Below are 538,780 nucleotides of genomic sequence, written 5' to 3' on the forward strand. Positions count from 1 at the left end.
GAGAGGAGGGAAGGAGGCAGAGGAACTATTTAGGAAAAGAATGGGCTTCCAGAGGAGGTGGAAGGATGAAGATCTGGAACAGTGTGCACCTTACCTCTCCTGTCCCTCAGCCCCCCATGCCCACCAGCCATGCTGCCCACAGCGGAGAGAGCATGAGTACTGCTCAGCTGGTTTGGAATGGCTAGGTTGCTTCAGACAGAACTGTAGGCTCCCAGTCCTGGAGACAGACTGAGGCTCATGAGATTTGTCTGAAGATGTCAGCGGTGAGTCCCGTCACACAGGCAGCCAGGCGGGGCCGGGCACCCAGGCCTTCTGTCTTCCGGCCTTGGATGGTCCTCCTCAGCAGGGAAGGCCACCTTCCTGTTTCTCAGGATATGGCCAAGTGGGTTAGGGGCTGTGCGGCCACACTTGGTGAACAGCCCCTGGGAGTTAGTGTCTCTTTTCCTTTTTTTTTTTTTTTCCTCTTCCTTTTTACAGCTGCACCTGTGGCATATGGAAGTTCCTGGGTCAGGGGCCAAATTGGAGCTGCAGCTACAGGCCTGTGCCACAGCCATGGCAACACTGGATCCTAGCCACATTTGCGACCTATGCCACAGCTTGTGACAATGCTGGATATCCATCCCATCGAACGAGGCCAAGGATTGAACCCGCATCCTCACAGACACTATGTTGGGTTCCTAACCTGCTGAGCTGTAGCGGGAACTCCTAGTGTCTCCTTTGTAATGTTTATTTTTATTTCAGTGGAAATCTGCCTTGCCTACCCCAGGAGGCCAGCTGTCTTGAAGATATACATGGAGGGCACTGTGAGGGCTGTGGTCCAAGGAAGCTGGGGGTTCAGGGTCATTTATTGTCACTGCTGGGGACAAAACAAGACCCAGCCTCATAGAGGGGGTGCTGCCCTGGATGGGCCCAGGGGGCTGGGTCTGCTGGGCAGGGGCAGGGACCTGTGACCCCAGTGTTGCCATGCCTTGAAAATGTGTCAAAAGTGACACCTCCCCAGCCAACCTCCCAGCTTCAAGTGGAGGTTTAACACTGGATCAAGAAAGAAACATGGTTTTAGTTTTAGTTAAGATGTAGACAGGGCTGAGTGGGGAGGGAAGGCAGAGTGAGAGTTATGGCCGAGTTTCAGAGCAGGGAAAGCTGGCTGTTAGGAGAAATAGGGACATCAGCAGGGTTTGTGGGCTTCGCTGTCCCCTGGAATTAAATGTTGAAGTCCTCAGATCAGTCACCTTAGGATGTGCCTGTATTTGGTTGTAGGGCCTTTAGAGAGGTAATTAGGTTAAGCTGAGGTCATATGGGGGACTCTAATGCAACCTGACAAGTGTGCTTATGAGAACAGGAGGTTAGGACACAGACATGCAGAGGGACAGCCGTGTGAGGACACAGCGAGATGTCTGTCCACAGGCCCAGAAGAGAGGCCTCAGAAGGAACCCCCCTGACGATTCCTTGATCTTTGACTCTTGCCCTCCATACTGAGACTTAAGTGTCTGTTATTTAAACAGCCAGCCTGTACTGCTTTGTTTCAGTGGCCCGGGGACACTAACACGGGGCAGGGGTGCGCTGTGGGCAGCCCTCCTCATGATGAGCGCCTTCTCCAGGGTCAGCTGGATCTGGAGGGAGGCAGCTGCTATTCTGCTATTGCCCTGGTCAGACAGAGGGGCTTGGAGCTGTGAGTCTCGCTGCTGGTGGTGACTGGCCTTTGTGGTTGGGGACATGAACAGGTGTGTTTGTACAGGACCGTGTGCACAGAAGCTGATGGATAAGGTAGCACCGCGAGGTCTCTGGGAGGAAGTATGGAAATGAAGCCATAATGTAAAAGTGTCTTCTTTGGGGAAGATCTTAAAACAGAAAATGAAATGAAAAATAAGGATGAATTCAAAGACATAAACAACTTAGGTTCTAAGAGGCCTGCGATCCACCTGCCTTTTCTTTCCGTCTGTCATTCATTCCTCTGCCTCCTTTGGGCAGCTTACAAGTCGTATCGCTAACACACACCCTGTCCTGTAGGATTATGTGCTGTTACATGGGTGTTGGAAGTCATGCAGTAGCAAGCACCCTGTGGGGGCTGTATCACAGGCGACCACGTGTCCCTCAGCCCTCTGTGTATGTGAGTTTTCATTGATGGGTGGGAGGGCTGTGCTTGGTTTCTAGAGGACATCGGGTCATGTCCCAGTGCACCTGATGTTGTTTCAGCCACCCCACGGTGGTCTCCTCAGTTCGCAGAATCACAATAGAAAACTTGTAAGTAAATGAGGTGATGGACATTAACTAAACCTATTGTAGTAATTGTTTCGTTATATATACATATATTAGATCATTATGTTGTACACCTTAAACCAGTAAAGTATGTCAATTATACCTCAGTAGAGTTAGAAGAAAAAAAGTTTATGGAAATAGTAAAGGTCTGAGTTTTCCATTAAGGCACTTGGTAGATTGCAAACTTTAATAATAAAAGCCATTCAGAGTTATTCAGTGGGGTGTTCTTTGTGACCATGTTAGTTATTGTGATTATTTAATGGCTGTACCCTTAAAATGTATATCCTCATGGCAGCCCACCTACTCAGCAGAGCGTGGGAGGGCTCTGTACTAGGTTCTATCTGGCTTAGACCAAACTCTTCAATTGTGCCTTCAACCTGGGGATGCGACAAACCAAAGGACAGGCTGATGTGTCAGATGGAAGAATCAACACAGAAGATGACCAGTTGGATTAAATTTAACAGGAGTGAGTGAAACCTCCAAGCCCCGCATGTTCTGACTTATATGCACAGAAATGGTGTGGACAAAACTGGCTGGAAGTGAGGCAGCGTGTGTTGTAGTGACTCTTAGGATGTCTTAGAGGAAACCCCTTGTCTGAAGAGGGAGAATTCTGTGTCCTCTCTGCCATCTGACTGCTGTGGGGCTGGAGCCAGGACTTGTGCAAAATTCCACGAGATTCAGCTGGATGATGACCATAGCAGATTGCAGGTCCACATGGAGAGGAAGGTTTACCAGCAGTGCAGGTTCTCCCTGATGGGAGGCTGCTGTGGGAGGAAGGGAGCGGCTTGCCATGGTAGTGCCCAGGCAGAGAGGAAGCTCGTCTGGGCTACTGTAAAAGAGGTTCCCTCTAGAGGGACAGGCTGGATCAGATGATGGTCAGTACCTGCCTTCTCTGAAGCTTGTCTGATTTCATTATTAATCCCCCTGGAGTGGGTTGAATAATGTCCCCAAATTCATGCCTACCTAACGCCTCAGAATGAGACTTTATTTGGAAATAGCGTCTTTGCAGATGCAGTTAAAATGAGGTCATGTGGATTAGGGTGGGCCCTCAATCCATTGGCTGGGGTTCTTATAAGAAAGGGAAGAGGACACATGGATAAGGCCATGTGGAGACAGAGGCAGAGATTGGAGTGATGTGGGCATAAGCCAAGGATGCCAGGGGCTGTTGGCCCCAACCAGAAGCCAGGAGGGAGGCCTGGCAGGGTTTCTCCCTAGAGCCTTCAAGGCAGCATGCTGACACCTTGATTTCTGACTTCTGACCTTCAGGACTGTGAGAGAATACATTTCTGTTGATTAAAGCCCCTGGTTTCATGTTACTTTGTGAGCCCCTGGAAGCTAATACACCCCTTTGCCTTGGCCCTGGAGGTCTCTGTGCAGCATCATAAAAGGAAAAAGCTCTCTTGGTTTTACTCTTGTTTTAAAGACCTTCAAGTCAGATGGAAAATTCTTGCTATTTTTCATGATGCTACATCCCTTGCCTTTTCCTTTTAAAAGTATTTTACGCTCATAGCCAATGTTGTAACATCCACAAACATCTTAATGTGTTTACTGTTTGGATAGCTGTAAAAAGAAAGCATGTGCTTCCATTGTGGCCTTGGGAGCACAAAGCTGAGCATGGCAGTGCCTGGGTGCCTCCCAGCTCTGCTTCCTCCCTGCTACTCCACCTGGCTCTAGCCATGCACCCATCTTGCCGTTCTCCTCCTCCTCTCTCTCTAGCCTCCGAATGCGCTTACATTCTCCTCTGGCTAAAGGAGATGAAGACAATGGGATGAGAAAATCAGTTAAAATTCATGCATTTTGCCTATGCAGTTCTAAACACCTGGATCTTGGGAATCATGGAGAAACCAGATCAATTTTCCAGCATGCATCCAGATGTCTCTCATCCTCTGGACACCCCCAGCATCTGCTCTGCCCTCTGGAAAATCTGTTTGTCCAGGCGGACGGGCACATCTTCAGCTCAGGCAGTCTGCATCATCCCTCTGTTCATGACCTTGCTCAGATTCGGCTGAGCACATCCACACAACAGGGACAAGAGTGCTACTTCTGTGGAACAAGCTTAGCACAGACCTTCCCACAGGATCGCCTGGGGTTGCCTAGCAATCTGACAGCACTCTGCCTCAGCAGACACATGCCTCGGATGGATTTTTCCTATTTTTAATTTGTTTTCTGGGTGGGTATTATTGTGCAATCACAGGGAGAGCTCAAAGACATGGCGTGAGTCCCACTCAAAGAAAGGAGATCTGAGAAGATGGGGAAGGACCCAGCTGCCCCTTGAGCAGACTGTGGCATCTGTTCAGGGAGACTCTTGGCTCTGGCTGTTGCCCCTGGTTATAAAAGTTGGCCAGTGCCCGGGAACCTTCTGCTGGCTCTCCTCACACATTTCCCAGGCCTTCTTGGCTCTCGCAGATGTGAGCACTGTGGGCATGGGACCCTGAGCTGCCTGGATCTCCCTCTGACATTTCCCAGCCACGTGGAAAGAGAGATGGGACTATTTGCAAGTGGTTCACCCTCCTCTGGAGAAGATAAATGTCAGAACTGAAAGCAACTTGGTACTGATATAGAGCTGCATGCTCTTAAATAAAATATCAAGTCTGGAAGTGTGTGTGTGTGTGTGTGTGTGTGTGTGTGTGTGTGTGTGTGTGACATTGCAGATGCACCTACTGCTCCCCTGCATGTGAAAGAAGAGGGAGCATGGCGGGGGTGGGGGAAGCACTGCTGGCAGAGCCAAAGGCTGGGTTCAAGGCCTGGAGCTGCTCTCCGTGTGCTGGGAGACCCTGGCAGGGCACCTGGACACGCTGGCCTCAGTTTTCTCATCTCTCTGGAGTTGCCTCCAGCTCTGAAATGCTGTGATGACATCTGTGACAGTGAGACCAGCAGAGGGGATGAGATCTGTGAGGAAACTAATATGAAGGGACTGGTGATGGAGCCTTGAGGAAGGCTGGCATTGAGGGAGAAGCAAGGGGACCAAATGGAGGTGTGGAGGGAGCTGCCTCCGAAGGAAAGAGCAGAGAGAGTGTGCTGTCATTGGAGGATAAGGGAGAAGGTTCTAGAAAGGGAGTGGAGAGTGGACCTTGAACAATCCGGTGCACCAAGGAGGGGGCACAGTCTAGTTGGTTGGTGACTCCCATCCCTGGTGACTCCAGTGGGACCATTTCTGTGGGGTGTTAGGGAGGAGGTAGGGCCTGTTTGTGATAAAGGGAAGGGGATGGCAGGAGAGCAGCGCTCGGATGGTTGGATCTGAAAGGATAATGAGGACGCAGCATGCTTTTGGGTTGGTGGCCTAGGATCTCTCAGAACAGGGAAGGTGGAGGAAGAGGAGGCCTGAGGGGGCTAGACTCGGGCAGGATTTGAAAGGAAAGGGAACAGATAGAGGAGGTGAACACGTACGGAAGGTGTGAGGGAGGAAAGCTGCTTAAATCTCAGCCTTCTCTTTCTCCTTGAAAAAGTGCTGTCAGGGACTTCCTGTCATAGAAGTGAAAGTGAATCTGACTAGCATCCATGAGGACACAGATTTGATCCCTGGCCTCACTCAGTGGGTTAAGGATCTGGCGTTGCCGTGAGCTGCAGTGTAAGTCTTAGATGCGGCTCGGATCCCGCGTTGCTGTGGCTGTGGCGTAGACCATCAGTTACAGCTCTAACTCGACCCCTAGCCTGGGAACCTCCATATACTGTGGGTGCCACCCTAAAAAGACAAAAAAAAAAAAAAAAAAAAAAAAGGTTCTGTCACTTGGTCTGCTGGGAATCGGAGTCAGGAGGACCAGAGGTGGGGACAGTTTGGGAGGTTGCTCGGGTGTGAAGGAAGACTGTGAAGCTGGTCCGGACTCCCCAGCTGCTACGGAGGCTGGGTGCCCCCCTACCAGCTGTGAGCAGAGGCCAGGGCCTGAACCGGCTGGGCCTCCATGCTGTCACTCATTAAGTTTGTGGGTTGGTGCCTCTGACCTTCAAAGGTTTCCTTGTGACCCATACTTCACAAGGTCTGGAGAGATACAATCCCTAGATCCCTGCGGAATTGAAGCTTTTGTATAGCTGCCCTGCATTTTGTGTGCAAGAATGTTAATGAGTGTTTGAATAATAGGTTCCTGCAGGCCCTGTGGGTCTGTCCCTATGTGAAAGTCATTAAGATAAGGAGCACTTCTCTGCAGTGTCCTACCATGGCCCAGACTACAGCCAAATGTCCACCAGTGGTGGTGGCGAAGTGGAAATATTTATGTATTTATACATAACATAAATATTGGTGTGTATGTGCTTGTGTGTGTGTGTGTTTGTGTGTGTATGTCTGTGTATAGAAAGAGAGACAGAGCCAGAAAGGTCCATCCTTACCAAGGAGGTTATGGCTGTGTTGTTACCTTATAATTTACTCTGATAGATTAAAAGACCAAACAAGGAAGCCCAGTAATGGGTGTGAAGTACTTGCTCCAGCAGCCCACTAGCTGGTCAGGAAAGACTGACAAGGCCAAAGAAGTCCCCTTAGATCATGTTTTCCTCCAACGTTTTATTGTTGTATCATCCTCTGCTTATGTGCAGAGTGATCAATACTGCGAACTCGCCATGGTATCCTTTCTGTCTGTGGCTGCTCTGAGTTGCTACTCAGATGGAGGAGCCTGGTAGAAGATAAGAGGAGTAATCTTTGGGTCACAGACTGGGCTCACCTGCCAAAGAATTGATTAGAACCCTTTTTAGGGAGTCAGTGGAGCCACTGAATGGAGCGTGACATCTCTTCCAGGAGTCTCCAGACAAGGCCGTGAGGACTTCCTGGGGAACTGAGGGCTAGCCCCAGCTGAGATGTCTGGCAGGTTGTTGGGGCTGAGGGAATAGGCTGATCTGAATTTTCTGTTTCTTAGCTCACCATGGCCATCTTCTTGTTTCTCAGAAGACAAGGTAGGACACTTCTGATGAGGGAAATGAGTATCTTCAACTTATACAGGTTCCAGTACAAGCAGAGGAGAGCTAGAACTCCATCAGGACCTGGCCCTAGCAGGCCAAGTACAGATAAGAACTTGGGCCAGGAGCATCGGGCATTAAACGGGCATTTTGCTGCCAGGAGGTATTTTAGCGACAGTAACCCTCAGCAGGTCTGTGTACTGGCCAGTTGGACACATCACCACTCTACACTAATCTGGACAGCTGTGCTCCTTTCTTCTCCCTTCTTTCACATTCTGTGGACTCTCCTCCTCTTTCCCTCTCTTACTGGATGCACTGTTTCATCAATCCCTTGTCATCCTCTTTCATGTTTTACTCCCTTGTTTTGTTGGAGCATGTCCTCTAGTAGCGTCTTGAGAAATGGAGCGTGGGAGGTGAATGTGTTTGAGACTTTGCACATGCAAATATCTTTATCTTAATCTCACATTAGCTTGTTCATGTGGCTAAGTAATGGATTTTAGGCCTGAAAATATTTTCCTTTAGTACTTTGAAGGCACTGCTCTATTATCTATTCGTTTCTTCTGTTGTTGAGACTTGTGAAGCATATTCTTTTTCCTGCTCTTTCTTTTATGGATCCTGGGAACTTGTGGAAACTTTTCTTTGTCTTTAGTATTTGCTTTTCATGATAATATGCCTTGATGTGGGTCAGTTTCCATCCATTGTGCTGAGAACTTGGAAACTCATTTCTGGGAAAATTTCTTGAATTAAATAATTCTCTCTCTTAGACAGGGTGGGATGGAAGGGAGGATTCCTTTTGTGTGGATGCGGGGCCTCCTGAACTGGTCATCTAATTCTTTCATCCTTTCTCTCTTACTTTTCTCCTCTTTATCTTTTTGCTTAGCATTCTGAGACATCCCATCCCTCCTATCTTACAACCTGTCTGTTGAGGTTTTTGTTTCTGTTCTCACATGTTTAATTTTCCAGCCGTTTTTGTTCCCTAAATGTTCTCCTTAAAATAGCATCCTGCTCTTAGTTCATAGATGCAATATATTCTCTCCTGTCTTTGAGGATGTTAAAAGTGGTTATTTCTCCTCTCTGCCTAATATCTGTTTCCTCAAAATTGCCTCCCCCCACCCCATTCCCCTGCTGCTCCCCACCTGGCTGTTGGGTGGCTCTTTCTCTTAAAGGCTTTCCTCAGATGCCTAGTAATCTTGGGTTATCTACTCTCATTTAGGGGAGGGGACTGCAAAGCTGACTGAAAGGTCTGAGGATTGGATGGGCTTATTCACTGGGGCTTCACTCTAGGGAGATTGGCTTAGTTCTCTGCTGGGAAACAGCAAAATTATATCTTTAGGTTTCTCCTAAAATCTACAGTGTTGGCGGGGGGTGGGGGGTGGGGTGGGGAGAATTTTCTAGCCTCTTGCCTGGAGGAGGTTGGTACTGTGGGGGCTGAGTGGGGCTCTCAGCCTTCAGAGTGCAAGATACCCTCCTGTCACTGTGCCTGAAGTCCCCCAGGCCACAGACCTCCTGCTTCACCCTCCTCAGGGAATACCCTTCCATGGTGGCCAGCCATCCAGTGATCTGGAGTGGGCAGCCTTCCAGGATCTGCAGGCTCCTTAAGCAGATCTCACCTATTCCTAGCTGCCTTCCTTGCCTCACAGATACCTGCTCCACAGTTCTGAGCCTTTGGAGGTTCTATTTCTCAGCTTTCCCCATGGTGGGTTTAGGACTCACCTCTGCAAGGCCAAGCACACTTGTCTGTTTGCCTTCCTGCTGTCCACATTTTGTTGGTGGTTTTCTTTTCTCTGTTCTCCAGCTCATTGGGGTTTATATCTTCAAAAAAATCTCTTCTGGTAGTTTTAGTGGGGTTTTCAGAGGGAGTAAAATTAGCTACGTGTGTTCAGTTGTCATTTTAGGCCCTGAGATAAATCGCCTTTTGTTTCTTTCCTAATTATTATTGCAAAGGACAGTTCCTGGTTCTTCCTCCATGGCCTTACTTTTTTTTTTTTTTTAAATGAAGTTTCCAAATCAGAGGTTTGTAAAATTCTCTTCAGTGATATCCTGAGATAGGAACCCCCCCCCCCTCCCCGGCTGGTCCTGATATGAGGACATACAGATTGGTCTTGACACCCCTTTCTGGCCAGATCCCCATTCCACAGCAGTTTGAGCTGGACAGACAAATTCCCTGGGGCTTGTAATGAGGCTATCCTTGCCAAGGCCTATTCCTGATGGGGATCCCAATGTGTAGGTCCTGTGACTGATCCTGCCATAGATGCCAAGTTCAATCTGCTGGCACGAGTATCTGAGCAGACCTAGGTGTGGTGTGCTAAGCACTGGCTGGGTCTGGAGAAGGTTGGGAACAAGATTTAGTACTGTCTTCAGAGAGCTCTTCTGGAATAATCCAGAGGAGCTTCTTATAGTGATCTCGCCTGTGAAGCAAAAGGCCTGCCTATAGGGAAATAGGTAGGTGATGGGGAGTGGGTGGGCCCAGCCAAGAGTTGGAGGCCTGGACCATGGATAGCAGAGGACAGAGACAGCCAGCTAGGTCTTTTGAGCAGGGATGTGCCATTTCAAATATGTGAGCTGGGAAAGTTCAGTCAGCCAAGCAGCTGATAGACAAGGCATCTGTCAGGTTGGTGTTTAGCTGTGGGGCTGAGAAGCTAACTCGAAATCGTATAGCATGATTCCCACTGACCAAGACAGATCAATGATCCAGAAGGCTGGAGGGTCAGCAATTAAAAGCATTAAGCTCATAAGTGGAGCTTAGCCACTTGTCTTGGACACCATCTGTCCTTACTCTTCAGGAAAGGTGGTGGGCAGCGCAGAGCCCCAGGCACGGAGGAGCTAAGTTTATGTCCCTCCTTTCACTGTCTCTGAATTCTCCAGGCCCATAACAAATCCCAGATCCCATGACATGCTTTTTGCCTCACAAAGAAAAGCAGGACAGTCAAATACAGGAGGAAACTTATTGTTCCAGATGCAGCATCCAGAAGCAAAAGTAACCCAGGACAGGTTTTTCATTTGCTTTTAGGTTGAAAATCTCTTTGAGGGTGCAACTCACTTCCATCCCAGCTCTTACCCTTCTCAGTGGCCCTCCAGACACTGCATCCACCTGTCTTTTGTGTTAAACAGGAACAAGGGTTTGCACAATGCTGCGGTTCTGTTTGGGACAGTCAAGGCCTTTCTGCCTGTCTTGGGTGCTGACCACACTGCTCTCCATGGGTCTCATCCTGCAATCGCAGATGGTCCCCACTCCACTGGCCTTTAGCCTCTGCTTTCATTCTTCTCCCCCCCCCCCCCACCAAGGCGAGATACTCTCTCAAACACCACCAGGGTCCCTTCCCTTAGGATGGGGGAACTGGGAGTGGGCACAGGGACTACTTACTCTTCTAATTTTAAGCAAATTCTAAGCTGATCTCCTACAGTGACAGCTCCTCTTCTCCAGCCAAGGTGGAAATGTTTGAATTGGTTGGGTTGGTCACTTTGGACAAACATCCCAGCGATGACCCTGTGGTTACTCACTCTGGGATTCCCAGGAAGGCGAGGTACCGATTTCAAGCCCTAGTAAGGGGTCGGGGTTGGTGGACAAACTAGAAGAGGAGGCCAGGCAGTGGAGTGGCAGAGGATGGGGAGAGGGGCAGACATTCACCCTTGCTGGTTGCGTGAGTCTCATTTCTGGGGGTCCCCAGTGTTGTCTTTCTGGGCCAGGGCCAGGGTGGCAGGAGGGTCCTGTTAGGGGCTGCCTGGCCTCAGATCGCCTGGAGGGAGGGAGAGGAGGCGGAGCGGGGACCGGAGGGCGGCGCTCTCGGGGACCAGGGCAGCTCTGGGTTCTGGGGTCCTCTGCGCCTCGCCCACCTCTCTCTCGGGTCAGCTGTCCTCCGGGCGGGCGCGCAGCTGGCCTCAAGGGTGCGTCCGGCTTGCGCTGGCGGGGCTGTGGCCCTCCCCTCCTCGCCTCCCTTCCTGGCGGTGCGGCTGCCGGAGCCCCCTCCCTTGCTGCGCGCTCCGCCCGGGCCGCCGCCGCCGCCGCCGCGTGTTCCTGCTGTCTCCTCGCTCCAGCCGAGCGAGCCAGAGGAGCCAGGGAGAGGGGGAGAGAGAGAGAAAGGGGGAGGAGAGAGGCGAGAGGGAGGGAGGGGGAGAAAGAGAGAGAGAGAGGGAGAGAGAGAGAGGGAGAGAGAGAGAGAGAGGGAGAGAGGAGGCGGCGAGAGAAGAGCAAGTGCGGAGCCGCGGGGCTGCTCCGGAGCCGGCAGAGCCTCCTCGGACAGCATACCCCGGCCCTGGCCCCAGCTGCTCGCGTGGTCAGAGGAAACGCGGCGGCGGCCGCCGGAGCTCGGTCCCGCGCGCCCCTCGCCGCCGGCTTACCGGTGCCCACGCAGCCCCGGGACGCCGCTACCCTCTCGGCGGCCGGGATGCAGCCGGGGCATGGCCGCCGGGCCCCTGTCACCTGCCACGGGGAGCGCTGAGCCCGTGAGTAGCCCGGCCCTCGCTGCCAGCGCTTCGCCCTGCAGCGGTCATTACCTTCGCGTTGAGCTGCCTGGGCGCGGGGGTGGAGATGGACACAGCCCGGGGAGGGGCGCACGGGACCCCGCAGGGGGAGGCGGGGCTGACGGGGGCGCGAGGTTGCGGAGAGCGGCTAGGTACCGACCCGAGGGTGCACAGGGAGGGGTGGCGCCCTCGGGGTCAGGGGTCTCCGCGTGAGGTCGGGGCTCTCCGGGTCCCTCCTGGGCCGGGATCGGGCACGTGGTCCAGCTGGCTGCCGGAGGGGCGATTTTGTGAATGGGAAGGCCCCCGGGTCGGGCTCCATGGAGACGCCGGGGAGTCCCGCGCGCTGCGTGGCTGTGGTGGCGGCGGCGACGGCGGCACAATGCCCGGCTCGGGGAACTCCCTGGCGGGGGGAGGCAGAGCACGAGGAGATCCCAGCCTCGCGGGGCGCGTCCGGGTACGCGGCTGGAGCTCGAGCGGGTGGGAGCGGGTGCTCAGCGACCCCCCCCATCCCCCGCGGGGTGCAATGCGCTTCTCTTCCGGCACCTAGGCCCCAGGAGCCCTGCCCAGGTCCCCGAGGAGAAGGGTTCACTGGAGGCGCTGATGACCTATAGGAGTTGTGGGGAGGAGGGGTCTCCTACGGGTCCCTAGAGAGGCTCCGGGCCCGCAGCGTGGCGCCCTGTGTGCTCGAGGGTAGAGCGGTAGGGGGCAAGCCGCGCGCAGGGCCCTCCAGGGGACGGGCTCGAGGCGCTCCCCGCGGAGTCTCCGGAGCGGCGACCGAGAGGCTCGGGCGAGAACCTAGGCTGTTTCTTTGAGCTTCAGTAGCCCCAGCGGCAGGCACAGCCGGGCCGGGGAAGATGGCCTCAAGGCGGCTGGGCACACCCCGGCCCAAACTTTGTGCCCCGGCGGCCTCAGAAGCTGCGAGCTCTCTGGGGTCCTCCTTGGGAGGGCTGTCCCTCGCGGCACCCCCCAGGATGCCGCGAGAGACAGACCTCGTGAGACCCGCCGCGCGACCAGCCGGCGGTCGTAGCCTCCCCAGACGTGCATGCCCGCAGTGCCCAGGCCGCTGGGGGCCCTCACTCAGTGCGCACTAGGGCGCCGAGCCGGGTGTGGACAGACATTAATACCCTACCCTGTCCCAGAGCGGCCCCAGAATCCGGGGTCTCACATGCGGACGGGGTGGGGGTAGGGGAGCTGTATGGTCCTGGGAGTCCGGGACTCCATCCCTGCTCTGGGTCCAGCCGTGTGAGGAGAAGCTCCTTCCTGAAGGAGCTCTCCAGCTTTTGGGAGGGACTAGATTTATTTTTTTAAAGGACCACTGCAGAGCCACTCACGCTGATGCTGGAGATAGCCTTGGTGGGGGCAAAGGACAGGGACAGGATGCACCCAGCCCTCCACCACAGGTAGAGGTGAAGTCCCTCCCTCCGGTGACCAATTGCTAATTTTCTACTGAAATATCCCCTCTGCTGGGGGATGCCCTGGGCTTGCACCCAGGAACCTGGGACACTTAGCACCAAGCAGGTGCGAGGCTGGAGTGGGGTTGCCTGTAGTGAGGTTTTTCAACTGGAAGCCCACCAGGTTTTACTGGTCTGCAAATAACCACAACCACCACCACCACCACAACAATAATAATAAAAACATTGTAGCAAACCCTGCTCCTTAAGTGTGCATCGTTGATTTGGGTGGATGTCTTAATTAGGCTGTGTTAATGGGGATATTACTCTCCTTAAAGCCAGACCCTCCAGGTGAGTGAAAATTGAAGGGAGAGAGGGAAGAAAGTTGCCGTGAAAGTGCCACCTGATGAAAGCAGGATGTGGGCAGGTGGGGGCCTCCCTCAGGCTGTACGAGCTAGGAGAGTGGGCTTCCAGGGAGGCAGACGGGGTGGAGGGGTGTCTTATGAGCACCAGGCCAGCACCCCTCTCCCTCCTTGCCTCCGTCTTCGAACCTGGAGCTCCTTTTCGAGCTGAGGACCAAGGCTACACCCTTGTTCCTCCTGGAGACTGGAGGCCTCCCTGGATGGGCACTGGGCACACTCCTGGAAGCAGTGCTTAATGCCACATTTCTCAGCTGGGAGCTTCTGAGAGGGTATGGCAGACCCCCAGAGGGTAAGGTGAGAAACTCTGAGGGGTTAGGGAGCAGAAACAGAGTTGAGGGGTGCTCTGGGTCTGGTAAGGCAGCTGCATGCAAAGGGGAGGGTTTGCCACGGCTGTTTGGGCTGTTTGTATTGGAGCTGCTGGGGTTTTCTGGCACGAGTCGCCCATTTCCAACAGCAATCCCCTCCCCTATTAAAAGAGGACTTAAATGATTTATCTGATCCCCCACCCCCCCGCAACAGGGGCCTGGGCCTTGGAAAGACTGTTCTCAGATAGCCTCAGGTCTTCTGGAGAAGGTAGAGTCCAGGAAAGTCCCTGTAGGCCAGGCCCTGACTCTCTTGGGCCTTCGTTGCAAATGCCCTTTGTCCAGTGCCCTGGGACAGGAGCTGCAGCTGGGCCGGTTGTGTTTATGGCCCTTGCCCAGGAACTAGAGGCGGAGCTGGAGGGAAGGCTGCCACCTGCGCAGACCCTACCTCTGGGGAGCTGCGGGTGCTTGTAGCTGGTGCAGAGCCAAGGACAGGGCCAGGGCATGCAGGCTGCCCTCTTGCCCTCCTCCCTTTGATGTTGTCCCGGGGCCACTGGGGGCACTGCAGGTGTACCTCTTCACCCCGCCGCCGGGAGAGGAGTTAGCTTGTGGACAGCAAAGAGGCAGATTTAGGAAGGAGACAGATGGGAGAACTCTTGGGTACCACCCCAGAGTGGGTCCTCTGTTGTGTTCCTGCCAGTTACTCGACTTTGAGCATTACTGATGGCTCATCAGAGAAATGGGGAGAAATTATGGAGCTCTTTGGTATCTGGGGAAGAACTAGGCATGGTGGTGGCCAGAGAAAATGCCATTCCCAGTTCTGGATCCTTTCCAGCCTGGTCCAGCTTGGGCACTGCCTTTACCCTACAGTTTTCTTTACAGGCCCCCTCCCCCATTCATCCGTGGCCCAAGACACCTTTGTTGTGTGATGAGTAGAAGCTGGAGGCACTTTGCTCGTAGGGCAAGAGATACTGGTTGATTTATTCCCACCTCCTGTACATGTACTGTTATTTAATGCATGCTTGTGGATTTAGGAGTGAAAGAATATACAGGAGAAGGAAGCTTCTGTCCCACCCAGAAATGTTGGAGTGGCGGTGTTGTGGGGGGCAGTATAATGGACCTGGAGGAACCACGCAGGGGGGAACATCTCCCTGAGCATGGAGTGACAGTGCTGGACCTGAAATTGAAATGTTATTTTTCAGCGGTTGTAGTGTGGGGTTTACCTCCTCTAGCCCATCCGTGTGCCTGCAGTTTTTGGTCGGTTGTCTCTGTGTTTATTTATTTCCACATTCCTGCTTGATACTCTGTTATAAAGACAAATGGAACCTGACTCGCAGCTGACATTTGGTGAGGAATTTTTTATTTTTAAACAAGTGAAGGGGAAAAACCATCCTGAAACTTCCCCCCTTGAATAGAGATGCTGTGCTCCTCCGTGGGCACCTGGCTTTCTCTAAATCCCCGCCTGCAGCAGGCCTTTTCTTCCACCCAAGGTACTGGCTTTATAAACACATCCCATTTGCACCTACATCTTTTTGATTAGCTGCAATATCTCCCCACGTTCTTTTATAAAGCAGCGCATTATTTTCACAGGTTCATGAAACATTCAGACAGCCTAAACATCTTATTTTTTGCTGCCTCTCTGAAGTAGGTTTCTCCCTGAGCCATCACTGTCTCCTTTTTATTTATAATGTTCTAGTTCCATCTCCCTCTTTCTCCCTCCTGACTGTCTTTCTCCTCCCCTTTCATGTCTTTTCTCCACCTATACTTTCTGAGTGATACGGGCACTTGATATATGACTTTCTCCTTGAATTACGTATGAGAGTTGAGAATAGCTCCTTTACTAGTTGGATGGGTGAGTACATAGTGAGGTCTGTTTTTTTGTGGGGGATCGCAGGCAGAAAAATGAGTATCCTCATTTAAAGAAATACCTCGTGACATGGACTGATTTGGTTTGTAAAATGTGCATTTTAAGTGCAATGTGCTTAGTAAATTAATTTTCTGTCACAGTTTCTCCAACACATGAGCTAACACCAGAACAGGCCCTAGAAGGTGGCTTGAGATAATAAAGAGCATAAAATCTGTTACTTCCTTTGAAAGCGTTTTTCTTTAGTAGCCAGGGGAAAGCTCACAGTATACAAATTGCATTTTGGAAAGTGTTGCCAGGATCCAGGTTGAGCAGAACTGAATGCTCTGGTTCAGGAGCTAGGGTTGCTGCACAAGGGAGGCCAGCCAGCAGGGCCCTCAGGGGCCTGGGAAAGGACCACCAATTTTATTGTAAATTCAGGGACCCGAAGATGTGTTCGCTATGACAGGGTCCTGTCCTTTGGATCTAGTTTCTGAGCTTTCTCAGAGCTCAGAGTAGGGCTGAGTCCTGCTGATTCTACCTGGGGAGTGGGTTGTAACTTGTTGGCATCAGTTTGTCTTGGATGAGGTGGGTGTATGGTTTCCTCTGAGGACCAAGAGCAAAGCAGTTTTGTGGCAAGGTTTTTTTTCTTTCTTTCTTTTTTTTTTTTTTTTTTAAAGATTGTTTCAAATCAGAGCATATTCCCAGCAGAAGAAAAGAGGGAGAATATATGTATTTTGAGCAGAATTTTACCACATATTGCTTTGGTCAGTGGCTCTCTGAGAGCTTCCTCCCAAGGTTCTAGAACAGAGGCATGGGTGAAGAACTATCCTGTATCAAGCCATGCCAGCTGCCTCCCAGACCCATTCCCGGTCATCAGCTCTGTGTCCCAGGTGTCTGCTGTTGCTCAGGGAGGTGGGTCAACCCTTCTGGTGTCGGGAGCCCTGGGCTGTTGCTGGAAACCAGGAGGAGAGGCGGGTGGTCAGGTATGTCTGTTTTGGCCTTTTGAAAAAATAGTTCTACTCGCAGATAAGGAAGCTGCTTGGGGGCAGACACATGCTACCAGCCAGATTCCAGATTCTGCACAGTTTCATCAGCCTCCTTTTGGAGGGCCAGGTGAACTGATAACACCTATCTTTTTCTATGGAGGAGAAAAGAATTTCATGGGCCTCTACTTCTCTAAGGTATTTCATCTTAGTACAAAATTCTCCCTCCATCAAATCAAACAAGCAAAAAAGTAACCCAAACCTCCCCTCTCCCCCAGAGATCCTCTCTCACGTGGCCGCCATTACAGTTGTGTGGGCAGTACACTGCACAAACTTAGGGACTGTTCAGAGCTCTGTCTCTGAATAGGTGGAACACTGTAGCCCTCTTCAGTATCTCCTTGTCTCTGATACCAAATGAGACTGAGGGATGGAGGTGGCAGGAAAGGTGGCCCTCTGGAGTCTGAGTCCCTTCCTTGCACCCCTGAAGTTTGTGTCTTTGAGCACCAGGCTAAGTATCACATCTTGGGATAGTTTTCTTTTAGGCATGGATAATGAAAAGCACGCTGTTCTTGTTGGTGAAAACTTTTTATGTAAAAATGGGAAGCCCTGTTGAAGCCAAAGAACATAAACACAAACCCCACCTTTAAAAAGGTGGGTACAACTTGGAGAAAGATTTAAAGAGGCACAAACACCTAGGTACATTTAGAAATAATTTCTCACTAAACTTTAATAGTTCAAAGTCTTTCCTGAATCTAAATGAGAGGTATCTCTACAGGATTAAATAGAAAATAACTCCTGATTTTTCTGGCACTTTTCTTTTAAGGACGGGGTGCAGGGCAGAGCTCCAGGGTCTGTACATAAGAGCTTCTGGGTTCCTTGAAATCAAAGCTCCTGCTGATGACTTCTCCCCCACCCCCACACTTCTTTTGGCTCTTTAACCTTCTGTTTTCAGCAAGAAGTGTTAGGATGAATTTCTAATACTTCAGTGAGATCACCACATATGCCATGGTTTCCCTATGTTTCCCATCACCATGAGATCCAAGAAAAAGGAAAACCAGAATCATGCCTCAGACTGGGTCTACACACAGGCTTCTGTTGGCTCCACTCTTTCCCAATTCACTGTCCTGTCCTCTCTTCTCCCTGGAGGTCTAGTCTGAGTCTTCATTTCGTTAGTCTCTGTGTTAACAGGTGCTTCCCCGAGATTGCATATCTTGGCCATTCCTCCCATCAGCTGATTATTATAAGAACCACTCTTTACCCCAGGGACACACACATTTAGATGCACATTTAAATGGAATGCAATTTCTGAACAAAGCTGTGAGTTAATTACCCTACTCGAGATCTCAAGCTCCTTAGGGGTGCAGGGAGCAGATTCCACACATGCCTGAGCTGCTCCAGGAGGCTGTGTGCTGGGGACCTGAGGTATGAGGGCAGGCGCTGACTTCCAGGGCAGTGGTGTTGACTGCAGCATGCTGTAGAGGAGGGCATGCTGACTTGCCCACCCTGCGACCTGGGGGCAAGCTCTTGAACCCTAGATTACTCAGCTGAGAATAGGGACGATAACACATGTTAAGGAGCTGGCACATAGTAGGCACACAACAACTGGTGGTGACTGTGAACCTTCTTGGTGCCATCTGCCTGTTGGAGGAATGAGGATCTTGTCAGAGTTAAGGAAATGGATTCTGCACTGTTTTCTGCAGCCACAGGAGATGATGCTGTTTTAAAGTGGTTCCAGATAAAGTCTCAGGTGCCAAGATGAAAACAAGTCTTAGCATTTCTCTATAGGTGAGAAGATCCTTACTTGCCTGGAGGCCCCCCCCCAAGGGAAACCTGGCAGCTCCTGTTCTCAGGAACACCTACAGCCAGGCAGAAGGATGTGAGTGAGGTCCTGTCTGTGGGGCTGTGGACCCAGGGGATGCCAGGGCATTAGGAGAGTGGAGGGGCTTCTGTCTGTCCATGGTGAACCCCCTCAATGGGCCACTGCCCCCTCCCCATGCCTCCACTTCTATTGGAATGTCAAGAGACACAGAAAGAGATGGGGAACACTGTAGCTGGGCTCTTTGCTTTTGCAGGAGTGGATTTGGATTCTAAGAGACGGAAGCCCTAGGTCATTGCCAGCTAGATTTTCCATGAGGAGGAGGAAGAGAAGTTTCGTGACACCCTCCCCCCCGCTGGGACTCCTCTGAACCTGTAGGTTGCCACCATGGCACTTAACTCTCAGACGGAATGATTCTGTCCCACCCCTGCCTTTAGCAGGGAGATGTCTTTTGTTCTCAGGACTCAGTGTATGACAAACTGAAACACAGTTTTGCGAAAACCATTAGAAATAAACATCAAATGTGCATGTCTTTCTGGAATATTGACTCTCCTGCATTGAAGGAATTGCTGTGATGCCAGTAGCTGTGGCTGGGGCCCTACTGCAGAGGCAGGCAAGGTGGAACCAGGGCCCAAGGGGCTTCTTACCCAGGCTCCTTTCAGCCTGGGGATGGGAGCTGTGATTCACTGGCTTCCCTGCTGCATCCCCCAAGCAGCTCATAAAGGGACTGATAGGGCCTGCTGCCTACCTCTTAGGGATGCTATCCACGGGTACATTAGCCAAGTATTTTGAAATGTTCACAGAAAAGAGAAGTGCTGGAGGAATTTCAGGTGAGAATGATTGTTTTCAGTGGTGTAATATGATCATCACCCTCAACACTGTGTTGAGTTTTATTGTATCAGAAATCTATTTGATATGTTGTCTGTCAGCTGTGAACCTTTAACTGATGACCAAAGGGAGGGAGAAAAGAGCTGGATGATGATCTTTGTTTGTTGGGGGACCCCATTACCCTTGTCCCAACCTTGAATGCCCTGGGGTTGGTGTCTGGGGCAACTCTACAGCACAACGAAAAGCAATTTACCAGTGTATACTTTCTTCTTTCTCATCGACAGACGTCTAGGACGGCTGAGAAGAGTGCACACAGAATCTGCATTCTTTTGACTCGTCCAGCATCCTCTGGCTGTGATGGGGATTTCTCCCCAAGGTTGCCCTTGTGTTGGAAAACGTGTGTCAGTTGACAGCATTACAGTGATTAGCACTTGCTATCCTGATCTGTCTGTGCTTAAGTTTGTGAAATGAATGGGAGATGGAAATCCCATCTCAGAAGTAGAATTGTCTGGATGGAACAGATGGGCAAAACCAAAACCAGGTCATCGATATTAGTGCTGACATGTTAAAAATGCAACCTGCAGTCCTGCCCTTCCGCATGCAGACATTATTCTTTCCCTGTCAGGAGTCACCACGGAGACTGACTTAGGGAGGGCTCTTCCACCTGTCCCCCTTCCCATCATGGACACAATAATATGTTTTGCTCAGATCCTAAGGAAGACTCACAAGTCTAGAAAATTTTGGCCCCCAAGGATGATTTTTCAGAAAGTAATGAGCACTAGAAAATGAGGGCTGTAAAGGAAGACTTCAGGCAATAATCGTAACTCTGATGTTCACCACTTTGAAATGCATTCATATATACTAAAATTGTAGAAAGTGTTAGGTCTGCTGGAGGAGTTCCCATCATGGCTCAGTGGCAGTGAACCCAACTGGTATCCATGAGGATGTGGGTTTGATCCCTGGGCCTTGCTCAGTGGGTTAAGGATCTGGCATTGCCATGAACTGTGGTGCAGGTTGCAGACACTGCTCGGATCTGGCTTTGCTGTGGCTGGTGGCGTAGGCTGGCACTTCTAATTCAACCCCTAGCCTGGAAACCCCCAAATGCTATGCGTATGGCCCTAAAAAGACAAAAAGAATTAAGTCTGCTGGAGAGGGAAGGATGCCTGCTTTAGAGCCTGAGATCAACCTTCTGTGTGCCTATGGCCTACCCCCCCATTATGGAGGGGTCCCTCTGCCCCCAGCTGGGGACCAGTCACACACACGAGGGTTGGATGGGGAATAATTTCCTCCCCAGTGGGCTCCTTTCAGGGCTGTGCTGTTTTCCAGCAAGGCAAGGGAATGCCAGCACTGTCCCAGGTTCTGGCCCACTTCATTAGGGTCAAGCTGCTTGAGAGCTGGGCCCTGTGAGGCAGGTGTTTAGACGTTGGTCTGGGAGGGTGTGGCCCAGGGCACCCCATGCACACTGTACCTATGGCCGCCTCCCCCACAAGCTGCAGTGAGCACTCCTCTGCAGTGCCCTGGGTTAGGAGCAGACAGAGCACGTGGCCATGCACCATCCCTCTATCCCCCTCCCCAACCCCACCAGCCTCTTTCTCCTGCTCCTGCCCCACCCCACCCCCACTTCTCCACTCCCCTTCTTCACCTTCAAAGCCCACAGACTGCTCCAGTGGGATGCAGGCAAGGGGCTGGCAACAGCAGGTCAAGCGGCGCTGAGCTCGGAGCAGCCGGGAAGCAAGATTTACAGTTCCTCCCTGCCCTGCTGGATGGACAATTAAAGCCGTGCACGGCTGGAGGAGAGCGTGTCATTAAGAGCCAGGACGGTCAGAATAAATCAGTCACCTCCACTTAGACGGCTGAGCCAAGCTGCTTCCTGGGGCCTTTATGGCAGGAGCCCCCTTGGGTGTGGGTTTAAAGGCTCTGGAATGGGCTGTGAAAAGATCTGATATACTCTAAGCTCCAGCTGAGTTGGGGCCTGAAGATCCCAAGGTCTCCTCAAAGATGGGGGCTGTGCTGTAGGGTCTTCTGGGGAAGTTTTGAACAACACATCTGTGTTTTGTCTCTTTAGCACCTGGCAGGTGGGAGAGCCACAAACTGGAATGTTTGTGGGTCAGGATAGTGGACCCTATTTTGCCAGTAGAGTGTGCACATGGGTGGGTGTATATGCGCATGTGTGCACACGTTTATATGTGCTCACACTTGTGCACACACGTGTGTGTTGTGTGTGCTCACCTCCTGGACACTTCCAAGCTCCAGTGTGTGTCTAGACCCACACACTCCTCTGCCAGGCTTCCCCGGGTGGGTTTTGGAGCACCTGCCAAGCTCAGCCGTCATCCCTCTTCATTTGTTCTCTGTCTGACTTCAGTGCCTTGGAGACTCTGGTAGTTTCCTCAAGGAAACTTTGTCTTTGTGGAAATGAGATGCCAAGCGCTCCTTGGCCCTCCTACTGGCTAATTGATGATGTGATCCCGTGTGGGGGCCTTGTCATTCCTGGAAACGCTCTTTATTTCCTGTGTTTCCCCACCTCCTTCCCCACCCCCTCCTGCCTCCCCACTGGGGTCTGCTTTCCACGACGGCGGCGGCGGCGGTGGAGCCGCTCCACGTGAGCTGCAGGCTGCGGCATTAGTGGTATTCAGCCAGCCAGCACGCCAGGCCTTTCATTAACTCGGATACTACAATTATGTACGCCGAAAGGCTGAAAGGGCCATTTAGGATTTTTCTGCTTTAAAAAAAAGTATTCCTTTTTTCACAGCCATCTGCCCAGCCCTTTGGCGCCACAGCTGTGACATGGAACGGCGCATGGCCGTCAAGCGCTCCTGGGTCCTTCTGACTCTGACCCTAATAAATGATTTGGCACGGTGGGCAGCGGGGTGGGCGGGCCCCACCATTGTTCTGCCCAGAGGTGCTTTACAGACAATTGGGGCAGTAATCCTGGAGGACTGTGCTGCCTGCTGCAGTGACTTAACTGCTGGCACATCCAGGGCCACTGAACCATTGGCAGTGTGCGTGGTCTCTGCATCCCATTGACACATGAGCATGTCCCTTACCATAGAGATTCTGCTCCTGCTGCCTTTGCAGAAAAGTGTCAGTACTCAGGACCATGGCTCCTATTGGTATCCATCAAGGCTATCTGTGCCATCTGGGGCACACGGGGAACTTCTGAGTGTGGGTGGGTTGTCATTTTGAAGGGAATGTAGTTTACACGATGCATGCTAGCATGCATATGTGTGAGCTCTGCGTGTGGAGATTAGGATCTTTCGGGATATGGCCTGACCCGCTCCCCAAATTGGGAGATGTGTGAGTGATGCCATGGGACCTTGTTGGGATCCACAGGGGTCTGGACGACAATCTCAGGAGTCCTGGGAGGGGAGGTGCTGAGACAGGGCACTAAGACATTCATAGGAGGTGCAGTGGCTCAAGGTAACCTCACAGAGAACAGCTGCCTAGGGCCAGAACTTGGGCTTGTGTGAGATGTGCCTACTCCGTGGAAGGTAATTAGAAGTCTAGAGGCAGCTGCTGCCTTGTACTCTGTACCCTAAAAACTCATAAGTGTGTTATTCAGGGACCTTGTTATCTTAAAACAGAAGGAAAGAACCCAAGCACCAAATAACAACCAGAAACTCATAAACTAATTTTTTTAAACTTCCCTGAAGTTGCCATGGTTACCCGCATGCGTGGTTCCCAGCTCTCTTGCACTAAGTGGAACAGCTTGGAGCGGGCATTAAACCCTTGGAGCAGGGCCTCTGTGGTGTGTCCGCCCATCTGGGGACTCCATTTGTGCCCCGGTGTGGAAGGAGAGAGCCGGGCTACTGTAGAGATTTTGCAGGACCATGGAATGTGATATTCTAAAGTAGCACTTCTGGAATACTGGAGATAGAATTTGTCTCCTACGCTAAAATAATTATAGCCAGGAGAACAGAGACGACATCATTCCAGGTCCTTAACAGTGAGTGTGTGCGTGTGCGTGTGCACGCGTGCACTCACGCTCGTACATACCTCATTCCCTGGCTGCTTTGAGGAGCACTTGCCATATGTGTAAGGGCAACCAGAACCTGCAGAGCATGTGCTCAGGCCATGATATGGGACGTTAATTTCCGCATGGGCTTTGGGGGAGAAAGAAGCCAGACCAAAATTCCTTCTGGCCAGAGTCCTCTCTGCTTAGAGAACACAGCACTCAGAATCGGTAGAGGCATCATTCTGTAACCTGCTGGGCTCCAAGAGCTCCCGGGGTACCCATGGTCTAGACTCAGTCTTTGTCGCCAAAACGCCAGCTAAAAAGAGAAGAGATCAGGTTGCAGGCCAACTTCCCCATCACTGCCTATCTTGGGGTCTGACCGCTTTTCTCCCATGAGTGTCTGGCTGTCTTTGTGTTGGGGGCCCTGAGGCCCCAGTGAATGTCGGGTGTCTGCTCCCTGCAGACTGTAGGGTAAAGCTGTTTTCCTTCTCCAGAAAGACAGAAGCCAACTTGGATTATGTTGGGGGCATGCAGCAAAGTGGCAGTGGAGGCAGTAAATTCCAGTTGGGACAGGTAAAGGCCTTGGTGTAGGACTACGTAGCCAAGGATGGGCAGGAGGGACCCAGAGGACCCATTTTTGGCTAGGGCTCTGTTTTCCTTCCCTTGAGCCCCACTGAGAGCAAGACGCCCTCTGCATCTCCATGGGAGGGCCACACCTCTCTCCTTCTCTCTGGTGGCCAGTCTTCGCTCATTGGCTGGAGCTGATTCCAGGCCTTCACGGCAGTCTCACTTTTCCACAGATTAGAGGTGATCTCAGACTCTGGTGTTGCGTTTTTGCACAATTCATAAGCCCGTGGTTTAAGGGCAGGTGTTTTCTTGAGGAACTGGGAGCTCTAGGGTCTCCTAATGAAATCCTCCTGTAGGTGAGGTAAGCAGTGGGATGCTGAGGCAGGGGTGACCCCCATTTCTCCTAGAAAATCTTGAGTGGTCGGCTAGTGTGTAGATGGTGAAGACAGATGGGGATGCTCTAGATCCTTGCACATACATGGGGAAGGACTTCATCTGTGGCCAAATCTAAGGCGAGTGGGCAACTGGAATGTACTTACACACCTCACACAAAGGATATGAGAAACTGTCCTTAGAGGCCCCTCCTCCTGGCTCCCTCCTGGCCTGAAAGGCAGCACCCTGTCTTTCTCAGCACTTTCTGGGAGCGGTAATTAGCACTCATGAAGAAGAATGAAAAATGATAGATCCTGGTAGGTGTTTGCACACCTGTCTCCTGTATCGGATTGTGAAGACTTTGAAGGCAGGGACCCTGTTTTCCCCCAGAGCATGTAGGATGCTTCTCTAGTCACAGTAAGTTCTCAGTCGCTGTGGGGATTCTGGCAGTTGGCTGGGGTGGGGTGGAAGCAAGCCCTGTGTTTTGTTAGCCCCCCATCATAGCTCAGCTGGCTGGTGAGGGGCCTGGTGAGTTCCTGTGCCCTGGTTCTTTCTGTTGCTCGCAGCCTTGCCGAGTCCTGGTGGTGGGCAGGTTTGCAGGAGGCCTGGTTTTCTTCCTGGGCCTGTCGTGGGCACAGTGTGTGCCCTGGGGCCTGGAGTTGGGGTGCTGCCAGAGGGATGAGGAACCAGTTGGTCCATAGGAAAGCCATGTGGTTTCTGGCCTGGAGAGGAGATGGGGCCCAGATTCTGCCCTTGGGGTTGGCAGCAGTGAGGAGGTGCCCTGTGGGCTTAGTTGGGCTTTGCATCAAGCCATACCAACTTCCTTCCCTTCAGCCTTGAAGTGAACCTTGGACTGTGTGCCACTGTTTTCCTAGAACCAGGGTCAGCTGCCAAAGAGAGCAGAATGCCTCCAAAAGGGGGACATTTCAGATGTGTCTTTGAGCCCCCCTCTTTGCTGGGCTGGGAGTGAGAAGTAGATAAAAGGGAAGGAACATTTATAGGAAGGTGCTGGATTCTTCTAGAAGGTGTCAGACTATTCTGGAAGAGAGCCTGAGACTCCTTAGATTCGTGACCCTGGGCTGGGTGCATCCTTAGGAGGGCAATGTAGCCCATCTACTGGGGAGTCAACTCGTGATTATTGATGCCAATGGAGAACAGAAGTGAAATGGATAATTCAAGACGGCAGATGAATCAATATTATTTATATTTAGCTTGTGAATTCACTGCATATTTCTCCACTGGTAGATTGGCCTTCACAATTATATTTCGCGGAATCCAAGAATCTGCTGTCAGCAGGCCAAGGGCTGCCACCTTACTCTCCCTCCAGGAGAGTTGTTGGAATGCATGTGAACCCCTTGTGACTTGGCGCCAGCGCGGAGGGAAGCGCCAGGCCGTCTTTACTGGCGTCCGCCCTCTCCCCACCTCTCAAAGGTCCCCCACTGCTAACACCCCCCCTGCAGTGGAGGATTGTTTAAAAAACAGTTAGAAAGAATGGTCTATTCAAACAGTGGGTTTTATACAGCTGTTTCAGATGATGTGGAAGGAAATCCACAATATGGTATAATTGGAAAGGGAATTTGGCAGAACAGTCTGTGTTATTTTAATGTGGAAACACATGCATATATTGTCTTGTCTTCATCTTGTAATCTCAGGGCACACAGTAGGTGCTCAACACGCATTTACTGGGTGAGCGGCGGGGGGCTCAGTTAGGGGAATGGGTCCCTGTGCAGGTAGACACCTCTTCTGGGAGCCTCTGTGTCTTTGCCCTGTGACATCTCACATCTTCAGTGGAAGATGTGTGACTCCCCTGTCTCCCTACCTCAGCATCTCAATCTGTACACCAGTGCTCTTAGGCACCCAAGTTTAAAAAATAACCTTTGCTTTCTAAGGTGCCTTACATTAGACATTGCATTGATGTAAATTTTTATATTAAACATTTGGCTGAGCTCACACTCTCTTCTCAGAAGAGCACTGTGGAGTCACATGGACTCAGGACAGGACCAGGAACCAGGGACAGGGAGGCTTGCTGGTTATGCAAGGTGTGTCTTCTCAGAGTTTGGGGGCCAGGTGGTCACAGGCCTGGGGTGGTCTGTGTGTCTGTCTGTGCTTGTCTGGGGTTCTGTGGTGCTTGATTTAAGTACCCAACTGGAATGACGGCTCTCAAGTCCACTTGTTAAAGGGGAGAAGAAAAACAGGGCTTGGAGTGGGGCTGGTTGATGGTGAGGAAAAGATGCCTCCAAAGAATGTCTCGCGATCTGGAGACAACGGTCTAGTTCCCTCTCTGTTTTTCCTGTGGCCCGGGTGCTTCTGGAGGACCCTGCTCTTTGAAAGTCTCACTCCTGGACTCACATTCTCTCTCTCAGAAAGCTCCTGTGGGTTTTAAGGAGAATCTGGCACCGTCTCAGCTCTTAGCTCTTGAACTCTTCTGCTTCCAGTGACGAGCAATAGAGGAAAGGGGCACCGCCTCTCAGCTTCCTGGCACACAGCAGGTACTTCCCGTTACAAGAATGCGTGAGAGGAGGGTTATCCTTTTGTCCTCAGAATGCAGAATGACAGCTTCATTTTCCTCAGTAACATCTCTCCCTCCACATCCCCCCTAAATCTTTTTTTTTTTTTTTTTTTTTTTTTTTTTTTTTTGTCTTTTGCCTTTTCTAGGGCCGCTCCAGCAGCATATGGACGTTCCCAGGCTAGGGGTCTAATCGGACCTGTAGCCACCGGCCTGCGCCACAGCCACAGCAACGTGGGATCCGAGCCGCGTCTGCAACCTACACCACAGCTCACGGCAACGCCGGATCCTTAACCCACTGAGCGAGGCCAGGGATCAAACCTGTAACCTCAGGGTTCCTAGTTGGAATCGTTTCCACTGTGCCACAATGGGAACTCCCCCTCTAAATCTTAAAACAACTAACTGAGGAAGAGAGAGGAAGGAGGAAGGAAGGAGGAGGGGGAGTGCGATTGACAGATTCCCCAGGTGTCCAGATCCACCTGTGCGCCTCTCCTCTGAGCAGGTTTTGGTTTCTGTCCTGGAGCCTGCTGGTCCCATTCTTCTCTATTTCCTCTGCTGGCCCTCAGGCCTGGAGCAAACTGGCAGGGGAACACACGGTAGGCCAGGGCAAATGACCTTCTGTCCAGGGCTGGGACCTGAATTTGTGCCCAGCATGACCATTGGGTTCTGTTGCTTCCCTTCTCCCTCCAGTCATTTTAAAAATCAAGACACAAAAGGAAAACCAACATTGGTAGGAGACACAATCATATCACAGAGTTATCTAAAGCTATCAGGCCGCTCTAGTTCCCAGAAATTAGATTATTTTAGAATTCCATCAAATTAAGGGAGGATTCCTCTCTCCAGTCTCATCTCCCTGTCCCTTCCTCTTGCTGTCCCTCTCTCTTCTCACCCACCCCTCCCTGCCGATGAAAGATTTTCTGGCAGTGTCAAGGCAATGTGACCTGGTTCTGTAATAAAGAGGAGGCTTATTAGAATTAAGGCCTAACAGCGTTAAAAAAGCAATCTTTGCAAGATTGAGGCCACAGGGGAATTGTAAATTCTCAGCAAAGACCTCATTTAAGGATTGGAATAAAAACTTGACACGCATGTGCGCGTGTGCACACATGAAGTGATCCTTGCAAAACAAAAGAAGCTTAGTTAAAAGAAAAAAGAGAGCAAAGAGGAGGGGAAGGATTGGGGTCAGGCTGGGAGAACGGTGGTGACTCTGTCCTTGGTCCGTTGCCAGGATCTCCTGGGTGGCGTTTGCCTGGTGTGAGTGGGCTCTCCTCCTGTGCAGGTCTCCTCTCTCCGCACATGTGCCTCTCCGGGAGCAGCTGCCCACCCACCTCTGTCACCCGAGGGCCTGCGTACCATCCCCAACCCATGTGTGTGGAGTTGCCATTCTAGACTGAGTGGCTGGGGTCCCTCCTCTCTCTGCCAGTCCCCAAGCAGTCACTTTTCTTATCTGGTTGTTACTGTGGTTTGGGGCCTGCTGGGGCTGGTGGGGTGTGTCTGGCTCCCTCCAGGCAGAGAGGAGGTGGAGGGCAGGGACAGCGCTGTCAGTGGAGGAGATGATCCGGATGTGCCAAGGCCGAGGTCCGTTTACCTGCTGCCTTTGTCCTTTGGGGCTGCTCTCACAGAACAGCACAGGCTGCGTGGCTGATAAAACACCACTCAAGTCTTTCTCTCAGCTTTGGAAGCTGGAGTCCAAGATCAAGGCACTGGCAGATTTGGTGTCTGATTAGGACCCATTTCCTGGTTTATTGCTTGAGTCTTCTTGCTGTGTCTACACAGGTGGGAAGGGGAGAGGGAGCTCTCTGGGGTCTCTTTTACAAATGAGGGTTTGACCCTAACCACCTAATTACCTCCCTAAGGCCTCTCCCCTGGTAATACCAACACACTGGGGTGGATTTTAACATATGAATTTGGAGGGACACAAACATCTATCAAGGGTCACCTCTTGCAATGACCAGTCTTATGGTGGGGGAGGTGAGAAAAGTAGCTTTCAAGGGACAGGCTGGGGGTAGGGGTGGGTGGAGGCACATACTCCCTGGAAATAGACAACTGCCTTGGTTTGGGCCTCCTGGCACCACTGAGGGGGAATGTGTCCCTTGGGGACCTCTGGGCTCGGCCCTCATTCCCTGTAGCTGTGGCCATGGTGGTCAGCTCCTGTGCACGCTGAGGGCTCCTGCCTCAATACCCACGCTTCTCTCCCCTAAACTTTCTCTGGAGGGAAGGGGGCTTGTTCAGGCCGCTGACAGGCAGCCCTCCACCCAGGTGGATGGGGGTGGTGGAAATTCCTCCCCAGCCTCCTTGCCTCCCCCGGGGCAGGAGGCAATCTGTGTGTTTCCCCAGAGGGTCACCATGGATCAAGCCCAGCTCCCCACAGGGAGTCCAGTTTGATGATTATATAAAAATAAATAAACAAATTCTCTCTCTCTCTCTCTCTCTCACACACACACACACCCCACATGGCTGTTTTTCCATCCCTCACTCAGCCTCCCAGCCTTTCACTCCAGCTTGCTGGGCACGCTCCCTAACAAGTAATCTGTACCTACACCTTGTCTCAGGCTGTATCTTAGGTTAATCCAACAAGCCTACAGGAAACCTGAATTCAGGAGGAGGATGGGGTGGAATGTGGGAGCTTTGTGGTGACTGTGCTGCTTTTATTACCTGGCACGCAGAAGGTACTCAGTGAACTTTGTAGACTGATGAGTCTGGACACAGTGTCCTTGCCTCTCTTGGTGGTGGAACCTGGCTGGGGGCTCTTCCTCTTGGTGCCAGAATTGATCATGGGGAAGGAGTTACCCCAGCCCCAGGGATTCTAGAAGCACAAAGTGGTTGTGAGAGAACTCTGAGCTGCAGGCAGGGTGCAGCCCCTGGAGCAGGTGGGCTTAGTCTAGCAGGGTCTCCCAAAGCCTTGGCCTCAGGCAGTCCAGCCTGAGGTGGTTGCATCTCGATGGATGCCAGCCCCCAGGATCTCTGGGCAGATGCTCAGGGGGTCTCACTTGGTGCACCTCTCATGGTTGGACTCTTCATTCTCCATCCTGGAACTGTGTGCCAAGACAGCAAGGTGGCGTGGGTACAGACAGGCCTGTGCTGAAAACACGCTAGTGAATTTTCAGGACAGGGGACAGCTCCCTCCTTCCAGGCCCAGCAGTGCCTTCAGAAGTGGTTGTCTTCGGAAGCCTTCTCAAAAGCCTTGTGCTCCTGGGAAGTGGGACCCCTGGGATTTCTGGCAAGTCTGCCCCAGTCTTGAGCCCCTCTTCTCTTAAGAGGTTCATGGTAGATTTCTCTGAGCTTTGGGTGGGTCCGCACTAGAACTCTTCCTTGACTTGTCTGAGAACATTTCTCCCAGGGCTGCGTGGATGTCTCTGTGTCCCTCTGCCCCTTCTGCTAAGAAAGGGGCTGTCTGGATACTAGGGAATGGAGGAAGAACCTCCAGGTGGGCTGGGAGAACAGGTTTCATTACCTGCCTCACGGTCAGTGCGACATGGCCAAAATGACTTTCGTTAGTATCCTTGACCTTCAACTTTCTTTCCTGAGGGAGCCATCTCCTTTCCCAAGGTCCAGGTGAGATGGACTTCCTGAGACCAATGTTCTGTCCTTAAAGGGCCACGAGGAAAGGCAATTTGCATTTCAGGCCATTAGAAAAAAATCTGACGGAGTTGGGAAGGAGATAACAGTCCCAAACTTGGCAACAAGTAGATTGCAATTTTTGGAGGCTTATCTGTGTTGAAGATTGAGTTTTCAGCTCTGCAGGAATATTCATTTGCCTCTTAAACAGAGGGCAATTATATGCAGTCCTTCTCAGCTTTTGTTGGCTTCCCCAAAAGGATCTGGAGTTGGTCCCTCCACCCTAGTACCCACCCTCTTAAAATGATAGGATGGGAAACTCTCAGGATGGTTGTTTGTAATTTATAGCATCTTGGTGTGTGTCTGTCATCCACTAGAGCTTGGTCATCTGGGGTCTTTATTCTGGATGATGCCAAATTAAGACATTAAATGAGGAGTAGGGGGCAGTGCAGGGGGAGAGGAATTAGATAAGAGGGGGAAGGTTGGGGCAAAGGTGAGACAAATTGAGGTGAAGAGGAAGCAGCCCCAAATGTGTGAGTTTCTCTCTGGGGGTCCCACAGCCTTAGGAGCTCCCTTGCCCCTCACCCCTTCAGGAAATGCATGAGGAGGGGAGGGGAGGGAGCCCAAGGCTTCTCTTTGTCCTCCTCCTCCTCTTTCCTTTTCCCTTTTAATCCCAGGGCTTCATTCTCTAGAAGCTGTCATTTTACATAAATCTCTCACCAAGGCACATCCATTCTCACTGCCGAAGTCTCTGTATCAAACACTGGCATCTACTATGGAACTGACAGACCTCTCCACCCAGGCAGAGGGACCATAAGAGGCCAGAAGGACAGACACACTCATGCGGGGTGATGCAGGGCAGTCTGAGCTGGGTGACCCATGTGTGCCTCCAGTCCAAACTCATGTCTGTGTTCAAATTTCCCCTTTTGTAAGGACACCAGTGCTAGTGGATTAGACTCTTATTTTAGATATATATATATATATATATTTTTTTTAATTTTCCCACTGTACAGAAAGGGGATCAAGTTATCCTTACATGTATACATTACAATTACATTTTTCCCCCACCCTTTGTTCTTGCAACATGAGTATCTAGACAAAGTTCTCATTGCTACTCAGCAGGATCTCCTTGTAAATCTATTCTAAGCTGTGTCTGATAAGCCCAAGCTCCCGATCCCTCCCACTCCCTCCCCCTCCCATCAAGTAGCCACAAGTCTTTTTTCCAAGTCCGTGATTTTCTTTTCTAAGGAGATGTTCTGCAAGGAATCAGTTCCTGTTGTCTTGAGCAATCCAGGGTGTGGTCCTTTGATAGTCTGCTCCGAGACACTCACACAGCCACCTGCGAGGCATGCCCAAGCTTAGGACTGGGCTTCTGGGCTGGCAGTCCTGGCAAGCTGTTTACCTCTCAAGAAATGAATGGTAACGTTGGGCTCTTGGGCTGGGGTCTAGCTTCCTAGTCCAAATAGTAACCCAGCTTGCAGATTCCTTCCTAATAGGCTTGTCAATCAACCCATTAACTAGTATTTGTTTTCCTGGCTGGGGAAGGCCCTGTGCTGAGCACCTGGAGCATCCCAAGGACGCCAGGCTGTCCTCAGAAAGGCGTCAGTCCAAGCATCAAAATGAAGTCCAGGAGGTTTTGCAGCAGGAGTTCCCAGGAGAAGTAAAAGATCAGTTGCCAAGTAGAAGAGAGCACACATGAGAAAGTGCTCAGGGTGAGGCCTGGCCCATGTTAAAGCTCAAAAGTATTTGTTTATGAATATTGCTGTGGGCTTGAGAGCCAGATCTGGATGGCCCACCCCTTGATCCCAGTACCTGGAAACTCCTACTCATGCTTTAGGACCCAACTCAGATGTTCCTTTCTCCTATGAAGTAGTCCAGCCTTGATTCCTTCAGGGGATCCCATAGCATCTCCCCTGCCACCAGGTGAGACCAGGACTGGGGCATCCTATAATTTCCTTGGTAGCGTATCCTATTTTTTGTCTGGATGCAGCTCCTTTCTATGGCTGCATTTCCCAAGGTGTGGTCCCTGGAACCCCAACAGAAAATGTAGGTCACCAGGGCAGACCCCTACCCCTGGCCAACATAGCAGTAAGCAGTTCCACCAAGAGATCTGGAAGGATGTTGTGTGTTGAGACTGGAGAGCGGGGTGAGGTGGCATCCAGGTAGGTTTCTGAGGTGTTGTGCTTGGTCGGTGCTTGTGGGAGAGACTTTCTTGGTCGTTTGCTCAGCTGGGTGACTTCTGCAGTCCTAGGCTGGGGGACCTGGCTGGTCAACCCTGTGGGTTGGTTGGTGAGACTGGTGTTCTCCTGGTCATGACACTGTGGTTACTTTTTTCCCTATCCCCCCAGCCTCTACTCCCGAGCAGAAGAAGTGGCCCATATGTGGTTGGAGCATCAGAGGGCTCTACGTTATGATTAAAACAGCAGAACCCCTGCAGGTGCCTCTTGCAAAGAACTGCAAAGTGGAGGTTTGGGGGATCAGGCTGTCCCTGACTGTTTGCTGGCTCTGCGCCCCTCACAAGAATGATGTGAGGACCACACGTGACAGTGTGTGCAGGGCTGCCAGCTGTAGAGTGACCTTTGATGTCCCCAGTGTTCTTCTCTTCTCACAGCATCTGCTCATTCTGGGGGATGGAGGGGGTCTTGTGGAATTAGTGCACCAAAGGGTGGGTGTTCTGGGTCTCTCCTATTCATCTTCCTGCCTTGTACACAACTGCCACATAATTTTTGGGGATGGCCAGTTGTAGAGTCAATTTCAAATGGCCTTGCCACAACCAGTTTCTCCATGTGCAGCAGCAAAAGGAAAAAATTATTTTAAACCTCCAGCATGGAATTTTCCCAGTTATTTTAAATAAGTTTCATTTATTTGTGCTTGGCATTCAGATAAGAATTACCAGCCTTGCACAGATGCAAATTCATAGTCGTAAAAGGAATATTGACAGCACTTGCAACCACATCACCATCTCTCCTGTGATCAAATGCCCTGGCTGCCGTCAGAGGAAAATGTAGCATTTGAAAAGCTGCAAGAGAACACACTCTCCTACAAACACAACAAGCCTCTCTGGAGAAACACAGGAAAGCATGCTTCTAAGAACTCTGTAGGGACATTCCAATCAGCCCCTTACATTTCTGATTGAAAATATATTAAAAGAAAAATTTAAACCAAGTAAATCAATTATAAACCTTACCAGACTGAATTTAGTTATGTGTCTCTGTTGGGTTCTACCTAATAGTGAGAAGCAGGATGAAGTTGGGAGAAAAGTGAATCAATTAGCCACTGCTGTATAACAAATAAGCCCCCAAACTCAGAAGCTTGAAACAATTATTATTCTTTCTCATGAGTCCACAGGTCGGCTGGTTACTTCTGTTGATCTGGGCCATGTTTGGCTCATCTCAGCTGGGCTCACTCATTTGGTGGGAGAGCTTGAGGACTGGTTCCTGTTTCATGTGGTTTGCCCTTCTCCGGAAGGTTACCCAGGCTGTGTTCCAAGGAAGGAAATGGAAGTGAGCAGGGCCTGTTGAGGTTCAGGCCTAGAGCTGGCTCACCATTTGCAGGGTCTCTTTAGGTCCATGTGTCAGGAGGCCAGCCCTTATTCCAGGTGTGAAGAATAGACCTACCTCTTTGTTGCAGGGTGGGGCCCCGTGGTGGGGGGACCATTGCAATGGAGTGTTTACATGGAGGTGGGAACAATTAGGGGGCATTTTTGAAATGAGTCTACCCAGGGTGGAAGCCCTGATGCTTAGGAGCTAATCCAGTCTTGAAGGCATGGCTTGGGCAATGGGAAGGCTGGTCTGCAGGCACTTGAGTTTGGCCAGCGTTGGGGGAGAGGTCAGTACTCCCAAGACACATGGAGACTTCGTCAGTGGAGGTCATGTCCAAGCTCAACCACCTGTCCAGTCCCAGCTCCCTTCTCAGCCCTCCTCCAAGCCTGTCCTAACATCAGCTCTCCCTTCTCAGGGCTTGTGCTCACCTGTCCATGGCATGTTCACCTCCTAGGCTTATCCTCCTTGTTGGCCCTTTGCTAGTGGTTCCTGATGACTAGAGCCTCTCTCTGCTTTCTGCTGTGGATCTCCCAGCCCTGACTCTCTTCCTGCATGTATCTCCGTCTCCCCTGGGCCTGTTCACAGGCATCCTCTTCAGACTCAACAGTTCCAAATCTGGTCCAAACCTCAGATCTGGTCCTCTCCATTTCAACACATAGCACGCTGTCCCCCCGCCCCGGCTTGTATGAGCCAGAGATCTGGGACTCCTCCCATCGTCTCCATCTCACTCCAGTTCTGTTTGTTTCTCTCCTTTCCCACGCATGCCACCTTCTCTAGTCTTTTCTGTGTCAATAGCCTCCCACCTGCCTGGACGGGCCTAGGAAGTGGATTTGGGGTGGGGTGGCCAGAGCGTCTTTGAAAAATGCAAATCTGATCAAAACGCTTTAATGGTTTTAATGTTCTCAGGATAAAGACAGAAATCCTGAGGGGCTTCTTCTAGCCAACCTCAGTAGCCACCCCGGAGCCATCCTGCATCCTGGCCTTTCATTTCCTTAGACAGGCTGCCTTTCCCAGAGCGTCAGGGCCTTTGCACAGGCTTTCTTTCTGCTAGGAGTGTTTATTCTTCCTCTTTCCTGTTTCTTTGTCATTAATTCCATTAGTCTTCAGAGCTCAGTTCCCTAGTCACTTCTCCAAGGAAGCCTTCTTTGACTGCCCTCCCACCCAGAGGTCACAGCTAGCTTTTCCTACTCCTCCTGCAGGTCTCCCTATAGCTCTGACTACAGCCACAGTAGTCACTGTGCACCCTAACATACGTCTGCCTTCTGCAGGGCTAGAGGCCATTTGGTCTTGAGTCATCATTGTGTCTCCAGAATGTGCCATGGTGCCTGCTCCTGAAAAGCCCAGCACATGGTTGAGATCAGTGGATGAACCTGCGGGGTGACCACACACAAAAATCCATGAGGTCCTGAAAACAACTTAGTGAAATGGGCATCCTTGGCTTTGTTTTACTGAGGAAAAAACTGAGGCAGAGGAGGTCAAGGGCCATAGGGTGGAGGCCAGGGTCATGGGGAGAAGAAGTGTCAGAGCCACACTACCTCAGTCTGGAGGGTGCCCCTCTTTGCAGCATCCATGCTGACTTGCTATAGTTCAATTGTTTGGTTTTTATGGGTTTGATTCTTTAGTCTCTGATGATGGCCCTTAGGTATGGGGCCTTCCCTGTCTCCAGCCTTACCCGTGACATCCCATCCCTGGGAACGAGGTCTCGGTAGCAGGCCATTGGGCTGTCGGTGGTCCATGGCTCTGGTTGGGGCAGGACTGAAAATGACTGCTTCCTCATAAACTACCTCTAACCATATTCCACGTGGCATTCACACAGTGGGGCTGCTAGTGACTCATTTCCTTCCAGGAAATGGATCTTGAGCTACATTTTATTGAAAAGAAAAATCTTGTCTACCATCCCCAAGTCATTCAGTGAAGGACAAAGGGAGGATATGCGGGTGAATGCCCACTTCTCCAAGGCCAGATACACCCCCCTTCCCCATGCATACACACTCACAATACATGTGCGCACATCCATGCACACACCCCTGTGCACACATATGCACGCTCACACATGCACAGAGGGGCTGCCTTGCCTCAGGGTCAGTACCATTTATTAAGAGAAGGTTCTCCAAAGTGGCCCTGGTTCCATGGCAGCATCCACGGAAACCAAGCCAAATCCCTCCTGAGTCCAGCTTCCCAGCTCCTTGGAACAGCAAGCAGTCTCCCTTGCCAGGTCCGGGGCAGGTGGCACCTGTTCCCCAGGCTGTTTGGGCCCAGGAACCATCCTTCTTCTCTCTCTATGGGAAAATCAGATGGAAATCTTGTTCTGCATCTCATGTAGTAGAGAAAGCATCAGTGACCTGGGGCTCAGGTGGGCCAGAGAGCATCTCTAAGACCCATATCCTTGAAAAGGTGTTTTCTTACTTTGGTGGACACATGTGCCGAGGTTGAACAGGTGAGCTGTTTGGTGACTCTCTGATTGTCCCTCCTATTCAGTTTCGTTTATTCTCTTTTACCAGAGGCTCGTTAGTGTGTCAGCACCAGGATTTCAGCTGGCCCTGCCTCCCATTAATTGGGGTCAGCAGAAATGTGTGTAAAACAGGGACAGGGTGACCACAGGAAGAATGGCCAGATAAATCCAAGCCTGGCTGTAAGTCTTCCTTCTTGTCTCTGGAAGCCCATCAGCACCTAAGATGTCCTAGTGCACTAATGGTTTACAGTCTTGGGTCAGCATTGTTGAGACAGACTCATTTTGGTCACAAATATTTGGCACTTCCCTCCGCATACCCATGGAATTCCAATGTGACTGTAAAGACCTTCTTTGGTTGATGACTAGAAGTCATGCTTGTCGCTACCATCACCACCTAGGAATGTTCCAGATGAGGTCACATCCTCAGCCTGGGTGTGAGCAGCTCAATGGACTGGTGATGGAAATGTAGCATGAGCAAGTATGTTCTTTGCTGTTAAAAGTGGCTTGTCATCTTTGTTATGGCAGCAGAACTTCTACCTGCCCCAGCCAACACGAGACCCCTCCCAAAGTCTCCCAGCCCAGCACGGGTGCCAGCACCTTAGCCTTGCTGTTGGATTCAGTGGGTACCTACTGAACCGTCGTGGTTGGTGGCCAGAGTGGTGGGGGCCGTTAGAATGGCTTTGGGTTCAGTCTTTGGAGTATTGATTGTCTGATTGAAGGATGAACTTTAAAAATCTATGAAACAGGAAGTGGTTCAGGGTGGACTGAAGGAGCCCTTGGCAGATGGATGGAGTCTGGATCTCAAGAAAGGAGGAGGAGAAAGAAGAGGAAGAGGAGAGGATGGTGGGCTGGGGCTGGGAATGGGTAGTAGAAGTGGAGACTGGAAAATTCCAAGTAGGATGACTAAGCAAAGATGTTGAGAGAGAATTGAGGATGCAGGCCTGGAGGACATCAGATGACCGGGCTGCAGTGTACCATGCTGGCACATTTGGGGAGCTAAGATCTGGAGGTTACCCTTGAGACCAATAGTCCTGTGACCCCAGTCCCCCTTTAGAGATGAGGAATGGCAGTGAATGGCCATCCAGCACAGCTCTGGAGGTCAGTGGACACCCAAGGCCATGGAGTCTGTGCACTGGATCAACCAGGTTCTGCCATGTTTCCCAGTGGCCCATTCAGCCTCAAGGTCCCATCCACTGGTGCAGAGAGCCAACCTGCTCCCTGGAGCCCCATCTCCTCTGTTTGTTGGAGGAGAAAACCAGCCTGGAGCTTAGCCCTCCTCTTCTCCCTCCCCTCCCTCAACTCCACCCAGTGGATCTCCCCCTTGGTTCAGCATCTGGGGCCCCTCCTGCTCCCCTACCCCCAACTGGCCCTGTCTAGAGCAGAGCCAAAAGCCAGGTGTTGTGGAAATCACCTGCAGAAAAGTGTCTTCCTGTGGAAATCCAAAAATGACAGGTGACTATCAAGGCCAGACAAGGAGGGGTATTCTTGGTTCTGGGGAGCTTAAAGTAAATGAGCTGACTTTCTTATGCAGGCTTTTCTAGGCGGGGTGATGGGCCAGCTGCTGGGCCTGAACATGTGTCTTATGAGGGCAGGTGTCCTGGGCTGGGAACAGAGAGCCCTGACAGGTCTGTGCCTTCACCATGTGGCAGGACCAGATGAGGTCTTGAAGGGCCCAGGGAAACAATTAAGCCAAGGCAGGCTTGGGAAGCATAGCAGGACAAGAGGGAAACGGAAGGGTGAAGGCCTGTGCCATTCAGAAAGGAAGAGGAGACCTGACAGAGGTGTGTGGGAACAGTGTCTTGGAGCAGACACTCGGGATTGCAGAGAGAACAGGGACATTTGGAGGCTGAGTCCAAAATGCAGCCAATGCCCAACTAGACCACTGCTTTTTGGAGGATGTAATAAATCTGGGAGTTTGCCGCCAGTGTAGCCACAGCTGTGCAATCCAGGGTATGTGGTGATGCTGTGAGCCCTGCTGTCAGAGGTCTGCAGTTTCTGAGCTGGGAGAATGGTGAAATTCTGGAATGATCCACCATTTGCTCAAAACCTCCAAATGCCAGGCAGACCCTGTAGTAGCTGCTTGTGCCTCTAGCTTTCTAAAGGAAAACTGCGTATAGGTTTAAATTTTTACGCTATTTTAGTATTTTATTATTTAGAGCTAGGCCAGGGAATTCCTTGCCCATAGATGTTGTGAATTCAAATGACATCTTTCTAGTCTCTGTTGGGGACGTGGGAAAGGCACATCAATATGCAGGTTTCTTGGCCCAAAGGGGGTTCCAGGAGGATGGCCAGCAGGTCCTATCTTTCTCCTTGTGTTGCTAGGGAAGGAGGCAGTTTGGTGTGCAGCCCTCCACAGCCCCCTCCTTAACTGTGGCCATACAGACAAGGAAATCAGGTACCTGCTGCCCAAAGGTCCTTCGGCTGTGGAAGCCGACCTCACTCAGCCTCCACCTCCACTCATACTTGGCTCTGTACCTTCCTTCTGCCTGCTTTGCAATCAGGCAGGAGTTATTTGAGGATAGGACTTGTGTCTCTGTGCTCCCAGAGCTGTATGATTACCAGGCTTCTGATTTCTCTGGATTTCATGGTTGCCCTTGGCATTGCTGAAACTCCTCGTGAGTGAGGGAGATGAGAAGGAAGCACTGCAAGTGGTCCTTTTGGTTGAACACGTTTTGCCCCCCCCCCCCATCCGCCTCCTGCCCATCAGCCAGCCAGCTCTCAGTCCCGGAAAGGAGGACACTCTGGGGCCAGGTGGAGGGGCAGCAGGATCCTGAGCTGAGCGGATGCTTATTTTTAGGAGCTCGTGGGCACTGCTGCCCATGCTGGGTCTACACAGCAGTCTCTGCAGATCCTTCCCCTGTGGCACTGGTCCAGAGCCACCTTTGTGCCAGGGGATCCAGGCTGGCCACCGATCAGAGCTTTCTTTAGCCCAATGTGACTTTGGTCCAGAGAACATAGTATCAGTCTCCCTGGTGCTGGTCTCCCCTTGCCCCTCCCCAGTTCCCATCTCCCCTTCTCTGGGTTTTCCAGGGAAGAAGTGGGTTGACCAGCTGCTGCAAGAGCTGGAGCCAATTCTGAAACTGGCAGAAATGAGAAGCCACAAGATGTGTATGTGCCAGTGTGGGGATTTTAACTGGCAAAGCATTTGCCTATCACCTTTTTTTTTTCTGTCTTTTTAGAGCCGCACCTGCGGTGTATGGAAGTTCCCAGGCTAGGGGTCGAATCGGAGCTGTAGGACACCACAGCCACAGTAACGTGGGATCTGAGCCACATCTGTGACCTACACCACAGCTCACAGCAACCCTGGATCCTTAACCCACTGAGCGAGGCCAGGGATCGAACCCATGTCCTCACGGATACTAATTGGGTTTGTTAACTGCTGAGCCATGACAGGAACTCCTCCATTGCTTTTAATACTGGACTGTTGGAAACTTGCTTCTTATCAAGGGAATTTGGCACTGGAAATATTTTAAATGTAATATTAAAATATTTATTTATTTATTTATTTATTTTTAGGACCGCACCCGAGGCATGTGGAGATTCCCAGGCTAGTGGTCAAATTAGAGCTACAGCTACCAGCCTATACAACAGCCACACCAATGCCAGATCCGAGTGGTGTCTGCGACCTACACCACAGCTCAGGGCAATGCCAGCTCCTTAACCATTGAGGGAGGCCAGGGATTGAACCCGCAACCTCATGGTTCCTAGTTGGATTCATTTCCTCTGCACCACGACGGGAACTCCTAAAATAGTTCTTAATCAAGTTTGGTGAGTTTTTAAATCATCAAACTCAGGAACATTTTTGGATGAAACTCCTTTTCCATGTGGGGCATCTTCTTGTCCGGCTGAGTCCACTTGGGTAATGTAAAGACCCATTACCCTCTGTCTTTGCGGCTGTGCAGCTTTGCTGCTGAGGGGGCCAGCATGCCCCCTTTGTCATACTGCGTTCCTTTGGCAGCCCTACACTCCATAAAGCTCTCTAATGTTTTTCTTACTCCTTGCTTTTCTGTTCTATCCAGAATTGTTGGGAAATCTAATTTTCAGGGAGTTTAAATCTTGAGAATTGGAAGGCAAGTTTTTTGTGCTAGTTCTTTCCATCTTCTTCAAAGCAAAGATCATTTCTCAGGTTTTGAATGAGAATCTAATGGGGGTTCTGGTGTGAGGCGTTTCCCGTCAGTCAGCAGGCAAATGGTGCTTCCCAGGAATCCACCACCAGCTGGATTCCACAGGTTTGGGGGACCTGCTCCATCCTAATCAGGCCTGTGGAGGCTGGGCTGAGACTTCCATAGACCCCACTTTAATGACAGAGAGGTAGATGCTGGGATAGAGCTCACCGTGACCAGGTGAGAAGGGATTAGAGGCCCCTGGAGCCAGAGCTGTATGTCTCTGTATCAGGTGTTCCTGAGCAATAGGACCCCTAGGATAACTCTGTGTATTTCCATTTCTGTCTCCGTCCCCATCCATATCTGTATCACCTTATCTCAATCTCTATTTCTATCTCTCTTCTCTGTCTCTATCTCTACCATTATCTATATCAAGAGATTTATTTTAAGGAATTTGCTCACTTGGTTACAGGGCCTGGCAAGTCCAAAATTCCTACAGCAGGCTGGCAGGCTAGAAACTCAGGCAGGATTTATGCTGCAGTCTTGAGGCAGAATTTCGTCTTCTCTGGTAAAACCTCAGTGTTTACTCTTAAGGCCTTCGATGGATTGGATGAGGCCCAGTCACTCATGTTGTTCAAAGTTTCCTTTGAACTTAAAGTCAGCTGAATATAGATGGGAGACATACCTGGACAATCCCTTCACAGCCTCACCTAGCCCAGTGCTGAATTGAATCACTGGGAACCACAGCCATGTGGACACCTAAAACTGACCATCACCACTGTCTTTCCAGGCTCCCAACAGGACCATGTGACCTCCCCTTGGGAGCCAGGCTCTGACTGGTGGTTTTAGTCTGATGGGGATGGGACGTCAGCTCAGATCACAGGAAAACCTGGAAATAATTTTCAGACCTCTGAGGAGGGGACCAGACTGAAAACAGAGCATGTTGAGCTGTCTGGTAAATCTGCTCCAGCAGGTGTTTCTTGGGCAGGGCCTTATTTCTTTTCCAGAAGTTGGAAGTGACCCGACCCGTTCTTGGCATGGAGACAGAGGTGCCCTAATTCTCAGGCTTTTAGCCTCATTTTGATTTCTTTTTCAAAGGTGAGTGATGGAGATCCAAACAGCTCTTTTCTTTCTTTTTCTGGTGTTACCTCTCACCCATTTCTGTAAGCTGAAGTGGGTCAGCAGGGTCTCACTTGCCCAGTCCTCCTCTGTCTTTATTGGTGGCCTTTGTCTCTCTCTCCTTTTCATCTGTCTCAGGCACTGAGAAGTATTACTGGTGCCCCTGCTTCATCTTCTAGAGCTTCTTACAAAGCTCTGGGAAGGAGGGCAAATTCTAGAGTGGCCGGGGTGGCCCTTGCCTTCAGTGGAGAGGGTAGTAAAGAGGAGGTGGCAGTGACCAAGGGACAAGGGAAAAAGAGGTCAAGAGCCACGGGGCAAAGGGTTGTCTCTCAGATTTCAGATAAACAATGATTGTTTAGAATGAGTATATCCCCAATGTTGTATGGAATATACTTATACTAAAGGCTTTCGTTGTCTATCTAGAGTGCAAATTTAACTGGCTCTGCTGTATTTGACAACCCTACTCAGGGGTGGGAAGGGTGCTGAGATGGCGCCCTTGGGAGGGAGGGGCACCGATGGTAAGCCTTCTGCTGTCTTGCATTTTGGTCCTTAGTCTAGGCCTTAGAGCCCCGTTGTTGAGTTTACCCAGGCCTCTGCTCTTTGTCTGCTGAGATGGATGCCCAAAATATGCACATGTGGGAACTTTATGGGCAAGAGAGTGAAAGGACAAGCTGATTCCTTACCTGCTGTTGATACTTTAGAAATGAGCACACACGGGCGATGGGCAGCCACTATGGACCACTGAGGAAATGGCCCCAGCTCGAGGGGTCTTTGGGCTTGACTTGGCCCCCACTCCTGCCGGACCCTACCACTCCCTAACTCCCACCCCACTGATATGGCCAAATGCCTCCAGGGCCCCTCAGGAAAGGTAGTGGCTTGCCCCTGCTGAGGGCCCCATGTGGATGGCATTGTGGTGAAATTGGCCCCTGTGCCCCAGGAGATATTTGTTAACTAAGGATTTAAGCAAGAGGCTGACATGATGAGATTTGCCTTTTCAAAATGCGCTCTTTGGAGAGAGGAGACTGGGTCGGGGACCTGAAGGTGGATGGGAATGTCGTCATCAACGCAAGATCGTTTGCCCAGCTCATCTAGTCGCTTGGTAAATATGTTTTGGAGGAATGAGCTGTAGTCATTAGGATGCTAGCTGCTCCTTGGGGTGGGGGTGCCGCAGAGTGGTGCAGGCCCTGGGGCTTCTTTGGTTCTCTGGGAGATGGGGGGTGTGGGTTTTCCACTCTCTCTGGGCGGGCCTCTGTGAGTTTTGGTTCCTCTTGGGGCAGAATGGGGCCAGGCAGACTCTGGAGGGGGCCAGGTGAAAGGTCCTTGTGCCAGACACTCTGAGAGGCAGGAGGAGGAAGCCTGGCTCTGTACAAGTATGCATGAATAGCCGACCTTGGCCCATGCTGTCTGCACCCTGCTTAAGCAACAGCCCTCACTGGATAAGAGGCAGAGCAACAGAATGAGATCCTGGTTGGAGACTTAAAACTGAATTGAAATTATGTATCACACATTTAACTCCAGGCTTAATACAACCTGATGCAATTATTCGGATATATTTCAGTTTCAATCAGAGTTTCTGGGAATGAAAAGAAAGTGGGGAGGCCCAAGACTGGGTGAAAAACACCTGCTATGTAGATATGAAGGCATTCAGCCTGTGAGGAAGACCACACACTTCAGCGATAGGCAGAGAAGGGAGGGAGGCAGGGATCATGGCCCATTCTCAGCTGGGTTTGATGGAACAAAGTCAGGGCTTCACTTGGGCCAGTTTTATATCCAGGACCATGATTTGCATTTTGTTCTGAGACAAGGGCATGGTCTGTTGTCTCCCCTGTTCAGGATGTGTATTTGGAAACCATGATGCCAACTTCTCTAGAGAACGCAGAGATGCAGGAAACCCTGGGGTTCCTTAAGAATCCCAGACCTGATGCCACCAGATCATCAGTCCAAAGGATGAAATTGCAGTAACGAGAAACATCCTTTTCAGCTAGTTAATGACAGCTAGGACAGGACAGGGGATGTGGAGCCAGCATTACAATAATTACCTAATAGATTAACTTCCTCACAGCTCTTCTGGCTCCCATTCTCTCCTCCCTGCCTCTCTGTTTCATAGAAAGTTCCTTCCCCCAGGGCATCTTGCAGTCAGTTTCTTATCTGTGATTTACAGGTTTCTCCATCCTTCCTAAGACACGACATTCTATTTCTTAAAAGCTACCCACACTGCTATAGCCTGCAGAGCAGCGGGGCCCTCAGGCCCACTCCTGGAGAGTTAGGCCTACACCAGGGGTTCCAAGTCCTGGCTGATCCTCTGAGCCTGGGAGAAATACTGACTACCGGGCTCCAGTCTTGCTTGTTGGGTCAGTCTTGGGTGGGCCTGTAAAGTATCACTTTGAAAGTACTGTCCAGAGAAACAGACTCACACACATGGAGTTGTGGTTGCCAAGGAGGAGGAGAGAAGAAGTGGGATGGATGGGGATTTGGGGGTTAGTGGTGCAAACTGTTAAATTTAGAATGGGTAAGCAATGAGGTCCTACTTACAGATAATGAAACTATATCTTATCTCTTGGGATAGAATACAATGGAAGATAGTATGAGAAAAAAGTATGTGTGTATATATATGTATGTATATGTATATATATGTGTATGTATATGTATATATATATATATGTATGAGTGGATCACTTTGCTGTAGAGCAGAAATTGGCAAAAAATTGTAAATCAACTCTAATAAAAATAAATAAAATAAAATAGGACACAAATCAACATATCTATAAAACAAAAACAGACTTACAGGTATAGAGAACAGATTTGTGGTTGACAAGGGGAAGGAGGGATGGATTGGGATGGGGGATTAGAAGATGCATACTATTCTAGATAGGATGGAGAAACCATAAGGTCCTACTGTGTAGAGCAGGTAACTATGCTCAGTATCCTGTGATAAACCATAATGGAAAAGAATATGAAAAGAAAAATATATAAATTACTTTGCTATATAGCCAAAATTAACACATTGTATATCAACTCTACTTTAATAAAATTTTAAAGTAGGGCAGGAAGGCTTGGGAGCCAGTGGCAGCCATCACTCCTGATGGGAAACATCACTTACACACAACTTTTGAGATGCAGGAAGACTTGTCCACTTAGAAATTCTTCTTTTTTTTTTTTTTGTCTTTTTTTTTTTTGTTGTTGTTGTTTTTTTTTGTCTTTTTTTTTTGTTGTTGTTGTTGTTGCTATTTCTTGGGCCGCTCCCGCGGCATATGGAGGTTCCCAGGCTAGGGGTTGAATCGGAGCTGTAGCCACTGGCCTACGCCAGAGCCACAGCAACGCGGGATCCGAGCCGGGTCTGCAACCTACACCACAGCTCACGGCAACGCCGGATCGTTAACCCACTGAGCAAGGGCAGGGACCGAACCCGCAACCTCATGGTTCCTAGTCGGATTCGTTAACCACTGCGCCACGACGGGAACTCCAGAAATTCTTAAATGCTATTGTACCAGTCAGTAGGGGGAGGAGAGGGTGGAGGAGGGGGGGTGGTGGGGTGTCTATTCATTTTTCCATCCATCCATCTATTCATCCATCCACTTATCCATCTATCCATCTATCCGTCTGTCCATCAATCAGCTGTCTATCCATCATCCATCAGTCCATCCATCCATTCAAGCATCCTCACAAGTTCATCTTGGCCACTGGAATATCTTGCACCTGGTGCCAGTGTTTGCAGCAAGCCTCTCTAGGCAACAGCAAATGGAATAAACACAGGTTGATGGATTAAAGAGATAACCTACTGGCATAGACCCAAAAGAATTGAAAACAGGGTCTCAAAGAGATACTTGCAGACCTCTGTTCATAGCATCATTATTCACAATAGTCAAGGGTAGAAACAACCCAAGTCCATCCACAGATGAATAGATAAACCAAATATAGTGTATTCACACAATGGAATAGTATTTAGCCATGAAAGGGAGTGAAATTTTGTACATGCTATGATGTGGATGAACCTCGAAGACATTATGTTAAGCGAAAGAAGCCAAACACACAAAGACAAATATTGTATGATTTCATTGATAGGAAGTGTCCAGAATGGGAAAATCCATAGAGACTGAAAGTAGACTAGTGGTTGTCAGAGCCTGGAGGGAATGGGGAGAATTAGTGCTTAATGGCTACAGAGTTTCTGTTTGGATCCATGAAAGTTTTGGAAATGGTTGGTAGTTTTGGTCACACAACAGTGTGCCTGTACTTACTTTTATTTTTATTTATTTATTTGTTTGTTTGTTTGTTTATTTGTCTTTTTGCCTTTTCTTGAGCCGCTCCTGTGGCGTATGGAGGTTCCCAGGCTAGGGGTCGAATCGGAGCTGTAGCTACCGGCTTGTACCACAACCACAGCAACGCCAGATCCAAGCCGCATCTGTGACCTACACCACAGCTCATGGCGACACCAGATTCTTAACCCACTGAGCAAGGCCAGGGATCAAACCCGCAACCTCACGGTTCCTAGTTGGATTCATTAACCACTGCACCACAACGGGAACTCCAAGTGTGCATGTACTTAATGGCACCGTATTGTTCATGTCAAAATAGTTAAATGGCATATTTTATGTTACATATATTTTACCACAATAACAAGGTGAGATGTGTGGCTAGGGGGTGGGCTGAGAAGCCCCACTGCTTCCTTGGCAGGAGCCTACCCATATCTGAGAATCTGGGAGGTAGGAACAACAGGGGTTTCATAGTTCAGCTGCTCCCAGGGAGCAGGATTTGGGGGGTACTGGCAGGTTTTCCCTGGGTGGTGGTTTATGGGGAAGAATCACTAGTTCTGAATATGAGGAGCTTGATAGGGTCAGGGAGCCATGGGCATGGGGAGACTTGGAGAAAAGAGGCCTTAACCCCAACTTTTGCTGTAGTAGAGGGTGGGGAAGGCCAGCAAAATATGTTTTTGTTGTTGTTTGTTTGCTTTTTAGGGCTGTATTTGTAGCATATGGATGTTCCCAGGCTAGGGGTTGAACCATAGCTTTGGCTGCCAGCTTATACCACAGCCACAGCAGGATCCGAGCTGAGTCTGAGACCTACACCTCAGCTCACAGCAATGCCGGATCCCTAATACACTGAGTGAGGCCAGGGATCAAACCTGCATCCTCATGGATACTAGTTGGGCCTGCAACCCACTGAGCCACATCCCAAAAATGTGGTTGTTGGAGTACATACTTATTTGAAGTGTCAGAATTGAGATCCTAGTGCTGCATTATGGTGCTGAGACCAGATGTGGCCCTCATGTTCCCTGTTTGTGATTCCATGTTGGGTCCTGGCTTCCAAGAGGCCTGGTTGTTCCAGGAACATCCAGCCAGCCTTCTGGGGGCTTTTGTGTTATTGGTTTTGTCTGCAAACCATCTCTTTTAGTAGAGAGTTCAGAGCCAGAGGTCAGGCAAATTCTTATATGTGAATTTCAAATAGATTTTCAAATTCTGAATTTGTTGAATTGGAAGAAAAGAGTTTTCTCAAATGACTCGGCACGCCCAGCCCTGCCTTGAAGTGATAGAGAGCTCGGAAAGCCCAGAAGGGATACTTGTCATCAACACAGGTGATGGCTTCCTCCGCCAGAGACTTGGGAATCCTTAAAGCAGTGGCCTTGTTTTATAAAGAAGGAAATGGAGGAAGAGACAAGTCAGATACTTTGCCTAAGATGCTAAGCACACTGCAGAAAGCTCTTTCAGTGCAGGGCAGAAACTTGAACCTGTTTGATAGGCTTCAAGGCACAAGCCATTAACCCGACAACGAGCTGCCAGGTGTCCCATCGTGTCTGGAGCAACTCTCCTGATGGTACTCGGAGATCCATGGAATGGATGAGCCATGGTCACTGTGTCTAAAAGGATGACAAGTAAGGCTTCTGCTGCTAGGGTTGAGGGCAGCCCCAGGTCCTTTAGACCTGAAGGCACATCAGCGTCTTAGCTAGGGTGGCCTGGAAGCCCAGCACAGCTCTACCTATATTGGTGTATTCTGTCCATATAGAAAGAGATGCCCCCTTGGTGTGGTTTTCAAGTAGCATTATGGCTTAAAGTGTGACCTGGAAGGTCTGGAGTTCTGGGTTTGGCTTTGGGATCTGCTGTAAATCTCAGCCTTTCTCCCATCTGAGGACCCAAAGTGCATGGCACATGGATAGAAGGGGCCCACGCTGGTCCTTCCCAGTTCCCCTGCACACACTTGAGAGTACGATTGGAGAGAAGGGCCATGGTGGAGGAGGGAGCTACAGGGAAAGACTCTTTGGCTCTAGCCACTTCTTTTAGTGGACAAGTGGGAAATCCCAGACACAGCATACAAGGCTCAAATGTGGACCATGACGACCTTTTCAAATACCTTTGTTCAAAGTGTTCATTATTGGTTCAACAAGAAAAGGGGGTTGATTAACAAGCAGATAAAGTGTGGAGGGAGGTTTCTAGAGATGTCCCATAAGGCTCTATCATCATGCTCTTCCAGCTCTTCATGATGGTTGATGACTCATATGGGGACAGGTGGCAGAGTTATTAAATTTGAGGATGACATGAAACTTGGAGCAATGGTGAGTGCATTTCATAGACAGACTCAGGGTTTAAGTATATCTCAGCCGTCAGAATGATAAGTTGAATCTAGCAGGATACTATTTAGTAGGGATAAACTGAAAGTAGTTTATTTGGGTCCACATAGCCAAACTCTTCAAGCATGTGGTGGGTGAGACAGGGCTATGTGGTGGCAAATATATACTAGTAAGCCGCAGTGTGAGCTAACAGTGTGATAGGGTAACATAAAAAATCCAGAGGGGTCTTAGGTTGCATTAATAGAAGTATTATTTCCAGAAGAAAGGAGGAGACCCTGCTCTATCCTTTCTCAGATAGAACTCTGCTGGGGTCCTGTCTTGAGATCTCTGTGCCTCACTTTAAAAAAGGACTTTGAAGAGCCAAATAAGCTTCCAAAATGAATTCCGCAGAGAAAAAATGATGTGCTAAATTATTCTTTAATGATGTGCTATTTAGAAGTATTTGTTATTATATTAAATATTTTATCTTTGTAAAAAATGGAGAAGGTACAGCAAAGTGTAATGATGGGAACAAAAATTAGCCATAATCTTAATCTTCCCACCCAGAGATAACTATCTGAACATTGAAAGTAAAAGTTAAAAAATGCATTGAAAAATGAGATTAGGATGATGGTTATATGTAGTCTGCGTCCTGTTTTCATTCAGAACTATATGGTGAGCATCATTCCATGTTTTAAAGCATCCATCAAAACTACAGTCATTAGTGATTGCTGACTAGGCTGCTGCAAGGATATCCCAAAAATTCATAACTCGTTTCTTCCTTCCTTGCCTGTTGGCAGGTTGGGTTGTTTCCAGTTTTTTTTCCATGTTATAAATAATCCTGTGATTAACTTCCTTGTACATAAATCTTGCTCTGTGCCTCTGATTATTTCTGTGAGATCAGTTCCTAGAAGCAGAATTCTGGGTTCAAGGAACACAAACCTTTGTAAGGCTCCTGAAACATTTTGCTAAGGGGACCCCAGGAAGTTCGTACCCTCATTAACACGTGCCCCATCAGCCCGTGCTGGCGCCAGTGAGTGCACGTGTGCAAGCTGGCCAACACAGCCGTTATGCTTAGAAGTGATCTTCCCCAGTTTAGTGGGTGGAAATGTTATTGCTCCCAGCTTTCATGTGCCTTTCCCTGATTGTTGTGAGAGGCTGAATTACCTTTTGGTCGCCCTCCCTCCCTCCCATTTGGTGAGCTCTGGTGGACTGACAGCTCCCCCCGCACTATCAGATGCCCTCCTCCCAGCACAGTGAACACGTTTTAGGGCTTCCTGACAGTGGGGACTATGTCTCTTTCATTTGGCCCTAGTGCACCGGAAAGGACTGCTGGAGGAAAGAGAGAAAGTAAAGTTGGGGCCACCCAGCCAGGAGCCAGGAAGGTCTGGACTGCACAAGTGTAGGTGTGGGCCAGTGCAAGAGCAAGAGCCAGGCTGCCTGGGTTACATGCTCATCATCACCCCCTTACCTGGTGACCTTGGGCAAGTGACCTCAAGGAAACTCTCTGCACTGGGGCTGAGCATTTTGCTGGTGGGGGTGCAGAGAGACGAGACACGTGAGATGTTAAGGGGGGGCTGGGCACAGTGTTAGTTCTCACTTAACCTTAGATTTTTTTTTTCCTGAGTATAATTATTCCAATTTCCTCTCTCTACATGAAGACTGCTTCTGCGAACCATGACAGAACTTGCTTCCTCAATTCCATCTTCTGTTTCACCCAACAGATATTTATTAGGTGCCTACTCTGTGATGGAGAGTGTGCACTGGACAAGCAAAAAGAGAAAAGACACACTCTGTGACCTAAATTCCAGGCCAGTGGGGGATTCAGAGGCCGTTGAAGAACACGTTGGTTTAACTCCAAAGGAAAAAAGTGCCAAAAAAGAGCATACTTTGCAAAAGAGGGCATATCCTTTTCCTTTTCTATGTCAAAGAAAACGAATTGTAATAGTAATCCAACCCATACCACTGTAAACAATGTACTCTGCTTTTCCCATGTCACAATAGCAAAGAGTTAAAAAATGCTAATGTGCAGTGCTGGCGAGATTATGGTGAAACTTCTTTAAATCATGCCATGAAATCAGGTGTCCTTTGTAGGTCAAAGAGATAAATATGCTGAGACGTGGCTGTCTTCATTTTTAAATAAACGAGAGAGCTGATGGCAGTGGGGGTGTAGGAATCCTGACCTCTGCTTGCTGACAGAAGTATGGCTTTCGTTTCCTGCCTCCCTGGCCACAGGTTCTGATGGAGGTAGTCTCTGCTGAGCACGTGAGTCAGCCGTTGGAATGTTCATCTTCTTCCTTCTTACCGAACATTTCTTGGAGATTTTGATTTTTTCCAAAGACCCTCTGACGACCTTCCCGCATTCTAGCGCATCTTTGTGTTGTGGTGGTTTTGTGGGCTATTGACCCTGTCGGCTTGTTTTCTGAGACCCGCCTCATTTCAAATGTTGCTAAAGGGAACTTCAGGACAAGCAAGGGACTCCTTGCTCCCCTTCATCACCACCCTGTGCTGCTGTGTTTGGGCCCCCGCGGAGGCAGTGGGTGTGTGCTGGTTGGCACAGGGCCTCATCTTCAGGTTCTAATCCGAGCTGTGATTTCCCCAGGCAGGTGGGGAGGCTGGCATCCAGCAGAGCCTTGCTCTGCAGAGGGGAAAATGTGCAGCTCTACTGAGTCTTTCCTGCCGGAATACTGGGGTGGGGATAAGCTCCTTGCCTGTTGATGTCACTGGGTCCCTGATCCTTTTGTCCAGTGACTGGGAGGAGAAGAGTTGTGAATGGAACTCAATGGCGTTCTGGCCTGTCCCCAGTTCCCTTTTCTCCAGCCACCTGGGACTTTATCTGGTGCCCCCAGACTCCAAGACAGCTACAACAGCCCGGTCAGTGCTTCTTGCTTGACGAGTATTTTCAGAAGCTGTGGGGGATGTCATGTGTGTAAAATTAGTATTGCCTTGTTGGGCCCTTACAGACTAATTTGGAGTGAAATGTTTTAGCAATGGTGGGCTGATTCTATCAGGAGAACAAGAACTAATTAAATTCCCTCTGACCATCAAGCAGTAAATTATTTATATCCAGACAGATACAATCTAATCTCCAGCATCCAGCTCAACCCAGCATGCATCCTACTTAATTTTTCTTTTTTTGCTTTTCAGGCCCACACCTGCGACATATGGAAGTTCCCAGGCCAGGGGTTAAATTGGAGCTGCAGCTGCTGGCCTACACCACAGCCACAGCAACATGGGATCCAAGCCGAATCTGTGACCTACACCACAGCCACAGCAACATGGGATCCAAGCCAAATCTGTGACCTACACCACAGCTCACAGCAACGCTGGATCCCTGACCCACTGAGCGAGGTCAAGGTTTGAACCTGGATCATGGATACTTGTTGGGTTCGTACCACTGAGCCACAATGGGAACTTCCCTACTTGGTTTTTCAAGGGGAGAGGAAGGAAAGAGAAAAGACTCAAGCACTTGAGAGAGGAGACAGATGTTAGGGAGACCCGTGGGTCCTGGCCTGAGGGCCTTACATCCTCTCCTGATAGGGAGACTGAGGATGTGGGTGAGGACTCGAGGGTTCCCATCTCAGTTTGCAGGAGCCGGGGCCTCCATGCCATTCCTTGCACATAGAAATGAAAAAAAAAAAAAAAGGAATCAACAAACCATTTTTTAATATGATCTCAGCTGTTTGGGGGGAGGAGTAATTTTACTAATAAGTTTGCTAATGCCTGTCACAAAGACTTACTGATCTTGGCCTTTGAGTGGCCTTTGGTAGCCTCTGAGTGGCTGCCAGCTTGCATTTGGGGATGGAGTGATTAGCTTGGCCTCACATGGTAGGCTGTGCTGCCCACTGCCCATCTTCTGTGTCCTCACCTGTGATGGGAGTGTGTCTAGGAGACAACTTGGGTTTTGTGGAACTGGCACCGGAAACCCAGTGCCCCTACCTCGCCACACAGGGGACAGTGATTTTGCATGAGAGCTGCTGGGTACAGGTGGGGATGGGAGATGGGGCCCATCCTGGGCCCGAGTCTCCACCAGCGTGTGCCCGTCTCTGGAGAGGAGGTGGGGCCTGCCTCTGTGGCACCGGTTGTTGGTCTGTGTCATGGGCCTGGATGCAGAGAAGACTCCTTTTGCAGGACTCCTTTGGCCTGAGTTGGTCAAGTGCAGGGGCATCCGCTTCATGACCAGCTGGGCTGTGCTGGCTGAACCCCAGGCTGTGGGGTGCTAGGTGCTGTCACACACACATGACACTTTTCAGCTTTGGCGGAAAGGTACTATCATAGCTGCCTCACGGGACTGGGGGCTGAGGTCAGCCTCTTTAGCTGTCTTAAGATGCCTTGAGTGGTCCCCTTGTCTGTTTTCATGTGAATCAGTGGTAGCTGGCTCTGCTCTTCTCAGTTTTGGGGGCGTCCGAGGCAGAGGGGGGTCTGAGGTTTTGGGATCCAAGGGGAAAGCTCTTCCCTAGGAGTCAGTGCTTGACCACTCTGCCCTGGAGAGACTGGGCTCTCCTCCCAGCAGCTCCTTGCATGGCCCTATCATGTAGCCCTAAAGCTTTTGTGTCCCTGAGCACAGTGGTGAACCTGAGGCCCAAGGAGGAATGTGGAAAATGGCCAAAAGGCCCCTTTCAGAGTAGTTACCTCTGGGGGTTCTAAACTTAGGCCCCAAATCCCCAAAGCATTTTGAGACACCTCTTTGGGAGTTATAGTCACGGCCCAAGGTATGGTTAATTACGGGAACATGATCGTTTGAGGGTGGAGAGATTTGGGGAATAGCTGAGAGCCACCAGGCTCTGTGTGGGGTGGGCTCTGGTGCATAAGAGTCAGGATCAGTCCAAGTGTCAGACTTACCTTGGTCAGTATGTGACCTTGAGAGAGTTACTTAATCCCTTTGAGCCTCAGTTTCCCCATCTGTGAAATGGGTTCAACCATTCTCCTTCGTAGGGCAGTTGGGTGGAGAAAAAAATGAGCTGATGTGGTAAAGCCCTTAGCACAGGTCTAAGCTTGGTAAAGACTTCACAGTGGTCAGCGAGCGGGCAGTGCCATTGTGGATGGGAAAGTGGGGGGTGGGGGTCTCAAATTAAGATGCCTGAGCAGCTTGTACCAGGCATGGCTGGCTCTGGTGGCTGATGCTGCTGTGGGCAGATACTGGCTGGCATTTTATATGTGGAGATTGGTGTTAAAGCGTGAGCCACCATGTGTTATGGCCGTTTGATATCCCTGGACACAGCAGGGGCCAGGTGGTCAGTAGCCGCTCATTAGCTGCCTACAATCCCTTGTGAACACAATGATGTGCTCACGGTGTTCTGCCCTCATCCTGGGGCTATAGTCAGGAGAAAGTAGCTGTCCTCTCAAAGCTTCCCCCCAGAGGAGAGGGAGGGTGCTTCATTCTTTGCAGGATGGAGAATAAAGCATGAATAGTTCACATGTGGTCACTGCTCTGCAGTTTATAAATTACCTCTATGTATATTCTTTTTCTTTTTCTTTTTTTGGTCTCTTGTTGTCTTTTTAGGGCCACACCCGTGGCATATGGGGGTTCCCAGGCCAGGGGGTCAATCGGAGCTGTAGCTGCCGGCCTACACCACAGCTCACAGCAATGCTGGATCCTTAACCCACTGAGTGAGGCTGGATATTGAACCTGTGTCCTTGTGGATGCTAGTCAGATTCGTTTCTGCTGAGCTACAATGGGAACTCCCTGTACATTATTTTTCATCTAATCCTCACAAGAGCTGGGTCTTCTTAGCCTTTGGGTCTTCTTCAGCATCTCCTGTGCTTTGCTTAGGCTCAGAGGTCCTCCAGCAACCCTTTCAGCCCCAGTCCCTTCTTCACTGGGTCTCCCGAGGCTGAGATGGGGAGTGATGGTGAGGGCACAGTCACCTGGACTGATATGCAAGGAATTGCTGAAGATGCAGCAGGGGTGGGGGGGCACTCCATCTATCCATTCACCTGTCCCCTTACTTCTATCCAGCATCTACCCACCCACCCAACCTCCGTTCATTCATCCCCCATCCATCTTTCATCCATCCATCTCTCCATCCACCATTCACCATCTACCCACCCACCCATCCATCCATCCCTTCATTCATCCATCTTGCAAATAATTATTAGGCATCTAATATATACTGGGTAGTGTTTTAGGCACCAGAGCAACAGCAGTGAAGAAAACAAAACAGACAACTCCCCTGTTCTCAAGGAGGTCACTTCCCGTAAGAACACAAGCAGTTTGTTGGAGTAGAGGTCACCTGAGCACTGCTGCCCATTTGAGACTTGGAGCAAACTCTTGGCTCCTAGGCCTGAGACTGGTCTGCTGGTTCTCCTGGAATCTCATGCTAAGAGGCCCCTGAGCAGTCCAGCTGCTCTGTACCACCCCCTAGGAGATGCCCCCTGAGTGGGGCCCAGGCGCATTTAGGGTCCATGCCTGTGTAGACCCCGGCTCAGCCTCCTGGCCTCGGTGACCCTGCTCTATGGAAGCTGCCCCTTCATGCCCCTTACCACCCCTGCACCTTGTCCTGTGTCCCCTGACTGCCACTCACCCTGCTCTCTGCTGGTCCTCTGCCGCTGCCTTCCTACATAGGGCCTAGCCCCAGCCTACGCACCCCTCCTGCACTGCCCTCTCCCCCCATCCCAGCAGGCCCATGCAGCCTCCACATGCAGGGGCCGCGGGAATGGGTGGTTAACTGGATGACTAGCCCAGTCCCCACAAGTCAGCGTGAAACGGCCGATCCAGTAAATTTCCAAATGTGTCCAGGGCTGACGACTTGTTTTCCTCCCAAGCAATGAACGGGCTGAGCCAGGAGGCCTGCCACTGTTAAGGTGGACAAATCAGGCTTCTAGACACGTTCCAACTGCAGCACCTCAGCTCGGAGCGAGCAGGCAGAGGGGCGGGTGGCTGGGCCTGTCGAGATTCCTCTTAGGAAGCATCTACCCTGCCGCAGCCCCGCCCTTCCATCCCAACTCCCCAGCGGCCCTGGTCTGTGTTCACCCTTCCCAACCTTCCAGATTGTTCCCTCCTCTGGGTCAGCCCGGCAGCTGAGTGGCAGGTGTTTCATGGGTTTTGTGCACAGCTGGTTCTCTTGTTCCCTGAATCGGATCTCCACTTGCTGCTGTGGCGAAGGCCCCTTGTGGCCTCGTGGGACATCCCCTCGCTGAACGATGTTCTTCCCCTCCTCCCAGGGACTTTCTTTCCTCCTGCAAACAGCTGAAAACACAAGTCATGCCCCCTAATTGTGGCCGGGCTTCTCTAGGACTGGACCCCCGTCCTCTGATGTGGCATTGCCCTTCCTTCCCAGGTTTCTTCTGCACAGCAAATAGCTGTTTCAGGCTGGGGTTTTTTGGTTTGTTTGTTTTTGTGTTTTTCTTCCTCTGTCAGACTTGAGCGTTCACAGTTTTCCTGCAAGCTGAACCTTAGTGCACTTGGGAGCCACTTACCTTCCTTCCAGGTCGTTTGTGCCACCTCCCTGTCCCGGCACAAACTGTAGTGCCTGCCTGCCCCTCTCCCCAGCCGATCTTGCTTCTGACCTGTTTGCTGTCTTCTAGACCATTGGCTTGGACAGTTAACAAGACTGGCCTTGCTTGGCCCAGGGGACCGCTCATGAGACCTCCTGCCCCATATGCTGGCCTCTCCCTGGGTCTTTGTTTATGGTTTGCATACTGCCCTTCAGCTTGTGACTGTGTTTATACTAGAGCCAACCTAGTTTAATTTCTCAAAGACAGTTTCTTCAGACTCCTTTGGAAATGCTGCCCTCACACCAGTGGCCGCTGGTTTGGTGCGCTTGTGATAGTGTACTGGTGGCTGGTAGCCTAGACTCATTCCGGAGCCTTCTGCTCCCATAGCCCCTTGGTGCGGTCGCATAAGGAATGCAGAGGGACTGAGGACATGGATGGCCAGCCTCCTGTCTCCTCTGTGTTTGGAGGGCGGCCTCAGTCAGCATTTTCTTAGCACTGAGAGGGGAGAACAGACCGCATAGTGGCTGAGGGTTTGGACAATGGGGCCACACTGCCTGGGTCTGAATGCCAGCCCCGCTGCTCACTCTCTGGTCTTAGTAACCTAGGTGGGTTCTCTGAGGAGACCGGCATATGGCAAACCTTGGCTCTGGGCTTGGCAAAGTGCCTTAGTGTGCTGCAGCCCCTGAGGAGGAGAGGCCTTGGTTCCATCCCCTTTAGCATCCAGCTGCTCTGGTTGACTCTGTGCCTGGAGAAGGAAACGAATTTCCAAGGGAATTGCCACCTCAAGGCATTTATTTATGTGCTACACAGTTTTCAAATATTTTCTTATTTTGCCTTTTGTCGGTAAATATTTTGCCAGTCTTTTCTTTCTAGTTCATATTTTTTCATGCTTACAAAGATGTTAAATTAGCATGTGTTTTAAAAGTAGCCATTAATTTCATATCCTCCCTAATTTGTATACTTAATTTCCTCTCTCCACCCCCTCTGGATGTGTTTACAGCTCCTACTCCTGTCACTCACTTTCGTTAAACTAGTCTTGTGCTGCTCCTGGCATTCCCCACAGGCCTCACGTCGGTCAGCCCGTGCTGTGCTCCCTCCTGCCAAGTTCCCATCCAGCCTGGTCTTGCCTCCCCCCCAGACCCTGAGATCAGTGCTCTGCGAAGCCAAGTGCGGCGGCTCCTCCCTCCTCTTGGCACTGAGTGGAATTACTATCTGTTGTGCTTTGTGTGATGAGGTCCCTCCCGTACGCATCTCCTTGGGCTCTAGACCTGGGCCTCACAAAGGGTGAGTGCTCAGCTGGCGTTTAAGGGCATAGGAAGAGCTGGATCTCGTCTCAGCCTGGCTGTAAAAAGGACAAACTGCTTTCCCTCTTCTGGTTCTTGCTTTCCCCATCCGTAAAATAGTTTAGTTGTGGATGGTCTTAAGAATCTTTTCCTGGGAGTTCCCACTGTGGTGCAGTGGGTTAAGATCTAAAATTAGGTTGTGGAGTTCCTGTCGTGGCGCAGTGGTTAACGAATCCAACTAGGAACCATGAGGTTGTGGGTTCGATCCCTTGCTCAGTGGGTTAACTATCCGGCGTTGCCGTGAGCTGTGGTGTAGGTTGCAGACGCGGCTCAGATCCCGCGTTGCTATAGCTCTGGTGTAGGCTGGTGGCTGCAGCTCTGATTCGACCCCTAGCCTGGGAACCTCCATATGCCGCGGGAACGGCCCAAGAAATGGCAAAAAGACCAAAAAATAAATAAATAAATAAAATTAGGTTGTGATGATGGTTGTACAAGTATAAATAGAATAAAATTCATTGAATCGTTGAAAAAAAAAAGAATCCAACTGCAGGAGTTCCCACTGTGGCTCACTGTGTTAAGGACCTGATGTTATCTCTGTGAGGATGCAGGTTTCATTCCTGGCCTTGCTCAGTGGGTTAAGAATCCAGTGTTGGAGTTCCCGTCGTGGCTCAGTGGTTAACGAATCCGACTAGGAACCATGGGGGTTTCGGGTTCGATCCCTGGCCTTGCTCAGTGGGTTAAGGATCTCCGGCGTTGCCGTGAGCTGTGGTGTAGGTCAAAGATTAGGCTTGGATCTCACGTTGCTGTGCCTGTGGTGTAGGCCAGCAGCTACAGCTGCGATTCGACCCCTAGCCTGGGAACCTCCACATGCCGTGGGAGCGGCCATAGAAAAGGCGAAAAGACAAAAAAAAAAAAAAAAAAAAAGAACCCAGTGTTGCTGCAAATTGCAGCAAAGGTTGCAGATGTGGCTTGGATCCATTGTTGCCTTGGCTGTGGCATAGGCTGCAGCTGCAGCTCTGATTCAACCCCTACTCTGGGAATTACCATATGCCGCAGGTGTGGCCGCAAAAAGAAAAAAAAAGAATCTGACTGCAGCAGCTTGGTGCCTATGGAGGTGCAGGTTTGACCCCAGCCCTGTGCACTGTATTAAAGGACCTAGAGTCACTGCAGCTGCAGTGTAGATCACAGTGGCTTGGATTCAATCCCAGGAACTTCCATATGCTGTGGGTGCAGCCATGAAAGAAAAATAAAAGAGAAGACTCTTTCCCTGTTCTGAAATGTTATGGTTTTTCTATTCCTTCAACTCTGGGCACTTATTTGTCTTCCTAATGGGGCCTGTTTCCACCATATGATGTTGGTGGGTTTTTTTGGCCGTCCGGGGGCATATGGAATTCCAGCACCAGGGATCAGATCCAAGGCATAGTTGCGACCTGAGCCGAAGCTGCCTCAGTGCCGGATCCCTAGCTGGACTGTGGATCGAACTTCTGTCCCAGGGCTCCCAAGAGGCTGCCCATGCTGTTGCACCCAGTGGGAACTGCTTGGGTTTTGGTGGTGGTGTGGTATTGGAGTTCTGGCTGATGTAATTATTGTCGCTGTCATCACTACCATCGCCACCACCATCGTTACAGCTGTCACCATTGGTACGACCACTGCTACCGTCACTGCCGCGACCACTGCCATCTGCACCGTCACCATCGGCGTCATCGCCACTGTCTTCTGAGTGCTTACCACAGGCCAGGCAGTGTGCTGGGTGTTTCTGTCTGTCATCCCATCTAATTTTTACAGCAGTCCTGTTGGAATATGGGTATTTCTCTCCTTTAGAAATGAAACTACTGAGGCACAGAGAAGTTTAATTATTTGCCTTGACTCCCACACTAGTAGTGGCTGATCTGGATCCACACCTAAGCCTCTGCTCTACCTGCAGAGCCACGTGGGCTCTGACTGCTCCAGATGGGCTGATGTCCTTTGCTTTTGGTGATAAGCACTTCGTTGTGGGCACAGGCTTTGGGTTCATGAGTTCTGAGCCGTGAGGTGTGGCGAGTCCCTGACTTCTCTGAGCCCTGGTTTCCTACACTGTGAAAGGGGGAGAGCAGAACCCACCTCATGGGGTTGCCTGAGGATCAGAGAAGCTGACGTCTGTCAGGCATTTTGCATTGCGCCTGGCATAGAATAAATACTCAAGGAGTTCCCGTCGTGGCACAGTGGTTAACGAATACGACTAGGAACCATGAGGTTGCGGGTTCGATCCCTGCCCTTGCTCAGTGGGTTAACGATCTCCGGCGTTGCCGTGAGCTGTGGTGTAGGCTGCAGACACAGCTCCGATCCCACGTTGCTGTGGCTCTGACGTAGGCCGGCAACTACAGCTTCGATTAGACCCCTAGCCTGGGAACCTCCATATGCCGGGGCAGCAGCCCTAGAAATGACAAAAAAAAAAAAAAAAAAAAAAAAAGAATAAATACCCAAGTGTGGGTTTTACAGTTATCATGATGAAATTATTTGCCACTACATAATGTTTTCCACAAACATTTACTGCAACCTTTGCTGGGTCAGATGTTGTGTTAGGTGCTAGCTGTCCAGAGCTGAAGAAGACTCTGACTTTGAAGAACCCAGTCTGGTGGGGGGGGACGACACACTGTCAGCAAACAACACTAGAGGATCAGGCTCCCAGAAGGCTATACAGAGCACCCGCAGATGCAGGGCCAGCTATGCTTGGCGGGGGTGAGGGTGAGGCGGATAGAGAAAATTCATAGCCTTAAAACTCAGTCAATAAAAGAGACTTAGAGATAAATGGATTAAGTGTATGACCTAATAGTTAGAAAAATAGTTAGAAAAAGGACAAAGGAATGAAAAACTGAAGGAAAGCAGAAAGAAGGCATTAATAAAGTTAGTAATGAATATGAGTCACAAAGTAGACTCAGTCACAAAGTAGACTCAAAGTGAGCTTGTTCTTAAAAAAGCAAATAGCTGAGCCACAATAATGGTTAAAAGAAATAAGGAGTAAGAAACACAACGTAGGAAATAAGAGTGGAGTTCCCTGGTGGCTCAGGAGGTTAAGGATCTGGCCTTGTCACTGCAGCAGCTTGGGTTGCTGCTACGGTGTAGGTTTGATCCCTGGCCTGGGAACTAATGTATGCCACAGGAGTAGCCAAAAAAAAGAAAATAGGAAAAAAAGAGAGAAATGTAATTTATCAAAACTGGCCAATTAGCATGGAAGATAGAAAGAAGGAGGTCTCGAGGTTCTATGGGGGAAATTTATTTATTTTTATTTATTTATTTATTTTTATTTTCCCACTGTACAGCAAGGGGGTCAGGTTATCCTTACATGTATACATTACAGTTACATTTTTTCCCCCACCCTTCTGTTGCAACATGAGTATCTAGACATAGTTCTCAATGCTATTCAGCAGGATCTCCTTGTAAATCTATTCTAGGTTGTGTCTGATAAGCCCAAGCTCCCGATACCTCCCACTCCCTCCCCCTCCCATCAGGCAGCCGCAAGTCTCTTCTCCAAGTCCATGATTTTCTTTTCTGAGGAGATGTTCATTTGTGCTGGATATTAGATTCCAGTTATAAGTGATATCATATGGTATTTGGAAATTTAAATTAAACTTTTAAAGACCAGGTACTTCCCATGCTAATTAGCTGTTCCACAGCAAACAAAAAGAAGAAAAACATCCACATAGTTTTTTAAAAAAGAGAATAACAGTATTTTTTTTTATGGTCACACCCATGGCATACGGAAGATCTTCAGACTGGGGATAAAACCCTCACCCCTGCAGCAACCCAAGCTGCTGCAGTTGGATTCATAACCCACTGTGCCACACAGGGAACTCCAGCAATATTTAAAAAATTTTTTCTCAGGTTTTTTTTTTTTTTTTTCATTTTTATTCTTTTTGGCTGCACTCACGGCATGCCAGAGTTCTCAGGCCAGTGATTCAAACCTGAGCCACAGCAATGACAAGGCCCAGATATTTAACCCACTGAGCCCACCAGGGAGCTCCCACATAGCTTGATTGCATTTCTTTCTTTTTTTAATGGCCACACCATGGCATATGGAGTTCCCAGGCCAGGGATCAAATCAGAACCATAGCTGTGACCTGTCACAGCTGAGGCAATGCTGGATCTTCAACCCACTGTGCCGGACTGGGAATTGAACCTGTGACCCAGTGCTTCCAAGATGTCATGGATCCCATTGCACCACAGCAGGAACTCCTGAAGTCAGATTCATAACCCTCTGTGCCACAGCAGGAACTCCCAATATTTTTTAATCTGACAAAGATTGTACAAAAATAAAACTACAGAGCACTCTCACTTATGAATATCGATGCAAAATTTTAAATAAAATATTATGAAATAGGATTCAAGTATTACGTTAAAATAATAATACCCTATGTCTGTTTGGAGTTTACTCTAGGAATGCAAGAATGGTTCAATATTAAGAAACTTGTTTATATAATCCATTATATTAATCAATATGAAAAGAATTATCACATGATTATCTTTTTTGATATGAAAAGGCATCTGACAAAAGTCAATATCCATTCTTGATAAACACTCAATAAAAATAGGAATTGATAGATACTTCCTTAGCATGACCATGTGTACTGTATCCAAAATCCATTCTTTTTCTTAGTGTGGAAACACTAAAGTTATAACAAAGCAAGGATGCCTATTATTACTACTACTATTACATACTGAACAGAAGCATCAGGCAATGCAGTCAGACAAGAGAAATAAATGAGAAGAGTGGATATTAGAAAGCAGGGGATAAAAATATTACTCTTTTGTAGAAGATACAATTGTATAGTAGGAAAATCTAAGAGAATCAATGAAAAACTACTCCAGTCAGTCAAATTTCAGAACCTGCATTTTAACAAGATGTTTGGGTGCTTCGTATGGACCTTAAAGTTCCCATATTATTCAGCAGAAAACAGGTCTAGAGGAAAATGGAACTGCCCTGCTTGTGTTGGTATCTATTTCTCTCGAAAAGCTACCCTTACCAGTTATCCTTAGTTAGCCCATATTCTAGACAGCCACCCAGGGAGGATCAGCATATGCAAAAGTGTGCTGGAAAACTCTAGAATGGAGCTCTCCAATATGATAGCCATGAGCTGCAGGTAACTGTTTAAATAAAAGTAACTATTCAGTTGCTTAGTTGCACTTGCCACATTTCAAGTGCTCAGTAGCCATGTGTGGCTAGTGGCTATCATATTGGAGGGCACAGGTATAGAATATTCCCCTCCTCCCGGAAAGTTTTAGTGGACAGCACTGATCTAGCAAATACCAAGTGCTCAGTTCTGAGAACTTTTGTGTTGCAGCGTCATCTTCTCAGTACTCTGGGTTCTGGCTCCATCTGCTTCCTTTTAAGTCCACAGAGTGTCATCCACCCACCTCTCCAAGGATCCGGCCATCCATCCACATAGTCTTTCAGTCACTTCTCAGATGAGATTGGCCTGTGGTGCTGCTCCAATAAAAATCTGTTGAATACGTGATGGCGTGAAGGCTCTGCCACGAGCTGGCTGCTGGACGTACATGTCCATGCTTCCCTGTCATATGCATGTGGACTTCCATTTGGAACTTTCTCCCCTGCTCTCTGGGATCCTGTTCTAATGTATTAGTTTAGCATAACTTGCACCATATCCACTCAGTTCCATCAATCCTCCCTTCCATGCTGGTTCATGAGCTGACTCCTGTGGAAGAGGTCTGGCTCCATGCACCTGCCCTTTTTATGAGAGTTTGTCCTACTGCTTAAGCTTTCATGGTGATGTTTCTGGGTGTAGGAGTGCCCTTTGACCCTCTTGTTTTCCTGGACCCAGACATTTCATTCCAGGCCCCCTGTGCCTGACCTCTCACACATGTGGGATATTCAGTTTCATAAGCCTGATCAGGCCCTGGATGGGGGTGGCTTGTCTCTGACCCATTTTTCCAGTGTAGATTTTTCCTAGTATAGACCCAAGAAGGTAGAAAAAGAAGGATTTGAGACGGGAGACAGGAGAGCTCTCATCAGGTGCCCAGCAGGGATGGTCTATGTGCCTATGCTGCCCTGGAGGTTGGTTTTCCACAGTTTGGGGAGTTTTTTCTTTCTTTCTTTCTCTCTCTCTCTCTCTTTCTTTCTTCCTTCCTTCCTTCCTTCCTTTCTTTTGTATGTGTCTTCTTCCCAGAACACTGGGCCTTTTTAGATAAACTGCTTCATCTGTCATGTCTCTGAGCCTGGAGAATTCTTACTTTTTATGATGATTCAACTCTTCTTGTTTTAAAGTTAGCTCTGCCAGGCAGAGGCTTGTGCCCACAGCTGTGGGGCCTTCTCAGCTGTGATCTGGGGCCACATGGTGGAAGAATGTTCATGTTGTCCCTCTCCTTTCCTCTCCCTCCTGAGGTACAGGCATGTGAAGTGAGGGGAGGAATCTTCTCTCCTTTCTCTGTCCCATCCTCTCCTGGGAGCTCCCTTCCCCCAGCGCCATAGAAAAGAACTGCTGGGCCCTCTTCATTTCCTTGGGGTGCCCCCCTCAAAGCCTCCCTCTGGGTTGGAGGCCAGAGTCACTGCCCTGTCTCAACACAGACACAAGCGTTCCATGATCTCCTTAAAGAGTCTTCTGGTTAACCTGACTCTGGTGTCAAATAGATCATTCGCCAGTCTCCGCAGAAACCCGAGCTCTGCCTGCCTCGGAGCTGCAGTTGGCTGTAACTTTATCAAGCTGCACCCCTGCCTGTCTCTGGAGGAAAAGGAGGGACCATCTGCTCTTTCCTGGAGGTGGCAAGGCTCCTTCAGTCTTGGAGGAGTGGGCACCAGCCAGCTCAGTGGCTGTGCTTCTCTATCGCTGGCTCCCACCTGAAGGCCAAGCCCTGTCCCCTCTCATGTCTTTCCAGAGCCTCCATTATGACTTTAATTAACTGATTAATTGGTTTATTTATATATTTATTTTGGGCCGCACCCATGGCTTATGGAAGTTCCCAGGCCAGGGACTGAATCAGAGCCTCAGCTGTGACTTATGCTGCAGTTATGACAACACCAGATCCTTTAACCCACTGCACTGGGCTGGGGATTGAACCCTCGCCTCTGCAGTGACCCAAGCTGCTGCAGTTGTATTCTTAACCCCCTGGGTCATAATGAGAACTCCCAGGACTTTTAAAATGAGTTCCTGTCTGGTAGAACCTAGAGACCCTGATGAAGTCCTGAGATGTTTGTTTTCTCTTGCTCCCCTGCAGCCTTTCCCTAGCCCCCGTGGAAGGCAGGCATCTGTTCTGATCTGGGCCAAGGGACCTCAGTCAGTGGCATCTCCCCATTCTGAGCCTCAGTTTCTCCATCTGTGAAACAGCAGTACTAGTTGCACCACGTCATGCCTGGAGGAAAGGAAGAAATGAGATAATGCAGAGGGAGAGCTCCTATAGTCACCTGTCATTCCTGCAGCAATGGTGATTGTCCCCTGTAGACTAATGAGAGCTCATGCTAGCTCACAGGGTTTTTATGAGGATAAAATGAAATGCCACGAGGAAGCATTCCTATATTCATTTCACAATATTTATCGAGCACCTACTGCGTGGCGTAGGCACAGGGGCTGAAGAGATGCTCAAAGATGTATGAAAATTACAGATGTGAGCAGGCTGTATCCTTAGGCCTAGAGGGGTTCTGTGGAGGGACAGTGGGGTTCCACGCCAAAGAAGCTGGGTGTCCCCTACTTCACAAAGGAGGGTGGAGGTCCAGGGAGGTGAAGGGCCTTGTCAGGGCCCCATAAGCCTGGGGTGGGGGGCAGGTCCTAGCAGGCTCTTCTCCAGGAGCTGGTGCTGCTTAACGGGTGCATTTCTTTTGGATGGTCTGACCACCATCCTGGACATATCTGTGGCCCGAGGGGTGGTGACAGAGCCATGTCACAGGGCTTCATCAGCCCTTCAGAGGGGGAGGGGTATCATCATTGTCCCCCACCAGGCAAGATGCTTGCTTGGATTTCTGAGATCCAGTATTCTCAGATGCAAGCTGGTCCCTCTTCTCTGGGAGAGTGTGGGAGAGAGAGAGGGGAGCAGTAGATGAAGGCAGGCCTAAGGTATGTCCTTGGGAGTGAGCAGCCTCAGGCCCAGGACCCAGCAATATGGCTGCATCTGGACTGCCGAGGGAATGACACCTGCTTTGAGCCAGCCTCGATCTTCTGGGGCAGATTCCTGGGGCTCAGTGGGAGCTGGGAGCACCCCGTGTGCTCTCCTTCCTGTGCAGCAGCCATGGCCCGCTCCATCATGCACCTTGGTTTCAGTTCAGCTGCCAGCCCTGCACAAGACTCTGCCTGGGAATTTGATTTTTCCATATGATTTGAACATAGGCAAAGGGATGCCCTGAGTAGCTTAGGCCGTTTAGACCAGAGTGAGTGAGGGGGAAGCTGATTTTCCTCCAGGGTCATGGGAGGCAGCTACCCCATGGTCGGGTCTCCAGGAATGAATTGTCGGCCAAGAGGAGTTTCAGAAAAGATCAGGGTCCTCCACAGCACGTCAGGGGTCGTCGGGTGCTTGGAACTGATGCGCGTGAGTGTGCTGGGTGCGGCCAAGCACTGAGGCCTGCTTTATGGGGGCTCCATGGTAGTCCTCCCCCCCCCCCAGCCTCCCGGGAGCCTCCTGTCCCATCTCTCCTTTGCCTTCCTCTGAGGGCCTCATGCACACAGTCTGTGCTAGACAAGCAGCTGCTGGCTGAATCAAAGGACATCTCTCTCTTTCACCGGGTGGAAGTTTTCTGAAAATGCAGCGTATGCATTTCCTGCCTATGCCCCAGGTTTGTTTGGGCAAGAGGATCCCCATTCTGAGGAGAGGGGATGAGAGAGCTTGTCTGGAGACTTGCTCCCGGGGGTCCCACGCCTGGTCCTCCCCTAGCTGCCTCCTCCCAACAGCAGATTTTTAGTAGAAAAGAGAAAAGGAGTGACATGAGCCCTTGAGATATTTTAACCTTTGAGCCACTGGGCAGCAGGAATGCTTCCTGTTCCACCGTCGTTCTGTGCTGTTCTCTATCACGGCAGCAGTTTGCCTGTAAGGGTCTCCCTGGTGGGAGGACAGCGCCTAGAATCCAGCTTCCACCCTCAGCCCTGAGTGGGATGCCTGCCATGGAGACCTCAACCATGAGGACAGGGCGGCCGGGAGTGCCAGCAGGTGGGAGGGATTTGAGGGATGCCCTGATTTTGGTGCATCTGCGTGGATAAGCCATTAGTCATCCCTCTTTGGAAAGCTTGTTCTTTGGGTGCTGGGAAAGGCTTGGAGCAAAGATGGGAGGAGCTCAGAGTGCAGACAGACTATACTAGCAGTTGTGGGACCCTGGTGACAACGTTTCACCTGATGGAGCCTGTTTGTTCATAGGTGTGGCTGCAAAGGGGAGACACCGTAAGACACTCAGTAGGTCCTCTGTAAACATGCTTTCTCAGGGCTGAGTCCCTCTGCTTTGGGGAAAGCAGCCTGGGGTTAGGGCTTTTTCTTGCCTTCCTTAGAACTCTCAGCGATGGGTTCACATGCTCGTGGCTCAGCAGTGGAGGCAGGTGGGAATGTAGGTCTGGGAAGATAAGGACCCCCTGAGATCCAGACCACAGCTGTGACCTTCCTGGACTCACTTGTGGCCTCTGGAAGATGATTTGCCTTAAATATGTCGTTATGCACATTTGTAAATTGTAACCCACTCATTTGGGATTTATCTAAGCTGTAACATGATGGGTTGGCATGTAGTGTACCCTCAGGTGCACACACACAGCTGTGCGGGAATAATCAAGGGGGAGCCCTCCCCACCCACGAAGACCCTCCAAAGACAGCTCAGTACACTGGGGGAGGGGGGCCCGAGCGCCTGTGGCGGGACGGAATGGACTCTCAGCGACAGCTGGGTGTGGGTGTCTGGACCAGGGCGGTGAGGACACAGGGCAGCTGAGCACACACGGAAGACAGAGGAGACAGAACCGCAGTCTCAACGTTGAGGCTGAATTGGATAATGAAAGTGGATTAGACAGTGTCTCCTGGGGAAAATTATGGATTTCCTTCTTGCTTTCCTGGGAGCGTTTGGAAGGGAAGGCAGGCATTGAGCCTTCTAGCGCTTGGCTGGCTGGAAGGACATGGGAGCCCTGATTCCCTCTGTGGCCTAGAGGCTGAGGTGGTGGGAGTGGGGAGAAGAGCAAAGGGTAGGCTGCAGTCTCAGGATGGCTCCTGGCGCTGGCTTGGCCCTTCTGGGGGCTGGACTCCTTTGTCCTTCCCATCACGGCCAGGTTCCAGTGGTGCGGCTCTTGGCCTCCTGGCCCAAACCCAAACATGACCCTTCTGCTTGTTCCATTAGATGTGCTGCTTTGCAGGGAGAAGAGCGAGGATGAGGGCAGGGGAAACTGGGACCGCAGATGCTGCTTCCTGGCGCTGAATTCTGATACCTTCTCCCCACATGAACGCTATGGGAGCACTGGGAGCCTATGCTCGCACCTCTGTGGACTTTCTTGCTTTCTTTTTAAAAATAAGAAATATCAAAGATGATTTCAGCAGTGGAGATGAGAAGGCAGAGCAGCCCTCATCCGCTCCCTCCCTGCGTTCCCACCCCCCAGGACTCGTTACTGTTTTTCTAGAACAAGAAGGAAAGAGTTTTATTTGTAGGAGACTTTTTTTTTTGCCCTTAATGATGTGGTGGGTGGCAGTGGTAGCATGTTTTTATTTTATGTTATTTTTTTATCCCTTGCTGCTTTGGGGGAGGGTGACAGTGTTTGAGTTTGGGGTGCAGTGTGTGGGGGAAGGCGTTCTCTTGGAGAGGAGCAGTGTGAGCAGATGTTACACCCCCGTGTCTAGAAGGTGGGGGGACTTGGAGGACGGCGTTGCTTGTGGGTGGAGAAGGACCCGATTATGTAAGAGCATCGAGGGGGTGGCTCGGGGACACAGAGCCTGAGGATGAAGGCAGACACCCGTCCTTGGGCCCTAAAGGAAAGTGGCTAGGGGCCTGGGCCATGTTGGGGCGGGCGTGGTGCTCACAGATGATTTTCAGGGTGCCAGGTCGGCAGGGCAGGCGAGGGGCCTGGAGGGTGGAGGAACTCCAGCAGGAGGAGCAAACTTCTTGGAGCTTGGAGAGGACCGGTTCTTTCTCTGCTCTTTGCCTCCTCTTCTCGTCTCTTTGTTCCTGCTCCTCTTTCTCCACATCAGTTTCCTGGCGACTGAGGAGACAAACCTCCTCATTTCCCACATTTCCTCGAGGCCTCCTTCCCCTGGCACCATCTTCAGCACATGAGGACAGAGCAGAACATGGCCTAAGCCCTACAGCATCCCAAGGACTGAGGCTGTCCTTTTCTCTTATACAGGTAGGGCCCTGTCTGACCCATGAGGAAGGACAAAAATCTGAGGAGGTGATGTTGGAAGAGTGAGCAGCCAGGGTTGGGTCCAGCCACGGGCGTGGCTTCCTTAAACCTGCTCATGGGGCTACTCACTGTGAGGATGACAACCAGGCCCTTGTGGACCCGACTTCAACCTTAGCAGGTAGGAAGGAGCACCTCCCATCGATGCTGTGGGTGGAGGTCAGGGCTTGGACCCCCCGTTTGAGTCCCTCTGTCCCAGTGTCCTCAGCAACTTCTCGGTGCTCCAGCTACCCTTGCTCCTCCCTTCTGCAAACACTGACCGTGTCTCTGCTGGTCGGCCAGTTGCTCTGCATTTTCACTGCGCAGGAGCCAGGATTCACGCCGTGCCCTGCAACTCCAGCTCTCTGCTCTGATGAGCCGACGGGCTTGGCACCTAAGACCGTGAGGCTGGCATGAACTTGGCATGCCTCATCTTCGCAGCACGTTTTATCTTGGTTGGTTGGTATTTATCTGTTTGCTTGGTTTTTAACCCCCTTGGAACCCCTGGGAAAAAAGGTAATGTGGAGATGCGAGGGTCTTGGTTTTTGCCTCATACTGAGGAGCCGGAGGTGGCCCAAAGCAAGAAATAGGGGAGTCCGGCACCTGTTTGGTTCTGAACGGATTCTCTTTGTCAGGAGGGGAAATTCTGCCCTCAGAGGTTGATAAATGTTGACGTTTCGTCTCCTTGATGGTTGTTGACTCACTGTGTGATTTTGCAGCAGTCCTGACGAAGCCTCTGTTCTCGATGGGAAGTCGCAATGATGACAGGGCTTGCTTCTCAGAGCTATGCAGAGAATGCAGCAATGTGTCACTCGCAAAATTCTTTGCGCCTGACACAGAATATGCTTGAGGAGTCTTGCAGGGTGGTGATTTTTCATTATGGTCTCATGGCGGTTTTGGAAAATCGCTAATTGTGAAGGTTGTAAGTGTGACTGTCTGAGCACTGGGCATATTTCCCTGCACCACTCGGTAGCCACATGATGCTCCACGGTTGCCTTTTAGGCTTGGGTAGTTTATAAGTGGGACGGTTGTGACATGAAGGACCTCTGTGCCTGCCTTGCCCGAGAGGAAGGTCATCAGCCAGTGGCTGGTCCAGGTGGAAATGGGCTGTGGGCGTAAAATGCACACCGATTTCAAAGACACAGCACACTGACAGAGCAGGTGAACCATCTCATTAGTAATTTCTCACCTGGATTACATACTGACATGATAATATTTTGGATATATTGGGTTACATAAAATATATTATTAAAATCATTTCACTTGGTTTAAAAGAAAGTTTTTTTTTTTTTTTTTTTTTTTTTTTTTTTTTTTTTTTGGCTGCCCGGTGGCATATGGAGTTACCAGGCCAGGGATCAGATCCAAGCTGCAGTTCCAACCTATATCACAGCTGCGGCAGCTCCAGATCTTTAACCCACAGTGCTTGGCTGGGGATCGAACCTGCATCCTGGCACTAGAGATGCTGCTGAGTCTGTTGTGCCACAGTGCGAACTCCTTTTTTTCGAAGTTTTAATGTGGCTGCTAGAAGATGTGATGACCCATGTGGCTGGCATGATATTTCTGCGGGGTAGGCTGGTGTAAGCCTTGCTCCTGCGAGGATGAGCCGGATCCCTTCTGATCTTTTGGAGCCTTGGTATCCTTATTTCTGAAGGAGAGTCCCCTGGAAGATGCCCTAGGACTGACATTCCTGGGGTTGATGACCTCATCCTGACCCTTGTTGACAGCACCAGGGAGCCCTTCACAAATCTGAAAAGGGCACCTCAGGGAATCAGAAGCACTGCCTTTGAGAGAGGTCCGGAGTCTGGCTAACTCCAAGTTTGTCCCAGCTACGCACCACTGGAGTTTTCGGGAAACACCCTCCAGCTTTGTAAATATGCATTAAAAAAATAAAAATAAATCTATTATTCTGTCAACCTTCACAACAACCGAGCTTACACAACGCCTCTCATGTTGAGGTCCTGGAGCTTTGCGTGGTAAACAATGCGCCAGGGAAAAAAGTCTTCACACGCGGAGAGTTTGGAGGCAGCAGAGAATATGCTTTCCTCTCTGGAAAAAGAAATGCTAAGGTGAAGGCCAGGCAGCCAGTGCGTGGGGAGCCTAGAGGAGACCCTGTGGGCATGGAGGTGCCACTTCTGCCCCCAGAGCTGGGGCTGTGCAAGCATCGCGTAACCCTGATGTGGGAGCAGAAGAGCCAAGAGGAACTTCTGGAAAGGAGGGAAGGAAGGTTAGTGATGAGAACCAGAAGGGCTAAGACAACCTGGAGCTTTTCTGCTGAAGCTACTGCACTGAGGTCATCTCTGGAGCTCTGAAGAACTGGCCCCTGGGCCGGGGGCTCTGGGGCAGACGTCGTGCTGACTGTGTGTAGAACTGCAGCGTCTTCCAGTCTCGGGGAAAACCCGCTTCCCTCCAACCTTCCAGGCCTTGGTCACCCAGGACACCAAGAGCAGAGCTGTTGCCTGCAGGGGCCGTGCGGACCCGGAGTCTGTGAGCCCCGTGCACTCAGAGCGGGAGGCTTGTCGGACGTCCCTCTTATTTTTATTTTCCATTTTTGACATTGTCCTTCAGTTCCTCCTCCACACTACCCGTTAAGCTGTTAAATCACTCCATTTATTTAGTGCGAGTGTTTCTGAGAGCTCATTTTTATCTTGGTGAAAACCAGGCTTGCTCATGGGCACATAATGAAATTGCATAAATATACCCTTAGCTTGGAATCTAATTTATTTTTCCTGTTCATTATGGGGTAGAAGGCCATTATGAAATGTATAACTTTTTTTTTTTCCAGTGCTGGAATTGAAAGGCTGGGGCTTAGGCTCTTTTTATTCTGATGATTTCGTCCTGATTCAATTTAAAGCTGGTTAGAGCTCAAATACTGGAGCGTAATTGACAAAGATCAGTGTGGGTTGTAATGCTAATGTCGCGTCTGGGCTTCCGCAGCAACTACACACGACGGACAGCGGGTTAAGCAGTGATTCTAGCAGAGGATACCTGATCCTGCAGAACCACGTGGGCCTCATAGAGAGGGCAAGGATTTCCCCATGGCTGGTGGTCACATTCTCCGGCTTTGGGCAAGGATGGGTGAATGACACACTTGAATAGGAAGGCTGAGGACACGCCTGACCTTAAACTCAGAAAGGCTTAGAAATCCCTTCAAGAGCATCCAGCCAACCTCTGCTTGTACAGGTGCAGAGTTTGAGCAGCCTGCAACCTGGCCAGGGTTGCCCTGGCTCCAAACTCCTTATCCTCAGTCCTGGGTCTCCTTACTGTAACAGCAAGTGAATAATGTGGAGTAAGAAGCAAATATAGCTTGGGAAGCAATTCTGTATGAGGTTTGTGCATTGTGTTCAGCTCTGGGAAAGAGGCGGGTGGAAGGCACACCTGGCAGCTGCCCGAAATGCCCACCATGGCTAAGAAATTGGGGGTGATCCTGCAGAGCTATGGCCCTGAAACTGGACAGCACATGCCTTAAAGATGGGGCACCATCTTCCCTCCAGGGCGTACCACGTCCTCCATCAGTTGGTCTCCCCCAGTTTGCTGACTGCCTTCCTGGCACTGCCAGACTAGGGCACAAAGTGGGAAAGGCCTGGATGCTGCTCTAGGAGCTTCGATGTGAAATCCTGACTCTCAAATAGCAACCGTGCCCAACATCAGCTTGTGTGAGTCAGAGCTGGGCCAAGTCAGAGAATGTTCTCCTGGAGGTGACATGTGATGATCAAAACATGTGAGTGTGGGGTTCCCATTGTTGTGGTGCAGTGGAGTAATGATCTGGCTTGTCTCTCTGGAGATGCCAGCTCAATCCCCAGCCCTGAGCAGTGGGTTAAGGACCCAGTGTTGCTTCAGCTGAAGCATAGGTTGCAGCGCCAGCTCGGATTCGATCCCTGGCCCAGGAACTTCCGAAAGCCACAGCTGCGGCCAAAAAAGGAAAAGGCCAAAACCAAAACCAAAACAACCACAAAGAAAACCCTAAACATGTGAATGTGCATGAATGTGATTGCTGGGAGAAAAAAGTGTCATCATGACTGTTTTGGGTTTCCATGGGGAGCTGGAGGAAGCAGATTTTTTTTTTGCTTCACAAGCCACCTTTTTATTTTCCTTTTTACAATTGATAAACCAGTATTGATACATTCTTTTTAACTAAAGTCCACAGTTTGCATTAGAGTTCATTCTTTGTGTTTTTCAGTCTGTAGGCTTTGACAAATGCATAATGTCATGTATTCACCATTATAATATCATAAAGAATAAATTCCCCCCCCCAAAAGTCCCCATGCTTCATCCATTTGTCCTTCCCTCCTCTCCAGCCCCTGTCAACCAATGGTCTTTTTACTCTCTCCAGTTTGCCTTTTCCAGAATATCACGTAGGTGGAAACGTATAGTTGGAGGAAACAGATTTAAATTGAAGTTACAGAGATCTTCCTTTTCCCTCCCCCTGTAACTAGGGTTGTCAGATAAAACCTGGGATGTTCAGTTAAATTTGAATTTCAGATGAACAACAAAGAATTTTTTTTGCTTAAGTACGTGCCAAATATTGCACGGGATATACTTATTTTTTTAGATGTTGTTTATCTGAAATTCAGACTTAATATGGGTGTCCTTTGTTTTTATTTGCTAAATCTGGTGACTCCGCCTGTAATAGCAGGGGAGGTAGAAAGGCTTCATTTCAAAATCATTTCCTTAATCACTTAAAATACGTAGTCGCACGAATTATTAAAAGAACCTCTTATTGTATTAGTTCTTCTAAGACAGAAGCATCTAAGTGAAATGATTAGTCTCCTTTGCTCCTTCCTAAATCCAGCTCTGGGATGACCTCAGATTTCTACTAATAGTTGGAAGTGTCCCCTCTCCAAATCGCCCCTTTGTTCATACTGACCCACTCATGTGCATATGCACATATGTAGTTTTTACGTGATGTGCTACTTTCTGCTTTTTTGGAGAAAGTCACGAAAGTAGAATTATTGGGGCCAAGGGTATGTATATCTTAAATTTTAATAACTACAGCTGGATTGCTTTACAATGTTGGAAGTATTTACAGATCTCTTCATACCACGTGGGAATCCTTTATCCTACTGGTATCAGTAATATTATTTCTTAAAATATTTGCAAGTCTAAGGGTACAAAATATCACTTTAATTTACATTTCCTCAGTTCTAGGAAGGTTGAGTGTCTTTTTCTGTGTTTACTGTTCATTTTCATTTGATTTCTGTGAACTATCTGCTCATGTACTTTGTCTATATTTCCATGCAATCTTTTAAAAATTTATTTCAGGGTGCTCTTTACATATGGGCCATTCTCAGACTTTGCCTACTACATGCAGTCTTGGCATTGCCGCTGGATTGGCTCTTATCAAGCCATCCCCTGATCATGAAGCCTTAGACCCGAACTTCTCATAGTGGTGACCTTCTGGGTCTAATGGCCATTGTAGACCTCCAGCCCTACATGGATGCCTGGGGCCTGCCAATCCTGCCTGAAATTCCTTCCTTTAAGGCAACCGCATGTGGTTCAAGAGCCTCAGTTAGCGCTTTGCTGCCTTGGTGCTGCCCCAAAGACAAGGACTGGCCTGAAGGGCTTTTGGAACCCCACCCACCTTTGTTATCCTACTTTCTCTGCACCTGCAGAAAATCTGCTCCAGAGGAGGGAACTGGGCCTGGGGGGAGTTAGCAGCACTGCACAGCAGGAGGAGAGACGAAGAGTCTCCAGCTCCCCAACTCCACTTCAGCCATTCACTCATTCATTTCTTCCTCAAGACTTTGTCAAGCTCCAGGCACACACAGAGACCTGGCCCTGCTGGGAGCTGTCAGCCTCTGAGAGAGGAGCCATCACACGATCACACAGATTTTGACCATAGACCTAGCTGGGACCAGCTCTTCTTCCATCTGTCTCCCATGTCGGGGGCGGGGGGTGGGGGGTGGGCTTGTGTTTTTAGACTAGGGGAATCGCAGCCCCCATAGTCCGACTCAGGGTAAGGGCCTGTCCCCTTCCCACCCACCTCCTCAGCCAGGATCCAGAGTCCCAAGCACAGAGGCCTTGCTGTGAGCCTACCCTCTCCAGCACCCCCAGTTTTGTGCCTGCAGCACCCCATGCATGTTTGGGAGAAGCATCTCCTTGGGGGCTGTTGGTTTCCTTGGGGCACTTGTGGTCAGTTCTGTGTCTTGCTTTAGGAGAGACAGTGGCCACTGGGGCTGGCTCAGCTGGGGGGTGCAGGGGTACACACCCATGACACAGGTGGGCTCTTGAGGCCACCAGGAGCCTTGGAAGGCCAGGCTGGGTGGGGGTGAGCCTGCTGCCATGTTCTACTTATTCATGGGCCTGTCGTGTGGAGGAGGAAGTAGGTTTGTCCCTTTGTGTTCAATGGCAGAAAAAGGGTACGTGGGTGCAGGCTCTAGGGAGACAGAATCTGGTTCTGAGGGATGTGAGCATGAGCAGGACTCAGAAGGCTGTGAGGACACCGTCCTGGGACCTGGAGCAGAGGCTGGGTGGCATGCGGGCAATGAGTAGGTGTGAGGAGAGGCCCCTGCACTGGTGTGGTGATTAGTATGATGGGGGTTCTGGGGTCAAATTGCCAGGCCAGGGGGATGATATGTTTTCCTCCCTGGCCCCCTGAGGGGCTGCTTAATCCTAGCCATGAATCAAAAGAGGGAGGGTGAGGAGAGAGGGTCCCTTGGTGTGTAGGGAGCTGTGGAGGGAGGCACCATGCAGGTGGACCCACAGTGGCTACCGCTCGTGGGCAGAGGGTGTTGGGGTCTTTGAGTGGCCTGCATGGGGGAAATCGGCTCCTTCCCCAGAAGCTGGCTTGTGACAGGGGGGTCAACTTCTCCTCATAGAAGTAGGGTCCCTCCCACTACCTGGCGGACCAATCCAGGTAGTGGACTCTTAGAATCCTTTGGACTCTTTCAATCCCACTTCTTGGAGGAAACAGCAACCAGTGGCCCCCAAATGCAGATGGCTGACCCCTCAGGCCTCCTGGGCCCCAGCATAGGACATTCCTATGTCAGAATGGTCATGCCCCACCCAGGTGACTTTGTCCTTGGGAGCTGGCCATGAAGCTGACCTATAAGCCCAGGAACCCCAGAGGGGAATCTGGGCAGCTTTCTGCCCTCTGGGTCACCTGTGGACCTGGCATGTTGGGTGTGGCCTAAGGCTATGGGCAGAGGGTAAAGGTATGGTGAGAGTGGAGGCAGCATCTTGGGGTGATGTTTCCAGATGGCAGGCAGGGCAGAGCTCTGCTGGGGAGAGGGCTGCGCTGGAGACTGGCAATCAGGGTCTCCCTGCCCTCCCCCTTCTTCCCATTGACGGAGGCTTGGTGCATGTGCCAACCCTCCCACCCCCTCCAGCAAGGCTGGAAAGAGTGAGGCCCAGCCTGACCCCAGGCTGAGCGCTTGGACCGTGGGAGACCCTGTGCTCTTAGCTGTGACCAGTTGTGGTTGATGAGACAAAGGGATTATCTTCCAGTGGGGAGGGTCAGCTTCTTAGTGAATAGCTCTTAGCTTCTAAGAGAGGCTTCAGGACATTGCTACGGATATACTGCAGCCATTCTGCTCCCAGCCCGATGGGAGTGTACAGAGCAGGCAGGGGGCAAACCCTGTGTCCTTGTGACACAGAGAGGTGCTGACTCACCCAGCCCTGCAACCAGCCCTGGCCTGGACTTCCCATCACGTGGGATACTTCAGGTACCAAGAGGCCCCTGAAGCTGTATCTCCTGGGACCAGCACCCTGAGTTCTGAGCGCAGTTCTCCCTGGGTCCAGCCTCTGAGGCCCTTGTTACAGTGACTCCCACCTGGGCAGAGATCCTCCATCTTTATTTCATATATGGCAGGTTGGCATTTCCCTAAAGGAGCATCCTTAAAGTGCACAGAAAGGTAAATAATAAACTAGAAGCCCCCATGATGCTTTACAAGTGCAGATTTTTGCTCCCAAGGACATTGCTGTAGGGTAACAGTGGGTCAGCCAGTTGCCCTTGGTTCTGCTCTAGGACAGTCTTGTCCTTGGATTTTCAACCAAGCTGTGGGGACCAACGGTAGAAACAGCCGCTGGCTGGTTTCTAAGCTGGACCTGGGGTGGGGGGTTCTCAGCCTTTCTAGCACCCGAGCTTGTCCTGCTCTGGAGAGAGCCTGAGTCTCTGTGGAGCTGTTCTCAGGACCTCAGGCTCTGATCCTCCAGGAGGAACCCCGTGCTCTTTGCCCCATGACTTTTCTGGGTCTTCTCTGACCCTGTAGAAGCCTCTTTGCCCTTCTTGGATTGGCCCATGCAAGCCCCCCATGTTCTCAGTTCATTCCCCCTGTTCTGCTGGGCAGGAAAAGAAGGCTGCAGATGTGGTGAAGCCATTGTGGGAGGGAGCTTGGGAGCTCTGCCCAAGCCTTGTCCCATTAGCAGCCCTGTGGGGATGTTCTCAAGCTCTTTGCACTTCATCTGTCATCACGTGAAACAGTAGACCCCAGCCTGAGCTCCCATTTCTTATTTGAGGGACGTGCCGCCTTCTTGGCAGAGCAGGTGTGAATCTTGCGCCACTCTCCCTGGATTCAGATCCCTCACTCCTCCCACCTCCATATGTGCCCCCGTGGGTCTCTCCTTGGGGAAATGGCTTGCCAAAGTCCAAATGACTGCAGTCTTACCGTCCTGAACTACCCTAGTCATCTTACTTGAGGTCTTCGTCGGCTTTGGCTGCCACAAAAGACCACAGACAGGGTGGCTTCAGCAGCAGCAATTTATTTCTCAGAATTCTGGAGGCTGGAAATCCAGTATCAAGGTGCTGGTGTGGTCAGGTTCTGGCGAGGCCCTCTTTCCAGCATGCAGACTGCTACCTTCTTGCTGCGTCCTCACGTGGTGGGGAGAGGGCTCTGGTATCCCTTCTTATTAGGGAACTAATCCCACGGGGGTGGGGCCCTTGTGACCTCATCTAACCCTGATCACCTCCCAGAGACTCCACCTCCAGATAGCATCACATTGAGGGCTAGGAGTCAACATATGAATTTTGAGGGGATACAACATTCAGTCCATGACATCTGCAGTGAGAGGACATCACGTCACCTCTTCGGAGCTATGACGTTTCCTTCTGAAGATGTCACCAGCCGAGGGGAGTCCTCTCTCTCTTTTTGAGTTGAGATCAAGTGTGGAAGTCTTCATAGTTAGAGTTATAAAGGTCACCAGTAAAACCTTTGCATTATTGCTTGGAACTGATCACCTTTCACAGGCACACCTCCACCCCAGTCTCCTTCATCCACTAACAAGTCCTTCGTCGTCCACCGTAGCCTTTGCCCACACGCACGTGCACACTCACAGACATGACCACATATTGCTGGAAATTACTCTATACTGTTGCTGCTCAGAACTACGGGGATCATGCATTAGGCAGACCAGAGGTCTTTGGATGCTCAGACCTGGCTGTTTTCAGTAAGAGAAGATCTTGGCGAAAGGGGCTCTCTTTTGAGTGTCTTGTCTTCAATTCTATATGGTAGAATTTGGACTAAAGAAAAAATTTTTAAAAATCACATTTTTCTGTAATTCACATAACTGATTTGTTGACAAAGGATGTTTTTCTATTAATGCTTAACTGTAATGTCCTGTAGTGTGAAACTTTCTTCTCCTGTTTTCAGTTGTCCTGTTAGTAGTCTTTGGCTAGTTCTGCCATTAAAAAATGATGTTGTGGAAGAATACTTCGAGATTTGGTATGAGACGTAGTTAAATGGAAACAAAGTTATGAAATGGAATGTACAGTATGATCCCACTTAGGACCAAAAATACATATTCTATGCATAGGAAAGTCTGGGAGGGTATGCATGCTCAAAATGTTAACAGGAGTTATTTCGGGGCAGTGGGATTGTGGGTTATTTTTAATTTTCTTCTTTTTGCATATGTGTAGTTTCTAAATTTTCTGCAGTGAATATGTATTACTTTTATAATAAGGACAAAATTATAACCACAGATCTTGCCAAAGGTTGCTCAGACTCCATGACCAGAGGGGGCCCAGGTCCCCCTTCCTGCGCCGTACAGCTTCCATGGTCAGCCCAGGGTCCCCAGGGGCCACACACCAAAATCTTCCCTCCCACACCCCTGGGGCCCTGGATTGGGCAGAGATGCAGTTTTTCCTTAATATTGAAGTGACCTGGAGACCCCTCTTTGACAGATGGATTTATCACCACCCACCTTGACCGGCCTTTGGTCCTCTTTTCTATCCGTGAGCCAGTGAGTGTGCTGGGGGCATGGCCAGGCAAGTCCAGGGGCATGGTCAGGGTGTGGCCTGGGAGGATTTCTGAGGCTTGGAGTCTGCTGCTGGAGAAGGGCTTGGATCCCAGTGCCCACTTGGAGCTGGAGAGAATGGAGAGCTCAGCCTGCCCCTTCCTGGGGTGGTCCTAGGAGAGAGACAAAGGGCAGAGGCTTTGTGGTAGAGAAGGTCAAACCCCAGCTCCCCTGCCACCTAGCTCTTAGTCAACTCTCTGAGCCTCCGCTTCCTTCATCAACAAAGTAAGGCTGATGTTGTGAAAATGAGATGAGGTAGCAGGGTCAAGTACTTTGGGTGGAGCTGGAAATAAGGCGGGTACCAAGCCCACACCCACACTCCTTCTCTCCTTTAAGGAGTGTGTAATCCAGTTAGAGACGCCCTGCCCTGGTGTAAGCCGGCAGTGTCCACTGGGGACTTCTGCAGGTCAGTGGCCATTCAGCTCCAGACTGCCCAGAGCTATTTCAGTAGGAATCACTTGTTCCTTAAACACATGTGTGTGCCCACACACACACCTTTTTCATGGCCACCTAACAAAAGAGAGCCATGGAGTAGGAATTGGTTCCAGTGGCCTTGTGTCCTTGGAATCTGCTGTGCAAGTGATTCAACAATAGCTACTCCCGGACAGGGCCACAAGGTCATGGCCATGTGCCCTGAACACCCTCTCCAGCACTGTCAAGGCAGAGGACAGAGGCCAGAGCCTGACGATTGATTACCCCTGGCTTCTCTGTCCTGGAGAGTGGCTGCAGGAACAGGGGAGGCTCCCTACTCTGAAGGCGTGAGCCTGCATCACTAGCCCAGGTCCCCTTCCTCTCGTCTGACCTCCCACATGTAGTGTACTGCCCAGCAGGTTGGCCTTGGACTTTGGATCTCTTCACTTCTCCCTGCCTCCTCAGGCACCAGCATCACTGTCAGCCTCCCTGCCTGCAGTCTTGATGCTTCTGTCCGGCAGTGAGAGACATCTTCCCACACTGCAGGGCTGCTCAAGCTGGCCCCTGCCTCACCCACTCTTTGCCAGCCAAGGGCTCTGCACAGTCCAGCCTGGCTTTGCTGAAGGCCGCACCACGCTGCCTTCAGGGCCAGCTCTTGGTGGAAGTTACAGTCTACCTCCCCCACTCCCTTCCCCTCCTGTGCAGTGCTCACTCAGATCTGTCACGTGGCAGAGGCCCCCTTATGATGTCCTGGGGAAGCAAGGGAGAGGTGTGAGGGTGGTTCTGGGGACACCTCCCTGAAAGAGGTCAAGTGAGGTCTAAAGAGACGCTGAGGTATGTGCCATCTGCCCCACTTCCTGGGGACCTGAGCTGACACAGCAAAATCTGGACACGAGCATTCCGATCGCAGGAGGACCCCCTCTGGTTGCGGCCCCCTCTTGAATTGGTATTTGCTCAAGCCCATCACTGGCTGTCGTTGTTTGTGTGCGTGGAGGGATCTGGTCCGGCGAGCAGCTGGCCAGGAGGGAAGTGTTTCTGAGATGGTGGTGAATCACTGTGAACATGATTGGATTTACAAAAATTGGTTTGACACAAATTTTCAGGAATCCATCTGGGCTCCATGAGAGGTAGAGCTATTCCCTTTTCTAGATTCCCAGGAAGCTTATGTTCTGGGGAAACTGGGTGTATTTGCTGCCAAAAGGGGTTTTATTTTTAGCCAAATGTGAGAAGGGGAAGGGGGGCCCTGAGGTGGGGGCTGAGGTGCCCTGCGTGGGGATGTGCTGGTGGGAATAGTGGTGAGGGGGCAGCCCTCAGGGTGAGAGTTGGGACCTGGCCTCAGAGGCTCTGCTACCTTTTTCCTTTTGGAAAAGACATTCCCTTCTGCAAGTGCCTCCGTGGGCTGGGATGTGATGGTGTGGCCATGAATAGATTTTTCTGCCTCCTCCCCCCACTCTGTGCGCTAAGATGAATACCAAAAGCTACCAGCCATCACGAGTTCTAAATTTACAGGGTGCTTGTCCTTCACTGGTTGCTTAAAAGTGAAGCTGCCTCAGATGATGAGGATGCTAAAGCTGGAGGAGCATGGCAGCCGCCAGCTTCCCAGGCCCCACCTGCTGGTCTGTGCCAACCTCTTCTGCACACGGTGGCCTCCTCGCCCCACCTGGGGCCTCCTTGGCAGGGCAGTGAGCAGAGGTTGCAGGGAAGGGTGGGCTTGCAGCAGGAGCCTTCTCCCCTGCATGCAGGCATAGTCTGTGTAGGATCTGGGGACTTGGCAAGGACAGTGATGCTTCTCTGTGCTGCGCCTTCCAGGAGGGAGCCTGAGCCAGCCTCACCTCCAGAGCCAGCCAAATCTTGGGCCTGGTGGAGCCCCTGGACTGCATGGGCAATGCCCAGGAGTGCCTGGAGGGCATAAGCAGGCACCAGCCTGTCACCCCTGCCGCATACAACTCAAAGAGCTCCACTAGCAAACCTTGAGCTGCTTGAAATCCACTGCTGAAAATGGACCCTTTAAAAATGCAAATGCCCTTTGGAGGAGGTGTGTGCCCCACCCTCCTGCCCCCTACCGAGTTCCCAGAGGTCCATCCTCTGTGCGCCCTCAGCATTCGGCACATACCTCCCAGTTCAGTAACGATGATCAGATGATCCGTATGGGCTTTATCACGGTTCTCCTCGCCCTGCTGTGGCGCCACGAAGGCTGGGACAGTCTCACTGGCTCCGAAGCCCCTCGGCCTATACCAGCCCACACCCATGGGTGGATTGAGTGAATGAACCAGGGGCAGACCACCATCCACCCTGGTTTCTCCTGGACTGGCTTGCAGGGCTGGCTTGCCTCCTGGTGCTGAATTTCTCTGATGGATTTCAGCATAACTTCAAAATAAAATACTGTCAACTCAGCCCCAGGTGAGTAATTGCTGGGCATGGGCTGAGGCACGATGATGGAGATGGCATGATTCTGGCCCATAGTATCTCACACACTCGTGGGGCGTGGATAAGTGCGGTGGTGGGAGGGGCGTGTTCATCCACAGAGAGCTGAGGTCCAGGGCAGTGAGAGAAGGTGAGGAACATGACATTTCGCATAAGCTACCCACTCGCCATCCCTGAAACACAGGTGCAAAGACTCGTCCCAACCCTCCTTGCAGATGGGCGGGTCGATGGAGGTGCATGTGGGCAGGAGAATGATGTGGGATTCAGCGAATAGACCTAGGCAGGCTCGGTGGATGGGGCCATTGGACCCCCGGCCAAGAAGCCCTTGGAGCAGGGTCCCTGGGCTTGGCGTGGATCAGTCACCCTGGTGAGCCTGCTGGACAATCAACTGCAGAAGAAAGCTTCTCCTTAGGTTTGATTTTGCCCCCAAATATTCTGGTCACTTGGATTTTTAACTTTACTCTGGGATCCTCTTAGTTTGGGCCTCCTGTCCTGAATCACATCAGAAATACTCTGCCCCTTCATGGCATGTTCCGTTCTCTGAAAGCACAGCTTTAAGACCAAGTAACAGTGCAAGTGCCTCACCCTAGCTTGGCCTCCCCAAAGCTCACAGAGTGCCTTCGCTTTGCCAACATCGAGCTTCTCCCCCAGGGCAGGTAGGGGGAGAGCGCTGTTGGAGGTTCCTCCATGGGGAGTACACTCAGTGTCTGTGCATCCCATTAAAAATCCGCCATCCACGCTTTGTGTTAATTCAAACCAGCTCCCATAGAGTTGAATGTTCTGGACTAGGGCTCCGCAAACTTGTCCTGTCCATGGCCAGGTAGTTAGTATTTTAGGGCTAGGCAGTCTTAGTCACAACGACTTAATTTGGCTGTCAGCTTGATAGCCACCAAAGATAATACACAAATGAGTGCATTGGGCTCTGTTCCAATAACTTCGTAATCAGTGAGCTGGGTTTGGCCCCAGACTTGGTTTGCTGACCTGTGGAGAGCTTCCCAGGATGCCTGGAAGCTTTCAGGCCCATCTTTCTCCCTTTGGAGGACGAAAGGCTCTTCTTCCTTTTCTCCCTCCTACCTCCATGCTTGCCCTGAGCTCCCTTGACTGGCAACGCCCCGGATGTTTCCCAGTGTCACCTCCTGTGCCATGCCTGCAGGTCTAGCCCACTGCCTTTAGAGGGTCCCTTCTCTTGCACAGACTTGCATCTGCTACCCGGCTCTGCTGCTGGTTGCTTCCCCATGACCCCTCCACCAGCCTCTGCACTTCAGGACTGGCCAGCTCCCACGCTGGGTGCCTTTTGGTCGCCAGCTGCCCCACCTCAACTTCAGCTCCCCCCTTCTTTGTATGAACCCCACTAGGTACCCTTCTCTCTGGGACACGTGGAGCTGGTTTTGGGGGTGTTTAAAAAAAAAAACAAAAAAAACACCATAGGTTCTAAGTGACTACCGTCTTCCCTGAATGCCTGGCTTCACAACTCTTACTGAAAGTCAGACTTTGCTTCCTGACTGTCAGGCCCCAAGCCCACCTGTGAGCCTGGTAATGGATGTGGTGGCGGGGGAGGGAGTGGAGAAGGAAGGGTGAGCCTTTGTTGGGCTTTGCAGCATCTTGTCAAAGCAAAAAGAGAATGAGCTTTTTTTCCCCCTAACCTTTTTTTGGGAAGTAACTGTAGACTCGCAGGAAGTTAAAAAATCAGTGCAAAGTCCTAGGTACCCTTCACTGGGGTGAAAGTGCGGTTTTGATGGTAAGAGAATCCTTTGGGCACTGAAAGAGGCCTTGGAATAAATCGTATGGAGTTGGTGCTGAGGGATGTTTTCCTGCCCCACCTGTACCCCTCACTGAGTTCCCTGGGGGGCAGTTTCTTAGCCCTCCTGCCTTCTTTCTCTCAGGTCGTTTTTGAGCATCTACCCCAAGGCCCTGAAGCAGGGGCTGGGGCACAGCAGGCAGTGTAAATAAACACTGCCACTGCCTCAGTTACGCCCGCACCCGGGAAGTCGAAGGTGGGAAGGAGAGGCACTTGGAAGGGCTGTGATGGGGCGGCGTCGGCAGGGCCCTGCTCCTCCGCGACCTCGGGGGGGGGGGGGGATCTTTCCTGGCCTCTTCTGGCTTCTGGTGGAGGGAGCAGCCCTCCTCCTTTCTCAGCTTGTAGCTGCATCGCTCCAGCCTCTGCCTTCGTCACCGCATGGCCTTCTCCCTTTCTGTGTCCTCTCGCTTCGTCTAAGGACACTCACGATATTGGTTAAATGCCTACCCTACTCCAGTATGACCTCATCTTAACTTACATCTCATTACAGCTGCAAAGACCCTGTTTTCAAATAAGCTCACGCTGAGAGGTCCCAGGGGTTAGGACTTCAACAGCTGTTTTGAAGAGGGGGATGCAGTTCAACCCACGGCAAACACTGACCGAACAGAAAGAAAGAGAGGCCAGTGTTCCACATGCTGCTCTGCTGGGACCCTGCTGGCCCGTCTCCCTTCTTCTCAGAGCCCCTCCTGGCTTGTTTTAATGAGGTGCTGCCTGACAGCAGATTCACCGAGAGGCAGTAACAGGCGCACTCTTCTATTATTGTGGCTGCCAGCACTCCAGGACCAACTGGGTTTACAAAAATAAAGTTGTATCATCTGCTGCATATACTGCATCCCCTAAAACAGGTTATTAAGGGGAAGTGGGGAATATCGGAAGCAGATGGAGGAGTCTTTGATTTGCATAAGGTGCCATTTGCATGGCTCAGAAGCCTCCATGGAGAGAATAATGTATAGAAATACACATACGTAAGCCCTTACGTTTCCCTGGTTGGGAAACAGAGGCACACTGATCATCCACAAAAATAGATGTGAGCAAGACTGGGCTGGAGGGAGGGGGAGGCGGGGGGAGAGCTTAACAAGCAAACCTAGTGCCCAGCACAGAACTCCTGGCACAGCTGTGGGGCTGCCCTCCTTCCAGCTTCTTTTCCAGTGCTGCGATTTCAGAGCTGATGGATTTTATACGTGCAAAGGCAGGATGCCGTTTCTGAAAGACCTGGCTTTTTTCCTCTCTCCCAGAAGGGCACTTGGTTACAAAAAAAGAAAGACAAGAAAAAGAAGAGCACAGTTGCCAGCAAGCTGGCTTGACGATCCCTGCAGACAGGAGGTGGTGCGAGCTTTCGGAGTCCCCGGTGCTGAAGAGGGGTAGTCCTGTGCCCAGAAAACAGCCAAGAGTGAGGGGAGCAGAGAGTGGTCTCGCCAGGAGAGGAGAGGGTAGGCTCAGGGTGGCGATACCTGATCTTGGGATCAGCTACTGGTTGGGGGGGAGCTGGCAGGTACCCTGTGGGTTTGCCACCTGTGGGATCCTTCTGTGTCCTTGCCCCTCTCCATCCTCAGCCTCGCCGGCTGCAGAGCTAAGAGGAGGAGGGGCTGAGCTGGTGTCACACGGTGGTTTTGTTTTACACCCTCTCAAGTGCTTGGTTCTCTCCCCGATGAAGGAGTCAGAGGAAGATGGGAGATGGTTCCCTGTCTGCACAGGACCCCCTACAGAGAACAAGACAGGCCTAGTTCATCTGTGCCATCATCCTTTAATTGCATGTGCCAGGGCCACAGAATTGAGGGCCAGTGTCCATTTCATGTCCAGCCACCAGGACGTGGTTTAACCAGAACTGCCCCTACGTCCCACTCGCCTTTGACTTGTCAGTCTGACCGTTCTGAACTTTCTGCCCATCAGACATCTCTTGTTTTATGAGCTGCTTCACTGGTGGGGCTGGAAGCCACTCCTTGGCTGGGCATGTAGGCCACTCTTCTGCCATCACTCTCTGTTAGTGCCTGTTGATGAGGGAGGTGGTGCCTTGACTAACTCCCTGGTGCTTAAGACTGTGGCAAAGGTGACAAAAGGTATGGCTAATGGTCAGGGTCACTTCTCCTTTGGGAAGGAAACCACTTGGCTCAATGCCACAGTCCAGTTGCATAGACGAGGCCAGCCTCTTCACAGGCTGTGTGAGTGCTGCCCACTGGTCCATTGACTGAGGCAGTGGCTGTGGGGCTGTGCCCGTAGTGGTGTTGCTGTTGCTGGGAAGATGCTGCCCAGTGCCCTCGCTTCTGGGCACTCCCTGGGTCTGTGAGTGCAAGTGACACCTGCCTCTTCCTGGCAAGAGGGTGAGCCCTGGCGGGCAGTCTCTTTCCTGGCTCTCATCCCTCCTCCCTCGGCTGTGGCTAAGACACCAGGGTGACTATGGAGCCCTGACTTGGAAACAGCTGTGGCCCCGTGTCCCTGCGTGGAGGCTGGGCTTTGAGTTGAGGCTGCCTGAGGGGTGCTGGGGTGTAAGGGCATGTGTGCAGCAGTTGGCTTGTCCTGGTGAGTCCAGCCACTTTCCCTGTGCTTTTCTGTCAGGCTGGAGGCCAGCCACTTCCATTCTGGGTGGGTGACATCCCTGGCATTTTGCCAGTTATTCCGAGATTGTGTCCAATTTATAAATAAAAATGAATTTTCGTGCCTTTTGACTTGAAATTTATACAATGGGGTATATACTCAAACAAGGAGAGAGATTCCATTACAAAAATCCAAGCTTAGAAAAATAGGTGATCGTGAGTGATCTTGTAACATGCTTCCCGAAGAATCCCAGCCAAGTGCCTTCAGATGTCACAACCTGGCAATGCGGATGAACTTCAGTTCGATTCACCGTGTGTGATTAGAGGTGCGGATGGCCCTCCCTCACTGCGGTGGCAGTGGGAGTAAGAGAGAGACCAGTGGTGAGAAAGTGACAGGACACAGACCCTCTGGAAAGACCTGGGCTCACTTTCTTGGGAATGAGGACAGTGGGCTTTCTCTCTTCTTGGGAAACTCATCTGGAACTTGGTGACTCCAAGCTGAGGGGCCTGCTGGGTGCTCTGGAGGTCTTTGCCTTCTGACTCGCCTGGTCTGTGGCAGACTAGTGATTCTTGCCACCTGATGTACCCGCGGTCCTTGAAATTATAGTAGCATTGCCCCCGAGGACCTTTGGCCGTGTCTGAGAGATCTTTGATTGTCACGGTGTCAGGGGCAGTGGTGGTGCTCTGGCATCTAGAGGGCGGAAACCACAGATGCTGCTCAACACCTTACTGTGCCCAGGACACCCCACCTGGCAATGGCACTGAGGTTGAGAAACCCTGATTCACAGGGGCACCTGGCAAGGTGGGAGGTGCCGTAGGGCCCTTTCATGCTAGAGCCATGAAGACAATATTCTTTAAGCACATGGTGGGCGCTTGTTGGACGGTGAAGTGGGTGCCAGAATCCTTGTTACCCAGTTGTGGGACAGGATAGATCCTAAGCACCTGGTGCCTGGGGAGACTCTGGGAGGGACGGCTTCTCTGTCTCCCAAGGCACGAGGCAGAGCAGCGCTACCTTTACAGTTGCTTTTGCGTCCAGTTGCCACACCCTGTGCTCGGTCCAGACTCAGTGCTCTGCTGGTGGTGGCGGCCTTGGACCCAGTGTTCTGCCCTTTGCTTCGGGGCGTGGCTTCACCACTTGAAGCTGACAACCCTGGGGAGGAGGACTCTCTGATATTCAGGAATGCTGTTTTGCAATGAAACCCCAGGGCGGACATGCTGGGCAGGAGAGAGAGAGACTGTTGTTTCTCCTCTTTAAAACCACTGAAAGGCTGAAGCAGAGCTCTGCCGCCTCCACCAAGCCGGGTGGGTGGAGGAGAGGCTGCATGAGATGCGCAGGAAGGCGCTTGCCCACGTTAATGCTGAGACTGTTTGTAAATATTGGTTCTAGGGAACTAGCTCTAACCTGCCGTTTGTCTGCCGTGTGTTGGTAAACCTGCCGGAACATCACTCTCTGTAATTCCCTTCTGTCAAACTCATTTTTTATCCAAATGGGGAATGGAATTATTTTATTAGCTCAGAACTCTCCAGAATCCTAGGCTTCCTGGAGGAAGAGTGGAAGGCCCGCATCATAGAATGGGGGAAGCAGATCATTTAACCCAGCTCTGTGGTTTAACAATGGGGAAACGGAGGCCCGGAAAGGAAAAGCAATAAGATGGTCACAGTACAGGATGGAAATCCCAGCTTTTCATCTCCTAGGACAAAGCCTGCTCCCCCCGGGGGAGGTGAAACCCCATGAACCCTTAGGGGTGCCTGGAGACTCATCTTGGTGGCACTGAGGCTGGAAGGGGAGTGTGAGGTCCAGGACACAGAGACTGTGGGAGGTAAAACATTGGGATGCTGGATAGCCTGATATTGGCAAGTTTGAAAGCTTTGACTTTGATTAGTTTTGCATTTCGTCAAATTGCGTTTAGTTTGTGTGTTTGCCAGTCTTTCTCTCTCCTGTTGGGCAGGCAGCTGTCTTACCCCTGGTCGTACTCCTGGCATCTGGGCATTTGCCTGACGCCTGGGGGCTTGGGCTCAGTAACTCCTGTTGAATGAACCAATAGATTCCTTGATCACTTCTCTTTGATCAACTCATGGGGACATTGAACTTGAAAGGGAGAAACTCATTCACAAGAACTTTGGTCTTTTCACCATAATGTCGTAGACTGAATGTTTGCGACCTCCCAATGTTCTTGTTTAAACTGTGGTGGTATTAGGAGATGAGGGCCTTTGGGAGGTGATTAGGTCATGCAGGTGGAGCCCCCCTGAATGGGGTTAGTGCCTTGTGAAAGAGACCCCAGAGAGCTCCCTCACCCCTTCCTCCAGGTGAGGACACGAGGAGAAGAGGGATAGACTTCTGTGAACCAGGAAGAGAGCCCTCCCCAGACTCTGAATCTGCTGGTACCTTGATCTTGGGCTTGGAGTCTCCAGAATTGTGAGAAATACATGTCTGTTGTTTAAGCCACCTGGTCGGTGGCATTTTTGCTGTCGCAGCTGGAACTGACTGAGACACGGCTTGTGAGAAGCCATGGAAGCACCAGGGCCAGCGTTTCGGGAATGATTCTGAGAGCACAGGACCACCCTTCCCTCCTCCCAACCCATTTCCAGGAACCCAGACACGCAGAACCTCCGTGGGGTTTGGTGCTTGGTGACATTTAGGCAACTTTAATTCTGTTAGACTTGAAAACATTTAAACTTTAAAAAATTGTGATAAAATACATGGAACAAAAATTTACCATCTTAAACATTTTTATGTCCTGTTCAGTAGCCTTAAGTACAATCGTATTTTTGTGCATCCATCACCACCATCCATCCCCAGGACGTTTTTTCCTTTTGCCAAACAGAAACTCTGCCCCCATGGACACTAACTCCCCATTCCTGCTCCCCCAGCTCCTGGCAAATACCATTCTACTTTCTGTTTCTTTGAATTTGACTACTTCTAGGTATTTCACGTAAGTGAAATCATACAGTATTTGTCCTTTCGTGACTGCCTTATTTAACTCAGCATAATGTCCTCATGGTCCATCCATGTTATAACCTGTGTCAGAATTCCATTCCTTTTAAAAGCTGAATAATAATGTTCCATTGCATGGATGGACCGCATTTGGTTTATCCGTTCATGTATCTGTGGACACTTGAGTTGCTTCCACCTTTTGGTTATTTCAAATAATGCTGCTGTGAACCTGGGTGTACAAATATCTCTTTTATGTCCTACCTTCAGTTCTTTGGGATATATATATCCAGTTGTGGAAATTCTGGATAAAACATGTAAACTTTCCATTATAATCTTTTATTTACGTGTCTGGAAATTGGTTAATTCATGTGGGAGATACAGCTGTTTGAACTCCTGGTTCAAATATTTACTAAGCACCTTGTATAAGTCAAGTCGCTTTCCTGGGGGCTGTGGGGATGCAGCCATGTGTAAGAGACGGTGCCTGGCCTCAAACACTCAATGTTTAATAAGAGAGACAAGACTGTGCCCAACAAGGTGAATGCCGGGGAGGACATTGATAGGAGCTAGACTGCTCAGAAGTGAACGTGGAGGGCTTCCTGGGTGAGCTGGCGTTTCACATGGCTTCTGAAATGAGGCAGCATTCAGACACGTGAGGCTGAATTGTCAGAGATCCTTCCCAAGACCCAGCTTCCCTCAAGAAACTCTTTACGTAGCGTATCCTCCCTTTTGGATAAACACCAGCATGATGACCTCTCTTCTCTACTGGAGATGAGCGCCAGCACCCCAGAGGGGAAGCCCTAACCTCCCTGGGGGAGGGTGGTGGTGTGTGTGTTTGTCCAGCTTTGCTTAAAGATGACACTGCCTCAATAAGACAGAAGTTCTCTTAAGACACCTAGAATAGGCATTGGGAGCAGATGGCTAAAAGATAGCCCGGCAGGGGAGGGGCTGTCTCCGTCAGCTCTGGGGCTCTACCAAGAATCCTATAGACTGGGTGACTTAAACAACAAACATTTGCTCTCACAGTTCTGGGAAGTCTGAGCTCGAGGCACCAGCAGATTCTGTGTCTGCTGAAGACTGTCTTTCTGGCTCGCAGATTTCTCGCTGTGTCCTTACGTGGCAGAGAGAGAGACCAGTCTCTTCTTCTAGGGGCACTAGTCCCATTGTGAGGGCTCCACCCTCAAGACTGCCTCACCTCCCAAAGACTCCACCCTCCAGATACCACTGCACTGGGGCTCCGTGCCCTTCACGTGTGAATGCAGGGGGACATGCACATTCAGTCCACAAGGTGGGGTGACCCCGTGGGGCTCCTGGCCCTGGTGTCAGCAGGAGAGTTTCTGTGTCTGGAGACAGAGCTGGGAATTCATAGCTACTGAGGAATGGTTTTTGAGGAGGAAGAGACTCTTTAGACTCTCGGACTTGGGGCACAGAGATGCCTTCCGCGTGACCTCTCTGCACAGGGCCTCTGCAGTCCAAGTGGTTCTGAGAACCAAGGTGCCTGGAGATTGTGGGTCCTGTTGGGTACCTAGTGCCTCCCAAACACCATCGCCCAGCCTTGGAGGCATACGCACTTTTAAGGCACATTTCCAGGGCCTCCCCTCTCTCGTGGCCTTTGTTGGTCCCTATCTCCCCTTGTGGCTGAGATTGGCTGCTCCCATGGTGGAGGGAATAACAGGGGGGCTCCCTTTCTGGGTTCTGAAGCAATGACGTCATCAAAAACTCCATGTCTGCTTCACCCTCAGTGGGAATTTGTCAGGCTATACATTAAATGTTAAACTACATAGGATTTTTAATGACCTGAAATAACTCACCTATTTATATTAGCAAAAAAAAAGTGAATTGAGAACATATAGAGTCCCAGTAGGACTGAATAAAAACACTCATTCCTCGAGGCATCCTTCCTGCAGTGGGTTCTGCCGGTATGTAATGAATTATAGAGTGGATAATGCCCAGCGATCCTCTAACCCCATTTCAGGACACACGGAGCCCAGAAGTTGCTAAAAAGGCCATGACGTACTTGTGCAAGGATGCTTATATTTGCACTAACAGTGGGAAGTAGTTAACAAAACTGTTAATACTTTGTTGTCATCAAGAATGACAGGTATGCTGATCATATATTTACATAGAAGAACCTGTTGAAATATCAAATTAAAGCCACATCATATAAAACAAATTCCTGACAGTTACGAATATGGGCCAATGATGGGAAAACTGGGCCCTCTTCTCTTTGTCTGGTGGTTTCCATCGGAGCGGCTGCCACGATCCAGGCCCTGTGAGGCTGGGACGGTGAGCCCAGAGGCAGGTCCCTGCTGTGAAGGGCCCACTGACTCGCAGTTGGCAGCGTCAGCTAAGTCAACAGCTGGAATCCCAGGGAGCGACGAGGGCTGCAGGCATCCCCAGGAAAGCTCACAGCACTGTTCTGGTGCTCCTTTCTGGAGAGTGGATGGCTGGCTATGGGAAGAGCGAGTGTGTGCGTGAGGGTGGGACATGGGGTGCGCACAAAGGCCCAGGCGGGATGTAGGAGAATGCATGGCACCATGAGGGACCCGCCTGGGGTTTGTGTGGCAGAGCACAGAGCAGTAGGTGGCAGTGAGAGGTGGAGACAGAGGTAGGCTGCTCACCCAGACTAGCAGTGGGCTCCTGCTGCTTCTGTATGACTTAGGTTGACTATTGCAAGACTTTTCTTTTTTTTTTTTGATAACAGCTTTAACAAGATACAACTCACACCCCATACAATTCACTCATTTAAAGTGTGGCATTCAGTGGTTTTAAGTGTCTTCAGAGTTGTGCAGCCATCACCGCAGTCCATTTTAGAACACCTTATCATCTCCCCCCAAGCCCCATCCATGCCCTGTAGCTGTCCAGTCTTCCAGCCCCCCAGTCCCTGGCAATCACTAAACCACTTTATGTCTCTGCAGATTTGCCTGCTCTGGACTTTTCATGTAAATGGAATCATATGACTGACTTACTTCCATAATGTTTTTATGTGTTAATTTTTAATTGACACTAAAATCCAATTTGGTACTAAAGTACTCTTAAGAGAAAAATAATATGAGTCCTTTCTGGCTAGGAAAAGGAAATTCAGCTTCCTTCAGTTAAAAAAAAAATGTAGCCATGTATCAGACCAAGAGGCTTGGTGGAGACCGCAGTTGAAGATCCAGAGACTGGATTTTCTGCCTTCGTCAGTGTCTCAAAACCAGAGCCCCCGGGCCTGTGGCAGGGAGAGATGGGGTGTGTGGCGGGAAGGCTGGCTCAGGTCCTGGGAAGTCCCAAGTGGGGAAGGGATGTGGCTTCCTGAGTGAGGGAGCCACCCGGCTGCCCTTCTTCCCCACCGTTCCTAGCTCTCACCCCAGCTCTCTGGCCTCTGGGTCCGAGAACCAGCATTGTCTATGGTGAGGCTCCCACCTGCTCAGCCCTGGGGCGGGAACAAGGGTGGATTCCAGAGCAGAGGCTGTCTGGGCATTCATGAAACACAGACCACCGAGCACCCTGTCACCGTGGGCCGTGGATGGTTGTTTGTTTTTTTAATTTCCTTCTTTCCACTCTCCCCTGTGCCCCCTCTTGTGCCTGTACTGGCAAGAGCTTGCTCCAGAGTTTGTGGGTTGCTCACCCTGCCGATGCCTTTTCTTTATCCAGCCATCCGCTCCTCCTGGTTCCAGGAGGAAGAGTCTAGCTGTAGCCCATTTCACAGTCCTGGCATCTGAGGTACAGAGAGGGGAAGTTACCTGCTCAGGGCTTGAAGCTTCTGAATTACAGCCCCACAACTGGAAACGAGCCTCTCTGGCCTGCAGTCCCTGGGGCCTTATAGTTACCCTGCTCCCATCTTGGCCTCGATGGAACTTTTATCCCCATCCCATTTTAGGATACCTGCATGAAAAATGAAGCCCTTATTCTCCCCCCCCCCTTTTTAGGGCCACACCTGTGGCACATGGAAGTTTCTCAGATTGAATCAGAACTGCAGCTGCCAGCTTGCACCACAGCCACAGCAACACAGGATCCGAGCCGTGTCTGCAGCCTACACCACAGTTCATGCCTATGCCGGATCCTTAACCATTTGAGTGAGACCAGGGATCCAACCCACATCCTCATCGATACTAGTTGGGTTCATTACTGCTAAGCCACAACAGGAGCTCCCAAAGCCCTTATTCTTATATTGTTTTTCCTATTATGACATTAGTAGATGCTTATTGTAGAAAAGTGGAACAATACCAAACATCAGAAAGAATTCATCCATCATCCTGCTGCCTAGAAACATAAAAATGGCTCTCTCTGTATTTATGCAGATTTCAAATGTGCCTGTGCACTTTCTCTGTGACTACAGAGTCTTTTTCCTGCTCTGGTGATACTTTCTGGCTTTATTTCTGGCCCTGTATTTCAGGAAGAGCCTGTGACATGGCCTCGATGTCATAAATTGAAAAGCAACATTCTTCCTTAGTGTCTTAATATTTACTGAGCTCCTACTGAACCTCTGGTGGTGTTCTAGGTGCTGGGGAGACAGAGGTGAGTGAATCATGGGGGCCTGGCTCACCGGCTGGGAGCTGCAGCCACTGGCAGCGGTGGGCTCACGTTTGTGTGAGCTCCAGGTGCCAACATCCCCCACGTCTCGGGTCCTGGGTCCGGTCCTCTCCTGCCTGGTCTCATGGACAGTAGGTTCTACCACACAGGTCCTCTGACCATTGGGCATCTGTGCGTTGCAAGCAGCACCCTCTACTTCCTCACAGGGTCTGGAGGCAGGGGCTGTTTTACATTCTGTAATCACAGCAATTAATTACATGGCACCGTGACCTGACGTCTACTCATCCAGAACTCTTGCTATACTCCAAGCACTCGAGTGCGCTTAGGGACCCAGGAGGTGATTTTTTTGTTCTTTGTGTGTTTTTTTTTTAATTTTATTAAAGTATAGGTAATTTACAGTATTGTGTTTGTTTGAGGTGTATGGCATGGTGATTCAGGGATTTTTTTTTTTTTTTTTGCAGATTACTTTCCATTATAGGTTCTTACAAAATATTGAATATAATTCCCCCGTGCTATACAGTATCTTCTTGTTACTTATCTATTTTAGGTACAGTAGTTAACCCCATACTGCTAATTTGTCTCTCCTCCCCTCCCTCTAGAAGGTGGTTTTTTGTTTTGGTTTTGGTTTTTGGCTGCCCTGAGGCATTTGGAGTTCCCAGGCCAGGGATCAGACCTGAGCCACATATGTGACCTAAGCTGCAGCTGTGGCAATGCCAGATCCTTAACCCACTGTACTGGGCCAGGGATTGAACCTGCTTCCCAACACTCCCAAGACGCCATAGTGGGAACTCCTAGGAGGTGGTTTTTAAGCATCTGCTGCAGGAAGCCAATGCGTTCAGTGTTTGCATGTGGTGTCCCCAGTGGTCGGGGCACAGGCTTGGAAAGCCTTGCTCAGTCCAGCCACTCCCCAGCTCCATCACCCCCCGGGCACCCACAGGCCCTCTCCGAGCACCTTGGAAGCATGCCAGGCTCTAGAACCAAAACACACGGCACAACTGTGAGGTCCTTGCTCTTATAGAGTCGTGGGTCAAGGCTAGTAGTGCAGACCTGCCAGGAGAGGAACCTCCTGGGGGTGTGGGGGTTGGGAATCCAGGCAGCTTCTTAGCCTCTCTTAGCCTCTGGTTCCTTCCCCATCTCTAATGGATGGAGTCAGACTACCTGGTCCGGTACATTCCAGCTCTGGGATCTTGGGTTCTGGGCCGGAGAGCTCAGCTCATCTGCTTATCCACCTTTTGGGGAGTTGTCCCTCTGGGTTTTCCCTGGGACAGCTGCTCCTCGATGTCAGCTGTGCTGTCATTTCAGCCAACCTTTACCTGGGCTCAGTGTCTCCCAAGTGTCAGAGGGAGGCTCTGAGAGGCTCTGACAGTGGGAACAGGACCAGCTGCGCAGCCGCACAGGGACCCAAACTCAGAAGGGCTGGTGCTTGATTTGAAGCTCTGCTGTCACTGTCCTGAAATCTGAGCAAGGGCCTCCTGTTTTCATTTCGTGCTGAGGCCTGTGACTCATGTGGCTGGTCCTAGTAGAAACCCCTCCACCACAGGGTGACATGTCAAGTAGAAGCCCCATCTGGAAGAGGCCCCACCGTGCTCTTTCCTGCAGCCCTGGAGGGGAGCCCAGTGCTAATCCTGCCCTCATGCCTGGCCAGCCGAGGCAGAGTGGCAGGTGCTGGCCTCTTGGTGGCGTGATGCTACTGTCCCCAGGCCTAGGTTCCAGGCTCAAATGGCAGAGGATATTAATCACTCTCAGGCCTGTGTCCTTTTGCTTTGGGTGGGACAGAGGGAAGCTGGCTGCTGGGCTGGCATCCGGGGGTTGGGGAGGGCAATGTGGAGGGTGCGGGTCTGCACAGCAGCATGTGCTGGCGTTTTAATTAGCACCCCTGGCTTCTGTCCTTGGGACCTCAGTGTGCATCGGGGAGGCCAGCCTGGTTTGCTGCATCTCCAGGCTGTTCCCAGTCTTGGCCCAACATTCTTCTCCTCTTCCCCACTGCCGACCCCCAGGACAGAAGACCTTGGCAGCCGCTCTGCTCCTCCTCTGTTGTCGGTGTGCCCCACTCACCCAGCTGACACACTGCCCAGTGAGCCTTTCCTTGGGGGAGGCAATAAGGATGAAGGCTGGCAGAGGGGAGGCCTTGTTCCAGGGCAGGGGCACTGATCCCAGCCCACCTCCCATGGTCTTGCACAACCTCGGGCAAGTCTCTTAACTCCGGCCTCGTTTTCCTCAATTGCATGGCCAGACTTGGAGCCCATGACTCCTAATGTGCCTTGTGAACCGCTGCAGCTCAGGGGCCCCCACGACCACCCCGTGGGTCCAGGGATCCCCTGGAAGAACTTAGCAAAGCTGTTGCACTCCCGTGAGTACAGCCTCTCACAGGGAAAGGACACAGATAGAGGTCAGCAGTGGGAAGAGGGGCCCGGGCAGCGTCCAGGCAGGACCAGGCGTGAACCTCCAGGTTTCTCTCTCAGTGGGGTTGTGCGGATGGCCCCCCATCCTCCCAGCACTCACCAAACACACCCAATCAGGAATGCTCACCCTGGCTTTAGGCGTCCCGAGTTTTCACTGGGAGTTGATCGCATAGACATCACTGACCCCTACATGTGGGCGTTAGTCTGCAGCCTCCCCCAATCCAAGCAGATGCCAAGCAGCCCGTGGTCCCCACCCCAGATCACATTGTTAACACAGAAGTACAAAGCCCCCAGGTAAACATGGACACTCATCATGCAGGCCCTTCAGGCTCAGAGGTGACCTCCCAGTAACCAGGGGCAAGGGTCAAACCTTTATTTTGGCAAAGCTAACCCGTTACTGCACGAGCTCCAAGATGATTCTGGCAGTGCAGACAGGAGACGTAAAAGGGAAGGTGATCCGGGGAGAGAGGCAGACCCCTATTCTTAGCACAGGAGACAAATGCAAGGATGGTGGGGTGGCAGGAGGAGGGGCTCGGCTCCAGGGGGACTGCCCTGCCCCGTCCCTGCTCCACGCAGACTTGAACCTAACTCTGGGCGGCTGGGCTGTGTAGTCAGGGCTGTTCTTGAGTGAGAGGACTTAGGAGACAGCAGTACATGCCTTTTCTCACCCGTCACCTGCCTCATCTCTCTTGCCTTGCCTTCCCCTTCTAGCTGTCCCCTGGCACCTGCTTGAGAGCGTGGCAGCCAGCCTGGGTTCATTGAGCGAGCCCGGGGGCAGCAGTGGGGTGTGAGCGCTCCCAGGGGCAGCCCCATCTGCCGAGAGGGCTGTTTGCCCTTCAGGAGAGCAGCAGAGTGGAGGTGGCCTTTGTCGCTTCCTTTTTTATGCCAAGTTCAAAGCTCAGCCTTCCCAATGCCCCAGCTCCTCCATTTGCCTTCTGAGTACCTGTTTTGGGGGCCTGGTGCCCCGGGGCCTCTAGGGGACCCTCCAGCCCCAGGTCTTCTCCAGGGACTTCTGGGCTCGGCATCCTGAAGATGCCTCTCCCGGGCCAGCCTCCTCCTTCCCAACACTGTTGCCCTCTCTGTCCCGGCAGCCCTGGCCCCCCTTCATAAGAGGAAATGTTCCACTTATGCCATCTCCACCCTTCACATGATGGGAAAACAATTTTCAAAATTGTTTCTCTTGAAAGCAGGAAACCAGGAACATAGCTCCCTGGGCCTGGAGCCAGCCGCTCAGCGTCTCCGCGCTCCATACTGCTCGGAGGCTTTCCTGCCCACTTGCTCATTTCATCCTCTCGTGGTTCTGGGAGGGGGAGGCGAGGCAGGCAGCATCACCCCCAGTTTGTAAACGGGGGCCCTGAGGCCTGGCTGATTCTTCCTGGGGCTTATCCTCAAAGCCCCACCGTTCTGTGTTGAGGGAAACAGTGAGAATCAGGCAGACTCTCCCTCAGACCCTCGTTCGCCTTGGGGGACTCTTCTCATGCTTTCCCCCTGTGGGTGTGAGCCTCGCGACAGGGACGTCTTGAACACGCAGTGCGACTCAGATGCAGACCCCGTTCCAGCACAGTCAGAGGGGAGGAAGCAGGTCCTCGGCCCAGCCATCACTCAGGCCTCAGCGAGACGCCCCCCCTCTTTCTCTGGCCTCTCCCTTCTCCCAAACAGCATCACCTCTGCATTTTCCAGCTGCTGTCATAGATTTTATACAGTTGGTGGGTGCACTTTAGCGAGTGATAGATCACTTTCATTGCTTTGCTTCGTGATTAATTTCCCATAATAGTCCTCTCTAACACCAAGGCGAAAGAGGAGGGAGAGAAAAAACCTACATGATCCACTTTGTGCTCAGAGTATAAATGAATTAGATTTAATTTCTGTTTAATTGTTTCCATAGCTCAACCTCTGCTGACTTCACAGGATAATTTATTTTGCAGTCTTGGGGAAAAGGGAGGGGGGCAGGGGACAGAGGCTGTAGCCGAGTGGTCTCCCTGTGGACACTGTTTAATTACACTTGATAGTCTTATCTCCTTGCAATTATTGGAGGCTCGTAGGGCTTCTCGGGCAACCTCCTGTCTGCACCAAGGATCGATTCCTGGTCAGACCTTGGGCCAGCTGCTTTCAAGAAGGCCAGTCATCTGCAGGGAGCGTGGTGTAGAGTCGAGAACAGCAGAGGGGATTCTTCAGGTTGCTGGTGGGGGGCAGGATGGAGGGTAATGTGTCTTTGGAAGTGGAAATTTCCTGATGTTACTGTTGATGTTACAAAAATGATGACACCCTGCACCCCCCCCCTCGCCCAGCACATCAACACAGCTGGTTTTTCCCCCAATCCTCCTGCTTTAGAGCCAGTGAAAGGCCTGGGTGGGCAAGAGGGGTTTCTACTGCCTCTCTCCTGACTACGGCGGTTAGAGTTGTGCTGACAGTTGCTGGCCCTCCCTGCCTAGTAACTGAAGGACCGGGTTCACAGGGTGGGCGTCCCTTCTGCATCCCATTCTTCTCCTACAGGGTCCAGCCATGCTGCATTCTCTTTTTTGAGATTCACTGTGGCAAAATATATATGACATAAAATTTACCACTTTAGCCATTTTCAAATGTACACATAGTGGCATCAGCTGTATTCACATTGCTGTACAACCATCACCACTATGCCGCTCCAGAACTCTTTCATCTTCCGCAGTGAAACTCTGCTGTTAACCAATAACTCCCCCTCCCCCTCCCCCAGCCCCTGGTAGACCTCTGTTCTGCTTTCTGTCTCTGTGGATTTGTCAATTCTAGGGACTTCATACAAGTGGGATCATACAGTATCCTTTTGTGTCTGGCTTGTTTCACTTAGTGTTATGTTTTCAAGGTTCATCTATGTTGTAGCCTGTGTCAATACTTCACTCCTTTCTTTTTCTTTTTTTTTGGTCTTTTTTTTTTTTTTTTTTTTTTGTCTTTTTAGGGCCGAACCTGTGGCATATGGAGGTTCCAAGGCTTGAGATCGAATGGGAGCTGTAGCTGCTGGCCTATACCACAGCTCAAGCAATACCAGATCCTTAACCCACTGAGCAAGGTCAGGGATTGAACCTAAATCCTCATGGATCCTAGTCAGGTTCGTTAACCACTGAGCCACAACGGGAACTCCCTTCACTCCTTTCTAAGGCTGAATATATGCCATTGTGTGGTTGGAACATACTTGGTTCATCCTTTCATGAGCGATGGGCATGGTTGTTCTAGTGGGACAACCCCATCCCCACCCCAGAGTCCACAACCCCGTCTGGCTGGTCTAAACCTCTCGTCCCCATTACCTAGCATCCCCCCTTACCTCGCCGCCTCAGCTCCACCAGTCAGGCAAGAAGGCTCCCTCGGCCTCCTCTGTGGATGACCTCTGACTTAGGGCTCCAGCAGAGCCTTGAGCTAGTGGGCCTTCTGGCCCAGGGAATGAATATCCATGAAGCAGCTCTTCCCAGGCCATCTTCTTTTAATCCTTAAAATAGATCCATAAAGAGAAGATGGTACTTCATTTACAGATGGGGCAAGGGAGGTCAAAGGACATCTGGGGGTCTGGCCAAAGTCCCTCTGGAAGGGTCAGCATCAAGTCCCAAAACCACATTTTCTGGATTGCAAAGCCCGTTGTGTTGTTCTGTTAACTGGCACTGCCTGGTTACTCACCTTCCCACTCCACCCTCACCAGATGGAATCAAGACGCCCACTGTGCTCGGAAACTTCTGTCTATAGCTGTGAAAACTGTTGTGCAAGGCCCCATCTCCTCTGCCTCCTCGAGAATCCCGCTGGGGTCGTGATGCTTGCTGTTAGTGGCTCGGGGGTGGGGGGTGGCAGGGGGGCAAGCCACAGTCTAGTCGTTCCCAGCTCAATGCGACGGTGTGTCCAGCCTTGGTCAGGGTTCACAGTGGTGGGGGGCAGGGGAGGGACCTGAAAAAGGACCAGTCATTCCAATAACAGGTCAGTGCCTTCTGTGATTCAGCGTCTTTGTACTTGGTGAAAGTTCAGGCTTGTTGGGGACATAAAACTTTCATTTGTACTTGGGGCCCTAGCACACAGGAGAAGCCCAAGAAGTGCTGAGACAGGACGGAGATGGAAGGCGTGCGTCCTCAGGTGGAGTCCATTTAGGATAGGAGCCAAGGTGGTTGGGGCTCTAGATCCGTCTACCCGGCTCCACGCTTTCAGGAGCCTGCAGGGCAGAGGTGGGGCCACCAGAGGAAAAGGCAGGTTTGTGCTGCCCTGAGACGCCTGCCTGCCATCCAGAGTGAAGGCGGTGCATCCCTCAGGGATGGCTTCTATTCGATGCCCCCTGCAGGCTGCTCGTCCTCCAAGCACAGACCCGTGGACACTCCTCACGTTTGACCAGCACCTTCTTCTGCCTCTTTCCCGCTGTGTGCTGCCAAGGGGATCTCTCCAGGTCAGCCTTCTGGCCTTGTGCTTGGGGAGCAGGACAGACACACACAGGGAAAGGGTGAGAGGGGTGCCTCCAGGGAAGGTGGTGGGGCTGAGGGAGGGGAGGCGATGCCAAGGGAGAGGTGGCATGGCTGGCGGGCAGGCCTCTCTTCAGTTCAGTGCCTGTCCCTTCTTTGCATCGTAAACCCTGTGGGGATGGGAGTATTTTGGGCAATGGAAATAGTTCATTTTCTTCATCTGTTGGGTTGAGCGTTATGCTCGGGGAATGCTGGCTGACATGGCAGCAGCTGACCCTCCTGGCGGGGCCAGAGCTCGCTCTAGTTCTCTCTCTCTCGTCCTGGGGAAATGCTCCTGGCTGTGGGCACGCGGAATCTTGGGTTCAAGGCTAGTCCAGGGGAGAAGACCTTGGTTAGGTCCTGGAGGTGAGCACTCAGCAGAACCCAGAAGGAAAGGAGGTGCAGCGTGGACCTGGCCGGTTCAGGGCACCTGAGAGTGTGTGCAGTGGGGTGAAAGGGGTCTCCTGGTCTGAGAATCAAGGTGGTTCTGGAACCTACCACCTGGGTCTGTGTGGGGGCACAGTGAGGTAACAGGTGTACAGTGGTGAGAGCAGGGCCCCGCACATGCCAGTGGTTGTCCGGACGATTGCTGAGTGTACTGTGTGTGCCAGTCCTGAATCTCCTGGGCACAAGTGTCAGGTGCCCGCCTCTGCTGGCTCATGTGGTTGGGAGTGCTGGGGTGGGCCTGGCCCCTGGGTGCCTGGATGTGGGGACTCAGTGAGGGAAGAGGGCTCCTGCGTGTTGACCACATCCCGACCACTTCCCTGCCAGTTCAGGTTGGAGTGGAGGAAGCACACCCTCAGCAGGCCTGGGTGCCCTTCGTGTAGGTCAGCAACTCTGGGGTGGGGTGAGGACCTCTCCGCACTGCCCGTCCATAAGTAAAAACACCAGGAAGGACCGGGAGAGTCTGGCTGAGGTCACAGGTGCACTGTGGACCGATAACGTGCCATGAGGATGGGCAGGGCATTTTGGCCAGAACAGAGGAAGCAGTGAGTCGCCAACAGCAGGGCTGATCTGGTTACCAGACAGAGTCAGGGTAGACCCGCCCAGAGATCCACTAGGGTATGTGCCGGGATAGATAGCAAGGGACACACCCAAAGGGGAGGTGCTGCAGGCACTGGCCCCGCGGGAGCTTGTGCGTAGGCACGTGTACTGTGTCCTTTTCCGAGGCAGGAACTCCAGTCATTCGTGTGGACAGTGGAGGAGACCGAAGCTCAGGGAGAGCCCGAGCCCACACGGCTAGTATGTGGCTGCACAGGGACGGGAACGCGAGCCGTGCCGCCCTTTCACCAAGAGGGTGGGGTCCAGGCGAGGTCAGGTGCGTGGCATTGCAGCTGTGTCCTTTATGATATGTACCTGGCATCTGTTCCCTGATGGATAAATGCCCAGCTGACTGCCCAGTTCATCTTGGCATTGCCTCTCTATCTCGCCCTTCTTGCTCCTGCCCGCATCCCACAGGGCAGACCCGTGACGCCCTTGGGCTCCCTGTGCAGGCCTCATCCTCAGAGCCCCCAGGTTTACCAAGTTTCCACGAACATCTTCTCTGCAAGATCAAGAGCCTCTTGGGCAGGACTTGGTCCCTAAATGTCTGTGTCCCAGCACGTCACCTGGGGACAGGGGTGGTCTAACCCTGAAAGAATAGGTAACATGTTGCACTGCAAGTCAGCGTAACACCCACATGCATCTGCACACACGTGCGCGTGCACACACACATGCACACACACAACTGTGTGTGATTTCACCCGAATGGGTGTCAGAACATCCACACAGCTACAACATTCAGTGCCCTGGGGATGGGGGTTGGGGTTCTTCCCCCTCTCCTTTCCCCTTCCTCCTCGGGAGGTGTCCCTCTGCCAGCCGAGCAGGTGTTCTGCTTGCCCTGGGTACCCTTGCTTGGATGGCGACTGTCCTGGCAGGAGCCTCCTGTTAGCCGAGCTCTGAGTATTGCCTTGGGGACAGGGGAGGTGGGCAGAGACCACGGATTTCACACAGTTTGGTGCAGGGGCAGTCTTTTCAGGTTCCTGGGGTATGCGGGCCCTGTGGACCTGGCCTTCCTCCACCTCCCCGTCTTTGGGAAGCCACTGCTCAGGGGTCTCTTCAACCAGAGGGAGGCCTCGTGAGGGCTGCCCCTCCCATGGGGCTCCAGGCACTCTGCCGCAAGTCCTGGCTGCCCTCCCTTCTCTCTGCACCTGGCCAGCACGGTGACCGCCAAGAGGAAACAACTCGGTAACGGGTGCCAGGGAAATGTCCCCACTCTCATCCCCTCCATTAATCACCAGCTACCAGGGCCCTGGGGCCCCTGTTTAAGACGCGCCAGTGGCTCTGAGGCAAGCACAGGCGCTCCCAACCTCGCTGTGAACCTGTTCCCTCTGAGACAGGCTACCTCGGCCTGTTAATCACTTGCTGTAATTACAGTCCCGACTTTGCGCAGGGACTGTTAATTGGCTTGTTGGATAGAGGGGCTGTGCACGCATGGCGTCCTTTTCCCGTGGCCCCCAAATGCCAAGGTCATGGGATTTGGGGGAGCTGACAGTGCGTAGAAGGGAGCATGTCATTGAGGGTGGGTTGGCTGGCTGCCAGCAGTGGCCGTGCTCCTCGCCCTTCCTGGTGTCCCACATGCTTGCCAGGCCAGGCAGTGTGTGGGAGGTGGGCCACCGTGGAGAGTGAGGGCCAGAGTTTGGGAGGCTGGCATTCCCTCCGGCCAGGTTTGGAGCCGGGCTCCCAGGAGGCCCACCAGCCTGCCCGTGGTATGATCACTGTCATCCTGCCTGCAATGTGGGCTCAGTGGCTTTTCTGTGGTACCTCTGCCCAGGCCAAGCAATTCAGCTGCTTTGTCCCCTGTAGGAAATTTGGCTAGCTGACCAGCAGGGCTGGCTTCTGGCTGTTCCCTGAGCTGTGTGAGGCCTTTTATGCCACCACTCGGGGCCCAGACGTAATTTTATGACCTTCCCTGTCACTTACTCCTGTCAAGAAGTTTGTTTTCCTTCAATTATAAAACTAGTATATGCTCCTTAGAAAATATCTGTCAATGCCTCCTTTTTCTGGGCGTTTGTGCCCACCAGTAGGATGGAAGGGGTTCTGCTGATTACCTAGTGCGGGTCTGCCCTGACAGTTGGGAAACCAAGGCCCAGAGAGGGAGGGAGTGGCCAGCCCAGAGGCCCTGGGGTAGTAGGAGCACAGACTGAGACCCAGGTTCCTGCTTCTGATCAGGATCGTCCCCGCACTGCCTGGAGCTCCCAGCCCCCTCGGCCCTAACCTTGGGCTCTGGCCTAGGTGTGCCTAGAGGGGCCAGAGCGATGTGTGGAATGACGGAGGCCTAGAGGGAAAAGAAGGGGCCGGTCCCTGGACTTCTGCTGACGGTGTGGCAGAGATGAGGCCCTGTCAGGCCGCTTGTGGTTCTTGATGCCCATTCTGCCCTTGGGACCCGAAGGCAATGGGGGCAGGGAGCCAGCGTTGCAGTGAACAGAAACATCCGGGTAACCCGAGCATGGCCTACTGGGGACTGCGGGGTGTGGGCCCTCGGAGCAGGCGGGGGAGGGGCGGGGGGAGGAGCGGGAGGGCCCTGAGGGCCCTTCTCTTGCCCTCGGATCTGTCTCATCTCCGCAGGTCCTACGCGTTCTGGCGAGGGCCACCCACACCATGATACGAGGTGCCGAGTCCTCCTCTTCACCTCCGAGTGGACATCTGGCTGTCCTCATGCCCCGTCTCTTTGGGGCCCCTTGCAAAGAAGACCCTTCTGTGGCTTTATGGCTGTTGTTGATTAGACATCAGTACCGGCCATTTGGGCCTCACCTGAGAGTCAGCCGAAGAGCTTTAAGAAATAGCGCCTCCTTCCATGGCATGAGGAGGGCCTGGGCATCAGCAGTTTCCAAGTGCCCCAGGTGTTTGCAAGGAGCAGGCAGGGCAGAGCACAGGGTCTGGACGGAGGGGCTGTGATCCTGGGCAGCTGTTGAGTTTTGTGTCTGTGATGCTGAGGGGAAGTCTAGGCTTGGGTGTGCTCTGCAGCAGTGGAGGGACTCAGAGTGGGGACTGCTGCCCAGGGCCCCCATGCTCTGAGCTGGGTGAGGGGCTGTGCAGCTGCAGTCTGGTGGGGAGGATGGGGCTGGCAGGCCAGGGTGGGGGCTCCTGCCTCAGCTCCAGTGGAGTCGTTAAAAAACCCCAGTCAAGTTTGGCAGAGCCCGAGTGGGGAGGCCCTGGGCACTGCTGCGGGGTGACTGGGGGCTGGGGGAGAGGGCCCAGGGAGGTAAGGGAGGGCGCTGAGGAGAAGGACAGAAAGGAGCTGGTGGCCGAGGGGCTGCGGAGGGCAGAGTGACCCTCCCGTTCCATAGGGGCCACAAGGAGGAAGCAGCAGAGGAAGTCTGGGTCCAGTGCAGGAGGTCCCCAAGCCCCAGTAGGGGCTCCAAGCCAGGGAAAGGGGTGACAAGCCAGTGGAATCAACTCAGTGGCAATGTCCCCTGCCTGCCCAGCCAGGTGATCACCCATTGAGGGCCCCTCTTACACCACACACGCTCTCGTTACTGACCCCAGTTATCAGTCTGTGGGGGCCTTTTCAAGCAAAATGAATAAATGAGAAGTAAAGTCCACCACCAACCCAGAAGGCTCCCAGCTTGCTTCAGGGATGTCCCCTTGGGGGTAATGACATCTGCCTTCTGCAGTGCCCCTGTCTGGAAGTTCTCCTGTCTGGCTCCCTCTTCTTGTCCACATACCCCGCCTTCACCGTGGCCTCTGAAGTCTGCCGGCATCCTTGTTACCAGCCAGTTTGAAAGCCGGTTCCATGAAGCTCCAGTCGTGTGGTTTAAATCCAGGTGCGATGATGTCCTTTCCCGGAGAGAACTAGAGGAAAGCTGTTTGGTGGGTGTCTGGAGTCTGAGGCTTTCTCACTTGGTCTTGTCCCAGTGATGGGATTCCGGGTGGGGCCCGGGTGGGGCAGGAGCAGGCTGAGTCTGCCTTTCAGGGGGATGGGGAGTTTTCCTGGCCTGCTTTATGGGGCTGTGCTGACAGCAGGCCTGGCCTCCCCTTTTTCATCTGTAAAGGAAAGAGAGTATTGTCCCCTCTGTGGAGTGGCAGTTAAAGAAGTCTCTGGAACCTTCTGGAAAGCTCTCATCAGCATCGAAGATATTCCATGAACGTCTCTTCCGGGGGCTGTAGGATGCAGCCAGCTTACGAGCAGCAGTGATGAAGTTTGTCCACATGGAGGGTCTCGACTGCACCCGGACATGGAATTGATGGCACACTATGGTCCTTGTAGGAAGCAGCTCTTTCGAGCACACTGTGATCTTGAGTTGCCTGCGTGGGCAGTGGAGCCATCAGAGGCATGGGGGGTGGAGGTCCCTTCGGCCTGGGACTGGGTGGATGGACCATCTGTTTGCCTGAATCCGTTTTGACCACTGGACTGTACTGGACAACCAAGGGGTGGCAGGACTGTCCCCTGCACCCTAGTTCAAAGCTGAGAACAGGCCTGTGCCAACTCCCCCGCGTGACGTGCTGGTCAGGACTGCCAGGCCAGAGTCCCATCATGGTGGCCCCTGAGGACTGGCCTAAGGTCATTGTCACCTGCATCAGAAGTATGAACCCCAACCTGCTCCTCCTGTACTGCTGGAAGGGGCCCGGAAGACATCAGAGGGAAGCTGCCACTTTCCCGTCTGGAGGTCCCGCGAGTGGCTGGCGGTGTGGGCGTGCGTCAGGCCTCTGACAGCAGGGGGCTGGAAAAGTCTAGCACCTGTGCCCCTGGCCTGTGTTGTTTGGGGGGCACTTTGAGAGAAGAGGTCTATCCAGGGTGGGAGAACAGGGGTGGGTCTGATAGGGCTGGCTCGTCTGAAGTAAGAGCTGAAACCCTAGAAGTAACAGTGTCTGACTCCAAACGTGGGGCAAGAAGCAGGCAGGGCAGAGACGTCATCTCCACAGGCCCCAGGCCACTCCCCAGTCACCTGCCTCCTCCTGGCTGTGCAGATGTGGGGTCCTGGGGCTGCAGCCCCACCCTGGCCTCTGCTGCAGTAGCCAGGAGCTCAGGGCCAGGCTCCTCTGCTCTCCCCTCCTTCAGATTCCAGAAGTAGGATGCTGATCACTTCCTGAGGGAATGGGTCATTTCTTTTTCTTTTTTTTGTCTTTTTGCTGCTTCTTGAGTCGCTGCTGCAGCATATGGAAGTTCCCCAGCTAGGGGTCTAATCGGAGCTATAGCCACCGGCTTGCGCCACAACCACAGCAATGCCAGATCCGAGCCCTGTCTGCGATCTACACCACAGCTCACGGCAACTTCAGATCCTTAACCCACTGAGCAAGGGCAGGGATCGAACCCGCAACCTCATGGTTCCTAGTCGGATTGGTTAACCACTGCGCCACGACGGGAACTCTGAATGGGTCATTTCTTTAACTTTTCAGGCAGCTGCTTGACAGCCAGTGCCGGCCCAGGACGCCAACCACAGGCCCAGCCATTTACTGCAGTGGCTAGTGGAAAAGCCTAGAAACTTTAGATCCTCTCCATCTTGGGGCCTTAGCTGGACAGTGCTGGGAGTGGTCATCACGGGGAATGGTCGATATGCTCCTTCATCCTCCCTTCCTGGTCCACTCCTCTGTGGCCTGATGCTTTCCTCCTGCCAAGACGCCATCCCAGCCCCACCCCACCTTCCCAACTGTGACAAACAGAATGGAGCCAGGGGCAGGTCCGGCTCAGCACGTCTGTCCTTGCCGCCTACGACATGGCCTTTCTTTGAGCATCTGGGCTTTGGTCTCTGGTTACTGGGCTGAAATGCTCTGTAGGTTGGGGCAGCGCTGCCAGAGCATGGGGCTGCCTGGGTCCCGGCTTGAGAAGTTTGACAGCACTTGGACCTAAGGATGGGCAGGTTGTGGAGGTCACCCAAGCCAGCTTCCTGCCCAGCAAGCACCTGCTTCCCAGTGCCCCATGACAGATGGTCACAGAGTGGCTCCGCCAACGTTCCCGTGATTTGTGATTTAGTGATGCCGGTGGCCAAGTGACAGCTGAGAGTCCTCATCCCTTCTCCATGTCCTCAGAAGGGTCCTACAGTCCAGCTGGGCAGGATACTGGCGTCCTCAGGTCCCTCCCACTGCTCCTGACCCTCCTCCTGCCACTTCCTCCCTCCTGCTCCCGCTCTGCTCTGATGGAAGGCAGCTTCCATGTGGAGACCCCCGCGGTCGCTCTTTTTTCTGCACAGGGTCTGCGGGAACTCAGGGTCCTTATTTCCTCGTGTCTCATCTGGGTTTCTCTTTTCTTCCTCACATGCCCACTTTCTTTGGCCGTCTTCATCCATAGCCTGGGAACTTCGCAAAGTCAGCGGAAGCACTCACATTTGGGTTTGGGTGCGAGTGGGGGATGGGGAGCACCTGGGCTCAAGTCTCCCCTCGGCTTCTCGCTGTGGCGAGGCCTTGGCCAGAATGTGCTCTCAGCCTTGGTTCCCTCAGCCATAAAATGTGGCAACCGCAGGCCCTCTTGGTAAAGCAGTCAGCACATCTCCTGGTGTTCAGGAGGCAGGTAACGATGGATGGTGTCGATGCATTGTCAGAGTGCTCCTCGAAAACCCCTCAGGTCATCCTCGCAGTCACCTCCTTGGGTCCACTTCTTCCCACATGCCTCCAGGCTGGCCCGCCTCTGCTTCTGGGCTGGGCAGTACACCGCCGGGTATTCTGACAGTGCCCATGTCTCTGTTTGGGGGCTCCTCAGAGCAGACCTTGAGATGAGGGGTCAGTCCACAACCTTGAGGGCAGCTGGAGCCTGTCACGCTGGAACTCTGGGGGCCAGTGTGAACATGCACCCCAGGGCTCTCCTGCTACCGGGCGGGGGTTGGGGTATGTGTACACCCACCTCTGCCATTCCTTCCTGAGGCTGCTGAGAGGGCGTGATGCCTGGACTTCAGGCCTTCAGGCCCTGGCAGACAAAGAGCCCCAGGTAGGGGTTGGTAGTTCTTTCAGGGACTCACCTGTGCCTCTTCCTCGCAGGCTGTTATCAGCCTGGGGGTGAGGGCAGGAGATCCCCTTCCTTGGGGTCTCTTCTAGCTCAGGCCTAGAAATAATGGTGGGCCCTCATGTCTGTTGATCTCCTGTTTCTAGAGTTCTCCTTACCTCTCTTTAGCCAACCCTCTTTTGTCTTAATTCCCTATGACAGTTAACAATTCTTTATATTAAGTATCCTCTGCAGTTTTGAGACAAAATGAATACGTGGTTTTGCCCCCTGATTGAACTGATTGATAAAGAATTGGTACAGGGATTGGTCCTAGACCGTCTGAGCACTGATATGCTATGGGTTAGGGGACATGGCAGAGCCTGGACAGTGCCTTCTGCAGACCCTCAAGTGAAGTGGTGATGTTGATAATGCCGATGGCTGATGACACAGAGCCCTGTGGTGGTCTCCCCGTGGAGTGATGGACCTCACTGCCCAGCCTAGTCTCAGAGCCTGAGCTGGGGACACTCAGCAGCAGCTGCCCTGCTGGACAGCCCTTCCCCTTGCTGGGCATTGGCTTTCATCAGGCAAAGTTGGCACCTCCCCAAGAACAATTTCCTGTGGCAAGTGGCCAGCTTTGTCACCAGGGAACAGAATCCATCTAATCTAATCTAATCTAATCTAATCTAATCTAATCTAATCTAATCTAACCTGATCCCCACTTGTATATGCATATTGATATATGGTTTTGGTGTTATGTGGTATCTGTGGTTGGCTGAATAATGGGCCCCTGAAAGATTCTCATGCCTTAATCCTTAGAATCCATGAATTCTACTTTAAATGTCAAAAATAGACTGTGCAGATGTGGTTAAGGATCCTGTGATGGGGAGATTAATCTGTTATCCAGGTGGGCCACAAATGCAGCCCCAGATGCCCTTATAAGAGGGGGGCAGAGAGAGATTTGACACAAACAGAGGAGAAGGCCTGTGACAGAAAGGGCAGAGACTGGAGGGGTGTGGCCACAAGCTAAGGAGTACTTAGGCCCACCCGAAGCTAGAAAAGCAGGTTATAGGTTTTCCTCTAGGGCCTCTGGGGGAGCACAGCTTTGCCACACCTTGATTTCAGTCCTGTGGACTTCTGGGTTCCTCTCTGAAAAACAGACTTCTGTTTTATTTCACCCAGTTTGTGGTCATTTATGGCTGTAAAAACTCACACGATGTCATAACAAGATGCACCACAGTGGCAGCAAGTGAGTTACGCTAGGTATGTGGGCATCCTCTCTGATGGCCTCCCTCCTCTGCCTTGGGAAGGCTGAAGGCTTGGTTTTTAAACACATGCTCTGGGGGACTCTGTTGTGGATGCTTCCCTCTTGTTTCCTCTGCCACCGTGTTCTGACCGGGGGGCATGTTGTGCCAAGAAAGCTTTAGTGACGAGCGCTTACCACAAAAGCCCCAGTCCTTGGAGCCCTGCCGAGGAAGGGCACTCAGGAGTTCAGGGTGTGGGATCCCTTCCCCCCTCCCCCAGATGTCCTTTCCTCTCTTTGTCTGATGTCACTAAGATGGGTGCGCATGAGGACTTGAGGTGAGCACAGGTCAGCTGGGTTGTAGCTCGGAATGAAGGGTTTTGTGCCCTGTCCTGGCCCAGGAGCCCCTGTTGAACCCTGTACCCCTCTGGATCCCACAGGCTCCACGCCTTCCTTCACAGTGTGCATTCTGATGGCTGGCTGTGGAGGAGCCAGGCAGAGGACACATCTTGCCGGGACTGGGTGACCCTGTTCCCTCTCATCTGAGTTTCCTGGTGGACCACAGCAAACACAGTGGGTCTTCTCCTTGGTCGTGGGGCCACGGGACATGGAGGAAGCCTGAGTGGCACCATACAGTATGGTGGCAACAACCACATGTGGCCGTCAGGCACAGAAGAGTGGTCAGTTTGGGCTGAGATGTGTGTGTGGAAAATGCGTGCTGCATCTCAAAGACCCAGGGCGGGACAGAGAGTTCTTACGGATCATTTTTATGTGGATGTTGAAATGATACTCTCTTGAATAGATTGTGTTAACTTTAAAAGTCACTTTTGTTGTTTCTTTCTTTCTTTTCTTTTCTTTTCTTTTTTTTGTCTTTTTGAGGGCTGCACCCGTGGCATATGGAGGTTCCCAGGCTAGGGGTCGAATCAGAGCCATAGCTGCCAGCTTACGCCAGAGCCATAGCAACGCCAGGTCCCACCTGCATCTGCAACCTACACCACAGCTCACGGCAATACGTTTCTTAACCTACTGAGTGAAGCCAGGGATTGAACCCGCAACCTCGTGGTTCCTAGTCGGATTCGTTTCCACTGCACCAGGAGGGGAACTCCTCTTGTTTCTTTGTGATGATTGTTTTTGGTTTATTTTTGGCCGTGCCCATGGCATGCAGAAGTTCCCAGGTCAGGGATCAAATCTGAGCCACAGCAGTGACGATGCCAAAACCTTAACTGCTAGGCCACCAAGGAACTCCTGCTAATTGTTTTGAAATGTGGTTACTAGAAAAACATAAAATTATACAGAAGGGTCACATGATACTTCGTTGGACCACACAGTACAGAGGCTCTCATTGCCCCATACCTGCTTCTAGGCAAAGAGGCACTAGTTTGTTTGCTCCTTATCAGAAGGGACTTTCTAAGGAGTCCCTGTAACATCAGGAGGGGTTGACCAGGTGGTGGGGGCAGTGTCTCCTTTCTTGAAGGCAGCATTGACCCAAGTGGATGGGGAGTCGGGAGGACTGGCCTCCCCTCAGTCTGTGTTCCTTCCTTGGGAGGATGAGCAGTCAGGGGGAAGACCTGAACAGGCTCGAGGAACAGAACCATGTTTTTTTCCAGTTCAAAGGCAAAATTTGAGCTCTTGGAGCAGCAGAGACTTCACTGCCCAAACAGGTGTTGATTTTGAGGGTGGAAGCATGAGACAGAAAGTTCATAAAAGACTACTTTCTTCTTTGGCCTACAGGTGAAACATTATAACATCACCTCACATTTTTATAACAATCAAACTTAAAACAATTTTATTCTGATAAAATATGCATAACGTAAAATGTACCCTTTTGACCGTTTCTAAGTGTACCGTTCAGCGGCATTGAAGCCCTTCACATTGTTGTGCAGCCATCACCACCATCCACCTACAGAGCCTCTCCATCTGCCCCAAATAAAACTCTCTCCCCATCCAGCACTAACTCCCCACATGCCCTCCTCCAGCCCTTGGCAACCACCATCCGACTTTCTGTCTCTATGGATTTGCCTGTTCTAGGTGCTTCATATAAATGGAGTGAAACAGTATTTGTCCTTTTGTGACTGACTCATTCACTCAGCATGATGTCCTCAAGGTTCAGCCATGTTGCAGCAGGTGTCCGAGTATAGTTTAATGTTTTTAAAGCCCTTTAACGTAGCCAGTCTCACTTCATTCTCCCCATCCTGTGCATAGGTTATATCAGCCCCATTTGGCAGATGAAGTCACGGAGGCTCGTCATGGAGTCTCGCTGAGACATGCCTGGAGGTCACATGCCCTGTCAATGGGGGCAATGACGTAGGTTTTCTGACCTCCCCCACACCCCGGGCACTGCCCACTTCACTCTTGCCAGATGACGCTGGCGTGTCCACAACTTTGCCGATACACCCCACCCACCATTCTAGTAATAATGTCCCATAACCAGAAAATCAAATCAACTCTGGACGAAGACCTTCTCCCTCTCAGCGTCTCCCGTGTTTTTCCCTCCCCCTCCCTTGAGATGAGGCAGGATGGTTTCTAAGAATAACTCCAAGTGATGGGACAGGTCAGTTTATAAATACTTTATAACCTGAGATGATGAGTCCAATTTGAAGCCTGTTGACAGTGTGGCTTTGAAGAGTGGGCTCCAGGCGGGGTGTGTGCACGCGCATGGAATACAAATCAATAATTTATAAGGAGAAGGGCATGTTATGCAAATTCAAGGTATTGGCATTGTGTCTGTGACAGATAAATGCTAGGATCCTGTAGAGGAAAGGGCTGGGCTAGAGCAAATCCTCAGCCCCTGGGCTCCCATGGGTTCGAATGTGGCTGTGGGTGGGGGATGACCAGGAGAGGTTGGCATGAGAGGAGACTTGGACCTGAGAGAGGCCTGTCCCCAGGGGTTCCAATTTCCTGGGGCCCTTGGATGTCCCCTTTCCGTGGTAGCTGGGAGGGTTCCAGAGTGCTTCACACATCCAGTCTCCGTGGCACGAGAGTCTTCTGGTGTCAGTGAGGTGAAGAGCCCAGGACCCGTCATCTTCAGGTGGAGGTGTGGCAGGGTGGCCAGAGCCACCCACTTACCTGGCTAATCTGTCTTCCAGCCAATTCACACTGGCCGACGTATATTGCTTAACCAACCTCATTACTCGTGTGCATTTAGCTGCTTGGAGGAAGATAATACCTTTCAGGTTTGACCCAATTTTAGTTTTTGTTGTCATAACCATAGAAAATGGACCTTTGGCCCCTCAGCAGCAAGCCTGAATGGGAAGTGATTTGCAGTGAGCATGCCGTGCGGAATTCCTAATGCGCTTCAGGAGAGAGCCACACTCTTTCTGTCACAGCCCTAATCTCCGCTGAGCAGCAATTTCCATGACAAATTCTCATTCTTCCTGCTACCTGAGAGCCCAGCTCCCTGGAGATTCTGAAAATTGCATTACCTTGACTTCAGAGTAGCCAGGTAGATAGACAGACAGACAAATCCCTCACACTGGCGTCTGCATTTCCAGGCCCTGGACAACCTTGCTGAACTTCTCTCGATGGTCACTGCTCTGCCTTGGCTGTGAGCTGCGATGTCACTTCCTGTTTCCAGTGAGGAAGCAGGGATCCTAGGCAGGGAATTGAGGCTTCCTCTGATCCATTTGCAGAAGTCTTACCTTTTCTGGCTTTGTAGGAGAGACATAACTAGAAGTTACACGATGTATTTGATACAGAGAAAGGAGAAGAGGGATTGGGAAATTGAAAGGGAAAAGGTGTATCAGTTGGCTATTGCTACATAACGAACTATCTCCAAATTCAGTTGCTTAAAACAAGAATCATTTCTTTTCGTTGCTCACAAGTCCTGGGGTCTCCTGGGGGGTCAGCTGATCTTGTATGAACTTCCTTGTGGGTCTACAGATTGACTCAGTGACTCTTCTCCAGGCTGAGATGAGCTAGGGCAGCCCTGCTTCATGTGTCTTTCATCCGTGTCCTAGGACCAGGGGCCTAACCATGACAATGGCAGAAGCACAAGAGGACAGTGGAAACATACAAGGTTGCTTCTAGCCTCGGCTTAGAAAAGACTCACCATCTCTTCTGCCTCGTTCTATTGACCAAACAACTCACACGGCTGAACCTAGATTCATAGAGGGTGGGAAAAGAGAACCCACCTTTTCAGCAGGAAAACCTGCAAAGTCATGTCATTTATTTAGAAAAAATAAAATAAAAATAAAAAGGGAGTTCCCATTTTGGCACAGTAGAAATGAATCCGACTAGGATCCATGAGGTTGTGGGTTCGTTTGATCCCTGGCCTCGCTCATTGGGTTGAGGATCTGGTGTTGCTGTGGCTGTGGTGTATGCTGGCAGCTACAGGTCCGATTAGACCGCTAGTCTGGGAACCTCCTTATGCCGTGGGTGTGGCCCTAAGAAGCCCCCCCTCCCCAGCAAAAAAAAATTTGTGCTTACCATGCACCAGTCAGTAATCTAATCATTCTGTATGCATGATCTTGTTTGTTCTCTATAGTAACCCAATAAGAGAGTTATTATTACCCCATTTTAGAGGTGAGCCAACGGAGGCTAAAAAAGGTTAGTGACAGGGGAGCCAGGATTTTGATCCAAGTTCATTTGACTTCCAAGGCTGGACTCTTGGGTACCCCTCCTTTAAGTCTTGTGGCACTGCCCTCCACCCTCCCTCTGTTCTGGACCTTCTCTTCTCCTCACTGGGATGATTTCATGTATGGCTGGCTGAAGAGTTGAGTGAGTAGATTGGTTGATGGACGAGTGGATGGGTGAATGGATGGATGGACGGACGGACAGATGGATGGATGGGCAGATTGTTGGGTAGGCAAATGGAATAGCTGTTTTTAATCTTAACCTCTTTCTGATGTGTATTCCTGGTTTCACCAGGCCATGCTGCTTCTGGGGAGGTCTTCCTTTCCTCATGGAGCGCTGCACGAGCTAAAAGTCATCGGCTGGGTGGTAGGAATGCTGTTCAAAGGAACTCAGAAGGAAAGCGAGGCCCTGGGAAGGCAGGTGTGGTGGCCAGGATCATTCAGGGAGAGCAGACTGAAGGCCGTAGTAGGGTCCAAGCTGATCTGGGCTCGTGTGGAGAGGGCCCCTCCCTGCCAGATTTCGGGCTGTGTTTCACACCCAGAAGGTAGGACCGGAGGTGGGCAGGAGAGCCTCTTACCAAGGAAGCAAAGGAGGGGAGAGGAAGCTACTTGTGGTGGCCCTTGCTTCCCCGGCCAGCGTCTCTCTGGTCTGCTCCCATCTGCTCCCCAGCTGTTCCGACCAGACCTGCCTTGAGTCCCTGCACATCATCAGCCTCACCAGGGAGGCCTGGCTGAGACCAGGGCCCTGTGGCTTCCAAAGGGAGAGGGAAGGCCTCTGCAGTCCTGCAGCCTCCTCTCTTGACCCGAAGAGGGCTTGGACAGGCTCGGCGTTTGCCTGGTGATGATGGGGGCTTCTGGGCTCCACAGGGGAAGGGGAGCAGCTGAGGGCGTGTCCCACCTGCTCTGAAAGGGGGCACCTTTCAATGGCCCCAGTCCTATGTATGGTGTGTCTGTCCCTACCTGGGACTCACCAGAGGAGGCCAGACGTGGATTCCAGTTCCTGCTCCGAGCACACAAGACGGCTGGGGAGGGGTAAGGACACTTCCTGTGTTGTCATGTTCCCCCCATTTCTTCTCACTGCTAGAGAGCCGATGAACAGAGGGCAGGCTGAGGCTTTGGGTGACGGCATACTGATGGCTATGGCCCTCCTGCCACTGTGGTTGGAAGCCCTCTGGGGCAAGTCTCTCAGCCCGAGTGTGGGACACCCACGGTATCATCACACTGATTATTGCTTCTTCCCAGACGTATTGATCGGGCTCCTGTCGCTGATGCTGGTGAGTCAAAGGGCTTTGCAGCCTCAGGGACCTGGAAGAGAGGCTGTGACTCAGGATCTATTGTCAGCCCAGGAGGTGGCTTTTTTTTTTTAATTTAAAAATTGAGAGTCATTTACATACTATGAATGTATAGGTCTTAGTACAGACCAAGCAGTTTCGACAAACATATGCACCTGTATAACCATGATCTAGACTGAGATATGGAACTTCCCTATCTCTCCAGAAATTTCCTTGGATGGGCAGGGATGCTGAAATGCCTGGGTGGGGTGATGCCTGCAGGCAGGCAGGCGAATCCAGGATGTGAGTTCTTGCCTTAGCGGGACGCTCACAATAACCTCAACCAATACAGGCCCACGAGAGCCCAGCTCCTTTGGGCTTACAGTCTGGCTCGCGGGGGACAGCAAAGGGGCAGACAGCCAGGAGAAGGGTCCGTGGCAGGAAAGATATCATCCCCCACCCCCACAGGGCACACTCAGGTCACCCAGGCAGACGTCCATGTTCTTCTGTGTGGTAGCTGCTGTCCTCACGAGCTCCCAGTTTGTGAGGGCAGATGGGCATTTGGTGTTCAAATGACAGTCTTGTGAACACCTGAAACCTTTCACGGGAGGCTTAGAGGGGGGCAGCACTTTGCCCTGCGTTGTCAAGAAAAGGGACGTGTGACACCATGTCCTTGCCATGTCCTGCCCTGAAATCCTTCTGTGCGTCATTTCTGCCTCAGATCCCCCTTGCTGCATCTGCCTGTTTGCCTCCTGTGCTTCGGGGAGGTGGGAATGGCCGAGGACTGGTGCCCCCACTAGGACCAGGGCAGCTTTCTCTGGGCGGCTGAATTATCCCACGACAGTGCCCTGGGGATTCTTGGAATGTTTGTCTAAAGGATATGTGGTTCCACTAGCTGGCTATGTGTGTGTGTGTGTGTGTGTGTATATATATATATATATATATTTTTTTTTTTTTTTTTTTTCTTTTTCTTTTTATGGCTACACCTGTGACATATGGAAGTGTCTGCGCTAAGGGCTGAATCAAAGTTGCAACTGCAACTGGGGCCTACACCACAGCCACCACAACACCAGATCAAAGCTGTGACCTACAATGCAACTTGTGGCAACTCTGGATCCTTAACCCACTGAGTGGGGAGGCCACATCCTCACAGAGACGGCCTTGGGTCCTTAATCTGCTGAGCCACAACAGGAACACCTGGCAATATATGTTTTTTAAAGCATGTTGCTATTTTAAGTTATTTCCCTGATTCTCAGGGTGGAGCTGTGTTCTCTGTGTCCAGGGAGGGAGGTGTGGCCTAATATGAGGAGCACTTAAAAAATCTTTCGGGAGATACAGTCAGGCTCGGGCAACCCCGAGAACAACAGAACGGAGGGCTCAGGGCCATGCCTGGGGGAGGCGGTGGTTCCGGTTCCTGCAGCTCAAGGCCAAAGAATGAGTCTTCAGCCTGGCACACTGGCTTTTGTGACCCATAGGGCTCCACACCCCCTCTGAGGTCCCCAGCCCTCCTCTCACGGGTGCCCCCAAATGTCAGTCCACAGGCACTGAGGTGCCCTTGGGAGAGGGAACCCTAGGAGCCCCCATTCCTCTCTATTTCCAAAAGTTAGAATCTTGTTAAGGTTGCTGTCCCCTCCTTTTGTGATGTAAAGCTGGTCTGGAGTAAATGTCAGCTGTGCGACCTCAAAATCCTATTACCAGATGCCCTGTTTCTGCCACGCAGCTACCGAGAGTCTCCCAGATAAATGCCAAAGAGCTTCGGATCACAGCTGGCTCTGTGCTATCTGCCTGGCCCAGCTGTGTGTGTGTGGGGGGGGGAGCAACAGTGGACAATCTTATTTGCCCCCCCAAGCCCCTAGCCCCCCACCTCAGCCGTCCCCAGTCTCCCTGACTCCTTCCACCCAGTCCTTGCCTTCTGCGCCCCTCCCCCACCCCCTGCATCCCACCCCCCTCCCTCTTCCCCATTCTTCCTGGTCCCGCTCCTCCTCTGCTTGCTGCCCTCCCTCCCTGGCGTCTGCACCCCCACAACCCTACTCACCTGCCTGCACCCCTGTCCTCACCCAGTGCGCCCAGTCTTCAGATGTCTCAGTGCCCTGTGTCGCTCCCACATCTCCTTGAGCCCTGTGCCAGCCCTCTGTACCCTCTCCCTTCCCACACCTCCAACCCCTCCACCAACGCTATGCTTCCCTTTGTCCCCGTATCCCTCGATTCTTGAAGTCCTTGGTTCCCAGGGCCTCCTTGCCAGCTGGTGTTCCTGGCCCCTCCCATCAGGCCCTCTGGGTAGCTTTGCCAACGCCTCACTATGCCAGCAGAAAAAAACCAACCACACAACCCATACTGAGGTAACTCCCCTATCCCTGTGTTGATTCTGTACTGGGCATGGGTTGTGGGTAATGCCCAGGGAAGCAGTGTAACAATTAACAGTGGGGAACGGGCTGCCCCCCCAACCCTGGCCCAACGTGCAGAGATAGGGCCTGAAGATGGGGCTGGCGAGGCCAGCTCTAGGCTCTCCCCATGCCCACCCATCTCCCTAGTTCTGATGAAGATCGCTGACTCCAGCTCTGTGACCCTGGGGTGAACTCCCCCCCAGGTGTGTCTGTCGGACGGACTGTCGTTGTGATACATGCCACTGGCGGAAGGACTCCCCGGCAGACAGGATTGGGCTAGCTCTTCAGTGGGCCCTGAGGGGCCTTCAGCCCCAGCTGCCCTATCACTCTTGTCACCTGCCCTGTGTTCAGGCTCCTCACCTTAGCCGGTGAGGCTCCCCTGCCTGACCTCCCTCCTGCATCTCTGCTCCACTCTTTCTGCCCCCTCAGGCCTCCACTCTGCTGTTACTTCCTTTAGAAAGCTGGTCAACACCGCAGCCCACTCGCACTCTTCCGTGTCCACAGTGCTCGTGTGCGGCATCCATCAGAGTGTGTTGTAATTTCCTATGGAAATCATGGCAGTACGCACTGGCTCCCACCCAGGCCCCAGTGCTTTGCGGGTGAGGAGCAAAAGGTGGTGCTACACCTCCTGTGTGGTGGGAGTAGCTGCTCATGGATGAGCTGCTGAAGGAAGGAGAGGGTCTCCCAGGTAGAAGTGACGAGGTGGGGGACACTCAGTCTCCCAGCCTCGCCCCTTAGACACCCCTGTGTCTGAGTGCCTGCTTCCCCACTAGACTGGGAACTGCTGGGGGCCATGTGGGTGCACCCTTGGTTCCCACCATGCAGCATGATGTGGGACAGGCTCTCGGTGTTGGTTGAATACCTTCAGGAGGTGTGGGGCCACTAGGGCTTCCTCCAGGCTCATCCCCGACCTTAGAAGGGTGGGAGGAGCCTGTCGGGGTCACCTTCAGAGCCTTCTCTCTGCCTCACCTCTGTTCCTGTCCAGCTCAGTGTCCCTTCACAGCCAAGGGGCCCTGTTGTCTGGGAGGAGGTGCGGGGAGGTGGAGGAGGTGAAGAGGGAAGGAATGCTTTGTCCACCAGTTAACTTGGGCCGCTAGCTGAGAACCAGGGTTTTGGTCTTTCCATTCATTTGTTCATTCATTATTTGTTCATCCAGTAAATACGAAGAATCTAGAATATGTCAGGTATTGGGCTTACAGTGGTGGACAAAACAGATATTTCCCAGCCCTCAGAGGCTACAGTTGAATAAAGAAATAAATCAAAATTTAATTCGTTTGCAACAAGTGCCAAGAAGGAGAATGACCAAGAACCGAGGTGGGTGGTCAGGGAAGGCCTCTCATCAGAGATGTGATTTCTGCTTGAGGATGAGAGATGAGATGGAGCCAGCATCTCACAAGGAAGCAGCGAGTGAGAAGGTCTCACAGGGCTTTGGGGCACAAAAGGGGTCCTTAGAAGTCCAGTCCTGCTGGACCTCTGAAGCATCAGATGCCCTCTTAACAGAAATGCTCCTTCCCTGGGCTTTTGAGATGCACACAGTCTTGTCATCCTTCTCTTTGGGGCCCCTTCTTGTTCCTCCTTTCTTTTCCACCAACTCCTGGGGTCTCCCAGGTGTGCCCTCTCATCACCTGTTCTGTATGCCCATCCCAGCATCTCACTTAGGGTTCTCATCCAAGCCCATGGCTTCATTTTGGTGGTCTCCGGGTTAGTTATCTATTGGTCTGTCATAGGTTATACTAAATGTAGTGGCCTCCCACAACGGTCATTTGTTAGCTCCTGGTTTCTGGAGTTCAGGAATCTGGGCGTGGCTGAGCTGGGTGCTTTTAGCTCAGTCTTTCATGAACTTGCATTCAGCACATTGGCTGTTGGTGGGAGGCCTCAGTTCCTCGTATGTGAATCTCTCCATATGGCCACTTCAGTGTCCTCATGATATGGGAGCCAACTTCCCCCAGCATAAGAGAGCAAGATGGAGATAAGATGTCCTTTTTTTTTTGGCTTTTTAGGGCTGTACTTGCAGCATATGGAAGTTCCCAGGCTAGGGGTCAGATCAGAGCTGCAGCTGCTGACCTACAGCACAGCCACAGCCACAGCCACAGCCACAGCCACATGGGATTTGGGCCACGTCTGCAACCTACATCACAGCTTGCGGCAACGTGGGATGCTTTAACTCTCTGAGTGAGGCCAGGGATCGGACCTGAAGCCTCATGGATACTAGTTGGGTTCATTACCCCTGAGCCACAATAGGATGTCCTATGATGTCTTCTACGACCTGATCTCAGCATCCAGGCACCGTGACTTCTGCCGTGTTCTAGGGTTACACAGACCAGCCCTGGTCTGACATGGGAAGGGGGCTACACAAGAGACAGCAGATGAGGATCTTAGAGGTCATCTTGGAGGCGGGCTGCCATCCCCAAAGCAGACAAGGCTGTTTCCTAAGCCTTAGATCCTAGCACCCAACCATCTACCAGATCTTTCCCCGGACATACCAGAGGCTCTTTGAACACACGTCCAAATCCGAACTTGTGGAAAAATTGTTTTATGTAAAATTATTAACATAATACAGAGGTGTAAAGAATAACTTATAAACTACATTAGGAACCCAGCCCAAGTCCCCTCGTTGTAGGCTTCCCAAGGTCCTGTCCATCATGCCAATCTCCATCTGCCCTTTCCTAAATCTCGGTTTGTCACTTGATCCCAGGTAGCGGGCTTCTGATTAAGATTCCTGCCTTGGTTTTTACCCCCTCCATCCTGTCCACAATGGCATGAGAGCGAGCTTCCTAAGACATATCTGCATCCTTTCCTGCTTAAATTGTTCAGGTGGGTTTTTAAAGTCCTTGGCATGACCTTTAAGGTGCTTCATAGTCTAGCTCCTGACATATTGGCCAGTGTCATCTGTCAGTACCCCAGTCCCACACCACCTGCTCCTCCTTGCTCTACACCCGCTGTCGTCTCCCCCGCCCCAACCTTGAGTCTCTAACTCACTCCAGGGTCTGCACCTCCTCTGGGAAGCAAGGTGAACCAGGTGCCTATGCTCAGGGCTCCACACATCCTCTGCCCATCTCTCTCACTGGCATTTCATCCCTTCATTTGGTTGCTCAAACATATGCATTTAGCACTTGCTACGTGCCAGGCACTGTTCCAGATGCTGGGAATGTGGCACTGAGCAAAACTAAGTTCTGTCCTATGGAGATTGCCGTCCCTGAGCCCTGATCCCACCTCTGCTAGGACTTGTGGTTTACTCGTCTCTCCCTCTGCAGTGCAGGGCCCTGGGGGACAGGTCAATGTGGTGTCTATTATCTGTGTCCCCAGCATCTAGTGTAGGAGGGACTTGATGGACATTTGCTGCAGGAATGGTGCTTTCTGGAAGGGCCAGAATGTGGGAACTGGCTGGCCTGAAGTCTCATGAATGTCTGGAGCAGGTCTAGTTAACCATTCTGGGGTCTTAGTCATTGATTCCTAGCCTCAGGAACCCCGGTTTGGTGAGGGAGGCAGGGAACTGGGCAGCAGATCCTGAGAACCTTTGGATCACCTCCTTGGCAGTGCCATCTCATCAAAAGTTGCTCAAAACACAAGCAGCCTAGCAATCCAGCAGTAGCTGGGCTGGAGCTCTCCTGTATTGGGGGAACGTTTCTGGTTTGGGGCCCAGAGTCCCTTAGCCACTGGTTTCAGCCCAGTATCAGGGGTTCTGAGCCCCCGGCTTGAGCCTCCCACTCAGGTCACTCAGCCTCCAGCTGTTCTTCTAGAAACTGCCTTCCCCAACCTTGGGGAAAATTGCTTCCCAAATGACACCGCTCCAGTTCACAAGCTTTAAACACAGCACCGAGGACACATAAATTACACAAGGCCTTTCCCATTCCCGTTGGATACATTGAATAATGAACATTTCAACAATACCTAAAGGTACACTATTATTAAAACACACTGGTATTTAAAAAAGAAGAAACAGCAGCAGCACAGCTACAGTAAAATTGTCACAGACTCCCACTAGATGCCAGGATAATAAAAACCCAAATTATTTTTGCTGGTGACAGGATTCATAAGGCATGGGGGGAGTCAGGAGTGAAGCTGGTTTCACAAGAGTGGTTTAAAAATGGGAGGAGGAGATTAATCTAGTCAGAATATTACATATCCCTATAATCTTTACTACAGAAATGAGATGCTTCGTGATCTTCTCTTGGTTAAGGAAATAGCAAGTTTTGCTTTCTTAGCTTCAGTCCCGTTTTAAGCCCTTAGGTTGGTTATTAGCTCACGTTCGTGGTGACGCAGAGCCCAAGGAGGGATCGAGGTGATGAAAAATTGAGGGGAGTGCCGCCAGCACCCCTGAAAGATGCCTCGAGAGGGATTGAAGCAAGAAGACGGGAGAGGGGATGCTGGCGCCAGGGAGGAGGGGGTTTCAGAGAGACGAGAGGGAGGAAAGCAGTGCCTTGCGGAGCTGCAAAGCAAGCAGGTTAACCAGGACTCCACATCCTAACAGAGGGGCCATTAGCAGGATAAGCAGCCGTTTGGTTTGGAATTTGGATGGTTTCTAAAAACGCATATTGAATCCCAGCCGTTACTCTGAATTTCCCCCTAGTTTTGTTGAGATATAATTGACATATAACTTTGTCAGTTAGTTTAAGATGTACGACATAATGATTTGGTATTTGTACTTATTGCAAAATGATCACCATAATCAGCTTCGTTAACGTCCAACATCCATCACCTCACGTAGTTACAGTTTTTTCCTGGGGATGAGAACTTTTTTTTGGCCAGCCCACAGCACATGGAGTTCCTGGGCCAGGGTTCAGATCCCAGCTGTAGTTGCGACCTAAGCCGCAACTGTGGCAACACCAAATCCTTAACTCACGGTGCCAGGCTGGGGATAGAACCTGTGTCCCAGAGCTCCCAAGATGCTGCAGATCGCGTTGTGCCAAAGCGGGAACTCTGAGAACTTTGAAGTCTACACTGTAGCGCTGTTGGCTACAGTCGCCTTGCTGCGCCTCACCCCCTAGGACTTATTTGTCTTATAACTGGAAGCTCGTCCCTGCTGCCCACCTTCACCATTCTCCCCACCTACCCCCACCCCCAATTCCAGTAACTACCCGTCTACTCTCTGTTTCTATGGCAAATCCACGCCATTACTCCAAATTTCCTTTACTTCCTGCCAGACAGAACTGGAGGACTAAAAAGCTCCCCGGTGTGCAATGAAACGCAGCAGAAAAGGTGTGGTTTGGGAAGAAAGCCCCATTTCTAAGATGTATGTGTTGAGTCCCCTGGGATTTTGCAGGTGCCATTTCCAGTGTCCCTTTGGGAAGCCACCTAAGAATGTAGGTATGTCTCTGGCAATATTAGTATCTTCATTAAAACAAAGTACCAAATCCCCAGGCTTGATTTCTGAAGCTTTCAGGGTCCTTTGGTAATATCTTCACCATAAGCAGTGGCGTCCCCCAGACTCCATCTTGCCCTGCCCCCTTAGGCTGCTCCAGGGGTCCATAGCTGACCTTTATGAAAAGGTCTGTGGCTCTAGGTCATTTGGCTCCTTGAGGCATTAGGAGAAAAGGTGTCTGTTTTAATGCAAAGCCTTCTGAATGCCTGATCCTGGTGCCTCTGCGGGGAGCAGGCCTGGTGACATTCCAGACGCTGCACCTCATAGAGCTCGGTATCTGCACACAGTCGGCTCTTCATATGAATCCATGGAGCAAAGGGTCAGGGACGTTCAGCTTGTCCCAAGTCACACAGCACGACCAAGATGGGGCTGGAAGAGAACGTGCTTCAAGCTCTTCCTGCCCAGATGCCCCCAAATGTCCAAGGAAGTCCCCCAGGCTGTCAAGGAGGGCAGGTGGCTCTGGGCCTTTTTCAAAGGAGGAGATGAAGGGCTCCCAGATTCAAGACGTGCACTTGCAGGGCCGCATCTGCCCAGAGGGGGTGCCGTTGTCTAACCCCCGAATGTGCCCTGTGCTGGCAGGAGGCCCAGGGAGGGCAAGTCCAGGGGGTGCTCCGTGTTAGCCCTCGTGTTAGTCTCTGCTTCCCTGTGTTGCCTCTACCCGAGTCCTGTACGCAAAGCCACCTCCTCGGGTGACCCTTACTTTAGAAAGGACTGTTGTCATCCCCAGCCTAACCTTGGGCCCTGAAGCCCAAGGGCACCTCTCTCTTTGGAGATCTGGAAACAAATCCAGAATGTCCGCGCTTGGCCACTGGGCCTCTCTCTATCTGAGAACCTGTGAGCGTGAGGGCCTTTGGTGGGCTCGGTTTCCTGGCTTCGCTGTGCGGAACGTGAAGCCCACCCTGCCCTGGGCGTCAGAGACCAACCTGCCGACAAACTCACATTAAGAACAGTTAATTCCTTCAGTGTTGGTTTTCAAGTTGGCCGGGAATTTTAATAAGAAACGTTATAGCACTGCAGCCGCTCCCCTGGTCCTGCCTTCTTTCTCCTTTGTTCGATGTTCACTAAACAAACATTCGCTGAGCACCTACTGTGTGCAGCACTGGGCCGGAGCACTGTGATGAGCAAAGACCCTCAGATCTGCCCTCGTGGAACCAAGTTAAGTCCTTTTCAGTGATGAAGATTTGACCAGGTCCCCCCTCCCCTCCTCCATCTCTCTCCCTGTTCCTCTCTCTCCCCCCCTTCCTCCCCATCTCTCTCCCTGTTCTTCACTCTTCCCCCTTCCTCCCCATCTCTCTTCCCATTCCTCTCTCCCCCCCTTCCTCCCCATCTCTCTCCCCATTCCTCACTCTCTCCCGCCTCTTCCCTCCCCCTTCCTCTTGGATCAACACCTCTGCTCAGCCCCTCAGGACAGAATCCAGCCTCATGGTGGGCGTAGAGAGGATTGAAGGACCAACTGTCCGGTCCCTGGCAGAGCTGGAGGCCGTGCAACTGCTCTTCAGGAGGCTGGGGTTGGGGAGTGGCCAGAGGGCCTCGTCCTCCATGCAGATCTCTTCTAGAAGGAGCCTCCTCTGGGGCCCGTGCCCTTGTTTTGTGTTGGCTTGTTTTTTGCAGAATATACTTTATGAAAGTCCAGGTGTTTCTTTTTCCATCTTCTCTCCCCACTGGCAAGAATCCAACAGGATGTTTTTGGGGGCCAGAGCACCAAAGACAGCCCCCAGCCTCTTGACAGCTTGGGAACAAAGCCGGGAGCTAGGCTGGCTCTGCAGCCACCATGGGCTGGGAGATGTGGGGGAGCAGGCAGCGGGAATGGGTTCTTTATGGTTCTTCTCTGGGACTGAGCCTGCTCTCGGGCCCAGGCTACCTGCCCTCACCCTTTCCAGATCTGGGGCCTTCTCTAGTATCATGTGTCCAGCCTTCCTGGGAAACTTAAGTCTCTTCCACCCCAAAGTATTTTGAGAGCTCCCACGACTAATACCAGAGGGCTGGATCCCGAAGAAGCAGGTGGAGGGGGCAGGGAAGAGTCCTTGCCAGCAGCGAACCCTTGTGCTCCAGAGACCCTGGAGTTCTGGAGCGGGTGTGGGGCAGGGTGGGGGATAGATCCTCAGAGTCCCCCCACCCCCACATCCCTGCACTGGGCAGGGCGAGGAGGCAGGTTGCAAAGCAGTGGTTGGAGGCCCCTGCCTGCTTCCTGTGCTGCTATGCTCTGGCAAAGGCTGGAACCGAGGGTGCCTGGCAGTGAGCTTGACATGCGATAGGCCACAAAAAATGTCATTCCCAGAATGAGGAAGACACCGATCCCTCCTCTAGCCTATCCAGCCCTTTCACCCCATCCTGGGCAGGCTTGGAGTGTCTATTTTTCCCCCCTTATCAACCAAGCCAGTCTTGTGGGGCTGGAGTGTGGTGTCCTGGTGCCTTCACCACTTGCCTCCACGGGTTGGGTGGGACCGGTCCCTTCCCCTGCAGCCTAGGGGCCGGGTGCCCCACCCGGATGAGCCCTGCAGGCCCCACAGCTGGGGGCCCGAGTTGTGCACTGTGGGCGATGGGCGGCGTTTCCTACTGCAGGATGCGGGAAAATGTGCCCCTGCGATCAGGGAGGAGCTGCTAGATAATCTCCCATTCGGCTCGAGTCAAGGAAAGCAAAGGAAGCGGGCTCCCCACCACCACCCCCTCTGCCCTTGGGCACTTCTCTTTGGGCACTTCTTGCAGCAGCCAGGCCACTTCCCCCAGGAGTTGGGGCTGCTCAACCACAACCCATCCCAGTCTCCAGCCCCCCTCCCAGAGTGAGGGAGCCAGTGGGCAGGCTGGGCACCACCAGCAAAGTGTAACAACCACTCTCAAAGCCACAAGCCAGGCTCCTGGGGCAGAGTAGAGGCACCATGTGTGCGTGCAGCGCCACCGTGAGTGGGGACAGGAAGGCATTTCCCCCTGGGGAAGGTGGCCTGGCTTTGAGGATGATAGGAAACAATTGGGTTGCTGGGGACCAGAAGAGTTTGGGGGCATCTCTTGGGTTCTTGAATTGCCCTCTCCCCCCTGTCTTTGCATCCTTTCCTTTGTCATTTTCCTCCCTGGGTTTAGGTACCAGGAGTGCAGGGTACAGTGCCTGGCTGGGCAGCATCCATAGCTCCATGCTGCTCCTGTTCCAGCAGGGCTGGTGGAAAATGAACCTCAGCCCTTGCCTTTTCTGCTGGCTTCTGAGAATTAAGCGTTTACTTTTAAGAGAAGTGACCCCACCTGCCTTCTAGCCCTACCCGCTGGGGTCACCACCTGGAGCTGCTTCCACCTGAGCCCCTCGGTCTCCCCCAGCCCCTCCCCCAGCCGTCCATCTCATCGCATTTAGACCTCTGACCTGGGAGAATCAGATGACAAGGGGCCTCATGGAGCTCAGGGCCATTCCCAGCCTCTCCAGTGCCCAGCTCCTGGCTGTGTGCGTGGCACAAGTGGTCGCTGGAAAGGCATTGCTGTAGTTAGCAGTGCTCTGTGAGGCTGGCCCTGCCATTTGGGATGTGGTAGTTCTCCCTTAAGTGACCGGCTTTCAGGAAAAGAAAGAAACTGGTAGTTTTTTTAAAAGTTATTTTTTAATGCTCTGTTGTGAGATTTCTGGGCGCCAGAAATAGGAACCTTTCTGCCGGGGGTGGGGTGGGGCAGAGCTCAGCCAGATATTCCCTGGTCAGCATGATCTTACAACCCTGCCCCAAAGCCTGTCTCTCTGGGCTGATCAGAACAGATCTCCTAAGTGGTTTTTGTGTCCTGTCTGCTTGATGGCACACACACTAGATTGGAATAAATTAAGCAAAGAAAAGCTTCCAGGGCCCAGGTGTCTCCTACCCCTATAAACAAACCAGCCACCACCACAAAACGAACAGAAACCAGCCCCTTTCTGTTTCCTGGGCACTCCTGTTCTAAAGACTGCTGATGGGGCACTATTCTAAGTAAACCTCAGAGTATGAAACAGGAGAATAAAACTTCATTCATTGACAAATACGGAGTGAGCTCCAACTGTGTACCAGGTGTGTTCTAGACACTGGAGATAGAGTATTGAATAAAACAGATCAAGGAGTTCCCTGGTGGCTCATTGGGTTAAGGATCCGTGTTCATTGGGTTAAGGATCGTGTTGTTACTACTGCGTATTGGGTTGCTGCTGTGGCACAAGTTCTGTCCCCGGCCTGGGAACTTCCGTATGCCATGGGAGTGGCCAAAGAAAAATACAGATCAAGTGTCTGCCCTCAAGATGCTGGCATTCTGGGGTAGGGGAGGGTGCAAAGAAAGACCACAGGAAACAAATGTATCTGTGTGACAGCAGATTTGATCATTTGCGGGAAAAGTCACATGAAGGGGGACTGTGGAGGATCAGTGGTTATTTTCGATAAGGTGTTTTACTTCCAGTCGGCCTCACTGGAAAAGTGTCACACAACAGTTGGGGGTGGGGAGGGTAACCCCCAGTCACGTAGCGGAGTGCAGTCCATGTATCAGCTGGTGCAAAGGCATGATGCAGGGGCAGGTGAGCCTGAGTGTGGAGCTGCAGCCAGGAGGTCCCGGCACTGCGGGGGGTGGGGCGTGGGGGAGGAGGGGCCAGTGGTGCAGCAGGAAGCCAGACTGCCAAGGGGCCCCGGGTAGAGGAGGATTTACTGTGACGTTCTGAGCCCACAGGCCCTGGGTGAGACCCTGCATCCTACTTTTGCGTCCCCATTTTTTTTTTTTTTTTGCCTTTTCTAGGGCCTCTCCAGCAGCATATGGAGGTTCCCAGGCTAGGGGTCTAATCGGAGCCGTAGCCACTGGCCTACACCAGAGCCACAGCTACGTGGGATCCGAGCCGTGTCTGCGACCTACACCACAGCTCACGTCAATGCCAAATCCTTAACCCACTGAGCAAGGCCAGGGATTGAACCCACAACCCCCATGGTTCCTAGTCAGATTCGTTAACCACTGAGCCACGACGGGAACTCGTGTGTCCCCATTTTGATTTAACTTCTTAGGCAGCCTGCAAATCATGTAAGCTTCGGAGTCCTCAAACCTGGATTGACTCAGCTTCCAGGCCATTGTAGCAAGTCTGGGTATTTCCTCCCCATGAAACAGGACACCGCTAGAGGGCTGCTTCAGGAGAGTGACCTTGCCCAAGGAGTCTGTTAAAAAGAGAGGGACAAGGGAGTTGCCAGAGAGGTGGCAGCGATGGGTCCTGGACCCTGAACTGGGTGAGGTGGGAAGTGAGGGCAGGAGGGTGTGTGAGACAAGGTGGGGTGGTGGGACCAGCACAGTGGGTCAAAGAACGACAGGGGAGCAGGGCTAACACCAGAAGACGTGGCACCCGCGGGCAGCAGTCAGGCCCTAAAGATTTGTTCCCCTGGAGCCTGATCCCTGGCAGCAACCAGTGGGCCTTGGCTCTGCCCTCTCTTCTCTTGTTTATTACCATCCGTGCTTGTTTTATATCAAAATATGGATGTTTACTTCAAAGGCATTTAATTGTTTTTCCTTTCCTTCAGATTGGAAACCTGTCTCTGAGGCCCTGAAGCTTTTCCTAGTCTTCCCTGGCAACTCTCCATCCCAAGGAAGTTCCAGAAAGAACCCCAGGGGGGCCTCCCTCCTACGGCAAAGCAGACCTCCCCTTCCACTTCCAGGTAAGGCGGCTGCCCGCGCTCCCGTCCTTCCTCAGAGTTGGCGTTTGTGATGGAAAAACATCTTTGCGCGTCAATTTTCTTTTGCACGAGGGAACTGCAGGGACGTTCTGCTGGCTCTAGTTTGCAGATTGAGGTGTCTGTTGTGACTTCAGGGAGTAGGACTGGGAGAATCCACAGATCCCCAGAAATCACCTTGAGCAGGATTTCGTAAGCCGTGGCCGCTGAAATCCCTCAGTCTGGCCACCGAGCTTTTATCCCCGGAAGGAGCGTGGTCAGGGTGCACATAGCATCCACTGTCTGGTGTCAGCATGAGATACCATAGCGGCCAAGGCTGGGGGCTGACCCACCCATACTGGATCTGTGTCCTACAGCCCACATCGCTCTGTAGCCCAGTAATGGGCTCTGATGCCTTCATCTGGCTCTAGAGGGAACCTGCTGATTGCCCCGTTCCTATCTCTAGGGGCTAGAGTGTACTTCAACCCAGCCACTAGCCGCCTGGAGTTACCAGCAGACCCCACAGGCTTCTGGCCCATCCCCCACAAGACTACCCTGTTTCAGATGCCAGCTGCCAGTCTCGTGGCCAGTGGCATTTCCGACCAACGGGCTACAAATTCAAGGATTCCCGCACCCCCCTCAGCTTCACCGTTTTGCTAGAACACCTTACAAAACTTAAGAAAGTGCTACGCTTACAATTTGCAGTTTGATTATAAAGGATGCACATAGGTGAGCTTGGAGAGGGTCCCGGATGGACTTGGAGCTTGATGCCCTCCCCCTGTATAGAGTTAGGGCCCTCTCAGCACATCCACGTGTTCATCGGCCACCCAGCTCCCAAGCTTTGGGTGTGTGTCCAGAGTTTTACTGGGGTCTTATGACACCACTGGCCACATGATTGAACTCAGTCTCCAGCAAGTCTTCCCTCCCCTGAGGTAGGAAGTGAAAATTCCAAACCTCCACTCAGTACCCTTTCCCTGAAACTCTCTGAGGGTCCTCCCTGCGCTGCGTGGTGAGCATGGAGTCAGTGGGATGAGCTCCCGAGGGACTTGGTAGGAAGAACACTCTCAGCCTTTAGAAATTCCAGAGGTTTTAGAGGTTACCTCCGGAAACCAGGCACAGAAACCAGACAAGTTCTTTATTATACCACCTTGGAGCTCGTGCAGCCCTGCTCTCTGCTGAGAAACCACACAGAACTGGTGGGTCCGTGTCGTCCAGGGCAGGAAAGACCAGAGCCCCCACACCCTACAGTCAGAACGATGCCAACAAGAATCCTGGGCAAAGAGACCAGGACACAGGTCGGTCTCTCCAAGACTCCTTGACAGATGCCCATTTTAGAATCCATGGCATTGGATTCCACACACGACACGGGTGTAGCTCCAGGAGGGCACCGCCTCTAATCTTCGCATGGTGGAAATCAGTCCTCTCCCCTACTCAGGGCCTGTGGGGGCCTCTTCTGCAGTGGGCTGAGGGGGCCGCTGACGGGTCTGCGTTCAGTCATCCCGCCATTCCTGAGTCCTCCAGGGGCTGAGCTGGAGATGCAGCGGTGATGCACCAAGTCCTTGCCCACGTTTGTCTTCTACGGGTAGGGCGACAAGGGTGTATTTGAGCAAATCAGGCAGCGATAAGGCCATGAAGAAAATGGGGAGAGGAGGTAATCAAGAAGGCTGCCGTTCCCCCGGGAGGCCTGGGCAGGCCCTGGGCGCCGACGGGAGCAGAGACTGAAGGAGGCGGCTGGCAGGCCCTGAGGACGGGCAGAGGAGCCGTGAGTGCGGAGGCCCCAAGGCCGCGATGCACAGGCACGTTGGAGAAGCGGCGCAGAGCTTGGTCTTCCGGGGGGGGTGGGGAGGTGAGCAGGTGTGGAAGGAGGTGACAGCTACAGTCAGAAGCATTTTGGACCCTGGTTAAAGATTCTGGGTTTTGTCTGAAGGATGGAGGGAGCTACTAAAGGGCGCTGAGCTAGGGACTGAATGACCCAGTTTGAGTCGTATGAAGTTGCTTTCTGGGTGGAGAATAGATGGAGCAGGGAGGTCAGCGTAGAAGCAGGGGCTGTGCCAGCAGGCCGCGGCTTGTCCCAGGGAGGGGTGGCTGTGCCTCGGACCCAGGATGAGAAAGGTGGTGGATCTGGGGATGCGTTGGAGCTGAGTACTTAAACAGCCTCTCTTCTACCCTGAAATCCTGCTGTCATCCCATCCTCTAAACCACCGGGCACCCTGGCGAGCCTGGAAAGGAAGACCATACACCCCAGACCGCACTGGGACAGAGGAGCAAGGCCCCGGGACCGTTCAGAAGGTCTCAATCCCCTGGGACCTTCTGAAGCCTCCCCTTCAGGGCTCCCCCAGCATTACCATAAAACCAGTGCCAGGGCACTGTCCTCAGCCTCCCCTTTTCACCACAGGCACCAAGACACCAGCCTTGCCAGCTCCCTGATGCTCTCGCTTGACGTGAGGTTTGGGCGTGGTCTCAGTGCAGGCCAGGTGACCCCTAGGGGCTTGCACTGGGCTTCTGGTCCTAAGTAAGTGCACCTGGCTCTGCCCGTGGAGAAAGGGCATCAGAGTGCCCACCCCCTGTGCGCTAGGGACTGTCGGTCATCTCCGTGACCCCGTGGAAGATGCTTCTCCTGGTTGCTTTCTTGAAGGGGATTTCAGGGCCCAGCTTCACCTTCCTTAGGTCTGAGAGTCAGCTTTCTCCTAAAATGATAAATCCTTAGTGTTAGAAGCCAAAGGCATCAGATAGGCCAGGCCCGATGGTGGGTCTGGGAACTCAGGGCTCAGGGGGGTTGCTATGCTGGCTCTTCCCTGCCCCCCAGAGCTGCTTCGGGGAGCACATGCCTTTTCTGGTCCCTCATGGCTTCCAAGCCTGTGCTCAAAGTTGTGAAACGGACTGTGCATCAAGGGCCTTCTCCCTTCTAGTGGGGCAAAGTCTGGAGGAGAGAAGCATCAAAGCGAAAACCCTCATGTCCCATTTGCCCAGGGCAGCATGAAGCCTGCAGAGGGAGCCTGGCTCTGTGTATTGCCTTCTGATCACCTTTAGGCGAGGGGTGGGTCTCTGAAGGGAGAAGGCCACCCACAGTGATCAGCTGCTGGCCACGGACTCCCTGCAGACACCCTCTCACCCTGCAGTGGTGCCCCGCTCTTTTGATGGGATCCAGATGTGGGCTTTGGAGGGGGCTGCCAAACCCACCCCTGGGCTCCAGCGTGCATGGAGGGGTGAGGTCTGGAAAGAAAATGAGAGGGGAGAGGTCGGGGCAGCAGGCAGCCCAGCTGGCTTCCCTTCATCCATGGATGAATCATGAGCAGTGGGAGCAGGCCCTTGGGAAAAAGCCGACCTGGGGGGTGAAGGCTTGGGGGGTGATGATGCAGGGGAGAGGAGCCCACACGGGCTTATGGAGCCTCTGCACTGTGCGTCTTCCACGCCCTCTCGCAGTGGGAGGTTGTCTGGAGAAAGTGCTCTCTAGGTGCTCCGGGATCAGTGATGGGGAAACTTCAGGGAGGAACCTGCAGGAGCTTCTGCTCTGGCGCGCCGGGCTGTTCCACTCCCTGTGGAGTGCGGCCCGCACAGCGTCGCGCCCCATCCCTGCAGATGTGTCCTCGATGAGGCCTGGGGCTCAGAGGAGGGAATGGAAGGAAGCTGGCTCCATCTCTTTGCCTTGGAAAGGGCCCCACATATTATATCCCATTCCGAGGCTCATCCTTTAAATATGGATTTGATCTGGATTGTACTGTATAGTAAATTCTGAGTCCTTAGTAAAAACATGGGTGGAAATTAATCTGTAAAATGAGACTTGTCTCTTACATGTAGTGGCAGAGGCCAGGGGCAGACGGGTGCTCCAGGTCAATGGTGAGGGGACCTGCCTCTAGCATCTGGACCAGAAACTCACTGCGAACAACACCCGCTCTTCTGTCCCCCACCCTCCCCTTCCTCTCTGCCCTCCCTGTCACCACCCTGACTGGACGTTCTGACTCCTCCCAAACCATGGTTCGGTACCTTGGGGTCACTCAGATAAAGCAGAGGGCACAGCTGGCTGTTCCTTCTCCAGATGTTTTTTCGGGGTCAGGGAGCACTTTCGCTCTGGAGCAGAGAGATGAACAAAGTCTCTGGCCCTGACCTCTGGCCCCTCAGAGGGAACTGCTAAAACCCGCAGGGGAAGGGGGAAAGTCCACCCTACGGCTGACTCTTCTGGCCCAAGAAGAATGGCTCTGGGCTGGACCAGTGGCATTTTTTCAAGTACAGGGGACAGCATGTTACCGAGCAGAGGCTGCCATACTTGTGTTGGCTCAGGCTTGAGTGTGTCATGGCTGGCAGCTGGCACACTTCCAGCTGTTGTCCCCCCTCCCCCACAACATTAGAACTGGTCTGTCTACCCGGGCTCCTGCCCTCCAGGATGGACCCCTGAGCGGCCACATGCGACTTCCCATAAATCATTCCCGAATGAGCGTGCTTCCTGCCTCATCCATCATGCCTGTCTCTTGTCTGCTTGTTTTTAAAAGCTGTTAAACTGGAATCCATCACATGGCACCCTCGGGGGGCCAAGCCGCAGCAAAGGCTGCCCGCATCAGCAATATTAATGCACACAGAGCTTTCTAGAGCATCGAGGTAAACGTCTCCCCAGTGGTGGGGAGAGGGAGAGCGGGACTTTATCTAGTTATACCAGAAGCTAATGGGATGTTTCTCTGACACTTGCAGTTAATACATTGCCGCCACGCATGAGGAAGTCCTGGTGGCTGCTGGGTGGACCAGGTAATGCCCACCTCAACAGTGAGGCTGGGGTTTCTCCCTTCTCACAGAGCATCTTATTTGCTTCTCATGCCTGATATTTTAATTTGAAGACTAGTTTGAGCCAGATTTTGGAAAGATGGGTCCTTCTAGAAACACCTGTGCTTGCTCTTCTGTTACCACATGTATTCGGAAACGAAGATTTGGTGCTGAGAGCAGCTTCACTCCCTCCTTCTGAACATTTACCACCAGTGCAAGTTCTGGGATGTGTCCATGAGGAAGGGGAACGAGCCTGAACCCCTCCTGTTATACTCATATTCTCTCTCCCCCTCCTCCTTCTCCTTTCCTCTGATTGTGTGAGGAAGGCCTGGACCCTGTTTCTCTGTGGCTGGAATCTTCCAGGCTCTTTAACATTCACCTAATTGACTGGTGCCGGATTTGCCTCCAAGAACCCTCCTGTCTGTCCCAGACAGATGTCACAAACCTCAGTGGCAGTAGTGATATTTTGTCCCATCTGCTTTTGGCTTCTCTGCTATCCTTTTCTTTGCCTCATATTTGTTGGTTGAAGGATAAAACTGCTTGTTGGCACTGGTGTGACATTTAAAAAAAAGAAATAGGAGAATGGGCCAGGATTTTTTGTTGGTGACCTGTGAGCTCGGGAATGAGCAGCCCAGGAGGCTGGGCTGGTGGCAGAGGGCGCTGTCAGCACCCCCACCCCTCCACACTGGAGCTGTCCAATTAGAGCCCATTAGTCACTCAGTGTGTTAAAGCATTAAGAACAATTAAGGGTGAGAAGAGTTTCCAGATGTAGCTTCGGCTCTGGGGTTGGAAGGGGCTGGCTGTTCCCCAGATGGAAGGAGTCTGAGAAGAGTGGCAGGAATCAGCGTCCGTCTCATCAGAGCTCAGGGCTTTGAGAGGGGGAACCCGTGGGGGTGGAGGTGGGGCTCCAGATTCAGATGCTCGGTGGGAGGGTCCTGGGGCTGCTGCAACAAAGGATCACAGAAGCGGGGCTTGAAACAACAGACACTTATTCTCTCAGCTGTGGGGGCTAGACTCTGCAATCAGGGTGCCAGCAAGGCCCCGTTCTCTCTCTGGATTGTGTGGTCGCTGGCAGGCCTTGGCCTTCCTTGGCAGCTGGACATATCATTCTAGAATCTGCTTCTACCACCACATGTCTTCTCCCCTCTGTGCCTGTCTGTCCCCTGGTCTTCACATGGCATGTCACATGTGTCTGTATGTGTCCAAGTTTCCCTCGCCTTGTAAAGACGCTGATTGTGGAGTTCTCGCTGTGGCACAGTGGATTAAGGATCCAGCTTTGCTGAAGCTGTGGCATAGGTAGCAGCCACAGCTCAGATTCAGTCCCTGGGCCAGGAATTTCTATGCGCTGTGGGTGTGGTCAAAAAAAAAAAAAAAAAAAAAAAAAAGACACTGGCTGTGGATTAGGGCCCCTACTCCAGGAGGACTTCATCTTAATGTGATCACACCTGCAAAGACCCTAAGTCCAAATAAGGTCACAGTCACAGGAACTTGGGGTTAGGATTTCAGCATATCCTTCCAGAGGACGCAGTTCTGCTTACTGTATCCTCCGAGGCTGCTGGGGAGGAAGGTGAGCCCAGGCACCATGACCTCTACATGTCCCCCTGCCCAGGACAGGTACCATTTTAAGGTCAATGGTAAAAATTGGCCTAGGTACCTATAGGCCAATGAGGAAGTGAAGGCCAGAACTCCAAGCTGTAAGAGTGGGCGTCTTGGAAACCCCAACCCATGAGTCCCTTATAATCCAAGAGGTGGCGAGCAGCACTGGGCGCCAACTGGCTGAGATTCTTTCTCTCCGCTTCCCATCAGCCCACTGTTGAGATCTGTTTTAAGAGCAACGTAAGCATGAAAAAGCCAGACCCCAAATCTAAACCTAAAAGGAAACAGCTCATGCCCCATGAGGAAGTCAGAGCAGGGCCCGGGAAGGAGAGGGAGAGGCCTCAGGGGAAGGAGGCGGGCAGGCACGTGGCAGTGCTGGGGTGGAGATGGGGAGGCTCCGAAGGCCAAGGGGGCCGCCGGGCTGCAGGAGGATGACGTGCAGGAGTGAGGCTCAGGACCCGGGGAGGCTCGCCAGGCTGGTTGAGGGAGGAGCAGAGGTACCAGGGGACAAGGAGGAGCTGAGGCTGAGAACAGCCTGGTACCAGCTGCACTGAAGCCTACGGATACAACGTCTGCGGCGGGGCGAGGAGGCCTTCCGGGAGAGCGCCGTTCCCAGTCCTCTGCATGTACACGCGGGCCATCTCCTGTGAGGTTATAGGCCATCGGGATCAGGGCCAAGTTGTCCCGTCCGAGCTGTAAATGAGTATCACCATCAACAGCAGCAGACAGGTGCATGGAGGGAGGGACAGGCTTTGTGCTTCAGCAGGCTGTGGAGCTTGTGACTTGAAGGTGTCCTCGTCGGAGGCAGGGGCACGTTCTACATGGATTTGTACACGGATTCAAAATGGCTTGTCAGTAAGGGGCCCTGAGGGTTTGTGAGCCAGCCTCACCTCGAGGCTGACGAGTGTTCGCTGGTCCCATCGCCAGCTCGTCCCCGGACTAACGCCCCTGCACCTGATTCCTTAGAACCCTTACTTTGTCCTTCTACATCAGCACACAGAGGCTGGCAGTGACCTCCACTCAAAGGGCAAACAGACGAGCTAGGATTTTTATAGATTGGGAGAAAATTATTTTTTTATCCGATTTGCAAGGGTACATTAAGTATTCCTAGGCCTGGTGCTTTCAAAGACATCTGTGTTCTGAGGGGCAAAGAACAGAAAGGGAGTGTCAGCAAATGCCTCAGGAAGAGAAATTAATTTAGAAGTAGAGGTCGAGGCACGCTTACCTTTAGTGGGGTGTGTGTGTGTGTGTGTGTGTGTGTGTGTGTGTGTAGAAGAGAAAAACATGGAGGCAGAGCAGAATCGTTTTTCTCTTTTTCTTTGGGGTGGCCGAGGAGGAGGCATGTGTGTAGACAGATGGTGTTTTTCAGTGACCTTGTGTCTCCGAGTGTGGCTGAGTAACGGCTGGAGCTGCAGGAAGCTCATAGGGTGTGGCCACCTGCAGCTGCCAGTGGGGGCTCGTCAGGATGCCAGCATTCCGGAAGGACCTGGAAGCAATCAGGAGATAAGCCCAAGTTCAACAAAGATCAAACAACACACTCATAAGACGGCCTCATCTGGCAGACCCGTGGGCCTGAAGTCTCTGAAGCAGTACTTAGGGCTTGGAGATTGGTCCAGCTGACATCCCAGGGTGGCACGTGTTTACGAGTATCTTATTCAAGGTCCTTGTCTCAAGATCGACACATATCTCTGTTAATGCTCCCAACAGCCCTCTGAGCTGGGTTTCCTGGGGAAACTGAGGCAGAGAAGAATGGTTAGCACAAGGCCATCCAGAATTTGAACCCACAGCTGCTCCCTGGTGGCACACTGGCTAAGGACATGTATCTCCGTGATCCAAATCGGAGCTACTTGAAGTGAGATCCAAGCACCAGTGTCTGCCTGTGAGCCTCTGTCCTGGTTCCTGTAAGATGAGGAGGGAACTCAGAGGTATTCATTTAGAACCTTTTATAGCCAATGTGAAAGAGCAATTTTCTGTTTAATTTTGTGTTTGTTGACTCTAATAATAAGAAGTTGGGCTTTGTATTTTGTATGTCTTTTTATTCCATTTTCCCAGTATCATTTTTATAGCTTAAAAACCCAAAATACAGATCTGCAATAAATTGGAAATAAAACAGTGTGGCCTTGGAGTTCCCACTGTGGCTTAGTGGGTTAAGGACCCATTGTTGTCTCTGTGAGGATGTGAATTGGATCCCTGACTTTACTCAGTGGGTTAATGATCTGGTGTTGTCTCAGGCTGTGGCATAGATGCAGATGTGGCTCTGATCTGGCGTTGCTGTGGCTGTGGTGTAGCCAGCAGCTGCAGCTCCGATTCAACCCCTAGCCTGGGAACTTCCATATGCCACAGGTGCAGCCATTAAAACAATAGCCAAGACATGGAAACAACCCAAATGTCCATTAACAGATGACTGGATTAGGAAGATGTGGTATATTTACACAATGGAATACTACTCAGCCATAAAAAAGAATGCAATAATGCCATTTGCAGCAACATGGATGGAACTAGAGACTCTCAGACTGAGTGAAATAAGTCAGAAAGAGAAAGACAAATACCATATGATATCATCCATATCTGGTATCTAATATACAGCACAAATGAACCTTTCCACAGAAAAGAAAATCATGGACTTGGAGAATAGTCTTGTGGTTGCCTGAGGGGAGGGAGTGGGAGCTTGAGGTTAACGGATGCAAGCTATTGCTCTTGGAATGGATTTACAATGAGATCCTGCTGTGTAGCACTGAGAACTATGTCTAGATACTTAAAACGCAGCACGACAATGGGAGAAGAAATTATGTATACATGTATGTGTAACTGGGTCCTCATGCTGTGCAGTGGGGAAAAAAAAGTGTGGTGGGGGAAATAACAATAAAATATAAATTAAAAACAAAACAAAACAAAACAAACAAACCAGTGACGCTTTGCCCCAGATATTTGAGAAGCACAGATAGAGAGGATGCACAAGTCAGATGGCAAAACTAGCGAGGTTTGAATCAGCTCTGTGGGTGACTGGTGCACCCGGAGCAGCGTCCTGGCTTGGGAGTGTGGTCCTGCGTGAGGGTGCGTCGGTTGACCTGGGCTTCCATGGCAGAGGGCTCAGACTGGTGGTAAACACACTGATTTTCTCACAGTTCTGGAGGCTGGACGTCCAGGATCAAGGTGTGGGCAAGGTTGATTTCTTTGAGGCCTCGCTCTTGGCTTTTCGAGGGCCTCTTCTCCCTGTGTCCTCACGTGTTCCTCCCCCTCTCTGTGTCCTACCCACCTCTTCTCATAAAGACGCAGATTAGATTAGGGCCAACCCACACGACCTCATTTAAACTTAATTACCTCTTTAAAGACCCTCCAAATACAGTCACACTCTGACGTACTAGGGGTTAGGGCTTCAACATGTAAATTTGGAGGGAACACAATTCAGCCCAGGACAGAAGGGCGCATGAGAATTCTCTGTACTACTTTCCCAATTTCTTTGAGTCTTAAATTATTTCAAAATAAAAACTTTTCTTTAAGGATGATACCACCTCCCCCCAAACAGCATGACCACTGTGGTTTGCTTGGAGCTTCTCAGCAGGCGTGCCCATCATTGTAGTTTTGGGGAATGATTCCTGAATGGATGCCTAGTTGGCATGGGCCAGGCCCTGCCCTCTCCATTTTCTGTCCTCAGCTTCCATCCCTCCAGGTCCACAGGGTCCCTGTCCCCTCTCTCTGCCTGTCTCCTTTCCTCTCTTGGGTTTCTTAAGGGCTCAGACTTCTGCTGCTTCACTGTTCTTCCCACTGCCCTGCACACGGTAGGTTTCCGTAAAAGACCTCCCATAGAAAGTATCAGTGTTCCAGGTATTGTTGTCTCTCTTGAAATGCTCTGCCTTCACCCCAGGAAGAGTTGAATCACGGGTCTCCTGCGGTCCCCTGGATGTGATATAGGGGTGTCTGCTCGGTCGCAGACGGTGTCTGGGGCATGGGAGCACAGTACTCAATCAGCGGTACGCGCAGGGCAAGGAGAGCAGGGTGCTGTGCAAAGAACTTTCAGACCTTGACGGCCCTTTAAATACTGCACGCAGTTGAGAGGTTATAGGTGTGTGTGTCTTAGTTTCTGTTGTGCTGTTTGCAGCTGAGGAAGCAGATACGTGCACCTCCAAGTTCTAGGTGCCTCCTGGACAACCAGAACAAATGTCACCTGCACCAGGTGTGACCAGAGGTGGCCTTTGAAAGTTGTCTCCTGTTTGTGAGCCAGAATGTCATCCAGTCAGCCACTCTTCTAGACTATTCTGCTGCTTAGAAAGTTCCCAAGCAAGAACATAATGATTTTTAAATTATTTCATATTTCACTTAGCCTTGTACACTCTTTGCAAAAATGCCTTTCTCTTGGCCCCTGGCATGTACCTGGAGCATTGCACCCTGACCCCACTTTCCAGGGGCTCGGATACATGTCACCTTTCCTATGGAAGACCACTCACCCTTCCCAGCCTCCAGAGCAACGCATGCCTGGGCCCACGACCTGCCTCCACGCGGCAGCTGGGAAGGCTGAGGCATTTTTGCTGAGGCAGGTACAAGCCTTTTTTTTTTTTTTTAATCTTCTATGAATAAATTAATTTGCGTGAGTCTTTCTCCTTTTCTGAGTCTAAAGGAAGGATTGGTTATAATTTTTAGTGTGCTGGCACATCGCAGAGGAAGAATATGCGCCTGTACGCAGTAGGGTGTGCTCAGGCAGAGGGAGGTTAAATGGCTCGTCTTGGATGATAGAGGGCAACGGCCTTTCCCTGGAGGTATGAAGTTTCCTCTGAAGCCTCCGAAAGGGCAGGAATGCTAAGCCTGCACCCCTGAAAGACTGGGCATCTGTTGCCAGAAGGGGTCCGAGGAAACCTGACATTTCTTTGACATCTTATTTGTTATCCTAAAAATTCATGCAGCTCTTACATCCCATCCACAACATGCTCGTGCTGGTTGTAGCCTAACAGTACTATTTCCCTAAAAGGCTTCAGCTGAAACGCTTCAGAAATGCTGCGTGTGCTTAGCTCAGCTACCCTCATCTCATCACTGTGTTTTCTTGAGGGGCTTAAGGGGGTCGGTGGAGGTGGGTTCCCTGGTTTGAGAAGCACTTGGTGGGAATGGGAAGAAGGGATTCTAACAAGAGATGAGCATGTGTGTTAGGAGGTAGATTGGACTGGATGAATTTTAACGCCATCGCATGTGAAATTTATAAGAGACTCTTTATATAATGCTATGACTTTTCATATAGGGGGCCCAGTATCCTAGAGATGAGCTATTAAGTGAAATATCCCACCCCCAACCACCACCCCACTCCCTTCAGCCTGCCAGATTTGCCAATAACAATCTCTACTCTTTCCCCTCTGTGTAGGTGGGGTGATGTCTCAGGTATATCCATGTTGGCTACTGCAGGTGGGGTGACGTCTCGGGTACCTGTGTTGGCCACTGCAGGTGGGGCGATGTTTCAGGTACCCATATTGGCCAGTGTGGGTAGGGCAACATCTCAGGTACCCATGTTGGCCACTGAGGGTGGGGTGACATCTCGGGTACCCATGCTGGCCACTGCAGGGGGGGTGATGTCTCAGGTACCCATGTTGGCCAGTGTGGGTAGGGCAATATCTCAGGTACCCATGTTGGCCACTGAGGGTGGGGTGACGTCTCGGGTACCCATGCTGGCCACTGCAGCGGGGGTGATGTCTCAGGTACCTTTGTTGGCAGTTGGGGGCAGGGCGATGTTTCAGGCTGGTGACATCCGTTGTTAGGATAAAATCCAAGCATTTGGTGTTCACCCTCCAACATTTATGGAGCACATCAAGGGCAGGAAACGGCCTGGTGCTGAGTGTCCTGAAGTAAGCATAGGCTGGTACAGAGATCGATAAAATGCAGCCTGTGGTCTCTGGAGAACCCACACATTTGGGTGTCTGGCAACAGACACACACTCTCACGCTGGGCTCTTATTTAATCCTCAGAGCACACTGTGAGGTGTGTATTTCTGCAGGAGGAGCCCAGGTGTGGAGTAAGCAGAGAACCTTGTATCTGTCTTCCCCCCTTCACACATGTTCTCCTGCATCTGGCCCAGCAAGCTGCCCTCCCCCTGACAGGTAACATGCCTCGGCCCGTCATCCCTTCCTGCGGGGAGTAGGGGGCACCCACCTGGAGGGCCTGGGATGTAGAAAGGAATCTGCTTCCCCTGGTCACAGATCCAGCTGTGTCCAGCTGTGGGTGGAAGAAGTCCAGTGTGGCAGGCTCTATGCAGCCCCTGAAGGGTAGTCAGTGTGCCTGGGGGAGGATCAGATCCAGAGACCAGCGTGTACAGCGGAGATCTGGGGAGGGCAAGCAGCAGCCTGGCCCTACTTCTAGGAGGTCTGAGAGCAGGTGGCCAGGTCCTCATAGACAGGACACCGAGACAGGGATGTGGGCATAGTTATCCAGCCTAGGACATGACAGGGAGGGTGGACACTCCAGTCCAAGCTCGTCTCAGCTCAGGGCTGGTCTCAGGGCCTGGAAGGGCTTTGGAGGACAGCAAGGGAAGGTTCTGGAGTCTTGGTGCTGCCATCAGATGAGCGGAGCCCTGGCCTGGATGGACCCTACCTCACACAGATCCAGACCACCTCACTTCTCCCCAGTGAGAATGAGAATTAGTCCGGGCTTGGACCCTTGGCTTCTCAGCCAACACTCAGCATTGGGGCCCTGTGCCAGACTTTCTGGAATGAACCCCGAGTGAAGATACAGAGAAAAAAGGAAATTTTTTTGCTGTCCATCTGTCTATTGTCATCATCATCTATCCATTCATGCATCTGTCTGTATGTGCATTGTGTACATGTGTGAGTGTGTCTATCGATCATGTACCTTTCTATCTATCCGCCCATCCATCCATGTATCTGGCATCATCTATGTATGTGTGTATCCATCCATCGCCTATCGTCATCCTTCTCTCTCCCTTTCAGTCATGGCTATTTTCACTGCTTATTATTAGTATCGCGAAGCTTATTTTTAAACTTCATCTTCTTTTGTATTATTTATTTATTTAGTCTTTTGTCTTTTTAGGGCTGCACCTGAGGCAAATGGAGGTTCCCAGGCTAGGGGTCGATCAGAGCCGTAGCTGCCAGCCTACATCACAGCCACAGCAATGCGGGAGCTGAGCCTCATCTGTGACCTACACCACAGCTCATGGCAACACCGGATCCTTAACCCATTGAGAAAGGCCAGGGATCAAACCTGCATCCTCATGGATAGTAGTTAAGTTCATTTCTGCTGAGCCATGATGGGAACTCCTATTTTATTTTATTTATTTAAGATTTTTATTTTTGGAGTTCCTGTCATGGCGCAGTGGAAATGAATCCGACTAGGAACCATGAGGTTGCAGGTTCAATCCCTGGCCTCACTCAGTGGGTTAAGGATCCGGCGTTGCTGTGAGCTGTGGTGTAGGTCGCAGATACGGCTCGGATCCTCCGTTGCTATGGCTGTGGTGTAGGCTGGCAGCTGTAGCTCTGATTGGACCACTAGACTGGGAACCTCCATTTGCTGTGGGTGTGGCCTTAAAAAGCAAAAAAAAAAGAAGATTTTTTTTCTATTGTAGTTTATTTATAATGTTCTGTCAATTTCTGCTGTACAGCAAAGTAAACCCAGTCATACATATATACATATATTTCTTACATTATCCTCCATCATGTTATGTCACAAGTGACTAGATATAATTCCCTGTACTATTCAGCAAGATCTCATTGCTTATCCACTCCAAATGCAGTAGTTTGCATCTACTAACCCTAAACTCCCAGTCCATCCCACTCCCTCCCTCTCCCCCTTGGCAACCACAAGTCTGCTCTCCAAGTCCATGAGTTTGTTTCTTTTCTGTAGAAAGGTTCATTTGTGGTGTATATTAGATTCCAGATGTAAGTGATACTATATCATATTTGTCTTTCTCTTTCTGACTTACTTCACTTAGTATGAAAGTTTCTAGTTCCATCCATGTTGCTGCAAATGGCGTTAATTTGTTCTTGTTATGGCTGGGTAGTATTCCATTGTGTAAATGTACCACGTGTTCTTAATCCATTCATCTGTGGATGGACATCTAGGTTGTTTCCATGTCTGGGCTATTGCAGATGCCTCTCCTTTGATCATGAGTTGATCATTCAGACCAGTTCCCAGGGCCAACTGCCGCCCAGGAGGAAAAGTAGTGAAATTGCTTGCTTTCCTTGGGGCGTGTGTTGGGGGGGTGGGGTGGGGAGAGATTCTCAGGAAAATGCTCATGTCTCATTATATAACAGGCTGGTATTCCAAGGCCACTTTCTGGAAGCACCAGGGCCCTCAGATTGTACACTCTGGCTGAGGGTCACCTGCTGTCCCTGTCTTGGGTCACTGCAGACAGCCCTCCGTGGCGGGAGTAGCCTGGCTCTGTACTCCTTTGGGAGGACAAGGCTTCATGGTGGGAAGCACAGTGCCCCCCGCCCTCAGGACGACCCCTGATCACTGGGGTCTGGGGGATGTCAACCAAACTGTGGTCCAGGGACCTAGGCTGGGGGATGGAGGCTGGCCCCCAGGCATGGTGCCCCTGACACCTGAGGTCAGGAGAAGCTGGCACCAGTGGATGGGACCACACTCAGAGGAGGTGGCCTCAGGGCTGTGGACAGCGCTGCACATCGTCTCCCCATGAGGGTGTCAGGCGGCAACCTTCTGGACCACCCTCCAGATCTGGATGTGGGGCCATCCTCTGGCTGAGAGAGCTGGCCAGGTTATGCCTGGGAGATGCGGGGACACCCAGAACCTTTGCTCAGAGAGAGGGCACCAATGCAGATGCCCCATCCAGATGGAGGAGACTCAAAGGGACATCTGGTCTCGGCAGGCATTCTGTCCAGGTGCCCTCACTCCCACTGAGAAGAGCCAGTGACCCCGTGTCCACCTCGGCCTGGGTGGGCAGATGCGAGTCATGGGGAGGAGGGCTGAGCCCAGCCGTCCCCTGAGGGACTCCTTAACCTCCTTCCTTGCTCTGGGTCCAGCGACAGGTCCTGGAGAGGCTGTGCAGCCCAGGTGGAGCCTTCCGGGAGGCGCTGGCTTCCATGTGGCAAAGGCACTGACCGCCTAGTTATCATGCAGGGAGTGTTGCACTTGGAGAAATTTAGATGTAATTTTTTTTTTTTGCATGTGTGCTTGCATGTAAATGTGGGTAGGTGCTGTCCTGATTGATGGCAATTAGCATTTTCTAACGGGAACAGATGTTTGGACTGCCAGGAGGCTGGTACCTAGCGCCCACGCTGCCATCTGCTCGCCGGGCGGGCAGGGCCAGAGGAAGCACCCGGCCCGCGGCCCTGCGGTCCTTGTGGTGTGCACTGGGCAGGATCGTGCGAGATGGTTTCTGGAGGGAAGAAAATAATAATAAAGATGTTTTCGGGGTTATAAATAGTTCATGCTGTTTATTATGGGATGGAGCTTTCTCTCCAACTAGAAGCTCCAATGTCTCCGTGGGCAGAATAAAGGGAGGAGGGAAGGGAGGCCACGGTGTTGGCTCTGGTGTTTTGGGGGGAACGGGGGGTGGGGTGGGCTTGGGAGGCCTTGGCTGGTTGTGCTGCAGTGAGGCAGTGCTTGGTTTGGAGTGTGGGAAAGGGGAATCGGGGAATCAGGGAGGGTTCCTCGCCAGGCTTGCTCGGGAATGAGACCCTCAGGCGCCCAGGACAGCACAGCGGGCAGGCTTGGGGCTGTGCCACACTCTGCTCTCCCTCTCACTGACGGGTGGCCTCGCCAACTGGCTCAGCCTTGGGCTCTTCACCTGGGAAATTGGGGTAGCGATCCCCCGACTCCTGGGCTTCTGTGAGCCCTGGGGTGAGTCATGCATAGTGGGGGCTGGGGGCCAACTGGCACTGACCTGACTTGTGCTCAGCTGTCCTGGGAACTGGGGCAGACCCAGCCTCAGCGTGCCTGGCTCCTAACCCTCCTCCTCTCTGACCCTAAGCCACATGGCTCTTACTACCCTTCAGAGACATTCTCTTTGTTTCTTTCTTCTTTTCTTTTTCCCTTTTTGGCTTCTTCAAGCAAAACAGTTTGTTTGCTTGCTATAAAAAGAGTTGCCTCTCTCCTTCCAGCCCTCCCTCTCCCCGCACCCCCCAGCACCCAGCACAGTAACCAGCTTGGTGCACCCCCCCTCCCTGGCCAGCGTCTGCATCGCAGCAGCTCCTCCTGCAGGCAGATGTCTGCTGGGGAGGGGAGTCTGTTGCCTGTTCTCCAGCCACCTGGACAGAAGTACGAGCTTTAATGGGGGGGCCGGGCGCCAGGCGGCCGCCCTTGAGGGCTGAGGTCTCCAGTCTGCCAGGCTTATGTGCGCTTCTCCTCTTGTACCCATTCTTGGTCTTGGTGGGCATCTTTTGCAAACCTGCAGGCTGGGGGAGTGACACAGCGGGCAGACCCACTCCCTTCTCTCTTCGCTAGCATTTCCCTGGCAATTTACCTACTGCTTTGGAAATGCTCTGGAGGAGAGGAAAGATAATCACTCACTTCCGTGGTGGCGACGGGATTGTGAAAGGTTTCATGATGTGTCACCGTCGCAGAGACCCCCTTCAGAGTAGAGGGACAGCGGACTTCCTGCACATCCTTCTCCGAATTTCCTGGTCACAGTCCGGTGAAGCTGCAGTAAAGTGCCCAGGGTTAAACCCAGGAGGAGCTTGGCTTTGAAGAGGAACCCTGTGAAAGTAAAATTCAGTTTCGCGATGGTGGTGGGGATGGCGGTGGTGAGACAAGTAGCAAAACGATAAGAGAGGCCTTTCCCTGCCTTTTTCCTCCACCTGGAGTGGGCGAGCTGAGTGCCTCCCGAAGAATAGAGGTTAGACAGCCCCGGCACTTGGGCTGGAGGAATTCTGTGGGAGATTTCAAAATGGAAACAGGTGGAGCAGGTCTCAGCCTCGCCTTGGAAACCTGGCCTCCTGCCATCCTCCCCCCACTCCACGTTTACTGCCGTGTCTGAGCGGTCCCTCTGCACTGACGTCCTGCTTCTTCCACTCCAGAAACCGTTTCGGACCTGACACCAGGGTCTCTCAACCTGGGCACTCTTGACATGAGGGGCGAGATAAACTCCTTGTGGCGGGGGCTGTGCAGGGCACTACCAGAGGGTGGGCAGCCTCCCTCCCCCAACCCTCCACCCACTAGGTACCTTAGTGCCCCTCCCACTGGGTGTGACAAAGATACGCTCTCTAGATGTGGCCCTTGAGGTGGGGGCACAATTGTCCTGGTTGAGAACCACTGTTAATCTCCTTTCAAGTGACTCCATTTCTGACTGTGAGGCTTACTCTGCACCAGACACTTTATAAGCCTTTCAAAGCATTTTCTCCTCGTAACAGCACCAGAGGCAGGGGTTGTGACTATTTGCACCCTACAGAAGAGGAGCCTGAGGCTTACCGAGGTCTGGGAACTGGTGGGTAACTGGTGGAGCTGGGGTTCGGGCTCAGGCGTTGAGACACTCAGGTGAGTTTCTTCACTGCATCATCTGTTCATCGAAGATTATTGATCTATCTCTACATGCCGGGCATCCTTCTAGGAGTGTGGGGCCCACCGGTAGATAAACTGGCAGAAATCTCTGCCCTTGTAGAACATACATCCTGGAAAGGGGAGATAAATAATAAACATAATCAGTAGATTGTTAGCAAGTGTTTTAATTTCCTGGGGTTGAGCATTAGAAATCTCCACTAAATGGTGGCTTAACACAACAGAAATGTCTTTTCTCACAGCTCTGGAGGCCGGAAGGTAGAGATCAAGGTGTTGCTGGGGTTGGTTGCTCCTGGAGGCTCTGAGGGAGGGTCTGCTCCAGGCCTCTGTCCCAGCTTCTGGTGGCTCTGGATGTTCCTTGGCTTGCAGCTGTATCACTCCCACCTCTGCCCCCTCCCTGTGCCCAAACCTTCCTCTCCTTTCTCTTATGAAGACCCCCCAGCCATTGCGTTTAGGCCCTACCCTCAACCAAGGAGCTTTCATCTCAGGCCCCTTAACTAATTACATGGACATAGACCTCATTAGCAAATCAGGCTGCATTCTGAGGTTTGGACATGAGTGGACATGAGTTTGGAGGGACCTGAGTTTGGGGGGATGCTATTCGTGGGGATTGTCATGGGGAAACAGTGGAGCAGGGAGGACCCAGGCCCAGAAGGACAGGGGAGCCCTTCTTGGGGGGTGGAGGGTATAAACATAGACATGGTCAGTAATTCTTTTTAATTTTTTATTATAGTTGATTTACAATTTTGTGTCAGTTTCCAGTGTCTATAATTCTTAAACAGTGTAACTCCACCCAGAGATGCTGTCGGGGTTCAGAGAAGGAATAACTAGTGGGGGAGGCCACCTCCCCATCTTCATTCTCCCCTTGCTGACTTGGCTCACTGTCCTGGGAAATTGGAGGGCTGGGATGGTGGTGTTTTGGAGCTGGACAGAGAGAATCTGAATGAGAAAAGACTGTTTCCTTGGGAGAGTCAGAGGTCCTCATGGGCCGCGTTGTCCTGCTTTATTCATTCTTCATTGACTCCTGGGCCTCCTGTGGTATGTGTGGAATGAAAGGATGTTGGCCATCTTGCTACATCCTGGGGGTGTGTCCCCTCCCCTGGAGCAGACAGAATATCCATCCCTCACAGTGAAAGCAGAGCTGTACAGAAGCAGAACAGACTCTTTGGGAGCCTGGTGGATGGGCTTTTGAGCTGGGTCTTGAAGGATGCATAGGAGTTTTCTTGGAAGAAAGAGTGGACAGAGAACTGCAAATAGAGCAAAGTCATGGAGGTAAGAAAGGACCCAGTTCGTTTAGGAGGAGTGGCAGAGGCTGGAGTTGGCTGGAGTGTGGGCAGTGAGGCTGGGTGGGTGGAGGTGTGGTGTGATGGTCCTGGGTACCCTGTGGAGGGAGGGGCAGCTAGACTTGACCAGGCTGGGTTCTGGGGGGCATGTAGTAGTGTGGTAAAGGGCTGACTAGGGTCCTTTCGGAAGCTGCTGCTGGAGTTGAGATGGGGACGATGAAGCTCTGGACTTAGGGGAGCAGGAGAGGCAGAGAGGGGTTGGTTTTTTAAAAATCGAGGTAAAATTTACATGACATAAACATAACCCTAATTATTTCAAAGTTTATGGCTCGGTGGCATTTTGTGCATTCACAGCGTCGTGCAAACGCTGCCTCTACCCTCTTTCAGAACATTTTCATCATCCCAAAGAGGAACCTTGTACCCGTCGGCAGTCACTCTCCATCCCTGTGTGCTCAGCCCCTGGCAAACTTTACTCCACTCTGTCTCTGCGGATTTGCCTGTTCTGGGCACTCCACATAAATGGAATCAAATCTGGCCTTTTGTAGCACGTATTCACACTTCATTCCTCTTCGTCACTGGCTGGCTGGACTACATTGTGTTTCTCCATTTGTCTGTTGATGGACAGGTGGCTGTTTTGAAGGCACAACTTTCTGAGGGAGGTTTCTAGCACTCATAATGTGTTATTTGAACCAGGAAATGAAACCGCGAAGGTGAATCCCATAACCCTCACCTTTAAGTCCCCTCTACCCCTCTAACCTATCCCCTACCAAAGGCTCAGTGTTCTACCTTCACAGAACAAGTGTTTCAATACCTGCCATGTGTGGAGGAGCCTTATTCTCAGGCTTCAGGAATGTGGCCACCACGGGGGGAGTCTGGATGTCTCTAGAATTTGTGGGGATCAGGCAGCAGATACGACCTCCCCAGGAACACAGATCACACACCCCCCCACATCCTCCTGGCAAGACCACCATCTGCTTCGTGGGACCCTGTCCTCCCTAGGGGGGCACCGCCCATGTCACCAACCCCCTGACCACAGTGGGATCCCCAGGACCCCCCGTTTCTTGGAGAAACACCAAGTCTGGCACCAGTGGGTGGGTGGGGGCAGAGTCCTGATGCCCAGCACAGCTGCTCCTCTTCCAGCTGTCCCCACATCCCACTCACCTGAGACAAGCTGGAGGGAGAACACCAGCCCTTCCCCGTTCCACAGCCAGCCTCAGAACACTGGGCTCCAGGGAGGTGACGCCACTGTTCTCCAGAGCCTTGTGGGCCAGCCGGACCTGTGGACTGCACTGAGAGAGGGCCCCGAGGACCCGAACCCCAGGCTTTGGCTATGGAACTGGCTCGGTCCAGGGTCTGTAGAGACATACTTGTGGGAGATGGAAGGGGGAAGGGGAGCAGAGAGTGGCTGAGTTCTCTGCCACCCGGCACTGTGGCTGTGCTCTGACTTCCCCTGAGTGGGAGATCCTGAGAGCCATGTGTAGTGGATGCCGGTGACCCGTGGGTGCTGCCATCCCAAGAAGAGCCAGTGGAGTGTTGGAACAGACATGATGGTACCTTAGAAGGAGTTATCAGCCACATGCCTTAGCTGGGTGATTTTACAGATCTCTGGAAGTCGGTGACACTGCAGAGATGAGAAAGGCCGTCCTCTTGCTCATGAGCCATATTAAGACCACCTCCCCGCCCCGACACTCCAGCAAGGGGACAGCTCCCAGGTGCTGGGGCCGCATGAGCCATGCGGGTGACGGCTGTCAATTGGCATCTCTGCCTCCACTGGCACCCTTTCCTCACTGCCAGGCAAAGCTCTGCAGGCCTCATCCACTTGTCCATGCAGAAAGCATAGCCAGGGCCCAGTGCGCGCCAGGCACAGAGCTGGGGGTGGTGCGCTGGGGAGCAGAAAGCCAGCATCGACTGTGACTGAGGGGCTGATCATCTGATGGGGAGGGTGGGTCACCTCAAGGAGTCCGTGTCTCTGTCATCTCTTGTCTGTCTTCAGACCATTGTCATCAAGGCCGATGTCTGTGTCTGCGTCGTCTGTATCCAACACCTGTAACGATACCTTCTCAAGCAGCTGTAAGGGCCCTAAAGGAAGCAGACAGGTTGTCGTCCCTAAAGACAACGGGGGGAAGAGCATTGAGGGCGAGGGAGGCTGGGAAGGGTGTGCAGGGGGTAGTTCAGGCTGAAGGACCAACCTGTGCCAGACTTCACAGGCCAGCCGCTCGCGCTGGGGTGGCTGGGAGAGGTCGTGATGTGGACCGGGAGGACACTGGCCCAGGCGTGGCTGGACTCAGGCTGTGAAGGCCATGGGGGGTGCAGTGAGAGAGGGTTACATCTGTAAGTGCAGTGGGGCCTCAGCAGAGGCCATTCGCATGGGAACAGCTGCTCTGGCTTGTACAAGCCCAGACATTGCCACTCGTCCCCGGAGTCAAGCTCAGCACCTCTCACCTGGATACCTGGACACTGCCAGACGTTCTTGGCTGATCACCTTGCCTTGGATCCTCTTCCTCCCAATTCTCTTAAGGCGTTAATAAGTGAATTCGGAGATGCCATTATTATATCAAGACGTAAACCTCATCCAGGAATCAAAGCTAAATGTAAGGATGCCTTGGCCCAGCCCAGGGCATCCTCCACGTCTTCACAGTCAGTACTCTGCGATGGCTGCTTTCAGGATCGGGTGTGGGAGCTCTCCTTGCCCTTGGGGGACAGCAGGTCCTGGGAGCCTTGGATGGGGCCGAGTATCTGCTGCCGATGAGCTGTGTGACCTTGGAAAGATCACTTGCCCTCTCTGGGCCTCTGATTCCTTACCTCACTCCCATTTCCCCCTGTGTGGTGAGGCACAGGTCAGACTGTTCCAGAATTTTTCTCTTGACTTCCTTCCTTGGGCCAGGAATGAATGGGCTCTTTCCGATTGCAGCCATCTAGGTAGCAGTGTACGAGGAGTCAGGGACATGCGGGTAGAGTGGAGCCTGGAATAAGAGTGAGTGAGTGGAAGGGTGGGAGGCCGGGCAGGGGAGGGACAGTGTGCTCAGCTCCCAGGAGACAGCCGGAAGGAGGGAGGACTGGGAGGCAGGGGCAGAAGGGGCCAGGTGGAAGGTGCAGGGGCGCTGCTGCCCCGGGCTCAAGGCAGAACAGACCCTGTCTCTGCCCAGATACAGCTGGTTTTCGGGGGATGTGCTGGGGAGAAAGGCCTTGAGGAGAGGGCGTGGCCAGGAGGATGAAACCCCCTGGGGCTTGTGGTGAACAGGTCCTAGGGCGAGGGTGATGGTAAGAGAACCAGGGTTGAGGGTCAGAGGGCACACAGGGGCTGAGAGGTTTAAGACTGATGCTGGGGGCAGGGGGCGAGCAGAAGCTACTGCTCCCAGCTCTGGGCTGGGCTGGGGGCCCGTGAGAAATGCCCTCCTGGCTGGTGGGTCAGGAGGGCATTTCCTGCACTGGATGCTGCCCCCCAAGATCAGATCACAGCCTGCTACCTGCCCAGGGCCCTCGTGAAGGTGGAACCAAGCCCCTGGGGACTAAACTGGTCTCTCATTCCTGCTCTCTGTCAGCCAAACTGTTGCGTCCCCTGTCACAGCCATTCATTAAGCTGCCCCACACACGTCCACACATCTGCACTCAGCTTCAAGCACCTTCATACATCTGTGCACACCTGCACGCTTCTGCCATCTCACCTTCTCTCCATGACCTCAGCACAGGTGCAGGCTCCCCAGGGTCTTGGGGTCATTAGCAAGCAGTCTTCCAACTCTTCTATGTTGTTTGCTGAGCTTGTTTCAATATTCCTGCCTCCAACTTCCCTTAGAACACCCTCTGATGGGGACAAAGCACCTTTTCCTGGCACTGTAAGCAGCCAAGATGCGGGGAGTGGTCCAGCTCAGATACCTCCAGCCCCTGCACTCATCCTGCCACAATGAGATGAGGCCACTGCCCGAGGATGCCCCAGATGACCTCTATTCCCGGCCTCACTGTGACTTGGCATATGGGCAGTAGGGCAGGGGGGCTCAGCCAAAGCCAGTCTGCCTTTTTGAGTCCTAGCAACACGTCTAAGAGATGCCTCCTCTGCTAGCTTGTCACACTAACTTTATGCAAATCTAGTACGTAGCACTGCCCCGAGCATGGCCTGGGGACTGTTGCAGAAACTCACCTGTTGGATCCTCAAAGTAATCCCACCAGGCAGGTGTGACTATCACGCCATTTCACAGACAGCACAGCTAACACTCTGGGAGATGAAGCAACATGCTCAGAGCTGCACATCTCTTGCATGGGCTTTGCAGGTGGGATGTGGCCCAGGGAGACTAGGTGGGAGGCTAGGTGCTGCGAGGGACAAGGAAACACCTCCCCGAAGCAGACAGGGCCCTGGCCCGTGCTCAAACCCACATCTGTTGCCAAGCAGCCATCTGTCCTGACATGGCTGGGTGACAATGGCTGGCCGGACCCAGCCTTCTGGGCCCTGCACTGGTGTGCTTCCTTTCCTGATGTCACTGCCTGGCCCAGACCCTCTCTCTTTCTCCCACCTGGACCACTGTGCTCCCTTTCAGCAAAGGATGAAGGCAGAGCACGTCCTCTTGCCCATCCACACCCACAGTCTTGCCCAGAAAATGCTGAGTTTCTGCCTCTTGGGAGACCCTGCCTCAAATTTGTCTGCACCCTAATTTCCTTCTTCCTCCACGAACGGCCCCTGCTCCTGCCAAAGCAGCCGTTTGCCAAGTCCCACCTCTGTGGCTTCTACTCACCCATTCCTTCTGCCCACACCTTCTCCTGAATTCTGACCAGTCAGAATCCTCTCGTCCTTCCAGGCTTGGCTCACAGCTCTCCTCCTCCACGGGAAGCCACTCCCAATTCCACGGGGGATGCTGCAGAAATCCCGCTCCAAGAGTGTCAGCCCCATGTCACCCCATAGACTGTGTAGACAGTATGGTCCCTATTGGTTGAGGAGGGCCCCCCGGGCCTGTCGGAAATAGTCCCATGGAAGCAACTCCACTTATTAAGCTCTCACGCAGGCTTACACATCAACACTTACTGTCACTTAATCCTCACGACAGTCTGATGGTGCCGGTGCCATTCTTTCCATCGTTTTCCCGGGTGATGGAGAGGAAGATTTGAGGAGATAAATGACTTGGATAGGGTCTCACGAGCACTAAGCAGGGAGCTGGGACTTGAACTCGGGGGCCCCACGACACCTCTTTTACTTTGCTGTACCTGTGGCATACAGAAATTCGCAGGCCGGTGTTGAACCCGGGTCACAGCAGTAACTGAACCACAGCAGTGACAATGCCAAGTCCCTAACGGCTAGGCCACTAGGGAGCTACCCCTAGGGACCTCTCTGGAATGGAGTGTGACTTACAGTGATGGCTCCCGTGTCCCCCCTGGGCAGCTGGCTGATGGTCTCTCTCTTGCCAATTTGATCCAAGGGCGTGTTACCCCGGGATTCAGGTCGAACGGTTGAGTTGCAGTCAAGGTGAGTGGGTTTGTCCCCTGGGAGGATTTGAACACACATTTTGCCAGCTTCCTCCCTGTCCTCAAGATGATGCTTCTGCGAGGCTGGCGTGGCTGTCTTCTGGCCTCAGCGAACAGCAACATGACAACTTTTCCCCAGCCTGTCTCTGCCCGCGATTGTCACCCACACTGACAGTCCCTGGGGTTCAGGGTTGACTACACTCGACTGAGCTGAATAAATTAGCATAAACACTTAAAACCAAATTTCCTAATGTCTTTTTCTCTCCTTTACTGCCCAGGTGTTTAGATTTAATTTCTTGCAAATGATACACCTGACCATCGTTACGTCCCCTCATAATTGTGCATTTTGATAGCACGTAGCCCTAATGGATCGAGGCAGGCGGCAGGAAGGGTTTAGCATATCTGTGGGTGGCAGCTTCTTGGAAGAAAACATGGCTTTGGGTGAGCAGTCGGAGCTCTTTGTACTGAGGGGTTGAGGGGGAGTGGTGCGCTTTGAAGAAGGCCGCCGGCCCTCATTTAGTAAAGCCTGGTTTGTGCTTTTCTAAAAGTAGGTTTTACTTCTTGAATTTGTTTCTTTTAGCAAAGGTTCTGCTTGTTCTTGCCTCTTAGGATCTTTTTGGACATAGGCATTTGGGACTCGTGTTGGTGACATAAAAATAACACCTTGTCCAAAGCTGTTCCTCCAGTGCATCTCCCAGAGCTCTGCCACTTTGTGATGAAAAAGGGCTGCTTTTCTTTCTGGGGTGACGCCGGGGTTGTGGAGAGTGCCGGTAGCTTTTCCCCGTAGATTTGGGTGAACTGGGAATTCCTCTTGGAATTTGCGGGTGACTCACATCCCAGGTGGGCTCCTGTGGGCACATCTGCATCCGTATCTGGGGGCTGTCCTCTCCCTGGCTGTAGAGGAACGGTTCCCGTGAGCTCCCCCTACTCTTCCTGTACCTGGGGCTCAGGCCCCAAGTCACAGCCTGGGAGGGGAGCTGATTGGAATTGAGAGGGCAAAGGGCCTGCAGGAGGGAGGGGAGAGGGTAGCTGCTCACTGAGGCTTTGACCCCGGGAGGGCCCCTGCCCAGCCATTTCCGTTTGATTGTGAGAGCCCACCATGGTTCTAGAAACTTCCCGTCATCCCACTTTCTCTCCTTTTGCCTTCCTGCAGCCCCATTAGTTGCATTTTGGGTTTGGCATTCCACTGTGCTAACACCTCCCCCGCCCCAGTGGGAGACGAGATAGCTGTGATTAGCCTAATGAGTGATTAATTAACAAGCGGGTGGCTGGTAACGGAAATGTGCTGACCCTGCTGCACGGCGGCAAGGACGGCGCAACCCACCGTGACTTTAACCCCTGAGTCCACTCCTGCCAGCCCGCGGCCTTCCTTGTGCTCGGCTGCGTGTGCACACGTGGGCGGGGCCTGCTGCTCACACAGCATCCAGACGACGACGACGACGTCCGCCAAGGGAAACGCTCCGTGGGGTCTCCAGGTGGCCAGATCCACAAAGCGTGTGTGCGCGTGGGGGTGTGTGTGCGCGTGTTGCTGATCAGCACATAGGAATCTTTCTCCATAATTGAATGATGAAAACTGATCTTAATTGGCAGTTATGCAAAATGCTGAAATGGCTCTGGATGGAAGATGTCGGAGTCTTCTGAACGTTTTCGTTTTGTTTTTTCTACCAGTTGGGCTAGAGCAACTGAGGTGGGGTGGGGGGGGGGGCCTGAGGAGTTCTTGCTGACTCACCTTGGCGTGGGTTGTGTGTCACCAGTGACGAGGGCGGGGTGGGGCCTGGCATGGAGAAGCCAGGGGGTGGCATGGCTCTGGGGAGGTGGGGTGGGAAGGAGGGAGAGTAGAAGGGACATGGGAGGTGAGTGACGAGTCCCCACAGCCTTCACCAGGATACGTTCTGCTCCATTCCCACTGTAATTAGATGTTCGTTTTCTTCAGGGAAACCAAAGGGAGCACAGTGCCAGAAACTGACCCCGGGCCTCCTCCCCCGCCTCCCAGCGTGGGAGGTTTGCCCTCCTCCTGCTCACTGGGAGGGGACCTCTGGGAAGGCCGGGAGAGGGCCCTGGGCTCCTGGGTACCCACCCCTACCCTCTGGCAAAGCGGCCTTCATGCAGTGGCTAAGGCAGGAGGACATGAGAGTGACTGGCAAAATCACCCGGCCAGTGCCCAGAGCGCCAACTCCAGCCAGAGTAACCCCAGAGGCCCATCACACTGGGCCTTTCTCTCGTCAGGGAGCCCCCTTGAGGGGCTCTTGGTGGCTGTTCTCCCGTAGGCTGGGGCCACCAACCAGCCAGGGAGGGTGGGCGTGTCTGTCCTCCGGCTCATGGCAAGACCAGGCTCCTGGTTCTGACCCTGCCCTGGGAACGGGTTTAAGTGGAAGCCCCTCAGCCCGGTCCTCAAATGTGTCTGCGTGGGTGTCCTGGGGCTGCCGTGTCAACAAAGACCATAAACTGGGGTCTTAGAAGAGCAGCAGTTTCTTCTCTCACAGTCCTGCAGGCTGCAAGTCTGAGATCAAGGTGCGAGCAGGGCTGTGCTCCCTCTGAAGGCTCTGGGGGAGGATCTGGCTTGCCTTTTCCAGCTTTTGGAGACCCCGACGTCCTTGACTTGTGGCCATGTCACTCTCGCCTCCGCCTCTGCATCATCTGACCTTCTGTGTATATCTTCCTCCTCTTCTGTTTCTTATGAAGACGCTTGTCGTTGGTTTGGGGCCAACCCCAATCTGGAATGATTTTATCTTGAGGTCCCTACCTTAGATACATCTTAAATACATGTGCAAAGACCCTTATTCCAAAATGAGGTCATGGCCTGAGATTCCGGGGCTAGCACTTAGTTATACCCTTTTGGGGGACACAAGTCAACCTACTACAAAGTCCCAAGTTTCAGTTTTGGTTCTTCCGCACCAATTGTGCCCTCACCTTCCAGCATTCCCACCGCTTTCTAGCTCCAGCTGACCCAAGGTAGGGCCCATGCCCACTGGCCCCAGGCCTGGCCACAGGTGCTTTGCTAAGCAGCAGGTGGCCCAGAGTCCAGTGGACAGCAGAAACCCCTCACTACTGCTCTCCTGCCTGCAACAAAATCCCCTTAGAGGTGGGGAACCAGGACACTGGCTGAGCTAGACTTGGGGAGTGCAGTCCTGGGTTTGAGCCCCTCAACCTGCTGACTCTCCTGCAGCTTCCCTACTTCTCTGCCCCTCAGGGGTCCTTCTGTCAAATGGGGCTATGCATCGGTGCCGGCCTTGTCCCGGCAGATGGGAGGGCTAACAGTGCTGGCTGCCTGCAGGGCAGTGGGGAGGTAATTTGTAGAACTTTGCTTGGGCAGCAGGCTGAGGCTGTAAGTTTAATTTCCCTGTGGCTCTGAGATTGAGCCCTGAGATTTGCTCAAGGGCCTCTCAGAAGTTGACTGGGGCCGGAGCTGCATCCACTTACAGAGGCTCTGATAGATCGAGAAAAGGTGACATGCCCAAAGCAGGCTATAAAAATTGAGCTGTTTTAAGTGTTTACTGCTAATGGAGTCACATGCCTGCTGCACACCCAGAAGGGAGTGACCCCACTTCCAGGCTGGTTCTGGGAGATATCAGAGTGGGGGAGGCATCTGATGGGTTGGCCCAGGCCAAGGTCCCCTGCCCTCACCCCACATGGGCTTTGGCCTTGGACATGAGGACGCGGGGCGTTCGTGTGGGACCCAGGCTGGGCCACACCAGCCCTCTCCTCCTGCCCCCCACAGGCCCTGGCCAAGGATCTGTCACTCTGCTGCCTGGAGCAGAAGCAGAAAGAGACTTGTGCTGGGCTTGGAACGGGGAGAGGAGCTTCTGGGACTTTCCAGAAGTATGGCAATCTGTGTCCTTGGAGTCCTGGGACAGCTGAAGCAGCATTGTCTTAACCCCACAGGGGCGAGGGTGGCCAGGCAGCCAGGCACTCAGGGCCTTGTAGGAGCTGTCACCTCCAGGCAAGTTTTCTAGACCTGGCGTAGTCGACACTTGGAGCCCGAGGGTCTTCCCCTGGGGGCCTTTCCTGTGGGATGTTGAGCAGCATTCCTGGCCTCTACCCACTGGATGTCAATGGTGTCTCCCAGTGGTGACCGCCAGAAATGTCTCCAGGCCTCGCCAGGTGTCCTGGGGGTAAAACCAGACTTGGAATGCGCCATGCGAGGTGGCCTTCAGACCTGCGACGTGGCCCCGGCCGGGACACAGCCTGCACCTAGGAAGCAGGGTGGGCTGAGCCAGGTGATACACTGGGTGGGCCCGGGCGTGTGTAGGCGGGAAGGGGAGTCTTGGGAGGAAGCCTGTGGGGCGAGGCGATCCTGACGGGAGGGCTGCCAGTGCTGGCGCCTCTCTGAGGTGCTCAGGGAGACAGGGCGGCCTCCCGGGCCTGTGGCCAAGGTTTAATAGAGAAATGCGTCTGTGAGCTCTGGGTGCCTCTCGAAAGGCCAAGGAGCATCGATCCTTCTCTGAGGCCACTTCCATTTAGAAAATTCATTTTGGATCCTTTGCTCCCAGGTCCTGAGCTTCATTTGGCTTTGCCTCTGGGCAGTGGGGACCTCTTTACAAGAAAACGCACTCCCTAATAGAGCCAAGAGCGACGAAACAGACCACGTACCCTCACGCTCACAGCAGCACTATCCAGTTGCCAAAAAGTGGGAACAGCCCGACGTCCATCAGTAGATGGACAGGTCACCCTTATGTGATGTCTCCATCCAGTGGGCTGGGATTCGGCTGTCAAGAGCCGTAAAGTCCCGACACACGCTACCACACGGGTGGCCCTTGAAGCGTGATGCTCCGTGAAAAAAGCCTGTCGTGAAGGGCCACAAAGTGTCGATTCCGTTGATGCGAAATGCCCAGAACAGGCCATCCCTTAGAGACAGGGAGCCGTTAGGGGTCGCCGGGGGCCGGGGGCCGGGAGAGTGGGAGTGGCTGTTACCGGGCTTGGGATTTCTCTGTGGGGTGACGAGGCTGATCCCGGGGACTCTTTGTATGGTTCAGATGCTCTACAGTGTCTGTAGAGACCATGGGTTTGGGAGCAAATACAAGTTGGTACAAGACAAATGCGGGGATCCCAGGGCTTGTGAAGGGCCAGAAGGAAGGTAGGTCACTTCAAGGGACACTGGGGGGCCCTGGGGGGTCTTGGGCACCCAAGGAGAGGCGGGAAGAAGGCTGGTGAGGGTTTGAGGGCAGGCCCAGAGGGCTTGGTCGTGCGGCTCAGAGCTGACTGCACTGAGGCAGTCGGGGGGCTCTGTGCTGACCCGGGACGTCACGGGGTACTGAGCTCAGCCCATTCGCACCGCGAGTGTAGATTTCTTGTCAGGAGAGAAGTGAGTTCACAGCTGGTGACACGTGTCCAGCCATTCCCCAGCCTCGCTGAGCTCAGAAAGTGTCCTGCAAACGGGTGTGAACTGGACGGAGCTGCTGGGTGTTGAGTGATGAGGGTGAACAGGCTGTGTGGGGAGGTGACAGTGTGGGCGTGTCCTGGCTGGTCCCCAACCCACATGGGACCCTGATCCTTCTGCTGAGGTCACAGAAATTAATGGCCGAAGGTGCAGGCCCATCTCCTTCCCTCTCTGCCGTCCCAGTCTTCCCCGAGGCCCTCTCTCCCTCCCTGCCTCCCCCAAGTCCCTGGCCGAGATGCAGCCCCGTGCCCGCGTCTGGGGCCCTGGAGGTGAGCCGGGGTCGCGGGGGCTGAGTGGGGCCTGACGGAGCGGCCTCCATCTATTTCCTTCTCTGTGAGACGGGGAGGGTGACCGCCAGCGTGTCTCACACGGAGGCCGTCAATGAGTGCTCACAACGGGCCTGGAAGCAGCGACGGCCCTGGGAGTGCTCCTGCTCTCGGGCTCCTGCGCCCGAGCCCCGGGCGCAGCCAGACAGCCAGCCCAGGCAGCGGGGACGTGGTGCCGTTGCGTGTCTCACCCCGTATCCACCCCGGAGCCCATTACAGCTGGGGCCTTCTTTTCTCGGAAGAGAACACTGTTTGGGCGCCTGGGGCTGCTGTAGGAGATCACACAAACTGGGCACCTTAAGACAAGACGTGTATCCCCTCAAAGTTCAGGAGACCCCCAGGTCTGAAATTGGGGTGAGCGCAAGCTTGGTTCTTCTGGAGACTGGAAGGAGAGTCTCCTCTAGGCCTCCTCCAGCTTCGGAGCTGCTGGCAGTGTGTGTTGTCCCTTGGCCCGTGGACACATCACGTGGCCCTCTCCTCCGTGTGTGTTTCTGTCTCTCACTGGGCACGCTCATTGGATTTGGGGCCTGTCTGGGATGATTTCAACTGAACGCTTATGCTCATCACATCTGCAAAGATTTTTTCCTAACTAAGGTCTCATTCGGAGCTTCTGGGTAGACACGACTTTGGCGGGGGCGGGGGGAGGGTGCTGTCCAGCCCACTGCAGACCTGGAGGCCCCGAGAGGGAGGAGACCCAGCGGGAACCACTGGGCTCTGGCCGGATGCAGGCCCTGGTCGGAGCCTGGTCCAGCCGCCCCCGCCCCCGCCCCCGCCAGCCTGTTCCTTCTGGGTGTGATCCTGCCCCACTCCTGCAGCCCCTTCCCAGATGAGTCTCTCCCTCCACAGATCTTTGCTCGACATCCTTTCCTGCAGGCCTGGTCCCTTTGCCCCTCCCTGTGTCCCTGGTGTGTGTGACCTCCGAGAAGCTGACTTGGGGCCGAAGCTGGCTGTGGGGACATTCCCAGCCTTTGCCCAACTGCAGCCCACTGGGCACTAGAATCCCATCTCAGCTCCCTTTGCAGGGGCTGGGCCTGAAAAGAGGTTTTAAGGCTCCTTTTGAGAAGAGGAGGCTTCTGAGGGGACAAACTCTTGACTGAAGGGAGGCCATGAATGGAAACAGGGATTTGGATGCTGATAGTGGAGGTGGGCTTGGCTTGCCCTGCTGGCCACAGGGGTGGGGTCCAAGGTGAAGAGGCTCCAGTTTCATGTTGTGCTGGGGGCGCCGGAGCAGCAGGCAGAGGCCAGCTTCCAGCCATGAGATGCCAGTGGGCGGGCAGCACGGTCCAGGGCTCCAAGGTGAGTTAGCTGCAGCTTCTGGGTTTAGAGTGAAGTCCACTGGGGAGGCCTTAATGAAACATGAGGAGGAGCTGCTCTGGGAGAGGTTGGTGAAGGTGTCACAGAGGTTCCTACTCTGCCCTGAGCTTGGGGATCTCAGGTGGACAGCTGCAGAGGTGGCCAGGAGGTCAGGCAGGGAGTGAGGCCTGCCCTGAGCAAGTCCCCACTTCTCAGGCCACTTGTTTATGTAATGCGGACGATGGCACTTGTCTCAGGGGATAGGAAATGTGCCACCCAAAGGTGACCCCATTTGTGAAAATGCTCCGAAATGCAGTGCCAGGCTCATCCTCAGCACGCTGCTGTTCCTGCAGGCTGGATGGATGCTGCGAACTCATGGTAACAAGTAAACAGAGCTTCAACTGCATTCAGTAATTCCGGCCAAACTGGGAGGCCTGATGTGGCTGCGGGTGCTGGTGTGGCCAGTGGGTAGTGTCGTTGCTGCCACACGGGTTCAGCCCATGGCTCAAGAGGACCCCTCCTGAGTGTGCAAGGCTCAGGCTCCTCGTGATCTGGGGGAGCCCACGCCTCACCCCCATTCCTCTAGGCCCACGTCCCATTCCTTTGTCCTCTTTTTTGCCGTTGCTCCTGTTTTCCTCACACACCTGCCTTTTCCCACTCCCGGAACATTTAGCTTATTCAAGTCAGACTCAAGGTCATCAGAGACTAAAGAGTTGGGTTGGGAGGAGAGCTCAGGCTTTGTTTGTCCCTCCTCACCGGCTAGTCAGGCACATGTTCCTCTATGTGTATGTGTGCACGTGTGTGCATGTGCACGTATGCATGGGTGTGTATGTGTATGTCTGTGTACGAGCACATGTGTGCGCACTGTACAGAGTATATGTGTTTGGCCTGTGTGCGAGTGCTCACATGCACAGATGTGTTCATGCGTGTGCATGTGTGCACATAGGTGCACTGTGTGCTTGTGCATGCATGTGTGACAAAGGAGAGCTCAGACCCCCTGGAAACCTCTCAGAACCTAGGGCCTGCCCCCTGCCAGGCACCAGTCATCACCACTGCTCCTTGGATGAAGCCCTTGGGGGAAGTTACTGGACATCTGGGCAAAGGAGAGGAGAAATGAAATAACTGCCAGATTTGCAGCATGTTACCTGTTTTTATTAAAAATCAATGATACAATAGAGCGATTCCACTCTATCTTACTTAAACAATATCCACTGCCTGAGAACCAGGAGGGAGGAGGGGTCCTGGGGCTAGAGAGGGAGGGGGCTCCTCGGGGAGGCCCCCTGGCTCTGTGAGCTCTGCTTCCAGCCGAGCTCCCTCCATAAAATAACCAGCTCATCTCGGGCCCCATCAGAGCTGGGATTTACGGCTGGGCCGCGATTGCCTGCCTCATGCCTCTCTCGGTTTTATTCCTGCTATTTATCACGCCAGGCCCTGCCTCGGCACCAGAGGGGCAGTTAATCAAGGCAGACTTTCTACCTTGTCATCCCGGGATTCTGCTGGGAGAAAATGTGAACCGTAAAAGTAAAATCATCAAAACTTGGGAATTTGTAAAGAAGCTGGCAGTTTGGAGAGGAGGGAGAATGAGGTTTCCCCAGCTCTCTGCTCCTGACCCACACGCCCAAATGCTGAGCAGCAGGGATTGCACACCCCGAATTCATTCCCTCTTCCTGCTGCAGATGCAGCAGGGCCTTTCAGCCCCCCCCCGCCCCCGACCATGCCTTGCACCCACCTCTCCCTCTGTGTCCCCACTTCCCCGGCCCCTCTCCCACCAGATCCCTCCCTACTGGAGGAACAGGAGGTGGCGTCTCGGGATCCATGGCAAGGTCTGACTTGGAGTCTGAGACAAGCAGCCTTCCCTGGCACCTGGTGGTCCTGGCCAGGCTCAGGGAGGGGGAAGGTGCGGGGCGATTTTCCAGCTGTTCTCGAAGCTCCAGGTGAAGGAGATTAGCATTTAGAGCTGGGGAAGCATCGGCCTCAGCCAGGCACAGGAGAGGGAGCTCATCATTTGCTCTTGGAGAGCAGGGGAATGGATTGCCTCCAGATCCTTCTAGGCTCCTCTATGAAAAACGAGAGTGGGGGGATCTTATTTCATGTTTAATCTCATTCTGTGGAGGAGCCGGTTGGGGCTGGACAACGGGGAAGAGGGAGATAGGGCGTGAAACCCAGTGACTGCAGACTTGTGGGCCTGTGGGGTTTGGACCCATTTCAGGGGGTGGCACAGCAGGAGCTCCACAGACACACCCCATCCAGCAGCCCTAGAAGCAGGTGTGGGGGGGTGTTTTTTGTTTTTTAGTCTTTATTTTAATTATTGTTGATTTACCATGTCGTGCCAGTTTCTGCTATACAGCAAAGTGACCCATGCATGTACACATACAGCCCCTTTCTTGTGTTGTCTTCCATGACGGTCCAGTCCGAGAGACTGGATAGAATTCCCTGTGCTGTACGGGAGGAGGTTGTTTTGTTTTTAAACTTGCTATATCCTGTGGAGCCCTGTCTGTGTACGCACGTGTATGCGTGTGTCTCCAGGTCTGCTCACTGCAGAAGGATGGGTCTACTGGGTACTGGGTCAGACGGTTTCCCAGATCCCCAAAGGACAAGGCAGCCAGGCCAGACGCCTCCTCAAGGCCATGTGTCTGGAGACTCGGGCTTCGGAGATGTAGCTGGGTGACTGCTGTGTGTGGAAGGGGTGTCTAGGGAGCCTGGTGTTTTGGGAATGAGGTCTCCTGACTCTGGACTACCCTCCCTCTGTGACCCCAGAGCCTGGTGTCAGGCAGCGTGACTGGGTGACAGCGATCAGCAACTTCAGCTCAGAGGTGCTGTGGGCTTTCCCACTACAGAGCTGCCTCCTGTGCTCTTTATTTATTTAATCATCTTTTTATGATTCTGGAGAAAGGGAACTGCAGGAGGGGGTGGGAAGCGCGCCCCTGTCCCCTGGAGCTTTGAATGAACAATATCTTGCATGGGCTGCTGTCAGTCGAGGCATCTCCCTCCAAGACCTCCGGGACCAACTGAGGTCACAACAGACCTCTTCCCAGACCAGGGATGGCCCCAGAGCTCAGGGAGGTCAGCAGAGGTAGGGGCAGCATGGGCAGCATGGTGAAGCCAGACAGGACAGTGGGGGTGGGGCAGGAGGAGGGTGGTGGCAGGGGCTCAGATACCCTGAACTTCCCAGGGTTCCTGTGAAGAAGGGGAGCCAGCGCCACCTGGGGGTTGAAGTCACAGGTAAGCTAGGCACAGAAATGAGAACCCTATCTCAATTAGACTCGCTGGCTGGGCACCTCTGTTTCTAAGGGGGTTCCTTCCAGGGGAAAGGGGAAGGCTCCAGCAAGGCCCCTCCCTTCTCCTGCTTACACCTTGCCCCGGCAAAAGCATCACTCGGGCCCTGGTTGGGAGGGGCAGGCAGCAAAGGGAGGTGGTGTACTTGAACTTCACAAATGGACCAGGGCTCCAAATGGGACAGGTGTTGGACTTTGAAGGTACCCTCTGCCAGTAGGCATCTGTACCTCTGCCTGCCTCCCCCCTGTACTGCCCCCCACAGCTCTACTCTTCCTTTCAGCAGACCCAAGGCCACACCCTTTGGAGTTTCAGAATCAGCCCTCCCTCTCCCATCTGTCCTGCATGCAGGGCTGCTATACGACCTTGGGGCAGCTGCTAATGGATCTGCCTACCCAGCAGAGCTGGTGGTTCTTGGGTAGCACGTGCCCCGTGCAGCTCTGCCCTGCTGGCATGGGGCAGATGGCCAGCAGCTGTCTGCTGAGTGAGTGGTCACTGCCATTTCTAGAAGAATCCACCGTCTGTGTGTAGCCACCTGACATGGAGACGTCCATGTTGGCCCCAGGCAAGCTAGGAGCCAGTTCTACTCTTGTGCAGGCTGCTGGGGAGGGCGCAGGAGCAGGGGGGAAGACAGCTGGGGGGGAATACGGCCCTGGATTTTGTGATGTGGAGCATCTGAGCCCCCAGGATGTCCCCCATGGCGTTTCCCTGGATTTGGAGTATAGTATGTGATTTGGCTGTTGTTATAGATTTACCTTCCTAATTAAGTTGGGCTTAGAACAGTGTTAAAATTGTTTTGCGTTCCGCAAGTACACAGAGCAGGGCTGCGGGAGGAGCTGACCGGGGTGTGAGAGGTGGCCGAGAGAGGTGGCTGCGCGGGCTTTAAAGGCTGCCAGGGACAAGCCACACGCCGGTAGTAATTTAAAGAACTGCCTGTGCAGAGAGGACCTGTAAGCGAGCAGTCGCAAGTTAGTGTGGGCCTGACACCGGCAGAGCGGCGGGGACCTGGAAGCAGGCGTGGAGGGCCCAGGGGCTGAGCCCCGTGGCAACTGTTTATTCACGCCTACTCTATGCCCGGCTCTGCTCTAAACCCTTTCCTTGCATTGCCTCACTTAACCTCACGACCACCCTGATTAAGTGGGTGCTGCTGTCCTTCTCCTTTTATAGATAAAGTGAGGCATAGAGAGGGCAAGCCACTAGCCTGGGGTCACACAGCTTGTGGGTGGCCAAGCTGTGATCCTGATCCCAGAGCCCAAGTTCAAATCCTCTATGATGTGCCATCTTCGGCAAGACAGAGGTTCTAAACCAAGAGCCGATTTCTTGAGGCGGGCATAGAAGGCCAGAGGCACAGAGCACATCTTGGTTTTTTGTTTGTTTGTTTTATCTTTTGTCCTTTTTTTAGGGCCTCACTTGGGGCACATGGAGGGTCCCAGGCTAGGGGTCGAATCGGAGCTGTAGCCGCCGGCCTACGCCACAGCCACAGCAATGCCAGATCCGAGCCGCATCTGTGACCTACACACAGCTCACAGCCACGCTGGATCCTTAACCCACTGAGCAAGGCCAGGGATCAAACCGGCAACCTCGTGGTTCCTAGCTGGATTCATTTCCACTGCGCCACGATGGGAACTCCCATAGGGCACATCTTACCCCTGGGAGGGCCCTAGAAAAGCTTGTCTCCTTCCCCCTCTCTGCCTGGCCCTGGGAAACAGGGAATGTGCCCCTTGCAAAACCAGTTATTTCAAGAACTCACTCTTACCCCTTGCTGGGCAGGAAGTACTCGTACACTTGGAGCACCGTGGGGCCAGCTTTGGGGATCCCAGGTCAGATAAAACCTGGGGGAGCTTTGGGATCATGAAGGGCACGTCCTTTCATTTTACAGAGAAAAACTCTGCAGAGGTGGCTTGCAGAGGTGCCACCTTCTTTGGCCTCTTCGTACATAGAGGCATGTGTTTTTGACTTAGAACTGCATTCCTGACTTGCTTGGACTCCAGTCAGCTTGCAATGGGCATAGTTACTCTTTGAGCGTTCAGTGCTTCCCCAAGGATTCCAGCCTGCTCCACGGATACCTGACCCCACGGCTCCCAAGCCTGTCTCTGAAGAAGCAGCTCTGTCCCCACCTGTGTACCTAAGCAAGATCCAGCTCTCCCTAAAGTTCAGACTAATAGGGATCTGAAGCAACATGACTTTAATCCACTCTTTCCCAAGTAAGATACAGAAGGTATCTGGGCCTCCTTTGCCCTCCCAGCTGATCCCCTAAAAACATCAGACAGAACCACGGGTGCCAAAGACAGCCGAGACCATTCACAATATTCCCCTTTTCAGGAGCTCCGGGTGTCCTGAGGGGCGTAAGGCAAGACGAGCTGCTCGTCTTTGGCCGGCCTGCCTTCCGTCTCCTCGCTCTGACAGGGTTTGTGATTTCCGAGTAGACGGGACTGCTCATCCCCCTTTCGATTCCACATCATCCAAAATGAACATGACCTTCACCGTCAGCCTTTCTCAGTGTCTCTCAGCACGGAAGTGTCTGCATTTTGCAGGCAGAGCTGTCCTGCGGTAGTAAGCAGCTCGGCCCAGCTGCCTTTAAGAGGCCCTGGCTGGCATGCTGGTATTTCCCCCCCACTCCCGACACCTCAAATCCTAAAGCCCACACACGGTACCCTAGCCGATGAGTAGAAGGCAGCGGCCAAGATGCTTCTCTCAAATTGTTGTCAAGGCAACACCAAGGATGTTGAGACCCCTTGGGGACAGGAGCCCACTTTCTACCTTCTCCACCTGGGCTTAGATCCACTGGGGGCCATGGACAGATGTGATGCAGCAGCAACATGGAGAGTCAGGGAGAGGTGTGTTGCCTGAAAGAGGGCTGTGGGCTTTTGTTTCCCACTCTGACATCTGTGCAGGGATTGCCACCCTGGTTTGTTTTAGAGTCTTCGGCTTGTCCCAGGTCGTTTAACAGGTCCGGGTTTTCCAGTCTTGGAAGCTGAGGGTGTGGATCCCGGGTCATCATCACATGGAGCAGTCAATTCTTGACACCTGACCAACTGCCCCATAAATCAGTGGCCTTGAACGATAATAATTTACAGTCAACCCTCATTATTTGCGGATTCCGTATTTGCAAATTTGCCTCCTTGCTAATAACATTTCTTTGTAACCCCTTAATCAATACAAATGGCATTTCCATGATCCTTTGCAGATGTGTGCAGAAGAGCATTGAAAAATTTGAGTCTCTGCCGCAGGTGTTCCTGGCTGAGGCTGAACAGGTGAGGCTCTGCTTTCTTGTAGCTGTCATGTGGAAACAGTTTCGTACCACACTTTTTGTATCTTTGCGCTTTTCGTTGGTGATTTCGCTGCTGGAATCGCCCTGAGCATAGTGCTGGGGTGTGTCCGCTGTCCCTAAGTGCCAGGAGGCTGCGATGCACCCTGCAGAGAAAACACCGCATTGGATAAGCTCCATTCAGGCACATGCTATGTATGGTGCTGTTGGCTGTGAGCACAATGGAATGAATTAACAGTGTGTATTAAAAAAGGCATTTTAAACAGAGACACACACAAAATAGGTTTATTTATTGATAGGTTGTTGGAAATGTGATCAGGGTTCTGTATTTCCCCTAGAAGCAAGGGTTAGCCTTGAATTTCTAGAGCCGCCTGTATTCTTGTGGTGTGTCTGCAAGTCGCCTGGGTGCCGGCTGATCCGGGCTGAGCTGGGCCGGATGCTTCTGCTCAAGCTTCGGGCTCCCTGCTCTGGTGTGGGCTCAGGCCTGCCCCTGTGGCTCCATGCTGGGCAGCCACTCCGGGGGAGTTCGGCCAGGCATGGCAAAGGCAGGACCCCCAACACACTTTGTCGCCTCTGCTTGCTTCACATCGGCTTACCTCCCACTGGTCACGCGGCCAAGCCCAATGTCCAGGGGTGGGAAGTACACTCTGCTTCCGCAGAAGGCTCTGAAAAGTCACATGATGAGAGGCGTGAACAGGCGGGGCCACCCCTGGACACTACCCAGGGACGTTGTCCAGGTCAACTGGCCTGAGTCCTGGGTCGCTGGGGTGAAGGTGCGGATGCGGCGAAGGGGTCCTGGCCCAGAGGCAAGGCTCAGAAGGGCAAGGTGGGACCGTGTCGGGGGTCCCTGTGTGCGACCGCCTGTCTGCTGTCTCTCTGCAGAAGCGCTCCTCCAACAGGCGAGCTCGCTGCTCTTGCCAATGCCTGCCAGTCGAATGTGCCTGTGCCCCGTGGGGTGACCTGGAGCGCACTCCTCAAGTGCTGGGGGCTGGCGGGCACGGGGCTGGGTCATCGGTGCGGTGGGGCGGGGGGGACCAAGAGGAAATCCCAAAAGCTACGTGTGCTGGGTGTTTTACCCACGCACTCCTTTTGGGCACTTCCCAAGTTGGACGTAGAGCACAGACCGGGAGGGAGCCAGCCTTGCAGATGCTGGGGCTTGTCCCACAGACCTACTCGTCTCTGAGAAGAGGAGCCAGTGGAGCTTCTAGGATTATTCCAATTAGGTCTCCTTTTGAAACCGTGTACCTCGTTTGCTTTTTAATTTTTTTCCTTCCCCTGCCTCAGGGCATCTCCCTGGTTCCTCATCAGTAAACGAATTTGTTCCCTTCACATCTGGGACGTGGGGCCTTTGATACCAGTGTGTGTGGAAAGGAGGGAAGAATAATTAACAAATTAATTAATTGTCCTTTGTTTCCACTTGAAACAAATAAGGTAATAGTTCTAGCCGAACAGGTTGTGTGTGAATAAAGAGCCATTCGTGACCCTTTAAGAGTGAACGTGGGCCTCTGGTGAACAGATACAGGCTCCCCACCATCCTGGAAACCTGGTCTCCCCGCTGCAAGCCAAGCTGGCTTCTGTGGCCTGGCCCAAAACGTGACGCTCTATGTGGATGTTTATTTCTATGAAAAACAAACAAAAAATAAAGAGCACTCTACCAGCAATCCCACTTCTTCGAAAGAATTGAAAGCACGGTCTTGAAGAGTTATTTCCGCACCTGTATTCAATGCAGCAGCATCACTCAGTCACCAAAAGGTAGAAGCAACCCACGTGTCCATGGATGGATGAATAATCAAAATGTGGCCCATCCACACGATGGACTATTATTCCGCCTTAAAAAGGAAAGAAATTCTGGCATCTGCTGCAACATGCAGGAACCTTGAGGACATTATTCTGAGTGAAATCACAAAAGGACAGATATTCTGATCCCCATTCATGTGAGGCACTAGAGGAGTCTGATTCATGGAGACAGGCGGTAGAAGGGCAAGTCCCAGGGGCTCAGGGAAGGGAGGGCGACTTAGTGATTAATGAGCATAGTTTCACTTGTGCAAGATGAAAATAGGTCTGGAGTTGGGTGGTGGTGATGGTTGCACACGAATGTCAGTGCCCTCAGCGCCCCTGAACTGTGCACTTAAAGCGGTTGAGATGGTCATGGATTGATGGGGTTGACAAAGTTGTCGTGGCCACAGGCTCCCAGGAGCTAACCCGGTGGTTGATTCAGTGTTGGTGGCGACTTGATAGAACATCAGTCCGTGAATAGTGAGAATTGCCCGTGTGTTTACGCAGGTTCTATTTCACACTCTGTGTTTGTCGGGCCCCAGATGCCTCCATCATTTTCGAAAGCTAACACCTATGAGCGTGGTCTCAGGCCTGACTTAAAGCTTTATGCTTGGCAGAAAAGAGCGATTCTCTGATTTGATTTTGGAAATTCCAGGCTGTCCTTCTGACTGCAGATTCCAATTAACTTCCACTCTTTGACCCTTCCTGCTATGTTCCTAGCAAACGTATGTCGATAGGCTGATGTCTGCAGGCAGCATCAGAATTCAGTGCTTGGTGCATGTGCGGCTCGTCGGCCCTGACCTCGTGCCCCGTGCTCTTACAAGGGAGTCTGTTGGCAGATGAGAAATAATATTTGTTGAGCATAGTATAGGGTAAATCATATTTATACTTTACTCTAGGAACAAAAGTACTTTCAAAAGCATATTTGATTTTGAAATCACCTTTCTGATTAAGAGTCTCTTAAAAAGGACAGTTAAATAAACTGTGGGTTGGAGAGACTCCTTAAGTGTAGGCATGGTTTTCCACTTATTGGTATGTTGGAGCGTTTTAGGCATAGGTTTGAATCCTTATTTTCCACTTTTTTCTTATGTGTTTTTTTCCCTTCGAAGATGTTTCAGGTAGGCTCAGTCTCCTAAGATTCTCATCAGCCAGTGGCTCTCTGAGTGACTGGGCTATTGTTGGGATCAAACACCTCCAAAGCCAGCGGCTGCCCCTGCTGTCCTGGTACAATGCTAGGGAAAGCAGCATGTCTCCACGGGGGCCGGTTAAGTGCCAGAATCCCATCACCAGGCACCTCCTGTGTGCAGCATCTGCTGGGGCTTGGGGTACTGGAGGCCCATGTCCTTGTGTCCCCTGCCCCCCTTCCACTGCCCTCCCTTCACAGAGCCCAGCTGTCAGGTCAAGAACAGAACCTGGGTTGAGCAGAAGCATGGGTACCTAGATGAAAGACTGTGTTTAATTTTTTAAACTCTCCCTTTCCTCCTGAAACTAAAAAAGAAGAAGAAGTGCAGGGATCACGGGCTCTGGAACCCAAGAGAGTGGGAGTTAAATCCTGGCTCCCACTCATGAAGGGTGTGACCCCAGCGAGACACCAACTCGCGCTTTTGTCACCTATAAAGCGGAGCTCCTGGTTCTGTGGGGCAGGGTATTGGAATGAGAGTCAGCTTTCTACCCGACTCAGAACAGGTGCCTGGGAAGGAAGCTGCCATTCAGAGCCCAGATAACAATGATGTTGCGGGGGGGGGGGGCGCGGGCGGTGAGCAGGGGAGGCCATCTGCTCACTGGTCCAGGCCAGCAACTCGGGCCCTGCTTCTGGGGCCCAGCCTGCAGCCCCAGGCACCTGCACCCTCTGTGCTTCTTAGTGTTGCCGGCAGGACCAGACGAGTCGTGACAATCGATACAAAATCTGGCCGGTTCCGTAGTGTGGTCTTCATCCTCCAGTCCCCAGATGTTCATCACATCAGGTGCGCTGTGGCTGATCGCGCCCCTGAATGCAGAGGAGATGGTGTCCCCGAGCACGAAGGCCGCCACAGAAGTTTTTGTGAGCAGGTCTTTTTTTTAAAGAAGGGAGACTTAGATAAATGGAAGCAAGTGGGCCGGCCTCTTGGCAGGAGAAAGGGCGTGGGAGGGGGTGGGGAGCCCCGTGTGAGGGACAGGTGGCTGGGTGAGACCAGCTCAAGAGGCTCCGGACAGCTGGATGTGAGAGGAGGGGGGTGGGCGGCTGCAGGCCCGGAGGCAGGCCGGGGGCGGGAGTCTCTGAAGGGGCACTGGTCCCCGAGGCTGCAGCATGGCACACACCCCTCCCTCACCGCAGCTGGGATGAGTGTCCCGCAGGTAGCCCCTCCAGGTGGCAGGGGCTCCAGCACAAACATGGCTCCCTGGTGCAACTGTGGGGATGGGATTGTTTGTGGGGTGCCACCCTGGGACTTTGAGGGGGACCGGGCACCTGCAGGGGCTGGGAGGGAGGGAGGGAGAGAGAGAGAGAAATAGTTCAGGCAGCAGGTGGATGTGGGGGTAGCCACCCTGTGGCTGCCTTTGTTAAGGCTGAGTGGGAGAGCTGGCCTGGACTCACTCTCGGAGGAAGGGGAGGCTGGGATGGCTGGCCATCAGAGGCCTTGCAGGTGCAGTGTTTTAATGGTGGCCACATCAGATGAAGTGTCAGCCATGGCCAGAAAGCCACATATACCATGTCCTGAGTCATGTGGCCCTGCCACTGGCTGCCTTTGTGAAAATAGTGGTTGGGGTGGGGGGCAGAGTAGCCTCAAGGAAGAGTGTGCCTCTGTGTGTGTGTGTGTGCGCGCGCGCGTGCGTGTGTGTGTAGGCGTGAATGTGTCCTTTGTCTTCTGTGCGTGTGTAGTATGCTAGAGCACTCTCTGCTGTGCTTTGTTTTTTGACTTTTCAGGGCCACAACCACAGCATATGGAGGTTCCCAGGCTAGGGGTCGAATCGGAGCTACAGCCACGGGCCTACACCACAGCTACAGCAATGTGGGGTCTGAGCCGCATCTGCAACTTACACCACAGCTCATGGCAACACCGAATCCTTAACCCAGTGAGCAAGGCCCGGGATCAAACCCGTGTCCTCATGGGTACTAGTCGGTGTGCTTTGTTACCACTGAGCCATAACAGGAACGCCTGCTGTCTGTTCTTATAAGGACACTAATCCTATCAGAACAAGTCGTGCTCCCACCGCCCCGCCGTCTTATGACCTTATTTCACCTTCGCTGCCTCCTTAAAGTCCCATCTCCAAATAGTCCCATTGAGGATTGGACGCCAACATATTGATCTTGAGGGGGCACAATTCACGGCAGATGGTGATGCAGGGAGAGGAGCCAGGGAGAGCCCCAGGTTTCCCACTTGGGCACCCAGACAGGTGGGGGCCAGCAGGGGCATGTGTGCAATTCCGAAACAGGCCAAGACTCCAGCAGCGCCCCGCCTGGCCCAGCCCGCTCTGACTCTGGAGGGCGCTGGGGACCTTTCCCAGGGTGGCATTGCTATGCAGCAGCTACACGGGAACGAGAGGTGTCTGAGGAAAGGGGCAAGGGGGGTCAGCCTGGACAGGAAACCCTGGCGGGCACCAGGCCAGAGCAGTGGCACAGAGCCGTCCGCAGGAGCTCTGGGCAGGAGTTGGGGTGGGGGTGTGAACCACCGCGTGTGAAGGCTGCCCCTCTGCACACTTGGCAGGGAGGGGCCGTGCGCACAGATACAGGCAGAGGTGGTGTGACGACGGGTCGGGCGTGTCCGGGTGGTGGGGATGCCGAGGAAGGCCAGGTACATTTTAGGGAAAGCGTGGGTCTGCAGCCACTGCTGAGCAGCCCTCCGGCTGCGTGCACCCAGCCTGCTCCCAGCTGCTGGGCACACGGCTTCCCTCTTCCCGCCCCACCACCTCTCCAGGACGGCTGCTTGCAGGGGGCTTCTCCTGACCTCTCTCTCCTCTCCCTCCAGGCCCACTCCTTTCTCCAGGGGGCTCCCCCAGCTCTAAGTCCTGCCTTGGCCCAGAACCTAGCATGTGCTAAAAGTGCAAGCGAGGCCCCTCATGCCTCCTCCCCCCCTCCCCCCGGGCGCCCCATCCCCAGGCACCACAGCCCGATGCAGCCCCTCAGGACTGGTGGTTGTTTACCATGGAAGCCAGCGGCCAGTACGCTTCCCTGCTAGTCTCAGCCAGGCGGGATTTAATAAAGCCCTCGGCACAGCTGGTTCCATACATCACTCAGCCCCCGAAGGCGGCCTTTGATGGATACGCGAAAACGGAACCTTGGGCAGAAATGGCATCTCCACCGCATGTCCCCCTGCCCCCCAAAGCCTCTGGGGAGCAGGGAGCCTCGGAAGGGAGGCCGGGCCTCCAAGGAGAGCCCCTCTACCTGGAGCCCCGGGGAGCAAGCCCTAATGAAACGAGACGACATAGTTTGGACTTGGACACATTGATTTGAAAAATGGGGCATTTTTCCTCCGCTTTCTTTCCTTTTTCATTATTCTAGACCTGCCTGAGGGGTGGGAAAGAGGCTCCTGTGATTCTGAGAGAAAAGCTGAAATCGTGTGAGAGGAGCGTGTACAGATATGGGTGGATGCCGCGGGCAAGTGGGCTGGGGCGATGCAGAAACTCGGAAAGCTGGCCTGGTTCCCTCCACCCTCAGTCCACCTTCCGGGCCATCCTCACTGGAGTCCCCCCAGCTTCCTCTCCCTTGGTCGTCTCACTTCCGGCTCTCGCCACACCCTCCTCTGGCCTCAAGGAGACCCCTGCTCCAGGACGGGAGGAAGCATCGCTGCCTGGGGCCGTGTTGTCTTGCTTGGTCACCTGGGGTCCGTGTCAGATGCACAGGGTTAGAAGTCCTTGGGGCCCTCGTGCTAGGGCCCGGAGCCCACATTCCCAGGGCCGTTGACCTTTACGGCCTCCCTGCTCGGTCCCCAGTGCCAGCCACTCAGGGTTTGTGCCTTGGGCTTCACGTCCATGTGATGTGTACGCACCTCTCCTGTTGTGGACTGTTTACCTCATGCTTTCCTCATGGAGGGGCTGTCACGTGATGGGTGTGGCCTGTGGACTGGGCTGGGTCCCTAATGCTTAGCCAGCAGAGTGGCATCTTGCCCATGAGCCCCCAGTCCCTGTCTGCAGGAGCTGAGGGCTCCATCCTGTTAGAAGCAGCACCCACACTTCTGACACCAACTTCAAGTTCAGGGCTTCTGAAACCATCCTCAGATTCAGTAATTTCCTAGAAAGACTCACAGGGCTCAGGTTATACCCACAGTTATGGCTTATTGCAGCCAAAACATACCAATGAAAATCAGCCACTAGAAGGGGCACAGGGGGCCAAGGCCTGGAAAGTAAGGACTGGGGGGCTTCAGCTTTGCTGTCTCAGCTGATAACCGCCTTGCCTTCGGAGAGCCCCCAAACCTTCATGAGAGCCTGGGCCTTGCTCCCGGGGTGCGGGCAGGCAGGCGCACATCACCTTTTCCAGAGAGGCCGGAGAGGGCCTGGACGGGGGCCGGGAGCAAGACGTCAGGGGGGCTGCTGCACCTGCCAGCAGAGCCCCGCCACAGCCCACTTTCCTCCCGCAGCTCCAGCTGGGTAGGGGCGTCCTGATCGGGAGGCCCTGACCCAGTGCTGCACATCAGCTCTGAGGCACCTCGAGGTCAGCAGGTATTTTCAAAATAGCAGTGTATTTAGAGTGTGCTTGGGACGGATCCATTTCCACACGAAGAGAACCTTTTGTGAAGTGAATCATCAGCCAGTTTGTGTTTTTGAAACATCAGATTTGTCTCAAAGGAGACACACCTGTTCATCTTATATCTCTAATGATTCCAGGCGAGGGAGGCACGGGGGCTGCCCGGGGCTTCCCGGACGTGCACGGAATAACCGCGCCTTCGAACTCCGTGGTGCTTTCCAAGGCGCTTCCACACGCGGCGTCGGGTCTGAACCCTGGCAGTCACTCCCGAGGGGGCTTCCTGGTGGGAGGGAGGTAAGTCTCTTTCCCCCGTGGAGACGAGATGAAGACACTCAGGGTCAGAGATTGAGGTGCTTCTCCAAGATCATGTTGTTTAAAAGGCCGCGTTGCGTGCATTGTGTGCTGAGAGGCCCTGGGTGCCTCTGCATTTTACACACCCCCGCACACACACAGGCGTATGCACACACACAAACATCCATTGTTAGTAGCTGGTGAACCCCTGTTGCTTGCTGTGCACTTTCTGAAGTTCTGGTTTGACCTCCTACATGCGCATGAAACCTGCGGGTACCCAGGTCTTGGTCGTGGTGGGGCTCTGGCGTGCCCTCAGCTGTCTGCGCTTCCCTCTGAGGGCCATTGGCACATGGCAGAGAGGAAGATTAGTGGTTGGAGTTCTGTGTTCCTGGGGATGTACACAGCGCCTGCTCTCACTGTGGACGGTTCAGAGTGTAGACAGAGCTGCATTCTGACCCAGGGAGAGGCCTCCCAAGGGGAAAAATAAATCTTAATGAGCAGAGGAGGCATTCACAGCAGCATGTGCATGAAACACAGGATTGCATGTCCATGCACACGTGCACACACTTGGCAGAGCAGCCCCCAGACGCAGAGAGGTGGGGCGAGGGAAAATGAAAGCGCAGGTAATGGCTCAGCTGCCGTGGGAATGTTCCTAGGAGTCCATGGTGTTCAGAAGGTGCTGCTCTTCCTCTCAAGCTTGGGTGACCCAGTCTCCCAAGACCAGTAGCCGTCTCACCCACCCTGAACCCAGGGCTCCTGAAGTCTGTCCAGCAGAATGTGAGTAGAATTGCTGTAAAGAAGGATGCATTTATAGCTGGGTCTGAGTTAGCACAGAGAAAGGTTCCACTGCCTTTGAACCTACCACCCTGACCCAGCTAAAGCTCTTGCCCCCAAGGCCGACCTGCGTCCCGAATGAACCAGGTCTCACCCTGCTGCACAGTCGCCTCGTTCACTCTGTTGGGTGGGAAGCCCTCTCCCAAGTCTCTTGCTCAGGTGGTCTTAGCGGAGTGGGACACTGTGGGCCCTTGGCATAGCTCCTGCCATCTCCCTGCTTCTTGGTCCTGGTCTGTCCCCCTAGTGCCCATCTGTCCCCCATATCCTCCTCTGAGGTTCCGGCTTGATCTTCCTTGCTAAGAAGCCTCCCGGAGCTGCCTGATGTGCTTGGGGGCCTGTGGGCATGTCCTTCTTGCTTTCGGCCACAAGAAGCAGGCACTGGGCTGACACACACGGTGTCACTTGATCGGACTGGGAAGCAGCAACGAGCAGCTTTCCCACTGGACCTTGCCTCCTCACCTAAGATCAGTAGGCATAGTTTGGATCCTTTTTTGCAAAATTGCTTTAGGGGACCATCTGATGGAGAAAATGGGGAGGCAGGTACTTTCTTTTGTTGGAAAAAGACCTTGACTGACTTTTAGCTTGGGAAACACATGTGTGCGTGCACGTGGGTGGGTGGGTGGGTGTAAGGGGGAGTCTGCAGCTGGAGGAAGCCCGGGACATCCGAGAGACTTTTTTTTTTAACTTCAAACATTGTGGTAGAACATGCAGAACACCAGATTCACCCGTTTAACCAGTTTTAGCAAGGACATAATCCCGTGGCATTAAGGAGATTCACATTCCTGTGCAGCCGTCAGCACCACCTTCTCCGGAGCTTTTCACCTTCCCAAAGCTGAAACTCTGTCCCCCTAGACACTAGCCCCCCGCCTCCTCTGCCAGCCCCTGCACCCCCGTCCTGTTTCTGTCTCTATGAATTTGACCATCCCAGACACCTAATGTAAACGGAAGCATGCAGGATCGGCCTTTTGTGATGGGCGCATTTCATGTACCATGAGGTCCTCAGGGTCTGCCTGTGCTGCAGCCTGGTCAGAACTTCCTTCCTTTTTAAGGCTGGATGGGCTGCACAGTGTGGATGGGCCGCATTCTGTTTGCTCCCTTCCGTCCACGGACGCTTGGGCTGCTTCTGCCTTTTGACTGCCGTGAATAGTGCTGCTGTAAATACGAGTGTACGCGTATCTATTCAGGTCCCTTCTCTCGCTTTTTGGGGTTATGTACCCAGAAGAAGAATCTTGGATCAGTAGTTCTAAGTTTACTTTCTCAAGGGGTTGCCAGATTGTTTTCTGCAGTGGCGGCACTTTTCAGCGTTCCCACCAGCAGTGCACAGGAGTTCCCACTTGTCCACATCCTCGCCAGCTCTTGTTCTTCTCTGTACTTCGATAACAGTCACCCTGAGGGTGTAGAGTGGTCCATTTGGCCTTTGAGCCTGGATTTCCCTGGCTGAGTTTGATTCATAAGAAAGGCCGCAGGGACGCTTACTTTCAACACCCGGGGACAGGCCAGGCTCCTGCTGGTCCCTGAAGGGGATGGTGATGGGCCCAGGGTGTCCTCTCTGAAGTCCTCAGGAAAGACTGCAGAGCCCGCCTCTGACCAGGGGTACTGGCCAGGGAGGCGGGGGTGGGGGTGGCACTGAAGACTTTGCTGCTGGTGGTGGTTTAATTCGGCAACGAGGAGCACCTCACCTCGGTCAGGACCCACCCCCCCCACCCCAAGCTGTGTGGGTGACACCTGCAGGTTGTTCATGGTGCTTCTCTCCTCTCCTGCCTCCCTAGCTGCTCCGTCACCAGATGAGAGATGCTCACCTTCTGCAGAGGTGAGGGGGTGAGCAGGGCAGGGCTACCCTCTCCCTTCCTGGGCATGGGAACCATGCCAAACCATGTCCAGGGATCCCAAGAAGAAGGGAGGTTATGCCCGACCTGCCAGCCAGGTGTGAGATGCCCAGCCAGACATCTGCGAGGTCACCTGCCAGCTGTGATCAGCACAAAGGGAAGCCACGTCCCTGAAACAGGATGTTCCCTGGTCCACAGGTGGCCTCTCCAGACTTTCGCTTCTAGGGGCTTTTGCTTGTGTTGCTTCAGATTCTAAAGGTCACAAAAGAGCCAGCTCCACTGCCAGGCTAAGGGGTCAGCATCCAGACAGACAGGCCCCAGGGCTTCTGAAATGTGAGCGGCGGCCTCTTCTAAGCCCAGGCTAGTCTTCTCCTAGGATTGTCGCCAGGGCCCACCTCCAGTCAAGTGGCAGGGTGGGTCTCCTCTCACTGTAGGTACACCTGTGGGCCCACAACTGAAGCCTTGGGTCCTATGGTCATCTCAGGTTCTGAACCCAGTGGCGTTCTTCCTGAGTGGGAGACAGTGGGACGGAGACCCTTTGACACTATGGTGAGGGAGGGAGGGGGCTGTGGGCTGGGCGGTGGGCCGAGCAGGACAGGGCTTGGCAGGGGCTCCCACCGAGGCACGGCTGGCCAGGGACCACCCCAGGTTCAGTTCCTGATCCAAGAGCTGCCGATGTGGGCAGCTGCTTGTGGGCGGGGCCCTGCCACCCCTCAGCCCTCCTGCTTGTGCTGTGACCCATCCTTGGTCTTGGTGGGCACCTGGGGGCAGCCCAGCCCTGCCAGGAGAGGTCTGGCAGGACTCTGTTGCTGGCGTCCTGTGGGTCCCAGAGAGCAGGGCGAGGAGGAGGAGGGGGTGGAAGGAGGTACAGGCCCCTCTGAGAGCCATGGGGAGCAGAGATCCTTAGGGGTCAGGGGCATCTGCATTTGGGGGATGGAAGGAATTGGCTCCAGCATGAGCAGATTTCTCCTGGGGTCTTGAGCATGCTCAGAGATACCCCCCCCATGGCCCCCCTGCTTCCCCAGCACACACAGACTCTCCTACAGGGAGACCCCCTTGGTCATCCCTGCCAGGCTCTGCATGCTGCCCAACCCCGGGTAGGATTCTGCTTGCCAGGGGTTTGCCTCTTTGAAACCCATTTGGGCTTTAAAATAACACGAAAGTTCTGTCCCGCTTTGCAGGGCTTCGGCCCAGGGACCCCAGCTCCGCAGTCCTCGCAGGTGGCATGGTGTGGCCTTGAACTTGAATGGTGTCAGAAGTCACTTGAGTGCCCCAGACCCAGATCTGTGCAGTTGAAATTGCAGCCTGACAGCTGTGATTGTAGCGTGGTTTGTATTCCTTCACCCAGGTGGCATTGGGCCGCAGTGGCTTCCTGTATGTTAGCAGCAGGGGAAATCAGTGGTTTGGGAGACTTCTGGGGACAGAGGGTGGGACTGTGCCAGCCTCCCCTGCAGCCGTGGCTCCATCCCAGTGCCCCTGCCAGGCATTGCAGTCATGGGTATTTAAGAGCTGCCTGGGCAAAATGGGCAGATGTCGCCTCCATCATTGCACTTGTGACCGGAGCCTGCTGTTCTTCAGCAGAGAACCTGGGCTGTGTGGGCCTTTCCCTGACACACCTCTTCTGTGGTGCCTGACTGCTCCCTCTCGGGGTCTGCTTCCTCCAGCAGCCGTCCCTGAGCCCAGCCAGGCTTCTCCTGGACCTGCCTTGGCATCCTCAGAATCCACGGCGTGACCCTGGAGCAGACAGGCAGGCAGAGACAGATGGGGAGACCAGGTGGGACAGAGGGGTGAACTGTGACATAACTCATTTGCATATTGAAATGCATCCTAAAAGGGGGCTTCGTTTGGAAAGGCCTGTGCCTTAATCTGTCTTTCTATGGACAGGAGGAAATTATTCATCATTACAAAGTAATCATAATGCGGAGTGCAGGAACTCAGCTGTACGTTATTCTCGGAAGGCAGGCGGGACGGTGGGTGGGCTGTTTTGAATGGTCTCCATGGTGGCAGAGATTTTGTTTATAATGGTTTTTTCCCTCTTGCTCTTCAGCGAGGCAATTGCTGATTTGCATTTAATAGAAAGTACGGCTGGCAGGTCTCTGATTGCGAGTGGGACATTGAGAGGCTTGGGATGGAGCCTGGGCTTTCCCGGTACACCAGGCCCGGGAAGAACTGCATGGCTAAGGCCGGCAGGGCCTGTAGGGTGCTTCCTTCTAGCTACTCAGACTCAGCCTGCGTTCCCCTCTGTACCCTGTCCTGGGCCATCCCTTCAGAGGTCACTGCCTCGCCCACCCCACCCCTGTTGCACAGCTTCCCAGCTCCCCTCCATGCCCACCTCACCCCTCCCCAGAACCCCCGCCTACCTGTTCAAGGTAGCCGGGTGGGTCCCAGTATCTCCACCTCCGGCGCATGTGAGGCTGGCAAGGGCCGCTCACCAAGGGCACAGGGCCCAGGGCTGCCGGCTGTGCTGCAGATGGCATGGCAGCTGTGTGCCCTGTGGAAGCCAACATGAGTGGCCTCTGGCCAGGCCCCAGAAGAGAGTGCAGGCTGGCCATGCAGGTGCCAGTGCTTCCTGGGCCGGGGGCCCGAGTGGGCTCACTGACAGCAGCCCAGCGGCCTCAGGCTTCCCACCCACCGCCAGGGGTGGACCTGGAAAGGGGAAGGAAGTGGGTCTTCAGTCTCTGGTCATGACTCTGCCGTCATTGAGAGCCTTCTTTCCTTATTCCACGTGAAAACCTGCTTGCCACATGCCACCTGGTTGTTCGGAAAGGATGGGGCTTGCTGTCCTTACCTGTGGCTGGAAGACGGGGCATTTGGTAACTTCCTACACTTTCCTGTCTGTGGACCCTCCCCACACCCCATCACCCCAAGACTTTTGAGTGACGTGGGGACCCACAATGCCTTTGGAATTCTTAAGGGATGGCCAGATCCACGGCTAGTCTTCCACCCAGAGACTCACTCAGCACCCTTCCTTTTGGGGAACTTGGGTTCTAGGTCAGGGGAATTGAGAGAACACAGTCTCCAGTCCTAAGCTTGGGTAAGAGGCCGCCCTGCGTGACACTGTCTTGCTGAGGATCACACAGCCCTTCCCTCACCAGGAGAGTCTGGCGGTCTAGGTTTGCTTTGGTTCTTGTTTTGGTATCTCTCCTTGTTGTATTCCATCTGCAAGTGACATTTTTCAGGCAGCTCCCTCTCTTCCATTGTTTTTTTTTATTATTATTATTATTATTTTTTTTTTTTACTTTTGCTATTTCTTTGGGCCGCTCCCGCGGCACATGGAGGTTCCCAGGCTAGGGGTTGAATCAGAGCTGTAGCCACCGGCCTACGCCAGAGCCACAGCAACTCGGGATCTGAGCCGCGTCTGCAACCTACACCACAGCTCACGGCAACACCGGATCCTTAACCCACTGAGCAAGGGTAGGGACCGAACCCGCAACCTCATGGTTCCTAGCCGGATTCGTTAACCACTGCGCCACAACGGAAACTCCTGTTTTTTTGTTTTGTTTTGTTTTGTTTTTTTAAATCAGAAGAGCCTTTAGGGAAAATACCCAATTTCCCCTTTCTTGGGAATGGAAGAAGGACAGGACAGCGGTAGCTTGTTTCTCTGGCTGCAGCGAGACAGTGAAAATCTTGACTCTGGGGGAGACCAGGGGTTGGGGGGCCTATTGGCAGGAATTATACTACAGACATGTTCATACTCACATATAGGTATAAACACACACCACACACTCACACACACATGCAAACACATGCATCCATACACAAACACATACCATATACACCATTACATCACATACATACACACTCGGCGATACCCACACGACACACCACACATGTTCACATGTGCACACAAACACACACTTTTCATTTAATTGGCCCCACTCTGAGTGTTCATGCAGGGCAATTGTTCACCAACAGCCCCTAAGTGCTCTCCCAGGGCTCTGCGAGCCTAGGGTTTGCCTTATTCGTGGGTCTAGCTCATAGTAGGTGCTCAGAAACTTCTCCTTGCCTGGATGGATGGATGGATGGATGGATGGATGGATGGATGGATGGATGGATGGATAGATGGATGCTCCATGTCAGGCCCCACAGGAGACTGGAGATACACAGAGACTCTGACTCTGGTCCTGCTGACATTGATGTACAGCTTCATGGGGTAGGTGGGATATGGGGAAAATAGGCAATGATTACAGAGCAGAGGAAGAGGGGCCAGGTGGGGGGAAGTCTGGGTTGGGGGTGGGCCTGAAGGAGGGATACCTCATCCAGACCTGGGAGGAAAGTCAGACACCTTGGCCCTGGGACCTGCAGGCTGAGTTGGCCTTAATTATATCTGCAAAATCCCCTCGCAGAGGCCCTTCTCCTGTTTGGTTCACTACTTTGGAGGAGATTTGAGGATTCTAGGGGCACAGACTCTTGGGGGCCTTTGGGAAAGCTGCCAGGGCACAGAGGCAGAGGTGAGTGTGCAGTGTTCCCAGTGGGCAGGCAGACGCAGCTGGCCTGGGGCAGCCTGAGACTGTAGGAAGAGGGTGGACCCACACCTTGGAGGGCCTTGACCCAGAGGCAGCCTGGCCCCAGAGGGCCCGGTGTTCAGGCGCTGCTTTCATCTGGCATCCCCACTGCAAGTGGGGCTGGAACAGAAAGGCAGCAGACAGAGGGACACACGAGGCAGGTGGCGTGCCAGCCTCCCTAGTGCACCTGCCCCAGGCTGACACCATGAGGTTGCTGTCCAGGGCCTGCCTGTCCAGTCTGGGGAGAATGCTAAACCCCACTGCCAGGTCTTGGGCCTGCCTGCTCTGGGGTATAGGACACCCCCTCCCAGCTGTCTGCCCTTGCTCTTCACGTCTTGCTAAGAATTTTCCATGTGGGCAGGAGGCATCATGCCAGCTACCCCCTGCATATCACTTATGAATTTCAGAAGGTCAAGTAGTAAAGAATCAATTGGCGGGCACTTTATGTGCCACTAGAATAAAGGCAAACAAACAGATAATCCTCGGGGTGGAGAAATTGAAAGCTTCATCCATGGCCGGTGGGAGTGTAAAGTGGCGCATGCATGGAGGACAACACGCCAGTTCCTCAAAAGGTTAAACACAGGAACAGCGGATGACCCAGCAATCCCACTCCTGGACACACCTCCGTCCAAACTGAAACACGGGGCTTTGTGGGAGCACCATCCATAAATGCTGAAAGGTGGAAACAACCCAAGTGTCTATGGACAGATGAACAAACAAACAAATTGCGGTTATACAGTGGAATGTGATTCAGCCGTGAAAAGAATAAAGTTCTAGCTGCAACATAGACAAACCTTGAAATCTTGACACTAAACAAAAGAAGCCAGGTGCAGAAGCCTCATGTGTATGATTCCCTTGCTTTGAAATGTCCAGAATAGGCAAGTCCATAGACAGAAAGGAGATGAGTTGTTTCCAGGAGGTGGGGCTGGGGACGGGAGGTAACGGGGAGAGACTGCAGGAAGGGAAGGGGGTTTCTCTGCAGTGATGGAGACCTTTTAGAAGAAGGTGGTAATTACTAAATTCCACCAAATCGCTCACTTTAAAATGGTTAGTTTTGCTTTGGGTGAATTTCCCCTCAATAAGTAAAATAAAAAGAATTACTCCACAGGAGCGGCCATTGATAGCCACTGCCCCTGAGCTCGCCCAGCCCAGGCACCTGCTTGGCATGCAGGAGGCCTCAGAGTTAAGCCCCGCAGTGGCCCCGGGAGGCCGGTGATCCCACCACCCCACTTACATGTGGACAACGGAGACCTTGAGAACATACCCCCTTGCCAAGGGCAGGAGCTGGTAGGAGCACACTGGCGGCTGGAGCCCGGGCCATAGGCAGACCAATAGCTGCATCTCCCACTAGCCAACTCCCTGGAGGAGGAACTGTCTTTTTCCCATTGCATTCCGACCCCCCAGCCCAGTGCCTGGCACATAGTAGGTGTTCATATAGTGTCAACGAATGGAGGAATGGCTCCCTGTTGCCTCAGTTCTTAGCAAGGAAGACCCTGCACCCGGGGCTCCTTCTACAAAAACCCTCCTGGCGGTCTCCCATCCCAGGGAATTCTCCTTCTCCTTCCTTCTTTGTGATTCTGTGAAGTCCTTCCTCCTCCACGGCCTCCAATCCCAGAGGAGATTATCCTTCCTCCAAACCACTTGTGCCTTCTGGTTTGAATCTAAGCCAGACCCATGTCTTGAGTTGTGATGATTGTGTGTGTTTTCATCTCATCTCTCCTGCGAAATTCACACTTCTTTGAAAGAAGGTAGGGCGCGCTCAGGGACCATTTCGGCAATACAGATGCACATCACGCAAAGAGGGAAAGCCCTGCTCCCTCCCAGCCTCCCCTCGGGAGGAGCCTCTTTGAACAGGGCGGACTCTCTGACCTTTATCACAAGGTTGACTGATTCACTTGTTCACTCAAGAGGTGTGTGCTGTTACTTTCCCTAAATAGGGCAGACGCACGTGGGCATAGGTGAGTGCGATGGAGCTGTAACTTCTGTCACTCCACAGTGGCTCCTGCACCGCCTCGCTTCTGGTTAGCACAGTGGCTTCTGGAAAACACTCTCCGTCTCATGTTTCTTTTCATTCCCCACAATTCTTAAACTATTGCCCTGCACGTAGTAGGTCCTTAATAAACATTCACATTTGTTCGGTTGTCTTTAGACAGCACGGGCTGCTTTCACAAACCACCACAGAGGGGTGGCTTAAACAGCACACATTTCTTTCTCACAGCTCTGGAAGCTGGGAGTCCAGGATCAAGGCACGGGCTGATTTGGTTTCTGGAGAGAGCGTCTTCCTGCCTCTAAACTGCTGCCCTCTTGCTGTGTCTTCACAAGGTCGAGAGCTCTGGCGTCTCTTGAGTCAGGACACTGATCTCATCGCAGAGACCCCACCCTCATGACCTAATCTAAAGACCCCACCTCCAGACACCATCACATAGGGGTTAGGGTTTCAACATAGAAATGGGGAGGGGGGAGACACAAAGTTGGGTCGTGGTTCGGGAGATGTGCAGCTGGAGGTTCGCCGTGGTGGGTTATCACGGTTCGCTGGTGGGTGTGAAAGTCAGAGAGGGAGCCGTCCTCACCTAGACCTGACCTCCCCTTTCCACAGTCCCCGCAACCGGGAGTCAAGGGGAGGGTTTGCCCGTGGGAGAAACAGGTCAATTGAGAGGCTGCCCAGGCCTCACTGGCCCCAGGGAGAAGAGGGAGGCTGTCCCCCCGCACACACGAAGGAGGGTGAGGCGGCAGGAGCGGTAGAGCCAGCCATCCCTGGGCCGTGGAGAGGGCTGTGGGCCAGAGTCAGACCCCGCGGGGAGAGAGCTGCGGCCTGGGGGCTTGGGGGCTCAGCCTGTTCCTAGAGCCATCGGCAGCCAGGGAACAAGCAGGGGGTGCTGGCTTTCTCCACCTGGGCTACTCCACTAAAGAAACAGGTGGCAAGGAAGGGGTAAGACAAGAAATTCTCAAGGGAAAAAAAAGGTAATTAAGGTTGTTCACAGCACCTCTCTTTATAAGAGTGCAGACTCGGAAACGTGTCCACCATAGGGACATAAATCCACCAATGGTGGGACCTTCATTCAGGGGACATTTTGCAGCCGTGAAGAAGGGGCATGTGACTCTTAAGACACATAAAGACACAGATGAGGCTAAAAAACATTTTATAGAATGAAAGGAGCCAGACACGAAAGAATGTGGTTCCATTTATAGGACATTCTAGAACAGGCTAAACTGATCCAGGGGGGAAACAGTTAAAACAGCGTTCTCCTCTGGAGGGGCGGTGACTGAAGGGGGAGGGCGTCTTTCTGGAGGGAGGGGGTCACGGTCAGCGTCTCGGCAGGTGAGGGTGGCACAGGTGTGTGCATTGGCAAACTCACCCTGGGACTGAACTGAACGTGGGTCTGCTCCTCTGCTTGCAGAGAAGCCAATCCGTTGACACCGAGGCCCTGGTGAAGGAGAGTACAGAGCTTATTGCAGGTGCCAAGCAGGGGTTCCGAGCAGCTAGTGCTTAGAAGGCCTGAGCTCCTCCATGGCTTTCAGGGAGAGGTTTTTAAGGATGTGCGTGCGGGGTGGGGAGGGTTGTAGGGACGTGATCAGCTCACGAACACTCTTCTGATTGGTTGGCGGTGAGGTAATAGGCAGTCGGCCTTCTGATGGGGTCTGGGGTCCATGTGCTTTGGGGCAACATTCCAGTTATGTTCTTCCACCTGGGTTTCAGTGTCTGCAAAACTGCTCAAAGGGCATGGCTCAAAATATTATTTATAGCCCTTGCGGAGGAACTAAAGCTCCTTGACTTTGTTTAAAGTATTATTATTTTGCCTTAACTGTTTTCCTTTGCTTCTGCATTCCCTCACTTCTCTGATCAAATTTATGCCTTGGAATTCGGGGAAGGCCTAGGAAGCTAAAGTTTTTCTACAAACAAGAGGCAGGCTGAGGACCTTGGGGCAGGGCTCTGTCCCAGGAGGCCCCATAGGGTCCTGCTTGGTTACAATCCTGTGGGACACTGAAGATTTGTGCATTTCGTTGTATGTAGATTTTAATCTCAAAAGAAAAAAGGAATTGTAAACAAATTGAACTGTAGTTATGATAAACATGTCGAAACATGGGGGAGCGCAGAGATGTCTGCAGCTTACTTTCCGAAGCATCAAATGCCATAAAATAGGTTGATGGGTGTCAGAGGGGTGGGGAGATGGACAGATACGCAATCGAGTGCGTGTAGACTCACACAAGGGTGGGGGGTACCCAGGTGTTCTCTGCAGACTCTTCAGCTCTTCCCTATATTTGAAGGCATTTACGATAAAATGTTGGAAAAAATCAATTGTAAAGTAATTGATAATAAACTTCTCTATTTTTGGAGAAGTCCAGAGGGATTTGCTTTGCAGCGGCCAGCGGGAGGGCATGAGCACTTGGATGCCTGGGGGTTTCTGTCACCCCGGCACTGTGCTGGGTACCGTGGGTGGATGATGCTTGCAGATCTGCAAGTTTCTGAGACAAGTGCTGCTTGTAAGTCTCTGGGTCTAGATCAGGTGTCAGGTCCTGATGTGGAGGCTGAGATTTCCCCATGATTCTTGAGTTCCCATGATTCTTGTCTCTGGGGATTTTGCAGACTAGGCAGGAGGTCAAAATACCCGTACAAGGAAGAGCTAATTGCCCCAGGCGTGGTGTTTTGTAGGAATGTCGCCTGGGCTCTGGAGGTGGGAAAGTGAATAGGGGCTGGGCCAGCCAGCCGAGGCTGCCGGAAGCTGTAGGATGGGAAGGCCAGGGGAGGGTGTCCCTGCACAGGAACTGCAGGGCCAGGGCCAGTGTGGGATGTGTGGGGAGACCAAGGGCCAGGCTGGATCAAATAGAGGTGGGAACTAGGGGTTCCATGGGTTGGAGGTAGATTTGAAAAGGCTCTGAAAGTCAGGGCTGAGGGCAGTCTCAAAATATCAGGCCACAGGGAGCCATGGATGGTTCTTGAGCAGGAGAGGCCTGGGGGTGGTGCAGGGCTGGGCACAGGGTATGGTTAGAGGAACCAGAAGATGAGCAGTGGGAGAGGAAGAAGGTGGCCTCTGAGGAAGGAGCCCTAGTGGCCCAGCTGGGGGTGGAGGACCAAGAGGAGCCAGGGCTTAGGTCTGGACCCACGTGGATTCCTTCCTGGCCCCTAAGAGGCTGGCCTTCAGCTGCCTCTGTGCCATTCTTGGGCCAGCTGTGTGCCTGGGCACAGGGTGCAGTGCTGCAAGCAGGGGAGGGGATGGAGCCTGATGACGTTTGTCTTCAGTGAAGCCGCTAAAGCCTCCAGCTCTCAAGCGGAGGCTCCACCCAGAGCGGAGTCTCCCTGGGCTGGAGGAGTGGTGGGGGGGTCCCGCTTCCATGTCCCCACCCAGCCAACTGCCAGCGGTGGACCCAGCCTCAGCTCTGAGGCTTCCTTCTCTCCCCTCGCCCCTTAAGTCTCCTGTGGTCCTTCATCTGCGAGGGTATTGGCGGGGGTGGGGCTCATCCAGTGTAGGATTGTTAGAAAGATGAGAGGATTCTGGGAAATTAGCATAACCTGATTTGTACTCAGGGGCAGTGCTGGAAGGAAAGGGATTTGGGCAGCTTCTGCCCCTAAATGATGCCAGGGGGTGGGAGATAGGGGGAGGGGGGCAAAGACGGCCAAGCCCTGCCCAGAAGTCAAGAAAGAGAGCAGCCCTTACCTATTAAAGTTCATGCCAAGCTGTCTCCACCACAGCCAGACAAGCCTCTCATGGGCTGGGGACAGAGATGGGGTGCGGGGGTAAGCGGCTGGAGGTCAGCGGGCAGGTTGGACCCGGGCACCTCGGAGTCAGATGCTGGGCACTCCCTGGGGATCCCCCCCATCAGTGCTTGTCAGCCACCCCTCTCTTGCACCTGTCCAGCCTCCCGTTTTACAGCCCAGGGAACTGAGAGCCAAAGGCGCTGACCATGCTTGGCCCAAACACCCCTGGAGTCAATGTCCAGGCCCTTTGGACTATGCTTTCCTGTGCAGCTCACCTGAGGTCCCCGTGGCCCGTGAGGCTCCTCCGTCTGTGTCCCCCACGCCTACTCCTGCAGGAGCCCTCAGAGCCTCTCCAGGAATCGTTAATACCCGTCAGCAGCAAGCAAACAAACTCCCCGCTTCATTTATTTCACAAGTCTCCCGATTTAATTAGGTTTTCCAGTTTTCTGCCTGTCCTGGGCCAATCACTCCTTAAAACAGTGGAGAATTCATTTGCACCTGCTGTCAGAAAGCGGCTCTCCCCAGTTAGAAAAATAATTAAGCCATCATCACACATCAGGGGTAATGAATCACCATTTCTCACTCAGTTCGCAGGTCGTTTGTTTCCCCTGCATTGGGAGGGAGGTGCAGACTAAATTTGAGCAGCTGCCAGTGGATCCCTCTCTCCTTGCCACCCTTCCCTCTCACCTCTCCCCAGAGACCCCTCTTTCTCCTTGAGCCGTGTGGCTGGCTCGGCCACCTCCAAGGACACAAGGCCCTCCTAGGGTCTCTACCCTGGACTCCAGTTGGCAGGCCACGAAGTCACCTGTTTCTCCCTTTTCTCAGACACTTGGCTCCCAGGTGGCTAGCTATCTAGGTAACCTGGAAGGTGTCATTTGGATGAGACCTGTATGAATTTCCTGTGGCTGCCATAACCAATGACCCCAAACTAGGTGGCATAAAGCAACAGAACTATATCATCTTACAGTTCTGGAGGCCGGCAACCTGAAATCAGGGTGTCAGCCAAGCCACACTCCCTCCGAAGGTCTGGGGGAGGATCCTCCCAGCCTCTTCCAGCCGCTGGGGTCGCTGGCCATCCGTGGCGTTCTTTAGCTGGTAGACCCATCACTCCATCTCTCCCTGTGTCATCACGTGGTCCTCTCCCGGTCTCAAGTGTCCCTTTCCTTTTCCTCTTCCTGGTGTCTAGGGTCTCTGTCCCTGTCATTGGGCTTATGGTCCACCCTAATCCAGGATGATCTCAGCTGGAGGTCCTCACCTTAATTACATCTGCAGGCTCTGCTTCCGCATGAGATCCCCTTTACAGGTCTTAGAGCTTAGAACATGGACATATTGTTTGGGGGTGGGGGGTGTAGGAGACACACTTCAACCCACCATGGGTTCAACTCCTGAAGCTTGTGTTCCGTAGATGCTCGCACACCTGGACACCTCCAGCCTCCCAGGAGACTCTTCATCTGTCACACCCAGCAACCTGGCCCCCTTTTTCAGACAAACTCCATCTCAGGACAGGCAGCCCAGCCATTTGGGGGCCTGGGGCAGGCGTGTCAAGCCACCACATTTGGGTCTGGCTTTCAGTCCCACAGTGATATCTGAGTGGACACTGCCCCTAACTCACTAGGCAGGTGCCCCAGGGCTCATAGACAGGCCCCCACTCTGGAAGCTCCCAGTCATGGAGCCGGGTCGGCAGTGCCTGGACACCGGCACTGGGATCAAAGGCAGGATGAAGATGGGCTGAGGCGCTGGGGATCGTATGGGGTGTCCTCTGCTTTAAAAGTGACAGAAAAAGAATCCAGGTCCCCTCTTGCTGTTGCAGAAACCATGGCAGCAGAAAGAGACAAACGGCACTTGGAGATGCGGAATAGCCAGGTTTATTCAGCACCAGTGTGGGCTCAGCGGAGTCACCTCCAGAGTCTGAGCACCAGGTCTTTGTTCTGGGTAACTTTTATACAATACAGACCTCTGGGTCTTAAGGTTTTCCGGCTCAAGCAGTCCTGGCCCTCCCCACCCCTTTCCCAGGCAGACAGAGTTCCTGCCTAAGAAGCTGAGCAAGCAAGATTACAGAAGCGAAACTGGTTAGCAGTGCTTGGAGCATGGTTAGCAGGGCTGCTAGCAAGGACACGAGGCCCGGAATTGCTACAAGGTCACAAGAAGCGTGGTATGTGGCGAGCAGAGCTGCTGACAGGCACGTAGCTGCCTTTTCAGCGGGGGGTTGTTGCTCTAGTTAAAACTCTTACTTCGTTCCTATTTTCGCCCCCTCCCTCTGCCCCCAAACACAGGGTCTCAGATGGGAACACACATAGGGTGCTCCAGAGGCCCTTCTGGGGGGTGGCTAAGAGCCGGGGAACCTCCAGAGATGAGAGGCCATGCCTGGTGGCCCAAGCCTCACTCCCTAAAGAAGGCAGGCCAGCAGGAGACTCTAGGCCACCGCAAGGAAGAGGGTATGTGAGCGTGCCCCTTGCAGGCTCAGAGCCCCCAATCTCGTTTAATAAACTCGGAAAATCCTTTGCATTTTGTTGACCCTCCAAAGGTGGTGTTCTTGACTGACGGACGGATTGCATGTGCTCCCGTGGTTCTCGAAGGAGTCTTTCCTGTGGCACTGACTAGTTTTCTTGCTTTTTCTTACCTTTCTCCCTATTTTGGTTGAGGTAACCACCTGTTCAAGGTGGTAGTACCCATGTCCCGCCACTTGGTGGCGCAGGCTAGCCACCAGCTAGGAGACCTCATTCCCAAGGTTTTAGCTTCTTCCTCTTTGAACACTGGGTATGAATTCATCAGCCCGCTGAATCCTTGTCATTCTAGAACCAGGCCCTGGGGTGAGCCCGATCGGGCTGACAATTGTGGAAGCAGCGTTCAAGAGACGTTAAGGCTGCAAATGTAAGAAAGCGCACCTGGTTTCCCCTGTTTTGGAAGTAGTTTTTTTAAATGTGTTTTTGTTTTATTTTGTCTGAAGGAGGTTTTCTTGGCATCAAGGAGACTTCCCCCCTCCCCCTGCATGGGGGCGACTTTCAGGGATCAAGCCCAGCTCAGGAGAGTGGACAGTGGGCTTCAGTTTTGGCTTCCGAGGTGGCTTGGCTCTGAGGCAGAGACCCTCCCAGGGCAGGGCGGTCAGGAGCTGGGAGAGGTCCTGGGAGAAGCCCTGCCCCAGTCGACAGGGGTTTGTGCAGCAGCTGCTACAGGCAGGGACCCACTACCTGTGAGACGGTCCCGGGGGTCACTCTTGTACCCAGGAGGGAGCTGGGAGCGTGGGGGCGTCCCACTTACCAAAATATCCACCTAGGACCACTGGGCACACCCCACAGTTGGTGCTTCTGTATCTGCGGGTTCCACATCTGTGGATTCAACCAACTTCCGAACAAAAAATATTTGGGAAAAAAATTCAGGAAAGTTCCAGAGGGCACAACTTGGATTTACCTCACCTTGGCAACTGTTACAGAGCATTGCATCATGTTCAGTATTCTAAGTAACCTAGAGGTGATCTGAGGTAGGCGGGAGGATTGCGGGGGTCAAATGGGAATACCACGCCATTCTCTGAGTATCCGTGGCTGTTGGTGTCCACGGGGGTCCTAGAACCAGTCCCCCAAGGATACCGAGGGACGCCGGTACTGCCGGCGGTCTGTCTGTGCCCCCTGGCATCCTTCGTTCCGCCGTCTGTCCTGGTGCCATCCACTTGCCTCCGTCTGCACTCTGGGAGCCCTGAAGTCAGTGAGCCTGGGTTTGGGAGGCCCTCGGTTCACCTCTTCACTGTCAGACTTTCCCCCACTCCACACCCCATCCCCAGGGACGCCATCCCGATCCCACCAGTGATGCCGAGCCTGGCTGGAGGCCTGGAAAGCACGGCCGTTCCCGCCACTTCTCTGACAAACATCTGCGGGTCAGGCTGCGGGGCGGTGGGTCCAGTGAACTCTCTGCGCTCCAGGAGCTGGACTTGGACTGTCCCGCCTTCGAGAAGGAAAACTTCTCCAAGTCTGTTCGCCAGCTGGGCCAGTCGTGGTCCAGGAGGGGCCCCGGCTTGTGCGTAACCTGAGAAGCTGAGGCAGCTGCTGAGGAGCGTCAGGGGCGGGTTTCTTCCCGCAAAGTTAAGGGGAGATTTCTTTCTTTCCCCTTTCTGTCTGCTGGGTACTTGCCCGGCCACCATGTGGGATTTTTGCCCCATTTAATGACCCTTGATGGTTCAGGGCTCTCCCTGCACCACTGCCATGAAAAGGTAAAACCAGGAGTTCTCGTTGTGGCTCAGTGGTTAACGAACCTGACTAGTACCCATGAGGATTCGGGTTCCATCCCTGGCCTCGCTCAGCGGGTTAAGGATCTGGCATCGCCGTGAGCTGTGGTCTAGGTCACAGACGTGGCTCGGATCTGGTGTTGCTGTGGCTGTGGTGTAGGCCGGCAGCTGTAGCTCCGATTCAGCCCCTAGCCTGGGAACTTCCATATGCCGCATGTGCAGCCCTAAAAAGACAGGAAAAAAAAAAAAAAGATAAAAACCAACACAACCCTTCAAACAAATCCTTCACAGCCATATCATGAACCACTGCCCCCCCAAAAGCCAAATGCAAACCCTCATGTTCTGATCAGAAAGGTGAGCAGTCAGAGAGGCAAAGGGGGGCGCTCTCCCTGAGGGAGCGTGGGAAGTACCCTGAATCTCCCTGCGTCCCTGCCTCCCCTCGCGTAGGATGGAGGGAGGTTTGCCCACTGCACTAGTGTCCCAGGGCTGCCTTCACCAAGTCCCACCAACTGGGGCACTTGGATAACAAAAATTTATTCTCTCATGGCCTGGAGGCCAGAAGTCTGAAATCAAGGCGTCGCGAGGCCCTGCTCCCTCTGAAACTGGGTAGTCACCTCCCAGTTGCGCGGGCCGTGGCTGCCGGCGGTCCTGCGCCGGTGGGTGCGGCACTCCAGTCACTGCTCTGTCGCCAGCGGCCGTCTTCTGCCTTCACATGGCATTTTCCTTCTCCTTTTAAGGTCACCGGGGGGTCTGGTTGCCCTGTCCTGCTGATGCTGGCCCGGATGCTGGAGCAGGAAGCCTGGGGCTGGCAAAGCTCCTGGCACCTCTTTAGTGCACGGTGCCCCCAAAGCTGGTGGTGCTGGGGTGTCTGCGCTGCTGAGCCCCCAGCTGGCAGGATCGTAGCCCTTGCAGTTCAGGGCAGCACCCCCACAGCCAGAAGAGGGGAATCTTACACTTCCCTCTTCCACCTCAGAGGGGCACCGTCTCCTGCCATCCCATCCCGGCTCCACCACTTACTGCTCTTGACCTTGGGCAAAGGCCTCCTGCCCCGTGCCTCAGGGGCCCCTCTGTGAAATGGGAGAACAGTGGCCCCATCCCTTTGGGGTTTGGGGAGGTAACCTACTGGCCGCACTTGGGCCCGCGCCCAGGACAACTGATGGTGACGTAAGTGTCAGCTGCCACTGTCAGCTGTGATGGGCCCTGTTGTCCCCTGTGAATGGGGCTGGGCTCTTGCTCGAGCACCCAGGCTGGCTCAAGACACTGGATCCCAGAACGAAGCTCACCTGTGAAATGGGTGCGTGAATCGCTCACGGTGGAGGCCTGAGCGGGATGGAGGCGCAGGGCAGGTTCCCAGGAGATGGGAATGCTTCCTGTCATCAGTGGCCATCTTGGGTTGGTTGGCTTGTCTTGTTCCTTCGGGGCATGGAATGACCTGTCCCTCAGAAGTTAGTGGCCCTGTAAGGCCAGGAACCAAGTGGTTTCCCCAGTATGGAGGCCGCTGCATGCTCACCCCAGCCAGACGTCACCGGCACTCTCTGGGCCGGTCCCCTCCGTGCCAGCCCATGGCAGTGTCCTGTGTCTGCCTGTGAGGATTGGAAATCAAACAAACCGAAACCCTAGTCCTTCTCCATGGATGGTCTGCACAGCCTGGGTGTCCTGCGTGTGGTGACGTGGGGGTCGAGAAAGACTTGGCTCGAGAGCTCTGTGAATGGTGGCCGAGATGCTCCAGGGACGGCTTAGCCCTCGTTAGGGATGTGCCAGGATGCTGTGCTCAGGCTCGTCCTCTTCAGGACCTTCGGAATCTTCTCCTCTGCCCACCCACCCTCCACATGCCCCTGGCCCCGTGGCCCCACTCGTGGCTCTTCCCCTTCCCCTCCCTCCATTGGCTGCTCGTTCAGTGAGCAGTGCCTTGTGCCTGGGGCTCCTCGGCATCAGGCGTTTGGGGGGATGTGGCTGCCACTGCAGGGAGCCTGCATCTAATTGAGGAGCTAGGGGCTCTGTTGTTTTGGAACCACGGTGTGCCAGTGACTTGGAGAAAGAAGACCCGTCTGACCCGGGCCTTCAGGCAAAAGGTCATGTGTTTATGCCGTGGACATGGTTCCACTTGTCTCCTCCCTGGGCGTCCTGGAGTGGACGGCAGAGGATGGGCCTGTGCTGCCGGCCCCTCCCTTCTCAGTCCAGCACCTAGCTGAGAGTCTGGGGGCTTCACAGCAGCTCTGTTCCAGGTGGCCACGTGAACCCCACTTGCACTCGGCAGACCTGTGAGCCCCCCATCCCAGTAGGGGACATGCCGGCCCAGGCTTCAGCCTCAGGGTCCCCTCTGCATTGCAGTGTCCAGGTGACCCCCAGCAGAGGCCAAGTCATGCCCTCCTCTCCGTCTCGGGCTCCCGGGCTGGTGCTGTCCTCAGGACACCTCCTGGTTCTCCATCCCGGCTCTTTCGTCCTTTCCCCTTGGGTGTCTGGGGGGCCACGTACCCAGGAGTCAGGTGTATGTGACCGTCTTGTGCAGCGCCCTTTGGTCCTGACAGGAACAGATGGCTTTTGGCTTCAGGCAGTGCTGGAAAGCGCCACTAGGTGGCGGCAGGGACCATGGCAAACAGAGCGCATCCTTGGGAAGACTTACCTGCCGCGTTCACTCAGCTTCTCCCTCCTGCTAGGTTGTAGCCGCCGACCATTTTGTCTTCACATAAACAAGTTAGGTGGGGGGAGAGGGGCTTTTGGTGGAAGAGGTGCCCCTAGGCCTTTGCCTCTGCTGTTGGCAGAGGGTTTCATAAGTGGGTGCCAGCTCTGAATTGTGAAGCCCCAAACCAGCCTCCATAAATGTTTTTGGCCTTTTCAGAACAAAACACTGTGGAACTCTGTTTTGTTTCATCTCTTGCTCATGTTCAGGATGTACTTTGCATTGCAAGTTTTACTGGTACTATTGCTTGGTATGCTAAGCTTCGGGGAAAGGAAATGTGTCGTATTTAACAACCCTATCTTAAGGTAAATGAGAGGGAGTCATTTCTTCTCAGAAGCTCTGGACAGATAATCATAATGAGTCAGTTGACACAAGCTGGGTTATGCTTAGTAGCAAACAATGCAGATCAAAGTTTGGGCACAGATACGAGCTATTTCCAATTCACACTGCACTGCGGGTCAGCCGGGTGGTTCCACATTGGTGGCACCCGATCCCAGGACCCAGACTCACACAGTGACCGCTTGCTAGTTGCTGGAAAAGCAAGCGTGGGGTGGCATATGTTGGTCCTGAATGCTGCTGCCAGAAGCGACCCCCTCCACTCTTGTTTCCCTGGCAGGCAAGTTGCGTGGTGGGGTGGGGCAGGCAGCCTGACCCTGGGTCCACAGGAGAGGGGCCAGGAGATTGCAAACAGCTCCAGGGACCACCGAGAAATGCCACACCGCTAACTTCACATGCACCTGTGGTCAGGCAGGCCCTGTTCTCAGCAGTTCATGAGAACTAACTCATGAACCCTAAGAGCTCCATGACACACAGAGATAAAGGAGTTTGCTCCAATAGTGACCCAAGTGGCTTTTTGTGTGTTACCTCATTTCACACTCAAAACAGCCCTACAGGGATGCACCATTATTAGCTCCACTTCCCAGACAAAGACGCTGAGGCTACAGGAGAGTACGAGTATGCATTTCCAGGTATGAAGTTCCAGGCAGCGTTGGAAGCTTGGTGCTTGTCATCAAGTATTGCCAAGGCTGGGAGCAATGGCGAGGGAGCCCTGGTGGGAGCAGCATTGCCCAAGTTTCTTCCACCAGGTGGCAGCACGTGTCCTCTCGCAGATCGCACCTGGGAACCTGGAAGGGGGCAACCCAGGGGTCTTCCATCTGGTTCTTTCTTTTACAAAGAAACTGAGGTCCAGAAAGGAGGTCTGCTGTCCCAAACACGTGAACACCGGTTGTTATGCGGGGCCCCGTGGCCGTGGTGTCCCCATTTCCCCCCCAATCTAACACACACACAAGGCATGCCTCGCCATCTGGGCCCACCCCTGTGCGGTTCACGCTGAGCCCAGGCAAGCCAGGCACTTGACATTTTAAGTGCTAGCACAGGGGAGGTGTTACTAGAATGCCCACTATTAAGATGAGGAAGCTGAGGCTCCGCAGAGTCAGGGGCTCTGTCCCAGTTCTCCCTCGGGTGCTGCTTGTCCTTGGTGTCAGGTGCTGGAAGTGGAGCTGGGGGGATGTGATGCCAACCCTGGAGACTGGCCTGAGGAGTTGGAGTTTCCTCCGGGAGCGGTGGGGAAGCCACCAAAGGCAGAGCAGAGGGGGGTGATGTGATGACAGGGACAGTTTTAGGGAAATGAATCAGGGCATGTCTGAGAAAAGAGAGCCAGGCTTGGTGTCCTGCCTGGAAAGGGTCACAGACCCCAGGACGCGAGTGTGAGGGCTCTGACGGGACTGGGATTTCCTGGGGGAGAGGGTTTGAAGAGAAAGCAAGAGGGACTTTCAAAGAAGGTCCTCTAGGACTTGGGGGCTGTGGAGACAGGAGGGGGCAGGGAAAGGGAGGAAGCAGGGACAGCCTGGTGTCCCAGAAGATTCAGAGGCCTCCCCCTACACCTGGCCCTGGAATAAGAGGCTTATTCGGGGGTGTCCCAGGAGATGCCTTCAGGTAAAGGGCGAGCCCGCCTCAGCAATCCACCACCTGGACCCCCCCGCCCGGAACCAGCCTTCAGGCGAGTTAGAACGGACCGCCACTAAGAGTACTGGTCCAACCTGCCTGGACCCTGCCTTGCATCTTCCTGCAGCCTGAATGAGTGGGAGCCCTTCGATTCTCTGGCTGAGCCCCAGACAAGATTCAGCCCATTTCCTGGTCTTGGCTTGGTACTCGCGGTGAGAGCAATGGCCTGGGAGATGTTTTGTGGCAAAACCAAGTGAAATGCAGCACTTAAATAAATCCACCTGGGATGCTGGTGTTGACGTGTCCCTGGAGAGCAGGGTGGGGGAGCAGAGAGACTCCGCAGCAGAGGGACTTCTGGGTCTAGAGATGGCACAGGATCCTGCAGGCTGGATGAGCCTTAGAACATTCTAGAGTCCTTCTTCCTAATGATGGGTCTCCCTTCCAGCAGCCAGATCCTTGGTGGGTTCTGGGGGGGCGGGGGCTGGGAACTTGTTGTTTGTGGCAGCCGATCAGTAGAGGATGGGCTCCACCTGTTTCAAGACCACTTTCTCTCAAGCGGAAAGCGGCTCTGCTTTGGAAACACAGAAGAATGGGTCTTTCCAGCCCTGCGGTAATTTGACGATGGCCTCCAGCCCCTGTGTCTCCTCTCCTTCAGAGACCTTTGCTTTTGTGCCACCGAGTAAATGAGTCCACACTGATGGGTTTGAACAGCGGTTCCCAAAGTGCGGTCCGCAGACCAGCAGCATCAGCCCCACCAGGAACTTCTTGAAACGCAAACCTGCTGCCCCTCCAGGCCTGCAGGACGGGACCTGCTGGGAGCGGGCCCGGCGAGCGCCCCTGCATCCTGACAGCCCTCCTGTGATGCTCATGATGGTTCCTTGTGGGACCCACAGCGTCAGAGGCAGGGTGTGAGCGTGAAGGTTGAGCAGCAGGCTCTTCCGGAGGGAAAAAAGAGCAACCGGACTTGCCGCCTTGCCAGGCCCCACGGCGCGGACACTCCCACTGTCACTGCTTGGTTTCGGGCTAGGCGCTTGCTGTCGACTGGCTCACATGGTTCAGAAAAGCATGAACCAGATTCAGCACGTGGGATGGGGGAGATGAAAGGAAACCGCCAAAGACCATCAGGAGGAGAATGTGGGCCCCTTGCAATCTGGGGAGTGGGCTTGAGGGACTGGGTCCTGGAGGAGACCCAGCCACTGCGTGTCGCCGCGCCCAGTTTCTCCATCTGTCATGTGCCCACTGACCCTCACTGGACAGCCTCCCCCCCACTGGAGTGACCCGACGACCTCTCTCCTGGAGGAGCAATGGAGGGGAAGGAAGGGGACCCTGACCTTCCAAAGCTAATTCTTCCCTTTGGCGCCCACCCTGCCTTTCCCTCTGCATCTGGGTTCTCGGAGAGTGGCCAGGATGTGTGTGGAGTGGACTTGGCAGAGACGGCAGAGCTGAGACTCAGCCCCCAAAGAGCACAGGAAGGCAGTTCTGGTTAGAATCCAGGAGACTCCCACCCCCCTTAACTGGGCCACCTCATCCCTCCTCAGAGTGAACTTCAGGGGAAAAGCTTGAGGGTGGCACATAGGTGGCTCTCAGTTGAAAATTTTGGGCTGTGACAAGGGAAGAGCCCAGATGTCAGGGGCAGGAGCGGGGCGGCCACACGTGGCAGTGGTGTGGGCAAGTCCCAGGGTGGTCTCGCTGGCTCTTGTTCCACCTGCTTATCTCTTGGCTCCCAGGACTCTAGGCCTGCTCTCCTCCCGGAGGCACAGTGCTGCCCTTCTCTTACCCCCAAACAGCAGCCCCGATTTCTCACAAGTGACACAGAGAGAGAAAGGGAGACATTCCTACAAACTGTGCTCTCCTCCCAGGGAGGAGCCCGGGGGACGGGGACAGCCAAATGTGGAGGCGCTTTCCCACTGGGCATCCGGCTTGCAGTTCAGATGGGCCGGATGGGGAGGGGGGAACCACCCTGGAACCCACAGCGGGAAGGGCTTAGCTGCCAGGACCTGCAGAGGGTCATGGACTGTGCCCTCCACCCCCAGGGATGCTTGTTGCCAGGTGGGGGGCCTCCCCCACTCTGGGCATCCTGACCGCCTCCCTGGAGGAGGCTCGGAACCCGGCGCCCTGCTGAGGGCCGTCCCTCGCTCCCCTCCTCTGCAGGCATGGGGCACACTTCACACACACTTCACACGCGCAACACAGCCACAGGCTGGGGGCTCCCTCTGAAATGCGTATTGCCAAAGGCTCAGGGCAGGGAGGCCCCTGTGCTAAAGGGGTTCGAGGATGTGGTCAGGGAGAGTGAGGGAGCTCGGAGAAGGGGATCGGGGCCGGAGATGGCAGCTGGTGGTGGGGGGCGTAGGAGGGATTAGAGACTGCCTGCCTATGAGGCTCAGAGGCCTGGGGTCGGGGCTGCAACAGGAGGGGACGTGTGAGCCCGTTGGAGACCCATGGAGAGCTGCCACCCGCCTCCCTGCTGGGGACGTGGCGGGCTGGTTGAGGCCACCGGGGCAGTGCAGCTGTGGTGGGAGCCCTTAATCCCTCACCCAGCTTCCTGATCTTCTCTTTGAAAAACGCCTGGCCTGGGTGAGGAAGGAAGGAGCCTGCGCGTGGAGGCATCTGGACACGGCTGAAACTCCTTTCAGTGTTTCTGAAGACATAGAAGCAAGCTCTGAGCTGGGAGGTGTCCTTCCCTGAAGGTCTCGCTCTAGCCTCATTCCTCCTCCACCAAGGCAGCACCTGAACACATTGAGGCCCCCATTCCTGGGCCCTCAAGCCACTCGGGCCTGGACTTGGCTTCCCACACACCCAGCCCGGGACAGAGCCCTGGTCGTAGAGACCTGAGGTTGGGTAATAAGGCCTCCAGGCCCTTCTGTGAGCCTCCCCAGGCTGGCGTGCGCGGCCCCAAGGACAGAGGAGCAGGTGGTGCTGTGCCCCTGGGCCCTGCAGCTGACCAAGGCTCTGAGCACACGTCAGATTCTAAACCCCAAGTTCCAGTCCTTTCCTGGTGGGGCGCCCAGGAGGTCCCCAGGAGCCCCCAGGCCATTCCTGCTCTGATTCCACACGGAGCACTTTTTACAGGTTAGGGCAGGAAGCAGCCATCTGGGTGGGATTCCTCCAGGGAAGTGTGTTCTTCAGCGATGAAATTTCATCAGCAGCAATTAATTCTCTGTCAAGGGAGCCTATGAATTTGTGCCAGAAGGGGAAGAAAAAGCGACTGAATCTTTGATCAAACAAGTCTGTGTGCTGGAGGCCGGGTGCAGTTAACTACTTTTTACTGGCACATGGCTGCCGGCCAGGGTGGGAAGCAGGGGTGCCCTCACTCCTTCCAAACCACTTGGGAGGGCAGCGGCTACATGGCCAGAGACTTGAGGCCTTCTAGGCCAATGCTGTCCTGGGGAGGAAGTTGAGGACTGGGCTCTAGGGAGAGGATGGGTGAAGGAGGGAGTGGGAGGCTCCTGGGTGGCCCTGGGACCTAGGACCTCTGCCCTACTCCCCACACATGGCCCATTCTCTGTCCTCTCCTGTGCGGTGGCCTCAGGAATGAGCAGTCATCAGATGCTGGAGCCCAGGATGCTAGTGAAGACGGATGCTGCTTTGGTAGTCCGGGCGTGCGAGTCTGAGAGGGAGAGAGTGACCAATTTAGAAGTGTGCCCACACAGCCCCCCACATTTGGTCCTAACAGTCCCAGTTAATCGCCAAGATAATTTATATAATTAATGTTTTATTAAAGTATAGTTGATTTACAATGTTGTGCCAAATTCTGCTACACAGCAAAGCGACCCGGTTTTACACGCACACACACACACACACACACACACTCCTTTTCTTGTATTATCTTCTATCATTGTCTGTCTCAAGAGATTGGATATGTAGTTAAGATAATTTAAACCAGCCATTCCGATTAGCCATCCTGGTCTGTGCACCTTCGAATCTCCATACCAGCTCAGAAAGTCTTGGAAACCACCTCACCCAGGCTCCCCTGCTCCCTCCAACCTGGAGTCTACCAACAAGTGTTCAAGGAGCTGGTGGCAGGATTCAGGTCTTCCAGCTCCCTTGGTTTCATGTCTTAAGGAGCCCAGGGGAGACGCCTGTGGCAGGGCTTGGCCACCAGGTCTGCTTTGGTTGAATGGCTTTGGAAGCCGTTTGCAAGGGTGCCAGCTCTGAAGCCTCAGAAATGCACACACGATTGTGATTTGGGGCCAGTTTGGAAAGGGCTCTGGTGAGGAGAAAAGGATGCTGGGGGCTACACGGGGTTTGGTTGCCCAGCAAGCTAGGGTGGAATCAGGCAAACCCAAGTGAGTTTGTGTGGCCCTGAGAAAGCACAACTTTTTTTGCCACTATTTCTTGGCAAGATTCAGGCTGTTCTGGAACACGATTGGTGGGACACAGGCAGGAAAGGCTGAGCCGCTAGTCTTATGTGGTCTAAACCCCCATTCCCTAAGGACACCAGCAGGTCTGGAGCAGGCAGGCTGTTATCCGGACAAGTGCCTTCCAGCAGCAGGTATTGAGGGCCTGTTGCACAGGATCTGCCCCATCACCCCCGTCACTGGCAGCACAAAAGCCTTCGGAGAAACAAGAGGCCCAGGGAATATATTCACACCCCAGCAAGCGCTCGTGTCTTGTTGGGTCCCAGTGTGTGCGCGTGTGGCACGGAGATCTTTCTGGATCTAGGGGATGCCTCGGAGGATGCCCTGGATGTTGCCACTTGCTGGGGAGAAGTGATCTGTGCTCAGAGGCAGGCTAAGTGCTGACGGTGAAATGGGGGGCTCCTTTCCTGGGCACACTCTCAGGCACCTTGGGAGCCTTGCTCCTTTCCTCATTTGCATTTTCCAATAAGCTCCTCTTGGTGCTGTGGAGTCTAGGAAAGGAGAAGCGAATGTGGGTCTCCCCTGAGCCGAGAGACCTGGCCTGGGAGGCTTTTGGCTGCTGAGGGGGCCCCCAGAGTTTGAAAAATGGGAAAGGAGGGGAGCAATTCCCCAGATGGGGAGTCCTGCCCGCGCCCAGCCCTGCTTTAGTCACAGGCCGGGTCTGGGGGGAACGTTCATTTATTCTTGCGCCAAGCATTCATGGAGCACCGCTGGGCGCCAAGCCCTGTGCCTGTTGATGAGAAAGAATATGGAAACCACGGGACACCCCCCGACTCACCTTCCAGGAGGCTCAGGGGAAGTGGCCAGTAGGGCAGCACAGTGTGGCTGTCGGGTACCCCACGTGCAGCTGGTGGGCATCTAGAGAGCCGTGAGTGGGAAGACAGGCCAGATCGTAAAGGCTTGGTGAAGAGGATGCAGGCCTCCTCATCAGTCGGTTTTATGCTGCTTACATGTTGAAATCATGTTTAGGATGTAATGAGTTGAACGAAATAGATTACTAACATTAATTTCACCTGTTTCTTTTTACCTTTTCATTGTGACTCCTAGAACACGTAAAATTATATATGTAATTCGTGTTGTGTTTCCACTGGGGCGCACTGGTCCACAGGCAGCAGCAAACAGGACTGTTGATGGTTGTAGATCGTCGTAGAATGATACGGAAAGACTCAAGTGTTAGTCGAGGTGGACAGAATTTGTGGCAGGTGCAGGGGCGCCTGGAGGGCGTGTGGGCAAAACTGGGCATCCTGGTTCTCTCACAAGCTGCTGGACAACCATGGTCCATCACCAGGGTCATGTGCCTGCAGTTCCCAGCTCAGCTAATCCCAGCCTCCTTCCCCTGGGGGCTGGCCTGCCTGGTTCTCTCCCATTTCTCACTTGGAGCATCTCTCCCCCCGCCCCCCAGCTCAGAGCAGCCTGAGAATCTCAGGCTGGGTGGCACTGCAAGGTTTGGGGTGGTCCAGGAGGCTCCGCGCAGCCCCAGGGGCCATCTGGCTCTGTCCTGGGTGGGGAGGGAGGCAGCTTGGGGCCACGATCGGCATGTCCAGGTGAGGGTCCTCATTGCGAATGCACAGCGTGTCAGCGCCATCCCGGGAGCCTTGGATAAAGTGCGCCCGTGAAGAAGATAATTGAAAATCAAAAAAGACTTTGTTAATTTGATTAGGCAGAGCCGTCGTTGAATTGTTCTTCATCAAAAGAGATTTAATTTTGACATGCAATTAAATTCTTCTGCTGTAAGATCTGCCCCATGTGAGGGAGATGGGCTTGGCAGCTGGGGGAGGGGCGTGGAGAAAGGCGGGGGAGGGGGTTGCTAAGATCGTTTCATGGGGGGAGCTAGCTGGGGCGGGGGGTTACTGGTGCTGAGGGTTTGGAAGAAGGACAGAAATGGCGGCGATGGGGTCCTGGGAGGAAGGGGAGAGCTGCAACCAGCGGAGGGAGGGAGCCGAGATGGCAGAGGGCCTCAGAGGGCCAGGGAGGGAGTTGAGAGGAGGAGCAGTGACGGAGCTGGGGGCGCTTCTGACGGAGCTGGGGGCGCTTCACCAAGAGGCAGGAGGGGCGGCCAGGATGTGCACCCAGAGAACTATTCCATAGTGAGTAGTGGGCGACAAGGAGGAGCCTGGTCATGAATGGGAACCGGGAGGCACCTTGTTGGCCCGAAGTCAAGGTGGACCTGTCTGGAAATCTGTCTTCGAGGGAAGCAAGCAGGTTCCCTGGGGACCTGAGAGTCTGAGCCGTGTGGCCTCCAGCCCCCTCAGGGCAGCGATGGAAACAGGCCCAACCCCTGACCCCCCCACCCCAGACAGAGGCCCCTGCTCACACATCCACGTTGTTATTCCCCATCCCAAAGCTGGGGTGTTATTTTCTCCAACTAAAATGATAGTGGCATTTGCTTTAAAGAGTCACCCATGCCTCTTGCAGAAAATCTGGAAACTTGAGAAGAGTGTGAATAAAGACAAGAAGCTGCAAAGCTCCCTTAGTGGCCTGTGAGGTTTGCAGGGCACAGGAAGCATAAAAGAGGAATTAGAACTCGCACCTCTCTGGGCGTTTCCATTTCTGACTTCTTGTGAGGTCTGGGGAGCAGGCTGCTCCCCGCAAGAGAGTCCGGAGGCCAAGAATGAAGACAGTAGCCCTGGCTGCAGCCCAACAGCCGGTGCTGGGCACCAGGAACACATCCTGGAGCAGAACAGACCCTCCCCACCCCCAGGGGTTGAAGGCCACAAGCCAAGTGATGAATGCGGCCCTGGGGCAGTTGTCACACAAGCCAGACCCAGGGCCAGGGCAGGTCAGGACCAGAGCAAGATCTTTCTGAGACGGGCAGCCTGGGGGCAGGGAGCTGAGACCAACAGCCTAGGAGGGTGAGTGGACTCCCCCTGGTGGATGAGCTTCTGTGGGAGGGATCAGGGCTCCTCCGCCCACCCAGGGTTACCTCCAGCAAGAATCGATACATTGTAATTGGCAAATGTCATCCATTAGGCCGGCTCTGAGAAACTTGGGGTGATTGTGTAAAAAGCTGCATTAACACAGCACCACCGCCTACAGGGGGAGGGGCTGGTGGAGGGGGTTGTAGGAGAGAGGCCTGGCTTCTGGGTTCCCTCCTCCCCACTGGTCCCCCCGGCAGCAGTCCCTGGAGGAAGCTTGGTCCAAGGCTGTCAATCCCCCAAGCATGAAAAATGCTAGTTCAAGGCCCAACCAACCCAGATGGGTGGCTGAAGGTTGTGTCTCAGCCAGTCCAGTGCCTTTGCAAATGCGGTATTTTTAAAAATTCTCTCCGTCATATTATTTTAATATCTCCTCCAACAGTTCTTAGGAGAAAAATTATAGTCTGGGGCAGGGCTCTGTCCGACTCATGAATTACCAAAGTGAAATCTCCTCCTTGGATCATTCGCCTGCTTCTCTCGTTCTGGAAACACTCTGGGAAGGGAGCCAACCTCTCCAACCCCGGAGCCCCCCTTGGGCCCCACTCTTATCTCCGTGGGCCTGTGGGATGGAGTCCAGTCTCTGTGTTCTGGGGTGATGAAAGCTGAGCCCCTGGGGCAGGCATGATGGTCCCCAGGGCCCTGGCCAGGGGACGCCGGAGGGGGCCCCAGGCACGCTTGCTCTTGCGCATGTGCTCCCTGAGCACTACGTTGGGACCCTGGACGCTCCTGCCTTCTTGGACTCTTTCCTCCATAAAAAAATATTAAAAGTGATATTTTATGACTGCGTTGGTGGAAGATGAATATGTTAATATTATATGTTAAAACAGTGTCCTCAATCTAAAGTTCATTTATTTCTTCTGGTTTTAAAAGAAATGAAAACGTTTTGTAGGCCCTGACGCGGTGCCTCCTGGGGCCCTGCTCGCCCAGCTCTCCCTAGGGGGCGCTGGAGATTAGCACAGCCCAGCGCCATGGAATTTCCAAGTGGCTGTGCAACAGCCACCGTCCACCAGGGCGGTGGCCATGGGTCCAGCGGGAAGCTCTGGAGAGCAAGTTTTCAGGCTCAGGGTGGAAGGGTTGGCCTCCAGTGCTTTTGCCAAGCCACGCACACCCCAGGGGGCCCTTGAGCTTCTCCTGCAGAGTTCCCCAGGGAGTGGAGAGCAGCTGGACAGATGCAGGAACCCCACAAGGCCAAGAGCCCTCCCATTTCAGTGCAGACACACAGCAGCTTGATGTCCTCCCTCTTACCCTCCTCCCAATTACTGTCCAGCTTGGAGCTTCCCGCTCAGGCTGGAGCAGGTGAAAGGCCTGAATCTAAGGGGACAGTCCCGCCTCTCAAGTCCAGCTCTGCCTCTTAAGTTACAGCTTGGCCTTTCTGAGCTTTGGCTTTCTTTTCTTCTTTTTGCTTTTTAGGGCCCCACCCATGACAAATGGAAGTTCCCAGGCTAGGGGTAGAATCAGAGCTACGGCTGCCGGCCTACACCACAGCCACAGCAACGTGGGATCTGATCCACATGCTGGATCCCCGACCCACGGAGCGAGGCCAGGGATCGAACCTGCATCCTCATGGACACTAGTCAGATTTGTTTCCGCAGCACCATGATGGGAACACCCTCTGAGCCTTAGCTTTTTACTGGTAAAATGAAAGTGATAGAGCCTTGGCGAGGACGTCACTCAGAGAGGCCGTCAGGAGCACAGCACGTGTGTGTGCAGGGCAGGGATGCAGGGCACAGTGGCTATGACTGTCCTAGCTTGAGTCTTAACATCTTTGAGAAAAAAAATAGTGATTTCCAAGGTCAGGATTTTCCAGCATTCTTCCTGGTGAGTCACACTGTCAATGACAGGGGATTTCGTTGCCACTTAATATCAAGACAGAGGCCATGACTTGGCATGTGTGTCCATGTGTGTATGTGTATGTGTGTGTGTGTGTGTCTGTGTATCCATGGTTATCTGTGCATGTCTCTGTGTGCCTGTGTCTGTTTATCTCCAGGTATGTGTGTGTCCCTGTACGCACACAGGCAGGACCAGCCAGGTGCTGGAGGTCTGGGGCATCGTCACAGAAATAGCCTCATTAGGGAAATGTGTTTGTAGAAGGAGGGGAATATTTTGTGCTTGATCAGGGATATTTTTTTCCCCTGCAGTTTCTTTAAAACTGTTAGGAAGACAACACAAAATGCTTTAAACTCGACCCACAACCTGGTGGAAGGTGCTGTGAGCTTCTCCACCATAGAAGCCTACGAGAAGGCAGGTGCCTAGGCTCGAGGTATGGGGATGGGGCCGGGCCAGAGAAAAGAGGACATGAGGTGCCAGGGTGCTGTGTTCACAAGAAAGCTCCCTGCCTAAGGGGCTCCTGGGGCGTGGCAGTGGACCTGTGGGCAAACGTGCACAGGAGCAAACGGCTTTGTGGTCTCTGTGCGGGGGCTGACCGGTGGGGAGGGCAGCAGAGGAACAGAACAGGGAGGGCATGTCCATGGCCCCGTTCGGCGGCCCCCGACCCCCAGCTGCTGAAGGCCAGGTCCTCGCCCGTCAGCCGCTCCCTCCACAGCAGCCCCTCTCCCGCCTCTGGCCTGGCTCCCTGCGCTCACTCCGGGAGATGATGGAGCAAACACGCAGTAGGCTGGGCCAGTGAGGCCACTGGTAATTTAATCGAGCCGATTCGTTCACAGTGGACTATCACTTCTCTTACAATATTGTGAAAAGGAATCCAGCGGAACGCTTGGCTCTCTGTGTGCGTTGGGGAGGGCGGGTTCCTGCCTGAGAGGGTCCTGCTGGTCCTGGCTGGCCCCTGCCACCCCCACCCCTCCACCTCCTTGCCGGTTCCATTGAAATCCTCACCTCACTGGCTTGCTGGTGCTGCAGTGGCTAGAAAGGCAGCTTCAGGAATGGAAACTTGATCGTTCCTCCCCAGATGAAAAGTGGAGGCCGGGCATCCTATTCTAGCCAGGACTGGTGGCCGGGAACAGAGCCAGGGAAGGGGTGAGAGGAAAGAAGGCAGGCGTGTCTGCCCAGCTGAGGAAGGTCACCCTGCGTCGGGCCAGGGCTGAGCTGTGGGGCGTTTGGACGCCACGTCTAGGAATAGGCAGGCTGACGCTTGCGTTAACATGGACTGAACACTCACCGTGCTCTGGCCACAGTCCTGAGGGTTTACGCGGAGTAACTCACTAAATCGTCGTCTCCGCGGTGAGGGCCACGTCACCGTTAGCCCGTTTATAAGGGAGGAAACAAAGCCCCAGAGATGGTAAGGAACTTGTCCAAGGTCACACAGCTGCTACAGGGCAGGATCAGGGTTGGAACCCAGGCATCTGGCTGCAGAGTCTGGGTTCAAGCCCTTGAGAGACACCCCGTGTTCCCAAAGTGCTATGGCCTCCCCGGGGGCTGGGGACACAGCCCTCCAAGACCCAGTCATTTGGTCAAGAGCCCACCCCTCCACCCTGTGAGCACTTTACCCACTGGCCCAGCCAGCAGGAGACAGCAGTGTGTGTGTGTGTGTGTGTGTGTGTGTGAGAGAGAGAGAGAGAGAGAGAGAGAGAGAGAGAGAGAGAGAGCATTCTCTGTCTCCGCATCTGACCCAGGAGCTTCTCAGAGGCAGGGACCGAGTCTCCTCCTTCCGTCCCTCCCTCCCCCATCCCTCCACAAGACTCTACAGAGTGGGTTGATCCATAATCAGTGCCTGGGAAATGATTTTCCTCCACCATCTTCGTAAATCTCCCGGGGAAGCCTTGTCTTGACCAAATGACTGGGGCCTGGGGGCTGAGTGCACAGCCCCCACCGATGCCACTTACTCTGGGAACACAGGGTATCTCTCAATGGTGCAGAGCTGGTGCAAGGGCTCAGGGGGAGCCCCCGGGGGCTGGGGGCTTGGCTGGGAGAGGAGGTGGTGCTTGGAGAGAACAGAGGGGGACAGCAGCTGGCAGAGCTGCAGGGGCCTGAGATGGGAACCGAGGGAGGGGAACCAGGGAGAGCAGGGGCAGGCAGAGGGTGGAGGAGCCGCAGCTTGGAGCTCTTCAGAGAAGGAAGCCCCGGGCTGAGGGGGCGGGTGGCTCTCCAAGAAGGCGGCGCGAGAGCTATGGGATGTTGTATGTAAATAGAGTTCCTTTAAATCAAATCTTATTTCCAATGCACTGGGGGAGGCTCAGTCTGTAAAGAAACCTCGCCAGAAGTCTTTTCCAAAAAACAATGCTTTTGCTCGATGCAAAGCATCATTTTTTATTTAATTCATGTGTTTTCATACAGAGTGTTCTTAAAGCAGGACGCACCTAGACGGGAAAAAAACCGAAAAATCTTGCAGATGTGGAAAAGGCTGTGTGCGTGTGAGCGTGTGTGTGTGTGCCAGTGTGTGTGCAAACCCTGGCTCGCACGTACCTGTCTGTAGCCAACACGGGCATTTTCTCTGCTCAGTGCAATTTATATTAAAGCAAATGTTTAAAAGCCCTTCCTTCCAGTTTTTATTTGCTGGCCTAAGTCTTCTGCAGCAGCTAATTAGCTTAATGAGTTTCTGAGTTCCCGGCTGTCAGAAAACCATGTTTCCGCATAGAAGCCAGTCCTTTCCAGAGAAGGATTTGCCGCTTTCTACCTGGATGCAGAGCCCCTGTCCCCTCCTGCCCCGCATGCCTGCCCCTCCCCACTCACCCTCCCCCCAGCTCAAGAGCAGGTGGCGCCCCGTGTCAGGAGGCCTGACGCGCTCTGCTTCCTCTCTGTCACCTGCCCAGAGCCCCTCACACTGCCTTTCCAGAGCACTGTCTCTTCCCGGGACCTGCCTGGTGTGAGGGAGGCAGCCCACCGCGAGCTTCAAACCCTTCACAGAGCTGCAGAGAGGAACTGGTTCGCCTGCAGGGAGCAGGGGCTGCTGGGCCGTTGTCCCAGTTGCCTCCTTCCAGGCTCTCTGTGGGCCTCATTCTGTGGCGGTGGGTGGGGGTCACCAGTCCCAGTGCAGGTCCTCCTGTTCAGGGTGGGGAACAGCCCGGGGCAGGTCAGGCCAGCCCTGCGATGTCAAGTCCTCCAGAGGAGTATTTGCTCGGCCCCCAGGTTTGTGTGAACAAGCACCCTTTTGGTCCCTAGGCCCATCTTGCAGAAACTAGGAAGAAACTATTTCAAGAGCTCCGCATGCGGCAAGGTGGGGCTGCAGCTGGCTCTCTGCTGCCTGTCGTTCCAAGGCTTTGGGCAAATTTTTTCCTCCTTGGGTACTCCTGCATGCCCACGGTTGGCTGGGTCCTTGGCCAGTCCTCTCCTCCCTCTGGGTTTTTTCCACGTGGAAGTGGGGGTTGGCTAGCTTTCGCAGTGCCGCTTGTGAGAGTGTGGGGACCATGGAAGTTGTGGCTGGAGAACGTGGAGGGGCTGTGAGTGGATGTGGGATGTACCTGGATGGGCCAGCGCGTGGGTCAATAACACAGGGAAGTGAGGTTCGAGCCCTGCTGGGCCCCTACCCCCAGAAACCAGGAATCTTTGAGCTTGGGAGATAGGCCTCTGACCTGCCTGACAAAAGTCACATACAGCTCACCCTTCAAACGAGCAAATAGAAGTAAGTGCAGGTGAGCCTGCCCCGTCCAGTGCAGGGGCTGAGCTCCCGCTGAGGCCTAGGGGCTCCACACCCCGCCAGCCCCTTGATCTTCTGCACCCCTTGAGCTCCACCTCTGTAGCTGGCACCCGCACACCTCCTCTACCCTGAGTCTCTGTGTCACTGATTAACTCTCATGTCCAACTTCCCACATTCTGACTGGAATAAAACGTAGGAACAGACTCATGTTAACATCAGGTAGCTTCCTGTCTTGGTCTATTCAGGCTGGGATGATAAAGTGTCGCTGCGTTGGGGGCTTACAGACAACAGACATTTACTGCTCATGGTTCTGGGGGCTGGAGTCCGAGACCAGGATGCCGGCAGGGCTGGGGGAAGGCTTCTGTCCCCGGAGGCCCTCCTCACGTGGCAGAGGGGCCCGGGGCTCCTATGGCCTCCTTTCTGAGGGCGCTGAGCCCATTTCTCTTAAGCACCTCCCAAAGGCCCCATGCCCTGATACCATGGCCTTGGAGGTTGGGTCTCAGCATATGAATTTGTGGGGGCAAACCCTCGGACCATCACATCTGCTCTCGCTGTGCCTATGGCTGGTCTGCTGCCCACACTCAGATCTACTCTGTCCCTCCTGGCACCTGCTGCCTGCCGAGGGTGGGCGAATGCCCTTGCCCAGCACTCCTTTTCCCTGGATCGGGGAGGGATTTGAACCAGGGTGGCTGGCTCCGCCGCACCTTCCCTGCCCCGTGGGTAGAAGCATACCCTCAAGAAAAAGTGCCTGGGCCTGAGCCGCGGGGCCGCTCCTGCAGGAGTTCATCCTGACTGACGGATGGGCTGGAGGACCTCAAGGGAGCTCAGGCCGAGCCGGGCCTAGGGAGCAGCCATCGCCTAGAGGCAAAGCCATAGGACTGGGAGAAGCCGGAGGACCTGAGTCGGGGGCTAGGCCCTGGGGAGAGCCAGAGGGTCTGTGCTGGGGGGACCAACAAACAGGATCTGTGAGAAAGTGGCATGTCTGGAGGGGGGCGAGGATGGCGAATCAGCCTTTCCCAACACAGGGAAGAGTGCTTGCTAAGAGGGAAGAAGAAGAAGAATGATGGGCCCTGGCATTTGGCTAACTCTGTGCCAGCACCCGGCGAGGGTCTTGAGGAGCTCTCCCCGAACCTGTGGGTTTTGCTTGGCTCACTTAAGATTGTCAATTATTTTATCATTGTTTCTGTATTACTCAGAAAATGCCTTTTTTTTTTTTTTTCCTCTGGGGCAGCAAACCCCCCAGATCTTGGTGGCATAATTCAATAGAAGTTTATTGCTCACATGAAGCCCCCTTAGAGGACGTTCCTGACCAGGGGGCCTCTGCTCCCAACAGGGATTCTGAATCTCAGTTCCTTTTATTTTGTGGAAGCTGGCACGCCATCCTCATGTGTGAGAAGAGGAAGAGCACAAGGGGTCCCTCGGGCTGGCCTGGACAACCCCCCCAGCCCTGAGGGCCGGGGCGGGGGCGGGGGCACTCAGGAGGGTGAGGTGGGTGGGCTCTGCTGTCTCCATGGCCCCTGGTGTATCGCGCATCTCGTGCCAGCAAGGGGCGCCCTCCAGAATCAAACACTTAATTGACCTGCTAGGGGACGAGGCGGACAGGAGGTGCAGGCCGCTCTGGCTCTGCGTCGCGTCTCACCAGGAGGCTGCGGCCCTGTGCTGAGGAACACGGAGGCCCTGGGTTCCCCGGGGAGGGAAATCAGAGGGAGGTGCCCTCATTTCCCTCGAAGCCACAGGGAGATCCTCCCAGGAGGTCCTCGGCACACGGGAAGAGGAGTGTCAGTGTGATTTGCCTTCATCCCCTACTGAGATGGGGAAGGCTGGGGGCAGAAGTTCTCCTTGCCGCTGTCCTGTGATGCAGTGTCTCTCCTTCCGGGTGTCAGCAGCACCGCAGCGTCTGGGGTGGGGACCAGGAAGCCAGCCCACTTTGGACAGTTTGGCCTGTTCTCCAGCCCCCTTTCCCAACGGGGAGGGGCTGGGGGGGCGGTGTCTACTCATGGGGCACCTGCCACATGCCCCTCCTCCTGGGAGGATTTTAGAAGCCCGTGCACCCGCACTGCTGTGTGTCTCGGGCTGGAGTTAAATCCCTTCCCTGGGGCACACAGAGCCGTGCCTGGCGTGTCGCAGATGTGGGAGGCAGAGGACATCCGCAGCAAACGTCTGCCTGTGGACCATCTCCGTGCCCATTTCCAGCACGATGGTTAACGGGTTTCAAGCCTTGGGCCTCCTGTGGATAGCGCTGGTTCATCTTCTGTGGCCTGCAGAGCCCCTGCCCGCCTGCCTTGGCACCACCGGCCAGCCCTCCCTCTGTCTGTCTTCCATGCCAGTGCACGGTGTCTCCGTCCCTTTCTCCTGGGAGTCTCGTGCAAGGCTGCTGGAAGGATGGTTCCGAGTTTGTCTCTCGGGTTCGTCTTACCTATGCCGCCTGAGCTCTGGGCCAGGGAGGGGCTTCCTACTATTCTTCTCCTCGCATCTCCCTCCCTGCACCTGCAGCCCAGGGCTCACATTTTGGGATCAGTAGTGCTGGGTGACACACGCAGGGATCTGGCCAACATGACTAGGATTTTGTGTGAGAATCAGGCAGTGGGCGAAGGTCAGGGTTCCAGAGGAGGGAGGAGGGAAGGGGGAGGACGAAGAGGTGAAGGAAGAGGAGGTTCCCACTAGGGAGGACCAGTGTGGACAGTCAGCCTGGGCTGGCCCAGTCCCAGCCCGTGCCTGGGGACAGAAACCTCCCTGGTCCGTGTACATGGTCTCTGCGAGCCAGTGCGTCCCGCACCTGTCCTCCTCGCATTGGGCAGATGCTGGGCCGGTAGCGAAGCAGGCCGGCATCGACTGTATGTGACGGAGGCATCAATAAAGCACTGCGTGTTCGGAGGCCAGCTCGCACGCTGGCAGACGGCGGGAGCTGGAGAGTGGCACTCTATTCATGATGTTTTGATTTCTCGGGCTCTGGGGACACCGACTTTGATAGATTGAGATGTGGCACCGGCACAATATACCATAAAATAACAGCTCACTCTAGAGCGGGCATAAGCCGTTGGAGCCCACCCATTCCTTTAAAATTAAATATTTTAAGGAAAAAATAAAGCTCGGGGAAGATAGAGCTATAACCACGATGCCAATGGTCGGTAGTGCTGTTGGTTTCACAGGAAGTATCGGCTTTCCTGGCCACGGTGGCCAGCCCGCCAGTGAGAGAGGCCAGCACAGTGCCTGGTCACTGCTTGAACTGCAGGCTGGTCTTGGGGCTGCCCCACCAGCCGTCTAGTTAGCCCTGCTGGTGGCTGGGCGGTTTCGTCCCTGCAAACCCACACCGCCTTGCTTTCCATGATGCCGCTTTCAGCACCGGATCCCAATCTGCAGGCGGCTCCTCTGCGGTGCAGGCCAGCCAGCAGTTCTGGGGAGCCCCTCTTGTGTATGTCACAGTGAGCGGGAGAGGCCCTGAGTGTTGTCCTTCTTGTCTTATGGGTCCTGAGCAGAGCTGTGCTGTGGCGGAGCTTCTGCAGTTGATACTCACAGCCTCTGTGTTGCAAAGGGTGGTATCCAGGAGAGGACGTGTCTCCAAGGTTACGGACCATGCAGAGGTGTGGCCGCTGTGTTCTGGCGAGCCCCTCCGTCCTGTGGCCCCTGCTGGCTTCTGATCATTCCCTCCTTACCCAGACGGTTTCCCGAGCTCTAAATCAGATAGTAGCTGTAAGTATAGAATACGGGGCAAAACTGTTTAATCTGTGTTGTCAAGGGGGGAAAGATATATTCCCTCGGTTTTATTTTTTCCGAAGGTGTTATCAAATGTGCTGGTGATTCATGTACAGGCATATATTCCGTTACAGCATTTTTCAGCTGCCGGGAGCTGGCTTCGGCAGGCCCTCATTGTCTCCTGCCTGCTGTAATCCATTTATCTGGCATTTGTGGGGGAGCGCGGGGGGCTGCTGGCACCCCATTGGAATTAAGTATGAATTAAATGTACCATTAAAATAAAGTGTTATCACGGGCACTTAATGAGTTTTATTCTTTAACCGTTTCATTTTGCTATTTTTGATGCCCAGGCAGCTTCCTGTTTTATTTTCTTTCAGTGGATTTTTGGTTAGGAGTTTGTTGCATTACTTAGCGTCAGAGGGGGTGCTATATTTTCCTCACAGTTTCAGTTGTCCCTCTCTGTTTTGTTGGAGTGAATATTTTGTCCAGAGGAAAGTGAAACTGGAAAAAGCCAAAGTGATTCTTTAAGAAGAGTTAAAAAGAGCAAGGAGCTAAGGTTTTGTTCCCCAGAAATACTGTGTGTGTGCACATTGTCTCCAGCAGAAATTAAAGCTTCATCTGGGCTCAGTGCAAACAAGGGACACGCCTCCCCGTCCCCCAAGTCTATCAAATGCAGCCCAGACTGGCGGAATCTCATCTTGTCTTGTTTTATGTTTATAGCTTTCTTTCCACTCCCTGTCCCTCCACACCTTCCCCAGCCCTCACTCTGGCTCCAAGAGCCCCAGCCATCCCTGTTGGGGGTGCAGGGAATGCCCGTCCCCCAGCCCCGGGCAGGCTTTCTGAGCTTTGGGCCTGCAGCAGCCCAGACAGAAAGTGGAGAGTTTGGCCTTACTCATCGCATCCACCAGGAGGCACCGTTGCTGGTTTTGTGCAGGCCTGCCGAGCAGGGAGTGAGCAGGGAAGGCTACAGCTATCCTCCCAGAGCTAACCTCTAGACACCCGGCCATTTAAACAGACAAGTGGAGGACTGCAGAGACCGCATGCTGCCCCGGGGATCCGGGGTGGGGGTGGGGGCTGGGACCACTGCCTAGGGGATGGGCTCCCTGAGGCTGTGACATCTGAGCCAGGGCCTCGGGGAGGGGGAGAGGCTGCATGAAGGCTGGTTAAACGCACAGTAGGGCAGCAGAAGCAACCAGGGCAGAGGCTGTGAGTGGTATGCAGAGCAGCCTAAGCGGAGTGGGCCCCGGGGGCTCTGAGGGGAGGTCAGGGCCACCAGGGCCACTGTGATGGGAGCGGATTACCTTTCTAAAGTGGACTCAGGCTGCTGGGGGGATACTGGCTGAAGAAGGTGGGGTGGCCAGGTCCAGGGGCTCTGAAATAACCTGATAGCACCAAGAAAATCAAGATTCCAGGTTTGGGCTTGAGCCGCTGGGTGAGTGAGGGTACTGTTTCTGGGCCCCCCACGGGAGCCTGGGCAGAAACAGGGGAGGGGAGATGGAGTCTTATTCTGAACACGTTGTGTTTAAGATTCCTGTGGGGTTTCCAGGAGATGCCAAGAAGGTAGCCAGACAGAAGAGTTTGGAAGACAGGGCTTGGAGCAGGTGGAGTCGTGGCGTCATGGCTGGGAACACCGTTTCAGAGGTCCCAGCATCTGGAGAGCCTGGGCGAGGTCACCTCATAAGGTCACTGGCAAAGCAGACAGACCACATGGCCTGGATGTCAGAGGAATCCCTTGCCTATCCTTGGGTATTCTGGGAGTCACGCATCCACAAGGCATCTGCCTTTTCACAAGTCCCCCAGTTCTCAGCATATGGAACCAAACATCCCTTGGTCACTCTCCGAAGGACAAGACGCCTCCTCGGCTCTGCCGCTCACCCCGCAGCCTGTATGAGCTTCACTTTTCTGCATTTGTAATTCCATGCAGTTCTCAATTTCCTCTGAGTGCAGGGATTCTCTGCCTTGTGAGATGCCCACCGTGCACGGCCCTTTCTAGTGGGGCCCCTGTGCTGTTGTGGGGTCTCAGATGGTAGAAGACTTTTTCCACCACAGGCAGGTGCCGAGGCTTCTCTGATGCTTCTGTGTTCGACAGAGGCGTCTCCTCTGAGCTAATGGGACGTGAAAAGGGGCTAAAATTTAGGCCCCTGTCCCAAACACTGGGACAACAAACACCAGTTCAGTGGACCTGCAGGTGGCAGAGCTTCTCAGAGCCTCCTTTCCTTCATGTCCGAGCTGGCAGAGGGGGATGTGGTCCCAGCAGCTGGCTCACTCACAGGGAGCAATCACCCAGCAGGCTGGCTCTGATATTCCAGGCATATCAGGTATTTCAAGCCTTGAAAGGAGGCCTCTGGGCACCTCTGCATGCAAGGCATAAAAGGCTCCTGTTCCCCCTCGAACATCCAGCTGGCATAGGCATGCTCACCCACAGCCTGGCACCGTTCGTGCAGCCCAGCTCCAGGCCCAGTGCAGGTGGCTGCCCACCCCTGTCTCTCCCCATTCCCCGGCGGCCATCCTCTCCCTGCGCTGGGAGCTCGGGGCCTGTTTGGCTCTCAGAGACACTGCCTTCCGTGGGGCCCCGTCAGACTCAGGGCTGGGAATCTCAGCCAAGTCCTGGAGCGCCTTGTTTAAAGTGGCAATGAGCTGACAATTCCAGCTTCAGAGAACTGCACAGGGTGAGGTGTGTTTTCCTGAAGTTGAGAGGATACCTGAGAACCAGAGAAAGTTCTCTGGGCTGTCCCGCCTTAGGCCGAAAGACCCCATGTGTGGCAGGATTCAACCTCTCTTAGCCATTGCCTGACCGGACCGAGCAGCAAGCGAGTGATGGAGCAGGTCCTCGGGAAGGGGGTGTCAGTTGCTCTGATGACTGGGTACTCAGGAGGCAGGCGCGCTGGTCCACAGCAGCTGTATTATTTACAGAGAGGCTTGGGGACTCTCGGAGGAGCACAGACACTGCATGCATATTAAAATGGAAATGGCAATTAACTTCCAAAATAAGACATTTTTATAACATTTTTATTGAAGTTTTAATGAACAAATAAAGAAACAGAAATCTGCATGTGCCTTGTGAGCCATATAAAAATGACTAAATCAAGATGAAATGGCAAGAACCAGCAACACCTCAACTTCCTCTGCTTCTCAAAATAAAGAAGCCGAGGCACACAGCCTCAGCCTCCTAGGAGCACACATAGCGGCCTTAGCCCGGAGACCTACAAATGAGGGAAGGGGTGAAAGGCTGCGGCCCGAGGGGGCAGCACGGAAGGGGCAGGAGATAGCGAGGAGGAGGCGAGGAAGGAAGCCCCCCGGCCAGAAGCCCCTGCAGCGGGGATGTTCACTTCAGCCCTGCACCAGGGCCCAGAGGTGCGTGGGCTCTGGGGGCCGTGGGGCTTGGAGGAGCTGCGAACCTCCATGGCTCCACTGGCCAAGGGGTGCTCTGAGGGGGAGTCTCCTAATTACCGTGGCAAAGAGGTGGCACTTCCTGTGCATGGAAGGCGGGAGCGGAGTTGGCCTGTGTGAGCCGATGGAGCCCACCTGCTACCGTCGTGGGTCACCCTGTTGGCAGGAGAGTCAGCGTAGAAACCAACAGAAAGTGTCACTGGGGACAGGAAGGGGATGACAAACTGTGTGGGCAAGATTGCTGTCCATGGGGGTGGGGCTGCATGGGAGGTTGGGCAGTGGCTGTCAGTCACTCTCTTCCAAAACTTCGGGGCCAGATGTGGGTCTTAGGATTCGTCGCTTTACCCGTTGCCTTTCCTTCCCTGAGAAATGAGCCTCTGTTGCCACAAGCTGACGCTTCCCCATGTTCAACGGGAATAACCCAGACAAGCCTCCTGCTCCCAATAGCTGCTCCCAACACACACGTCAGTTTACAGTCGTACCTCGATTCGATCACAACTGATTTAAAACTCATGTTGCCACTCCCCCCCACACACATAATGCACTTTATTTCTTAAAAGAAAAACCACACACACACGGAATTTGATCCAGAGCCGTTTTTCTCAATTAAAATTTGCGATTACATTTCTGAGTTTCTATAGCAGAGTTCTGAGTGGGGCTGTGGTAGAACTTAACTTCTCCTAAATCACTGATACCAATAACCCTGTAAATTAACAGATGGTGGAAGGAAATCTCCTGGCCTCTTCCTTTTGATTTGGTAATGGTTTGATTTTGTAATAGGGATTTTGAGTCCAGGCCAGGAACCCCTCCTCTGGCAGCGGTGAAAGCTTTTCCCATTTCATCATCTCTGAAGCTGGTTGCCTGGATTTTTGTTCAGTGTGGTTACAGGATCAAGAGAACCATTTGCATCCTGATTTGGCGTGGACACCTTGCAGAACCTGGCTGAGGGGGGATCCCCAGGGCCTGGCACTGGACTGGGCTGGGGAGCTTTGAGTGTCTGTCTGACCCATGCTCCCAGCAGAGTTCAGGGCTCCCCATGGGTAGAGGCTGACTAGCCGTTCTCTTAGCTTCCAAGCAAACTGCTGATATCCTTGTTTTGCTTTTGTTGGGTTGTTTTAATATCTACAAAGTTCTTTGGGCTTTTGAAAGTGTGTCTACATGCCCCTTTGAAACTCTCAATATCCAGATATATTTTGCTTCTTTAGCTCCGTGTGCTTAAAATGGTTTACTAAGTTAAGGTGTGTTAAGATCAGAAAGCCAAGTTGCCTAGACACGGGCTGCCACTGTGAGAAGAAAACAAAGGAATAAAAACGACCCAAAGAACCAGATGCAGTAAATGGTCAGACCTGGCAGAGGCAGCCCTGCCTCACCCCAATCTTGTTGTGCCTCCCTCGTCTGGATAGAGAGGTGGTTTTTTTTTTTCTTTGTGTCAGAAAGTGTTGGTCAGTCTGTTCAAATATAACTGCCTTGACTGTATAGAGTTCAGGAGCCAGCAATGAGATCCACTTCATCCTATGAGGGTTAACGCCTCATCTTCAACAAAAATATGCTCTTTGCAGTTAAGGAGGGGGATGGGAAAAGTAGGTCCTAGAGAAAATGCAGGACACCTAGTTGAGTTTGAATTTCAGATAAAAAACAAATAATTTTTAGTGTCATGTACTACCTGGGATATACTTATGCTAAAATAATTACTTGCTGTTCATTTGAAATGGAAACATAATTAGACCTCCTGCACCTCTGTTTGCTGGCCTTTCAGCCCTCGCAGGGCGACAGTCAGCCAGCCAAGTCACCCCTCCCCTCTGCCCTGAGCCTTGTGGGATCCTTTAAGAGGCCAAGTTAGGGTAAATGTAAGTCCACCTAAGCCATTGGAATCCTGACTTCCTCTCTCGTATAGTAAAGTTGATGAGGGGATTCGATGATGTGTAAATGGATGCGCCCATCCTGGCCCCCGCCCCCGACAAAGCCAAACTGTTTCAGGTGTTTATGGCCTGCTTGCGTTTGTGTTTTAGGAAATGTGCACGCATGTTTCCAGGGCAGCAGCTACAGCGCCTGGGAGGGTGGTTTGTGACCAGCGGGTGTGGAAGTGGCTGGGGCCGGGGCTGAGCTGGCACTGGTCCGGAGCAGCAATGTGATTTGGGGGAGCACCTGCTCCCGAGATGGAATGGCCAAGGCTCTGCTCTGAGCGCTCAGGCAAACACTGTAGAAAATCGCTTCTTCAGCAAGAGGCAAGTAGCTGAGGGGTCACCTCTCTGAACAGCTGGGAGCCCCCTAGCCAGACAGGAGATAGCTGGGGGTAGCGGGGCAGGCGGAAATGGACGCGGGGCTGCCCTTGTAACGCTTTGTAACTGGGAAATGAGGACTGACTTTTCACTGTGGTTCCCAACCAAGCCTTTTTTTTTCCTTTGTCTTTTTAGGGCCACACCCAAAGTTACATGGAAGTTCCCAGGCTAGGGATCAAACTGCAGCTGCAGCTGCCAGCCTACCCCAAGCTACGGCAACGCAGGATCTGAGCCTCATCTGTGACCTACACCACAGCTCATGGCCATGCTGGATCCTTAACCCACTGAGCAAGGTCAGGGATCAAACCTGCATCCTCATGGATACTAGTCAGGTTGATTACCGTGGAGCCATGACAGGAATTCCCCAACCGAGTCTTACTTTTGATCTTTTTTCTCATCTTCATCTCCGATCACATTGCAGGGAATATACATTTATTTATTTATTTATTTTTGAATAGTTGTTCAAACCTGCCACTGTATCCTGTCTCTACATGGTGGCATAAAAATAACCCAAAGTTTCTCGTTTCAAAGTGGACCAGCAGTGTCCAGGTGGGGCCCCCATGGCACTTGTCTCTTTCCCCCTCAGTCTGTGGGTCTGCTAGTGTTTGCTCTTCCTGGAAGAGCACAGATCTCTTAGTTTCACAGAAAGAAGCACTTGGACCACAGATAGGACAGGTCTCTTGTTCAAGTTTCTTGCAGAAAGTCAAGGACTGAGCATGCTTGTGTTTATTCATATAATTTTTTATGATTTTTGTTTTTTCCATTATAGTTGATTTACAGTGTTGTCGATTTCTACTGTACAGCAAAGCGACCCAGTCATACCTATATATGTTCTTTTTCTCACATTCTCCTCCATCATTTCCATCGCAAGTGACTAGATCTACTTCCCTGTGCTATTCGGCAGGAATGAGTCTAGACTTCAGTTTAGGTGAAATGTCCCAAAGCTGTATCCCCCAGTTCACACTCAAGTTCAAGGAGGGAGGGAGGAGTTTATAAAGACCCAGTAATATTTGGAGTTGGGAGCAAGCCAGGATGTCACACTATAGGAAATCACCTAGATTACATATTACACAATTTTCTTCTGACTCCTGTCAGAGACTTAGCAGGGATGGAATTTTTCATGCACTTACAAGAAATTTAATTAATTAATTTAATTTTAAAAATCCATCCACGAACTTGGAGCATATTCAGCTTTTTAGTTTCCATCATGCATTGAAATCAGTGGTCCAGGGGCCACTGACCTCCTCTGCAGTCACCGGGGTCCCTGGGTTTCTATCAGAGCACAGAACAAGGGGATAGGCACCCCAAGCAGAGAGGAAATGCTTGCCGGGTGAAGTCAATGGGAGCCTGCCTGGGGCCCTGCAAGCTGAACTCAGCCCACCTGGCAGATCTCTTGGAAGGGCTCGATGCATCTGAAGAATTGCACCCATCGCTCAGCGTCCAGCTCCTCACATCTTCCCTCGAGGGGCCTCCTCATTACTGGCAAGCGTTGCCTCCAAACCAGGGGCCCTTCCCGGCCCCGCCCTGTGTTTCCTGAGTCTGTATGTTTCCATCTGAAAAATACGTCACGTCTCTTAGGGGCTCCTGTTCTAAACCGTGTGAAAGTGTGTGAGGAGGAGGAATCCTTGAAGCCAAGTGACCTCATTTGGGGACACAAAGAGGCAAGGCTGGCGGGAAGAGCCCTCATCAAAGGGGAGGGCTGTTAGCAGTAACACCCATTAATAACTGCGCAGCAGGGGAGGGGAGCAGGCTGTGCGGGACCGCGAGCCTGGTGCAAATCTCTATTAAACGAGCTAATTATGTCCTTTCATTTTACTTTCGAAGGATCACGGATACCTTGCAAAAATGCAGTGCATGTCAAGCTACTTTCTGTGCCATGGAACTGAAATAATTACACTAACGATTAGCAATGCGGTGCGGAAGTTCCCTCCGTGCGGGGCGGGGGTGGGGGGCAGGGGCGGGAGGCTCCTAAGTGCCTTACGCACCTGGGAGGATGCGTCCTGGAGGAGTCCTCTGGCCACAGGCCCAAAGCGGAGGTGACAGAATGTCCCTTGCTGGGAATTCGCTGTCCACTCTGCTGCCTTTATGTCTGTCAGCTCTGCACACCGGTCTGTTTCCTCCATCCCCGTCCTGTGCGTCTGCCAAGAAGTCATAAATAAGGCTCCCTCGAAGGAGAACTTTCAAAACACCAGGAGGGAAAAGGCAAAACTGTGGGGACAGTGCGAAGGATCAGCATTTGCCAGGGCTTGGCAGGGAGGGAGGGAGGGACCGTGGAGCACAGAGGATTCTAGGGCCGTGAGGCTGCTCTGTAGGTGCTGGGGCGATGGACACGTGATGTGACACACTTGTCAGCCCCGTAGACTGTACGACACCAGGAGTGACCCTGATATACACTGCGGACTCTGGTTGAGGCCTGTGCATCAGCATAGGTTTGTCGACTGTACCAAATGCCCCGTTCTGGTGGGGGGCCTTCAGGATGGGAGAGGCCATGTATGGGGCAGGGGCAGGAGCTATGTGGGAAGTCTCTGTACCCTCTGCTCAGGTTTGTCATGAACTTAAAACAGCTCTAAAAAATGAAGTCTGCTAGAACATACACAGTGAGGGAACACCTCAAACCCCAGGACTGCAGAGGCAGTGGGCAGAGGGTCACTGGAGCCAGTAGCTCCTCAGAAGTACCGAGCAGGAGGGGTTGCATGGTGGAGCTGGGGTGGGAGGGCATGGCTGCCAGAGGAGTGCCACCGAAAGAGGCTGACACCCTGTCTCCCTCCAGCTCCCCAGGCTGTCCTCCACTGGCCCCTCCATCAGGAAGCTAGAGGCCAAAGTTCCCAGCTTGTGTGGTTCCCCCTAGACTGAGGATGGAGCCGACACAGGTCCCCCGGGGATAGGTAGTGACTTCACCTGGGCCTGGGGCAGAAGGCCACTCTGTCCTGATTGTCTCAGCCTCCCCACACAGCACAGCCCAGACGGACGTGGACAGCGCTGTGCCAAATACGGCCCAGCAGCGAGAAAAACAATAAGCTGTCTTCAGGCAGCACCTAGTCTGGTGGGATGGGCAGACATCAGCACAATGGCCACCCAGATAAATAGACACCCCACAGACTGGTGAACATGGTTGAGGAGGGGTACAGGCACTCGGGGGTGTCATGGAGATGTACCCGGTTTGGGAGTCAGAGGTGGCTCTTCTGAGAAAGGGAAGTTTCGGTAGGGACCTGACAGATGGGTAGAAGTTGGGGGAGGTGGGGGACAGGACAGGAAGAGGAAGTAGAAACTGGCCCCAGGGTGGCAGGGAGCTCAGCAGTTAGGGGGACTAAAGGCCTGTGTGGCTGGGTAGACAGGGAGGAGGGAGTTGCCAGACAGGCAGCGGGGGATGTGGGTGGGGCCATGCCTCACCCTGCAGCCCCCTGTGCCATGGAAGGCTTGTGCAGGGGCTGAGCAGGGAGTGGCAGGGCTGGGTCTGTGCTTTAAAAGGTCAGCCTGGCCACCTCGTGAGCATCCATTGGAAGAGGCAAGGGAGGAAGCTGGGATTGCAGTCAGGAAACATGCAACGGTCAGGGCAGGAAAGGACCAAGCCGCAGGTGCTGGAGTGATGATGGAGCATGTGGTGGGACATTTTGGAGGTGGAAGCTACCAGACTTGCTGGCGAAATGGATGCAGGGGAAGAGGGAAAGGGTAGGACATTTCCACGGACCAGCCGGACACCTGGAGGGGCTGCTGACCTGCACGAGGACACCAGAGAGGAGCAGAAGTTCTTGGATAGCAGGGAGGTCAAGGGTTCTTCCTTGGACAAGAAAACTTGAAGCCTTGGGTTGGTTCCGATGCTTAACTAGCAAGACCACTGGCTCCTTGTGCTTAAATCACATGCTTGGGAACATAGGAGGGAAGCCAATGAAATGGAGGTTGTATGGGTTTCAAATGCGTGGGCTGGGAGAGGGAGGTGGCTGAGCGCCGCCGTAGGAGAGTGCAGAGTGAAGGGGACTTGCAAATCTGCCCCGGCTCATCCCAGCTCCTGCCACCATTGCCTTGGGACAATCAAGGCCTGCCCCACACCGGCGGCCCTGAAGAATTCAGGTGCATGTGGTCTGACGTGAGAGCAGCAGAGAGCTGTGTGCTTACGGGGAGCCAGGCAAAGCAGGTGTGGACCACCTGGCCTCAGCAGACACTTCCCACATTCTGCCTGTAGACTACCTGGGGCTCACGCTAGTGCAAGTTCAGGTGGCAGCAGGGGTGGAAAGGAGCTCCTCCTGAGAATGCTTCTCTCTGGAGGGGGAAGGTGGAGCTCTGACCAAAGGAGGGACCTGCTGGAGTGAAGGGTGATTGATATGACCTTCTGAAGCCTCTCCAGTGATGGTGCATTCACCCTCCACCTCTGAGGTCACATGGGCTCCCTGGGCTGGCCTTCTTCTAGATGCGCGGAAGGGCAGAGTAGCAGATTTCCACAGGAGGGAGATGAGCTCACAGGCAAAAAGACAAGACGTTTGAGAAGCATATGCATTTTAAAAAAAGGGCAGCAAACGGTGTTATAGATGATTCCCGATTCCATCAGAAGCAGAAATACTAGAACAGAGAGACCAGTTTTAAAAATCAGCTTAATAAACGTGCAAAAGAGATAAAGGAGGTTCTAAGCAAAGTGAAATAAGAACAAGAAAATACACAAAATAACCAAGCAGAAAGTTAAGTATTGAAATGTGCTAGTTAAAATAAAGAGCAATGCAGGGGATAAATACAGCTGAAGAATGAATTAGTGAATTAAAGGACCAGCTTGATGTATCTTCCTGGGGGGAAAAAAAAAAAAAGCACAAAGAAAAAAATGTTTAAAGCTATAACCCAGGAAAGAAAGAAGTTAAAGCAATAACTTCTGAGTAATAAAAATCCCACAAAAAAAAGAAAGAAAAATATGAGAGGATATATTTGAAGCAAATGTGAAGATAAAATCTCTGGGATTAAAAACAATAGATGAATGGTCCCAGATTTAAAAGGTCTTAGATTGCCAAAAAGGAAAGATAAGGGGGGGTGGGGGAGGGAATCAAACCTACACACTAAAATGAAATTTAAGAACAAAAAATATAAAATTCTGAAACTTTCCCGAGAGGAAGGAAAGATCACATGCAAAGAACCAGAATCATAGGGGTTTCAGGATTTTCAACAGTGACGCCAGATGCAGGAAGGCAATTGTGTGATATTTTCAAAGTACAAAAGAAAAAGAACTTAGAACATAGAATTTTATATGCAACCAAATTGTCATTCAAATGTGAAGTCATAACAAAATTTCCCATTATGCATTGTCCTAGACAGTGCAATAAAAAAGGAAAAAAAGAAACCCTAGAGATATAATAATTGGAAAAGAAGGAGGGAGTTCCTGTTGTGGCGCAGCAGAAGCAAATCCGTCTAGGAACCATGAGGTTTCAGGTTCGATCCCTGGCCTTGCTCAGTGAGCTAAGGATCCGGCGTTGCTGTGAGCTGAAGTATAGGTTGCAGACACAGCTCGGATCTGGCGTTGCTGTGGCTGTGGTGTAGGCTGGCAGCTGTAGCTCCGATCTGACCCCTAGCCTGGGAACCTCCATATGCTGCAGGTGCGGCCCTAAAAAGCAAAAAAAAAAAAAAGGAAAAATTGTTAATTATTTTCAGATGATATGGTCATTTACATAGAAAATCCCAAAGAATCCTCAGAAAATCATTTAGAAACTAGAGAGTTTAGTAAATTGACTGAGACAAGATTAATATGTACAAGTCAGTTCTTTTGTACATACCAGGAGTAACAAACAAACAAACAAAAAATAGGACACACAATTAATGAAAAGATACCATTTATGGTACTATCACAGTGTCAAGTACATTTTTAAATAAAATAAATTTATTTTATGTTAAAAAATAAAATTTTAACCTCAATATATGACAACTGCTAATAGCCATAAAAAGAGAAATTGACAATAATGCAATAATCCGTGGGGGATTTAACACCCCCCTTAGAGCAGTGGCCAGACCATCCAGACAGAAAGTCCACAAGGAAACACAGGCCTTCAATGAGGGAAAAATAGATATTTATAGAATATTCCATTCCAAAGCAGCAGAATATACATTCTTCTCAAGAATGTTCCATGGAAAATTCTCTAGGATGGATCTCATTCTGGGCCACAAATCAAGCCTTGTTAAATTTAAGAAAATTGAAATCACATCAAACATCTTTTCTGACTGCAACATAATAAGACTAGAAATCAACTACAGAAAGAACAGCAAAAAATAAAATTGCAAGTGTTTAAGACTTGGGATTCCCTGTTGGCTCAGTGGGTTAAGGATCTGGCATTGTCACTGCTGTGACGTGGGTTCAGTCTCTGGCCTGGAAACTTCCACATGTTGTGGGCATGGCCAAAGAAAGAGAAAAGAAGAAATTCATAAACGTTTAAGACTTATACAGACAAAATTATAAACCTTTATTAAGTATAAGTAAAGGAGTTCTGATAAAGGAAAGGAAGATTTTATATATTAAAATATCATTTTCCCCATATTGATCTATATTAACTACAGCCAATGAAGTTATGGTCAACATCCAAACACAGCTTTTCATGGAACTTGGCGAGTTGACTATACAGTAAAGGAAGGGACCAAGAGTAGCCAGTACCCTTCTAAAGAGAAGGACATAGCACGGGTACTTTTCCTGCCACCTATCAAGGCTCATCACAGAGTTATAGGAATTAAGACTATGTGGTGTTGTCACAAAGATTGCCCAGTTCTCCAAAATCTCAGAAACAGATGCATGTATTTATAGAACATTGGTCTATGATGGAGGTAGCATTTCAAATCACTACTAAAAGGAAAGGGATGATAATGCTATAAAATTGGGGAAGATTGTTGTACACCTATAAATGTAATAAAATTCATTAAGTGACAAAAGAAAGGTTGTTTAATAAAATGAGTTAGAAAAGATAGTGTCATTACGCTATAAAAGTATGATGCTGGATCCCTATCTCACATCATAATTTGAAAATCAACTCAGGTGAATGACAAAGTTAAATGTCAAAAATCTCCCAAAGGAAAATAGAGGTGGATCTCGGGTTAGGGAAAAAGGTCTTAAACAAGACGTACGTAGTGAGTATTTAAAAAGATTGACAGACCTGAGCATGTTAAAAATAAGGAAAAATTAAGAGCTTTTAAAAAATCAATGTATTGAATTGTTTTTTAAAAGTAAAAAATACCAATTACAAACTAGAAGGAAATATTAGCAGTCTGTACAACTGACAAAGGATGAGTAGCAAGAACATTGAAAGAACCAATATAAATCAAGAAGAAAAGTACAAAACATCCCAGGAGAGAAAAAGGCAGAAGGCAGGACTTTTATACAAAAGGAATGATATGACCAATAAACCTAAAAAGAGATGTCCAGCCTCATGAAGGAGCTGGGAGATGTCAGTCAAGACCTCAGCGAGGGGAGTTCCCTTTGCGGCTCAGCAGTAACAAACTAGCATCCTTGAGGACACAGGTTTGACCCCTGGCCCTGCTCAGTGGGTTAAAGATCCGGTGTTGCCGTGAGCTGTGGTGTAGGTCGCAGATGCAGTCGTGGCTCAGATCTGGTGTGACTGGCCATGGTGTAGACTGGAAGCTGCAGCTCCAATTCAACCCCTAGCCAGGGAACTCCATATACTGCAGGTGTGGCCCTAAAAGAAAAAAAAAGACCTTAATGAGAAGCATTTAACCCCCATTTGACTGGCAAAAATTAAAAAGCCTGACGAATCCAAGTGTCGAAGACTATGAGGATGGTTACAGCTTTTATTCATTGCAAGGGAGTGTGAGTTGGTTCAAGCCCTTTGGAAGCCCATTATCTTCCTCCCTTGAACATTCCCATCCCCGCAACTCGGCAGTCCTGCTCTTCCATCTGTACTCACGAGAAACGTTTGCATGTATCTACCAATAAGAGACATGTGTAGGAGTGTTCATAGAACTACTGTTCATAATAACAAAACCTGGAAACAACCAAAATGCCCATCAGTTAGAGAGCGACGGGTTGCAGTGGTCATTTCGTTCAGTGAAGTACTATGCAGAAGCCAAGACAACCGTCTTGTTATTGTGCAGCGTTTCTCTTTGTCCCTGGTAACTTTCTTTACTCTGAGGCCCATTTTATGTGGTGAGAATATTGCCACTGCTGTGTTTTAAGATTAGTGTTTGCATCTTCCCCTATCTGTTTACTTTCAACCTACCTCTGTTATTATATTTGAAGTGCATTTCTTTTAGCTGCGTGCAGTTGGGCCATTTTAAAAATCCACTCTTCAAATATGTCTTCTAAAAATTCTTATTTTGAATTTTATAAAAGTAGTATGATGCTCAAAGTATTATTTGGGGGCTTATTGTTTTGTTTTTATCATTATGCAGCTAAGATTCGTTCATATCGCTGCATGTTGCACAATAATAAAATGGTCAATACATTGAAAATATGAAGATATGACAATCCCAAATGTATGTGCACTAAGGAACAGAGCTTCAAAATGCATGAAGCAAAACAGGACAAATGTGTAAGGAGAACTAGCCAGATTTAGAGTTACAGTTACAGTTAAAGACTTCAATACCCCCCTCCCTTTTTTAAGGGCTGCACCTGAGGCATATGGACGTTCCCAGGCTAAAGGTTGAATCAGAGCTGAAGCTGCTGGCCTACACCACAGTCACAGCAACAGCAACGGTATCTGAGCCGTGTCTGCAACCTCACCACAGCTCACAGCAACGCCAGATCCTTAACCCACTGAGTGGGGCCAGGGATTAAACCCACGTCCCCAAGGATACTAGTTGGGTTCCTTACCACTGAGCCATAATGGGAACTCCAGTACCCCTCTCTTAGCAATTGATCAAACTATTAGATAGCAAATATGCTAGAATAGAAAGGAACCAAACCAGTACCATCAACCAACAGATCTATTAGTTGTTTATAAAACCCTTATTCCCAACAACAGTAGAACACAAATTCTTTTCAAATGGAAATATTCACTATAGCAGACTATATCCTGGGTCAGAAAACAAACCTCAACAAACATAAGAAAACTGAAATCACACAGAATATGTTCTCTGTGTTTAGTGTAATCCGACTGGAAATCAATAACAGAAAGATGACAGGGAAATCTCCAAACATTTGGAAACTTTTTGAAGGCGCTTATAAATTCATGGGCCAAAGAGAATTCCCAAAGGAAAACTAAAGGATATGTAAAATTGAATGAAAATGAAAATACAGCATATCAAAATTTGCGGAATGTAGTTAAAGTAGTGCTGGGAGGGAAATTTATAGCACCAAGTGCTTCTATTAGGAAAAAATGTCTCAAACCAATAATCTGAGCTCCTACCTCAAGAAACTAGAAAAAGAAAAGCAAAATAAATCCAAAGCAAGCAGAAGAAAGGAAATAATAAAGAGAAGAAATCGATGAAATTAGAAAAGAAAAGCAATAGAGAAAAATCAATGAAACAAAAAGATAATTCTTTGAGCAGAGCCATAAAATGGATAAACCTCTAGCAAGACTGGCAAAGATTAAAAGAGAAAAGATACAAATTGGTAGTATCAGGTTTGAAACAGGAGTTATCACTACAGACCCTGCAGCCATTAAAAGGATAATCTGGGAATACTGCAAACAACTCTACGCATGTAAATCTCACAGCTTAGATGGAATAGACTGACTTCTCAGAAAACGCAAGGTGGACAGGATGAGGTCCCAGAGAAACAGTGTGGTTAAAGAAGGGAAGGCAGAGTGGAGCCCTGATGGACTTTAGCATTTAGAATTAGGCAGAAAAAGGAAAGAAGGATCGGCCCTAGAAGCAAAGTACAATCAATATCATGTCGCAAAACCCCAAAAAAGAAATCTTTCCCAGAAAGAGAGTGGAGCGGTCAAATCGGGTCTGAGGACGGGCGTGTGACCATGATATTTCACCATCAGGACGTCAAGGTGGCTTTGACAAGAGTGTTTTGATGGAGTGAGTGGTGAGAACAGAAGCCAGATTGGAATGCGTGGAAGAGTTGAATAGAAGGTGACAAAGTGGATAAATGCTGTGTAGACAAGCTCCCAAGACACTGGGTTAGGAAGGAGTACAGAGAGAGGGCAGCCACTCTGGCAGATGAATGGAGTTGACAGACTCTTGGTTGTCCTTGTTTTACTGAGGCCTTGAAACAAGAGTCACTGGAGTTTGTTTGAAAGTTGCTGGGAGTGGTGAGTCCTTCTAAGGATGTACCCGCTGGCACTTGGGAAGCTTTTCACTTACCCAGACTCGATAGTGCCTATCTCGTGGGGTCGTGGGGATGGTTACTACCCAGTGGGTGGTATACACCCCACACATGGCAGCCTTTATTATCCTGTGCACCCATCTGGGTGACCCTGAACCCGGCAGAGGAACCAAGGAGGGAAGCAGGTTTCCTGGGTCTAATGGTGACCCTGCCCAAGAAGCTAAGGCATGGTTTCTTCCTCTCACTTTGAAGAGCCACTGAGCTTGCGTGCTGTTGGTGACGATGCCCAGAGTCTGGTCTCACTTAATTAAGGGATGGATGGTCGGGCCAGGCCTCTGCCAAAAGACAAGCCATAGGGAATCACCAGCATCTGGCTGGGTTTTATTGATCGAGGCCTTCTAAGCCCCTTTCTTTATTTCTGGAAAGAAAGAGAAGGGAAACTTGGCCCTCTGCACTGCCTTGCCAGCTTCTTCCTTCCTGCCTTCTTCCCCCCGACCCCGTTCTCTTCCCTTCCTTTCTTCCTCCCTCCCTCCCGCTTTCCTTCCTCCCTCTCTCTCTCTCCTCCCCCTTCCTGCCTCCCTTCTTTTCTCTTAAGGAAACTTAAAAGGTCATGTGAAGTAATTCACACCCTAAATGCACTTAGAAGAATTGCTGGACAACTACTATGACGGTCTTCTCGAAATACTTCATAGATTGTCATCAGTCTTGTTGTAAGGTGAATCTTTTCACCTTCGTTGACTTAATTGTACATGTGGATTTTCTTATGGGGAGTTTGCTTAATGCCAGCTTCCTTTTTTCTGTTTTCTTTGTGACTCTCATTGGGACTTTGGAGTCCACACCCCTGCCCCCAGTGCCTTCCACATGAAGCTGGGTCAACAGCCCCTGTGGTTCCTCCGGGTCGGGTTCAGGCCTTTTATCCACACCACTCAGGTCCCTCACTCATCGACCAGCATGTGCTTCAGGGGAGCGTCAGCCTGCTGAGGAGGCGCATTTCTCAGGGGGATTCTCCTCCAGCCCGAGGCTTCAGCCCCCCCCTCCCCCGGCCCCACTCAGCCTATTGCCTTTCTCAGCAAGTGAAGGTTCCAGCATTTCATCAGAAGAAAAAAGAACCCGACTCTGACCAACATCCACCAGCCAAAAGGAGAAAAGAACAACAAACGCCCAACAAAATACAAATAAATTTCTCTAAAAGTGCAGTCGTTGGGAAAAAGAAAAGGCAGTTCGTCAGCTTGACATCAGAGGAGCTGCAGTCACCCTGACAAGCCGCAAAGGCTAATGTTTTATTCACCAGGCCTGAAAAATAACTTCCCAACGAGGGCCCCATAAATAAGCCAGTGTGATGAATATTACACGAAATAAAAACTGATAAAGCAAGAGCCCTAAACACGAGCCGCACGAATGGGTTAGAAGTGTGTGGTTCTCACCGCCTCTAATGCCGGTTGACAGGTTTGGCAAAGCCCCTGCTCACTGGGACCCGGGGTGGGGGGCGCCGCCACCCAGGACTCCCTCTCGCCCCAGCTCCTGGGGCCAAAGGCGAAATTTTCCAAATGGATTCCATTTCTTTCATCTCTTTTCGTTTTAGGATGTCACCTGGACCCACTGATAGAGATATTTCCATACATTAGGAGCCACCAGCTGCAAATCGTTTTTCCCACAGCCCTGGCTAGGGATGTTCGCAAGAGCAGACAGGCCCTCCACTCCTCTCTTATTAAGGCTGTTATGTGCAGAGCCTGGAACCGGGAGAGGGATCAAGGAGGAGGCTGCATCCTGGGCTCTGTCCTCAGGCGCTGAGGGGCCGGAGCTGCTTCTCGGGTGGAGAGATGGATCCCTGATGCTCTGTGTGCACGGCGGCGGGGGTGGGGTGTGGCAGGCGGGCAGGCAAGGGCCGGGGCAGAGGTGACTGTCCACACCCAACTCCCAGCTCCTTTGCCTGACTCTTTGCCCCAGTCGCCGGATGCCCAGGGACCATCCCCCCTAAGTCACATTAGTCACACCAAGGAGGGCAGAACTGGGAGACAGCGAAGGCATGGAGGGGGTGTTGATGCTGAAAAACATAGGAGGTTGGAAAAAAGAAAGCTGCCCCGGAAAGTTGGCTGCCAATAGGTGAACGATTTTATTCGGACATTTCTGTGCGTGTACATACACACTCACACACACCCACAGACTTGAATCCCTGTGTGTGGAATTGTGTACATGCCCACAGATGCACATGTACACGTGCCTGTGAGCTTGAGTCTACACACACACACAGACACACAGGCTTGTGTAAATGGCTGTGCATATCCAGCCACACGTGTGCACACTTGCCTTTCCATATGCGTGAATGCAAACCCCCAAACATGAGGTGCATTTAACCCTTTCTTCAGATGACATTTTTGAGGAACCAGCTGCCAAAACCCAGAGGCTGTAATTGTGCCAGTGTGAGTCCTGAGCTTGACTCACAGGTTTAACCCTGTGGCTCCGACCTAGAACTGAACTCAGTGCCTGGTCATCTTGGAAGAGTTTAAAACAGGAAGCTGTGGCGTTGGGGCAGTTTTTTCCACTTAAATGTTGTTGTTGGTTATAAATACACCCTTTCCAGGCCCTCTCTTCCGCATGCTGACTCTGAGGAATTTGCTTTCATGGTTAGCAGTGGAATCCAGATGTTTGTTTACAGATGTTTGCATCTTTTTCTTTTCCTTATTTTTTTCATTCACCTCATAAATTCAAGCCGTTCTGGGAAACTGCAGGCTTTTCCGTGTCCTGGTTTCTGAGTGCAGGCCTGTGTCAGGAAGCACCAGTAATTTACAGCCTCCTCAAACATGTGCATTCCCTCTGCTCGCCCAGATCGCATCACGTTTCAGAGGTGCTGGGTTGGGCTGTGACCTCGCCCAGCCCTATGAGGCTAGGGAGAGGTGAAGGGAGACACATGCCATCTTCACACTGACTCTAAAAATCAGGGTGTCAAGGGCAGCTCCAGACCCGGGCTGCTGAGGCCCACCCCATGCGGAAAGAAACCCGCGGGAGATTTAATTTCTGGGAGGCTGGGCTTGTGGAGGGCAGCTGCTGGCTTCCTGGGTCCCGATGCACATTCTGCTGTGTTCAGGCTTCGCATCAGCGGGGGAAGGTGAGGGACGTAAAGCAGCCTCCACTCCCCCCACAGGATCTGTCCCGGGTCCTTGCTGCATTTCAGCAGCGCCTAGAGCTGTGGAATGTGGGGGCCGAAAGGACACTCCACTCATCCAACCCAATCCGCTCATTTCACACATGAAAAATTGTGACTCAAGAGGGAAAGACATTTGAGTGACTGGTCTGAGGTCACACAGGTATTAGGGTCAAACTGGGACCAAGACCCCAACTTTCAGGCTAACATGTACTCTGCTGTCATAGGCTCTATATGACCCCTGCATCAGTGCTTCTTCTCCTCTGCTGCCCAGACCAGCAGCATTAGAACCACCTGGAAACTTGTTAAAAATGCACATTGTCGACCCCACCCCAGACCTTTGAATCAGAAATCCGGGAGTGGCCCAGCGTCTGCCATTTGCACTTCCTTCTGGGTGATGCTGATGCAGCTCGAGTCTGAACAGCAGGATGCAAGCATGCATCTCCCACAGGTTCCCCAGTGATGCTGCTGCTGCTGGTCCAGAGAACTCACTTTAAGAACCACTGCCCTAGACCAGTGGTTTTCTAAGTGTTCCTGAAGCCAAAAACTTATGATAGCCCGTAGGTAAGGGAGAGGAGGAGCCAAGTCAGTCCTGGCTAGCTCCTTGGTGGTATCCAGGACTCTCAGGGAAGCAGCAGTCACACAGCCAGTTAAACGCACCTCGTTCTCCTTTTCTCTCTGGGGTATTGAAACGCTTGGGGGTCCGTGTAGCAATTGTAATTCCCCAAAAGGACGGTGAAGTCTATACTTATGAATTCGGCTCTGAGATGGCGTATTTCCGCCTCTCGTGAGTATAGTCTGCTGACGACGGATGCAGATGGAGCACCTTTTATATCAGTGAAGTTCTCAGGGGAATATAGTAGGGCTGGAGTGGGCTGAGTTACGATGGCTCCAAATGCAAGGCTGGAAAAGCTGTTGGTGGGAACTCTTCTCCATCTCACCTCAATCCCTGGAAATCCACAGAAGGAGAGAAATTTCACAAACTACGGTAATAGAAGTGTCACAGTCCTCTCCCTGTCTAATAAATATTCTCTGCTTGCTGCGGTGGCACCAAGGAGAGCTACAAAAACCACCTTCCTAGACCTTGCTCCTGTCGTTGTAGGGGGATGACTGGGCTGCTCAAGACGAAACCCGCTTCCTTCCGCTCCATTTCGGGCCACCCGGAGGGGCGGGCCAACACCCCCCCGAGAGAGTGGGAATGTGGAGCAAGGAGGCAGACACTTTTCCCGGTTTCTGTGCTTTTCAGAGGCAGGCTATGGGTAAGAAGAGAGAGAGAGAGAGAGAGTGTGTGTGTGTGTGTGTGTGTGTGTGTGTGTGTGTGTGTGTGTGTGAAAGAGCGAGAGAGAGAGAGAGAGAGAGAGAGAGAGAGAGAGAGAGAGGAAGAGAGACAGACAGACAAACAGACACACAGAGACAGAGAATATGTACAGCGAATTCAAGTGCATTTTCCTAATCTGACTTATGAACTTGTTTTTCTTGAACATGTGTATGCACTCAGGAGCATGTGCAGCCTTGCATGCAGTTCAAGTGCAAGGGTATAGGTGTAGATCAGGCCTAGCCCCCCCACTGGTGGACTCTTTAGGGTCTTGAGGCCTGAGCAGGGGTTCTGGAAATGCCGGTGGTAGCAGGGATATGAAGGGACACTTGTTAGCACCTGTGGCTCTGTTCCAGCTGTGACTGATACTTTTGCCAAGGAAGCAAGTCTTTCCTTGGAAAAGTTCTAGCCCTGAGCCTGAGCTTAGGAGGCACTGGGATGGCACAGCTCTTCCCTGCAGCGTGAGAGTCAGGACTGTTACAATAGGAGCATTTCACTTTTTTATTGCACCTTTTAATTGCCTCCTGAAGGCCACAGCCACCAATAAGCCTCAAAGCCCAGGAGAATTCTCCAGTGTTACTCATTACGCTCATTCGGAGCCCTGTCCCCGTGGAGGTCCCGGTGAATGAGCTGCCTCTCAGGGGAGCCCGTGTCTGGCCGCCGGGCTGGGAGGCAGAGGCGCAGGGTACGCCCAAAGGCCAGACTGTTCTGTATGCCAGGGTGTGGTTGAGGGACTGACTCGGGGAGAGAGGGTGGGGCTGGAGGATCAGCCTCACAGAAGGGGTTCTGCCCTGTGAGCCCGGATGCAGGAGCATGAGGCCCCTGCACGGCTCTTCTGTTTCCATGCGCCGCTGGGCAGGGGCATCAGCCTCTGGAACGTCTGGTGTCCTATCTGAGAAACTGGGATTTAAAAGAACAGAGGGCCATGATGCAGGGCAAAAGGAAGGAATGCAGGCGACGCTGTCCGCGCTCACGGTGAGAGGGATGGGAGGAAATGCAGGCAGATCTGCAGGTGTGAGAAGCGAGTCGGGGGTCTTTTCTATAAGAGCTGATTGAATGGCACAACGAAAACCAACGCCGGCAGGAAAAGAGCTCCAGGTCCAGGCTGCAGGCCGAGTGGAGCTCAGGGGAGGAGAGATGGCGCAAGGAAGGCTCCAAGGGTCTGAGACCTGGAGGAAGAGCAGACGGGAGCCAACAAGAAGGAGGGGCTTCCAGCAGGGCCGTGGTGCTGGTGAGCATGAGCACAGGCGAGGGGCCCGGCGAGGAGCAACAGCAGAGTGGGAAGCAGGTGCCAGGCCTGGGAGACTGGGATGCTGTGCCCAGGAGTGCGGATGGGGGCCCATGCACACGGACAGTGCCGGGGAGTCTGGTGTCAGGGACACAAGACTGGGTGGTGTTTAACCTCTCAGGGGTCCAGTCTCCTCCACGGTGAGATGAGCTTGATGACAGCATCTGCTGATGGGGTTGGAGTGAGGATCAAATGAGATAATATAAGTGCAGTGCTCGGTCCTGGGCCTGGCACATGTTAAGGTGAATAATGACAATAAACCATGCATCCGAAAACACGCACAAACCCCAGTTTATATCTAGGCCCGGAGGTGAAAGAGTGAAGTCGTGGGCAGTGGTCCCCCAGACTCTTTCCTAGGCATCTCCCCTTGGTCACGAACAGAAGTCTCCATGCTTTGTGTTCATAAATGAAGCATACTGACCACCTGCCCTGTACTGGGCCCTGGGCACCAGGGAGTGAGAACCAGGATGCAGCTGTCCCATCATCTCGGAGCCCAGTCTACTGCACACAGCCCCCAGTACAGGTCCCAGACACGGGCAGATGCAGTACGGCACCAGTCACTCTAGGAGACTTGAGGAGGGGCTGGCCGACAGCCTCGGAGGCCAGGAAGGCATCAGAAAGAGGTGACGTCTGAGCTGGGCTGTGGAGGACGGGTGTGCGTTCTCTGGCAGAGCACATTCTAAGCAGACAGGATGGACTGTCCAGGTTCACTGGGTCAGAGGAGCCTCGCCCATTGAGGAACAGCAGCGTGTCTGTGTAGGTGGGTTGGCATGATCGGTAAGGAACCAGACCTTGGCTCGATGGGGGCACAGCTCTACAAGGTTTACACACATGCAGCTTCAAGCTCACACACATCCTCTGAGGGGAGTCTGTGACTGCTCTCATTTTGCAGTTGAGGAAACTGAGGCTGGGAAGATGTGTTGGGGCCAGACTGTCATGGTCCTGGATGTCTCCCTAGAGAGCCATCTCAGTCCTGCAGACCTGGGCTCTTAAACTGAGGGAGTCACAGCTGGGTTTCCGTTGACCCGGAGTCTCCCGAAGTGGTTGCAAACTTGGTGTCTGTGTACACATGTGCCTTTTTCTGAAAAGAGGTCTCGTAATGGTCCCCCAAAGGTTAACAGGCTCATCCCTAGGTGATGGGCTGGCGCTGAAGATGTCCACGCTGTGGAGACAGGATCTAACCACTGAAGATACCCTTCCGAGACACCAGGCACGGTGCCAGAAGCAGCAAGGGGGTCCCAATGGCGACAGGTGGAGAGTAGAGAGGCGGTGGCTCCAGCAATCCCGGGGACCATGGAGCCTGAAGCGCACGAGAGAAGGTGGAGGTTAAAGTGGCTCAAGCTTGGAGTCTGGCTGCCATGGCAGGTCGTGATGCCACTGCTGGGTCAGTGATGTGGGCAGGATTGGGGGCTGGTGAGGTTGACTCTGGCACGTCTCCAAGTGGAAATGTCTCCTGGGCAACTGACAACACCAGTCTCCGGAGAGAAAAGAGGGGTCCAGGGTAAAGATGATGATTTAGGAAGTCATCGGAGGTGAGGAAAATGGGAGGAGCACCCAGAAAAAGGGTGACCTGTAGAAACAGCATGACACATTGGAAGAGACCACTTCAAGGACTGAGTGACGACGTGAAAACAAAGGACGATGGGGCGGGACTGGAGCTGGGTCACAGGGCGTGGCCGTGGAGAGATGCTGGCAAGCAGGGTTTGGGAGGTGCCCAAGGAGAGAGAGCAGGGAAAGGAGCAGGATTCCAGTTGGGAGGAGGATGGCGTGGAGGTGGGAGGGGAAGGAGGAGACGCCGGTGTGGCAGTGAGGGAGGGAAGGATCCAGGGACCCGGGAGAGGAGGAGGGACGGGGAGGCAGGAGAGAGGTCAGAGAAGGCGTGGAGGGCTTGGTCCTGGGAGAACTCGCGTCCCTGCAGGCTGCTGGCCGGCGAGGTCTCTGGGGAGAAGTCCACTGCTATCAGATATAATCCCTTCTGGGGTCATGGCACGTTCTTGTCGCAAGGAGCTTTCCTTTTCCATTCTGCCTCCACCTCGGGACACTTTTTTCCCGGAGCCAGTCAGGCGATGCTGAGGTGGTGGGGTTCGGAGCAGGACTTTTGCTTCCAGCCTCCTAGGCAGTGGTTTTTGTCTCCTCTTTAGATTGTGCTCGGTCTCCATTTTTTTCTGGTGCAAAAATAATGGCTTTGGATGACATGACATCAGGTATTGATTTAAGGGATGAGAATTAAACAGTTCTGTGTCTCTGGAACAAAAGAAAGTGAAACCATTGCAGCTCACAATACCCAGGGAGGCCAGCACAGGCTTCCTGATGAGAAGAGCCAGGATGGCAACTTCTTAAGCAATGAAAATACTTTCAGAGAAGAGAAAACGTTCTTCCCAGCTCCTCGATGGCGCTCCCTGCCCTTACTGAGGCTGTGGAAGGATCAACCGCGTCGTCGCAGGGCTTCGGAGGGTCACTCCCCTCCGGGACAAGGTCGGCAGCTGCCGTCCCCGTCTCTGTCCCTGTCCCTGTCTTTCTCTGTGTCCCCCGTCTCTGTCTCTGTCTCTCTGTCCCTGTGTCCCCCCATCATCTCTTTCTCCCTGTTTCCCTCTCTTTCTGTCTGTCTCTCCCTCTGCTCTGTCCTTCTCTGTCTCTCCATATATCTCTGTCCTTCTGACTTTCCTTTCTCTCCCTCTGAGTTTCTGTCTCTCCCTCCCTCTGTCTCTGTCTCTCTTCCCCCTCCCTCCCCCTCCCCCTCATTTTAACCTATGGGCGCAGGTGCTGGCATCGGAGCCGTACTTCCTGTGCCAGGCCTTCCTCCCCAGTGCCCTCGGCTCCCTGTTCATTCCCGTTCCTCTCCACCCGGGCTCTGTATTGATTTATCACAAAACACCTCCTGACAGCTGTGCTCAACCTGATCCCTGCTTTGCTCAGCAGTGTAAAAAAATAAAAGAACTACAAATGGCTCCTTCCCCTCCTAAGGCTCCAATTCCAGTCCGAATGGCTGGAGCAATTTCCAATTTGGCGACAGAACTCAAACGTAGACAGCAGCAGACCAGGATGAGGAGGTGGCCCGGGGGGTGGAGAGGGGTGGCGGGACGGGCTGCTGAGGTGCTGGTTCTCGCCTGCTCTGGGCTTCAGGGGACCGTCCACTCCCTTGCCTTCTAAGGCCAAGTGTCGGGGCTGACTTGCCCAGAAGCCCTGGGTCTGGCTCCCAGAGCTGCCTGTCAAGAGAGAGGGCGGGGGCCTCTCGTGAAGCCCCCAGCCCTGTGTGGGCCCGGGATCGCTCAGACCTGAGATGGAACTAGACACAGGATAGTCCGAGATGGCAGGGAGTGACAGCCAGGCTGGGGTGGGCGTCACTGCTGAGGGGACCAGGCTGGGGGAGACCAGGCTGAGGAGGACCAGCCCGGGAGCCCCCTGGGACTCTTGACACTGCTTTTTGGACCCACCTCCTTCCCGTGGGCTTTAGCAACTACAGTCCAAGTGAGATGGGATTCTGCAATGCCCCTGCAGTGCCCACCAAGGAGCCCAGCTACAATGCATGTGGCCTCCAGCACGTGGACACAGGGGAAGCTGGGAATGGCCAGCAGGCAGCAGCACAGGCTCGGTTCAGAAAGTCTGTGACCCCACGCTGCCTTCTGGGAGCTTCCAGTCTCTTTGGAGATTGCGAGTCTGCCGCTTGTGAAAATGTCCAGCCATAAACCGAGAGGGCATGTGGTGAATCCTCAAGTTGCAGACATGTGGGGAGGGACGGGGGAGACGTTCTCCTGGGCCGATGGGGCCACTGCGGGGATGAGGTGGGGGGCGCTTGAAGCCACCCTCTGACTCAAAGCACTGAGGCCCTAAAGGCTCTGGGACAAGGAGGGCTTGCAGACGCAGGACGATGGGGACAGAACGGTGAGGACAGAGGTGCAACCTCTACGGAGACCAGGGTCCCACTGTGAGGAAGGCGGTGGAATTGAAGAGGAAAGTAAAAAGGCAAAGAAAAGACCTGTAGGCTGAACCCAGGAGGAGGCGGTGCATCGTTGGCAGAAACGGGGACTCTGCACACAGCTCCTGCCTTTGGCGCGTGATGAATTGCATCCCCTGGGATGGGGGACCAGAAGCCACCGGGTGGACACACCCATAGATATTCATAAATAGAAGCTCAGGGCCTGGGGACTACAGATGTGAGCTTTAAAAATGTTTTTAAAGAGTTTTGTTTTTAAGAAGTGGACAAGTTAGTTAATGAGACAAGATCATGGGAACAAACAAACCAAATACTAGATTGAATAGTGCAGGGACCCAAGAGATAGCACGAGTGAGGACAGGACAGGGTGACCAGCAACAGCCCCAGCTGTGAGGCCGTAGGGTCAGAGAGGAGCCAGAGTGGGCAGGGGCACCGGCAGGACCTTCAGGGCCAGAGAAGACTCCCCGGGCACAAACGCACCACCCAGCCTCATGACCCCAAACCTGCACTGCAACCACATCCTTCTCTGTGGGCTGGGTTTTCCCTGTCTGAGAGCCAGGAACTGGTGAAAATCAGGGGGCTGCAGAGAGGCCCGACCCCTCCTTCCACCCTGAAAATTCTGCCTGTGAAAGACGGAGAAGGGCGTCAAAGCTGAGCAGCCCCTGACCAGTATCCCTTCCCCCACCTGCCGTCTGTTTAAAGAATCGATGAGGATGAGCCAAGCTTCTGCAGAGTTGAAAGGACACGACGGAGGGGGTTTTGGCAGCGACAGTTGGGGTCTGTGTGGGGAAAACTGGGCAGAGCCAAGGGGCTTTCCATGTGGTCTTAGGGCAGGTCTAGAACCATCCCAGACAAGGGTGAAACCCAGCCGAGCAGCAAAGCCAGCCTGACACCCTAAACTCTCTCCTTTTGCTTAAGTGAGGATCATCCAACTGGGCCCTGTACTGGGGACCGAGGGCAGGTGAGGGGGAGATGGCAGAGGGAAGCCATTGGTCCATCCCAAGGTGAAACTCGCTTCCGCTGGGGGGACAGTGAACACACATGCACGTATATGTACACAGCCAGTGTCTGGGGTTCATCTGATGGCCGATTTTCCAGAACAGCTGAGCTCCTTAGCTACAAATGGAGAGGAGAGTCAGAGACCCTCACTCCTCCAGGTGGGCACAGGAGCTGGGGGTGGTCTTCTGGCTCTGACTTCGGGGTCTGGGCAGAGATGCTGGTAACACCCCTGCACTTCTTTAATGGGGCCAAGTGAAGAGGCTTGGGGGTGGGGGGCTTTAGATGGAGCTTTCTGGGAAGAGCAAGGGGTAGATCTGGAGCAGAAGTGGCCAAGGTCACGGGCACTTGAGTGTTCATGCTGAGTCTCTGCACTTCCCAAAGATGCAGCCGGGGGCAGCCATTGGGCCAGGGTGGCCTGCAGCTTCCAGGCTTTGTGAGTGAGGACCAGAGGCCCTCTTTAGAGCCCCCGTGGGGTCTGCAAACCTCCTCGAATGGAGGAGGAGGACAGGACGCCAGGTCTGGAGTAACTGCCGGATTATATAGTGGGGGCTGTAATGAAGGAAGTTTTCAGAGGTGATTTGAGTTTATGGTGTGACCGTATAATATCGTTGGCAGTAATTTTTACTGTGTGAGAAGAGGCACAGGGGATGAAGCATCTCGTTGCTTCCCATCCCCTCCCCACCACCCCCAGGAGGACAGGATTGCCTGCAGGAGTTTGGCTCTGGTGGGAGGTGGGTTTGGGGAAACTGTCCCTTCTAGGAGTCGCTGCGATGGCCCTAATGGACACGCATCCCATCAGGCACTAATGAAGATAATAATAATAATAATGACACAGGAGGGGAATTGGTTTCCATGGAGAGCAGAGATGGGTGGAAATAACAGGGGCCCATAAATTCTGCTGTGTGTGAGGTAGGAGGAGCTGGTGGGAAGGTCAGAGCTGGTGTGAATGTGCCCTAGAGAGACCCTTTCCTGCAGCAACCGTGCCCCGGAGGCCAGGGTCTGGGTTAGGATGGATGGGCGCGCTTACTGTGTTCCCTCCCTGCTGCTGGCTCTTTTCTTGACTCCTTCCCTGGTCCTCTTCAGCCGTTGCCTGGGGGCACCTGCTGAGGCAGCTGTCTGCCTGCCTTGCCCTCCCCCACCCTCCTGTGGCAGCTGCTAGGACCAGGATCCTGAGCCCTTTGCTGCCTAGTGCCCTGATGCCCTGATGCCCTGTCCCTGGGCAGCATGGGCAGCATCCCCATGCTTCTCAGTCCAAGCTGAGAATTTAATTTCACAAAGTGCAGGCACTGGCCATTCATCAAGAGGATGCTGTTTTCACAGGTGAAGCAGAATGTCTTAGGCTGGAGAGCGATACACCCCCTCTTACAGCTCAGGCTCCGAAGCTTTCAAACACGAGGGTCTTGGCCACACCTGCTTCTTGCCAGCACCCGGTGGGGTCAGGCAGCGTGAGACCCTGAGGCTGTCTGGGCAGTTCACCCTTCAGAGCTAGGCTATTTAAAATGGTGGCCATTTAAACTTAAATGAATTAAAATGAAATAGTTTAAAATTGAGGCCCTCGGGCACACCGGCTTCCTTTCAAATGCTCAAAACCCACACGTGCTAGTGGCTATAAAGCCAGAAGGCTCAGCCCCGGAGCATCGCCGGCTTGGCACCGTCTACCAGACACACAAATCCGGAGGCAGACCCACTGTGACAGACAGGGTGGCCTGCATGGGGGCAACCCTGGGCCCCGCATGCTCAGCAGAGAGTGGCTTACTCTGCAGGGCAAGAGGCCTATGAGAAGATTTTATTTTTAAAAAGGAGGTGCTCACCAGTCCAACCTTATTTCCCCCCCACCCCCGCCATGCTCCTCACTCGGATGGCTTGCTGTGCCCCCACCCCCGCCGTCTGCATCTACAAGACAGAGCCCTCCCCCCTTTCCTCACCTGACGGACCGTCGAGGCCCTTTAAGATCCAGGTCAGTTCACATTCACCTCCTGCAAAATGCTTCTCCTGACCGCCCAGTGCGAGGCCGGGTCCTGCCCTCACTGTCTGCACGCACGGGTGAGTGATGGAATAAAGGGGTGACCGGAACAGGGGGTTTGGCAGGAACAGAGGCTTCTTCCAGGTGAAAAGGCCACAGGTGAGCTCCCAGGGTGAGGCAGGTGGAACTGTAGCTTTATATATAAAAATAAATAAAAGCAACAAAAGAGCAAGCTGAACTTTTGCTGTTCTCAGCTGCAGCCTGATCTTGTCCCAGTTAAGACCTGACTCCAGAACACTCGGCAACCAGTCATACTGCTGAGCTGGGCATCATCGCGTGGGTCCCTGCTCTGCCCTCCGGGGGATGGCGGGGTCTGGCAGGAGCAGGGTACTTCCTGATATTCAGGGTCTTTGGTTAGCGTCTCAGAGCCCATACCCAAGGTGAGTTCTCAAAGGCTCTGCCAGTGATCTGGGTGACTTAACCTTCCCCGAGGGGGTAGGATCAGGGAGCACAGATGAGAAGTTACACGGGGAGGGCCTGGCAGAAGGCAGGTCCCCATGGAGGGAAGTTCTCAAGCATGGTCATGTTCAGAGCAGCCTCCCAAAGGGCAGGCAGTGAGGCCACATGGGGCCTGGGCACAGAACAGGAGACAAGGGCTTGATTCTGGCTTGACTGCTGGTTAGTCGTGTGGTCTCAAAAAAGTCACTTAGCCTCTCTGGACCCTAGCTGCCTCATCTTTAAAGTGGGGATAAAACCCCCTGTTTTATCTAATGCAGCAGGCTGTGGTCAGACTTGATAAGTGCAAAAGTGCTTTGTGAAATCTGAGGTATTGCAGAAATGCGGGTGCTGTTTGTGTGTAAGGAGTTTGGGAGCTAGGGCTCCAACAGTCAGACTCTTGGGTTCAGAAAGCAGTCTGGAGAAGGGAGGATGGACCTGGACTGGAAACCTGGCCCTGTCACGCACCCGTAGTTCTCTCCCCTGTAAAACAGCAATAAGATGACTGCATCCATGTACAGAAGGCATCCAGCTCGGTGCCTGGCCCGGGCTTCCACTGAGGTACTCTGTTGCTTTCCCCGTGCTCAAAAATATCAAACTGCATAGCCTCCCAGGGAGAGCCAGATATTTTGCTGCCTCCCTCTGCATGATTCCTGGTTGTCAGTAAATCTCAGCTAGTCTGTGCAGGGGCTGAGAGGGGAGAGACATACTGGCTTCTTTTATCTTCTCAACATCAGTTTCAAGAAACTGGGACCTGAGGTGAGGCAGGGAGCCCTAGGAAATGTGATGGGGACCCTGCTTTGCCAGGCGCGGGGTCCCTCCCCCAGCAGCCCCCTCCATCACCGGCCTCCTGATGTCCTTGCCCCCAGCGCCTTTGACAGCCTTGCTCTGGGGAAGAACCACCCCAGAAATATGGAATTGTTTTCGCCTCTTGCCAGTTCTTAACCTGGGCTTTTCGGCAGGAGGAAAGGATGCCTGATTAGAATATCTCTGAAGAGGGCAGTGAGTTATAGTAATGGACACTCTTCTAGCTGTCTCTCCCACTCATAAATCTATCCCCCTCCGAAAGTGCAGATGGGCCATAATCGTCCATCACGCCGGAGTTCAGCACCGGACAGCTCCCGGGTGGGTTTTTCCTGGGAGACTCCTTTTTCTGCAAGCTAAACGGAACTGCAGCTCCTCGCAGCCTCTCCCCATGATGGAGTGCGAGCAGTCCAGCCGTCAGGAATGATTTAGGGGGAACGAACATAAGTATCTGAGAGGTTGGAGCTTGGAGCAGGGAGGCAAAGAAGGTGCTGCTGTAGCTGTACTTACATGTCTGTTGTTCTTTTCATTTATTTTTTATCTTTTTTCATTTTAGAGGGCCAGCAGGTGGTAACATCCTGGGAAGGGGATGGTCCTGTGTGGCCTTTCTAAGGAGCTCCCTCTCTGCCCCCATCCCAAGGATGTGTGGAGAACGGAGGTCGGGGGGCCGTTCGGTTGCGGGGAAATGTAAATGGCTGGTAGTTGACATTTGGGGATAAGTCGATTCTCTGAAATCTGACTGGGCTCACTGATAAGCCCCTCCAAGTTGACAGTTGTATCTTTTGATGAGATGACCCAAGTTGCTCCCGAAATTCCTACCACACATCGGCCCAGGAAGGCCCCGCCTGGCAGGCTGCCTGGCCCCAGCTGCGGAACTCCCAGTGATGAGCCCAGCATTCTGTCTCCAGCATTCTGTCCCCCCCTCTGGGGGGGGGGGGACTTAGGTGAGAACAGCTCACCTGAGCAGTTCTCATTTAGCGTCTTCCACCTACGCCTGCCCTGTGCTGGGGCTCACACTGCAGGAATGGGCAGGGGTGCTGTTGCGCGTTGCCCAGGACAGGGGATCGGCTCAGGCCTCAGCATTCCTGAAAGGCTCGGACATGGTCTAAGCACAGGACTTGTGGCTGGTGTGTTAAACGTGTCAGCTTCACGCCCTGCAGAACGTCCTCCTTTGGTGCCCGGGAGCCTTTACCGTGGGGCTTGTCCTCTCTGCACACAGAGGACAGTACCTGGGACTGTGACCCTGCGTTGGCCTGTGGGCAGCATTTCACAGCTGCCCAGCAATCCCCCACCCCACCTCTTCCCTCCCTGCCCAGAGGCAGAGGAGCCATGGCTGGGCTGCAAGGGTGATGAATGAGCGTCTGCCTCCTACAGGTGCTGGCTTTGCTCTGCCAGGTGGTGCCTCATAGCTGCATGGCAGTGGGAAGGCTGCCCACTCTCCCCCCTCCACAACCTCCACCCAGGAACCAGAGCCTCTGAACTCCAGGTGTGGGAGGCTTTCAGCACACAGAGCTGGGGGCACAAGCCAGACACCTGCAGGTTCATTGGCAGAAACTTGCCAGCATCAGCTGCCTGCCCACCACCAGAGGGGCTGCCCCCCGGAGGCAGAAGGTGAGCCATGTGCCTTTCTCCCAAGAAAGGGGAGTTGCCAAGGGAGGGCCTGGTGTCAACTGTGCCGCCTCACTAACCTTTGGGCACGGAGTTCCCCTCTGAGGCTTCCTTGGGTCCCTGGGGTCCCTCCAGCCCCGATAGTGCAGTGCTTTCCCAGAAAGCTGGGAGGCATCACTCTGCTCCTTCACCAGAGTCAGCCTGTCCAGGGCCGCCACCACCAGCTCACGGTGGAAGTGCTTCTCTGGGCTCCCTCCTGGGTGTGACAGCCACCCGAGCCTCCAAAGCCAGTTCCTCTGAGCCCCCTGAGGGGAGGTCTAGAGAGGGTGGCAGGAATGCCCCCCAATGCCTGTCCATCCCCAGGCCTCGCCCACATGCTTGGATGGTGTGGCTGGCGGAAGAGGCAGTGGAGGGGCCAGCCATGTGACCGGAGCAAGCAGCATCCCCCTGCAAGTGGCTCAGCAAGAGGGGGGCCTCCCTCCTTGTAGCCTTTTCAGAGACACTTAATGATTCACCTCCTCCTGGAACTGGGCACCTGAAATTTGAAAATAGCCTGAAATGCAAGATCCTGAGCTCTCACCCTGCCTCACCAGCTCAGCAGCAAACTGTGTTTCCAAACAGTTGGCTTCCCTTCGCCGTTTGCATCTGTGCACTAACCAAGCCTGGCCTGAGCTCGCAATGGGGCACAGCTCCAGGCACCACCAGCCACGAGCAGCAGGCACCTCTCTCGCCAGCTCTCAGCAAGCAGTCACCTCTGGCTGGGCAGTGGATCACTGAGTAGGGGCACTGCTTCCTCTGCAGTCCTGGCAGCATCAAGAGCAGGAAGCCTGCGAGGTGGACCTCCAGGATGGGGAGGCTTGGAGAGGGGCTCCAGATGGGCAGGCAGGCGCGGCCACAGGGTGCCAGTGTCTGTTGGTGGCCTTGCAGCTGCCATTACAGGCTCTTTTCTTGGCTGAAAAAATGAGCTGCCCTCACTATCACCCAACGTGCTGGACTAGGGAAAAGTCTTAAAACCTCAATTCTCAATACGACTAATGCCTAGCAACCAGCTCTTGTGTCTCCACCCCAGGGAAACCTGCCCCAGGGGCCACAGTGATGATGGGAGAGGGGCCCACGTCCCAAGTATGTGCTGCAGCAATGACTTAACACAAGCACTAAGAGACGCCGGCTCCTGGGATCACGCTGCACACCTGTGGAACTCTATGGGGAGTCCTGGTCCAACAGCACACCTACTGTTACACACCAGTGCGCTGTGCACTTCACCCACGTTCTTTCCAACTCCAATGACCGTGGTCCCCAGCCCCGCCGGAACCGAGGTTTAGGGAGCCTGGCAGCTTTGCCCAAGCCCCACCCAGCAAAGGCAGGGCAGGCAAAGGACCTCAGCCCCACTTCCCTCCCTCCTGCCCGCTCCCATCCCCCCACCCCGCACTGAGTTGCTTACTCTCAAACTAATGGCCAGTCATCTACACCCAGTGCCAGTCAATCCCATGTGCTTCCCTGAGTGCTTTGCAGTTGGGCTGTGTATACAGTTGTCACTAGAGCTGAGAAGGGGGCTTCTGGGCAAAGGACTTTGGAAACACAGCACCGCTAGTTAACTCACAAAGCATCTCAGTCCCTCTCAGGACCCAGAGACTACCCTGGATCCTCTCCAGAAGATGCCATGTGTGTACACAGGTACAGACCCAGGGACCCTGCTTAGGAAGGCCTGTCTGGGAGGCTGGAGAGCTGAGCACGTCTCCTTTCCGTCCCAACCCTCGGGCGTTGCCTTCGGACATTGTGAGACCTGCGTTTCATCGTTCCCGGAATGCAGGTTTCACTTCATGCCAGGTCCCTAGCTTTTCCAGCCACTGTCCTCATCCGTTACGCTCCGCGCGGGGAAGCAAACTAACTTTTATTAAGAGCTTGCTGGGTGCCAGGCTCTGTGCTGGGAACTGTGCCTGGGCACACTGCCTGTGCCATCTCATCGAAGGGTTGGCACGTTCCCCCAGCCCTTCTGCGTTACAGCCTCGGCGAGACCATAACCTCCCTGCCTTGGCTCCACGGCCGGTCGCTCTGCAGAACCTCGTTCCCGCTCCTGCTCCCGTTCTGCTCAGGGCGCTCCCTCTTCTCCTGCCCCCGTATTTACCACTACGAGGAGGCACAGATAGGAGCCAGCACATCCCTGGGTATCTCCCGATCCACGCCCACCGCTTCTTTCCTTACACTGACATTCTTCTGTGTCACCTGTCACGTTTTTTAAAATAACCATAGACATGCATGCAGAGTTGAGGACTAGTCATGAAGGTGGGTTCGAGCTCCTGAGACACAACGTAGCTGCCTAAAGCCTTTGGCATCGCTAGTCCCCACCCTGCAGATCCTCTGCGCCCAATAAACACTCGGTGAGTCTGTTCTCCCTTCTCGCCGCTGTCTCTCCCGCCCTCGGCTCCGTGTGTCTTTGTGAGGCGGGGCCACGGGAGCGCCCACCACAAGGTGTTTCTGGTGAGAACTTCCTCGCCTCCTCCTCATGGGAAGATGAGGTGTGGGGGGCTCCACGTTGTGCCTTCAGGCGCCTCCCTGTCTCGGCTCGGCCGAGAGAGTGTCTCAGGACGGGGCCCAGAGGACGCGGGGGCCCGGACGTTGGCTCAGGGGCCGTGACCTCCCCGAGACCTGCTGCAGGAGCAGGAGAGTGTCCTGGCTTTGTTCGGTTTTGTTTTCTTTCCCTGACACTGCGGAGCGCCGTGTCACAGGGAGGGCACGAGGTGGGCCCCCAAGGCCCCGGACCTTCGTGGATGCGGATGTGCCTTTAGAAGAGGACGACTTCCATCCGGGCCCCGGGCCCAGCCCTCACCTGAGCCCAGTACACGCTAAGCCCACCTGTTTTCTCAGCGCCTTTGAATCTGAAAACCAAAGGCCGTGAGTCAAATCAGTGAGGGGTGTTTCATGGCACGTGGATCGTGGCGGTGAGCGCTGCTGGCCTGTGGGGGCTTCCTCGCTGGGGACCCTCGTACGTCTGTGGATGGCCTCCCCCAGCTGAGTCTCCAGTTACGTTCGGGACCTGATACTGCTGTAATGGGGGCTCCTGGCACAACATGGCAAGTTCTCAAATGTGTTGAGAAGGTGGCTTCTCAGGGGCGTGAGGAATGCGTTTTCTGCTCACCTGTTAGTGCTGGTGAGAGCCAGGCTATGACACAGAGAAGTAGGGCGGCCGCTCAGAGCCGTTCCTGCTGCAGACAGTGGCAGTTCTGCTCCAGGAGCTTAGGGGGAAAGGCAGATCTGCTCAGAACAGGCAGGCAGGGCTCACAGCTGCGAGCTACACTAGTTTTGTGTCGGAGGCTCTATTGGCGACACAGTGGAGGGCGGCAGGCAGCTGTTCTCCAAACCCACCGGGAGCAGGACGTGAGGAGTGACCTCAGAGTTTGTCGTACAGGATTTGGGGCAGTTGAGAGGAGGCCTTTTGCTGGCAGCAGGGTTGCCTTACCAAGGGAGGCAGGGCATGGGAGCTCCTTGCTGAGAAGCATTTCCGAATTGTGCCATCCTCATGACAAACACAGTCAAAGAGGGTCTAGCTGAAGGAGCATTGTCAAGTCTAGTCTTCAAGCAGGAAGGTCTAGGGTTCTGCTGGACAGCCAGGGCGTACAGGGCCCTGCTTCTGCCACCGGTCCTGGTGACGACTGGTCTGTCAGCAGTGCCTCCTTGTCCTGTGGCTTGGGATCGGAGTCAGCACACATCTCAGGACCATAGGCCCCCCAAATGGCCCAGCACCACAGGACACACCAGCCAGCCCTGGCCGCTCCTGGCGGTAATTGCTCAGGGCCTCTGGCGAGCTGATCTTCAGCTTTCCTCCCAGAAACCGGGCAGAGGCCTCCCAGGCCAGCGCCGCTTGGGCCAGCCAGGGCTTTTGTACAGGGAGGGACAGTGTTTCTTCATCGCAGTGGGGTAGAGCTCCCCCTGCCGCTCTTTCTCCTCCACCCATCTCTCTCACTTGCCTCTTCCCTTCCACTGAAGCCTGCTTTTAGGGTGTGACACAGGTGTGACTGTTCTTCCTTCCTGGCTCCAATATGTCAAAACTTTGTGGCAGAAAAGAAATGCAGAGAAAACCATCTGGGAAGTAGGTCACTTAAAAAAAACCAACCACAACAACCTGCCTGTAATTAAACCAGCTCCTTACAGGGGGCTATCTCCGGAAGGACCCAAATCCAGCAGCAGCTTCCTCCCCCACCCTCCATGCCTTCCCTCATTGTGTGGGAAATCTCAAAATGCAACTCCGGGCCCCCAATTTTCCCTTGAAACCCCATCAGGCAAATAGCAAAAACATCGTATTAGTACTCAGACTGCCCCTTGACTGCATTATCGAGAGAGGAAACTGGAAGCTGTTAAGGTGCTGATTGTGGAAATAAAAGCAGGGGCATTGGCTGTACTTTTCATGCAGCCGCGCTCCCTGACTTGTCTGCCCGGCAGTTTGGTTCTTCTGGATTTTAACATGGGATTGGTGGCATCCTCTGGGTTCAAGCTTTGGAAGATCCATGGTGGCCTCCTCCTCTTCCTTGTGGCCTCCTCAGCCCTATCCTGGATTTCTTCTTGGCCACTAGGTAGGCATCCAGATCTTCAGGCCCAGGATGCTTTCATTTCACTCATGACAGGAATTAGTCCTTGAGGGCCCAGCTGACGGCCCTCAGATGGGAGCTTCTGCCTGCTCGTAAGCAGTCCAGGGGGCAGGGGTGGGGCTGGAGGAATGGACTGACTAACGATGTGCTAGAGGTTTTTCCGATCTGTGGGGTGGTTGTTTTAAAAGAGGAGGGGGGGAAAAGACATTTCTAGATATGACAAAGTGGTAGCACTTAGCTGCCATTCCCCGAAAAATCTTCATGAAGCCAGCTGATTAAGACCTGGGGTGTGATAACTGTCTCGCTGATGTGAAGGGCAAAGTTCATCAGCCAGATCTCCTCTGTCCCTGCCAAGAGGATGGCCCAGGTGGATGATGAGACATCCCACCCTGTGACTCACCTTGGCCTCATCAAAGATGGCCATCCCTTCTTTAAAAAAAAAAAAAAGTTTGCAATTCTAACCACATTGCAAGGTTCTAAACCACCTACTGGTTACCTGGGAAGCAGCTAGTTGATAAGGGGAAGTCGGGGGACTCAGGGCTCAATTTTCAGACAACCTCAGGTCTACCTTTTCAACCCAGGAAGATGCAAGTTCTGTCCCCTCCTCAGTGTCTGGGGAGAAATCCCCTTTTCTAGAATACCGATGCTGCCTTCCATGCTTGCTCGGGACTCGATTGCCAGCAGAGCTCCGGGTGGACCCAAACCAACAACCCTCTGAACGGAAGCCAGGTGTGCTCACCCACACCCCAGCCGGGTGAGCCCCCGCACCAGGGCCTCCTTGTCCTGGAAGGGCAGCTTTGTTCAGAGCTTGGTGTGGGCCTGAGCCAAGGCTTCAAGCACTGTCCATTGACTTGACTGCAGAATCAATAACAACTTCCTTATGGCCATTTTGTTTGGAAATAAACATCTAAAATTTGATGCATTGGGTCTGGTTTGGTGGAAAGAGTGCAGACTTTGGAATGCGAATGACCTGGGTCTGCAGTTTCTGCCAGGCTGCATGCTGACCGTGCGGCCTTGGACAAGTGACAGTCCGGCCTCCCAGTCTCTGTCTGAGTGATGGGGCAGCTGTGGGGGTGACACAAGGGAGGCTCAAGGAGAGAACAGAAGGGCGCACCAGGCAGGGAGTTGATCTTAGTAAGCTTTATTTAACTCCTTTTCTTTGAAGGATGGGTGTGTACATGTGTACGTATGCGTGTTTAGGCTGTGTAGTAAGACAGCCGGAAGCTAGCGCTGCCAGGTAAAGATACCAGGTGCCTGGTTAAATTCTAACGTCAGATGAACAATGAATAATTTTTAGTATAAGTATGTCCCCAATATTTCATGATACATACTTATGCTTGAAAAAAAAAAGGGTAACACATTATTTGTTGTTCATCTGATATTTCAAATTTATCTAGTCATTCAGTAATTTAATTTGCTAAATCTGGCAACCTTAGCTGGCATAAGGTTTGTTATTTCAGTTGTAAACTTTGACTGACAGAAGCAGGTGTGCAGCGGCCCACGGTGACCTTGGTGGGGGCGGCTGCAAGAGGAAGGGCCGGGCTGTGCGGTCCAGCTCACCCAGCCCAGACTCCTTGAGTGTGTTTGGCCTGGTGACTTCTTTTCCTTTTCTCGTTTTTGGAGGTCCTTCAGTTGCGTCGGGCAGGACTGTGGGCCGCAGACAGTCCTGGCTGGGAGCAAAGCTAGCAGCCACAGCCCCAGCCCTCCCTCTGGTTACCCCCACTTGGGGTCGACCCGAGTTTACACTGAATTACACAACACCAGCTCGGGCTGCTCGCCAGGCTCCTTCTACTTGCTGACTTGGGTGCTGGGCAGTGTTCTCTGGAACCTTATCCTTATGTTTCATGGCTGACGTTTGATCTTCCCGAAACAGGACCCAACAGAACTCAGAACAGCTGCCAGACAGCTGTGAGCCCCCACACGGCCAAGTCCTCAGCAAAGCCCTTCCCCCTTCTCAGCCCCAAGACAGTCCCCCAACCCTCCACCTTCTCAAAGCCACTGCCTGCTCAGTACCCCTGCCCCACCCCCCGCAAATTACACCCAGTTCTCCCAGCCTGCTCAGTGGGCACTGTCGTCCTGGCAGATTCTGGTGCTGGCAGCAGGGGGCACATGCGCATGCAAAGGGGAGCTAATGGGAAATAAAATAGCTTTCCTCCCCTGAAGACCCCTCCCAGCTCTGCCAGTAGACCCATCCCTTGCGGGGCGAATTGTTTTCAATCCAATCTCGTTTTATTGAAGTTTCCTCTAGGGTTAGCTCAGGAGACTTCTCCCCCAGCCTCGTCGCGTGGCCTTATTTACCAGAATCCCCTCGGCGTGGCCTTTAAGCGTCTCCATTAACATTTCGTGCATCTTGCTCATTGCGAGCATGGGCCCTCCGAGACCTCCGGGGTGACGGGCACGGCAGCAGCCCGCAGAAACGCCAGGCTTGTTTTAATTGGTTTGAAACTGTTGCCGGCAACCACAGAGGGGTCCCATTCCTTGAGTAATGACCTGGAATTTGATCATGCAGCTTTTATTAGCTTGTACCACTGAAAGTGGAACCGTGTAAGATCAGAGCCAGAGTCGGGGGCACGTCTGCCGGCCCTGGCACACTCGAGAGGTGTACTAGTCCTGGGGGCCCCGGCAAGGGTGCATGAGCAGCCCAGTGGATGACAGGTGGCAGCTCTTGGGGGAATGGGTTTCTGGCTGTGGAGCGCCCTGTCTCCAGGACCTGCTGGAAAGCTCCTAGCCCTTGGCCTCTCCTCAGAGACCAGCCCCCTGCAGAGCGCCCGGGGTCGCTCTGGCTGCCTGGTCTGTGTGAAGATGTTTGCTTGCCACAGAGCGGGAGAAGCCCTCTGAGCGTCTGGGACCTCCTGGCGCCTCTTGTGTGGGGAGGCTCTGCTCAGGAAACAGTCGGTGGGTCCCCAGGCCCTGCAAGCCTTCCCTTGCCTCTCTCGGGGGGAGGAATGTGAGAGCCCAGGTCTTGGAAACATGGCTGGTCCAGACTCCAGGGCGTTTGAGGATGCGCTTCCGTCCCCATGCCTGGGACCCTCGTTTGAAATGCAGCAGCCTCTGCTTGCCGTCTGCTCAGGCTGGTGCTTTCCGAGGAAAAACCTCAGTGGGCAGTTGAAGAAACGATTCTAGACTAGTGTATTGTCCTTTAAATGGAGGGTGAGTGGAAAGGGCACAGCTGACTCTTTTTCCCAGTGTTCCCGCCATATACGTCATTCATCTATTCAGCCACCCAGGCCACCGGCTGGTGAGATTCTACTGAGTCACTGAAGGGGCAAAATACTGCGCCACCGGCTGAGTAACCACGCGTGTCGTCAGGGTCTCACCCCCTCAAGGGGCTTACAGTCTAACCAAGTTCATCTCAAAAACTTTTTGGAGAATGATGAAGGTTAAGGTAAAATATAATAAATATCTGTTCAGCAGCAGTTAACATTGAGTTACATTGCATTGGTTTTTTGAAAGAAAGAAAGGAAGGGAGGGAGAGAGGAGAGAGGGAGAAAAGCAAGGAGGAAGGAAAGAATTACAGATGGAGGCCAAGTCCCCTCGGCACCCCAGCCTCATGCCCATGGACACCCCCACTCCCAGAAGCAACTCTGAGCGACGGCTTGGTGTCCATCGTTTTTGTCCCTTGAGAACACACTTGCACACAAGTGACCGTCAGTAGATCATCTTTCTCTGCTTAAGGTGCACACGAGTGACATCTTTCTTCTTTCGTGACTCGTTTCTTTCAGTTTGGTGTTTTTGCAGCTCCTCCGTGCCGAGGTCTATTTCCGATCCATTCCTTTTATCTGCAATGGAGAAATCTGTCTTAGGAACCCAGGCTTTGTCTTTATCCGCTCTGTCCCCGATGGCCATTCCAGTTGTTTGGAAAGGTGCTATCTCGGAGGACGCCAGGGCGCAGCCAATGAAATCTTAAATACATGAACCCCAGAGGCCTCTGGGATCTTCGTCCTTGGAGGAGCCAGAGGGTTTCCAGGTCTGAGAGTCGCAGGCTGCATGGGTTGGTGTGGGGGCTAAGGGGGTGTGTTCCAATCCCAGAAAGGGTCCTGTCACCCTCCATGTCTCCCTTAGCCCCAAGTCAGGGTGCAGCTTGCCCCCTCTTGTTCTCTGTGTTAGAGTCGAGATCGCCAGTTCCTCTCTTTTTGAAAATGTGCTTTTTCTTGTCTCCTTCCTTGCTTTCTTTCCCGCTTGCTTTCTTTGTCTCTTGGAACTTCTCCTTGTGTGCCTAATTCCTGGGGGCCGCAGTGGCCTCGGGGACGTGGCCCCACCTCGCCTTGCACACGCAACCCTGTGAATCAATTCCAAAAACGATTAGTTACAGTACCAGTAGTGCTGCTAACTGTGGCATTTTGCTTTGCAGTTATTGATACATCATCAGAATTGAGAAGCCATCGTCGGGGGGGGGGGGGAGAGGGCCGGCTGGGCGGGTACGCAGAGGAGGGAGGCATGGAGAGGGCTGCCCTGCAAATGCAGGGAGCCTGGCGGGGCGGATTTTGAGGCCTCAGCAGAAGTGGGGGCTGGGGCATCACTTCAGAGTCTCATGAGGGCCTGGTCATTCCTGGCTCTTTCCGAGCAGGTGACTGGCCCCTCGCTGCTTCCTTTTCCCTCCTGCTTCCATGCCATTCTGGGGTGCAGCTCCTTCCCTGGAAGTGGGAATGCGTGGGGGGCAGAGTCTGGGGGTGGGGGTGGGGGCGGGGGCACTGCTGGTTCTGTGAATGGACGGGATCGGTCTCTTGGAGTGCAAGCTGGGGTGATGCTCGGGGCCCTGAGTCAGACAGGGGTCCCCAGAGAAACAGAATCACTACGATCTATGTATGGATGCATCTGTGTGTATCTCTCTGTCTGTCTCCACACGTGTGTGTGCATCTGTCTCTCTGCAGCTCTAGGTGGCAATCGCGTAGAGGTGGCCCTATAGATACACAGGTGGATTGATTGGGTTTTAAGGAACAGCTCCCACAGCGGGTTATGGTGCACCGTACAGATTTTGAGAGAGGCTCAATGTCTAGGTGAACTGCAAGATCAGCCCCAATCACAGCCCCTGGTAGCCCTGTGCCCCTGGAATCTAGCCAGGTGCTGGGGAACCCCAGCCAGTAATGGGTTGTTGCTGAAGATTTATCCCCAGCCCAGCTCTGTTGACTTGAGTGAAGACTTGGGGCCTGTGTTGGGAATGGGTGACACGAGCCATCCCACCCTCCATGGCCATTGCCAGTCGGACCCCGTGGCCCATTGACCCCATCACCTTGGATCTCAGGGACCAGGCTGATATTATGGGTCTCACCACAGGGGAGTGGCAGAGCCGGGAGCGCGTGCTGCCGTGAGGTGGTGAGCTGGGACGCCTTGTCATCACTCGCTCCAGCCTAATGTGTTCTCACTGCAGCGTTCAAAGGATGCCGTTCCCATGACACTCTGTCCTGTGATATTTTTAATCAAGAGTGCGGGAGAGTGTGCGTTTGATGCATTCCAGATATTCAGAGGTTGAAAATGGTTTTCTTCTCATGGTTTCTCTTTTCAGTGCAGCGCTAAGTCAGAACTGCCCAAGGAAGATTCTGCCCACGTTTATCTCAAACTGGTCTGCAGGCCCTCGGGCTGGGACCCGTCCCAGGAGCTGCCCATCTGCAAAGAGGTGCGTGCCACTTCCTGCGGGCCCCTTCCTGCAGGCTTCTTCCTGGCGGGCCCCTTCTGGGGGCACCGGCTACTCCACATGACTCGGATCTCAAACCTGGGGCTGCTCAGGGGGCATGGAGTTGGGGGCATAGCTGGGGGCGGTGGTGTGGCCGGGGGTGAGGTGTGGCAGCTGGGGAGCCGCGGTTGGTAGAGACGGGGGTCCACACCTGCCCCTGCCGCTGGGTTCCCAGATGCCTCTGTGTTTTTCACCTGCCCTCACCCCGTCCCTCCAGTGAAATGCAAATCAGCAAGTACATAATAGATAATTAATAGACTGATCAGCCGGCAGGGAGGTAAGTAGATAAATAATTTTAATTATCTTTGGGTTGCCCATAAATTCCCGCACTGCCTTTTCATTAAACTCTGTTTACAGGCGTCGTCTATACTGCATATCATTTTGTGGATGCCTCCCCCACTTCCTTAGTGGCTCCCACCAGATCTGACCTGGGGGGGGATGTGTGGGTCGTGGCGGGTTCTTTCCTCAGGGCCGGGCTCTGGCACAGGTGGCAGAAAGCTCTGCCTGGGGAGCGGGGCTGGGTGGCAGCAGGCAGACCACGCTCAGTGCCCCGACGCAGCCACAGCCTATATTTAGGCAACTCGGGAAGCTTTATTATGCTTGGCACCTGCGCTGAAGGTCTGAGCTCATTGTCCTCCCCAGGGACGGCTTCGGCCTATTAATAGCCTTGGCTGAGGTTTCCTTATTGCTCCGAAGGCCAAGAGAGAAAGTGGGTTAATAAATATAAAAGAAAACTCTCTCAAGAGGGCCTGGGGCCAAACTCTCTCCCAGACTCTCCAAGAGCGGCGGCTGCTGAGCCCGGACGGGGCATGGGGTTCCCTCCTCCCCCGCAGGGGCCCAGTGCCCGGCTGGCAGGTCTGAGGACCAACGTGGAGAAGTGCTCCCAGGTTTCCATGGAGCTGGGATGGAGGGGGAGCTGGTGGGAAAGGCGCCCGTCCCCATGCGGCAGAGGAGGGGACTCAGGTGTGGCCCTTGGCTGCCCTGCCTCCCTTCCTACCTGCACCCCTTAACCCATCATTTGGCTTCTGACCTTCCCCGCCTAGAGCAGAGAAAGAGGAGGAGGCTTTCGGGCTGGTCTCTGAGCAAGGTCCCTCCCTCCTGACCTAGGCCCCACCTCCTGGGGTCTTCGGCAAGAATGGTTCAGCCTGAGTTAGGAACACTTGTACCGAGAGAGTGGGCGCCCAGGGAGCAGAGCATGGGGGACGCAGGGAAGTCTCCCTGAGGACGGGCGTGCCAGGGTCTGCTCGCAGCTGAATTTTAAGAGCATCCTGCGCATGCTGGCCCCTGGCGTTCTGGGCTGAGAGTTATCAGCTACTACTGCTGAGGACCTGGGGCTGGGAAGGGTTCAGTCCAGGCCTTGTTTATTCTTGCCATGGTGCCGTGCGGATGCTCCTGGAATCTGTCCTCTTTCGGGTGGGGAGGGGGTGCAGGGAGCTCACTGATACCAGCTCACAACTGTCGGAGCCAAGGCTCAAACCTGAGCGTGTGGCCACCACAGCCCGCGGCCTACAGGAAGGTCGGCCACAGAGCCTTGGGCCCTGTCGTTCCACTCTTCTGGGTCTCACCAGGTGGAAATGAAGTCGTCCTGTGGGTGCTGCTGCTTCTGGGCAGAGGGACTGCCAAGCGAGACGCTAGCATCCCCAGCAGGCCTCCTGACGGTCAGCAGGGCTTCTTCCGGCCGGTCGTCTCCCCTCTTTGGAGGGTGGTGTTTGCCCAGGGCAGAGAGGAAATAGGGGCTGAGCAAGTGGAAGGCATTTTCAGTTCCACTCAGTGGAATTAAAGTCTGAAAAATGGCCCAGTGGAGGCTCCCTGCCCTTTGAGGAGTTGGTTTAGCTCAGAGCTGGGCCACCCGCCCTGCTGCCTGCCCAGCCCACATGGGCTGAGTGGGAAGAAGATGGGCCGGGAAGAGGCAGAAAGAGCTGACAGGCGGCTTTTTCAAATGCGTCCTCCCTCTGGCAGCTCAGGGGCCTCCTGGAGGGGTGGCCACCCGGCCAGATTCAATTATGTTTTGCCGGAATGCGCAGACCGAGGGCCTTTCATTAGCAGACAGAGGTGCTGGGAAAGCACATCTTTCTTTCGTTTCTTCCTCCTTCCTTCCTTCCTCCCTCCCTCCCTTCCTTCCTTTCTTTCTGTTTCTTTTTAGGGCCGCACCTGTGGCAGATGGAAGTTCCCAGGCTAGGGGTTGAATCAGAGCTACAGCTGCTGGCCTACACCACAGCCACAGCCACAGCAACGCCAGATCCGAGCCGCATTTGCCACCTACACCACAGCTCACGGCAGTGCTGGATCCTTAACCCACTGAGCAGGGCCAGGGATCGAACCCGCATCCTCATGGATACTAGTCGGGTTCGTTACCACTGAGGCACTATGGGAACTCCAAAGCACGTCTTTCTGTAACCAGAGAGTATCCCTGTCCGAACGGCTCAGCATCTTCTTGGCTTTTCTGGTTTTTTTTTTGTTTTTTTTTTTTTGTGGATGTTTTTAGGGTTTTATTTTGGAGGAATCGGGGGCTAGTAGAGAAGGGAAAAAATGTTAAATTGGAGACAGGATCACACTGATGGGCCCTGGTCCCTTCGTCCCGCGATAGACCTCACCGCAGGGCTGGGCCAGGCCTTCTCGCCAGCAGGCCGTGCTCTGGGACCCGGGGTGCCGTCAAAGGCCAGCAGGGGCCGGTGCCAGTGAGAAGGAGCCTGGTAGGGAGGGGGTGCGCCACCTCCCCTGCAAGGCCAGGTCAGAACATCGAGCTGGTAAGTCCTGCGACTCTGCGGCGGTTACATTGGCTGCCATGCTTGAGCCGGCCAGAACCATGACCCCCCAGGCCCTTGAGGACCCTGGAGGCTGGTGGTGAGGGGCCGGGACTGGGGCTCACACCTTCTGGTCCCTGACTCCGCGGGTGCCGTGCAGACACGCTTTGTCTGGGAACGGCCTCGGGAGGAACAATGTCTGGCTGGCTGTGGGCGTGGCCTCCTTGGGCAGGAATTGGTGCAGGACCAAGACTAGAGCCCCCCCAGTAGGACCCCGGGCTGAGGAAGGGCGTCGTCACTGGAGGAGGCTCTGCCCTTGATTTGGAGTCGGCGCTGGAGGCCTTTCATGGGGTTGAGCTGTTGCATGGTGTGTGTGTGAGGGGGTGGGGGTGGGGGGCGCCTGCACACCCGTGCAGGAGAGAGACATTCCAAGCTAGGATTTTCCTTCTGAAAAATCTCTTCCTAATCCTGAAATATGCAGGAAATAGGAAGAGGGTGTTGCTGTGGTCCAGTGGCTGTCAAAGTAGAGTGTCATATGCTCCGTCACAGCTTGATGCCCGCACTCATAGACTGTCCCAGTGGGGAGGGACCCAGCTGGGGATCTGCTTGTCCAACTCCCTCCTCTTTTGACCACGAAGGAGATTGGGCTCCATCTGAAAGGCCTACCACTTTCCCAGGACCCTCAGCCAAGCGTGGAGACAGCTTGGCTGCTCAGGACCTTTGGGAGACCGCATCAGTGTTTCACTTGCACTGAGTAAAAATGGCACTTTCAATCACTGTGCACCCGGCCTACCTACTGGGGCAGGTGTCAGTTAATTTCACGAGGTCTCTGTGCTCCTGGAGATGAGTGGACTCAGTAAGGGGCCAAGTGCCTTATCTCCAAGAACTGAGCCACCATTGGGGTGGGGGGGTGTTGACGATTGATCAGAAAAAGCCAGAGCAGTGCGTTCTGCCCTGACTGCGCCTTGGGTCCCTGGTTGGAGGTGGGGGTGGGGGCTGCTGAATCAGCGTCAGCTGAGGGCGGGGGCCACGTTGGGCCAACACCTGGCCCCCAAGACAGGGCACATGTTCAATGTTCGGTCAAAAGAAATGATGTGAGACAGGAGCCAAATGAAAGAGTGAGGGATTTGGTTCTCCCCCAGACACGAGCGAGTTTGTGAGCACATCCTGCTCCCAAAACATCATTCTCGATTTCAGGGTGACCTTGTTGTTGCAGCCCAAGAGCCACCAGCACCTTCAGAGATTGGCAGTCAGAGCCAAGAGTACTGGCCCTTTGCTTGTCTCCCTCCTCTTTGCTTCCAGAAGCCCTCTCACTTCCTCCCCTGGAGCTGGCAGGGTATAAAGACCTTCAGAGGGATTCCCCCTTTTTTTCTTTGCAAATAAAACAAACTCTTACCACCTTTTTGTTGTTACACAAGCAGTAGATGCTCATTGTAGAAAATTAAGACAAAAAAGGAAGGAGGAACTCACACTCACAATCCAACTGTTGGAAGTTTGTCAGCTTCCAGATAGTTTTCTACACAGAAGAGTTTGCAAATTTATTTCACACTGTAGTCATTGTTTTGTAACCTGGGTTTTTGTTGTTGCTTAACAGTATTTTCAAGAACATATTTCTAGGCTGATATTCACCTCGTTTTTAATGATTGCATATTATTTCACTGCATAGAAGTACCATAATTTCCTTAACCAATCCCCTCGGGTTAAGGACTAAATAGGCCTTAGCCGCTGACCCTCTTTCCAAAACCCTATGCCACACTTTAAGAAAGCAGAAGATTAATGTTCCAAACAGGAATTAAGAGATGATTGTTCACATTGTAAAAGCATCTGCAAACGTACCCTCCAAAGAGCATCATTGAGAAATAGGCTTCTCCAGGGTATTAATGCAGCTGCAACGTATAAAAATCTCAACTCACATCCCACTGCACAGAAGGTGCCACGCCTGGCCTCATGTGCCTGCACCTTCTTTCATGGAGGACCTTTAACAGGTCCACAGAATGTGTGTGCAGGTGTGACACACACTAGCAGTGCGTGTGCACATGCACACACATACTCATACACACATGCACATGTGTGCATATGCACACCACATATGTGCACTCATGCACATGCATCCATGCAGGTACACATAATAACTAGAAGCTTTTCCCCACTGTTGGCTGAACGGTGATGTTAATTTAATTCATTATTAACCACATCTATTTATCAGGTGGCCTGCTCCCAGCAACCATTACAGGGAATAAATGATCACTTCCCTCTAAAAGATAAAGGAAAATGGATGTTGATGAGGTGAGGCAGGTCAGTGCTCCCAGCCCACGTGAGTTATCATTTAATGAGACAGACAAGCCTCTGAAGAGAAATTGCTTAGGGACTTTTAATAAAACCAGGTTTGAAAACCCCAAATCACCAGCTTGTGGGCTATTGTCCACAGGCTCAGCACAGGCAGTAAGTACATGGTGGTGTCACCATCCATGAGGTGGCATTATAAGGTCCCCTGAGAGCATCTTTGCCCTGACAGGTCCAGCTGCAGGCTCCCCCGACCCCAGGCCCACTGCTCCCTCCAGACCACTCAGAGGAGAGCAAAGCCTGACCACAGGAGAATGTCCCCCACAGGGAGTGGCTGTGTGATTATTCAACCATATAGCAAATGAACCATCAATAAATGGACTTCTGGGAGTTCCCTCATGGCTCAACAGGTTAAAGATCAAGCATTGTCACTGCTGTGGCGCAGGTCGCTGCTATGGCACAGGTTTAATCCCTGGTTCAGGAACTTAGCCATGCCACGGGTGTGGCCAAAAAAATTTGTGAAAATTGTTTTTACAAAAACTTCTGGTATATGTGTATTCAATTTCAGGATATATTCTTATACATGTATTTTTAAAATAATATATTAGGCTGAAATTCACGCAACATAGAATTAACCATTTTAAAGTAAACAGTTTAGTGTCTCATAGGACATTCACAGTATAGTGCAACTCTCACCTCTGTTTAGGTCCAAAACATTTCCATTCACCCAAAGTAAAACCCCTCTCTGAGGTACGTTTTTATTAATATTTACAGTTTTAGATATGCGCATGCAAAAACTTATAGGAAAAGATCAGCGTAATTTAGCTGTAGTCACACAAAATTAAGGTTTTGCCACTGCTTACATGACTAGGGATTAATTACCATCCTCCCATAGACTTAATTTCCACATATCTTTTTTTAAAAATTTATTATAGTTGATTTCTAATATTCTGATACTTTCTGCTGTACAGTCATACATATGTATACATTCTTTTTTCTCATATTATCTTCCATCACGTTCTATCACAAGTGACTGGATATAGTTCCCTGTGCTATAGAGCAGGACCTCATTGCTTATCCATTCTAAATGTGATAGTTTGCATCTATGAACCCCAAACTCCATGTCCACCCCAATCCCCCCTCCCCCTCCCCATTGGCAACCTCAAGTCTGCTCCCCATGTCTGTGAATTTGTTTCGTTCTATAGGTAGGCTCATTTGTGCCATATTTCAGATTTCATATATAAGTGATATTGTATGGTATTTGTCTTTCTCTTTCCGACTTACTTCACTTAGTATGAGAATCTCTAGTTCCATCCATGTTGCCGCAAATGACATCATTTTGTTCTTTTTTACGGCTGAGTAGTATTCCATTGTGTATATGTAGCATATCTTCTTAATCCATTCAGCTGTTGATGGACATTTAGGTTGCTTCCATGTCTTGGCTACTGTGAATAGTGCTGCAGTGAGTGTAGGGGTGCATGTATCTCTTTGAATTGTAGTTTTGTCCAGACATATGCCCAAGAGTGGGGTTGCTGGATCATGGTAGTTCTACATTTAGTTTTCTGAGAAACCTCCACACTGTTTTCCCTAGTGGTTGTACCAGTTTACATTCCCATCAACAGTGTAGGAGGGTTCCCTTTTCTCCACACCCCCTCCCACACTGGTTATTTGTAGGCTTATTAAGGATGGCCGTTCTGACCGGCGTGAAGTGGTGCCTCATTGTAGTTTTGATTTTCATTCTCTAGTAATTAGCGATGTGGAGCGTTTATTCATGGGCCTGTTGGCCATCCATATGTATTCTTTAGAGAAGTGTCTATTTAGATCTTCTGCCCATTTTTTCAGTTGGGTTGTTTGGTTTTTTGCTGTTGGGTTGTATGAGTTGTTTGTATATTTTGGAGATTAAGCCCTTCTCTGCTGCATCATTTGCAACAATTTTCTCCCATTCTGGATGCTGTCTTTTTGTTTTTGTTTCTTCCAATCCAGGAGCATGGGATATCTTTCCATTCCTTTGAATTCTCTTTAATTTTCTCGATTAATGTTTTGTAGTTCTCAGCATATATCTTTCACCTCCTTGGTCAGGTTTATTCCTAGATATTTAATTTTTTGCGATTTAATTTTTTATGCTTTTAAAAGGTATTTTTATATTCCTTTTCGAATATCTCATTGTTAGTATACAGAAATGCAACTGATTTCTGAATTGTTATTCTTGTATCCTGCTACTTTGCTGAATTCATTGATCAGTTTGAATTTCTGCTTATCTTAAGCGCAGGAAATTTAAAAAAAAACAAAATAAAACTTCATGAGCTTAATCTGATGATGAAATTAGGTCACATGTACAGGTAGCTTAGCTCTATAGCACAGTACTTAGCATGTAGTAAGTTAAATGAATGATCCCTCTTATTGTTATAAATACGTGTTAGGGGTTATTTTGTTGGGCTCCAACTACCAACAGCCCTCTATATCCCCCACCGCCCCCCACCCACCCACTAAAAACAAAAACTTGAAAAACCAGGGCAAATTCAACAGCGTAACAGCCTAGGATTTAACACCATTCATTCATTCATTCATTTATTCATTCCCTCACTCTTTCAGCACCTGTTTACTGGGTGCCTGCCAGGTACTAGGAATAACCTGTTTGAATCCTGGGTCTAACTCTTCTTAGCAAGTGATCTTAGGTAATTTGTTTAATTTCTACACCTCAGTTACTTATATAAAATAGGATACTAACATCTTTCTTGAAGGACTGTTGACAGGATGAAAGATGTATTTACTGTATAGGAAGAGCCTGGTGCATGGTGAGAGCTCCGTGGATGTACAAATCCTTTTTAAGTTTATTTTTAGGAGTTCTCGCGTGACACAATGGCTAAGGATCTGGCATCGTCACTGTAGCAGCTTGGGTGGATGCTGTGGCGTGGATTTGATCCCTGGTCTGGAAACTTCCACTTTTTTGGCCATGGCCATGGCCAAAAAAAAATTATTTCTAATTGTAGTAAAATGCACAGAATGAAATTTACCATTTTGACCATTTTTACATGACCAGTTTGGTGGCATTAAGTGCATTCACATTGTCGTGCAACCATCACCACCATTTATCTCCAGAACTTTTCCATCTTGTACGACTGAACTTCTGCATTAACCACGAACTCCCATTCCCAGACCACAGCCCCTGGCCCACCATCCGCCTTTCGGTCTCTGGGAGTTTGACTCCTCTGTGGACTCATATGAGTGGAATAATCCCACATTTGACCTTTTGTGCCTGGCTCCTCTCACTGCGCACAATGTCCTCAAGGGTCATCCACGTTGTAGCCTGAGTCAGAATGTCCTTTTGGAGGCGGAATAAGACCCCATTGTGTTTATGCGCATTGTGTTTATCTGCCCATCCATCCACGGATGGACAGGGGCTCGTTCCCACCTCTTGGCCGCTGAGTCCTGCCACTCTGTGTCAGGTGCACATCTGCTCACCTGAGGGCCTGCTGGAAACGTGGGGGGCGTGGAAACCCACTTCCCAGAGAGACTTTCCTCTCCCTCCCTTCTCATGCGTAAATGCAAACACACGCACACGCACGTGCACACGTGCGTGTGAAATCAGTCTGTAGGAGATAGGCCTTTCGATGGCGGGGCTCAGCCTCGTTGGGGAGACTGTCTGCATCCGACTGTTTGGGGTGCATGTTGAGGCTTGGTTTTGAAAAAAGGATCCCATTGGAGGCAGTTCCCTGCCCCTAACTTTGGATGAGGTTTATGGGGCCATGTCACCCTAGGACACGTTGTCGTCTGTTAACAACTCACTCAGATAGGTTCCAAGCCCGGGTACAGCCCCAACGAATGAGTATGGGAACCAGAGGGGCCAGAATGATTGAAAGGCTTTGAGCACATCCGTGGGTCCTGACATCATGCAAACTGGATCGTGGGGCTGGGACCAGAGGCCTCCCTCGAGGGCTCTCCCAGGCTCCACCCTGGAGGGAGGGTGCCTTCTAGCCAGAACCCACGGGCTGAGGGATGCGTTCCAACTACCGGTGGGCGGGGGCTGGGAAGGGGAGGGCTGCTGGCTGTGGGATCTCAGGAGCTAATGGTGAAGAAGAAAGGCACTTGGTCCCCACACAGGAGCTGCAGGAAATAGGGGCCCAGTTTCATCCCGACGTGCATGAGCCTTCTGTTTGTGATTTTTGTCTGTAAATGTGGTCACATAAGGTGGAACTTTCTCAACTGTCAGTTCCTTCTCTCCTGAGGCCTAGTGGTCTTTTTTGGAAACAAAAAACTAATATCAGTTTCCACTTAAATCACCAAGGTCTCTGGTTTTGAGTAAGAGGTGGTTCCTGGTGTTTCCCTCAGAGCCTAAAAATATTGGTTTGGAGACTCAGATACCTTGAGAGGTTAATCACCCTCACGCAAAAGAGTAATAATAACAGCGACGATAATAGTATAAGCTTTGTCTGAAGTGCTTTGTCCGAAGTGCTTTCTCAGTGGATTCAGGCTGAGCGTGCTGGCTGCCACTGTCTGGGCTGCTCATCCTTACATGACTCTGTTCAGTAGATCTTTCTGTGTCCGTGTCGTTAGTCTCATTATACCCACGTGTGGCTTCCCCCAACCCCAGGATTTTCACTCAACGTGTAAATGTAGCTCCTTTCACTTTTTTTTAAACAAATGAAGTTGGTTTTTTGTTTTTTTTTTAAATCAGAGCTCCAGTTTAGCAGGATCCTATCTCCCCTTTTGGAGTGATGTCACCCACTTTTCTTTCTGGTTCCCCTCTCTACTGGATTCTTGGTGCTCCCAGGGCAGTAAGGAGCTGAGGGGGCCTGTATCAGCCAGCTGGGGCTGCCATAGCCAAGTATCACAGACGGGCAACTTCAGCCACAGACATCTGCTTCCTCTTAGGTCTGGAGGCTGGACATCTGCAGGCTTGGACGTCTTATCTCTGTTCATGGCTGTGTCCTAATCCCTTCATGTAAGGACACCACTTGTGTTGGATTAAGGCCCACCCTGATGGCTTAACCACCTCCCTAAAGACCCTCTCTCCAAATACAGTTGAATTTTCAGGAGCCAAGGGTTAGGCCTTCAATGTATGAAGTCGAGGGACATAATTCAGCCCATAACAGGGCCTGACCCTGTCTGGCATCGCACCCAGGTGAGCCGTTGCACCGTCCTGCTGAGTTTGCACGAGAGAGTGGCCCTCCGTGAGTCAGCCTGCTCTCTTGGGCACCTCTGTGTGGCAGCCACCTGGACCCCACACCCGGCCTCTTGTTTATTAGCTCATTTCCCATGTCCAGCCCGTCTCCGCAAGTCCAGCTGCGTCTGCTGCTGGGCGCACTTGGACGATGCTGAATCCCAGCAAAGCTCTCTGGTTACCGACGTCGCCCTCCTGCCTCTGAGCCTGGCCGTCAGCAGATGCCGGCGCTCAAATGCAGCCTCTGATTGATCGGCACCGCCGGGACAGGCTCTTTTCGCCTGTCTCTCCTGCCACCAAGGTCAGCAGCACGTTGCCTCAGAGGATGTGGTGCTGTAGCCCCCTCAGGAGACCTCCACCCTCTTCCACGCTGACCCCCAAGTTCCCGCACACCTTGTCCTCGGGGTGTGTGAGTGTGCGTGGAAATGAGAAGCAGCGGTCTCCACGCCTTCCAAGCTCGCCCCACTCGTACCACCGTCTCTACGGGCTGACTTGGCGATGACGGGATCTTCTCAGCGATGGCTGTCAGATGAAGCGTAGCTTTGCTGTGCCTTTGCCTGGAGTGCCCTTCTCTCCCTAGAAGGCCCGGCGGCCCCTGATAGGGAACCCAAACAGCACCTCCTCCATGAAGCCGTCCTGGCTCTCCCCCTCCCTCCTCCCTGCTTTACAGGCTCCACGCTCACCAGTGGGGAAGCAGCACGGTGACTCCTGATCTGTCTTCTCCCCCTGGGCGGGGGTGGGGGGGCGGGTGGGAAGGCGCAACTAGACGCAGATTTTGTTCAGACTCATCTTTGCCCCCCGCCACATGCTCCCAGTCCCCAGCATGCTTTTGGTGCTCGATAGACTACCAGTGAAACGCACACGTAGTTCTTTTTCTCCACGGTGTCGCTTGACGGTGTGCCGCCAAAGCGGCTCATCCTAGGATCTTTTTTCTGCTCCTAGAAGACATTTTCCGTGTCCCCAGACTGCCTTAGGCAGCCTACGTCTTCCTCCTACTGTCGGTTTGCTCTCATGCTGCTGCCTCAAGTGACCTAACCCAAATGCATCTTATATCTGCTTGCGGTGAGCTCGCCACCAGGAGAAGCTGCCCGAATGGGACACTAACACCCATTACACCTGCCCGGACACATGCTCTGTTTTGTAATTCTTCTGCTTATTGGTTGTTTGGGCTTTTTCCAGTGTGACCATTCAGATATAGTAGGACAAATGGGCTTTTCTCCTCTACTGCCCAGAGCAGTTCTAAGGTGTGGGCGTGAAGGCGCCTGCCACCGAGTCACCCTGCCAGACTCTGTGGTCCCTGTTCCCAAGGCTCAGCTTTTTGAAGACTGCCTTGGACAGGCCAGAATCTATACACAAGTCAGTGTGGCCAGTCCTGTCTGCTGTGAATGCAAAATATGACGCAGACCTAATCGCCTGTCCTAGAAAGAACGCATTCCACCATGTCCTGCGGCTGCTCTGATCTGTGATCAGGGCCGTGCTGGATTTCCCTGTGTCTGCCCTACATCAATTACTGTTTCTCACGGAGGCCAGAGCCCAGCTGCTGCCAAGAACCCCCTGGGGTTGCCAGAGATGGTTAAGAAGGGTCTCAGTGGTATGGCGGGGATGGCCCCAGGAGGTCAGATGGCCCAGGAGAAATGGATTCCACCTCCCCTTTCCCTCCAAGGGGCCAGTTCCTTGATGAGTGGAGGGCACCCTGGCTACGGATGAGCCAGCCGTGGGAGGTGCAGCCACTGAATCCCTGAGAGAGAGTCCAGGGTGTTGGAGGTGGGCGGGGAGCCATTCTCATTTGGCTCTGGGGTGACTCCCGTCCTCCAGCACGGGGGCCTTGGACTCAGGCGTGGCTGCTCAGGGGAGAAGAGGGAACTCTGCAGAGCTCCAGAGGAGCAAGGCGGTAGGTCTCAGAGGACCCTTGAAGAAAATGAACAAATGCAGAGAAAGAGAGACCCTGGCCAAGATCAGGAGAAAAGAAGGATGGGGGAGAGGGAGAGGAGGAAGAGGGGGAGGAGGAGGGCCCTGGCAGGGTGGCTGCAGGGGAAGCACACACTCAGGGCGGGCCTGGGGTCTTCCACCAGGCAGCTCCCTGGGGAGGGGGCGGACCGAAGGCCACTCTCCTCCAGGTCCAGGGACTGTGCCCTTTCTTCAGTGCACCCCAACATTCTCATTACACTGAGCATTTGGGGTATCTATCTAATATAAAGTTGGCTATAAAGTAATGAAACACGGCATGACTCTGGCAGATGATGTGATTATTACATAACGAGACTAAGTGCCCTAAACCAAACTGGGTAGATTGTGTGTGCCTGTGCGCACGTGTGTTGATATTGGTACCTTTTTATGGGGGAGGTATAAATTTAAAAAAATTTTTTTGCTGATGGCATATCATTTTTTGAAAAGCTCTTTTGTAGAGAGCCCCATAAATTCTGAGCTGTGGAATATGGCTGTGTCAGCAGTCTGTAAAATGAATTGATATTACATGCAACAAGAGTCCCTCAAATTCCCCTCGATTCTGCCTCTGACCTCCTCCAACTGCCTCACCCCAGACCTTCCAACCCCCAACAAGCTGGAACTGAAAGGTGGGAGAATAGAGACGGCCGTCACTACTGGGAAGGCTGCTGGCTCATCTGTTATGTGAACCCTCATTAATTAAGTGCTCTTGGCAAATAGCTGCACTTTCTCGCTGCCCTGCCACAGACAGACAGATGCCCCCAAACAAGCCCATGCACCCCACACTTCCCAGCACTCTCAAAAAGCACTGTCACCCAGTCTCACGTGGACATGCTAGCCGTTCTCACACACTCTCCATCACTCTTGGCCAAGATGGGCAGGGACACCAGACCACTCCCTGAGCCATGCCCTGGCTAGCTGCTTCACCCACGTGTCCGCCATGGGGTGGACATAGCGTGGAGTTCAGTGGGGAGGCTGGTAAGATGGCTGCAAACTCAGGGAAGAGCAAATAACACAAAATGTAAACCAACAACTTCTGATCCTTCACTCAGTGCCTTACCTTACTGAGACTTTGCAGTTCTGAGCTTGAAGTCAGGGTTTATCCCAGATTGCCCGTGGAAGCCCCTCCCCTTCCTCAAGCTGGAAGTCACTTGCTGGAAAATAATTGGCTCCCACTCGACCGGTGCAAAGAGGCCAAGACAGCAGGCCTCCCTCCCTCCCCCACCTTGCCAGGTTTTGCATTAATTTTTTCCTCCTGCTCTCCCCACACAACGAATCTTGATTTAAGAAATCAGATCTGGCAGCTGTATCTTGTCCTTAATGTGCTCCAATTGCCAGGATCTGGAAAATCTGCTGTGGGCAGGCAGGATTGCCTCCAGAAGCATTTCTAGCGTGGTGGATTTAGTGAGCACACACACGCGGCAGAATTTATCTGCATGCTGCACGTCTCAAGGCCCCCAGCCGCTGGTGCCAGATAAAACCATAGCCTCCAGAAAGATCCCCAAACCTGAGAACGTCCCTCGGTGGCCATTCTCTCTCACGTGGAGCCTCTGACGCGGACTGAGGTCGGAAAGGTGAACTGGGCTCTGAGCAAAGCTTGCACACATCATTATCTGATAGAAAATCAGGCTGTTTGAACTGGGCATTGATCTCTCCCATAGCAAATCTTAGTCTTACCCACCTCCAGGGAAGCATTTCTTTCTCCTGGTGGACCAGACTTAGGAAGTTATTCAAATAGTGGGTTGGTGGGGAAATGAATTAAAACAAGTGACAAGCAAGCATTTTGGATTTGATGAGGGCAGATCAGTGGTGACATAAGCCTTTATAAGACTGGCTGCTGCTTTCAGGTGATAAATGAGTGCCATGTGCTGCTTCTAGGCATCAGACAGAGATGAACAGAGGCCATGTCATCAGCCCGGAGCCTGATAGCTCAGGAGGCGGCTGGCAGCACAAGGCCCCCCTGGATCGCTGTCCGTGGTGCTGAACTCTTGCTCCACACGCAGTCTTTTTCCCTGCTTTTCTAAGGAGGGAAGGCATCTCCCTAATTAGGGTACAACTACTTGATGCTAAGATTTGATGACAGGTGTGCCCTCCAGTCCAAGATTCTGCCAAGAGGTCAAGTGTGGACAAACGCAAGAAAAAGCAGTGACTTACTGAAGTGGGGAGTAGGAAGCTGGTTCAGTTGGCTCTGCTTTTCTAATTCTAAGAGGCTGCCATGAAGCAACAGTTGGAGGCACTAGGGGCCTGCAGTATAGTTACCTGTTCACGTAGTAGAATGGGTGGCCATATGTGAGGCTGTGTCACTGCTTCCCAAGCTCTGGCCAATCCCATGCCAGCTGATCTCATCCCTGGTCACTTCACCCCCTCTTATAACAGTGGTGGGGCCAAAATCCTAACCAGGATGCATCCCTAACTGTCCATGTGTCTCAGCTCCTCCTCTGGCTCATTCGGGGACCACACCGTTGCTATTGGGTACCCCTCTGACTTATTTGTCATCCCCCCAAAGCAGCAGATTAATGGAAGAAAGAGTGACTTGGTGTGAGCAGTAGATAAGAATCTGGGACAACTCCTGCTGACCCTGTATGACCTCGGGCAAGTCACCATCTCCCCAAGTTCTCAGTGTCCTTACCTGTAGATGGAGATGGTGAGACCTGCTGTGTTGACCGTATGGCGTTGTTGGAAGGATTAAATGAGGCAATAGGTTTAAGTGGCTTTGGAAAACCATGGAATATAATGTAAATGTAAGGCATTAATAATAGCAGGATTGTAAAAGAGAAGAGGCTTCTGAGACCTCTGTCTCTGGTGTCCTAGGCAGGCAAGGGCTTCGGGGGCCTCTTTTCAGAGGGGGTAGATAGAGGGCAGGGGCGAATATAAGCCCCCTAAAGCCAAAGCAAGGCCTTCGGGGAGGGATTATCTTTTATACCAACTCCCCAAAGAAAGGCCAGATTCCAAAATGAAGTCTGTTTGTTTCTTACTTTCCTAATAGAAACGGAACAGGTGATTCCTACCCCCTCCCCAAATACAGCTTCACACTGGTGAAATCGGAATACATAGTCAGAGGTCTCTGGTGGCAGAACTGAGTGGAAGAAAGAAAGCAAAATGATCTGTTCTAAGCATTCAGCACACTGCTTTTCTTTCATATCCAGCTAGAGAAGCCCAGGGTTACCCTCTGAAGCATTGAACCCCTCTAGGGGCCAGTACACTGTGTGTGTGGGGGGGGAGTGCCAAGTGTTAGTGTGAACATAAATATATTATCATTACAGACTAGCATTCTAACTCCTTGCTTCAGTGCTTATTGAGCACCTTCAATGTGCCGGTGCTGCTGGCACAGTTCAGGGCCACACTTGGACACTCTGGTTGCTTTCGGGGTGGTGGGGCACGGACAATCAAGATAGAGTGTGGTAAATGCTGCAGTGCAGGTGTGGGCAGTCCCACCACCTTTCCTGGCTCTGTGACAGGTACGAACGGATCTCATCTTGCCTCTCCCAGTCGCCTCCTGGAGAGGTTCATTAGGTCCTGTCCTCCTACGTGTCCTGGCGCCCTTGGATTTCACATCTTCCTTTGACTCAAACCCCTCTTACTTTGGCTTGATTACTGAAGAGTCATAATAGTTTAGAGTAATCCCCAAACACTGACCATCTGTGAAATGAGGGGCAGGGGAAGTTGGTGATGGGGCTCCAGGGTCCCGCTTTGGGGTTTCTTTTTCGTCTTTTTTTTGTCTTTTTAGGGCCACTCCTGCGGCACATGGAGGTTCCCAGGCTAGGAGCTGAACCAGAGCTGTAGCTGCCAGCCTCTGCCACAGCCACAGCTACAGCTCACAACTCACGCTACACCACAGCTCACAGCAGCGCCAGATCCTTAACCCACTAAGTGAGGCCAGGGATCGAACCCGCATCCTCATGGGTACTAGTTGAGTTCTTAACCCACTGAGCTACAACAGGAACTCCTGGCTTTGGAGTTTCTAAGTTGTAGCGTCTCATTAGATTGTGTGAGCTGGGTATGGTCAAATCCGTGTCTCTGGCCCAGGAGTGGATTGAGTACTATGAAATGCAAGGTTTTGCTCCATGGTGGATTCTGCATCAGACTAACTGTCACACACAGCCCAGTTTCCCATAGCCAGCCTGCAAAGACAGTTCCCTCTCTCCCACTGAACTTGGAGGAGCCACGTGGGGCCATCCAGCAAGTCTCTGGGAGTGGTCGGGGAAAGGGCTGTGCTCCTTCTGTGCTCCATGGGCACAGAGACTCCCCGACACTGCTGCCTGTCCCTGAGAGCAGAGATCAAGGGAGAGATCAGAGAAAATGCAGTATCGGGTCCTGCTTCCCAGGTAGTGAGCCGCTCTGGAACACCGCAGGGCCTATCACTGCTGCAATAAGAGACTGCTGGGTTTGAAGGGTTGTGCTAATGATGCAGGCCTCTGGGATATGCCCTCAACCCCATTCCTTCTGCCCAGAGGTGGAACATCCCCAACCAAAAGCGTTTGCAAGGTACTTCAGTAGATTCCCACACTTGAAACAGAATGCCACAAATACCTCCTCTATTTAATTCCAAGTCCATGGCGACGAGCTAACCAAATACAACTTCACAGCACCTTTCCTATCTCTCACACGCCCACTCAACTGATGAAGTTACCCCAGAATCCAAAATGCAGCCCTGTGGAGAGTTATAGGTCTTCCCACACACCCAGGGCACGCACAAGACAGAAAATAACCTCACAAAGAGCACTCAGTGAGCCTGTGCTTTAATGCCCTGGCCGTCAGAGCTGACGTTTATGCTATTAATTTTAAAACACATTATTTCATCTCTATGAACTTAAACGTGTTTGGGGCCAGCTAAAGAGCTCTCTTTCCTAACAACAGGCTGGCATTTGCTCGTCGTCCTTCATCCCCCCAGCCTTTCCCACCTCACCTTTAATTTGTGTTTCTTCTCCCGAAGTTGCAGGAGGGGGCGGGAAGCATGAGGAGAGGTTAGGCCACTGAAGCCTTCTGGAAAGGCAAGAGGCTGCACGTGCTAGAGCTGAAGCCAAAGACCCTACCCCCCCAGCATAGATTCCTATTCAGGCACCCTGGCTGCTTCTGGGAGAAGCCAGCCAGCATTGTCAAGGGCAGAGTGACCAGAGCGTGCAAGAATTGATGTTGCATGCAGGGTGGAGCCTGTCCATCGGGCAGTCATCAAACCCGGAGAAACCTCTGGAGGTAAATGAGATGCACTTAATCTATATGCTTGCCCATCTGCCTTGACAAAAACTACAACCTCTCTGATTTGGGTAACCCTCAATCCTAAACACCATTTATTTCCCTTGGGCCTGACCTCCAAAGGCTCTTAGTGAGGGTCATTTGTGTCAGATGCTCCTTGCTAACTGCTTACGCCTGGAACCCCTCCCTTGACTGTATCAAGAATAAGCATTGCAACCATGAGGATGTATGGAATTGCTCCCTGTGTGCCAGGCAGGAGGCTCAGAGCTACACATGGCCATGTCATTGTGTCCCCATAAGAAACTGCGGTGCTGGCAAAGCAAGAGGAATCAGGAATCTCCACTTTCCAGGTGTGAAAACTGAAGCTCATCTTCTGCCGGACCCCAAGGCACCCCCTTAGAAGGTCCTGCCTACCCCCTCCTGCCACCCCTCGCCCTGGCACCCACTTGGCATTTGCTTCTCCCTCTTCTGGCTGAATGCCGCCAGGCCCTCACCTGTTGGAGGAGCCTGTGTTCAGAGGCAAGAGGCCGCTTACTTGCATCCCTTTCAGAGGCGGGGTTGGAGCAGTCCCTGGTCACCCCTAGCCCCGTGTTATTAGTTATTTTTAGCAATCAATGTTATTGATGCCGTGTTCACTCGAGAAAGCCACGAGAGAGCTGTTCTTCCAACTCATTACATTTAGAGTTGAACTATCCCCTTTTTATATAAATCCTGACACATAAAGATAAAATACACCACTTTCTGGGGAAGCTCTGAACCAGAGGCTAAGAGCTGGGAGGCAGCTCTGAGTGCTAGAAGCAGCTTTAAAGATGACTCCAAAGGGGGGCGGGTCCTGGAGGCCTGTCCTTCAAGCCAGGAGGCTGGCCCGGGGCTAAAACTGCACGTGGGGAGTTCCCGTCGTGGCGCGGTGGTTAACGAATCCGACTAGGAACCATGAGGTTGCAGGTTCGATCCCTGGCCTTGCTCAGTGGTGAAGGATCCACCGTTGCCGTGAGCTGTGGTGTAGGTTGCAGACGCGGCTCGGATCCCGAGTTGCTGTGGCTCTGGCATAGGCCGGCAGCTACAGCTCCAATTCGACCCCTAGCCTGGGAACATCCATCTGCTGTGGGAGCGGCCCAAGAAATGGCAAAAAGACAAAAAGACAAAAAAAAAAAAAAGAAAAGAATATGAGATAAAGAATGTCTAAAAAAAAAACTGCACGTGGGAAAGAACAGCCCCTTGGCTGTCACCAGCCCTGAAAGAAAGAAGGCGGAAAGCTGGGGGTTCAACAGAACAGACAGGCATGCTTTGGGTGCCTCGCTTTGGATGGCTGAGGGTAAAGGAGAGAGTTGTTACTGGGGCGCTGAGGGTTTGACTTCTTAGGGGGCTGCTGAGGGTGGGCAAGGCCAGTAGGTCTTATCAAAACTGGTCATGGCATCTCCACTAATCCCCAGGGGAGAGGCAAGACCTTTTTGTTAGAAGGCTGTATACCCCTTTCCACCCTTTTGCCTTCAGCTGCTCAGCCTCGAAGGGATGAAGACGGGCCAACCAAGGAGCCCCAGGGTGGCTCCTCCACACACTGAAAGCCAGCAATTTGGGCTTGAGACTGCAGAGTGGGTGGAGAGCTGTGCCAGATCCATCAGAGAAGCCTGGTGCCTGTTTCTGCCTCTAGAGGGGGTTTCTTTGGGGGTATAATGGGTGGCAGAAGGCCAGAAATTACAGGTTCTAGTAGCATAATTTCCCAGATGTGCAAGTAATAGGAAGATGCCTATGATTGATTTCACCTGCTTGCCGTGGAGGCACCATCCTCCCGGCATCTCCCCCTGGCCCAGCCCTATTGTTCACCCATCAGTCCTCCCCCCAGGGCCTGGGGGCACCTGAAGGGCAGCAACTGCCTTTTTCATTTTCCTTTCAATCATCCAGCTGTTCGGTGAGAGTTGACTGGTTTCCAAATGTGTCAGGCACCCTTCGGGTGCTGAGGGTTCAGAGGTGAAAAAGACACATCAAAGTGCCACCCCAGGAGCTCCCAGGGACTGAGGGAGGGGGTAGAGGAGGGCTTGGAGGCTGAGTAAGGAGGCAAGCAGGCCTCACAGAGGAGGTGACATCTGAGCCAAGATCCGGTTGTAGAACAGGAAGGAGGACGTGCTGGAATAGGTCGGGTGGGGCTTTCTGAGGATGTTGGCTTTGCTTTGGGTGAAATGGGGGGTGTCGGAGGGGTTTCCAGACAAGCTGCGGCACCGTGCACTTACTCGGAAATACATCACACTGGCTGCCATGCTGCTGATGGACGGTGCGTCCGGGGCCGGAGGGAAGCAGTCGGCCAGGCGAAAAGTTTAGGCCAGCTACAGTGGAGGTGGCCAGCCGTGGAATTCCAGCTCTGTTGCAGGAGTGAACCTCCGGGGACTTGCTAATGGATCAGACATGGGGCATGAGAAAAGACACAAGTCTCAGATGCTCCCAGGGTCTGTGGTCTGAGCAAGTGGAGGTCACTCAAGGAAACAGGGTCAGACTGGCTCTCGGGATGTGGTTTTGGAGGGGTTAACTGTGGGACACCTCCAGGTGTGGGGCAGGAGAGTGTTGGGGTTCTTTGACAAGTGGGCACACCCGCCCAGGGAAAGAGGTTCATCCCTGGTGCCCAGCCAGGGCTTGATGTGTGCTTTGGAGTGAATGCGTGTTTAGCCATCGAATACATGAAAGCTCCCGCTCCACAGGCCTCTCTTGTTTCTCTGTCTCCCCTGCCCCTGCCCCTGCCCCTGGTCTGCAAGCTTAGCCTCACAAATGGCCCAGGATACTGGAGAGTAGGATGGAGACCAGTCTGATTCTCCAAGTCTTGGGAAACGCAGCTGAGTTTCCATTGCCTGCTGGCACTGTGGGACAAATAATGCATTTGTTCCAACCGAGACAAACATTCTGAGCAAGTTAAGACAGGACAATGACAGCACACTGTTTTACAGCTCCCCCGTGTCAGCCTTGCTGGGCCTCCGCACACTCACCCCTCCATCCCCGTCACAGCCCAGAGCCCAGGACGTGGGCAGGGACAGGGTCCGAGACAGGATGTGGGGGCAAAACCTTTGCCTGCATCTTGGTCGCGCTGGCTTTGAAATCTTCCTACTGTTAGCACGTTGTGGTGAAGACACCTGCCCATGGAAACATAAATGTGTGTAGATGGATCTAGAGTTTCCTTTTTTCTTAGAACCAAGGATAGTGCAGAGTGCAGGTGACAAGTGGATGCACGTCCAAATTACTGAAACCCTGCAAGCAGGGAAAGGGGAGGGGAAACTATCAAAGGCAAAAGAAAATGCCAGTTATCCTATCATTTCCGATGACCAGGGAAAAAATAAGAATGTTAAAGAGTTGGAAAAATGCAAGGCAGTTGACCCAGCTCTGAATCCCAGTATAGTTAGTTCCCTTGTTTCTAGAGTGTTCTTTTTTTTAATTTATTTTTTTCAAAAAGCTGAAGAAGTAAAATTCGTATAACATAAAACTACCCATTTGAAGAGTGGCTAGAGGGGGTTAGGGCATTGTCTATGCAGTGGTTCAGGTTGCTGCCATGGTGCAGTTTCAGTCCCTAGCCCGGGAATTTCTACATGCCGTGGGTGCAGCCAGAAAAAATTATCCATTTTATTTCTTTTTTGTCTTTACTTTTTTTTTAATTGAGGAGTTCCTTGATGGCTCATTGGGTTAAGTATCCGGCATTGTCACTGTTGTGGCTCTGGGTACAGCTGTAGTGCAAGTTCCATCCCTGGCCTGGGAACTTCTGCACGCCACAGGCATGACCAGAAAACTCAAAAACTAAAATAAAATTGAGATATAGTTCATTTACAACACGCTGTTAGTTTCAGATGTACAACATAATGATTCAACTCTTTTTTTATAGATTATGCTCCATTTATGGTTATTATAAAATATTGGCTATACTCCCCGGGCTATACAATATATCCTTATAGCTTATTTCTTGTATACTCAGTAGTCTGTACCTCTTATAAAATTCTCCTTTTGAAAGTGAACGATTCAGTAGTATTTCACCATCTAGCGCCAAGATATGTTCGTCACCCTAACAAGAAACTCTGTACCCACTAGGCAGCCACTCCCCAGGCTCCCCCTCCTCCAGTCCCTGTCAAGCACCAATCTGTGTTTTGTCCCAATCCAGTTCTCCGGTCTGTCTTTCCATATAAAAGGGAACAATCCATACGGGGTCTTCCATGTCTGGTCCCTTCCGTCGGCATGATGTTTCCAAGGGGATGCTGTAGCAGTGTCAGGGCCTCCCTCCTGCTTTTTGCCAAGGAATCTTCCATTACCCGGCCACACCCCGTCTTGTTTATCCACGCCCCTGCGAATGGGCACGTGGGCTGCTCCCAGCCTGGGCCCTTGTTCCCAGCTGCTGCGAGCGAGTGCGCAGGAGCCCTCCCCTTAAAGACGCCCTTGACACCTGTGTGCGCTTCTCTTGTCCTCAGCCGCTCCCAATGCCAGAAGCTCATGGCTGGAGGTAGCCGCAGTCAGCCCGGCCCTGCACACCAGGCCCCTTTGGGGAAGAGCGTTATGGAACCTGCCCCTCCAGCCAAGGCGGCCCCTTCTTTCTCCTGTGCTTCCCCACCCCACCCTCGGAGCCCTGATGCGAATCGCGGATTCTCCTAGGGACCCCGGAGTGACCTGGCCTGTCCAGGGTCCTGGCTGGGGCTCCCACTTGCGGATTTTGCCAAGCCCGAGAGCAGAGGAGGAGAATGCCAAGCTGGAAAGAAAGGGTGGCCCAGGCGTCCACCTTGATCCACCTCTCGCCCTCACCCCTACTCAGTGCAAACCTAATCTACAGGGAAAATCAATCGATGGAAACCCAGTTTCTACCCCTCTCTGCACAGATGCTCCACCTCCAGGCTCTCTGGGGGTTGGGGAAAAGGCCGTTGGGTGGTGGGAGCTTGATGCTTTCCAGGTGGCAGTGTCACCTGATAGTCCTCCTCATCCCCTGTGGCCAACAGGTGGGAACCGCGCCCCCTTGGCACAGGCAGGACCCTGGGGACCAGGGGAACAGGGGCCATCAGTCACGTGATGGAAAGCGTCCCTTGCTCTACAGCAGGTGCTGTCAGCGTCTCCCAACACTGAGCCGTCCTCTCGCGTGTAAGTCAACCCTGCCTACGCCGAGCCTGCTCCAGAGCCAGGAGCCGCGTCAGGGCTCCTTGGGTGGAGGGGAGCTTACACCCAGCTCCTTAGGGGACTCATGGGGGACACCGTCTCCACAATGGCTGAGCCTCTTGACCAGGCTTCTGCCAACGCTGGCTGGGGGTTGGGGGGACGAGGACCTCAGGGGGCGTCCCCTGGCTGGGCCCCTCGACTCCCACGCAAGCTGGTCAGGAAGCCTGGGCCTCGCACTCCAGCTTCCATGTTAACACACAGCCTGGATTCATCCTCTTGGCTCCCCACCCCTTCCTTGTCTCAGCACCACAGGATCGGCCCCGCGGGGGGTTAGCGAAAGGCCGTGGAGCTGTGCTCTCCTGGGGTGGCTGGCAAGGCCGGAGGCAGCCGGGTATTAGGCTCCGTCACATATCAGGAAGAAACCAGCCTGGGGATGTGCAGACACTCCCTGCGCCGCTCCTAAGCATCAGGCGCAGAGCAGGAAGTACCCCCCTTGCAGCTTGTTCTGTTCCATGGGCTTTGCCAGCCTTGGGGAATAAGCTGCGGAAGGAGGGGAGACCTGAGGAGCTGAGATGGGGACAGCAGGAGGGGAGTCGCTCTCTCCCTTCAGGGCAAGACCGCAGGTGGCAGCTGGGGGCACGGGGAACGTTGCTGCAGGATGGGGTCAGGGCCCCACTCAGTCTATCAGAGAAGCCAGGGACTTCCAGGCTGTCGTAGAAGAAGGAGGTTCTAAAAATTCCAAGTGACAACTATGGCCCAGGAGCCAATCAGTGTAACTGACTGGTGACATCATAGGGTCCCTGCAAGCATTCAGAGGGGTAAGACAGCCATTTATCGGCAGCCGTCACAGACTTCTGCTCAGGACCAGCTTCCAGGAGGTCGCCTTGCGGAGGCCCAGCAGAGGCACGTTTTGGAGCTGTCTCCTGCTTGTTGGCATCCATGTAGGATTTGAACAGAACCCAGTGCCCAGAGATGCAGGCTTTCCAAAGCGGCCACAGGAACGGGTGGTTTGAGGGCACTATGATGGGTCTTCGGGAAACCACAGGACCCACGGCAGGGTTCTTGTAGAACAGAGCTTCTCTGCTGCATTTAAATATTTGTTTACAGAGTATCACCTGCTTGGTGGAAAGGCTTTGGGGCAGAAACAACTTTACACTAGAGTATGTGGACGCACTGCTTGTGGGAGACGGTCAGAAATGGGGGTAGCCCATCATGTGAACCAGCATGACTCTGAACTTGCACCATTCTGTCCACACGGACCAGGAAAGGGCACCGGGAATCTGTGGGCATGTTCCTTGTGTCCTGGCTCTCCGCTTGTCTGGGACAGAAAAAGAGGCACCAGCTCTTCTGTGGAGCTGGGAGAGGGTCTCAGCCCCAGAGGAGGGTTTGGCTACTCTTTGCCGGGGGGCTGCCTTGTCAAGCATCACTTCCCTATTCCTCAGCACCCTGCGGGGCAGGTGCCACCACTCCCATTTTGCAGACGAGAAACCTGAGACTCAGCAAGTGAAACCATTTTCCGAGTGGCCGTCACACAGGCAGCAATATCTGGGCAGGGTTTCAAATCCACGATTCTACAAAGCTCGGTTCTGTCTGGGCTGCTCCTCTTCCCTCTGAACACACCAGTGCTGGGCGAGGCGGCACCAGTCCACGGACAGGCCCCAGTGCCAGCCATCTCCTCGTGATTGCTCTAGGTCTTCAGCTCCAAAGAGGGTCCCAACTCGATCGCCATACGCCCCCATTTTCTTATGATTCCCTTGTTATTGCCCTTGCTTTTTTAACAAGGCATTTGAATGATGAATTTCAGAATAACGAACAAAACATTTAAGAAAATTAATAAATATCATAACTTAGGCTTTACCTAAAGATTGTCTAAACCTCAGACAGCACTCACTTTCTACCCATGCTCCAGAACAACCCTATATTGGAGACCAGACTGTCCACACCAGGCTCAGGCCCGCAGAACGTGGAACGGGTTAAAAATTGGCTTTCAGAATACATTTCCATGACTAAGTACAGAAGCGGAAATAAAGGAACAGGACGATTCCATAAACAAATACTTTCCTTGTACTTCAGTTTGAAACAATCTTAAGTTCCAGGAGCTGGATCCAGTGTTCGAGGCCACGGCTAACCTTGTGCTGGGCACCCTGCTGCCCGACCAGCCACGGTTTCCACTCTGCTACCAGGAAGGGCTCTCCACCCCGCGTGCGTCAGGAGGCAGGCCGGGGGCGGGTCCCCTCTCCAGGTCCCATGCAGGCGACCCAACGCATCTTGATCTGGTGTGCTTCCAAACCCAGGCCACACTCGCAGTGGAAAAACAGAAACGTTATCTTAGCACGAGGAAGCTTGCATCCACCTCTGTCCTTTATTCTAGAAGCTAGAAAACACGGAACAATGAAAGAAAGCAGAAACGACCACCCGTGGCTCTGCCTTCCTGGGCCATGTGGCAAGATATTCGCGACTTTAGCCTGAGTCTTCTTCCCGCCCCCTCCTTGATGTCTTTCCTGAAGATGGGAACTCCCCGCAGCTGCTTTGAAAGCAGAGCCAGTGGGGTCGCATAAGGTGCTGGCGTCTCCTCTCTTCCCCTTCCTTCTACTTCTCGTGCAGTTACAGTGAGAACCGTTGGCGGGGCTCCTGGAACTTCAAAGATGTTGGTGCTCGCTAGCGCCAGGTAGAGCCGAGGCCGGGCTGGCTTTCCAGAGGGCCGGCTTCCTATTCCTCTAGCCTCCCCCCAAGGCCAGGAGCCTGCTCAGCCCTCCAGCACGCTGGCCTCCCTCGCTCTTCGGGCCCTCGCTTATACAGTCGACCGCTGGGCTTGGAGGAGGTGCCGGTGACAGTCCTGACCAGGGTCCTGGGGATGCTCAGAGCATGAGGACAGCCTGCCACATGCAGGTGCATCCTGAGGGGTCCAGGGAGCCCAGAGGGGGCGATACGAGCCCCCAGCAGAGGTGACCACCTTTCCCAGCCCCTCAAGGGCCCAACTGAATCAGCAGCCTGCCGGCTCCGACACACCCATGCAGTGACCCTCCCCACCCGCCCCATGCCCCTCTCTCCTCTGCTTTGGCACAGGGAACTACTTCCCACCCAGGCTTTCAGCTAAACAAACATGAAGTGCATTGAGCTAGCAGCTCAGACTGGGTCCAAGCCACTCGTCCAATTCACTCTCGTCATTTCTCATTCCGAAGGAAATTAAGCTCCCGAGAGCAGAAAAGAACCCTTTTCTAAAAAGGAAATGCATCAGCGAATCCCTTAGGGGAAAAACATTTTGACATGGAAGTTTTCCTGTGCTCTATTCAGCCAGCGCAACGGCTCGCTCCCCTCCCAGCCCCGCCGCCTCACTCTTCTTTTCCATCAAGCTTCTCCTTGATTGGTATTTGCAGGAAAGTCCCTCTCATTCCCTGTGTCCCAGACCCCGTCCCTTTGCGCTCCCAAACCCACCAGAACTGCCTGGTCAGTAATAAGCGGGAGGGCGTTTGGTCAGCACAATCTCAAGAAGCAAATAAAACTGCAACCCAATACAACAACCTCTGAATTAATGTCATTCTCCTGCCCTCCCCTCCCCACCCCCACGCCCAGATACATTCGTCTCAGCAAAGTCCATGGCCCAGCTCCACCATGATCGAATTAATGGGTTGTGCCTCTGTGGATGTGTCCGTTTTCAGTCTAATGGCTCTTAATTTCCCTGATGACTGTTTTGTTCATTGGGATCTCTGGGCACCCAAAGCCAGCACCGGGCCGGCTCGACCAAGGGAAAGATTATGCATATGTGTACTTACCAACAAAACCCTCAAGGCCACTTATTGATGGGAACACCTTTTGCTGTGTTAAAAGCCCTCGAGGATGGCAGTTCAATCCATACGCCATCAGGTGTGAACTTCAGCAAGATCCCCCAGCGTGGTCGCTGGCAGGACCGGAGCTGAGCCAGGCTTTCTGGCCATGCAGGGACCTGGGGGCCAATGCAACATCCAAAGGGCAGCCAGGTCATCCGACCATGACCACACGCCAATGCCCAGCCTCTCCACGCCATGGGCACCTAGACAATTCCCACCACAGGACCTCATCTCTCCCCCAGTTCTGCAAGGCTTGTCTTATTTCAGATATAGACGCTCAGACTCAAAGATGATAGGGAGTCCCTAAGGCCACACAGTTGGTCTGTGCCAGGGACTGGAGCCCAGGTCTCTCTGGCTCTGAAGCTGCTGCTAAATTGGTTGTCCCACCTGCCAGTGGAGGTGATACATGTGATCTGGGAATGACAGGGAACCATCTTTCACGCCGCCCTTGCTCCTGCTCATCTGCTTGCTTCACTGCATCTTCCACCCTTGATTTATGGAAGGCTTTGCCCAGGATGTTTTCAGTGAGACTTGATGGGCAGCAGAGCTATGCCCTGCATGGCCACACCTTTTCTGTGACGGAAAAGTGAGGACCCCACCCACAGACTGCCTGGCCTGGTGTGCTGCTCTGTCCCTAGTCTCGGGATGGCATGTATGCAGGGGGATGTGGGAGTGTACAAAGTAAGCTGGGTGTTTTGATTTATCTGTTCTGCTCTGATATAGGTGGGCACACAGCTTGGCATCTGATTCTACCTTCCAAAGACCCTCGGCCCATGCCTTCCTTCAACCCATTTATGTAACTACAACCTTAACTCAAATCCACTTCTTAATAAAGTCACCCATTGAAACAGTATGTTCTTTCCAAAGGTGTCGCTAATCTGATGCCAAAGGAGCAAACACTACTCACGGAAGATGGGTGCGAGGCCCCCTTTGGAAGGGCTTGTAGAGCTGGTTTGGAAGGTGCCTTCAGAAAGCATGGCAGACCTGAGGTTCCTGGACTGTGTGTGTGTGTGTGTGTGTGTGTGTGTGTGTGTGTGTGTGTGTGTGTGTGTGTGTGTCTCCTGTGCCCAAGCAGCTGGTGGGTTTCTGAGCCACCACACCTTCATCTCTTCTTCAGTGTGTCACACATCATACCCGACAGGACCGCAGGCTTCCTTTTTAGATGGATTTGTGGTTTCCATAGAGAATTGTGTGTGCACATGTGTGTGCACTGTGTATTGGCTTCTGACGTAGGATTTGTGGTTTCCATAGAGAATTGTGTGTGCACATGTGTGTGCACTGTGTATTGGCTTCTGACGTCTGTCTACACCTGTAGCTGTAGCTGGTCTTCCTTTCCCCTGGACTACCCACTGCCACTCTGGGTTATTCTGGGAAGGGCACCCCGCCACACACACACACACACACACACACACACACACACACTGCTCTAACTCCCAAGATGTTCCCACAAGTTCCGAGGGGGCTGGCGGGTGGTGGCAGAGGAGAGAAGAACATGGCGCCAGGGTCCCTTTCTTCACCTGCCCAGCTCACAACAGAGATGCAAGAGCCTCCTGAGGAAGTGCACCCTGCAGCTGGCGGACAGGCTTCCTGGGCCAGCCCTGGGCACCTGGAAGCCAGCATCCTAGGCCGCAGGCAGCCACCACCTGGGCCTGAGTCTTCGTGTATGGGATCTAAGATGTGCAGCCACGTAGCACAGATGGAATGCAATTCTCAAATCTCAGCAGCAGAATCACTCGCTTTACTTTCCACCACACTTGTAGACGGAAATGTTCACATTCCCACCATCATCCCCGTGTTCCAAGCCCAACCCCCTCATCCTCTGATGCTGCCCGGCCTCGGTATTAGCCTGCGGAGCTGCCACAACATAATCCCAGGGGCTAGGCAGCTTAGACCACAGATGTCTCGTTCTTGCAGTTCTGGAGGCTGGAAAGTTCGAGGTCAGGGTGACTGTGGGGTGGTTTCTGGTCAGGGCTCTCTGAGGCCTTCCCACTGTGACCTTATGTGGCCTTTCTTTCGTGCGCATGTGGGGTAGAGAGAGAGGATGCCTTTGTGTCTCTTCCTCTACAAGGCACTCACCCTGTCGGATCAGCGCCCCACCCCGATGACCTCCATCCACCCTAATTATCCCCTGAGAGGCCCCATCTCCAAATACAGACACACTGGGGGTTAGGGCTTCAGCATATGAACTTGTGGGACCCGATTCAGTCCCTAGGGGTCACTTTTCTGGATCACTCCACCATCATCACCACCCTAGTGCCCTTCAGCCCCGCAACACACACACCTATTAGCCGAGCTCTTCTGGACCCGTCTTTCATCTCTTGCTCACTGAGAGCTCCATTTGTTCCCCCCGGATGACACTGACCCTTTCCCCTAACTTTCTGGGTGACAGACACCCGTCTGCGCCTCTCTTTCAGGGAAGGTGGTCTCCTGCCAGAGTGGGTGGACAGAGCCCAGAGTTCCCAGTTGATAGGTTTTGTACCTCTCCGAAGCAGTGCCTCCTCGCTAGTCGTGGGGAGCCCCGGCGGCATCTCCGTGTGCCGTTGTTGAGCAGATACCAGCTGGACAGAGAGGGTGGCAAGGAGAGCTGGCCAGAAGTGCCGCCCGGGAGTTACTTGGACTGTGTCACAGGGTCTTTCATTCAGTCAGACCCCAGCGCCTGCCAAGCACCCCTCCCTGCCAAGCTCTGGGCCCCTGCAGCCCAGGGCTGTTGCTGCAGAGCACTCGCTCCACTCGCCTGAATCCTGGCTTAGTTAGAGGCCCCAGAACACAAAGAGTTCAAAGAGGGACTATTACAAACCTCGGAGATGTACAGACCAAGTCGGTAAATACCGGGTACCTTCTGCGGGCCTGCCCTAGAGAGGGAGAGACAGACACACGTCCTGCCAGTCTGCTGCCACGCTTTTTCCTGCTGGTCTCCGAGAACCTGGGGCTACCCCCCCCCCACCTCACCCCATCTCCAGCCCCGCCCCCGCCCTTTCCCCCCCTCCTCCTCCCCATCGCAATGTGGGGCTTCAGTCCCAGCTCTGCCACTTAATGACTGGGTGTCCAAAGCTCTCTAAGCCTCCGTTTCCTCCTCTATAAAATGGGCAGGTGCTTCATCCTGCTGTGGAGAGGCGTGTGTGAGAAGGTGGAGGAGACGATGATACAGAGGCAGCTGGCGCCACACAGGCACTTGGTTGAAACCTGTTGTTGGTGTCACTTCCTCAGGGAAGTGACAGTGCCCAGAGCCAATCCAGATGCTGGCCCTGTGCTTACTGGCAGTGTGACCTGGGCAAGCCCTGGCTCCCAGCCCTCTGGACAGGCAGCTTCCTGGCGGGGTCCTGCTGGGTGGGAGCTCCTGTCGGCCTGAAGTAGCCGAGAGATAGGGTCAGGGAGAGCACACCTGCAGCTCCCACCTCCTGGGGACAGGTGTCATGTGGCGGCATGCGTGCCCTCCCCCAATACGGGGGTGATGCTCACAGCTCAGCACCCAGAGCCTTTCCCCTCAGCAGGGGTGCCCGCGGCTGGGGCACTGGCTTTTCTGAGGAGGGGAACCTTGTTCCTCTGATGCTGATTTTGCTGTCAGGGGCCCTGATGCTGCCCACCTTCCGGGGCTGGAGAGGGAAGCCCGGGGATCAGGACCAGGGAAGGAGACGATGCCCTCTGACTATAGCCAAGCCACGTCTTGGGTCTTCTGGAATGATCCCAATTCCAGATACGGTGCCTCGCTACTGCTCTACACCCCTGAAAGTGGGATTTCCTGTGTAATTGCCATCTAAGCTTCCCTTCCTGGCTCCCTCTTATGCTGATCGAAAATCTTTGGCCAGACTATTGGCCCTGCTGCCCAACCTGTGAAGCTCTCAGGCTTTTGCTTGGGCCCCAGAGCCCGTGTGGTTTGCTGTACCCAGAGCACTGCTGAGACCACGTCTGGCCTCCTCGAGTGCCCTGTCCAAGGTGAGCAGGGCCTGGAGGCTACCAAGGAGGGGCCGTTCTGAGGATTTTTTATTTCTGCACAGCATCCCCTGAGCCCACAGAATTTTCCAGTAGGCCTGCCCACCCTCCTCTGCTTTCCTCTGCCAGCAACTCATTTCTCCGTCTCCAACACACCCTGCCTAAGTCAGCTGTCTCCCAAGATGCAACCCTCAACGCTGACATTGGCCCTTGACCTGCGGGGCTTCCCAGGCCCACTGCGGGCGGCCCGCCAGCGCCCCCGCCCAGGCAGGCAGGAGCTTGGGGCGGCTTGGGCAAAGGCCCTCCACAGCCGGTCCTCTCCTTGGCGTATCCCAGTGGTTCTAACTGCAGAGATGGGGCTGCAGGTTAATTTATGGTGTTTCGGGGAGCTGAATATGGGAATGTCTTCTGGTCTTTAAATTAGTCATGAAGTCAGATCCCACCAGCACAATTAGAACCCTCAGCTAATGATTATTTATGGAGTTTGGAATGCGTATTAACCCGATGATATTAAATATTAAACTAAATTGTAATACTTACATCTGTATTTACAGTACAAGGTGCAGGCTGAGCTACAGTCCCCACCCCACCCCACCATGGAGCCCTGGGAGGCCTCAGGGCAGGCAGGGCAGTGTGCAGCAGGGAGAACCAGGCCTAAGCCCAGGGCCGTCCCAGTGGGGGCAGCCAGGGAGCAGGTGAGCTGTGCCTGGGAGGGCAAGGCAGCCTGGCCGCACTCTTGGCTTGCTCTGGTCCCTGGTGGAATAGGATGCCATCTGCCCAGGGTGCCCCCTCTTGCTGCTGCCCACGCCGTGCTACAGACAAGGCTTGAGCTGGCAGCACCACTGCTCTCATCTCAACCTAATGGACAGTCCCGATGCCCAGAGCGTCTGCAAGGCGATGCCTGACCTCATCGCTGGCTTGCCTTGCACTGGTGGAGGAAAGAGTGGTGGCTGAGTGTGCAGGGTCTAAAGCCACACACTCCTGCATGCGAGCCCTGGGCAAGTGCACTTCCAAGCCTCAGTTTCCCCATCTGTAAGAGAGGCTCAGCTGCCCCCACGGCATGGGGTATGGTGAGCAGTGTGCACTGAGGCACAGGTGTGCTCAGCATCTGCCTGGCAGGTGAGCAGGTTCTGGAAACACCACCTCTTTGAAATAACAGCATTATTGAGATATAATTCACATAACATACAATGTATCCATTTAAAGGGCATGAGGCTCTGAAAATAAAAATATCTTAAATCTCCCCCCAAATTAAGTGTACAATACAAGGAGTTTCTGTGTATTCACAGGGTTGTACAGCTGTCACCACGATTAATTCCAGAACACGTCCATCATCCCCAGAAGAAATCCCACATCCGTCTGCAAGTGATGCCCTATTTCCCCGTGCCAGCCCTGGGCAGCCTCTCATCTTTCTGTCTCTGTGGATTTGCCTCTTCTAGACGTTTCGCGTCAGTGGGAGCATACAGTGTGAGGCTTTGTGTCTGGCTGATTTCACTCAGCTGACTGTTTTCTGGGTTCATCCGTGTCACAGCCGGCGTCAGCGTTTCTCTTCTGTTTGTGGCCGAGTGATATTCCATTGTGTGGACAGACCGCATTGTGTGCATCTGTTCACCTGCTGGTAGCTCTTGGGTTGTTGCCGCCTTTCGGCTCCTGCAGACAGTGCTGCGGGGAACATGTGTGCATGGGTACGTGTTTGTACCTGTTCTTGTTTCTCTCGGTTGGCACGCGGGGCAGGGCACCGGGTCCTGTGGTGACTCCGTGTTTAAAGGAAACGTTTACTCTCCCATTCTAGGTCCAGGCTGGGCCGGGGCCCCTTCCTTCACGGCCATCCCACCGCCCATCCCACACTCATCACTTTTTTTTTTTCAAGCAAGCGAAGTTTTTATTAAAGGAAAGCAGATAGCTCCCAGGGTTACTGGGAGCGGGGAGAAGAGCCCCCCTTTCTCTATTGTCCTATAAGGGTTTTTATTCCTTAAAGTTGGGGGGGTACCAACGTGGGGTCCCGAGAGGTGAGGTCTTCTCCCGTTGGCCTTTTTCAGTGACCTACATCAGTCCTTGTCCAGTAGGGTCCGAGGCGTAGAAATGTCCCGTAATTCTCATAGTTTCTTTGACCTTTGCTTCCTATAAACGGAGTCACGGGATTAGGGATGAATGTCCATCTGGGCGCAGGCACCCTCCCTACAGTCACCAAGGCCTGTGGGGATGTTACTCCCTGGAGCCCTTAAACCACAAATGTTCACCAATGGCTACATCAAAGAAGGCATTGAAGCCCACGCTCCTACACCGATGACCTGAGTTAATATTCTGCCTCAATTCTCCCTCTCGAGTTGGAGACTCTAACTGTGGGGGCATGTGTCCCTTGGTTGTATGAGGTTAATAGAGGTTTTTTTTTGGGGGGGGGGGATTGTAACAAGAACTTACCTTAGGAGTCGGCCGAGGATACACTCACTTGTCCATCCAAATCCAAGACAGAGCTGGGCACATAGCAAATGCCAGGCAAGCAATCCCTGCTAAGATGACGGCACCTCCATGAGAGAGCCAGTTGGATACCTTTGGGAGAGAAGACAGGGTGGCTCCTCTGTCCCCTCCACTCCGCCCACTTCAATGAGCACGTACCCTGTGGTCAGCACTGTCCAGGGGCTGGGACACGGGTGAGTGATGGGGGAGAGTGGCGTGGTCCCTGAGTTCATGGAGCTGAGAGCCTAGGGGCAGAGGGTGCAGTTGGTTCACAGACAGCGTAACCAAGGGGGAAACCCGTGCTATGCAGAGAAGCAGGCGGCTGTGACAGGGCCCAGCCACACTTCACACCCGGAGCCGGGGCGTCTCTGAAATTTAACCAAGTGCAGGCAGGGGACAGAGTGTGCTGGGCAGAGGGGTTGAGGGCAGGAGGGAGCTGGAAAGGGGACGGGACCTCTGGGAGGAAACCCCCGGAGGAGCAGAGAGAAGAGACAGGGACACAGAGAGATGGAGGGAGGTGGCCTGGCTCAGGAAGGCCAGTTGGGCAGAGCTGAGAATGTGAGGAGGACTGTGGGATCACGAAGGGGCAGAGTGGGAGCCCAGGGCACGGGTGACAGGGTGGAGGCCTGGACCTGGCCAGTGGCAGGACCTGGAGAGGTGGGAGGGGAACCTGCTTTGGAGAAAGCCCTGCGCCTCACCGATGCTTAGATTGGGGGTCTGGGGGAGCACAGGAGATGGAGAGGGATTAAGAACAACTCCTGGGCTTTGAGCTGAGCAACCGAGTGGATGGAGGGGCTTCGTTTTGGGGATGGGGATGTCTGGGGGGACAAGCAGACCCGGGAGCCAGACATGTAGAGACACCTGGTAACTGTGCCCCCCAGCCTATTTAAGAGCAGGGAGACCCGCGAGCTACTCTGATGACTTGGGCATTTCCAGGGCTTCACTGATGAGCCCCATAACCGGGAAAGGGAGAGGCCAGACCTGCCCCCTCTCAGATAATCCCGAACCTTCTGGGGTCCGTCTGCACTCCCTGAAGATGGAGAAATGAGCTGTGATGCCTCGTGTTTGCTGAGGACCCCAGGCTGCCTCAGGTTCCCTCTGAGCTGGGACCTCCCCCGGCTCACAGATGAGGAACCAGAGGCAGTGAGGTCCAGACGCCTGCTCCTGGCCACGCAGGTAGTGACCCTCTGCAGGCGCCCCATATCCAAGGCCCCAGGTCTCCAGCCCAAAGGCAGAGGCACAACCTGAAAAGGACTCGTGGGCGGGATGCCAGCATCCGTGCAGATGGATGTAGGGGTTGGGGGGGGATGCTGGCAAGGCACGAGGCCTTCTCCTGGCCAGCTGTGTGTGCATCGCCCGCCCCTGCCTGGCTCAGCAATTCTGCTGACACCTGACGGTCTCTTTGTGTGGCCACGGTGGTGCTGGACACTAATCTGGGGCACTCCTGTACTGTGTCACCAACCGGAAGAGAGTCACGGGAAAGTGCTGCAGCAAGAGACCTAGTTCGTCCCCCATGGCCGGGCCGGGCCGGGCCAAGCCACTGTGGCAGGAGGTGTCCAAAGGGGCTGAGCCACATGGTGCTACTGCCTGTCCCCAGACCACCACACACCTCCGGACCAGGGCTACCAGCCAGTCCCCCCAGGGGCTATTTCATGCCCAGACAGAGCCTGACTTGGCTGTTTCACTGGTGGCCTCAGGGATTCAGGGCACGAGGCAGCCTCCTCTATGTAGGACTTTGCACATCACCCTCCAACACCAAAACTCTCTGCCCTCTCTCAGAGGCCTAGAGTCCAAGCATTCTGGAAGATTCTTGAGCTCCCAGATTTTGAGCAGAGTGATTCCAGACCAGCCCCACAACTCTCAGCAAAGGACAAAAGTGCAGGTGGCCCTCAGCCCCTGGTCCCTGCCGTGGCTTGGCAGGCCCAGCTGTAGAAGGGCTGACCCAGAACACAGCAGAGGAGGCGCTGCTCTCATGGGCAGGGAAGACCCTGCTCACCCGTCCAGCCCCTGTGTGTTGGGGGCCCTGCCATGGGCAGCAGCCCTGGGTCTCCTTTCTGTTCTTTGGCCCCAAGCTGGCAGGGGAGTCAGTCCTGACCCTTCCCCCAGAGGCAGAGCCCCTCAAAACTGGGGAGCACTTTCCATCTCCAGCTGGGCTACGGCTCTTCTGCTGCCGCCACCCCTGGAGGCTCCTGTCTCGGGTGGGCTTGGAGAAGGGAACGCAAGGGCAGGTGGGAGGGGTTCAGCTCATCCGAAGGACAGCCCTCCTGAAGAAGGATGTCGGGGGCCAGAGGGAAGGGTAGAGTTTGGGAGTAGGGTGTGCACCCCATTTTCCCGCAGCCAGGGCCTGCCCCACAGCTCAGGGGACTGACTTCAACAGAAACAAGTCAGGTGACGAAATTGACTTCAGCAGCAGAGCCTGAACGGAACAAAATACCCAACTGAATCGATTTCGCCAACAGTAGGAAAGGCTCTGCATGAGGAGACCCGCTCTCAGCTCCCAGCAGAGGAAGGGAGGGCCCATCGGCTCAGGAAAGGGCCCCTGGGGTCAGGGGACAGGCGGGCAGCCTGGGGGGACACTGGGCAGAGGGACCCACCTGTTTGGGAGAAAGTGCTAATGACTGTTCCCATTGTCTTGTGATTTCAAGCAGTGCTGGGGTTGCCTGTAGTTACCAGTGGAATCCCGGCGTCTCTAGGGACAGGACAACCGGCCCAGATAAAATCTCCCACAGATGTGACCACCCAGAGATCAATAGGGACTTGAGTGAGTGGCCGCCCGTCGAGGCTCACAGTCTACGCCGGTCTGTCAGGAGCTCCGCGGCCCCAAAGCCGGTGCTCCTTCCCGGCCCCACCCTCGCCGGTCAGGTGGTTCCAGTCAGTTCCCCCGGTGCTCGCACCTGGAAGAGGAAGCACCTGACTGAGCCTGGAGGGCTGCTCAGAGGACAAAAGAGGCATTGGAGAGAAGGGCCCGAGGCGCCTAGAGGCCGCAAAAGCCCTGCTGGCTGGCGGCCAGGGTGTAGGGCTGGGCTGGGAGCTCCTGAGCCACAGGCTGCCATCCCGCAATTGCGGGCTGGGGTTAGCTTCTTACCTCCGACCAGGCAGATGCCACTTTCGAGGGTGGCCCACGCTCTTATCATGTGCGTTCTAACCGTTTTTAGTGAGGAAGCAGGGCTCTGACCAGGCTTGAGGGTTTGCCCAGGGGTCAGAACTTTCGGACAGAATAGGGTGTGTTGGGAAGAGGGAGAATTAGCAGGAGGGCTCGGCTGGGAGAAACATGGTCCAGACATTGTCCATGCTTTGAGGGCGCTTGGAGGGGGTGTGATAGCAGGAGGGACGTGTCCCCTCTCGCCTGGGGAGAGGGATGGTGGGGATGGTGGTTACGAGCTTGAGCCCTGGCAGGGCGGCTTCAGGTGCCCAAATTTGGCTTAATAGTCTTTTCTCACCATAGTGAAAGTTTTGGTACTCTTTTAACAAGGGCTGCATTTTAAGGCTGCGCTGAGCCCCAAAAACGAAGGCAGCCCTGGGCTTTGCACTCCCGAAGAACCTGGGTCTGACGTCTTGCTGCATGGCCTTGCCTGGATCACTTAGCCTTCATGCCTGTTTCCTCGCCTGCGCCCTGGACTGGAGATGGTGCCCCCTCAGAGCAGGGCAGCTCTCACGCTCTATCTGGCAGATAAAGGCTGTTGTCTCTCTGCCTCCAGTTTGTGGATTTGCCACGGACTCTATGGGTCAAAGAAACTGAGTCTCCCTGCCATCTCCTTGGGCCCCATCACGGCCAGCTCAGTCCCCTCCTCAGTCCCCACCCAGCCTCGCCCACAGAAGGGGGTGCTGCTGCATGCCCCCTTGGGTGCTGTGTCCTGGCACAAAGCACCGTTACTGACTTGCAGCCATCTCACGACCATCCCTGCCTCGTCTCACGTGGCCATCACCCCCTGCGTTTGTGCACCTGCATCTCTGACCAAATCTCCCCTCTTGCCAGGACCCCAGGCCCTGGAGGTATGACCCGCTCGCATCCAGCATGACCTGGCCTTGACTAATTACCTCCACAAAGGCCCGGCATCTGAGTGAGGTCACACACTGAGGTTTTAGGTGGACGTGAGTTTGGGGGAGCACTGTTCATCCCCAAGCAGCATCTCAGGTGGACAAGACAGGATGTGAAGTCCGAGGGGAGGAGAGGTTTAGGGGACAAGCTGTCCTAATGAGGCCAGAGCTCAGCATCCTCTGTGGGAAGGAGGGACAGGGAAAGAGGGGAGAGTGTGGCGGGAGGCAGGGTGGCAGCAAGCTGGGGACAAGGCCACAGGCTGATGTGGGAGAGGAGAAGTGAGAGAGAAGGAGGCCACCTGAGGGTCACCACAGTGGCTGGAGTCGGCCAGGCCATGAGTGTGCCTTGGTGGCCAGGAGGGGACAGAGTGGAATGAGGTGCAGATGCTCGGGGTCACAAAGGAGCAGGTTGGTTTCATGTCCCGAGGGGCAGGCCTGACACGGAAGGCGGGGTGGGGAGCTCAGAAGATGACCCCGCAGGGCAGAGAGGTGGGAGGATGCGCCGCCAGCCCCCAGCTGCACCAAAGGCCAGAGGTGTGTGTTGGAGGAGGGGACAGAGCTCGAGCTTTGCGCTCCAGAGAACAGAGCTTGGACCAGGGGGAACCCGTCGGAGGCAAATCTCAATCATTCCTGGGGAAGAAATTTCTAATAACAGAGGTTTCTGGAAATGGGATGGGAGGTGAGGCTTGGTGGCCTGGGAGGCACGGGGGTCACCGTAAAGGAGACCAGAGGTTGGGTGGGATGACCTGAAAGCCCACGGACCCCAAGTGTTCACCCTGCCGTGGGTGCCACTGCAGAGGACCCGGCTCCTCACCTGTTCGCACTTCCTGCAAAGCCAGAAGATAGGGTTGCTGGGCTGTTACAGAACTGGGAGAGGAAAATGGATGATGGGGTGGAGGCAAGAAGAGAGGTTAAAAACCACCTGGACAGGGAGTTCCCGTCGTGGCTCAGTGGTTAATGAATCCGACTAGGAACCATGAGGTTGTGGGTTCGATCCCTGGCCTTGCTCAGTGGGTTAAGGATCCGGCATTGCCGTGAGTTTTGGTGTAGGTCGCAGACGTGGCTCGGATCCCGCTTGCTGTGGCCCTGGCGTAGGCTGGCGGCTGCAGCTCCAATTAGACCCCTAGCCTGGGAACCTCCATATGCCGCAGGAGCGGCCCTAGAAAAGGCAAAAAGATCACAAAAAAAACTACCTGGACAAAACAGAGTTTGCAGTGAGAGGGAGGGGTTTATGACCTGTGCAGGTCGAGTTCTATCCGTGGGGGTGAAAATGAAAAGGCTAGAGATGCGTGTGGCCTGTCCCTGCCCATCAAGACCTGCAGCTGTAGGAGGCTTCTTTCCTGCTTCCTCCCTGCTCTCGGGCACCTCGGCTTCTCCTCCTCACCCACCAGCCGGTCCCCTCAGGCTTCCAGGCCTAGACCTTCCCTGGGCTTTTCCGTGGCTCAGGGACAGTGGCATCCAGGGTTCTGGGCAGCAAGACTGTGAGCCTCTGGCAGCTTCTTCCAGAAAGAGCAACAAGGGGACAGGTGACTCCGGGTCGCAGCATTTCAGAGCTGGTGACCTTGGGGAGCATCCATTCCAAACCCATCGACTTAAAGATGATCCCGTGAGGCCCAAAGCGTTAAATGAGTTGCCAAGAATAAGATGCTCTGGACACAGAGCCGCGGCCAGGACCCAGGTCCAGAGACGTCGGGCTCTGAGGCAGTGCCCGTTTGCACCCAGTAGACAGACCCCAGTGCAACTCTGGCACTAGCCAACCAGAGGCTCAGGGCACTGTCCTCCCTGGAGCTGCCCCACCTCAGACGCCAGCCAGAGTCTCGGGGGCCACTCACACTGACCGATCACCCACAGATTTAGAGGTCCCTTGAACCCCTCCGATTCTGTTCTTCACTGGAATGTCTCACGGACTCAAGAAGCCCATTTACAGTTTGACTATGAACGCCCCCTTAGGATGGCCCCTGGGGTGGGGAGCTGGAGCTTCAGTGCCCTCTCCCTGCAAAACCAGGCCTGTCACTGTCCTGGCACATCCATCTGCTAACAAATCAGGAAGCTGTTGGAACCTCCATGCCCCGTGTCTGCGAGGGGTTCATCGCATGGGCGTGAATGATTAAATCATTGCCCGTTTGGTTGAAGGCCATCTCCAGTCTCCGAATTTGAGCTGGTCCACGTTCCAATCCACTGATCCGAGGTGGTGGTCAGCCCCTGTCCTGCAGCCATCCAGCCCTGAACCACCGCGTTAGCGTAACAAGGACCCTCCCACCACTCAGGAAATTCCGAAGGTTCTAGGAACCCAGCCCCAGAGAACCCCCTTCCAGGCAAGCCATTGGTACCATGAATGTCGTCAAACAGTTCGATTCCTGATGTCGGCAAAGCACACCCCTAAGGAAAGTACCGGAAGAGCTCCCTTCATAGATCAATCCCACTGAAACACAGAAGCCACCAGGATGAGACCAACGTGGCAAGTCGGTAAAACCCAGGACAGCAAGGTGAGGAGGTGCTGGTCAGACCCAGACAGCGAGGACACTGCCCTTAAAGGGCTGAGATGTCCTCGAGATGGCAGCCAGCACGTCTGGGCGCCCACAGCAGCGGGGGGCACGGAGGCAGGAGAGCAGAGCGCAGGGAACGGATTTACCTTATTCGGGGTTGTTTCCGCCCTTGAACGGGCCGCTTCGTCCAGGGCGCTCGTCGCACTGAAATGAGACAAGGACTGCAGGAGGAGGGCAGGGGCAGCTGACAGGCCCGCGCGGACGGCCTCACCTGCGCCGTCGCGGGAGGGTAGCCTCGCGGCAGCCGCCAAGCCAGGTGAGCAGCGTGTGGTGCCAGCGGATTTGTGTGGTGTTTGTATGACAAACACACTTCCATTCCTGCCGCCCAAGCACTCTGGACGCTGAGCCCAACGCCTTCCTGACTCCAGCCACGTGCCCACCCTCCCCGAAGCCAGTTCTGAGTCGCCTGTCCCCAGTCACCTGGAGCCTCGGGTGTGCATGACCCACCCAAGGCTGTCAGGCTTCCCCAGCCACAGGCTCTCGGGAAGCAGTTTATAAGCTTACCTGCGAAATCCCAGCCCAGTAAATCTCTGGAATGGGAGCGGATTCACCTAATGGAATTAGAAAGTTTAAAATAGCGGTGATCTTGAAAGGGATTCGGGAACTAAGCCCTCTCTGGAAATTGGAAAGTCGCTTACGTCTGTCGGCCAGGGAGACCCTGGAAATGACAGACCTGCGTGCCCGGAGGTAATGAGGTCAAACCGCTGCACGCATCCACAGGAAAGCGGGCTCTCGGACTCGCCGGCTCGCTCTCCAAAGCTGATAAAGTGGCAGACATCCCGGCGACCCAGGGGACGTGATTTCCCTGAGTTTCAAAAAGCTTTTGATGAGGCCTCCATGAGAGATGATTAGGGACAGGGAGCCAGGGAGAGGGGACAGCGTCTCACTGCAGGTTAAACCCTCGTTAAGCGAGAGGCTCCGAGTCCTGGGGCCAGCTGCTCCCCAGAACTGCCTGAAGACAGTTAATAATTGTGGACCCCGGGGCCGGCTTTGGGGAGGAAACTGCCGTTAAATTTTAAAATGCAATAGGAGCTTAAGAAGTCGAGGTTCACTGAAAGCATTCCCACAGGCAAAGGAGCACGAGGAGTTTTGTTTGGCAGAGCTGTTTGCTTTCTGCTTTGGTCCTTGGAAACACGGGTCGCGGGTCACATCCCCCCTCCCCACACTGCCCACCCGGCGCTGGACGCTTGGCCTGCAGGAGGGTGGAGGGTCGGCTCTGGGAGGCTGCTCCCGGCTGCCTCCTGGACCGGCTCAGTGCTGTTTGTATTTATGGCCACAAGTCTGCCTTCTGGACGGAGGCAGAGGTGACAATCCCCACCGCTCCTCCTGGGTAGATCCTCCAAAGGGGCCTGCCGCCGGGAGGAAGGCTGGGGACCCTCCTGTCCTCAGGGCTCACCCTCCACCAGCAGGGAGGAGGACAGAACTGGGCAGGATGAGCTGGGGGACACAGTGCTCAAAGGTACAGAGCGCGGGTGACCTTGCCGGGGGTTAAACTCCAGACCAGAGCATGTGTCCAGGTTCTCCGTGGCTGCTCTGACAAGTGTCCACAAGCCAGGGGGCCTCACACATCATGAAAGGGCTTCTGTCACCGTTCCGGGGGCCAGAAGTCTGATATCGAGGCATCAGCAGCGCTGTGCTTCCTCTGGAGGCTGCAGCGGACGTTCCTTGCCTCCTCCAGCCCCAGGCTTCGCTTGTAGCCACGTGGCCCCAGCCTCTGCCTGCGTCTTCACCTGGCCTCCTCCCCCGCGCATCTGTGTGCAAATCTCACTCGCTTCTCTTGTGAAGACGCCCACCATGGGCTCTAGGGGCCCACCTCAAACCCAGGTCCGAATAAGATCACACTCACAAGTTCTGGGGGGCAGGACTGGGACCCACGGGGGACACACTTCACCCCACAGTGTGCGTGCGTGCGTTCGCCGAGCAAAGACTCACTGGGCTCTGCTGTGTGCCAGGCGCCACTCCAGGCCCTGGAGACCTGGACCGCCATCACCAAGGTTCCCCTCCTCGCCGAGCGCTGGATCTGGGCAAGGGACACAGTGGCATTTGACACCTTAGGTCTGCCTTCCAGGCGAATCCCACCAGCCCAGCCTATAAAGAAAGGGAGCCTCTGCCTCCTGCCTCCTCTCCCGGCAGCGGCTCCCGGGGCCCCACCAGGTGAAGCCTGGCCGGGCAGAGGCGGCACCGGTGTCAGCAGAAAGTCTGCGTGCCTTTCCAGTGTTCCAAGCAAATAACGTCACTTTAAAGTGCTGCAGAATTTACAAAGTGCCCAAGAAGTAGCACCATTCACCTGGGCTGCTCCTTCAAAGTGCTAGCTGCTGCCCAGAAAGCCGGGCTGGAAGAAAAGAAAAGAAGTCGTGAAAAAGCTCACCTTTGCTGCCGTTCCCACTCCAGCTGACGTGTTCATGGAGCCATCACGTCTTCCAAAGCCCAGCAGGGTCTCGGCCCAGCCAGGGGGCGACCCCATCAGAGCCCTTGGGCCCCTGGAGTGCCTCACTAGCCCGGCATACGTCACCCCCCACCGCCCCCCCAGCTCCAGGCCGGGAGCCCACCCAACCAAGTGGCAGCCACCCAGAATGGCCAAGGGCAAGCTCTCAGCCTTAGCTGGAGAACCCTTCTGCCCGCTGGTGTGCTCCCACGGCTTCAGCAGCCAGGCCACCTGAAACAGAATGAGGAGAAGGTGCCCAGAGCCGTGCTTCACGGCCAAGGGTCTAGCAGGCACATCATCCTTTCTGGGCTACCCCTGCCCTCTTGACTGAGGGCACACGGGACAAAGCCTGGCTGTGCTGTACCAGCCTTGGCCTGGCCCCTCAGCGCCCCAGGCAGGAGGACGTTGCCGCGTTCCATTCAGCCCGTGGTCCACCTCCAAACGGTGGAACGGTGGGGTCCCACCCTCTGAGCAGCAGCGGCACCGACCTAACTGAGGATCCTAAGCACTTTGCCCCGTGCTGTTCACTGAGACCTTCCCACTGATGTTCCTTCCGTGGAGAAGAGCCGGAGAGGGACTCAGAGAGAAACGCGTAAACGCCCGTGCACCCTGCGGCCGGGACCCAGGACCAGGGCCGGGTCCCCTCAGGCGGGCGTGGTGGGGCCACCTGGGCGTGCAGGGTCCGAGGCTTGGGTTCTTGGCCTCGCGTGCAGGGCCTTGACCCACGAGGAGCTCCTCCTAAGTGCTTGTTTCGGCTTAGAGTGCGGCACAGGCAGAGAAAAGGACCGTCAGGCGTGCGTGGCGGAATCCGCCACCGCGGAGTGTGAGCACGGCAGGCGCTCTTACGCCTCTGTCCTCTCCAGGTCCCAGAAAACCAGCCAACAATCCTCTGGTTGGTCCTGGGCACCCTGCAGTCCTGCGCCCTCCCCTTGGCAGCCTCCATCAGAAACCAAGGCCCTGATGCCGGAGATGGCCGCTCTGGGGTCGTCTCTGATGAGCAGGGGAAGCCTGGGGCTGTTCAGGCCTTGATCCCGGCTTCACACAGAGGTCTCTGTGGGGGTCAGCACAGACCAGAACCAAATAAGACTCTGCTGTCCACCTGCTTAGTGTATGAGCTCTGACTCAGACTGTGGTTCCCACGCCAGCAGCACCCACATCACCCGGGGCCTTGTGAAAAACACAGACTCGCGGCTCCACAGCACCCCGACCTGTGGAGCTGAATCTTCGTTTTAAGAGATTCGCAGCAGAAGTGAGTGTGCACATTCCTGGAGGGCTCTTTGCAGAATCTGGCAAGAGCATCTCCGCTTCCACCTCTGGCCTCCAGCTCCCTTCCCCCCCTTGCTCTCTTCTCTTTATGACACCACCCTGCCAGGGGGAGGGGAGGGGGCTGGAGGAAAGCAGGGGTGGGGGGAGTCTGTGCCTATAACTTCATGGGTGGTCACACCCCTTCCCTCATTCACTCAAATGTGTTTTGGAAGTGTCGGCTCCGAACCAGGTCCTGTCCTGGACTCTAGAGACACGTGGTGTCCACATCAGTGGACAGAACATACAAGAATCTTTCATGGAGCTTGTTGTGCTGGGGGACGTGGACATCAAGGGAACTCATACATGAGGAAGTTACAGGGAGCCTGCAAGAGCCAAGGGCCGTGGTGTGGGCATGGGGGGTGGTGTGAAGTTGCTATTTTAATCCTTTTATTTGAGCAAAGACCCAGAGGAGTGAGGAACAGCCGGGGCAGGGGCAAAGGCCCTGGGGTGGAGTGTGCCGGGGGGCTGCACAACCAGCAAGGAGGCCAGTGTGGGACCCTCAGAGAAGGCAGGAGGAACATAAGGTCTAGCAATGGACAGGCCAGAGCTGGGTCTCAGAGCCAGAGAAGGACTTTGTTTGAATCTTTGATCCGAACTAGAAATCCTGTCTCACATCCAGGCTTTCCCCACTCGGCCTGCGGGCTGGCCACCTCTCCCCTTCCTGGTGGAGGGGGCCCTGGAGGGGCCCAGACGCTGGCTCCAGCTTGGCTGCATTCTCAGCCAGAGCCTGGCCCGACCAAGCCTCTCTAGGCAGAGGACTGGCCCCGGGGTACTGGCTTTGGCCTTGGCCAGCACCCATTCCCTCAGAGTCAGAGACTCAGGCCTGGCCACACAGCTCACCTCTGGCTGTGGGAGGTGGCCTGTGGGCCCCTTTAACTCTGTTTATGGGGCAGTGTGGGTACCCAAGGAAAATCAGGACCCTACACGGGGGTCCCATCCAGGGTACAGGGCATGCAGTGACTGAGGCACACCCACATGGGTTCACATTTGCTTTGTCCTCAAAGAGTTTCCGAGCCTCAGTTTCCTCATCTGCAAAATGGGCTTGTGCACAGACCAACCTTTGGGGCCACCCCATGGACTAAAAGAGAAAAGGGGCAACTCCCTTTAGACAGCACCGGTGCCAGGGCTGTGTGGCTGGAGCCACCCTGATGGCTATTTGCTCAGGGCCGTGCATCCCTGTGTTGGGGGTGGGGGGGGGTGAGGGGCCAGGTTCAAGCCCTGGCTCTGGAGCTCTATCCAGAGGCCTTGCCAAGGGCAGCTCTGCTCTCAGGCCCAGGTCGGTGTGGGGATGAACCCGGCCCCAGGGCGCTGACAGGGCCATGGGCTGTCGCCTGCCTACTCAGATCTCCCAGCTTCTGACACTCATGATTCTGCCAAAGGGCCGAGGTCGGGATAATCTCTCTAGCTCCCTCGCCAAGTCCAGTGGCTGCTTGAACGGCTGGCAGCCTTCCTCCCGCTAATGAGCTCCTTGGAGTGGCAGCCATTAGCCAAAGCCCCTGTGGGTCGGCCCCACTACTGCCCAGCTGGGAAGGCTTGCTCTCCCCTCCCAAAGCCTGTGGCCACTCAGGCCATCTGCCCTGTTGATCCTTGGCCCCAGCTTGGAGCAGCTGCAGCTGCAGAAAGAGCTGGCAGGCTGAGAGCAGGGCCCCGGAGGGCCAGGTTGACATGTGTGGAGCTGTCCGGGCTGGGTTACTTCGTGAAGGCCCTGTTGCCAGTGTACGCACAGTGTACACAGATGGTCCAGGCTTGGGATCGCTCGCCTCCAAGGGGGTGCAGGATTGCCGGTTCAGCAAAGGGAGGTGTGTCTGCTGCTTCCCTGGCCCTGCTCTGTCCCCTCCAGCTCGTCCGGTGTCAGCTGAGCACGCTTCCCCTCCAGGTTGCAAAGCAGCCCCTCCTTGGCCCCCAGAAGTCCTCCCCCTGCCCTTCCCCGATGAGAGTGATTTGCAACTTGGAAGGAAAAATAGGAGAGGTTCTTTCTATGTGATGACCCCTCTCTGTGCCCCCAACCCTGTGCCCTCTCCTACGAGCCTGTCTTCCAGGCAGCTGCTGCCAGGGATGGGGGCTGGGCACCCAGAACATCTCCCGGCATGGATGGCCAGTCCCACCAGGCCGACTCCACTTGGGGTCACGCTCAGCCACCCCCTTCCGCACCCCCCTCACCCGGGGAGAGTGCGGTTCCCGGGGTAGGGCACAGATGTCAGGCCGTGTCCTGGCTCCCTCTGGGCACAAGGTCAGTGGTTTGGGAGGAGGCAAGGGCAACTCTAGAGAAACAGCACTCAGCCCACACCCTGCTCGCTCCACGCCGACACACACTTTGGCCTGATGTGCAGAACTTACAAGGGAAAGAGAATTTGGACACTTCTGCTTTTGAACAAAGACTTTAGAGCTAGAATTGTGAAACCAGCTCTAGCCCCTTAGGGAAGCCTTTACTGAGACCACAGAGCTGAGGATACAGGAGGTCTTTTGGGCAGGGTCTCACGTGCTGGGACAGTGTCTTTGAGCATGGCATGGGGCGGCCGCTCTCCCTTCCCCCCAGCAGGTAGGTTGTGATACTGCACTATCCTTCCCTGCAACCAGCAGAGCAGGAGGATAAGCAGGTAGGACCCACCAGAGGTGGGCCGTCACCAGGAAGCCAGTATCCTCTCCCATGGCTCTGGGGTGCTACACTCTCACCTCCCAAAGGGCCTGCCCATCTCCTGCCTGGCACAATTGAGAAGAATTGAGTTCCCACCTGTTCCCCTTGACCCTCAGAACCTATAGCTCCCTTTAATTTGCCCAGGATCCACCCCCACCCCAGAATCCTCTGTGCTCCTGGCTCCATTCCAGCTTGGGGTAATTATGTCCCATTTCCAGCGACCCCAGTGAGCCAGGGCTGGCCCAGCACATACAGTCTTGGCACTCAGTAAACACAAAAACTATAATGGCAGCAGCCCTGACAGTGGTCCATGACTACACATCCGGGGTTTTGGGTGATGGAGAGTCTGTCCTCTACGTAGGCCACTCAAGTCTCTGGAGGCCTCAGGACAGCCACTTCCCGGCATTCGGCATCAGCGGGTGCTGCTCCGTCTGCTCCCCCTCCCCCTCCCCCCCCCCCCCCCCGCCGTGTTTTCCCCTCTGGCAGCGGGAAGGGCGTCTGGCCCCTGCTGGGCGGGTGGAGAGACAGGACCGAGTTCATCGGTCCCCCACGTCCCCCACGTCCCCCACCCCCTTGGAGAACTTCTTTCTCTTTCTTAGAAGGAAGGGGAAGATGACACGGTGCCTTCCACCTAAAAACTTTCTCCTTCCCACAGCAATGGTTCTGCCATTGACATTAAGGGCTGTAACGGGTCGGAGTAAATGGAGCAGGTTTGCAATTAGTTTTCAAAGTACTTATCTCATTAAAGTAAATGAATTATTGATTTAGTGACACTCATGCTTTTAGTGAGTGGCGTGGTGCCATCCTTGCTCTGTGCCTTGGCTCTGCAAGCCAGTGGCCAGCACAAGCAAACTTGCTTTGTGTAGAGCTTTTTTTTTTTAATTTTAATATTTTCTTCTCATTATTTACCTTTGTAATTAAAGTGTATCCACATGAGAAATGGAGGGTTGGTTTATGGGAATAGGAGCTCCAGAGACAAGCGTGCCTGCCTCCCTCCAGGAAAGAGTGGAGCTGATAGGTGTCTGACCTCAACAGCTAAAGGAGGTCGAGGTGGGAGGGGAGGAGTTAGGATGGGCCCCCCATCAGCAAGCCCCTTTCCTCTGGACCACAGACGTTCATGGCTTTGCAAGGGAACTCCCCAGATTCCTAGAGGCCGGTGTCCAGGAGTTTGTGGGGGGACAAGACCTAGGCCCCTCAGGCAGGAACAACCCGAGGAGTCAGCAGGGCTGGCAGCTGGGCTCGTCCTTGGCTCTGGCGGGCAGAGGGTGCAGGAGCTCCGCCCGGAGTAGAAGACGGAAGGCCTGGCCTTGGTTTGGACTGAGTGCCAAGCCCAGCAGCACACTGTCCCCGCATGTGCAGGCAGGCCTTCCTCGCCCAGGGCCCTAGGAAAGGGGGCTGTGGGAGGGGAGAGGGAGAGCTGGGACACTGGCCCCAAGCTGTGGTGTCCCGGGCATGGAGACCCGCAGGCCTGGGGGCCATGCTGAGTGCCCACTGCCGACCTTGGGTGGCCCCTGCCCATCCAGATGCTGACTCAGCATCTCCCGGGTCCGCCCGGGAGGTGCCACCCCCAGGGGAAGATGGAGTACCCCAGTAAAGGCCGCTGGCTGATGCCAGCCTCAGCTTCCAGCTGCCTCTAATTTCCACCTTTGGTTCAAATGAACATGGCCTTGCCCCTGAGCGCGGCTGGTGGGGACAGTGCTCTGGAGTGAAAAACAGGGGAGCGTGGGCAGTGCCCCTGCAAGGTTCCTTCTTTGAACAGCTGTGGCAGGACAGACGTTGGACTGGCCACTATCCCTCGTGGTGTCGTTAGTGTCCGGCCCCTGGCTGGGCTGGGCCTCACCGTGTGGACTCGTGGCACTGTCACGCCGGCTGCCCCTCCCCCACCCCCTGGGCTCCCCTCACACCCCACCCTCAACACGGGCGCGCGCACACACTCACGACCACACTGTCACCACTGCCTGTTTCCTCTTCTGAGGACAGGACCAGGACCCGAGTGGCTGGCAGGGACGTGAGCCTGGAAAGGACCTACGGGAAAGGCCTGGTGAGAAGACGTGTTTCAAAGGGCTGAGCAAAGGAGGGTCAAGCCAGGCAGATGCGGCACTGGGGCCGGGAAGCCAGCAAACCCACTCCGGCCTCAGAAAAGGCCATCTGCCCTCGGGGGTGGCTTGCAGTCCCTGCCCAGAGTGGAGGGCTCCGGGCACGCGGGTCTCATCCAGGCCCTGCCTGGAGCTGGGACGGGGAGGGTGGGCCCAGGGTCAGGTGTTTCCTCATCACTTCATGGGCCTCTAAGCCCAAGCATTTTCCCAGCAAGTCAGGCCCGTGGTGAGACTCAGCGTAGACATCAGCTGGGCAATGGGCACATCCAAGCATCAGGCCCAGCCACACAGTGGCCCTGGTCACATGAGGAACACTGCAGGGATGGTTGGCCTCACGGGGACACAGCTGGTCCATCACCACCCACAGCCTAGATTAACACTGCACGGGGCTCAAGTCCAGGCGTTGCTGAGAAGGTTCAGGAGTGGCTTCTCATGGCAGCAGACCGTCCAGTCCTCCCAGGACAGGAGGGCAGGACCCGGCTTCCTAAAGCTCTGTCTCTATCCCCAGGACCCTTGGAGAGGGACAAGGATGGGCTGGACAACTCGGGGTCCCTCTCCCGATCTATAACCACGTCAGCATGCCTGAGTCCTATTAGGTGGCTGTGAGGCTGGACCCCAGGGCCACATGTCCCAGCTTGAGAGGCAGGTGCTGATAAGGCAAGGGGCCCTGGGAGCAAGTGACACCTGCTGCCCCCAAGAGGCAGGGTTGTGAAGAAGAGGGATCCGTGCTGGACAGCAGGTGGCCTCCTCCAGACCTCAGGGTCCCTGCTCCCTGATGCCAGAACATCTGCCCTGAGCCCCTCCTAGAAAGTCACCCTCCCTCTCATGAACTGTAAAACTCTCTGAATAATTGCTGGGAGCCCATGGAGCCTGGGTGTTAGGGACCCGGCAGTGACCCAGTTCCCCTGGCATAGTTGGAGGTTAGGCCTGGGCATCCAGGCTGCTTCTTTTAGTCACTAATGACTCAGAAGACATCCTGACACACAGTGGGCAGAGGGCTCCTTCCCAAGCCCGTTCTCAGTGGGCTGTGCGGGGAGAGGAAAGAGCTTGGGTTTGGGAATCTGATCTGGATCCACGTATGGGCTCCTTATCCATTTATTTCTGCTGCGTGATCTCAGGCGGAGTGCTCAACCTCTCTGAGCTTCGTGGATAATCCTACCCCGACCTCCTATACCATAGTTGGAAGAACTGAAGTTGTACAAGTGTGTAAACCACCTAGGAGGGTGCCTGGCATGTAGTAGGTGCTCAGCAAACAGCCAGGTGTCTCCTATGCTTGCCGCACAGCTGGGCTTTTATGGCTGCCTCCCCAGCTGGACACAAACCACCGGCCTGTGGTATGAAATTCCAGAGATGTCCCCCCAGTTCTTGGCGCCCCTCCCACCAGCGATGCCTCCCAGAGCCGCAAACCGGGGCTGTTGCTAACAGCTTCAAATCTGGCTTTTAAAATACATGTATCTTTCTTTGTGATAAAAATTTTTTTCATTTAATTAAAAATGTTGACATTGTGCCTGGACACCCCGCCAGAGAAAGTGGCTATAAATTAAGCATTAAATCTTTAATGGTCCATAAAGAAATATTCATTTCTGGTTATGTATATACTGGATATAAATAGATAAAGAGAGGGCTTTTTTCATCTGGGAGGCAGACTTTTTTTAACCTCAGCTGGATAATCTTGTTAAGTGAATGTAATTAAAAGTTAAATTAATCTGCATCCTCCCCCCGGCTTTGTCTGGGGTGGGGCGGGGAGTGGGGGTGCGAAGGGAAGGAGCGAGTTGGCTCAGGCTGGCTTTAACCCCTCTTGGGGAGACACTGGGTGCTGGCTCAGGAGGGAAGGGCACATCTCCCTCCAAGGCACCCATCAGCCACCAGGATCCACCTTGGCCTGGCCAGGCTTGGGTGCCACCTTTCCTGGCTCCCTTCCCCAACAGCACCCCATGGGAGGGTCATCAGGGGAAGCTCAGAGAGCAACTGCCCCGAGCTCCCAGCTCCAAGGAGAGCACGGCCGATGTGGAAAGCACTCACGCCAGCTGGTGCCCCAGGGACCTCCGGATTTAGAAAACTTGGGGTCTGTGAGGTTTTGAGACCTGTTTCCCTCTGTGATCCACATTGGCGAGGCTCTTCTCTATACACATTAATGCTTGAAAAGGCAGGAGGTGATGGTCAGAGAGAGGGGGGAGAGGGGTTGACTGGAAGTGGTAAATAGCCAGGATCCTGTGATTCTGGCGCCGTTCCCCTAAGGAGAGTGTGTTAGTTTCTTGTTGCTGCTGGAACACACTTAGGACTTAAAGCCACATAGATGTGTTATCTCACAGTTCTGGGGGCCGGAAGTCTGAGACGGGTCTCATTGGGCCAAAGTCAGGGTCAGTGGGGCTCTCCTCCTTCTGGAGGCTCCGGGGAGAGTCCGTTCCCTCATCTCTTCCAGCTTCTAGAGGCCGCTGCACCCCTTGGCTGGGGGCCCCTCCTTCGAAACAGCCGCAATGGGTGGACTTTCTCACTTCCCGCCGTGTCCCACACACCTCCTTCCCCGCCTTCCTCCCCCGCGTGTGAGGACCCTGGGGTTACACTGGGCTCACCTGGCAAATCCAGGGAGATCAAGTCCAAGGTCGGTTGATTCTCTCTACTAGTACCGTAATCCCCTTCTGCCACATGAACTGACAAAGTCACAGGTCCCCAGGGACGTTTCATGGGGGTGGGGGAGGCATTGTTCTGCCAACTGCTGGGCCTTTCCCTTCTTACTCACTCCTTGGACAGACTATTGCGATCACAGCCCCCTCAAAATGCATGTCAACTTGGGGTGTCTCTTCAGTCTGTTGGGGCCAGAGGAGCTGAAGTGTAGCTTTGTAAAGACATCTGCATGTTCTGATCTTCCGTTGCCTAAGGTGCGACATTGCCCTGGTGAGACTGTGGAGTGGAGCAAAGCTTCCCTCCCTGCAGCGAAGGCCCAAAGACCTGGGGTTGATGATGCTTTCACAGTAGAGCAATCCTGAGTGGTCCCTTGGGGGTCAGGGTGGCGGCGTGGGTGGGAGCTGCTTGAGGGAGGATAAGGGATCTGGGAGAAGAGGGGCAGATGGCAGAGGCACTGCGTGAAGCCAGTCGCAAATTCCTCCCGCTCACCCAGCATCGTGTGCAGTGCCGCCACTGCGCGCCACACCTCCCTGGGGTCAGGGAGGGCTCCTGGGAGATGGTGCTGTCCGAGGTCAGAGGTGAGACTATGGCCTGGGAGTGGAAGCATGCAGCAGGGGAGGGCTGCGAGCGGGAGGAAGGCAGGTGCAAAGGCCCTGTGGCTGGAGGGAGCTGGTGCTGTCAAGAAACTGACAAGAGACATGTGGCTGGAGCACAGTGTGAGGGGAAGAGACAAGGGAGCCGCAGAGGTGGACAGGGACAGACCACGTGGGGCTGTGTGTGCCAGCCAAGCCCTCCGAGGAGCAGTGGAAGTGTGCTAATGGGAGGGGAGGAGCATGTGCAGACTTGCATCGTGAGAGCGTCCTCCTGGCTGTTGAGTGGGAGCTGGAGTGAACGCAGGCCATCGTGGGGCTGGTCCAGGTGAGAAGGGACAGCTTTGGGGCCAGAGAAGTTGCATTTGGGATGGAGGTGGACACAGGTGGACGACTAGAGAGGCAGTCTGGAGGCCGACTGGCAGAATCAGTGATGGATAAAAAGACGGGCACGATGGAGGAGGGGTCAGGGCCGCCCGCAGGCGACTTGCTCACGTGGGTGGATGATGGCTCCATTTACTGCCACAGGACCCACCGAGACAGAAGCAGGAGTCTTGCACAGGTTGGGTGGAAGGAGCGAAGATACAGGTGTGAGGTGGCTGGTTGAATTGGCCCGACCCGCGCGGACCTCAGCTGAACACACCAGTCAGGCATCTGGGACGCAGCTGGAGTGTTAACGGAGCTGGATGGGGAGGAGGCAAAGGGTAAGGAGAAGGGGCCAGATTGAGCCCTCAGGTACCCACTGGAGGAGGCTGGAGCTTCAAGGGGGGATGGAGAAGAAAGGGCCAGCGTGGCAGAAGGATGACTGGGAGTATGTGGGCTCAGCCCAGGAGGCATGAGAATCTGATCAGTAGGCTCTCATTCTGCTGTGAATCAAGAAAAACAAAGCTAACGCCACCTGATAACTCTGAGGGAGAGTTTATGGGTGGAGGAAAGGGAATAGGTTTTTTGAGGCACAAATAAGCGTGGAACTGCAGGACTCTCTCCTTGACTCAAGAGTCGATCTGTGGTGGGAAGCTGGGGGAGGCGGGGCGGGGCATGGACTGGCGCCGAGGGTGAGTGGCCTTGGGCCCCAGGTGAAGAGATCGGAAGCTTCCCTGAGCCTGCAGGCCACCGTCAGATGTGCGCTGGAGTCAGGTAGTGATGCAGCAGACCCATCCAGCCATGCACTAGGGACAGACTCGTGGAGGCCTCTGGGTCTGGAGTAAGTTCGGGGGCTGCACAAAATTCTGGGAAGAGAAGGAGCCTTTAGCCAGATGGATTTATGGGTGGCAAGGAACAAACAGGTGCAAAGGTGTTGAGAAGGGAGAAGAGCTAGAACCCAGGAGGGCAATTGAGGAAGGACGACAGAGGGGGACACGTGAGGATGCCCAGAGGTTCTGAGTCTGGGGCACTGGATCAGCATCAGCACCACTGGCTTAACTCAGAGGCATAGGTGCTGGGGGGTTGCTCAGGAGGGGGGCTCATCCCTTCTCTGTCTCACACCTCGAGTCTGCATGTTTCCTGGCACAGGTAACCAGGTGGCAATGTCTGGAAGGGACTTGGGGAAGCCGGGCTGGACGCCTTGATGTAGGAGTTTTAGAGGATGGAGGTGGATGGAGCCAGGACAGAGACAAGATGGTCCAGGCGTGTGTCACTGGGAAGAGAGGGAGGCAAATGGGAGGGAAGCCAGGGGAGTCTCTAAGGAGGCTGAGGGGGCAGTTAGGGAGCACAGACCCCCAGGAGGAAGGGGTGTCTGTCCGAGGAGACTTCCTATGGCACATCAACCCTGCTCCCTGGTTTCCAAAAATCAGATGTCCTCCAAGAGCGGCAGGGTGCGTGAGCCTCACCCGACACGGGCATCCACTGAAGCAAACGTTCATTCCGCTCTGACTGCCAAGGTCTGCCCACACCTTGAGATCTGCTCATTGCAGAGTCCGCATCAGGGACACCTCCTACACCAGGTCACTTTGGTTATTGTCACTTAAAGTCCCGACTGCCAGCCTCAGGGCCTCAGGAAGGTAAGCAGAAACCCACTCACAAATGACCGTGCGCTCTGTCCATCTCAGCAGAGGCTTTCGGTGAGTGGAAGACAGTGGCTCTCGGTTATGAAATAGACTAACTGTTGATCCAGGCACGATCCACAAATTAGCTGCTTGTCAAGGAGGGTTAGTCGCAGGCAGCTGTTCGCCAGGACATGGGTCTGATAGAAGTCCAGGTTCGCTTTTTACTTCTGAGGCTGTTTCCATAGAAGACTCTGAAATTGATAAAGCGGGCAGAGATGTGTTAATCCCAGAAGGTAATCGCACAGCAGTAATAGTCTTTTTGAGGTGGTTCTGTCGGAGGCAGTCAAGTCGAGCCAGCAGCCTCCGAGCTGCACCAAGTGCTAACTGACTCTCCGCCCTCCCCTCAGAGAAGCATTTGGGTGTCATCCCTTAAAATCTGCTCCCTCCGGTGAGAGACGGGACCCCAAGGGCGAGGCCAGCAGGTGCAGCTGGAAGGTGAGGCCGGTGGGTATTGGGAGGGAACCCAGGATTTGTTTGAAGCAGGTGGGATAGGACACACAGACATGAACATGACTGTCCTGATGGGAGGTTTTGTACTCACAGTTCCCTAGAAACAGGAGGTGTGCATGGAGGGCCACTCGGGGCAGCACCAGGATGGGGCAGGAGGCAGAGGGAGTGGGAAAATGTGGGCAAGAGCCTGTATTGTAGTTTCTGGGGGTTGAAGCAGGTGAGGCAGGGTGAGCAGACTTGGGATGAACTAGCTGGGTGATTTCAACTAGTAGTTGGGTGGGTTCCAGGCATACGGGTCATCCCAAGTTGTCTGGTACCTGGCTCTAGGGCGGTTAGGGCAGGTGGACAGTGGCCTGGTGAGAGCCCCTAGAGAAGGTGGGGGGTGGGCTTTGGGTTGTAGGTTAGTACATGAAAGACAGCTCCCTGGGGAGTTGTCTGCTGTCTCCAGGACTTAGCTGGCTCTGGGAGGAGCAGCCCCTCCAGGGTCAGCAAGGCCCCAGGTCTCGAAGCCTCAGGAGAAACTCTCAGAAGGCTTCACAGCCATCCCAGCCTGGACCAGACTGTGGAATAACCTCTGACATAAGCGCCCAGCATAACCAGGGACTTCTCTCCCTTTGGGGGGCAGGGAAAAGCTACAGATACCCAATCCCAGGATTTTTCCCAGAATGGACATCTCTGTCTCGCTTTTCTCTATTTCTCCAAGTTATTGTCTAGTTGTTGCGTTCAATTCAGACAGTTCTGTTCGCTGCCTGTCTTCCTCGTGGCATTTACAGAAGCCAACGGGGCAGAAGCCAGGGCTGGCTGAGCTTCCCAGAGTGGTGCTAGGGCGTTCACGGCCTGGACCCACCCGGCTCCTGGGACTGTACAGACAGCTCCCAGCCCTCTCAGCCGAGTCGCTGCTTTTATTTTGTAAGTAGGTTGATGGAGACAGATTTCTGAAAATCTTAGAGGAATGAGCAGGTTGGTTTCTTAGGGGATTCGCTCAGGAAATGAGATTTTGCCTGTCTCCCAAAGGAGAAAGGGTACGTCTCAATTATTCATAGCCAAACATGCTCGTCTAAGAAGCCAGCAGAGGCGACGGTCTGCCTGCCGGGTGATGCTGTCTGTCCCGTGGATGAACTCAGCTCCTCTCCCGTCTCCACCAGCCTCCCACCTCCGACGCGGGCTCTGCGTCTCGGGGCCAGGCCAGCCCGTCTCAAGGAGAGGCAGCGAGTACGTCGCCAGGTTTCTGAGGAGCACCCACAGGAGACACGTCCCAACTCTGGCTGGGAACATGGCCCAGGGTGACGCTCGGCGCGGGAGCCGCTGGCTTTTAAAGAAACAGAAGGGATGGGAGCCAAGTGGAGACTGGACGGCCGCCCAGAGCTGCCATCACTAGACTCCACTTCAGCCAGGGTCCAAGAAAACGAGGCAGCACCCAGCTCCCCAGGGGAGTAGCTCAGGCAGGCCCTTTACCTTCATGAGAAAGAACAGCCTCCTCAGCGAAATCAGACCCCAGCACACTCAGGTGACCGAGACAGGGGCGTCCCCCGCCACCGTCCACCCTGTGCACGCTGCCGTGCCCCTCCTGCGCAGATGCCACACATATGTCTTGAGTGACCGAATGAACGAACTTGGAGACAGGGGACTCGTAAAGTCCAGCGCTCTTCAGGGGGCACACGACCTGGGGTGGCATCGAGAACGACTTGGGGAACGCAAGTCGGTGATCGCTTTCGGTTGGCATTCCCCCCGTGTCCCGTAGACGGTTCTGCATCCGGTTTCGTAACCACATTACATAAAACAGAAATGTGTTGATGGGTAGAATTCCAGATCAGAGAGCAGGAGGAGGAGAACAGAATGGAAAAAGAAGGCTCTGGAGGCTTTGAAATACAACCAGCAAGGCTGAGCCGTATTTCTTTTTTCCTGAACTTGCTAGCGGCCAGAGCAAAACGGAAAACATGGCTGATTGCATGATTTTTCGTTGTCTTCAAAAGTGGCTGAAAATGTTCATTGACAGATGAATAAATAGCAAGAGTGGTCTATCCATTTGGTGGAATATCCGCCGGCCTTTAAAAGCTACAAAATTCTGACATCTGCTATCGCGGGCGAACGTCGAGGACTTATACTCGGGGAAATGAGCCAGTTGCGGGAGGGAAAACCACAGGATTCCAAGCGCACAAGGTCCCTGGAGGAGTGGGATGCGCAGAGATGGAAAGCGGGGCGGAGGGTGCCCGGGGCTGGAGGAGGGAGACAGGGAGTTAGTGTCTCGTGGGGACAGAGTTTCAGTCTGCAAGAATGAAGAGGTTCTGGAGGCAGTTGGCGTCGAGGACCGCACAGCGATGTGAAGGTACCTGCCCCTGAGTTGCACACCTAAAAATAGTTCAAATGGTCAATTGTGTATTGTATACACTGCACCACTAAAAAAAGTCAAACGACCCCCCAAACCCCAAACAAACTAAAAAATGGATTCAAACTACCCCTCAAAGGACCAGCAGTTTGCCTGGAGTCCCTCTGTCTGAAAGGCGTTTCCGAGGGAGGATCTGATGACCAGATGCTAGCCTGCCTGCCGGGCGGGGCCCCTCTCCTGGGCCCTGGGCTCCCCACCCCCTAGTTTGTGTTAGAAAGAACAGGCCTTGGAGGGCTGAGCGGTAGGGGCTGAGCAGGGTCAGAACCAGAACGGAGGGCTAGTGGGGAGGAGGAAGGGGCCGCGCGGGCCAGGACCAGGGCCGGAGGGGAACAGCAAGGCTGGGGGCGGACGTCGTGGCAGGACTGTTCTAAGGTGTCTGGAGAAGGCTGGCAGACTCACATCCTGAGGCTGCCGTTAAGACATTCCCACAAACTGGGGGCTTTACAACCACCGAAAATATTCTCTCACAGTCCCGGGGGCCCGTCGCCTGAAGTCAAGGTGTCAGCGGGGGCACGATGCCCGCAGAGGCTCTAGGCGGGGAAGCCTCCTGCCTCCTCCAGCTTCCGGAGGCCCAGGCTTTACTTGGTCACTGCTCAGGAGTCCCAAACAGACAGACGGGTTTGCAGACCTTGGGTACCAAAGCCACGTGTGTCCTGATGCCAGTGGACCCACGACGGGCAGCAGGGCTTTCCCCACCCTCTGCCGGCACATGGGACAGGGTCAGCTGTGCGGTCACTTCTGCGGGACCCACAGGCCGCCCTGTGGGCAGAGGGTGAGCTCGCGTGCTCCTTGCCCCCCAGAGCAGGACTGAAGGCCTCAGAGGACCTCAAGGGGAACTCTGCTTGGGGGGCCATGAGCCCTGCCTGGGCTTCCTGGGAGAGGGGACTGGGCTGCTCCAAGCACAGAGTAACCTCACCCCTACCCTGCTGCCTTGTGGGGGCCCATCAGGAGTGGCCTTTCCCCCAGTGACCTGCAGGCTGTGTGCTCAGAACCCAAACAGCCCCTGTAGCCCCTCTGATGGCCAGAACCTGCTAGAACTTCCTAGTCTCCCTTGCAGTGCCTCAAGATCCCTGAGCCACGAACCAGCTGCCCTTCTCTCCCCTCTGCCTCCCTCCCCTCCCTTCCTGTCCTCTCTGTCCCCTCCCCTCGTCTCCCCTGCTCACCCCACCCCATCACTCCCCTGCTCTCCCCTGCTCACCCCACCCCATCACTTCCCTCTGCCTCCCTCCCCTACTCTCCTGTCCTCTCCTCTTCTCTCCAAAGGTGCATTTCTTTTTGCGTGAAGAGAAAAAACCTTTAAATTGATGACCATCATCTAAAATCTTGTTTAAGCCACCTATAGTTAACTTTTTATTTATAAAATTGCACCCTTCGCCTCCAATTCCCCCTTAGGGAGACTGCACAAAATAGGCTATTTAATTAAATCCAAAGTAACACAACAGGAGGAGCAGTGGACAAGCAGGGTCTTTTAATGCTGCCTCAGTACCATCTACTTGGCCTTGCCCTGCCCCAGAAGGTCTGGGGGATCAGGCTTGCTGAGTAGGGACCCTAACAAGCATCGTGACCGGAGTGGGGAAGGGGTCCTAAGAGCCTTCCTGGTAGTGACAAATGCCCTGCAGCAGCCTGTACAACACCAGATAAATCTGCTCTGAGCCAAAACAAAAGCCCAGCATCATTGTTGCACATTTGGAAAAATGCAGAAAGAAAAAAGCAAAGGAAAGAGTAAATACTGGAAACTGTGTGGCATGAACTGAACAATTGGGTCCCCCGAAATTTGTATGTGGATGCCCTAACCCCCACTGCGATGGTGTTAGAAGGGGGCGTCTTTGGGAGGTGGGTGGGGTTCAATGAGGTCATCGGGATGGGGCCCTTGGGGGGGTTAGTGCCTGTGTTAGTGCCCTCCTTGTCAGGAGAGACAGCACAGCGCTCTTCCAGCCCTGAGGACCCAGCAAGAAGGAAGCCATCTGCAAGCGGGGAAGCCGGCTCTCACCAGAACCCAACCCCACCAGCAACCAGACCTCAAACAGCCAGCCTCCCCAACTGTTGAAGGGTCCCCCGCCCGCTCTGGCTGTGGTACTTGGTCATGGCAGCCCGAGCTGACTCAGACACCCAAGCTTCCTCCTGCAGAAATGGGTCCCTGTTGTCACTGGCGGCCTCCTCAGGGCCATTCGCACTGACAAGCACATCCCTCCCCAGACAGCCCCGCCAGGACAGGCCGCTTTCTCTTCATCCTGGAACCCAGGGGTCTGCGGCTCCCTTGGTTCCTCTGGCCAGTGGAGCTAAGAACACAAGTGTTCCGAAATGATGGATTCTCCAAACCTCCCTCCCCAGAGCGCGGCCCGGGGCGGGTAGTCCTTCAACTGAAATGGACCCGGATGAGATCTGAGCATCCTTTTACCCACCTGGAAATCAAGGATAATAATGCTTACCTTGTGGGCTGGTCTGAAGCGTGTCATGTATATTCAGTGTCTGGCACATAATAGATGCTCAACAAATAGGAGCCACGATGGCTACGAGTAAATTGACTTGAGCAGACAGGAGGAGACACAACCAGTCACAAATACATGTTCTGCTTTCTCCACTCCTTTCTACTCCTGCCCCACAGTCCAGTGACTCGGCCCCTGGCGGGGGGCGGAGGGAAGAAATCCGGGAGATGTGAAAGAGCCCAGAGTGAGAGGGGTGGTCTGGGCCATGACAGGATGGGAGTTTTTCCAACAAGGCTTTTTGCATGACTCACACTAAAAATAGGTTTTACTAATAGATGTGTGTTCTTTTCATTCCAAGGGGGATACAAGCAAGTTGGGGGTTAATTTCTGAAAAATTCAATGTTTTATGGGCAGGAGATTACACAGGTTAAAGGGGGTGACCTCTGTCATTTGGATGGAGTTGATTAAAGCCAGGAACTAATGCTTTTGAGAAGAATTGTGGAGAAAAGTCCTTTTGGAGGGGGTGGCGGTGAAGGCGGCAGATTAAGCTGTGAACTGGTAGAGCCTGGAGTGAAGGAGAGCTGAGCAGGGAGACCATGAGAAAGGGGCCCCCGTGGGGGGGAGTGTCCATCCATGACAGGACCCCAAGGAGCACGTATCACTCCAGAAGGACCTTGTCCTGCTCTTCCAAACTGTCGTCCGGGTCTGATCCCTCGCAGCAAGCGCTTACCTGCTGGTTGCTTGTTCGCCAAATGTCTACTGCCTCTGTGTGTGCTGGTCCCACTCCAGGCGCTGGAGACACGGGGCCTCAGAGATACTGGGGGCAGGGAGGGTGTCATGTCTAGTGGGCAAGTGCTGGGCAGTAGGGACTTCCCACCCCAGCAAACGGAGGGCAGCTCTGCTCTGGGGAACTCCTCACCACCAAAGCCCCCCAGGGGAAAGTCTGCCGTTTGTAGCTCAGCTGACTTCGTGCAGAGGCTGTGCAGGGGGGGCTGGGCTGGCTGGAGACCCTCCGAGCTTCGCGAATGCTTCCTTGGGCTTTGTTGAAGGGTCTTTCCACGGTGCACTCGGGAACTCAGCGCCCCGGTCTGATGAGCTGTGCTTCTCCGTGAACCTGACTGTAGAGGCAGAAATCTCTGTAAGTGACCATCCCGCTGAGTGGCTGAGAGCCGTGTTTGCTAACTGTGAGGCTGAGAATCAGCTCCGTGTTTCCTGACCCACCAGCACCCCCATGGGGGGTGCACTCAGGAAGGCCCGTGGAGTGGGGCGAGCCCCGGGCTCCTCCTCCCTCAGACGGGGTGGTGGGCGAGGTGCGAGAGGAGAGGCTGGAGGGTGTGAAATGGGAAAGGCTGGGGACGTGGAGGAGGAAAGGAGAAGCCAGTGTTCATCTCAGAAAGGCCAGGCCAGCCCCGTCGGGCTCACGCCAGGAGGGTGGCCGGGCCCCTGCAGGAGTGGGTCCACACAGGGCCCACTCCCTTTCTTTCAAGCAGCAAGAGTCTCCGGAGAGGCATGGGGGGAAATTCATCCGGCGGCGGGGGCGGTTGGGGGAGGTCTGTACATGGACAGAGGACAGGAAGGGCCAGGGAACCCTGAGCCTAAAGCATCGCGGAAGTAGGCAGGACCCCGTGTGCCACTGGTGGCGGAGGCATTAGGCACTCAGCCCTCCTAACCGTCCCTCTGCTTCGGGCTCTTTCAAAACGCAGTGGTCCTTTGAAGATGGACGTGGGTTCCAGCTCTGAGTCTCCGCACATGGACCGAGCTGGGTTCAAATGACACAGGTACAAATATTTTGCTTTGACCAAATAAGGACGTTTGTAACCATGGGCCACATGTAGGAGAACTCAAGGAATGAGTGAGAAGGACGTTAGGGCGGGGGGAGGTTGGGGGGGATGGGAGTGGGGGGTGCCTTGTTGGGCCAGATGGGAGTGGGGGGTGCCTTGTTGGGCCAGATGGGAGTGGGGGGTGCCTTGCCAACCCTGATCTGTGTCGATGTTCCCGGAAGACCAGCAGCATCCCTGTGGCTTAGAGAAAATCTGTGAGTTGGGCACAGTGGATAAAGGAGTTGTGGGCATTGTTTGGGTAGAGGAGAGGCAAGGACAGGGAGCGAGGAGGTGCCCCACCCCAAATCCTGGCCACGCCAGGGTCCTCCTGCCCAGCAGAGCAGACACCCGCCCGCCCCAAGCCTGGCTCCGGTGCTCTTGGCCCAGACCGCCGCTTTGGCCTATGTGTATGTTTGCTCACTGGGGCTGGATGGATTGAATTAAATGGAACTAAATTGAATTAAACTGGGAGGAAAACTCACTTTAAGAAAAGAAACCAAGAAAAAAAGTCAGCAATAAGAAAATCCTGCAAATCAACTGAAGGCCGCAGTCGATGCAAGTTGATTGCTTCAATCCATCTCGTTTTGTAATGACGCCTTCATTTGGTGGTGGCTTCTGATGGCTTCGAGTCAGTTTGTGAGCTGTGTGTGGACGTGTGCCAAAAGCAGTTGCTCCTGCCATTTTGCTGGGGCGGTGGGGAGGAGAATGCCGGTCAACAAACAGAGGCTTCAGGGGGCTACCCCTGCCCATGATGGCCTCTCGTTGGGAGGTTCAAGTTCAGCCACACCTTGGCCCACAGCCCTCCCTGCTGCGGCTGCTGGGGTGGGGGTCGGGGTCTGTGACATAGCGCCTTTGTGGTTTTCACAACAAACTCTAAGGCGTGCCGAGCAGGCGACAGGCAGTAATGTTCTCCTTCCGTTTTTAATTCTCTTCCGCCTGTGGGTGAGAGGCAGTGCAGCACAGGGGGAACCTGCCAGCAAAACCCGGCTGCCCAGTTACTGGTGGTGCAGTTACTTAACCAGTGTGCTCCTCAGTTTTTCCATCTGAAAAATGGGAGTAGTAAAATATGCAGAATAAGTGGCAGCAGCTACCTGCCCTTCCTGGTGATGTTGATGGCAATAGCGTCGGTGAGTTGCCGCATCTCAGGAAAGAGACCCCGTCTGACCACCTTGCGATTCCAGAAGCTTTTCACTTGTTTTTATCTGTTTATGCTAAGTTAAAAAAAAAATGCACACATACGGTGGGGAGGCAGGTGGGAGTGACTGCTTAATGGGTATGTGCTTTCCTTTGGGGCAATGAAAAAGTTCTAGAACCACATACGATGGTGGTGGCGCAACAGCGTGAATGTGTTTAATTTGATAGCGCTAAATAGTACACTTTAAAGTGGTTGAAATGGTAAATTTTCTGTTATGTGTATTTTAACCACAATAAAAATAGATGTGCAAGATAATGTACATATAAAGTTATGAAACATTACTGAAATAAATAAGGCAAATTTAAGTCCAGAGACACACACCCCCCCTCATTTCCATCCTCTGAAGTGCCTGGTGAAAAAGGGCAGGATTAGGGGTCCAGATACACCTGTGTAGTCCCCAGGCCCGAGGCGATCAGCTTTGTGACTCTAGGCCAGTACCCTGGTCTCCTGGCCCCAGGTTCCTGGATTATAAAATGAGGTAGTACCTGGTCCCTGCTAGTCTGACACCAGCTCTGAGCTGTTCCTGCTGATGGAAGCTCCTGGAGGCTGCACCTAATTCCAAACAACACACAGGCGTGGATTCAGAAATCGTGTCTCCGGTGGGATTTAAAATTCTCTTACTTCCCTTGAAGCAGTAGCCCCCGCTTTGCTTAGTGTCGGATTTGCCTGTGCCATGTCCCACACTGGGAGACACCTGGGGGGTGGGAACAAAGCAGCACAGGTGACGCGGGATCCCAGTGTGAGGGTACATGCCATCAGCCACACTTGCAGATAACCTCAGAACCAGGGGAGCTGAGGAAGAAAAGGGGCAACTCAGAGTTTGGGGCAAAGGAAAGAAAGAGGGAAAACACGAAGGACACCCCCGAGCCGCGGGGGGATGCGTTTGGGGATCTGGCCGACAGGCCGGCGGCGCTCTGTCTCCCTTTGTCTCTGTCTGTTACATCAGATGGCGACTCGCAGCCGCGCTGGCCCTGCAGACGGATGGCGGCGGAGGTGAACCTGGGCAGGTTTTCTCGGCCTCCCGGGGAGATAATGCCTCCTCCTCCAGACTTGACTAGTCAATGAGCACATCGCAGCCAGCAACCCAACCTGCGATGGCAAGCCACGTTGATTCTAATTCTCTCTCCTTTCTCTTTTTTTTTTCTTAGAGCCCACAGTGCCTCGGGAAAAATTGGCTGAATAAAAGGTATGAAGATTTTCTCTCTTTCTTCCTGAATAGCGTTTGACAGACATGCGCGTGTGGAACATCCTGGGAGCTGCTGACAGTGGATGCCAGGGGTTCGGGGTTTCCTAGACACTGGAGGGAGGGGAGTTTGGGAGCAGGGTGTGTGGCCTGTTTAGCTCTTGTCCCCCAATGGGCCGGCCCAAAATGTGCTGGGAAGGCAGGACTGGAGGGCCGGCGGGGCTGGGAGAGAAATGAGGAACAGGAGTTTGTGTAAACGCCGCGCTGCTAGGCTGTGGCCAGAGAAGCTGTGCCGACTCCGTCCTGGTGCCTTCCCTCCCCCTTCTCCACCCTGGGTACCGGTGCCCAGGGGTGTACCCCCAGGCTGCACGACCTTTGGAACCGAGGGCAGCTCTGCTCACTGGTCCAGGGTGGTCCAGCTCCCCTCTGTGGCCTGATCTCCTTGGGAAGGGGGCTCCGTTCCCAGTGCTGACGCCCGCAGGGGGCCTGGACACATCTGACCAGAGCCCTGGGTCGCTGTGTCCCTTCCACCTACTGCTGATCTCTTTCGTAGAGTCCCCTGTAAGGTTATACTTTGGGGGAAAGGTTATTATAAAAGTAATGCATATTTGTTGTGAACGAAATTAGAAAATGCAGGTTGGCTATGTATTTGTAACCCCAGGGCCCTGACAGGCTTCTCCTCGTGGGCTCCTGGGTCTCAGGCCGCAGGTGCACAAGGACGGCAAAGCCCGTCCACAGATCAGAAACGGAATGAAGCTGTCGGATGGGAGGGGGCTGACGCCTTCATGAGCCAAACACTGGAAATTTAGTTTGCTGGTCCCTTTGGTATTGTTTTTGCTCCAAGCCCACCCTTGGTTCAGAAGTGGGCATAAGCCAAGTGGAGCTCCACTTGGCCAGGGAGCTTTGTCCTGGAAGCCACTCAATGCAGGCCACAGGGGCTGTGTGGGGAGACAGCAGGGACTCTGCTCACTGGCTTTCCATCAGGATCCTCTTCATGGGGTCCTGGGCAACACATGACAGAGTCCCCGGGGAGTGACGTCCTGTTTCTATGGGTATTCGATGCGTTTCTCCATGGGGGGTGGAGAGAAAGTGCAGTTGGCTTTGGTCTCACGCTCTTACCCAAGCGGTCTAACCACAGGGGTGGCGGCTTCACACGCAGCCTTCTTGCCATGCCGTGGTCTCGTTTTCCGGGGGAAGTGTGCCAGTAATCTGTCTGTGGGGCAGGGAACCCATTTGTGCTCTAAGGAATGATGTGGGGATTTGCTGGCTTGAAGTTTTTAATCACTTTATCCAAAAGGTATAACGTTTGCACAAGAGCCATGGATACTTAGAGCGTGCCGTCTAGCACGTTGATGTCAGTTTATATCCATAACATCACTGCTACAACCAAGATACTGAACCTATGCATCACCCCCAAAAGCACCCTGGCGCCCCTTAAGTCTCTTCCTCCACCCCTTCCCAGTCCCCTCTTCCCAGACAAGCACTGACCTGCTTCTTGTCCCTGTAGAATGGTTTGTTTTCCCGAGAATTTTATATGAATAGAGTCAAAGCCTCTGTCTTTTTTGTGGTTTAGCCTCTTTCACTCAGCGTCATTCTGATCCATCCAGGTGGTGGTTTGCATCCAGAGGTCATCCTTTTCATTGCTGAGTAGTATTTCATGCTAGGGATGCACCAGAGTTTATCCATGAGGCCCTTGAAGAAGATTGTGGTTATTGGCAGTTTGGGGCTATTACAAATAAAGCTGCTGTGAGCATCCGTATGTGTCTTTATAGAGGTACCTGTTTGCTTTTCGATTGGGTAAAATACCAGTAGGGAAATGGCTCTCCTATGGAACGTGCACGTTGAACTTTGTAAGCAGATGCTCAACTGTCTTCCAAAGTGATTGCGTCATTTCACATTCCCGCCAGCCTGTGTGGGGACCGCAGTCCGACATCCTCAGCAACACTTGGCGTTGTCAGTTTTTATCATTTTAGCCATTTTAACGGGTATTCAATGGTACTTGGTTGTGGTTTCCGTTGCATGTCCCTGATGGCAAATGATGTTGACCATCGTTTGACGTCCCTGTGTCACCTTTGGTGAAGTAGCTGTTCAGATCTTTGCCTTTACTTTCATTGGGTGGCTTGTTTTCTTATTGTTGACTTTTGGAAATTCTTTATATATATTCTATTATTTTTGTTTTTATTTTTTGCCTTTTTGCCTTTTCTAGGGCTGCTCCCGCGGCATATGGAGATTCCCAGTCTAGGGGTCTAGTCGGAGCTGTAGCCGCTGGCCTACACCACAGCCACAGCAACGTGGGATCCGAGCCGCATCTGCAACCTACACCACAGCTCACAGCAACACCAGATCCTTAACCCCCTGAACAAGGCCAGGGATCGAACCCACAACCTCATGGTTCCTAGTCGGATTCATTCACCCCTGAACCACGACAGAAACTCCAGGAAATTATTCATATATTCTAGATACAAGTCCTTTACCAGACATTTTCTTCTAATTGGTCTCTCTTTTCATTCTCTCAATAGCATCTTTTGACGAGCAGACTTTCATTTTGATAAAGCCCCGTTTACCAATGCATATGGTTCATGCTGTATCTAAGAAATTTTAACCTGACCCACAGTCACCCAGATTCTTTTTTCTTCTGTACTTTCTTCCAGACGTTTTATAGGTTTTAGGTGTTGCATTTAGGTCTGTGGTTTATCTTGAGTTCATTTTTGTGTGTGATGGGAAGTATGGATTGAAGTCCATTTTTCTGTATACGAATCTCCAGTTATTTTCAATATTACTTTTTTTTTAGCATTTAAACCCAATTTGTTCTTAATCTCTCCCCAGTCGACAATAGGCGGATGTTGACACTGGGTACTAAAATGTGTAAAGCAAAAGAGAATGATTTTCACGGCTTTTGAACAGAGCCGTTGGGGTCACTTTGCCAGTCGCTGTTTGTTTGCATCTTTGAATTGGCTTATTGTTTCAGGCACTGTCCCTCGCTCAGAGGTTTTCGTTTGCATGTTCTGTTGAAGGGGTGTTTTTTAAGTTTTATTGACGTATAGCTCATTCACAAGGCTGTGATACCTTCTGCTGTGCGGCAAAGCGACCCGCCACGCCTCTACGCATATCCATTCTCTCCGAATCTTTCCCCACACAGCAGATCACAGGATCCGGGGAAGGGTCCTCTGGGCTCTGCAGCAGGTCCCCTTTGGCCGGTCGGTCCACATACCTCGGGGTGCATCCACCAGGCCCCAACCCCAAGTCCGTCCCTCCCACCCCCAACCTGTCCCCTTTGGTAATCAGAAGTTTTTCAAAGTCGGTGAGTCTGTGTCTGTTCTGCAAATAAGTTCATTTGTATCCTTTTTTTTGGATTCCATCTTATGATAGGTGATATCATATGGTGTTTGTCTTTCACTTTCTAACTTTCTAGATCCATTCATGTTGCTGCACATGGCATTATTTCATTCTTTTGTATGCCTGAGTACTACTACTTAGTTTTAAAACTGCCCTTTATCCGTTGCCTTTTCAGCCTGGTTAAAAATTAGTTGTCATATATGTGTGGGCCCCTCTCTGGACTTGCTTGTATTGATCTATGTGTCTGCCTCGATGCTAGTCCATACTGACATGATTGTTGCAGGTTTATAATAAGCCTCGAAATCAGGTAATATCACCCCTCCAACTTTGTTCTTCCTTTTTTCAAAACCGCACTGGCGGAGTTCCTGTCATGGCTCAGTGGTTGAAGGATCCGACTAGGAACCATGAGGATGCGGGTTCGATCCCTGGCTTTGCTCAGTGGGTTAAGGATCCGGCATTGCTGTGAGCTGTGGTGTAGGTTGCAGACGCAGCTTGGATCCCGCTTTGCTGTGGCTCTGGTATAGGCCAGCAGCTGCAGCTCCAATTAGACCCCTAGCCTGAGAACCTCCATATGCCGCAGAAGTGGCCCTAGAAAAAGATAAAAAAAAAAAAAAACCCATTGACTATCCTAAGTCCCTCAAATTTCCATATGAATTTTAGCATCAGCATGTGAATGTTTTTAAACGCCTCCTGGAATTTTGACCAGGACTGCACCTATAGGTCACCTTGGGGAAGTATTGACTCTAAACAATATTGTCTCCTGACTCATAAACAAGATGTGTCTCCCCAGGTAATTGGGGCTCCTTGCTCTCACCTGTGGTTTGTGTTTTTCAGTGTATGGGTCTTACACATCTTTATCATATCTATCCCTAAGTATCGCATATTTTATGCTATTTTAAATGGTCTTTTTCTTTCAATTTCTGATTGTTTGTTGCTAGTGTTTCGAAATAAAATTATGTTTTAGGATATCAATCTTGTTGTATCCTGTAGCCTCACTAGTAAGTGAGTAAGCTTAAACTCACCTCCTAGTTCTAGTAGCTTTTGTAAATTCCGTCAGATTTTCTACATAGAGGATCATGCTGTCTGTAAATAAAAACAATTTTCCTGCTTCTTTATAATCTGGACACCTATTATTTCTTTTTCTGGCCTTGTTCCCCTTGCTGGAGCCTCCAGTACAGTGATGAACCGAAGTGGTGAGAGTGGGCATCCTTGTTTTGTTCCTGATCCTAAAGGGTAACAAGCCTTTTACTCATTTTTTTTTTTATTATTTTATTTATTTATTTATTTATTTTTTTGTCTTTTTGCTATTTCTTGGGCCACTCCTGCAGCATATGGAGTTTCACAGGCTAGGGGTCGAATCGGAGCTGCAGTCGCCAGCCTACGCCAGGGCCACAGCAAGCGGGATCCGAGCCGCGTCTGCGACCTACACCACAGCTCACGGCAACGCCGGATCATCAACCCACTGAGCAAGGCCAGGGACCGAACCCGCAACCTCATGGTTCCTAGGCGGATTCGTTAACCACTGCGCCACGACGGGAACTCCCAAGCCTTTTACTCTTAAGTGTGATGTTAGCTGTAGGTCTTTCATAGATTCCCTTCTATTCCTAGTTCCCTTCTGTTGCTAGTTTGTTGAAAAGTTTTGTCGGCTTTCTATTAGAAATTGATGTTGACTTTTCTTAAAGCCTTCTCCTGCGTCTACTGAAATGATCATATGCTTTTCCTTTTTTAGTTTGTAGTTCCCCTTGTGGCTCCACAGGTTAAGAATCTGTGGACTAGTATCCATGAGGATGCAGGATTAATCCCTGACCTTGCTGAGTGGGTTAAGGGATCCAGTATTGCTGTGAACTATGGTGTAGGCCAACAGCTGCAGCTCTAATCGGGCCTCTAGACTGGGAACTTTCATATGCCACAGGTGTGGCCCTAAAAAGCAAACAAACAAAAAAAAACCTTTAAAAACTTGGAGAAGATCTCCCGCTGTGGCACAACAGGATTAAGGGGGTCTTGGAAGCACTGGGACATGGGTTCAGTCTCCAGCCTGGCATGGTGGGTTAAGGATCTGGCATTGCTGCAGCTGTGGTTTAGGTCATGACTGCGGCTCAGATCTGATCCCTGGCCCAAGAGCTCCACAGGCCACGGGGAAGCCAAAAATGAAAAGAAAAAAAAAACCTGATTAAAAACTTGGAGAATTATATTCTTTAATTTTCAAACTTTAATCTAACATAGGTTTAAGTCTATCATCTTGCTAGGTTTTTTTTTTTTTTCTGTTTTTCTCATTTGCTCTTTATCCTCTTTTTCATTTTTTTTTTTTGCTTTCTTTAGGATTATTTTTGTTATTATTATTCCATTTTATCTCCACTCCTGACTTATTAGTTATATCTCTTATTTTCTTTTTCTTTTTTGTTGTTGTTGTTGTTGTCTTTTTGCCATTTCTAGGGCCACTCCCGCCGCATATGGAGGTTCCCAGGTTAGGGATCTAATTGGAGCTGTAGCCACCGGCCTACGCCAGAGCCACAGCAACGCGGGATCCAAGCCGCATCTGCAACCTACACCACAGCTCACGGCAACGCTGGATCCTTAACCCACTGAGCAAGGCCAGGGATCGAACCCACAACTCATAGTTCCTAGTCAGATTCGTTAACCACTGAGCCATGACGGGAACTCCTATATCCCTTATTTTCTTATTTTCATGGTTGCTTTAGAGCTCACAGTGTATAGCTTTAGCTAATTGCATTTCGATGATAATAATCCACGCACAGGATAAGCACGCTTTCATTTCTCCCCCTCAACCTTCATGCTATTCTTATCATGCACTTTATTTACACATATGTTATATTTTTTCATTTTTTTAAGTTTTATTGAAGTATATAGTTAATCTACAATGTTGCGAAACAGTTATTTTTTAAAGAGATTTAAGTAATAAAAAAGTCATATATTTACTGATATAGTTACCATTTCTGGTGGTTTTCATTCCTTTGTGTGGATCTGTTTTCCAGCTGGTGCCATTTCCCTTCTATTTGAAAGACTCCCTTTAATATTTCTGCTGGTGAAAATTTTCTGGTGTAAATCAAGCTTGTATATGTCTGAAATAGACTTTGCCTAAAATTTTGTCTTGAAAGCAGTTTTTGCTGGGTATGGACTTCTACGTTGACGGGGTTTTCTTGTTGGTTTGTTTTGTTTCCTCTCCTCAGTACTTTAAAGCTACGGCCTCAGGGTCTTCTGGTTTGCCTGGTTTCAAAGTCTACTATCATTCCTATTTTTGTTTTTCTATACAGAATATGTCCTTTTTTATCTGGCTGCTTCTAAGATTTTCTGTTTATTACTGGTTTTGAGCAGTTTGATGATGATTTGTTTAAGTGTCATTTTCTTCATGTTTCTTGGGTTGGGCTTGCTGAGCTTCTGGATCTGTGAGTTTGTGGTTTTCATCAAATTTGGAAATGTTTTCATCCATTATTCCTTCAGATATTTCTTCTGTCCTCTCACCACTTTCAGGGACGCCTGATGACATGTACATTAGGCTGCCTTAAGTTGTCCCACAACCCACCGATATTCTTTTCTTTTCCTTTTTTTTTTTTTTTTTTTTTTTTTTTTGGGTCACAGCCATGATATGTGGAAGTTCCCAGGCCGGGAATCAAACCCACACCATAACAGGAACCCAAGCCACTGCTGTGATCACACCAGATCCTTAACCCACTGCGCCACAGGAGAACTCCCTTTTCAACTTTCAAAACTTATTTTTTCTTATTTTTCTATATATATTTGCGTCCTCGAGTTCATTAATGTTTTCTTCAGCAATGTTTAATCTGCCATTAATCCTGTATATATTTTGCACCTCAGATGTTGTAGGTTTATCTCTACAAGTTCGATTTGCATGTTACATGTTACGTGCTATGTCTTACATGTCTCTGCTTAATGTTTGGAACCTGGGGAATACAGTTATCATTGTTTTAATATGTCTGTCTGTTAATTCTAACATGTGTGTCAGCTTGGGTTCAGTTTCAAATGATTGATTTTTCTCCTCATTTCGGGTTATATTTTCCTGCGTCTTGCCTTCCTGGTGATCTTTGATTAGGTGCTACACATTGTCAATTTTATCTCCCGACGTGCTGGATACTTTTATTCCTATAAATACTCGTGAACTCTGTTCTGCGAGGCAGTTTGATGGTCTCAGATCTTGCTTTTAAGATTTGTTCGACGGGTCCAACGGCATGGTTGGTCCAGGCGCGGTGGCCTCTACTGCCGAGGCGAGCCCCTCTGAGCCCTGCACCCGTTGCAGAGGTGTCCCGGTCTGGCTGCTGAGGACACACGCTGTTGCGGGCCCTGAGTGAGAGCCGTGGGCTGCTTTCTTCTCATCCTTTCAGAGGGTTCTTCTCGCAAATGCACGAGCTGATCCGCACTCGGCTGAATACTCAGTGAGGACCCTCTCCCGTCCCCCAGGGTCCTCCCTCTGTCCAGCTATCTTTTCTCTGGCACTTGGTCCCACAGCCCCAGCTGCCTGTGTCTCCCCAGCTCTCAGCTCTCTCTCCCCAGCTCAGGGACAACCTCAGGCTGTCCTTGGGGTCTCCGCACTCTGGCCTGAAAACTCTGCAGATGGCAAGCTGGGGCAGGTGGGGGGGGGGGCTTCATTGGTTTCCCATCGCTCAGGAAATCACTGCCCTTCAATGTCTGGTTCCCGTGTCTTGAAAACCATTCTTGGCTCGAGACATCAGGCTGGCGGGAGTGAGAGCTCGTGAGAAGGAGGTGGGCTGAGGTGCTGGTCAAGGCCCTGGGGCCTGGGGATGAGAGGTCCACGCGTGGAGACAGCCGTTATTGTCTCCTCTCCCTTGCGGGTGGCTCCCTCGCCTCCATTAAGAGGCGTCTGCAGTCCTGAGAACTTAGCTCTTAGAAGATGCTTTCAAAGGGCTCTTCACAGAATCTTCTCAAGAAATTTTTTATTGTAAAGAGTAAGATGTGGGCAGGACAATACCTCCAAGCCTCTCAAAACCTCCGTGGTGGGGAGGCAGACCCCCCCCAGGGGAGGGGGAGAGGGGAACCCAGAACCCCCTGACAGGCCCAACTGCCTTGCGTTTAAGCACGTCACAGCATGGGGCGGGGGGAACCCTGTCCACCTTGACCCCAACACAAGGAACCGAGCACGGAGGGGGACCTGTCAGAGGCTGAGGCCTCTCACTCCTCCAAGTCTCAGTCCCCACACCCCCGCCACTGAGGCCAGGCTGCAGTTGCATTCTTTCTCTTTTTTTTTCTTTCTTTTTTTTTTTCTTTTTTTGCTTTTTAGGGCCGCACCCGCCATATGTGGAGGTTCCCAGGCTAGGGGTTGAATCAGAGCTACAGCTGCCAGCCTACACCACAGCTCACAGCAACACCGGATCCTTAACCCACTGAGCGAGGTCAGGGATTGAACCTGCAACCTCATGGTTCCTATTTGGATTTGCTTCCTCTGTGCCACAAGGGGAACTCCTGGAATTGTACTCTTAATCCCTTATCTGCGCACAGCACCTCCCAGCTTACCGGAGTTTACACAGGTGTCAGCTCACGTGGCTTTTATCCCATTGACTGCAGGGTCCATCTTACAGATGGGAAAACTGAGGCTTAAAATGGGTAAATGGTTTGCCCAGGCTTCTTTTCACACTGAGAATTTCCCTTGACCAAAATGGATGCTCCCTGTTAGAAAGCGTGGGTTTCCTGAGCTTGGGTTTCTGAGCCTCTTCGCAGGTGTGTCGCCACCTGTCACACCACAGGAGCCTAACGCCTGCACGGACAGGGAGGATGCAACCCTGCCTGGCCCGCGAGGACCCTCCCCGCTTGGACAGAGCATTTGCGTTGTCAGGGTTGTCAGCAGTCTGGCTTCGTGGGACTGCAGTCCCTGCTCAGTGCGGAGCTCTTTCGGGAACATCAGACGTCAGGAGCTCTTTTGCGTTTGGACTAATGCATCATTTAGGCTGCCAGAGTGGAAAAAAAGGGCAGGGGGAAATGCCCAAAAATGTTGATCACAGAGGGTTCACCCATGGCCGTGTCCAAGACCAGAGCTATCCTGTGTCAGCAGTGTGGGTATAACTTGCCCGAAAACCAGCTCCCACCCGTCAGGCTTTGCGGCGCAGGGACTGACAGGGGTTCCTGAGGCCTCCCTCGGCTTCCAGGGTGGATTCAGCTGGGGGGCTTTGTGCTGGAGCAGGACATGAAACATTTGAGATGGGATCAGAGAACAACAGAAAGCAGAGCCTACGTGTGCGCATCCGTGTTTGTGCGAAAGTCTAAAAACCCGAGTCTGTGTTTTCCCCCGAGGATTAATTACAGTTGGAGAGGAGGCTTGTCCGGGCATGTTCCACTCGGGCAGAGCAATTTATCATTCGGTTTCTCGGAGCAGAAGGCAGGTCACGGTGCAGAGAACAAGACACACGTCTCTCTGCCGCTCTCAGACGTCACAGCTGCCCCACCCGCTCCGGGGTGGACAGCTTTGCCCTAGGCGGGTGCCAGAGGGCGCACAGAGAGCTTGCTGGCCCCCAGGCCTGGTGCGAAAAGAGAGATAGTGAGGCCTTGCCGTGATCCGCCTAAGACAGAACCCGTCGTGGGCAAGGCCTTTGCAGGCGTCTTGGAAGGGAAACTGTCCAGCATCTCTCGGACGTGTGCCTCTGACGGGGAGGAAGGGCAGAAAGACGTGGGTGCCAGTCCGCCTGGCTGCCCTCGCCAGATTCCTTCTGATCCTGCAACCCAAGGGCCGAGGTTCTCTGGGATTCACGGGGGAGGTCCCAAAGAAGGAAGCTTTTATTCCTGTTGGTGGCCGAAAAGCAGGGTGACACATCAGCTCACCACTTAGCAAAGTGGAGGCCCCTCGCTATGTGATGGTTATAATTTGGGACCTCCCTGGCTGTGGTGACGTGACGGACACAGAGGACCCGGCCACCCTCCCTCTGCCTCTGGATCCCTCCACCATCACCTGAGCACCAGGGAACCCCTCTGTGTCCCTGGAGCGGCCGGGGGTCTTCTCTTGCACTTTGCTTTTGTCCTTTCGACCGTCGTGTCCATGTTCCTGCCTCCCCGACGCCGGACACCTGAGGCTACAGTGAGCACACACTCGCTTCGGCACAAGTGTGTTTCTGAAAAGTTACAAAGCGTCAATACCTCTGTCCCCAGTTCAACTCTTCTTGCCACCCTACCCCTATCACCCCAGCCCAGCAGGGCTCACTGAGTGGCCCTGCTCCTGCACTGACTCCTCCTGGTAAGGGAGAAGGCCCTGGGCAGCACCAGTGATCCCATCCACTGGGTACCCGACGCTGTGCCAGGTGCTCAGGACCCCACCCCAACCAGCCAGACTGATACCTGAGCAAATAATCACCCCTCTGGGGTGGGGGGGGGGTGCCCTCCAGCCAGTCTACGGGAACACAGGGAGAACCACCTGCAGGCAGAGGCCCGACTCTCCTCCAAGGATGTGCTCTCACCGGCTGCCCAGCTCACAGAGTCAGTGTCTCAGGGCTTCTCTTCTTCCTCTGCTGGAATTAGCCTTCCTGACGCAGCAACGGAACTGGTGGTCTCTGCCAAACCAGCCAGAAGTCCCCAGGCTCATTCGCAGGTTGTCCAGCCTGCTGCCTCTCTGGTGCTTGCAGCTGAGTTAGAGGGCAGGAGGGAAGGACAGAAGGTACAGGAGTGAAGATGGAGCAGGGAAGGGTGGGGTCCGAGGAGCATCCACAGCTGCTTCCCTGCAGGCCTGGCCGAGAGGTCACTACCCAGAAGGCCAAGAGTCCCCAAGGCTGGCCGGGCCCCAGAGCTTCCTGAACAACTTGCCTAGTTAGAGTTTTTCTTTCTCCGTTTTTGTGGTGAATTCACTTGCCTCCCACCCCCACTTTCACATCTGCTTCTCTCCCCATTCGTGTACCTGCGAATTCCCTTGACTGAGTTTATAATGATGATCATTTATCAAACAGCACCTGTGTGCCCGGCCGTTCACCTTGGTGATTTCTAAACCTCATAATTAGCCAGGCAAGTAAATGATGCCATCCCATTTTGCCAAAAAGGAAACTGAGGCTCGGAGAGGTTAAGTAACTTGCTCAAAGCCACACTGCAAGTCAGCAGCTAGGCTGGAATTAGCCTATTACCTGCCTGATGTCAGATCAGGGCTTCTTCCACCCTAGCAGGTTGACTCTCAGGAGGTGACTGGTGCCATCAAAGACACCACATGCTCTCCTGATCAAGGCCAGAAGAATAGGAGAGGACTGCTAATCAAGCCAAGAAACCATCCCCACTCCTCAGTGGGTGCCGGCACTGAAGAAATCCTCAGGGTGAGAGGAGATGGCCTCGAGGTCTTCCTCCTTAGATACTTGGCCCTCCCCCTTCTAAGGAAAGTGCTCAGGGGGTTCATGATGATACTTTTAAGGCCTAAGTTGGACCTTACCCCTTGGCTCAAATCCTCGATGGCTGCCAGTTCTCTTAAAGAAAAGCTAAAGTCATCACAATACCCTCCCATGTAAGACCTCATGTGATCTGTCCCCATTATTCCTCTGGTCACCTCTTCCCCTGCTCCCCTTCACTCTCATCTCATTACTCAAGCCCATTGGGCCACTTTGCCTGTTCTCTGAAGAGCCAGGTACGTTCTGTGACAGAGCCTCTGCCAGAAGATTCTTCCCAAGCAGCCTCAAGGCTTCTTCCCTTGGCTCCTCCAGTAGGGCCTAAACATTACCTCTTCAATTAGGCTCACCCTAACCGCGCCCTCTTGTATTTGGGGACCTGGATGTCGGCACAATTAGGTGCATTCAGAATTGTCTGAATGACCATCTCCAAAGAGTGTGGCTCTTGGGGTGTCCCCAGCGATACACCGTAAGGCTCTGCTCTCAACCCTATCCTAGGCAGGATTTTTATCACTGACTTATGTAATCACGTACTAAGCATGATGATCAGATTCTGGTTAATCTGAAACCGAGAAGAACTAATACTAGTGAGGACCATAGATGAAATTTAACTAGATTTAATCAAAATAAATGTAACATCTTGCCCTTAGGTCCAAAGACACTAAATTGGTGAATGTAAGTGAAAAAAGACTTGGGGGTTTTAACTGATGGTGAATTCAGTGAAGTGGGGGGACTCTCTGTCCACCTGGGCTGCTGTAACAAAGCACCGGGATCGGGCAGCTTATCAAGAACAGATATTTATTGCTTACAGTTCTGGAGGTTGGAGTCCCAGATCAGGGCGCCAGCAGGGTCGGGTCCTGGTGAGGGCCCTCTTGGGGCTGCAGATCACAGTTTTCTCAAAGTGTCCTCGAGTGGAAAGCAGAAGTGGGAAGCGGTCGGGACACGAATTCATTCACGAGGGCCCCACCCTCATGACCTCGTCTGACCCCAGTCACCTCCCAAAGGCCCTACCTCCTACTATCTAACATGGGGGGTCAGAGATTCAACATATGAACTGGGGTGGCAGTGGGGGGACAGCAGTTAGTCCATGATAGTGACCAAAGAGCTTACGCAGACCGGGGACCCTGTTACTCACTGCGAGGGAGGGTGCAGTCACCCCAAAGGTAAGCGGCTGCCTTGGAGGTGCCTGGTCTTTGGCTCGTGTGAGGGAAGGGACATCCCCAGGTTATGGGAGGCAGAGGCTGGTTGGAGCCTCCCTGGACCATTGGGTTCACTTTGGAGGCACCACTGTGATGTTTCCTGGGACATCCCCGGGGAATGGCTGCAGGGACGGGAGCCGTTTGCCAGGCAGGGGAAAGATTGGGCAGCCGGATGGTCCATCTCAGAGAATCCGAGGGCTGGCCTGCCCGAGAGAAAGGTGGTGTGCTCCATGCGGTCTCAGATCAACTAAGAGCAGGGAGAGGGGTCGGGGACAGGTTCGGAGGGCTGTCCAAAGGGAGGACTCTCGAAAGATGACGGCTGGCCGGTGATGAGCCGGGCTGCCTCGGAGGCTGCGGAGGAGTTTCGCTGTTGAAAGGAGAGGGCCAGGTGACGCCGCAGACTCTTGGGGGGAGGCCACGCTCCCTGACTTCACCCGTTACTGTTTGGGAGGGAGACCCTGCCAGCAGCTCTCTAAATCAGGATGTGCGGGGGGGCCTGCCTAGAGTGAGGGTACGCAGTGCCAGCGACCTCAAGCTGCTTTCCCTTTGCACCCCATCTTTCTCTTGCTCCTCTCGCCCCTCTCTCAGAGCAGAGGCGGGTTCCTCTTCCGAAGCCCCCTCCCTTGCAGGTAAATTATTGACAGCGTTATCCGCCGTATTGCTGTACTGGAGGGGCGCTGCCACAGAGCAGCTGAGCTTGGAATGTGTGAACAGCAGCCCTTAGAATCCCCTTGCACCCCCTCTCTGGCTCCTCTCATCATTTCCTACCCAGAACTGCCAGCGTTCCGACTGGAGGGTGCTGCATCCTCTCCATGCCTGGTGCCACCAGCCTGCAGAGCTATAGATTCAGTCTGTGGCAGATGTCACCACCCAGCCCAGGTGAGGGCCAAGTCTCTTGGCTGGGGCCCTAGGATGTCCCCCTGCGGCTGACCAAATGAAGACCTCCAGGGCCTGTGTGGATGTGGCCTGCCGACTGGGGGCCGCTCTCACGTGGGTGTCACCTTGGTATACTTCTGGGAGCAGGGTCTGCATATAGACATAGGGCACACGTGTGCAGGGAAGGGCCTGTGCATTTGTGTGTGTGTGCATGCATGCAGAAATGCATGCAGCTGTTACACAGGCTCCTGCATTTCCACATGTGCACACTCGGGCGTGGATTTTTATAGCAGACACTCTAGTGGTTAATTCCACGCAGGCCCTGCCTGCAAGACATTGCATTGAGCCTGTCTTTCTGGAGAGGGTGATGATGTGGCCACCTCAGAGCACTGAGGATGCCAGGAGACATGCAGCTCATTGAGAGAGGCTGCTGGTGGCATGGGCACGTCACCAGGGGCTAGAGAGGCATGCAAGAAAGGATGGCTCAGAGTTCCTGTCGTGGCTCAGTGGTTAACAAACCCGACTAGCATCCATGGGGACATGGGTTCGATCCCTGGCCTCGCTCGGTGGGTTGAGGATCCGGCTTTGCTGTGAGCTGTGGTGTAGGTCGCAGACACGGCCTGGATCCCGCGTGGCAGTGTCTCTGACGTAGGCTGGCGGCTACAGCTCCGATTTGACCCCTAGCCTGGGAACCTCCATGTGCCGCCATTGCAGCCCTAAAAGACAATAAATAAATGAGTAAATAAATAAATAAATAGACAAATAAATAAAGGATGGCTCGCCCACATGCTCAGGGGGCAGATCTCCTACCCACATCCCAGAGGCGCGGCGTGTAGTTTGCTGGCGGCCCAGACCCTCCAGACCTGAGCCCTTTGGACACCTGGCTGGTCCGCAGTGGCCCACACCATGGCGGAAACCGCTTCTTTCTCTCTGAGACGAAGTGCTGCCCTGCCCCTCCCTGAAAGGCAGCCCAGCTGTGCTCCACGGCTTTCATGCTCTCTATTCATCCCGCGGCCAACACATCCAGGCATCTGCTGAGTGCCCTGCACCTGGCTGCCCCAGCTACAACCAGAGTGCCTGAGCCCCTGGCCTCTAGGAGATGCCCATCTCCCCAGGAAGGAGATGGCAGGTTTGACTGTGAGCCACATGACTGGGCTGGATGCCATGGAAAGTAAGGACAGGGCGCTGTGGTGAGCGCTGTGCTCCTTGTGAGCCTTCTGAGCCCAAAGCCTGGCTCCGCAGGGCTCTCTGGACACATCTGGAGGAAACACGACCAGGCACCAGCCCTGAGCGCTGTGTCGACAGGTGCAGCTGCTTATCACCTCCGCAAGGAGCCCAGAGGAGGATGCTCAGGAGCCTGGGGTAGGCGCCGGGCCTTTTGAAAAGCACAGGGCACCAGACCCTTCCACAAGCCACAGGGAGGCAGGGAGACCCATTTCCACTCTGATGTCCTGTGTCCCCAGCCGTTGTCCTCAGGGGTACCAGGGTACAGGCCTTTTATGCGTCTCATTTGATCATTGATCCTTCAATCAGTCTTATCCAGTCACTGAAACAGCCTGGGACCAGGGATGGCATTGTCCTCTCAGTTAGAAATGAGGAAATTGAGGCTCAGAGCAGCGCTGTGAATGGCAGAGCCAGGTTTGCAGAGTCTCAGGCATCTGGAGCCTCCAGCCAGGCTCACCCCCTGACATAGGTCAGCTCATAAGAGCTTGCGCCCCAGGGGACTCTGAGCTTATTAGACCTGCTAGAAACCAGGCGGTGGGGCCCAAGGCATCAGGCCTTCTCAGCACATCTCCTTTCTCATCCTCCAGAGTGTGTGGCTTGTGAAGGGTTTTGTAACCCAGTCATAGAGCAGTGAACAAGAGCACGCACGCACACACATACACATGCACGCACACACGCACGCATACCCCTGACCTCTGAGCTCCTCCCCCGGCACTCCCACCCTTCCCAGAGCCCATCAGCATCCTTGCCGGCCCCAAAGGTTTAAAGTCTGTGATGTCACTGCCTCTTTTCTGATGCCTCCTTTGGGCTTGTCTGGCCTGGGAGCCGCAGGTTGGGCCTTGGAGGGGAGCCAGGGTACCCAGCCAGAAGCTCCCAGCCTCCGAACCCCACCTCCTCCTTCTCCATCCAGCCTCCTCCTGACTCATCCAGGTCCTCTCGGGGTGGGGATGGTGGGGCCAGTCATGAGCCTCCCTGTGCCCCCACCATCCACAGCTGGCCTGGGGGGGCCGGGGGGGGGCTTCTGACACCGCAGGCCAAAAGCTACTCTCCAGGCAAGGGAAGGGCCGGGCTCATCAAAGGTGGTCCCCGTCCTCTCCCAGCCTGATGACACCAGCCCAGGCCCAAGGGTGACAGGAGGCTCGCCACCTACTGTCACTCTCCATTATGTAGGACCCCCCAGCCCCATAACCAGCCTCTGGGCCTCAGTTGCCCCCATTGGAAGAAACCTTAAGAACCATAGAAAGTATGGCTTCCTTTTGTCTCTTTCTTTTGTCCCTTCAAAGAGGGGGCGATGGCCTGGGTGGGTCTGGCCTTCAGGCTGACAGTTGCAACACAGTTGGCCTCCTTATAACACAGATTGGCCTCCCTCCTGGCCTGGGTCTCTAGGTGGCTTGTGACCCATGGGCAGCACCGGCCTGAGGCAGTGGTCAGGGAGGCCAGCCAGCTTTGGGCAGCGCTGAGCAGGAATCCAGAAGACTAGATACCCTGCCTGGGCATCTGGAGGTGGCGCCCCCAGCAGCACAGGGGATCGTGGGGAGGGCAGCTGGGATGAGCTGAGGCAGGACAGATGGGGGACACAGATGCACACCCCTGGCACCACCCTCTCTCCCCACCCCCCGCACTGCGCTCCACTCCTGGCCTGGCTGCAGCAGCACCTCATCTCTGCCTGGCCTCAGTCCAGCACCCAGAGCCGGCCGCTCCGCACCTCTGCAGCTGGAGCAGCTTCTCCTCCTCACCCCGCCCCTCCCAGACTTGGGGCTGGGGTCTTGGGGGGTGGGGGGAGGTCTCACCTCTGTTCCTGCCAACTTCCATCTTCTTCCCGCCCCCTGAAGCCAAGAGGGACTTTGCAGGGAAACGGTAATGGTCCTTCTCGCCCTCCCTCTCTGTCTAAGCTCGGAGTTCTCCCCTTCTCCATCCAGTAATCATGAGATCTCTTGGGCTGGGAGCTTTTGCCTCCCCCACCCCCACATCACGGGAGCCTCCCCAGGGCCCTGCGTGGGAGCGCTGGGCGTCCGCACGGGAAGCTCTGCTCTGAGCAGAGAGCCGGTCGGCAGGAGTGACCAGACTAGGCAGCGCCGGGCAAGGCCCCAGCAGATGGGCGAGCCCCCAGCCGGTGCTGAGCTGAACAACCTGGGAAATAAACAGAGAGACCAGGGAGAGGAGAGGGCTGGGCGGCAGCAGGCGCAGAGAGGAGAGCGACACTTCCCAAGGCAGCTTCGAGGGCCAATCAAACTGAGCGCCAGCGTGGGCACCGCAACCCCAACCCCCGACCTGCTGCCCGCCACCGCCACTGCCCCACGGGTCTCATCCCCGAGTCTGCGTGGAATTGCGGTTCCGAAATGATGATGTATTTTTGGGTATGTACCAAGCGTGGACTGCCGAGCTGCTTTTTCGGCTCCGGGCACATCTAGGGTTGAAGTGTTGAAAAAGTAGCATGCCCACCCCCGCCCTTGAAAGTGTCCCCGCGCGCGCACCTGTCCCTAGCCCGTGCCAGCTTCCCCACAGCACCCAGCCAGCACAGCCCTGGGATCAGGGGTGTCCCCAGATAGGAAGTGCTGCCTGCCTGTGGGGCCAGACTCCCCTCAGCAGCTTCTGTAGAGCTGGGCAGAGGCTATGCCCAGAACACCCTGCCTGGGGTGCGCTGTCCTGTCTCCCTCTCCTCCTGCCTGGCCAGGGGAAAACCTCACTCGGATCCCTCATGAAAACTTCAGGCAGCTCCCAAGACCAAGTGCACATCCCCAGCCCTGCATCTCGCTCCCTTCCTCCCTCCCCCTTCTCTGAGCTACAGAATCAGCCAGGGAAACCGGATCCAGATCCGGGAGAGACTGGTGGGCACACTAACTGTGAGCCCGAGCCACAGCTCCAGAGCTCTGAGCCCCCAAACCCTGGACGCGCACGGGGGCCCTGCGAAGAGAAAGAACCCCAACCTGCACGCCCCCTCCCTGGCTAGCCCTGTGCCTCTCGGCCAAGGACATGACAGTGACAGTGATCACAGTGGGCGTCTCGGCCAGACCTGGGAAGGGGCAACAGGGAGGCCGAGGCAAGAAGGGTCCCCACTTGGGGGTGAGGGGACCAGCCCTTCTTGCTGGGTCTGGCTGACCTGGGAGCGGAGAACCTGGGGTGTGCGGTGCGCGGGTACACGTGTGAGTCTGCGTGGGTGCGGGCTCCCACGGAGCAGGCTGGGAAACCTGCGTGTAGCCTGCGCTTCCCCCGAGGCCCAGGCTCTGGGCCTCCTTGCGTCCAGGTGCTTTTTCCAGGCTGCCCTTCCCAGTCCAGGCATGTCCTGCTCCAGGGCCACAGCCGGTCCCTACTTCCAGGGGAAGCTCTCAGGGGCCCTGGGACACCTGGGTGGAGGGACAGTGGGCCAGGCAAGGGTCAGCAGGAGAGGCCAAGGTAGCTACAGAGAAGAGTCCCATGGCCTCGGGAGGCAGGATGGCTGTGGTCAGCGCCACGGCTGTGGACACAGGCTGAGCTCCGCTGAGCCCTGCTGACCCCATTCCCACCCAGGGCAGTGTCAGGTCCAGCACATGCCTAGATGCTCCAGGCCTCCATCCATTGCAAAGGATCTTAGTTCTGCCGAGAACACCCTGGCTGCCCAAGACTTTGTCTGCTCGGCAAATTCCTCCTCGTTCTTCAAGGCCAGCCTGAGAGGACACTGCCCCAGGGACACTGTCCCCAAACCTGCAGGCAGAACAGATTCTTCCCTGTATCTTGAGTCCTGTCAGCACCAGGCTGGCATTCATGAGCTGGCCCCCAGTCCCTGCTGTGATCTGGGGGTCTCCAGAGCCTGGTGGGGCTTCTCTTGATCTGGACCTAGCAATCAGGAGATGCCCCCTGAGGTGGCCAGATGGATGCAAAGGAGAGACCGGTGCCCCCGGGCACACTGCTTCTCTCGGTACTCTGGCTCCGACATCTGGGGATTGTGCCTCCTGGGACTTCTTCCCTTCCAGGGCTCTGGCCTTGCCCACCCTCCCAGCCAAGCCTGGGCCATGTGCCCGAGTGTTCCCTTCTGAACTTTGGAGGCTATTTTAGGAGAGGGCTAGAACCTGGCTGGAGAGGCTCCCCTGTGCCTCTTCCCTGGCCGGGCTTCACCTCTAGGTGGGGATTCACTGCCATAGAAAGGTGGTGGGGGGGGCGCCCCACAGTCGGCGGACCCCTTCTCTGGGTCTCCTCTCCCAGGGCTCCCTCCCTGAGCCATGTCACCAAACTGCCAAGTCCCAAGTCAGCATCCCTGCCTAGACCAGCTCCCGAGCCCCACTGGCGCCCGCTCATTTCTCGCTGCCCACCTGAGGCCCACCCTCCTCAGACTCGGCACACTGAAGCAGCTCGTTGCTCTTCGGACCAGCTTTTCCCTCTTCTTCCTGCAGGTCACGGGGAAGTGCTCCCACCCACCCAGACTCACAGTCGCCCTTAGCTCTCCCAGCTGCAGCTTCCCAGTGTGGGCCAGGCCCGCGGGTTCTGCCCCTGCTCTTTCTCTCCGTCTGCCCCCTTCCCCAGGCCCAGCCCCAGCGCCACCCGCCCCGTCAAGTCTAACCTTCTTCTTAGCCTGGAGCACAGAGTTCTTCACTTCTGGCCTCCTTAGCTCCAGCCTCACCCCCTGCCGCTCCTTCACATGCCTGTTCCCCGAGGTCCAGCCAGGCTGAGCTGCTACCAGCTTGACTGAACCATCTGCGAGCTCCCCCCCACCCCAGCCCTGTTCCTCCTAAAACTCCCTCCCCACCCAAACCCCGCTCCAGCTGGCTCCTTCTTCCCTCCAGGGGGAGCCTGCAGGCAGGGAGACAGGAGAAATGAGAAGCAGCTTAGGTGTCACCACCTCCAGGAAGCCCTCTATAGCTATCCCGCAGCGAGGTGTTGTTCCCTCCCCTGTGCCCGCATGCGCTCATCTGAGGCCACTGTCCTTAGCCATTGTTCTGCCATCTCCCCTCCACCGGCAGTGCCCTCGAGGACCCTGACTGGGTCTTGTTTCTGGTGCCCACACCATGACCGCCACTTGCCCTCAGCTCCAGAAACCTTGTGCGCTGGAGTGAATGAGTGAGTCTGTTCCAAGAGGCAGAGCGGGGCCTGGTCAGGGGGGTGGCCTCTGAAGCAGAAGCTCCACAGGGCTCCCCACACCCTCCAGCCTTGAGCTGAGGGTCACTCAGTTGACCACCTGTCTTCCCATGCCCGGGCACAACTTTTCAAGGAGGCATTGGATGTATCACTGCTCCGTGTAAAGCTGACCAAGGTGGGGCCGCCCACGGTCCTCCTCGGGCCCCCTGCTCTGGGATGATGCCCACACCAGCTCTCGGCCTGAGCTGTTGGTTGCCAGGGTCCACAGTGCTTTCTTCCCTGACCTTCTACAGGATGTTGGGTGCCACTGGGCAAGGAGGACGCTCAGGCTGGAAGGCCGTGGCTGGAAGGCCAGCATCCCACAGCTGCCTGTGGCAGAGCCAGGACTAGCACCAGCTCTTTCTCTGACCCCCAAATGCATTCCTGCACCTGCCACCTCAGGGTGTGTGCTGACTCTGGGTCTCCCCACCCACCTCTGCCCAGCCCAGGTCTGATATCCAACCCTGCTCATGGAGTAGAACCCACCTGGTCTTCCCCGAGCCCTGCCATCCATCCTTTCTTCTGCACAGCCCCTCCCAGACTGGAATCCCGTGTGGGCAGGTGTGCCTGGGCAGTGTTCTAGCTGTGCCCTGGAAAGGGAAGATCTTGGCAAATACCTGTAGAGATAGATGGTGGTGTATCCTTGGGTAGCAGAGGGCTGGCCTGTGTTTGAGCACAAGTACTCGGAGGGCCACCTCCTACATAAGTCCCAGGCTTAGGGCCAGAGGTGCAGTGTGACTCCAGGGTTGATGGGGCTGCAACCCAGAGGACCCATTGCCAGTCTCTCGTCCCAGGCTCAGCATTGCTGGACTCAGCTCAGGGATACATCGGGGCAGCCACGTGCAAGGCCAGGGTCCTAGAGCTTCCTGGGCTGGGAGGTCTGCAGGGGCAGACATTTCCCGCCTCTTCTCTCAGAGCCAGACCTTGGAAAACAGGCTCCCAGGCTAGACGGATGGTCAGGCAGGTGGCTCAGGGATAAAGGGCGCTGGCCCATGGTGTGTGAGTGCCGGGAGGGGCAGCGTGGGCGTTTGTTCCTGCCAGGAAGAGGAAGGACAGAAGCTGGGGACAGGCTGGAGGACAGGGTTGTGTCACTTCCACCCCCAGTGCTGCAGCCCCTGGTGGGTGGCTTCATAATTGACTGGCAACAGGCAGAGATGCCAGAGCAAAACGTCTCCAAATTAGCCGTAATTGCAGGAGAAATAAAGAGGCAAACAGGGTGAGCTGAATGAGGTTTTCTATAAATATTATGTTTTTTAAAGTTTGCCCTGGAGTAATAGAAGCTGTTTAAACGCTAATATCCTGTCTGTGCATTTAAAAAGCCTTGTAATGAGGATTTAGTGCCTCCTTTTCCTAAGGCCTGGAATCTAGGGGCCCCTGGGTCTTTGGTCCTCCTCTCTCCTGAGCGGCTCGGGATGGGCATCCCCCGGAAGTCAGAAACTGCCCCCTCCCCTGGGCCAGTTCCAGCCGCCGCCCCACCTGAGCTTCTCTGGGCTCTCCCCAGGCGGCCGCAGGGGCCCTTCTCCCCTTCCTACCTTCCCACACCAGCGCTGAGGGCCGCCAGCAGCACTCTCTTGGTCTGAATCGCTTTTGAGATGTTGACACCGTCTGCCCATTTTGTCAAGGCCCAGAGCCCCAGGTCACCTGCACTGTGGGCTGGCCTCTGTCCTCGGCCAGCAGGGAAGCTCTCTGATTCATGAGGGACGAGCGCGCCCCAGGGAGGTGCCGTCGCTACTGGACGATGTCTGGTTTCACTCAAAATCATTAGGCAAGTGTTCGTTCAGCCCGGCCGCGACTGCAGAGCCGTGTGAGGCGGTGAGGGGGCCGCTGTGGAAGGGGCCCCAGGCATCACTCCAGGCCGCTCATCGGAGCCTAAAATCCCCCCTTTCAAAAGCCCTGGCGAGGAGCAGTCCAGAGGCCCCTTCTGAGACTGTCAGAGGGAACCTTCAACTCTGCTTGATTCCGTGTGTTTGAGCACCTGCTGTGCCCTGCAGTTGCATTCTGGGTGTTTGCTCCATGGAGGGTCTTTGGGACACTAGTCTGCCCAACAGCCACCAGGGCCGCTTTCAGAAATAGAAACGGGTCTGGTCTGTCAAAGCGGCATGTCACGTGCTCTTGCCCCTGCGGGGAGCACATGACCTCAGAGCTTCCTCCACGTGCACAGCTCCCAACCCCGGGCAACGTCAGGTGCAGAACGGCTGGGGAGAGGCACCGGCATGTGCATGGGGGTGGCTCCGGCAGCCTTCAATCCCTGCGGCGTGAATGTCCCCAAGTCATGTCTGACGGGGCAAAGATAGGAGGGGAGCTCTTTCCCACAGCCCTCAGCCTCCGTTGGCCACACCTGGCTGACGTCATCTTCCGGCTGAGGCGGCTCCAATGGCCAACTGTCCCCTCGAAGGCTCAGGGCATCCTCAGTGGACGAACTTGGGATTCTCACAAAACAAGGCTATGAATAAACCAAGAGGGAAGAGGAGCAGGTGCCTCTGAGCAGGGCCAGCCGCAACCAAAGGGACTCGCCTGGCTGGGGTTGGAGGGCTCTTGGCTCCCGCCATCCTTTCCTGACCAGTTTGGCAATCGCAGGACAAAGGGCCCCCTGGTTGGAGGGGGGATTTGACACAGGAGTGCGGAGGCCCGTGCGGTTGGGTGAATCCGATGGGGTTTGCTGCCACCTGGAAGGGTAAGAGGTGGCACCACACCCCAGCTACTCCCACAGCCCTAATCTGGTCACCAGAGAAACAGAAAATGTAATCCCTTTTCTATTATTTCTGTCCATAATATAACTGGGGTGACATCCATGTCTGGGAAAGTGGCAGGGGGGCTGGGGAGGGCTGGCTTCTTTTCCTAGCCTGTTGTATACTCACACTTGACACCCCCCCCCAACTAAACAACTTGAAATGTGGGGACTGTTGGGGACATTTGAGATTCCAAGAAAGCAGAGGGCTGAGGAGGGTGGTGTGGCTGGGAAAGAGGAGGGTGTCAGGGTTCTTTGGCGAAAGGAGCAAGTTCCTCTGAAGTCTAATCCTTGGCGCTAAGGAAAAGGATAGCAGGCACATGTGGGACAGGCAACAGGGCAAGGCGGGACCTCCAAAGGCAGGGTGACAAAGGCAGGGTCCTAGAGGAAGGAGAAATTGGGAACAGAAACCAGGCTGCAGGGGAGGGCAGGGAGCCCACGGAACTCCCTGGGCACGGACCCCTCCATGGGGCCATTTTTCTGCTGTCACATCCCTGGCGTGGCCCAGGACTCTGGGGGGGGCTGTGCCCTCTGGTGTTTATCCATTCTCAAATAGAGCAGGACCGGAGAAGGGCAGGATGCTGGCTGGTTGTCCCCAGAGGCCCCCAGGGACCAGACCTCGAAGGAGCTTTGCACATCCAGGCGCCTCGGGCCCAGCCAGGGAGCTCCCTGAGAGCAAGGCCTTGCCCGTCCTGAGTGCCCGTGCCCAGCTGTGAGCCCTGTACAATGGGGGTGCTCTACAGAGGTGCTGAGGGAGGGAATGAGTGGCGGTGCTTTAGCAGAGCATCAGGCAGGTGCTGCGGAGAGACCTCAGGGAGGGCTTGGCCGCCCCAGCTCCCCCTGGTTCTGGTTTTGAAATGCCCCAGGACAGGGAGTAAACACTGGGGAGAAGGCCTCAAACCTGCAGAGCCAGCAGGACGGGGACTCACCTCAGCACATCTGCAGTGGCCGGTGGTGTTCATCCAGCACCCCCGGGGTCTGACTCTGGGAACGAGGCACCCCCTTGCTGGGCAGCAGCCAGTTCTCCAGAGCTGTTGGGGGGCTGGCGTGCTCCCTCAACCCCCGCGCCGGCGCGGCAGGCCGGCTTCCACCTGGAGCTGATCCCATCTGCTCCACTGAAACCAGGTTCAGCTAATTGTGATTTCAAAACTTAATTATAGAAAGAAGTTGGGATTAAGGACCCTTCCATTTATCTTCCTCCGGCCATGGCTTGTCAGCTGCTGGGATTTGGAGCTTCCTGCTCACGGCCCCGGAGAGTGAGTCGGCGGTGCGGCAAAAGCCGACTTTGGCAGGGTCAGGAGTGGGGGCTGCGTGTGCCGCAAGGAGCTTCTTGATTGGGTCCTGTCCCTCCCCCCTGGTTGAAGTCACAGCCCTTGCCAGGCGATGGCACACCCTCATTTCCCGTTTCACCCTGCCTGCTGGAGCCACCTTCCTTCAAGTCCTGCTGTCTGCTTCCTGACACTGGGCACGAGGGCCAGTAGGAGCCATCGGACCTGGAGAGGAGTGGGGTAACCTCCGAAAACTGGCACCCTGATGGCCTCCAGAAGCCCAAGCTGCATGCTCCCTCCTTTCTCCATCCCACACCCCCCAAGCCAGGCACAAGTTGCATAGGTGATGGGGCAGGTGGACACTCACGCATCAGCTCCCTGGCCCTGTCTCCTCGAAGGGCAACCTGGCCGAATGGCACAAGAGCCTCTCCAACACTTTGACTCCATAATCCCACTGTTAGGACCATATTCTTGGGAAATAATTCAAATGAAGAAAAAAGCTTGAAGTACCAAGATATTTATAGCAGCAGAGGAAGCCCCACCAGGGAGTTCCCACTGTGGCTTAGTGGTTATCAACCTGACTGGTATCCATGAGGATGCAGATTCCATCCCTGCCTCTCTCGGTGGTTTAAGGATCCAGCGGCGCCAGGTGTAGGTCGCAAATGCAGCTTGGATCCCTCGTTGCTGTGGCTGTGGTGTAGGCTGGCAGCTGTACCAATTCATCCCCTAGCCTGGGAACTTCTGTATGCCACGGGTGCTGCCCTGAAAGCAAAAAAAGAAGAAGAAGAAACCCCACCAGCTGGGTCCTACCTATCCAGTAGTCAGGTAACAGTTAAGTGAAGGAACTATGTGGAAACCACTCAATGGAACATTATGCAGCCTTTGAACCTGATGGGTAGGAAGACTCGATACAGAGGTGTCTTTGAAACATCACTAAGTGAAGGAAGTAGGACACCTGATTATAACTACGTAGAAACTGTATTTACGTATAGAGAAAGATCAGGTAAGCCACAGAGAAATGGAGATAGCAGTGTTAAGATGAAGAAGCTGAAAGTGTCTAACGCTGAAAAAAATTTGGAGAAGTAAATAAACCCTAAAAGAATACTCTCCCTCCAACACCCCTGCCCATGTGCCTTGGGGGTTATCTTAGCTGGGGAGGAGCCATGTCTGTCTGTCCTACTTGATGCAGGCTTCACTGGCACACCCACCATGCGTGCAGGGAGCTGAGGTCCTTCTGTGGCAACGGGAGCCCTGCACACCCCTCTCCTCGTGTCTCCACGGCCATTTCCTTCTGTTTATTTTTATCGAGCAACTACGACGTGCAGACACTTGTGCTGGAGACTGGGATGCTAATGAGCCCCGTCCCCATCCTGGGCAGGAGGTGCAAGGTGCAGACACAGAGGGCGGGCATGGATCACCCCTAGATAGGGAGGGGTATCCCAGAGTGACCCTGCAGGAAGGACGCCCGCCACGCCGGGAACGGCGAGCGGATGCGCAGCTTGGGCAGAAGAAAGAGCAGGTGCGGAGGGAGGGCAGCCGGAGCCGAGACGTGGTGTGACATCTCAACTGGCTGGTAGAGTGAGAGCCGGTCAAAGCAGTGAGAAAGCCCAGCACGAGGACGTGGCCTGGAACAGTTCTCACGCAGGCGCCAGCAAGGGGCATCTGTAGCCAGACGCCCCTCCCGCAAGGCTCCCTCCTCCACTTGCCCGGGACCCACATTCTGTGAGAAGGCCGACAGCGGGCTGCTGTCTCAAAGATGCCACACAGGGAGCCAGCTGGAAGCTGGAAATTGTCCCAAGAGAGGGGATGTCAGCCAGTGGTCAGGGAGGAACAGGGAGGAAGCCAGTGCCTCTTGGTACTCACCCCGCCCCCCTCCCGACAGCCCACAGCCCCTCCTGCTCCCTGCCTGCGGGTGAGCCCAAGGGAGTCGCTTCTGTTTGCCCATGTCAGGACCTCAGGCTTCTGGCTGGCACAGCCTTGGCTGATGTGGATGGGCTGGAGATGGCGGGGCTGGCGGAAGGGACTGAAAGCCTGGATCTGTGCCTGAGTCCAGTCTCAAGAGCCTTGGGGCAGGGCCTAGAGCTGGAGAGCATGCCTGCCAGGAGGTGCCCCAGCTCCACCGTATCCACTTGGTTACGGTTAGACCAACAGAGGTTTGCGAGAGCGTTTCTGCAGTGATTGTAAATAGGTCTTTCCCTGGCGCTGCAGGAAAGAGACAGGAGGGAGAGGATAGGATGAGAACAGAGGGAGATGCCAGGAACTGGCCAGAGGGACCACCTTCCGATTGCCCAGCGTGCGGGTGGGGGCTCCCACAGCCCGGGACGTGTAGTCCACTTGTTTAAGAAAGAAGCAAGACGTTGATTAATGTGTAGCTAAAGAGATGATAATTTCCTCAATTCAGAGGTGAGACTGGCTAGATTGGAAGGAACCGAAGGCGACTAAGGAGACAGGGAGCAGGGAGAGAAGACAGTGAGAGCACATTTGGGTGTCACTGGGTGCCCGCTGCGTGTGAATCTGCAGGTGGCCCAGAAGAAGGTTCCATGAGGGCAAGTGCTCCCCAGAGGGCAGCACTGAGCCTAGACGGATGTCCCCGCTAGAACGGGGTGCCTGGCTCAGGACCTGGGGCAGGAAGGGAAGGGCCCAGGAGGCAGGTGAGAGGAGGACTTCTTCCAGAGTGGCCTGCGATGTCCTAAGAGAGCCGGGGTCCCTTTGTCCCGTGGGCTGACCTCAAGAGTCCTAGCTCTAACCTGGTTACTGGAATGACCTGGGAAGCTCCCTAGCTGAGCTTGCAAGGGACACGGGGTCCATAGAGGGCACGATCCACCCTAGAGGTGAGTGTCGGGAAAGGGCAGCCCCTAGGGCTAGTCTGACCAGAGCTCCCTGACTCTGGCCTCAGGCCATGAGGAGGGGACGAATCGAGGGGTCCTTGAAGTCTCGGATCCAGCAAAGATCTTAGGGACACGAGGAAAAAGGCTTTACCCCTGTCCCTGCCACTTTGACAGGGCAGGACTGTGCTGTTTTTGTTAATGGCCAACCCCTTGAGGCCAGTAAGATTGATCACAGGTGGTCATCTTCATACTTTGCTCTGTTTCCTAAATTTTAAAAGCCTACTAAGCATAATATCAAGAAGTACTTTTCACCCAAAAAATACTTGAAAACCGTGAATACCACTGGGGAGACTGGAGAGGAGGAAAAGTCAGGTGGCTCTTTTTCCTCCGCGTGAGAAACTGAATTTCACATCTTGGCTGTCTTAGTCTAGATTTTTCCCTCTAAAGCAGAACTTGAGACAAGGGCTTGTGAGCGGGAGGTTTATTCGGGGAAGTCATCTGAGGAAAAGAGGGCTGGCGTCCTGAGCTGGGAAGGAGGAAGGCCGTCCAAGGTGCTTTGCTGAGTCGATGAACATGGGGCCCCTGGGACTCGGGCCCCTGAGACCCCTGAGGAGTCTTGCAGGAGGCACCTGCAGAGGTCCAGGTGGGATGTGAGAGGGGAGTTTTAACCACCAGTGCCACAGCTCATTGGGAGGACTGTGCCTTGGGGTGTTGAATCTGTTCTTGCATTGGTCCCCGCAGGCACTGCTCACGCCGTGACCTCTGGGAGACAGAGATGTGCCGTTTGGCTCAGGGAGGGGCGGACAGGCAGTGAAGCCTGAAGTAGAACAGAGAGCTGAGAGGGGACAGGTGGGACACCAGAAGCACGTGGTGCAGCCCCCCTCTTGCACCGTCACAGGGCTTTCAGAGTGACTCCCTTGGGAGCCAGTGCTTTGTGTCAGTGGTTGAGACCTCCAGAGACGCCTTGCCACCACGGCGTGACTCTGGCACCTTCAGAAGTTTCGCACTGCGCCTTGACCCTGCCTCAGATGCCTCTCTGCCGCCCCACAGAAGACCAGTGGCTTTTGGAGACATACCATGTGCTGCCTCCAAAGTCCAAAGCGCCACTGAGTTCTGTGTCCCCTTCTTGGTGGAAAGGAGATGAGACACGACAGCTCGCCTTTACAGAAAAGCCAAGGGGGTGTCCAGATGCCCCGGACTCTAGACGCTCCATTGATGGACCTCGGACCTTTCTGGGGTTCCTCGCTCTCTGACACACACATGTCCCACTGGATGTACGACCTCTTTCTGCCCACCTGGTCCGGGGAGCACCATCTCCTCACCATGGCAGGTGAGCGTCGTGGTCTCTGGAATGTCAAAATGACCACAGACGGCAGACGCTGTAACACAGAGCGAGGGGTAGTTACAGCCCATGGAAAGACAGCACATGCGTACTGCCATCCTACCTGCGTAAAAGCGGGGAGCTCTTAACCCTCTTTGCGGGTGGGGATTGGAAAGAACGCGTTTTCCGCATCCATGGCAGTGTACAGTAACAGAGGCCCTCTCGATCGGTTCCTGTAAATAAGGCCCTGCAGTCTGTGTTCGGAGGCTTGGTGCCGTCCACGGGGGCCCAGCGTCATGCACCGTGGCTCATGTGGCCCTCCCGGGTGGTCCTTACGGGATACCCCGGGACCTCCCCCCTTCCTTCCTTCCAGTCCGTCAGGGTGGATCTCATCTCCGGTCTTCTGGGAAGGGGGACCTGCTGTTGTTTGGATTTGCTGTCTCGCTGGACTGGGGGAAGGTTCCTGGGCTTCCATGTGGTGCTTTCAAGTCAGAGGACCAGTGTGAGGGTTATGCCAGATGTTAAGGTTGTTGGTTCTAAGTGATGTGCTCAGGGTTGAGAGACCAAACTACAGGACACGTCTGCGAACCCGCTGGCCCCACTGTTAAGTGGACTAAGGTCAAGATGTCACGTGTCTCTGGCTTTCCATAAACTGCCCTCCACCCGGGGGCTCAGATGGAGTTCTGTTTCACTAGAACCCATGTCAGCCCTGCCTTCGAAGTCTGGCTAGCCCCCTTTCCCAGGTACAGCTTCTCTGGTAAATGTCCCGGTTCCCTCTGGGGAACGATCAGAGGGCCGAAACTGCATGGACTGCCGCGGCGTTGCCGAGCCCTCCTTGGCCTCCCGCTTAGTCAGTGGGCTCCCAGCTGAGAACTGCTTTAGACCTGAACTGGGTAGGGTGCTGCCGGCTTCCACCGCGACAGCTGAGGTCAGTCTCCTGCTCCCCGGATCTTGATTTCTTCCTGATTTTACGAGTCAAGCAGCAACGCAGTTGGCCACCGACCCTGCAGCTCAGAGCGCCCTGTTTGCTACCAGGCCTTGCTGACCCTGTGGTGCCCACATCCACCTTGCTTTGTGGATAAACGTGGACACCTGGCCTCTGCTATTCTGGAATCTTCTCATCTACGGCCATACCACCCTGAACAGGCCCGGTCTCATCTGGAATCTTTTCATCCTCAGCAATACCTAGGAGCCCCGTCGGGGACGCCGTCTCCTAGTGAAAACCTGGCCTGCCAAAGGCAGCAACTGTTAGCTTTCCACAGGCATCCGTGCCCCTCCACAAAGCGTTTCTTATCGTCTTTATGAAGGGAGTGTCCCCGGGACCCCCTCTGGGCACAGTCAGCTGGTGGGGGCTGTGGTTATACCACCCTGCGCCTTCTGACCCGTCTTCCACACTCTGCCAAAGTAGTTTTAGTGTCTCTGACTCTTTTGCTGAAGACCATCAACATGTCTGTGCCTGAAGGGTTGGTTATTGGACCAGTTCAGACAGCCTTGCCTGAGTCTTGGGGGGCTACTTTTTTGGCCACGCCCACTGCATGCAGAAGTTCCCGAGCCAGGGATCAAACCTGTGCTACAAGCATTGCCAACACCAGATCCTTAACTCACAGTGCCACAAGGGAACTCCCTTGGGGCTACTTCTATGCTAATAATCTGTCCCCTTCTCCAGACTCACATTCTTATCCAGCCCCCCAAAGTCAACTCTGACCCCTGTTCCCGGCACCAGCTGAGGCTTGCTCCTTTGGGTGTGGATCTCTTCCTGGAGTTGGGAGGTCCCCCACTTGGCCTCTGCGGCACCCCAGCTCCAGCTACGTACAGCTACAGTCTTACTGGTAGGGGCAGCTTTCAATGGGACAAGCATCCTGTTGTGAAAAATCTCCTCAAGTTAGGTCTTTGCTTGTCCCTGGGTAAGGAGAGCCAGCTTTCTTCTAGCAGGAGGAAGGTCTCCTTCAGCCGGACCAGAGGGTTCCGGACGCTCAGGGGGTGCGGGACTCTCAAAGTCATCCCCATATGTGTTCCCATCCCTGGGTCCCACTCTTTCCTATCGGGACTCTGATTTCGGCCAAGGAGATATGTCATGTCTGTGTGTTCAGGCTCCTTTGTACCTCGGCTACCCTTAGAATTACGTCCAGGGGCTTTAGAAGATAAGGCCTATTTAAATACTTCCATGCCATGGGAGTGGCCCAAGAAATAGCAAAAAGACAAAAAACAAAACAAAAACAAAAACTTCCATGGATGTTAACGTCCCTTGAGTTGATATCCAGCTCACCTGAGACTGTCACCGTCTTTTTTTTAAGGCTTCTAAAGCCAACCAACTCCAGTCTTGAAAATGTCCGCTTCCCCAGACCATTGCCACAGCTACTGCCTGACCAAGCACCCCACATCGCACCTTCCCCCTTCCCAGCCCTCCACCAGTGAAGCTCTGTGGGACTGTGACAGCCCTACATGCCAGCAGTTGTCACAAACCCATGTTGCCCCGGCAGCAGGGTCCCTAGCAATATCTTATGATGATCACCCGTTCCAGAAGCCCATCCTGAGGGGCTGCCTTAGCTTGGTTCCCCCCACACAGGAGGTCCTGGAAGTGTTCAAAGGCAGGGAGAGTCCCCTGGGGAGAATAAAACAGAGCAAGAGGGAGAACCCACCCAGGGGCGTGTCTTGAGCTGATCGCCACGAGGGGTGGCCAGAGCCTGTGCTGTGAGGGAGTCTGTGAGCGCCGAGGACAAATCCACCCGAGGGTGGAAGGGGAGCAGTCCCCCCCGGGTCCTTCCCCTTCCAGTGGAGACTTTTCCGAGCGCCATTCCCCCTGCACACCTCCAGGTCTGCCCTGCGTTGGAACAGCTGAGTGGGCTCCTGCAGGTGCCCGCGCAGCGGGAGCAGCAGCAAAGCCCGGGTAGAAAGTGAAAGATGTGCTGAGGGAGGTGCCCTCCGAGGGCACTCAGCTGGCTGCGGTGGAGAAGGCTGGAGTGATGGCTGCGTGGGAGTGGGGCGCAGGGGGCGTCTGCCGCCCAGGCTCGAGCCGGCAGGTCCTGGGCAAGTGCCCCGCCTGGGCCTCCCTCCCTGTATGAAGCCCTGGAGTAACCACTCCAGGGACCACTCTGCATGGTGGGGCAGGAGGGTCCTGAGGCGGAGTGGTGAAAGCTCCGCACACTGTGCCTAGCGTAAGGAATTTGCAGTCGTGGTGCATGGGGGCAGCGCCGAGGATGCAGCCTCGGAGTTGCCAGGGACTGCCTCTCCTCCTGAGCGTGCTCCAAGGCCCCGGCTTCCTCTTCGCTGGGACCAGAGGTGCCTGTGGATTATACAGCAAGAAGGAACACAGTCCATCTCAGACGCACTGCAGGGTTTGTGCCTCCCCTCTGGGGTTCTCCCCACCCTGGGTCCTGGCCCGCTCAGCAGGGAAGCCTTGGCAGGGGCTCCGAGAGCACCCAAGGGATCCAGCGTATTCACCCAGCAATGACTGCTGATATTACTGAGACATGTGTCATCAGCCTGCAATTGTGACAGCTCCGGTGGAGCAGGAGGAGGAGGAGACAGACGCGCTAAAGAGGAGGTGGCATAAGCGTCCGTGCCCTCTGCTGCAGGGAGGAGGGCACAGGGAGAGGAGCTCTGAAAGTTGAAGGCAACTTTTAAGGAAGTTTGCCCGCGTCTGCCTCAGGCTCCCTCAGCCTCAGCAAGTGGGAAAGTGTGGGGGAAAGGAGGCACGTGAGAAGGGGCGTAGCGGCAGAGAGACGAGCCTGGCACTGGGGGAACACGGAGAGCCGGGGGCGGGGGGGGGGGAGGGGTCCTCCCTCCAACATCTCCGAGGGGCAGGAGAGGCTTATTGCTGGTAAAAAATCTGATAGACCTGCGGATGCATTTTACGTGGTCTGGAAAATGCCCCCTCCCCTAGAAAAAGAGAAGAAGAAAGAAGGAAAATCTCTTGGGAAGAGGGCAGCGATCACCAGCGCCACTGGGGTCAGGAGAAGCGTCTGCTCCCCAGCAGCCGAGCTCAGGACCTGGGACAGTAGCCTGGTCAGCCCGGGGCTCCCTGAAAATCCTGCGGCACTTCTGGTAGGAAGCCTGACTTCCTGTATCCCGCAGGTTTGCCATGGCTTGCAGCACAGGGAGCAGGACAACCCCTGATTTCTCTCTCTTCGCCTCTCTCACTCCGTACACCTCCCCCACGTTCCCTTTAGAAGTATCTAGAATTCCCTCTCTCAGCCCGTTAACTCTGGAGCCCAAAGGGCAGATCTGTTCCAACTTGGAGAACAGGCAAGAACACCCCTGGGAGGCGAGGAGTGTGTGGGGGTGAGTAAAGCGGAAACAGGACAATGAAGAACGGGGGCTCAGGGGGGGGCTCCCCCTGGGAGCAATGGGACACAGCTGGCCCAGCTGTGTCCCCAAGGACACATGGCTTCCTTTGCTTGGCCTCCCCCATGTGGCCTCAGAAAGGGACCTCGAGGACGTGTCTCTGCATTAGGTGGGGGCCAGTCGTCTCAGATCCATCCACTAGGTCAGCTGGGGGGGGGTGTTCCCTCCTCCAGCAGAAGTTTGCTCTCTGCAAAATTCCTTTTTGTTTTTTTATTATTGCATTGCTGTGTGGGTTTCTGCCAGCCAGGTGAAGCTTTCCTGTCTTCATCACCTCCCCAGGGATGTGCCCCATGAAACTTCATGGCCCACCTTGCTGCAGCCTCCCTCCCACAGCACCGCCTCTGGTGCAACCAGGAGCCAGGTGTGTGGAGCCACAGGGCTCTCCTCCCGCACTGCTGCACCCCCAGGGGCACCTCTGCCCCTCTGGACTCTGGGCAGAGACAACCGCTGTTGCATGGCTGGCTGGGGGGCTTATATTTACTCTCAGACTGGGGGGCAGCATGAGTCATGGCTGGTGCCTACCTTATCTGCCAGTCGATGAGAGGGCTTTGAATTTCCCATAGAACCTTATCCTTTGACCCACTGGGACTGGCCGTGGCAAACAGCTCATGTCTGGTGGGCCTGCCACTCTCCAAGGGCCCTCCCACACCTCTCTCCATGTCCAGCAGACCGCAGCTTGGGCACAAACCATGAGGCCACTTTGTTTACAATTTACATGCCATACCCTGCCCATCAGCCATCTCCCTGAGCCTAGGGCAATAGTTAGGTGCTTTTCTCCCCATTTTTCAGGTAAAGAAACTGAGATACAGGAAGTTTTAGAGCAGGACCGCCCAATAGAAATGTCTGCATTCAATATAGTAGCCACTTGCCGCGTGTGACTCCTGAGCCCTTGAAATGTAGTGCAGTGGAGCTACTGGAGTTTTACTTTTATTTAAATTGATGTTTTAGGGACTTAGGTAAGAGCACCTAATCTCTTTCAGAACTGGGACCAAACCAGGCTGTCCTAGGTCATCTGTCCCCGCCGTAGAGGTTATGGGCATCTCGAGGTACACTGCTGGATTGAGAACTCCAGAGGCCTGGCCTTCACCTTCTCCTTGGGCTAATTTCCCTCCCCAGAGAGAACCCCAAGATCTGCCACTCATCGTGGTGGGGTGGGGGGCACAGGGTTGGTGGGGCCTGCCCTGGTTCCGATTCCCACACTTGCGGGGGTCTGGCAAGTGTGGGGGAGCTAAGGGAGGAGCAGTCCCATCGAGCAGGAGGGGTGGCAGAGCAGGCGGAAGCCCACCTGAGGGGCATAATCTGCTTCCCACCAGCTTCCAAGCTGCACCTGGCAGAGGCCCCCCCAAAGCAGCCTGGCTGCAGAGGTGGCCACTCTTTCCTTTTCTGACAGCCCCTGGCTGCCCTGCCCATGCCCTGCAGAAGCTAGGGTGAGCTGGCCAGACCCCACCCCATTACCTCAGTGGCATCTTTGTGCGGTTTTGCTGCACAGGGACAGCCCCCCCGGGCCTCACTGGCTGGTGTCGTGCAGACCGCGTCCTCCTCCCCCTGAGAACCGGCTCTCAGTTTAGTCTCGCGATTGCAGATTTCATGTGTTCAGCCTCCTTGTGGGAGTGGGTTTGCTTCTTACCACTGGAAAATGCGTGGAATTTGGCTTCAGAAAGCTCCTAGGTATGGGGGGACCTTTTGGCATCCCTAAAAATCATAGCAGAGTCGCCAAAGGCCTGAGCAGTGCATTCTGGGGAGTATAAGTTTCCTGAGCCTCATCTTCCCCACTGTACCCATCCATCTCTCGGGGATGCACAAGGCACATTGAAGTGACACATGGGACTGTGATGCGTGAGCTGGTGTGCGGGACACACATGTCCATGTTTCCCTGCAGGCCCTGCACTGGGCACTTGAGAGCTGGAAGGTCACATGAGTGCCCCGTGGCCTGTGTGGGTGGGGAGGAGTTGGGCGTTGCTGGAGCCGAGAGTTTTAGGAAGGAGCTATCCCTCAGGGAGTTTGCCCTTTGGTCTGGTCCAGCCAAGAGTGACCAAGTGTTGCCCCCAGAGCACATGTGAGATGACAGCCCACCCCACACTCTCCTGCCCCAGAACGAGGCCCTCAGACAGCGAAATCACCTGGCAGGCTGAGAAAGTTGGAAGCACATAGCCAGGTCAGGGATGCACGTTCCCTTGTCTGTCTTGGGTAGAAACAGGACCCCCTTCTATGCTGAGATCCCTCTGGGGGGCAGGGGCGGGGTATGCAGGAGAGACACGGCCCAGAAAGGTGCATTTGTGGTGTATTCTCCCTCCCACCCTCCCTACATAGGGAAACAGCATGGCCATGAAGAGGGGTGTCCGTTTAGACACAACCCCCTTGGCCAGCAAGCTCACGATTCTGGAGGGAAGACAGGTCCCCCCACCTCCAGCTGCGTGGAAGATATGTCTGTTGAAAGAAATATCTATTTCCTGGTTTGCCCTGGGGAGAAGAGTGCTCAAAATAGCGCTAGTGGAGGAAGGCGTGGAGAGTGATGGAGAGACACACACAGAGACAGGAAGACCTGGAGAGGGAGACACCCAGGGAGAGGGGCCCAGACAGAGACGGAGGAAAAGGTGTGGACCCCCAAAGGAGCACTGTACGTGGGGGAGCACCTCATCCCCTGATCTACATCCCCTGGAGAGAGGAACACAGCTGTGGAATTCACTGTGGCCCCTGGGCCTTTGCATCGCCCACTCCTGCCCAGCCACCCGCATAGGCAGGAATTAAGAAATTCAGACAGAGGCAGAACGCAGACAGACATGCAGGGGTCCTCCCTTCACCCTCCTGGGCAGAAACAGGAAGGAGCCCCGGTGCCCACTGCTCCATTTGTAGGGGGTGCCAGTCCACTCCAGAGAATGGTCTGTGGCAGTTTTCCACCTGGTGGTCCCAGCATATCCCAGAGGCACACTGCTTGCCACCAAACAGGGTGAGTTCTGAGAATGTAAACAGGTTTGAGCATAAGCCAGAACAAACAGTCATTAGGAAGGTAAATCCGATGCAAAAATAAGCAGAATACATTTCAAATTCAAATAAGAATGATTTGTGGACTCTCTGCTCTTTCTGAATTATCAGTGGAACGTTCCACTCCATTTACATACATAATTGAGAGTTAACGATACTTCCTGTCCCAAGGCTTGGGAGATGAGCAGGACAAATTTGGTCCATCAAGGTGGAGAGAAAGGCAACTTCACTGACTGTCCCGCTTGGCCACTGCAGAGACAAGGGACCTAGAACAAAGCCCAGCAGCTGGAGGCACTCAATAGATAGCTGTGGAATTAATTAACATGATTTACTGAGCATCTACTGTGTGCCAGCTCCTTTGTATACAAAATGTCTTCAACTCCCACAACGCTTGGGGGAGCTACTGCATCCCATTCTGATAGATGCAGAAAGTACAGCTCAAGATGTTGAAGCACTTGCTCTGAGTTGCCTGGCTGGTCAGGGCAGAAGCAGGCTTGTCCCCAGCCTGGGGCGACTCCCAGGCCTGACTGTGCACCGTCTCCTGCTGGCGGAGGGTTCTGGGAATTCTGAGGCTGTGTGGGTGGTGGAAGGCAGGAGGCAGGGGCTGCAGTCTTCCCAGAAGCTCAGCTCTGCTTCTGTTTCCCCAGGTAGGAGGGGGTGATGACTCAGACCCCAAGCCTTGGGTTCCACTCTCCACCCTGGCTCCTCCTCTGCTTTCCGTTTGTCTTATTCATCAGCTGACATGGGAGGAGTGATGTGTGTCCTTCTCCCTGCCTTCCAAGGGGCTGGGGGTAGGATGAGGCTGGGGTGCCTGAGATCATCCAAAGCGTGGTATTCTGTATTACTGGAGTGGAATTTCCAAGGCCTCTCGCCCCCACACTGGAGAGGAAAACCAGTACGTTCACCCCGGAGCCAAATGCAAACGAGTCCAGCGGCATGGGAGCCGCCCACTGGGGTGCTTTCTCCCAGTGCAGGTCAGGAGGCAGAGGTGCCAGCCACAGGCTAAGCCCCAAAGCCGAGAGGGGCTTGGAGTGCTGGCTTCCTTGTCCTATCCTTGGCGGAAAGGGGGAGTAAGAAGAAAAGCCAGCCCTCCACCACCACTACTGGCCTCGGGTCTTGTGCAGCTGCCCTGGCAGGACATAAATGACAAGCCCAGTCCCAGACATCAGGACGGAATAGACAGAAACTACGCAACACGAATAGATTTAAAGGGAGCAAACCCCATGGCTGGACATCTGTGTTTGGGGTGGGGGATCGTGTGAGCTTTCTGCCAACGCAGATGTGTGTTCTCTGGACCCTAGGGCGAGGAGAGACCCAGCAGGCTGTAGCCTCTGCATCCATGGGCCAGGCACTGCTGCATGCAGGCAGTGAGTGGATGGTGCTGAGGCTGAGTGCAGAGGCACCCTGCCCCCGCTCAAGACAGTGCCGCCTGGTGGGAGTATAGTGCCAACCACGTGTATCCAAGTGTAACTTTCCAGTGGCCACGTTTTTAAAAAGTAAAAAGAAACCAATGAGATTAATTTTAAAGATATACTTTATTTAACTCAGTCTATCCAAAATCACGTCTCAACATGTAATCAGATACACAAATTATTTTCCATTCTTTCTATTGTACTAAGTCTTCAAAATCTGGCTTGTATTTTGCACACACTGGGACCAGTGACTCCTGTGTTGGACAGCGCGAGGGCTAGAGTAATCTCTTGAAGAATTAGGAGGCAGTGTGTACCTAAATTCCTGGAAGAACTCCCTTTCTCCGAATCAGAGCTTCCTTATTACAACCCCGCCTTGGGCCATCCGGGGAGCTGGGGTCCTAAGAAGCAAGGAGCTTGAATCCATTTCTGCCAAAGCAGATGAAGGAGGGAAGGCTGCCCCGTGCAAAATCAGGGCAAAGTTGGTGGCTTCATAAGAACATGATCTATCTGATTTTTTTTTTTTTTTGTCTTTTTTGTCTTTTCTACGGCCGCTTCCCGTGGCATATTAGGTTCCCAGGCTAGGGGTCAAATCAGAGCTATAGCCGCTGGCCTATGCCGGAGCCACAGCAACACAGGATCCGAAAGCCATGTCTTTGACCTACACCACAGCTCACGGCAACCTTGGATCCTTAACCCACTGAGCAAGGCCAGGGATCGAACCCACAACCTCATGGTTCCTAGTCGGATTCGTTAACCACAGAGCCATGACAGGAACTCCGATCTGATTTTTTTTTTAACCAATTTTTTGGGGGAGGAGAATTCGCCCACCAGATTTCTCCAGTGCTGCCTTTCTGTCCGTCTCCGTCTCAACAACCCCTTTCTCTCTGCTGGTCACAACAGTCCTTTCCTTCATCCCCTCTCCTGCCTTCTCCAGATCCAGCTGAGAGGCATCAGGGCTGCGGGCCCAGGCCAGAACTCTACCTCCCCAGTTGGTGTCTGGCCCCCTTCCTGTGCTCCAGCCTAAGGAATTCTCTTTTAAACTGCCTCCAAATAGCCAGTGAACCAGCCACTCTTCCTCCAGAGAACCCGGCCAGCTCAAGGCTGCATTGACCCTCTCCACGACATTTACTCTCAAAAATACAATTCCAATACAGTAAAGATTCTAGTCTCCCAGCGTGGATTTCCAATTACCCACTCTTGGCCAAGTGGCAGCCACTTCATTATAATTCTGTAATTGCCATATAGAATTCCTATAAATTTGCTGTTAATTTTTAACCACTGCATCTTTCTCTTAGAAAGTGTAGCAATAATTTGAAAATCTATAGACGATATATTTAAGTGGATAAAGGTGGTGTTGGGGGAATAAATCCAGTGGGGGCCAATTCCACAGCAAAATCCTAGTAAAACAGCAGTGAGGTGAGCGTGAGAAGGCAAATCTGGGGCTTCCTCAACTTGGATGCGCACATTTCTTCCAAATACATGGCGTGTTGGTGGCAGCAAGGATTGATCAGAGTCTGATCCGGGAAGATCCTGCTCTTAAATGAGAATGGCTTTGAGCACTGGGTTCTCGGTTAACAGGCGCGTTCCCTGCCCCCACTGGGAGGTAATTTACAAGCCCAGCTTCCGAGTGTAATCTTCCCGCATTGTACTGCTCCGCGGTGCCTCCCTGAATTGCAACACAGACCAGGTCTATAAAAGGCGGTTCGGAGGAAATGGCAGCCACGCAGGCATTCCTCCTGCACCCCCCAAACAAGTGAACACCCAGGTGTTAAGCAGAGAAATTAGCCTGCTTTTCAGGAGATGCTAATAATGCCAGTTGGGAGGGCACGAGGTGGAGCCAGAAAGGGAACTGTTGAGCCGCGGAAGCCCCAGGAACGAGGCCCAGCAGGGAGATGCTCACTTAGAGTAGCCTGCTATGGAGTTGCGGTGGTGGTGCAGCGGAAACGAATGTAGTAGTCTGCTTCTCTTTGTGGCGGTCTCAGTGGTCAGAGAATAAGAAAGCTGGATCTAGAGAAAGCCTAAAGGAAGACTGCGTGAGACGGGTGTAGAAGACTCCCCCGACTGGGGTGGATGTTTTGTGGAAGGTGGTTATTAGCAGGGCTAAGCCACTGGCCACCTCCAGCCAAAAAGTGAGGTCATTTATACCCATCTGCGTTTGGCTCAGGAAGGCAGGGATGTAGGCAGTGCTGGACATCCCCGGGGCTGGCCGGCACTGTCCCTGGTGCTGAACGGCTTGCTCGTGCAGGGTTGAAGTGCTGAGTGCTTCCAGCTCTCATTCCTGGCTGCCAGGAGGGTTTCCTCCGCGTCCAGTACCCGTTCCCACCCCTGGAAGAAGGAGATATTGGCTCCAGGCTGGGAGGGTTATCAGGCAGCAGCAGCGATGAGAAATTGGGCCATGGAGCGATTTGAAGGTCCCAGTGTTTGATCTACTGCGGGGCTGGCTCCTTGCAGCTTTGCTGCTCCCGAGTTTGGTGACCTGAGAGAATTAAAGCTGCCTTAAATACAGTCTCTGTTGGCTGTATATTAATCAAGCAGGAATCAAAAGTCACAGCATCCTAGGGAAATAAGAAAAGGAACAGACGGCTCCCCCCCCCATCCTGATGCAGCAACTCTCAGCAGGAAGAAAGGCTGGGAGCTGCTAAGAGCAGCACAGGGCCCTCAGCTGGCTGCCAGCTTCCCCCAAACCTCCTTGCCAGCGAATTCTCAGAAGCCTCATGCCTAGGAACTGGAGAGTTGGGTCACTGCCAAAACAGCACTGGACCCCAGTGCTAGAGTAGATCAGGGAAGAGGAGGGCTTCCCCCCCACACCCCGCCCCGCCCCAGGAACAAGAGAGAGCAGAAGAATGGGAGGCCAGCAGAGGTGGGGGCCCCAGAATAGCCTCATGCCTAAGTCCCCCACAACTCCACCAGAGACGTCCCACCTCCCTTCTTTCATAATCTTTAGGAATCTAAAGAAGCAGGCAGCACCCACTGCCCCTCCCTGCTGCATCCTCTCCAGTGGGCGCAATTCATGAAACTTTGCTAGTGTGTTTTGAGCTGCCAGGCAGGGCTGATGCCAGCCAGGGTCCTGTCTACCCCTCCCTCCTCCTTGTCCTGGCTCAGTCCCCTCAAAGCCTGGGAAAGGAGCTCATATTTGGCCTCTGTCACCCTGGGAGTTTGGGGAGGAGGGTCTGCAGGTAAATGTCTATTCCTTGTTTCCTGGCAGACAAGGCATGTCCCGGCCCCTCTGAGTCCTGGGACAAGCTCAGCTCCTGTGCAACTTTACTGGAAGAGCCTCCCACCACCGGCCACTTCCCTGCTCCATCTCTCTGCTCCTGACTGCAGCTTGGCACTGGCCGCCTGACACAGTGCACCTGCCTCCCCAGGGCCATATGCCTTGCCAGAACAGCACTGTCTCTCTGGGCCTTTGTGGCCTCAGGCTCCTAATGAGCTTTTAATGAGCTGATGCTTTGGCTTTAGGGGGCATGAAGGGGCAGAGGTGGAGCCGAGTGCCACCTTCCTTACATTATGCTTCCTGCGGCCTTGAGTTTGTTCTTTAACTGGCTGAGTGCTGGGTCTGAGGCTATGGGTGGACATTTGATCCAGAGCCTTTCAGATGTGATAAGGATTTGGAGGGCCTGACTTTCACAGTTCTTGGACCCAGGCTTCACTGGGTCTGTCCCTTTGTGGCCACTCCTCAACCAAGGCTAAAGGAAAAGGCCCTGGTTTCTCTGTGAAGTAAGATTGATTTTAACCAATGACAGAAAGAAGAGTCCAGCTATTTCAGTTGCCGTCTATGAAGCGGTAGAAAGCACAGGATGGCCTCTCTGCTTCAGCCCCAGGCAATTCAGACCCATTCCCTGTGGATGAAAGATCAGATCTTGACCCCTCCATGGCTCTCTGCTTAGGGACCCTCGATGCTTAGTGTCTTCAGTTCAGTTCTCACTGAGCTTGACACAAAGCCATGCTGGTCACAACAACGAGAGATGCCCAAACGTCAGGTGTACAGGCTTCCTGTCTCAACACCCTGAACCGGCATGTGGGGCCACTGCTGGGCTCCTTCCCTGCAGCCCACAGCCTTTCTCCACAATTTCTGGTGGGTGACTCCCAGTCCCTCTTGGGAGTTAGAGGAGGTGACGGTGGCTTCATTTGCCGGTCCAAGCTCCCCCTTGTACTTCCTTTAAGGCTTTTCCCTTTTGAATAAAATTAAGGTGAAAAAAGTTTGCATGAGACACAAGACATAAGTTCTTGACAGTCGGTGATAAAAATCTGAATGAGTTCCCCAGAGAGATGTCAGGGACCCCTCCGTGGAGCACTTCCTCCATGGAGCACTTCAAGAAAAAGAAGAGGAGTTCCCGTCATGCTCAGCGGAAGCGAATCTGACTAAGATCCATGAGGACGCAGGTTCAATCCCTGGCGTCGCTCAGTGGGTTAAGGATCCTGTGTTTCGGTGAGCTGTGGTGTAGGTCGCAGACACGGCTTGGATCTGGTGTTGCTGTGGCTGTGGTGTAGACCAGTGGCTGCAGATCCAATTTGACCCCTAGCCTGGGAACATCCATATGCTGTGGGTGCAGCCCTAAAAAGACAAAGAAAGGAAGGAAGAAAAGAAAAGAAAAGAGAAAAGAAAAAAGAAAAAGAAGCGAGACAGTGCCAGTCGGTGAAAGCCTTGGTGACTGCCTGCTAGAAGGCGGAGGGCTGGACACTATAGCCCCAGGTTCCCCTCCAGCCCCATGGCCTGTGCCTGTGAGTGCTTGACTCTGTGTCTCCCTGTGGACTGGCAACCTGAGAAAAACCAGGTGCTGGCGCTGTCCCTGGTTCTGAAGGGCAGCACGTGGGGCACTGAGGGCAATTTCTGTGCTCAGGAGGGCTGGACGGGCTGCATGGAGCAGGGCGTTCTGTAGGTTTCCCTGGCCCCATGGCCTCTGCCGGTGATAAACCTGTAACATCAGCCTGCCCTGGTCTGAGCAGAGGCTGCTCTCAGTCATGTCTGCGCAGGGGGCCCTGCATCCAAGGGCATTTCATTGGTGAGCCAGCTAAACTGGAATCTTCATCTCCGAGCAGATATACAGACTTCCTGTGCCTCTCAGGGCTCTTTCTCTTCCATGGTAATTCTCAGTGTTGGCACAGGGAGCCAAGTGGATACTCCCAGATTTAAGTGGGATGGGAGAGCTCAAGCAGTGGGCCTGGCTCAGAGGGTGAGATGAGGAGCCAGGAAATTGAGCCTCACACAGCGGATCAGCTAGGAACCCCACGCGGAAGGGCTTCCTCCATCCAATGGCAGTTTCTCCCCTTGGCTTCATCATAGAGTTCAGCAACCCTACTGAGCTCTCACGACCTCTTGCCTAATGAGAAAGAGGAAATTCAAGATAATTGCTGCGCAGACTGAGCGGCAGTGTGATTAGTGAATGCCCAAGCTACTGCAAATGACGATTACATTAACAGACTCAGTTTGGGGCTGGTCCTGTTAGGAAAGAAAGCCAAGGGCTAATGATGAGGATGCTCAATGGAGCACATGAGCCGAGCGCAGTCGGGGAAGGGAAGCTAAAGGCTCGTGCAAGTCTGAGGACCGGGAGGCTTGTTTTCCAGCCTGACCTCTGCCTCTCCCTAGTTGTGTGACCTGTCCACCTCTGCGATCCTAGAAATGTCCCCATAAACCAAATGAGCATCATTCTACCTTCCCCAGCCACCAGGTGAGGATCAAGTGAGATGAACAGGTTAGGAACGAACTGAGCCAGTGCAAGGTATGGTTACCGTTAGCGATCAATAATGTTAATAAATCGCTGCTCTCCCGCTCTGTGCGCTCTCATTCCTGAGAAGTCCAAGCAAACAGTCCGGATCGTGAAGCTTTACAAAATTCTGCCCCTCTCTCTCCTCTGGCTTCTGTGGGTTCTGGGGCCAGCATCCTGAATGGTGACTTGGCCATAGCTGGCACCAAAGAGCACCCGTCTGTTTCTTCAAGGCCCTCTCAGCCCAGGCTGCCTCCTTGCCAGGAGCTCATGGCCCAGATGCAGCAGGAGCCTGCAAAGAGCTTCCCAGGGCTGCAGCTGCCGAAGCCTCTTCCCCACCAAGCCCCGAGGTGGAACTTCACAGCACCGGCTGATTTCAGATGTTCTTTCTGCTCTCTGCGGAGCTCTCGCCCCCTCTCCAGAAGAGTCCCGGGGGCTCATTTAAAATAAATAAAGCTTGGCAACAGTGCTGAGTAGAAAAGGCAGGGTGGGATGGCACCCATAGCCCTTCTCTGAGAGCCTTCCTCTGGCTCCCGGGCCCTGAGGGGAGAGGCACTTGCCAAAGAAAGATGTGCTTATAACTGCAACCCTGTGCAACTTCTGGCTTTGCCCATATATCTTGAGTGTGCCCTTTGCTTTCAGTCTCCTTGTATTTATTATGTTTAATTTTGCCGGGACATGGTTGTAAGTGAGACGGATGGACCCGAATGTGGCTGGCAAACGCCTCTTAATTAAACAGATAAATAAACTTCCTTTGCACGCCGATTTTTACTTTTGCTGCAGTCCCTGCTGGGGCCAGGGGGACAGCCCCGGTGGATGGGGAGCCCCCACTGAGCTGGAAGGTGGGTGCTGGCCAAAGCAGCCCGGGCTGAGACTGACTTTCCCTCCACATTGTCAAGCACTTAATGGCTCGGGAATGCAGAAGGGCCCAGGGGTGGGGCGCACCCACAGCTCCCCCTCCTCGGAGGCCTGGCCTCAAAGGGGAGGCTCTGGCCGGTGTGAGTGGGCCCTCTGCTGGACACCTGCAGCATGACCTGGTCAGCCCGGGCAGAGCACTCCTGTCCTGTCCCCGCAGGTGCTCCTCTGCCAGCTTCTCTGCCTTTCTGGGAGAACTGGACATACCGGGATGAAGCAGAAATAGTCTCCAAGATAGGGAAGCCACCACCTTCAGGGAATCTGGAGGGTTCCTATCTTTTACAATGGTGGCGAAGAGTGTCCTGTCATTTTCCCAGTGGTGTCTGTCGGAAGCGCAGGGGAGCAGTCCCAAGCTTGGAGCTGTCCCCTGACTCTACTCCTATCCCCTAGCTATGGAACCGGGGCATGCATTCCCCTGGGAGAGTGTTCAGTTGGTGATATGGGCATCTGGTTGGATCACATAAAAGATGTTTCTTGGGTCCCCCCCACACCCCCTCACTCACACACCCTGCCCCCTAAGCCATGAACATCCCCCTCCCCCCGCCAGCCCACTGCGCTGTGGAGAAGCCACTCCCGCCTCTTTGGTCCCCCGGCACTGACGCCTAAGCCTGTGCCAAACACCCCGATGTTTGAGCAGAGAGCTCTGGCTCCTGGAAGCGCAGAGCACAGTCTGTGTGGATTATGGCCCAGCTGCAGCCGGAGACGGTGAGCTCACCCCTTGTCTTAGGACGCCATTGCCAAGCTCCACGTTGTCCTCCCTGCGTGGGTGAAGCCTGAGGACACCAGCCTGGGCACTCAGAAGGGGAGAGAGACACAGGCCCATGAGTAATTCAACCCCCCTCCTAAGCTCCCCTAAAGGGACCGCAGCTTCCTGTTTCCTGCTGGAATCTGCCAATGTGCAGCCTTGGAATTTCCAAAAAATGGAAGGTGGGTGTTGTCTTAGGCAACACTCTCCTAAATCATTTGGCCACAGAATTGCCACCTTGGTTGAAAACACAGACGTTTTAAGTGTCTTGGCACATGCTCTCCCAGGGAGACCCCGTGTCCCATTTCACAGAGGCGCACAAAGAGACCGAGGGTGTTTGCAAGGCTACGTGGGCCTGGATCTCCCAGGCAGGCTCACCCAGCACAGGCGGGGGAGGGGGCAGGGCCACATCCCCGACAGGGCCCCCTCCCGGAAAAGTGATACAGGGTGGGGGCAGGAAGGAGCCGGGAGATCTCCAAAGCCTCGGAACTATCCGGACCTTTTGAGGTGCCTCCTTGGCTGATATTTATAGTGGTGCCCAGGAGCGCAGAAATAATTACAGCTCAGTTCCTGCCTCCCTAACAAGGCCCTTCTCAGATTCAGGGCGAGTAGAATATTTTTTTCCTTGGCTCTTTTTTTAAGTAGTGAATATTAGCGCTGGATTGACAGCTTTTCCCAGCTCGCAGCCTCCCTTCGCCCCTGATGCGGGGGCAGCTAAGCACCGGGCTCCCGGGCTCCCCCCACCCACCACTCGGGGACGCCCCCTCTGGCCCAGGAGCCACCAGGGACTCTGGAGGGCCACAAGGGGCCTGGGGGATCTGAAGAACATTATACCCTGTAGTCTATTGCGTTGCCCCTGCACCAGGCACGGGAGGTCCTGGGTGAGGATGGCACAGACACAGAAACAATCACACTAGACATGGTTGTGCCACTGAGGGGCCTCCCTGCCCTTTCTCCTCCAGACCATGGACAGGGGATGATCCAGATGCCCCGGGCAGTCGGGACATCACTCTGGGGGCACTGGTCTCTCCGCCGCAGCCTTGCCCAGTCCTCTCAGTGCCTGTGCTTCCTGACCCCTCGGCCACTGGGACGAGCCGAGCCTTGGGGTGGGGGCAGGGGCGGAGGCAACCGCACTCATCCCTGCCAGCAGCTACTCTGGGCATTGGCTTGAGGCTGCAAACCAGCCAGCAAGCTCCCTGCCCTCCTGACACTTCAACTCTTGAAGGGGAGACAGAGAGGGGACCAGGGGAGCCATTTAGCTGTTCCATGGCCTGACTTCTCTCCAAAAGACAGCCCCCAGTGGACTGAGGCCTTTTCAATTTGCCATTTAGTAATTGGCTCATAGTGGAAGTCACAAGTCCAGGACACTGCACAGGAGGCCATGGGCACGCAGCCCTGTCCTGAGAAATAAGCCAGACACACACGTTGTTCAGATCCTTTTTCGGGAGGTTTTCCTTCAGTTCTGTTTTGCTGTTCTCATTCTTGCTGGAGCCTGAGTGTGATTAGCTGGCTGGTGGAGGCAGGTGTCCAGACACGCTTCCTGGACCTGACACTCTCTGGAGGTGAGGCTCGAAGGCAGGTGGCTGGGCTGCGATGCTCGCCGATGACCAGGTGGGAGGCTGCTGGAAGCAATATCCATATCAAGGCTGGCATCAGCCAGCACCCTGGCTTTCTGCAGGCCAATAACTAGGCTCAGCAGTCCCTCCAGGTGCGCTTACCTGACTGCACCCTGGGTCTAAGCTCAGCCCAGATCTGAGCTCCCATTTTCCTAGGCTACTCAGCACAGTAGTCTGCAATCTTGGTTTGCTCCTTTGGTTTCCCCATCAGACTGTGCACTCACTCCAGTGCAAAGAACCTTATTTCTAGAGCTCCAGCACCTGGTACAATGTCTGTGCACAGTGGATTCTCAATAACAACTCAAAAGAGTCACCTCAACGGGTGTCTCCTGTGTGTTAGGCTCTGTGTAGGATGCACCCCTAAAGTCCTCCTGTGGGAAGGATAACTTTGATCTCAGTAGACGTGTGATCGATCACAAGGGTGAATTAGTGAGTGGATGGTTCACAGGCAGGCTGCTCATGGAGCCCAGGGCTGAGGGTGAATGCTACACAGCTGCCCCAAATTCCTGAGTGACAACCGACAGGTGCTAGGAGAGAACAGAAGGAGAGGGAAGGGTTCTGGAACAGGAGGACAGAGGAGCACGACTCGGAAGGCAGGCGCCTGGCAGAGCTGCCCGGGCTTTTGTGGCGAGGCCACTCCGGGACCACACTCCACAGAACAGCAAGGTCTGCCCCAGATGCCCTGGGCCTCGGCCCTGGGCCACCGTGTCACTGTCCTAGGCTGTAGGGGCACTCCTTCTGAGATGTCAACAACCTGTCCAGCCCGAATGCAGAGGTGGACCTCTGTCCCCATCCCCGTTCCGTGCCAACGCCACCCCTGGGTCCGCACCATGAGGGATTCCAACACTAGGGCAGGCAAGGGCAGCTACCTAACATGCTGGCTCAGCTGTCCCTGCTGCCATCTCTCCTTCGACCCCCATCCCTTCTGCTGCCTCCCTGCCAGACGCTGCACCCCCCTTTCCTTCTTAGAGGAAGATGAACAGGAGGTGTTTCAGTCGAGGGACATGGGGTGCCTCAGAGAGGGGCATCCGAGGGGCATCCATCTGCCAGCCTTGTTCAAACTGAGCTCGTTCCCAAACGGCCCGTCCGTAGCCCTCTTCCCCCCCCCCCACCCCCCGCCCATTTCTTGCTGCTTCTTCCTAAATGGCCCTCGTGGATAGATCCTATCATAAGTGCTACAAGATGTCTCGGACATCATCAACCAGCCTTTCAAGCTGGGAGCAGAAACCAAAGTCCAGAGGGGACAAGCAACTTCCCTAAGATCACACAGCAAGTGAGAGTGCCTCCAAATGATTCCCAAGCCAGGGTCTTCCCACTGCCAAGTGGTCCCAGCCCTGATTCCCTCCTGAGTGGGACTTGCTCTCCACAGTGAGGGGACGGTAATCACAGGTGCCTTTAGGTAGGACAGGTGAGTTTGGAATTGGCACTAGGTGTCTGGGATTTGCCCCTTTCCCAGAGGAAGTATACGGAAGTAGGGCAGGAGGGTGGCCATGTCCATCTGTCTCTCCCTGTAAGGTGGGCAGGTGGCAGACTGTCCCTCTCACAGCCCCACTCACCTGTAGCTTGTCTTGGCACACTGGGCTTGGCCAGGGGGCATCTAGCAAGTGTGGACCCGTGGTAGGCCTGTGGTGGGGGGGTGGCTGGTGAAGTTGCAGATTTTAGTGTGTGCCTGCGCACACACACACACCTGTCACAGTAGTGTTGCAGAGACACAGTCAAGACCTCGGCCCGGGTCTGCCTGGGGTCAGGAATCAGACTGTGACTCCTGCTCCTTTGCTGTGTGCACGCCAAGTCCAGTGTGTTTGGGTGTGGGGAGGGCAGGATGCATTGTGGCCAGTGCGCCCCCCCCCCCATATTAAGTATCCACAAGACCATGTGCCTGCCGCAGGCCTGGGGGCCAGCAGGAGGGTGGGAGAGGCTCCCAGGGGCTCCGGCTGGGTTTCCAAGCCCTGGGCAGCGGGAGAAGCGTCCTCCAGCGAAGAAGCCTCTGCGTAGATGCCCTCATTACATCACCCACACCCCCGCCACAGAGCCGGCCTCCCTTAGAAGAGGTGCTTCTCTGAACGCCAAGCAGGACGAAGCGCCTTCCGGTCGGCTGCAGCGCCAGCGGAGCTGCTCCTTCTCTCCGCAGCTGCGGGTGGACAGAGTGGGGGCAAAAGGAGATTCCAGACCCCAAACCGGGGAGCGGCTGCTGGATGCCGGGAGGAGGAGGAGGGGAGCGAGGGGCCCGTGGGAGGGTGCGAGGGCCGGCCGAGCGGGTGCCGGCGGGCGAGGGGTTAAGTGTGGGATCAGCTGTTGTGCCGTCGTTCCGGATTCTCTTCCCTCCGCGCGGGGCTCTGTTTGATGTTGGAGTACGCCAGGGACTCCCCCTCCCACCGCTACACACGCGCGCACACGCGCACACTCACACGCACCACTCTTTGCAGACAGGGCTCCGGTGGCTCCAAAGTGACGGACTCCCTCTCCCCCGCTCCCCCTCATCCATTCTCTCGCGCATTCAGCCTCCCTTGCCATCTTCTCGCGCGCGCTCTCTCCAGCATCCCCGCCCCGGCAGGGGAGCACCGGGCAGAGGCGCGCCGCTTTCCTTCCATGCCTCCCTCTTAAAGAGCGCCACGAGGGGGAGGGGAGGGCCGGAGGAGGAAGAGGAGGAGGAGGAGGAGACCGAAAGGGCGCCCGGGAGGCAGGGCGCGCGCACACGACGAGGGACGCGCGGAGGGTGCGAGCCGCGCAGCGAGCGCAGAGCTGTTTCGGCCGCCGGGCGCCCCCCTGCCGCCCCATGCTGTGCTCCATGGCGAACTCGGGCTGCCTCCTGCTGTCCAACTCCGGCAGCATGCTCCCGCACTCCGTGCCCTGCCCGCCCGCCTTCCTCTACCTCCAACAGGTAAGCGGCCCCGGGCCCGCCGGGCCCCGGCCCCCCGCCCGGCGCACGTGCGCCCCGCGCCGCCGCCCACACCCGCACTTGGCCGCCTCCGCGCCGCCGCCGGGGCCCCGCTGCGCTCCCCGCGTCATGGCGCCGGGGCCGGGTCGGGGGAACTGCGCCCCTGCGCGGCGGCCAGGCGCGGGGGCGCCTGGGGTGCGCGCGGAGCTGGGCGGGGGGCCGGAGTTTGGGGCTCGCTCTCAACTTTTCCGAAGGCGCGGGAGGGGGCGGCGGGCGGAGTCTCCGGGGAGGCCGGAGGGGAGGGGGCGAGGGTTCTCGGCGACCTGGTCACTTTGGGGAACTTCGCACCGGGCCGCGGGGGGCGCGGGGGCGCGGAACGGAGCCCCGCTCTGGCGGGTCGGGAAAGCCGGGAGGCCGCGCGGAGGCGGCAGCGGGGGCGCGGAGCTCTGCTGCAGCGGGGACCGCGCGCTGGGCCTCGGGGGAGGCGGGCCACCCGCCTGGTGGGGCGCCTGCTGGGGCTGGCGAGGGAGGCCCAGGGAGCTCCGGCCGGGCCGGCCGGGGGAGGGGGCTGGGCCAGACTTTTGCAACCTACGGGGGATGCGCAAGAAGCTCGGGCTGGCTGGCGAGGGGGCCAGGAAGCCAAATGACTCTGAGTCCCCACATCCCCAGGACGATCCACGGGGAGGGGAAGTGCGTGCCAGAGCATCAGCTGGCGCCTGCCTGCTGGCTGGGGGGCGTGGGGGGTGGAGGTCCTGGGTTCCCACCCAATGCGGAGTCCGGAGTCCGTGCGGTCGGTCCCAGGCCTGCACTGAGCACAGAGGGGGGACCTCCCTCACCTCCACCAGGCCTCTTGGCCTCTCAGGGCTGCAGCTCCCGGTGCCACCTTGGCCAGAGGCGATGGGGGGGCTGCACAACCCTGCCGTACCCACCCTGGGCGCCCACACCTCCCAACCTGCCCTCCCCCGGAGCACTGTGGGGCTGCCTTCTTTATCTTCAGCACCCTCAGTCTCTCCCGGGGCCTGCAGGGTCAGGGTGAATGCTTGGGGAGGCCTAGGGCTTAGAGGAGGATGGTGAAGCCAGGAGAGCTTTAGGCTGACCCTCCGGGGCCTGCCCAACCCGGCAGAAGGGCTCCCATAGGACCTGGTCCACACCCTGGGCTGGATGTCGAGAAGGGGGGCAGGGGGTGCCACCCCACGGCTGACCATCCGGGTCAGGCCAGGCCTAAGTGAACATGTCCCTCCACCTCCTCTCCCACGGATGTGTTTGAAGGGAGGGTGGCAGAAGTGTGTGTTCCTTGGAGACAAGGAGAGGTCCAGGTGGAGCTGGGCCTTTGGGTGTTGGATTCTCCTCTTTTTGTGACCCTTTGGGCTCTCCAGGGAGCCAAGAAAGAGCCATCCGAGGCGGCTCGGCAGGAGCTAGGGACACAGTAGACAAAGAAGGGGCCCTCAGCTGAGCCAGGGCAGCTCTGAGTCCCCAGACCGCTGGGCGCCTGGGGTCGGCCCCTTACAAGGACCCACGCCGTAGAAATTCCCAGATGTCAGCAACTGCAGAGGAAGGGACAGGGCACTGACTTGACTGCACAGTCAGGAGCAGAGGGTGCTTGGAAGTGGCCTGCGACCTGGAGCCCTTGGTCTTTGGTGCCACCCTCCCTAGGACCACCGGTGACGTCTGGGAACTCCCGGACACAGCTCAGTGGCCACAAGAGCTGCTGAGAGACCCCCGTACCCACAGACAGCAGGCATCCGAGCCCAGGTCGAGGCCGACTCCCGAATTCCCCATCGTCACTGAGTCACAGAGTGGGCCTCGTAGATCGGCCTTCCAGTGCCACCTAGATTTCCTTGGGCGCAGGAATCCCTTGGAAATCTCTGGGGTGGGGCTCATGAATCTGCATTTCTAACAAACTCCCAGGTGGTCATGGGGCCAACCACTCAAAGGAGCCAGGATCTGCCCACCCCAAGCACATGGCAGGAGCGCTCTGGGCTGCAGAAAGAGGCTTCCATAGGCAAAGTATAGAATTGGAGATCAACCCACAGCTTATTGGCTGTGTTAGGCGAGTCCACTCACCTCTCTTCCTGTGAGAAAGGGCAGAAGTGCCATCAGCCCTAGGCTGAATGGGATGGTCAGCTTAACATGAAGCAGCAGCCTCGGAAAATGCCAGACAAACGTTTGGCATCGCCTTAATGGTGTCAGACTGGTGCTCGTAGTTGGGGTGAACGCACCAAAGCGACCAGAGGCGAGGGCACCGGATTCCTCAGTGCTGGGTGGTCGCATCCCCCACTGGTGGCGTTTGGAGCTTCCTGTGGGGCAGCTGGATGGCAGAAAGACCTCAGACAAGCCAGACCCATCCCTAAAGGGTAACAGCCATGGGTAGAATGGCTGGTGGGAAAGCCAGAGTGTGCATCTTGGGCCAGGCTTTGAAGTACCCGGTTTTGGCCACAGCTCTTCCGCAGGGAACGGCCGTGTGTCTCAGCGGGCTGAGAAAGATCTAGAATGCAGCCATTTCTGGCTGTTTGTGGGGAAGCGTTTTTGTAGGAGCACATGTATTGGTCCAGGCCCTATACAAAATGAATAATGACTTAGTTGAAGACCCCACTTGTCCCAAAGCACCACTGCAGTGAGACAGAGCCTCCCACATGCCCTGGAAGTAGAAGCCACGGGAGGAGGGGCTCAGGGCGGCCCGGCCCGGGCTCCCTGCAGGCTCCCGCCCACCGAGGGGTTGCAGGTCTTTCGCATGAGCGAGCCTTGGTGCCATATGTAGGCTGTGTATTCAATCTCAACACACGTTTGATAACAGGAGCAGGAGCAAAAGACGTGAAATCAAGCAAGACAAGAGACGTCGTTCTGGGCGCATTAAGATGCAGCGTTTAAACAGGCAAGCTTTTGAAACATACAGTCTTCCGAACTGGAAATTGGAAAATAAAAGCTCCACCAAGAGAATTCCGTTCTCTCTATTAACGCATCCCCCTTCCCCGCGGCATGTGCTGAACCCCGAGTGTGTGAGCATGGGGCTGGGGTCCCTCTGAGACGCCGCAGCTCTGTAATGAATTGGAGGAGCGTGTTGTCCGGCGTCCCTCCTCAGCTGTGCTGCTGATTTTCAGAGCTTTAACCATCCGAGGCATGACTTCGGGTCAGCCGACACCAGGAGAAATCCAGCTGCAGTTTGGGCTCCGTTACTTGTTCAGAGCTCACCTGAGGGGCCCCGGGCCCTGCTCGTGTTGCTCTCTGGAAGGCCTGGCTTTGGTTTTCCCACCTGGGGGCTCTGGCTCCGTGAGTACCTCCGCCCCCTCCAGGGCAGCCCAGGACCCTGGCGGGACCTGGGGCTGGGAGGCAGGGAGGCTCTTGTCCTGGTGCATTGCAGCCGGCGAGGGGCGGGGTCACCTTTCAGAGGAAGAAGGACCTCATCTGGAATCCAGAATGTCAGCAAGAGTCCCCACGAGACCCTAGACGGGGCTTCAGTGGAAGAAAGTTGTAGAGAGTGGAAAGAAAAACCCGCAAGCCCACACGATGGAATTTTCGTCACGGTAATTACTTATTATTAAGCTGCAGTGTCCTATAAAAGAGAATCTTATCACTACATCTGAGTGGGAAGCCAGGAAATCACTCGGAGGGAGAGAGCGGTGTAAGGGCCTTAAGTTTTCTCAAAAGGAGCGTTGGCGATGGAGCGGAGGGCCCGTCCTGGCGGTTGCCAGAGTCAGAGGTGGAGCAGCCCGCAGGACTGGGAACACGTGGGCCTTCCTGATGGCTGTGCTTTGACTTCTAGCCGTCTAGCCGTCTCTGTGTTCTTAACCCGGGTGGAATCACACCCTTGGATGTCGGCCTGCACATTGCCCGTCGCCGCAAGTTTGCGTGGAGGATGTGGTGTTTCACCCAGCTTCTTGGTGCAAGGCAGATTACTTCCTGGGGTTGATGGCAAAAGTTACTCCCTCGGTGTGTGGACTCCAGATGCCCTGAGGGGAGGGCAGGGAATTCTAGGGTCTGTTTTGAGATCCGTTAAGAAACTGCTCTTATTAGTAATCATTCTCCTTGGGGTAACAAGGCTGCTAGTCACAGGAATTTTTAATAAGGATTCATTACTGTAGCGAACGTGGTACTGCTTCTTACACCTTCTGTGCGTTCTTGGGCATTTCGCCTCTGTGCCTGGGCCGTCACCATGGTGTGATTCCAGGAGCCCTGCCTGAGACCCGCTTGTTGGTGGTGCCATAACGTGGCTGCGAATACAGCCCAGCCAGAGACGGGGCGGGCACAGAACAACAGCTTGTCCTGCATCTTCAGAAGTACGGGCCCTTGGGGTCTGTTCCAGGGGCCAGAGGCCTGTCCTAAAAAATTATCCTGTGAACTGGAGAATTTAACCAGACGAGCAGTTGAGGTCCCACGACCCTCATTCTAAATTAAGCTACCTAGTCAGGGAACCCTCTCGGCCCCCACCCCCAGGGGCCCAGGGGTAGTGCTGTTCTAGCTGCCCATGCCTTGAGACCCCCATCCTGATGGTACAGCTAACTTAGCCTGGCATCGTTTGGTAGCTGGAGTAACTCTGTGGGTTCCTCCCAGCTTCCTCTTTGGCAGCTTATGTTCCTGAACCTGCCGAGTGTACGTGCACGTTTTATAGTTACGGAAACTGAGGCACAGAAAGTTCGATGATGGCTGGCTCAGAAACCTCTGATGAGCAGAGCCTGGGTTCGAGCCCAGGCAGTCAAACCCCAGATTCACACTCTAGTGAGAAGCGAGGGCCCTCAGGCCACTTTCTGCACCATGCACAATCAAGAAGTCAGCTGCAGCCTTGAGTTGGGGACAGTGGAAGCAACCCACCTCCAAAATCCAGGGGTCCTGGCCTGTCATGTGGGGTGAGTGGGTTTCTCTGCCAAGAGCAGGGAGCGGGGAGCTGTGTCTAGCTGGAGGAGCAATGAGTGTGGCAAGGAGTGGTGGCCAAGGGGAGATCCAGCCCTGGGTGTGGACGGAAGGCCGCCCATTGTAGGATGTTCAGACGAGCAGAGCGTGGAGGCTGGCAGAGCTGGGTGGCTGCAGCGCCCCCAACTCTGCCGCGTACCCTCTCTGCACAGAGGTGGGGGTGTTGCGGGCTTGGGCTAAGCTGACAGCCCAGTGGTGTGCTGGGAGGTCAGCAGAGGGCAGGGAGGAGCCCACAGCTTCTCTACTCCCCCTGGCAGGGCCAGGTAGGTGCCCACAGCCCACTGCACCAGCAGGCAGGCACCAAGCCCCACAACTTGGGGATCACGAAACGCCAGCGTCCTTGGAGGTCCCAGCCCAAGTGCGCTCTGTCTCCTGTCCTGAGTCCAGGGGACGGCCACCCGCAGGCAGCTCAGGGCAGAGTATCAGGTTCCTGGGGGAGGGAGGAGGCTGGCAGGGCCTGGGGCCAGCTCTGGGCGGTGCCTGGCACCCAGCTTAGACCCCGGGCCAGAGGCAGGACAGGTTAGAAAGGAGCCGGCAGCTGGGGGCCTGTGTGGGACTGGGGCCGAGTCCCACCAGGTCCAGCGGGCCTGCACGGGGGCTCCCTCACTACCAGAGGACGGGGCTCAGTGGCCCCGCAGACCCCTGGGGCCCCCAGGGAGGCTGCACTGTGGGGTCCCTCCTCCTGTCTCTCCTCCAGCACCTCTCTCGTGCCCCCCACCCCAGTCCTCAGCCTTTCTCTTCCACTGTCCTGTCAATTGTTGCCCCTAGAACATTCCCTGCTGCTGGGCCTCTGCCACCCTCTGCCCCTGCCGCCTCGACCCACTCTCTCGCCTTTGCCGTGTTCATTTTCTCTCTGCTTTTCCCCTTCGCCCCTGAATTCCTCCCAGACATTCCAGCCCCCTCACCCCCCAGACTGCGGCCAGCCGGTACGGCCCTCCAGCCCCCTCCAGCAGCCGGCCCACCGGCCAGACCATTACCTGCGTCTGTCACGGGCTCACATACGTTACAAACTGAATTTCCTTGGGATCCCAGGACTGACCCCAGCCTTGTGAAACCAGCGCAGCTGCGTGTGGTCTTTGGTGTCCAGGGCCTTCGGGGGAGCGAGTCCAGTTCTGAAAGGAGACGGGCTGGGGCCCTGGGTGGTTCCGGTGCCAGCCCAGCTGCCACAGCGGGGTCCCCACCAGCTGCTGCACAGACAGGCCGGAAGCTTCTGAGAGGGAGTGGGGGCAAGTCCTGTCCCCACCATGCCAGGAACTCCGGGGACAGGCACAGTCTTCATGCCTCTGGGGTCCCTGAGCAGCTCGGGGAGTGGACATAGAAGGAGGTGGAGGAGGTCAGCAGCCAGGAAGTATTTACGGAGTGGCCGTTGCGCCAGGCTCTGCAGTAGGCCTTGGGGGGAGAGTTGGGAATGAGAGCCCCAGTCCTCTGCTTCCTGGGGCTCAGGGGCCCAACTCCACCAAAGTAAACAGGTTCTAAGAACGGCGAACATCTCCCCGACGGCTGCGAGGGTGGGTTCAGAGCCCAGCAGGGGTTCGGAGGGATGCCCGCCAACGTCTTCCCTGCTCAGCTGGGGCTTCTGTGTCCAGCCTCTAAGTTGGGATTTTATGTCATCTTTGCTTCCCTTCCAGGAGGCTTTCGGGCTTTCGGGGCCCCTGCCTGCTCCCCTCGGCCTGGCCCCATCATCACCCACCCGGGCATCTCGCCTCTTAATCACCCCGGGGCGGGGGGCTCGGCTCCAGGTCTGACCATGGGGAGCTTGTCCAGGGGAGCAGTGGGGAGCCTGGGCAGACGTGCAGGAGAGGGCTGGTCCCGGGAGCTCTCCCCACCCCCGGCAGGAAGGAGGCTGCTTGATCCCCACTCCCCAGCCAGTGCATGGCTGACCCCACGCAGGCCCCCAGAGTCACCCACACCAGGGGCCTGAGAGGAGCTGTTTCATACCAGCTCGGAGCAGCTGTGGGTCCCGCAGTGTCACTCCAGGAGAGGGTAGGTGGGGGCAGACGCAGGCTGTCCTGGCCCCTCAGTGACTGTCCCTTGGCCTGGAGCACGCTCTGGTCTCTCGGGGCCTTTGTGGGCTCACCTGCAGAGCGAGGCACAGTCAACAGATGCTAGGGCCCTGGGGTAGGACCAAAGCACCGCCTTCACTTTGTCGGCGGCTCCAGGGCCCATGCTCTGTCGCCCAGCTGGGCGTCCTCCCTACCCTATCCTCACAGAGCTCTCATTCCAGCGTGGAAGGGAGGGGACAGATCCGCGGAGGCAGATAAAAACGATGGCAGATAGCGCTGGACGTGGAGGACAGGGAGCGGGGCTGCATGGCAGGGCAGCAGGCCCCCCGAGAGCGCGGACAGCTGAGACCATAGGACAGGCCACAGCGCCCGGCCACGAGCCGCCACCCCTCCTGGGAGGACGCTCCCTCTGCTCCGCCCAGATCCTAGTCTCACTCAGGCAGATGTTACCTGTGCTGTGCCAAGGGGGCTGGGAGTGTGCGTGTGCAAGTGCACGTATGTGAGCGAGGTTGTATGCTGTGTGCGTGTGGGTTGTGGGCTGTGTGTGCGTGTACGGGGTGTGCTGAGAAGGTGGAAGAACGCTCAGAGTGGAGCTTTGCGTGCGGTGTGTGTAGAGCCTGGTACGGGCATTGGGAGGGGCCTGGGTGACACCCGTGGAAACCGTCCCCGTAGAAGGCAGGTCGTGTAACGCATGACGTGTCTCCAGTGGCTGCGAAGGGCGGTGGGAAGAGGCTCGGATGAGGAGTCAGAAGCACTCAGGGAGTTCCCGTTGTGGCGCAGTGGTTAATGAATCCGACTAGGAACCATGAGGTTGCGGGTTCGATCCCTGCCCTTGCTCAGTGGGTTGACGATCCGGCGTTGCCGTGAGCTGTGGTGTAGGTTGCAGACGCGGCTCGGATCCCACGTTGCTGTGGCTCTGGTGTAGGCCGGTGGCTACAGCTCCGATTCGACCCCTGGCCTGGGAACCTCCATATGCCGCGGGTGCGGCCCAAGAAATAGCAACAACAACAAAAACAAACAAAAAAAAAAAAGACAAAAAAAAAAAAATCTATAAAAGAAGCACTCAGATGCTCCTTGCAGCTCCCTCCCGCTCTTGTCCTGGGCCTGATCCCCTCATCGGTAAGCAAACAAACAGGCCCAGGCCAGGGCTGCCCAAGCCCGGACGTGGGCTTAGAGAGTGAGAACGAATGTGGGGGGGTTTCTCTGCTGAGCGTCATATTTGGGGGACAGTTGCTGCCAAACCATGGTGTGTTCAAGGAAGGGCGATTAGGAGAGTCAGCTGGAGGCATCCAGGGGCTTCAGCCTGCATCTCAGCCAACCATCTTCAAAAGCAGCAGGTTGGCACATAAGGGAGAACAGACCCTCCCCACCTGAACAGCAGCAGAGGGTGCGAACGGGCAGCAGGTATAAAGAAAAACCTCTGAAGAACATTTCTAACTGGCACCTCCCAGCTTTGGCATTGGTGGCCATGCGAGGTGGTGAGTTCCCCATCATCAGAAGAATGCAACAGAGGCTGACTGGCTCTGCCTCAGAGGCCCTAGAGCCATGCTGTCTGATAAAAATATAGTGCTAGCCAGTAGGAACGTCGACGTTTCCTAGTGGCCACTTAAGTGAAAACAAACAGATATGTTTCAATGATACATTTTATTTCACCGAGTAGATCCCAAACATCCCATCATAGATGATGAACATGAAAGAATTAGTGACGTAGCTTGCATTCTTTTTTGCATCAAGTCTTTGGAGTCTGGTGTAGATTTTACACGTTCAGCACGTCTCTCCTCAGCGTGGCCACGATTCCAGGGCTCAGCGCTCGTGGGGTGTCGTGATTCGCACGCTGGGCAGACCCAGAACCTTTCCATCGTCACAGAAAGTTGGTTGGACAGGACAGCTCTAGGTCTCCAAGTCTGGTCTGCGGACCAGGAGCACAGGGAGCCAGCTCGAAATGCAGACCCTGGGCTCTCGAAACCTCCGGCTCTGCAGTCGGCAAGAATGGGGGTCTAGGAGCGTCACCCTGGCTTCTGAACTTGGTGTGTTTCTGGGGGTGTGGACAGGCGGCCTTCAGATCCCTCCTTTGTGACTTCAGGTCTCAGACCCCCACTGGCCCCAGTGCTGGTCGACAGACAGGCTGTGTCCTTGGCAAAGTCTTCACCCCCCCGGCCAGATGGGAGCCCTCCGAATCTAAGTGTAGTGACTTTTTTCATAAAGATCAATCTATTCATTTTTGTGTGTAAAATGCCCTGTTTTAGTTGTGACATGGATGCCCACTGTCCGCTTTTTAAACTTTTTAGTTGGTAAAAGAAAAAGTTGACAATTCAGATACACCACCCACCCCTTTGTAAAATACATCTTACTAAGAAGTCCTCTTCAGTGCGTCTGGAAACCAGTGATCTGGAGCAGGGTCCTTGGGCCAAATCCATCCTACTGTCTGTGTTTAAAAAAAAACACACACACACACACAGCCGTTTTGCTGGCGCAAGGCCACATTCATTTGTTTACGTGATGTCTGTGCAGCTCTCGCGCTGCAGTGGCAGAGTTGAGCAGAGGTAATGGGGACCATATGGCCCGCAGAGCTCAAAATATTTGCTAGAAAGGTTTGCCAACCTCCAGCCCAGAGTGGCGCTGCCCATACAGGTTCAGTGGTGCCCTGCGTGATGCTGAGTTTTCTGGTAGCCACATTTACCAGAGGGAAAAGCCACAGGTGAAATTCATTTTAATGATACACTTTATTTCACCACTCCAGAGTATTCTCATTGCACCATTTAATCAATCTAAATATGGTGGGGATTTTTGGCGTTCCTTTTTCATGCTAAATCTTCAAAATCCTCCTCTCTGTGTTTTCCATTCATGGCTGGTCATACATGGGACCAGCCACATTTCAAATGTTCAGTGGCACGTATGGCTGGTGGCTGCGGTGGGGGACAGCACAGATCTGGAGAGAATAGGGCGAGTTGCAACTGGGGCGTCTGGGAAGGAGGCTCAGAGGAGCTGGGCTCTGCCCTGGGTGTCCGGGAGGGGGGCGGGGGCTGAGACTGCAGCAGGTGAGTCTGTGCGTGGGGCCGTCCCAAAGGGAGCCAGCAAGTATGTGGAGAGACAAAGAATTGAGTGGATTCAGGGCAGGTTCCTGGAGCGCCTAGACCCTGGAACGTGAGGCAGCAAATGATGATGAAAATAGTTCTGAGTCTAGGCTCAGGAATTTGGCGCTTTCACACTAGGTGATGGGGAGCCATGGAAGGTCTTTGAGCAGAGCAGGAGCAGGGTCTGCGCGCTCTAAGTTAAGCAAGAGTGATCTGGGCTGGAGAGGAGACTGCACACCAGGCAACAGCCGGCGCAGAGGCCTGGGCAAGATGTGACGGGGCCTGACCCAGCAGGCGGGAGGGATGATTTGGGGTGAGCAGAAGACGCCTGCCTTGGACATGCAAGCAAATGGGGGTCCCTGCAGAATCCGTGGTTTCTGGCTTGAGGTTGGCACTGATGTGTGGTGAGTGGGTTGCTCTGGTGGCCATGGCACTGACCACATGTCCCCAGGCCCTGGTTCCATGGTGGAGAAAGGCCTCCCCCGACCCTTGCTGGCCCAGGAGTCCTCCTGTGGGCGCCAGGCCAGGCTGCACAGCACAGAGGACCCTGGGGCCCTGCCCCTCCTCCGGCCTCCTTTCGGGTGTGGTAGTCCGGACCAGGGCGAGGGCCCCAGACAGATGTGAACGTTTTGTCCTCCCCCTAACATCTGCTCTGAGCCTGGCTGCGGCCCAAACCCGTCCCTCCTGGATCCCGCCATTCCCAAAAGAAATGAGCTCCAAAGCTCATTTGCAAGGGAGATGGGAAGACAGCTTCCCAGGCCCGGTGTCCCCAAGCCAGGGAGGTGCATGGCAAGACCCGGGACAGGCAGCCTCCCATGTTGCTGGGGTCGGGGCGGGGGGGAGCATCCGAGAGAGGAGCGGAAAGGTCACAGGTCTCCTGGGAGGGCCTCACAGATGAGGGGGCCAGGGCGATTCCAGGCACGGGGCCTGGGGGGAAAAATGCATTAGGAAGGGCGTGAAGCCGGGGTCACCTGAAGGGGGCGGGGGTGCATCTGTCCGCTGGGCAGCTCCTGCCTCCGGGCCTCTGTCCTGGAAGGCCGGGCCTCAGGCACTCGCCTGACCCGCCGTCACTCGCACCTGCCCCTTGCGGGGTTTTTCTTCATCATGTTCGTGGATTTCTGACATGCTGTGCGCTGTGCTTGCTTGTCGGCCTCCACGAGGAAGGACTGTTGTGCTCACACTGTTTCCCCAGCACCAAGGACGGTGCCTGGCACCCGGGGACGCACAATTAACACCCACCCACCGCGTGACTGAGCCGCCCAACGAGTGGGCGGGGCGCCGTCTGTCCTCTGTCTCCCCCTCCGCCCCTTGCACATCCTCGGCTGCGTACCCCTCCGTGCCCAGCCCCGTGAGCGGTCAGCAGGCAAGTGGCTGAGCCGCCACAGGGGACAGCGATGGTCACAGCCGCTGGGGGGCTTCCAGGCTCAAAGGGAGGGACTGCTTGAGGGCAGGGTCAGGGAGGGAAGCAGGCTTGGCTCCCTCCTTCCTCCCTCCTCTTCCTCCCCCAGAATCCCTTCCTTTCTCCTCTCTCTCTCTCTCTCTGTTTCTATCGTCTTGTTTCTAACTGTATAGGTCGTGTCCGTGGTTCCCTTTTTAATTGTGGTGTAATTCACACACCATAAAACACACCCTCCCAGCAAGTACCTTCCGGGGGTGTTAGACGTTTGCGAAGGGGCCCAACCATCGCCACTGCCTGGTTCCAGAACTTTGTCATTTCCCCTAAAAGAAGTTCCGTGTGCATTTGACACTTGCTCTCCTTGCCCCCAGCCCCTGGCAACCCCTAATCTGCCCTCTGCCTCTGGATTTCCCTGTCTGGACAGGTCACATCCATGGAATCAAATGACGCAGGACCCTCTGGCCACCCTTGTTTCTTGGGCACAGGAGCGCCTAGGGCGCCCACAGCAGGACGGTGCAGTCTCGGCGCTGCTGCAGGGGGCTTGCGGGCCACAGAAGCAGTGGGTTACCTGGTTCCGGGTGGGGCGTGGCCTGCAGAGTCATCCTTAGCTGCCCTCAGAGGGCCTCGGGGACAGGCTTGCCCACCTGTACACAGTGGGCATGTGGGGCTGGAAAGAGGAGAAGGAGCCCCTGCCCAAAGTGGGGCGGCCCCTAACTCCCCTTTGTCCGAGGCTTGCTCTGCCTAGGGTGCATGGACCCTCTGGTTTCCTCTGAGGAAACCCAGGCCACAGGTGCCTCTCAAGCAAGTGCCAGAGTAGATCTGGACATCCATCCCTGACCTCTGAGGGCCGGCCGGCGACTGCTACCTCCACCCCACATGCAGAGCCCGGCCCTCGAGACTCACATCCCAAGTAGAGACACCAGGACTCCCATGGGCCCAGCGCCATGCCATGGGGTAGGGCCGGGGTGGCCGTTCAGGGGTCCCTGGGGCCTAGCAGGCAGCCTGGTGGGGCACGTGTGGTTTCCGGGGGTGACACCTGTGTATGCCTGAAACCTCCGCAGCGTGGTGAAGAATGAGGGACTGTGGGTCAAAATAGAGTCGCTCCCCAGGCTGGCATGTCCGCCCCCGATGCATGTGACAACACAGGGCCTGTGTGACCCAGGGCTGGGCTGGGCACTAGGACAGGGCAGCTGAGAGGATGAACCAGCAGGCAGGCAGGCAGAGGAGGCCAAGAGCTGTCCCTGCCGGACCACCTTCACTGTCCCCATCCCCGGGGCGGCAGGTGGCCAGAACCTCCCACAGAGCCCTCCCAGGCCAGAAGCGGGCACTCCCTGGACATGCCCGCCCTCTGCCCCATCCTCCACCAGTGCATGGGGCACAGTGGACAGGTGGAAACTGGCAGGGTGTGGAGGCTGAGCAGGCTGGGCCTGCCTCCCCTGCGCAGTGACCCAGACCCTTCTCCATACCGGGTCTCCATTTCTCCGTGGGTCTGTGGGGATAGCGTTGCACCCAGTGGGGGGAGAATGACACGGTGCAGTCCCAGGCCTGGGGCGGGGTCAGCCTGGGAGGACGTGGCCTCTACTGTTGTTTAAAGCGCGAGATAAATTAAATCCAGAAAAGGAACTGGTAAAATAAGGTCACAAAATGTGTAGTTTATCTTAAATATTTCCATGTAGCAAATTAACAATTGAAACCCGTGCTTGAGCAAATGCAGTGTAATTGTGCTATTCACAAGTTGATGATGGGGATTTATTTTAATTTAGAATGAAAGTGTATGTTGGAGGCCCTGCCTGGCCACATGGTCCCTGCCTGTGCAGTTCCTCCGGGCCCCGCAGGCACCAGTGTGCCTGAGAGTTGTCAGGAGAGGGGACAGGGAGGCCAGTGCCCCTCAGAGCCGGATGTCACAGTGGGCCTGGGCGCTTAGAGCTTTTGGGGCCTCCCGAGTCTCTCTGTGCCAGCTCTAGTGTTTTCCACTCTCCTAGATAAAGTACTCACCACCCCCTCATTTATCTCCCTGCACCGGGCCCTGAGACTTGCATCCAGCCAGCAACCCCCACCCTCCTTCAGTCAGGAGCTGTCACCTCTGCATCTTGCCCCCCACCCCCACCCCGACATTCCTAGAGCCTCTGGAGGGCTCTGTGCTGCCCCAGGCCAGGGCCTGGCATGGAGCATCCCGCACCCAGGAGAGGCAGCTTCCCAAGGCTGTTCTAGTCCCTCGGGCTGTGCCCCAGTGGCCAGGGTGGAGCTGGGCTGGAGGAGGTCCCAGGGCTAACCAGGAGAGTCTGGAGCAAGAAATCCAGGCGAGAGATGGCACAGCCGTGCCAGGGAGAGGGAGGCACCCCCCCAAGGAGCACTCCCTCTGGGGGCGCAGGCAGACCCTGACCCAGGCCGGGAGCAGATGAGGCTGAGAGGTCGGAAGACCGTGACCCCCCACCGTGCTCCAGATCAGCCCTCTTCACAGGGTGCTTGACGAGAGCCAGGAGGGCAGGGAGGAGGAGCTGGCACTTCCCTGCCTTGGGCTGGCTTCACTCTCTTGAGTTTCCCAGCAGCCCCAGCACATAGGCTGTGAGCCATCCTGTAGACAGAAAAGCGAGGCATAGAGAGGCTGGGATGGGGGGGGGTGTGCCCTTCTTGCCCAGGTGGCCGCAGCCGGGAGGTGGGGCCCTGCCCGCAGAGCCCCCCACCAAGCTTGGCTCCCTAGGTTTCCACATGGTGACTATTTAGAGGGTGTCTCTAGGTTCTCAGAGGCCAGAGACTCCGTTCCTTCCCGTAGCGAATTTTCACAACTTCGTTGGTGGATAACTCGCCTGTCACAGGGCTCGCTCCTGCAGGGGTGCCCTGACTTCTCAGAAACAAACACCGTTGTGTGACTGCTGCAGACGCAGAACTTCCATCACACGGACACTTTCTTGGCGCATCCTTGTGTTGGGTCCCCTCCCCGGACCTGGCTCTGAGCAGCCCCGGGCGTCCCCCTGGCGGTGAGGGCCGAGCCCCCCTTCCCCAGCTCAGGCGCACACTCTCAGGGCCAGGCCTCCTCCCCTAGACTGCAGCGCCGGGGTGTCCCCTGTCACCAGGCTCTGCCTTCCCTGGGGGCCCTCCTGAATCCTCCCACCCTGTTCCAGCCTCGCCTCCCTCCCGTAGGTGGCTCAAGGACTCCCCTCCATCCGCGCCGCTTGGAGCTAAGCCTACTTAATTCTTTTGATCTTGGTTCAGAAATCAGCCCCTCCAGCCATTCCCGCTGCTGCCTTGCTGGGTCTGCGGGGTTGGAACCCTGGCTGCCAGCACCTCGTGGCGGGCTCCCCCGTCCTGGCCTCCTTTCCTGAGTGCAGCCCCCGCTGTGGGCCTGCGGGGCGCCCGCCAGGCCGCTGTGCTGGGGTGGGAGCCCAGCCTCCTGCGTCCCGACTCAGGGGGCGGCACTTGCCCTGCCTGGTCCTGTGTGAAGGCAGAACTCAGGTTCACGGCGCGTGGCGTCGTCCCCGGTTCTCACTGTGCCCTGCCAGGTGCCGTGTACAGAAGTCTGCAGCCTTGCCTTCCCTTCCCTGGGCCTCAGCGTCCTTGCTGTAAGCCCAGGGTCTGCGGCTCCTCTTCCCTCCCTGAGGGATAGACGCCTGGCCCCCATGCCAGGACCCCGCCCCTAAGGACTTTCTGCCTTCACCTGACTCCTCAAAGCTGCAGGGCCGGCGGCAGGGCCCCACCCTGGCTGCAAACCCCCGTCAAGCTGGAGAGCAGGGCTGGGGCCTGCTCCCTGCTGAAGCCCCCAGAGCCAGCGGCGAGGGTTCGAGTGGGGCTTGGGAAGGCCTGGGGGGGGGACTCCGTGCCCCCCTCTGCCTTGGGGAGACCCCTCCCCGCACCTGCCCCCCCAGGAGGGAGGGGACCCCACCCCCTTCCAGGCTTCCCCCCACTCGGGCTGAAATGAGAACCAGAGGAAATGAGGAGCCCGGCAGTCATCTGTGAGCTCCATTGTGTTGGGGGCTCTTAATTAGACCTAATTAGACTAATTAACTTTCAAATGAGAAACTCTGATTTTTTTCTTCTCGCTCCCTCACTCTCTATTTGCTTTCTCTTCTTTCCTCTTTTGGAAAATGAAATGAGGATAAATATTTGAGTGACTCACCACAGCCTGGGCGGCGGACGCCCCGCTCGTGGGCTGGGGGCAGAAGGCTCTGGAGGGCGGAGGGCGCGTGCCACCCCCTCTCCCCCCACCCCTCCCCTCCCCCAGGTTTGGCCGTGTTGCTCTGAGGCCCGTGTCGCAGGCACACTTCGTCCTGGTTCTAGGAAGAGTAGAGTGTGGCAGGTCCTTCCCTTAGCAGGGGGGGTGCATTTCGCTCCTGGCACTAAGAGCAGAAGGGAGGTTGAGATGTGAGACGCTGGGTCCCTTGGGTGAGTCTGATCCAGGGAGAAGAGGGACGAGAGAGCTTCAGGCATGTCCCGCCCACCCGTGTTTGGACCTCTGACCCCACAGGCCAGGCCACCAGTGGTGGCTAGTCTCCTCGGCAAAGGCAACCATTCCCAAGGCGTTCATTCTGCAGCCGCTCCCTCCTGCAGGCGGGAGGGCTGAAATGGTGCCCACCCCTGGAGGCGATTTGACCGGGCATGGGGAGTCCTGCCCTCCCTCCCGCAGAGGGCAGACCCCCAGCCGCTCCTGTCTCTGCAGCTCAGGGAAGGCCAGCACCTGTGTCTCAGGGAATTTGAGGGCTTAGTGGAGTGGCTTCACACGGAGCTCGGCCCTGGGCCGCTGTCCCCAGACATGGCTTCGACATCCAGCCCCGGGGCCCCTGTGAGGTGAGGATGGCAGCGAAGCACACCCCTCCTGGAGGCTTTCTCTCACTTCCTGTCACCTCCCCAGAACCTGACGCCAACACCTCCAGCTTGCGTATTCATCCCAGCTGCAGGGTGATGCCGAGGTGGGCCCTGCCAGCCGAGGGGGCAGGAAGCTGCCTCTGCTGACGCTCTAGGACGAGCTCAGGCGGCAGGGCAGGGGGCAGGTCCCACCCCCTCCATGCGGCCCCAGCCTGTTTGCTTGGCTCAGCCAAAGGGTCCAAGGAGGCCTGGGCAGGGTGGGCTGAACGCAGGGAAACAGGTTGTCCACCGGGTGGTCACTGGCAGCAGACCTGGAGAACATGGGCCATCCTGCCTGCGAGGCTTTGCATGGGTCGGGCAGGAGGCAGTCCCCTCGCTCTGGACCCTTCCCTCCAGGCAGCCTCGAACCCAGCCGTCTGCGAGCACTAGCAGGGAAGGAGCCAGGCTCCTCAGGTGGGCTACCTTCTTCCTTTTCAACTCCTGCCCCCACCCCGCCCCAGCTCTTGGGTTCCAGGGACTGGGTATCTTGCCCGGGTCTTCCCAGGAGGACATGCTCCTGGGTGACAACATCCCCCAAGACAGATGGAGCCAGCCCAGAGTCAGAGGAGGCTGTGCCGCATGCCCCACCCCCGCCCCGGCCTCTCCACTCCCCCTCCCGGAGCCATGCCCTGGTTTGCATGAGCAGACTCGAACCCTTGTTTCTGGGATCCGGGGTCCCCCCGGTGCTGGGTGTTGGCACTTTGTCTTGACGCTCAAGGCACTGAGGGTCCATGGCAGGCGACCTCTTTCCCCCAAAAGCCCCCCACCCCCAGGCCTATTGCTGTCCCCTCGAAGAGTTTAGTGACAGGCTGCAGCTCTGCATCTGTGCAGCGGTTCAGCAGTGTCTCTGAAGCTCTGTCCCGCACGCCTGTGCAGAGGCTGCAAGGAGGGGCCCCAGGGCCAGAGAGGCGGGGATGGGGGGAGAGGCCACCGAGCCCTGGGCTGGGCAGGAGGTAAAGTCACTTTTCCCCGCCAGCTTGAGCCGCTCCATTATGGGGTTGGAGTAGCATGAGGACCCCTCTGTTTCCGTCCCCAGCTGTCACTGTCTCCCCCACAGGCAGCCCCCTCCATGCCTGTCCCTGCTCAGGACTGTCTGCTCAAGTTCTCTTGCACAAACCCCCATCCCCTCCGTGCCTTGCTCCGGCGCAGTGGCACTGGGGATACCCTGAACCACGGCGGTTGGAGAGCCCCAGGTCCAGAAAGCCTGGCTGGGTTTTTCCATCCCAGCCACCTGCGTTTCCTCTGGTCTCTGCTCCCCGCCGCCCTGCGCTGCCGCCCGGCCTGCCAGCCTGCCTGTCCCCTGCACCCCCTGCAGACCTCAGCCTCGCCCGCCAAGGCCTGACTCCACGTTCCCATCGCACCACCCCACCTCGTCCCAGGGCTCTGTTAGCACAACTCAGTTCAAATGTCTGATTAGTCCTTAGGAGATCGAGGGGTCAATTTTCCACAGCTCCTTCCTCTCCATTTAACTAATTTAACTGCACGATTGTTACAAATTTCATTTTATTATAGCCCTGCTTCTCAGTCCAATTGAATTACTAAAATCTCATTTTCTCAGAAGTGCTGAATATGTAATTAGAGGAGAAATTACGCTCCCGTCTGCCTATTAGTGTGGTTCATGCATGTGTGAGCCGCATGACATGGGACAGCCACACAGACGTCCTGTGTGCAGTGGGCTTGGCCAGAGGCGGGCAGACCCTCACTGGGCGGGAGGCCAAGGGGTCCCTGTCAGCGCCCTGTGGGCCCCGCCCCATCCGTGTGGGTGGGGACACGTGCGTGCAGACAGCCCCTCGCCCGCAAGAGGGGGAACCGCATTCACGTCCCGATGACAAATTCGGCGGTATCTGTGGGCCATTGTGGTAAAAGGGGAAATCAGGTCCGTTCTAATGCTCCGTTATGCCGGCTCCGCGAGGTGAGGCTGGGCTGGTGCAGCTGCTTTCATGGGACCAGAGGTTGCAGCAGGTGGGGACCTCAGCCAGGTTTGTCCTCCTTCTTCCAGCTCCTGGCTCTCAGCTGGGCAGCTGGGGAGGAGGGCTGGGAGCTCTTTTCTCATCTCCTCGTCCCCAGGAAGTGCTTCCCGTCTCTGCCCCCTAAGGGCTTGCTGTGGTGGCAGCAAGGTCTCCTTGGACATTTGGGTTTGATGCGGCCGCTGCCCGCTCTGCAAGCGGCCCTGGTTCCCCAGAGTGTGCGTGTCGGCGGGGGGTGGGGGCACACATGGAAGGGGGGGCGGATTCAGACAAAGCTGCAGGAGCACGCTCAAACTTTGAGGAGAAAGCCAGTTGTTCCGCATGTGCCCTGAGTGTGTTGGGCTGCAGGGGGACTCTTGCTGTCCAGACCGAGTGAGGCTGGTCTGCAAAGACCAGTGAGACAAGATTAGGGCGCGTCCAGGAGCTGCGCAGGGCTTCCAGGTCTTTCTCGGTGTTCTGTGAGGGGTTCATTGGCATCAAGGGAAGGGGGTCTTTGGTGTCCCCCACCAGCCCAGCCTTATTCCTGGGCTCCAGGAGCAGCGGCTTCTGTCTGTCTCTCCTCTGTGACCCGACCTCTGAGGGCCCCTGTCTTAGCCCTTCCTCGACTCCGCCCCACACAGCCTTAAAGGCCCTGGCAGAGCCACCTCCTTCAGGGAGCCCCCCGAATGCCTCAGGCCAGGTGACCTCATCTGCTGGCTGCATCCTCTGTCCTCCTACGGCTTCAGATTCTCTGCAGAAGAGCCTGTAGGTCTGACTAAGCTATAAATTCCTGGAGGGCCAAAGCCAGATAGGAGTCTAATTCAGTGCCCAGCTGAAGAGTGAATCTCAACTCCTGCCCTCCTGAGTGCTCCGTGGGTCTCCTGTTGTCCTTCCCAGAGAGTTCTCTGCAAGAGGAGTGGCAGATGGGACGGGGGTGACCAGAGAGCCCAGGCCTGGCTCCAGGGTAAGTGCACAGGCAGGAGGCACAGCGGCAGACTGCCGGCCACCCTTGACCCAGATGTTAGAAGCTAGGCCTCGGCCCAGCCAGAGACCCATGGAGGGCCTGTCCAGCCCTGATCCCTGCAGCCTGAGGTCTCTGTGCCCAGGGTGCACTCACTGTTGGCCTTTGTGACAGTTCAGGTGCAGACGTAGGTAGCCCCGGGTCTAGCCCTCACGTGTGCTAGCGAAGCCAGGGTCTTCGGGGCCCATTCTGGCCCCAGGCTGTCGCCTCCCGTGGTGTCTGGAGAGCATTGCGTGTGAGCTTTGCTCCCGGCCTGTAGCTGTATCTGCTCCCTGATCCCCAGCTTTATCTGCTCACTGCAGATCGTGGGAGAATCCCCCAGGGCTGGAGCTAGACGCCGGCTTATCGCTCGTGCGCAGCACAGGCCAAGTCAGCCCAGCCAAGGGCCGCCCACCGCCCTCCCCAGGCCTGGGGGGCAGGCAGATCTGTTCTCTGTCCCACAGATGCCTCAGAGAGGGCCTGGGGGTGGCGCTGCTGAATGGGGACTCAGGAATGTGCACACGCGTGTGAACGCTCACACACACTCCCCAGCTGCGGCCTTTGCACCGTTTTTGTCAGCTCTCCCGTAGGGGAGACGGGAGGGCAGCTGAACTGGGGCGTGCGGGTGTGAGCGTGTGCCCAGTGAACGTGTGTGGTTGGAAGTGGGTATGAGTGGGTGTGAGTGTTGCGCACGCACGTGAGCCTGAGTGTCTTGCACCCCCAGGCTGTTGCGTGTGGCAGCTGGATCTCGGGTGAGCTCCAGGGGCTGAAGGGCACATCCACTTTCTTGTCCAGGAGAAGCCCCTGCGGCAGCATTGAGGAGGAGCTGCACAGGGCGTGTGCCCGTGGGCACAGGAGCTGAGTCTGGCCTGGCCCTAGGAGGCTCGCCCGGCCCTGGCTGCTTTGTCAAAATGAGCTCAGACCCCAAACCCTACTCCTCCTCCCGCCTTCACTCCCTGGGGCCCGCCTCACCCCTCCTACCTGCTCCCTGAGGTCCCCTGGTTTCTCTGGGGCAGGGGGTCAGGTGGGGCGTAGGCTTGCCAGGTGGATGGGGCCTTGTGGTCCCCATGTGGCCTTTCAGGCATTTCTCAGGGCCCCTTGCATGAGCTCCAGGCCACCTCCTCCATGGGGCATCCTGGGGAGGGGAGTTAGAAGAGGACTGGGGTCCAGAGCTGCCATCTCCTTTCCCCAGCAGGCGCCCCAGGCCCTGGCTGCTTTTTCCTAAGGGGGAGGGGTCAGGGGGAGGGAGAGGGAGTGGTTGCACCTTGCCCCTGAAGCTGTGGCCCCGAGGCCCTTGTGTTTCGGGGGCATCACAGCTCACCCTTCACAGGCATTTCTCAGGCAATGATCAACCACCCACCCTCGCCCAGCCTCCCCTCACCCAAGGCCTGGTTACAGGCAGAGAGTGGGAGGGGGACGGGGAGGGGTCTAAGCCCCATTGGACAGCCCGGCAAACAGGCCTGGGGGAAGGGCTTGGATACCTGCAGTCCGAAAAAGACCATAGTCTGGCAGCTCTGGGCACCCAGTTAACCCCACATGGTGGCTTCCCCGCCCCTCAAGCTCAGCTTAGGGTCCTGAGCCCCACCTCCTGGATCTGGGACCCCGCCTGCCCACCCTCAACCCCGCTGCAGTGTTTTCAGGTCCAGACAAACATCGCGCACAGTTGGGTGGGGAGGAGCAGCTGCGGGCCTGAGGGGTAGCTGTGGGCTTCACTGCCCCTTGCCTCAGTGCAGGTGGTCAGCGCTGGGCGCTCGCAGTGAGTCATGGCCACACGGTTCTCTCGGCCACGGCTGGCCCAAGCTCTGACCCTGGGGGAGGCCCAGCTCCCTGCGGTGGGGGGTCCAGGCATGGGCGTGCGGTCGGGTTGCAGGCGCCAAGCCCAAACTCCTGGCCTGCCCGTGGAGCAGCCTGGCCTGGCTTCCGTACCCGGTGACTCCGGAGCAGCGGGTCACCCTGCTCAGCGGACCCTGCTGCCCCTCTTCTCTCCTCCCACAGGCTCACCCCCACTTGCTCTCCGCCTTCCTCCCCCCACCCCTGGAGGAGCACTGGCCTCCCTCCCCAGCCCAGTCCTCCCATCGCGCTGGAACCAATCTCATGTTCTGAGTCTGGGGCTCCCTGCGGGCCCCGTTATGAGCAGGTCCCTCAGGCTGCGGGAGGTCCAGGCTGGCCAAGAGCAGAGGCTGGGGCCGTGTCCGTGGTCTTGGGACCCTGGAAGACAGTCACTTTAGAAGTCACATTGCTTCTGGGCCGGTGGGGCCCAAAGGCCTGAGGCCGGCAGGTGGGGTCCAGGGAGCAGGACCCTGTTGCTTCCCTCCTGGGGCCCCTCTCTGTGTGGAACACACAGCTCCTGCCACCACTCCAGGGCCCGTACCCGCGAACAGCCCAGCCTCTGTGACCCAGATGCGGCCCAGTCCCTGGTTTAGCTGAGACAAGGCAGGCATTTTCCTAAAGGAATTTCGTTGGGAGACTGAAGAGAAAACCAGGAAAAGGGCCCTGTGAGCCTGCTGCCAGCGAGTTCCCGGAGTTTTCTGCCTCCCTAGGAGGCAGAGCCTGTCCACGGGCTGTTGTGGCTGCGCCAGAGGTCCGGGGAGCCAGGGCTGGGCAGGCCCTGGGGTTGTATCCTTCACACCTGCAGAACAGGTGAGGCAGCCTTGCTCCTGGACCCGCTGTCCACATGACGTCTGCCTCTGGGCCTTTCTCAGGGCATGTCCTGGTGCCCCCAGCTGAGCTCACCCAGGCCCTGGCGGCACTGGACCTTGACCCGGAAGCTGTCCTGACCCCAGCATAGCTGTCCACGTCTCACACTCCTGACACACCCCCCACCTCCCACCACTCACCTGCTGCAGAGACTCCCCTCTTGCTCCCTGTGGCCTCTGCAGCCAGGGTGGTACCTGCGTCCAGCACTGAGCTTGGTGTGGCTGGCACAGAGCAGGTGCTCAAGCGCTGTCCTCTAGACTTAACCCTGCCCTTCCCCCCCGCCCCGCAAAGATCCTTGCCCCTGACACAGCTCAAGTCAATGCACAGTTAGGCTGCAGCTGCCACAGCTGCGGTCCAGGCCAGACCTGGACAGAGGGGGAGCCGTGCTCACCCTCTGCAGTGACAAGGAGAGACCCTCCTGTGTCCCACAGGCCCGTCTAGAGGGATGCACAGCCTGGGTGCTGGAGGATGCCATCTCGCTGGAGCTGCCCTCTGCTTCCTAGACATCTTTCTCCCTCTGGCAGTTGGTGCCGAACTCGAGTGTGGGACAGCTGTCAGCCGGCCCTGGAGGAGGGGGCGTGGGGCCTGAATCCTTTCTGCAAGGCTCCGCGGACTTTGCCTGCAGCAAACCACCCGGTCTGCCTTGGGGTGGGGTGGGGGGTGTTGGACCACAGTTTGCAAAGAGGCTCTTTCAGCCCCTCGAAGGCAGGATCTTCCCTGCTCGCTGTCGGCAGCCCCAGCCGGCCCTGGGCCGGGCTGCCGCTGCCCCCTCCCTGTCCAGCCTGCCCACAGCCTCCCTCCCCGCCAGGTGCCTCCATCTGGGACAAACTCACCAGAGGCCACACAGCCACTGTCTGCCGGGTGGAGAGCCTTTCGGTGTCCGGAGCTGCCTGTGCCCGGATGCCGGGGGCCCATCCCCAGGGGCCTGAGCAGGACCCGAGGCCGTCGGTCGGGGAGGCTAGAGGAGAGGAGCCCTGCGTGCCTGGGAGAAGCCTGCCCAGGCCCCTTCCCACCTAAGCTAAGTAATCGCACTGCTGGGTCTGTGCCTGCGGCTGGGCCCCTGCCCAGGACCCCCACCCTGCCCAGCCCTGGGGCTTCTGTTCGGTTACATCCTGATCTGCCAGCAACCTGCCCCAAGCCTTGGTGCAGGGGTTGCTGGGAGGAGGGTGTCCTGCTCCCTTCTCCTTCTGGCCGTCATGGGGCTCCGGTTGGGGGTGTTTGGGGCAAGTGAGTATATGAGAGCTACAAGAGGGGGCCAGGTCCCCAGGGGCTGGCTGGGAAATGTGACGTGTGGTGACACTCATAGCAATGGGTACGGTGCCCGCGAGCCAGCCTGGTCAGAGCTCCTAACATCTGCTAACTCCTGAGGCCTCTCTCCTGGCCGTGTAGACAGCCGTCCTCTCCCTGTATCCTCATGCTTGTCCCTCTGCACGTCTGTGTCCTAATCTGTTTGCACAAAGACCCCAGTCATGTGGGATGAGGGCCCCCCTGTGTGACCTCCTTTTACCTTAATTACCTCTCTAAAGACGCCCCCTCCAAACACAGCCCCTGTCTGTGGTGCCGGCGGTGGGGGTGGGGGGTTTGGACTTTACACATGAATTGCGGGAGGGGATGCGGCTCAGCCAGTGACAGTGGCAGAGGCGGTTCAGAGCCACCCCTTGTACTGTCTCTCCGGTCATGTGATTTTAATAAACAGCAATAATTGTGAAAGCCTCCCAGGGGCTTCCTTGGTCACCACGGCTACATGGGGTATGGGGGTGGGCAGTCCGGGCTGGTGACAGCTGCCTGGGAGGGACCGCCTCTGCCTCGCACCTAACGCCCTCCCCTGACAGCCGGCTCTCCTGGGCTGGGGCTCGGGGCCCAGTGCGTCCGAGCTCTTAAGGACTCAGAGACGCAGCCCAGCCTCACCCACCAAGTCCTCAGACTTCACCAGGCTGAGCCTCTTGGGGACATTATTAAATGTTCTCACTCTTTGAGTTTGATTCTTCAACCCTGGCAGAGCCAGGCCTCAGCGTTCCTGGCAGGTGCCCTCGGGGGTCCTGAAGGAGGCGCCCCTCAGGTCTCACCAGGAGCAATGTTGCTATCGTTGTTTGTGGAACAGGCGAGGGGGCATTTGGTGGCCTCTCAGAGCCTGGAAAGGAGAAGGGGCAGACCTGGTGGCAGAGGGGAGGAACAGTTGTCAGCTGAGGGCCAGTGGAAAGGCTCTTCACTAGGAGTCGGTCGACTTTCAAGCCACAAGGGCCACCTGCAGGCTGGACAGTGCCCAGGGGCTGATGGGCCCATGCCCCGGCCAGCTTGGGGCAGAAGCAGGGGAGAGAGGGGCCAGGCAGCCTGGGGGATGTGGGCTGGGCCACTGAGAGAGCAAGGACAGACGGGACGCGGGGAGAGAAAGAAGGAGAGGTCTCCCTGGGAGCCTGCAGGGGCTCCTGCCCTCCAGCCCCTCCCCCACCCCTGGCGCAGGCTGGCATTGGGGGCGGGGCCGCCACCGGTGCGGGGGAGGCTGCGGACCAGACAGCCCGGCTCTGTGGTTCACCAGGAACGAAACTCGTTCTCACCCAGTGACCACAGTGGAGGCCGACGCTGCCAGCCAAGGGCACAGAGTCCCCGTGTTCTCGCAGACTCCCCCGGCAGGGCCAGCTCCCGTGCACGGAAGCTGGAGGATTCCAGCAGGCGAGTGCATCCGGGTCCTGCCGTCTACCTCAGGGGTCTGCACACCCGCGCCGTGAAGGGCCAGGCGGGAGGTCAGTCAGTCCCGTGCGCCGCGCAGGCTCGGTCCCAGCTCCTCAGCTCAGCTGCTGTAGCTGGGCAAGTGAGCGAGGGGGGCCGGGTTCTGATAAAACTTTATCTACGTGAACGAGCAGTGGGCCAGATTGGTCCCACAGTGCTTAGTGTGTCAGCCCCTGCTCCAGCTGACCGTGGGACCCTAGGCCTGCCCGGCTGTGGGGGTAGAGAAGGGGCAGAGGGCCGTGGAAGCCCAGTCACCCCCACCTTGGCAAGCCTTAGGGCTGCCAGGCTTTGGGGTCCCTGTCTCTTAGGACCAGGAGCCTCCCAGCCAGGGCTCTTCCTTTGATGTCGGACCTGGGGACACCGGCCCAGGGAGGCCAGAGCTGCCAGTCTGGGTGGCTGAAGAGCAGAGGCTTGAGCCATGGAGCCACAGAGGCTTGAGCACCTCAGACTTGACTCCTGGCCCAGGAGACGGACACCTGGGCGTCCAGAGGCCAGAGAAGGCTTTCTCACTGAGTGGGCTTCGTGGCCCAGGACTCACCTGAGTTCCCAGGAGGTGGTTCAGAGCCAAAAAGCAGACCGGGCACAGCTCCCCCTGGAGCCCCAGTGCAGGCCAGGCCCAGAGCAGCTGCCAAATCAGACCCAGGGCCAAACGAGGGCTAAGCCTGCCTCTGACAGCCTGCCCAGATGGGGACACCCCTTAAGTGGTACAGACCTAGGGGGGCTGCACTGGGGCCTCTGGCAGAACCAACTTGATCCACCCCAGAGGTGCTGGCTCCCCTGCGCCTGCAGGCAGCCAGGGGTAAATGGGGCACTGAGGCCTTAGCCTGAAACCTGAGCCCTGTGGCAGGGCAGCAGGCAAACGAGGGAGGAGCCCTTGGGACAGGAGGGTGCCTGGGGAGCCTCTGCCCAGGGAGGTGGAGGGTGGGCTGTCTCCTTCCTGGCTCCCACGGCCCATGGGCCATCCCTGGTCACCCCCTGTCTGGGAGTTGATACCTCCCCCACCCCCTTTCTCTTCTCACCTGTTCAGGGAGTTGGTTGTCCTTGTCTCTGTGCTCCCAAGGGACAGGGGTCTGGGGTGTCCTCCCCCACCCACTCCATCACTACACAGAATTTTCTTGCCCCCCCCTCCCCGCTCTGTGCTCTGGCCTCCTGGTCTCACTGCTTCTGTTGGACATTATCATTTCATAATACTCTGAAATATACATGAAGTTGGCTGAATGCAGACAAAATTGCACCATTTACTGCATGAATATTTCATGCTGGCTTCACTCCGAGGTGTCCGTCTGATGGAGCCGGGCGCCCGCTGCCCTGAACCCCGCTGCCCGTTCGCCTCTTGCCTGGGAGTGGGCGATGCCAGCTCCTCTGCTGAGCTGGGGTTGCCCAGGGAGGAGCTCGAGGGGAGAGACGAATGCCGAGGGGCCCAGGGGTTGCTGAGGGAACCGTCGGGGTTTGTGGGCATAAGGTGGGTCCTGAACTGCTCTGTAGCAGTCACACCTCCACTTTGTGGGCTGGGTGTTCAGAATAAAATCTGAGCAAGACGGGGAACCCTGGGGAGAGGGCGGGAGCCACAGGGCACTCGCTGGTTGCTTTTCCCTAATGGTCCGGCCCTGCGCGCTGCTGTGCAGGGGTGCAGCGGGCGACCCAAGCTCCTGGCAGGGAGGCTGCCATTTCTCATCTGCCCACTGTCACCTCCCTGACCTGGCCCTCTGCCAGCCAGGCACAGAAGCCTTACTCCTCTGCAAATGCCAAGGCCAGGGACCACAGAGGACTGGGGAACAGGCCACCTTGGGCCTGAGAGCACGAGTGGGGCGCCCTGTGCCCCGTACGTGTGCGTGCACCTGCACATAGGTGATACGGAAGTATTCAGGTGACACTGGTGCTTGTTCTGAGGTGGACATGGGGGAGGCCCTGCCACTTGCCAGCTGAGCAGTGTGAAGCCCTCACTCCTCAGTGCGCCCTCCCACGGTCCCTGCCCTCATGGGCTTGCTCTCTCCTGGGCACGGAGACAATCGACAAGAAACTAAGACAAGATTTGCAAGTCAGCCTCGTGCTGTGAGAACACGGTCCGGAGATGGAGGCTGACAGTGAGGGGGACTTTAGATGGAGTGGTCATGGAGGTCAGCTCCAAAGGGATGGCTTTTAAGCTGAAGGACTGACAGAAGCTAGGTGTGGGAAGCCTGAAGGGAACAGCATTATAGGCACAAGGAACAGCATGTACGGAGCCTTGAGGCAGAGGGACCTTGTTGTGTCCAAAGAACTGAAAGAAGACTCCAGCAGCTGGAGTCAGGTGCACAAGGCAGGGCTGGAAAGAGAGGCAGGGTGGATACCAGCAGAGCCCTGTGGGCCAGGGGCAAGAATATGCCCTGTCTGCAAAGAGGGAGATGAAATCATTCAGAGGTTTTAGGTGTTCCGTGTGTGCCTCGTTTTGCCTCCTCCGTGGCTGCTGTGGGAGCTGAAGTCAGGCCAGTTGGGGTCTGCAGTGGTCACGGAAGGACTGCACAGAGGCAGCAGCCTGAGATCGGGTCCAACCTGAGGGGTCCTTGCCGAGGGGCAGGGGTGCTGTGGAAGAGGACAGGGCAGCCTCGGCAGAAGCAGAATACCAACGTCCACCATCCCAAGGTGGCAGGAACGTGGAGGCCCATTGGCAAGGACAGGGTGAGGGGGTTGGAAAATCACGCCCTGGGGTTAAGATTCTAGGATTGCAAGTGATTCTTTTTCTTTTCTATATTCTTTTCCTGCATCTGTAATGCTTGTGCAACAAATAAAAATCGGGAGGAAGCAGAGGGAAAATAGTGCCGGACCGGAAATGTGGGTGCCCGACGTTCTCGCTAGTTAACCGCTGTGTGTCCTCCAGCAAGCCCCTCTGCCCCTCTGGGCTCTGAGAAGCACTGGCCCACGGTGATTGCCAAGAGTCTGTCCGCTTGAGCCACCTCTGTCATTCTGGAGCCTCCGCCCCTGTTCCGGGAGCTTAGCTGGGCTGCTTCCCTGCCAGCTCCAAAAACGGTCTTCTCGTGGAGGAAATTTCCCAGCTGAGGGGATTCGGAAATTCTTTCAATTAGGTACGAAGTTCCTCTGACAATTCTAGGAGGCCCCATACCCTTCGCCTCCCTGACCACACCCTGGCACATCTCGGCCAGACGAGAGCAGGGAAAGGGGGTGACTTGGGGGTGCTGCTTCTGGCCCTTCTCTCACACTCTGTGCCCAGCACCGCACCCAGCCTGGTCCAGGATCCCAGGGGTCTGCGGTTCCGCATGTGGGAGGGTCTGCAGGGCCGGGCAGGGCTCAGCCGGGACCCGGGTGAGCTGTTGACAGACTTGGGATGGGGCTGGGATGAGAGCCTCGGGGCCAGATGCCCTTCTCTGCACTTCGGGGAGTGAGCAGGGCGTGCGTGCATGCATGTGCTGGACGGCAGGCCCCCTCCACCCCTGACACACTCTGTGGAGAAGGGCCAGACTCTCGGGCACAGCCAGGGCTGCAGATGTGGGGCAGTAAACAGGCCATGTGAGTAACGGAGGAATGCGGCAGAGTCCAGAAGCGGGACCTGTTCTCTCGCCCGAAAGCCGTCGGGACAAGCCCCCGAGCCTCTGCCATCTGCCTTGCCTCTGGATGCTGGTTCTGCTCTCCTTCCACCACCCTCCCTGCCTCAGCTCTGCCCTGGCTCACTTTGAATCCCCCCCTTTTTTCCTGACGGGGCCATCACGTTTTTCCATCCCCTCCCCCACTTTGGGGGTCCCTCTGCCTCTCCCGTCGGAGGCCTCTGTCTGGAGGTAGCTCGTGACATGCCCCCCATCCCTCGTGTGCAGGGCTGCCGGCCCCCCTCCCGCATCGGGGGTGGTCCTCTGTCCAGCCGGAAAGTGTTCTCTCCGCCTTGGCCACCCTCGCTGGCGGTGCCCCTCCTGCAGCGTCCTTGGCCTCCTTCTCACCGCCAGCAGCTGGTGCAGCGCCTTGATTTATCTGGAGGCAGCTTCTGTATTTTCTGGATGGAATCAGAGGCTGTCTGGCTTCAGGGCGACTGAGCGGGGTCTGCCTGGAAGGGGTCCCCTCGGGGGTGGTCAGGCCCCATGGGCCGGGACCCTGCAGGGACAGAGCCCTCTGGGCTTGCGGTCCCCTCGGCCCAGCATCCTGAACCCTGTGGGCACCCCTGGACTTTCAGCTGACACCAGCCATAGCCCACCAGATGTTGGGGGGTAGTGGGTGGGAGCTCCTGGCCTCCCTGCCCCTCCGCCTCCAGACTCTGTTAGGTCCTCTTTTTTTTTTTTTTTTTTTTTTTTTTTGCCTTTTCTAGGGCCCCACCCGCAGCATATGGAGGTTCCCAGGCTAGGGGTCTAATCGGAGCTGTAGCCACCGGCCTACGCCAGAGCCACAGCAACGCGGGATCCAAGCCGCGTCTGCAACCTACACCACGGCTCACGGCTACGCCGGATCCTTAACCCACTGAGCCAGGCCAGGGATCAAACCCGCAACCTCATGGTTCCTAGTCGGATTCGTTAACCACTGCGCCACGACGGGAACTCCTGTGTTAGGTCCTCTTGTCCTCCCTCCCTTCTCCCCTCCTGGTGCCTGTGGTCTCAACCAGCAAGACCTTTCCCCAGGTCCCACGACTCCGAGTCCCACCCGCCAGCCAGCCCTTCCTGACCCTCCGGCCCTCCGGGATGGCCCTCTGGAGGGCTTCTGGTGCTCCAGTCTTGTCCGTCTCCGTGTCCCCTGACAACCTCCCCTGGGCAGGAGGTGAGGGGGCAGTCTGGGGCTCTGCTGCTCCCGGGCTGCCCCCTGTGTCCTCGTCTGCGTTACTGGGAGAGTGAGAACCAGATCCAGACCCTGGCAAGGGAACTTCCTGGCCGGCACCCCTGCTCCCCGTCAAGACTTTATTGCTGTCCCAAGTGTCCAGGTGCCCAGCCGAGCAGAGGGACAAGTGGGGCCGCAGTGGGGTGGCAACACGCCCTGGCAGTGGCCTGGCACTTTGCGGGGACAGGTCTCCCAGGGGGCACAGTAACTTCTCCCGGGAAGTGAGCCTTTGTCCTTGCCACCATGCAGATGGGGACACTGAGACTCAGGGGGAGTAAGGGCCTGAGGTCCCACCGCTACTCGGAGAGCCCGTCCATCCCCAGGGCTCCTCTGCCGCGCCCCAGCTCTGGAAGGTTGGTGGGGGAGGTGCTGTTGCTCTGGTTCCTGATGGCCCAGGAGGTGGCCAGCTGTCCCAAATTCAGGGGGCCTCACCACCCCCATGGCCCACAGCCAGCTTGGCCACTGAGGGAGGGGACAGGAGGACCAGCTGCCTCCTGTCCTAAGCAGTGCTCATGGAGCAGGGGTGTCCCTGAGACACTGCAAGAACTGCCATCAGGCTGCGGGAGCCGACCTGAGGGTCTGGGGGTTGCAGATGGAGCGAGTCGGGCTTGATGAGAGCGCAGCCCTGCCTCTGCTGCGTGCACGCCCAGGCCCAGCAGCCGCGGTTTCTCCCTAACCACCCCCCACTCAGACCCCCCCGTCTTCGGATCCCCTTCCTACCTGGGGACCCTGGGCCCCACTGCCTCCTCTCCCTGGGGAGCCCCACTCCAGGGCTTCTCTACACACCCCCCTCTACCCTTGCCGCACCCCATCTGGCCTGTGTCCTCGACGCCCATGTGTGAGGGCCCCCAGGGCTCATTCTGACCCCTGCAGGCCCCGGCCTCAGTCTCCCGGAGGGTGGCTGCTGCTCCACACTGTCCGGCGGCCAGGTGCCCACAGCCTCCCCCGTCCTTTGGGCTTTCTCATCCTGACCATAAGGGCTGGTCCTGGCCACCCTTGTCTCAGGTGACACCAGGCTTCCAAGAGCCCCTCCTTGTCTGCGCCCAAGAAAATGCACCCTGCCCTCCACCCCAGTACTGAATGTGAACCCCGCTTATGGGCACAGACTGTCTGCTTGTGATGCCTGCCCATCCCACGAGGAGGGGGCTGGCCGCCCGTCTCTGTCCACTTGCCCGGGCCTGCGGAGATGCGCAGTGGCAGCTCAGTGCAGTGACAGATGGCGGCCATCCTGCCCCATTACCCTGCAGGACCGGCCTGTCCTGGAGAGCCGTAGGCCCCTTTGTCAGCAGCCCAACCCTGCTCAGCGACTCAGCGCCCCGGCTGGGAGCAGGGGTTGGGGTCCAGCAGGGTGGGAGAAGGCTCAAGCGAGCTCACAGGCCGCCTCCGCTCCCCTGGCCCCCTGAGGAGCATGGGGGCTCCGGCTTCCAGGCTGGTGGCCAGCAGGGAAGGAGGCTTATGTGTGGTCCTGCAGGAGGAATTTTCCACAGACGCCCCCAAGGCACGCTTCCCAGTGTCCCACACGCCTGGCTGCCTCGAGCTTCTCCGTGCACCAGCCCGAGTCCATCCTACTGCCATCCACGCCCTTGGCCTCTTGTCCATCCCCCGTCCTCCCCCAGGGTGGCTCCCCTCATGGTCAGACAGAGCTACCCCGCCATGGAGCCACCAGGAGGGTGTCGGGGCTGGGCTCGGGTCTAGCCCCACGTGCTCCCTCCTCCTCTCCCACATCCCCCCTGGTCCCCTTGTCGCCAACCAAGCATCCTGGCTCCCTATCGCTGGACTCTGCCAGGGAGGGGCCGGGATGCTGCCTGCCATGCTCTACTAATCCCCAGATGGCTGTCTCCACCTCTTCCCCCACCCCCACTGGAAGCCCAGTAAGCCCAGCGATAACAGCCCAGCCGGTGCACGCCTCAGCGAGGCTGGGGGCGTGCACTCTCCTGGGGCTGCTGGACCCTTGAGGCCCTAGAGGGACTCTTAGTTTCAGAGTGGCCTGTCACTAGTTGGTGGCTGCAGGCTCCAACCCCAGCTCTGCTGTTCCCACGTTACTTACTGTTTCTGCACCTCAGCTTCCCCTTCCGTAAAATGGGCTGCACAGACTGCTGTGAGCCTCAGTAGGGCCCTGAATTCCCTTAAAGCCTCCACAGAAGGGGGCCCTGGCCTGGTGTCCTTCTTCCCCTGGGCATTTGGGCCTCAACCACCCAGAACCGGAGCAACAGAGGGTTTACTGTCACTGTTTCTTGAATGAATCCTTTTCCAGTGCCTTGAAATTCCTGTAAAAAGCCCCAGACGGTTTGTTCCCTCAACCCACCATGATGTTAGAAACTCAGCAGTGATTTAATGCCAAGGAGGGTGGTCCCAGCCTTTCCTGTCCTCTGGGGTTCAGCCTGAGGTGCCCCACCTGGCCTTGGCAGGCCCTCAGGGGCGCTGGGTGACCCCCATCTTGGCATTGGGTCTGCGGCATTAGCACTTTCCCCCCCTTCTCCAGGCCACAACAGCAGGAAGCAGGGCAGCATGAGCTTCTAGAAACATCTAAACCAGACTCGCCAAGCCTGGAGAAGAACATGAGTGAGTCCTGGTTGAGGCAGCCGTGAGGCTTGGGAGGGATGCTGGCAGGAAACTGGCCTCCAGACCCGGAGCTGGGAAGTTTGGGAGATGCCGGATGGATACCCCAGGCACACGGGGCAAGGAGGGTGGGCTGTCCCCGCTCCCCAGACCCAGAGCAGCCAAGGCAACTGCACATCCTGTCCTCAGGCCCGCAGCTTTTGGTGCTCGGGATGAGCCCTCGGGTCTCAGGGGGCCCGGAGGTGCAAGAGCCAGGCAGAGCGCCAAGTCCACCCTCACCAGGTCCCAGGCTCACGCCCAGGTCGGCCCCCAGGGTCCATGGCCACCCAGGCCCCGCCGAGCTCCCGGCCATACTGCAGCGGCGGCTGCTTTGTATGGATGGTGCAGTATTTTGGGTAATGAAATATTCACAGGTCACTGATTCCTTGAGAAATGATGGGGATCAGTCAATTCCTTTTCAGGGAGTAATTTTCTTCCCCTTCACAGCCTCTGTTTCGTGTTGACAATCATTAGCATGAGAGAGAGGCTGGATCGAAGGCGCTTGTCAGAGCTCAGGACGAGCTGCTGCCTTGTCGCGGGCGGTGCGGCCGGACGCCTGGACGAGGAGGCACAGAGCCGGCCCAGACACGCGTCGGGGACGTGGTTGGTGGCCTGCATGCCCTGCCCTCCTGGGTCTTGCCAGCCTTCCTCCCTCCTGGCCAGGCAGTGCAGTGGCCCCCAGGATGCTTAGGGTGGGGATCTTACTGCCTCTTTCAGCTACTTGCAGCACTTGGGGCTCCAACCCCAGCTGTGCTGTTCCCACGTTACTTACTGTTTCTGCACCTCGGCTTCCCCTTCGGTAAAATGGGCTGCACAGGCTGCTGTGAGCCTGAGTGGAGCCCTGAATTCCCTTAAAGCCTCCACAGAAGGGGGCCCTGGCCTGCTGTCCTTCTTCCCCTGGGAGGCCACCCACTGCTCTGCACGTTGTGACCCCCTGAAACACTTTATCGTTTCCACCAAACCCACAGCCACCACCACTGCCACCCCCCTTCCGGTGACCACAGCTCCTGACTCCTTGAGAACTAGGCCTTCCTATCTCCGAGGATGGAAAGGCAACCAGCGCCTTCACTCAGGCTGGACGGGCGCCGGCGCCAGTGTCCACAGTCACCTGGAGGGCGGAACCCACTGCCAGCTGCTCAGCCCGGGGTGACCACACTCACGAGCTGCTTTTTATTTTATTTTGTTTTCTCTGTAGGATCCGGAAGGAGGGGTCTGGCTCCCTGGGTGTGTCCGTGAGCTAGGATTTTGACTGTGCTTTGCTTAAGCTGGAGGGCACAGGGACAGGGATGCTGGCACCTGGCCCAATGGCTGGCAGCAGGGGCTACCAATTCTGCCGTGGGCACTTGCCCACCTGCCCCCTTCCACGGGACACGATTGAGCCTGAAGAGGGGGCAGCACAGCTGCCAGGGCAGGCTTCCAGCAGGCTATCCCACCTGACCAGCGGGCACCAGGCTGGGACCAGGACTGCCCCCTTGGATTCAAGGGGGCTGCGAAGCTCCACCGGGAGGGGCTGGGATTTGGGGATGAGCTATACCTGGCCCTGTTCCCAGGCCAAGGTGCCCCAGGGTGGTGCTGGGCGCACTCACAAACCAGCCAGCCCCAGGTGCGGGGAGAACGGGCCCCCTGCATGCAGCCTGGCCTGAGTGGTGGGCTGGCACTGGGATTGTTGCCCTCGTGGCCAGCGGCCACCCTGCTGGGCCCCACCTGAGCTCAGTGACCAGCAGGCAGCACCTGTGTCCCCAGCTCACACTGTGGGCTCCTGAGCGGTTTTCCTTAGGCGTCTGGTTCTGGGACTCAGTGATGTGTTGACCCATAGAGAGTCCCCAGAGACTACTGTGGAGGCACCTGGTCCGGGGCAGAACCGGCCCAAAGGAGGGCACAGTGGGCTCTTCTCCTTCTGCCTGGGAGCCTGGTAACAGCCCAGTGGGCGGAAAGCAGCTCCCCTGCCCACTTTACGGACCAGAGGGCCTGGCCTGGAGGAGGAGCAGGGCATGGGCGGGCCTGTGGCTGCTTGCCTGCCCATTGCCTCTCCCTCCTGCCCTAGGTGATTCCTGTCTGGGGAGAACTCTCAGCTCCTCACAGCCAGTGCCAGCTCCTGTCACTTAGATGTGTCCTCTCTGCAGGGGGTGTCATGGGCAGGACCAGCCCCAGGGATAGGTAGCCCAGCCTTTCGAGGGTGCCTTGCGATCCAGCCTTCCCTCGGGGCCTGTCCCTGACGGGAAAGATGGGGCGGGCAGGGGCCATGGTCTGTGTAGGTTGGAGGACAGTTAAATAGGGATGGGGGTGCCAGGAGACGCCTCCCCCGCTGGCGTCCTTGCGGGGAGCACAGGAGCCCCGAGTCGGGGGTCCTTGTAGACTAAGAATGGAGGGGGTCTTTAGAACTTAGCGCTTCCTGCAGGAGGGCCATGCCTTCCAACCAAAAATGTGTCCAGCCCCTGGGGACACAGCTGACCGTGGCTTCCAGGCCAGGGGGCTTGTGTGGGAGGCCGACTGCCCCCATTTCCCGTCCGCGGTGAGCCTCCACACGTGGATTTGAGTCGGCCGACGGGCTAAGTGGGTCACCTGTGGGCTGGAGCAGAGGTGTCCCTGGCGGAAGGGAACCCCGGCTGTGGCAGCCGAGGCCCAGCCTGTGTCTGCGAGGCACTCAGAGTGGTGGAGGGTTGCAGTGCCCAGAAGGAGACCCCCGCACCGTGGCTGGGGCCCTCCCAGGGGCGTCGGTCTCGGGGAGTGGAGGGGCACCCCTGAGGCAAAGAGGGTCGAAGTGGGTTCGCGGGGGAGAAGGGAGACACCTGAGACCTGATTTGCCACCGTCCCCAGAACAGCACAGTCAAAGGCTGGCATGCTGGCTGCCAGGCACTGCACCCAGGGCTGGGCTGACCCTCTGGGTGGCCTGTGCGGGAAGGAGGCCAGCGAGGTAGAGAACAGGGTGAGCTTCTGGCAAACCGACCCAGCAAAGGTCAGAGCTGGTCCCCTCCCCCGGGGTGTGGGACTCTCCAGGGTGCAGGCACCAGGACCCGCGTCCCTGGGGCTCAGGTCCCAGGCAGCTGCCCACAAGGGAAGATTAGAGAATGCCATCCCTCGTGTGTCGACCAGTCCTTAGAGCCACACCAGGAGGTGGCAGGCGGCGGTGCAGACCATAGACCTCGGCTCCGGGTCTACCCCAGGCTCGGGTCAAGGGTGTGAGGGAGAGCGACCTGCACTTCTCGGGGCCCTCATGGCGCCTGTCCCCCAGCTTGCCCCTTGGTGCGGATCCAAACATGGAACAGAAGCCTGCTTTGGGAAAGCCCTGCCCGTCTCCCCCCTTGCGAGAGCTCCAGGCTGCCTCAAGAAGCAGCTGCTCTGGGCCTGTTCGCAAGACCCCAGGAGTCCTCCCGCCCACCGCTGGTGGTCCTCCACCAGCCGCCCCCCACCCCCACCTGCACGAGCCTCAGCGCCGTGGCACCTTGCCCTCGGAAGCCCAGGGCCGAGTCAGGTTGCTGCCCCAGCGGGGGGCGATCCACCACCTGGTCAGCCCTGCCGGGGTCAGCAGGTGGGTGAGGGTGGACGCCCACGGAGAAGGGGCGGCTCAGAACGGAAATTCCATTAGTGCTCAGCCATGGGCAACAGGGCCTGTTCAAAGAATACATTCAATTAAAAATTGATTTTTCAGCTTAATCTCAGTCATAATGAACCACTCACAGACCCCCCCGCCCCCTGCCCAGAAGGTGCCCTCTCCCGGCCCAGCCCCGCCCTGCGGGCTCCCCGCCCCCCGTCCTTTGGAGGAGAGGATACAGTGAGGGGCCCTGGGGAGGGGACATCCTTCACCGAGTTTGGGAATAATTACAAATGAGGTGCACAGGGGGGCCTGTTAAATGAAAGTGTCACGGTGGTAAATCGTATTTTTATTTATTGCGAGGTTGTGTTTTCAGTGTGACTCCAGTTAAAAGCTGCAATATTTAATTTCCCTTGATCCAGACAGTATTTCAAAGGCATCATAAAATGAAAACAGCTCCAACTTTTTCCCTCGCTCTCCTCCCACAAACTCAAAGACACCAGGCAAGAACCCCACCCCTGGGCCCACAAACCTGGCTCCCTCCTCCAGGGTGCCTCCTGTTCTTGCTCCCAGGTTTGTCCTTCTTCCTCTGAGATCCTGTGGGGAGGCCAGGCAGGCTCCCCAACGCTCCCGGGGTGTCTGGGCGGCAGAACAGGTAGAACTTCGCTCACCTGTTTAGTCAGCATCACGCAGTTTGGGGCAGTTCCTGGACACAAGTCTGCCCTGCCTGCTTCCCTGCATGAACACCTCCAGTCTCATACAGCCGCCTAGGTGGGCTCTGGTCTCACACCTGCCTCACAGACAAGGAAACAGAACTTCAGCAGAGAGGGATTTGCTGAGGGACCCTCAGCTTAGCAGGACTGGCGCTCAGGCCATGACCTCGGCACATGGCCCTGGTTCTGCTGTACTTACACCTCAGAAGGCCCAGCCCCACCCTGCTGGCCTCCTGACCCTCCCCTGCTGATGTGCTGTGTGACCTCGGGTCCCATCCTCACCCTTTCTGTGTCTCTGTAAAAGAAGAAATCCAGCCCTGGCTGCTTGTGATGAAACTGCGAGCTTAGAGTCAGGTGCCCAGGAGACACCGTTTGGGCAGATCCTTTGCCTGCCACCCGCCAGCTCTGTGGCCGCCTCTGCTCTGTGCTCCGGGTAACTCCAAACAGCAGATGGAGCTCCGGGCGGCTCTGAACACAGTTTCCTACGCTTAAGTATTCACTGGAGCCCGCTCCAGTTTTCTGGTTTATTGCTTTTGGGGGTTTTGGTGGGGGGTTCCTGTTTCTGTTTTTGTATTTTTACTGATTCCAGATATGCTAGGAATAGCTTCACCCATTCTTGTTTATTACAGAAAGGACAGAGCGCCTTGTGACCCCTCGGTCCCACCCCAGCCTGCAGTGGTCTGCACGCTGGGGGCTCTGTCTTATCCTCTCTGGCCTGGCACCCTGATTTTGCCTGTGTTCACAGCTACTTTGAGCCTGATGGTCCCTGGGGTCCCCCATGCCCCCCCATTCAGAGCTTCGAACCCAGTGGGTCCTCAGGAACTGTCGTGGCGTGTCATGTCCGGGACCTGACCCCGGAGAGCCAGTCGCCCTCTCCAGAGCCTCTTCCTTCACTGCCCTGCTCCCCACCCTCTGCCACAAGAGGCTCAGGGGAGGGCGGCCCCAGCCCAGGCACCTGGGACTTCTTTGGCATCATTCAGCCAGGGTGTTTGGCATTGCCTCTGTCAGCAGTGGCCAGCCATCTTTTGAGGGACCAGCCCCCCCCCCGCCCCCGGTGGTGTCTGGCTCTGTTTCCCAAAGTCCTTGGCTTCTGGTAGACTTTGGCGGGGGGGGGGGGAAGAGTTCTGGGTCTGAGACATTTGGGAAATGACATTAAACGTCTCTCTTTCATGCAGCACTTCTTGGGGCCATTTCTAGAACATTCCAGAAGACTAGTGCTCCATAGCATGTGCCTTGGGAAGTGCCGGTCCAGGGAAAGGAGCCTGGGCTGCAGGTGGGCTGGGACCTGACTCTCCGGGCCTCTCTGAGCTACAGGGCTTTAGCCCAGTCTCTTTGAACCTGTTTCCCCATCTGTAAATATGAGGATGCTAATGCCCGCGGGCCATTGTCAGCTCTGAGTGCACTGTAGGGAACCGTGTCAGGGCATGGTAGGTGCTCAGCACGCATCAGGTCCCAGTTCCACACGGGCATCCAGAGATGCAGATGTGTGTCTGGCACCCAGCTGATGTGGCCCCTTGGCTCTGGGGCTCCCTGGAGCTGCCCCGGGAGGGACTGGGCGTTGCTGAGGCTTCAACCCTCCAGGGTAGCTCTTGGGTGGGGCTCAAAGACTGGAGGTTCTGTCGTGTACAAGCTGCATGATCCCGGGCAGGTCTCGTAAGCTCTCCAAGCCTCAATTTGCTCATCTGTAAAATGGAGACAACAGCAGGTGCCTCTCAGGTGTGGGGGAGGAGCCTGTGAAGAGAAGGGGAGGAAGCATGTGGTAAATGGGTGTGTGTGGCCGGTAGAGCAGCCTGGCAGGGGTGTGGACCTGGGGAGGGTGGGCAGGGGAGCCAGGCAGAGCTGTGCTCAGAGCCAGCCCTGTCGCCCGCCGGGAGCGAGACTGTTGAGACCCTTCCTCTGTCTCTCAGCCTCAGCGTCCCCCTTAGAACTCTGGGGATAATGACACCCACCTTGTCTGACTGGGATGACGGGTTGGTAGGACGTCCTAGTCGGACACGGGCAACGCGACTGCCCTTCCAGTGTCGTTACTGCAGAGCGCTCCATCATGCCCTGACCACAGCCTCTCCAGACTGGATCCTGGTGCCAGAGGTCCCCCCTGGTCCTAAAGAATTGTCCTGTCCTGTCCCACCCACGGGCGTCAGGAGGGCAGCGCATCCCACTCCCTGGCTGCAGAACAGTGGGTGGGCCTGACTGCCCAGCCTCGTGGGTACGGAATCCAGGGTCCCCGTCAGGAGCAGAAGATAAATGTTTTTAATTCAGGGAGCTTTTCAGGAGCCAATGAAACGGAGTAAATCATCCTTCCAGGCCCTGGAGCCCAAAGCTGGCGCTCAGTCACAGCAGGCTGGGCAGCCACCTGGGTGAGTGGCAGCCAGGCAGGGTCAGTGAACCCCAGGGGACCTGGGGGTGGGGCGGCCTGGCTTGCTGACGTCCCTGGCCATCTCTTCTTTTGGGGAGGCGGGCGGGGTCTGCCTGACGCTAGTTGTTTCCGGTGTGCATGGCCGAGGCCTGGATGTGGACACGGGTGGGAGCGGGCCGAGGACCCGACTGTGGGAGCGCGTGCTGTGTGGATGTGTGTGGGCGAGGCGTGTGGGGAACACACAGTCCCTGGACGTGCTGCGACGTGGCATGTGGGTGCCTGAGCTCAGAAGGGCCGTGCTGAGTGCATGCACCATACAGTGTGTGTGTGTGCATGTGTGAGAGAGACATGTTGCATGCAGGGAGTGTGCCTTGCACGCACTCTGCCCTCTGCACCTCTGGGTAGCCCGGCGATGAGCCCCGGGGGTGTGCAGAACGTGCATGTGCCCGGCCGTGACGAAGGCGGCAGCGGGGGCGCCGGGGCCATGTCCCCAGTTGTGTGTGCACACACGCATGTGCACGTGGCTCCTGGAGAAGAAATGTTTAAAAATGGAGTTGTCAGCCCCGAGTTGACAGGCGCAGTCAGCAAAGTGCAGCGTCGGCAGGAACGGCCGCGCTCCTCAATTACCCGGGAGGAAATGGCCCCGCTTTGTGCTGAGGAGGCAGAGTGTGACTGGAATAGAGCAAGTGGAGCAGACCCAAAAACTTCATTAATTAAAGAAACTCATTAATGAGGGACATTTAATCAGCTGAAGATGAGATCCCCGCTTGCCTCTTCCAGGAGCCAGGCGCCGGACGGGGCCCGGAGCCAGCTCGCTGCTGCACCTGCCCAAGGGGCCAGGGGCCGGGGCATGTCTGGGTGACAGGCTGCTCTCTGGGGCAGCTGGGTCAGGGGGCCTGGGGGTGAGTGGCAGTGTCGGAGGCACTCTTGTTGTCCCAGCTGAGGAGGGTGGGGCTGCTGGCACCTCGCAGGTGGAGCTCGGGGGTGCTGCTGAGCCCCATGCAGTGCAGGGGAGGCCCCGCCAGAGAGCCACCTGCCCGCGTCACCAGTGCCAAGGCAGAGGCTCCTGCTCCAGGCTGCGTGGGAACCCCCTTGGGGGTGGGCTGAGTGCCTGGCACGTGAATGAAGTGCGTGTGCACGGGATGCACGTGTGGGCGTGTGTCAGGGTGTGTCCCTGTGGGCTGCGGCCGGGCGTTCAGAGCAGAAGTGCAGCACTTCTGGCGAGGGGAGAGGGTGCTGGACCCCGTTACCTGGAGGAGGCCTGACTGGTGAGCTCAGAGACCTGTTGCTGCACGTGCGTCTCCCAGGATCCCCTGACCTGGGAGGACCTTGCTTTTAAGTGTATTTTTTTAATCTTTTTATAGCATTTTTTATTACTCAGTTACATTTATAGTTGCATAATGATCACCACAACCAAATTTTATAGCATTTCCAACCCAAACCCCCAGTGCATCCCCCCACCCCCCAACCTGTCTCACTTGGAAACCATGTTTTTCAAAGTGTGTGAGTCAGTTGAGTGGGTTCAGAGAACTGTCTGCTCAGGCTTCAGGACCGTGAGGAGAATGGTCCCCGCCCAGGACAGGCGTTTGAGGGCGCACGTGTCGGGGGGGGCCACCTCCCCACACCTCAGTCCTGACTGCATGCACAGGGAGGAAGGGTGCCCCCGGGCCAGGCACCTGGTTGAGAGTGCCGCCCTTGGGCCACCGAGCTGCCCGGCACCTTCCCCGCTCCCAGGCCACGCGAGGCCGGCTGCTCCAGTGGACAGAGCTTGGGCAAAAGGCGGAGATCTGAGCGCCTGGAGAGTTCGGTCGTAGTGGCACAGGGTGGATCCGTCCCCCCAGTGTAGGTTGTCCCCTCTGGGAGGTACGGTGGCCAGGGACCCTCCCTCCCCCTGGCCTCCTTTGTCTCTGAGCTCCAGCCCCTCCGAGTGCAGGGATGCAGTGGGCTTGCCCCCCACTACGTGCCAGGACAGCCGTCCACGTGGGAGGGTCGGGGAGGGCCTCCCAGGCAGAGCAGGTGGGCGATGCCAGAGTGTCCGATGTGAGCTGAGGAGGGGGCACCAGGCAGAGCAGGGCCGGAGGCAGCGTCATATCCTTCCGGCAAGAGCTGGAAGAGGGGGTGTAGCAGCACAGTCCGGTCTCGAGGCAGAGGGACGCCCCTGTGGCCTTTCATGGCCCCCAGCCTCAGGCCTTTCCATCTCAGTCCCACTTCTGCCTCAGCAGCAGAGAGGTGGGTCCACCCTGTCCTGGAGAGAGTGACAAGCAGATGGCCCCACAGGGACCCTGTCAGGGAGGGATGGGGACAAGCCACTGGGAATCCCCGCCCTGGGCCCCAGTGTACTGGGAGCACCTTCTGGGGTGAGGCCAGTAATGGGGGGGCCTGGCCTCGTTAATGCCCAGAAACCACTGCTGGAGGCACTACTCCTGCTGTTGTGCGGGTGCCTTCATGAGTCTGGGGTTCAGGCCTCTCAGACAGTGTCCCTGTGCTGCCACCTGAGCCAGGGCACAGCTTCCAGCTCTAGCACAAAGATGAGCCTGGGACAGATGTGGGGGCGGCACAGGGCAGGGTCCTGCCGTAGGGGTGCCGGTGGGGCTGCGGGCCGCAGGTCTTACAGAGAAGACAGCGCTTCAGGCAGCGCTGGCTCCACCCCTGCCCCCCCCCCGGGCCCTCCCACCCACCACCACCAGCCTGTCCCTCCTCAGTCTAGCGCTGCTGTCTGATCACTTGGCCTTCTGCCCTGGTCTCCCCAGCTGCCTGGGCAGAGCAGATGCTTGGAGTTACAAATGGGTGAGGGCACGGTCTGCCCCCATGGGAGCCTGGATTCTAGACCGGGTGGTGCCACTGATGTGCCTGTGACCTTGGGAGTCAGGGCCCTTGGGACATGCTTTAATGTCCCCACCTCACTGTAGACAAGGTTAGATGGGGCCACACCCACGTAATTCTCAGGAGGGCACCCAGCATCCTGGCATCAGCCAGAGTCTCTGCTGCCCTTTCAAGCTCTGCCCCGCTCCCCGGGGCCTGCCCAGAAGCCAGCCCTCACCCCGGGTCCTCCTACGGCCACTCTTCTAGGCCCATTTCTGTTCTGGCCCCAGTGCCATCCGCCCACAGCCATTGTCCCATGATGAGCCTAAGCAGATGTCCTCCCAGCCCAAGCCCAGGGGTGAGAGTGCCCCTCCCCAGGCCCTGGCCACCAGGGCCCCAAGGCCTCTCAGTCCCTGGGAAGAACGGTCCCTCCAATAGAATCTGAAGCTCCCTCCGGGTCCAGGTGAGGCCGCCGCTCCCCAATTTGGCTCCTGCTGGAAACCTTCCCCCCTCCACGAGAGCCAGGGTCCCAGGCCCACCAGGTTGGGCTCAAACTCAGGGCACCATCCCAGGGCTGTTTCTGCTTTGTCGTCAGTAGCAGCTGTTCCCTTGAGTCACAGATTCTGAGTTGCCAGGTCAGGAAGTCCCAAGAATCTGCAATGCTTACGGCTCCCGGAACACGTGCTGTAGCCCCACACAGGGACCTCACAGTGTCTAGACACGGGATGAGGGCTGTGGACCCCCGCCGTGCACGGCCACACCTGACCAGGCGTGAGCCCCAGGGGCTCCGTCCCCATGAAATCCCCCCTCCCAGAGACACTGCCCTGAACCCGCAGATGTCCCCACGAGAGAACCGATGAGCAAAGCCACAGCTCTCAACCCGGATCCCCCGGCGGGTGTTTGGCTGTGGGACGCATTATGTAATCTTCAGTGCCAGGAAATTTACCTTCCTAATTGCGTTTTGTGAATTTTCATCTGAATCTGCCTTCCCAGGGCTCACAGTAACTCGGAGAAGGGCGCTGTGGGAGGGAAGGGGGCACGTTTGGGACCTGAGGCTGCTGGGTGCAGGCCTTAGGCTGCACCCAAGGGTGGGTCCTGCCCTCCCCACCCCTGCCTGCCCACCTCATGTCCTGGGCACCGTGCTTAATATCCTGTTCCATTTGCTAAATGAAGCCCACGGGCCATTAATAATGCTAATATGCCTTAATGAATATGCAGGAAATAGATACGAGGTTGCCACTGTGCTGCAGGGGGCTCATGATGGGGGTGCAGAGGCAACTGCCCGGACTCTGGGGAAGGGTGACCCAAGACTGCTCTCTAAGATGGGTGGTCGGGATGCGTGGGTTCTCGTGGTACTCCTTCTGAGGCCACCTTGCCGCTGTCCCATAGCTTTGTCCTCACAAGGCCCTGGGAGGGAGCTTCCTCTTCGTCCCACTGAGTAGGAGCTGGGTGTCTGCCAGTCCACTCTCACGTGTACAGGAAGATGTCACATGTGCCCGCCCACTTAGAAGTTCACAGCAGCGTCTCAGGGAGCCTCAGAGAGGGATGGAGGAGGGGCTGAACAAAATGGAGTTCACAGGGGGTGGGAGTAGCCTGGAAGGCTTCCCAGGGGAGGTGTTCGAACACTTCCAGAACAGGGGTGAGTTTGGAGGTGGGAAGAGGCCTGGATCACAACAGAGAATCTCTGCACAAAGCCCGTCCATGAGCTCGGCACTGGAGCAGTGTTTCGTGCTTTGGTATCTCCGGACAGGTGCTCAGCAAGCAGTTGTTGACTGGGTGAACAGGGCCGTGAAGATACTGGACGGAATGAGTGTGGGAGCTGCAGGCGACCCTGCTAGGAGTTGGCAAGTAACTGTGGTCAGCAGGCTGGGCCGGGGCCTGGGCCCTCCCCTCTTGCCTCCTCCCTCCCCCAGTGCTTTCCCAGCAGTGTCCTCAGCCTTCTCCCTCCAGCCTTGCCCTTGGTAGCCTACGGGCGTCTTGGAGCCCTTGCTCCCCAGGCCCCAGGACCCAGGCAGACAGCTCAGCTGGCTCGGCTGCCCCTTGCTTCACACTGGTCGAGCCCTGGGCTCCTGCGGCCAGGGACATGAGGCCACTGTGGCTCCTTCTCCTCCCAGAGGCAGAGGGGGCCTCAGGTTGCCCACACTGGGGTCTGAAGCCCACCCGCCCTGGCCCTGCCCCCACCTGCGTGGCCTCAGGCCAGGTGCTCGGGCCCCAAGAACCCATCTGTGAGATGGGGGCGGTGGTGAGTGGCCAGCCCATCCCTGGTGCAGTGCCTCTGGCTGGCACTCCGCCTCCCAGCCCCACTGCTCTCACTTCCCCACTGGTCTGGCTGGAAGAGGGTCCCGGCTTTTCCCAAGCACCTCCCTTTCCCCTCAGAGCCGAGTGCCTCCTCCCAGTGCTCCTGACTTGCCTGTCTCGGGGAGAGGGCCAGTGAGCAAGAGCAGCCACTGAAAGAGGCCTGGGAGGAGCTGGCAGCCACCTGCCCCACCCTCTGTTCTAATGGGGAACAGGCCTCCAGGCTCTGCAGAGGGGCCACACGGTGACAGACAGCGTCCCACCCCTAGTTCTGCCTCCTGGCTCCTGGGTCCCTGGACAGCCGGTGTCCTGTTAACCACGGCCCCACCTGTGCCCAGAGGGGAGCCCCGAGCCTGGTGCTGGTTCTGCATGACACCTCCACACACGTGCAGACACACACGTAAACACACAGAGCCAAGGATTCGGGGCAGGGCCGCGCCCAAGGGGATTCATGAAATGGGGTGGAGGACCACCAGTCATCGTGGGGCGGTGATCAGCCCCAGCTTGCTCAGCTCCCCTGCTGACCCCAGGGCCATGCTGTCCCCTCCTTTCACCCTCCTGCAGAGGTCCCAGCAGCCTTGAGCTCAGCAGGGGCCCCGGAAGTCGGGACCTGTGGTGGCCTCGATTGACAGCACCCCTGCTCCGCCCCTGCCTTTCCTGGGCCCAGCAGCCAGACTCCTCAGTGGGTTCCCTGGGCGAGGTGGAGAGCAGGGTGCAGGGGAAGCTGGTGGAAGAAGAGGATTTATGGGCCACATTATTTATGCTCTCTGTGCAGTTAGCTTGGAGGGAATTATGGCTTAATCGTGCGAGAATCCATCCCCTCCCTTGGGGCTTTTCAGCTCAGATTTGGGCCTGACTTGATGCAGGAAGGGGCTGAGTCTGGGCTGAGAGACTGGTGCTGGGCTCTGACTGGCGGCCGGCCTCCATGCTGTGCTTGGGGGTGGCATCTCGGTCAGTAGAGCGGGAAGGCCCCGGGGTTCCCTTGGGCCAGACGTTTTTACCCTCTCTTGTGCCTCAAACCCCCCTTAGCATTTGTGAGGTGCCTGGACTTCTCCACAAATGGTGTTCAGGAAGTTCCTCTCATGGTTCGGTGGAAATGAACCCAACTAGTATCCATGAGGACTCAGGTTCGATCCCTGGCCCCGATCAGTGAGTTAAGGATCCGGTGTTGCCATGAGCTGTGGTGTAGGTCGCAGACACAGCTCAGATCTGGTGTTGCTGTGGCTGTGGGGTAGGCCAGCGGCTACAGCTCCAATTCAACCCCTAGCCTGGGAACCTCCATATGCCGTGGGTGTGGCCCTCAAAAAAAAAAAAATGGTGTTCAGTGCACAAAATATATAGGGTTACAAAAGAAACCATTTTATTGAAATACACTTACCGAAAGGGGGAAAACATATAAAATCGTAACCTATGGCTTCTTTACAAATGTGTGAGAGAACCAGACACTGGGTCAGGTGTGCTCACACCTTTATTTTGGAGTTGGGGTATAGAGCCCAGCATGGAAGGAAGGCCCTGTGGTTTCCGTGGGCGCGGGGTCTCAGGTGCCATCAGGCCGTGGGTTTGCAGCCGCGCTCCTGGGTGCCAGTATTTCAGTCGGAGGACGGTAGGATGGAGATGTGGTGTTTTGTATCCACCATCACGGTGCCCCAAGCTCTTTCCCCAGACTGCATACAGGGCACTGACAGAGCACAGCTACGCGCCTTCCCAGGTGCTGGGCCCATTTGGCACATCTTGTTCTGGAGCCGTGGCGGCTCTGGGTCAAGCCGTCATGGTGCAGAGGCGGAAACCAGGCCACTGGCACAGAGACTCGAGCGAGAGTGTGGCATCGCTCCCCCACCGCCATGCCAAGCCGGTGCAGAGGGTGGATGCTTAGGGCACCCCAGGGCTGTGTCAGGAGCCTGGCCCCAGTGCTGGGGGCTCAGTGGGAACCCAGGCCTGTGCCCCACGTGTGCGCGTGTGTTTGGAGAGCAGGGCTCCATGATCAGGACTTGCCATTTGCTAGGATGAGCCAGCCCATCACCCATCTGGCTCATCACCCGCTGGGCAGCTGCACGAGCAGGAGGGGCAAGAGGTCCTTCTGGAAAATGAGGCTCTGTGGTCCAGAGGAAAAGGAGCCACAAAGCAGGGGAGACGCAGGATTTTGCAGGGAAGGTGGCACACAGTGTGAACCCAGCCTGCTGCCCATCCCCCTTCACTGCCAACGGGAATGGCACAACACAGGCCACAGCGTTGGATTATAAACTTGCTGAGCGACTCCGGGGCCTGCTCACCTCTAGGGGCTCTTCCTGGATTTCCTCTGGGTCTCAGGGGTGGGAGCAGACTCACAGTGCACCCCGTGCCCTCTGGGGTATCAGTCTGGGCACCAGAGCCCCCACAGGGAGGGAGGAGAGGGAGCTGGAGGCTGCAGAGCAAGGCCACCAGGCGCATCCTGAGTGAAGTTGTAGGGGCGCGATGGGCTGTCCCACAGCTCTGATTAACAAAGGGTATTAACCAGGACGCAGACGGATGGGTGGGGCAGGAGGACAATTGTTTAGGCGGCTTCCCACCCCCGGCCCTGGAGCCTCTGGGCCTCCCTCCCAGCAAGCCCCCACTGGCGGTCCTCTGGGGTCCCGGTCTCCCTCCCTCCCTCCCTGATCCGCCCTCTCCCAGCCTCCCCGGAGCCCCTTAACACCTTCCTGTCACCACCCGCATCACCGGCCTTCCCCGGACCTCCAGGTGCCCAGACGAGGGAGGCGACCTGGAGCCCGACTGGGGCCGCGCCGCCTCCCCCAGGGGTGCGCTGGAGTCCTTCATCCAGCCCAGCTGGTGTGCCTGCCTTCCCAGCTTCACCGTCAGCGACTCCGTGCTGGCAGCTTGAAGTCAGCGGGGTGGGGGTATTTAGCACTGGAGACGTGCAGCTGCCACAGAGCAGGGCTTCCCCCCAGAGAACCGTGGCCAGACACTTCGCAGCACATGGCCCCCTCCCACTGTGGGGGGGTGGCAGGGGTCCCAGGTCAGCCTGTCCTCTGAGCCCGAGGGAGAGGCAGGCCCAGCGCTGGGCACGTGCCAGCCAGGAGCTCTGCAAGGCCTGGGTGGTGGCCGGGTTGGAAGGAATGCCCCGAAGCCGGGGCGCCCGCTCAGCAGAGCCCTGGGGGAGTGAGGGCGCTGGGCTGCGGCCGACCTGCCCGAGGCCGTGGAGGCCCCTCGTCTGCTCCATTTGGACAGGAGTCCATGCCCGTCAGGCGGCGTCCAACCGCTGCTTCCAGAGTCAGGCCTGCGTTCCCTCCCACCTCCCTGGGTCACGTGGGGACGGGACGTGCCGCTCTGAGTTTCTCTTCTCGAGTGGAGAGGGCCAGTTTACAGGTTTGACGACTCCGTGACCTTGTCACCAGGTCCCGCTCTGGGATCCCCCGTGTCAGGGGTTTCTGCAAGCAGGGCCAGGCTCCGCCCCGCGTGGAGAGAGTCAGGAGCCCGTCCCTGTCGGGGCCTTGAGTGACAGCCGTGCCTCTGGCCCAGGATGAACCACACCCACACCCACCCACACGTGGCGGCAGGAAGATGAGCCAGCCCAACGAGAGTCAGGGGTCTCTGTCCCCCTCTCTGGGGTGTCATCAGGTGTCCCAGCTTCATCTGTATTCCTTTCCAATAATCGAATTTTCTCTTTCCCCAAAAACTCCATTTCCTTGTGATCAGATCATTAAGAAAATAAGAATATCACCCCCAAGAAAACAACCAAACGTGTTAGTCTAGCGACTCCCCATCTCTCCTGTCCCTGTACCCCCCCACCTTTCCCCTCCGTGAGCGTCAGCCCTCCCCCACTGCCACTGTCACAGTATCACGCGCAGCCCTCTTGCTCCATGAATCTCCAGCCTCCCTGGGCAGTCAGCGGCCAGAGGGAGCCTCCCTTGAGCAGGTGGGTGTCAGCTGGACCCTCAGTGCCTGAGGAAGGAGAAGCGCAGTGTCACGGGGACGAGCGGAACATGACCTGGACTTAGACCCAACAGAGCCATGGACCTGTGTTTACTTGCCTGGAAGAGGGAGCACCCATCCCAAGGAACAGCCAAGACAGGGACAGTGTGTGATCCTTCGTGCCCTGGGGGGGGCGGGGCGGTCAGCAAGTGGAGGACGAGTCCACAGTTGCGCAGGCCCCGAGGTAGAGCTGGAGCTGGGTGGAAGTCTCCAGAAGGCAGATTTTCGCTCTGGCCGTGGAAGAGCTTCCTGGCAGAGCTGCTCTGCGAGGGGAGGAGCCGCTGAGTCGGTAGTGCGCGTCACACCTGCGGTCACCCTAAGGCCTGGGGATTGACGGGGTCGTGCGTTTGCTCAGGGTGCAGATGGCGTTCAGAGATTTGTGGCCTCGCAGTGCGGGCTCTGGGGCGGGGAGGGCCGCAGCGTCCTGCTCCAGGCCTGGAGGTCAAGGCTGTGAGGGCCGCCGGGCCAGCCATCGCTGGGCACGTGAACCCACACGTCCTGTCGGCCATCGGTCGCCCCCGGGTCAGCCGCCTCCCCTTCCAGCACTGATCAGCACAGAACAGGAAAGATCTGGAGGACAGGCCGGGGTGTTGACAGGGAGCTCTCTGGAAAGCGACCCCTCCCGTCCTCCTGGTCCTGTGACTTGTCACACACCGCGCGAAGGCTGCGGCCTGGCCCCTGCTCTGGTGTCCCTCCTGTCCTCGTTCTGCATGGGAGCACGAGCATCTCCGAGGCCCAGGCCCCCCCGCAGCCCTCGCCACGATCGTGTGGGGCCGCGTCCTGCAGGCGAACGCAGCAGGTGTGGTGAGGAAGAGGAGCGCCTCGGACCCAGGGGGCGGCCTTCCCGCTCGCTCTCCGCGCAGCCCGGGCCTCCGTATTCCTTCTGAAGGGCAGCGTGTGACACCTGCACCTTCAAGCCACGGAGAAAAGTAAATGGCCACATTCACAGGGTACTGTGGGCAGGCCCTGCTCCCACAGGCACTGCGTAAATGCAGCCTGTTCACCCCCTGCGAGTTGCCGGCACCAGGCAGCAGAGGCTCAGCAGAGGACCGTGACCCACCAGAGCGAAGATAATTATTGGGGGCGGGAGGGTGGGGGGGAGGGGGTCCGCCCCGTCTCAGGGCAGGGGAGCCTTGTCCAGAGCGGGACAGGCAGGTCACACACCTAACGGTGTGGTCCTCGGGCCCGTGGTTCTGCCCTGCGCCCCTCCTCCGCCCTGTCTGAAGCCGGCTTTGCCCAGAGGTGGTGGAGATGTGGCGCGGTGCCCAGCCTCTGCCGCCGGCCTCCCTTCCCTCCGCAGCCTGGCCTGCGGCGCCCGCCCTCCCGGGGTGAGGCGTCTGAGAGGCAATTAGCCTAATTGTTGTGGAGGGGCTATGCGCAGAGGGAGCCCGGGGGACTGCGCAGAGGGCCCAGAGGGGCTCTGTCTGCTGCCGCTTCCGCTCTCCCTTTCCCTCCGCCACCTGCTCTCTGAGCGCCCTGCCCGACGCCTCCCACACAGGGGACCCGTGCCCCAAAAGGCAGGAGCTCAGTGGCCGAGGCCTGAGTGCTGGACTTCCCATTGGGCCTGTGACGTGGGCAGAGACACTTGGGGGGCTTAGCTCTAGATCCGGAAGATGGGGGTCCTCCCACCCCGCCCCTGCCACCGGGCAGGCAAATCCCTGTCCCCTTTCCACAGACTAATAAGAGGTCAGGCTGTGCCCGGAGTCACCCAGAAATGGAAGCATTGGGCCTGTGCTCAGGATCTGGCACCAAAGGCAAGCCCGCCCAGGGTTCAGGAGCAAAGACGAGGCCATTAGGTGCAGGGCCTCCCTGAGAGGCTGGCCAGGCCCTCCCTGGTCAGAGCCCTCCCCTGCTCCCACCCACTTCATGGACAGTGAGCCTCCCATCCCCGTCACCACGTCATCAGGATCCAGCAGGGAGCAGGTGGCTCGCTGGCTCCGGGATAGTGTGAGTTCATGCAAACTGTTTGCAGAGAGGTCTGGAGGATGGGAGAGGCGGACCGCCAGGAACAGTGCAGGCCCCGATGCTGGTGGGGACAGAACCACCCCTGGCCTAAGAGCCAGAGGACAAAGCAGCCCTCGAGAGGGAGTCCAGGACCCGCTTAGGTCCAGGACAGAGCCAGCCCAGAGTTGGCCTCCGCGGAAAGAGCCAGGAGGGAAAATACCCCAGACTCCTCCCCCAGTGGGAAGCCAGTGGGCAGAGCCCGAGCGCCGCCCTCATGGCCGTGACCAGCCCCACATGCCCCCCAAGACGTCTTCCCGCATCCTGAATCACTCCACCCTGTGTATCTGTGGCCCTCTGTTCCCCCTTGCCAGGTAAACCCACCTTGAGCTCTCTGGAACTTCCTGCCTTCCAGCCACCATTACTGGCGGCTTGGAGCGGTCAGTTCCTGCTGGGCCAGAAGCTCCTCCGGGTCAGCACAGAGAGGGGGTGTCAGAACCAAGAGAAGGGAGCCAGGCAGAGGCGGATGCGGGGTCCGGCGACTCAGGGCTCTCCTGAGGGCCAGGACCACTGTCACCTTGGCAGAGGTGGGAAGCGCACCCACAGTGGTTTCAGGGGTCGCTGGCGGAGAGTGGGCTTGGGGTGGGATCATGAAAGAGGCGGGTAGAGGAGGTGGGGGCTGCGGGTCTGGGCACCTCATTCCAGAAACGTTGCTCTCTAGGGAAGCAGTGAGCCGTGGTCAAGGAGAGTTTTCATTTCCTATCTTGGGAGGAAGTCAGTGAATTGCTGGAGCTGTGAGCACGTGCTGGCGAGGGGACTGGATGCCAGGGTGTGCTGACGTGATTGGGCAAAGACGGGAGCGGGGGCTCAGGCCAAGGGTAGAACTGGAGGGGAGCTGAGCCGGTGGGCATCCTCCTCCGTTTTCTACGGGAAAGAAACCCGGTCTTCACCGAGAGGGAGAATATTGGACATGTTTGGAGGGGAGGAGTGAAATGGTCGTTGAGAGTGAGTGGCGGTGCCAGGAATGGGCACTGACCTTAGGAAATCAGGGTGATTTTTGTGCTTTTCTCCAGCCTGTGGGCCGTGGAGTGGAGTAAGCAGAGCTGACTGTACAAGTTTGCAGGCACAGGTGATGGCAGGAAAGAGGCATGGATTTGCAGAGGGACGGGGGTAAATGAGCTGACCGTGGGCTTTAAGCCTTGACCCACCTGTCCACCTCCTCACCCACTTAGCTTTCACTCACGACCTTTTTACCCCCTGTCCACCCTCTGCCATCCAGGGCAGCAGAGAGCTGGGCGAGTGCAGGGCTGTGGGGAGCGGGGAGGAGTAAGGGGCCGCATTTTCTGGAATTCCCAATCCCCTGGGGAGCTAGACTTGTTCCCAAGCTGCCATGAAACCACCTGAAGCCATAGGCCATCCGAGATGAGCGCCATGGCCTGGCAGGGGGACCCCCTCAGCTCCAGCCGCCAAGCCCAGCCCCTCATTGTCTGTGGCCCCAACCAGGGAAGGAGTGGGACCCTCTCGGCCGCTCTCTGTGTGCTGGGCACTTAGACGGCTCTCGGGCCGGGCTTGATAGCCACTGCTCTCCCCCAGGCTCTGGTCTGGGGACACTCAGCCCCAAGGGCACATCAGAACCTCCTGAAAAAGCACGGTTGTGACGTTCGGTTGCCCTCAGGGGGGCCCAGGCCTGGGGCGGGTGTGCAGCCGGGGTGAAAGCTGTCACGGGACCACAGCTACCCTGCATGGGCGTAGAGGAGACACGGGGTAGGGCTGTCAACACTTGCCCGGGACCCACCGAGTTCCCCCGAGATGCCACTGCGCATGGGGACAGCTACTCAGGATAAAGGCCGCTGGGGCCACTCGCCAGCGAAGCGGCAAGGGTGGGGGGTAGGGGAGGGACTGGAGCCGATGGGAGAGGAGCCCCCCTTTCTGGGGCCTTGGAGGAGGGGGAAGAGGGGGCGCCGGGAAGATGCAAGTTAGTGAAGGTTCTAATCAAATATTTATCAGTTAATTGATCTCCGGAGGCTGCTGACAGCGCCCTCTCCCTCACCCTCGCTTTGCACGCTCCTCCCTCGGCTCCTTGCCCTCGCCGCCTCCCTCCCAGGCCTCGCCATCCTGGAGCCTGGGTGCCCCTCCTCCTCTGCCAGCCTCTGCCTCACGGGCCCCCTCCTCCCCGAATGTCGCCAGCACCTTGGCCAACTGGGTAATGGGGCGTCTGGGCTACTTGGGAGCAACTGGGCGGGCTCTTGCATTTCGCCCTCTTGTTGGGGGGAACACGGCCCCAGTTTCTGCAGAGAGCCAGAGGGGGGCACTGGTGGCTTCCCCGCGGAGGAGGAGGAGGAGGACTGCTCATCAGGGCTGAGGGCAGTGGCATGGAGCTGGGGAAGGCTGCCCCCAGGGGAGGGGGGCAGGGTGGGTCTGGGCCCAGGCAGGAGGCCGAACGCCAGGTCTCTCGCTCAAGCTCCGTTGCCCTCACGGGGCCAGTGGTCTCAGACCGCCTCCCGTCCTAACCACTGGTTCAACACCTGGGATGTTGCATCTTCTGTCCCACTGTTCAGCCGGCCCCACACGGGCAGGGGCTGCCCATCTTGCTCCCCATCGGAGCCACCTATTAAACATTTGGGGGCGAATAAGTAATGACTGAGTGTCCACTCAGAGCAGAGAGCAAGCGGACACGCTCCTCGGAGAGAGCTCCTCGGGGAGACGGACACGAACGCAGAGCTCAGGACGTGCCAGGCTTGACGGGGGCGCATGGGAACCCCCACAACATCCCTCCTTTGGCAGGGCATCGGCAAGGCAGACACGAGTGTCAGCCTGTCCGCATTTGTGCAGGGGTCCTTCCACACTGGGGGGGCTAATCCAACAAGAAATGTCCCCTGTCCTTTCCAGGGACACCCTCGGAAGGCCAGAGGGAACCCCGCCTGCTCACAGCAGCTGCTGCAAGGCTGCCCCCAGTGTTTGTTCACAGTGAGGGCCAGTGAGCGGGAAGAGCCGGGGACCCCCCCCCACTCCATTCTCCAGAGCTGAGCACTTTCCGCCAGGACGGCCCTTTATGCCCAGTGACGGTGGTGCTCACAGGCTCCCAGATTTCAGGAGGTCTGGGCTGGGGCCGAGACTCTGCATTGCTGCCCAGCTCCCAGGTGGTGTCAGTGCTGCGAGTCCTGGCACCCACTAGGAGAACCACCGCCCTGGTTCTGGGCTTCCGAGAACCCCCGGGGGGGCTGGGGTCAAGGGAGCACTCTCTTTCCCTCCTGGGGCGCAGGCCTTCAAGAGGCTAGGAGGGGTCTTTGGACATCTTCTGGGGAGTTCTCCAGAGGCCAGAACCCTCCCCGCCACACCGACAGCCTCTTACCCAGTGGCCCCATGGGGGCAAGTAGTACCAGGCTCCATGCCATCTTTCCTGTAGCCCATGGGGAGTCGTGTGCCCTCATGCCTGCTTTATGGATTAGAAAACCGAGGCTTCAAAGCCGTCCTAGGGCCAGAGGGTGGTGCGTGTGGCTGTAAAGGCCAAGGAGTGTCCTGGTGCTGCTGGGACGCTCTCACCTTGCCTGGAGCTGTGTCAGCCTCCTGGTGGGGAAGGTTTCATGAGATGTCACCACTGGGGGACACCGGCTAGAGGGAACACGGGATCATGCCAAGATGCTTCTCACGATTATGTGAGTCTACAGTTATCTCAAAATAAGATATTAGGTGGATTAAAAAAAAAAAACCCTTTCGTGTACTCAGGCCTGACATGGTCACACAAGTGGCCTCAAAATCAGGAGTGTCTCACCCCAGACTTGGGCTCCCCAGAATGCCCCCCACAGCCCAACAGGCACCCCCTCCAGCTCCGAGCTGGTGCCCATGCTGGGAGCTCCCCCATCCTAGGGGGCCTGGAAAATGCTGCTCAAAGGACAGCGTTGAGACCACGGGGCCTTCTGGAATGGGGGCAGTGTACGGGCCGCGCCAGGGGTCTCACCCACCTTTTTCTCCCTCCACAGGCCAATCAGGACGCCACGGCTCCGCCTGACGCGATGGCCCAGCCCTACCCCCCCGCCCAGTACCCTCCCCCACCGCAGAACGGCATCCCTGCTGAGTACGCCCCGCCCCCGCCGCACCCCACGCCGGACTACTCGGGCCAGACCCCTGTCCCCCCGGAGCACGGCATGACCCTGTACACACCAGCACAGACCCACCCGGAGCCGCCGAGCAGCGAGAGCAGCACGCAGCCCACTGCAGGGGCCCAGACAGTGCCGGTAAGGGCCCCCCAGCTCAGAACTTCAGCAGGAGGGCCGGGAGCGGGGGGCAGGGGCCTGGGTGTGGAGAGCGGGGTCCAGCCCCCCAGAAGGAGCGCCCAGCTCCGAGCGCTGCACCGTCCAACGCCGAGGATGGCTCTGGAGGTAGGGCCGCGCAGGGCCAGCCAGGCCCACCGCCTCCAGCTGCCCCCCACGCCCGCCGCCTCCTGAGCGGCAGTTTCAGGCCAGCTCTCACCTCGTGGGGGAGGTGGAGCGTGTCCTTGGCCATTGGTGACCTGCTGATGGGCAGTGAGAGAGATGGTGAGGCCGGGGGCCTGGGCTCGCCCAGTGTCGTGGGGGCAGGCAGGGGCCGGGGCAGTGAGGAGCGGGGGGGCCCTCAGCCAGGCTCCGGTTGCAGGAGCGCCCGTGTTTCTAATCGCTTGTAATCTACCTGCTTGGCTGCCCTCCAATCAGATGGCTTCGATTATGTGGTTGTAATGCAGCTCCGAGGAGAAAGTGCTGAGCCTGGCGCTTCTGGGAGATTTCCTGATAGCCGAGGGTCAGGTCCAGGAGTGGCCGCCGCCCCAGGCCGACCTGAGGTGGGCGCCCGTGGAGGTGGCCCCCCCAGAGACCGGGCCTCCCCCTCCCACCCACCTTCCGTGGGCCCACTGCCCGCTGAGCTCTGGGGCTTTGGGCTCATGCAGCCGCGCCTGCTGGCTCCTTCCCAGGACCGGTTGCCGGGGGCTGGGCAAGTGGCCAGCACACCCTGCGCTGCCTAGGCGCGGCACCACCCCGGCGGCCTACCCACGGGTGCCCGGTCTGACTGCGCCCTGACTCCCCTAATCCAGTCTGGCTCCCACGGCGTTCCCCTGGGTCCTCGGATCACCTCCCCTCCCGTGTGGACAGCGTCACCAAGCTCTCTGGGGAGAGAGCCCCCCCTAGGCCGCCCCCTGGGCTGCACCGGACCCTCGTCTGGGCCCGGCCAGGGCCCTTCCTGCCTGCTTGGAGTGCTGCCCTGCCTGAGTCTGCGCCAAAGCCGTCCGACTTCTCCATCCTCCTCCATCCCGGGTGCAGGGTGTCTGCCGTTGAGGCCCCCAGGGTTCACGGATGGGAAAGGCCAGGCCCATGGGTCTTGGAACTGGGAGCCAAACCACACTTCCTTCTACTGCTGCTGCCTCGGCTTCCCCAGGCCGTGACCTGTGTGCGCTCGGGAAAGAGGAGGGCGAGTGCGGGAGCCAGAGGGCTCGCAGGGAACCGGCCACCGCCGGCCAGGCTCTTTCCAATGGACAGCGGCAGACAGGGTGCACCTAGAAACACCTCACATGAGCTCCTTGTGAACAAATACTGAGCCCCGGGGGTTCACCCTGGAAGCAAACCCTGGAGACAAGATGCTCAGACTCACAGGTGACACAGAGGGACCCGAGACAGCGAAGCCTTTCTCAGCACAGAGGCCTCCCGGACACCCCAATGCAGCCTCGCCACAACACGTGCAGAGCCGTCTTCGTTTGGCAGGCATTTGCAGGGACGGCTTGTGCCTGTGCCGAGCCAGCCCTGGGGGCCACACGGAAGCCGTCGCCTCCACCATCAAGGACCTCCACGTGGACGGGGGCCAGTGTTGACCTCCGTGTGCGAGAGTCCCTGCCCCAGAGAGAACCGAGAAGCCAAATCGGATGACAGGCTCTCCCTGCCTGGCCCAGCGCCTCCCAGGAAAGCGCCTGGGCTGGAGCCCCTGCGCCCAAGCGGGCGGCCTAGGCCTTCCTTTCTTCACCCAAGTCTCTCGGGTCCTGCGAGGGGCTCAGCGTCTGCTGCTCTGGGGTCGGGATACAGAGACAGAGTCCTCGGGGGTGGAAGTCACTGGATTAGCAGGTGACCACGAAGACACCCCGAGCTGCCCAGCAAAGACTCTGGCCACCGCTGGGGGACGTGAGTGCTCGACCGGGAGCATTTCTTCAAGCAGAGGCTTCCCGCCTTGGGAGGAGCCCGGGAGGGTGGCCGCCCCCAGTCCTCCTCTAGGATCCCAGGAGCCACTTCTACCTAAAGAAACCCCTGGTGCTCCCAGCTCTGCTGGCCACCTGCCTTTTTTTTTTTTTTTTTCCTGGCCACGACCACAGCCTGTGGAAATTCCCAGGCCAGGGATCGAACATGCGCCACAGTTGTGGCCTGCACCATAGCTGTAGCAACACTAGATCCTTAACCCGCTGCATCGCACGGGAGCTTCCCTGTTCAGCTGTCCCATGTCCATCCCGTATCAGGCCTCCGTCAGCTCCCCTCCCCACCTCGTGGCCTTCCCCGGGCCGCTGGTGTTAGGATGAGATCCCGGCTTTTGTCCAGACCTGCCCTCTCCTGTCTGCGGATTCCGTTTGTCCTCACGGTGTCACCTACATTCTTTCGTGAAAAAGCAGCAGGGAAGCAGAGTGACGGGGGCTGCCCACCTCACTACTCTGCAGGCCCCCCAGGGGACAGGCCAGGGACCACCTCCCTGGAGCAGTCTCATTCAGGTTCATGCAGGTCCCTCGCTGGGGTCGCCCCCCGCCGTCCACCTGGTGGCGTGGGACAGCCGGGGAGACTTCCCACCCTCACCCACCCCTGCACCATGGCCCTCACAGGCCCTGCCCGTGGCTGGCTTCACTCCCCCAGCAGCACGTGCTGCAGCCGCAGAAGCGCCACCGGGATTAGTGCCCTGGAGCCCCTGCGTTCTTGGCTCGGGGCTTAAGAAAGGGGGAAGGGGGCACGGTGGTTGGCGTGCACCACCCGGGGTGAGATTTGGCCTAGTACTGCCTCCACGCAGGTGGGGTATGAGCAGGTGATGCAGTTGGCACCAGTGCAGCCAGTGCAGCGGCCGGCAAAGAGTTCCTGAAGCATGGCCTCCGTCACAGAGTTCAAAGTGGACACACAGCTCTGCCTGAGGTTCTGAAAATGACCTCATGAGTGGACAGCTCAAGGCCACAAGTGGAGAACACTTCCTCTGAGGCTGGCTCGGCACCCACCAGGGGCGAGTCATGGCCAGCAAGCAGCCGATGGTCACTGCACGAGTGCCCAGAAGGCCTCGGAGGGCCAGAGATGAGGGGAGTTGGGGCACAGACACGGGCAAGTCCAGGAGCCGCTTACTCCTGTGTGCTGGCAGCAAGCCTTGGCTCCATCCCGAGGACTGCCACCTGCGGCCCCACCGGACCTACAGGCCCCTCCCTGTGCTGGGCTTGGGGAGGCCCAGGTGACAGGCCTGCAGCCTCCTCGGAGGGCGTGAGAACACCCAGACGGGCTGGCTCCTGCCTTGAAAGGGGGCGGGGTCCTGCGATGGCTGAAGTGACACAGAGATGGGGAGGCAGAAGCAAGGCCGCCGAGGGCCACTAGGGGAGGGAAGGGGGTGTTGCTGCTGCTGCTTCTCTTTGCTCTGCATTTGAGAACCGAAGGCCAAGATGGCTTTGAAAAAGCTGAAGGAGGGAGTTCCCATCGTGGCTCAGTGGTTAATGAATCTGACTAGGAACCATGAGGTTGTGGGTTCGATCCCTGGCCTTGCTCAGTGGGTTAAGGATCCGGCGTTGCCATGAGCTGTGGTGTAGACTGCAGATGCGGCTCGGATCCCCCGTTGTTGTGGCTTTGGCTCTCCATATGCTGCGAGGTATGGCTCTAGAAAAGACAAAAAAAAAAAAAAAAAAGAAAGAAAAAAAAAAGAAAAAGCCGAAGGGAAGTAAAGTCCCTTGGAGGGTGGCCCAGGCCACCTGGACGCTGTGGTGGACGTGAGAAGGCCTCCATCCCCACCTGGGGCAGCCAGTGCGCTGTCACACTCCAGGCTCTCTCCGCACCTCTTACAGTTTCACCGTTGTTGAACCCGTTTGTCTGCCTCTGCCTGCGGCTGTGCTTGGGCGAGAGGGACACTTCCCTTACCTGCGTCCTGCTGCACACCCCGTCTCTCCCACCTCACCCTGGGCCCCTCTCGTCCTCAGCTTTTGGAGTGGGATGCAGAGGTGGGAGATCCTGGATCTTGGAGACACACAGTGGGCTCCGTCCTGCTATTAGAAGGGGCCCAAGGCGGGACAAAAAAGACATCTCAGCCTGGCCCCAGATGCCCCAGCTTCGTCAGCGCCCTCCTGTGATGCCCCCCAGCCTGCCCAGGGGTCCCCATCTCCTCTGAGTGTGAGCTAGGCCTTTCCTGCAGGCCTAGATGCCCAGTCATGCTGACTGCTGCCCTCTGCTGGCCCAGAGTCAGCATTGCATGCTTTTCTCCGCTAGTTTCCCAAATCCCAGGTGAGTCCTTTAGTCGCCTCTGCTCAGGAGCAGCCAAGGGCACAGGTGTGTGGAATGCGGTGGGGGTCGGGGGAGGTAGTAGGGGGCACCGGGCCTACTCTGACGGCTGCACAGAAAGAGCTACAGCTTGTTACAACCAGAGCACAGGGCTCTGGCCTCTAAAGAATCAGCTAATGCATGGCTGGTTCTGCTTTGATTCAGGGGCTCCAACAGGTCCCCTGAAGGTCAAGTACAAGCTTGTTTTCTGCCAAGAAGAGTGGAACCAAAGGAGGAGGAGGACTGCAGAACAACTGGGGAGAGGTCTGGGCTGTTGAGCATCTCCGGGTCCTGGGCTTGTGGGTAGGAGTCCTCAAATGTCCCTCAAAAGCCTAAGGGCAGCTGTTTGGCATTGCCCACCAAGAGTGAGGGCCTGTACAGACCAGACCGGGACTCCCAGAGACCAGCCATCCTCAGATGCCTCCCTGCTGAAGATGGGCTCCTGGGAGTGGGGGCTCGGCGCTTGCTGGTAAACCCCCAGGGACAAGCACAGGGTCCCACTAGGCCTCAGAGAACACGAGCTGTCAGAACGGGGCCTGCCACACATGGAATGGCCAGCCTGTCCCCAGGTGCACAAGAGGATGGTGGCGTCAGACCCATGGGACCATGTGACTGCACTTCCTCAACACAGGAGCGCAGAGCTGAGTCTGAGGGACCTTTGAACAGGATGGCCCCTTTCACTCTCTCATCTATGCCATCTATCTCATTTAAAAAAAACTTCTATTAAAAAAAAAAAAACAGGATGGCGTCTAGCCCTTCGGCCCTCCAGACCCCCTCCCAGCTTACCGCCTGGAAATATGCCCAGGAGCTGGCGACCTCCCCTCCCCTCCCCTGTGGTGCCCACCACCCTAGAGCCTAGTCAGACTGCTGGAACTGGAGGAGCAGCCCCCTCCTTCCAGAAAGGCTGATGGGAGTGGCCATCGAGGCCAGCCACTTAGGAGTCCAGAGACAGACCGGCCGCTGGCCTTGGCATGGCCTTCGGAGCACATCCCTCAGCCTCAGCGCGAGGCATGGCCCATGACCTCGGCCTGCTCTGGGAGGCCGTGATACCAGTCAGGGCTCCTTTGATGCCAGGCGGCCACTGGAGGGCAGTTTCTGGGAGCACGCTGTCTGGCCTCTCTCCTCAGCTTCCTCGTAGCGTGTTTGTGTGGCCCACCCTCTCACCACCTGCCAGCACCTCCCTCCTCCAGCCTCGGGGACCCCGCCCACCTCTCCAGGCGTGTCAGACGGGAGCCAGGCCCGTGCCCCCACCCAGGCCGTCGGCTGGAGTCCCGTCCTAGAAGCAGATCTCCAGACAAAGGTTCACGTCTAGGCAGTTTCCTGGGGAGGTGGCCCAGGAACCCAGCAGGGGAGTTGGGACTTGAGACAGAAAGAAGAAAGAAGTAGTGAACCTTTTCTTCTCAGCCCGTTATGCCCACAGGGGCGGGGCGGGAGGGTGGAGGGTCAGAGGACCCCCACCGGAGGGAGCTGGCTCTGTCCCTGCACCCCATCTGCTCCTGGACACACGCTGAGTACCACACGGAGGGCCGTGGGTACCGGCCCGGGCTCAAGAGGAGCTGACCTCGCTCCATCCTCCCGCGCTCCAGCCAGCGTGGATGGGCACCCAGCCTGCCTTTGGCCCTGGTGATTCAACAGGGACTGACCACACCGAAGGCCGTCCTGGCTGTGAGCCCGTGGCCCGTCCCTGTCAAAGTCCCCCCAAGAGGACACTGACACACACTGCCTGCCTGCTCGCCGCACTGCACCGTCCTGGGGCCTCTTCACGGCTTTGACCTCTGGGGAGCTGGTGGCAGGGGCTCCTTGCTTTGTGGAGGCTCTGTGTCCTGAGACCCAAGTCTTTGGGAGCCCCCCCTGCTGACCAGCGTTTGGGTCCAAAACAAGGACAAGGTTTGGGGGCCTGGAGGCGGCCAACTCTGTGCCTTGGAAGATGCACCAGAAGGAGAGGCGCCCAGAGCAGCGCCAGAACGAGGGCGGCCTCTGCATTCATGGGCCGAGGGCAGCTTCTGAAATGCTCCACGTTCTCACAAGAACACGAGACATCAGGGGACAGTGCACTCATGACCCCAAGAACCAGGACAGCCGAGGGACCACTGAGGTCAGACCTCTGTGGACAGGCGGGGCCGTTGGGGGTGCACACACCGGCCGGGAGGCCTGGCCCGCCGCGACGTGGGTGGGCACAGCTCCAGCAAAGACCCGCAGGTGGGACCTCTGAGGCTGAGGTCCTGCTGTGCCTTGTCTTGTGCAAATCCTAGGACAGGGGAGTCCAGGGGGCTTGGGGAGGCTCTGGTCTGGGGTGGGAGCCGAAGGAAGGGGGCGCCTCACCATCCGGCTCCTGTCCCCACAGCAGACAGACGAGGCAGCACAGACCGACAGCCAGCCACTCCACCCCTCCGACCCCACAGAGAAGCAGCAGCCCAAGCGGCTGCATGTCTCCAACATCCCCTTCCGGTTCAGGGACCCCGACCTGCGGCAAATGTTCGGGGTGAGTGTGTCCGGCCCCTCCATCTGCACTCCCACCCCCCACGCTCGGCTCCCCAGGGTTCCTGCCTCCCGTGGCCCTCTGGGTCCAGCCCCCTCTGACCCGAGCCGGTGGGATGGGAGGAGGGGGAGGGATCTGCATGGCTGCCACCCCCACCTCCTGAAGTCCCCAGGGCTGCGTAGAGTCCCCTCAGGCCCAGGCCTGTGCCAGTCAGGTTGCCAGTCGGAGGGCCCCTCCTGATGAGTGCTCCAGGGACCACTGTGCCCCCAAGAGGGCACCGGGCAGGGCAGCCAGCCTCCCGGCCTCATTCCCAGCAGCCCCTGCCTGTCCTGTGTGCCTGGGGCTGGCACTCTCAGGCCCAGGCGTGGGGCGCCAGGAGAGCCCACGATGGGAAGCGGGTGCTTCCTGGATTCTCCCGCTCCATCCCAGACTCTGCTCCATGGGGTTTCAGCCAGTTGCAGTGTTACTGCAGAACCCTGCCGGCAGCCCTTTAATGGTGGTGACTTTCTTCTGTCACCTGATTCGAACACCCGGCTGGTGCGCCACCCACTGGGTGCAGCCTGCCTGGCCGTGGAAGACCCAGGCGCTTGGCCCGTGTTCTGTCCCTCTCTCCCCTCTCCCACCCCAAGCTCTCCTCCCCTTGCCTGCCCTGTGCCCACTCCCCACTTCCGCCACAAATCAGGCAGCCTCTGGCCCCTGAACCCCACCCCCGACCCCAGAGGGATTTGTCAGGCAAACAGGAGGGGGCCTCGGGATGGTGCAGGACCCACACCTGCCCTTCCCCAGATAGCCATTCCCCTCCGGGGGCCCCGCTGGAGCTGGGCAGGATTTAGAACCATGGGAAGATGAGGATTCTGCCCCTCTTGGCCTCAGCCCTGGGCAGCTGCCAAGCCTCTCTGAGCCTGGGGCCGCCACGTATCAGATCAGTTCACCTGGATACCCATCCGCTCCCTGCATCCTGGACCTCACCACACCTGGTCCCCGCAGGATGCCCCTCAGCTCAGCCCCTGGCCCGCAGCACTGTCCTCCCTCCCCAGTACGTGGCAGGGCTGGCAGTGCCTCGATGCCCGGCTCCACGTGGCTCTCTGCTCCCTTGATACCCACCTCCTAAATGTTATGGGGTGGGGGATACTCATCAGCTGGGGGCACTGGAGGCCTCAGGGGACCTCAGCTGGCATTTTAGGGACCAGGCTCACAGGTTCTTGGTCTATGGTGCCAGTGAGGGAAACGGGGCTGCCCCTCGGGGGTGCCCGGCCAGTGATGGGGCCGGAAGGGGGCAGCCAGAGCATCTGGGTCCAGCTGCCTGATAGATGTCTTGGTCAGCAGAGGGGCTTGGGGTCCCTGCCTGCACCTCACACAGCTCAGCCCAAACAGCACAGATGGCCAACAGCACAGGGTCCCCCCCTACCCGGCACATTGCCTCTTCCAGGGACTCCCTCCCCCCAGCACCCCACCTTTTGGGAAGGAGTTATGCAGAGACCCGTACCACTGTGTGGGAACTAGGGCTGGCTGGCCAGCAGGGAGAGGAGGGAAACCACTGGTGATGCCGCAGATGAGGCCAGTCTCCTGGCGGGAAAAGTACTCTGTCCCCCCTTCACCCCCCACCCTCAGCTACCCAAGAGCCCCTCCGTGTCCCTGTAGGAGGCAGAAAGGGGTCCAGGGCAGAGGACCGGACATGGGCAATGGGCAAGGGTCCCTTGGGGAGCAGGCGAGCCGGGCCGGCAGTCTTAACCCACCCTCTCCTGTCTCCCCCACTCCCATCTCTGTCTCCGCAGCAATTCGGAAAAATTTTAGACGTGGAGATCATTTTTAACGAGCGGGGCTCCAAGGTGGGTGCCGCCCAGAGGCGCCACCATTACAGCGCCGGCTGTAGGTCCCGCCAGGCTAACGTGTGAAATGTGCGTTTCCTTCCTGGAGAGCTTCGAGCCTGAGGACCCCTGAGCGACACGGGTGCTTGTACTCCCCGCTCCTCCGCCCCCACCCCACCCCGCTGTCTGTGTTGTCGCTGCTGCTGCCGACGCTCCCTTCTCTCTAAGCTGCCAGGACCTCTGTCTGCATCCAAGCCCCCAGGCCTGAGTCCCCAGCCTGCGAGTTGCTCCCCTGGGGCTGCTGGCCTGCCTGGAGCTGCCCAGAGGCTTGGGGAGGGCCTGCGGGGGGGGGAGGGCAGGCGGGAGGGCCCGCAGAGTCCAGCCCTGCTCCTGGACCGGAAGACCCCCCTGCCCCCGGGCTCCTAGGGTGAAGATGGGTGAGGCCGCCCCCTCAGGTCCAGGAGGCCAGCCTTGGCCTCCCAGTGGGGTTAGGGCAAGACCTGGTCAGGTCAGTGTCTCTTATCGCTTTGGCCTGTGTGCTCGGAGGTGCCAGGCGGTCAGCTCAGGCCAGGCTCAGGCCAGGCCAGCAGCCGCCCCCACCTGGGGCTGTACCCCTCCTGGGCATCCTGCTGGTGGCACCAGGACAGACCTCTGAGCTGCCTGAGTCCCTCCTTCAACTCACCTGACTCACCCCTCTCTCTCTAACCCTCCCCCGTTGCCCTGCCCCCTCCCACCCCACCCTTACGCCTCCTTTTTTTTCCTTTTTCTCATCCTATGTCTTTCTCTCCGTGTCTGTCCTTCTCCGCTCACAGGGTTTTGGGTTTGTAACTTTTGAAACTAGCTCAGATGCTGACCGAGCCCGGGAGAAGCTGAATGGGACGATCGTAGAGGGACGGAAAATTGAGGTGCTCAGATAAGTGTGCTGCGGCAGGGACGCCCTTGAGAGCCGCCTCTGATCACCCCGGGGCCCCCGCCCTGCCCTGCTGCGGCCCTGCGGAGAGCCGGGCCAGGGTCCCATGGCGAGGCCACACCGAGACCAGAGCCGAGCCCACCACCTGCTGCTCCTAGTGGGTCTGGACCTCAGGCCGACCCGGAGGTCCCCCAACCTGCCCCCATCCTCTCCCCAGCTGTGGAGTTCAGTCAGACACTGGAAGGAGCCCCAGAAGTCATGTGTTCAAGGCTTGGCATCTCCAAGGACCTCAGCTAGCCTGGTCCGTCCCCTCGATGAGAGGGGTGGTTAATCTCCCCGCCCCCTCTCACCAAGGAGCAGCAGCTGCCCCTTCCCCACCCCCCGCCCCGCCGCACTGCCTCGTCCTGCATTTCGCCCCAGAGGGCTGGCAGCAGTAAGTGGCCAGAGCCTAGAAAGGAACCCAGCTCAAAGGAGCAGAAGGGAGAGGGGCGAGGGGTCCCCCCAAACTCCCCACCCCCTCCCACCAGTGCCTAGAAAGGAACCCAGCTCAGAGGAGCAGAGGGGCGAGGGGTCCCCCGACACTCCCCACCCCCTCCCTGCCCCTTCTGGGGCCTGCGTGTTCCCACCCAGTGCTGAGGCTCTGGGATCTGGGAGCTGGGCTTCCCAGCAGGCCAGGGTGCCAAGAGAGGGCAGGGCCAGCGGCTAGCGCAGAGCCCATGGGAAGCGCGGTGCATGGGCCCGAGGGGAGGGTTTGAAGAACGGGGGTGCTGGAGGCACCCACCTTGGCCAGGATCCAGCCCGGCGTCTCCAGGGGCTCACTCTGATGTGCCCCCTCCCTCAAGTCCCACGCCTGCCCTGATCTCTGCTCCCTGTGCACACGCCTCACACTCCTTCCCACAGCCCCGCCTGACCCTCTGGCAGCCTGACCAGGGGCTTAGATGCCCTGGCACCTGCCTGCCCCTCCCCCATGGGCCTTTTCCCCTCCCCCCCGCCCCACAGGCACGGGCACCCCCTCAGAAAGCCCTCTGCTGGCCTGGGGGGAAAGGGGTGCTGCCCCTATGGGAGGGGGCGGCCCTCCTGGCACCCAGAGCAGAGAGGTCTTGGGGCCGGTCTGTTGGCCCAGCTGGGTGCCTTGTGGAGGGTCCAGCAGCCAGCCTCTCCAATGGCCCTGCGTTGCTGGAGGGAGGCTCACTTTGTGGGGATAGCCGTGTGGAGGGCGAGAGCCAGTGGGGCCTTGGGAGGGGGCAGCACAGCGGAGCAAGGAGGGCAGGCCCAGGTTGGGGGCCAGGCTGGTGGCCGAGGCTGGCCAGTGTCTCTGCCCAGGTGCACTGGGGCCTCCTCGCCCACCCACAGCCCCTTCCGGGGCGGCCCCAGAGGAGAAGTTCAGAGCAGCACTGGGGCGGCCAGTGGCCCGCAGGCCAGTGCCCCCCTCAGCCTCTCCCTCCCTCTCTCTGGGCAGGTCAATAACGCCACGGCCCGAGTCATGACCAACAAGAAGACTGCGAACCCCTACACCAACGGTAAGGAGCCCAGGACCGCGGGGAGGCTGCAGGGGCCGCCAGTGGGGACAGGGCCAGGGGGCCCAGACTGCGGGAGGCCGGCCTCCCTGCAGGCTGAGGGTCCTCTTGTGTCCCAGCTCTGCTGCCATCAGAAGGGAGTGGGGCAGCAGGGGAGCTGGGGCCGCCGCCTCCGCCCCACAGCCGGTGAGACCCCCGTGCTTTCCCCAGCATGCACGGGCTTCTAGCGCAGGGAGTGGGAGCCACTTTCTAGATTGTCCTTTATTTCCTAAGCGCCGAGGAAGGCCTGGGCTGGAGATACTCAGAATTTAATGAGTGTGGTGACAGCTAGAGGGACAGTCCCCCCACCCCTGGGGGTTGGAGGCGCTGCAAGTTTGAGGCCCCACCTGCTGGGAGAGCATGGCGGCTGGGTGGCCAGGCACATGCGGACACGGACTGTAAGCGGAGGTGGCTGGTTGTCTTTGAAGACAAGCGCTAGCTGCCCAGGGAGCAGAGGGACAGCTCAGGCCACTGCATGCCTCACCTTCACCAGGTCGGGGCTGGTTTGGGTGTAGCTGGCAAAACATTGGGGTCTTTTGGAGTTAGTCCCCCTTGCCAGGAAGCAGCAGCCCTGCTCCGTCTCCCAGGGGCACGTGGGCTTTGCTCCCTTCCCGCCAGCAAGACAGAGGGGACCGAGCACCCCCCACCCCACCCTCTCTTTCTTGCCTTGGTCTGATCAGATGCACGTGGAGTCAGGGCACGGGTCAGTGTGGAAAGCCTAGGGAAGGGCCGTGGGTGGATCTGCCACCTGACCTTCCAGCCAGGCCTCCCCCTCCGTCCTCCTGGGGCAGGGGCGGGGGGGGGCCCCCTTCAGCCAGGGCTCCACTTAGATTAGGCTGTAGTCACACCCATCCTGCTTTTTTGAGGACTATCAAAGCTCAGATTCCTGGAGTTCCCTGGTGGCACAGTGGGAACTCCAAGCGTTAAGGATCCAGTGTTGTCACTGCTGTGGCTCAGGTCACTACTGTGGTACAGGTTCGATCCCTGGCCCAGGAACTTCCACGTGCTGCGGCCGCAGCCATAGAAAAAAGAAGCTCAACTTCCTGGAAATCCGGGGGATCCCCAGCTTTGCCCACGCCGGGTATGACTTCTGTGACCTGGTGCTAGGCACAGGAAGAGAAGGGGTAGATGTTCTTCCAGGGTCGGGGTGATCGTGGCAGCTGTGCAGCCTTCCCGAGAGCTCCTGCTTTCTGGGCAGACCCGAGGATGCTAAGGAGCGTGGGATTCAGAAGGGAATTCATCCCTGAACGCCTGCATCCTTGGCACAGAACAGGCACAGACGGAACCCATGCCTGCTGAATGACAGGGCGTGGAGAGAGGGAGAAGCCTCTGCCCACCTCGAAGGCAGCAACAATTTCATTTCAATGTCTTTGTGGGCTTGGGCGAGGGTGACAGGGGCTGCAATGGTCCGGCCCTGGGTTCCTTGCGGGTGGCAGTGAAACCTGGCTCGTGGTCTCTGGTGGCCGAGGGTGTGGCTTGACTTTGCTTAACGCTCTAGAGGATTCAAACTCATAGGTCGGTCAGGGGGGCAGAGGTTTCCACTGCAGGCACCCAATGCACCAGGTTTGACCAGGTGTTCCTATTTGCAGAAGAAACAAAGGATCCACTAGGTGGGTCTCAGGCTGGGGTCCCAGTGAAGCGGGGCCAGAGCAGCAAGTGGAGGCACCCAGGAGTCCAGACTTGACAGGGGCAGTGCCAGGGCCGTCTGAAGCAGAAGTGCAGCCTCTCAGACGACCCAGAAGAGCTGCTGGATGGAACCTGAGGGAGGTGGGCCCGGGTCAGTGGTACAGGACTCTGCTCCGTTGTGGGTTGTTGCTAAGAAGACTTAGTTCTTGGGACTGGAGTTCTTCCCAGAAGATGAAGAGTTGTGTCCTTCCTGACCTGGTATCTATAGAAGATTCCAGAGGCTCGCCAGTAATGTTCAGGGGCAGACGCCTGTGTGGGTCCCGTGACGGTGACCCAGGGATGGAAGGCGGCCCACAGTCTCATGCAAAGCGTGGAGACAGGGGGCCCCCGGGAGGAACCTCCGGGACACCAGCCCCAGGGTTGTTGGAATCTGGGTTTGGGACGTGGAGCTGGGCCCGGGGGCATGCTGCAAAGATGCGGGGAAGCTAAGGGGCCAGGGGCTGGGCCTGGTCAGATGAGCGGACCCTGTCCTCACTCCCTGACCATCTGGGGCCGGTGCAGGCTCAGCCAGCTGGTTGCCACCCCCCGAGGCTCAGATGGAAGCAGGCCTTCGCCCCTGCACCTTCATCCCTGGTGGGAGATGAAGACCAGCCCGGAAACAGCCAGCCCACCTGCGGGGGGGGGGGGGACAGGGAGTGGCCAGGACTGGGGGTCTGGTGTCCTCGGCTGGTTTGACTCTGGCTCTGCCACCCGCCAGCCCTGTGATTCTCCATGCTGCCTTGCCTCCCTGAGCTCCCACTTGCTCGTCTGTAAAATGGGAGGGCGAGGCACTTCCTCCTTGGCTGCGGCTCGTGGTAGTGCTGAGGACATGCTAGCTGTCCTTCCCACCCGGATCCCGAGACCCTTCCTCCCCAGCTCTTCCTGGGCAGCCCTCCCATTGGCTGCTTTGGTGAGAGACAGTCACGGATAGTGAGAGCAGGACTCGGTACTGGGAAAGGCGTCCCCTTCGAAGGTGGAGGAGGTTGCCAGCTGAGGCCAAGCACCTTCATTCACAGCAGCCTCTGACCCTCCTGGATGAGGGCAGGCAGGCGCCCACACAAAACAGCTCCCACGACTGGGCTGTCAGGCGCTAAAGCAGCCAGGCCACCCACCCCTGCTGGGGGCCTGCAGGAGCTTGTGTGATGAGTTCCGCCTTCCCTCCCAGTGCTCTTCTGCAGACACTGCAGACGCCAAGCTGCTGGGACCGGTGCCCTGGAACGGGGAGGCCCAGCGCAGGCTGGAGAGGCCCAATATTTGAAAAGAATCAAGATACCAGGTGGATGGTTGGGAGTGACTGGGTCCCTGTTGGTTAGGGAGCAGAAGGCGCCCAGCCAGTGAGGCTGCAGCATCCCCAGAGGGGCCCGGGGTCTGTGTTCCTGCCTCATCCATGCCCCCGACTACGAAGGGAGGTCCCGCCGGCCCTCTGCAGCTGCGCCGCCCTGGGAATGTCCGGGCGCGGCTCAGCCTGGGTCTCGGGGGTTCCTGGGCATAGCGTGAGGTAGGAGAGAATGGGAAGACAGTCACTGGGTTTCTTCTCTTCTCTTCTAGGCTGGAAGCTAAACCCGGTGGTAGGCGCAGTCTACGGGCCTGAATTCTATGCAGGTAACAGCTAAGCCCCGGAGTAGGGGTGGGCAAGCCTGGCCGGGTTGTCCTGGGGAGAGGCTGGGCAGGATGGGGTCGGGTGGGTGTGGCCGGGGCGTGGTTAGTGTGGGTGTGGCTGAGGCCTCCGCCCTCTGCCTCCGCCCTCTCACACCTTCTGCTCTCCGACCCCCTCTCCTGCAGTGACGGGGTTCCCCTACCCCACCACCGGGACAGCCGTGGCCTACAGGGGCGCGCACCTACGGGGCCGGGGCCGGGCTGTGTATAATACGTTCCGGGCTGCACCGCCCCCACCCCCCATCCCGACTTACGGAGCGTGAGTACCTGGGGGCGCAGGGAGGGAGACTTGGAGGAAGGCCCAGGGGGCCTAGGAAGGGAGGTGTGGTGCAGCAGGAGGGGCTGGGCAGCTGTTCCAGATCTAGGGGGCAGTGGGCGTGGGAACCCGGACCTCCACACTGCCATCCCCTCCATATCAGTACCCCCCCAACCCTGCCACGGGATCCCAGGGTCACTGGCATGTGGGGGACATTTAGAGCCCCAGCATCTTGCCCAATGCTTTAGTGGGTCCTCGTTGGCCCTGGAGCTCAGTGGAGCGCCTCTAAGCCCTTCCTGGTCCATTCCCCGGGGCCCAGCGCCCTCTGCCCCTGGTGAGGGAGACCGCTGCTTGGGGTGGGGGAGAGGGAGGGGAAGCAAGGTGGTCCCATGGGCCCCGGGGTTTGTGGGAGAAAGGAGCTGATCAGCAAGGGTGTTACTCTATTGTTATACCAAAACAGGGCACTGGAGCAAACGCTTGTTAAAATGCCAGTCCCATGGACAGGGCTGGCACCCTGCCCCCTCCCTCCTCAGCAGACACCGGAGCCGGCCTACCCCACCTCTCCAGCGTTCCCACCACTTTCTTGTCCGTTTGCTTCCAGGGTCGTGTATCAGGATGGCTTTTATGGTGCTGAGATTTATGTAAGTGCAGCCCTGGGGAGGGGGTGGCATCAGGCATTTAGTGTGTCTCAGGGAGCAGAGTCTGCCCTCCCTGCCCCACTCCCTACCCCCTCCCATCCTGGGAACCCGGGAAGGTGACCTCAGCACAGCGAAATCTGGGTTACTCCTGGTGGGGTGCGAGTAGCAGTGGGGCCCCCGCAGCCCCGATGAGCCAGGCATGTCTGCTCTGTCTCACAAGGTGTTGGTTGTATGACGCGGGCAGTGGGTGACTCTCCATAGTCCTCGTCACAATGGGGTCACTGATTTGTCCATTGCAAAGGCCCAGAGAGAGGCCAGGAGGTAGGGGCTCCAGGCCAGACCCCTTGATGGGGTCCAGTCTCTTCTCTCCTTTTCTGGGGCTGCACATACTGCTACTTGAGCTCGGAACCCTTGCTGACAACACCCACCCCACAAAGACCTCCTTCCCCCCGGCCTGTAATTCTGCAATCCGAGGCGTGCCCTTGACCCATCCCAGTGTGTGGAATAGCACCCAGCGTCACCCATGGGTCCTCCACACCCATCAGCATCAAGTCAGGGGCACACTGGCCTCATGGCAGGTCTGTGAGCACCTGCTGGGCTCTGAAGCTTTGAACACAGCTAGCGGTGTAATGGGTGCCCAGCCGTGTGTTGAAACGCACACAGGGACGCCTGCACGAATGCGGTGAATGGACCCCGCTCACCTCGAACCAGGCCACTTGACAGTCCCCAGTCCCCAGACCCCCACTAGACCACAAGCTGGGTGCCCCCAGGCCTGCCAGCCCTCACCTGACCAAGGTCAATGTTGAAAGCTCTGTCTGCCCCATTAAGCTGGTGTGCTGTCTTCCCCCCCCCCCACTTACCCTGCAGGGAGGCTATGCTGCCTACAGATACGCTCAGCCAGCAGCCGCAGCCGCAGCCGCCTACAGTGACAGGTACTCTCAGCTGGTGGAGAGCTGGGAGGCAGGGGTCGGGGGGAGACGTTGGGCTCAGACCAACAAGAAGCCTTACACGTGGTTCAGAGCCTCGGGATGCTTCCTCCAGGTGGACACAGGGTCTAGACAGAGGAGCGCAGGTCCACCTGGCTTGGAGACCCCAAGCCAGCAAACCCCCAAGTTCCACAATCACGTCTTGCCTGCAGTAATGGGGAGACCAAGGCCTGACCCCAGCACCCCCAACCACCCCAAGCTCTGGAGGCCCCGAGCGAGAAGAGTAATCAGGAGCCTTTGCTTTAGCCACTGGCACGCCTCTGATCCTTCTCAGTGCCCCTGGGTCCGAGATCCTTCTGCCTCGTCCAGGCGTGGTGTGCACCGCGTGGGAGCCTAGCCTCTGCCCAGCCGCCAGCACGCCCAGCCGCCCGGGGGTGGTTCTCTTGTTTTGAGGGCAGGTCCTCAGGGGTGGCCTGGCCCGGCACCCTGCCCTGTGGGCACTTGGCCTCCTGGCCACAGAGTTCCAGCTTGGGGGAGGGTGGAGTCTGCAGTGCTGGACAGGCCGTGGGCACTTCGTGGAGGGCAGGACAGCCATTGCTCTTGACTGAGGCACCGGCCCTGGCCCGGGGATCCCCCAGGCCGCCCTCCAGGGGCAGGCAGCAGGCTCGGACCCACGCCTTTGTTGCAGCCTTGTCAGGCTAGCACTCGCTGACTTGTGTCCAGCTGTGTTTGCGACACTTCCCTGCAAAGAGGCAGGAAGTGGGGGGGGTGCGGTGGGGAGGGGCCTTGGGGTGTCACCTACGGGGGAGGCCGGGACCTGCTGTGTCCCTCACCTGCGCCACCGCCCCCACGCCCCTCCTGTGCTCGCCTCCCCAGTTACGGCAGAGTCTATGCGGCTGCGGACCCGTATCACCACACCATTGGCCCCGCAGCGACCTACAGCATTGGAACCATGGTAAGGAGGCTGCGGCCGGCTGCCCTCGGCCAGAGCCACGAGGTGGGCCCGCCTCGTGGCCGGTGGTGGGGCAGGGCGGGCGCTCAGGGGAGTGACCCAGGCCTCTGGCCTGGTGCCTGGAAGGGCCGAGGCCTGGGTCGGGACTGGGGGGGAGTTCCCCTTTGTGCCCTGGCGGCGTAGAGGGAGGCAGGTCAGCCCAGACAGTCAGCTGCCCGGGGGTGACTTCCGGTCATCGGGGAGGCCGCCTGGCGTGGCCCAGCTTTCTGAGCCCCGTAGCCAAAGCCCCGCCTGGGCCCTCGGTTCCGCGGCAGGAAAAGCAAACCAAACCCTCCCAGCAGAGGCTCCAGAGGCAGGCAGGGCCTCCACCTCTCCTCATGTGGGTGTGTCCGTGCCATGATCCCTCTGTGTCCTGTCGTCCCCTGACTGTACCTTTCCTCACGTCAAGGTGGGGAACGAGGGCTGCCCGCTGTTGCTCACCCAGGCCCCTGCCCTGTGACCCCTCCAAGGCTGCTGGCGGGGTGACGGGGCTGGGCGGAGGGCCGTGCTTCTGAAGGGCTTGCCGAGGCCGGAGGTGTGCGGGCCAGTGTGTCTGTGTGTGTGTGTGTGTATGGCCAGCTGTCGACACATGCAGCCCAGCTCACTCTGTACCCCCAGATCTGCTTCCAGTGGACAGCCACCTCCCGGGCCCACCCGGCCCAACCCCAGGGGGTGCTCATGTCGGTTTTTAGCTAGCTTGGCATCAGCATCAAAGATGAAAACATTCTGGGGGATAAAGAGGGAGGAGGGTCAGAGACTACGGATTTTTTTTCTCTCTCCCTTGGTTTTGATGACTCCGTCCCAATATTTGTTTTCGTTTTCGATTTTTAATGAGCCTCAGACCTCCCACGCAGCCTGCGGTGACTGCTGGCAGCCGCGGGGCGCAGGCCTCTCGAGGGGGCCCCTCGGCTTCGGGACCAGCCTGGCCCTCCATGTAGCTGCTAGCTAAACGCTTCCATCAACTCAGAGGGTTTCCTCTTGGGGTTTTTTTCTTCTTTTTTTATAAAGATTTTCTGTTTTTTACCCCAACTTTTCTTCTCTGGCACTTATCATTTTCCTCCCTTTGCTAGGGAGACCGGTGGGTGGGGCAGGTGGGGAGCCCCGGGGGTGTGGGAGAGCAAAGGGCACCAGAAGGACGGCCCCTTGGAGCTGGGTGAGCAGACGCAGCCCCTCCTGGTGGAGCCAAAGCCTCAGGAACCCTGACCGGAGGGCCTTCTACCCTCCTGTGTCTGGAGGGGCTGAGTCCTGCCCCCCCCTCGCCAGCCCCACTGGGCTCTGAGGAGGTGGGGCTCCTGTCAGATGCCCCCCCGCCCCAGATTACGGGGAAAGGGGGCAGGGAAGGGCCAGGCCTGAGCCAAGAGAATCACGGCGAGACACTCAAACCTCGTCATCCAGAAGCTCTGCGGCTGGTGATCCCAGCACCCCCTGACCCCGAGACACCAGGGCCCCTCCTGCTGCCGTGACCACCAGCACGCATCCTCCCTAAGGCCAACAGGAGGGGGGCAGACAACGGGATTTAGCGGTTTCTCTTTTTTTTTTTCCTTATTTTTTTTTCTTTTTGCTTTTTCCCCCCCTTCCCCAAAGGTGGTACTGATTGGCTGTTTTTCATCTTTGATGTTGCAGGCTAGCCTCTGCCGAGGAGGGTACAGCCGCTTCACCCCCTACTAGCAAGAGGCCCAGCCCCTAACAGCATTCACACTGACTGCCTAATACACACCAAACCCAGCAGTCCAAAACCAGGCACAGCCACCCGGAGGACAGTGCACCCCTCCCGGTCAGCGACACGCGCCGCTGACCTCCGCGACTCTTAAGTCCATAGGTTTTACCTCCAGCCAGCTGGTCTTCCCCACGATGGCGTGTGTGTCTTTGGCCCTGGTCACCCCCGTATGTCTGAAACCTTGGTTCCTATTTTGACTTTGTTGACGTTGTGCCCCCCCAAGCCATTTCAGGTACAGTATGCACATAGTGGGAGGGGCTAGGCTGGGCAGAAGACCCCTCCCCAGAACTAGCAATAGCGCCCAAGAGGGCCATGCCCACTCCCCGCCCCCTGGGCTACAGAGCCACAGAAGACACCGGCCTGGCCCCCCCAGGAAGCCACCCCAGCCAGTCTGGGGTTCAGGGATCGGTCGAGGGGTGCCTGCCTGTCTGCCCTGATGGGTGGGTTCCTGGCCAGGACAGTGCCTCCTCCCCACCTTCACCCAGGTAATCGCAGGCGCAGCCGTCTGCCCTCCTGTCGCCATCCAGCTACACTAACATTTCTGATTAAGTTTCATTGATGTTTCCTGCTGAAGTTGGGGGGGGGAGCCACATCAGCCTCAGGGGTTCCCTTAGCCTCTGTGGTAAGAAGTGAAAGTGTAGGAGGAAATCTCGCTGCCCCGGAGCCCGGAAGTGACCCAGCCCTGCGCTGCCCGGGCCTGCAGCCTCTCCCCTCCAGCCACACCCCTGAGGTGGGGTCCCTGCCGGCCCAGCGTCGGGGTCTGTGCTTGCGTACAGCACTGCCCTCCCTTCCCCAAGCCTGGAACTTCTTGTCCGGGTACCTCTCCGATAAGGGAGCCTGAGCCGGAGGACAGGGGAGGGTGCTGCCGCTCCTCCGGTGCTCCTGGCGGGGCCATGCTCAGTGTTTACCTCCAAACCCGAGGGGCTGGGGTCTGCGGGCAGAGCAGAGACCTGAGGGAGCATCTGGAGAAGCCACCAGACGGGCCAGGGCCCCGCCACATGCGGGCCCAGCACCTCCAATACAGGAAAAAGTGGCACAGCCAAGGGCCCTGGTCTCCTTCATGTCGGAGCTGGGCTTCCAGGGGCGGACGGCCCACTAGAGGGTGTGGGTCCCCGCCAGCCAGGGCGTGATCCTCCCCCCTCCATGGGCACATCCATTCCAGCTGATGGAGTGGGCAGGTCCCGCCTGGGGTTCCCCTCACGGGTCACTTCCACTGCCCAGAGCACCTCTCAGCTGCCTCATTCCAGGTCCCCCACCTGCCACGCCCTGATCTCAGCCCTGGTCTGCCTGGAGCCCCCGGCCCTGCCCAGTTCTCAGCAGAGCCTGCCAGCGGCGTCTGCCCGCCCGGGCTCCCTGTCGCTCTTCCCTTCCCGCAGCGCCCTTCTCCGCCCTTGACCATGGCCTCTCTCTGCCCTGGAGGCCGAAGGTCTGCATTAAATTCACTTACTCAAGACAAGGAGGGCCCTGAAGCTGGGAGTGGGGCTGGTATGGGGGCCCGTGCCCACCCACCCGGAACCCTGGGGTCCCAGGTCCTGGCGCCCCCACAGCACCCCTGGCGGTTGCTTCTGTGAACTGCAAGTCCTGCCTTTCTGTTTCTGTTGTAGTGAAAGCTTCCGCTGTTTCCTTCTTGGACCGTGAAGGGCAAAAACAAAAACAAAAAACACAAAAAAATCACAAAACAAAAAACACAACAAAAAAAAAAAAGATGTTCAGATCCAAGCAACAAAACCAACCAAACCGAGAAGCATCCACCACGTCCGAGTCCGCGAGCCCTCGAGCCTTTGCACCTCAGCGAGGGAGCAGGTCCGCGGCCCCGCCGCCAGCGCCGGCAGGAGGGAGGTGGGAGGGGAGCCTCCGTTTTCTACCAAGTCTTCCTTCGGGCCCGCTCCGCGCAGTGTGGGCTCAGTGGCCAGCGGCCGCAGGTCTGAGCAGGAAGAGCGGCCAGCGGGACTTGGCCTTGGTTGCCGACTGTGCCAGAGGAGGGGCGGCCGGGCTGGGCGGGCGGGGAGGGGGCAGCTTTCCATCCCAGGGCTTCAGCTGTGCCCAGTCACCCCGTGTCTCCCACGCTGTGCCCCAGCTACCCCTCTGGCCCCGCGCCAGCACCCGAGTCCTGCAAACCTCGGGAGGCGTGTGCAGCCCCCGGAGACTGTCAGACCAGCAGCCCCGGGGTCCGCCCCCAACACCAAGGGCTGAGGTGTTTCCAGAACTATGGGGCACCCAGGCCCCCTCCCTCCACGTGAGGGGGCTCCCGGTGCCAGGCCAGGGTCCCCTCCCTGCACCTAAGCGCGTGGGAGGACTTGCTCTGACCCGTCGTTCCTGGTTCCCCGTCTGGAGGAGGCCCCGGGCCTGGTCCGGGGGAGGGAAGGCCCGCCTCGCGAGCCAAGGCCTCATCACTGGGTCGATACCTCGGGCCCCTGCCCTGCAGTGCCTGGTCCCGCGAGGGAGCAGAGGGACAGGCCAGGCCGGCGCCTGGCTGCGCGGTGAGGTTGGGGTCACGGTGCTATGGGTCTGGACGGCAGGAGCAGAGAGGGCGAGGCGTGGGGGGAGGCCGGGGCCGTCCACAGCCCCCTCCCCTGCCCTCGGGTCAGGTCCGGGGTGGGAGGGGCAGCAGACCAGGCAGCAGGGAGGAGCCCCTGGCCAGGCAGGGGAAGCAGCAAAAAAAATAACAAAAGACTAGGCTCCGACATGGCTCCACTGTCTCATGAAACTTAAAAAGTAGGAAACTACACCTCACTTTCTATTCAGCATCAGCTCCTGAAGCTCCTGAGATGAGGCTCCTTTTGTACTCCCGCTGTACATAGCCCCGCCCGCCTCGGCTCCTCCTCTGTACAGGCCCCGCCCCTGCCGTCCGGCCCCTCCTCCCGCAGCCGCTCTGCCCGGGCCCTGCGCCCTCTGCCCCCCGACCCCCAGGACTGCAGCCAGGCCCCAGGCTTCCTTTCTTACCATTCTGTATGCTTCCAAGGTGTGACCATTCAAATCAACAGTATTATTATTATTAAGATTATTAATAAAGATTTCTTTCTTCAAACCAGGACAGCTCTTTTTGATTTGCCAGCTCCCGGACAGAGGGTAGAGGGCACAGAGGACCGGGAAGGCCCCTGGGGTTGGGCCCAGGACAGGCAGCTTCCCCCAGGAAGCCAGAGGGGAGTCAGAAGACCCTTCGGGGAAAGATTCCAGAGCCCCCGCCCCCTCCTCCAGAAGGTCGGCCCCCCACCCCTTCGGGAGCCCGGAGCCAGGCCTCAGGTGCTGGCTGCCTGTGGGTACCGAGTAGCACCTGTGAGGTTACCAGCAGCTTCCAGGGAAGGAGGGCCCCTCCCCCCAGGCCGCTGAGTGGCGGCTGCCGGCACCTGTGCCTCGGGGCCTCTCCGCACGCCGCCCGCACGCAGCCCCCAGCGGCCGGGCTGCCATCCCAACGCCGGAGGCCGGCTGGGTGGCTGTGGCCGCTGCTCGTGCGGGGGTCTCCTCGCGTGTCCTGAGGAGCGGAGCTGCCTGAAGGTGAGTAAGCCCGCTGCTCCCGCCCCGAGTGAGTCTGCAGCGCTGGCCGGTGGGGCAGAGGGAGGCCGCCGTCCTCGACGCCGGGGGAGGGGAGCTGGGAAGGGAAGGGAGCGGAGTCCAGACCGAGAGCTCCAAAGCCCGAGGCTGAGGGCAGATTCCACCCCCCTCGCCACGACCTGCGTTCTGCATTTTCCACAGCGTCAGATAATTTATTTCAGAGCGATTACACACAGCAGAGGGTCACAGGCTTAAATGCCGACATAGTAATTTTCCCGCACATGAGCCTTGACTGTCGGTGGGACTGGGGACCATGGTCTTGGGGAGCCCGGACTTGCTCGCCATGCTCTGCTAAACGCCTTTGCTTCTAATTGCTAGCTCACCCGACTGTGAGAAAATAATTGCTACTATAAATTTTCCCTCCTTCTCTGCATAAAATATTCGGAGAACTAGCACTAAAAAAAAAAAAAAAGCCTCCTGAAAGGAGAGCAGCAGGGCACACGTGGTTACAATGGTGCTGCCGCTTTCAGGAGCCCGGCCCTACGCCTGCCCAACCCCCACTTCTGGGGACTTAGGGGAAGCCAGGTCTCCCCCAGCTCCAAAGGAGGGAGGGGAGGGCAGTTCCCATCGTGGCACAGTGGAAACAAATCTGACTAGGAACCATGAGGTTGCAGGTTCAATCCCTGGCCTTGCTCAGTGGGTTAAGGAGCCGGCGTTGCCACGAGCTGTGGCTCAGATCTGGCATTGCTGTGGCTGTGGTGTAGGCCGACGGCTACAGCTCGGATTAGACCCCTAGCCTGGGAACCTCCATATGCCACGGGTGTGGCCCTAAAAAGGCAAAAAAAAAAAAAAAAAAAAAAAACAGCGGGGGGAGGCTTGGAGTTCCCGTTGTGGTGCAGTGGAAACCAACGTGACTAGCATCCATGAGGGCGCAGGCTCAATCCCTGGCCTTTCTCAGTGGGTTAAGGATCTGGCGTTGCCGTGAGTTGTGGTGAAGGTCGAAGATGCACCTGTGGTGTGGGCCGACAGCTGCAGCTGATTCAATCCCTACCTGGGAACTTCCATATGCCCCAAATGCAGCCCTAAAGAGCAAAAAAGAAAATAAAAAAGGCAGCGGGGGGGAGGTCAAAGCATTTCAGGGAAAGTTGAGGGACCAGCCCCCCAATTCCAAGTCTCCTGATGCTCCTGGTTCACACCAGTCTGATCGCAGAGGCGGCTTTCTGGGACTGAGCTGGACCACACGTGTGGGACATGAAGAGTAAAACGTTCCCAATTAGGAAAGATGTGAAACCTGAGATCCTCGTCGAGCTGAGAAAGGGGCACGTAGGCACCTGGGAAGCAGGGCCAGTGGAGACAAGCAAGGCAAACGTTGCCCAGGCAGGAGACCCCCTGTGTGGCCTTCTGCCCTCTGCAAGTTGGGGCCAGGACGGAGGCAGTGAGGCTGCACTGCCACCTGGTGGCCTCTCCCATCACTTCCGTGTAAACTCAAGTCTGCTGACCCCGAGCCCGGCTGGACGCTCACCCTGGTGTCCTGGCCCAGTCGTAGCACAGGGGGAGGACGACAAATGGAAATTAACCCCCACCGTTGGCCTAGGAGGTCTGAGGGTGAGAGAGCCCAAGAACGAGGGGCTGACAGCCTCACAGCAGTCTGCTCTGGCCTGGAGGGAAGGGGCCAAGACCCCACCAAGGAAGCTGTGTGGCTGGAGAAGCTTACGCACCCCTCCCAGGGAGAGAGGAGGAAGCAGGGGGAGGGACGGCAGTGGCAGGACGCTTCACCTTCGCCGTGTGGGGCTAACACCCTTCACGGTAGCGCTTGGAGGGAGGGCATGAAGGAAGGAGGCGGCTGGGGCCCCGACCCGGGACCGGGGCCTTCCTGAGCCCTGCCTGGCCTCCTGTCGCCCAAGCCCGGGAGCCTCGCTCACTGGGCTCGCTCGCTTCGCTGGTACCGATGACTCAGAGGAGACGAAGCAGGACACAGATCCGACGGGGATTCTCCAGAGTGGCCCGGGCTCAAGGGGACAGTACCCCGGGAAAGCCAGGACATGAGGTGGTCTGGCCTGCACACCTGCCCCGGCACACGTGGGGACTGCTGTTCCTGTGCCCCCCACTCTGCACTCGGGGCCCCTCGGTCTCATCCCCACCCTTGGAAGCGTCTCCAGGGCCAGCTTCTGCCACAGTTGAGCTCCTTCCTAGCTGTCCATCTGCAGGAATAAATGGTCACCATAGCGTCTTGGCCTATTAGGAAATACCCTTTATGGAATTTTCTGGACTAAGCTTTTCCAAATCCTTTCCCGTGTATCTGTGGAGTAGACACTACAGAAAGGGATTAGACAAAAAGCAGGGGATTCACCCTTGGGAATTATGGCTTCTCAGTTTTCCTCTCCTGAGCCCAGCCCTCAGGACCCACGTCTTCCCCGCACACAGTGGGGGCCTCGGCTGGAGACAGGAGACGCTGTGCTGTAATTCTGCTCACGTGCGGGGCGTGGAGTAGAGCATGGCCGCCCTGCCCCACTGGGCCCGCGGCACCAGGAACCCCTCCTTGGGGACAGGCTCCACCAGGAACTCCACTCGCCCATCCCGGCCGGGCTCTGCGGCTGCCACCACCAGGTCCACTATCCGATACCGGTTGACAAAAGCCAGGCCCAGGAGCGTGGGCTTCTCTGGCTCCGATGGCCCCCCTCCGGGAGCGCCGCCCCCTGTCCCCCGGCAGCAGTGGATCCGGAAGCCCCGGACACGGGGGAGGAGGTAGGCCCAGTGCAGAGTACAGCTGAGCTGGAGCCCAGCGCGGCCGCCCTCCCCGTCGGAGGTGGCCGGCCGCCAGCGCACATGAGAGACGGTCACAGCCTGCACCTGGGGCAGCGGGGTCAGCAGGCTATTGGCATCCACCACCTGGCAGAAGAGAGGAGGCTCAGCCCAGCCTGAGGGCCCAGGCTGGGGGCACCCAGCCCCCAGATCCCCGCTCCCCCCCCCCGTTCCCCTAGGGGCCAGAAGGGGGAACCAATGGGCGCCCAGGCGCCTCTGCACCAGGACAGTCCCCACCAGGCCCCTGGGACGCCTCACCTGGATCTCCCCAAGGCGACAGGTGAAGTTCTCTTCCTCCTGGCTGCCCGGAGGCCGGGAGAATCTAACGAAGAGGTCCCGCAAGAGGCAGCCCCGCAGACTCACCTCGTAGCAGCTGGGGAGGCAAACAGACCGGCCGTGAGGGCCTCAGCTCGGCGCTTTCAGGCTGGCTGCTCACAGAAGCCCAGAGCCGCAGGGAGGCCCGTGCCACAGGGACCGCTCCCGGCGAGTGACCTGGGCTCGTGTCGCTGAGCTGCGGGACACCCGAGGGCCGGGGCCCCCGCCTCCCTCTAGTGCCGGGGTCTCAGTGGAGGGCCCCTCACTCCTCAATCCCCACCACAGTGCAGCCGGCTGGACTCGCAGGAAGGGAGGGACTCACCGCTGGACCCAGCCCCCGCTGAGCCGCTGACCGCAGCGGCCCACCCATCTGGCCAGCTTGGTCGGGGGCACCCGGAGGGGTCGGGGACTGCGCCTTGAGCTCCTTTCTGCGGGGAGGAGACACAGCACTTTAATAAGGAGAGTCCAAAGGAAACCACATGGGGAGCTGTCACTGCACAAGGAGCCGGGGTGGGGAGAGGGGCACCCTGGTGGCCGAGGTGCCCGTGGCCCAGCGGACTGAAGCCTCAGGGCTGGAGAACAGGAGAGCTCGCAGATGGCTGCACAGGCCTGGACCACAGGCGCCCACAACCCCAGCTCGCTGACGCCCTGTGAAACCTTTCTAGGCCCTCCGCCCAGGATGTCCCCTGAGAAGGGGGAGGCCTGCAGGACAGGAGGGGCCAACCCGTCCCCTCACCGGTCAGCGCCGAGATGCCTCCCACGTGACAGCTGCCTGCGTCGCCCGTGGTGAGCTCCAGAGCCACCCCCACAGCCGAAGGCCCTTCAAGCTTGTACACCATGGACAGGAAAATCTTGGGTGGCACTGGGACCTCCAGAGAGAACAACCTGCAGCAGGAAGGTCCTGTGATGAGGCCGCAGGGCACCCACTGCGAAGCCAGAGTCTCCCCAGGAACAGAGGAGAGAGGGCCGTTCCACAGGGCTGGCCTCAGGTCTGCAAGATGCAAACGCCTGGGGAGCGCGCCCAGCGGCGAGCAGACAGCTGACAGCACGGACCCGCAGCGGCGGTGAGGACGGTGAACTGCGCTGCAGGTTCCTCACACAGGGACGAACATCCATCCTGGTCCCGTCCGCACGGCACCCCTGCTGCCCAGCCGCCACCATGGACGATGGGGAAGCTGACGGGCGCCACGTCTCTGCCTCACTCACTCACCTACCTCACAGCCACATCTCCAACCTCGGGCGGAATCAGCCCCCGGATGAGCAGAGAGCTGCCCCCGTGCCAGGCGTCTGCCAGACAGCAGCGCGTCTTCACCCAGCCCCGTCCGTCCTCTTCCAGCCTGTGCTCTCCAAACAGGGGCTGGATTTCCTGGGCACTCGGGTGGTACCAGGGCCCCACCGCCTCCTCCTGAGGGACGGGGCAGAAGTGAAGGGAGGTCTGGGGGCAGAGGGAGCCGCCATCCCTGAGGCCCTGCCCCCTGCCCCAGGGGAGGCCCAAAGGTGCAAGAGAAGGCAGCTCCTTCGCCAAGATGTGACACGTCCAGGAAGCCCCCCCCCGCCACCCGCGCACCTGGCCATAGCAGACTCTTCGAGTCCCCATGCCCAGGCAGAAGGAAGTGACAAAGGGCAAGGAGCAGATGCTGTGTGTGGGCAGGTAGCGTTCCAGCAAACTCCAGAACCTGCAGAGGAGAAATGCACAGAGGCTCAGGTCCACAGAGGGCGCCTCGAAGCCCTGAACCCGCTCTTGTCACCTGAGGCGTCCATCACCCCTTCCCGAGGGACCGGAGCCCCCCCACTGCAAGTCTTCAAAGGAAGTGGTCCCTCAGGGTCCCAGCCTTCGCCCTGGTAACGGGTCTCCAGGATCCCCAGGAGCAGCCCAGGCGGCTGAGCCCCTCGCCCTGCCTTAACCCCCACCCCCAGGGGAGCAAGGCCTAAAGCCAGGAAATCACCTGAGACCCCCACTGTGGTCGGTCCCACTAAGGGCCCGGGAGGCGCAGGACTCACTTGTCCTGGTTCTGGAAGAAATCCCCCTTCTCCAAGCACTCATACACCCAGCCAGGCGCAAACAGAGCTGCCGAGAACCCGTGCTTCCGGATCAGCTCCAGCGACTAGGGAGACAGCAGTCAGGGAGGTGGCCCCACTAGCACCAGCACCCACGCGTGGGGACGAGTCTGGGGGGCGGGGCGGCCTGGAAAGGGGACAGGGAGCCCCAGCAGCTCCTGCGGCTTTCAGGGCTTGTCCCTGCGGCTCCACAGCCGCCCAGAAGAGGGCGCCAGGCGGCGGGGACACGCGCGGGGCAGGGGTCTGCCGCGGGGCGCCCACAGGATTCGCATCTCTCTCACTACACCTGGCACTGTATTATCAGATTCAGGGGAGCAGAGGGAATCTTGAGTCACTGGATTAATTTATTCACTTAAAGCTTAATTAATGAGTTGAGACTGTCCCCTGACTCCCGGGAAGGGCAGGATTGACAGCCCTGGGACAGGCTGATTCCCTGTTTATCCCACACCAGGTGCAGCAGCCCCGCTTCTCCTTCCTCGCTGCTGACGCACCTTGCCAGAAAAACCTTAACTAGTTATCAAAACAGCAGTGCCCCAAACTGGGGGTGCTTCACCTGAGCCCTTAGCTGAGCTAAGAAACACCAAACATGCTCCTGGTGCTCGCTGAGTGCACGTGCTGCTCTAGATGCGAGCCCGGGGCCCCGCGATGTGCGGAATCGAAAAGGAAGGAGAGCGCCTCGTCCACGGACCCCCGAGTGAAACTGCGCCGTCTGCCCGCAGGAGCGGGCGGGGAGTCAGCGTTTTAGGACACAGCTCGTTTCTCGGTGCCCCGGTCTCCCTGCTCTGGGGAGAATCGCTGCTGCCTCTTTCCCTTGAGGTCAGAACTGGGAATGAAAACGGCATGCAGGCCACTGCCACCTCCTCCCTGGCCTCAAAGGCCACCACCTACCTTGTCCGTGTCGAACCGGCCCCCGACGACGTTCCCCCGGGCGAACACATCCACTCCCACATACACGTCGGCCCGACGCTCCCCGGCCTGCCCCAGCATCCGCTCCAGATGCGCCTCCCGCCAGTTATAGTTAGTGAAGAAGCCGTCGCAGGAATCGAAGAAGACCCTGGGGGTGGCGAGAGCCGGCGTGAAGCCCCGGCCACCGACCTGTCTCAGCCTCCTCCCCTCGGGCACTTGCGTCCTCTCGGCCCGAGGACTTCGGTCGCCTGCAGAACCAGGCAGAATCTGCTACTGTGGCCATAACCCGGTCACAGCCCGGCTGGCAAGGTGTGAAGCATGTCTGTTGGCGGCCATCTCCCTTCTGTTACCCAAGGTGGCCACGTATGCCAGGCCTCCGGGAGACGGCGGGAGCGCCCGTCCCCCGCCCAGGGCCCGGCCGCCCTCCTGCGGGCTCACCTGTTCTGCTCGTTGAGCTCATCCTGCCATTTGAGCTGCCCGCTGCTCACGACGCTGTCATACCAGAGCACCAGCCCCCCGGGGACCTGCTGATGCAGCCGAGCGGTCAGGTACTGGAGGAAGCGGGGCACGTTCCCCACAGCGGCCAGCTGCAGAGAGGGATGGCGACAGGCCCTCCGTGAGGCCCAGAGAGGTCTGTCGGGAGAAGCGCCAGCCCCAGGTCCACAAAAGAGCCATGTCCCGGAAGCCCCCAACCCACAGCCACCGAGCAGAGGGCCCAGCCAGAGGTCCGACTTCCCTTCTGTTCTGAAGCAGGAAGGACGTGGACACAGCGATCAGGAAAGGAAAAAATGCAATGAAGGGAAGGCCTGACGGGAAGCCACACATGCAGCCCAAGCAAAGCAGAGACAGGGGAGGAGGAGGAGGAAAGGGCCGCCTGGAAGGAGCCGGAGAAGCAAAGCTCCGCCGGGCACGGCTTCCGCGCTGGAGAAGGTCCGTCTCCCTGCGCAGCAGCGGAGGCGTGCGATCGGTTGGGAGCTGCCGTGACACGGAGCCGGCCTGGTGAGACCGAGGACACGGTGGAGAGTCCCTACGTGGCACAGGGGCAGGGCGGCCCGGCGCCAGGAGAGAGACGTGCTCACACTCAAAGCGTTCTCGACGTTGATCAGCCAGCCCTCGAATCGGAAAAACTGAGCGATCCGGACCAGCTGATCGGCCACTGCCCGGTACGAGCGCTCGTCCCCGGCCAGGAAGGCCTCGCAGAGCCGCTCCCCTTCTTTCCACTCGGTGATGAAAGTCCCTGCGGGACGGGAGAAGCGAGGGAGGTCAGACCTGAGTCTCGGTTCCCCCCTGACCCAGCGGTCCCCAAGGTGTGGCTCCTGCCCCAGCTGCAAACTTGTCAGTGTCCCCAGAAAGCAAGAGAATCAGATACCCCGAAATCGGTCAGACAAGCCGATTAATGAGAAAGCTGGAGAAGCACCGCCCTTCCCCGGGGGTCGACCGCCCACAGCCTGCAGCCAGTCCCACCTCCTCTGAAAAACCAGTTCTACTGGATCACAGCCACGCCCTTTTGTCTGCCTGTGGCTGCTACTATGTGGCTGGCAGTTCAGCAGTGACCCAGTGGCCTGGAAAGCGGACACTACTTATTAGCCGGTCCTTTACTGAACAGGTCTGCCTTCGCCTGTCCTAACCCATCAGGACGGGCAAGGAGCTCTGCCCATTAAGAAGCGGCCAGAGCCGGAGCCCTTTCATCACCGGGTCACCTGGCAGGTGTGCCCACGAGTCTGGCTGAGTGGGAGGCAGGGCCCGGCTCTTACCCAGCACGCAGACCCCATGCCTGTGGGCAGCGTTGGTCCAGCCCACAGGGGGGATGGTGACCAGGTGGTGGCTGAAGTACACGAAGACGTCGACGTACTGCCAGTGGTAGAAGGAATAGGGACTCTGGGCAGCTGAGCCTTGAATAAACCTGGGCGAAGAAAGAGAACAAAGTCAGGACCCAGAAGCAGATAAGGACGCGGCAACCCCAAGGGGAAGAGAGAGGCCCCGCCGGCGAGGATTCTCCTTGAGCCGACCAGCGTGTGCTAAGGGAGAGCGCTGCCGAGCCTGGCCCACCCAGTCCTGGGGCGAGAAGAGGACCGTGCCACAGCCCCCAGGTCGGGAGCAGGTGTCGCCGCCACATCCAGCTGACAGAGCTCCAAGTGCAGGGTCCCCGCTCTGTCCCAAGGTCGGCAGTGCTCTAGGATGCAGCCTGCTTGCAGGCAAGGTTGGGGTTGACAGCCACGCCAGCTGCACGGGCTCACCCGCCTCGTCTGCACCTTGATGGCCAGCTCTGACCCAAGCCTTCCCATCCATCACCACGCCCAAGACTGTTCTATGGACGTCTCAGATCTCTGAGCGGACCCTGCAGCAACTCGGGAGGAAAGGTCCCTGCCTGGGGTGGAGGGTGGGGTGGGCGGACAACCCCAGAGCCAGCAGCCAAGGGAGCCGCGTGCGCTCAGATGAAGGAGGTCACGAAATTAGCTGAAGGACCAAGTTCGGGGCCAGGTGGTCTGAAGAGCAATCCCGCTGCGGCGCCTTCTCCAACTACCAGGCTGCAAGGCTCGCAGTCCCCGGAACCAATCGGCTTCAGAACTGAAAAGGGCATAAGCCGCCACCTAATCCAGTGAAACACTGAGGCCTGAGTTCTCCCGGTTGTGGCTGTGTGGTCTGGCGCCCGTCTCCTGACTCCCCGGCCTAGTTGCCGCTCTCCCATAGGCACTCCCCCTCCCCTCCGTCCCCTCCCACCAGGCCATGCCAGGCCGCAGTGTCCTCACTTGTCATCCAGGTACCCGCCCATCATATCATGGCACAACAGGGTCCGGGGCCTCCGGCTGCTCAAGGGGGGCTGCCGACACTCGGGGGGCCCCAAGGCCACATTGAAGCCATCCTCCGCATCAGGCGCCCACGCCAAGAGTTCCTCCAGAGAAGAGAAGTAAAAGCTGATGGGCCTGGTGGTGTCCTTGTCATAATATCTAACTGGTCAGAGGAGGGAAACAGTGAGGAATCAGTGGAAATTACAGATTCATAACAGAGAACTTGAGATGGAGGGGGCAGGAAGGAAGGCCCAAGAGTGACCAGAGAGCGTTCAGATCCTCCGTCCTTCTCACCTGGCAAAGGGTCTGGGCTAAAACTGACCACTTCTCGAAAGACTGCTGCTTCTTGATTCTCTTCAATTCTAAGCAAAGGAGTTAAATTTTTTTAAGTCAAAGGCTACAGAAAAGGAACACTTAAAGAAAGACAGATGGACCAGGCCCCATGAAGACATGCACGCAGAGATGTCCTCTGCCTTATGCTTTCTAGTGCAAACTATGGAAACGTGCCTTTGCCCATTCTGTATCCTCTCTCCACTCTCCACCTACTGAAGCCCTCCTCCCCCTTAAAGACCAGTTCAGATGTCCACCCCCGCTCCCGCCGCGCTCCTGAAACCACCTGCCCGGTATGGGCGCGAATAAACCTAACTACAGCCGCTGGCCTGCTCTGAGCTATTACAAATGTCACTCTAGGATGTTCTGCGTAGACCCGCGGCCGGGACGGGGGGGGGGGGGGGGGGGGCGGCGAGGGAGGAGGGATCAACCCATCTCGCAGATGAGGACGCAGGGTTTTCCCGCCTGCGGCCAGCGTTCTTAGACCGGCTCACTGCCTTTGAGATCGCACCCGGGTTCCAAGATCCTGTCCGCGCCTGCCGCTGTGCGGGGCGGGGCAGAGGGCAGAACCCGTGCGCACACACGGCGTGGGGGCCGGAGATCGCTGCCCTGCGCCCCGGGCACCCAGCACGCTTCCTGGGGCCTGGGATGGGCGCCCACCGACTCCAGCCCCACTGCGCGGCCACGTGACCAGGCCGCAAGATTCGCCCTCCTGCCCACCTCCGCCGAGGCCGCCCGCCGTGCCTCGGATCCCGCTGCTCCTTCAGGGTCGCCGGCGCCCGTGGCCGCCGCGCTGCGGCCCCCCGGGTCCCGGCCTCCGCCGCCTCCATGACGCCGCCACTCCGGCACCTACCGGCAGCCTAGCCGCCGGCCAATAGCAGGCTGGGACACGCCCCTGCCCCCGCCCGTCGGCCAATGGGAGTTGCACAGCGCGGCTCCCCCGCCCCGATTGGCCTCCGGCCGGACTCCGGCTCACGCTCTGGGCTGGCGCGGGCGCCGCCGGCCCTTTGTAGCCGAGGCAGGCCTGGGGGCGGGGCCGAAGCGAGGGGCTCGGCGTGGGCGGGGTCTGAGCCCCGCGCTTCGGAGCTTCGGGCGGGCGAGTTCTCTCTCCCGCCTCGCCAGCCCAGCGGCCTTCTTCAGATAAGCCATCTCCTGAAGGTCACAGTCAGTAAACCGTAGGAGTGAATTCAGTTCGTCTAACCCCTACTCAAAGACAGTTCTCGTTCAGGTATAAATATGGACAAGTGTTAAAGACTGGTCTACTGGTTAATGAGCAGCCGACCCAGACAGATGTCAAAGCCGGCTCACAGGAGAATCCAAAAGGAGAGCCGTCAGTAGACGGAACATTGAAATGAGCAGTGTCAATAGAGGCTGGATGAGTTTTCCGCGGGGAGGGAAGGTGAGTGGGATCACGGAACCTCTGGACAGAGGCACTTCTTTCCCACGGTGTAAAAAGACCATAAAAAGCTAGAATCAGATTAAGAGGCACAAACTACTCTGTATGGAATAAATAAGCTACAAGGTTACATTGTAGGACAGAGGGGATGGAGCCAATATTTCATAATAACTATAAATGGAGTATAACCTTTACAAATTGTGAAGTACTAGGCTGTACACCTGAAACTTAAAAACATACTATACATCTACTGTACTTCTATTTTAAAAAAATAAAAAAAGCTTTGAATCAGATAGCAGAGATGTGCAGTAGGTAGACAATGCATAGTTTCCACTGAAGACAATTTTTTTCCAAACCCCCAAACCTTCAGGGCCTCCAAGCACGCGGGGCCTGGAGGTATCTCAGAGATAGCACCTCTGCAGCATCTGGGGCGCAGAGGGGTTCCCAGCAAGTGGGAAAGGGCCTGGGAATCTGGACTCAAGGCTGGGGCCCACAGGGCAGAGGTGGGGCCAACCTGAGCCTCTCCCCAGCCAGCGCCCAACGCTCTTTGTGCTGCTGGGAGTGTCCTGCTGCCCAAGCCGAGTTGAGTGGGCCTCTTTATTATCGCTGCAGACTTTGAACTTGATGAGGCCCCAAGCTTCCATAAACCCTGACAGTGGGGAAGATGAGTAGGCTGTGGATCGGGGCTCTGCTGCAGGGAGGACGGCCCCTGGGGGCAGGAGACAGGGAGGGCGCTGACTGCAAAACCCTGGCAAGTCTGCTGTGAGCAGCGGGAACAGGGACACGAGCCCCCTCCAGCTGTGCTCAAGTGATCGCAGAAGATGTGGAGCCTGTATTTGGTCTGCATTTAACCAGTGTTCCCCAGCGCTTACCTGCAGTTTAGCAGTAAAAATAAACTTTTCATCCTCAGAACTAAAACATAGTTCTTAGAGATTCTTTAAACAGCCCTGGGGAATACTCGGTCTCGAGGGGGGAAAAAATAGTCCAGGCCTTCCCTGCTCCTCTCGGCAACACAGGCCTCTGGTCTGGGAGGCAGGGAAGAGTGGAGTCCCCTCTGCCTTGGCCCCTGTTTTGCCGCCTGTCCTGCAGGCCCCTGTGGCTCCTGATCTCAAGATCCTTGTCCTGGATCAGGATGAGCCTGGAGGTCCCCATGTTTGCCTTAAGCTCACACTGGTCCCTGCTGGGGCTCTAGTCCCACCCCCGCAAGCCTGGCTAGGCCCCCTAAAACCCTCACCTTATAGGGTTTCCAGATAAGTGCCAGACACTCAATTACATTTGATAAACAACAAATGGAAACAGGACATGCTTATACTAAACAATTATTTCTCACTTATCTGAAACTCAAAATGAACAAGGATTCTGAGTTTGCTAACCCTGGCAGCCCTTCCTGTGGGTCTACACTGCAGCCTTGCTGCAAAGCCTTCTCGCCCTGCCATGGGGCCTGAACGACACCACCTGGCTCTGTCCACACCAGCACAGGAAGCCAGGTTGGCTGCGGGCAGCCTCGTGTTTCCTGCACTGGTCGCCACATCTGCCCCTCAGCCTGACCAGGGGAGACCCGGGCTCCCATACACCTGCTTTCCTTCCTCCACATCTTCCTCGCGGCCTCCCACAGTGTCCCAGGGCCGGAAGCTAGAACCAGGTGAGTGGGCATCACCGCACCGCCCCCAGGCTTGGTTGTTCATAGGCTAAAGGGTGTGGCAGCAACTAACTGTCCCCAATATCCCTTCCTCCCCCTGTACTTTAGGAAGAGATGCCCCACGTTTGAGCTGGCTGCCCAGGCACCTGCCCAGATGAGGACAACCTGCCCCCCGCAGCCCTGGCAGCTTAGAGGGGCTTGGCGGGCACGTTCAAGTTTCCAGATGAGAATGGAAGTCACACTTGCAATTCTGGCTGTACCTGCAAGACAAAGGAGCATGCCCTCTGCTTTTTCTTCCCTGCTTGCTGTTGGCAGCCAGGTGGTTGGGAGATGTGATGGTAGGAACTGCAGCAGCCACCTGAGACTGTGAGGTGGAAGCAGCATGGAGGGCACAGAGCAGCCAGGGAGGAGGGGCCTGGGTCCCAGGTGGCATGAGCCACAGTACTGCCCTGGACTGCTTGTGTCTGGACTCCTACGTAAGGAAAATAAACTTCAGTCTGATTTAAGCCAATACTATTTTGTTATTTATTACAGTAGCTGAATCTAACTATGACAGGGGGAGAATGCAGGAATTTAGGAAAACCTCTCAAAATAATAGTCTGTCTTGCAAGGCTGTTAACCTTTTTTGGCAAAATTTTATCAGCTAATTCTTTCTCAGTGCATTCCCTCTGCAATAAATCCCACTTTCCCTTCACTCAGAGAGCTGGAATGGGAACAAAAAAATCACATTAAAGACTTTTGGGAGTTCCTGTCGTGGTGCAGCGGAAACACATCCGACTAGGAACTATGAGGTCTCGGGTTCGATCAGTGGGTTGAGGATCTGGTGTTTCGGTGAACTGTGGTGTAGGTCGCAGACGCGGCTCGGGCTGGCGTTGGCATGGCTGTGGCGTAGGCCGGCGGCTGCAGCTCCGAATAGACCCCTAGCCTGGGAACCTCCGTATGCCGCAGGTGTGGCCCTAAGAAAAAGCCAAAAGAAAAAAAAAAAAAGACTTTTGAACTAGCGCTCTGTGTGGGCAGCACCCAAAGTGGCTGTTCTCTTGTTCTCCGTAGGTCCCCGGCTTGACCAGCGTCTGCTTCCCCTACAACCTACACACCTCCTACCGACCTGCCCTGGGCCCAGCTAGAGATTGTTCTAGCTTTAGGTCAGAACACCTCCACCTCCCTGGCTGATCCAAGGGGCCCTGGTAACCCGTGAGCCCACCTGATGGCAATTCCCCCTTAACTGGGAACCTCCCCCTCCCCCTCCCCCGGGGCCAAGATGCCCGCCACACCCTGCGCCCATGTGCCCCACTAGGTGGGTGTTCCTCCAGGACCTTGCTGCCAAGGGTACGTCCCCCCCCCCGCCCCCACCATCCATTAAACCACTGCTGTCTCTCTCTGACCCCCGGCTGTCTCCTGGGTCTCGCAGCTGGGCAGGCACGGGGCTGGCAGCCCCATGCTCCCTCGCGTCGTGTCATTCTCCCCTCGCAGAGACGGTCGTGGCAAACCTGGGGCCCCAGCCCCGCCGCTCCCTGTGCGCTCATAATTGCGCGTGTTACATTCATTCCCTCCTCTTACAAGTGGAAAGTTCTGCGCATGAGACCGATGTTGCCTTTAATCCCACCCCGTCCTCCAGGGGGCCTTACTGTTCCACCAATTCCAGTTTGACCTGCCTCCTTCCAGGTATCTTAAGATACTTGACACACCTATGCGTGTCTGGGACGATTTGACCTTGCGGTTTATAAAAGTGGTATCGTATGGTGCGCGTGCTTCCGAATCTTGCTCTTTTGGAAGTCAAGCTCGTTGCTTTCACTGGCTCTAGCGCGTTGGTGTCGACTGTCAGGCCACATGCCGTCCCTTTGACACATCATCTACTTGCGTGTCTGCCCATCGGTGGGCATTTAACTTTTTAATTCATTATTATTATTACTGTTATTTTGCTTTTTAGGGAGGGCCACACCCATAACATATGGAGGTTCCCAGGCTAGGGGTGGAATCAGAGCTGCAGCTGCCGGCCTATACCATAGCTCAGGTAACACCAGATCCTAAACCCACTTAGCGGGGCTTGGGATCAAACCTGCCTCCTCATGGATACTAGTCGGGTTCATTACCACTGAGCCGCAGCAGGAACTCCACATGGGCATTTGAATGGAGAACCTTCATTTGCTAATTTTTTTTGGCGGACTTGGGGGGGGTGGAATCTTTTTAGGGCCACACCCTCAGCATGTGGAGGTTCCCAGGCTAGGGGTCCAATCAGAGCTGCAACTGCCAGGCTACACCACAGCCACAGCAACATGGGATCCGAGCCGCATCTTCCACCTACACCACAGCTCATGGCAACGCCAGGTCCTTACCCACTGAGTGAGGCCAGGGATTGAACCAGTGTCCTCATGGATACTAGGCGGGTTTCTTACCACTGAGCCCCCACAGGAACTAGGTTTGCTATTATTTTTTAAATTTTTAAAAGTTAGCTTAGAGTTGATTTATAATGTTGTGTCAATTTCTGCTATACAGCAAAGTGACCCAGTCAGACACACACACACACACACACACATACACACACACACGTATGTATATACAGTCTTTTTCTCGTACTGTATTCTACCATGGTCTAGCCCAAAAGACTGGATATAGGTCCCTGTGCTGTATGGAAGGACCTCATAGCTTATCCATTCTCAATGTAATAGTTTGTATCAACTAACCCCAAACTCCCAGTTGGCCCCACTCCCTGCCCTGCACCCCATTTGCTATTATTTTTTCTTTTTTTAAATTTTTATTATTTTTAAATTTTTTTATTTTTATTTTTATTTTTATTTTTTTGTCTTTTTGCCATTTTTTGGGCTGCCACTGAGGCACATGGAGGTTCCCAGGCTAGGGATTTAATTGGAGCTGTAGCCACCAGCCTACGCCAGAACCACAGCAACGCAGGATCCGAGCCGCGTCTGCGACCTACACCACAGCTCACGGCAACGCTGGATCCTTCACCCACTGAGCAAGGCCAGGGATCGAACCCACAACCTCATGGTTCCTAGTCGGATTTGTTAACCACTGAGCCACAACGGGAACTCCTGCTATTATTTTTTTAATGTTAAAATGAACATCTTTGTATGGACAATTTGGGGCATACGTCTGCTTTTTTCTTTTTCAGATGAAACAGGATTAGAGTTGCTGCGAGCAAACAGCACGTGGGTTTTCGGTTTCAAGTCAACAACCACCTGCTACCCTCCCCATCGAGGGGTAAGTACAGGTCCCCACAGGACCTCTCAAACACTGATACCCTTGCACTCTAAGATTTTTGCTTCCCTGCCGGGTGCTCGTAACTACCTCGCTGCTATTTTAAGCCGAAGTTGCAGCTTCTAGCGTCGGTCGGCCATTCGGAAAAGGGTTTTGGTCTGTGTCCCTCCGGACAAAGAAACGGGTGTTTGCCCAGGTCCACGGTGGTGGTGTCTTTTCGTCCTGCTGTGTCGTTCTCGGTACTAATATTCGGCCTCTTATGTACGCAAATGGAACAAATACATGCTGCTTAGCTTGAATTCTTTCCAGCTATGTTGTACTGCAGGGCCTTAGATTTCCATATGGTCAAATTATCGATACTGTCCCCAGTGGCTTTGCTGGTTTCTGCTGATTGGGAGGCTGCCCCGACTGTAAGGTCAGGGAGAGCCTCTCCTGCATTTTCAGTTAATAATTGGCAACTTTTGTTTTTTCTGTCGAAAACTTCCAGCTGCCTTATGAGGGCAGGCCTTTAATATTTCATCTTCCTTGTTGGTGACTGACCTGTTCAGATTTTTCTCTTTCTTCCTGGGCCAGTTTTATGCTAATAAGTGTTTTCTTGCACAAGCGTCCGTCTCATCGAGGTTTTTCAAATGTGGAATCTTAAGTTGTTTCTGATCATATTTCTTCATCTCTTGGTGATACCTTCTCTTTAATTTCGATGTTGTTTATTTGTGTCTTCTTTCTGTTTTTCCTTTTTTTGAAGGACCGTCTGTCTATTTTGTCAGGGCTTTCACTGCACAAGCTCTTCATTTTGTTCCCTTTCTGTGTTTGGTTTCCCTTTCACTCATCTCCGCTTTTATTTTCTTTCCTGGTATTTTCTTTGGATTTATCTTGTTGTTTTTTCTGGTTTCAAAAGTGGACAGTGTGGTTCGCTTATTTTTAAATCGTTCTTGTTTTCATATGAATGCAGCCGGGGGAACGTGTTTCCCTCTGAGGACGACTCCCTGTATCCCACAGGTTGATATGCGGCCGCTGTCACTTTCAGTACCTTATAAATGCTTTGTAATTTCTGTGAGGCCCTTGCTAACTCAGCCAAAACAGTTCTTAATTTTGCAGTGCTCCTTTCTGGAAAATGAAGCGCCCATCCATGCCTGAGTCTGTTGTGGGCCCTTTGATTCTGTGATTTATAAAAAGAGATGCATATTTGGGCTTTATTCCTGACACAGAACTCCCTAAAACCCTTGGAGTTGCCTAAGTGATAAGAGCCATAAAGATGTCAATTATCTAGGAGTTCCCGTTGTGGCGCAGTGGTTAATGGATCCGACTAGGAACCATGAGGTTGCGGGTTCGATCCCTGGCCTTGCTCAGTGGGTTAAGGATCTGGTGTTGTCATTGAGCTGTGGTGTAAGTCGCAGACGTGGCTCAGACCCCGTGTTGCTGTGGCTGTGGTTTAGGCCGGCAGCTGTAGCTCCGACTAGACCCCTAGCCTGGGAACCTCCATGTGCCGCGGGAGCGGCCCTAGAAAAGGCAAAAAGAGCCAAAAAAAAAAAAAAGCCTGTTATCTATAAGAAGCCCGTTTCAATCACACCAGAGTTCACGTTGATGAGGTCACTTTTGGAGAGCCCCTGAGGATGGAGGCTGGTCGCTAGGGAACCAACCTTGACCGGAGGGTTGGCCCTTGCCGTAGGCACACCCCAACCCAGGGGAAGGGACGGGGACCGGACACTGGATTAATCGCCAGTCAGTGTAATAAGGCCTCCTTGAAAATCCCTGTACTATGTAGCACTCGGAGAGTCTCTGACTTGGTGGGCCTGTGGAGGTGCTGGGCGGGAAGCCCCCAGCCCGTTCCCACATTCTGTACCCTGCACCCCACCTCCGTCTGGCTGTCCCGGAGCTATAACCTTTATGGTGACAGATCTCGTGTCTTTCCAATCCTTCCTTGGCCTCTGCTTCTCAGAGGGCAGGAACCAACATGCTGTCTGAAGGTTGAGATTTCCTGTTTTCTTAACAGGACTTCCTAGTTCTCCACGTGGAGGTCCTTACACATGTGCTGTCAGATTTACTCCGAGGTCGATGATGTGGTGTCAGTGGCGTCTTTGATGGGTTAGACGTGGCTGCAGATTCTTCTCTCCTCCCACCAAAAGCTAGTGTCCTTGACCCGTCCCTTCTCTCGGCTGACCTGTGAGTGTGGCCAGAGGGGCTGTGGTGTGACGTTGAGCCTGGGTCCCGGGAGGGTTTCTCCTCTCGCCTCCGTACAGACTGTCCTCTCCCTGTCCGTCCCTTCTCTTGTCTGCCTGGGCGTCTTTCTGGATCTCTGCCTCTCGTGTATCCTTTGGTTTCCTGGCTCCCGTCTTCGGCCCCACACAATAAGCCGCTGTGCCCGTCTGCCGTGTGCGGCCTTGTGCATCCCACTCGCTTTCTCTTCCACTTCTGGAGCTTCCGTTGAGCTCTTTCTTATTCTCCCGAGTTTCACATTCTTCCCCCCGATTCTCGTCCTTCCTCTCCAACTGCAGCGAGCGCAGTTAGTTTGATTTTTGAGGGTGATCACTCAGCTGTGATATCCCCCCCCCCAGCCCCCGTGGGAAGCACTGAATAGATACCCACTGGACGATTGTCGTAGGTGGAGGCTCTCACACAGCCAGCTTAGTGGCTCGCTCCACGGAACAGCTGGGACATTCGCCTGTCTTTAGGCAGGGATGTTTTAACCTGTCTAGAGTGTGCGGACTTCTAATCTCACTTGTAAAACATCTCTAAAGTGGAAATTTCTCGTCCTTGCCTGGCTGTTACCTAACTCGAAAAACGCTCTGCTGCATCGTGCCCCCGGGGGAGCTGGGTACAAGGGCCGGTTGATGTGGGGGCATCTGAGGCCACAACGCCTTTCCAGTCCCTCCTCCAGCTGTGTGGGGACATCAGAGAGGAAGGCAGGCTCCTCAATTAGCTGCGCCTCCTGGCACGCTTCCCCTGGCACCTGAGGCGGCCTCCTGCCTCTGCATAATCTCATCCACCCGTTGAGTCCAAGATGCTTGTTCAGTGATGCTCTTGGAAGAACTTACCCTGACACACCCATCTCGCCTCCCCGGGCCCCGGACCCCGGACCCCAGACCCCAGGCTCTGTCAAGTGCAGAGTAAGGACAGTGGCGCTGCAGGGCTTCCCACCTCGACAGAGAGGGGCGAGGCGTTCGGGTGTGTGTCTGGGTATGTGCGTGTGTGTGCGTTTTGTTTGTTTTTCATAACGACTTTATTGAGATATAATTTATATGTCATTCAACTCACCCACTTAAAAGGGTGCAATTCTGTTGTTTTTAGTCTGTCCACAGAGTTACACAACCACCACGACTAGCGAAGTCAGAACACTCGCATCGCTCCAAAGAGAAATCTCACATTTGTTACCAATCACTCCCCATTCCCCACCCTTCAGCCCCTGGAAACCTCTTTCTGTCTCGGGGGATTTGCCGATCCTGGACGTTTCACATCAGTGGAATCACACAGCATGTGGTCCTTCCTGAGCGGCTTCTTTCACGGAACAGAATGTTCCCGAGCTTCATGGTGTAGCCTGTTCCGGGCTTCGTTCCTCTTTGTCGCTGAATACCCGTCTGTTGTATGGAGATGCCACCTTTTGCTTAACCATTCAGCAGCTGATGGACATTTGCGTTGTTTCCACTTTGGTGTTTATTGTGAATCCCGCAGCTATGAACCTCCGTCCACGAGCTTTTGTGTAGACCTGTATCTTCACTGCTCTGGGGTACATGCCTAGAAGTGGAACTGCCGAGCTACCCAGAGCTCTATGCGTTAACATTTTGTGGACGCGCCAGACAATTTCCCAAAGCGTCCGTACCATTTTGCCTTCCTGCCAGCAGTGCGTGGGGGCTCCAGTCTCTGCACGTTCCTGCCTGCTCCTGTCATTTTCATTTCAGACATCCTATTGGTTGTGAAGTCGTAACTCACTGTGGTTTTTTTGGTTGGTTGGTTGGTTGGCTGGTCAATGTTTTTGGCTGTGCCGGTGGCAGGCGGAAGTTCTCAGGCCAGGGATCAAACCTGAGCCACAGCAGTGACAACGCCGGATCCTTAACCCCCTGCGCCACCAGGGAACTCCCTATCTGTGGCTTTCACTTGCATTTCCCTGGAAACCAGTGAGGTCCAGCATCTTTTCCCGTGTTTATTGGAGAAACGTTTATTGGGACCCTTTGCATGTTTTTATCTGGGTTGTCTTTTTATTACTGGGTTGTAAGAGTTTGTTATATATTCTGGACACACATCCCTTATCAGATTTACAATTTGCAAATGCTTTCTTCCGTTCTGCATTGTTTTTTTTCACTTTCTTAAACGCGTCCTTTGACGCACAGAATTTTACCTTTCGGGGATGTCCGGTGTGTCTGTTTTTCCTGGTGTTCCCTGTGGCTCTGGTGTCATCGGTGGGAAATGATCGCTGGTACAAGGTCATGACGACTCACGTCTAGGCTTTGATTTCTACGGACGTTATCCTTTTAGCTCTTCTGTTTAGGTCTTAGATCCATTTTGAGTGACTGTGTGTGATGGTGGGAGGTAGAGAAACTCCTCTTTTGAATGGGGGCATCTTGCTTTATTTACTCTGCTTTATTTACTTCTGGTTTTTCTCGTGATTCAGGCCAGAAAGTCTCATTTTTTTCCCAGCCTCATGACCGCGACCCAAATAAAACGAGTTTGCCTTCATGCCATTGTGTCCCCAGTGACCCGCACTGATGATCACCCTTGAGCGCACATGTACACACACACACACACACACACACACACACACACACACACACACACACACACACACACACACACACACGCCCCGAAACCCCTGGGATTGGGAGTGCCTTTCTCGCTGCTTCCGCCCTGGCCACAGGCTCCTAAAGCCCTAACATGAGCAACTCTTTCCTTTGGCTGAGTCATCGGCCGCGTCTGGGGCCCTTCGCTAAAACACGGATATTTGTATTGCCTCTGAGTTTACCGGCTCTTTTCCAGGGGTGGGCTCTTTTCGCAGCTGGAGTCAGGATGTAAGCAAAGGAGCCTATGCACAGTGGGCTGCTTGGGGAGGGGGCAGGGTCGCAGATAACGGGGTGCCACGCGTGTGCATCTTCTGAGAAGGCTAGCATCCACGTCACATTGCAGTGACAGGCCCAGAAAAGTCCTCTAGGAGGCAAGTACCGTAGCTTATTTGTCATTATGCCCCTGGTGCCTGGCACACAGGTTGGCACAAAGCAGGAGCAGGGGACATGTTCGGAGAAAGAATGACCGGAGTGGAGATGCCAGCGGGAAGGTGGAAGACTGGGGGTAGGGGGCCTGGGTGTGGAGTGAGCGTGAAGACTGAGGGCCATCGAAGGGGGCACAGGGTGGACTGCAGAGCAAGGCCGCCTCCTCTCACGCGTTGGCTTGGGGGCCGGGTGGCGGGGGGCAGGTGTTACACGTGGCACGTGACTGCCCCTGGAGCGAGGGCAGGCTGTGGGCACCTGTACAAAGCTGATTGGTTCTTACCACGTGCCTCTGGGAAATGCACTCGGCCCCTGCTCCCAGCTGCATCCTCTGCCCAGTGGCCTCTGCTCTGACGAGAGAGCAGGATTGCAGTGCCCGCCCACTCTGGCCTGGCCACAGCCCAAGGCTGAGCTCAACTGCACTGGCTCACTCTAGAACCAGGCCAAGGAAGGGCAGCAGCTGTTTGGCAGCCCGCTGGCACCAGCAGAACCAAGGCAGCTTCTGCACCGCCCACTGGCACTCCTCTAAGGGCCCTGGCCACTAACCCAGTTGGCAAATGATGGAGAGAAGAAGAAACATCTGCTCTTCATGCTCAGGCATAAAAGGGGCTGTTGGTGGAGGGGTTCAGACCTGCAGGTTTGTGCCAGTGGGTTGAACTGTGTCCTTTCAAAGGACATGTTCAAGTCCTGACCCTGATGCCTGTGGAGGTGACCTTACCTGGAAATAGGGTCTTTGCAGATGTAAGGAAGCCAAGGCTCTCGAGGGGAGAGTGCCCTGGGTTTGGGGTGGGCCCCGATTCCAGGGACGGGAGAGAAGGGAGGGGATCTGAGAGACTCAGGAACGAAGGCCACATGAGGACAGGGGTGGGGGCTGGAGTGATGCGCCACCAGCCCGGGGACACCCCCTGGGTCCCCTGGCGGCTGGGAGAAGCAATACAGCCCCTCCCCTACAGGGCACCTAGCAGGGTGGTCCAGCTGAGCCGTGAAACGCGTTCCTGTGAGGAATGCAGCTGCTCGGGGCCAGCCAGTGCCCGCTGGGTTCTGATGTCCCCAGGTACAAGCTGAGGGCCCCCGGGGCTCCAACAGACAGGAGGCAGGGTCCCGGGGGGAGAGGACAGAAAGGACGAGGATTTGGTTCAAAGACCAGACTGATGAGGCCACCGTGCTGAAACACACAAGTCCAAGTTTAATGTTTTCTGAAAAAGCGTGGGGGCAGCACAAAGCAGCGGTGGGCGCCCTGCTCACCAGCTCACCCTCGGAAACACAGTTTGTAAAGTCTGACCAGCAGAAGTCCTTCAGAGTAAGGGATGTGCGGACTCCAGACCCCGTGACCAGGCCCAGAGCAGGCGGAGGGCTCAGTCAAGACCAGGGCTCACAGGTCTGACCAGCGGGAAGGGAGCCTTCTGCAGGGCTGAGGGCCCTGGGCGTCAGCAGAGAGAGGTGGGGAAGGGCCGCCAGGCCAGAGCACCGGTCCAGGCAGCGCCCCGCTCCGGGTGCCCCATGGCCCCCTCAGAGTGGGGCTTCTGACCTCAGTGGTTACAACACGCCCTCTCTCCTCTCGCGGAGGCTGAGCCACACTGGAGCTCCAGGGACAGGCGGGGGGGGGGCCCTTCCAGCCCTCCCCTGCTCTGGAAAGGCCCCTCCTGCATCGTCTGAGGCTGCCTGTCAGAGAGGCCCCCGGCGTAGGGGTACTGGGGGCCTTCCCTCTGGGAAGTGTAACTCTGAGATGGTGTGCCAGGTTTTCTAGAAAACGTTCTACAACCATGACACTGCTACAAATCAGAGGCACTGGTGCCTTCCACGGCTGATCCGCCTGCGAGGAGGGACAGAAAGCCAGGGCCAGGGTGACAGGTGGGGAGCCCCTACCCAGGACACGAACAGAATGAAGCAGCACCATGGGGGGCAGGAGCAGGGCCATCGGGGTGGGCAGGACCAGGGCCAAGGGGGGGCAGGACCAGGGCCTTGCCAGGATGCACGCCTCTGCTTGGCTGGACTGAGCTTTGCTCCTCATAGAACTGCCTGCAGGTCTGGGGCCCCTGGGGTCCCCAGCTGCTGCCAGGAGCCTCAACGTTCCATCAAGCGGGGTGCTTCTCCCAACCCAGAGACCACAGCCGAGGGCTTGGCTGTCCCTCTGGGGAGTGACACTTGCTGCCCAGCCCAAACCCCCTCACTGTCGTGGCTCAAAAGACTGGCTGAGCCCTCGTTCAAGGCCACGGGGATGTCCCCAGGACATGGATGTCAGCCAGCCGTCCCCCCAGAAGGTTCATCCATGGCCTGAAATATTAAGCCAGATGTGATTTCCTGGTCCCCTCCCCCACGCCACCCCGGCCCCCTTCCCCTGTCACCCTCGGCATCCACTTTAGAGCTTCTCTTCCAAGGAGTCTCCTGCAGCCTCGAGCGGCTGCAGCCCTCCTGGAGCCAGCGGGGCTGGCGGAAAGGCAAACATAACAATATGCCTCACTTCTTTTCCGTGGCTTACTTCGCTCCCTTCACAACCTCTGGAATATTCCACAACAGGAGCAAGGGTGGTTTCTTCTGGGACACCCTGGCGCATGCGGGGTGAAGGGTCACTCAAGGACACGCACACAGAGAGGGGCTCCCGCGAGCCCCACCGACTGAGTTCTTCTGCAGTCACGGGAGGCCGGTGACCACAGGGTCGATGTGGCCTCCCACGCCTGCGAGGGTGTCGTGTCGACGCCAAAGCTGGGGATGTGGGGGGGGGCAGGAAGACTGGCCGGGGCAGGGGCGGCCCAGGGTTGGCAGGTGCTGGACCGCGGTGGGGGGCACCAGGCGGGCGGGCGGGGCAGGGCGGGGGGGCGAGGGGAGGCGGCGGGGCAGGAGGTGCGCGGGCGGCTAGGGCTCGGTGGCGGGCTTGACCAGGTAGCCGCTGAAGGTGATGTAGGTGTCGAACTCGTCGCTGAAGATGGCGTTCTCGCGCTCGCCCTTGAAGAGGCGCACCCACACCTCGTCCTGGTCCCGCAGCTCCAGCATCAGGCTCTGGCTCTGCATGATGCTGCGGTCGCTCACCTGCGCGTACAGGATCACCACCTCCTCCGCGTTCTTCATGATGTGCAGGTACGTCTCCTTCTGGTTCCAGGTGTGCACGTTGAGGCTGAAGAAGTAGACGCCGGGCACGTAGCAGTAGAACTTCCCGGTGAACATGTTGAAGTGGCCGTAGAGGTTCACGAACTCCGTGTCGAAGATCACCGTCTGGTAGTAGTCGTTGCTGTGCAGCGGCTTCTTCCGGCCCACCGAGAAGGCGGCGTAGTGGTTCTTGCACCGGTCCCCGGGGGCCCCCATGGACCCCTTTTGCCCCTTGGGTCCCGTGTGGCCCCTGGCGCCTGCCGAGCCTGTTTTGCCGTACTTGCCCTGCAGGCCCCGGTCGCCGCGGTCGCCCTTCTCACCTAAATGGGACGGAAAACACGCGGCATCAAGCAACCTCAGCGATTGTGCTATTTTCATCCAGAAGCAACCTTTTTTTTTTTTTCCCTTCTGGAAAATCCTGGCAAAGACAAGGGAACATATGGGTTTATCCAAAAGCAAGAGGCTCAGCAGCCAGGCCCATGGCTCCCTCCGAGCAAATGAACTGCAGACACAGGGCCTGGGCCCGGGGCGCTGGGACCCCGGGCTGCATGGGAGGTGTGACCTCCCCCTCGGTTGTGCCGGGCTGTGCAAGGTTTTCTGCTGCTCACAGGGCTGCAAACCCGAGGCTTGTGTGCAAATGCAGGTGGGGTGAGACCCCAAGCTACCCTCAGGCTGCTTCTCTTCTGGCCCCCTTTCCACCCTCCTCTTGGAACGGGGCCCGAGCCTCAGAAACAGAATTTCCTCCTCCCCCTGGATGACAGCGAGCTTCCGCTAGGTGCCCCCTCCACCTAACTCCCTCTCCTCCCCCCACCCCAGTGGGGACAGAACAGTGCCCCTCTCCAGGGAAGGTCCCCTCTGCTGGCGTCTGCACCCAACCTTTCAGTATGGTGATGTTGATCTGTGGCACCGGGATGGCCTGGTACACGGGAGTGCCAGGGTCACAGCAGCGGAAGCACCGGGAAGCAGGGGGCTCCTCGCCCTGAAGGGGGCTGTACGTCTCACGCTTTTCTTCAGCCCTACGGGAGTAAAGATGTCATTCTGAAAGCCAGGGGTCCTCAGAGCCGGGAACTCCTCTCTCCTGCTGCCAGAGGGCCTGGGGCACCTGACCTGCCTTCTCTCACCTGGACGTGTGAGGTTAGCTTTCCCTCCACAGAGGCCGCATGGGCTCTTGGCGAATTCTGAGATCTCAGTGGCGTTTCAGAAAGAGCCCCCTGCCCCCTGTTAACAGCAGTGACGGTCATGGAAACAAAGGTAACAAGAACAGCAATAATCTGAGGGCCTGGCAAAATCTGTGTGGGAGAACCGGGCAGGTCCAGGAGGGGTCTTTAGATGACACGAGGGCGCCGTGTCTGGACATCCACAGTATGCATCTAAAATTCTAAAAGATGTTATGTTAAGCTGACTCGTTTACAGATGAGAGTGCTCCACCGGACCTGCGGGATTCTTTTGAGCTGCAGCAGCTGGAGACACTAATGTTTACAACCTGGCATCTGGAAACCAGCTTGGGGCGGGGGGAGGCGGGGCGGTGGATGGTGACAGCTCCACACTGCCACCTCTCGGCGTCGCCCTGCATTGCACTTTGCTCTCTGCAGCTCTCGGGCTGTGACAGGACCACCCTGGAGGCCGCACCTTCCCTCTCAAAGGGCCAGCTCCTTATCTAACTCTGCTCCTGTTTTCAAACCCCAGACCATCCAGGAAATAGATCTACATGCCCTATATTCAGCCACCTACAAGAAGTTTCTATCTAGAGATATGACATGTCCCAAACTGATGGCCTGTCACTGCCACTCAGGTCTAGAACTTCTCTTTTCAAACCCAGCATCCGCATCATCACCAGTTGCCCAGAATGGAACCCTCAGCCTCATTCCGGATGCTTCTCTGGCCTCTCCACTCCATTCTGAGGACCACGGAATCCTGAGGCGTCCAGCCCCCCCACGTCCACAGTGTGGACACACCTGTTCTGCAGGGCTCACCGCACTGCACGGGGTCGTGTGCTGTCCCCCCACAGCCTTGGAGTTCCTGGAGTCCGGGGACTATGTCATTCTCGTGTGTGTCCCCTGTGTCCAGCAGGTGGCCAGACCAAGAGTGGCACCCAGTCAATGTTTGTCGAATGAAAGGCGGAAGACGAGGAGAAAGAGAAGAAGACAAAGAAGAAGGATGTTACTTTGCCCCCAGGCCTCTACAATTCTGTCACACCCGGCACAGCCTGACGCCTCGGGTACCAAGTCAGCCCAAAGCTCACAGTGACGAAGACACTCAGAGCCCGCGTCGGGTGTCCAGGACCTCATGTTTGAAGAATGGCATCTTCATGAGTAATCTTATGCATGTTGTATATCCCTGCAAAATACCCCCAGTCTCCTGCGGCCTATATATCATTGAAGGTTTTACATATATAGAGACAGGGCCATGCGGAAGGAATTCCTAACTTCTCAAGGAACGCTGTCACTTCCTGTGCCTGTCTTCAGCCATCGTCCCTCATCTTGCATTGTGATCAGAGGTCAGGGTGGAGGGCACCAGCTCCCAGCCCAGCATTATCCCTGCCCCTTCTCCCAGGTGGAACCTGGAACCCTAGCAGATATTCTCAAAGGACAGGCGAGAATGCAAAGAAACTGAGGGGGGGTGTCTGCTTTTTTTAGCCGATGTGGCTGCAGAGCCGCATGCAGACCCACGTTCGTCCGGGGTTGGAATGAGCCTGGGTTACTGCCCCCGGTTTCCGATAAGGCGTCTGGGTCACTGAAAGGAGCGATGGCACCTCTGTCCCCCAGTGCCAGCACCTAGTCTGGGTCACTGAAAGGAGCGATGGCACCTCTGTCCCCCAGTGCCAGCACCTCAGTCTGGGCTGCTCCTCCTCTAGCCTCAAACAGGTCTCCCCCAACCCCAGGTGCCCTGGACCCCAGGATCCCCCCACCCCCGCCGAGCCAGAACACCTGCATCCACACCGCACCCCTCACCTCTCAGTGCGGTCCAGCGGCGGCTCCTCGGTCCCCTCCTGCCCCCAGGGCGCACGGCCCAGCACCGGGCCGCCGGCGAAGGCCAGCAGCAGACAGCATGTCAGCGTGAGTCCCAGCCCACGGGAGCCCATCTTCCTGGCGAGCCCTGCTGGGGAGACACACACGAAGGAGGGGGTGGGAAGGGCCCCACGGGGGAACCAGGGCTCTTGGACCCACAAAGCTGGGAGTGCTTCTCCCACTGCTCCTCCTGGAGGCCGACCGCACTCCCGCTCATGCACTCACACTCACACATATACTCACTCACACACTCACAAAGCCCAGTGCACATTCATGCCCAACACACACGCCCACTCACACACCTAGCACACATACACAAATACACTCCATACACAAAACACTCAGTGCACTTGCACACACACACGCAGACCACACTCTCGCATTCACACTTGCACACTCCACACCTGTGTACTCCTGTGCACTTGCCCACGCGTGTGCACACTCACGATCACAGGCACACGTGTGCCACACTTGACATGCACGCTCTCAGCACACTCACACTTACAGGCACAGACTCTTCGCACACCAGTCACACACACACCACCGTGGATCTCCACCACAGGCCACCTGCTGCAGGTGAGTGTGGCTCTGCCCCGCCCCCACACCTCCCAGGAAGGACACCCTCCCCACTGGGGATCATGTCTCAGCCCTGTGAGGATAATGAGGAAAATCCTGGACGAATCTGGGGGGACGGGGGTGTCACTGGCTAGTGACTCTACCCCAGCCTGTACTTTGGGGGCCGGTGGGAAGGCAGGTGCCGACAAGTCGCTCTCTGGCCACCAGGGGGCGCACCAGCAAGCGTCCCGAGCTGTGCTGTAGGGGCCTCTGCCCAGCCCAATGAGGGCCGTCACGGTTACGGGAACCCAGCCCCTGGTCTCTCCCTCACAGTCCTTCCGTCCAGGCTTGAAACAGTCCTTCTAGAAAGAGATGTCCACGGGGGTTCCCAGGGAACCCATCAGGGGGCAGTCCTTGGGCTTCAGACAAAACGTCCCACGCGGTTTTCCCCGTCGGGCGTCGCCCTGGATAACCCAGGCAGTGGGGTTGACACCCGTGGGGAGTCAGGAGTCTCGCGTGGCTCTGGGGGCTGGGAAACCTCCCCATCACGAGAGGGGGGCGGCGCGGTGCAAGGGTGGTCAATCCCAACCCGTTTTGTTCACCCAGGCCTCCAATTTAACACCTAAAGGGCCGACAAGCACACCTAATTGGCCCCCTGAGCTGCACGGTGAGCTAAGGGAGGCCCGGGAGTAAGGACCCCTCCCCCACCTCCCCGCGGGGGGCGGGCACAGGCGTCGGGGGTGGGGGCGGGGGGGGCACTGAGCATCAAAGCGGGCGACCAGCTCCAGAAGGTCCCGTCTGAATCTTGAATCCCTCTTTCATGTCTAAGGAACACTGAAATACGGAGGCGGATTTCTGATTTTGTCGGTAATCGTTTGCCCACAGGAACGCTCCTTTCTCGGCCTTGGGCAGCCATGGCCGCTGGGCAGCTGCCCTTTGCTCGGAGGCTTCGAAGCCGGTGAGGGCACAGCCCTCTCTGCTGGGCCCACTCTGGACTTTGGTCTTTACCCTCCGTGTTAGTGGGCTCACTCTTTCAGCTCCACGTCCGAATGTCTGGTCACCTCCGTGTCGGAGCCCACCCCGCCAGGTCAAGAGAACCGGGGTGGGGGGAGGCGGGCAGAGGCCGGGGAACCAGAGCCCAAGGCCCGCCAGTGCACCCTCTGACCCGCCCTTCGGCCGGCTCTTCAATTCTCTGCATGACCCCGTCCCCACAGCGGATTCGCTGGGCCCCTCCTCCGGGTTCTCTGCCTCCCAAGTGTCAGGGCCCAGGGACCTTCCCAGTGACGAAGCATCAGCGTGGACCAGACCCCCATTCAGAATGTCCGCTGCCTCCCTTCCTCTTGCCAGTGAAAGCGTGTGCATGGACGTGTAATTTCTGAAATATGCCCTTAAAGACTCCCTCCCTCCCCCTCCCCACCCCTTCTCCTTCTCTCTCTCTACTGCCCATCTGTCATTTCTCCAGACGCCTTGCCAGGGCAGTCACCACCCCCTCCGTGGTCCGTCTCCACCCACTGGCTGTATTGCACAGCGCCCCTGTCCTGTGTCCTGCAGCGTGCACCCACCTCACCTGGGAGACCTTGTGAAAATGCACCTCATTTTCGGCAGCGCCGGGACAGACCTTTTCAAAAAGCACCCCCCCACCACCCCCGGTGCTGCCGAGGCACCACACTTGGAGGGCCAGGTTCCAGCCACGCCCCCAAGCTCGCGGCATCTGGCCAGGCTCACCCTTTCTCCTCCTGCCTTCTGCGAATCCCCGAGCTAACAGAAGCATCCTTTCAGCTCATCCTCAGAGCCCTCTAGGTGAGGGCTCGCTCTGAGGACACTGCCTCATCAACAGCTGTGACCCCGTCGCAGGCCTCGGGTGGACCTGGAATGAATCCTTTAAGGAGACAGGATCCGTTCGTTATGATACCAAACTAACCAGTGCAGACCCTGCAACACTGAGACGTCGGATAACCTAAGACTGCCCAATGTTTCAGCAGTGGGGGCTGGATTTGAACTCCACAGGCTGCCCTCGGATCCCATGGGAATCCTACCTAAGACCCAAGTCAAGGGCCTGAGATTCCTCCTCAAGGCCTCCCAGATCCTCACCTGGAAAACCCCTCCCTCCCCCGTTCGGCTGGCGTTTCTCACATTGTCTTGTTCCGCGGGGCGTTTGCTTGGGCCTGTGAGGCTGCGCGCCGCAGGCCCGGGACCTCCTCCGGGCCGAGGTCTTGTTCACCGTGCACCCGCCCGGCCTCCTGCAGCGCCCTGACCTTGCCTGCTGCTCAGCAAATATTTGTCAGATTGAATTCGGCACATGTGTCCCACTCCTTCTGTATTTCCTCTGCTTGTCCTTGGCACCTTGGTAATGTCTCTCTTTCCCTTTTCAGGGGCGAGCTTGCATCACTTGAGAGGAAAAGAGGCTTTCCTTTCTTTAAACATTTTGGTCCCCTGAATCCAAAGTAACATATATTCATTTGGGAAAAGGTGGAAAATAACAGCAAAAAGGAGGAAACTGCTACCTCGGATTCTTTTGTCCCCAAGGTTCCTCAGCCTTGGCACCACTGACACTGGAGCTGGATCCGTCTTTGTCTTGGGGGGGCTACCCTGTGCACTGTGGGGGGTTTACCAGCATCCCTGGGCTCCGCCTCCTAGATTCCATCAGCACATCCCCACCCCCAGCCGGGACAACCAAAGTCTCCAGACTTGCCACGCATCCCCCAGGAGGCAGAAATCCTGCCGGTGGAGACTCAGTCCTCTACCCACGAGAGAAGCACCCTTTCCGCGCTGGCATGTCTCTAAGTCTGGAAAGGGGAGTTTCTGTACCTGGATCGGAAGGGATGGGACCGGGATGCGGCCGGTACCAGCTGATGGTATCAGTGGGGGTGGGGCACGCGACAGCCCAGCCCAGAGTCCGAGGCGCCGGGCAGACGGCGTGAGGGCAGCAGAGGCTGGTGGTTCTCCTCAAGGACCTCCTCTTTGGAGCCAAAGCAAACCCAGACTGAAATCTTTCCTTCTTCAAAAATAGCTTCAGAACCATCTTTACCAAGTCCCGCAGCAAAGTCAGCATCATGACATTATGTTCATTTCACTCCCTTTTGGGCAAAACCAGTATTGCCCAACAGCTAACCAAACCTGGCTCCAGCCCCCTTCAGCGAGTTCCAGTGAAATGAAGTCCTCTGCAAGGGGGGAGGCTTCGCCCCCAGAACGGTGACTCAGGAGAATGTCCCGTGCTCAGGGAGGCAGGTCCGGGAAGTGGCCCCCCAGGACTCCTTGGCCAGTGGTGTGTAACCCTCTCGAATGTGGACCCTCGTGGTCCAGTCTCCGGTCTGCCTGGCAGTCAGGCGTCTGGGGCCAGTTCCAACATGACTCAAGTTCTGGACCTGCCCATCCCGGGCCCTGCAAAGACGCTCATTGGCCAAGCTCCGTGGCAGTCCCACGAACATTTTTTCTCTCACCCACTCGGTTCAGGCTCTGTGGCTCCTCACCTCCTGACACTTCAACCCTCCCCATCTCCCTGCAACTTAACCTCCCTCAACAAAGAAGAGGCCCCTCTGTGGTGGGCGGGAGGGAAAAGGCAGAATTGGGTCAATCGCAGGGTCTGGCAGAGGACAGGCCATGCGAGAACACTTCCTTGTCAATCATGTTTATCCCTCCCCAGACCACAGATGGACCAGTGGTGCATCCTTTAAGGAGACAATATTCATGTCCAAGTTCAAGTTTTCTTACATCTGCTTAACATTGGCCTGATCATTTGTGGGGGCGGGGGGCACCCATACCCATGTTTCACGCCTGCGTTCTTTTAACTATTGAAATACAGTTTATTTACAGTATCGTGTTAGTTTCTGTTGTAGATACAGTCTGGTCTGATTCAGTTATGCATATGTATATATACGCTATAAGAATATATATATTCTTTTTCATATTCGTTTCCACTGTGGTTTATTATTGTGGATATTGAATGGAGTTCTCTGTGCTCTGCAGTGGGACCTTATTCGTCTATTTCATACACAGTGGTTGGTACCTGCTAATCCCAAACTTCTCATTTATCCCTGCCCTACCCCCTTTCCTCTTTGGTAACCAGCAGTTTGTTTTCTGTGTCTGTGAATCTGTTTCTGTTTTGTAAATAAGTTCATTTATTCATGTTTTAGATTCCATGTATAAGTGATATCATAAGATATTTGGCTTTCTCTGACTTCCTTCGTTTAGTATGAGACACTCCATATTCATCCATGTTGTTGCAAATTGCTTTTTGTTCTTTTTCATGGCTGAGTAGTATTCCAGTGTGTGTGTGTGTGTGTGTGTGTGTCTGTGTGTGTGTGTCTGTGTGTGTGTGTCTGTGCGTGTGTGTGTACCACACTTCTTAATCCATTCATCTGTCAGTGGTCATTTAGGTTGCCTCCATGTCTTGGCTATTGTGAATAGTGCTGCTATGAGCATAGGGGTGCATGTATCTTTTCAAATTAGTTTTCTCCAGACACACGCCCAGGAGGGGGATGGTGGGATCACATGTCATGCCCGTGTGCTGAGAGGAACCTCCCAGGGCTCAGCCTCCACGTGGTTGCTTTTTGTCTTGATGCCACACCCAGCCCAGTGCCACTTGACAGAAGCGTTTTATGAATGTGGTTTTCCCCTTAATCCCCATGGGGTAACCAGCTATTCTGAGAGGCGAGAAGCCTAGACTCTCCCTGGATTAGAACGAGCTTAGAAGACAAGTCTAGGATTTCCCATCGTGGCTCAGCAGAAACAAATCCGACTAGCATCTATGAGGACGCAGGTGCAATCCCTGGCCTCACTCAGTGGGTTAAGGCTCCAGTGTGCATGTTGCAGACGCGGCTCGGATCCCGTGTTGCTGTGGCTGTGGTGTAGGCCGTCACCTACAGCTCCAATTCGACCCCTAGCCTGGAATCCATATGCCTCGGGGGCATCCCTAAAAAGACAAAAAAAAAAAAAAAGGAAGAAGAAGACAAGTCCAAGGACCCACGTGGCTCGGGAATTCCCTCTCAGCAGAAAGCTGTGCGCAAGCATGGCTGCCTGGAGGCCAGTGATGCGCCCAGCTTGTGCAGGAGCTTGGCAGGCAGGGGTTCCACTGAAGATTCAAGGTCACCATCCAGTGAAGGAGACAGACACGCACCCAATCACAGCTCAAGACAAAACGGCAGATGTGGACTCAAAGCATGACACGCTACACCGGTGCTGTCCAGGGCAGTGGCTGCTAGCCTCCTGTGGCTCTTTCATTTTAAACCAGTTAAAATTAAATAACATTCTAAATTCTGTCCTCGGTCACGGCAGCCACATTCCAAGGGCTCAAGAGCTACCGGGAGCTGGGAGCCACCACACTGGATGGCGCAGAGCAGAACGTTCAGTCACTGCAGAAAGCCTTGTGGGCAGCTCTGCTCTAGTAAAATGAAGGGGGGGGGGTGTTCGGGGAAGGAGGACCTAGGAACAGACAGCAGGCCCGAAACCTGGGACTCATCTACACTCCGCCGCCCCTGTATCCGCCACACCGAATCCTCTGCGCTGCTTCCGGAAGGTCTCTGCTCCCCTCCTCCCTTTGCCTGGATCTGATGCTTTCCAGGAGCGCTGGCTGTGTCCCAGACCGCAGTCCACCCAAGACAAGTATCTTAGGCTCCTCTCAGACCAGGACCTCACCCCCAAACCTTACACATTTCTCCCGAGGAAGCTTGGCATAAGATAGGACTTTCTCCCACACCTAACATCTTCTAGGTCAAAATGCGACTTGGCTCCACGTCGAGTCACTCCTTGTTTCACTGAAGCCCCAACCATCCCTCAGCCTGGCCAATCCTCCCGCCACCCTCCCAGCCCCTGCATCCTCCCCGCCAGAAAGGAAGCCCTGCAGCTGCCCCTTTCTGCTTCGACATCTGGCGGAAATTCTCCTGTTGGCAAGCCCAGAGCTCTTCAGCTGCCGCAGGGGGGCCCCCGGCCGCAGACCCTGGGTGCCCAACCTCGTGTTGGGGTGTCCCTCTGCCCTGACCGCAGTCAGGCTTGTCTCACACGCGACATCTGCTCTCCTCCCTCGGCGGCCATGCTCACACCCACTTTCCAGGTACCAGACCCCCGGCGGACGCGAGGAGGCAGAGAGAGTTGGGGTTTGCTTGCTGATCCCTGGAGCCCCTTTCGTATCTAATTTCCCTGCTGCACCTGGGCACCCGCAGCCGGCCTCGGGCCGCTCCGGCTTCCCCTCGGCCTCGCAGAGGGAGCAGAGTGCCAGCGTGGGCACCCTGCCCAAGGGAGTTCCCCTCAATCGGCCTGAGCAGCGCCTTCCGCAAAGAGGAGGAGGTCTCGGCACCCATCTCGCTGGCTCAGTCTCCCTCTTCTCCCTTCTCCAAGAAGCTGTTCTCTGGCTTAGAGGAAGAGAATCTGTTTTTAAGGATCGGTGGTTGGCTTGGTTACCTCCACAGCCCAGGGCCGGGGATGGAGACGGGGGCTTCCAGGGCCCCCTGCTCGTTAATAAGCGAGGTCTTCCTTCTCCCGGCTTGGGGCAGAGCAGTGACGGAAACCCAGGCTGCCCTCCCCATCCTGGACCAGCTCCATGCTCTTCTGGGGCGACCCCCTGCGCCTGGACCGGGAAAGGCGCCCCGGGAGCTGAGAGCAGACCCTGCGGAAGTTCCTGCCAGGGCCCTGCAAACTAGGAGGCCACGTGGGCGGCAGGCGGCAGGCCTTCGGGGGCGCCTGGCCCGCCCAGCCTCCCGGCGCAGACAAAGATCCCCTTGACGCGCGCCCTGTCCCCAGCTCACCTCCCAGCTGGAAGGCCTCGGGCGGCGGGCTCGCCCCAGCTTTGAGAGCCGCGCGAGAGAGAAGGTTACTGACAGCTCGTGCCTTGCCGGAGCCCGCGCTGCAGGTGGCCTGGCCCGCAGCCCGCTGCCCCGGGACGCGACGGCTCCCGAGACGGAGGAGAGAAGCTGGGAATCCCGCAGCCTGTGCCCCACGGCCTGGCCCTTTCACAAGCAGCTCAGATGTTTCTGGGGTGTGGGGGCCTGAAAATCACTGGCGCGTTTCACAGCCATCTCGGGGGGAGGTTTGGCAAAAGGCGGAACTTTGTCCCACTGCTGAAGGCTTCGCAGTGGAACTCAGCACCCAGTCAGTCCCGCCGCCGCCACCGGTCCAGCCCGCACGGCCAAGGAGGAGATCACCAGCGTCTGTCTCCCACGGGTGCTGCAGGGCCCCTGCCGGCGATGACCAGCCACCTCCCCGCCCTGCTCCGGCCACCTTGTCTCCCAGTGTTCACCCTCCACAGCCTCCCCTGGGAGATGGGAGACGTCCCGGCCGGGTCCTCAGCCCTCAGCTCCTCTCACTCCAGACCCATCCGCCTCTTGTTTCCTATGCGATGGCTTCAGCGGCCGGCTCCTTGACTCTCGGCCCCAGCAGGTGTCCCTGGACACCGAGCTCCAGGCCTGTGCTCTCTGGCACAGTGGCCGCTGGCCCCTGGGGCCAGCTAAATGAATTCCTGTGAAACCAAGTGCAAAATTCCATTTTCGGCCACTGGGCCAAGCCCATTCTAAGTGGCCGTCCCCTGGGACAGCACAGCTGGGGGAACCTGTCCATCCTCGCTGGACAGCGCTGCCCGCCGAGCACCTGCTCTTCGCCCTGTCCTGAGACACTCGAGCCCCCCAGTAGCCCGCTGCCTTCTCTTGTGGCCCCCATGCCCCCCTGCTCCTTCTCCTGGAGGTTGGCGCTGTTCAGGCCGGGACCCCAGGCCGGCATCCAGAGCCTACAGACTCCCGCCCCTGTCCCATCACCAGGCGTCCTGACGGTCCCCCCCAACCCCCCGCCATCCTTTGCGCTGGGCCCCGTCTCCCATCACCTCCCATCACCTCCCAACCTGCACACCAGAGGCAGCTTTCAAACCTGCAGATCTGATGGCCACCCGTGGCTCAAAAGGCTTCCCACGAAAATAACAGAAAGGTTTAAACCCAGAGCTTCACCGTCTGACTCCCGCCTCAGCTCTGGCCCCGTCATCCCCACCCCCGCACATGCATCCTCCACGCCGGCCATCGGGGACCACTGGACGTCCCAACACAGGCCACAGGGTCGGGTCCTCTGTCTCTTTCTCTTGCCACCTTCTCTGTCACTGTGTCCTTCAGAGCCCAGCCCGATGCCACCTCCTCCAGGAAGTTCCCTCCCCCAGCTTCTAGCCCAGACCAGGCTGCCACCGTCGGCTTCCTTGCCTCGTCCCCTCACAAACCAGGGGGTCCAGACCCAGGAGAGGTGTCTCATTGCACTTGTGTCCCCGTGCCTGGCATCTGACTTTTAGTTCGGCCCGACCTCCATTCTCACTTTCAGCCCTTCCCAGGCAGCAGAACCTTCAGGCCAGTGTGTTGAGAGCTCTCTGTGATTCAGGACTGGTGGTTCGGGGTGGGGGGAGAAGGGCAGTGGGGAGAGTGACCCAGGGCCCGCTGGTAGGTGCTACTGAACACGGAATCCCAGTGGGACCAGCTAGCCATCTTTCCTCAGACGGTCCTCTCATCAGGGCCCGGAAAGGCCACCCTCTGTCAGCCAAGGTTACAGACCACCCGCATGTCCCACGAAGCGGTCTAATCAAATGAATTATGGTGAAAACTAAAAACGCGGCGGTTGGTCAGGGTGGCAAACTCAATGCCCTCGGCCTGTGCCTGGGGGCTGGGCGCGTGCAACGGGGAGGGGCGGAGATCGCAGGGAACCAGGGAAAGATGCGTGCCCCGTTTAAAGGCGTTTAAATAATCAATATACGATGCTGGGGGTGGGGGCATCTTCTGCCAGCAGCCCCAAAGACTGACCTCTGTAAACAGACATGGAAAGACGTTCATAAAACAGTAATAAGTGAAAATGCAGGTTGAACACAGCCACATGCCCACACGAGAACACATCCACGCACGTACACGCGATCACAGAGAGCCGAGGCCACCCACCTGGCCGCTGACAGCAGTTATCTCTGGGTGATGAAAATACGGATATGCCATTTTCTTATTTCGGCATCTTGGGGGGTTTCCCCTAGTAGAATAGTCACATATTTTTTTTCACATTAAGGGCGCATCATTTTCCACTTAGAAAAATGACAAATAAGCCCCACCCTGGGACTAAGAGAGCATTTTGTTTATTCCGGGGAATTTGAGACTACACGCAGAAAAGGAGCCGGGGGAGGGCCTTGGGGATGTTGCGGCAAGTTTGTGGCTCAAGCGTGACCGCGTGGACTACAAATCACCCTCAGGCTGAAGTCCACGTTCTTCCATAAGTGTTAATGGAGTGCCTGCTGTGAACAGGACAGAGGGCTGGATTCCAGGGATGCGACAGAACCAGAGGAAGATAGAGCCCCCCCCTGCACCCCCGCCGCGGGGCAGCAGGGCCCTGGGGTTGCCGTGGGTATCAGTTACACTGGGGGAGGCATCCAACAGGGACTCGAATCAGGCCAGCCAGCGAGAACAGGGGATTTGTTTTGTCTTCGAACACCAGTCACTGGCATGCTTGTTACTGCAGGAAGCCGCCTACTGCCACCAAACAAGAGCAAATGGAGCCAAATCCTGGAGCCCATCATCAGGACTAACGTCCAGGCGAGTTCAGGGCCCAGATCAGCCCTGTCATCCACCAGATTCCTTCTAAGAAGGCTCTGTCACCACTGGCTGAACACCTGCTACGCGCCGGACTCTGGGCACAGCTTTACAGATGCTACTGAACTTGGTGCCTGCAGCCACCTCGATTTCTCAGAGGAACAGGTGGGCTCAGAGTGACGGGGCCACCACCCCAGGTCCTGCCGGCAGGTGCTGGAGCCCAGGTGAGACCCAGGTGTGTCTGGCAGCAGAGCTCCTGCTCCTTCCCCTCGAGGGGCCTCCGGGAAGATGCCGGGGAGGGCGGGCTCATGCTCCCACCTGCCGGCGGGCGTCTATTTGCTTAGTGATCGGTTCCGGCGAGAACAGCGGCAGGGGCCCCTGGCCCTGGGGAGTTTCTCCACCAGCCAGGCCATCACCCTGTCCTTTAGCAGGTCGCTGAGGGCCTACCCCGTGCCAGGCCCCACACGGGGCACCCAGGATGGTGACAACTGCCTTCATCAGAGCCACGGGCTGAGATCTCCCCAGCCATGGAGTTTGACTCCTCAGGGTTTAGGCACAGAATCACCAGGAACCCCCTCAGCCTCAGGATGGAAGGGGCATTTTCAGGGCACTGCTTTGCAGGGTGGAGAGAAACCAGGACGTGGGTGAGCTCTGCGGGGCATGAAGGGAGAAGCCCACACAGCACAGGGGTGGCCAGCATTCCCCCAAAACCCCCTGCCCTCAGATGCTCAGATGCTCAGGGGACTGAGGCCAAGTGTGGCTGGCCAGAGGGACCAGCGTGAGGAACCAATGTTGGGGCTGCAGGGAGCATGCCCCGTGTCGGCCTGCCCGTGAGGGCTGCCTGGGGTCAGGTGTGGGGCCCCAGAGCAGAGGGCCCTGCAGAGAGGGAGCCGGGAGCAGGGGATACAGGATGAGATGGAGCAGAGGGGGAAGGGCAGGCCCCGGGCTCTAGCCCGGCTCCCCCACTGCCCCGGGGCCTGGCCCTGCTGGCTGTGCAGACCTGCTTTCAGGGTCACCTCGGGCCGCTTTACAGAGCCCTGGGCCTGCTCTCACAGCTATTCCTTAAGGGGTGGGGGGTGGGGGGTCCCGAAGGCCGGAAGAGAGCCACGGCCACCACCTCTCACCAGAACCCACTCTAGACTCTTCACAGGCAGAAAGGGCCCAGTGCGTCCCGACACAACGCAGTCCCCAGCCCCGACCCCCAGCCTCAGAAACCCGCAGGGCAGGGCCGCAGGGCCCAGTCCAGCCAGTGTCTGGCCTGCACCCGCCTGCGGCTCCACCAAGGCTGGCAGCCTTCCCAGAAGAGGTCCTTTCTTTCACTGGTCCCCAGCGCAGAGGGCGCCTGCTAACCAGATGTCCCCCCTCAGGGAGGGGGTTCAGGGAGGCCAAGAGTTTGGGGCCTTTCCCCAAGTGTGGATCCGTCAGCGGCCGGGTCTGACCCAGCACAGGGCACCAAGAACTGGCATCCCGTGCTCCCCAACGCCGCCCCCCCCCGCCCCCGGCCGGCCCTGCCCGTCTGCTTCTTTTCCCGTGCTGCCTTCCCACCCTGCCTGCCCACAGTCTCCTGCTCTGCTCTGTCTCATTTCAAGGAAAATTCCTACGTGCGCCAGGGAGGTGGTCAGACACGGAGGCACAGCCTGGCCCACAGCCGTCCTGGACGGGCCCAGATGCCTGGCCGGACTGCACCAGTGCCGTCCACAGCTGGAGACGGGGTTGATGCCAGGGGCCTCTGGGCAGGCCAGGGACACCCCAGTGGGCGGTGGGGGGGGCCTCTGCCCATACCCAGCCTGCTCTGAGCCCAGTTCTGGGAAGGGCACACAGGCAAGGATGGGGGCTTCATGGGGCCCAGGGGCCACTCCCATCTCCAGCTGCCCAGGCACTGCTCATTGTAACCTGGGAGAGGACCCAGAGACAAAGGTGCCCCCAGAGGGCTCAAGAGCTCCCACTCCTGCTCCCAACACTGAGCAACCCCCCCCAAACCCCTGAGGCAAGAAGACAGAGGTCAGAGGTCATGGGCTGCAGCAGCAGAAGATGGATTGCTGGGCTTAGGGAGGAGGAAAGGAGCCAGTGTGCCCACTTCTGCACGTCCCCAGTTAAGCACAGAACTGTCCCTGCCAGCCCAAGGAAGCCTGGGCAGGGCCCCAGGAACCCCGAATCCTGGGCCCTGTGAGACTGGCTCCTTGGGCTGCCCCAAGGGCATAGAAGGAAGCACCCGTTCAGGCTCGGATGGTCCTTTTCCAAAACCTTCTCCGAGTGGGCAGGTGACCCCTCCTCCCACTGTGTGAGGGTCCGGAGGTGGCCAGGGTCTGTCCATGCTGCCTTGTCTCATTGGCTTTAGGAGAAGGCAGGTTTCAGCAGGTAGAACCGGGAGGAAAATCATCGCCCTCGGCCCACATGGTAGTTCCGGCACCAAGACAGAGCCCCCCGGAGGCCATCGTTCCCATGCGGGGTCTCAGGGCTCAGGCAGAGACGAGGCTGCTTCCCAAACACCCATTTGTCTCTCCCATGGATGGGCAGGCAGAGTGGCCCCGAGCGGTCAGCAGAGCGTGGGGACCACAGCAGAAGGGAAACTTTCTATTCTTCCTTCCCTTTGCAAGTTGTCACCTCTCCCCCAGGGCCCTAGAGCCTCAGCCACCTCAGGTTCAGGAACAGGGACACGCGAGGGGCCGGCCCCTGGAGACAAGAACACCGTGGCAAGCCCACGTCCGGCGAGGATGCCCGGCGGCATGACTGTATCTACGAAATTCTTTTCATCTTTGTTTTGATGGATGAAGTTCAATGCCAGAATATTTGGTTTGTGAGTCATGCTAATTACAGCTGGGAGGGGAGGGCAGGAGGCACCAGGAAGAACAACAGAAAGAAGCGTGTTCCAAAAACATCATGCTGAGCTGGTTGCCCTGAATAGAGAGGCTACATCCCCGGAAAGAAGAGGGCGCTGCCTGTGCACTTCCTGCGGCCTCGTGCGTCGGCCTTCTCAGCACCCACCTGCGAGCATGACCCTCCTGTCTGGCTGCACCTGGCTCAGACGGGCGCCGTGGCCTCTGGCTGAAAGATGGCCCATCCAAGGCCTCTGGCACCTGCCATTCTCCCTGTCCTGGCCTGCCGCTCACCAGCAGCATGTTCCATGGTATCTCCAGAGACTCAAGATGGGCGAAAGGGAGAGAGAGTGCCAGATGGGAAGGCTGGAGATCCCGGGAAGCAGACCCTGGCTGTCCTTACGGCCCCAGGGGACTTCCTCGGTGGGCAGCTGGGAAACAGAAATCTGGAAACTCGCAAAACTCGGGTTCCAGCCTCAGCTTAGAAAGCTGTGCATCCTCAGGCAAGTCACATCCTTTCTCTGGGCACGGAGATGCAGATTTGAGCATCTTGGGTCCTCCGTCTACTGCCTCTGGGCTAATCGCAGCCGCTCTGAGCTTTTCAGGGCTGACAGTGTCATTGGTAGAATTGCTGAGAACCAGCATTTGCACATCACTTCCTGAGCGGGAAACACACACGCACCTGTGGCCGCCATTACTGTCATCGCCACTGTCGTCGTTAGGTCACCCCTATGTTCATCTTGGCACTCAGGTCAGGAGGGAGAGGAACAGGGGTGGGAAAGGGCAGCTCAGTGCTCTGCACCGCCCCCCTGCCCCGGTCTCCCCTTCACTTGCTGTTTCCCACCTTCCTGGTCGGCAGGGACTGCGAGCCGGCCTCGCAGAGCATGTACTGCTTCCCACAGCAGGCTGCTCCCTGCAGCTCGGAGCCAAGTGCCTGTTGGAACCTTGCACGTGGGGCTGGCCGCGTGCTTCCCTGAACTATAAAAAGCAAAGGCCTCGCAGCCTCTGAGGACCTCCCACCCTCCCCCAGGGACCCAGGATGTAGCTAGCCGTTGAGAAAGCGAAGTTTCTCAGGACACTCCCCATGTTCAAAGCTTGGAAGAAGGAAGCTCCCAGTGTGCCAAACTGCCCCCATTCTTAGAAACCCAGGGAGATAGAAGGGACAGAAACCAGTCACAGAGAGAGGCAACTTCCTCCCACCCCACCCCCAAGTGGATTGGGGGTCCGTGAGTGCCCAGGGGATACCCAGGAACTGTCCAGGCATCAGCGGGGGCAGGGGGTAGTGGGCCGGATGTGGGAGCTGGGCACAGGTGGGATCACACCTGTGCGGTGGTGACGCCTGGAAGAGCTGGGTTGTCCTTGGAGATGCACAGAGAGGCAGTCTGGAGGCTCAAGAGCAGCCCAGCCACTCGGGTCTAGACCAGGGCTACATTTAGGGCTACAGGCGGCCCAGAGGGTCCCGGGAAAGAGATTATTTTTTCCTGTCCAGGCTGGATCGTGTCCAGGAACAGCAAGGCCATTATAGACCCACGACCAAAGGCAGCATTCCCTGTTCTGTCTGGGGTCCACGTTGCCCACAGGCAGGGCTGGCTCTCAGGTGGTGGGCGATATTGGGGTGGGGGTCCCCACCTGGTGCAGAGGGGCCTTGAGTGTCTTTTCTTTTCACACCCAGAGAAGAGTGAAGCAAGACAAACACCCCACGGAAAGGGGAGGTACCATCGCTTCTGGCAGCAGCTGTGTGCCGCAGAGTCCCCCGCCCCCCGGCCACCCCCGGCCACCGAGGGCGACTGTGGCCACTGTTGTGCCCCGTGGCACCTCCGCCACGGCGGGAGTAGCAGGAACCGGCGCTGGCCCTTCCCGGCAACTCCCGGTCTTTCTGCCCCTTTGCCACAGCTGCCCCGGCCCCTCCCAGCCCCTCCTCTTCGCCACCCGCCCCAGGAAGGTGTCTGCTCCGCCTGCCAGGCCACCTACCTCCAGCCACCAGCGTCCAGGAGCGGGGCGCCCGCGTCCTCCCACAGCCTCTCTTACAGCATCTCCCAGCGGGGCAGCCTCGTCCCGGCCAGGTCGGGGGACGACCAGACGGGCCGCCGCCGGAGAGCAGGCGGAAGGGAAGAGACTCAGAAAGGGGGGGCGCGGTGCGGGGGCAACAGCCGGCCCTTGCCGCCGGCACCTGGATCTCCCCCGCTCCAAGGTCTCTTTGACCAGAAGCGGAAACGCGGTTTCTCGAAAGTAGAGGAAGAGCTGAAGCAAGCAGGACAGACGCGTCAAGAGCAAACCCCGGCCAGATGTGAGTGGCCGCGGAGCCGCGAACGCTCCCAGCGCATTTTATCCAAACAGCAGCCGCTGAGGATTAACTGTGTGTGTGCCCGGAGGGCAGGGGGAGCCAGCACTGCCCTCCCCCGGCCACCCTGGGAGCCGGCCCAGGCGGAGCACTGGGCTGGGGGTGGGGCTCCGAGTGTCTGGAAGCCCCTCCAGGGGTGGGGGGAAGCTGGGGGCCGGGATGAGGAGGGTTGGGATGGTAGGCGGGCGGTAGGGGGATGGGCGCCAAGGAGCTCAAGAGGCACCTGCGGCAAATCCTCTGGAAAAAGGGTCCCCAGATGGTGGCAGACCTGAGACATCCACGGGGTCTGGGGACCACGGACAGGTTTGGGGGAATCTGTGAACCCCTAAAAGAGAATGCAGAATTGCCTGCGTGCACGTGTGTGTGTGTGTACACTTGTGTGCATTGTTGGCAGGCACAGTTCAATGCTCTGATCAGATTCTTAAAGGGTTCTGTGATCCAAAGGTTAAGAAGCCCGGCTGAGGGTGCAGACTTTCCGGAAGACACGTGAATCTGGGTGAGGCCAGCAGGAGGTCAGCACTTCTGTCTCTATCAGGACTTTCTTTCTTTTTTTTTTTTTGCTTTTTAGGGCCGCTCCTTCGACATATGGAAGTTCCCAGGCTAGGGGCTGAATCGGAGCTACCGCTGCTGGCCTACACCACAGCCACGGCAACGCTCCATCTGGACTTTGATTCATATCAAACAAAAAGCAGGCATTTTCTCCATCTTGTACCAAAGCTCTTGGCCACAACTTCCTTGGCCCCACCTCAAATCCCACAGCTGCCCTCGGCTTCTGGGGGCTGCCCCTGGTCTCCATTGCCAGAGTCTGCATCAGACCCGCTAGTTCTAGAGTCTTATCGTGGTCAGAGGAGAAGGATCTGGCCTGAGAAACACGTGTCTGCCGTGACGATAACGGGTGTCTTTCTTTCCACTGTCTCCGCCTCCCCCCGGGCCTGGCCAGTCCGCTGGGCTGTCCCGCCTGTGCTGTTTGTTTAGTCATCACCCCTCCCAGCGCCTCCCCCTCTGATGGAACCTGGGCAGGGGAGGTGGACACGGGGATGCTGGGCTGGGATGCTCAGGGCAAAGCAGAGCCACGGGGGTCTCCCTCCCCTGTGCCCGGGAATTTCTCCTCCACTTCTGCTCCCTACGTGTGTGCCAGTAAGGCAGAGGGATCTGAATGGGAGCCCCACCAGGCACACCTCGCCAGGGTGAGCTGAGGCCCGTAGCCATGGCCAAAGTGGGAGGGCTCTGGGCAGGGGAGCAGAGGGACAATCGGTCCTGACCTCTGTGGCCCCGGAGAACATCAGGGACACCGTGGCAAGACTAAGTAAACACGTCTCCCCTTGGAGATGTGGTTTCTGCGGGCGCTAGAAGACTCAGAACTGCTCTGGCATGTGTCTGAGACTTGGCAAACCCTGCGTCCCTGGTGGCTTATCTACAAAGGAAGACCCAGAGATAAGCTCGTCTTCACCCCCCTGCCTAACACCCGGACGTTGCCCCGTCAACAAGCCCCCGGCCTAGCAGGCCCTCTCGCCTCCCCGGAGCTGCTCTGTCCTCAGATAACCTTCGCAGCAAAACCAGACAAGGAGGGTACATCTTCCTGCAGCCCCCTGGGACCGTCTCCCAGGATGTTAGAGGACTCGGGTCCTTTCCTGAACTTGGCAGGAACGCCCTGAGCATGACGGGAAGGCTCCCCATGGCCCTGCCCAGGAGGCTCAGGCCTGGGGAAACCCTGGGCGCTCTCAGAGTTCAGGGCGCGTGAAGCCGGGCACGTCGTGTGAAGGAAAGAAAAGCAGATGCATGAGTGGAAGATCTGTTCCCCCGTGGCCCCGCGGCAAGATGGCTTTGGCGTCAAAGAACTGAAGGACAGTCATCTTTAAGATAACTCCAGGACATGAACTCGGAGACCTGGTGTAGAACAGAGCTCTAAAAACACAGCCAGGAGTTCCCATCTCGGCGCAGTGCTTAACGAATCCGACTAGGAACCATGAGGTCTCGGGTTCAGTCCCTGCCCTTGCTCGGTGGGTTAACGATCCGGCCTTGCCATGAGCTGCGGTGTAGGTTGCAGATGCGGCTCAGATCCCGCGTGGCTGTGGCTCTGGCGTAGGGGGGTGGCTACAGCTCTGATTCAACCCCTAGCCTCCATATGCCGTGGGAGCGGCCCAAGAAATAGCAAAAAGACAAAAAAATAAAATAAAACAAAAAATAATAAAAAAATAAAAACAGCCAAATAACGACCATCTATCTTCAGGCAGCGGCTGGCTCGTTCTAATAGGAGGCTTTGCGTCCTCAGCCAGGGGATGCCACTCGCCCTCAGGGGACCTTCGTCTCCTTAGCTTTAAAGCAGAGCCAGGTCCCGGGGTCTCTTCCCGGACCTGAAGTCACCGTGCACAGCAGGCTTCGGACAGGGCCCCGTCTTCAGACGTGTGCATTGCCTGGGGTCAGCTAATAAAAGACACGCCGCGTCTCACAACGGTTCAAGCCACATTGTCTTCCTATCAAATTTAGGGGAACACTAAGTTTTCAGAGCTTTCCATATTGGGGGGGTTGGGGGTGAAGCGTGAGAATCGTCGTTAACGCCGTCCTGTTGTAAGGGCAAAATCTTCCCGCCCTCCTCTTAGGCTGAGCTCCCGCGTCTCCTAAGAGTTAGGAAGAGATTATGAATTTTTTGAGACAGCCGCTGGGGGGTGGGGGTGTCGATATTAAACACGGCAACAAAAGCCTGGGATTTCCCAAGATATTCATGAGAAACAGAAGGCTCAGAGGCATGGAAAGTTCCAGAGAACCGGCACTGAAGTCTGAGAACATCTCGGGCAGGGCCCTCAGGGCCCACAAAGCAAGCCAACAGGCAGCAGGGCAAAGAGGCTGGGCTCCCGGAGGCAGCAAAGCAGCCCTCGGTAGAAGAAACACTATGTCAGGCGAACACGGAGCCGGCCAGGCCCCCATGCCCTTGTCAGTACTTCCTCGCCCTGTTTGAGTTGTAAGGAGGGAAGCAGCAGATGTGGCACTGCTGGGCTCGCTCCACTGTGGCCATGACCCTACCCCCACCCCCCCACCCCGCAACCACCAGGAAGGAATGTTCTCGCTTCAGCAGATATCTTCCCGACGGACAGTCCGGTCAGCGCCAGGACGAGAGTATGGCAGAAAAACAAAGTTAGCAAATCAGAACCCAGAGCCAGCAGTGGTGCCTGGGGGAGATTTCATCAGCCCTGGGGCGGGTCAGAGGCCAAGGCCAAGCAGAATAATGAGCCCCCACCCCAAGGAGGTCTCTTAGTGCCCAGAAGACCACGCCCATGCTGGAAGTCCCAAGGAGCCCACACCTCCTACACAAAGACGTCTGGGCCAAGCTCTGAAAGTTTTCCTGAACATTCCCAAGTGGCTGTGCATTCTCAGATGAGGGCAGCTCCAGGAATGTGACAGCAGCGGCTCTGGTCGGGGGAAGGGCACATTCCCCAGAATCCCTGCCCAGAGGCGGCACGTTCCCTGTACTCCTCGGTTTGGCCATTCCTTCTCTCTCCCTGAGCAAGTTGTGGTGCTCGCCCATTCTCATCACTGGAAAAAACGACAGGACCTCCCTCCGCAAGATAAGCACAGCGTGTGGTCAGCGGTGCTGTGAATTTCCCCACTGCAGCCCTGAGGATCTGCCTCTCGCAGCTATTTTGGGCTGGGCTTTCCAGCCACCCTACTCTCAAGGGCAGAGGCTGGTACTGCCAATGTTTGAATTTCGTTCCAAAGGGTAGCGGCAGGCAGGCCGGGATGGTGGCGTCCCACTGCCAAGGGATGGGGGCGGGGGAGGCTCCGTGGAAGAAGAGATCTGGAGAAGGAGCTGAGATGGAAACTTGGCAGCCAGACCCAGCCTCTCTGGCCTCTGGCCCACCCTCACTGACCCCGGATGGCCCTGCCGGGGTCCTGGAAGGCTCGGGGCAGGTGGGACGCCGACTGGCAGCTGCAAGGATGGAAAGGCGAATCTGCTGCTTTACGACCCTCACACCTGGAGATGACACTCCACCTCTAAGGACGCCACCCAAAGAAAGGCAGGAGGGGAGCATAAGAAACTGCTCTCTCCACTCTTCGCTCCCCTATTTGGGGAATTCCTTTCCAGCACTTGCAGTCACACAGAGATAGAGCCGGCCGGGGTAGGTAATAAACACGACGTGACTTGATGCATAAAGTGGGAGGGCCCCCTGGTGGACTGCACAACGCTAGGCACGTCACTGTGGAAAGCGTGAGTAAATGAATCAGTAGACACAGGACTGGACAGTGAAGGATTTTCAGTCTTGTATGCAGAGCCACAGGAACAAAAACACAGGAACAAAAGGAACAAAATTCACAGAGAGAATTTCCAGGAGTCCGCAGTGAAGGCTGCAACGATGCAAAGAAGACAAGGACAATGGAAGTCAAAGGAACACCTGGCTGCACAGGACCACGGCGTCACCGCTGACCGGGAGGAGGGCAAGTTCATGGCACAGCCCCCTGGGAAGGCAGCATCTCTTCAAGAGAGGATGCAAGTCGCCTTGGATCTAGTCATCTCTCCTAAGAATCTGACACTTGTGCTCAAAGAGGTAAGTTCCAGGAGATGCCCCAAAGCATTGCCGTACGTTGCAAGATCACAGAGAGCCTTAAAGGCCATCAGGAGGGGCCTGGGGAAATAAACTGCAGGACATCCACAGTGGAATACCTCGCGGCTCTTCAGAGAGTGAAGCAGCTCTTTGTACAATGATACGGAGCGAGCATCCGTGTGAAGTGAAAATGACAAGCCTTGGGGAAGAACATTAACGAAGACCTCGGGAAACGGAAAAAGGCAAACCATGTTCTCGGGTAGAAGACGCCATACCATAGAAACCTCAGTTCTCTCCCAGTTAATCTACAACTTAGAGCCCTTCCATTCGAAATCCCAAAAGGCCGGGGTGGGTGGGATGTAGCGGGGGTTGGGCGGTGGATTGTCTTACCACATATGAAGGCCAATTATAAAGAGGTAATAATGAGACAGTGGTTGTAGCTATTGCAAAAAATCATACCAATACAACATAACAGAAAGCCCCCAAATAGACCCATGTGTATCTAGACACTTGATCTGTGACAAAACTGGCATTGCACGCATCTCAATGGAGAAAGGATGGGTTATTTTCTAAAAACAGCACTGAGGCATTGGGGCATCTATAGAAGAAGAACTATAAGTGGCCAAAAATTATAAGATACGCAACGTCTCAGTAATCAGGCAATAAGAAGACATATGCCATCAGCTGGTAAAATTAATACACTCAGTAATGTCTGTGGAACCACCTAATCGCTCATCCACTGCATAGAGTTGTAGTTCGTTTTCATGAAAGTTATAACAGGCATATATATAGTCTAGGGATACATACCTATTTGCTAAAATTAGAAAATAAAGCAGGGTTTCCATCATGGCTCAGGGGTTAATGAATCCGACTAGGAACCATGAGTTTGCGGGTTCGATCCCTGGCCTCGCTCAGTAGGTTAAGGAGCTGGCGTTGCCGTGAGCTGTAGTGTAGGTTGCAGATGTAGCTCTGATCCCAAGTTGCTGTGGCTGTGGTGTAGGCCGGCAGCTACAGCTCTGATTAGACCCCTAGCCTGGGAACCTCCATATGTCTGGGGAGTGGCCCTAGAAAAGGCAAAAGACAAAAAAAAAAAAAAAAAAAAAAAAAAGAAAGAAAGAAAAAGAAAAGAAAAGAAAGCAAGCAAATGATTATTAGCACAACATTCAAGATTGTGATTACCTTGGGGCAGGAGGGAATTGGGAACAGGGACGAATAGCAAGGGGGATTTCAAGACTCACAGGGCTAAGATTTTTCCTTCTTAAGCTGCGGGGCATATATAGATATAGATATCTGAACAAATAAAAGATTTGAAGAATTTAAATAATACATGTGCTGTATGGCTGGGATTCAACACATGATGGGAAACAAGTGAATTCAAAAAGGGTGTTCCCCCCCAAAAAAAAGGCAGAACCATGTTTAGTATATTTTCATTAATTTTAATTTTAATTTTTTATTTTTATTTTAATTTTTTTTGCTTTTTAGGGCTGCACTCGAGGCATATGGAGGTTCCCAGGCTAGGGGTTAGATTGGAGCTACAGCTGTCAGCCAACGCCACGGCCACAACCACACACGATCCCGGCCTCGTCTGCGACATACACCACAGCTCACGGCAATGCCAGATTCTTAACTCACTGAGCAAGGCCAGGGATCAAACCCACAACCTCAAGATTCCTAGTCAGATTTGTTTCTGCTGTGCCACGACGGGAACTCCTCATTTGATATTTTAAAAAGGTAATTTAATATAGGCGTTTATGATTGGTTTGTGTGTCATAAACTATCCCTAGCAATAACCACAAGAAACTAGTAGTAGTGATTGTCTCTGAGCAGGGAGTGCAGAATAGGGCAGCGGGGAGAGTTATTTTTCACTGTGCACCATTTAGATAACTTGAATTTTCCCTTATGCATCTGCTATTTAACAGAAGCCTCTTGAGAGAGACCAGTGGGTGTCTGCAGGCTTGGAATGGCTAAATCAGGTGCAGACCCCCAGAGCACTGAGACACCCTCCTTGCCAAGCTCTTGGGTGATGAGCCACTGCTACCGGGCTTTTGTCAGGATTTCTAAAATAGGTACATTGCAGGACTTAGAGGTGAAGGGCAAGGATGCCTTTTAACACTTCCATTAAAACAGCTCGGGGACTGGGGAGGAGACCCAGATTTGGGAGAGGGTTCTTTGATTGCAAAGCAGTGGCAGGGAAACCTCCACCCCATCCCCAACACCCTCCTCCTCCCAGGACATTCCAGCCCTGTAGACCTGTGCTCTGATCTTTGCTTCGGAAAATGGTCCACCTTCTGATGTGACCGATTAGAAGAACCAAGGACAGGGGCTGAGAACCAGCGCGGCATAAAGGGGTCTTTGCTTCTCTGCCTCCAGGCGAGGGGTCCTATAATCTCTGCTTTAGGAAAGATAACCCCTTCCCCATAGCCTTCATCCCATCCCCCTCCAATTTTCGCTTGGCCAACGTTCCAGAATAATGCAGTGGGCCGGGAATGGGGCTGGGCAGTGCAGACTGCAGCGCCCCTCTCCGGGGTCCACCCCATGGCCGGAGACTCTTCCTCCAGAACCCGCTTTCTGAACAGCGAAAACTACAACTCCCAGCAGTCCCGTTCGGCGCCCGGCGCGCAGCCGCAGAGCAGAGGCTGCCGGGAGCGTGTGGCCCGGAGGTGGGGCGAGCGCGCCGGGCGGAAGTCGGCCGCCCGCTTGGTCCGGCACTTTCCGCAGCGAGGCCCCGCTGTCCGCGGGCCCCGGAGCCGCCCGCACCGGGTAAGTGGCCACCTGTCCGCGGCCGCCTGCGCTCGCCGCCCCCTCCGACCGCGCCCCGGACCCCGCAAGCTCCCTCCCCATCTGACGGAGCGGGGCCCCTGCCCCTGCGTCGCTGACGGGGGTGGGACGACTCTCTGACTAGGAGAAACTGTCCCCTTCTCCCGACCGATGGCGGACCGCCCCCCACCCCCCGCGATTTGCCGGACACCTCTCCGCTCGGGTTTGGGACTCCTAACTCTCTCTGACTAGCGCGGGACACCACCCCTCTGACTGCAGGACTCCAAACACCCTCTGACTTGCCGACACCTTCCCGCCCTGACCAGGGTGGGACATCATTCCCTCTGACCCTGACGAACACAGTCCCTGAGGACAACCTTTTCCTGCCCCGGCGATGTCGCTGCCCGCCCTCTGACCTATGCAGGGCCTCTCCTGACCGTTAGGGAGCCTGACTGGCACTTTGTCACACCTGCAGCGAGCCTTCCTCTCCCCCTCAGCACAGCTCACTGTCCTTCCTTGGCGCCCAGACGTCCCCGCTGCCCCGTCCCTTCCTCGCCTCGCCCCCCTCCCCTCCCCCCACTTGGTCTGGACGGGCACCATCCCTGGGATGGGCGCCTCCTTGCCTGTCCTTGTTGCTTGCTGCCTTTCTCTTGCCCTCCGCGTCCCTAGGCTTGACAGGCACTGAAACCTGCACTCCCCCTTCTGTCTGCCAGATACATCTTTTCCCAGGCATCCTGGTGTCTCCCAGGGGACCGTGTGTCTTAGCACTCCAGCCCCATTTCTCATGTCCGTCTCGGGGTATGTGCTTGACATCTTTTCCTGCCACATTCTCAACAAATCATAGGTTTGGGAGCACACGTCTGCTGATGTTGACCCAATCTTGCTGGCTCTTCAGTGTAAGGACCAAAACGTGACAAAAGCCTCGGGTCCCGAGGGTCCGTGAAAAGGCAGCGAGTGCTGCAGTCCTTCGGGAGCTGTGGGGTCTCTGCGGCCTCTCCTTCCTCTCCTTTGAGGAGCTGGGCTGGGCTGCAGGCTCTCCTCCAGCCCCCAGCCCCACCTCTGAGTGGAGCAGCCCTGCCTGAGCCTGTGGGCACGAGGGGGCTCCTCCCACAGCAGCCCACAGCCTCAATGAGCCCTCTATCCAGCTGAGAGGCACGCTGAGCGGCCAGCTCCACCCTCTGCCCTCGGTAGGGGTGTCCACCCAGAGAGTCTTCAGTTTGTTCCGGCACTGTCACGAGGACACTGCTGTGGTCTGGGGACAGGGTTCTCAGTCTCCTCACTCTTTCCCTTGTCCAAGTTAACCTGCTCACAGCAGGCACCGTGACGTTACAGGGTGCAAGTGTATCCGTTCCGTTTTGTGCTGCCCTGTGAGCCCTCGATTGAGGTGTAGCTCTCATTTGATACCTCCTGTTAACTGAAAGGTTCCTTTCTTTCCCCTAAAGATGGACCCCAAATGTAGTTCATACCTCATCTTCATAGCTCACAGCAGTGTGGGTGTGTGGGTTTAAGCTGTTGGCACTTGAGGAATTGTTTGCCTGCCAGTCTCACCCTACCCTGTGCGTGTGCCAGGCATCGTGTGCACAGGGGCAGCGAGGAGGGGCCCGGGGTGCAGGCGGAGGGGCCGTGTCCACCCCACCCCCTGAATGTGGCCTTTGAGGTGAGCAGTTGCAGGCTCCCACAGACACTCGCCTCTTTGATCTGAGTCTCAGGACTTCTCGGGCAGCGACTTGGCAACTGTGTAGGGTAGGTGGATAAATGCTCTAGTGTTTTCTCCTTTGACAACAGAGTATCTCAGAGTTGGAAATGTGGTCCAGGTCCTGAACGGGGTCTGCACTGTGATGAGGAAGTCATTTCTCTATTGCTCAAACGTTCGTGGAATGGCACCTAGGACACTGGCAAAAAAAAAAAAAAAAGACAGCAGTTATACTTTTTGCTTCAGTGACACTCTGGACTGTGGAGATTCCTGGCAAGCTCTTATTAAATGCCAACCTTTAGGGGAACCTAAAACTTTTATATTGATTTTCAAGGACTTCTGTGTTGATTTCTCTCTTTGTTAGATGAAGGTGACCGACTAGAAAAAAAAAAAATAATCCTTGTAATAGAGAAATCTGTTTGGGAAGAAGTTCAGTTTTCTCTTTTTGACTGCATTTTAAATTAATTAATTGATTAATTTTTGTCCCTTTAGGGGCACACCCTCAACATATGAAGGTATCCCTGGCTAGAGGTCGAATTGGAGCTGTAGCTGCCAGCCACAGCCATAGCCACAGCCATGCCAGATCTGAGATGCATCTGCGACCTACACCACAGCTCACGGCAATGCCCGACCCTTAACTGACTGAGCAAGGCCAGGGATCAAACCTGCGTCCTCATAGATCTTAGTTGGGTCCTTAACTACTGAGCCTCAATGACCTGCTTTTTTTTTTTTTAAATCCTGATCGTTTATCTGTAGTAAGTCCAGGTGTTAGCTAGAACTCACAGCTCCCGGTGCTGAAGCAGGTCCCCACTTCCGTCTCTGTTCGGCTGGGGGAACGGGCCGTGGGAAGGAGGTAGAGTAGGGCTCCAGACAGCCCTGGGGGCCCACAACAGATGCAGTTACGGCGAGTGAGGGTGAGGTTGGAGCCGACCCAGAAGGGCTCCCAGGGGTCCCCAGGGCTGCGTGGGTCCCAGCGATGCTGGCCACTGAGAGCAGTGGGAGAGAAGATGGGCTCTCACAGGTGCAGCTCCGCCGTCTCTCGGCGCAGCCCTGTTAGGGTCCATGGTGGGAGGCTGTGTCCCCGTGTTGTAGGCTCCCTGGGAAGCAGTCAGTTGTGTGTGCTGCGGTTTAGGGCTTCACTTTCACCCGGGGAGATAGCTCTTTGCTGAAAATGCTCTTGAGGACAACATTGATGTTACAGCCGAGGCACCCAGGTGGTGGGGTGACTACAGACCGCAGGCGACCCCGCCTCCCTCCCCAGAGACGGCGCCATGTCGGAACGGCCCTGCCCCTTGGCACAAGCTGGAGGTTCTTCCCTGTCTCCCTCCTTGTGGGCAGCAGAATGATGCCCCCCGCCAGATGTCCACATCCTGACACCCACGGTCTGCAGATGTGTCACATGGTAGAAGAGGATTCAGAGAGCAGATAGAATTCAGGTTGTTCACCAGCAACCTCAAAATAGGGAGAGCATCCTGGGTTATCCCGCTGGCCCCAGGGCAGTCTCAGGGCCTTTAAAGGTGGAAGAGGGAGGCGGGAAGGACAGAGCGCGGAGGAAGGGGCCAGAGGCCGAAGAGGCCTGGAGAAGAGGCCCGGAAGCAGATCCCACCCTAGGGCTTCAGGAAGGGACACTGGCCTGGACTTTCCCCCAGGTCAGTCTTTTGTCCCGAGGCTGTGAAATAAGATTGTGGTATTTAAGCTGCCGGGTCTGTGGTGATTTGTTACAGCAGCAGCAGCAGCAGCAGACTAATTCACTCCTCTTGGGTAGTGACTTCAGAAATAAGGTATCTTACTCTGTATTTAGTTGGATTTGGTGAGCAGCTGTGAAGGCCCGATGTCGCAGAGGAAGGGGAGTCGGGGGAGGTGCAGGGTTAGGAAGGGTCCGGAGTCTGAGCCCCTAGTGAAGTCTCCCTCTGAGAGGAGTGGCCTCAGCAGCCCCTGGAGGACCTACTGGACTTCTGTGACCTTTTCCTTCCTCCCTGGTTTCCTTCTGCTGCCCACCTCTGTCCAATTTTGAAGTGGACTTTTCAAGTACAAAATAGTAAACCTTAGCAAGACCGAAACAGAAGACTGCCTTAAATCCGGTCACATTTTTGAGGCGCCTTGCCCGCTTCCTGACACACATCGGCCGCATTCTTTGAGATGCCGTCTCCCTGGGGCTTTGAAGCCCTGGAGCGTCAGTGGCGGCCCTGGGATCAGCTTTTTACTTTCAAACCAGGAGGTGCCCTGTGGCAGTGAGCAGAGCCAGGACTCTAGGCCAGCCTGCTCCTGAGACTGAGGCGGGGAAGGGAAGGCAGCTGCTCTGACATCTGTGTTGTCACTTCCCGCCTCCCTAGATCCTGAAAGGGAGGAGTTTTGCCCTGGAGCTGTTGTTAAACCTGTTTGCCGTGTCACCTGTCCCACCCAGGTCCTGCAGGAACTGTCCCACCCAGGTCCTGCAGGAAGCTGCCCGAGGAGGCTGTCTGTGGGCTGTGGCGGGAGTCTCAGCCCGCTCCCGGTGAAGCCTTGGTAGAGTCAGGTGGCCAGAGGATGGCTCGTGGGGGCAGCGGTGTCGGAGCCCATCCTCACTCTTAACCGTAACCGGACCGCGCAGGGGCTGCGGCTCCTGGGATAGGGAGATGGTGGCACCCTGAGCAGGAAGAGATGGCGCCACTTCCCTTGGGGTCTGGGGACCCGCTGGCAAGTGGACAGGTGCCGACCCCACCCCTGGCTGTTTCAGGCCTGCTTTCTAAGGAAACTTTGGTTGACAGAAACCAGAAAAGCGTGGGTGTTGGTGACCTTCCACCTAAAGAGAGGGGACGGGGAAGGAAATGAGGACTCGAGCCTCCCGGGTGGTTGTTGCCCCTTGACAGCCAGCAGCGTCTTTCCGGGATGCTGGAGTGTGGCCAGCGCGGGGGAGGGGAACCCAGGGGCTGTGGCCCCCTGAGTTTTCTGATCGGCCGCAAACTTGGGTACAGGCCCACCTGAACCATTGAGCCTGGCCGGCCGAAGAGCCTGTGACCTTTGCACTGGCAGCTTGGTTCCGATTTTCCTGATTACTTAAAATCTGCCCATCATGCTGCAGGTGGTGGGGTTGACAAACTTCTTGTCGCAACCATTTAAACCGCTCGCTGTTTGGAGGAGTGGGCCCTTCTGGGAATGGCTTCGTCCATTTCACCTCTCACCGGCACTGGCTCGCTTCTGTTGGTTCTCGTGGATGGCAGGGTTTTGGTTGTGGTGTTGGTTTTTGGTGAAAATGAAGCTCTTGCTTGGCACCAGGCCTCTAGCAGCAAGACACTGCAGGGAGCTCGCCGTCAGTTTCAGGTGATAAACCGGCGTCTCACTGAGTGAAAATGCATCGCATCGGAAACTTTCTTTTCTACAAGATAAAAGTAGTCCCTTGGGATCCTAAAGGGGGACGGAGACCCTCTTAGATCCAGTGACGCAGCTAAAGGGATTTTCTGGAAGGCAGCCTGAGTTCTGCTGTCACCGGGAGCAGTCGGGTGCGTTCGTTTTTGCCGTAACAAATTACCACAACTTGTTGGCGGAGCACAGCGCCAGCCTTTTCGTTCTGGAGGCCAGAAATCCAGTGTCATGTCCCTGGGCTGAAATCAGGATGTAGGCAGCTTCCTCTGAAGGCTCGGGGACAACCCCTCCTCGCCTCTTCCGGCTTCAGGGCACCCCACGCATTTCTGGTCACGTGGCCGTTGCCTCTTCTTAGTGGCCAGGTCTCTGTCCCCTCCCTTCTGTGGTTGCCTGTGGGGCCCCCGGGTAATCTCCCCTCACAGGCCCTCAGCTTACTCACATCTGCAGTCTCTGCTGCCACAGAAGGGGTCGCTCACAGGTTCTGGGATTCAGGCCGAGTGCCTTGGGACCAGGGTCACCCCCCACAGGAGGTTGGCTTACTGCTGGGGGAGGGCAGGTCACAGTAGACACGGCAGGAGGGGGAAGGGCCCGTGGGAGCAGGACTCTCTTGGGGCAGCCAGGACTTCGAGGTGGTTGCGTGTGGCCAGGTGGAGGACACATGCCACCACCCAGCGTTGGGCACGTGGCGCGTGGGGTCGTAAGCAAGTCGGTGCTGCGCGTGGGGAGTGCGTGCAAGACGAGGCTTTTCCTGCGGGCTGAGGAGCGTGTCCTTTAGCAGGAAGGCGTTGGGGCCTTTTGGCTTCATCTGCGGCACATGCAAGTTTCAGGGCCAGGGATCAAACCCTCGCCACCAAGCTGCTGCAGTGGCAGTGCCGGCTCCCCAGCTCGCTGCCCCACAGGAGACCTTGCCGAGAGTCTCCTTTGAGGAAGGTCCCCTGTCAGTTGCGTGGAGCGTGGGGTGCGGCGGGCCCGGTCCGGGCTCTGCGCGCCATTCCTGTGGAGCGACAGCACGTGGGTCCTCAGCTCTGCAAGCTGCTCGGTCGCTGACCCTGCAGCTGGGCCCCTGCTTACAGGAACGGCCAGCACCTCCACCAGCTTAGCCTGTAGATCCAGCCCCCAGGCGGGTGGGCCAGGTGCTGGTAAAGTGAGGAGGGAAGCAGCCAGGCGGCAGGCCCTGCAGATCTGAGCCAGCCAGCCTGGTTGCTGGGGAGCCAGCACGACCATTTACGCGTGGAGAGACACGAGGCCCAGAGAGGCAAGGTCACTTGTCTGAGGTCACACAGCTGGTAAGTGGCAGAGCTTAGGTTGGACCTGGACAGTCTAGGTCATCTGGAGGCCAAGGTGAGGGCAGAGACTGTGGGAGTGGGAATGCAGAGCTGGGGTTCAACAGGTGAGGGAACCTGACACCTGCCAGGACGTGCCTGCTGCCCAGGATGGCCCCTGAGAGCAGGGAGTGCCCACCCCCAGCAGGCTGGAAGCTGTGCACTCCGGAGAAGAGGTGGCGGCAGAGAAGGAGCCAGCCTTGGGGGCTGAGGAGAGCCAGGTGGGAGGACAGCCGGTGCGGCGCCACTCCCGTCCCCGTGCCTGCCGGCAGGAGGTGCAAAGACCTCCCTGTGGGGCCTGGGCCCAGGGGCGGGCTTGTCCGTCTGTGGTCATCTCCGGGGTACAGGGGCAGACCCTGGCCTGGATGGGAGAGTGAGCGCTCTTCCAGGCGGGAGATGAGGGGGAGGGACAGAGGTGTCCCAGGGTCAGGGCAGGCTCGCCACGCATTCATAGGCTGATTCCCATTCAGCCATAACATTTACTGAGCTTTGTCAGTGTCTCTGAGCGTGTAATCCCAAGATGGAACGGTAACTCGGATGGGAGGTTTGTTCACATGTAGACTAAGAGAAGGAGCTAGAAGAGCAGGCATGGCTGAGCTGACCCTGGGCAGCAGGAGGCCCTCCCTGTGGACATGAGGCCAGGGAGGTTCCTCCAGCCCCTGGCCGCTCGTGGCGGCTGCGGAGTCTCTTTGGGGAGTGAGAGGGCAGGAGATGGGACGAGATCAGTGGCGACAGTGAGGATGGCAGCTCAGGAATGGAGAGAGAGTTGACCAGGGCTGGTGAGGACAGTATCACGATGGTGACACATCTACACTGGCAGGCACTGTGTCCACTGCTCCTGCAGCTCTGACAGCGGGGCAGCCTGGCTGTTGGGGGCAGGATCCAGGGCCATGGGCTTGCTGTGTAACTATGGTGGGGCTCGGGGCTGTGTTTTTCATTCCTTCGTCAGATGCGCCCTGGGCTGCCTGGCGGGCAGCTGCCGGTGGAGGCTCGCCCTGGGCCGCCCCCTCCCTGCCTGAGGAAGTGAGATGGTGCTGAGAGGGCCCAGATGCTGTGGCAGAGGTGGGCAGGCACAGGGTGGGCAGGGAAGTGCTTCTGAGGAGCTGATGTCTTAGAAAAAGCCTGGAGGAGTTCCTGTCATGGTGCAGCAGAAATGAATCTGACTAGGAAACATGAGGTTGCCGGTTCCATCCTTGGCCTCGCTTGGTGGGTTAAGGATCCAGTGTTGCCCTGAGCTGTGGTGTAGGTCGCAGACGCGGCTCAGATCTAGCATTGCTGTGGCTGTGGTGTAGGCCGGCAGCTGTAGCTCCGATTAGACCCCTAGCCTGGGAACCTCCATATGCCGTGGGTGCGGCCCTATAAAGACAAAAAGACAAAAAAAAAAAAGGAAAAGAAAGAAAAAGCCTAGAGGGTGGAAGGGAGGCGCCCAGGAGCGAGGCCGGAGACCAGCAAGCCCTGCCCTGCCCTGCCCCCCTGCCCTGCCCGGGGATGAGGCCTGTATCATCAGGGAGGCTGGCGTGGCCAGCGGGGTCGGGTTCAGCAAGTAGAGGAGCCGGCTCTCAGGCGAAGAATGAGGGGTCACGTGAGTGGTGAGGGGTTGCTCCCCAAGCAGGCAGTGACACTGCCGGATGGTGTCACTGGCTTCAGGGCACCGGAGGGTGTCGGGAGAGAGGAATGGCCCCTGGGGCTGGAGGCTGGGTGGCTCCGGGGAGGAGGGGCCTGGAGGCTGGAGCCGGATTGCTAGGCCTGCTGACAGGTTGTCGCTCTGGTAGGAGGGGCACTGGGGCCGGCTGAGGCTTTTCGAGGTGGTTCAGGACATTTCATCAAAGTGTAGTATTCGTGCAGAAAGCTGCATCTCCTAGGGTTTTGATGAATGTTTTGACCCGAGCGGCTGCGTTTATGGCTGTCCCCCGTCATTGCCTCTATTCCTGGCCCAAGGTTTGGGAGTGACTGTGTGAGAAATTCAGGCAGAATTGTGAATAGGAGGTGAGATGCAGGAATTGAGAGCTCTGCGGTGACACTGGGCTTGACATGAACACTGGGCAGCTTTTCAACCCTCGGTTTGGCGAGGCCAGAGGAGGGGCCAGGACTCCTATTTCCCCAGAAAAGCCCTCAGAGCCCAGCTTGCAGCCCTGTGATAACTTGAGGGGCTGCTTCCTGGAGGAGGAGGGCGCCCTCACCCAGGACGGGGGGAACTGCCGCCGTGCCTCGGAACCCGGTGTGTCTTGCTCTCTCCTTAAAAGTCAGTTTTCCACCCTTGACCTCATGGCCAAAACCTAAGACTCTGTTCAGAAAACAAGGGAAGGAGTTCCTGTTGTGGTGCAGCGGAAACAAATCTGACAAGGAACCATGAGGTTGTGGGTTCGATCCCTGGCCTCACTCAGTGGGTTAAGGTTCTGGCATTGCCGTGAGCTGTGGTGTAGGTCACAGACACGGCTCGGATCTGGCCTCCCTGTGGCTGTGGTGTAGGCCAGGGGCTACAGCTCCAATTAGACCCCTAGCCTGGGAACCTCCAGGTGCAGCCCTAAAAAGACAAAAAGACCATTAATTAATTAATTAATTAATTAAAAACAGAAAGCAAGGGAAGCGGAAGGCCTGGCTTCCCTGTGGTCCAGTTGCCACGATTTTCCATCTTAGGAGCCAGTGGTCTGCATGCAGGAGGAGGGGGAGCAGGTGGCCCCAAGCTGCTGAGTCTCTATGCTGAGTCCGCACACCCTTCCCAGCTGCTGCCTGGTGGAGGGAGGAGCTTCTGGAGACCAGGCAGAGATGCTTCGTGGCCTGAGGAGACATTTCTCTGGCTGGGACCCGGACTGCAAGAGACCAACTGAGACACTGCTGATTCTGCCCCGAAACAGTGCTAGGCTTGCTGAGCTGCCCTGGTTTGTGCTGGGGACAGGAGCTGCTATTCTGGCCGCCACCACCAGCCCTGGGGCTCTGTCTCGGGCTGCCCCCAGGGAGTGGGCCGGGCGAGCCCTGATCTCCTTGGAGCCGATGTGCTGACCACTGACGTGCTGGACTCCAGGAGGCCAGGGCTGGTCCGACGCTGGTCCCTTGGCCATTTGCATTACAGAAAGGTGCCAGAGGACAGATGTCGCCAAAACCAGAACTATTTCTGCTTGGCTTGAATGTGTCTTATATTTGGATATTACAGAAACCTAACCCAGGAGGAAGTAAAAACTTGGAGAGTGGGCGTCTGCTCTGTGCACTGTTCTAGGGACACAAACAGACAGCTGACAACTGTAACATGACGTTGGGTGGTGACAGAGCCCGAGGAAGGGGATGGAGGGTGCCGTCGGGAGCAGAGCCACGAGGGAGGGCTGCTCAGCTGAGGTGACCTTTGATTAAAATACAGACCTGTACCCTCTCCGTCTCCTGTCCTGCCCATCCCCCCCCATGCTGTTCCCTCTTTTCTAAGGTGGACCTACATAGAACTTTCTCTCACTGAGCTTTCTGTCTTGCCAGCTGGGACAGAGGAGACAGAGTCTTTTGTTTTGGAAAGATTTCCCATCTTACTGAATAAGAGTAAACAAAGCTACTGCCCGAGTCAGGGTTTAATTCAGCCATTGCCACCTCCTCGGAAGCGATGACCACAGAGTCACGGCTGTGCCATTTACTCTGGCTGAGGCAGCCTCCGGCCTGCACCCTCGCAGAGCTGAGAAGCCTGCGCCTGGCAGGCCACTGACCTCTGCTCTCCCCTGGGTTGCAGGTCCCGCCTGCCCTTCAGTCTGATGCCCGCCCAGCCCTCCACCCCCCTGGAATGGAATGAGTCTATGCACTCGCTCCGGATCAGCGTGGGGGGCCTTCCTGTGCTGGCGTCCATGACCAAGGCCGCAGACCCCCGCTTCCGCCCCCGCTGGAAGGTGATCCTGCCATCCTTCCTGGGTGCCGCTGTCCTCTGGCTGCTCTACGCCCACCGCCCGCCCCCCGGCCGACCCCCTGCACCCAACGCCCACAACTGGAGGCTGGGCCAGGCGCCCACGGACCGGTACAATGACACCTACCCTCTGTCTGCCCCCCAGAGGACGCCAGGGGGGACTCGGTACCGGATCGCTGTCATCGCTGACCTGGACACGGAGTCGAGGGCCCAGGAGGAGAACACCTGGGTCAGTTACCTGAAGAAGGGCTATCTGACCCTGTCTGACAGTGGGGACAGGGTGGCCGTGGAGTGGGACCAAGGCCACGGGGTCCTGGAGTCCCACCTGGCGGAAAAGGGGCGGGGCATGGAGCTGTCGGACCTGATCGTCTTCAATGGGAAGCTCTACTCCGTGGACGACCGGACAGGGGTTATCTACCAGATCGAGGGCTCCAGGGCTGTGCCCTGGGTGATTCTGCCCGACGGCGACGGGACCGTGGGGAAAGGTGAGTGGTGCCGGAGGACAGGTCTGGGCTGATGGTCGGCTGCTTGGCTTTGCACACGAGCATGGGGACGGTGATCCTGGGTCCAGAGGGAAGGGATGGGAAGGGCTCATCTCCCTCCTGCCTCTCAGCCGCCAGCTGAAGCCGCCTCCAGGACTGTGAAGCGGGGGCTGGGGGGGGGGGGCTGCTGCTCTTACTGCCTCCGGAAAGGAGCCCTTCCTGCGCTGGGACCGTGCCCTCCACGTGCCGCCCCTTTAAGGCCAGGGCCCTAGAGTTTCTTAGTGTGAACTGAGACTTTATTAAAAAGCAGACGCCAAGAAATAGCAACAACCACAACAACAAAAAAGACAAAAAGACAAAAAAAAATAAATTAATTAAAACAAAAAAAAAAAAGGAGTTCCCGTGGTGGCGCGGTGGTTAACGAATCCGACTAGGAACCATGAGGTTGCGGGTTCGGTCCCTGCCCTTGCTCAGTGGGTTAAGGATCTGGCATTGCCGTGAGCTGTGGTGTAGGTTGCAGACGCGGCTCGGATCCCGCGTTGCTGTGGCTCTGGCGTAGGCCGGTGGCTACAGCTCTGATTCAACCCCTAGCCTGGGAACCTCCATATGCCGCGGGAGCGGCCCAAGAAATAGCAACAACAACAACAACAAAAAAGACAAAAAGACAAAAAAAAAAAAAGCAGACGCCTCCCTTCTGAGGACTCAGCAGAAGCGGGGGGGGGGGGTCTGTGTGTGAGCAGCAGTGATCCCCCCCTTGAGCAGATCCAGGCCCCTCTGCTCTGCTGGTTGCCAGCAGGCGGGGAGGGCGCTGGGAGGGGCAGCCTGCAGGCCCGGAGCCTTGCGGGGAACGCCCTGTGTGCCTGTGCTCTGGTGGGTCCGCACCTTCTAGAAAGCCAAACTCCACTGCAGGCGCCTGAGGTCAAAGGAGGAATCGTGTGAACTCTGGGCGCTGGACTGGCTGCCGGGCCCTGCCCCAGTGATCAAATCTGTGTTTACCCGGGCTGGGCAGGTCGGTAGGAGCTATCTCAGCCTCCGGTCCTAGAGAAAACGTCAGATGCCCGCCTCCTGCTTCAGGCTGTCAGAGGGCCCGCCAGCGTCCGGTAGTTCTTTTTGCCCCTTGGATGGTGAGGAAAGCAGAGGAAGGGAGCTCGGGGCCATAGAAGGGACTGCGACTGCGGGACGTCAGCGTGTCCCAGAGCCACTTGAAGGGCCCCATCTCTCCAGGAGGGCTGCGGCCCCAGCTCCCTGGGCCAGCAGGAAACTTGCAAAACGTTTGAGAGAGAAGCACAGTTTCGAACATGGTGTAGGAACAGGTGAGAGAAGCTGGGAGAAAAGAAAGCGCACGGCCTTCCAAACTAGGCCCATGGTAAACGACTCTGTCTAGGAAGATAAACACGCTGGTGGTGTGGCCACTGTGAGCCCCCACACCAAGCCCCTCTAGCTCCAGCCGTCGGCACATAACTCAGGCACGTGTCGTGCGGCTGACGCTGTCCCAGGGTGGGGCTGACAGCTGGAGACACAGGGAGCTTGGGCTCCTCGGAGGTGCTGAGTGGAGGGCAGGCCTTTCTGGCCGAGCGGGGCTGGGAGGGAGGGAGGAGGAGGAAGAAGGGGGGCTTCCTGGAGGGCAGGCGGAGAGGAGGGGGCGCTGGAGGGTGGAGGTGGTGCCCGTCTGCCCTGCGTGAACGCCCGGGCCTGCTCTAAGGAGAGAGGCCTGACTGCCCACCCTCTGTGACGGAGCTCGGAGCACGCTGGCCTGTCCCCTGGGAGTCCGACCCGGGACCTCTGACACCCAAGGCTGTTGGACCGAGAGGGCGCTCTGTTCTTTCCTGACTGGACGCCTGGGAGCCAGGCCAGCAGAGGGCTGGCCGTCGTCTCAGGCCTTCCCCCTGTCTCCCTGTCTCCAGGCTTCAAAGCCGAGTGGTTGGCTGTGAAGGACGAGCACCTGTATGTGGGCGGCCTGGGCAAGGAGTGGACCACCGCCACGGGGGAGGTGCTGAACGAGAACCCGGAGTGGGTGAAGGTGGTGGGCTGCAGGGGCAGCGTGGACCACGAGAGCTGGGTGTCCAGCTACAACGCCCTGCGGGCCGCCGCCGGCATCCGGCCACCAGGTGAGAGCCGGGCCCACGGGGGCTGCGCAGGGGCTGCCTGCAGTGTGTCCACCCTGCGCGCGCGTTTGCTGGCGGCGCTCGGGCTTTGCTTCTTGCTTGTTGGCGATTGGCCTGGCTCTGGTGGTTGCTCCTGCTGGGCCTGTTCTTGGGCCTACAAGCCACTTTCTCTTTCCCTTCAGCTCACCCAGACAGATGCCCTGGCGCGCCCAGACCGCGGCCACGGCGGGAGTGGCTGCCCAGAGCTGTGGCTCTTTGCCCTTGTTTCTGACCTCGTGGTTTGTGGTGGGGAGTCGCAGTGCTTGGAGCGGCCTGGTCACCTCTAGGCCTGGGGGCGAGGCAGGATGCAGCTTCACCCCCACGGTGGCTCACTCTCCATCCTTAAATGTGGGGGAGCGTTGCTGCCTCTTGGGCTTCGAGGCAGCCTCTGATCTTTCCCAGGGTGCCCTTCTTCTCTGCGCCCCTTGGTTGGCACTAAGGAGGCGAAGTCCAGGCAGACCTCGTGGCCGTGGCTCCCTGGCAGCACTGGGCAAGCTGGCGAGGAAGGGTGGCCGGAGAGTTGGGTGCAGCAGGCTCGGCGTAGCCTGCAGGCTCTGTCCTGCCTTCCTGAGCCCCGGTACCTGGACAGTTGGGGACACAAACACGTGGAGATCTTGCTAAAGAACAGATGACGGGTCTGCCTGCCCGGGTGAGGCCGCGCCCTGGCTGGGGAGGGAGGGCGGGCAGGTGACCCGGTCTGTGTGTCCCCAGGCTACCTCCTCCACGAGTCTGCCTGCTGGAGCGACACGCTGCAGCGCTGGTTCTTCCTGCCGCGCCGGGCCAGCCACGAGCGCTACAGCGAGAGGGACGACGAGCGCAGGGGCACCAACCTGCTGCTGAGCGCCACCCAGGACTTCAGCGACATCTCCGTCCGCCACGTCGGGGAGGTGGTGCCCACACACGGCTTCTCCTCCTTCAAGTTCATCCCCAACACTGACGACCAGATCATCGTGGCCCTCAAGTCTGAGGAGGACAGAGGCCAGATCGCCACCTACATCATGGCCTTCACGCTCGACGGGCGCTTCCTCCTGCCCGAGACTAAGATCGGGAGTGTGAAGTACGAGGGCATAGAGTTCGTCTGACCCCAGGAAAACCGAGCTGGTGAGCGAGGCCCAGGGCTGGCCCATCTAAGCTACATCAGGACTCAGAGTTTAAAACCTGAGGACACCACTTTTACGTGGTGTTTAGTTGAGGCTTTAGTTTCTCGATTTGGAACCCTGAGGTGTGTGCCTGGTTCAGAGCTTTCTGGAGTCGGGAGCTTAGTCCCCGCTGAGCTGTGGATGCTCGGAAGGGCAGGGGCCAGGGTCCTGGGCCGGCGGCCGGACGCTTCCCTGCGCTGCCATCTGGTGGTAGAAGTTGGTCATTGCCGGCATCTCGGTTCAAGGCCTGTCCTGATGCCACCCTTTCCTCCAGCTGACCTCCCTTTTTTTCTTTCCATTTGGTCTTTTGTTCAATAAATATTTCTTGAGCTCCTACTGTGTGTCAAGCACTGTGCCTCCTCTGGGAGCACAGCAGTGAGTCTGAGGTGAACCTGCCCTCAGGTGCTCCCAGGCCCCCCCCCTTCCTCCTGAACCTCAGGCATGCAGCCCAGCCTCCCAAGCCCTTGGAGAAGAGCCTGCTTACACTGCAGAACATCAGCAGGCCGTGAGAGCCGGGGGCAGGCCTCTGGGGACACGTGCACCAGAGGACTGCAAGTGGGGGGCAGGCTCCCCAGCCCCACATCAGACGGCTCCCGTCAAGTGGCCAACCCCGTTTGCAGTCATCAGGAAAATTCTGTGGCTGTGTAGCACTTTGAAGTTTTAATTATTAACATATATTAATGACAGTAGTTTCCCTTCTTATAAAATGGAATCGCCAAGTCTTAGCAGAGCAGAGTCTTGCAGTCAACAAATTCATTCCAAGAAATGGCAGTTAAGCAGTTCCAGTTGGCAAGGCACTTCCAGGCGTTTCTTAGTCCTTGGCCCAAGGACACCAAGCTGAGGGTGAGGATGCTTGGCCTTTTCCTCGCGACTGTCAGAAACGCCACGCCTTTGAAGACTGCCGCGAGTGACTGGAATTTGTACTTCCTGCCCGAGTGGGGCCCTGGGTTCTGGCGGCCCTGCACCAGCACGGGCGCTGGGCGCCTTTACCGGAGGTGCGGATGGGCCTGCCTGGCGCTGCAGTGTCTGTCTTTGCTTTCGCCTCTTCCCTGGGGGAGTTTTGCAGTCTCTTCTCCCTGGAACCCTTCATGCACACCTCGACGTGTCTCGGTCCCTGTGGCCTCTTCTCCACGATCCAGGGTGAAGGCAGAGGGTCCGGTGCAGAGGTCGGCCAGAGCGGAAGCCGACAAGGGCAGCTGCCATCAGCCTGTGGTGCCCTCGCGCAGAAGCTACCTCACCCCCAGCAGAATGTAGAGTTGGTGATGGTGGGGCGGGGGCGGGGGGGGGGGGGCGGCTCTCAGGCTCTGGCTGTCACCATGCGGACCCCGTTTCACCGACTTCTCCCACTTCGAACCTCTGACACCGCCGCTTGGGGGAGCCAGGAAGGACCCCTTGTTCTTGCGCTGGTTGTGTTCCTTCATCTATGAAACAAGTCACAGAAGAACAGAAAACAAGCTTTTTGAACGTGACACACTTCTCCAGAACTGGCTGTCACTGGACATAGCCCGAAAGCTTCCTGACCCACCTCCTCGAGGAAGGTCCAGGACATTGGGCTTGTGTGGTTTTCAAAATATGGAGATGGCATCAGGACGGTTGGAGGACTCGGGGTAGTCACTGAGCTGAGACCCACGGCCAAGGCGCCCCGAAGCACCCCTTCCACACGGTCGAGGATTTTCAGTTATTTTAAATCTAGCCTTGACACTCGCTGCTCTAAGGTTAATGATTGTTTTCCTTCCTACTGGAGCCATTGTTTTGTAAACAATAAAGTGAATTCTCTTTGTCTTCTGGTCTGTATTGGCTATTCAGGGAAGGACGCGCTCCCTCGGGGGATGGGAGGTGGTCCTGGCGAGGAGCAAGCCGGAGCCTTCTAGGTACAGGCCTCCGATGTGCCATGAGAGTTCCTGGGACAGGGACCCATGGACCTTTGCTGACTAAGGCTTTCTGGAAACCGTGTCACCTAGCCCAACTTTTCCTGAAGTCTGAAGATGCGCCTTTGATCAGAGGGGTTAAGTGGCTCTAAGAGTAACCATTGTGGCTCAGTGGGTTAAGCACCCGATGCAGTCTCTGTGAGAATGTGGGTTCAATCACTGGCCTCGCTCGGTGGGTTAAGGATCCCGCGTTGCTGCAGGCTGTGGCATAGGTCGCAGATGCGGCTCAGGTCCAGGGTTGCTGTGGCTGTGGTGTAGGCCGGCTGCTACAGCTCCAATTTGACCCCTAGCCTGGGAATGTCCATATGCTGCAGGTACGGCCTTAAAAAAAAAGAACATAGGCTCTGAGTCACCCCCTGATTCCAGTCCTGGCTCTGACACTTCCATGTAATCAAGGGTGAGCGTAACGGAGCCACTTCACAGAGCTCTCGTGAACAGTAAGTGAATCCATACACAGAAGGGGCGTAGAAAATTACCTGACACTTACCTATCCCCCACGCACCCATTTTGTTGGACGTACCGGAGATTGGAGCTCCCGTGAGAGGTCTGAACTGGTGTGGGTGTCATTACGGTGCCTGATGGGCCTTCGGAACAAAGGAGATCATCCCGCAGGACCCACTGGGCCCAGGATGCCCTGAGAGGCTGGTAAAGGAGAGGCCTTTTCTGGAGGACATCGGGGTGGGTGGAATCACCCTCCTTCTCCATCCCTCTGCCCTGCTCTGCGTCCCCAGAGGCTGCCTGAGTCACACCCGTTAGTGCCCTCTGGATGGGCCCAGACTGGCAGAAGGTGAGGGGTGAGCTGGGAGGCCCCGGTTCCCTCCCCAGGTCTGCCTCCTGCACTGCCGCTGTCCCTTCCGACCCAGGAGTGGCCATAGCTCCAGATCCCAGCTGCACCTGTGGTGTCCCTACCCCCGGTCACGCACGCCTTATAAAGAGCCGCCTGTTTCCTGTGGGGACCGGGACAGCCAGGGAAGAGGGTCAACCAGCAAGCTCTGCAGAAGGTCAAGTACAAGGGTCTGAGGCATGTCCGTGGGCCGAGCCCCGAGGGGACGTGGTGTTCTTGGCGATGCTCTGGAGAACAGTCCCAGGAGGCGGGTGGGATGGGAAGCTGGAGTTCGTCGGCTGAGGCCAGAGCAGCAAGTGAGGAGCAGCGCAGGAGGAAGGAGGGGTCGGAAATCAGCTCTTGACTTTTAAGAAGCTGAAGTACACTGGACTTCAGCAACTCATGCCTGCCTGGCTCTCAGGCATGCAATTAAAGGTCTCCCAGGACAGGGGTGGAAAAAATGAGATTAATTTCCTTCCAAGTGGTAATCCCGTCTTCTTATGCTTTAAATTGGTAAATTTCAAGGTAAATTGCACCTTAATCAAATTGTTAAAAGATTTGAGCAAAGCAAAAGCAAAATGCCCTCACGCAAAAGAAAATTCCAAGCCCAAATGGTAAATTGTGCCAAGCATTTAAGGAAGAGGTCGTAACAAACCAACACAAAATCCTCCATGATTTTAAGAACTGGGAGCTCCTCCCAGTTCGTTTTATGAGGACACCACCACCCCGATACTAAAAGCAGACAAGTATAAAAGAAAAATATAGACCAGTGTCTCATGAACATAGAGGCAAAAATCCTTGGCAAAAATTTAGCCAGTTGAATCCAGGAACATTCAAAAATGAAATGTCACACTTCATGACAAAGTGCGATTTACTCCAAGAATGCAAGTTTGGTTTAATATTCTAAAATCCACATCATTTACCACGTTAAGAGCTAAGAAGGAAAAACGATATAATCTCAAAAGACACAGGAAAGGCATTCGACAAAATCCAGTACTCACTTTTGATGTAAAAACAAGCAGAACACTTTTAGTAAACTAGGAATAAACGGAACTTCTTATCAACCATTCTTTAATTTTTTTAAATGTGCATTAAAAAAAAAAAAGGAACTTCTTTAAAGGGCATCTGTGAAAAACCTGCAGTTAACGTCATTCTTCATAGGGAAAGACTGTTTCTCCTTTGAAGCCTGGGAGTAAGGCAAGAATGTTAGCTTTCTCCGCTGTTTCCCTGCCACTGAACTTTTTATTTTGAAGTCATTTTAAACCACGAAGAAGTTGCACACAGGTGTAGTGCTGCTGTGTTCCCTTCATGCAGCTTTTTCCAGGGACAGCCTCTCACTACGCACTCATCATTTTGATTGGCCCGCTGTCCTATGGGAGGTCCCAGACCGTGCAGTTAGGCAAAAAAATCTTTAGATTGGAAAAGAAAGAGTATAACTGGAGTTCCAGGGTGGCTCAGCAAGTTCAAGATCCAGTGTGGTCCCTGCTCTGTGGCTCAGGTTCAATCCCTGGCCTGGGAATTTGCACATGCTGTGGGCGTGGCCAAAAAAAAAAAAGGAGTAAAACTGTCTTTATTCACTAAAGACCAGATCGACTAGGTAGGAAAACTCTAAGGACTTTTTTTGAAGAAAACTTTTTTTCTGAAGGATACACGGTCTACATACAGAAATTCAATTTTATTTCTCTATGGCTGCAGTAAACCATTGGAAAAGGAATTTTTTAAAATAGCGTCATTTATAATAGCACCAAAATACATGAAATAGTTAGATATAAATCTTCCAAAATATGTACAAGATCTATGTGCTGAAACTACAAAACCCTGATGAAAGAAATCAGACCCCAAATAAATCAAAGAATATGCTGTCGTCATGGGTGGAAAGACTGTTTTGAGAAAGGAAAAGGAAGTTTTGGAGGTCTTTTTTGTCTTTTTAGGGCCACACCCTCGCATATGGAGGTTCCCACACCACAGCCATAGCAATGTGGGATCCAAGCCGCATCTGCGACCTACACCACGGCTCACGGCAACACCGGATCCTTAACCCACTGAGTGAGGCCAGAGATTGAACCTGCGTCCTCATGGATGCTAGTCAGATTCGTTTCCTCTGAGCCACGATGGGAACACCCTAGAAAGGAAAACACAGTTGAAGGACTTACTCTGACTGACTTCAAGCCTTAAAGTAAGTCGTCAAAATGTAGTCGTGACCAAAGACGAGTAGACATATAAAGTCAATGGAGCAGAACAGGCTTCAGAAACAGACCCAGATGTAAGCGGTCAATTGATTTGTTTTTCTTTTCAGGGCTGCATGTGGCACATGGAAGTTCCCAGGCTAGGGGCTGAATCGGAGCTGCAGCTGCCGGCCTACTGCCATAGCCACAGAAACTCCAGATGCAAGCCACATCTGCGACCTGTTCCACAGCTCGTGGCAACGCCAGATCCCTAACCCACTGAGCGAGGCCGGGGATCGAACCCACATCCTCACGGACACTATGTCCTGCTCTTAACCCACTGAGGCACAACGGGAACCCCGGTCAAGTGATTTTTGACAAAGGTGCCGGAATAATTCGGTGCAGCAAAGATTGGCTTTCCATAAGTGGTTGGGGGACACCTCTCTAGTCTATAAGGAAATAAATGATTGAAACCCTCATCTTCCAACCTACACAGAACTAACTCACAATAGATAATGGACACAAATGCAAGAGCCCAAACCACAAAACTCCTAGAAGACATAGGAGAAAATCTTTATGACTTTGGGTTAGACAAAGATTTCTTAGACGTGACCCCAAAAGAATGGTGAGTTGAGATTTATCCAGCTCAGAAACTTTTGCTCTTTAGATGACTCTCTTAAGAAAATGAAAACTCAGAGTTCCTGTTGTGGCTCAGCAGAAATGAATCTGACTAGTATTCATGAGGTTCGATCCTGGGCTCGCTCAATGGGTTAAGGATCCCGTGTTGCCGTGAGCTGTGGTGTAAGTCGCAGATGCGGCTCAGATCTGGCTTTGCTGTGACTGGGGTATAGGCCGATGGCTACAGCTCTGATTCGACCCCTAGCCTGGGTACCTCCACATGCAGCAGGTACAGCCCTAAAAAGACAAAAAGAAGATGAAAATGCAAGCTTTTCACTCAAAAAAAAAAAATTGCAAATTATATATCTGCTTGTAGCCAGCAAATGTAAAGAACTTACACAACTTAGTAATAAGACAAACAACCCAATTAAAAATGTGCGTATGATTTAGGGAGACATTTCACCAAAGAGGACGAATGACAAATAAGCATATGTGAAAAGATGCTCAACATCACGGGTCATTAGAGCCACGGTGAGACTCCGCTACACACCCAACAGAGTGGATAAAACCAGAAAGACTGACCCTACCAAATACTGAGGATTTAGAGCCACTGGGACGGTCTTACAGAAATTGATGGTGGGAACGCAAAATGGTTTAGCCACTTTGGAAAACAGTTTGACAGTTTCTTAAAAAGTTACACATATATCTACCATATGACCTAGTGTCCTGTCCCTACACAGAAGAAATAAAAACTTATGTTCACACAGAGGCTTGTCTCCAAATGTTCCCAGCAGCTTTGGGTGTAATACGGTCGTCCTCCCCACCCACCGCCTTTATCCGCAGGGGACACTTCCAGGATCCCAGTGGATGCCTCCAGCTGGGGATGTATCCGTCCCCACATACACTGCTTTTTCCTGTATGGACATACCTATGGTCAAGTTTAATTTATGAACGAGACACAGTAAGAGACTACCCGAATTGCCAGCATCGCTACTCCTGTGCTTTGGGGCCATTGTTAAGTACAGTGAGAGCCACTTGAGCACAAGCGCTGGGATCCCAAGACAGGCAATCTGATAACCAAGACGGCTGCCAGCTGGCCCACGGGCACAATATGCTGGGCTGGACGTCGCAGGATTTCACCACGCTACTCAGAATAGCACATGGTTTAAAACTTACACATTGTTAATTTCTGGAATCGTCCATCTGAGATTTTTGGACCACACTTTTTTTTTTTTTTTTTTTTTTTTTGTCTTTTTGCCATTTCTTGGGCCACTCCCGCGACATACGGAAGTTCCCAGGCTAAGAGTCGAATCGGAGCTGTAGCTGCCAGCCTACACCAGAGCCACAGCAACGTGGGATCTGAGCCGCGTCTGCGACCCACACCACAGCTCACAGCAGTGCTAGATCATCAACCCACTGAGCAAGGGCAGGGATCGAACCCGCAACCTCATGGTTCCTAGTCGGATACGTTAACCACTGCGCCACGACGGGAACTCCATGGACCACATTTTACGGCGGGTAACTGAGACTGCAGAGAGTGAAGCGTGGATAAGGAGCGACTGTCGTCCAAAACCGGGGGGGACCCCGGTGTCCAGCGGTGAATAAATGCAGACTCAGGTGGTGGTCTGTCCACACAGTGGGCTACTACGCAGCGGGAAAAGGACCAGTTACTGAGAGTCTCAGGGACATGAGCGAACCTCAAAAAGCATGTGCTCGGTTAAAGGTTACATATCGTGTTTCCATTTATATGAAATTCCAGAGCTCCCAGAGCTGCGGTGACAGCAGGTTGCCAGGGTTGGGGCTGGCAGAGGGGATTGCCTGCAAAGGGTGCGAGAGAACATTGGGGATGACAAGAATGTTCTCTATGGTGTGGTTGTCATGGTTGCCCTCTTAGGCATTTGTCAAAACCCATCAACTGGTGCATTTTATTGTGTATACATTATTCTATCTCAAGATAGTTTTTTTAAAAAGAAAGAAAAGGAGCTCCCTTGGTGGGACAGTAGGTTAAGCATCCAGCCTTGTCCCTCCTGTGACACAGGTTTGATCCCTGGCCCCAGAACTTCCGCATGCTGCCAACAGAAAATTAAAAAAGAAATGAAAAGGGGGGAGTTCCCGTTGTGGCTCAGCAGTAACAAACCTGACTAGCATCAGTGAGGATGCGAGTTCGATCCCTGGCCTCGCTCAGTGGGTTAAGGATCCGATGTTGCCATGAGCTGTGATGTATGTAGGTCGCAGACGTGGCTTGGATCCTGAGTGGCTGTGGCTGTGGCTGTGGCTGGCAGCGGTAGCTCCGATTCAATCCCTAGCCTGGGAACCTCCATAGGCCAAGGATGCTTGTCTACAAAGAAAAAAAAAGGGGGGGGGGAAGAAATAAGAAAGAAAAGTGGGGATTGGAATCCCAACTCTCGCCTCCCCAGCTGTTAGCTGAGCGTGTCCCCCCGCCTCTGCTTTCTGATCCTTAAAGAGGGGACTGTTGAGTGTGTCCCTTCCTGTCACAGGCGCAGCAGGTGGCCCCCCATGTTTGCTGAGGGAAATGGAGAGAAGGCGTGAAAGAATATCCTGCAGACCCCATGAGGGCTCTGGTCTCTGTCCGCCCCCAGGGAGCTTCCTGCACATCTGGGCTGTGACTTCCTGCTAATAGCAGTGGCGTCCACTCTGTCGCCACCGGCCGACTCTGATTCGAGGCCTTCACGGTCGGTGTCCTTGTCGGAGTCTCTCCTCGCCTCTCTGGAGGCGTGGTCTCAACGCCTGTTCCGGGTCCCTGAATGGGCCTAAGGCTGGGAGGCCCCAGAGCCGGGCACAGCCCCTGTGCTTTTGTTCCAGGTCGGGACCTCCGTACCCAGCAGGACACTCGGCAACTTGCGTTTTTCGGCATTGCCACCAGCACCTCCCAAAGGGCTTCCCCTGCACTCCGGACCTTGATGGCCCCTTTCTGGGGCAGGAACCAGTGGAGGCTAGGAGAAGTGACAATGCTGGCATGTCTGTCCCCAGCACCGAGGCTCCTGAAGCTGGGCGGGGTGTCAGGACTCCCCAGGCTCTCCTGCCGCTTCTGTTTCTGCTGCTCCCCACCCCCCGCCACGGATCTTCAGCTTCTCTGGCGGGGACGAGGTGGGCTCCTCTCCTCTTGGGCACTCATTGAATGGTTGGCCTGGTGGCTGGGCAAACTGCCTCCGCAGTGGTTCTCAATCCTGGCTGCATGTTGGAGCCACCCGCGGGCTTTAACGGCAGTGCCCTCCCACCCCAAGGACTGAGGCATCACAGGTCTGGGCGTCAGGAGTTTGTGAAACGCCTGGGTGATCCCCACATGCAGGCCAGGTCCACGGGCATTGGGACATCCAAGGGGGTCACCCTCGTCCCAAGCCTTGGGGTGCAGGTGACAGCAAGAGGGTGTTGATGGCCTCACTTAGCCTTGCAGCCTGGGCTTGGCCTCAATTTCAGGCCAGCTGGTCTCAGGGGCTCACGCCATGGCATCAGGACCTCGGGTCCTCCATCTGTCAGCCTGCCCTCGCCCATCCTCAGCTGGGATGTCCTCAGCAGGGTCTGGGCCACCACAGGCATCAGGAGCTCCAGGCCACCTGCTCCCAACAGGGTCCTGCTCCAGGAGTCTGAAGCTGACCCCCGGCCGGCTGGGATCGCGACGCCTCCCTGACACCATCCGCTCCGACCCACAGGGCCCAGGTCCGGCCCAGGAGAGCTGCCCAAGCTGGGGTGAGACGAGGGTGCGTGCCCAGAGAGCCACGGCACTGGCTCTCTGGAAAGGAAAGGGCGTGGGGGCGAGGCGACAGGACAACTCACCTCCCTCCAGAGGTTCCGCCCGCCCCACCGGAGTGAGCCAGTTGGGTCAGGCGTGTCAAGTGCTCAGAGCAGGGGGGACAGTACTCGAGCAGCCCCGAGGCAGTGTCCCCGCTGCTGGCTTTGCCTGAGACCCAGGAAGTGGCTCAGAGCGGTGGCCCCGCCCCAGCGCCCGCCCCTGGCGCCCCTCCAGCCCGGGAGGAAGACGGTTGAAATACAAATGTGGCTGGCAGCCACCCTGCTCCGGCTGCAGAATCAGCCCGGCTGCAGAATCAGCCCGGCTGCAGACTTCGGCCCTGGGAGGCAGCCACCCCCACCTTCTCCCCCTCCCCACCCCTCGCTCAGGGCTGAGGGGGCGGCCAGGGAGCCTTGGCAGCAGCCAACCCCAGAAGAGAGCAGTGTCAGGTGGTTTTCTAGAAATTGAAACTAAACTGAGCTCTCTGAAGCCTTTCCTAGGACCAGCCCAACCAAGCTCAGTCCTGGGAGGGTTTTCCAGGTTGATGGTCGGTCTGCAGAGGGATCCTGCGAAGCCATCAGTAGTTGCCCCGGGGAGGTAAGCTCGTGCCTCTTGCTCTCAGGTGGGTGTCCCTCTCCGTCCCTGTTCATGCCCAGCTGGGGATCTGGTGCTCCTCCTGAACCCAGGCACCATCACTGCTGCTCCCATGTCCAAAAGGATTTCTGTGTACAGTTTGGGCAGGTGGTTCGCTGCACAAGGACACCACCCAAAGGGGCGGGCAGGCTCAGAATTCAGGCCGGGTGCTCTCTCAGATTTGCGCGCTCCAGCCCAGGCTAAACCTGTCCAAAGGAAGAGCACAAGGGCACCAATGGGGGCCAGGGTCCCACTTCCCAAACAAGTTAGGCAAAAATGGGTGGCCATGGCCACCCGAAAGGCTGTGGTAACATTTGCATGCCGTATGCCAAGTGCCTGAATGGCTCCATTTCTCAGGGTCAGGCTAGTCCCCTGTGAGCAGTCTTGGCCCAGGGATGCTGGGAGCCCCTGTGCTGGGAGCCCCTGGGAGTCTGGTTCATGCAGGCCCAGGGCGCCACCTCAGGGTCACCAGGCCCTGGCTTGACGGGCACCCACAACAGCAAGCGGTCTCACCCCTGCTTGCTGGACCCTGGGGGTGGTGTGGGGGTCCCAGGGTTCTTACTGAACCAGAGTGGTAGTGACACCCCGGCCCACCCCTGTGTGCAGCCACTGGGGGAGGAAGGCAGGTGAAGGGCAGCATGGGGGACCCGGAAAAGCAAAGCAGCGAGAGTTACATGGAGGCAGGAAGTCCAAGCAGGGCTGCCTGTGTGGCCCTGGTGGTCTCTAACCTCTCTGAGCCTCTGCTGCTTGGGGACACTGCCTTCAGAGGTGGCTGTGCCAGGACCACACTGAGCGGGCCCAGCCTGTCTGCTCATCTTGCTCCCTCCCCTCAGCCTCCCCCTCGAACCTCAGCCCTGTCCCCTTTCCTCCAGACCCCCAGGCCAGCATCTCTCACGGCTGCCCGGCCCTCCACTCCCACCCCGTTTCTGTGGCCTTCTCCTCCTGCATCCCTCTGCCTGCCCCGCCCCCTCCCTTCCACAGCTCATGGGGCCCAGAAGCCCCAGAATGTTCTTTGCTGCAGATCTCAGGGCACTCCTGTAAAGGTCCATGGCCTGAAGTTAGAGCCCCACCCTGCAGAGGGCTCCCCGGACCCTCCCAATCTGGGCCCCGCACGCCTGGCCTCCACCCCCTTGCCCCCGACGACCATGGCCAGGGCCTGGCTTTCACTACCCGAGAGCCTCCCTCTTCGTCTGGGCGAGTCCTCAAGAGACCACCCCTCAGACAAAGTGAGGGGTCCCCCAGCCTGCCCGCCACCCTCCAACAGGAGGGTCTGAGGCCACCCGGCTCCGCCGTCTCACTCAGCCACCTCCTTCTGCTGCAGGACCAGGTGCTGCCAGGCAAGGCCATGGCCCCTCTATGGCTCCTATGGATGTGGCTGCTGGTCACAGGGACCCAAGGTGAGCTGAGCCCCAGGAAACGTCGCAGTCTGTGAAGCTGCTGCCCCAGCTCTGCAGGGTTGACCCCTCCTTGCAGAAAATCAGGCAGTGTCCTCCTGGTGCCTGGGTCCCAGGGGGCAGCCAGGTCTTCCCTCCTGCTTGCAGCCCTGGGTGTCCCAGGTCATGGCTGCAAGTTTGGAGGGTCTCCAAGGGAGTCCCCATTTCATCCAGGGGAGCCAGAGGGACCAGGCAAAGGGCCCACAGACCAGTCAGATGCTGCAGGGCCACAAGCTTGGTGCCCTTTGCACACAAACTTGTGGAGTCCTGGACGTCTGGCCGGGTGACCCCGTGGAGGCCTGTCGCACCCCCGTCTGAGAATTGCCCTTTGACACCCAGCTTCTGCCTGACCCCGTGGGCTTCGGCTAGGCCTCAGTGGGGGCTGGGCCTCAGTGGGCTGAGTCCCAGGAGAACCGTATGTGTAGGGCGGGGGCCCCGCTTTCCCTCCCCGCCTGGCATACTGTCTCTGTTTCCGGGGCGCCCTGGGCCTGCTGCCCTAGGCACCCTACACCCCTCCCAGCCGTCCTTGTCACGGTGCCAAGCTGCACCCCCCAAACCCCAGACACCCTCAGGGTCAGTGGGGACCTCAGCCATTCTTCCCTTGGGGTCCTGCTACCCCCGCTCAGGGGGCACAAAGCCCCCCCACCTCTTCTCAATCTGTGGGATGAAGGGCTCAGCCGTCAGAGACCCGGAAGGGGGCATTTGCCTTTGGGGGGTGTCTATGCACATTTTGTATTCCTCTCTAGGGGGTGACCCCTTTGAGGATGGATGGATGGTTGGGGAGAACTTTACTGCCCCTGCAAAAGCACGTGACCCTGAGAAGTGTGGGGCGGCCGGGCCACTACCCCAGCTGGAGGCCCAGCGCCCAGCCCGCGCCCTTGCTGACCTCTGCGCTCCCTCGGGGTCCTGCAGGCGTGAAAGACGGTGACATGCGGCTGGCTGGTGGGGAAGCTGACAATGAGGGCCGCGTAGAGATCTTCTACAGCGGCCAGTGGGGGACGGTGTGTGACAGCTTGTGGGACCTGACAGATGCCAGCGTCGTCTGCCGGGCTTTGGGCTTCAGGAACGTCACCAAGGCTCTGGGCGGAGCCGCCTTCGGGCCAGGTAGGCTGCGGGTCCCCGGGTCCTTCACAGCTGGGACACGCTGCCAAGCAGCCAGACCCAGGAAGGGATGGTACCTAAGGCACACAAAATGGCATTCCCGCCAGCTCAGCCCTGGCGAAGGTTTCAAATAGGTTGCAGCCCCACAGCAGTGGAGCTCGGGGGCAGCGGACTCATGCTGGACCAGGGCCGATCCCTCCAGCCCAGAGGCTCCACTCCGGGAAACTTACCTTCTCAAAACAGTTTCCCCCAGAAGAAAAGTCTGTGCGCAGCGGCTGTGACTCTGAAAGGAGATTCATCAAATATTCAGTAATGGGGTAGAGACGTAAATTACAGTATAAAAGTGTGATGTTTAGGAAGCAGAGCAGCCTTGTGAGAACAGGGCTCATCAGTGGCCCAGTGTCGGAGCCGCAGCTCTGAGCCCGCATCCGTGGTACCTGGTAAAAGACACACCCGCATGCGGACACATGGGGGGGTGGGGTGCTCCTAACCAGGAGCCGCTTTCCTGGGACGGCAGGATTGTGCAGTCTACGAGGCTTCTGGGGGGCAGCCCTGTGCGCAGAGCCTCCCCCGGGGCCGAGAGTCCCACCACCCCTGCAGCCCCTGCCGTTCTTGCCGCGCCTCCAGGAAGCGGGCCCATCATGCTGGATGAGGTGGAGTGCGAGGGGACCGAGCTCTCGCTGGCCGACTGCAGGTCCCTGGGCTGGATGCAGAGTGACTGTGGACACAACGAGGACGCCAGCGTGATCTGCACCAAAGGTGAGTGGGGTGGGTCCCGGGCCGGTGGCCACACCGGCTCCTCCATGCCCCACACAGGTCACACACGTGCCTGTGCCCAGGTTTGCGGTGGTGCCTGCTCTCCAGGTCCGCCACCTCAGAGCAACAGATCCCACCTCCTCACCCCCACCTCATTGGAGCTGCACAGAAACGCTCGGTTTACCCTGATTCTCAGGCAATGAGTCCCGTTCCAAATGCAGGCACAGCTCGCGAGACGGCGGGTTCGGTTCCAGACCGCCACAGCAGAGCGCATGGCAAAACGAGGTCACAGGAATAGTTGGCTTCCCAGGGCCTGGAAGAGCTAAGTTAACGCTGTCCTGTAGTCGATGACGTGTGCGGTGGTATTGTGTCCAAAGGAACCACGTACGTCTAAAAATACTGAATCAGGAGTTCCCTTCGCAGCTCAGTGGTTAATGAATCCAGCTAGGAGCCATGAGGTTGTGGGTTCGATCCCTGGCCTCACTCAGTGGGTTAAGCATCGGCGTTGCCGTGAGCTGCAGTGTAGGTCACAGACGCGGCTCGGATCTGGTGTGGCTGTGGCTGTGGTGTAGGCCAGCGACTACGGCTGCGATTAGACCCCTAGCCTGGGAACCTCCATATGCCGCAGGTGCGGCCCTAGAAAAGACAAAAAAATAAAAAATAAAAATGATAAAAATAGTGAATCAGTGTGTTGCACACCTGAGATTAAGATAATGTTGCAAACCAACTCTACTCCAATTAAGTAAGCAAGCGCACGTAGTTGACCCAGAGCTAGAACTGGAGCAAAGAGGTCACTCCTAGGTCACTCTAGGTCACTCCTGCAAAAGAGAAGGCAGTGACTGGGGGTTCCGACTCCTGGCCCAGCAGCGCCCCCCTCCTGTGATGAGAGGAGGTGCAGGGAGGCTGTGACCTGGGGCCTTGTGCGTTCAGAGAGGATTGAAGCTGAAGAGTTTCCGATAAAATTAATATGCATATTTTTTCTCTCTTTTTTTTGGTAAAAATTTAAAGAAGAGCCAATCCTAAATATAATAGATCAGTGGCATGAAATCAACAAACCAGAAATATTATCAATGAAGAAAAGCACATGCATGATGCATATATACATACACGATAATTGTTCAATGTACAAGATGTACATAATTAAACAATTGTTGCTACAAAATGCTAATCATCATCCGAGCCTCTGGCGAGCTGTCATGTTCTCACGGTTGCAACAGCAAAGACCACCCGTCACAGGCACCTCATGAATGTAACGAGGATGCAGAAGCTTGGAATATGGCGAGAACTACCAAAATGCGACAAAGAGGCACACACGGCATCCAAATGCCGTCGGCAAAAACGGCGGGTTCAACGCACTGTTGCCACAACCTTCAGTTCCTCGGAAACACGGCCGCTGGGAAGCGGGGGACAGCCAGGGGCCCGTGCGCCCCGTGTCTGCACTGCGCAGGCGCTTGAAACACCAGCCTTTTATTTCTGCTGGGTCTCATCCTGAAACGTGTTACACCGCCCCCCACCTGGCGCCCGGGCTGAGCCGGCCTGGGGAATGTGCTTTAAACACTTCCTGGGGGCAGCCCTCCCCTCCCCCCTGACACCATCTGAGGCTCTGAATGGGCCCGGGCTTGCTCTGCAGTTTTGAATCCCTGAGTCCCAGCTTCATCTCATCTCTCACGGCCACCCGTCCGTGTCCCTGAGTGTGCAGGTGCGGTCTGGGGCACGTGCAGGAGGCACACCTGGGCTGTGGGGCCGGAGTGTGGGGCAGGAAGCAGCCCTGGCCTGGCCGGGAGCCCCAGGGCAAGAATGGAGGCCAGAGAGGAGTCTGGGGTGCGGAGAGGGTCTGGGAGAGGCTGCACCTACCTGGTCTAATTGTCGGAATAGATTCAAACCTATTTGTGGCAAAGAAAGATCATATGGGCTTCAGTTCCCTGTTGGGCTTGGGGAGGGGCCGGGGGAAGGGGCGCAGCACCCCCAAACCACGCTGAGGGCTTCAAGTAGCTTCTCCAGGCCTCGGTCCCCTGAAGGAGGCTGCTAAGGACCCCAAAGCTCTAAGTGGGGTTGCCATGAAACCAACCCCTTCAGACCAAACTAGGCAGGAGGTTTGGATTTTTAGGTCACGTCTGGGTGATGCATCGATTGGGATGGGGCTCAGGCTCTGGCAGTCAGCGCCCCCAAATAACCCACCTAGATGTGCTGCCTGAATTTGGGAGAGCAGGAGCTAACTAGGGCTGTGAGGGGGGCTTGGGGCCACAGGGCAGGGAGCAGCGGCACCTGTCTTCCAGGGCTCTTCTTCCCTTGGCTCCTCCTGGGGCCTTTCCAAGTGGATGCGGCGGGACTGAGGCCCCGATTTCAGGGAAGAAACTAACTCCAGGGAGTGAAGGTGTTTGCAGGTCGCAGAGGAAGCACGCGCCAGGCCCTCCCAACTCCCGCTTTCCCCTCTGCTCTCCTTAGAAACCAGAGGCGTCCACACCCTTGACCTGTCGGGCGAGCTCCCCGAGGCCCTAGAGCGGATCTTTGAGAGCCAAACGGGCTGCGACCTGTTCATCCAGGTGAAGGCCAAGGAAGACGAGCTGGGCCTCTGCGCCCACAAGCTGATCCTGTCCGCCAACCCCGAGGCCCACGGCCTGTGGAAGGAGCCGAGCAGCAGGGTCACCATGGAGGTGGACGCCGAGTGCGTGCCTGTCGTCAGAGACTACATCAGGTGAGCATCCCGGGCCGGGGCGCGGACCCGGCGGCAGGCCCTCCAGGGCCAGAGGCGGCCGCAGGTGAGGCACCCACAGCCACTGTGCTGGCACGGGCAGGGACGCGCGCTCACTCGTGTCTCCCCCTCCTGCACACTGGCTCACACATGTGCACGTGTGCGCTCGCGCTTGTAGACACGCAATGCCACACACCCTCGCCTTGGCGCACACGATCACGCGTTCTTTCTGCAGGTGCCGTGAGACACCAGGCAGCCCTCACACACACCTTCCTCTTGGGCGTCATAAGCACCCCCAAAATAATTCTGAAAGTCATTCTCCCTCTTCTGTCCTTACTGATCTGCTCCTGTGAAAGATAGAACCTCCCCCCCAACCCGCCGCTGCCAAATTCGCTGGAGCTGGAAGTTCGAGGTGAAAGCCCCCCACCCCCCGAGGGGCCGCACAGGCCCCGGGTCTAAAACTCGGGCCAGCCGCTCTCAGGGGTATCCCCCAGGTAAGGAGAGTGTGCCCCGAGGGGGTGGCCCTCTTCCCGCCAGACCACCCTGCCGGGGCCACTCCGTCACCACCCACAGGGCCTCCCGGGGGTGGCTGGCTTCTGAGAGCACCGATATGAAAAAAGAACACCAGCTATGAAAAGCTGTTCTCTCTCGCTGTCGCGACCCAAAGCTCTATGTAGCCGACAGTGACATTTCAGAGAAAACAGCAAACGGCAGTAAAAACAGCTTAAAATGGTCTCTTTACAACCAAATTTGAGAACTTGGACGCTCTCCTGTGCCCTTCCAGCGGGACTGATTTCCTGCCCTACGTCTGAGGAAGAGAATGGGCACCTCCCCTCCTGGGCCAGCCGGAGTCACCATCCTGGGTCAGATCCTCTGGTTCCTGGGTTGTCGGCCCTGTGCTCCGGTGCTCCCTGTCTCTGGCTCTGTCTCCCTGTCTCTGGCTCTGGCTCTGGTTCTCTGTGTCTGTCTGTCTCCCTGTCTCTGGCTCTGGCTCCCTGTCTCTGGCTCTGGCTCTGGCTCTGGCTCTCTGTGTCTCTGGCTCTCTCCTTGTCTCTGCTGCTCCGCCTCTCTCTCCATCTCTCTGCCTTCATCTCTCTGTCTCCCTGTCTCTCTCTCTCTCTGTCTCCGTCTCTCTTTCTCTCCCTCTCTCTTTCTCTTCCCTTCTGTCTCTCTCTCTCTCTCTCTCTCTCTCTCTCTCTCTCTGCCTCTGTCTCTCCCTCCCTCTCTCTTTCTCTTCCTTTCTGTCCCCGCCCAGCCCCCCAAAGGCCTCAGGAGACCCACCTCTTTGGGGCCGCCCCTCAGACTCCTCTTCCCTCCACCCTGGCGCCCCCACGGGGCACCTGCTGTTATCCGGCTTCCTGCCAGTGTCTGGGGTTTCTGAGAGCCGCCTGCATCTCTGAGCCTGCGGTCTCTTTTCTGCCTTTCTGGACATTTTCTTCCCTGATGGCGAGGCAGGGCTGAGGGGCCAATTGCAGCCCCGTGTGCCTACCCCCTCAGGTGCCTGCCTGAGACTTGGGGTAGCCACTGGGGGTGGCCAGCTTGGGGAGAACTGGTGGGCTCGGACATCACCCGTGGGGGCCCTGGGTGACACTTGCGAATGAGAGCACCATGCCCCATCCACTGTCCCGTGCCACCAGGGGCAGGGGCTCCCAGGCTCTGGCCACGGTCAGGCAGACACCCAGCCATGTGCAAGGGCCCAGAGGGTTCAGCTGCCCTTTTGTGCTTCCGAGTTGACGGTCAGCAGCAGGAATCAGGATGTGCTGAGTGCATGAGGGCAGGGAGGGCGAGAGAGGGCGGGCCTGCCTCGCCACTGCCCCTGGACACTGCGCGGTCCCGGCTCCACTCTGGGCACACCCAGCTCCATGTTCAGGTGATGAGGTGGCCGCAGGTCTGGGGCTTCCTGCAGGGCGCAGCGTTCCAGAGAGGCCAAGAGGAGAATTTGGCTTTTCCCAGCAGCCGGGCCCCACTCTCTGTGTCCCAGGAGACGGTGGGGGCTGTGGCCTGGCCTCCCCCCTCCCAGAGGCTCCCTCCACACCCGTCTTCCAGAAGCACAGTGCTTCATGGTGGCACCGGGTTATGAGGCAGATGGCGCAGACAGGGTGCTGCCCTCAGGGCTCACGGCTGGTGGAAAAGGCAGACAGGAGGTGACCAGAAGCAATGCCTGTGTCATGGGGACATGGACAGGTGCTGGGGGCAGAGGGGTGCCCGCAGGCACCCAGCAGGGGACTAAAAGGGTCACCGGGGGCGTGGCGATGGGAAGGGACCCTGATGCCCAGGACAGTGGCAGGTCCTGGCGCCCAGGGTCGCGCCCATGAGAATGACGGTGATGATGGACGAGGTGGCCAGGTTGCCTCCGTCACGGACAAGGAGGAGTCCCCGAGGAGCCTGGGGCTGCCCGGCCATCAGCGCACTGGCTCCAAGCAACCGTGAGCTTGGGAAGTGGGTCGACCCAGGAGATAACATCAGGGGCTCCTGAACGCCCCTTGAAAGAGCTAGCCCTGTGTGTCAGCGGTCAAGGGCAAACGCAGCAGCACTCTCGTCCGCCCTGCGGGCTGGGGTGTGGCCAGGCATCAGCCCTGTCTCCCCGCAGGTACCTCTACTCCCGGAGGGTAGATGTCTCTCTGGCGTCGGTCCAGTGCTTCCACCAGCTCGCCTCTGCCTACGGGGCCCAGCAGCTGCAGAGCTTCTGCGCGCACCTCTTTGCCGTCCTCATCCCGCAGGACCGCTCTTTCCGGGCGCCCCTGGACCTCTACGCGTACGCCCTGGCCTCCAGGGACCCCGTGCTGGAGGAGGTCTGCGTGCAGTTCCTGACCTGGAACTTCGAGGCCCTGACGCAGGCCGAGGCCTGGCCGAGTGTCCCCGCAGCCCTGCTCCACAGCTTGCTCGCCAGGAGCGAGCTGGTCGTGTCCAGCGAGCTGGCCCTGCTCGCGGCCCTGGACGTGTGGAGCCGGGAGAGGGGCGCCTCCCACGGGGAAGTGGAGGGCTTGGTGGAGAAGGTGCGCTTCCCCATGATGCCGCCCAGGGACCTGTTCCAGCTGCAGTTTAACCTGTCCCTGTACCGGAGCCACGAGGCGCTCTTCCAGAGGAAGACTCTGCAGGCCCTGGAGTTCCACACGGTGCCTTTCCAGCTGCTGGCCCAGTACAGGGGCCTGAACCTCAGCGGGGACGCCTACCGGCCCCGGCTGTACACCTCGCCCCGCTGGAGCGCCAACCAGACGGCCTCCGCGTACAGCCCCTACGAGTCCTTCCGGACCCCCAAGCATCCCAGCTTCCTCTTCCAGGACAGCTCCGTCTCCTGGTCCTTTGTCTACCTCCCCACCGTCCAGAGCTGCTGGAACTACGGGTTCTCGTGCTCCCCCGACGAGCCCCCGCTCCTGGGCCTCTCCAAGACCAGCTCCTTGGATCCCACCATTGGCTACGAAAACAAGGCCCTGATGCTCTGCGAGGGGAGCTTCGTGGCGGACATCGCCGCCTTCAAGGACACGAAGGCCCTGATCCCCAGTGCCCTGGGCACCAACAGCTCCCGGAGTGCCGCCTTCTTCCCCTGCCCGGCGGGGTTCTTCAGCAGCTTCCAAGCCGTCATCCGCCCCTTCTACCTGACCAACTCTTCCGGTGTGGACTAGACCCAAGCCTGGGGTCCCTCCCCTGATCCCCGAGCTGTGCCTTCCGCGTCCTTTGCCGCCTCTCTGCAGCCACCCCCGACGGCCACCAGAGGGCCCCCTGCTTCCACAGATCTCTCCCAGCATAAAGCAATTACTGGAAGGTTTCAAGGAGCTGCGCCCCACGAGCCAAGAACTCCCACTTCCCACCGCCCTGCTGGTTTGTCAGGGAGCAAAGAGACATGAGCGCGAGCTTTTGGGTTTCCCACATGGCCTTCCGCTCTCTCCACCCTCTGCTGTTCCCTGTCTGAGATCATTAAAATTGCACTGTGGGGAGTTCCCATTGTGGCGCAGCGGAAATGAACCTGACTAGTGTCCATGAGGGATGCAGGTTCGATCCCTGGCTTCGCTCTGTGGGTCGGGGCTCAGAGTTGCCATGAGCTGTGGTGTAGGTCTCAGAAGAGGATCAGATCCTGTGTTGCTGTGGTATAGGCCGGCACCTGCAGCTCCGATTCGACCCCTCGTCTGGAAACTTCCATATACCGTGGGTGCAGACCTAAAAATGCAAAAAAAAAATATTGCACCGTGATTCCCGAGTTCTCTTGTCCACGCAGAAGGGGCTGTGGAGTCCATCTGGAGTGTGGACGTTGGGTGCACTGGGCATGGGGGCCGGTGAATGGGCAGGCGCTGTTCCTCCTGCGTGAAGCTGGGGTCTGGTGGGTAAGACGGGCCATCAGGCGTAAAGGAACACATGGGGTAATGAAACGGGGGTAACAGGGATGGGAACCAGGGGGTGCGGGGAAGGGGCGCAGGCTGGAGCTGCTCCAGTGGATCTCAGGGCGGAAATGAAGAGTGGGGGCGGCAGACGTGGGCAGATGGGAGGCGGGCATGTTCCGCGTAGGAGGCTCCTTCGGTCCTGGCACACGTGCCGAGGGGTGAGGGCCACAGAGTGGAAATTTGGGGAATTTCCATCGTCGTGCAGCAGAAACGAATCTGACTAGTATCCACGAGGATGCAGGTTCGATCGCTGGCTTCACTCAGTGGGTCGGGGATCTGGCTTCGCTGTGAGCTGTGGTGTAGGTCGCAGATGTGGCTGGGATCCCGCGTGGCTGTGGCTGTGGTGTAGGCTGACAGCTGGGGCTCCGATTCAACTCTTCGCCTGGAAACTTACATACGCCGTGGGTGTGACCCTAGAAAGGAAAAAAAAAATTAAAAGAAGGAAAAAAAAATGGAAATTTGGAAACAAGCTGAATGGCCACCAACAGGGTGCTTGACCACAAATAAAAGATGCCCAGGATGGGGGAGGTCGAGCAGAAGAAGGATGTGCTAGAAGGACACGGGGTCTAGGCCCAGGCCAGGGAGCGGGCCTGGGGTCCCGTGGGGGCATCCTGTTAGAATGCCACCACCCAGGTCCTGGGCGCTGGAGGCTGCCCCCACCGCCAGCAGGGCAGGAATGCTAAACTCTCCCTGCTTCTTTGTGAATACACGCTCCAGGCACAGGGCCCCCGTGGGCACCTCTGGTTGGCCAGGCTCAGGCCACGTGCCCACAACGCTTGGCCAGGGGCTGAGAGAACAGGCATCTGGATTGTTTTGGCCTGGAGACGGGAGGCGGCACAGAGCTCGCTCAGTGGGAGGGAGGTGCAGAGGCTGGGCAGCCACGACAGCAGCCCAGCCCGCCACACGCTTCTGCCCCACCAGCCCCGCAAAATCAAGAGCAGGGACACAGAGCCTCTGCCTGGCCCCCACAGCTTCGGCCTTTCCCAAAGGGCACCCCCAGCCCCCCAGGGTCCAGCTTCCGCCCCCGGCTCCAGGCCTGCCACCTTGGCCTCCCTTGACAGTTTAAAAATCTCTCATTGTGCTCATGTCACACCGTTGACTATGGCCACAGCCACTGGTGGACACAACAGCGGCTAAAGGACACAGGAACTGTTTGTATCCACATGCACCAGACAGCGAGCCCCAAAACTGAAGCCTCCCTTCTCCTACCTGCTCTGAGCCCTCTGCCCCCAGCCAGCACTTCGGCAGTGAAGGTACAGGCCTGGTCAGGCACCAGGACTCTTCCTCCCGGAGGGCCCCGGGCCCCACTGGGTCCTGGCTGGAGGAAGCCTGCAGACCCACGTGGAGCCTCTGGGTCCCGCAGCTTGAGAAGCCGTGGGGGAGTCTGAGCTCCTTCCACCCTCCTGTGCTTTCGAGTGGCAGCCCCGTCCCCCTGAGGCTCAGGGCCCACCTGCGCGGGGCAGGCCTCCTGCCTTCGTTACCGCCCAGGCACCTGAGTGGGCGGGCAGGCCAATGCCAGCCTCGGCCCCCGTAAGTCACAGTGGAGGTGTCTCTTGTGGAAAGCTTCCCCTCGTGGGTGTAAAACTTCTAAACCAGCAGAACCCAGAGTTTCAGGGACCAAAAACTAAACATCTGCGCCAAGTGGCCAGCGTCCTCCTCAGACGCCACTGGCTCCCACCCTGGACGTCCGGGTCCGAGAGAACCACAGGCTGGCCGTGAGCCCAGCATGCGCCCCAGGCTGGAGGGCACGGTTAGGCTTTTGCTTCACGTTATTTGGGTTTGATTGGTTTGTTGGGTTTTGGCAGTAAATGACAAAAGAATTTGTTAAGGAGTCTAGAAGTGGGGGTGGTCCCAGGATTGGGTAAGATGCTGCCGACCTGTCCTCAGACCCGGGTTCTTCCATATTTCGTAACTGTCATCCTGAGCCCCAGGGTTTGTCCCTGCCTTCCTATTCATAAGCCAGTTCTGTGTCATGGGCCACTCGTGTGACAGGGCCTTGGCACCCACATGATCTGGGGGCAGCTGACCAGCCGCCGTGCTGTTCAGCGAGTCTGGGGTGCGATGGGTGGGAGGACGAATCAGATCTAGAATGTGTGTCAGCTCCTCGGATGGAAGGTGTCCCGGTGAACAACTGCCATCAGGGAGCCGGCTGCTCCCCTGGGTGTCGTCAAGGTGGCAGGTGAGGGCTCGGAAGCCACAGCCGCCTTGGTGACAAAGCCAAGGTGAGTGTGCAAAGCCTGCCTCCCTGCCACCAAGGCCACCTGGAGAGCTGGCAGAGTAGCCCTTGTGGCCGGAAAGGGAGCAGAGTGGCATCCCCAGTGCAGCCCGCCCAACGGTGCCAGGGTGAGAGCCTGCGCTGCGGGGGAGGGGCTTTTGGCGAACAGTCGCAGGACACGTGTCCTTGTCCTCTCTAACCGCCCCGAGACGTGTGTCTTCATCTGCTTCCCCAGCTTGCTGTCACTCATCCTCCTGACTCCTTCTGTCCCAGACTCTGACCAAACCGCCAGCCACTTCCACAGGTGAGGTGGCCCAGGCACCCTTCCGTCTACCCAAAGGAAGAAGAAGGTGCCTGCTCAACGTCCTGCCCAAAGGGAGGTCCCTTTCCTGCTGGGGCGACAGTGTCCTGCTCTTGAGCAGTGGCCGTGATGCAGGAGGGCGCACCAGCGCCTGTAGGTGACCCGACCCTCCGGGCTGAGCAGCGGTTCCTGGGCGGCTCCCTTCCAGCTGCTGCTGGCCTGGTGGCCCAGATCCCGCGCAGCTCGTGGGTAGCGGCTCAGGACCCACACCCCGGTATTGGAGCCAAAAGCTAGTTTTGTCTGGGAAGGAGAGAAGTTCGCTGCTGAAGAAGGTGTGGCACGACTGGACTCCAAGCCCCTAGATGCCTTCTGGATGGTTCTCCCGTCAGGCCCGCTGTGCCCCCGGGTGAGCCACTGTCGAGGCCACGTGCCCTGTGGGTCAGCTGACAGGTCACCAGTAAAGGGCTGGAGTGGCACCGGATGTGATCTGTGTCAGCTCAGCAGGCCACAGGCAGTGCCCTTTTCTGTCTGGCCAGGGCAACCTGTCTTCCCTTTGGCCCAGGGTGATGGCTGTGGCCCATTGAGGTGGCAGGAGGCAGGCACAAACTCAGAGAACTGGCCTGTCCCGAGGCAGGAGTGCGTGTGGGCGTGTGCACGTGAGAGAGAGAGAGAACTGCTCACAACTAGAGCCCAGCCCACATGCCAGGCTGTGTGTGGAACAAGGCCCATTGGGGTCTTCACCTGGACTGGCTGAGGACAATCTACTAGCCAGCCATTTGTGAGAGCCCATGCAGCCTTTCCCAGGCTCTCGGGCCCCTGGGTAACGGCCGGGAGGAAGCCTGTCGGCACTGCGCAGACCCCTGCAGCCCAGGGCCCGGCCCTACCGCCCTGGACCCCTGACTTCTGAGGGGGCCACACCTCTGTCATCACAGCTGAGTCACCTCTGCTCACCTCTTCTCCCAATCTGTTTGCCTTCCAGTGATGGCGCTCGAGTACGTGTTTTGCAAGCTGCTTATCTGGTTTGGTCCTGAGCATCTCCTGGGCACCTAGCCATGTCCTTCCCATTGTCCTTCCCAGTGCCCTCCAGAAACCCTTCAATGGCAGTGTCTTGGGTGGGGCCCTGACCTACAGAGAGAAGCAGCAGGAGCACTTTCGGAAAGGGTGGTGCATAGTTCTGGGTCTTGGGGGAGGAGAGCCGTTGGGGTCCTTCCAGATTAGGGCCTGGAGGTGGACTGCACACCGTACACCCTTCTGGCGTCCTGGCTCCCGGATTCCTCTCCCCACATCATACCGAGGAATTCATGGGCCACGAGGGAGGCCAGTTTCCAGTCAACCAGTTGAGGTGGGGGTCAACCAGTGAATTAGCATCACTCTCATCTGCTCAAGCTAGCAAGGAAGCTAGGTCTCTGATGGACTTACCTGTATTAGGTATTTGTAGCTTCGGCTTCATATAATGAGAACCGAAAGTAGCAGTGGCTTTTATGAGATGCTTTATTTTCTCTCGCATTCTTCTCTTTCTGCACCACTTAGTATGTGACCGTCATCCTATGGTTACCTCGTGGTCCGTAATGGCTGCTGGGATTCCGGCCGTCATGTCTACCTTTCAGGAAGCAGGACGGAGATAGCAGAAGAGGACAAAGCGCTTTCCCAGGCGTCTATCCCCTGAGACTGACTGCCTCTTAAGTTCTTCACCTACGGGTCCTCACTGACCTCATCCTTGCTGTAGTCCCGCTAGAAGCAGTCACCCCTGACCCTGCAATCCTTGAGGCCCTCATTCCAGGGGCCCACCGGCAGTACCTGAATCAGCCGGTTCACTACAGCATGCAATGCCAGATTCCCATCCTGGATGCCGGTGGCATTTGGGGAACCGGCTTTTCTGGTGTATGATATATATCTACACCTGTGCGTATATGCAAGTGGGTAGAGCTCAAACCATTTCGGCATCACGTCTGTTCACCATGTACCCTCCCCTCAAATCTAGACAGTGAACACGCCCCCAGCCCAGTTAGTACCACACCCCGCCCCCAGCGCAGCCGCTATTCTGAGTCCTGTTCATGTGAATTAATCTTCCCTTGAACTTCATATGAAGGACTCATACCATACGCGCTCTTCAGCAGCAGCCTTGTTTGGCTCAGTATCTGGTCTATGAGATTCACGTACACTATTCCACGCAGCAAAGCAGAATTCTATTGTCTGAATTTGCCAGTTTGCCAACCAGGCCCACAGCTGAAGGGTGGTCTCCATGTTTTGGTGTTTGGGGTAGAGCGTCCGTGGGCAGACTGGCCACGTCCTTTGGCAGACCCGTGGGTGTGTACCTAGGAGCGGAATCGCTGTGCTCTGCACTCAGCTTGTGTGGATAAGGCCAAAGGCTTCCCCAGCACCCACTCTCCCTCCGCGTCCTCACCAGCGCCTCATCTTCAGTCTCTTTAACCGTGGCCGCTCTGGTGTATGTGTACAAACGGGGCGTTGCCTGCTTGCAGCCCACCGCGGTCCTGAGGGTCCGTGACCTGAATCCACTCCCAGCCCCAAGTGCTGTACTGGCCAGGGTTCTCAGATGCTAACAGCAGAAACCAACCCCGGTGAACTTAGGCAGAAAGAGGATTTATGGAAGGAATCCGGAAGCTCGCAGAATGGGTGGGAAGGCTGGAGAACCAGGCTGAGGAGCTGAGCAGGAACTAAGGAAGGCTCGTGTTCCAGGACTAACCCGGCGAAACTTCGGGGCTCGCTCCCACCACCGTTCGACTCTGTGTGACCGGCTGGGCTGGGCTGGGCTGGGCTGGCCCCTCGTTGCTCTGCACAGGGTTGGCTGGGCTCATTCATGTCAGGGACCTCATCTGGGAGAGCTGGCATAGGTGGGGGGTGAGCGGGGGGCACAGGCTCCCTGCGTAGGGCTCTCCCATCCTGCTGGACGCGGACCCAGGCTTGGTCACGTGGTGCCAGTGTTCCACGATGCGAGAGGCAAGGCCTCCCAAAGGCCAGGTTGGGAAGGCCCCCCCACCTCCCAGGGCCAGCGGGCTGGGAAAAGAGGCTCGACCTTCAGACGGGAGGAGCCGCCGCTTGCAGTTGGCTGGACTGGAACCAGGAGGCCAAGGAAGACAGGACCCAGATAGTCAGGCCGCAACTGAAACCGCCAATGCGCAGCCCCATGGACATGCCCGCTGCCTCGTGGGACCCTGGCTTCCAGGTGCCGGCCCTGCGGCTGTACCCCCGCCCCAGCAAGGACGCTGAACCACCCCTGCCTCACCAGCCACATGCTGCAGACTCGAGGCCCCGAGAAGCCAGCTGAGAGCAGTGATCTGGGCCTTTCGACTCACGTGATGGCAGGTTCCCAAACACGGGAAGGAGGTTCAGAGGCCCTGAGGACCACCTCTGCAGGCCTCCGGAGAGGGGAAGGTCACCCAGGGGACTTCGTGGACCCCTCATGTGCTGACTCAAGACTCACCATCACCTTAGACAAACAAGTGGTAGAACAGCCCCGCGGAGCGTTCCCTGCTGTCTGTTGAGACTCCGGGTCCAATGCCTTCCTGCCCCACACACCCAGATGTTCCTCGGGGCACTACCCCCCCTCCCCCCGGGCACGGGGGACCCCTGGGAGCCGCAGTTGCTAGTTTGGGGTGTACATGGTTGGGGGTGAGGAACGGGTGCCCCATGTTAGTGCTTCTGCAGCAGGAGGGGACTCACGGGGGACTCTCCCTTGAAAACACTGTGCCCCCCACCCCGCTGTGAGAGTCTTTGTTTTTAATTTTCAGTTTCCTTTTTAACGGAGGTGGCATCATGAAGTGCTTTTTAAAAGCCGTGTCCCTGCTGCTCAGCCCGCCCCCACCCCCACCCAGGCTTTGGCCACGGCCTCCCCCGAACCTGCTCAGGCCTCCTGAATTGGCCGGAATTCTCAGTGGCTTGCTCGTGCCCCACCCAGATGGCCCGGGCGAAGGTGGCGGGCCCCCCGGCCTCGGGGAGAGCTGGACAGAAAAGGTCTGATGTGGCAGCAGCTGATCTGCTGAAAGAATGTCGCTGGTGGGGACGCCAGGAGCTCAGAGCCAAGCATGTGGTCGTTGCAAAACGGCAGGGCAGGAATGCGGAGCTCTCTTCCGGGTCCCTTCTTCCCTGCGGTCACTCGAGTCCCGCTCACAGACGCCCCCGCCAGATGTGCGCTGCGGCCGGCGGCGCAGGAGGATCTCAGGGAGGCTGAGACAACAGCTCCGTAGAAAGAGCGATGCAGGCGAGGGGGGAGAAGGGGCTGGAACCGGGTGGAGGACTGGGGCCCCAGCAGCCGCCCTGGGCTGTGGTGTGAAGTGAGGAAAGGAGGGGGTGGGGGGAGACGGCAGAGCAAGGGCCGGAGACGGAGACGGCCGGGGGTCCCGGGGGGGCCAGGCTGCCGGTCCACACGGGAGAGGTGGGGCGGTGGGGGACGGCGGCACCACCTCACTGCCCAGGTAAGGCAGGGAGGGTGCGGGGCCTGGCTCCTTACCAGAACTCGCTTGAGCAGGGCCAGCCGGGAGCAGGCCTGGAGACTCAGCCTCGCTGGCACCTCGGATCCTCCAAATCCTCGTGCCGGAGGTGGCCTCAATCAGGTCCTGCCCACTGCAGATCTGGGGGCTGCATGGATGCCCGGGCCTGCCTCCAGGGAGGGGACTGCAGTGGGGACTTGTGTTCATTTCCTGGGGCTGCCAGTCCAGATTAGCACAAACTGTAGGGGGCGGGAGCCGAAAAAACACAGCTTTGTTCTCCCACAGTTCTAGTGACCGGAAGTCTGAAATCAGGGTGTGGGCAGGGTTGCTCCCTCCTGGAAGCCCTGGGGGACAATTCTGGGTGCCTCTGGCCCAGCTTCTGGCAGCTCCAGGCTTTCCTTGGCCTCCTTGGCTTGCGGCTGCATCACCCCGGTCTCTGCCTCTCAGCTCGGGCCTTCTCCCTGTGTCTCTCTGGGCTTCGAACCCCCTCTTCTTCTCCCTTTGGATGGAGGGTCACCCCAAATCCACAGCGGTCTCCTCTCAAGGCCATTATCTTAATCACATCTGCCAAGAACTCTTTCCAAGGTCAAACTGACAAGTTCTGGGGATCAGGACGTGGCCCGCTGAGGATTCCATCCCTCCGCTACGGGGCTGCTCAGAGCTCTGGGCGCAGGAGTTGCCCAGTGGCCACGTGCGTTCTCCAGGCAGAATCCTGCAGGGCTGAGTGCGGCCCCGTCCCGGGGGCCCCCGCCCCCGTATTCCCACCTGGGACGCCTTGGGTGCTACCCAGGCACCGAAAGAGAATCTGATCCCGCCAAAGTGCTCCAAGAGGGATCGGCAAGGGCTGTTTGAGTGGATCGTGGAGCACATCTCCCCAGGACCCGGGAGGCCGAGAGACAGGTTTGGGCTTAACTTGAGGAGGCTCGTTCTAACGGTCAGAGGGTGTCGGGATGGGATGGCTGGTGTTTGCCAGGCATGGTCACAGAGGCAGCTGGCTGAGACCGGGCCCGGGCCCAGGCCCGGTGACCTGAGTTCCAGTCCTTGGCTGTGGAGTGGAGCAGACCGGGGCCCTCCCTGCTCCCCTATGCACCCCGGCCCCAGGCTCCTCTTCTGGAAAGTGGGACCCCCCCTCCCCCACTTTCATCTCTCAAGTCCCTGCCCTGGACCCAGAGGGACCAGCTTCTCCCAAAGAGACTGAGACAAATGGTCCTTTTCCTGCCTCTCTTTTCTGGAGCTTCCTGGTGACACTCCCTGCTCAGCCCCCACCTGGGCATGGCCTGCAGTCCAGGTGCCACAGGGAGGCGGAGCTGACTCTCCACAGAGCAAATCTGCTCCTGGGACGTCACCAAAACAGCAGCCCAGGTTTACCAGTGAGGAGCCCCCACCTCCTGGGGCAGTTAAAGGCTGGTGACCCACTGGAAGCCCCCTACCTGGCAAACCAGAGGGTCGGTTGCCCAGTTAAGCAGCTGAGAGCGGCCAGGGGTGGTGGGCCCTTCACATGGAAAGAAGCTTCTCGTCTGCACACCCCCAAATTCTAGCTCTGGTCACTGGAACTTCTTTTCCTCCTTAGAACACACACAGATGGTTTCACGGATGGCTGCTTCTTCTGGAATGCTCTTTTTGCTCCTCTTCACCAGGTTAATTCCGGGCGTCGTTCGGATCCGGGGGCCTCTCACACTCGGAGGAGACTCCGAGCTCACGCGCTTGCTCAAAGGGGCCTGAGCCTCTGCATTTCTAACCAGCCCCCAGTAAGGCTAGTCCTGCTGGTCCTCAGCCCACACGCTGGGGACCAGTGGCTCAGACACCTGGCCTCTGGGAGCACCTCTCTGTCTTCAGCCTGGAGGCAGCTGCCCGCCCTGTGTCCACAACGCACCCTCCCGCCCAGCCCACGCCACGTGTGTCTCCGACTGATTTCATCTCTTCCACCATCGATCCCAGGCACGCCCAGCTCAGAGCAGGAGCGTGGTAACCCTCGCATCTTGGTTGAATGAACGAATCAGTTCATGGATTCAACAAACAAAAGTGAATGCAGAGCTACGCCAGCCTTTGCCACGCCCATGTCTACACCCTGGGGGAACCCAAACACTTCGAACAAGAGCCTTGTTTGGAGTCCTAAGAAGGTGATGTGAACAAGCGGTGAGACGCTGGGCCAGCTTGGGTCAGCTTCAGAGCAGAGCATCTGAACTGCACCAGCGGTTCTCCAAGTGGGGTCCGTGAGCAGTCGCCCCGCGTAGAAGGGACACTTGTTAGCAGTGCACACGCTCCCTCCGAGTCAGAGATCTGAGGGGGCTGCCATCTGTGTTTCCATGTCCTCCAGGGATTCTGGGGCCCTTAAGTGCAAAGCCCCCAGGTCTAGACCAGTGACAGTGACCGTGGCTTTGTGCTGGAACCACCTAGGAGCTTTGAAAGCTCTGATGCCTTTGCTGCTTGGGCTGCTGTTACAACACTTCTGACTCCAGATGAGAGGGTTTCCCTCCTGACACCAAATTGGTAGTGTCGTTTCCAACACCACGCCTCGCGCTCTCTGACGGTACCCAGAGCAAGTGCAGACGCCTCGGTGTAAGGGCTCAGTCCCCTACCCGCCCCCACTTCAGAAGCCAATCGCAAGTCCCTGGGGGGTTCCTGAGACCCCCCTCCTCAGCTTGTAGGATTTGCTGGAATGATTCAAACTCAGGGAAACACTGTACTTGGCAATTCCAGTTTATTCTAAAGGATGCATTGCTGAAACAGGCAACTGAAGCGATACGCAGGTGTGGGCGAGCGCCCGGGGCAGCCCCTCCCAGCACCTGAGCCTCATCGGGTAGGTGTTTTGACGGAGGCTTCATGGCGTGATCGTGATTGGCTACATCCCTACCGGTGGGGATTCTCTCAGCCTCCAGCCCCTCTCCCCTTCCCAGAGGTCAGGGGGTGGGGCTAAAAGTTCCAAGCTTTAAGGAAGCGGTTGGGTCCTGCGGCTGCCAGCACCATCCTGAGGCTGCCAGCGGCCCACAGAGAGTCGCCACATTGGCGTAAACTCAGGTACGATCTAAAGGGTCTCAGATAAATGCGAAAAGATGCTCCTCGAACCCAATCACTCAGGAAATTCCAAGGGTTTTAGAAGCCCCTGTGCCAGAAACCGGGGACAAAGACCCAGAATGTAGCTCTGAGTTTGTGCTCTTTTGCAATAGTCCCGCCCCCTTCCCCGTCCTGGGTGGGTGGGCTCTATTCTGGCTCCTCAAGCTCCGTCGCCTTTTGCCTGCAATGGGGGTGAGGGAGGGGCCGGCCAGTGTGTGGCCACGACCGCTCCACACAGCAGCGGGGAGGCTGTCACAGGTGGGAGATGAGGGGCACCGCCTCTTTCTCCAGAACCTTGACCACGACCAGGGAGGCTGGGAGAGGACGGTGCCTGTGGCCACTGCTTGCGACCGGGTGCGGCGGGCTGAGCAGCCAGTTCCCTCAGACCAGCTTCAAGCCCTTTCTAGGGAGGCTCTCGCCTTCGTCACAGCGGACCCCATGCGGGGACGGATAGCACGGAGGAGCGTTGCCTTGGCAACGCAGGCTTAGGAGGGTGGCGCTGGTAACCAGGGCTGCTTTTGACCTTCACCGTCTCTCGGGCTGGTGGCTTTCTCATCTCCCTGCTGTTCCGCTGGAGCCATGCCCAAGCCTGCAATGAGGCCATCCTTAGGGGAGGCCTTTGGCCACCCTCTGTGTCACCCACCCTTTCATCTTAGAGGGCATCGCCATGAAATGCACTTCACCAGGAGGCACAGAGGAATCCCGTGCCTGTTTGAAAGCACTCAACCAAAGCTGAGCCCCTGCTCGCCCTGGATTCACGCTGTGGTTCCCACCCAGGGTCATGCCTGCTGCTCACCCTATAGCTCTAACCAGGCAAGCAAGGCCACCTCCGAGTTCCAGGTGGATCTAATGCAAAAGATGGTAAATACAGCATTAGAATCACGTCTCCTGGCTTTATTCCTTTCTCTGAGCTGTGTGACCTTAGGCAGAAGGCTTTACCTCTCTGAGCCTCTGCTGCTGAGCCTCCACTGTCTCAGAAAAGGGGGTTTGACACACCTCCTCTCTCCAGGGGCTGTCCTCAGGGCATCCGAAGGCTTCCCCAGGCCTCAGGCCCTCGTATCATGATGCTGAGCGTGTGTGTGGTGGGGTGTGTGTTCTTTTGTTTATTTGTTTTTTGGGTTTTTTGGCCACACCTGTGGCTTGCACAAGTTCCCAGACCAGGGATTGAACCTGGGACCACAGCAGTGAAAGTGCCAAATCCTAACCACTAGGCCACCAGGGAACTCCTGTGAGGGGGCGTCTTAATTTGCCCGCATAACAAAACACCGCAGCCTGGTGGCTTATAAACAACAGAAACTTAGTCCCAACTGTCCTGGGGGCTGAGTCTGACTCGCCGCCAGATACGGTGTCAGGCGGGGTCCTCTTCCTGGCTCAGCGGTGGCCATGGTTTTCTCTGTGTCCTCGCAGGGAGCAGGGGCGAGGGAGCCTCTGGGCCCCTTTCCTGAGGACGCGCCGGTCCCGAGGCTCCACCCTCCTGCCTGCTCAGCTCCCAGAGGCTCTGCCTCCTGCCACCATAACCCCGGGGGTTCGTTTTCAACGTGTGGATTTGGGGGCACACCTCGGTCTCTGCTTCTCCTCTCGCTAGTGCCAGGTGTGTGTGGATCTCCAGTGCTGCACCGGCTCCTCCAGGAGTCTCGACTCTTCCCAAGATCTTGGTTAGAGACCCCAGGGCCCCCAGCCCGGCCTGGCGATAAGCTTTCCCCCTCCGGCTCCAAAGGAGCGCAGGCGGTATTGCAGGCTTCCCGGTCATCTGAAGGCTTGGCATCGACTGGGGTTCCGGGAGGAGTGGGGAGCTGGCCCCTGCTGGCCCGGAGCCCACGTTGCAGCCGGGCAGCCTCAGCGGCCTGGGGCGGGGGCCGGTCTGCTCTCCTGGCCTGGGCCTTGGGAACAGCGAGCAGGACTCAAAGCTGGCCCCCGATGGGCCAGCCCCTCCCCGCCGCGGGGCCAGGCATCTCCCCTTGACCTTGGCGGGGTCTGTTGGATGGATGCGTGCACGGGCAGCCTGCCTGGTCTCATGCAAGGTCAGAGGATTTCTGAAAATGCTTAAAAGCTTCAGCTCTTTTAAGCAGGATGTTCTTCACTTGGCTCAGAGAGGTTTTCTGGGCACAGGCAGCCCGGGGCCCTGGGGTGGCTGTGTTCCCTCCGTCTGGGGCTGAGGCCTGGCGGGAGGAGCTTGGCATCCCCTGGGGGTGGGTCTCAGGGACGGATCCCGAGCTCTTTTCGAGTGGGGGTGAATGTCCCCTCCCAGCCAAGGGGAAAAGGAGGTGGGGTAGGTGCCCCGTACCCTGGCCCCTGGGCTGAGCACCAAGCGAGTCATCGGCCTGCTGGCCCGAGGCTTCCCTACAGCACCTGCTCCCACACAAGGTCAAGAGGGCACCCCTGCGGGTCCCCGAGGCCCGGGAGGATGAAAACCAGCCCGGCCTCTTTAAGAATCTGTTGCCAGAGTAGAGAAAATGCAGAGCGAGGCCTTTGGTAAACAACCCGGGTGCAGTAACAGCTCCCAGCTGTGCGGGGGGCGGGGCGCCGAGCTGGCGAGGGTGGGATGGGCTGAGGTCAGGCTGGGTGGGGACCAGCCGGGAACACGGGGCGGGGGTGGGGGGGCAGTGGGCTGAGCTGGGATGGGGTTTGTCCAAGCGAGCGAGCGAACGAGCGTGCAGCGGACGAGCCTCAAAGCCTTCCAAGGCCTGGAAGCTTCCACCTCCCTCGGGGGCCTTCTCTGAATCCTCCCAGATGGCCGCCAGTGAGGAGGCCAAGGTTTCAGTCCGGCAAGTGCCTTTGGGAGGAAGGGGGGAGTCTGCATCCTCTTTTCCACGTCGCTCGCAGTAGTTCAGGGACGTATCCAAGGGGGCGCTCAGGATCTCTGAGTACCAAGCACAGCACCTGTGAACGGTCCCTCGGCAACGCCCTTCTCCAGACCCATCCCCTGGAGCCGCACCTTCTCATACCTGGGAGCTGTGCCTCAGCCTCCTGGGGGGGTCTCCCTGCCTCCCAGCCCTGTCCAGGCCAAGCCCATAGAGCCACCACCACTGCTGCCTGAAAGCGCCTCATCAGGACGTTTCCCTTGGCTTGAACCGAGGGAGGCAGGGATAGTGATTTCCTGCCAGTGATCGTAGATGCGTCAGGATGCTTTTGGCTGTTAATAACAAACCCACTTCAGAAAGGCTTCAACTTGGGGGAGGATATGATGGTTTATATTAACGGGGAGGCACCAAAGCTGGGTAGGCTTCATGGGTGGTTGAGCCAGCAGTTCACCTGTATCCAGAGTACCAGGTTCAGGTCCCCCCCTCCTTTGTACCCTCTGTAGCCACAGCTTTGTCCTCACGCCGGCTTCCCTCATGGTGCCAAAATGGCTGCCGTGGCTCCAGCTCTGCACCACAACCTTTAAATGGCAGAGCAAATCTCTCTTTCTGAACTCCAATTCTGGTCACATATTTCTGTCCAACAAATCACCCCAAAACTTAGTGACTCAGTCTTATTTTGCTCATAAACCCTCGATGTGGGCAGGACTCAGCAAGAACAGTTCATCCTGGCCCACATGGCATGGGGGTGGGGGGTGATGCACCACAGCTGGAGCTTGGAGACTCTGTTTCGAGATGGCTCACTCAACGTGGCTGATAAATTGGCACTGATGCTCGGTTCCCATACAGAACTCCTTGGGTTTCCTGACGGCCTGGTGCCTGGGCTCCAGGAGAACAAGGCAAGCCGCGGGAGGCATTTTTAGGACCTGGGCTCTGGAGTCACACAGCATCACTTCCTTTGTGCTGTCTTGGTTGCAGCGGTCACAAAGGCCTTCCCGGATTCAAAGGGGGGAGCTACAGTCCTCACCACTCCTGGGAGGAGCGTCAAGGTCACAGTGATGACGCGTCTATGGGTTGGGAGCTATTGGTGCCCCCATCTTGGAAATCCCATCAGCCACAACCCCCTGCAAGTGTCTTTTCCGCTCTCAGCACTAATCATGGGATGGGGCGTGTGTCCCCTCTGGAGCTGGGGAAGACTCAGCGCTCTCCCCAGAGTGCCTGGGCTGTGCGGGGGGAGGTGTGGGTCTTCCAGAGAAAGGAAGGAGAAGCTCAGGGTGCAAGGAGTGCCCCCGACAGCCGTGTTCACGGGACCCTCGCTCTGTGCCAGGGGCTGTGCCACGTGCTTGATCTCATTCACTCTGTTACGTCTGAGCACAACCCAGTGAGACCGGGGCTCGTGTTCTCTGCGCTTTATAAAAACTGGGGTTTGTAACTCACCCAGGGCCACAAGGCCAGAAGACAGCAGAGACAGAATAAAGGTCAGGTTTCTGGCTCTGAGTCT

At 55.6% G+C, this 538,780-nt stretch overlaps 5 protein-coding genes, 4 long non-coding RNA genes and 1 other non-coding gene across 17 annotated transcripts; 5 read left to right on the forward strand and 5 right to left on the reverse strand.

Annotated features, from left to right (window-relative positions):
- The first annotated feature begins 11,182 nt into the window (after positions 1 to 11,182).
- On the forward strand, positions 11,183 to 440,466 carry RBFOX3 (RNA binding fox-1 homolog 3). Its single transcript, NM_001445163.1, is given in 15 exon segments — positions 11,183 to 11,580; positions 127,803 to 127,937; positions 253,404 to 253,514; positions 315,947 to 315,984; positions 418,320 to 418,574; positions 425,179 to 425,316; positions 427,089 to 427,142; positions 427,934 to 428,026; positions 429,491 to 429,551; positions 432,801 to 432,854; positions 433,035 to 433,167; positions 433,766 to 433,805; positions 434,670 to 434,734; positions 435,605 to 435,683; positions 439,041 to 440,466. Coding segments are annotated over 11 exon segments (942 nt in total). The 5' UTR covers positions 11,183 to 11,580; positions 127,803 to 127,937; positions 253,404 to 253,514; positions 315,947 to 315,984; positions 418,320 to 418,352; the 3' UTR covers positions 439,044 to 440,466.
- LOC146397981 (small nucleolar RNA U2-19) lies at positions 77,236 to 77,315 on the reverse strand. The gene has a single exon (XR_014822137.1). It is a non-coding gene; the product is annotated as a small nucleolar RNA U2-19 (small nucleolar RNA).
- Positions 146,438 to 152,762, reverse strand: LOC146397982 (uncharacterized). The gene is made up of 10 exons (XR_014820354.1): positions 152,343 to 152,762; positions 152,019 to 152,197; positions 151,732 to 151,851; positions 149,450 to 149,970; positions 149,197 to 149,296; positions 148,959 to 149,051; positions 148,562 to 148,628; positions 148,169 to 148,296; positions 147,819 to 147,889; positions 146,438 to 146,757 (listed from the first exon to the last, which is right to left on the reverse strand). It is a non-coding gene; the product is annotated as an uncharacterized LOC146397982 (long non-coding RNA).
- Positions 232,715 to 242,589, reverse strand: LOC146397983 (uncharacterized). The gene is made up of 3 exons (XR_014820626.1): positions 242,220 to 242,589; positions 240,373 to 240,603; positions 232,715 to 235,758 (listed from the first exon to the last, which is right to left on the reverse strand). It is a non-coding gene; the product is annotated as an uncharacterized LOC146397983 (long non-coding RNA).
- Positions 440,467 to 440,835: 369 nt separating the features above from the next.
- Positions 440,836 to 450,451, forward strand: LOC146397984 (uncharacterized). Its single transcript, XR_014820625.1, has 2 exons — positions 440,836 to 440,931; positions 446,555 to 450,451. It is a non-coding gene; the product is annotated as an uncharacterized LOC146397984 (long non-coding RNA).
- ENGASE (endo-beta-N-acetylglucosaminidase) lies at positions 443,159 to 450,978 on the reverse strand. Its single transcript, XM_021066511.2, has 14 exons — positions 450,849 to 450,978; positions 450,093 to 450,160; positions 449,760 to 449,961; positions 448,764 to 448,912; positions 448,089 to 448,246; positions 447,448 to 447,596; positions 446,992 to 447,157; positions 446,047 to 446,150; positions 445,613 to 445,721; positions 445,260 to 445,450; positions 444,782 to 444,930; positions 444,368 to 444,473; positions 443,989 to 444,103; positions 443,159 to 443,817 (listed from the first exon to the last, which is right to left on the reverse strand). Exons 1-14 carry the CDS (start codon positions 450,956 to 450,958, stop codon positions 443,398 to 443,400), a joined length of 2,196 nt encoding a protein of 731 aa, XP_020922170.2. The 5' UTR covers positions 450,959 to 450,978; the 3' UTR covers positions 443,159 to 443,397.
- Positions 450,979 to 462,731: 11,753 nt separating this feature from the next.
- On the reverse strand, positions 462,732 to 482,783 carry C1QTNF1 (C1q and TNF related 1). 5 transcript variants are annotated; one of them, XM_084983396.1, is made up of 5 exons: positions 482,530 to 482,783; positions 467,604 to 467,748; positions 466,608 to 466,709; positions 465,529 to 465,668; positions 462,732 to 464,972 (listed from the first exon to the last, which is right to left on the reverse strand). In XM_084983396.1, the coding sequence occupies exon 5, from the start codon at positions 464,866 to 464,868 to the stop codon at positions 464,422 to 464,424; it is 447 nt and encodes a 148-aa protein (XP_084839522.1). In that variant the 5' UTR covers positions 464,869 to 464,972; positions 465,529 to 465,668; positions 466,608 to 466,709; positions 467,604 to 467,748; positions 482,530 to 482,783; the 3' UTR covers positions 462,732 to 464,421. The 5 variants fall into 5 exon arrangements, with proteins under 5 accessions (XP_084839522.1, XP_084839521.1, XP_020922173.1 ...); XM_084983395.1 differs by having other exon boundaries at positions 467,604 to 467,751; XM_021066514.2 differs by lacking the exon at positions 466,608 to 466,709.
- Positions 482,784 to 490,093: 7,310 nt separating this feature from the next.
- On the forward strand, positions 490,094 to 505,972 carry CANT1 (calcium activated nucleotidase 1). Of its 2 annotated transcripts, XM_084983399.1 has the most exons (5): positions 490,094 to 490,197; positions 500,258 to 500,411; positions 500,571 to 500,910; positions 502,812 to 503,015; positions 503,763 to 505,972. In XM_084983399.1, the coding sequence occupies exons 2-5, from the start codon at positions 500,280 to 500,282 to the stop codon at positions 504,131 to 504,133; spliced, it is 1,047 nt and encodes a 348-aa protein (XP_084839525.1). In that variant the 5' UTR covers positions 490,094 to 490,197; positions 500,258 to 500,279; the 3' UTR covers positions 504,134 to 505,972. The 2 variants fall into 2 exon arrangements, with proteins under 2 accessions (XP_084839525.1, XP_020922176.2); XM_021066517.2 differs by having other exon boundaries at positions 500,258 to 500,910.
- Positions 505,973 to 513,991: 8,019 nt separating this feature from the next.
- Positions 513,992 to 524,275, forward strand: LGALS3BP (galectin 3 binding protein). Of its 2 annotated transcripts, none has more exons than XM_084983397.1 (6): positions 513,992 to 514,094; positions 515,427 to 515,502; positions 516,451 to 516,642; positions 517,267 to 517,398; positions 519,841 to 520,090; positions 522,678 to 524,275. In XM_084983397.1, exons 2-6 carry the CDS (start codon positions 515,451 to 515,453, stop codon positions 523,708 to 523,710), a joined length of 1,659 nt encoding a protein of 552 aa, XP_084839523.1. In that variant the 5' UTR covers positions 513,992 to 514,094; positions 515,427 to 515,450; the 3' UTR covers positions 523,711 to 524,275. The 2 variants fall into 2 exon arrangements, with proteins under 2 accessions (XP_084839523.1, XP_020922175.2); XM_021066516.2 differs by having other exon boundaries at positions 513,992 to 514,069.
- A 6,803-nt stretch (positions 524,276 to 531,078) lies between these two features.
- LOC110255950 (uncharacterized) lies at positions 531,079 to 535,367 on the forward strand. 2 transcript variants are annotated; one of them, XR_014820628.1, is made up of 4 exons: positions 531,079 to 531,198; positions 531,466 to 532,327; positions 532,998 to 533,064; positions 533,366 to 535,367. It is a non-coding gene; the product is annotated as an uncharacterized LOC110255950 (long non-coding RNA). The 2 variants fall into 2 exon arrangements; XR_014820627.1 differs by lacking the exon at positions 532,998 to 533,064 and having other exon boundaries at positions 533,065 to 535,367.
- Positions 535,368 to 538,780: the final 3,413 nt, after the last annotated feature.

This window comes from Sus scrofa, chromosome 12 (assembly GCF_054392235.1).
Source record: "Sus scrofa isolate SSC_HxYL_T2T_F1_AM1 chromosome 12, Sscrofa_HxYL_maternal_Yorkshire_Landrace_v2.0, whole genome shotgun sequence".
In the NCBI taxonomy this organism is placed as follows: Eukaryota; Metazoa; Chordata; class Mammalia; order Artiodactyla; family Suidae; genus Sus; species Sus scrofa.

Excerpts from the sequence above, each read along its gene's own strand:
- ENGASE (XM_021066511.2), bottom strand. The coding sequence starts at position 450,958 with ATGGAGGCGGCGGAGGCCGGGACCCGGGGGGCCGCAGCGCGGCGGCCA. Across the intron at positions 447,158-447,447 it reads GAGCTCAACGAGCAGAACAG|GGTCTTCTTCGATTCCTGCG; the intron begins GTGAGCCCGCAG and ends CGCCACCCCCAG. Across the intron at positions 444,931-445,259 it reads GTTGGAGATGTGGCTGTGAG|GTTGTTCTCTCTGGAGGTCC; the intron begins GTAGGTGAGTGA and ends TTCCTGCTGCAG.
- C1QTNF1 (XM_084983394.1), bottom strand. The coding sequence starts at position 471,270 with ATGATGCTGACTTTGCTGCGGGACTTGGTAAAGATGGTTCTGAAGCTA. Across the intron at positions 465,669-467,603 it reads CCGCTGGACCGCACTGAGAG|GGCTGAAGAAAAGCGTGAGA; the intron begins GTGAGGGGTGCG and ends TTACTCCCGTAG. Across the intron at positions 464,973-465,528 it reads CAACATCACCATACTGAAAG|GTGAGAAGGGCGACCGCGGC; the intron begins GTTGGGTGCAGA and ends CGTCCCATTTAG.
- CANT1 (XM_021066517.2), top strand. The coding sequence starts at position 500,280 with ATGCCCGCCCAGCCCTCCACCCCCCTGGAATGGAATGAGTCTATGCAC. Across the intron at positions 500,911-502,811 it reads CGACGGGACCGTGGGGAAAG|GCTTCAAAGCCGAGTGGTTG; the intron begins GTGAGTGGTGCC and ends CCCTGTCTCCAG. Across the intron at positions 503,016-503,762 it reads CGCCGGCATCCGGCCACCAG|GCTACCTCCTCCACGAGTCT; the intron begins GTGAGAGCCGGG and ends GTGTGTCCCCAG.
- LGALS3BP (XM_084983397.1), top strand. The coding sequence starts at position 515,451 with ATGGCCCCTCTATGGCTCCTATGGATGTGGCTGCTGGTCACAGGGACC. Across the intron at positions 517,399-519,840 it reads CAGCGTGATCTGCACCAAAG|AAACCAGAGGCGTCCACACC; the intron begins GTGAGTGGGGTG and ends TGCTCTCCTTAG. Across the intron at positions 520,091-522,677 it reads GTCGTCAGAGACTACATCAG|GTACCTCTACTCCCGGAGGG; the intron begins GTGAGCATCCCG and ends GTCTCCCCGCAG.